Genomic DNA, 551902 nt, shown 5'->3' with positions numbered 1-551902 from the left:
ATTGATTTAGCAGGATGGAGGAAGTGACAATTTAAGGAACAAAAACCAAAAATGCTGATGAAAGCAAGGTAATGAAGCCTGAAGAAACTCTCTGAGGCTCGATGCTTGCAGGACCAAGTCTACAAGATGACATTAGACTTAGGGCCAAATGTCTGTACTCAAAGTGGTGGACTTTTGACTTCCTGCTCCCATTTCACAAAATGAACAAATACCCCAGACATCTGAGGAAAATCTGCAACACAGCCTTCATGAAACAAATAAATGGAGAAGGACCTGGAGAAAATAAGACCAAAAGAAGAAAAAGAAAATAAGATCAATGTACCAAAACTTAATCATACTCACAAAGGTAAGAGCTTACATCTTCAAAAGAATAATAGCTATGTGTATGTATATTATATAATACATATATCTAAAATATAATAAGTAAATTTATTGATATATGTAATTATGTATAATTATATCCCAGTTAAAACAAAGATCTTGACATACATTATATATTATATATATTAGTATGTACACATCAGTTAACAAAAAAGCTCAAGGAAATGGGAAAAAATATCCCAGAAAGTAGAATAAGCCAGGCACAGTGGCAGCTGCCACCCCTGGGGAGGAGGAGGCAGTGGATCACAAGTTCCAGACCAGCCAAGTTCCAGAGCAACAAAGTGAGTCTCTGTCTCAAAAACACAAAACAAACAGACAAAAAGTAGACTAAAAAAGTAAATATGGGCAGGGGAGGTGACCCAAACAATGTATACACATGTGAGTAAATGTAAAAACGATAAAATTTTTAAAAAGCAAACATAAAAAAGGAGGAAAAAGCCAGGTGTCAGAGGATCACTCCTGTAATCCTAGCTACTCAGGAGGCAGAGATCAGGAGGATCGCAGTTCGAAGCCAGCCTGAGCAAACAGTTTTCAAGACCCTATCTCAAAAAAACTCATTACAAAAAAGTACTAGTAGAGTGGCTCAAGGTGTAGGTCCTGAGTTCAAACCCCAGCACTGCAAAATAAAGCAACAATCTCCATGTCACACTCTTTAAATCAGGCCTGACCCCAGTTCTGGTGTCATTTATAAGCCTCTCTCCCCAGCTTCACACAACTTGCATGGTGCTCTCTCATTCCTTTAATGACAGGTGCTGAATCCCTGCTGTGCACTAGCAGGTATAGAAAGATAAAAAAGACATCTTCCCCATCCTCAACGAACTGTCTGCATAAAAATCAATACAGTTCACCAAACGTGATGTTTAAATAAAAGTCTGGACAACGGTCTCGTCTATGGGAATCCAAAAGAATGAGCAGTATGGTGCCCCAGTCGGTCTCTCACTCATCACTCCCTGCACTGATAATGCTGGCTACTTGCGTTTTGTGAGTATGTGTGTCAGAAGGGCAACGCTCAACTTTCTCTTTCCAATCCTGTGTTCTCCCTCTTCCAGGGACAAAGGCTTTGTCCTCCTTACTCTTCAGTCACATTGTCCACTGTGCTCTAAGTCGATTCCAGTCAGGATTCAATAGGAGATAGTCATTAAGAAGTCTAGCTGCAGAGTTCTAAAGACTCTAGAACTTCCTAAATTAACAGAAAAAGCTACACCTCCACTTAGCACTCAGTTACTCCCCTCCTGAGTCCCCCACAGCCCTGTGGCACACACACTAGGCAGGTACTCTGCTACCAAGCTGTACCTTACCTCTTTTTCTTTTTATTTCCATAAATAATGTCAGTTGAACCCTCTTTGTGTGTGTGTGTGTGTGTGTGTGTGTGTGTGTGTGTGTGGTACTAGGGCTTGAACTCAGGATCTATACCTTGAGCCACTGCACCAGCCCCTTTTTGTGATGGGTATTTTCAACATAGGGTCTTGAGAACTATTTGCCCCAGCTGGCTTCAAACAGCAATCTTCCTGCTCTCTGCCTCCTAAGTAGCTAGGATTACAGGAGTGAGCCACTGGTGCCCAGCAGGACTGGGGCTTGAACTCAGGGCCTCACACTTGCTAGGCAGGTACCCTTTTATTTTTTTAAAGATACTTCAAGCACATGATTCAAATAGCATATCTCTGTTGTACCCTCTATCTCTCAGCCAGCTAAATCCCCTTGCAGGAAGGACCCGGAATTGGCAGCCTCTCTCCTGTCAGAAATATTCTCACTGTACCAGCTAGCATATGGCACACAGCAGCCTGCTTTACACTTGGCTTTCTTCAATTTGCAACAGACCTTAGGGATTTGTTTCTATCTATACACAAAGCACAGGTTCTTTCATAACATTGATTATTGTGGGTGGAGCATAGTTGTTTGATCTTCCATTATGACAATCTACAATACCATTCTTCATGTGCCATTATACAAACACACAAGCAGATCACTTCAGAAATCATTAGAAACAATTGTTAAATCAAAAGGGTATGCTTTTCCACCATAAAATGTCTATTCTCCTCAATATCTATTTCAGCACAATGAAATAAATATTTATTTATTTTTTGGTGGTATTTAAGGTTACAACTCAGGGCCTCACACTTGTGAGGCAAGCACTTTAACGCTTGAGCCACTCCACCAGCCCTATTCAACACAATGTATTATGAAATTATTTTCTTTGCCATCTTTGATAAATAAAAAAATATTACATTATAGTTTTGTTTTGAATTTCTATTTTGAATAGAAATTCATTTCAATGAATTATTTCCAACCACGTTCTCTGTTGGATTACTGTTTTTATTGATTTATGAAAACTTTTTCTATAAGAAGACAGTGATGAAAAAGGAGAATTCTGGCAAGCCTGGGGATGTTCGTGAAGTGAGAAGACATGGGGACAGTGTGGAACAGGGTGCCCGCCTAAGGAGAAGAGCATGAAAGGGGAGATGGAAGGGTGCAGAGGATCAGTGGATTTTTTTCTGTTTCACATGTTTTATGGAGTGTGCTTTCTGAGCACTAACGAGTGGGGCAGTGATATTCACAATGGAGTTTGCAAAGTGACTCACTGAGGTTCACCAAGTAAATATTAGCACTTCTATTTGTATTTCTTTGTCTTTTTTTTTTTTTTTTTTGGTGGTACTGGGGTTTCAGTTCAGAGCTCTGCACTTGCTAGGCAGGCACTGCACTTACTATATTTCTTTTTTTAACCTAAAAATAGACAATTAGCCAGGCACCAATGGTTCATGCCTATAATCCTGGCTACTCAGGAGGCAGAGATCAGGAAGATGGAGGTTCGAAGCCAGCCCAGGCAAATAGTTTGTGAGACCATAGGGTCTTGAAAAACCCATCACAAAAAAGGGCTGGTGGAGTGGTTCAAGGTGTAGGCCCTTAGTTAAGCCCCAGTACTACAAAAAAAATTTTTTTAAATAAATAAAACAGACAATTAATTTTTCCGAATACTTAGCATGTGGATTGGCATGTGTGTCTTTAGCAATCTGAAGGTCAGGTGGATACATAAGCGGAGGAGCATCCAGGGACAAGAGCAGGAATTCTGTGTCTTCACTTGTTTGTTCCTTTTCACACATTATGACACATTGTACAATGGTAAGTAAAAGATTTACTCATTGTAAATTGGGTTAATTACCCATTGCAATTAACGAAACTAACCTCCCCAAACTGGTGTTGGTGCCAGTCCAGATCCCACTTGTTGGTCATTGTTCCCTTTCTCCTGGCATCCAACTTAGGATCAACTTGAGCTAAATCCCTGCCCTTTTTTTTTTTTTTGCAGTACTGGGGTTTGAACTCAGGACCTCACACCTGCTAGGCAGGCACTCTACCACTTGAGCCGTTCCACTAGCCCTGAATCCCTGTCTTTGCCTAGCCTCTTCCCCATCTATTCCATTCCCCTCACTCTCTTATAGGTGTCAGCTGAGATCGTGCTCTCAAAAAAATCACTGCATGAGAATCCCTGTCTCAGGTTCTGCTTCCTGAGAACTGGCCTAAGGCCATAGTCATATGATTTTAAAGTAGTCATGCAAAGAAGAGAAGCATTGAGAAGATCAGTAATAAAAACCAAAGCAGCACCAAAAATAGGGTCTCGCTTTTTGCCCAGGTTGGCCAGGACTGTGAGCCTCCTATTTTAAGTTTCCTGCTATTACTGCGATGACAGGCACATGCTATCAGGCTCAGCTTTTTTCTGAACTTTTTTTCTGCAAACATTTTGCCTGGCTGATCTGGAACTATGATCCTCCCACATAGCTAGGATTACAGGAGTGAGCCACCAGTGCCTGGCATAAAACTGATAATTATAGTGGAATAACTGACAGCACTAGAATAAACGAATTTTCTGGAGTGTAGATACAGAGAGATAAGACATGAGAAATCACATCACTGCATTCTTGGTTGTACTAACTCATCTTCATCGATAAGATATTATACTGAGAAGGTTGGAACCAGACTGCACAAACTTCTCCATGATATCATTGATATAGTTATTTTAATAAAAACAATACCTTCACATTTTTGCATAGTGCATTATGATACTTTTTAATGATCTGTACAATGAACTTAAAACGTTTTCATATAAAGGAGAAGTTCACTGTTATTTTGTGGCAAAAATACAAAAATCTGCCAAAGTGAAGATAAATTACGCAATTTCCTTTTATAAAGAGAAAAGCACTTCATATTTCCTGACCTTTCCTGTACTAACAAGTGGCTCTCAGTAGTATGCAATGTTGACAGATAGTATTTTAGGAAATAGAAATTAAAAAGAACATTTTATCTGTTCCTTCAAGGTAACAATGACCTTTAAACAATGAATGGAAAAGTAATTGCTTATCAAAAGCAAGGATAATTTCAAGTGTCTCCATCATTCTGTGATTTTTTTACTGCTGAAATTATATGTTTGTCACCTATAAAAAGTTCAAGGAGTTGGGCGTGGTGAGGCATGTTTGTAATCCTAGCACTCAGAAGCAGGAGGATTGTGAGTTGAAGGCCAGTCTGGCCCACATAGCAAGATCTAATCTCAAAAAAGCAAAAAGCAAAAATCAAGTATACTGGAATTTAGAAGCATAAATGTCAAACCTGTTTGAGATTTTTCCAAATGAAGAGTTACAGTGCATTTTAATCCATTTTTAAATTTAAAAAAATTGTAAAGGAGTATAACTAGATTTGAATTTAGGGCTTTATGCTTGTTGGGCAGGCACTTTACCCCAGACCAGTGGTCAGAAACTGCACATCAACTTAGCCACTTACCAGTCCTGCCAGAACATAGAAAACAATTCAAGGGAAAGACTTTAAGTGACTAAACCCCCAAACAACTAATTGACTACAGATGAACAAATCTCAAAGTAGAGGCACATGAAATATAAAAAGGTAAGGGAATATGACTCCTCAAAAGGTCAACAATCACACAGCAAAGGATAAGACTGATAATGAAGGAGTTGAAACCTCAACTTCTGAGCTAAAAAGAATGATGATAAGAACAATTAATGAGTTGAACACAGGCATAAACAAGTCAATGAAATCAAAGAGAATACAAATAAACAGCTAAATGAATTCAATGAGTGTATAAAGAAACAGCTAAATGAACTCAAAGAGGATACAAACAGCTAACTGAACTCAAGGAAGGTACAAATAAACAGCTAAATGAAATAAGGAAGACAATGCAAGCCATGAAAGGGGAACTCAATAAAGATACAGAAGACCTGAAGAAGAAGAAAAAAACAAAACAAAACAAAAAAAACAGGACTGAAACTCTGGAAGTGAAAAACGTCTTAAGTCAATAAAAAAATTAGGTTGAAAGACTCTCCAACAGACTGAATCAAATGGAAGATAGAATATCATGACTTAAAGACAAAATATGCAATAGAAAAATCAAATGAATATATAGAAAAAAGAATGAGGAAATACAAGTAGAATATGCAAGAACTGTGAGACTCAAATGACCAAACCTATAAATCATAGGCATTGAAGAAGAAGAGGTGCAAACTGTATTCACTCTACCACAATGTACTAAAACTAGAACTTAACAATAAAAGAAACTACAGAAAATACTCAAACACATGGAGACTGAACAGCACATTGTTGAATGGCCAGTGGGTCATTAAAGAAATAAGGGGGAAAATCAAAAAGTTCCTAGAATCTAATAAAAATGAAAACAAAACCTACAAGAACCTATGGGACACAGCAAAGACAGTGCTAAGAGGAAAGTTATAGCTTTGAGTGCCTACATTAAAAAAAGTCATATACATAGCCTAATGCTGCACCTCTAGCTCCTAAAAAACAAGAACAAGCCAAACCCAAAATTAGCAGGAGGAAAGAAATAATAAAATTTAGAACAGAAATTAATGAAATAGAAATCAATCTGACTGGAAGAAGGAAGGAAAAGACCCAAATTAATAAAATTAGAGATGAAGAAGGGAATACCATAACAAATATCAATGAAATCCAGAGGATTTGCAAACCTATATTCAAATAAACTGGAAAATGTAGAAGAAACGGATAAATTTCTGGATGCATTTGACCAACTGAAATTGAACCAAGAAGAAATAAAACACCTAAATAGATTTATAACAATGAGATTGTAGCAGTAATAGTCTCCAAATAAAGAAAAGCCCAGACCCCAGAGGGTTCACTGCTGAACTCTACCAGATATTTAAAGAAGAACCAATACTCCTCAAATTTTTCTATGAAATTGAAAGGGAAGGGAACACTATCAAACTCATTTTATGAAGTTAGCATTGCACTCATTCCATAACTGGACAAGGACACATCAAAAAAAAGAGAATTACAGGTTAATCCCTTTAATGAACATAGATGCAAAAAATCTCAATAAAATACTTGCAAACCAAATTCAACAATACATCAAAAAGATCATTCACCACGATCAAGTTGGTTTCATTCCGGGGATACAAGGATGGTTCAACATATGCAAATTAATAAATGTAATACAACACATAAACAGAACTAAGGACAAAAACCACATGATTCTCTCAATTGATGCAGAAAAGGCCTTTGATAAAATTCAACATCATTTCATGATAAAAGCTCGAAGAAACTAGAAATAGAAAGAATGTACTTCAACATAACAAAAGCTATGTATGACAAACCTATAGCTAACATCACACTAAATGGGGAAAACTGAAACCATTTCCTCTGAAATTAGGAATAAGACAAGGGTGCCCACTTTCTCCTCTCTTGTTCAATACAGTACTGGAATTCCTAGCCAGAACAATAAGACATGAGAAAGGAATAAAAGGGATTCAAATAGGGAAAAAAATCAAATTATCCTTATTTGCAGATGATTTTACACCTAAAAGACCCTAAAAACTCCACCAAAAACTCTTAGGCATCATAAACACTTTGAGCAAAGTATCAGGGTACAAAATCAATATACAAAAATTAGTAGCTTTTTTTGAGCTGGGCGCTGGTGCCTCACACCTGTAATCCTAACTACTCAAGAGACAGAGATCAGGAGGATCGTGGTTCGAAGCCAGCCTGGCAAATAGTTTGAGAGACCCTATCTTGAAAAAACCCTTCACAAAAAAGGGCTGGTGGAGTGGCTCAAGGTGTCGGCCCTGAGTTCAAATCCCAGTACTGCAAAAAAAACCAACCAAACAAAAAAAATCAGTAGCTTTTCTATAAACCATCAATGAACAATCTGAGAAAGAAATTAGGAAAGCAATCCCATTTACAATAGCCTCAAAAATACCTAGGAATTAATTTAATGAAGAAAGTGTAAACTATAAATCGTTGAAGAAGCAAATTAAAGAAGACTTCAGAAGATGGAAAGCTCTTCCATGCTCAGGGATCAGCAGAATCAATATTGTGAAAATGGCCATACTACCAAAAGCAATCTACGTGTTCCATTCAATCCCCATCAAAATTCCAATGACATACAACACAGAAATAGAAAAATCAATCTTAAAGTTCATATGGAAAAACCTCAAATAGCAACAATGGAGTTATCACAACACCTGACTTCAAACTATGCTACAGAGTCATAGCAAAAAACACAGCATAGTACTTATGCCACAAAAACAGACATGAAGACCAATGGAACAGAATAGAGACCCAGACACAAACCCATATAGCTAGAGTCATTCATATTTGACAAGGAAGCCCAAAACATGCATTGGAGAAAGGACAGCCTTCTCAACAAATGGTGTTGAGAAAACTGGATATTTACACATAGAAGACTCCCACCCTGTACTAATATCAATTCAAAGGGAATCAAAAATCTCAATGTAAGCCAGGCACCAGTGGCTCACACCTGTAATCCTAGCTACTTAGGAGGTAGCGATCAGGAGGATCATGTTTCGAAGGCAGCCCAGGCAAATAGTTCAAGAGTCCCTATCCTGGAAAATACCCAACATAAAACAGGGCTGTCAAAGTAGCTTAAAGTGTAGGCCCTTTGTAGTACTGCCAAAAAAACAAAACAAAACAAAACTCAGTATAAGACAAAACATTTTGAAACTACTACAGGAAAGAATACTAAAAACACTGGAACACATAAGCATAGACAATAATTTCCTGAACAGAACTCCAATACCTCAGCAAACAAGAGACAGGATTGATAAATGGGACTGCATCAAACTAAAAAGCTTCAGTACAGCAAAGGAAACAGTCACTAGACTGAAGATACAGCCTGCAGAATGGAAGAAAAATCTTTGCCAGCCATACATATGACAAGGGATTAATAACTAGAATTACAGGGAGCTCAAAAAACTAAACTCCCAAAGAATCAGCAATCCAGTGATGAAAGGAGCAAATGAACTGACCAGACAATTCTCAAAAGAAGAAATGGCCAATACACACATGAAGAAATGCTCAGCATTCTTGGCCGTGAAGCAAATGCAAGTCAAAACTGCATTAAGGGAGGTGTGGCTTAAGAGTGCCTGCTTTGCTCTGAGTTCAAACCCCAGTACCACAAAAACAAACAAACAAACAAAAAAAAACTGCATTAAGATTTGACTTCACTCCAGTCAGAGTGACTATCATTACTAACCAAAGGAACAAATATTGGCAAGGATGTGGAGAAAAAGTAAATTAGTACAACCCCTATGGAAAACAATATGGAGGCTTCTTAAAAAACTAAACACAGATCTACCATCTGATCCAGCAATCCCATTCCTAAGGATATACCTGAAGGAATGCAACATAGGTTACTCCAGAGGCACCTGCACACCCATGTTTATTGCGGCACTATTCACAATAGCCAAGTTATGGAAACAGCCAAGATGCCCCACCACTGACGAATGGATTAAGAAAACATAGTGTATACAATGGAGTTGTATTCAGCCATAAAGAATGAAATTACATCATTTGCAGGTAAATGGATGGAACTGGAGAGCATGATATTAAGCGAAGTTAGCCAAGTTTAGAAAGACAAAGGTCATGTTTTTTCTCATATGTGTTAGGTAGATCCAAAAGATAAACATACACACACATGCAAATGTGATCTGAATCCATATCTCTGTATCATAACCTGTTTGTAATAGTGGGGGTGTGCGGGTCTGGGGAGGGGGGAGAGGAAAGAGAGTGACAGTGAGTAATAGTGACACACATTGCATCTGGGGAGGAAGGAAGGATAGTAGGGAGGGGGAAGGGTGAGGGACAATAATAGAGGGGTTAGACTGATGCAAGTACCATATATTCACGAATGAAATACCATGGCGAAATTCCTTTGAGCAATGAGTATACACTTAAAAAAAATGAAGGGCAGGAATGTAAAACAGGACCTATGGGGGAGGGGGCAAGAGTGGAAAAGGGGAGGGTGAGTGAGGGTCAATATGGCTGCTGTACTTTATATGCCTATATGAAAATAGAACAATGAGCTGGGCGCCCATGGCTCATGCCTGTAATCCTACTCAGGAAGCAACGATCAAGAGGATCGAGGTTTGAAGCAGCCCGGGCAAACAGTTTGAGAGATCCTATCTTGAAAGTACACGACACAAAAAAGGGCTGGTGTAGTGGATCAAGGTGTAGGCCCTGAGTTCAAACTCCAGTACCACAAAAAAAAAAAAAAAGAAGAAGAAGAAGAAGAAAGAAAACAGAACAATGAAAAAAGAGAGATCTCATGTTCTGTGTTCTCACTACAATTTTAAAACATCTTAGTTTTTACCTATCAATTCACATAAGTTCTTTACATTTTAAGGCTATTGGGCTTTTATTATCTTTGTGGGAAACATTTGCCTTTTAATTTTACTAATGAATTCTTTTGTGGTAGTGGACTTTGAACTCAGAGCCTCACGCTTGCTAAGCAGGTGCTCTCCCACTTGAGCCGCTCCACCAGCCGCGCGTCTCTGTGTGTGTGTGTGTGTGTGTGTGTGTGTGTGTGTGTGTGTTCGGTATTTTTGAGATAGGGTCTTGCTTTTTCCCTCAGGCTGGACTCAATTCGTGATCCTGCTGAACTCTGCCTCCTGAGAAGCCAAGATTATAGGCGTGTGTCACCAAAGTCTACCCTAATGCTAATGATTTTTAACATGTAGAATTTTATAATTTCTATGTGGTCGACTCTTCAGTTTTATCCTATAATTTCAGCAAATGCCCTGAGTCTGGGGCTGGGGCGTATCTCTTTGAGGACTCTGTGCACATGGTTCTCCCTGACTGAAGTTCCCTCCCTGACTCCTCATGCTCCTATAGCTCTACTCCTTTTATTTTAGTTTTTTGCAGTACTGAGGCTTGATCTCAGGGAACCCTTTTTTTTTTTTTTTTAATGAAGGGTTTTTTGAGATAGGGTCTCGAGTACTATTTGCTCAGTCTGGCTTCGAACCATGAACCTCCTGATCTCTGCCTCCTGAGTAGCTATGATTACAGGTGTGAGTCACAGATGCCTGCCTTTCTTGATTTCAGTACTGTGGACTGAACCTACGGCTTTGTGCTTGATGAGCAATCCGCCAACCCCTCAGCTCTGCTCCTATCTGCCTCCATCCTGCTCTCCAATGACAGCTACTTTCAAATCTTTTAGCTGTTTCATTGGCTGTCTCCATATTTCTAAATAATATACGCATTTATTTCTTGATTTTAAATATTATCTTTTGACTCCCTAGCATGGAAGACAAAAGAACACTTTTATAACCCATCTTCACAATTTCCGGTTAAATTAATATCCAGTGTTTGCTAGGACTTACTAGTCTATAAACACTTATCATTGCTCTGTAATTTATAATGTAACTTTTAAAAAGACAAAACAAAAATAAATAAATAAACAAACAAATTAGCATGGACCTTGGGCTGGGAATATAACTTTGTGGTACAGTGCTTGCCTAGCACGTGCAGGCCTTGGGTTTAATTCCCAGCACTGCAAAAAAAAAGTCATGTGTCTAGTAACGTGCTGGTGGCTCACGCCTGTAATCCTAGCTACTCAGGAGGCAGAGATCAGAAGGATCACAGTTCAAAGCCAGCTTGGGCAAATAGTGTGGGAGACCCTATCTCGAAAAAACCCATCCCAAAAAAGGACTGGTGGAGTGGCTCAAGGTGTAGGCTCTGAATTCAAACCCCAGTACTGCAAAACAAAAAACAACAATAACAACACAACAAAAAAGTCATGTACCCATAAATCTTTGCTCCAATACCCTTTTAGGAAAAGTAGTCTCTACCCTTGGACAGCAGTACAACGACATGGTTCCTAAGGACCTGCTGTTCCAGACACTGACCTGTGAAGGGAGATTAACCGCTCTCTTATCAAAGGAAGATTAAAGTGTAATTACCAAGTCATGAACTACTTATGCATAAATTTTAAAAGATTTTCATCAAAAAGGGCTTTCTTTTTAATACTCAATTAAAAATAAGTTAATCAAGTACTTTAAAATCTCAAAACATTCTGATTAATTTCGTTTAACCAGTATTTAACTATAAATCAATATGCTTTAATGTGCAAATAATACTAAAATTTACTCCTGGTTAATTTTAGGACTTCTCTCGAAGGACTGTGAAATTGACTTCTGAATGTTACTTCCTGATTTTGCAAAAGTCCAACATAGTGTTTCAAATAAGTGCTTACACTTAATACTAATTTTGCAAAATGCAAATGTGGTTTTTATTCTATGGAGAACACTCTTCATAAGATAATTCCGAGGGGAGGTGGAAGACAGAGGGGAAGGGGAATACAATGGAGAGGTGAACTTGTTCAAAGTACATTGTATGGAATGATCACAGTGAAACACTGTCCTATTATTAATTATACTAATTCAAAATATAACAAAACTATTTTTATAAAAGATAATACTGAGATTGTTCTTCTAGAAATACCACATAAAGAAACAGAACAGAATCTTTTTAAGACATGCCAACATTTACCAAAAGAGTTTCTACTGAAACATTTATATAGTGAGAGCTTGGAAAAGGCAAAATAGGGTAATGCCCCATCTGTGTTCCCAGCGATACACTGGGCGGGACAGAGGATCACAAGTTACCATCAAAGCATTTGGTCGTCCTCCTGCCCTCTTTCAAGTGGGAAGAAGGATGGAAGGCTGGCAGCCTGGTCAGCTAGCCAGTCTGGTGATAATATGTTTTAGACAGAGTTTGAACTGGTGGTTAATCATTAACAGTGGATCCTCTTGTTATTGATTTATTTTAAACCTGCAAAAAAGTCCCTCACCTCTGCTCAGTCCTTGAGCAGGTGACATTTTACTGGAGTCTTAAGCTCCACAATCTTAGAGTTGTGTGTTTCTTTCCAACGTTTATTTCTTTTTTTTTTCTTTTATTATTCATATGTGCATACAAGGCTTGGGTCATTTCTTCCCCCTGCCCCCACCCCCTCCCTTACCACCCACTCCACCCCCTCCCCTCCCCCCCACCCCTTCAATACCCAGCAGAAACTATTTTGCCCTTATTTCTAATTTTGTTGTAGAGAGAGTATAAGCAATAATAGGAAGGAACAAGGGTTTTTGCTGGTTGAGATAAGGATAGCTATACAGGGCATTGACTCACATTGATTTCCTGTGCGTGGGTGTTGCCTTCTAGGTTAATTCTTTTTAATCTAACCTTTTCTCTAGTTCCTGGTCCCCTTTTCCTATTGGCCTCAGTTGCTTTAAGGTATCTGCTTTAGTTTCTCTGCGTTAAGGGCAACAAATGCTAGCTAGTTTTTTAGGTGTCTTACCTATCCTCACCCCTCCCTTGTGTGCTCTTGCTTTTATCATGTGCTCAAAGTCCAATCCCATTGTTGTGTTTGCCCTTGATCTAATGTCCACATATGAGGGAGAACATATGATTTTTGGTCTTTTGGGCCAGGCTAACCTCACTCAGAATGATGTTCTCCAATTCCATCCATTTACCAGTGAATGATAACATTTCGTTCTTCTTCATGGCTGCATAAAATTCCATTGTGTATAGATACCACATTTTCTTAATCCATTCGTCAGTGCTGGGGCATCTTGGCTGTTTCCATAACTTGGCTATTGTGAATAGTGCCGCAATAAACATGGATGTGCAGGTGCCTCTGGAGTAACAGTCTTTTGGGTATATCCCCAAGAGTGGTATTGCTGGATCAAATGGTAGATCGATGTCCAGCTTTTTAAGTAGCCTCCAAATTTTTTTCCAGAGTGGTTGTACTAGTTTACATTCCCACCAACAGTGTAAGAGGGTTCCTTTTTCCCCCGCATCCTCGCCAACACCTGTTGTTGGTGGTGTTGCTGATCATGGCTATTCTAACAGGGGTGAGGCGGAATCTTAGCGTGGTTTTAATTTGCATTTCCTTTATTGCTAGAGATGGTGAACATTTTTTCATGTGTTTTCTGGCCATTTGAATTTCTTCTTTTGAGAAAGTTCTGTTTAGTTCACTTGCCCATTTCTTTATTGGTTCATTAGTTTTGGGAGAATTTAGTTTTTTAAGTTCCCTGTATATTCTGGTTATCAGTCCTTTGTCTGATGTATAGTTGGCAAATATTTTCTCCCACTCTGTGGGTGTTCTCTTCAGTTTAGAGACCATTTCTTTTGATGAACAGAAGCTTTTTAGTTTTATGAGGTCCCATTTATCTATGCTATCCCTTAGTTGCTGTGCTGCTGGGGTTTCATTGAGAAAGTTCTTACCTATACCTACTAACTCCAGAGTATTTCCTACTCTTTCTTGTATCAACTTAAGAGTTTGGGGTCTGATATTAAGATCCTTGATCCATTTTGAGTTAATCTTGGTATAGGGTGATATACATGGATCTAGTTTCAGTTTTTTGCAGACTGCTAACCAGTTTTCCCAGCAGTTTTTGTTGAAGAGGCTGCTATTTCTCCATCGTATATTTTTAGCTCCTTTGTCAAAGATAAGTTGGTTATAGTTGTGTGGCTTCATATCCAGGTCCTCTATTCTGTTCCACTGGTCTTCATGTCTGTTTTTGTGCCAGTACCATGCTGTTTTTATTGTTATTGCTTTATAATATAGTTTGAAGTCAGGTATTGTGATACCTCCTGCATTGTTCTTTTGACTGAGTATTGCCTTGGCTATTCATGGCCTCTTGTGTTTCCATATAAATTTCACGGTAGATTTTTCAATCTCTTTAATGAATGCATTGGAATTTTGATGGGAATTGCATTAAACATGTAGATTACTTTGGGGAGTATCGACATTTTTACTATGTTGATTCTACCAATCCATGAGCATGGGAGATCTCTCCACTTTCTATAGTCTTCCTCAATCTCTTTCTTCAGAAGTGTATAGTTTTCCTTGTAGAGGTCTTTCACATCTTTTGTTAGGTTTACACCTAGGTATTTGATTTTTTTTTTGAGGCTATTGTAAATGGAATTGTTTTCATACATTCTTTTTCCGTTTGCTCATTGTTAGTGTATAGAAATGCTAATGATTTTTCTATGTTGATTTTATATCCTGCTACCTTGCTATAGCTATTGATGATGTCTAGAAGCTTCTGAGTAGAGTTTTTTGGGTCTTTAAGGTATAGGATCATGTCGTCTGCAAATAGGGATATTTTGACAGTTTCTTTACCTATTTGTATTCCTTTTATTCCTTCTTCTTCCTAATTGCTCTGGCTAGGAATTCCAGTACTATGTTGAATAGGAGTGGAGATAGTGGGCATCCTTGTCTGGTTCCTGATTTTAGAGGGAATGGTTTTAGTTTTTCTCCATTAAGTATAATGCTGGCTGTAGGTTTGTCATATATAGCTTTTATAATGTTGAGGAACTTTCCTTCTATTCCTAGTTTTCTTAGAGCTTTTATCATGAAATGATGTTGGATCTTATCAAAGGCTTTTTCTGCATCTATTGAGATGATCAAGTGGTTTTTGTCTTTGCTTCTGTTAATGTGGTTTATTACATTTATTGATTTTCGTATGTTGAACCACCCCTGCATCCCTGGGATGAAGCCTACTTGGTCATGGTGAATAATCTTTTTGATGTGTTGCTGTATTCGATTTGCCATTATTTTGTTGAGGATTTTCGCATCAATGTTCATTAAGGAGATTGGCCTACAGTTCTCCTTTTTGGAGGTGTCTTTGCCTGGTTTTTCCAATGTTTATTTCTTATGCCACTAATTAGAAATAATTAATAATAAAAATAGCACCCTGTCCCCACCCAGCCTAGAAATGTTTTAAAAGTCAAATATTTAAGGAATGCTTACACAGCAGAAAAATAAAAATCTCATTTGGAAATCTGGATAAATTTAGACGGAAGTCTGATATTTCCGTTTGTTCAACTTGAATTTATTAAATGCACCTTATTGAATACACTATATGGAATTCGGTTTTTTTGAGGGGGTGGGGGGGCTGGTGTTAGTTTTGAGACCTGGTCCTACTGTGTAGCTTAGGCTGGCCTTGAACTCTTGATCTTCCAGGTGGGATTGCAGGTGTGTGCCACCACGCCAGCCCTTGGATGTAGTTTTATATGAGCTTTTGTGAATACTCTTTCTCTCTCCTTTCAAATCAAAGAAATTTTAAGGATTATTTTTGAGGAGGCAATTGTTGTTTTATATTGACAGTATTTCAACAAAACTGTCAATTTAGATGTTTAGAACATTACTTGAAATTTGGTGGTGTGTAAACATTAATAATATGTAATTGTTCACTGCAATAATTGAAACTTGGATTTAAAAAAGAAAAAGAGACTGTTACTCCAGAGGCACCTGCACATCCATGTTTATTGCGACACTATTCACAATAGCCAAGTTATGAAAACAGCCAAAATGCCCCAGCACTGACGAATGGATTAAGAAAATGTGGTATCTATACACAGTGGAATTTTATGCAGCCATGAAGAAGAACGAAATGTTATCATTCGCTGGTAAATGGATGGAATTGGAGAACATCATTCTGAGTGAGGTTAGCCTGGCTCAAAAAAACAAAAATCGTATGTTCTCCCTCATATGTGGACATTAGATCAAGGACAAACACAACAAGAGGATTGGACTATGAGCACATGATAAAAGCAAGAGCACACAAGGGAGGGGTGAGGATAGGTAAGACACCTAAAAAACTAGCTAGCATTTGTTGCCCTTAACGCAGAGAAACTAAAGCAGATACCTTAAAGCAACTGAGGCCAATAGGAAAAGGGGAACAGGTACTAGAGAAAAGGTTAGATCAAAAAGAATTAACCTAGAAGGTAACACCCACACACAGGAAATCAATGTGAGTCAATGCCCTGTATAGTTATCCTTATCTCAACCAGCAAAAACCCTTGTTCCTTCCTATTATTGCTTATACTCTCTCTACAACAAAATTAGAAATAAGGGCAAAATAGTTTCTGCTGGGTATTGAGGGGGGGGAGAGGGAGGGGGCGGAGTGGGTGGTAAGGGAGGGGGTGGGGGCAGGGGGGAGAAATGAACCAAGCCTTGTATGCACATATGAATAATAAAAGAAAAATGAAAAAAAATAAAATAAAATAAAAAGGAAAAAGAATAATGCAGCTGCATTTAATGGTGGCAATGAATTTAAAACATCTCGGAAAGTTACAAATGACTTGTAATTACATTGAACACATGAATTTAAAACTGAATTATAAATGCAATCAATAATTTGAAGGTTATATGATAATTCTGAAGCATGGGTTATCTAGAGATTCATGTAACTGGAAGACAAATTAAAGGCAAAGTAAAATTTAGAAGAGAAACAAACTTGTCATTCTTAAGATTTTTGTTAAAAAATGTTTTTAGCTGGGCAACAATGACTTCCGCCTGTAATCCTAGTTACTCAGGAGGCAGAGATCAGGAGGATCGCAGTTCAAAGACAGCCTGGGCAAACAGTTTGCTAGACCCTATGTCAAAAATATCCAACACAACAAAGGGCTGGCATGGCTCAAGCAGAAGAGCACCTGCCTAGCAAGCATGGAGGCCCTGAGTTTGAACCCCAGTGCAAAACAAAAAATTTTTTTTGGAAATAAGATATAAGATATTTTTTAAACCAATGCTATAATTTTATTATGAATAAAATGTTGATTACCAAAGGTCATTTTCAATTTTTTATTTAAAAAACACCAATAAATCAATGTTCCCGGCTATTTACAGTAATCACACAATTTTTTGAAGGGGAAGTGGGGCAATTGGGGTTTGAACTCAGGGCCTTACACTTGGCAGGCAGTGCTCTACTGCTTGAGCCATTCCTCTGGCCCCTAATCACGCAGTTGTTGATCTAAACAGTAGGGTTCTGTCTTAGACCTTTCTCCCTCGCTCATGCAGAGTTGGCAAACTGAAACTGCCACCTCTGGCTGCATGCCCATAGCACAGATTGAGCAGTGGAAATAACCAGGACAAGATCCAGTCAGCAGAGAAAGCAAGAAGGGGCCTTGGGTAGTGGACACGGGTTCAGTAAACTGATCTCCATGTCATGTAAATACTGGCTAGCTAGTCTACTTTCTGAGACCAAGCTAATAGTTTACAGAGAGCCAGATGTTAAGTATTTTAGGTAAAGACCTTAAACATGAGGCTCATTAGAATAACTTGGCAGGAGAAGCTTGGTTTCTAGATGAAAGGATCTTTTTGAGGGGCCTGATTATTTGAAAGTATAGAATATAGTACTTCAAGACCTCCCAGTGGTTGCCTGCAGCCAAGGATAATATCAAGCCCTGTATATACTATGCTTAATTCCTACCTACATCTTAACTACCTCATGTGACTTTTTTCTTCCTTATTAGGCCAAGAAATGTCATCTTTTCCCTTAAAGGAAGCACTTCACAGCTTCTCTTTGTTGTATTCAAATTGTCAGCATCACTGCTCTTGCACTTTGGGTCTATTACTAGGTTAAATGAGGGTCATTTGAACACAAGCACTGCAGAACCACAGTCAATATATGAACAGGAAGTTACTCAGTGACTAACTGGAGGGTAGTGTATATAGAGCAGACATGCTGCTCCAAGTGATGATTTGTGTCGTGGGAAGAATGGAGCAGCATGGCCTGAGATTTGTCACACTGGATGGCACATGATTGAAAATTTACCAATTGATAGAATTTTCTTTTTTTATTATCATATTATTGTTGTACTTGGGGGTACATTGTGGCATTTACCAAAGTTCTTACAATGTATCTTAGTTAAATCCACCCCTTCCATCATTCTCTTTATCCCCCCTTCCCCCTGGAATTTTCCATTTGATATTCACCAACCATGGGTAAGAGAAACTGCAGATAATGGGGCCACAGTAAGAGATGTACAAATAAACTGTTATAAAAAAAAAAGGAAGAATTTTTTGCAGGGCATATGTTGCAAATAGGCAGTGAGCCAAAACTCAATAAAACAGTGTGTTACTTACAGCATGTTCCTGGATGTGTTAGAAATTGACTCTGGTGCCAAGACTTCTGTGCTCAAGCCATGGGGAGTTAGACAAAGTCCTCCCATTTGTGGGGATTTAAGATTTTTTAAAGGAATTTGTAGTCCCTCAGTAAGAAAAATGATCTTTTCTCCAACGGACAGCTTTGAAAATAGACTACAGCTGGCCAGTCTGGTCCGCAGTACCCTTAAAGACTTTCAGTCCGCCCTAACCACTTGAAAGGGCTTGGCATTACAGAATCTAGGTCAGACAGACCAAGGGGATTAGTAATTTAATAATGATGTGGTTTGTTTAATGAGAAAATGCTGTTACAGTACAGAGCATGAATAACTTGAAAATGCAACTAAATGATCTGGCGGGGGCGTGGCCCCCAAGGTTTTGATTCCGTAGGTCTGACATGGGACCCAGGATGCTGCATTTCTAGGCTGACGTTGCTGGTCCGGGGTCACACACTGGGAGCCACTGTGGCTGGTGGTTTAGCTCATTTCCTGGGCAGGACTGCCCATCTTTTCTCTGTTGTTTGAGGAATATGAGATGAAAACTCAACTGTCATTAGGAATTATTACTTAGGACCAGGTGCAACAGTCATTGGGTGGATATTGCTTGCTTTAGGTTTACTTTCCTCCTGATTTAAGTATAGTATAATTTTAGATTAAATGTGGATTTTTTAAAACTGTATATAATAAACTCAGTTCTAGCATGTAATGTCTACCAATTTCATAAACCTATAAGCCTCAGAACATCAGTCCCCACTTTTTATCTCCCAAACTCAAATCGAGGATTAGAATTGCAGGGTCATATGATAACTATGTTTACATTTGAGGAATTGCCAGACTGCTTTCCAACAATACTTTGACATGCTATATTTCCACCAGCAATTTACCAGGGATGGATGCAACATCACCATCAACACTTGTGATCATCCACCATTTTTATTGTAGCCATTTTAATATTCCGGATGTCATTTTTTCTTTTTAGCAGTGCTTGGATTTGAACTCAAGGCTTTACACTTAATAGGCATTGAGTCATTATGCCAGCTCTTTTACAGTCATTTTCATGCATTTGAGCCATTGTCTTATTGTGGTTCCAATGTGCAGGTCCCTAGTGATGAATGACATCGAGCATGTTCTTGTGTGCATATATACACCATTGTATGTGTCCTTTGAAGAAGTGTCATTCAGGTCTTATATATTTATTTAGATTTTTTAAAAATTGTGAGTTGTCAGAGTTTTACATATCCTGGGCACCAATCAGATAAAGGATTTGCAAGTATTTTCCTTCCATCCTACAGACTACCCTTTATCTTTCTTGATGCTTTAATTTTTGATAAAGTCCAGATTCTCTTTTTAAATTTCCCTACATGCTTTTGGTGTCATAATAAAAAATTATTGCTTAATCCAGGTGCAAAAAGATTTATTATTCTTTTATTTCCTTCTAAGAATTTTATAGTTTTAGCCCTTTGACCCGTTTTGAGTTCATTTTAGCCCTTTGACCCGTTTTGAGTTCATTTTAATTAAGACTTTATTTTTCAAAGCAGTTTTAGGTTTACAGAAAAATTGAGGGCAAAATACTCAAGAGTTCCTGTATACCCCCCAATCCTTTCCAGTTTACTCTGCTAGCAATTGCACTAGCGGTACACTTGTAATTAATGAGCCAATGCTGGTACATTAGAATTCACGAAGTCCAGAGTTTGCAAAAGAACTCACTCTTTGTGTTACACCTTGAGACACATTGTATTTTAGTGTACAAATGCATGTCACTAAGTGAAAGAAGCCAATCTACAACGCAGGGACGCTACAACGCAGGGACACTGTATGATTCAACTATTCAACTGGAAAAGGTAAAGCTGTGGAGACAGAAAAAGTACCAGTGGTTGCAGGGCATGGAGGGAAGGGTTGGTTAGAGCGATGAATAGAGTGCAGGGGATTGTGGAAGCGGTGTAACTATTCCTTATGTAAGGTCAGTTGTGGACGCCTGTCATCTTACATTTGTCAAACCCTTAGAATGAGCCATGGTTTAAACTGTGGCCTTTGGTTGACAATGATGTGTCAATGTTTGATGATTGGTTGTAACAAATGTACACCTGTGCAGAACTGCTAGGGTAAAAGGGCTGACCAGGTCTGGAGTGGGGCTGGAGAGAGGGGACTGGGGAACTCACTGTACTTCTCACTCAATTTTACTATGAACCTAAAAGTTCTATAAAAAAATGAAGGCTATTAACTTTTTGAAATTTAAATAATTGGGGCAGGGGGTATGGCTCAAGTGGTAGAGCACCTGCCTAGCAAGGATGAAACCAAGTTCAAACCCCAGGACGGCAAAAAAAAAAAAAATTAAAATTAAAGTAATTCTTAACCTAAATTGTCCATTCTGGAGGAATGGATAAATAAATTAATGAAATGCTATGAGGTGATGAAATGAATTACATCTATAGGTTCTCAACATGCCTGTGGCTCAAAAACCTAATGCTGAGTAAAGAAAAGCAATTTGTTGCACATATCATCAATGTAAATTTATTTATCTATCTGTTTATTTATTTAGCAGTACTGGGGTTTGAACCCAGGGCCTACACTTTGAGCCACTCCACCAGCCCTTTTTTTTGTGATGGGTTTTTTTTTTGAGATAGGGTCTCATGAACTATTTGCCCGGGGTTGGTTTTGAAACTTGATGCTCCTGATCTCTGCCTCCTGAGTAGCTAGGATTACAGGTGTGAGCCACTGGCACCCTGTTTCAATGTAAATTTAAGACAACACACAGAACAATATTACATATTCATTATAGATATGTAATATGCAGACAGAAGTACCGAAAATGGACTGGAAGGACTCAGGATAATTAGCTCTGCACAGCAAGAGAAGAAGATGGAAATGTGGCTGTGAGTAAAAGATGCCTTAGAGCTGGGCACTGGTGGCTCACGCCTGTAATCCTAGCTACTCAGGAGGCAGAGATCAGGAGCATCATATTTCAAAGCCAGCCAGGCAAATAGTTCAGAGACCCTATTTTCATAATTCCCATCACAAAAAGGGCTGGTGGAGTGGCTCAAGGTGAAGGCCCTAGTTCAAACCCCAGTACCACAAAAAAAAAAAAAAAAAAGACACCTTAGCTTCATTTCAATTTTTTTTTTTTGCTGTGTGGGTCTGCATTTGAACTCAGGGCTTTGTACTTACAAAGAAGATACCCTAACTGTTGAGCCACAGCTCCAATCCATTTTGCTCTTGTTATTTTGGAGATGAGGTCTCATGCCCTATTTGTCAGGGCTGGCCTCGAACCATGATCCTCCTGATCTCAGTCTCAAGTAGCTAGGATTATAGGCATGAGCTACTAGCACTCAGCCATCTTTAATGTTTTATTTCTTTATAAATAAGACTTAGGCTGGCAAGAGTAGCTCAAGTGGTAGAGCACCTGCCTAGCAAGTGTGAGGCCCTGAGTTCAAATCCCAGTGTTGCCAAGAAAATTAAAAATAAGACTTAAAAAGGGCTGAGGGAGCAGCTCAGGTGGTAGAGCCCCTACCTAGCAAGCACAGGGTCCTGGGTGCAAGCCCTGGTACTGCAAGTAATAGGACACAAAAAGATATTTATTATATTTTTTAAACTTTTTATAATGCTTAAAGTGTAAAATAAACAGAGGAAACTGGTGTTAACAAGGTAGAGATGGAACACATGGACAACTCTCAAGAAGTTAGAGAGCAGAAAAGGGGCACAGCATGTTTATGTGCTGTTGGAAGTGATTTAGGAGACGGGGAAAAGTTGACATTTTGAAAAAAGAAGTTCACTCTAGGACAGAAATACTGCATGAACTTCAAGACATACAGTTAATTTATAAACAAACGGGTCAGGTGTGTAACCAGCATAATCCTAGTCCTTGGGGGGCTGAGGCAGGAGGATTGCAAAGTTGAGGCCAGCTGGACTACATAGAATGATCCAATCAATAAATCAATAAAATAAAAACCCAACTTGCCGGACGCCAATGCCTCACGCCTGTAACCCTAAATACTCAAGAGGCAGAGATCAGGAGGATCACAGTTCGAAGCCAGCTGGGGCAAATAGTTTGTGAGACCCTATCTCGAAAAAACCCATCCCAACAAAGGGCTGGTGGAGTGGCTCAAGGTGTAGGCCCTGAGTTCAAACTCCTGTACTGCAAAAAAAAAAAAAGGGGGGGGGGCTGATGGAGTAGCTCTGTGAGGCCGTGTTCAAACCTCAGTACTGGCAAAAAAAAAATGAAAATAAAAACCCAACTTTTATAAAACACATTTATGTATTTCAATATATTTAAATATATAAGCAAAGAGAGAGAGAAGGGAGAAAGAGAGAGAGACACACTCCAGCACAGTAAGCGCGGTTACTTCAGGGAGAATGCAATTGTTACAGTGGGCTAAAAGGGTTGGCTTTTCCAAGTATAAACTGTACTATTTACTATAGTCATCATAGTGTGCACTAGATTTCTTAAACTCTCGAACTTTTCTTAAACTTTCAAAATTTCCTCCAACTGAAATTTTGAATCCTTTAACTGACATATTCCCAATTTTCCCATCCCCCAGCCTCTGGCAACCACCACTGTACAATTTCTACTTAAGAGTCTACGTAAAAGTGAGATCATCTGGGATTTGTGCTTTGGTGCCTGACCTATTTCACTTATGGTCTCATGCCTTGGTTCACCCTTATTATTGCAAATGCCAGGACCCCTCACTTTTTCAGACTGACTCGTACTTCATCTTGTCCCTAGCCGGTCATCTGTTGATGGACACAGGTTGATCCCTATCCTGGCCCTTGTGAATAGCGTGCAATGAACTTGGGAGTGCAGAGACTGCAGATGTCTCTTTAACAAACTAATTTCAAATCCTTAGGGTATCTATCCAGTAGTGGGAGGGCTGGATCATATGGAGGTTCTATTTTTTTATTTGTTTGTTTGCAGTACTAGGGTTTGAACTCAGAGCCTTAACCTTGAGCCCCTCTACCAGCCCTTCTTTGTGATGTGTTTTCTCCAGATAGGGTCTCGAGAACTTTTTGCCCCGGCTGGCTTTGAACTGCAATCCTCCTGATCTCTGCCTCCTGAGTAGCTAGGATTACAGGCGTGAGCCACTGGGGCCTGGCTGTCACTGAGCTTTTTAAAAAGAGCACTTTTCCTTTTCTTCTATCATTTAAAAAACAGTAACATAATTATAATAAGTAGATACCTTGTGCAATTTTTTATGGTGAGAAACTTCTTGTTTCTGTGAAATAATTTCACGGTGTAAGAAAAGAGCTGACATTCAAGAACAGCCTGTTTTCTAACAGAACTTCTTATGAAATACAACAAAAAAATCCTTTGTGTGATAAGCACAGTTACTTTCTAGAAATGTTCTAATAAAGGTAGTGATTTTTTTGTTCTTTAAAAAATCTTTAATAATACCTTGTTATGCAATTTTAACATTAGCCTTGAATTTATTACAGAAGTCTTATTTTCCAAAATACCACGTGACTCTTCAAGGTTCAAAGGAGCTTTATACTTACAAAGTGTTTGCATTCTTTACCCAGCATTCCCTTGATCTTTTGGTTCTCAATGAGATTTCTGAAGGACAGTTTTTTCTTTTCCCTGTACTTGTCCAGCTCTGTAGCTAAAGATTTGTTGAATAAGTGGTACAATTACTAATGTCTTTGGTATCTACTCTTCCTCCTCCCTGTTTTAGTTTTGTTTGCTTTTTAACAAAGAACTGTTTAGTTCGGCTGAGAACTACTTGGGATAGTAGGTGGGATGGTAGGTTGGACTGTGTAACATCTAGTAGTCATATTATGTTAGCAGAACTGGGGTTTGAACCCAGGGCCTTGCGCCTGCTAGGCAAGCACTGCCACTTGAGCCAGAACTCTTGTGATTTAAATGTGACCACCCTTTTAAAGTGATTATGACATTGTTTCCCTTTGATGATACTTGTAATTTCCTTAGAGGGGCTATACAAACTTTCACAAACAGAAAAGAAGAAAAGGTTGCTTCAAGGATGAGACAAGCTCCATCGACTCTTACCTCAGTGGAAGTAGATTAAAATTCCTTTAATTTAGGTAGGGTCCAGTGGAAGGTATAGCAAATCATAGTGAAAGATAAAGTCAAAACAAAAAATTCTGGTGTGATTTCTAATTAATTAATCACTTCTTCATCCATAATATACTGGTTTATTTCTTTTATTCAATCTATCTCTTTTGTCACCATATTTATTGAAGAAAAAACAGAACAGGAACATGAAGGCCAGTATCAGCTTTATGCCAGCATTAGCAAGAAGGAACTTACATGCAAAAATTTTCAAAGAAATGAGCAAAAGCAGTCCGGAAGGGGATAAGATAGGATGAGGTTTTGAGAAAAGCCGCTGTTTCCAAGTCCATAGTCTGGAGCCAGCTAACCTTATGCCAGGCTTGAAGGGCAAGGACATCATAACACAGCACGGCTTAAAGCCCCCAATGTCAGAAGTCTATAATTTTCCTCCTGCTTATGAAACCATCTCATGGAAAAGTCAACAAGTGCCAGGTGAATGATCCATAGGAATGGCTAGTGACTTGTCCTGTGGGCTAGGTATTTGGTAAGTGTAAAGCAATGCAGTGTCTTTCTTCTTTAGGTAACAGACAACTGAATAAGGAAACCAAAGCCTTCTTGGGCAATAATACTGAATCAGGAAGAAACTGTAGTCACGGGTATATGGAGGATTACCTTGAACACAGAGAACCCTTCCCGCACCCACACCACCATCTTTAAGTCTCCAACATTTGGGATTAGCCAGATGTGTGTGGTCAGTTCTATCTCAATGCATACAGGAAATTTCATGATTATTAAAGTGCTGCTGGCATTGCGGCTCAAGGGATAAGAGTGCTTGCCTAGCAATCTTGAGGCCCTGAGTTCAAATCCAAGTGCCACACACACAAAAAAAGTGTGGTGGGATGACAAATAAATTCACGAATTCCATCTTTATTCCTAGAGCATGCTGGAAATCCTGGTGGGGAGAGGGGGGTCTCTTGGGAGCTAGTTGCCGATGTAGAACACATAAAGGCCCTTTGTGGCTGGTCTGCAGACATCCCTCACCTCGTGATGTAGTTCCTTCTGGTCTGTGAGTAGGTTTCTGGATGGATATCAGGTTGCTGTATAACCCTCTGGGGGGAGTGTGACTTCACATTCAAAATTCTCCTCAATCCCTGGAGTCTCCCCTTCTACATACTACCCTCTTCCTTTACTATCACAGATTTTAAAATACAAGAAACAAGTACTTAATATTCAAATGTTTATCAGACAATACTTTTGATTACTCTTGAGGTGGTGTAATTTCAGCCACAAACCCAGTTGGTTTGACTGAATACTTATGTATTTAAATTTTTTTCCACGATTATCTACTAATAATATTATACACTCATGAATTGGTAATGAGTTGGGTAAGATTCCACAAATACCTAAAATATTTTATAATTCTATCATTATCCTTAGCATATTTATAGCATACTGGTCATTTTTAGAAAGGGTAGAAAAATATCTCACATGTAAATGCTGTGTTTGGGTTTATAATCAATCATTGTAATTATAAATCAAGGTATGTATTTAAAAAATTATACCCCATGCCCTTAAATAATTTAAATGATATTAAGGAGATATACTGCCAAGAAATATATATTTTAAGAGAAGTAGCATTTTGCTTTCTGGTGAGGCTAAGGATTGAACCCAGAACCTTGAGCTTGCCAGGCGTGCTTACACCTACCTCTGAGTTTCATTCCCAGCCCAAACAAGTATTAGCATTTCCATCACAAATGAACAAAAATAACACTGTCCATTAAAATGAGTTTGGTGGATTTTCCCCTCTAAATCAACACACCAAAAGAGGGGGAATCTGGCACTGGTGACTCACTCATGAAATCCCAGCTACGTGGGAGGCTGAGATCAAGAGGATCAAGGTTTTAGGCCAGCCTATGCAAATAGTTGAGAGACCCCACCTCCAAATAATGAGAGGAAGATGGATGGGAAGTGTGGCTCAAGCAGCGGAGTGTCTGCCTAGCAAGCGCAAACCCAAGTCCGGCCAAATGGGAAAAAAAAAAACGGGGGTACCCTTTAAATAGAATTTAAAAAATCCATTTTATTGCCACCAACACAACTGAGTCTTATTTGGGCCTGGGACATTTTTGAAGATCAGGGAGCCTTTAAACTATGCTTATGTCAGAAAAACTGGTATTTAAGCTCTGAATATATTTTATCGAAATTTTAATTATAAAATATCACTTTGAAAATTTAAATGAAGTAGCTGGTTACATGAAAGATTAAAGGACAACTAAGCAAATATTTTAGAAACGTACAGCTCAGTACCAGAACCTAAAAACGTATCACTGTTAGGCGGGCTGGCAAAGTAGCTCAAGTGGAAGAGTGCCTATTTAGCAAGCACGACATCGATTTCAAACCCCAGTACTGCCACGAAAGAAAAATCATTCAAAATACACCGCTGTATATGCAGAATCTGTTCTTTTAGGACTTGACTTTAATTCTGAGTAAACCCTCAAAACTTCGCCAGACATGGTGGTGCCTACCTGTAATCCCAGCTACTTGGGAGGCAGGGGCAGGGTTGTGATCCAAAGCCTGCCCAAGGAAAAGTGCAAGACTGAAAGATGACTAAGGCAAGCATGAGGCCCTGAGTTCAAAGCCTCAGTACACACACACATCTCAAAACTAGAACTAAACTGGAAGCCGGTGTCTCATGCCTGTAATTCTAGCTATCTGGGCAAAAAAGTCTGTGAGACCCCATCTCAACAGAAAAAAAAGCTGGGTGTGGTGGCTCATAGCTGTTATCCCAGTACCTGGGCAAAAAATAAATAAAAAAGAGCCCCTATATCCAAAATAACTAGAACACAAAGAGCTGGAAGCATGGCTCAAGCAGTAGAGAACCTGTCTAGCAAGCATGAAGCTCTGAGTTCAAACCCCCGTACAGCCAAAAAACTAAAGCTAGGACTTCTGACCCTGTTGTGAGATCATATCGATTCATTTACATGCACTATGGACAAAACACAAAGTTTTCAGAAGCTGCAGGAGTAAGAAGTGTTTGGGTTTCACATCCACAGCCACACGAGCTGATTTTCCTATATTCTGCACACACAATCTATTATTTGTCCGCCTTCGAGTTAATATTTGCATATACAAATAAATTAAGATAAAGCCTCCAGAAGCCCCCTCAAACTCTAAATTCCATTCTACACAATAGGGTGTTGTAGTAACTACATGCAAAACTTTCCAAGAATCTAAACTATGAGCCTTTAAATATTTGCACAAAAAGTGACAACTCTTACCAGATAAATTGCATTTATTTATAACCAAAGTTTTGAAACAGTTAAAATGAGAAGTGAAAGATGGTCTATTAAGCAATTTTAAACTTTTTAGATCATAAATTTAAGAATCTGATGGGCAGGGTGCCAGTGGCTTATACCTGCAATCCTAGCTATTTGGGAGGCTGAGAGCAAGAGGCTCACAGTTTGAGGCCAGGATGGGCAAATAGTTTGGGAGATCCTCATCTCTAAAATAACCACAGCAAATAAACTGGAGGGTGGCTCAAATGTTAGAGCACCTGCTTTACAAGCGTGAAGCCCTGAGTTCAAACCCCAGCCCCCCCAATAAAAAAAGAATCTGATGAATTTTATAGAATTTCCTCCAGAAAAATGCACACATTAATGCCTGTGCAGGGTTTGAATAATGAAGAAACTCATTTAGCACATGTCCACTGAGCACCTGCTGTGTCCCAGAGATTTAGAAGTGAGTAGACACACAGGCTCCTCTTCCCCGTGGAGCTCACATCATAGCAATGAAGATAGCGAATTTAAAAAGGAATTAGTACATATAATTACAGATTACAATATGTATTATGATGGATTTCAGCTAAGAGGACCCCTAATTAAGGACAAGGGTGAACCTCAAATTTGAATAGGTAATCCTACTGTGATAATTAAAAACAAGTGATCCAGTTTGCATCTCTTAAGAAAATGTCAATGTTAAAAAAAAAAAAAGGTGGGGGGGCTGGAGGTGTGGCTCAAACCTAGCAAGTGCAAAACACTGGGTTCAAACCTCAGTAACACTAACAACAACAACAAAAAAGTCAGTATACAACAAAGGAAACTTAAAATTTGGTTTTTAGTTCTAAGCACCCGTGGCATATACCTGTCATCCTAGCTACTCAGGAGGCAGAGATCAGGAGGATTGCATTTCGAAGCCAGCCCGGGCATAATAGTTTGAGAGACCCTATCTCAATTCATCACAAAAAAAAGCTGGTGTAGTGACTCAAGGTGTAGGTCCTGAGTTCAAGCTCCAGTACCAAGAAAAAAATTTGTTTTTTAGAAAATGGAGAACCTCATAAAAAACAAATACTAGGTATTCTGTCATGTTGTGCTGCTTTCTGTACAGGGGATAAGCTTTCTAGACTTCTGAGGAAAATGCAGAGAGACAAAATGATGAAAGGAAAAAAGAACTAGTCTCTTGGAGACTCTCTGGAATGATGAGAGAATTTAGCTTGCACAGTCACAGGCAAGGGAGCTTTCATAATCACTGAGCGTTTTCAGGGTGAACAGGCAGTACAGTCCTTATCAAAGTACATTTTATCCTGCTCTTGGCTTGCTGTTATCAGACACACAAGTCTGTATTTAGAGAAGAAAGGAGGCAGGGGAAGGACAAATTAGGAAAAGCTAGTTAGCCGGAATTAAGAAGTTAATGTTTATTTCCTTGAACATCTTTCTTTGAATGTTTCCTCCTGTGTGTCTCAAAAGGAAGGCTGTGCTTTCTTGTAAACATTTGTAGTGCCCTGGTGGGCTCACCAGGGCAGAGCCCTCTAACACATTCTGCACAAGTGGCTGTTACAACTTATGTTTTTGTGCTACTTATAACTTATGTAACCACAACTAAAATTCCAGTGTAAAAGCTTTTTCTTTTTAACCTCCGTACCTAAAAAGGAACTCAAAGAATACAACCAAATTTGACAAAATAGCTAGCATATTCAATCCTGTTACAAAAAAGCCTTAGCAAACAACAAAATTTCCCTTAAGAAAATCTAACTCAACCACAAAGTTTTAAAAATGGTCCCTTATTAGCTGGGCACCAGTGGCTCACACCTATAATTCCAGCTACTCAGGAGTCTGAGAGATCATATCTTGGAAAAAAACCCTTCACAAAAATAGGGCTGGTGGAGTAGTTCAAGGTGAAGGCCCTGAGTTCAAGCCCAGAACTGCAAAAAAAAAAAAGGAAAAAAAAGTCCCTTATTGACACCCAGATTAAACATTTTGGTGTCAGTGGCACTGGAGTTTGCTTTTGTTCTTTGGTGGTACGGGGGTTTGAACTCAGGATATTTGAACTTGCTAGGCAGATGCTCTACCTCCAGTCCTTTTTCTTTGTTGTTGTTTTTTGCTTATTTTTCAGGTAGGATTTTATCCAGACCAGCCTGGACTGTGATCCTTCTAACACCTCCTGAGTACTTGGGGTGACAGGTGTGCACCACCATATACAGCTTTTTTGTTGAGATGGGGCTCTTTTTGTTCAGACTGGCCTCAAACTTCCACCTCCCAATCTCAAGCAGTTAAAATTACAGTAGTGAGCCATTGCACCCAGCAGTGGCAGTAGAGTTTGAACTCAGAGACTCCGCTGGAGCCACCCCTCCTAGCTCTTTTTTCTTTTAGTTGTTTCGTAGGTTGCGTCTCAAGCTTTTGCCTGTGGCCAGCCTTGGACTTTAGTTCTCCTTCCTCTGCCTCCCAGGTAGCTGGGATTACAGATGTAAATCACAACGCCTGCCTACATGAAAGATGTAGTGAACATACATTATTTACAGAGAAAGCTAGAAAATAAAATAGAAATAATTATGTCCATCTTGTAGTAGCATTGTTTCTAGTTTTATTTACTTATTTTGCGGTACTATGGCTGGAACCCAGGGCCTCATGTATGCTAGGCAAACACTTAGCCGCTGAGCTACATCCCCGGCCCACACTGTTTTTATTATACAATTCTGTAAGAGTTTCTGGCAAACCTAGTTTTTCTAACTCACATATCATGGCGTTTCATAATTACAAAATGAAATGTCACTATGTTTACATTCTGCTTGAAAACGTACTTGTTCCCAGCTTTGAGTTAATTCCTGACACTGATGGAGCAGCCCTAGGCTTAATTGAAACATTTTTATGCATAGTTTTTTCTAAAAGGAAATATGAGACTTTTCACCTTATGTTAAAAGTGATCATAAATTTAGCCAAAAGTCAGTTTGACTCTTAAAGAATTTTGCGATGTCTTCTATTGCTAAGGACAACAGAACACTTTCATTTTCAATAAAATGCTTCAGAGGAAAAGCCTACTTGTGGAATGAAAATCCAAGATGTATTCTAAAAATATCCACCAGGTAATAGAGACAAATGCATAAGAAGCAAACAAAACAAAACAATCAAACAGAAGCCTTTCAATCTTGAATTTGGCTTTTATTTAAAATACCTTTTTTATTGAACTGTCCTAAGACGGAAAATAATAAAACATAAAGAAATGGAATATTTTCAAATACTTTTTAAGCTATACATAAAAATTAATAGGATAGCATAGACCCAGATTATGGGAAACGGTCCTTAAAAATCAATTCATTAACCACACACTTTGAAAACAAAAAGCTCTTTCTAGATTTTTGTAACGTACCTGTAGGCTCCTAAAGTGCCTTGGTTTCTTTTTAACCTAATAAGTAAAGAGCCCAAATTTAGTAGCTTTACTTAAAAGTATCAGTATCAGTTTTGGTACAAATTACCACAGCCCTAGATTCTCAATCAGAATTATAAAAATATGAGCTCAAATAGTTATGCTGTCCAAAATAGAAACATCTTAATTGATACTTCTGGATAATCATATATATTGCACTAAAATCAGTCATCCCATACCTGATGTTCATTTATATGGAAAGTTAATTATCTTCTTTATGAAAATCTTACTACAAATAAACAATGTTAACCTAATTACAATCACACTTCAAAATATAAAGGCACAGACAGAAGAAAGAATACTTTAATACTACATCCAAATTTTCCACTGCAAAAATAATAAAAAGTTGGAAAAGAAAAATAATAGGATCTAAACTACTGATACTTATTATTTTTAGATTTTATAATTTACCATAAGTAGCTAAAGACTGTGTATTAAAAGTTAACATTTGGAAGTCCAATCCTTTCTAGACTACTTAGAAAAATGGTTTGTATACTTAGGAAGTGTGTGCATTGTCCCATCAATAAAATTCAACCACCTTTCCACTCCCTAGAAACACCTACCTGCAGTATAAATAATCAAGACAATGTACAAAAAAATACATCTTGTTTCTATAACTTACAGTACACAGAAAAACACCAACAACTATCTAGCTTCCCAATAAATTAGTGAGAAAATTTTAGCCCATTCCATATTTCTTTCTTTTAAATAAAGACTAAAACAGTTAAGGGTGGTTTACTTCTATCCCTGTTAGTCTGATATATAGTTTTAAAATATCTGCCTGATCATATGCATCTTAAGAGTTAGAGTCTTACTTTTGTATCACAGTATATGTGGCATTTCTTAATTCAGCAACGGAAAGGCACAATTAGCAAGCAATAAAATTCAGTACCTGAATTATTAAACTGATGTCTAAAACAGTTGCAAAAAAAATTACATTCAACACAGAACTTAAAAAAATAAGGAATCTAAGAACAAATTTTTCTGAAAATTTGGTCCATTAAAAATGCCTCCCATGGGTAACATGAAAGGCGGCGGCAGTGTAAAAAGAGGCAGTAATCAACACATCTGGCCTAGGAGTTATGCAATCCAATAAGGAAATGGCTCCCACTGTAAATAAATGTTAAATACGTTCGATAACAACAATATACCTGTATTATTTCCAAATACACAGGCACAACTGCATATTATTATTATTGATTTTATAATACACCCCCCACAGTTAAAAAAAAGTAGGCATATTATTTTATATATAACATATATTAGATATATAATTGCATATTATGCACCTTAATATATATTATATATAACGAGTTCATAACAGCACAAAACTCTCCAACATTACATGGGCATCCTAAATGGATACTTATCATTTTCTCAGCACTGACATTGCTCAGCTCACTGGAAACAGCGTCTGGATGTACAACTGTAAAATGTACTGAGTCTTAAGATTCACTTAAATAATTAAGTTAAATTCTTGCCAAAGCCTAACTCTGATTTTGACTTTTTACCTAACGTATGTTTTTAGATATCAGTAACTGATAGCCTCCTTTCTTGTCATAAATAATATTTCCCCATCAAGAGATACCAAGAAAGAGAAATATGCAGGGGACAAAAAATGTAATGGAGAAGCCAACCATTCCGTAGGTGATATACCGGTAGGGGAGCTCAACCTCCATGTGCTGTCTTGCTTTTCGAATGTCATCACATGGTACATTGGAGATTTTACAGGCTAAAGGAATGGTGATCTTTTTCATTATATCTCTGACTATCAGAACAAATGTCATTCCTATGAGGATCCGCAATATGGCTTTTCCAAACAGAGTCACAGTGACAGGGGGCATCGCTAAAGGTAGTAAGTCGAGAGAAGGATCTAATATTAGACCCATGCTGTAAGCCATATGAGAGCCACATGCGATTCCAGCACCACTTCCGAGAATTTCAGCTGTGTCTCCTCGGGATGTACTCCAGGTGTCAAGAGTAAAAGAAAAGATCCCCAAAACTAAATGAAGCCCGATGATGATCAATGGCGCACATTTGTGAGTTTGGTTGAAGTTGTCAATCAGGTCCACAAATGGATAGAAGATAGCTAAGATTAAAATGGTATATAGGAATCCAGCAATAATGTCCTGGGAAAAGATAAAAGTAGAGTTGTTTAGTGCAATACTATTTCTGGCATTTAAAATTAGTATATATTTCACATTCCAAATGTTGAATAGATACAAATTTTTACAAAGACAAATTCTCAAAGTAAACTTTATGACCTGACCATGTATATAGGCACTAAAACTGTTTAATGATAAAAAAGATTTTATTAATAATAATTATGAGCTTTGTTTTCATAGTTCTATCCTTCCATAAGTTAACTGCATATATAGTATATACAAATTTATATTTAGATTCTGAACAATAAACATTAATTGTGCAATTTTATTTCTGGAGGAAAGTATACTTATTATTCAAAGAACTGACCTTCACTTGCTGTCATACAGCTAACATTTTAGTGGGAAAGACTGACAACAACCATGTTAGTGAGAGAACAGATGACTAATACAGTTTCAGAGTTATAAACGTAATGAAACCAGAATAGGATGAGTTACTATGACAAAGAACCCTAATTAGAGTGATTAGAGAAGCCTTCTGAAGAGGTATCACTTAACAAAGATCTAAATCTAAAAGGGAGCCAGCCCCATCTCGAGAGCTAGAGGAAAAGTGTTCCAGGTAGAAGAAAAACTAAGAGTGAAGAAAAGTCCTTGTAGCAGAAAAGGACGTGGGAGTCCAAGAAACTGAGCGTGTGACTTGAATAGTAAGCAAAAGAAAGCAGGATACGAAACAAGGTCAAAGAGATAGGCGGAAGTCCAATTGTGTAGAGCCCTTACAGGCCAGGGACAGAGCTTAGATTTTATTTCAAAAGTGATAGGGAGCTGGATGTGATGATACACACCTGTAATTCCAGCACTGGCAGACGTATGGAGAGTTCTAGGACAGCCTGGGCTACATAGAGACACCCCGTCTCAAAAAACAAAAACAAAACATGGAGCCACTGGACAATTTCAACATAGAAGTGGGACACTGATATTTAAGAGTGGTATTAAATGTGGCTCAAGCAGATCACCTGCCTAGCAAGCACAAAGCCCTGAGTTCAAACCCCAATACTATTAAAAAAAAAAAGAGTGCTCCATCTGCCAGTGAGAGGATGAGTTGTAGTAGAAAGTGGAGGACTAGAGACTAGTGAGATACTAGCAGGAGGCTGCTGCTGTGGTCCACCCACACCATGGTCCACATTTCCATGAAAAGAAGAATGCAACTGTTCTGTTGTTGTTGTTTTGTGGAACTGGGGATACAACCCAGAGCCTCCAGCATGCTGGACTAGAGTTGACAATTTTAACTTAGTGACAACCCCTAAATTTAGGCAGGAGCAACTGGGTTTTTCACCGTGATAGATTCAGGTGCTCTGGTTCTAATTTCAATAAACCAGTGGTGGCAGTATGGCTTCTAGCAATAGACCGTATTGTTGTAATGCACTGTCTTTGATCATAAAAGCACTATCGATGGTTTTAGGGGTTTCTATATTCTTAAATTAAAATGCAAATTTAATACATGCTCACTGCTGGAAAACTAAGAAATGCAGATCACAATAAGTAGTTATTACCCAGCAATAATAACTGTTAAAACTCATAATGTCCACTGTTCCAGCCTCTTCTAACATGCTTTTGCTCTGCTTTGGCTCTATTTTTATTTCCTGATATAAAAATGGGATTGAGAGTTCATGCTCCCATGATACCTTTCTAAGAATACTTTCTATGTGTACACAAACAGTTAATATAATTTTGGGTAAATGTAATTACAGCATATTCATAATTTTAGTAATGTAGAAACAAAATAGCAATTTGTCAACTGCTCAGCTAAATAACTTAAACACATTTTGTAGGGCTGGCAGAATGGCTCTAGTGGTATAGCACCTGCCTAGCAAGCAACAGGCCCTGAGTTCAAACCCCAGTACCACAAAAAAAAAATTCTAGAAATGTTGAGCCATTAGTAAGGATAAGAAAAAATTATATAACCCATTAGAAATTTAGTGTCTCTTGAATTAGTTCATTTTGCCATCTTTTTCTGATCCTTTATCTATAATATAATAGAAAACACATCACTAGAGGGCCTGAAGAGAGCACATGCCATGCTGAGGGTAGAGAGGAGAGGTTCGGTGATGCCCTCAAGGAGCTTCGAGTCTAGTGCAGGGACTGAAGGGCACAAAGCAATCCTGACTTTGAATAAATGGAGAAGGTTGCCTGACCAGTCTTGAGAACGGGAAGATGGACAAGGTAATGGGCCTTTTTGACGCTAAGAACATCCACAGTGAGTCATGAAGAATGAAAGGGACAGCTGACCAGGCACAGAAAGTGAACAGGGTTCCAGCACTCCTGACATCTTGGAGATAGGAAACACCCTGCGTTTGGGGGTGATGTGTAGTCCATTAGGCCATCATACTTGTGTTTGGGAGCGCGTACGACACAGGACGCTGAATGCAAGATGGAGTGTACTCAAGTATAAAGCAGGGCTACTCGTTAAGAAGCCACTAGGACTGCAGGTATGGCTTTGCAAACACAAAGCCCTGAGTTCAAACCTTGGTCTCACCAAGAAAGAAAAGAAAAGAAAAGAAAAAAGAAGCTACTAGCTGGGCTCATGCCTGGGCTCATCCTAGCTTAGCTCATCAGAGGGCAAGGATCAAGAAAATCAGTTCAGGCCAGCCTGGACATAAAAGTGAGACACCATTCAAAAAATAACTAAAGCAAAAAAGGGCTGGAGGTGTGGCTCAAGTGGTAGAATGCCTGTATAGCATGCACAAGGCCCTGAATTCAAATCCCAAGACTGCAAAAGAAAAAGAAGCTACTGAGGGGTGGGTATAGTGATGTACACCTGTAATCCCAGCACCTGGGAGGCTAAGGGATCAGGATCCTGAGTTCTGGGCTACACTGTGAGTTTCTAGACCAGCTGGAACTATACAGCGAGACCCTGTCTCAAAAAAACAGAAAAAAAAAAAAAAGCAGCCGCAGATCAGTAATTTGGTTGATACATGATGGAGGCCAGAGCTAAGGACATGCTGACAGAGACAGGGAACTGCAGTGAGTGGGTGGCTGCAAGTGGAGCAGCATCCCTGTGTGAACTGCATTCTTAAGATAAAATGCCCTAACAATACTGATGGAGAAGAGTAAGAGTTTCATGCAGAAACACAAAGGCACAGGCACCATGAAGACCGTAGTGTCTAGTCACTGTGCCTTGCCTGACATGCACAGCTCTCCTTGGTCCCAGGCACAGCTGGTGCATGAGATTCGGTGATCGGAGGACAGGAAACAGATTCCAAAGGAAAAGAAGGGGCAAATGTGACCCTGAGTGTGACACTTGGCTACTGCGATTGCTGCAAACCATCTCTATGAACAAAATATACACTTACTACACTAACACTTCACAAGTCACCATGCTGGTAATTTTGCATAACAAAAAAGTTTTGCAATAACTGCATTTTCTCATTTACGTTTCACATCAACTTGCAAATGATTAAAATGGTAAAATTTCCTGTCAATGTCAGTAAAAAAAATAAACAAAGCATGATGGACACCAATGTTTTCCTTACCAGAATGGAGTGCATTCCCATGTAAATTCTACTCAGGCAAACGAGAGAACACCAGCAGGGAATGAGAATCAGTCCGTATATGAGAGGATACTAAAGGGGCAAAAAAAAGCAACATTAGTTAATCAACTTAGAAACAACCAACCGGATAAAAGCCAGATCACTGCAGGGTAAAGCCCCAGGACATCAAGAACACAGCTTTACTCCTCGTTGTATTCCCAGCCCCTCACCCTAAGCATGGCACCGAGCAGACATGAAAGGCACTTCTGCACACAGACTCAATCACTGGCACACGCAGGAGAACAGAGGGCAGGCTTTCTTCTCCTACAGTTCCAAAGTCAAAGAGCCTCTGGGGCACCAACTGAACCTGGCCACATACTGGTCCCCTTCCCTGCGGGGAGGGGTGGGCACTGCCATACTCTTCTACCAGCTGCCGCCTGTCCTCATCCTTCCCCTCCTTGTTGGAGGGGAACACTTTGTACTTAGTTTTCCACTTCTGTGCCCTCCACTAAAATTTCAAATGGTAACTTTATTGAGAAAAATTTGAGGGTGGTGGTGGTGGTGGGGACATACTAGGAACAGAACCCACAAAAAGAAGGAAAGCATAAACACAAAGTACAGCCTGCTCTTGGTATCGGTGACACCAGGGGAAAGGCTGGCTTCAGGCGTCCAGAGCCACAGGGCAGAAGGCGAGAAAGGAGGCCATGAAGAGTGAAGAGACTGAAAGAAAGAAGGGAGGCACACGTAGGCAGCTCAGGCCTGATGGCTTCAGGTATTTCAATGACACTGAAGCTAAGGTGGTTAAAAAGTGGAGATGAAAGAAGAGAGTTGAGGGAGTAAAAGATTTCAAGTAAAAACTTACAAGTCTTTATATCATTTGCAAATACATAAAAATTCACCTAACTCCCACAGGTTACTTGGTGTGCTAGATGACTTTTTAAATTTTTTTATTTTTTAATTTTTCAGTACTGGGGAGCGAAGGCAGAGCCTTGCACATGCCAGGCAATCACCCATCAAGCTGCATCCCCAGCCCCTTCCTCAACGTTTTTAGTTCATGACACTGTCTAATCCTCTCATTGCACATCCTTGATAACAGGAAAAGAAGAGTCTCAATGCTTCCTTCAGTTATGCTACAGGACAGTTTCATTTTCCTGATAAGCCTTCCTAATCTAGCTACCTTACATAATCAGAAATACTTTGTCTATTGGGGTATTTTCCACTCACATGAAATGAAGATAGTGCACAGTCAAGAAAATGACTCGCACTTGAAGCAATTACAGAAACTGTCCCGTGTGTGTGTGTGTGTGTGTGTGTGTGTGTGTGTGTGTGTGTGCGCGCGCATTGGAGATTGAACCGATGGCCTCCTGTGTGCCAGACCCAGTCCTTTTAGTAGTTTTTAAATTTTTCAAAGTAACTAAATAATGGGACAAAGACAGGCCCCAGAGAAAAAATTCTATTTTGAATTCTAGTAATGGATACACTGTATGTAAACAACAGGTGACAACAGTGACACATTAAAGATAGATACTTCAGGTTCTCACACACTACAAGTAGAAGGTAAGTTGATACAATCTGCAGAAAAGCATTTCATCAACCTGTGAGCAGTCTAAATAATCACATACACTGACCCAGCAATGCTTCTCCTACAATTCTACACTAAGGACTCAGAATGTAGGTAAATATTGAAAAATGTCACAAAATTAGTTGTATCACACAGTAATGAGGAAATCAATATGTACTAGCTTTCATCACTTACTACATGCATTTATTGGAATTCTAAAAGTGTAAGTCACAAAATCAAATTATGTTAAGAGAAAAAGGAGGTGGATTGTGAGGACAGAGTATCTCACAGTGCCTGAGGGGGATGGGGCAGAGCTTGGAGAAGAAACTGGAAGTGTACATGACAGTCCAGGACCAGTTCTTCTTTGTACATATCCACTCCATTTTTCTTTTTCTGTAGACAGCTTCTCTGCTCCTCAGTGCACACGGCAGAGGAAGCCTTCTGAATTTGCTTCTTCTCAGGAAACCAGCCTAGACCCATACCTATTTTCTCACTCCTCCAGCCTGAGACCACATAGGGAAGATGAGGCTGCCCCACAGCTGCGGGAGCTTTTACCTGGCTGTGACCTATGCAGACTCCCCAAGAGGTGTCAGCTTCTTCAGCTGTAGCACCACTGGGTAGCTACAAAATCTTCTTGACTATAAGTGGATATAATAACATGTATAATAATCATAATCTTTTTTTCTTAACTTTTTTTTTATTTTATCATTTTTACATTTACTCACATGTGCATACATTGTTTGGGCCACCTTCCCCCCACCCCCCACTTCAACAATCATAATTTTGCAGTATAAACACTGTTTTATAGGAATATGAAAATATTTCATTAAGAATATTTTCTGGGGCTGGAGGCTCAAGGCTGAAGCTCTGAGTTCAAACCCCAGTATATTTTCTAGTGAGCATGGTGGCACATGTCTGTAATCCTAGCACCTGGGAGGCTGAGGCAGGAGGAATGAAAGTTTAAGGCTGGCCTAGGCTACATAACAAGACTCAGTCTTGAAAAAAAAAAGGGGGGTGGGGGTGATGGAATATTTTCTAAGAATTTTTACCAATGGGAAATGTTAATGACATAGTATGTTAGTCAGGGTTCTCCAGAAAAACAGTACCAAATAGAATGTGTGCATATACATGATATATATGTGTGTGTGTGCACGTGTGTGTACATATGCATATGCATGTATGGTGTGTGTTGCATGTGGAGAGAAACTGACTTTAAGGAGCTGGTTCATGCTATCATGAGGCTAGCATGTCCATCATCTGCAGGACAGCAGGCCCAGAGAAGAAGTGAGGTACAGCCAAGCCACCTGCTGGCAGAACCCCTTCTTCCTTGAAGGAGGTCAGTCTTTTTTCTTTGGAGGCCTTCAGGTAATTGGGCCTTTATGGAGGATAGTCTGCCTTAGTCAAAGTCTCCTTTAAGTCAAAATGTTAGTTTTGTCTAAACAATATCTTCCCAGAAGCATCTAGAATAAGGTTTGGCCAAAAATCTAGGTATTGTGGTGTAGCAAGTTGACACATAAATTAAGCATCATATAAAATATTAAATAAAAGATAATCAACTCGGTATACAATATGATCCTAATTATTTCCAAATTGTAAGGAAACTCTGCTAAGTACTTGCCTTGTGTAGCAGTGGCCTATCTCTTACTTTCACTTCTAGTTTCCTCAATCATATGCTCTTTTTGTGTAGTATAATCTACACCCATCTATTCTGAAGACTTCCCCATTTTGGACCCTGTAGCGTGGCCCAGGAGACACAGCTGCATGATGCCCAATACACAATGCAGTTGTCACTGCTCCCCTGACCACGGCTATTTGAACAAGACATGGACACTTGGCCCTGGCAAAGCAGATCTTCTGGCTGGGCAGAACAAGCAGATTTGGTTTTTTTCTAACAGTAATGTAAATGTCTCTGCTGTGTGCTCGAATAGTAAATAGCACAGACTAGGGGTGAGGCAGATGTGGGCATGCCAAGCCTCTGGCTTCTATGAAATGCCCCTCTAGTCTGCAAAGAAATTTCCTCTTTTTGCTTAACCTAGTCCAGCTGTGTTTACTATGACACCACACACACACACACACACACACACACACACACACACCCCTTATAGCTATTCCCTGAGGTATCTTCTTACCTCTCAAATGGCTTCTTGTCCAATTGTGTTGCAGGTTCTCCTTCCTCTATCCATTCCTTACATATTGATAGCTTAAGAGGTCTCCCCAGACCCTCTGATTTTCTTGCTGAGTGTCCTTCCCAGGGCATCATTGTCCACCCTCACCACTTCACCCTTCACCTGATGTGATGACACCAAACCTGTCTGGGTCTTTCATGGGCAGAGCTGCTGCCTTGAACAGACAGACCTTCAACCTCAGCGTATCTAGCATTGGAACCACCTCTGTGCCCTGCACTTTCCTCAGACACAAGCTGCTTCCAAAACCTGCCCCTCCACAAGTCAAACGACTACCTCCCAGCTTCCCAACAGCAAACCGGGCCATGTTCCTTTATTGCTTTTTCCCTTTCATTATGCCACATCCAATTAGTCACCATGGCTCGCCAATTCTACCTTTAACATCTGTCAAACTCAGCCTAGGGATGCGTGACTGAGGCCCTGGGTTTCATCCTCAGCACCACAAACAAACAAAAATCTACCAAATTCATCCATATCTTCCCTCCTGTCATAACCGTTCTATTGTTAGGGGTAAGCAAAGTTTTTGACCACAGTCAGACAGTCACAACTTAGGCTTTGTGGGCCACACACAGTCTATGTGTGTCAAACTACTCAATTCTGCAGTTTGGGGCACAAAAGCAAGCAGAGGATATAAAAACAAGTGGACCTGGGCAGGTTCCAATATGCTTTACCTTCAGACATGAAAACTTTTGAGTTTTACATAATTTTCACATGTCACAAAATATTCTTTTGGCTTTTCCCAACTATTTAAACATGTGAAAACCATTCATACTTCACAGGTCATTAAAAAAGAAGAAAAAGCAGGCAGCAGGGTTGGGATGTGGCTCAGCAGTAGAGCCAGGCTGTAGTACATCTCCAGCTTCCCCCGACAAAGACCTAACCACCTCCTCAGTCTCCTCTCCCTGCCTCCCACACTGCACCTCCCTCCTTTCTCCATACTATAGACCAAGAATCTTTCCAAAATACAACCCACTTTCCTTCATGAAGCAAATTCATTCATTTTATTCACACTGATACACACAGGGCCCACCATGTTTTATACAATGTATTATAAAAAGTTACATTTGTTGATTCAAATGTAGATTAAAACCCAGTATTCAACAAGAGAAAAAAAGTGTACCATTACAGCGTAACTGTTCTCACATTTCTTCTGTATGGAGCACAGGAGACTCTTCACACAGATTACTAAAGGAATGGAAAGTGCAACAAGGCTGTGAGATTTTATCAGAGAAATGTAAGCCAACCCATTTTCTGTATTCCGAATACAAAACTTAAACACTTGGATTTTAACAAGACAGCATTTATGAGTGTGACAGAAAATATAAAGTAACTAGAAATAGCTCTTTATGCTTGAGCTATAAAGAAGACGTCTCCATGAGAGACCTCATCTTCAACAAGAGATACTGAAGAAAACCTAAATCATCAGTAGGTTTTCCACAGTCTCAGATGATGGGATTCGCTACTGTAAGGCTGTCAAGTCTCTCTAACTTAACTTATAAATTCATTGAGACTTCAATAAAGTCTACACAATTCTAAAATGTATACTGAAAGCAGCCAAGTGCTGGTAGCTCACACCCATAGGCAATGCTAATGACAAAGAGGTAGAAGAAACATAACACTGGCAAACAGAAGAGAGAACCCACAGTCAGACCCATACATCTATGGGAACTTGATGTGTAACATGTAGCAATACAAATAAGTAGGAAAAAAAAAAAAAGACAAACCATTCAAAAATGTTACTAGGTCAGTCATTTTTTATGGGTGCCAGGCCCAGTGGCTCATACCTATAATCCTATCTATTCAGGAGACAGAGATGAGAAGAATCACACTTTGAAGCCAGCCCAGGTAAACACTTCATGAGACCCTATCTCAAAAATATATAACCAATACAAAACAGGGCTGGTAGAGTGGTTCAAGTGGTAGAGGAGGCCGTGAGTTCAAACCCCAAGTATGGCCAAAAAAAAAAAAAGTATCTATATAGAAGAATCACATGAGATACCTCACAACATGAACAAAACCAGAGAAGAGAATTCCTATTCCAGACTGCAAATCACCAGAAAACCAGACAGAATCCACAAAACATGTATTTTCAGATGCTGGACACAGTGCTTTTCTAAGGAAAGGGAAACACATGGGATGAGCCCGGGAATCCAGGTGGTAACGCAGGGGGGGAACCTAAGGGGAGAGGAGCACTGGGGACTAAGCCCTCAAAATAAGAGCTGTGGGGGAACTCTTTGCACCCAAGTCATAACACTAGGAAATGAATGCGTTTTTAAAAAGACCCGAATGGGAACGTCCAGATATAAAATACATAGTATCCGAAATTATATCCCATCCTACTTAATGAAATGTACCAGAAAATTAGACACTGCAGAAAATCAGTGAACTGGAGACCACAGAATAGGAACAGTCCACACAGAAGCACAGAGAGCGAAACCACTGCAAAATGACAAAAAACAACAACAAGCCAGAGCCTGAGTGAACATGCAGTCTAACACGTGAAGTGGGAATTTCTCAAAGCAGAGGATGGAGGGAAGGGAAGAGAGAAAACTTTTCTACAAATGCAATGAGAGTACAAACCCACAGGTCCAAGATAAATACACCCTAAGCAAGAGAAATATCAAAAAAAAAAATCATACCAAGCCAAGTACTGGTGGCTCACACCTATAATCCTAGCTACTCTGGAGTCAGAGATCAGGAGGATCGCAGGTCAAAGCCAGCCCCAGGCAAATAGTTCACAAGACCCTATCATGGGAGAAAAAGAAAAAAAAATCACAAAAATGGGCTGGTGGAGTGGCTCAAGGTGTAGGCCCTGAGTTCAAACCACAGTACTAGGAAAAAAAAAAGTCACATGAGACATTTAAAATAATCCTGTGCACATAATTAGTACCCATTAAGTGCTGCACAAACCTTCCGTACTATATTTCCTTTTATTTACTTACCTATTTACCTTTTGAGTTATTTGTTTTGTGGTGCTGGGGATGGAACCTTGGGCCTCCAGTACTAGTTCAAGCACACTGAGCTATATCCCCAATGCCTCACAATTTGGGTTTTTTTTGTTTGTTTTGTTTTTGTTTTTGGCAGTATTGGAGTTTGAACTCAGAGCTTCACACTTGCTAGGAAGGCGCTCAACTGCTTGAGCCACGCCTGAAGCCCGTTTTGCTCTGATTTAGGGTCTCACTTTTTGTCTGTGCTGTCTGGAGTCTCAATCCTCCCAATCCCAGCCTTCCAAGTAGCTTGGAATAATAGAGTGCACCACTGCACCCAGATATTGTTTGGGATGGGATCTCAAGAAATCCCTCCCATGGCTTGAACCTCGATCCTCCCAATCCCAGCCTCTCAGGTAGCTAGGATTACAGGTGTGAGCCACCAGCACCTGAATTACAAAGTATTTCTAAGTAGAAAAAACAAGAGCCTGAACAGTACAGTATGCTACCATTTGTATGAAAAATAACTATATAAATACATGTCTATGAAAGTATAGACTATCCCTGGAAAGTAAGAAAAGCATAACAATGAATCCTCTAGAAAATATCCAGTAGCTATGGAACAAAGAAAAGAAAAATGCCTACTGCCTCTCTTTGAGACAGGGTGTTGCTATGTAGCCTAGGCATGCCTACTGCCTCAGCCTCCTGAGTGCTGGGACTACAGTTATGTACCACCATGCCTGGCTTCCTCTTCATATGTTTTGTAAATTCTGAACTTCTACAATGTATTACTTATTCAAATAAGCAGAGAAATAAAATTAATTTTAAACAAAGAATTAGTAAGAAGCACTTCTAAAATAAGGAAAATGTGAACTTCAAACACGAGTATCGTGCTAAGTAAAAATCTAGCAAAGCAACTCAGTGTGCAATACACTGTTCCTCCCCAGTTCCCAGTGATCAATTTCCCTTCAATCTTTCAGCCTTCTGTGGCCTTTGTTATTTATGACCCACTTTTGTAACTTACTCCTTGCTTTTCTTCCTTTTACCTTTTTATGACTTCACAGACATCTTCCTCTATTATCCAAAAATAAACTATATTTTGATAGATTACACACTTGTCCACAGCGTTTAGCGCAGTTATTGAATTATTGACTTATTTATTTTTTGCGGTACTGGGTTTGAACTCAGGGCCTTGTGAGTTACTACATTATGAATTAAGTACATTTGGTTTCAGTCAACATTGTATCATGTTTGAAACACAAACCTGTATGTACGTACATTCGCAAACACAGTTATCTTCTCAAGGCATAAATACTATTCTTGTATTTTAAGAATCTAATCATATCCATTTCAAAATAGCATTTATTATTATAAACATACTCTAAAAATTACACAGTAAAGGCATGACTTTTTTTTTTTGGTGGGACTGGAGTTTGAACTCAGGGCTTCCTGCTTACAAAGCAGGCTTTCTACCACATGAGCCACACCTTCAGTCCATTTTGCTCTGGTTACTTTGGAGATGGGGTCCTATAAATTACTTGCCTGGGCTGACCTCCAACCATGATCCTCTCCATCTCAGCTTCCCAAGTAGCTAGGATTACAGGTGTGAGCCATCAGCACCTGGCTGTGAAGCTCTTAAATCAATGCGTCTGCCTTTCAATCCAGCCTCTGTCACTTTATTAGCTGTGTTAGTTTGAGTAAGTTAAATTCCCTGACCTCAGCAAACTTGTGTTAATAGGACTAAGGGGCTGGTGGCATGACTGCAATGGTAGAGTGCTTGCCTATCATGCTTCAGGCCATGGGTTCAGTCCTCAGTTCCAATAATAATAATAATGATAGTAAATAATAAGACTAAGCACTGGGATATTACAAAAATAGAATGAATGAGGTAATAGATATTTCAAACAATGTCTGACTCACGGTGAGTGCATACTAAATAGCAATGTTAATAATATTACATGTCAATCATTATTATAAAGAGTAGTGAAAGCAGATGTAGAAGACTAGTTGGGAATGGATTTGTCTACAAAGTATGTGATAAAACTGAAATTTATCTTAAACCTTTTAACAATATTAAATCAAACATATAATTAGAACTCACTATATATCATATTATTCAACAATGATGAATTTTGGCAGCACATATAAATAGCTCAATGATAGAGAGCTTCCCTAGCATGCAGGGTTTTTTTCTGGAAAAAAACATGCAAACACAAATGCAAAAGGGAATGCTTCATTATTTACTGCAGATTTCTCTTCACAAGGTTCTTTTTTATATCTGATGCTCCTTATTAATTTTTCCCAGCTCAAGCTGCAGAAACTTCTGATGAATAAAATAAGAATACTAGTAATTATCTTAGGGCTGGGGGACTGGCTCAAGTGGTAGAGGATGCCTAGCAAGCCTGAGGCCCTGAGTTCAAACCCCAGTAACAACAACAACAAATCATTATCTCGCCTAATGGATCTTAAATTACTTAATCCCAGGAGAAACACCATTTCATTGTCTATCTCATACATATTAAAAACAAAAAAAAAAGAAACTTGCCAAGCAACTGCCTGAAGCTTTTTTATATTATCATGTGCCTTACAAAGATTTGGAAAGTGGAATTGCAAAAGAGCTGAGACAGCAAACTTCTGGAGAAAGACTGTTCTGGAGAAATACGAAGTATATTCTAAGGAGCAAGTGTCAATCTTGGGGTAACTTACTCCAGTGAAATGCAGTGAACGCTCCTGTCTAATGGATTGGAATCTCTGGGGTGATGAGGAAAGAGCTGCCCTTTAAACAACCCTCCCCTTACCCCTGGGTGTTTTTTGTGTGCTTTCATTTTAAGAATAAATAAGGAATAAAGAAACACAAAGGGGTGATTGAAAAGGCCTTGTGTAGGAGGTGAGTTCTGAGCAAATTTCAAGGAGGGTAGGAACATTAACTGGTAGGGAGGAGTGAAGAAGTCATGCCCAGCCAAGAGAATGGTATGTGAGAGAGATAATTCAGTTTCAAGGTGTTTCAGCTTGGAAGGCAGACAGAGGTGACCATGCTTGTTCTCAGGAAGCAGCACAGGAGACAGACAGGACTGGATGCCCAAATCCATGCTGACTGAAAATACCAGGCTTACATCATTTCATTCTTTGCCCAGTTTCTCATAGTGTTTTCCTTACTCACTTTGGAAATAACAGTCTCCAAAGAAGTCCGGTAACAATTGACAGAGAAGAGGACCAAAACAACTTGAGGTAAGGGAGGTTCTTTTGTTTGCAATACATAAGAACTGAAGGAGCCAGGCGCTGTGGCTCACGCCTATAATCCTAGCTACTCAGGAGGCAGAGATCGGGAGATCACGATTAGAAGTCAGCCTGGAAAAATAGTTCTCAAGACCCTATCTCGAAAAAACCCATTACAATGCAAAAAGGGCTGGTGGAGTGGCTCAAGGTGTAAGCCCTGAGTTCAAACCCCAGTACCACAAAAAAAGAAAGAAAAAATAATTGAAGGAAAAAAATAAAACAGTAATTTTGGGGTTTTAACCAATTATAGTCAAGCATTTATAAAGATAGAACTTTGATATAAGGAGGACTTTCTTTCACAATAGTGGAGTGAAAAATAAATAATTTGCCGGGCATCAGTAGCTCATGCCTGTAATCCTAGCTACTCAGGAGGCAGAGATTGGAGGACTGTGGTTTGAAGCCAGCCAGGGCAAATAGTTCACAAGATCCTATCTCGAAAAAAACCATCACAAAAAAGGGCTGGTGGAGTGGGTCAAGGTGTAGGCCCTGAGTTCAAACCCTAGTACTGTAAAATAAATAAATAAGTAAGCAAGCAAATTTGGAATTTTAGTCAAATTTAGAATAGAAGTGTAAACTATGAAATTTCAATAATGTAATCAGTTTCCGCATCTATAAAATGACTGAGACTAAATGCCTTTTATCATACTGTCTAGCTCACATTTCTTAAACTGTATAATATGTAAATTCCCCAAACTTGAACATACTAGGTTGCTTAAAAATTATAATGTAAGCTTGTTCTGATAATCCTAATGACCCTGAAATGTTAGAATATCAATAGCTACATCCCATAAACAATTCAGCAGTACTATTTTCAGACTTCCTGTTATCATGTGTCCTGAATAAATTAAGAGCAAAAGTAATTATTTTCTCTGACTTAGATTGCTAATATGAATAGCACAGAGTATACCCACTCACCAAGGAGGCATTATACAAGGCCACCCAATCTTAAATCCTGAAAGTCTCATAAAAATCACAGAAACATCACCAGCTAAGCAGTACATACAACACTAACCACAGCTTGCTGCCAATCACTTTCACTGTGGTGCTGTGGACAAAACCCAGGATCTGGTATACGCCAGGCAATTACCACTGAGCTCCACCCCAGCACTGACAATCTTAAATCATGAAATATCTGGATTAAATGAAAAATCTGAGATATTGATCTATTATGCAAAACAGGCAGCATTAGCTGGGTGTGGGGGGTGTGTCTGTATTCCCAACATTCTGGATGCTAAGGCAGGAGGATTGAGAGTTGGTGGCCAGGCTGGGCTACAGAGCAAGTTCTAGGCCAGCCTGGGGATATAGTTCCAGACAGACTCTTGTCTCCAATAAAACAAATTAAAACCAAAACCAACCAAACAAACAAAAAACTCAAAAAACCAGGCAGCACTGTTTTACAATCTGAATGTCACCGTGTTATCTACCTCATTTGTTAAGTAGTGAAGCACTTCCTGCCACTCTTAACTGTGTACCTGATATACTTTCTGTTGCTGTAAGAGACACTACAAGCACTATCCATGGGAACAAGATTTTCCCTATATTGAAATTGAATGTGGCCAGTTAGCTTATCACAGTGGAGTGTGACAGAGTGTGTATTTATCAATGTGAGAGGATTTTGTGTAATGAAAGAAAAGAAAGAAAAAAAAAGAGTAAGTCTGCTTCCCTAGATTCTCCATAATTCTGCACTTTCTTCTTAAGACACTGGTTAGCAAGGCCAGCACATCTTACAATTAAGTCAGAAAAAGCAAGCCTATTACTCTAAAAATAAACTTCAATTCTACCTGATAGAGCTCTAGTTTTTAAACCTAAGTAACTCTTATGGACCATGGAGAACCCAAAAGTGGGAGGCCAAAGGAAGTCGACAAAATAAAAACGATCACCATTAAACAAACAAACAAAAAAACTCAATCCCGATTTTCAGGCTGACCCTACTATCCCATTCGTCATTGTTATAAGCCCAAGCCCTAGCTTCAAGAGTAACTTTAAATGGGGCATTTTTTACAGTTAATGCGACAGTTAACACTGCGGCGCTTCAACACTGGCTCTACAGACCAGAGATCCAAAAGACAAACTTTGCGTCTCTCAGCAAATTAGCAACCACGTCCCTTAAAAACAGAACTCAGCCTCTGCTCCACTAACTTCCATAATGGGCAACTTTTCTTTAAAATTCCTGACTTCATTGCTTGGAACTGGCGTGTTTGTTTCAGAAGCACACTCGTGCTTTGCAAACACCATCTCGCAAGAAGGCTAAGGACTTTTACCTACGTCTGCCACAGGATCGGTTTGGGAGACGCACCATGAATGGTGTCGGAACTGGGTGTTAGCTACCAACTGACTAATTTAAGGCAAATCCACTTATGGTGGGCATCGCAGGAGCTAGAGCGCTTTAGAAACTCAACCAGAGTCCCGTGCGAAAATGCTGCTGCTCAAAAGCGCTTCCTTTGGGTTCTAAGAAGGGCACCACTAGGAAAACATATGTAAAGGCCAAGTCCCTGGGATTTCCCCCACCCCCACCCCAAGAAGGCCTGTGTGCGGGTGGGGTGGGAGCCTGCGCTAAGACGTTTTGGCGGGGAACCGGCGACTTACAGACTGCAGAGAACTAACTCCGAGATCAGCGGGGCAGGCAGAGCGAACCTTACCTGCCAGCGGCCATAGGTGAGGAGGACCATGGCGATGGGGATGGCGGTGCCGGACATGGCGTGGGTGGAGGGCATGCTGTACTCGGAGTTATAGAAGACCTCCAACTTGACCACGGGCGGCGAGGCGGGCCGCGGCCAGCGGATGATGTCCTTGGTGCACTGGCCCAGGTACATGACCAGCACCCAGATGATGACGAGCCTCCGGCCCACCAGCAGGTCCAGGTTCCAGATCCAGAAGGGGAAGAAGAGGATGTAGAAGAGCTCGTTGCCCAGCTCCGTGCCGAAGCAGAACAGGTAGTAGAGCAGCCAGTTGCTCACGCGCGCCGGCTGGCCCTCCTCGCCCGTCAGCGAGTTGCGGCGCAGGGAGCCCGCGCGCCGCGCCGAGGCCGGGCCCGGCTCGGCCGCCAACCCGTTCTGCACGCCGTTGGGGGCGCCGCCGCCGACCGCCTTGGCCCCGCACGGATGGCGGTCGTTTCCCGGCGGCTGGGGGCCTCCGGTCGCTCCGGGCTGCCGACCTCGCCGCCGGGGGTCTCCGGAGAGAAGCGGTGACGGCTCCGCCTTCTCATCCGCCCTCGGGTCGGCTGAGCGGCTCGGCGGCGCTTCCACTCCGCACAGACGCTGGAAACGGGCCACTTTCTGCGGCTCCTGCAGACGGCAGGCCAGCTGGACGAGGTGCTGCCTCAGCGACATGTTAACGGGACCCGCGGGACGGCGAACCGGTCCCGCCACCCAGCGCTCCCAGCGCAGCCCCGAACCGTCCCCGCGCGCCTGGCACCTCGCTCCACTCGCTCTGGCTTGGAGAGAGTCCTCGCCGGTGACGGCGCCACAGGCCGCAGCGGCCGCCGCGCGCCCCCGCCCCGCGCGCCCCTCCCTTTCGCCGCGCGCGCTCCGCCCCGCGCGCCCCCGCCCTCCCGCGCGCTCCGTCCCGCGTGCCCCTCCCTCGCCGCGCGCTGCCGCCTGCGGCCTCCACGTGCGCGCGCGCCGTTCCCCGCCCCACCCCCCCCACCCTCACCGCGCCCCGAGCTTGGCGCGCTGTGGATAGGAGGCCCCCACCCGGAGACCCACAGCCAGGCGTTGCAGCGTTGGGCCCCACCTTCTCCATCTTTAGCCCTGTTTCCTCGCAGGCTACTGTTGCCGGCTTTCCTGGTCGGAACATGGATCTGGAGAGGCCACGATCCTGAGGCCATCTTCCGCAGTGCCGGAACCAAGCATCTGGACATCGTGTTGGCTGGCCCACAATCAAATGGTGAATGAAGAATGAAAGCCAAGTACCCCCCACGCGGCTCAAGTCATTAACAAGTAATTACAGAGCTGCCTCGGATGGTTGATGTCCGGAAAGCCACGTGCCAGTTTACGGGTGGTGGCAAGATTAGACATAGATACTAGGACAGAGGCAGGATGTATAATCGGTAAACTTAACAGCTGCAAAAGAAAACTCTAGCCAGGCGACAGTGGCTCACGCCTGTACTCCTAGCTACTCAGGAAGCAGAGATCAGGAGGATTGTGGTTGGAAGCAAGCCCTTTGAGAGACTATGTGGAAAAAACCCAACACAAAAAAAGGGCTGGTGGAGTGGCTCAAAGTGTGGAGCGCCTGCTCGGCAAGCATGAGGCCCTGAGTTCAAACTCCAGTACCACAAAAAAAAAAAAAAAAAAAAAAACCCCAATCGCCTGTAGATTCAAAATGCCCTGACATTCATCAAATACTGTGGTATGTGGTAAGACAGCACAGGTATTCTTGACCTATATGTTAAATTTCCTCTAAAATTCAAATAGCTGGTAGGATTACTATAAATGTAGTTAGTTTCTGAATGGAGTGTGTAGAATTTCGAGTTTGATAAGATTGAGTTAAAGGATTAACTTTGCTGCCTCACAAATTATAAACTTGACTTCTAGACAGAACCTTTTTTTTTTTTTTTGGTGGTACTGGAGTTTGAACTTAGGGCTTCATGCCTGCTAGATAAGCATTCTACCACTTGAGCCACTCCACCAGCCCAGAACCATTTTATTATAAGGTCTCTGGACTCTATCTCCAGGAAGTTATTTCAAGCAAGGTGAATGCCTGTAATTAAAGAATTTGAAGTACTTACAAGAAACAGGCTGGAAAATATTCCATGTCTTTAAGTCATTAGAAATATTTTCATTTTCCAGAGAAAGTTACTTTATCCTCCCATTCTACCTGCTAGGTTGTGGAAAGAGGAGTCACTCATCATCCTGGCCTTCAAGTTGCTCATGATATAAAAACGAGGTAGCAGACCATCTCTGGATTATAACACAGATGGCAAGTTTAAAGAGACCAATAGCATGTCCTGAAAAGAAGGAACAAGTATGACCAGGGACAGCAAGAGAAGTGTGAAGAGGTGGTCCTGTTAGCCAGGTGTGGTGGTGCACGCAAGTAATCGCAGCACTGAAGAGGAGTTGGCAGAAGAATGAAGAGTTGGAGGCCAGCCTAGGCTCCTTGTCTCAAAAAAAAAGCTGGGCTTAGTAACTGCCTGCATTGCAAGCTGAGTTCAAAAATGGTCTTAGTCATAGATGACAGAGAAGCAGGACCTGAAAAAGGGCAGTGGTTTTGGCAGACCAAGGGAAGGGGATAGATTTGAAAAAAATACTGAACCTAGGAAAAATATTAACTTTCATTTGAACTCAGGTCTACACAAATACATGCAAATAGTTGGTACTCTTTGTGCCTTTTTGTTTTTTTCTGGTACTGGGGTTTGAACTCCAGGCCTACACTTAGAGTCACTCCACCAGCCTTTTTTTTTTGTGGGTTTTTTCAAGATAGGGTCTCTCAAACTGTTTGCCCAGACTGGCTTTGAACCAAGATCCTCCTGCTCTCTACCTCCTGAGTAGCTGAGTGGTTAGGAGTGAATCACTGATGCTGGCCACCTTGTGTCTTAAAGCATTTGCAATCTAGTGAGAGAGACAAAACATGAGAAAAGAGTACATGCTAATTCAAAGATACAAAGCCAGGCACACTAAGCAGTTGTAGAAAAATGAAACACAAATAATCATGGTTTTTCCTGAGTGTGGTGCTCCATGGTAGAGCACTTATCTAGCATGCAGAAGGCGCTGGGTTCCAATCCTAGCACTGCAAAAAAATAAAAAAAGGAAAGAAAAGAATCCAATGTTGAATTTTTATCAATTTTAGCTCTTGATAAGGTTAATTTATAAAGTTATTTAGATATATTTTCAAATTATATTTTTGTAAGTACAGTACAATCAACAACCTATCCTCTCCTTGTTTGCAATTTTCTTGTGGTTAAAACATATAACAAAAGATAACAAAAGGAAAAGTAGTAAACAAAACCCACATGAATAAAGTTTACTATCTTAACCTTCTTAGTACCTGTCATTTTTATATGTGGATTTTTTTTGGGGGGGGAGGCAGTACTGGGGTTTGAACTCAGGGCCTCATGCTTGCTAGGTAGGCGATCTACCACTTGAGCTGCTTTGCCAGCCTGTGTGGATGTTTGAGGCCTTGAAAGAGCTTGGAAGATCAGAGTTAGAAATAGACTCACAGAAAGGATTCCCTTAAAAAAAATAAATTTTTAATAAAGAGAGACCGGGTGCCAGCAGCTCAAGCCTGTAATCCTCACTACTCAGGAGGCAGAGATAAGGAGGATCACAGTTCAAAGCTAGCCGGGAGAAGTAGCTCTCAAGACCCTATCTCGAAAAAACCCATCACAAAAAGGGCTGGCGGAGCGGCTTAAGGTAAAGGCCCTAAGTTCAAACCCCAGAACTGCAAAAAAAAAAAAAAAAAAAAAAGAAGAATAGAAATGGACTCAGAATTGTGGTGCTGGGACGGGTGTGGAGGACATCTTAACTTCCTCATTTTAGGATCATCCAGTGTGACCATCTGGTAAAAGCAGCACTAACAGTGCTAGGTTCTCACCATTGCATCATTAATGAAACACAGCTTCTACTTTCAAAATGCATGTACTCACTTAATCACCGAAAGTACTGTCCTGAGAGCAGGGAACTGAGAGTTCTCTGAATCCTCTCACCCATCATTTACTCTCATTGCCACAACCCTAACCCAAATTCACTCAAGACAGGAAGGAGTATTCTAGGAAGTAGATAAGGATTTGTTTATAAGGTGATATTTCAGAAGTCACACTTGAATCTCTATGAAGCCTATAATGGCTGTTTCAACTAGAACAAATTCTATGTTTACCTTTTCAGTCTATCACAATGTTCCTGCCTTAGCAGTTCAGTCTTATCTCCTAGGGGAACAAACACACAGCCCCCACTCCATCAGGCGCCTCTTTTTACCTCCTGCATCACTAACTCAGCCTCCTTCCCCAACCTGCAGTGCTGGCTTTCCTTCTACCTAACTATAGCGTGACCCACTTTAAAGATTGGTATCTTTCATAAAGTACCGTACAACACTGGTACTGGGATTACCACAGTAGAACCCTATGAAATGGATTCCTCAATAACCAGCGCTTGGACCCAACTTCCTCTGGCCCCAGGGAATCAGTTCCCCTGAAATCTTTGTACTTTGGGTCAGTGAGAGGTTGGGGTGGTCTCTCTCCAATGGCTAAAGCTTTAAGGCTTTAAATCTAAACTCAGATACTGGGCTGGTGGAGTGGCTCAAGTGGTAAGAGCAGCTGCTAAGCCTGACACTCTGAGTTCAAAACCTCAGTGCCACCAAAAAAAGGAAAAAGAAACCAACTAAACACTGACAATGTAGACATATTTTCTGCCTTCAGCTAGAGAAGGTGTAACTTCCATACAGAAAGGAACAGAAACAAAAGTTCTGGAAGGCACCTGACAAGGCTGGAGCCTTTCCTTCCAAGTGTTCCTGAAGTCACCTGGCCTTTTCTCCATGCTTCGTTTTTCCATCTTTCCTTGGATCTCATGAGCCAATTAATTGCCCTGTCTATTTAGGTTCATTTGACGAGAGTTTCTGTTATTTTCATATAAAATATAATTGAGGCAGGCTAGAGTTACAGAAAGTTCAAGACTCATAGAAAATATTGCATTTCAGATTGACCACCCTCACCTGGCCCGGTTTTGAAAGCACCTGGAGAACAGAAGCATACCTCTCAGCCTCCAGATTCCACCTGTGCCTATCGTGCTTCCTTTTGTATTTCCCTTCCCTAACATTTAATAAACTTCATTACACCCACATGTCCTGTGATGAATTCTTTCCCCCGGGCACAAAGAATTTGGAAGTGTTCTGATCACAGACTCCACCCCATCACCAACATAATCACACAGATAGAGGCACAGTTAGAGCCAGAAGCCAGAATCTAATTGTCAGCCTCTAGCCTTGCCAAAAACCAATGCTGATGTCTGTAGGAGGCAAGGACCTGACCCAGCCTTCTATTTTTTTTTTATTTCCACTAACATAGTGCTGGGTGCAAAACACCCAGACTGAAGAACTGATGGGTTACTACAAGCACACCCAGTAGAGAGTTACTGAGTGAACACTGACTCAGAAGAAAGAAGTTTAAGACTTGGGGCTTCAACTGGCTTCCTCTACAATCTTAGGCAAATAAGTTACAATGGCAGAGGTGCCATTCCTCATTGCAAAATGGTAGTGTAATAGTTCACACTATAGGACTATAGGGAAGGCTGGCTTCGAACCATGAGCCTCCTGATCTCCGTCTCCTGGGTAGAGAGGATTATAGGTGTGAGCCACTAGCGCCCAGTTTGAGCCACGTTTGAGCCCTGTTTTATGTTGGGTCTTACCATCACCACTGAATGTTCAGCATGCCATCATTCCCTCAACTCTCCTCCATTCCCCTCACCCTTCAAATATCTTCCCCACATCACTTTCAAAACCGCTTTCTGAAAAACCAAATGTGGCCACAGTTGTACCCTGCTGAGTACTTTCCAGTGTTTTCCCCTTTGTCTAAGGATAAATTTAAATTTTTCTTTGGCATTTGGGTCAGGGTTAAATTTAGGTCTCAGGATACATAAGGAAAAAGAGGTGGTTGGGGTTTAGTTTAGGCAGAACTCTGGTTTCACAGAGGTGCTTTGGTTCCCTCTCTGGCTTTTTGTTTGCTCCTTCAGCTCCCCTGAGGCACAAGCTGAGGGACCTTTCTGGTTGCTACTGAGACCTCTCATGAAGGGCCATCATCCTGCCTGCCTCTCACTACTGTCCTGTGTCCAGTCACTCTTGCATGCTCAGTCACTCTAGAATGAACTCCCCTGAATACCTCACGCATTTCTAGTGCCTGTGTGTGTCAGGGGTTTTTTTATTTGTTTTGTTTCTTTTTTGGATTTTTATTCATTTGGAGGATTTTTCATCTTGGGCATTGAAGCCAGGGCCTCATGATCACACATGCACTGACTTACACCCCTAGAAATTCACAGTTTCTATTTGTCTTGACCCCATTGCTTCCAATTCTCACCTGAATGAGTCCTATAAGACTGTCTTTTACATTACCCATAAGCCAGTTGAAGACAGCAACAAGCACCTAACACTGAAATATTTCTTGAACAACTGAATTGATGCATAGGAATGCATGAACTTTAAAAATCTATTCCTAGCCAGGCACTGGTGGCTCACCCCTGTAATCCTAACTACTCAGGAGGCAGAGATCAGGAGGATCGAAGTTCAAAGCCAGCCAGGCAAATAGTTCAAGAGACCCTGTCTCGAGAAAATCCAACACAAAATCAGGCTGGTGGAGTGGCTCAAGGTATAGGCCTTAAGTTCAAACCCCAGTACAGCATAAGTAAGTAAATAAATAAACCCATATACAAAGATAGACTATGTCAAATAAAATAAATAAATAAATCTAGAAAGATTATTACAGTAGGGAGGAGCACTATTGCAGGAGAGAGATCCTCTGACATTAAGACCCTTAAACTCTCAGTAATTAGGCAAAAAGAAGGCCACATATACTCTCTCATATGTGTAACATAGACCCAATGCAATCACAACAATATCATATATACATGTAAATACATACAGAACATGTACCGAGAAGTAGGGCTGAAAGTTACTGAACAATAATGAACTACCTCACACCCTGGGTAGGAACAGGACACAGTGAAACACACTGAAAACCCTTGAGCAACACAGGGTGGGGGAAAAGGAGGAGGAAGAGCAGTGGAGGTGGGTTACAATGACTTAAGCACAATACATTTACTGGTAAAATACTAAGGCAAAAATTCCACTGAACAACAAACAGACATCTAACAATGAAGGACAAGAATGTAAAACAGGTCACAGTAAGGGGAGGGCACTAAGGGAAGGGGGAGGGTAAAAGAAGGAAGTTAAGGAGGTGAATGTAGCCATAGGTGGCTCACGCTTATAACCCTAGGTACTCAGGAGGCAGAAATTAGGAGGATCACGGTTTAAAACCAGCCTGGGCAAATAGTTCTCAAGACCCTATCTTGAAAAAACTCTTCACAAAAACAAAAGGGCTGGTGGAGTGGCTCAAGTTCAAACCCTAGTACTGCAAAAATAAGGTGAAAATGGTAGATGTACTTGTTATACAAGAATGGATATAGAATTTTTAAGCCTGTTGAAATCACCATAAAGGGACTAAGACAGAAGGAAGAAAAATAGAGGGGATAAACCAATTCAGGTTATAATACATATATACATGGAAATGTCACAATGAAACTCTCTGTACAGCCATCATAAGCAAACAAAAATATCTTTTTTTAAAAGAATAGACAGGAAAGTAAAACAAGTCCTATCCTGGGGTTGGTATCAGTGGGAGGGGTGAGAGCATAAGGAAAGGGTGAATATGGTAGAATTATTATGTGCTCATGTATGAAAATAGAAAAATGAGATGTTGAAACTATTCTAAGAATGGAAGGGGGGATAAAGGAGAATGATGGAGGTGGTGAATTCAACTAAGATATATTGTAAGAACTTTTGTAAATGTCACAATGTACTCCCAATACAACAATAGCATGCTAATAAATAAAAGGGGGAAAAAAACAACAAACAAAAGCCCAACCAAATAAACAAAAACAATACTAAGTGGAAATATGGATCTAAACACACACACACACAAGTTAACACACAAGGGAAAAGTTAACTGCATGGGAAAACATATATTTAAAATTTTTTTATTACCATTATCAATAATATAGCCAACTGATCTTCAACAAAGGAACCCAAAACACAGAATGAAGAAAAAATAGCCTCTTCAACAAATGCTGCTGGGAAAACTGGATATCCATATGTATAAGACTCAAACTAGATCCCTATCTTTCACCATGTACCCAAATCAACTCAAAGTAGATCAAAGACCTTAATATAAGTCCTGAAACTTTGAAACAACTCCAAGAAGCAGTAGGAAATACACTGGAACAGATAGGTATATGGAGCGACTTCCTAAACCAAACTCAAAAGGCTCAGCATCTAAGAGAAAGAATGAACAAATGAGACTGCATCAAATTAAAGAGCTTCTGCACAGCAAAGGAAACAATCACTAGACTCAAGAGACAGCACACAGAATGGGAGAAGATCTTTGCCAGCTACTCATCTGATAAGGGTCTAATATCCAGAATCTGTAGGGAACGCAAAAAACTCAGCACCCAAAGAATTAACACCCCAATGAAGAAATGGGCACATGAATTAAACAGGGAATTCTCAAAGGAAGAGATACAAATGGCCAGTGAATACATGAAGAAGTGGTCAATGTCCCTGGCTATAAAAGAGATGCAAATCAAAACTACACTTAGATTTCATCTCACCCCAGTTAGCATGGGCATAATCAAGGGTAATGACAACAAATGCTGGCAAGGATGTGACAAATCAGGAATCCCTATACACTGTTGGTGGGAATGAAAATTAGTACAAACTCTATGGAAAGCAGTGAGGAGATTCCTCAAAAACTAGAGCTAGAACTGCCATATGATCCAGTGATACTACTCAAAGGAACGTAAGACAGGATACAATATAGACACCTGTACACAGATGTTCAATGCAGCACTATTCACAATAGCCAAGCTATGGAAACAACCCAGGTGCCCTACAACTGATGAATGAATCATGAAATTGTGGTATACACACACAATGGAGTATTACTCAGCCAAAAGGAATAATGACATGGGGTTTGAAGATAAATGGATACAATTGGAGGACATCATGTTAAATGAAGTTAGCCAGGATTAAAAACACAAAAGACTCATGTTTTCTCTCATATGTGGAAGATAGATCCAAAGATAAACATATACACAAAAATAAGCATGATCATATACAAACTCATATGTAGAACATGTTTGTAACAGTGGAACTGCTCTATGGAACTCAGGGAAAGAGGAAAAAGGAAAAGAGAATGACAGAGCATCAGTAATATCAGTAATATCACATAACATAAAATGTGAAGGTAGAGGATACAAAGATGTGTATGGAAAGCTGTTGAAAAATAGAGGTGGGGTTAAGGGGTAAGGGGAAGTATTTGAAGTTGATTGAACAGACCAAAGTAAAGCACACCCACAGTGGGGATGCATTGAGACACCCCTTTGAACATTAACTCAAATACTTAAAAATTAATAATGAAAACCAGGACTATAAAATAGGCAACAAGTGTATGTGGGAGGGTTACTAGTGGGAGGGGGAGGGTGAAGGAAGGAGATTAAGGTGATATATGTGGTTGATGGACTGCATGTACCTATATGAAACAGAACTAAAAAACCTCTTGCAATTTCTTTAAGTGGAGTGGGGAGGGGGCTGAGAGGGACAGACGATGGGGACAATGTAAATAATGTACAATATAAGACTAATAGGAATTGTCACTATGAATCCCCCCCGTAAAATGAATATATCCTAATAAAAAAACTTTTTTAAATTCGTAATTTTTGTGGTGGGTTTTTTCCAAGATAGGGTCTCACACATTATTTGCTAGGGGTTGGCTTCAAACCATGATCCTCCTGATCTCTGCCTCCTGAATAGCAAGGATTACAGACATGAGCCACCAGCACCCAGCTTATTTAAATCTCTTTGAACAGTGATAAATGTTTAAACAACAACAAAAAAGGTTAGGCAAAAAGGAACCAGGTGCTGGCAGAGTGGCTCAAGTGGTAGAGCACCAGCCTAGCAAGTGTGAGGCCCTGAGTTCAAACACCAACCAACACCGCCAAAAATAAATAAATAAATGTGAAAAAGGAGCCAGGTGTGGGGAAATGGGTGAAACGGTGGTGGGATGGGAGAGCTCATCAGCCAATGCTTTGCCCTGAGGCAGGTGTACTCTGAGAGCAGCCTAAAGGAAGGCTGTGTGCTATGTGCTGGTTCAGGCTAAGGTGGGCCAAAGTTCATAAAGAAAGAAACTTAACCAAAGCTCAGCAAATAAACACTTTTTATTTATAAGACAGGTCTCACTATAAAATAATCCTCCTGCTGGGGTTATAACAGTGCAGCATCAGGCCTGGAGTATTTTGTTCCTTTTGATCAATGAAGACAAACCATTTCACCAGTTCAGATAGTCATGCAAAGACTGGGAATTTGGAGAGTCTTTTATAGATAAACACAACATTCCTGCGGTTATCTAAGTCATTTTGGGAAGGGTGGTTCCCTGCAGTAGCTATTTTCAATGATGTAAAAGGGTGAAGGGATTTCTTCACTTTCATATAAATTCAACAGTGCCAAATCAAATAGGGAGGCCTTACTTTCTACTCAGATTCCTATTAAGGAATAAAAACCCTAATATTGTTTGGATGTCAAGGGCAAATCTATTTGATTTTCATTTCAAGACCTATAGTTTAGTAATCCACTCTGACACCCTTACATTCAGTGATAGTATTTTTAAATTTATTTGGAGCACAGTCATCCATCCTCCTGAGCTCTGCCTCCTGAATAGCTAGGATTATAGGTGTGAGCCACCAGCACCTGGCAGCCCTTCCATTCTTTGCAAAGCTTTTCTCATTACAGTTGAATTCGCTGGGCAAGTCACTGAGCATGGTCGCTGATGCTAAAATTGTTGAAAGATGTACTGCAACTGGAAGGGCTTAGGCAGAGCAAATAGGAGACTGTCAAACTCTAAAGATGTTCCTTGTCTTTGGACAGGCTATGTCCCAATACATCCATCCAAAGTGGAAAATAATGTAAGTCAGTCAAAAGTGCACAGGAAAAGAAAAATGGAACTGGATGTGATGGCGCACGCCTAAACCCTAGCAATAGAGAAGCTGAGGCAGAAGAAGCACGAGTTCAAGGTCAACCTGTGCTAAATAGCGACACCTTGTCTCAAAAGAAAAAGAAGGGTTAGTGGCATGACTCCAGCCTAGAAAGCGCTAAGCCCTGAGTTTAAGCCCCAGTGCTGCCAAAAATAAAATACAATAAAGATAACGATACTTCATAGTTTACATCGTACATTGAATGCATAATTTCACTTGATCCTTACAGTGACTGATACTATACTAAAGTCTTGCCACCTTATAGTTGAGACAATGTAGCAAGTGGTAGAGCTGGAATGAGGATTAGGTCTGCTGGGTATGGGTAGAGCACTGCTTTCCTTTTACTATATTACTACTCTATATACCATATATTCAGAACAGTAGTCTATGCAGGATTGCATGGAGATGGTACTCTAGCTAAAAGCTTTTATTTGGAATATATTTGCCTTACAAGCTTTCTTACTTTTTTGCATTGCTGGGAATCAAAACCAGGACCTAGTAAACACTCTGCTACAGCAGCATCCTCAGACCCCTTATGCGCATGCTTTTTTGTTTGTTTGTTTTGAGGGGCACTGTGGTTTGAACTCAGGGCCTCATACTTGCTAAGCAGGCACTCTTAACCTCTTGAACCACTCCACCAGCGCTTTTTGTTAGCAGTGGGTTTTTTTCAAGGTAGGGTCTACTGAACTATTTGCCCTGAATGCCTTTGCAATCCTCCTGATCTCTGCCTCCTGAGTAGCTGAAACTAAGTTGTTATGTGGCCTTCTGGGAAGTCAGGAAAGAGATTGGGAGAGAAAAAAAACAAAAACAAAAAAACGGCCAGATTTCATAAACAGGCCAGTTACAGTTGGATGATAATGAATTTTGCTGTGCTTTAATCCTTCCAGAAAAAATGGTAACATGAAATAACCTGAAGGAAAGCAACTTTGAAATGACTAATCTATTTCTTGCTTTTTTTTGCTTTCTGCCTTTGCCATTGAAACAAATCTCCCTCCTTTGCTTAGCTCATCAAAACATTTATCTTTTTGTGTGTATGTGTGTGTGTGTGTGGAATGAAGTGTTGCCCAATTCTAGAATTGAAAGTAAAGGGCTGGAAGAGTGGCTCAAGTGGTAGAGCATGTGGTTTACAAGCACAAAGCCCTGAGTTCAAACTCTAATCCCACCAAAAATTTTAAAAAATTAAAAAGTTAGAATCAAAAGTAATGTCAATTAAGATCTTTAAACTAAATTTAAAATGTATCCTTTGACATACACTTTTTCTCGGTACTGGAGTTTGAACTCAGGGCCTTCACCTTGAGCCACTCCACCTTTTTTTTGTAATGAGTTTTTTCAAGATAGTGACATACACTAACTTAATTTATTATCCTATTGTTTTAGCAACCTCAATGCTGGTCTCACTGAGTTTCTAGATATGTCACTCCACAGAACCACATTTAATTAATTAATAAGTCCACTTGTGTGCAAATTTCAAGTTCAAAACCATCATTTACAACCAGAGAGGGTAAGTTTTATTTCTGAAGCCATCAATGTTTAGGAGATTAAGATTGTGATTGAGTCTGCTTAGCAAATGTGAGGCTCTGAGTTCAAACCCCATTACTGCCAAAAAAAAAAAAAAAGATTGTGATTAAAGCACATTTTGGTCATTATTTTATTTTCAGTGCATTTTTTATTATAAAATTTTTTTGTTAGGATGTATTCATTATACAGGGGGATTCATAATTTCAGTTAGGCTTATTTTGTTCATTTGTTAGATCATCCCCATCTCCTCCTCAAGCCCCACCCCACCCCACTAAAGCAATTGCAAGAGGTTTCTTAGTTCTGTTTCATATAGGTATATGAAATCCATCAACCACATACCATCATCTTAATCTCCTTCCTTCACCCTCCCCGTAGTACCCCCTCCACACTCTATCTATTTTAAAGTCCTATCTTTCATTATTAATATTTAAGTTGATGTTCAAAGGGGATTTTCAAAGTATCCCTGCTGTAAGTATACTTTACTTAGGTCCGTTCAACCCCTTCCCTTACTCTCTCTTACGTCTTGCGTCCTATCTCCACTTTTCAACAGCTTTCAATACACATTCTTATATCCTGTACCTTCATAGATATTATGCTTTACAATATTACTGATGCTGTATCATTCTCTTTCCCTTTCCCCAAGTTCTATAGAGTAGTTCCACTGTTACAAACATGTTCTACAACTGAGTTTGTATATGATCATGTTTGTTTTTGTGTATATGTTTGTCTTTTGGATCTATCTTCCACATATGAGAGAAAAAACACAGCCTTTGTGTTTCTGATTCTGGCTTACTTCATTTAACATAATGTCCTCCAATTGCATCCATTTACCTTCAAACCCCATGCCATTTGTGGCTGTGCAATACACCATTGTGTGTGTGTGTGTGTGTGTGTGTGTGTGTGTGTGTGTGTGTGTGTATGACAATTTCATGATCCATTCATCAGTTGTAGGGCATCAGGGTTGTTTCCATAGCTTGGCTGTTGTGAATAGTGCCGTGATGACCACTGGTGTACAGATGTCTCTACTGTATCCTGTTTTACTGGATCATATGGCAGTTCTATTTTGAGGAATCTCCACACTGCTTTCCATAGTGGTTGTACTAATTTGCATTCCCAACAGTGTATAAGGGTTCTGGTTTCAATGCATCCTTGCCATCATTTCTTGTTATTGCCCTTGAATATGACCATTCTAACTGTAACTATTGTTAGACTTTGTAACTATTATTTACAAGCAGAGAGAGTAAATTTTATTTCTGAAGCCATCAATATTTAGGATATTAACATTGTGATTGAGTCTGCTTAGCAAGCTTGAGGCTCTGAGTTCAAACTCCATTACTGCCAAAAAAAAAAAAAAGAAGAAGACTGTGATTAAAGCATATTTTGGTTGATTATTTTAAATTTATTTTCAGTGTATTAAAAAAAAAGCACTGGGGACTGTAGCTCAGATGTAGAGTGTGTGCCTAGCATGTGGGAGGCCCTGTTCAATCCCTAGCACCACAAACAAAGAAACCAGAAAACTAAAATGGTAAATTACCACTGCACAATATCTGTGATCTTATCTGAATAGATATGTGAATGTAGGATTAATTTTTAGCCATTCATGGACTTAATATAATAAGAATAAAAAATTGAAAGGCATTAATTAAATCCTAGCTACTTGGGAAGGTGAGATCGGGAGGATCATGGCTCAAGGCCAGCCTGGGCAAATAGTTCATGAGACTTCATCTCCAAAATTACCAGAGCAAAATGGAGGTGCGGCATAGCAGTAGAGTGCCTGCCTTGTAAACATAGAGCCCTGAGTTCAAACCTCAGTACAAGGAAGGAAGGAAGGAAGAAAGACAGAAAGAAAGAAAAGAAAATGACCAGGTAGCAGCCAGAAGACTTTGGCTCTCTACTCAATTAATTTATCAGTTTGGGATATTGCTGACCTGAGATCTGAATTAAAATAGCTTATCTTGACCATTTCAGTCAATCCTGGCTGGCATAAGGCCATTGTGATTACCAGAATAAATTACTGAATTCAAAAACGTGTTACATAGATAAGAATTAGTTTTCCAGAGTCTGGGAATATTGATAGGGCATTTGTCTAGCATGTTTGGGGCCCTAGATTTGATCCCCAGCACTACAAAAGAAAAACAAAACAAACCCAGCTTCTTTTTTTCAAAATCCCAAATCCTTAGGAAATATTGTAAAGATAACTTCATTTAAATACTACAATGAAACTCCTTTGTACAATTAATATATGCTAATAAAATTAATAAATGGAAAAAAGATTAATATCAAACAAGAATAAATCAAATATTTATTGCTTGAGCCATGCCTCCAGCCCCAAAACCCAGCGTGATTTTCAGCATAATCTTTCACTCATTGTATTTGATTATCTCAAGTGGAGTGGTTCACTTAGAAAATTCAGAGAAATGAGAGAGACCATTATTATATGGTTCCATTGTATATGAAGTGTTGGGAAGGAAAATAAGTTCTCCCCTCCCCCTTGGGATTTCCAGATAGGTCCAAGAATGAAACTGATACAAGACAGAGGAACATAGCAAAGGAATGGCCAGGACAGAAAACTTTTGGACAAACAATAAATTATGAAAAAATGACAAGACAAAAGGCTTTGGGCTAGAGGCAGTAAACTGTAGGAAGTCACTGCAGGTATCCCGGGTTGGGGAGAAATCCAGTGGAGATAAGGGTTGTTTTATGTTTTTTCTTAGTCTCTGGTGATAAGGGTGTTTCACCCTTCCTATCACAAGGAGGGCATTTTCTCACGGGACATTTCATGGCCGCTTTTAAGGTAGAAAAGGGCAGGCCAGGTTGCCTTTCTTTTACTTCATGGTCATGGGATTTGAACTCAGGGCCTCACTCTTGCTAGGCAGGCCCTCTACCACTTGAGCCACATACGCCTCAGCCCCACAGGCTGCCTTTCTGCACCTGCTATTTATTTCTCAAGTGCCTTCAGAATAAGCCAAGTTGAGGTATTTTGGGGTGACAAGTCCTTAACTACTTCAGTCATTTACGGCTCTTTCTCTTTCTCATAGCATCATTTTGGAGTTAAATGTGCCTCTTATTTATTTATTTATTTATTTATTTATTGCAGTACTGGGGCTTGAACTCAGGACTAGGCCTTGAACCACTCTCCACCAGCCCTTTCTTGTGATGGGTTTTTTCCAGATAGGGTCTCGAAAACTATTTGTCCGGGGCTGGCTTCGAACCTGATCCTCCTGATCTCTGCCTCCTGAGTAGCTAAGATTACAGGTGTGAGCCACTGGCACCCAGCTTAAATTTTTTTAATATACTGTTGACATGCATATGTGTACCTGGGGGTGTGTGTGTGTTACTGGGGATTGGACCCAGACATTGTGTGTGTTAACCACACTCTCTACTACTAAGATACACTTCCAGTACCCCGCCCCCCCTTTCCTTTCTTTCTTTCTTTTTTTTTTTTTTTTTTTTAAAGAGATTGGAGTCTGTCTGTGTTGCCCAGGCTGGCTCTAAACTCCTGGGCTCCCAGGGGGGAGAAATGAACCAAGCCTTGTATGCACATATGAATAATAAAAGAAAAATGAAAAAAAAAACTCCTGGGCTCCAAGGGTCCTCCTGCCTTCCTGACTTAGCCTTCAAAGTAGTTAGGACTACATACAGACATGTGCAACTGAACTTGGCTCTAGAGCAGATTCTTTTTTTATTATTATTTGAGTTGTTTTGTTTTGTTGCAGTGCTGGGGATCAAACTCAAGGCTTGCACATGCTAGGCAAGTGCTCTACCACCAACCTCACCTCCAGCCCCTAACTACAGTTCTTATTGATTTAAATAAACTTCCTTTGTTTCCTCTTTTTAAGTCTGTGGTCCATAAAGAATCACTGAAGTGAATTCTGGATATTAGTAATCTAAAGTGTGTCCAATATACTTTAGAAAGAACAAAAAAAGCCAGGCGCCAGGGGGTCACACCTGTAATCCTAGCTACTCAGGAGGCAGAGTTCAGGAAGATCGTGGTTCTAAGCCAGCCTGGGCAAATAGTTTGGGAGACCCTATCTCGAAAATACCCAACACATACACAAATAAAATGACTGGTAGAGTGGCTCAAGTGGTAGTAAGTGAGAAGCACTGAGTTCAAACCCCCAGTACCACCACCAAAACAAAACAAAAACCTAATGAAAAGTTAGTGTTAGAAATCCCATGCGCTGAAAGGTTCTACTCTGCCTGCTTGGATGTAAGTGGTGAATGCCATGGAATAAACTACTAGAATCTGGTTTAATCTAAAACTTACAGACATGAAACTTGATCTGCTTTGGGCTCCCAAATGTGGTACTTGAACAGATACAACTCTTTGCAATCCTGTGGACAAAATGAAAGCCACCCTGTCATAGAACCAAATTGGACCATAAAAGTTTTAGGCCAGCCGGGTGTTGGTAGCTCATTCCTATAATCCTAGCCCTCAAAAGGCAGAGATCAGAATGACTGTGTTTCAAAGCCAGCCCTGAGCAAATAGTTCAGAGACCCTATCTGAAAATACCCAATACCAAAAAGGGCTGGTGGAGAGGCTGAAGTGGTAGAGCACCTGCCTAGCAAGCATAAGGCCCTGAGTTCAAACCCCAATACTGAGAAAAAAAAAAGAACTTGAACTGTAACCTCCCTGCTTTATACCCAAAGAGCCACAGAACAGAACACAGACCCAATAAAGAGAGCTCCCCTCAGGGATAATGTTCACTGCACACCAACGGAGGAAGGCACGTGCATTCAACAATGATGCCTGGGTCATTATAAATTCACAGAGAGAAAAAAAGACTCACTATCACACTGTACACAGCAGAAAATTCGAAGTCTAGTAAGACCTAAGTGTGCAAGACAAAGCCGCCAAACTGCTTTTATAACTTTACTTTTTAACAAAAGTTTACTTTTTTTTTGCTTTGTATTTTTGATTTTATTTTTGGTAGGGGGTGCTCTGAATTGAATTCAGGGCCTGAACATGCTAGGTACACACTCTACCACTGAGCTGCACCCCTGGAAACTTGTTCTCAAATGTATACCAGACTCCAAAGACAAACTTCATTCATTTACATCTAGGTGTGAATGACATGATCACAGGGAACGGCCGTTTCAACAGTAGTGGGATCAAGGGTGACCATCATCCCAGACATAAGAAAAGGCTTTCTTTTTGCCAAATTTCATTTTTTCTTTTTTTTTTTTTGGCAGTACTGGGTTTGAACTCAGGACCTCATGCTTGCTAAGCAGGCACTCTCACTTGAGCCACTCTGCCAGCACTTTTTTTTTTAATTCGTTTATTCATATGTGCATACATTGTTTGGGCCATTTCTTCCTCCATCCCCAGCTCCCTCCCTCTCCCTCCCAACCCCCTCTTGTTTCCAGGCAGAACCTGTTCTGCCCTTATCTCTAACTTTGTTGAAGAGAAAGTATAAGCAATAATAAGAAAGACAAAGCACTTTTGCTAGCTGAGATAAGGATAGCTATACAAAGAGATTCCTAGCATTGCTTTCATGTACAAATGTGTTACAACCCAAGTTGATTCATCTCTAACTGACCTTTTCTCTAGTTCCTGATCCCCTTCTCATATTGACCTCTGTCACTTTAAGGTTTCTGTATTAGCTCCTCTGCAGTGGGGACATCAAATACTATCATGTTTTGGGTTTCTTACCTATCCCCATACCTCCCAAGTGTGCTCTCCCCGTGTCATGCGACCCAAGTCTTACCACGTTGCTGTATTTGCCCTAGATCTACAGTTCACATATGAGGGAGAACATACGATTTTTGGTCTTCTGAGCCTGGCTAACCTCACTCAGAATGATGTTCTCCAGTTCCATCCATTTACTTGTGAATGATAACATTTCGTTCTTCTTCATGGCTGAGTAAAATTCCATTGTATATAAATATCACATTTTCCTTAATCCATTCGTCAGTGGTGGGGCATCTTGGCTGTTTCCATAACTTGGCTATTGTGAATAGTGCCGCAATAAACATGGGTGTGCAGGTGCCTCTGGAGTAACCTGTGTCACATTTCTTTGGGTATATCTCCAGGAGTGGGATTACTGTATCATATGGCAGATCTATGTTTAGCTTTTTAAGTAGCCTCCAAATTTTTTTCCAGAGTGGTTGTACTAGTTTACATTCCCACCAGCAGTGTAAGAGGGTTCTTTTTTCTCCATATCCTCGCCAACATCTGTTGGTGGTGGTGTTGCTAATGATGGCTATTCTAACAGGGCTGAGGTGGAATCTTAGTGTGGTTTTGATTTGCAGTTCCTTTATTGCTAGAGATGGTGAGCATTTTTTCATGTGTTTTTTGGCCATTTGAATTTCTTCTTTTGAGAAAGTTCTGTTTAGTTCAGTTGCCCATTTCTTTATTGGTTCATTGATTTTGGGAGAGTTTAGTTTTTTGAGTTCCCTGTATACTCTGGTTTGCCAGCACTTTTTTGTGATGGATATTTTTCCAAGATATGGTCTGGCAAACTATTTGCCCAGGCTGGCTTCAAACCATGATCCTCCTGATTTCTTCCTCCTGAGTAGCTAGGATTACAGGCATGAGCCACTATGGTCCAGCTCTTTTTGCCAAATTTCTTAATGTGCCTGTGTCTTGAGGGTCCTTCTTTGCAGCCTTGCTTTTAGCTCCTGTTGGTTTTGTTTCTGTGTGAAAGTCACCCATCTCCCTGACCCACTCCTGGGGCAGCTTCAGGGACTTCTATTTATTTATTTATTTTGGTGGTGCTTGCTAGGCAGATGCTGTACCATGGGAGCGACACCTCCAGCCCTTCAGAGACTTCTTGTCACCACCCTTCCTCAGATCCTGCCCCTGGAAACCTCAAACCTCATAAATGATATGTAGGAAAATACATTTATTCTGTTAGGGTAGGAAAGGACAAAAGCAAAATCCATAAAAGAAAGTACTGGTGAATTCATCTAGACTTAAGGACTACTGCTTATCAAACGATACCACAGGGGGCTGAGGAGCTGCATGTGGCTTAGCATAGGACACTGATGTGCAAGTTGTTGGGTTCAGTCCCCAGCACCACACACACACACACACACACACACAGACACACACACACACACACACACACACACACAAAGAGTAAATATTTCAACATACAAACCACACAAAGAATTAGGTATCCAGTATAAATATTAAACTGCAAGTTATTAAGAACAAGACAAACTAATACAAAGGTGGGGGAGAAATAGATACAAGACACTAACAGGCATTTCACCAAAGAAGAAACCAAGTAGCTCATAATCATATAAAAAGATGCACATGCCAGGCACTGGTGGCTCACATCTGTAATCCTAGCTACTTGGAAGGCTGAAATCAGGAGGATCTAGGTTTGAGGCCAGCTGGAGCAAATAGTTCTTGAGAACCCATCTCCAAAATAACCAGAACAAAATGGACTGGAAGTGTGGCTCAAGCAGTAAAACACCTGCTTTGTAAGTGTAAATCCCTGAGTTCAAACCCTAGTACCACCAAAAAAAGAAAAAAAAGATGCTCTCCTGCATTACTTTTTATTTATTTATTTTGGCAATATGAGGGATTTGAACTCAGGGCCTCATGCTTGCTAGGCAGGCACTCTACCACTTCAGTCACTTCGCCAGTCCTATTTCATGTTGGGTATTTTCAAGATAGGGTCTCTTGAACCATTTGCCCAGGCTGCCTTCTAACTATGATACTGCTGATCCACTGAGTAGCTAGGATTATAGGTGCAAGCTGCAGCGCCCAGCCCAACTGCTTACTAACCAGGAAAATGAAAGTGTAAAGCCGACATGATACCATTTCACAACAATCAAACTGGCAAAAATTTAAAGTTACTTAATCCCAGGTGTTGGCAGGAATGCACAAAGCGATCAGAACTTTGAAACAATGACACATTGGTAGGAGGATAATTACCACTTTGGAGAATAATTTGACATTTAAAAAAAAAGCAAGAACACAGCATTTCCAAAGCCCACTGTTTCCATTCCTAGGCACACCTTCAAGAAATTCTTCCGCATGTGCCCAGAGCTCAAACCAGAATATTCATAGAAGAATTGTTTGTGATGGAAAAGGAGGAGACACAATGCCCTTCAGCACAGAATAAATACTCTGTTGTATACTTCCACAATGGAACACTCTACTTAGCAGTGGAAATTCACTTTTGTTTTGGTGGGGTTTTTTTTCTTTTTCTTTTTTGGTGGTCCTGGGTTTTGAACTCAGGACCCTTGCTAGGCAGGCACTCCACCACTTCAGCCATGCCCAGCCCCATAAATTAACTTTTATTTGATTATCAAAACCAAAATGCTTAGGCTGGCAGTTTGGCTCATGTGGTAGAGTGCCTGTCTAGGAAGTGTGAGACCCTGAATTCAAACCCCAGTACCATCCCCCCCCCAAAAAAAGAAACTGCTACAAAAACAAAATGCTTGAGAGGAAAAATTCAAGCTATGGAAGAAAAACATAGAATGATTTCATTTACATACAGACCAAAGAAATGCAAACCCCAATAATATATAGTGGTTACCTCCTAGGGAAGGTGGAAGAGGATGGAACAGGGGAGGGGGCACAGGTAGACTTCTAAGACACTGGTGATTTTTCTATTTCTTAACCTGGGGGTTGGTACATGGATACTCCTGTTATTGATGTTCTCTAAATTTTGTGACCTTTTACATGCATGATACATTTCAAAAATAAAAAATTAAAACACAAGGGATTTTTTTTGGAGCGGGTACTAGGCCTTGAACTCAGGGCCTACACCTTGAGCCACTCCACCAGTCCTGCTTTTTTGTGATTTTTCTTTTTTTTTTTTTTTTTTGAGATAGAGTCTGGCAAACTATTTGCCTGGGCTGGTTTAGAACAGTGATCCTCCTGATCGCTGCCTTTTGAGTAGCTAGGATTACAGGGGTGAGCCACCGGAGCCCAACTTAAAACGCAAGTTTTTAAGCTGAGGTCACTGTGATGGAGCTGTGCTTTATTACACCAGAGCAAAGACTCGAATACATTTGCCAGAGTTTATGTACTCCTCTTTGCAGGCACCTATGATTATAGCACTATCTGGGCTTTACTTACAGTGTATATGTATAACATACCCACGGTTAAGGTTCTCTTTTTTGTTTACATATGGCAGAAATCCAACTCTAATTTAAACACAAAAGGGTTTCTGTGGGGTATATAACCCAGGACATGTAAGATTATTTTTAGAACCAGGTATGGAGGCACATATCTATAGTCTCAGCTATTCAGGAGGCTGAGGTAGAAGGATCACTTGAGCGCAGGAGTTCTAGGCCAGCCTCAGCAATCTCTTCTCAAATTTAAAAAAAAAAAAAAAAAAGATTGTTTTCTGGCTGGCTCCAACTGCAGCTAGATTCAGAATCCCCAAAATATTGTCACTGGAATGCTGACTCATGCCTACTCTCAGCATTTTCTGCTTTTGGCTCTATTCTCACAGACTTTCTCCCAGTGATGGCAAAGACAGCCACGTGCAGTTCTGGGCTTATATTTTGCTTGCAGCTGGAGATCCCAGCAATGAAAGAGTGCCTTTTCTTCAACATTGTTGGCAAACAAAGAATAACAAAAAAGGAAAGACAGAACACTGTTGGCAAACGCCCCAAAGAGAATGAGATTGTGAGATTGTGTCCGTCCATCTTCCCCCACTCCCACTCCAATGCCTCTGAGCCCAATCCCTGCTGCTTATGCAGAATATGGGGAGTCTGCACCATTTGTTTGCTGCGTGATGAAGGTGGTGACGGGGTACCGGTGAAAGTGCATATGTGGTGGAGAGTGGGGATAGGATCAGCCCCACAAAACCCAGGGAAATAGAGGCTCACAAGAAAACAGGAGGAAGCTCACGCCTGTAATACTAGCTATGGAGAGGGCAGAGATCAGGAGGATCTCGGTTCTAAGCCAGCCTGGGCAAATAGTTCACAAGACCCTCTCTCAAAAAAACCATCACAAAAAAGGGCTGGTGGAGTGGCTCAAGGTGACAGTTTTGAGTTCAAATCCCAGTACCGCAAAAAAAAAAGAAAAGTCATCTATTGCAGGACATATATAATGTGAAGTTTTTTTAAACAAGCTCTCATTGTGTTACCCAGACTGCCCTGTAACTCTTCCTTCCACCACAGCCTCCTGAATACCTGGGACTACAGGTGTGACCCCGTGCCTCAGTGACTTTATCAACACTCATATGGCTATTTCCCCTGGCTTTATTGTTTACTCATAGACTACTTATATTACTTTTGTCTAAAGCAAGGAGTGCTGCTTAAGATATCAGGCACGTGCTAAGAATTTCTTTTCTTTTTATTACTTTTTTATTTTTATTGTTGTGCTGGGTGGTAGAATTTCTGACTAGATGTTAGAATTCATATAGAGAACAGTTTTGTCCGTTACCTCCCCAACTTTCCTCTTGATTTCCATTTTGATATGGAAACCATAAGCTCTTATTCCCTTCCATGTCACTCAGAACCTTTTTATCATGTTTGCAGCATTAAGTGTGCAGTGTAGGTTATTGTGTGCGGGTGGTTAGAACGTAAGCTTCGGAGGCAAACAGAAGTGGGTTCCATTCCTGGCTCTTCTGTGTGATCTGGAAAGAGGCAGTAATATCGTACAGGGAGCTGGTAAAGAATAAATGAGGTGACTTTGGAAAAAGCTTCACACAGTACCTGCACAGAGGAAACATTTTATAAGTGGTGCCTATTATTGTTGACCCTCTTTTTGGTGCTAAAACTGCTGTTCTTTTTCCTTCAAAGCGTTCATGGTGCTTTAAAGTTTTCTGTTTTCTCATATTCCTTGCTCTAGTTTCCTATCTCTTGGCCACCAACAGAAAAGTGTATTTGGACAAGACTAAAATGACTCAGTAACTCACTTATGGAAGTGAGTTTAAACCAGTTGGCTTAGAGTTAAGATGAATTTGTTGGGTCGATTTTGTTTGAAGTTGTAAAATAAAATTAGCAGTAATGAAGTCCATGATGCCTAAAGAGAAAGCCTATGAAATCCACAGATGACCATAAGTGTGAAATTTTAGGAACTGAGAGACCAGAGGAACCCTAGGATGGATTCCCGCATCATGGTGGCACAGTGTCTCTTGTGACTTTTTTTTTTTAATGGCACTAGGGTTTGAACTCAGGGTCTCACACTTGAACCACTCGGCCAGCTCTTTTTCTTGTGATGCGTTGCTTTCAAGATAGGGTCTATCTATTGCCTGGGCTGGCTTTGAACTGCAGTCCTCCTGATCTCTCTCTTGAGTAGCTAGGATGACAGGCGAGAGCCACTGGTGCCAGCTCTCACAACATTTTTATGAAAGAGGAAAAAGATGAAGAAATGGATAGGATGAAATGAAAGGAAACATAAAAATTTAAGAGTAAATACTGTTTTTAATTGTTATCATACATAGGTACGATACATGTGTGACAGATATTCTGCATTGATTTAGATACATGTTTTTAGGTACAGAAATAGTGTTCAAAGTACATATTATGCTACAATTATACTTTTTTTTTTTTTTTTTGCAGTGCTGGGGATTTCTTTTGCCAAACTTAAATAGCTAAAAACGTGCCAACTATTACGGCAATATTCTTTTCCTTTTCTTTTTTTTTTTTTTTTGGCACTACTGGGGTTTGAACTCAGGGCCTCACACTTGCTAAGCAAGCACTCTTCCACTTGAGCCACTCCACCAGCCGCTACATTGGACATTTTGGGGATATTGTTGGCATATCCGTTGGACATGTTGGAAATTGTAAAGGATAAAAACTATGGTGAGGAGCTTGATCAGTGAATTTCACTCTCAGTGAATTAAATGAAACACTTTTGTTAGTCGTGTTTGTTCAGGGAATTGTAATTGGAGTAACACTGCCATCACACATATTAGAATAATCAGGCTCAGGTATTAACTAAACCCCATACTTACTCCAAGATTCATCTTCTCTAATAAAGAGAAGGGCATAAGGAAAGAGGGAATGAGGGTGAATATGATAGATGAGTTTTGTATTTATATGTGAAAATAGGAGAATGAAACCTGTTGAAATTTTCCTAAGAGGGCAGGGAGGGGGAGGAGGCAGAACAATAGAGATGGATGAATCTAACTAAGATAGGTTGTAAGTACACATGTAAATATCACAATGTATCTCCCTGCACAACTATTATATGCTAATGAAAAAATAAAGAGAAGACCAAAATAAAAAAAAGGTTGGGGGAAATGAGAAAAAAATGCATTAAGCACACACCAAGATTAACTGCCAAATGCTGTTAGAGGCACTAGCCCCATCTCGATTAGCTCATGGCAGTTGTCTCTCATCAAGAACAGTATTCGCTTTCAGCAATTTAGGGCGAATGACCAAAGAAAGGAGTGTACCGTCTAAGGGTGGAAATAGGTGCTTTATGTTTCAGTCTCTTTTATTCTTCACAGTTAAGCTGTTTATTTTGTTTGATGTGTTTCCTAAGTGACAGTGTTGATAGCACCTCTTTGTTTTAGATCCTGCTTTTAATTTCTTTTGCTGACTTGTTTCATTTCTTTTCTAATTCTAGCTTTTCCTCCCCCTGCACCCCAACCTGACTTGACGTTCCTTTCTTTCAGCTGCTCACACAGGAAAGTTCTTTTTTTCTTTTGAATAGAAATTCTAGCCAACAGCTTGAGAGAAAATACAATTGCAGTAACTCTGTGGTGACATTCATGGTGCCCTCAGACCTGGAAAGAGGCTCCTTTGGTCAGTGCCTCGGGTCTAATAGTTCCTGTAAAACTCTTTTTGGCATGTGTGTACATAAGCAGACATGTACACATGTTCCATTGTCTACACAGCATAGAAACATCGTTGTGAAGTAGCATCTTCACACGACCCAAGGACAGACATCTAATGCATGGCAGCCGACTACCATGGTGAGCGACCTAGATAGTGTGTTAAAGAAAATCTCGTTTCAGGACAAGCCTGGGATGAATTTCTAGAAATGTCACCAGCCCCACAATTCTTCCTGCATATCAGTTGCTTTTGTCTGATGTTTGTGAGAATTTATGTGTCAAAGGGAGCTCTTAAGCAATCACATGCATCATGTGTGATAGGTTTTTTGTGTCTCACTGTGTAGTCCAGGCTGACCTCAAACTCGTGATCCTTCTGTATCAGCTTCCCCAGTGTTGGAATTACAGGTGCCCGTGAGACCTTGTCTTAAAAAAAGAAAATAAGGGCTGTGGGGGGGAGGTGGCCCAAACAATGTATACACATGTGAGTAAATGTAAAAGTGATAAAAAATATATTAAATATTGTTGAAAGATAAAAAAGTAATAAATTAAATGAAACTGGAAAAAAGAAAAGAAGCCAGGTGTGATAATCCAGGTTACTAGGGAAGCACAGGCAGAAGGATTGTGAGTTGGAAGCCCACTTGAGTCACATAGTAAGACACCCCACCTCAAAAAAAAAAAAAGAAAAAAGAAAACGAAAGAAATATCTGAGCCAGAGGCTGGTGGCTCACACCTGTAATCTACTCAGAAGGCAGCAAACAGGAGGATCATGGTTCAAAGCCAGCCCTGGGCAAATAGTTCTTGAGACCCTATCTTAAAAAAATCCACACACCCCCCACCCAAAAAAAAGGCTGACAGAGTGGCTCAAGCTGTAAAAGTGCCCACCTAGAAAGCATGAAGACCTGAGTTCAAACCCCAGTGCCAAGAAAAAAAAGTCTCTGAAGAGAATTATTTTTCTAGGGCAATCCTAAACTCTGAATACCTAGTTGCTTTAAGGTGGGGCATCATGCCTGTGATATTAAAGCAGCTGTTAGGACAGCTGGTTCAAAGAGGGGAGCAGTTTCCCTGTTGCTGTGAGGTTAGGTGTCACACTCTGTCCAGTTATCCCGGAAGCTCTGCAGTCCACAGAAGCACAGTCTTAGCAGAGTGGAGCAATCCATTCAGTCCCCTCTTCTAAAGAGACTGCTCTCTAGACAACACTGTTGAACTCGGTCTCTGAGCCATCTCAGGGAAGGAAGGGGGATTAAGCCTTGCACTTTACCTCTCTTCTCTGCTCCCCTTCCCTCTGTAAACTTCTCTAGATAGAGAGACACAAGAAAGCCCTCTGGCCTGTTTCTTCTTCAGCCACATCAATTACTTACACTGGGAGCAAACGAAAGGGATGGGACTGAGAACCAGCGGTAGAAGGAGGGAAGGCCAAGGAAAATGGGAGACGAAACAAGTTCCCCTTGGCTGTAACTGGTGACTCCATGCCTGGAAAGTCATCAAAAGATTTAGATTCTAAATTAAAGATCACAAAAAAGTCAGAGGCATTATATTCAGCTCATACAATTTTTAAAAATCAAGGAACCTGGTTAGGTGGCTCACATCTGTAATCCCAGCTACTTTGGGAGGCAGACATAGGAGGATCATAGTCTGAGACCAGTCCTGGGTTTTAAGTGTGAGACCCTATCCGAAAAATAACTAAAGCAAAAAGGGCTAAAGGTGTGGCTCAAGAGGTTGAGTGCCTGCCTAGCAAGAACCAGGAGCTGAGTTAAAATCCCAGTACTACAAAAAAAATTAAGTCAAAATTAAAAATTTAGAATTTTATATAAAAATCTAATTTCTGGCTTCCCATAAAATGGGGTGCTCTAACCACACAGTGACCTTATTCCCTCATGGCAGCTATTTGAATACCCTCTACCACATCCTAATTTTTCTAGCTCAGTCATGAATGTCACCTGCCTGGTCCCTGTAGGTAAGTGTGCTAGTTTCCATCACTATAATGAAACACCTGAGCTAACTAACTTATAAAGAAAGAAGGTATGTTTTGGCTTACAGTGTTGGAGATTCCAGTTCAAGACTAGGTAAACCCATTGCTCTGCACTTCTGGTAATCAGTCATGTCAGAGAGCCCATGGCAGGGCAAGCAATAGGAGAAAGGAAAGACCAGTTCCTATGATCCCCTTCAAGGACACACCCCCAATGACCTAAGGACTGCCATAAGACCCCTCCTCTTTTAGGCTCCACCACCTTCCAATAGCACAAACCTGGGAAAGGAGCCTTTAACACAGGAACCTGTGGGAGGACACCAAGATCCAACCTATAGCAGCAGGTATTGGTCTTTCTGCTCTTCTCCTTACTCCCATCCCATTCTACCTGTTCATGGCAAACCAGCTTCTATAGTGCTGACAGTCCAGTCGTTAAGTCACTAGCTTAATCAGTGAGGACACAGCCAGGACCTTCTAGTAAATAGCCCCTCCTATGATGCACCATTTCAGATGCTTTGTGAAAGAAGGACTATATGGAAGGAAGTCACTGGGCAGCCGGACATCGGTGGCTCACGCCTGTAATCTTAGCTACTGAGGAGTCAGAGATCAGGAGGATTGCAGTTCAAAGCCAGCCAGGGCAAATAGTTCTGCAAGACCTTATCTCGAAAAACCCTTCACAAAAATAGGGTGGTGGAGTGGCTCAAGGTGTAGACCCTGAGTTCAAACCCCAGTACCTCCAAAAACAGAAATAAAAGAAAAGGAAGTCATTGGGCGATCACATGCTCAAGCATCTCTGTGCCCACAACTAAAAGTATTTGAGGGCTGGGGGTATGGCTTATGTGGTAGAGTGCTAAGCAAGTGGAAGGCCCTGCATTCAAACCCCATTATTGCAAGAAAAAAAAAAAATTGGAGTGGAAGCAAAATTCACCTGTAAGACTAAAACAATGAAAACCTCCAGAATACAAGGCAATGCCCATTAATAAATGCCAGCTAACCGAGGTGAGGCCCATGGTGGGAGCTTCCTTTGGGTCTTTCCGTTCTGTGGCAAATACCCAGTTAACACACATTCAATGTCCTGAACCCTGCTGGACAAGCTGGCAGCAGGGCCTCGAATCCCCTCCACGGCAGTAGCCTAAGGTGCTCAGCACCCAAGGCGCGCTGCTTCAATGAGTAGATGAAATGTAGCCATTGAACTTTTCATCCAATTGCTGTGAACCAAAATCTGTACCAGTTGAGCATAATGTTATTTTTCAGATTCCTAGCAGCCAGGACAAAAAAATTGGGGCAGCCAAGGCTCTGATTTTATGGCCTTTTTTCTTTTCTTTTTTGTTGCTACTGGGGCTTGAACTCAGGGCCTCACACTTGCTAGGTAAGTGCTGTACCACTTGAGCCACTCCACCATCCCTTTTTTGTGTTGGGTATTTTCAAAATAGGGTCTCAGGAAATATTTGTTGGGGCTGGCATCGAACTCTGATCCTCCTGATCTCTGCCTTCCAAGTAGCTAGCACTCAAACATGAGCCACTGGGCCCAGCTTATGGCCTTTTCGTAGTTTAGGATTAGCCTGTCTCAAAAAGCAGTGTGGATAAAGCAAATACACAAACAAAAACTCTAGCCAAGAAGGTTTGTCTGGAAAAATAAAATAATAAGCTAGTGGTAGAGCTCATAGTTAGCATGCATGAGGTCCTGGTCTAATCCCTGGCACCAAAATAAATACATAAATAAATTTAAAAAGTTTACAATTGCTCTGAATGGCTAGTTGTTAGTGCCTTAAGGAGCAGGGTCCAGGGTCCAATATCACTGACCTAGGTTCCAGGACAGGACTTCAGTTGCTTGGAGGAACACAATTACAGAACTGGTTTTCAAACAGGAACCTAGAGAAAAAAGAATAAAACCCAAGCCTTGTTATGTGCAGCGAAGGCTTAGGAAGGGGCACAGCCCCTTCCCAATACCATCCCTGCAGCTCACAGAACGCAAGGCCCTCACTAGCCTCACCCAGGCTAACCCTTCTCCTCCTGTGTTCTACCACGTCACCTACGGCAGCCACACTGATCCACGCACAACTCCAAAATACGCAGTGAGTTCTCACAGCTCTTGACTTTTGTCTCCCTTCTTACTACTTGTCAGTTTCAATTAGAAAAATCCAGCTTCTTAGCATCACCAAGCTACCTATCAACCACAGCTATTTTTCATCCAAAAAAATCTGCCAGGCACCAGTGGCTCACACCTGTAATCCTAGCTACTTGGGAGAGTGAGATCAGAAGGATCATGGTTTGAGCCAGCCAAGGCAAATAGTTTGAAAGAAATGGACTGGAGGTATGGCTCAAGCTGTAGAGCACTTGCCTTGAGAGCAGGAAGCCCTGAGCTCAAACTCGAGTCCCACCAAAAAAAAAAAAATCTGATAGGGCCAGGTGTCTGTGTGCAAACCTGTAGTCCCAGCACATGGGAGGCTGACGTGGGAGGATCACTTGAGCCTAGGAGTTCCAGGCAAGCCATCTCTAAAATAAATTTGAAATTATTTATTATTAATGTGGTTATTTTGTAATAAATTTTATTTATTAGTAGTATAATTGAATATTAGTAATTTGTTAGTAATATAATTTATTTAAATTCTATTTATTTTATTACATGTTAAAATAAACTACTTTAATAAGCTACATATATATATATATTATATATATATATTTTTTTTTTCTTTTTTTTTTTTTTGGTGGTGGTGGTGGTACTGGAGTTTGAACTCAGGGCCTCACGCTTGCTAGGCAGATTCTCGACCACTTGAACCACACCCTAAGCCCAATAAGCTATATTTTTTAGGAATTTTTTTTTTGGGGGTGCAGTACTGGGGTTTGATCTCAGGATCTTTTGCTGCTAGGCGGGTGCTCTTCCCACTTGAGCCACTCTGCCTGCAATAAGCTATATTTTTAGAAGGTATTTTAAAGTGATTTTTAAGGACTTGAGGATGTGGCTCAGTGATAAGGCAAAGCACCAGGTCCTGGGTTCAATCCCCAGTACTAGAAGAAAAAAGCAATTTTTGTATGATTATAAATAGCAAGATTGCCACATCTAAAGCAGTAGATTTTAGTTTTAATGAAAAGTACAGACACCATGCATTGGTCTGCCATTATCTGTGGCTATCTTTTTTTTTTTTTTTGGTGGTACTGGAGTTTGAAATCAGGACCTACATCTTGAGCCACTCCACCAGCCCTTTTTTGTGATGGGTTTGAGATAGGGTCTCATGAACTATTTGCCAGGGCTGGCTTTGAACTGTGATCCTCCTGATCTCTGCCTCCTGCAGAGAGATGAGGCACCCAGCTGTGGTTACTTTCTAACAGAATAATCTTTTGTTTAAACTGAGTACATCTCACTTTTGAAATATGGTTATAGATTAGGAATCTTTTTTTTTTTTTTTTAGGGAGCTGACCTACTAGATACTGAAATTTTTTTTTTATTTTATTATTGATATGTGCATACAAGACTTGGTTCATTTCTCCCCCCTGCCCCCACCCCCTCCCTTACCACCCACTCCGCCCCCTGCCTCTCCACCCCACCCCCTCAATACCCAGCAGAAACTATTTTGCCCTTATTTCTAATTTTGTTGAAGAGAGAGTATAAGCAATAATAGGAAGGAACAAGGGTTTTTGCTGGTTGAGATAAGGATAGCTATACAGGGCGTTGACTCACATTGATTTCCTGTGCGTGGGTGTTACTTTCTAGGTTAATTCTTTTTGATCTAACCTTTTCTCTAGTTCCTGTTCCCCTTTTCCTATTGGCCTCAGTTGCTTTTAAGGTACCTGCTTTAGTTTCTCTGCGTTAAGGGCAACAAATGCTAGCTAATTTTTTAGGTGTCTTACCTATCCTCACCCCTTCCTTGTGTGCTCTCGATTTTATCATGTGCTCATAGTCCAATCCCATTGTTGTGTTTAATCTTGACTTCTCATAGGACTTTTACAGCTATGACATATCCATGCTTTGTTTGATGCTCAGCGCCAGTGGCTCACATCTGTAATCCTATCTACTCAGGAAGCAGAGACCAGGAGGATCATGGTTCAAGACCGGCCTGAGGCAAATAGTCCTCAAGACCCTATCTAGAAAAAACCCAACACAAAAAAGGCTAGAGTGGCTCAAAGTATAGGCCCTGAGTTCAAAATCCCAGTATCACCAAAAAAAAAAAAAAAAAGAATGCATTTTGACAACTATTTCCATAGCATTTACACTGCATTACATGTTATGGATAATTCAGATAACTTAAACTATGTGGTGGGAAGATGTACAGAGGTAAAGACAATCTTTTATAAATGGGATTTGAACATCCTTGGACTTGGGTATCCCACGGGGGGCTGGAGCCTGTCCCCCTGGGATAGGAGGGACAGCTATAGCCTGAACACTAAAGACCATCAGGTCCTGAGATATTCCTGTTACCCCAACAACTGAACTTACACACAAGTTTACTAAATACCAAAGAATTTATTTAATGATTGTCTTTGACCATCAAGGAAACACAAGGCAGCATATTAGGCACAGGCAGCATTACAGCAATTAATGATATGGCATGATTGGTGGCTCTAAGAAGCTTGGGCTGCAAAAGGGGGACCTGCCAGGTGTTATAATAGTTTCATTACTGGCTCAAAGACAAGACTTTGTCTTCTCCACTCAAGGAGTGCCTAGTTCTTTTCCTTTATCCTCAGACACCTTCCAGCGCATTCATTATAGGTGTCAGGCGTGTAGCAGGAGGGGACACACTGACCTCTATCAGCGATTGCTCTGCATTTAGATGCTCTCTGGAGACATTCAGTAAAAGTTTATCACAGTCTTCACTCCCATGAACTAAGATGATGGCGGGTGATTAGTGGGCTCTTTCCCACAATTACCATGAAAATTCCCACCTCCCTGCTGAACAGGAATGTCCAGATGTTAACAACCCTGAAACTTAGAGCAAATCAGAGAAATGATTGCATAACACAGAGAAGAAATAACAATCTTCGTGAATGTGTCTGACTGGAGGTCAGCACAGTTTCAGCTCTGCAGTTCTCACTCAGTGTTGCTGCATCATGCCTTTGAACTTACAGAACATTTGCTGGAACAGTGCACATGTGTCAGCACAAATTTCTCTGTCCTTTTTTTTTTTTTTGTCTCAAGCGTTGGGGATGGAAGCCAGGGCCTCACCAAGCTAAGGAAGGGCTATACCCCAGACCTAAATCTTCTCACTGTCTTTTAGTTTTATTACTATTATGAACATGTCAAATTGTATTGGGTAGTAATATTGATGGGGAAATACTTAGTAATAAAGAGTTATGTATTACGGATCCTTGGGTGAATTCAAATAGAAAGGAATCGGAGGAGAAGTTCACTGATAAGTGACCCCTCCTGCTACCGAGTACGAAGTGTATTAAAGGAGATCAACCAGGCCTGGGAATTTCCCCACCAAAGATTATTTTGACAGCCACCTGTCACTCCTCTATAATCAAGCAAATTAAAATAAATTAAGTTGTTTAATTTCAGAAACTCTTAGAGGTTATTCAGGCTAGGATTTACAAACTTTTTTTTAAATGCCACACTTCTTTTAAACAAAATTATATGTGGCAGACCAACTTAATAATAAAACAAATAAAATAGCACTACTCTGCAAAGAGGTAGGAAATTCTCCTTTACCAGAACTGGAGAAAGTCTAAAGACCACATTACCAGGCTGTTGATGAGAAGGTGACTCACAACTGAAAGAATTTGCATTGGATCATTTAGATGGAGGGCTTTGTCAGAATGGATGACAGTCTTGCAATTCAGAACAAGAAGAGTGGGGCATTAACTTTTCCATTCCCAGAAAGCAAATTATTGCTGATGGAAACACAAAGATGGTTAATAGTTTCCACTTATGTCTGTCACACAAATTAGCACATGCAAATAGTCTCAAGACCCCAAATTTGAGACTCAGAGAAGAAACTAATGATCATAATTTTAAATTGTTGCTGGGCACAATGGTGCGTCCAAGTGTTGGCAGGCAGATGTGGGAGGATCGAGAGTTCAAAGCCAGCCTTATAGCCAGACCCTGCCCCAAACCAAACAAACAACGGCGAAATACCCAATTTCAAATTGTCCTTCTTTCAAACGGTAATGGCCCAACCCTCCCACAGATCACTATTTTTTCTTAGACCCAGTATTCCTATGTTCCCCAGGCTGACCTTGAACTCCTTGGCTGGAGTCAATTTCTACTTCAGCCTCCTGAGTAGCTGGGACTACAGGCACATATTACCATTCCCAGCAAATAACAATTTTAGTTTTTGTAGTAGATGTAGAAGTATAAGTGTGACAATACTACACAAAGACAGTGAGGTTATTAACATCACATCTGAAGTAGTGCTGTATTATTTGAAGGTAGACTGTGACATTAAAATGCTAAACTTGAGGTGTACCTGAGGGATAGAGTGTGTGCTTAGCATATACCAGGCGCAGTTCAGTCCCAATCACCCTCCCCCCAGTTTTACCTCTTCTTTTTTTTCCCCCCAAATGCAAACAATCACTAAAGATATAGAAGTTGCCCTTCCTCAGTTTCATTTTCTGAGGTTTTAGTTACATAAAGTCAAGCTCGATCTGAAAATAAGTATGATAGATATTTTGAGAAAGAGAGATGGGGGTTGGGGAATAGAGAGAAAGCTCATTCACATAACTTTTATCACAGTATATTGTGATAATTGCTGTTTTGTTATTCGTTCTTGTTCTTATTCTCTTACTGTGCCTTATTACTACACTAAATTTTCTCATAGGGTTGCATGCTTAGGAAAAAAAAATAAGTATTTTGTATATAGGGTTTAGTATTATCTACTGCAGTCTTAGAACAAATTCCCAGGGGATAAAAGAAGACTGCAATGTGGCTAATAATCTTATAAAAATTATGAAATGGAATATTAAATATACTCAACCCAGAAGACAATAGGAAAAGAGGAAACAAAGGAACAAGTTTCTATTTTAAGAATCCAGGAAAAGAAGAACAGCTGTAAACAACTTAGAACTGATCTCACACTAATAATGAAATGTTGAGTTGTTTTCTAGGATTGGGAACAAGTTAAGATGTCCTCTCTCAACATTTTCTATTTATTTATTTACTTATTGCAGTGTTGGAGCTTGAACTCAGAGCCTTCACCTTGAGCCATTTTTGTGAAGGGTTTTTCCAGGTAGGGTCTTACGAACTATTTGCCGGGGTTCGCTTTGAATCACGATCCTCCTGATCTTTGTCCCTTGAGTAGCTAGGATTACAGGCATGAGCCACCAGTGTCCAGCTCTTTCTCAACATTTTAATTCTAACATTATATTGGAAGTCTTAACCAGTACAACAAAAAGACATGCAGATGGGAAAGGAGGAAGTAAAACCTTTAGTGTTCACACATTCTTACTGTTAACACTGGAAACCCAACAAGTTATCAAACAACTCTAGAGCTACTAATCCATGATCAAGGGTCAAACTTTAAAAGTCAATGACAATTATTGCAGCACTTTTCACAACAGCTAAATTATAGACTCAGCCTAGATCCACCATCAATAGACAAACGAATAGGAAAACGGGACACATAAACACAACGGAAATTTATTCAGCCATAGAGGAACAAAATTATGTTATTTGCAGGAAAATGGGTTTCATTATGATGTTTTCATATGCATATATAAGGTACTTTGATCATAACATTCCTCTATTACCCTCTCATGTCAGTCCCCTCCTCCCCCCGCACTGCTCCCTGTCCTCTTCCCAAGTAGTCCTCCTTCTACTGTCATATCTTTTTAAATGTTTTTTATTAGTATGTAATAGTTGTACAGGGGGGTTTGTTGTGACATTTCCATATATGCATACAATGTAACCCAGTTTGGTTCATTTTCCCCAGTGTTTTGGTGTCTTCGTAGCAGCCCAAGATGAACGGATTCTTCAGGACAGGGAAACTCCAGGCTCTGCGGCCCACCCTGACTCACTGGCTGCACTGACGGGGTGAGTAGCAGGCGGAATCCAGTGACAAAAAGGTTTCCCAATTGGATGTTGAGCTGGTGAACTGTAAGGATCAAATCAAGAAGATGAGAGAGGTCCTGCCTAGAACAAGGTCACGCAGAAAGCCCCGCAGGTTTGAAGGCAAAAGCAGGTGTCTGAGAAGCAGCCAGGCGACCTTGCCCAACAATCCTCTGATATGAAACACCCAGTGACCATCTTGTCCTTAAAGGACACCAAGACCACAGTCAATGCAACGAAGCTGGGAGTAAGGGAAATGAAGAAGTTACACTTGTACGTGAACATCAACCAGACTGAGGATTTACAAGACCAGCCAGAGGATTTGATGGAAGGGACAAACACAATCCAAGAAGCCCAGAGTGTCAGTCTTGCACCCCAGAATCAGGTGAAGGTGACCTAGAAGCAGAGCTCATGTCCTGGGTGATGAGTGTCTGGCAGAAGAGAATTCTTACTTGGACGAAGCGGCATCTGCACCTGCAATTCCAGAAGGTTCCCACTAACACAGAAAACCAGGCTGGAGTCTAGGGGGTGAATCTGGATGCCCCAGCTCCCTGCTTCACAGCCTCGCATCATTCAAGTTCACCACGGGAAAATGCATACATATTCTGGGACTAGGAAATATTTCCAAATTTGTCAGGACAGATTTCGGTTTCTTTCCTTTCTTTGAAGGAAAGGCTAATTACACTGCTTCTTTATTATTTTTTTTTCCTGTTAAGAAATTCATTGCTTAGGAAGCTTTCTTTGTAGTAGAACTGGATTCTAGATGGGCATCCGTGGCTCATGCCTGTGATCTTAGCTCCTTGGGAGGCTGAGATTGGGAGGATCATGGTTCGAGACCAGCCTGTGCAAATAGTTTGGGAGACCCCCATCTCCAAAATAATCACAGCTGAAAGAACTGGAGGTGTGGTCAAGTGGTAGAATGCCTTTTGAATGCAAAGCCCTGGGTTCAAACCTCAGTCTCACCAAAATAATAATAATGATGATGAATAAATAAAATTGGATTCTTTTTCTCTTAGGCAAGACTAACTCAAAGTATCTTTGACTTTATATGACTTGTTTTCATTCATTAATAATAATGAGACAAGAATCTTTTTTTTCTCTCTTTTTTTAGGAGACTGGGGTTTGAACTCACAGATTCATGCTTACAAAGCAGGTAGTCTACCACTTGAGCCACTCTACCAGCCCGTTTTTGTGTTAGTATTTTCGAGATAGGGCCTTGTATACTATTTCCCTGGGCGGGCTTTGAACGGCCATGCTCCTGATCTCTGCCTCCTGAGTAGCTAGGATTACAGGTGTAAGTCACTGGCCCCCAGCAGTGATGGCCTTTTAAAATAGGTTTTGTGTGTCTTGTGAGCAAATTATTACTGTGTCCAATATTGGAATATAATATAATATAATACAATATTGGAATAGTAATTATCACTATTGTGTCATAGTGAATATTTTGGTTCTGTGGTTTTCAGAGTATTACAGCTTGACTTGTAAACAATAATGATTATTTCTGGATATTTAATGTATAGGACATTTATGTATACTCAATAAATATTTTTAAAAAGGAAAAAGGGAAAGACTAATGAACTATATACATCAACTTGCTTAGGTGTTAGAGCTGGGGCCATGCTTGGGACAGAGCACTTACATAGCATGCACAAAGCCTGGGTTCGGTCCCCAGCACCACACACAAAAAAATCTTGCCTGATTCTTACTACACGGAATGCAAGAAGTCAGATAAAAAAGAGTAAACAATGCGTGTTCATTTGCATATGGTTCTAAAGCAGGCAAAACTTATCTATAGTGAACAAATCAGGACAGAGGTTTCCCTGGATGATACTGGGTAGCAGAAAGGACCGGGAGGGGCTTTCTGAGGTGATGCAAGTCTTCAGGGGATGGGTTAAATTAGAGTATGTAGCTGTAGGTGATGCTTGAGATTAGTATGATCTGAAAAAAAGAACAATAGATAAGTATTGATCTTCAGTTAAAGACTTATTTCCCACTTTGTATGGACTATCAATCATAACAGTCTTGTATTCCAGGTTTGTGCAAATAGAAAAATAAGCAGAGGATAATAAAGCCAGCTTTCTCCCTGTTGGAGAAGGAAGCCATACACAAAGAAAGGCAGAGGGCTTGCAGGAAACTGGAAACTGGAGGGGTTGGTTGGGGTCAGGAGTATCAATGCTCCTTGTTGGTTTTAGTATAGAGAGCTAGATCTGCTAGACAGGCATTACATGTTTACATGTGTTTCTTCTAGCTTTTCCTGCATGGTCTGGGGAGTCCACATCCAGCACCAGATTCAGTCCTTTGATTTTCCTCTTGAGGCAGAGACAATGAGTACAGAGTGTCTTGTGCCAGAAATTAGAGAGGTACTTAAAGGGTGATTGGAGCACATCAAAAGTAAGAAAGCATCCAACTTGTACTTTCTCTCACTAACCAAATCTAAGAGAATTTTAGCATCAAAATAAATGATAGAAATGGAGTATAATCCTTTAAATAAAAAGATGCTATGAGTTCATACTGATAAGAATGAAAGAATAAATAAATAAGATGGGAATCCCAGCCTCTCAGGAAACAGAGATTGGGAGGATGTGATTCGAGGCCAGCCAGGGCAAAAAGCTATTAAGACTCCATTTCAACAAAAACCTGTATGTGGCGGTCTGTGCTTGTGATACCTGCTATGTAAGATGCCAGAAGGAGGATTGAAATCTAAGGCCAGCTTTGGGCAAAAGCATGAAACCCTACCTGAAAAATAGCTAAAGCAAAAAGTGCTGGCAGGATGGCTCAAGTGGTAGAGGGCCTGTTTTGTTTACAGTAGAATAGAAAATGTAGCAGAAATGATGAGGTTAGACATCACTAGTGGCAGAAATCTGATGGCAGAGAGAATATTCACAGAGTATCAAAATTCCTCTCCACAACTACTTCGGATTTACACAGGGAAAACGGTAACTTTGCATGAAGCCCCCTGGGGACCTTCAGCTAACATCAGCCATACCAGGACATGTAACATGACGCCTCTCCTGAAAGTGTGCTCTCTGCTTGTCTTCTGGGAGATTCTTCCAAAAATGCACAACCTGACTAATGATGATGAAACTCTAGCCAAATCCAGAGTGAATGACATTCCACAGAATACCTGGCTTCTACTCCATCACTTCAGAACTGCTCAGGTGAAAAGAAAACAGAGAGTGATCACAACTCAATGCACTGTTGTTCTGGGCTGGATGCTAGACCAGGAAAAAGAATCAGCTGTGGAGGACACGGTTTGGCCAATTGGTGATTAGATAATAGTTACACTTTCTGATTTAAGTCACTGTACTGATTATGTACAAGGGTGTTCTTGTTTTTAGAAGATATACACAAGCTTACCTAGGGTCAGGGGCATAGTTGCTCTCTACACCGATAATAATTCAATTTTCAATGATTTAGAAAAAAAATACACATGTATGCACACATGCATACACACATACAAAGAAGCATAGAAATAAGCATAGAAAGAAGCTGTAAGAAGCATGGTAAAGTGGGCTGGAGGTGTGGCTCAAGTGTTAGAGTGGCTTCCTTGCAAGCTCGAAGCCCTGAGTTCAAAACCCTAGCCCTACAAAATAAAGAAAGAAAGAATGATAAAGTAAATGGTGGGAATTTTAAACAGTTTATTAGTCTGGTGGATATGTGGAATTCCTTATGCTATTCCTGCAACTTTTCTGTAAATCTATAATTACATCAAAATAAGTTGTTTTAAAGTAGTTATAAAATATAAAGTTACTCATACCACAAGGATGTGTGAATGTGTTCACGTGCCCACACACACGCCTCGTGTGCGTGCATGTGCGTGCATGTGTGTGCATGGGTGTCCAGTATATTTGATGGTGAGCCATTCTGTTTGCTGGTGCAGGAAAAGCACGAGTTCTTACTGTTATGTTTGAACCATTTGCTGTTGGTTTGCTGTTGGCTTGTGTTTGTTTGCTCTTGCTAGGCAGACATTCATGCCAGGCTCCAACCCAAGAGCCTTAATATATTTTTTGAGGGGGTGCAGCACTGGCATTTGAACTCAGGGCCTCATGATTGCTAGGAAGGTGCTTTACCACTTGAGCCATGCTTCCAGCACTTGAACTCAGACCTACATCTTGAGTTATTCTGCTAGCCCTTTTTGAAATTTTTTTTTTTGAGACAGGGTTTCAAGAACTATTTCCCCATGCTAACTTTGAATTCTGTGATCCTCCTGATTTCTGCCTCCCAAGTAGCTGGGATTACAGGTGTGAGCCAAGGGCAACCAGCCTGGATCCTTGTGTGTTTTGTTTGCTTTGGTGGAACTGGGGTTTGAACTCAGGACTTCATGCTTATAAAGTAGGCTCTCCTATCTCTTGAACCAGTCATGATCTGACTTTCTTATGTGTGTGTGTTTTGTTTGTTTGTTTGCTGGATCCTTATTCTTAAGAAAAATAAATATTCTATACTAAGTCCCATCATTTGCTATTCCTTGAATTTTTTTAAAGTACTTTGGAGGTAGACAAAGTTATCTCACCTTATTTCTATCCTTAATCAAAAGAGGAAAACTCACTGAACACGTGCATGGAATTATCGAAATGAAATTCCCTCATATTATTATTTTTTTTGTGGTACTGGGATTTGAACTCAGGGCCTCAGGCTTGCTAGGCAGGCGCTCTACCACTTGAGCCATGACCCTGCCAGCTCTTCTTGCTTTAGTTATTTTTCAGAGAGGGTCTCTTTGGGCCAGCCTCAGACCATGATCCTTTTTTTTTTACGGCTTCTGCATAGCTGGGACCACAGGCATGAATCCACAATGCCCAGCTATGGGTTGAGATAGGGTCTTACTAACTATTTCTCTAGTCTGGCCTCCAACCTCAATCCTCCTGATCTCTGCCTCCCAAGTAATTGGGATTACTGATTGATTCCATGCAGGTCTTTTTTTTTAGCCCAGTGGAGATTTTCGCCCCTCCCTTCTTCACAGGCCTGGCAGCTTTCCCTGGCTGCCACCTTTCTTCAGAGCTCATTTGCAGTTTTACATGGTGCAGCAGTCTGGAGTTGTGGTCTCAAGTCCTGTTTCCTTGAGGGCTTTTTTTTTTTTTTTTTGTGGCACTGGGGTTTGAACTCAGGGCCTCACAGTTGCTAGGCAGGTGCTCTTACCACTTGAGCCACTCTGCTAGTCCTTGAGGGCTTTTTAAGCCCTGACCCTTTAGGAACTTTACTTCATTTTTTTTTCTTTTTTTTGGCAACAAGGGAATTTGAACGCAGGGCTTCTTGCTTACCAGGCAGGGGCTCTACCGCCTGAGCCATACCCCCAGCTTTTCTTCACTTCTGATCTTTGATAGCCATTTTATCTGAACTCATAATCATTGTGTTGGCATTGTGTTTCTCTTTAGTTATTGGCACCTGGGAATTTTCTGGTAGACTTTGCAACAAGAAGATCCAGGAAAATTACCTTCTGTTGGCAAATAGGAAGGTTTGAAAACTAAAATCCAAAAATAACTTCATCTTGATGCACTTCTGTCATAGGTGCTTGTTATACTCTTTAAGATCTAACTTCACCAGATGCTGGCTCATGCTTGTAATCCTAGCTACTCAGGAGGCAGAGATCAGAAGGATAGTGGTTCGAACCAGCCCTGGGCAAACTGTTTACAAGGCCCTATCTCGAAAAAACAGGACTGGTGGAGTGACTCAAGCAGTACAGCATCTATCTAGCAAGTACGAGGCTCCAAGTTCAAACCCCGGTACTGTCAAAAAAAAAAAAAATTTAACTTCAAGTCAGGCACAGTGATGCTCGTCCGTAATACCAGATATTCAGGAGGCAGAGGTAGGGGGTTGTCAGACTGAGACTGGCTGGGCAAAAGCACAAGACCTTATTTTAAAAATAACTAAAGCAAGAAGGGCTGGGGGCATGGCTCAAGGTTTAAGTCTCTGCCTAGCAAACACAAGGCCCTGAGTTCAACCACCAGGACTCCCCCCCAAAAAAGATTTAAATTCAAATAGCTGATGGTCTACTAATTTGTAAAATTTATCTAAGAATATGTAGGCTTTCTTTTTTAAGTTATTGGTTTCTTCCTGGCTTCACAAAACTTCAGGTTGGTTGGGAAGACAGGTGCACCTGGGGACACAGGGCACAGCAAAAGGGACAGGACTGCACAGCTGGAACACAGATCTGACTTCCCAGCTGGCTGTGGCCCTTATTGCTATCTGGGCTTGTGTGATATACTTCTCTCTTTTTTTTTAAAAAAGGTTTTTTTGTTTGTTTGGGGCAGTACTGGGGCTTGAACTCGGGGACTCACATTTGCTAGGCAGGCTCTCTACCACTTGAGCCACTCCACCAGCGATATACTTCTCAAGACTCCAGCTTCTCGGCTAGCAACATGGATACATGAATACCGTCACAGTAGCTGCTGAGAGGATAAAATGTGATCACAGCAGCTAACGGTGAATTGAGTATTCAGAACCTCTGCTCTGCAGGGTGCTGTGCTGGATGATAAATCATGGTCCAGGGCCAGGCACACAGCGGATGCTCAACAAATACAGCTATCAGTCACAGGCAAATTACTAATCCTAGCCAGCACTTGAGCCTCTCGCACTCTTCACTCCACTCCAGCCCGCCATTGGTCATGACTCTGCTCAGACACAGAGCAGTAAAGAACTCAGGGTTAGGGCTGGGGATCGCTCAGTGGTAGAGTGCTTGCTTAGTATGCACGAGGCCCTGTGTTTGATCCCCAGCACTGTGACAAAAGAAAAACCGGTCTTATGTGTCAGACTTCATGGATTCAGATCTGCCACTTTTTTTGGCACTGGGAGTTGAGCCAAGGACCTTGAACTTGCTGGGCAAGCATTCTACCACTGAGCCATGCTCCCGGCCCTAGATCTGCCACTTCCCAACTTCTGGGCTGGGACAAATGGATTCTGTCCCTACCTGTAGAAGAAGATAACAGTAGCTCCTTGGGTTATTTTAAGAACAGAATGATGAATTCATGTAAAGTATTTGAAATATGCATTGCAAATCCTCAGAGGTAGTATTATCTTTATTAGTACTAAGGCATTTATTATTTCCTCAAACAGCTCATTTTATTCTGGAGTGTTCTAACATTAAAAGCATCTCAGATTATGCTTAACTCTCTCTCTCTCTTTCTCTCTCTCTCTTTCTTTCTCTCTCTCTCTTTCTCTCTCTCTCTCTCTCTCTCTCTCTCTCTCTCTCTCTCTCTCTCTCTCTCTCTCTCTCTCTCTCTCTCTCTCTTTCTCTCTCATCTACCAATTGGCCCTAATTTTGCCCACTGGACCAGCACAGAGAAAACCTGACTCCCCTGCCCCATGGTAGGACTTCCAACATCTTTTCTCTGGAATAAACACTCAGGCATTTTCCTAGGCATGTTTTGAGTCCCCCTGCCCTGTGACGACCTTCTAAGAGGTTGAGTTGGTTTGGGAATCCTCCTCCCACATTGGGTGCACTATCCCCCAGGTGCTGTCTGCAATGTGCCATCATGGAGGGCTGGCACACTTCCTGCCCTTGAATGCCAACTTATTTGGTTAAGCTATTATAAACTCGGCCTTTCTATCATACAGCCATTCTTATCGGGACAATGACTCGCTGTTACTTTGGTTTTTCAGTGCTAGGCATCAAACCCAGGGCCTCACACATGCTACGCAGGCACTGTACCACTGAGCTGCTTCCCAGCCTGTCATATTTTAACCTTCCTATTTCACTTCAGTATTTTAGCCTTCTCTTTTACTCCAAGTGGACTGCAGTAACAAAGTACCTTAGGCTGTGCAATTTATAAACAATAGGAATGGATTGCTCCCAGCTCTGGAGAATGCACAGTCCAAGGTCGAGGCACCAGCAATCCCATGTTCTTAGGAGGGCTTTTTGGTGCCCTCTATGTCCTCACATGCGGGAAACACAAACAAGCTCCCTTGGGCCACTTTTACTCGGGCACTAATCTAATCTATGGGGACTCCACCCTCATGACCTGATCATCTCCCAATGATTGCCTCTTCCAATGCTATTGCATGAAGGACTAGATATTAACATGTGATTTTGGGGAAGGGGACACAAACATTTATATCACAGCACCTTCTTAATCTGTGTGGATCCCTAAGCTGTCATCAGCATATTATTATCCCTTCTAATTTAATGTAACTTCCAACTTTGATGAATAGGCTGTCCAAATCATTTATTCAAAGACAATACTGCAAACTGGGTTTGGTGGCATACACCTATAATCCAAGCACTTGGGAGGCTGAGGCAGGAGAATCTTGAGTTCAAGTCTGGCCTGAGATAGCAAGTTCTAGGACAACTTGAGCTACATAGTGAAACCTGGTCGAGAGATTGAGAGAGAGAGAGAGAGAGAGAGAGAGAGATTGAGAATATCTGTGTATCTATCTCTACCTCCAAATATGTTATTTCAATTACTTTTGAGTAATTTTACCATCAACTATTTGCTATTCCATGCCTCTATGCATGAGTTTTATTTAAAATTACCCTTCAGGTGGTAGTTTTGAGGAGCCTCTAATGTTCTCACCTGAAGTAAACTCATTAAAACAAAACATAATATTCAGGCATGGTAATTCCCACATGTAATCCCAGATACTTGGGAGGTGGAGCAGGAGGATCTCCAGTAAAAGGCCAACCCATGCAAAATTATCAAGACCCTATCTCAAAATAAGATACCAACAACAAGAGAGCTGGGGACATGGCTCGCCTAGCATGCATAAGACCCTGAGTTCAATCTTCAGTACTAAAATTAAAAAAAAAGTCACTGAAGCATCTTATTAATTAAACATTAAGAACCTTATTAATTAAAATTAATAACTTTTGGTAGTGGCTGTTCTGGTGATAAGAAAGCTAGTGAATGTTGCAAGAGGAGGTATTTATAATCTACTTTTAAAAGCTAAAAAGAAGAATAGTAAAGTACAAATTTATTTGATTTCTTATTTTTTTGTTTGTTTGTTCTTGAGACAGGGCTCACTATGTAGCTCAAAATGGCTTTAAACTTGCTGTCCTGTTATCTCTACCTCCTGAGTTCTGGGATTATAGGCATGCACCAGCATGCCAGGTGATTTCTTAACTCCTACTCCTCCATTATTTACCCAAACTATGAAAACAAGGAAAGCCTATGCACCCTGGTTTTTTTCCCTCCATAATATGAAGGAACTAACTAACCAGTCAATGCGATTATGGTAGGAGGAAGGAATGAGACAGGGATGCTTTGCAAACTCAGTAGATGACCTCTGAATGACTGACATTGACCTGAGTAACTGCACACAGTGGGTCCCCAGCAGGTGCAGATCCTGCCTTGGGGTTTTACAAGCCAAAGATAGAATGTGCTTTTTGTTTGTTTGTTTGATTTCCCCCACTAGAATCCACATGAGAGAAATCATTCAAAACATGTCTTTGTCACACTGACTTATTTCACTTAACATGATGATCTCCAGTCATTTTCCTACAAATGACTTAATTTCATTCTTCTGTATGGTTAAATAGAACTCCACTGTGCATGCATACTGTATTTCATTGTCCTTTCATCCATTGGTGGGCACCTAGGCTGACTCATTATAATAAATGAGATAAAGTAAAATAAAAATAAGATGGAATGTCTGTGTTCAAGGGTCAGAGCCCTGAGCCCATTTCAGAACTCACAGAAAGCATGTTGTGAAAACAAGTATAGCTCAGCAGGATGACACTGAAACAGCTCTCAGTGACTCTGAGTGACCCTACCTTGCCTCTCTGAAACAGATGCTCTTCATTGCTGTACAAGTGTCCTAACTAGAAAGCAAGTGTGACCAGATTTCTCTATACTTTAAAATCGTTCAGTGTGCTGTCGGCCTCTCCTCCATTGGCTTAGCATCATATGCAAGGTCTTTCATGATCTGACATTCATTGTCCCTTCTGTCACTTTTCTGTTGAATTTTATGCCAATAAATATAATCTACCTCAGTGTTCCCCTTCACTATGGGAGGGAGGGAAAAAAATGGAAGTATATTGAGCAAGGTTTTTTGTTTAAATCAGAATTAGTCAGTATTAGTCTAAAATAAATTGTGATAAATTAAAGATGCATACTGTAATCCCTACAGCAAGCAGCTAGAAAAAACCTAGTGTGTATTAAAAATGAACAAAGAAGCCAGGCACTGGTGGCTCACGCATGTAATCCTATCTACTCAGGAGGCAGAGATCAGGAGGATCACAGTTCAAAGTCAGCCCAGGCAAATAATTTGAGAGAACTTATCTCAAAAATACCCAACACAAAAAAGGACTGGTGGAATACCTCAAGTTGTTAAGTACCTGCCTAGCAAGCAGGAGGCCTTGAGTTCAAAAAAGAACAAAGGAATTGAAACAGTATACTGAAAAGTATTTGTTTAGTGCAAAAGAAGGTAGCAAAATTGGAACAGAGTAGCAAAAAATAATAGCACACAGAGAAAAAAACGGAAAATTGACAGGCATCATTCCAACCACACAAATAGTTATATTAAATGTATATGGATAAATAACTCCAATTAAAAGGCAGAGACTAGGCGTGGGGGGTGTGGTTCAGTGTATCAGAGCACTTGCCTTGCCTGTGCTGGGGTTCTACTTGCAGTACCACCACAAGAAAGAAAGAAAGAAAAAAAAGGGCTCCAGGCACTGGTGGCTCACACCTATAATCCTAGCTATCTGGGAGGCTAAGAATGGTTTGAGGTCAGCCCTGGGAAATAGTTCAGAGAGTCTATCTCCAAACTAACCAGAGCAACATAGATTGGTGTGGCTCAAGCAATTGAGAACCTGCTTTGCAAGCATGAAGACCTGAGTTCAAACACCATCCCACACACAAAAAAGCAGAAGTAATTAGGTAAATAGGATCCAACTTCATGCTGTGTATAAGAGATATACTTTGGGTTTAAAGTTATAAATAGGCTAAACATAAAATGATAGAAAAAGTCATCAGAAGCTGGGAAAACAGACTTTAAGAACAAAAAAAATTAGTAGAGGAGAAAAGAGACATTTTATGATAAATCATCAATCTACTTGGAGGGTATAACATGTACTTTTCTTTTTGCTGGGCCTGGGGTTTGAACTCAGGTCCTCACACTTGCTAGGCAGGTGCTCTACCACCTGAGCCACTCCTCCAGCCCAGTGATAACAATTTTACTGAGCCCAGGCACCATCCTAAGCATATCAATTAGTCCTCAAGGCAACCTATGAGACACAGATGATTTATCATTATTCCATTTATAGATGAGGAAACTGAGGCTCAGAAAGGTAAGTAACTTGCTGAAGGTTGTGCAGGGAACAAACAGGCAAACCAAGATTCAAGTCTAGGCAACTGAGTCCAAAGGCCATGCTTACATCTTTCTGCTAATGTAAAGCAAAATGCAAAGCTAATTTAAAGGGTTTTTTGTTGTTGTTCTTGTTGTTTTTGGCAGTACTGGGGTTTGAACTCAGGGCCTCACACTTGCTAGGCAGGTGCTCTGTCACTTCAGCCACTCCTCCAGCCATAGGTTGAAGGTGTAATGGAGCAGAAGCATTCCAAACCTCTCCTGGAGTTGAAAATATGTAATAGACTAATTTGGTAGTTCAAAGCAAAGGAGAAATTACTTTTCAATTTTAGGAAATAGTGAAAGTGCATCTTCATTCTAGAAGTCAGTAAAGAAGAATAGCTTTAATTTCTTTTTCTTTCTCTACCAGCCCTCCTTTTATTTCTTATATTTGTAATTATACAGATTTCAGGGATACTATGCAATGATTTGATATGTGCTGCTGTGGTGGGATATGGCTTGAGTGTGTCCACCAAGGTTCATGTGTTGGAAACTTGGTCCCTGGTGTGGTGATGTCCAGAGGTGGTGTGGAACCTGTAAAAGGGGGTGGGGGTGTTACTTGGAGGCATGGCTCAAGTGGTAGAGTGACTGCCTAGTAAACTTGAAGCTCTGTACTGCCAAAAAAAAAAAAAAAGGAGAGAGAAAGAAAAAAAGAAAGGGTGGGGCCTTGTGGGAGATTATTAAGTCATTGGGGACACTGCCTTTGGAAGGGGTTAATATAGTTCCTGTGGGACTCTGTTTAGTCATAAAAGAGCAATATTGGGAGGAGGAGGGGATAAAGGAGAATGGTGGAGGGGAGTGAATTCAAGTATGATATATTTGATACATTGTAGGAACTTTTGTAAATGCCACAATGTACCCCCACCCAGCACAACAATAAAAAAAGAGAGAGAGAAATATTAAACCAGGAGTGTTGATGCATGCCTGTAATCCCAGCACCAGGGAGGTGTTGGGCAGGGGGATTGAGAGTTCAAAGCCAGCTTAGGCTATACAGTAAGACCCTGTCTCAAAAACAAAACAAACAAACAAAAAAACCCAAGAAAACAAAGAGCAAGATTAGTCTCTCCCCAGTCTCTGGCTTTGGGTCTCATCCTGCAATCTCTCTGGCATGCACTCCAGCCATGATGCCATCTAACATGTAACAGCCAAGGGGGCTCTCCCCAGAGCTGAGTAGATGTTGCTGCAATACTCTGGAACCTCCAAAACTGTGAACTAAATAAACCTTTTTTGTATGTCAAGTATTAGGCTCATGTATTTCATTACAGTACCAGAAAACTATTACACATGTATATAGTCAAATCAAAGTAGGCACATATATCTCCTCAAACATTTATTGATTCTTTATGTTGAAAGCATTAAAAATATTTTAGCTTTTTTGAAACATACAGTTCATTATTATCATCTACCATCACCCTATCACACTGGAATGTACTTCTCCTGTCTGATTATAACTTAGTACTCAACCAGTCCTCCTCCCTCTCTTCTCCCTACTCTCCCAATTCCTGTAACGACTATTCTCCTGTCGACTTTCAACTTCGACAGAATCCACCTTTTCAGATTTCCATATGTGAGCTGCTGCACCCTGCTCTCCTAGTAATCTTTTCTAGGTTTTTATTATATTATATATTTTTTTATTGTAGAGGTGTTTTACTCTTTGGTTAAATTTATTCCAAGTTTGGGTTTTTTTTTTCTTTTTAGTTATTTGAAGTGAGATTACTTTCTTGTTCAGATAATTTATGATTAGCTTATAGAGATGTTTCTGATTTTTCTGATGTTTCTGATGTTTCTGTGGTGGATTTTGGTTAATACTGATGAATTGATTGGTTCTTATAGTTTGTTGGTGCAGTCTTGGGGTATTCTGTATGTCAGATCATGCCACCTACAAACAGTGATGGTGGACTTCCTCCTTTCCACTTGGATGGCATTTGTTTCTTCCTCATTCCTGATTGCCTGGCTAGGACTTCCAGAACAGAAGTGATGGGAGTGGGGTCCTTTCCTTGCTCTGGACCTTGCACAGGCTTCCAGCTTTTTCCCGTTCAGTATGTCATATATGGCTGAGGTAAATTTCTTCTATACCTAATTTTTTCAGAGATTTTTATCATAAAGGCCCATTGAAAGACAGAGGATGTAGCTCGGAAGTAGTGTTTACCTAGTGTGCACGAAGCCCTGGGTTAGATCCTCAGCACTGAAAAAAAAAGTTGGTGGTACTTGGGTTTGAACTCAGTGCCTTGCTAGGCAGGTCTCTACCACCTGAGCCACACCTCCAGTCCCAAGGATACTGAATTTTATCAAATTCCTTTTCTGCATCTATTGAGCTGATCATAAGGTTTTTGTCCATTGTTCAGTTGCTGTATTGAACCATGCTTGATCTAGGATGAATCCACTGGTCCTGGTGAATCTCTCGTGTGCTGTCCTTTTTTTTTTTTTCTTCCACTTGTGTGGCAGGAGGCAGTCTGTATCCTGAGATAGCAGACGTTGCACCTCTTACTCTGCTACTTCACTATTTAACTTGTTTGGAGCCTCCTTTTTCTTGTCTATAAAAATGGATTTGTCAGCTGGGTATGTTGATGCTCCCCTATAAAATCCCAGTACTTAGGAATATGAGGAACATGAGTTCAAGGCCAGCCTGAGTTACATAGTGAGATTCTGTCTCAAAAAACAAATTGGGAGCTGGTGGAGTGGCTCAAGTGGTAAAGGTGCCTGCAATAATAAGCATGAGGCCCTGGGCTCGAACCCCAGTGCTATCAAAAAAAATTTTAAAGCAAAATAAAACAAAAAAACAAATTGGGCTGGGTGTGTATAGCTCTGGCAGCAGAGCACCTGTCTAGTAAGCACGAGGCCTTGAGTTCAAGCCTCTGTACCACCAAAAAACAACACACACAAACTCACACACAAATTTAAAAAATAGATTTAAGATGTGCGCCAGTGGCTCATGCCTATAATCCTAGCTACTCAGGAGGCAGAGATCAGGAGAACTGCAGTTCAAAGCCAGCCTGGGAAAATAGCTCAAGAGACCCTGTCTTGAAAAACCCTTCACAAAAATTGGGTGGGTGGAGTGGCTCAAGGTGAAGGCCCTGAGTTCAAGCCCCAGTATTAAAAAAAAAAAAAAGAGAGAGAGATTTATCAATGTCTTCATATACAATTCACATATAAGGCAGGACATGAATTATATGTACTAAAACCTTAACACATGTTTTGTTCATAGTACGCATTGAACAAATCATTCTTTCGTATATTATAACCAGTCATACCGTCTATTGAAGGGCAGGGCAATTCCCTAGGGCTTCTTAGCAAGACTAAGCTTGAAAGAGAACAAGGATTAATTTAGAGCTTACTCAGTGACTCTGCTTATTTACTTATTTACTTTGCTCTAGGTTAATATAATAAACTCCTCTTCCTCATGCATTCATTTTATCTAGAAATCTTTCTGTAATCCTCCCTCCCATTCTGAATTCCATCCTGGGCTGTGATGGGTACTATTTCACAATTATCTCCAGAATCTTTAGGGCATATGATCAGAGCGCCATCCTTAGGCTCTGTGGCTCCTGTGGACAAGCTTCAAGGGTGAGCCTCGGTGGGGGGAAGCAGGGTGGCTGAGGTCAGGCTTTGACCCCTTGCCCAGTTAGCTACGTGGATACCAAATGTTACCTAGATACCTGCTGAAGCACTCCTACAGCTCTTGGTCACATACTGTCTCTGAGTCTTGGAAATGTTTTCTATCAGTAGCACTGATAGAAGCAAATTTTTTATTTTTTATTTGAATTATCATACATTAATAATACAAGGAACCTGGCACCAGTGGCTCACACCCGTAATCCTAGCTACTTGGGAGGTTGAGATTTCAAGGTTTGAGGCCACCTAGAGCAAATAGGTCGAGAGACCTCATCTCCAAAATACCAGAGCAAAGTGGACTGAAGATGTGGTTCAATCAATAGAGCACCTGCTTTGCAAGCATGAAGCCCTGAGTTCAAACTCTAGTCCCACCCCCAAACAAATAATAGTATGAGGTGTTTCGTTGTAATAATTCCGTATGTATAGAGTACCTTGAACAAGTGCACCCCTCCATTACATTCCTGTTCCCCTCTCTCTCCTCCCCCTTTCTTAAGCACTGTCTGGTGGGTTTCATCATGGCGGCTCCGTGTGTATATGCAGCACACTTGCATCCTCTGCACGTCCAGGACAAATCTTTAAAGCATAGTTTTTCTAACTGACAGAAACAGAAAATGATTAATTCATCTCTTTGACGACTTACTAACATATCCTTTCCACTAGATGTCACTGTTGAACTTGAAAGATAAATACTCTCTTGCACTTCAGTAATACAAAAGGGACATTCCTTAGCCTTGGGATAACATATTTCATTTTTCTTGAACAGAAAACACCATCAAGAACTGGGCATGGTGGGACTGGCCTGTAATCCCAGGATTGAAAGTTCATGTTCAGACTGGACTACATAGCCAGTGTCAAAAAACAAACAACAAACAAACAAGAAACTACTAGATGACCCAGATAGATCTTATTCCAGAGTAATTTCTGTCAAAGAAAAACCACAAGGACTTATATGGACTTAGCATTTGGCCAGAAAATTCACTAAAAGTGGCAACTTTTCAAAGACTAATCTAGTAAAGAACTTTTTTTTTTTCTTTCTTTTGGTGGTACTGGTTTGAACTCAGAGCCTCATACTAGTTAGGCTGGCACTATTACCACTTGAGCCACTCCACCAGCCCATTTCTGTGTTGGCTATTTTTGAGATAGGATCTCACAAATTATTTGTCCAAGCTGACTTCCAGCCTCCATCCTCCTGATCTCTGCCTCCCAAATAGCTAGTATCACAGGTGTGAGCCACTGGTGTGAGCTTAAGAACTTATATTTTCTTGCTTTTGGTGAGTCATGGTGACTCTTTGTGACCTGCGTTCTGTTTCCCCTCCAGGGTCAGCTTTCTTCTGAGGATGGAAGCCACTTAGAACACTCTCTATTTTCTTTCTCTCATCTATTGATTCCTTTTGTGATCCAAACATAAAGTAAAGTAATCGTTCAATTTGAAAATTATTACATTAAGCACTTTTCTACTCAAGGAATTAAAAAGACCATAAAGAATATTTTTTCCTTTTTTCTTTCCATGTTGGTGGGGAGTAGTCCCTCCAGACCATTGTTTGGGAGCTGCTGAATGTTTCCCTATGCCTGAAGTCATATTGTACTACAACAGATGGAGCACAGTAGGACTTACAGGGGCCGCCAGATATGAACACATAGGTCACATGTCGAAATCGCAGAAAGCCTCTTACTGCACAGCCAAACGCCCACTCACACTTACCAAAAACAAACAAACCAACAAAAAGACACAGACAATAAGAGAAAGGTAACAGTGAATTAAGGGAGGTGACATTGAGCCATGTGGATCATCAAACTCTTTGAAGAAAAAAATGAGGTGATTTTACAATCTCAGAATGCTTGAAGCTTGAGCAAAATGTTTTCCAAAAACTTAGAGAAAGAAGAAAATACAAGGGAATTTTAAACAATTCTAAATAGAATACATCAAAAACACAAAACTTATGAGATTCAGCTATACTGAAATTTTAGCTTTAAATGCAATAAAATTAAAGATTCTACCTACTTTAAAAGAATAGTGAATTAAACCTGAAAGAGAGGAAGAAAAATAATAAAAAGCAGAAATAAATGCATTAAAAAATGGTCATGCAATTGAAAAACTCAGCAAAACGCAAAAGTTGGTTCTTTTCTGGAATGATTAAGAAAATTGATAAAAGCTTAGCAAGACCAATAAAAAACAGGAAAAGAAAAAAATATCCACAATTGAAATAAACAGTGGACACAGCTGCAGATACAACTCCAAGGTGGGAGTGGGGGTGAGGGCGGGGTGAGGAGTTAGATGCCTGCAGGAAATGCCACCCTGGGAGTGAAAATTGTCAAGGCCAGACCAGGAGGAAGGCTCCCCCATGCTGGCACTTCCTGCCTTTTTTTTTTTTTTTTTTTCTATACACTGTAATACTGCTATAGGCAAGGCGAGGACAGACTGAGAATTTCTCCCCAGCTTTTGGCCAAAACTATAAATAACTTCATTTTCTCATTTCTCTATGTTATGCCATTTTCTCTTACTGTGGTGAGCACTGGGACCCAGAGCCAGACTTTATGACCAGGGACTCTGGTCACACTATTGGCATTAAAAGGACAAGATAGTGTAAATGTCTAAATCCCAACAGAATGCAGCATTTTTGGTCCAAACAGAATTTGGACCAAAGGGACAAATTACTGTTAAAAATTTTATTAAGATTTAGGCTGGGAGTGTGGCTTAAGTGGTAGAGTGCTTGTCTAGCAACTGTGAAGCCCTGAGTTCAAACCCCAGTGCCGCAAAAACAAAGTGTTAAAGCCAAATAATTCTAAATATCTAACAAAAATCAAAGTTCAAATCTAACATTTTTCCACCATACAGCACACACAAAAAGTAACAAGAGAAGGAATTAGAGGGAAAGCACTGTTGAAGTCATTGGATGAAGGGACTCCCACAGCTTCCCAGTTCCCATGCAAAATCTCAGGTCCTTGAGATCCACAAACATTGAAAAGCATTTCAAGGTGCCTCACAACAAGGAGCCTCACAAGATCAAAGTTTTAGAAAGGACTAAAATAAAATATAGACAGGGATGGCGGGGGGTGGGGCAGAGAGAGAGAAAAAGAGAAATATTTCCTGCCCTCATGCAGGAAGTGGGAGCAGACTCAAAATGGTGGTCCCCAACTCCTAGTTTTATACTGGAGAGCTGGGGAAATAACACGTGGTCAAAGACAATGGATCTGGGTGGCTAGGATGGCTGACAGGGAGGGGTTACCCTCCCAAATCACACCCTAAATCAGAGACAAGACTTCCCTTTCCTAGACTTGATTATTTCTCCACCAACCCAAGGATCCTTGCAGCTTCTTAACATCTCAAAGAGGAAAGAGAAGCAGGTTGCTCTTCTTTGTCTCCCAGTTTTTATAACTTAGCATCTAAGAGGAAATGGGAGAGGCCAGCTGCTCTGGCTCTCCTTGTGACAATGTCAGAGTTCAGCCTTTTAAATGTTGATTAAAATATAATTTCCCTGTCTCCTCATCTATCTACCCTCCCTCAATACTACAGGCAGTAGACACTGCAAGACAGATGTGACCACAAGACAGGAAGCTTAGGCTCTTTGAACTCTGGGATTCACATTAATATTGAGCAGAAAGCTGAAATAATGTAAGTCCTGAAGGTCACTGGTGCTCATGAATTAGGTGTCCCTAAGTATCTCATAATGCAGGACAACACTGGCCCCTGGTTCTGACATGGGACCAGAATTTCCAGTGGACGTGAATTAGCTCTCACTGTGATGAGTTAGAATGAAGTAGGAGAACCCCAACTTACCTTTATGCTTTGTTTAGGGGGTTTCTGGCTGATTGAATTCAGGACATGCTACTTCCCCTTGGCATACTGAAAAAATGGCAACTGGGCATGGTGGTGCCACTTGGGAGGTGGAGGCAGGAGGATTGCAAGTTTGAAGCAAACCAGGGGGTACATAGTGAGAAATGCCACACTGTATCAAAAAACAAACAAAAGCTGGGTACCAGTTGATACATAAGAGTACAGTTATAGTATTGCTTGCTGATGTGGATTCTAGTTTTCTATTGCTTTAAAGAATTAAAGATAGGAACAAGGGTGAGAGTAAGCAAGTGTTTTACTGAAAAGCAAAAGTAAAGTTCTCTGGTAGAAAAGCAGAGAGGCAGACCCAGAAACCAGTAGTTCATTAGGCATGGGGGGAGGTTTTCCCTTTTTATAGACCTGATGATACCCTCCTCCTGTTCCACCCTTCTGAACCCATTGGGCCCTGGGATGGTCTCTAAAGGTGTTGCCACTGCCACAACTGCTGGCCACTGACCCATTCAGTCATCTTGTTCACGTGGAGTTTGGGCACAGCTTGAGAAGTTGCACAGCCATTTGTACAAGGCTTTCTGGGCAGAAGATGACTTGTTGCAATTCTTCAATTGCCATCTTTAGGATAGTTTCAGCAGTTCCTTCCCTCACAGTGACTTGTGCCTATAATCCTAGCTACTTGGGAGGCTGAGATCAGGAGGCTCAGAGAGGCTCAAGGGTAGCCCAGGTACATAGTCCTCAAGACCCCATCTCCAAAATAACCAGAGAAAAATGGGCTGGAGGTATGGCTCTGTTACCAGAAAAAATGGTCCTGAAAATTACCTCAGTTCTTGTGTCTAGCAGGAGAAGAATTCAAGCAAGAGAGTAAAGTTTATTAGGAGAAGAACAGAGGAGAGAAAAGAGAGAGAAAAGCATTTCCTGTTCCCCACACAGGAATGGGAGCAAAGACTCAAAATGGTGGTCTCCATCTCCTAGTCTGGAGAGTAATGGGTCTGGGTGGCCAAGATGGCTAGCCAAACAAGGAGGGGTCGCCCTCCCTAATCGCACCCAATCACACCCACATCCCACCCAAGTCACAGAGACAGAAGGTGCACTTTAGAACTTCCCTTTCATTATTCTCTACTCATCCAAGGATCCTGGTAGCTTGTTAACATCTCAAAGAGGAAAGCAGAAGCAGGTAGCTCCTCTTTGTCTCTCTGCTCCTGTAACTTTAGCATCTAAAAGATGAAGGGGCTAGCTGTTTTGGCTCTCACTCAGTGTCCTGCACAAGCTTGTCCTAGAAATCTAACTGGGGGGCGATGGGAGATGCAGAAAGGACAAAAGACAGAAGACCAACCATGCACAAAGCTGGGGCCAGGTAGGCTGGCTGCTCAGATGGAGACACATCAGCCCTCTCCACCTCCAGTGAGTTTATTATATACAGGGGCAAAACAAGGTGGGGCAACAGTTCTCGGGGAGGGACAGGACACTGTAACAGGAGAAACCTGCATTGCTATTCTCTGAGTGTAAACATCTTAGGAAAAGCAGCTGTTCTGCATTTTACTCTCACCCTCTTCTGTGGCTGGGGCTGTGCCAAACTCAGCCTGTATTTGACATTCTCATAGGCTTCTCATTCTCCACTCCCCATACTCTCCTTGCTCCAATGTCAGAGTCTGTTCCTTTAAATATTTATTAAAATAATATAATTTTCCTGTCTTCCCTTATGGCCACCACTTATGCCTAACTGCTACCTATCAGCTCCAGTGGTAAAGTGCCTACTTTGCAAGTGCAAAGTGCTGAGATTAAACCCCAGTTCCACCAAAAATAAAAAAAAAAAGCAAAGAAAAATGGTGTTTTGACCTGCCTCCAATACTTCTTCATTGCTGAAGCAGGCCAGAAAATCAGACTTTGCCACCTTTAAAATGAACGTTCTTGTGTGAGAGTTATTTTGGGCAATTTGTTTTGGGAGACTGCAGTCAAAAAGATGCTCAGAAAATAAGAGTACAAGTTCCGCTTTGTAAAAGAGGTTTACATCTGTACAGGAATCCTGTAGTTTGTTTCCCTCAGTACCTGGAAGGGAAGGACAACTCTAAATCACTACTTATCAATGGGGAAGACCCTGACTCAAATTTGCATAGCGAACTTTGCCCTTGTTTACCATGCTTTTCCAGCTGCTTGCCCATCATCAAGACTTATATTTTCCTTTGTTGAAGATGGTACTTAGTTCTGAAATAAAAAACCACATGTTCTTGAAATACACCCATTTTCCCCTGGGTATCTCCCAGGTATATAGAAATTGTACCACTTAATAAACTTGTTTGTTTTTCTCCTGCTAATTTTGTTGCTGGAGTCCCAGGCCAAAGTGGGGAAGGCCAGACTTCGTTGATGCGTTGGGGAGTCCCAACGAATCAAATATAGCCACTTTGCCCCAAGGATCAAACAGAAAAAGTCATGGTGACTATCAAGAAAAGAACTTGATCAATAGAGAGCTACACCAGTAACACAGGAGGACCCTGTGTCCTCAGCCACATGTTTAGGGTACTAACCTGAGGGCAGAAGTTATACAGGGGAGGGGGCAAGAAGAATGCATAGGCAAGCAGTCTTGGTCAAAATGTGGTCTGGCTGATCATTATCTCAGGGCTGGTTCACAAAGCTCTGGGGAAGTTCTCATCCCTGAAAGGGACAATTTGGTTGCCCTCCTAAGATGACTGCTCCTGCTTAGTAGGGCAGGCTCACAGTGGAGTCACCTGTTTGCAAGGCTGGTTGTTCAGGCAGGCTTAGGACAGACACTGGAGACTGAGGCTCCACTTCAGGATCTAGAACTTGTTGGAAAAGCCACTGTAGATAGTCTGTTAACTGTTGTATCCCTGAAACCTTTTTTTTTTTTTAACCAAGAATATGGCCTTTCTTCTTCTTCTTTTTTTTAAAAATAATTTTATTGACATATAATAGTTGTACAGGGGAATACATTGTGGTATTTATATATGTGCTCAGAATAGATCTTACTTGGATTTACCCCCTCCATTGTTCTCCCTTGTCCCCTTCCCCCCTTCTTAGAACACTCTCAACAGGTTTCATTCTTGTATTTTCATGTATGAATGCAAAATACATCCAGAATATTCACCCTCATTCCCTCTTTCCCTGTGCCACCTACCTCCCACTGCTACCCACTTGTCACTGCAATCTTGAAAGTACCCCAGCTACTCTTACCTTGGGGTCTTCAGCCTTGAAGGAGAAGGACACTCCTGAAAGGATCAACATGCCTACAGGCAGAGTTGAGCAGGAATCTGACCCAAAGTTTTTAGGCGGTGAAAGAGACAGCTAGGAAACAGAGGCAAAGATGCTGAGTTTTTATCCTGCTTTTTTAGCTTTGCCAGTTGAGCATCTGCAGGCTCAATGAAGTCAGTCATTTTTGCAAAAACTGCCTCTCAGTTCCTGTCAAAATCTGTCTTGCCACAGAGTCTATCCTAACTTAAGAGTGAGGAAGCCAAACACCAGTGGCTCATGACTGTAATCCTAGCTACTCAGGAGGCAGAGATCAGGAGGATCGTGGTTCAAAGCCAGCCTGGGGAAATAGTTCAAGAGACCCTATCTCGAAAAAAACCCTTCACAAAAAAGGGCTGGTGGAGTGGCTCAAGGTGTAGGTCCTGAGTTCAAGCTCCAGTTTCTGGTGAGAAAGGATTGGGATCAAAGATGGCTCACTGGTAGAGGCCTTGTGTTCAAACCCCAGTTCTCCCTGCCCCAACCAAACACCAGGACTGCAAAAAATAAAAAGGAAAAGAAATTGAAATTAAAAACCCAATTACAATTACACTGAGTTCAATTAAAGATATAAATGGAGAGATATATTCATGAAACAGAAAAGATATTGTTGGGGAATCAAATGTCTTCAAATTGATCTACAGATCCACTGCAATCTCAATCAAAATCCAAGTCAGTCTTTTGTTGCTTTTAATCATGTTAAGTCTTTAAAACATAGTATAGGGGAGGGGGCATGAAGGAGAGCAGGAGAGGGGGCAATTCAACTATGAAGTGTTTGATACATTGTAAGACTCTTTGTAAATATAAATGCCACAATGTACCCGCTCCCAGCAGAGCAATACAGGAAAAAAACATAATATAGTATGCTTTCATATTTTTCTATTTTATTTAATACAGCTGGGGTACAATAAACTATGCGTGTAAAATATACATCTTAAGAGGTCTTACATTTATGCATCATGAGCCATCAGTGCAATTAAATTGTAAAAAATATCTTTTTCTTTTTTTCTCTTCAGATAGGGTCTTGCTGTGTATCCCAGGCTGACATTAAAATTAAACTCCTGATCCTCCTACTCTGCCTCCCATGTGCTAGAATTACAGGTGTGCGACCCCACATCCAGCTTCTACTTCTTGAGATTGTTTTATAAATCAATCTCTTTCAGGGCTGGGGATTAACCTCGGACCATGTACATGCCTCTGAGCTCTGTCCCTAGCCCTTAAAGAAAGTACCTTTCTACAACCACTCTGGAAAAAAATTTGGAGGCTACTTAAAAAGCTAGACATTGATCTACCATTTGGTCCAGCAATACTACTGTTGGGGATATACCCAAAAGACTGTGACACAGGTTACTCCAGAGGCACCTGCACACCCATGTTTATTGCAATAGCCAAGTTATGGAAACAGCCAAGATGCCCCACCACTGACGAATGGATTAAGAAAATGTGGTATCTATACACAATGGAATTTTATGCAGCCATGAAGAAGAATGAAATGTTATCATTTGCTGGTAAATGGATGGAATTGGAGAACATCATTCTGAGTGAGGTTAGCCTGGCCCAAAAGACCAAAAATCGTATGTTCTCCCTCATATGTGGACATTAGATCAAGGGCAAACACAACAATGGGATTGGACTTTGAGCACATGATAAAAGCGAGAGCACACAAGGGAGGGGTGAGGATAGGTAAGACACCTAAAAAATTAGCTAGCATTTGTTGCCCTTAACACAGAGAAACTAAAGCAGATACCTTAAAAGCAACTGAGGCCAATAGGAAAAGGGGACCAGGAACTAGAGAAAAGGTTAGATCAAAAAGAATTAACCTAGAAGGCAACACACATGCACAGGAAATCAATGTGAGTCAACTCCCTGAATAGCTATCCTTATCTCAACTAGCAAAAACCCTTGTTCCTTCCTATTATTGCTTATATTCTCTCTTCAACAAAATTAGAGATAAGGGCAAAATAGTTTCTGCTGGGTATTGAGGGGGTGGGGGGGAGAGTGAGGGGGCGGAGTGGGTGGTAAGGGAGGGGGTGGGGGCAGAGGGGAGAAATGACCCAAGCCTTGTATGCACATATGAATAATAAAATAAAATAAAAAAAAAGAAAGTACCTTTCACCTCAAAGGCTGTCCTATATCACTTTGATGTTCCCTCCCTCCCACATCATCCCACAGCAAACCCAGATCTGCTTTCTGAAACTATAAATTAATTTCCTTTTTTTTGGCATTACTGGGGTTTGAACTCAGGGCCTTGTACTTCCAAGGCAGGCACTCTACCACTCGAGCCACTCCACCAACCCTTTTCTGTGATGGGTTTTTCTAAGAATGGTGAAATATTTGCCCAGGCTGGCTTTGAAGTGTGATCCTCCTGATCTCTACCTACTGTGTAGCTAGGATTATAGGTGTGAGCCACCAGCACCTGGCTAAATTAATTTTCTTTTTAAAGAAGTTCATGTAAATGAAATCATATAGTATACATTCTTTTTGTTTGACTCCTTTCTCCTTGCATGATTATTTTAGATTCATTCATGTTGTAACCAAAGGTTTGGTCCCTTGGTACTGATTTACAAATGATGAGAGTAGGATTTGGAAGAAAATTAAGGGTTTTTTTGTTTGTTGTTTTTCTTAGTTAATTCACCAGGTGAATGAAAGAACAATGAGATACAATCTCACAGTCTGATGTCCTTCTGAGAGAAAATGTCCAGTTTTTAAGTGAATACTCAAGCACTCAAGTGAAGGTACACAATGGTGTGCGGTCCCAGACCAGACGATGACCTTGGTTCTTCTAATACCCTGGTGAACTGGTGCCACATTTGTGAAGTTGCACCTCTTTCTTTTTCTGACCTGACTTAGCTTATTCTATGTATTCATATTATATTCAATTATACAAAAGGGAAGGTGTGGCTCAAACAGTAGAGCACCTGCTTTGTAAGTATGAAGCCTTGAGTTCAAACCCCAGTCCCACCATAAAAAAAAAAAAAAGTTAGAAGCCAGGCACCAGTGGCTCACGGCTGTAATCTTAGCTACACAGGAGGCAGAGATCGGGAGGATGGAGGTTTGAGGCCAGGCTGGGCAAATAGTTTCCAAGACCCTATCTCAAAAATATCCAACATAAAAACGGACTGGATAGTGGATCAACTGGTAGAGTGTCTGCCTAGCAAGTGTGAGGCCCTGAGTTCAAATCCCAATACTGCCCCCCAAAATGAAATTATACAAAAGAAATTTGTTGAAAACAATCAGTAGATGCATATCAGGGATACCAGTTGGAGCATACAAGGAAGAGGGTCAAAAGAAGAGTTAAAAGGAAAGACTGTGCACCTGTGGAGCACTTCAACACATTCCTGGAAACCTAAAAAGCCATGCGCCCATGCAGTGCTGTGCTCTAGCCCAGGAAAGACTGGAGAAGGTGGTGATCTCTCACGTTTGACTAACTTTCAGGTTCTACATAAGCAGGATGTGATGGCTAAGACAGAGTTGTAAACAGACTGCTAGAACTTTGAAACCATTTCTCAGCACACATACAGAGCAAAATGTATAACTGTAAACATCCCCATTTAAAAAAAAAAGGAAGGGCCTGGGGTGTAGCTCAGTGGTAGAGCACTTGCCTAGCATGCATGCGGCCCTGGGTTTGTGCCCCAGCACTGCAAAAGAAGAAGATGACTGCCTAGGAAGTGTGAGGCCCTGAGTTCAAACCCCAGTATCACCCTCCCCCCCAAAAAAACCAAAATAATAATCAGCTACATGAAGATTAATATGAATAAGAGAACTCTTACCCATCTCTATTTCTTCAAACACTCAGGTACTTTGAGATTTCAGTCTTGGGCAGTGGCCACAGGAAATTTCTGGCAAGCTAGGTCACTGGCTTCAGGAAGAATGGCAGATTCCTCCAGTGGAAAATTACTTCTCCTGGTGTTGGAGCTCCTTGCTGAACAGAGAATCACAGAGCCCTTCCCTAGGCCTGGAGAGACCTGGTAGTTGGAGTGGCATCCAGGCTGAGATGACTCCTCACACCTGCTGCTTTTCTGTCCGGGGTACATGAGCTGGGGAATCGGGGGGACTGCCCTGCAGGAAGTGTTGCTTGGCTACTCACCTCCCACGCACCCACCTCCTTTGGCCCTACACCAAATGTGTTTACCTCTTGGCTTTGCCAACTTAGCCTGCATCTTTAGCCAAAAGGCCAACTCCTGGTTCCAACATCCCCTGGCCTTTCTGTCTCAGTTAGCTTTTCTACATCTTCAAAGAAATTCTGCATTTTATCAGTTCCCTCCTCCTAGTTCTTATTGAGCCTGTCACTTCTGGAAGGAGGGGGACAATTGTTATGGAGTCACTTGCACTTTCCATAAAAATCGAAAATAGAATCTGCTTCTCTTTCCCAAAGTCTGCATGTAGGGTTGAGACCCTTGAAATCAGTAAGAGGGACAAGGCAAGGCAGGGCTGCCCCAGTTTAGGGGTCTATCCCGCCATTCACTGAGAACTCGGACTCTCCTGTGAATTCTACCTGCCTACTTCTCCCCCTTTCATCATCTCTTTCCGCATCATTAGAGAGGAAAGCTCTGTGTTCAAAAAGAAGAGTAAATGTGGGCTGGTGGAGTGGCTCAAGTGGTACATCACCTACCTAGCAAGTGTGGGGCCCTGAGTTCAAATCCCAGTACCACCAAAAAAAAAAACCAGTGAACACAAAGTATGTTATTTTCTTTTAAAAGAATTTTAAATCATGAAAAACATATTTTTAAAGAAATCTACCCAGAACATTAAAGTTCACTGTATTAAGTACTTTAAAGGGGGGTGGAGGAGGGACTGGTGGAGTGGCTCAAGTGGTAGAGTACCTGACTGGCAAGTTCAAGGCCCTGAGCTCAAATCCCAGTAACTGCCAAAAAAAAAAAAAAAAAAAGACCAGAATAAGAATGAGGAGGAGCTAGAAAACCAACCAAACCACAGGCTGCTCTCCTGAAAATATGAACAAAAAGTAAACTTTTAGGTTGTCTTACCAAACCAAAAAGTGGGCACATGCAAGAAAGAGAGACAGGGAGAGAGGGAGAGAGAGAAAGAGAGAGCGAGAGAGAGAGAAGGCTCAAATAACTAAAATAAGGAATAAAAGTGCAGCTATCACAACTTACTGACCTCACAGAAATAAAAGGAATATAGGAGAATATGTGAAAACAGTGTGCCAATAAATGAGATTGCCTACATGATGAAACACTGAAACACAGATTCCTAGAAAGTCAAAAACTGATGAATGAAGCTTGTGGTGAGGGAACTTAAGTTAAAATGTGAACCGTCACTGGTACTACCACACTTCCTAATTCTCACAGACTCTTTTCATTCAATAAAAAGCGAAAAATTATCACCTGTAGATCAGCAATCTGAAATCTGAATCCACCTATACCAGTTAGAGGAATTGAATGGGTAATAAAAAAAAAAATCTTCCCACAGGTCAGGCACTGTGGCACAAACCTGTAATTCCAGCTATGTGGGAGGCATAGGTAGGAGGACTGTGGTCCTAAGACATCAGTCAAAAACACCTATCCAAAAGATAACTAAATGAAAAAGGGCTGGAGGAGTGGCTCAAGCGCTACAGCACCTACCTAGCAAGCATGAGGCCCCGAGTACAAACCCCAGTACCACTAAAACAGAAAAAGAACAACAAAGCTGGAGTACTCACACTTTCCATTTTTTTCACACTACTCATTTTTAAAATTTACTAAAAACCACAGTAATCAAGACAGAGTGGCATTGACATAAGGACAGATGCATGGATCAATAAAATAACACTGAATATCTAGAAATAATTTTCTTTCTTCACCTTGAGCCCCTCCACCAGCCCTTTTCTTGTGACAGGTTTTTTGAGTTAGAGTCTTGTGAACTATTTGCCCGGGCTGGCTTCGAACTGTGATCCTCCTGATCTCTGCCTCCTGAGTAGCTAGGATTACAGATGTGAGCCACTGGTACCCAGCTATTTCTAGTTTTTTTAGGAACCTCCATAGGATTTTCCATAATGGCTGTGATAATTTACATTACCTAACAGAATAAGAGTTCCTCTTTCCTGGTATTCTCACCAGCAGTTGCTATTTTTGTCTCCTTCACAACAGCCATTCTAACTGGGATGAGGTGATATTTCATTGTGGTTTCACTGATTTGCATTTCCCTGATGATTCCTGATGCTGAGGATTTTAAAAATACATTTGTTAGTCACTTGTAGATCCTCATTTGAGAAATGTCTATCCAGGTCATTTGCTCAGTTTTTAATTAAATTACTTGTTTTGTTTTCTGCTGTTGTCTGAATTCATTATATATTCTGGAGTTAAGCTTTTGTTGGACAGACAGTTGGCAAATATCTTCTCCCATTCTGTAAGTTGTCTTTTCTTTCCTTTTTTTTGAATGGAAGTTAATTTTGTTTTTTCCATTTTTGTTAGGATATTCATTGCATAGGGGAGATTCATTGTGATAATTCTGAATTATAGGTTGTCTTTTCATGTTGGTTATTTTGTTTACTATTACAGAAGCTTTATAGTTTAAGAAGATAGATAGATAGATAATAGATATAAACTAGGGTTTGAACTCAGGACCTTGTGCTTGCAGGAGGGGCTCTACTGTTTGAGCTACATCTGCAGCCCTTGCACTGTACATTTAAATCTTTTGTCCATTTTAGTTGGTTTTTATATGGTGAGAGACAGGGGTCTAACTTCTTTCTCCTGCATGTGGATGTCCAGTTTTCCCAGCATCATTTCTTGAGACTTTCCCTTCTGCAATGTCTGTTCCTGCTGCCTTTGCTGAAAATCAGTTCACTGCAGATATATGGATTTCTCGCTTGCTAGTTAGAAGCTCTATCCCTTGAGCTTGGGCTCCAACCCCAATTTTCTGGAAAATGTCAGTACTCAATAAACATTTTTATGGAAACTGAGTTCAGATTTTTCATCATTCTATTCTTGTACCTCACAACAATTATTTTTATTTGTAGTAACCTATCAGTGGCAAAGTGGTTTATAGATAAATAACCAAAATAAACAAAAGATTAAAAAAATAAAGCAACCAAATTATGATTTTCAAATTAATAGGGTTAGCCTAGCTCCAGTGGCTTATGCCTGTATTCCTAGCTACTTGGGTGGCTGAGATTAGGAGGATCACAATTCAAGGCTAGTCTGGGCAAGTAGTTCATGAGACCCATCTCCAAAACAACCTGAGCAAAATGGAAGTATGGCTCAAGTGGCAGAGAGCCTGCTTTGTAAGTGCAAATTCCTGATTCAAACCCCAGTCCCACCAAAAACCAAAACCAGCCAAACAAAAACCCAAAAGAATAACGTTTACCTGAGTCTGACCTCTCAAGATAAAATCAGTTGATTGTCAACCAAGAGAAAGAGGAAGAGAAAGAGAAGTGTGGGGGAGAAAACAGGGCACATACGTGGCAGAGAACGCAGAGCTTAATGGATGAAAGGAAAAGACAAAATAATGACAGTGATTTCAGAACAGAGGACACACCCTACAAACACAAGAAGAGCAAGGAGATTTTAAGTAAGAAGGGGTTCAACATAGGAGGAAAATAAAAGGAAGGCAGATTCACAAAGACAATAAAAAGGAGAAAAAAGCCAAAAGAAGGTTCTTGAGTTAGGCAATGGCCACTGTGTAGTTACAACAGAGATACAATCTGGCAATCAAGCTTTGGCATGTCAGGAATTGGAATTTAAGTTTATGTTCTCAGGACAGTCTTTCCAGGAAGAATTATTTATTTATTTATTTACTTGGTGTTACAGGGTTTGAAATCAGGGCCTCACACTTGCTAGGCAGGCACTGTACCACTTGAGCCACTCTGCCAGTCCTTTTTTGTGTTGGATATTTTCCGGATACGTCTTACAAACTATTTAGGCTAGCTTGGAACTGCGATCCTCCTGATCTTTGCCTCCTGAGTAGCTAGGATTAAAGGCATCCAGGAAGAATTTCTGGATCCTGCAGCAAGCCCAAGGAGAAAAGAAATAAGTGGCTCCAATTCTAGATCACATTGTTCAAGATCAAAGTCTAGATCATAGTCTAGTTCTTGGGGATTTTAAAAAACAGGGGAAGGAGTGGAATGCATTAGAAAGGAGGAGGAGGCTGGTGTCATCGAGGTGGTTAGCGTCCTATCTGGAAGAGAAGGCACCCTAGGAGTCCTACAGGAGGTCAGTCACAGTCCAGGAGTTGGAAAGGAAGGTCCATTTCTTCTCAAAGATCACGAAGCAGGCTTTCGTCTTTCAGTTTGGAAGAGGCCAAGGTGCAAATTTCTTCAGTTGTCCTAAATCCGGATTCATCTAACACCAGCCACCTCCACCATGCACCCAAGTTCAACCCCAACGAGATCAAAGTTGTATACCTGAGGGGCACCAGTGGAGAGGTAGGTGCCACGTCTGCCCTGGCCCCTAAAATCAGCCCCTTGGATCTATCTCCAAAAAAGGACATCGCCAAGGCAACTGGTGACTGAAGGGGTCTGAGTTTTACAGTGAAACTGACTGTTCAGAACAGACAGGCCCAAATCCAGGTGGTGCCTTCTGCCTCTGCCCTGGTCATCAAAGCACCCAAAGAGCCACCAAGAGACAGAAACAGGAACATTAAACACAGTGAAGATATCACCTTTGATGAGACTGTCAACATAGCCCTACAAATGTGTCACACAGCTTTAGCCAGAAAATTTTCTGGAACCATGAAAGAGATCCTGGGCACTGCAATTTCAATGGCCATCACCCTCATGAGGTCACAGATGACATCAGCAATGGTGCAGTGGAGTGCCCAGCTGGTTAAGAAGTACAAGAGAAAATATTTCAATAAAAGATCATCCCCAAATACCAAGTCTCCTGTCTCTAAAGGATGAGGGTCTCAGGAAAAAGAAACCAAAAACGCTAAAGGGACTCTCAAGAGGAGAGTCGGTTGAAAAGCAAACCACAGGAGGAAGCAAAAGATAAATGTGAACATGGCCACTGAATCCACTGATGAGCTCTCAGTCACCTCTGGAGATATTTGGCCTGGCCTTTCAATTTATGGTAATAGTCCCGGGTCACCTCAGAGTCCTCCACCTAGGCCACTACACCTAGTCAGGGCTCATCTTGCCATATGCTCCGGAGCTCAGGCCACTCTTCAAAAATACCCCCTGCTAGCATTTACCCCATTCAGCATCGTCCTGGAAGATCTGGGTTTGGCTCTGTTGGAAATGGATCTAGTTCTTCCCAGAACAGCCGATTTATCATAGCCCTTCCCTGAAGTCCTACAAAGACAATCACACCACAGAATGTGCTGAAAGATGGGCTAAGGGACAGCTCTATTTCATCCTGAGGGAGATCAGGAAACTGTGAAGACAGGAAGTTCTTTAAAAGGTTAGCAGATGTGCTTGCCTAGCAAGCATGAAGCCCTGAGTTCAAACCACAGGACCGCAAAAAAAAAAAAAAAAAAAAAAACAGAATAAAAGTTTAGCAGATGGAGAGTCTAGAGTGTCCCACTAGAGTGGGTAATCTGATAGGGTCTGGAAAAGAACAGCCTAAGAATTCAGAGGGGAGGAGTCAGAGGTTTACAGGCTGTTCAGAAAGTCACTCCTCACAGGCCAGGCTTTGCTACTGCACCTCACTGGTGACACTAAGGAGGAAGCAGCCAAGTACAAGTCCAAAGTTTCACTGAAGGCAATAGAGAAAGTGGTGGATTTAGAGAAGGAAAAAAATTATAAACTTGAAGGAGCGGATTCATGGTGGGAAAGCTTAGTATTGCAAACGCACCAGAAAGAAGATGAAAGTTCTGAAAAAAATAACAACAAAGGAGGAACTCAGTCTCCTGAGCAAGTAGAGTCTGAAAAGCTCAAAGACCACTTTGCTTTGACGTTATAGGGGCTTGATCTCAGGACCTTGCAATTGCTAAGCAGGTGCTCTACCACTTGAGCCATACCTCTAGCCCTTTTTCCATTGCTGATTTTTGAGATAGGGTCTCTCATTTGTGCTTGGGCAGGCCTGGTCCAGAATCTTCCTATATGCTTCCTTAGTACCTGGGATGAGAGGCATGTGCCACCATGCTCAGGTTTTGAGGTGTGGCTGGGATGGTGTTGAGATGGGGGTTGCGTGAACTTTTTGCTTGGGGTGGCTTCAAACCGTGATCCTCTGATCTCTACTTCCCAAGAAGCTAGGATTACAGGCATGAGCCAGTGTATGCAGCCTCCAAGACCTCTTTGATTACAGTCCCCTCCCCCCACACAAGAATCTGGTTGGAGAAAAGTCCATGTTTAGAGAGGAGAGCATGCTTAGGATAAAAATGACAGCAGTGATTCTCACTGTCCTGAAGTCAAACTCTAAATGGCACATTTCTTCTCCGTGATCCCAGCGATCTGCTTTCTTGGCAAAGAAACGATTTGCTACTATGCTTATCCATTAGTGAGGCCACATTAAGTGGCCTCAGACCAGTACAAGCACTGCAGAGTCCTTTACCACAGTGTGTCCTCGGTTCATCATGTTCAAATCAGCTGAGTGGCCCTAGCCGAGCAGTTCACTACATTCAGAAAGGCACTGAAGAACACAGGACCCGGCAAAGAGCCCTGAGACACACAGAGCTGACATCTCTCCCGTGCCCTGAGGAAGCACGCCCACTTAGCTGGAGAAGGGGCATAAAGATGGGGTTCCACGGATCTTCACTATGACGCTGATCGCCAGAGAAAAGGGAAGAGGTCAAGAGGGGCGATGGAGTCAAGGACCCCAGGGAACCCAGCAGATCAAGAAAGTAGGAAAAGTCTCCAAAAGGTTAGAAGGAACACTCATCTGACAGAGATGACAGAAAACAGACATGTGGAGAGCATCATCATCCCTTCAGCACCTCCTCCTTCTCCCAGCTCTCCAGAAGAAAGGAGACAAAGAAGGAGAGAGAAGCTTCTCTATGAGCTGAAAGAATACTCAGGCTTTGCAGGAATAGCAGACCAGGAGGACCTCCCATCATGAGAGATGATGGTGTGGATTATTATTGGCCAGAAGAGGTCGTCAACAAGGCAAGGGCACCTTAATTTTTAAATAAATAAATAAATAAATAAATAAATCAGGTATCAGTCCAGAATGGGCTCAGGACAAACACAAAGGTCATCGATTTTTTTTTTTTCCAGCACTGGGGTTTGAACTCAGGGCCTCATCCTTGCTAGGCAGGCACTCCTCTAGCCCTTTTTTGTGATGGGTATTTTCAAGATATACCCATGTGAACTATTTGCCTGGGCTGGCTTAGAACCATGATCCTCCTGATCTCTGCTCCTGAGTAGCTAGAACTACAGGTGTGAGCCACTGGCGCCTGGCCCAAGGGCATGGATTGTTGAACATGAAGAAAAGACCAAGGAAAAATAATGAAGAAAAGGAAAGATGCAAAGAAGAAAAGGGATAGTGAGTCTGAAGTCAGATTGCAACAGAGCGGAACTTGCACCTGCCATTTTTTTCACCTTAGTTTTGTTTACAAATAAAAAACTAAACATTCTACTTAAATTTTACTGTTTACAAGTAGGTTATAGAATTTGTTTGTTTTGGCAGTGCTGGGGTTTGAACTCAGGGCTTGGCACAGGCTTGGCAGGTGCTTGAGCCACTCAAGCCAAGTATCCAGTACAGAAATTTTGTCTTCAAATACCTGGAAAAAAAATTGATAGAATGCATCTTGAAAATTGTACTGAAATAAAGCAGAAAACTGTAAAACAAACAAACAAATCCCGCCAAAAAATAGAAAAGGAAAAGGTCAAAAAAGATTATCAATAGTATTAAGCAGTGACATTCCCTCTCTCCCTCCCTCTCTTCTTCCTTCCTCCCAACAGTATCTCTCTATATAGCCCAGGTTGGTCTCAAGCAGTCCTCCTGCTTCAGCCTCCCGAGTGCGGGGATTATAACACGTACCACCACAACTGGTGAGCCAACATTCTAATTTTGTAATTCCTCTAATCTGAGAAGTCTAAGAAGTTCTCTTTTGAATGTGAAAGTCACAATTACCCACCAGTGAAAATGATTACTTCAAGTTGCAGCTTTTAGGAAAGAGGAGGATGAAATTTGGTGGATCCTCTTGCTTTATTTTACAATGTTAAAGAAGAGAAATGACCCAGGAAAAAACCCCACAATTTTTATTAAGCCAATTTTAGAAATTTACCTAAAATAAATCAAAGCAGGATAATTTATTGGTAAATAATGCATATGTTGTTTCTGTTTGGACCTTTATTTTACTCATTTATTTATTTTGTGGTGCCAGGGATTGAATCCAGGTACTCATACACATTAGGCAAGCACTCTACAACTGAACTAACCAGCAAGTCCTGGGCTAGATCTCCAGCATTGCAAAACAGAAAAGAAACACTGGGTTGAAAGAATAAGGAAGTGTATGACACTCGTTGTATGTGATCAGTAAGGAGTTATTAAACTAATGAGACTTAGAAAGGGAATTGGGAGTTGAACAGATACGACTCCTAGACAATTCATGGCCAGTGACTCGGGAAGGGATAAAAAGAGGGATAGCACGAGTGGTAGTCCGTGGTCAGCTGATCTGCGCCTGGTGGTCTACTGTGTGTCTGTCTTCACCTGTGTTACCTGTCTGCAGACAGGGCCTCCATCTATGCATTCATCTCCTTCAGCATTTGGTACAGTGGGATACGTGTGTAGACATTTAATATTTTAATACTTAATGAAAGAGTAGTAATAACTCATAATTTGATTCAGAAATAATTTTTTCTTGAAGAATAGTATACAAAAGGAATAAAACACATATCATAACTGCGTTACTCAAATTTTCACAAACACAATGAACCCATAAAACAGTATTTATCCTTCATTTTTTTTTTATTATTCATATGTGCATACAAGGCTTGGGTCATTTCTCCCCGCTGCCCCTACCCCCCTCCCTTACCACCCACTCTGCCCCGTCCCTCTCCTCCTCACCCCCTCAATACCCAGCAGAAACTATTTTGCCCTTATTTCTAATTTTGTTGAAGAGAGAGTATAAGCAATAATAGGAAGGAACAAGGGTTTTTGCTGGTTGAGATAAAGATAGCTATACAGGGAGTTGACTCACATTGATTTCCTGTGCGTGGGTGTTACCTTCTAGGTTAATTCTTTTTGATCTCACCTTTTCTCTAGTTCCTGGTCCCCTTTTCCTATTGGCCTCAGTTGCTTTTAAGGTATCTGCTTTAGTTTCTCTACATTAAGGGCAACAAATGCTAGCTAGTTTTTTAGGTGTCTTACCTATCCTCGTCCCTCCCTTGTGTGCTCTCGCTTTTATCATGTGCTCATAGTCCAATCCCCTTGTTGTGTTTGCCCTTGATCTAATGTCCACATATGAGGGAGAACATACGATTTTTGGTCTTTTGGGCCATATCCTTCATTTTTAAACTATCTGCATTGCCTAAACTTACTTGTTCACTTTTTTTGGTGGTACTGGGGCTTGAACCCAGGGACTTGTGCATGGGTTCTACCACTTGAGCCACTCCTCAAGCCCTCATTTTCGCCACATGAAATAGTGAACAGACCATTTGATTACTCATTAGGATGTCTTAGAAGTTCATAACTGTTATAACTTTTTGGGTCCATATTCTTACTTTTTATTGAATTTGTTAATGTTACAGAGTTCTTGAACTGTCAAAATATGCCGGAGAATTCAAAGGAGGAAATGGTACAACCGTCAACCTCACCACCTGTCATATTAAAACTTGATTTTTGTGCATTTTGATTATTTCAAAGTTATTTAAAAAACTTGTCACAAAAGGTGGAATTGAAGTCTCCTGCAGGTCTTCAGATTTCCAGAACAGTGAAATAAAACTCTTCACCTCTTCATGGTTGTCTCAGCTCATTTCTCTCTCTCTCTCTTGCAGAATTGAAAATGAAACCCTCAAGACGAGCTGCCAAGAAGTCATTCACAAGTACTGATTCACATTCCCTCAGCTTTTTCTGAACCTCATCAAAGTCAAAGTTAATATATAATTGTTTGTTTGTTTGTTTGTGACAAGGTCTGGCTGTATAGTCCAGACTGGCCTGGAACTCATGATCCTCCTGCCTCAGACTCCAGAGTACTGGAATTACAGGTATGTACTGCTATGCCCAGCAAGCTCTTAGTTTTAATGTGGAGTGTTTTTTCTTTTTTCCCTTTAGCGGCTTTTTATGTATTCTTTAAGAAACTATTCCATACCCTGAAGTAATAATTCCTTTTTTCTTCTAAAAGTATTAATGCTTATTTTATTTTCTATTTTTATCAGCATATAATAGTCATATGGGGGGGTTCATTGCTAAAAGTTTTAACATTTTGGTGTTCAAATCTTTTCCTTTTTCCTTTATCAGCATATAATAGTCATATGGGGGGGTTCATTGCTAAAAGTTTTAACATTTTGGTGTTCAAATCTTTCCTTTTTTGCGGTACTAGGTATTGAACTTGCCTCACACTCTACCACTTGAGCCATGCACCCAATCCACATTGAAATCTTTAACTCAGTGTCTTAGTGTGGATAAGGCTAAGCTTGCTATAGAAAAATGGGCCCAAAACACAACAATGGGATTGGACTTTGAGCACATGATAAAAGCGAGAGCACACAAGGGAGGGGTGAGGATAGGTAAGACACCTAAAAAATTAGCTAGCATTTGTTGCCCTTAATGTAGAGAAACTAAAGCAGATACCTTAAAAGCAACTGAGGCCAATAGGAAAAGAGGACCAGGAACTAGAGAAAGGTGAGATCAAAAAGAATTAACCTAGAAGGTAACACCCACGCACAGGAAATCAATGTGAGTCAACTCCCTGTATAGCTATCTTTATCTCAACTAGCAAAAACCCTTGTTCCTTCCTATTATGGTTTATACTCTCTCTACAACAAAATTAGAAATAAGGGCAAAATAGTTTCTGCTGGGTATTGGGGGGGGGGAGAGGGAGGGGATGGAGTGGGTGTTAAGGGAGGGGGTGGGGGTGGGGGGAGAAATGACCCAAGCCTTGTATGCACATATCAATAATAAAAGAAAAGAAAAGAAAAAAAAAGAAAAATGGGCCCAAAATAGAGGGGCTTAAGGAATATAGATGTTTTTCTTTTTCATGTAAGAGCTTCAAAGTAAAAATTTTAGGCTGGGAGCTGGTTTGGCTTTTTGTGTTCATTTGTGAGGCCCAATGTCCAATCTTTGCCCCAGGTTTCAGTTGTTTATTAAACCCTCTTTTAAAGTAAGATGTAAAAACAATAACCTCCCATGTTTCTTGAGAGTTAAAATTTAGCCTGTCCTCACTTGGTGACCACAGACACTTTGAAGACCAAAGGTCTAGCGCTGTCTGGATCTTCCACTAATGGACTGTATGATCTTGAGCAAATTCTTCTTCTTCTCTGTGACTCAGTTTCCTCCTGAATCAGAAAAGAAAATGATTGGTCTTGAGTTTCTCCTAGTACTAGGACATGGAACATGCACCAAGAAAGATGGCAGAACATCAGAGTGGTGTGACCCAGGATTGCTGAGAAAGACACAGGGAAAGGGAACAAGAGTGGAAAGTGAGACAGTGGACTAGTGTAGACTGAGGGTGATAAAAGGCGAGTGGGAGCCCTATTTCCATGATGCTTTGCCAAAGGTGTTTTGCTTCTGGCCATGTCATAAACAGGATCTATCCCTTTACTCATTTGGGTTTGTAATTAATAAGGGAAGGAAGGAGACATCAACCCCAGGGTTGGAGGAAAAACTGGAACAAGTAGTATTAATAGAACCTAGGAGGAGGGTCCCCCCTGGGAGGCTCAGTCTTCTAGAGGATACTTCATAGCTGGGACCTCTCAGGGGCACCATGGGACAGGTTCACTGTTGAGCAATGAAAACAGCAAAGGCTGGAGATACCATTGTCCACGTGCATCTGATAGAACTGGAAGGAGGAAGGGTGCCTTTTCTCCTCCTCCTCATTGTTTTTTGTGATACTGGGGATTGAACTCAGGGCCTTGCACTTGCTAGGCAGGTGCTCTACCATTTGAGCCATGCCCCCAGCACTTTTCTCCCTTTCTTCTGCCTTCCATTGTCTGCCACCCATTGTCAAGTCTTGGATCAATCATCTGCCAGCAGAACTGATAGCACTGCAATGGCCCTCCTTGTGCACCTGTTGCTTTGCTTTTTGTGGAGACGGCTCCCTGGATAAACTCTTCGTGGGGTAATGTGTAGTTTTACTAGATATGTCACCAGGTTTTTCTCCATGCGGGCTGAGCCACTTTGTACTCTCTGCAACAATGTATGAGAACATTCTTCCGTAGAACCACCTGAACAGGGCACACTGTCAAACTATTAAATCAATTTTTGCCAAATGAATAGGCATTAACTATTTCAGTTTAGTTTTAATTCAGATTTCTCTTACAAAGTTGAATGTCTTGTACATCTTTTTTTTTGTGTGTGTGTATGAATTGTCTGTTCATGTCTTTTGCCTGTTTTTCTGTTGGAGTTTACTAGTCCTCACTTTTAAATATAACTTAGTTGTCATATAAGTAGCAATACTTCCTCTCAGTTTGTCATTTATGTTTTGACTCTGGGTATGCTGATTTTGCCAAGCAGCAATAAATATTTTGTGTAGTTGATCGCTGTAATTTTTAAAAACTGTATCTAGATCTTGAGCGTGGTTCAGAAGGCCCTCCCTAAACCCAGGTTTCTGGGGAATATATCATATGTCCTCTGCGTGTGTGATTATGCATTTTACACTTAGATCTGATCCATGTGAGTATGTTCTGGTCTGCATCTAGTTCTATCCAGTTGCATCTTTTTCTATTGTCAGTTCGGTTGGGCCGATACCACTAATTAAAAGGTACATCTTTTCCCAGTGATTTAAGATCCAACTTGATCATATATGCTTGGATCTGTTTCTGAACTTTACATTCTGGTTTACTGAATGGTCTCACATATTTTGTTTTGTTGTCTTTGGTGGCACTGGGATTTGAACTCAGGGTCCCATGCTTGCTAAGCAGGCACTCTACCACTTGAGCCATTCTGCCAGCACTTTGATTTGTGTCTTCATTCACCAACCCCGCACTTGGAGGTAGAGGTTTTTAGTATATACAGTGTAAGAGCAATAACAGGAGGCTAGGCCCACTTACTTCCCTGGTGTCTCCTAGTTACTCTTTCATTTTCTTCCTCCCCATTGAAATTAGAATCAACTTACTTAACTCCAGGAAAAAAAACTCATCTTAGTATCATTATGGAATTGCCTTACATTCATATATTCATTTTTAGGACAACTGACATTTGATTTTATTTGCCTTATCCAAGAACAAGGGATCCTTTTTATTTGTTCATCTAAATTTGCATATTTTTTGTTAAGTTCACTTTAAAGGATTTTTTGTTGTTGTTGTTGCTCTTGTAAGTAGGGTTTACTTTTACATTAAGTCTTCTATTTCATTGCTGGATATATATGAAGGATTTTTTTTAATGCTCATTTAAAATCTGGCTACATTATCAAATTGTTTAATAGTTTTAACATTGGTTCCCTTGTGTTTTCTAGATATATTCTTATAATATCAGAAAATGTAATTTCAGCTTTTTTTTTAAACAGATTTTGTGACTTTCATTTGTTTTGCTTGGCTAATCATCACCAAAACAATAAATTATAGTGGAGTTAGTGAGCAGCCTTGCCTTGTTCCGGGCCTGAAGAAGAGTGTCTCTAATGCTCCCCAGTGACAAAAGTAGTGAAATATATTTTATGTTAAGGATGGATATGTTAATTTCTATTATATTGGATATTTTTAAAAAGGAGAACTATATCTCAAATTGTGTCAAAAGCCTTTTCAGCAGTTGTGAAAATAAACTTATTTTCCCATTTTTGTCTATTAATATGGTAAATTATATTGTTTTCTTTTTTTTTTTTGGGTGGTACTGGGGTTTAGAACTCATTGCATTTACAAAGTAGGCACTCTACTGCTTGAGTCACACCACTAGTCCATTTTGCTCTGGTTATTTTGGAGATGGGGTCTTGAGAACTATTTGCCTGGGCTGGAACTTGGATACTCCCAATCTCAGCTTCCCAGGTACCTAGGATTACAGGTGTGAGCTATCTTTACTCAGCTTCTTAGTAGTTTCTTAATATTGAGCCATCCTTATAGTCTTAGAGTAAATACATCTCTTGGTCATTGAGTATATTTATTTTTTTGAGATAGTGTTTTGCTATATTGCCTAGTCTGGGCTGAAGCAATCCTTCTGTTTCAGCCTCCCAAGTAACTGGGACTGTATGTACCCATGACTGCCCTCAGCTACTTACAAAAATCTTTTTAGTAGACTTTATTTATTTTGAGCAGTTTTAGATTCACAGCAAAATTGTGTTGAAAGTATAGAGAATTCCATATATCTTTTGCCCCCTCTTCCCGCAGTCTCTCCACGGTCAATATCCTAACAGAGGGGCATTTGTGCATGCGGTGAACCTGCAGTGAGATATCATCACACAGTCTATGGTTTTGGCCGCCCACCCCCCCCTTTTTTTTGTGGTGCTAGAGAACAAACTCATGAAAGTTTACTCTTTTCATTATGTATTCTATGGATGCTGACAAAGGTATGTGCAGTCACCATTAAAGGATCATGCAAAAACGGTTTCTCTGCCCTAAAAATCCTTCCGCTCCAACCATTTATCACTCCCTTCCCCCAGCTCTGGCAGCCTTGTTACTGTCTCCATGTAGCTGGAGTCACATGGTATGTGACCTGTTCATATTGGCTTCTCTCAGCAATGTGCATTCAAGTTTCCTCCATGTCTTTTTAAATGCCCATTATTTATCACTGATACATAAAAACACAGAAGTTGTACATATTAATGAGGTCATGGAATGTTCAATTCATGCATACAATATGCACTACCTAAAGATTTTAAAAGGTTAAATCTTTTTTTGGAGGAGGATAACTTAGTGCTCCTTCTTCAACCTTCCCCTCCATGTTTTTACATGGCTGGATAATTCATTCCTTTTCTTTCTTTCTTATTATTTTTTTTTTAATATGGTCTTACTAAGTAGCCCAGAATGGCCTCCAGCTTGAGATCCTCTTACCTCAGCCTCCACAGCTGGCACTCATTTCTTTTGTCAGAGTAATATTGGCATCTCATTTGCTATCAAGTTTGGGTAATGATGAATAAAGCTACTCTAAACAGTCACATATACATTTTTGCACAGATGTAAATTTTCAGGTCATTTGGGTAAATTTCAAGCAGCCAGACTTTTTTTTTTTTTTTGGCAGCACTGTGAATTTCAGAGCTTAGCCTAGCAAGCCAAATCCTCTGCCTTAGACCTGTATTCTCCTACCTATATATGCCTCCTGAGTAACTTGAACTAGCATAAAAGTTTTGTTTTGTTTTTTTGCAGCAATGGAGTTTGAATTCAGGGCTTCCCACTTGCTAGGCAGACACTCTACCACTTGAGCCACTTTGCCAGTCTTTTTTTGTGATGGTTTTTTTTTTTTTTTTTTGATAAAGGGTCTCTAGAACTATTTGCTCAGGTTGGTTTGAATTGAGATCTTCCTAATCTTTGCTTCCTGAGTAGCTAGGATTACAGGTGTGAGCTATGGGCGCCCAGCTAACATAAAGTATTTTTTAAAATGTACTTTTGGATTCTCCTGCTAGCTTGTGGCTTAGAATTTTTATATCCATCTTCAGAAGTGAGGGTACTTCATAGATTTTTTGTGCGTGAATCTGTCATATTTTGAAATCAATGATAGTCTGGATTCATTAAAAAAAAACTTGGCAGGTTTCTTCTTCTGAAATGTCGCCTTAAAGTATCAGATCTTTAGGGATTTAGAAGCATTTCCTTGTGAAACCGTCCAGGGATGGTACTGTTTTGTGCAGTAATTCTTTGATATCTTTATTTCTTCCAGTGAATCAGGTTGTCTAGGGTTCCAGTTTCTACTGGGATTAGTTGTAGCACATTGCAATAGCTATGAAATGTAGGCGTTCAAATGTACTTTCCTAACACTGTGCAATGTCTGCTTTGATGGCTATACCCGTTATCATTTCTGATTTTCATTATTGATGCTTTCCTCCTCTTTTTCTGCATGAGGTTAGTTTGTGGTCATCATTAATTTTCTTCGAAGAATTCCCATGTTGATTTATTTTTCTTTTGTATTTCATGTCAATTTCTGCTTGTCATTATTTTCTCTCTTTGGCTTTTCTTTGATTTACTTTGCTTTAGGTTTTTAAATGAGAAATGTAAGTCATTTTTGGTGATTCTCATTAAAAATTTTTATTGGACAAATAATGGTTATATTTATTCTTGGAGTATAGTGTGATATTTTGACACATGTCTACAATACCCAGTGATCAAATCAAGGCAATTAGTATACCCATCACCTCAAGCATTTATATTTTTCTTGCTTTCTATAGTGCGGGTGACCAAACCCAAGGCCATGAGCACAGCAGGGGAGTGCTACAATCTCAGGCATTTTGGTGTTGTTTTCTTGGCTTTTTTTCTTTTTAGTGGAAGTGGGGTTTGAACTCAGGGCCTCACTCTTGCTAGGCAGGTGCCCCTACCACTTGAGCCACTCCACAAGCCCTTTTGTCTCTCTCTCTCTCTCTCTCTCTCTCCCTTTCCCCTCGCCCCTCTCTGTTGGATAGTTTTAAGATAGGGTCTCACTTTTTGCCCAGGCTGGCCTTAAAGCCTGATCCTGGAGACAGAGGTTTCCTAGAGGAGACAGCCACCAGCGCTAGGCTCATTTTTTCCTAATCACTGATTTGATTTTTACAAACAGATATGTAGTGTTTCCATTGTCATTATTTTAAAGAAATTATCCAAGTTTGATTTTCCATTTTACTCAGCAGTTCTCTGAAAGTGCACTTTAAAGTTTCTAGGTGGAGTTGCTGAGTGTAATGGGGCATGTGTATACACCCAGCTACTCAGGAAGCATAGATAGGAGGATCAAGTTCCCAGGCAAAAAGCATGAGACGCTACCTGAAAAATAAGTAAAGCAGAAAGAAGCAAGGCACATGACTCAAATGGTGAGTGCTTGATGCCCTGAGTTCAAACCCAGTACCATTAAAAAAAATTCTATGTGGAAAGAACTGTTTTTTTTATTGTATTAATACCTAGTTTGCTATATTATTTAATTAAAATGCTATTTACTTTATTCTACTATTGAGTGTTTTTGTTTGTTTGCATGTTTTGTTTTTTTGAGACAGGGTCTCCCTATGTAGCCTATGTTGGTCTAGAACTTCCCAATCTCCTGCCTCAGCCTCCCAAGTGCTAGGATTATAGGTGTGTGCCACCCTCTTGTTTTTTTTTTTTTTTTGAGACAGTGACATAGAAAGCTATGTCACTCAGGCTGGCCTCAAACTCACTAGTCAAGGTTGGTTTTGAACTCATGATTCTTCTGTCTCAGCCTCCAGGGTGGTGGGATTACAGGTGTCTGCCAACACACTCTAGTTTACTTTTATTTTTTTGCCAAGCTGGAGTGAGCCCAAGGCCTCATGTATGGTGGGCAAGCACTCTATTCTAGAGCTATACCCCATCCCTAATTTTTATTCCTTTTTATTGCAAACTGAGCAGTGTGATGACTTCATTGCTTCTTATTTGAGAATAAAACAAACAAGATATACAATGAAATCTCTTTCAATGATGCTTTTATTTCTACTAAAAGTTTGCCTAGCCAGACACTGGTGGCTCACACCTGTAATCCTAGCTAATCAGTAGGATCGTGGCTCAAAGCCAGCCTGGGCAAGTAGTTTGCTAGAGTCTATCTTGAAAGACCCTTAACAAAAAAATGCTGGTGGGGTGGCTCAAGGTGTAGGCCCTGAGTTCAAACTCAAGCATTGCAAAAAAAAAAAAAAAATCTTGCCTAGGTTCTAATTCAGCGACTTTTATTGGTTTTATGTTATTAGGCAAATATTTTACTCTAAGAATTTAGTCTTTGGTATAAGACTGAAGTTAGTTGTAGAATTTGTTTAAAATCCAAAACTTTAATTCACTAATTCAATACAAGTGCTTTTGCAAAAATAGCTTTGTCTCATCACCATCACTGTCTAAACGCATCACAGCAATGACATCTGCTTTTGGTGTATCTCGCTGCTTGCTCTGTGCTTAACACTTTACATATATGACGTCATCGAATCATGGGAAGTTCTTTTTAAAGTCTCTTCGAACTCCAGAATGTTGGTCTCAGATTCCTCTTGGCAGTGCACACAGCGTTCTCCTCTTATCAGGACAATGCTTCCAGCCACTGGGCAAGGGAGCAATTAGCCAAGGTTTATTTCTGTTGGTTTCCAGGGCTAGCAGGAAGCAAGACCGGCCTGAGATAAGGATTCAGGCCTTTGTGGGGTGGGATTGGACTTCAGGACAAAGAAGAATGGGACTGTTTTCCTGGTCAGCTATTTTCATAGCAGGCTGTACAAGTGCTCCCAAAATGGTACACAACACTGTAGCAAAAGATCGTTCTGTGAGGTAGGCAGACATGGCACCCTGACCTTTGGGCGTGTTAAGCTAAGCCAATGGCCTTTTGTCTTTAGTAGGAATATTGTTAATAACATAGGGGCAAGTGATAAAATGCCTTAACCTGCCTCAGATTAATGAATGTCACATCTGTTTGTTCAGATGAAGATACTTCGTGTTGATTTTAGAATCATGGGTCCCCTCCCGCCAGTCAGGTAATACTATTCTCTCCTACTGTGATCAGGGTCCATAAATACATGATACCAGTGTTTATTCCCTTCTGTGTCCACGGCAGAGAATCAGTCTCTAATCCTTGCCAAACCTAGTTGTAGCCACACAATCATCAATATGGCATCCATCAAAAGATAAGACTGGAAATAGCTCCTTGGATAAAATCTATTGCCATTCTTCTTCAGGCACTGTTTTTGTTTGTTTGTTTTGTTTTGAGACAATGTCTCCTTTTTATAGCCCAGGCTGACCTCGAACTCATGGTTCTTCTGCCTCAGCTTCAGAGTGCTGAGACTATAGGCATGAATACTATGCCTATTTGGCTTTTTTTTTTTTTGGCCTTCTGGATGCAAAGATAAAGACATGCAAATCATAGTGTACTGTGAGATGTAGGAATGTACACAACTCTCCTTGAGTGTAACCTGTGCTGGGAGGGAAAGGAATTGCCACTGAATTTAAAGACTGGTGAATTTCATTCCTTTAATGGCAGGAGGGGGCTGGACTCACTGGGTTCCTCAGAGCACTGTCTTTGTCAGTGACTCTTGGTTCATCTGTTGCTCAGTACAGTGTGCAAGGACAAGTGGACAGTCTATTAGGGTAGTTCTCACCTGGAGCCACAAATCACAGGTGCGCTTTCACTTTCATGAACTTGCAAAACTTGCTTACCACCCTGGAGTCTCTCAGGTGGACTGTTGAGCCCAATGGACCATTTCCTGTGAATACAAAGACTTGATGTAAATCAAAGCTAAGATAGGTCATATGACATCATGCTGCATTATCTTACTATGTCTGGGTTTTGGCACATGGGAGAATGTAGGCACACCCAGGTTCATGGTAACACTTTCCCAGACACATCAGAGTGTGAGCCATCTGTTTACACGCTCAGTGCTGTGCATCAAAAGAACTAGGTGTGTCTCTGTTTGGCTTAGCATTACATATTAATTTTTCCTTCAAACTATAGAGGGTCTGTTTCAGGGCTCTTGCTACTAGTCCTATTTGCATATTTTAAACTAGGCATTAATTTAATATCCAGACTGGCATGCCTGGGAGAACCCACAAGTAATTAGGTAATTCAGTGGAGGTGTCTGAAAACATTTTGGGACATACCTCGTGACTCTCAAGTGAGCAAGACACAACATGGAACAAAATCTTTGCACTGAGGGCTTGTAGCAGGGATGCTAGAGGGGAGCAATAATTAGGAGATCATTTGGGACATTCTCTCCAGAGGCTGTTGCTGTGAGGATTTGTGGCATTTACTTGAAAGAAAGCAGCAGACCCAGGTCTGTTCATGGAATGGACATGAATAAAATGCGTAGAAGAGAGGACGATACAAAGCTCTGTAGAGAGCACTGTAAACCCCAGAGCCCAACTTCTCCCTGAAACTGACTCTGATGCCCTGTGCTAGCAGGCAAAGTGGTCCTGTGAAGATGCCCAGGACCTAAAGAATCTTCTAGCTTCATAGACCAGTGTTGTGACCCAAGCCATTACGAATAGATGATGCAAACATAGGTACTCCAGGAAGTGATACCTTCAGAGAGGGATGACCTAGGAACATACGAGTGACTTGTAGGTTGGTAATGCTGCTTTGTGAAGAAATGCACAATAAAATATGTATTTCAATACCTTACCCACCTCACCCTAGTACTCACAGGGTTTTAAAAAATAATTGTCCCAAATTGTGGCTACAATTTACAAGTAATTTTCCCATTAGCATGAATGCCTTGTCAAATTTCTAACTCTTGTTCCTTAACCATTTAGTTTGGGCCATAAGCACCACGTGTACTAAGCAATCCAGGCAAGATTCTGCAGCCCCACACATTTATGAAGTTAGATCTTTTAAAAGTTAAATTTGATGGTGATAGAAAATGCTTTAAAGTCACTCCTTGTTTGGGTAGTAATAGTGAGGTGATGCCTTTTATGTAGGAGTTCAAGTACCTTAATAATACTGGAATAGCAGCAAGAGGTGAGTGGGAGTCCTGACATCATCCTGGGCCTAGGGGGATTGAGTCTTTTGCTGGAAAACCCAGCTGGCAGCCGCAGGACGTATTCCCAAGGATCCAGTTTTCGACTCGCACAACCTGTGGCGGTATCATTCCACAGAGGCAGCGCCCTACTCCCCCGCATCCAGGAGGGGGACGAGCACAATACTGTGCATTGTTAACAATCCGTTCCTCATCTTTCCAAACGACCTTGAGGTCTGGGCCGCTACAAGACGCTGTAGAAAACCCTGCTCCAGATTTTTAAAAGTCATTTAATCAGAAGTCTTCGTTTTGCAAAGGGTCCACCGGGTTAAGTGACTCGATCAAGGTCCGGTAGCTCATTTGCTCAGCTGCGCTTTCTCCCACGAATGCTTCTGAAATAGGCCAGAGAAGTGTCTGGGACAGTTGGTGACCCCTTCCTTCCCAAGTCTCAGGCACGCAAAGGGTGGTTAACCGCATTCCGAGTTAGCAAGCCCCTCCCGCCACCTGCGATGTTCCGGAAGGCGGAAAGAAAGTTGGGGTGTCCGTGCTGCTGCAAGGCGCGGTACTGCCCCGCCTCCCGCGCGGGCGGGCGCGCCCCACACTGGCCGGGAGCGGCGAGCGCGGGACGCAGCGGGCGGGGAGGGCGCGGGGCGGGGTTTGCAGCTTCCGAGCGCCGAGGAGCGGAGCGCTCGGCTGCGCCCTGAGCCCTCGGCTGCGCGGCAAAGCCCAGTGGAGACCCAGCGGGAGGCGCGATCGGGGGAGTGCGGCAGACGGGGCGCCGACCTGGGGCGGCCCCGGCCCGCACCCTCGCCCCTCGGCCGGGCGGACAGCGGGTGAGCGAGGCCGCGGGGCCCCAGCGCCCCGGTGCGCCCCACAGGGAGCGGGCGGGAGGGGATGGGGCCGGGTGAGGAGGGGAAGGTCCTCGAACAGGGGCGGGGGTGGTGTGGGGGGACAGGAGCCGACCCGATGTCGGGGTCCGAGCCCAGCACGGGAAACTTTGTCCGCGGAGGGAGCGCGGGGTGCGTGGAGGGCGCTGCAAACTTGTCAGCGGGCGGGGCGCTCGGAGAATCCGAGCCAGCGCCAGCGGGTGGCGTTTGTCTCCGCGGCTTCTTTGTGTCACCTCCGGGCCCTAGCTCGCGGGTCCGCCCGGCTCGGGAAGGGGCAGCGCGGGGGTTTTTGGGGGGGTTCGGTCCGGGTCCCCCGATCGCCCCCGCCCGGGCCCAGGCCCCAGCGCGCGAGGTCGGCTGATTGTTTTCCTCCCTCGCGTCACGCCTGGGCGGGAAAGATTTTGAACGCCGCGTGAGCTGCGGCGCTAGGTCGCCCCGGGGACCGGGAACCTGCAGGTCGGGCGCACGGGGACCCGCGGGCCCTCCGGGAACCGCGTCCCGGCGGGGGAGGTGGGGGCGCTCGGACTGCGGGATCGTAAGTCCCTTTGGATTGCGTGGGTCTTTGTTGTCGGTCTGACGGCAGCACCCCGTCCTCCGGAGCTTATTTTCCTTCTGGTCCAAAAAGGCGCGCGCGGGGGGCGTGGGTCCGGGTGGAGTCCGCGCTGCTGCGGACCACCTGGGCCGCTGTATTAGATGGGGTCACGAGTCCATGTACACCTGCCTTTGTGGACGCCTGCGATTTCCCAAAGTTATTATTTTCCTCCCCTAGTGGAAGGGAGTGTCTGAGCTGGGTGCCAGCAGGCACGGTTGTACCAACACCTGCAAGTGAGAGCCAAGCCGGAGGTGCTTTCTAGTCGCCCATCATTGTGTGTGTGTTGCTCTTTTTTCATTTTTAAAGTTTGATTTGAAGCAACTTTCAATCGGCTTTTCCAAAAGTTTCCATAGCCCTGAAGGCCTGGTTGCCAAATATTATGTGGCTGTACTGGGGTAAGTTACATCGCTTTTGAACACACCTGGCCCCCTCACCACCCAGGTACCCTAAATGTCATCAGGCCAGTGTTCAGTTTTTATGGGATAGAATTTTTGATGTGTTTACATACTTGAATGGATGACTGCGTTTCTAGTTTTCTTTCTGGAAAACCACTGAGACTCCCAGGAGCTTCTCCTGAGATAATTACTATATGGCCTCAGCCCCGCCAGCTCCTTCTCCCCCACCAGCCCCTGGTCCCCGGTCCCCAGGGGGCGTGGGAACAGGTGTAATCCTCATTAAGTTTTCGTGGTAAAACTCTGGAGATATCAAAATGAGTAAAAAGTGGAAATGTTTAGGTCCACTCGGAGTTCAGGAGTTTGTATGTGAATAAAAAACATTCAAGATCAAACCAACTTGAATCAGCTGGTCTTGTACAGTAAGACATTAAGATTTTTTAAAAATCGTGTGTGAGGGCTTGAGGCGTGGTAGAGTACCTGTCTAGCAAAGCGTGAGGACCTGAGTAAATTGCAGTACTACAAAAAAAAAAAAAATCATGAGAATAGGTTTACCCAATTAGACATTTTATTAGCGTTTCGGTGGGTTAGTGGTTGTGTGCCAGGGACTGCAGTGTGTTTAAAGGACTGAGTCACAGTGGGTTCATTCTGGGTAGTGCTCTCAGTACCATAAGGTGAGAGGTTAGCTATGTGTCAGTGGCTCATGCCTGTAATCTTAGCTACTCAAGAGGCCGAGATCAGGAGGATCATGGTTGGAAGCCAGCCCTGGCAAATAGTTCATGAGACCCTATCTTGAAAAAAAATCCATCATAAAAAAAGGGCTGGTGTAGACGCTTAGTTCAAGCCCCAGTAGTGCAAAAAAAAAAAAAAAAGAGTGCGAGTTAATGGAAAATTCAAAAACCAAATCATCCCCTTTAATAAATGAGGGAGGATGAAAAGCAATCCTACTCATTTGTCATTATTCAGTTGTCACTATTCATCATATTGTTTTAAATAGAGATGAACTCTCCTGTCATATGCAGCCACTGTGCTGGACTTGGGGGGAGGGGAGGATGCAAATAATCCTGGCTGCCAGTCACAGAATGCTGATTTTGTAGCAGTGAGTCTTTTATGCAGATACCTTGTTTATTGAGTGTCTACAGGTAACATGCTAGGTGCCAGGGTTTAACATGCAAAAGGCAGCTGTGGGTTCCTTCCCTTATCTAGTGGGGAAGACAGAAAATAAAATACATTATTAAATTAATCACAGGTTTTATTTTATTTTATTATTATTTTTTGCAATGGTGAGGATTGAATCTAGGGCTGCGTGCATGCTAGGCAAGTGCTCTGCCTTTGAGTTAAACTCCTAGTCCTTTTTGTTTTGGGACAGGTTCTCAAAAGTTGCCTAGGCTGATCTTGAACTTGGGATTCTCCTGCCTTAGCCTCCAGAGTAACTGGGATTACAGGTGCCCACCATCATATCCAGTTTAATCACAGATTTTAAAACATAAATCAGATTACATCCCTCTTTTCCCAATGGCATCACACTCCCTCTGAGTGGCACAGGGCTAACAGTCCCAGGCTGCCTTGTCCTGTTTTCCTGCTCCTCCATCCTGGTATCCTCCTCATCTTACCTCTGCTCCCCTCCTTACCCAGCTGCAGCCAAAGAAGCTTTCTTGTTTGAAGGTCATTGGACTTAGCCATGCTCTGCCTGGAACGTCCCCCACCTTAGCTCCTCCATCTGACCCCCTTTGCTTTGCTCCATGTTATGGTCTCTGTGAGCCTCCACTAACTCCAAGTTCAAAATCGCAATCACCCTAGCCACTCCCAGTCCTCCCTTCATAACTAACTTTTTAATTCCTGTCCCACATATTGTAGTTACTCATTTGTTTGTCATCTGTCCTCCTGTACTTGATGGTACATTCCATCACACTGCCATCAAAGCCATTTTAGTCACTGCTGCATCTTTAGAATGTGGAGCAGTGTCTGGCATACAGCAGTCCTCCATAACTGTTTGTAGAGCAGAAAGAAGGCCACAGTGGGATGCTGAGACAGGGTAACCAGAGGCCCTTGGGTTTCTAGTAACTCAGTGGAAGAGCATTTGCTGAGCACATGTGAGGCCCTGGGTTTGATCCTCAGGACTACAAAAACACAAAAATCTCCAAATAATAAGAAAAAACCCCAGATTTGCTTTCACCTGTACTAATGACCCATGTCAAATGTTCTGTTTTTTACTTAGAAATGATTATGTCTAGAATAGTATAAATAGTGTAAAATCACTGAAATTCTTCATAAAACTGCAGGTCTTGTTCTTTTTTGATTATTTTCTTAAATTGTCTATGCTTTTCTGTTCTGTGAAACCATCTCCGCTCTTGGTGCTTTTCTGTACCTTTTCCTTCTTCCTTACACAGTGATGGCTTTCTGGCTCTGTTGATTTGTCTGCAATTTTAGAATTTTACATGATTGGAATTGTACAGTATGTTGTTTTCTTTGCCTGACTCTTTTCACTTAATTTCTCTGAGATTCAGCCACATTATTGTGTGTGTCAATAGTTCAATCCTTTTCACTGCTGACTAGTTTTCCACTGTATCGCTATAATTGGTTCTTTTATCTACTCACCATAAACATTTGGATTATTTCTGTCTCTGGCTATTTAAAATAAAGCTGCCATGAGCATTGCGTATAGTGCTTGTGTGGATACCTGCTTTCATCTCCCCTGGCACAGATGTCCAGAGAATGGCTGGCTCATATGGTGGGCCTGTGTTTAACTTTTAAAGAAACAGCCATACTTTTCCAACATGGTTATATCATAGTCCACGAGAATCCTGGTTCTTCCATCCTCACTGGCACTTGGTGTGTCAGGCCTTTCACAGGCTTTTCCTCCACTAGTAGGCTCTTACGGTGGTTTGATCTGAATCTCTGATGACCAATGGCATCCTGCATCTTCTCATAGACTTAGCACCCACACTTCATAGTTAACATGCCCAACTTTCTGCAGGTTTTGTCTTGTGTTGAATGGTTTTGAGGGCACTTTGCTTGTTCAGGCTGCAAGGCCTTTATCACATAGCTACATGATTTCCAAATATTTACTTTCAGTTTTATCTGCGTATGTGTTGTCCTGCTATAAAAGAATACCACAGACTGAGAAATTTATAACGAACAGACGTGTAGGGACCTGCAGTGCTGTGTAAAGTTCAAGATTGTGGGACTGGCGTCTGAAGGTTGTGTCATCCTGTGGTAGAAAAGCAAAGAGGGTGAGAGCTGAGCTCACTACGCCAGCTTCAACCCATTCCTCACCAGTAATCACCTCTTAAAGAACCCCCTCTTAGTACCGTTACCATGGCAATTACACATCAACAGCTTTGGAGGGACCCTTCAAACCATAACAGTGTCTTTTCCTCCCTTCACAGATACTGTTCTTAATTTTGATGAAGTCCAACTTATTAATTTATTCTTTATGGACTGTGGTTTTGGAAGGGACATCTAAGAAATCTTTACCTAGCTCAAGGTCACAAAGATTTTCTCCAGTTTTTTTTTTTTTTTCCTGAAAGATCGATAGTTTTCGGCTCTTCCACTTTGAGTTAGTTTTTGCTTCTGGCCAAGTATGAGTGGACGTTCACTTCATCCTGCCAGGAAGATTTGGCAATTTCTGGAAACAAAGTTTGGAGACAATGTCCTGGCGGGGGTGGGGGGGAGGGACATTGGCTACCAGCATCTACTAGAGGTCAAGAATGATGGTAAACACCCATATCTCAAGAGACCCTCGATAGAGTCATTCAGCCGAGACGTGGGGTTTATCAACTTTATTGAGCTCAGTGAACCAGCCTTTGTTTATGTTGACATTCTGTAATGCTTCTCTTTTCTACTTAATGGATTTTCACTCTGCTTTCTGTTTTCCTTCTTCTAGTTTAATTTGCTCCTATTTTAGTGTCTTTAGATCATTGATTTGTTGCTTTTGTTTGTTTTTTGGCAGTACTGGGGTTTGAACTCAGGGCTTCACGCTTGCTAGGCGGGTACTCTGCCGCTTGAGCCATGCCTGTAGCCCTTTTTAGTCTGGTGATTTCTGTGTAGGCTCTTGCTTTTTGTGCAGGCCAGCCTGGACTGCAATCCTGTTTTACACTTGCCTGTTGATGACAGGCACCACCAGCTTTTTTCATTTCACATGGGGGGTCTTGCAAATTTTTGGTCTGGGCTGGCCTCGAACTTAAATCCTGATCTCACCCTCCCAAGTAGCTAGGATGTCAGGCATGAACCACTGGTGCCCAGCTCATTTGTGGTTTTTCTAGTACAGGTATTTAGTCAATTTATAATTTAATTTTATTGTTGGTAAACAGCATAGTTGGTTTGGCTCAAAGTCCTTTTCAGTGGCCCAGAATATCATTTATTTTGGTAACTGTTTCATCTGTGCTTGAAGAGAATTGCATTCCACCTGTATCACATGAAGGGAGCACCATCAACACGGCGTCACGATTCCTGCACATGGGAGTGTCAACTCTTTCCACTGTAAAGTTACTCTTTTCTCTCCCCACATGTAGTACTGTTTTAGAAGGAAGTCACTCTGCACTCACGCTGCAGGAGTGGGCTCCCCTCTGTGAAGGTACTGCTTTTGTATCCTGTGTGAAATCTTGGTCTTTTTGGTGTGTACTGAGATAGTTATGGTGATTAATGATTTGGTTAAGTCTAGATCTATGATTTTGTTGTTTTCTGTTTTTCGGATCTGCTCTTTGTATCTGTTTCCTCTTTTTCTGCCTTTGTTTGGATTAATTGAATTTTTTATGATTATATTTTATATCCTGTTTTTGGCTTATTAGCTCTCACTTTAGTATTATAATTAATTTGGTAATTATTTCAACACATCCGTTTACTTGCAAGTGACATTATACCACTTCTTGTGCAGTATGAAAATCAGGTAATAGGCTGCTGCCTAGCAAATCTGAGGCCCTGAGTTCAAAACCCAGTAACACACACCAAAAAAAAGATTGTTAAAATATTTCTTAGGTCAGCATGGTGGCTCACACGTGGAATCTGAGCTACTTGGGAGGTAGCGGCAGGAAGATCATGGGTTCAAAGCCGGGCTGAGCTACATGGTGAGTTCTGGGCTACATAGTGAGACTCTGTTTTTGAATAGTCAGTTATATCTTTTAAAAAGATCTAAATAAAAACCATATATTTACTCATGCAGTTATACTGCATATAACATGTTAAAATATATATGTTATACACACACACATATATATATTATTTTTATTTTTTTAAGTGTTTGAACTCAGACCCTTGAGCTTGCTAGAAAAGCACTGTACTACTTGAGACACACCCCCAGCTGTTTTTGCCTTAGTTTATTTTTCAGATAGGGTCTCTCACTTTTGCTAGCCTTGGACCTCGATCCTTTTCCTCCTGAGTAGCTGGGATTACAGATGTGCACCACCATACCTGGCCCACATTCTTTATTTTACCATTGTTAAATATTGTTGTCAATAAAACATTTATGTTTAGGTTATTGGATTCTTGCATATATTCTAGCTTGTAAGGTTAAAACAAAGTTTAAAGAAGAAATCAGAATATCAGTTCATTTTCTTAAACTAAACCCTTGGCATTGTCATAGAGCAGGGACAATTGATGGAATAGAAATGTATTTTTCAGATATGGTAATACGAGAAAGCAGAGCCCTGGGCTCGGAGTGGAGGGCTTGCAGACTGACAAGCCAGGCACACTGCTTCTTTTCTCTCTGGGAGTCACTGGGGGTGAGGGAGAGGGAATTTATCCACATTGACATTTTCAAGAGCCTGAGAAACTTCAAAGGCATTTCTCTCTCTTGACGTGTGTGAGTTGAAAAGCACTTGCTTCTTGCTCCTCAGTTCAGAGAGATACACATGACCAAAGTGAGCCTGAAACTTGTGCTGCCAGGTCTGTAGTTGGTGGAAAACTGCATCTGAGCTGTGGTCTGGGGTCCTGCTAGTCTGTGGTCCTGCTAGGCTCTGCCACCTACTTGTTGCTGCAGTCCTAGCTGGCTTTTGCTTTTCCTATAGGGACGGCCTGTGTTTGCTGTTGTCACCAGGGAGTGGCTCCTCTGTGTGGGTATGTAAATGCGCTCCTTTCCATTCATCCAACAAACCAGTTTGTTGTGTAGACGTTGGTTGGATCTAGGCTCTGGTTCTTGGATGAAAATCAATGTCGCTTGCGCTTAGCCAGCTGTGTGGTAGGAGGAAGGCCCACAGCGGAGGATCGTGCAAGCCTGTGAGGGAGCTGGTGGTCACTCACTACAGTGGAGAGGTGAACAGTGAGGGCTGTGCTTTGCAAAGTGTGGCCCAGGGCACTTACAGCACCAGCTGGTGGATAGACCAGCGATCTGTCCTTAACAAGCCTTCAGAGAGATTCTGCTGCAGGCTGGAGGGGTCAGGGTTCCTCTGAAATGTTTTCCCAAAGTCTGTGCGTGTGGTTTGGAAATGCATGCATCTCGTTGTACATGCACCAGTGGGCTAAGAAAGTGTTGTGGATGGGCTGGAGGAGTGGCTCAAGGTGAAGGCCCTGAGTTCAAGTCATAGTACCACAAAAAAAAGAAAAAAGTGTCATTGAAAACATGGATTGCACGCAGGGGAAGCACATTCAACATAATGACAGTTGCAGTTAGCACTGGAGTCGTAGCAGATTGGATTTTAAAAGTTTGTTATAAAGACTCTCAAATATGCTTAAAAGAGAGATAATAGTAAAATGAAGTGCCGTGTAGCCATTCCTCTGTGCCAATAGTGATCAAATCCTGCTGCTGTATTAGTTAGTTGTACAGAGCTGTGGCCAAAGGACCTGCGAGAACAACCTAAGGGAGGAAGCACTGATTTGGCTTCTGGTTTCAGAGGGGTCAGTCCATAGTCGCTTGGGCAGAGCATCATGGTGAAGGGAGAGGAGGGGTAGAATGAGAGAGAGACAGACAGACAGGGGCAGGAAAGGGCCAGGGAAAAGAGATCTCCAAGAATCTGCCCAGAGCCACCTACTTTCTTTGTCTAGGGCCTACCTCCTAAAAGTTTCCAGAATCTCCCAAAGTAATACTAACACATTAGCTTTTTGTGGGACACTTTTTGACAGCATTTGCCAGTTTGGTTTTTTCTATGCTTAGTGATCTCCCCATATCCTGGATTATTTCATATATCACCTCATGTCATCCATACATCATGATACATACATGAGATTTTAAGGTGCTACAGACAAATTTGAAACTGAATCACATGAATTATAGATAAATTTTGTCTAGAGCTCATTTACACAAGAGCTGGTTAAAAACCAAGCAATCAGTGTGGATCTGTATCCGTATATTATCACTTGTGTGACTTCATTAAAACTAAGTACACTTGGTACTGCAGTGACTACGTTATTAAGACACTTGACGTCCTCTCATCATCTCATTAGCAGGCTAAGCAGTGCACTTACAGGTAAAAGTCCAGAATAGTAAGAAAGACTACACCATGCCTTGTGAAAATGGAATTATTGTGCTTGAAGGGGAAATTTCAACCTGAAAAACAGATTTTTGGGTGGGGTAGGTATTAAGAAAGTTTTGTGGGTTTCTGGGTAGATTTTTACATGTAAATTAAGAATTCTCACTACTCATGTCAGCAATTATGTCGCCTCAAGGAAAGGAAAAGTGTATGGCCAGATGCACAATAATAATAAAAAAATAATTAAAAAAATAAAAAAATAATAAAAAAAATCCTTGTGCTGGGGGTGTAGCTCAGTGGTAGAGCCCTGGGCTAAGTCCCAAGCACCGCCCCATGCTCCCTGCGAAAACTCTACTCACATCTTCCTCAGGGTGGTACACACAGCCTTTCTTCAAGATCAGGGAAGCAGTGTTTTGCCAGAGGTCACTGTGAGGTGGCTATGTTGGAAGGAAGGGAGAGGGCAGGGCCACACGGCCAATGCTACCTGTGTCCTCGCACTTTGGCTCAGGAGGCAAGCGTGGGATCCACAGGAAGTGCTGATTTTCTCTCTTATGACCAAGACCTTCACGCTTAGATGTTTCTGGGCACTGGGTCATACCATAGAAGGTAGCTAATTTTCTTTGAAAAATGCTAATTACTCAGAAGAAATTTTTGTCAACTGTTAACTTCAGCAAAATAAATAGAGCTGTTCAAGACCCAAAACAAAATAAAGACTCCCCATAACTGAAATGGCTCTAAGGTATTGACACTGTGGTCCAAGTAGCCCACGTACAATGGCATGGTTTTATAGAATAACGTGAGGGAGAACTTTTAGTAAAAAATTTTGAGCTAGTGATTCAGAAAGGAAAACTATAAAAAAAGAAAGACTCTGATAAGTTGTTTATTAGAGTTAAACATGTTTTATTACTTACCTTTTTATGGTGGCAATGAAAACAGGTTACCAGAATGCTTTTGTTAAAATATCCTTTATAATCACTCACTCGATGACATTGAGTAAGAACTTTCCTCTTTGTTTGAAAGAAACCATGTCACCTTTGTAGTCTCTACTTTTTTTCTTTGTAGGAAGCCCCAACTCTGTGGGGTAATAATTAATTTTACAGTGTTTAGTTCAGGGCTGATTCTTTTCCCTTCTCACCTGGATGAAAAGAACATCCTGAAGGTTTAGAAGCAGAGGTTGGTGGTTATCTACAAAGACTGTGAGTGCCTTCCTCAGCCTTGGGGGTGAGTCCTCGGTGAGTCACGGGCTGTGTCACTGTTGCCTGTGTTTTCTTAGCAACTCCTGTTGGTTGCAGGTCTGAGCAGAGAAAGTATGTTTGGAAATGACCCAGTATTCTTTCAGGTCATGTGCGCCTGTAAACCTTATAAACTCACTGTTCATGTGTGTGCTACAACAATGCAGGGTGGGATGCTTTTCCTGTCCCTGTCTTCTGAATAATTTTTTCTTCTAACTTGTTATGTGGGGGAGTGGTGGGTGGCAGTCAGTGTAGGGAGAAAAACAAATGATTCTGGGACAATGTAGATCTTCCTGTATTGTGCCTAGATAAAATATAATTTGTTGGGGTCTTCAGCTAGAGTCACGGTCCCAGGTGCATAGCTGCTAGAGAGCAAGGGAATTTTAGACATGTCTGTGGTACAGTGAAGTGGTTGGATGCATGCTTCTGAAGTTGCCCTCACCTGGGTTTAAATCCTGACTTTGCTACATGATAGCTGTGTTACTTGGGACAACTTACATAACCTCTCTGAGTCAAAATGAAGTGAAAGTACGACCTACTTCATAGGAGTTTATGAGTAGTACTGAGATAGTACAGGTACTAGACAGGATAGTACCTACAGAAAACATGGCAATAAATGTTAGTTACTGTGTTCAAGGGTGTCATGCACACGGGCTGGGTGACAGCTGTTTAGGGGCAATTAGTCCCAAGATTGGTGGGACATCTAGGTGGCTGCTGGAAATTTGGTTCTGAGAGGAGAAAGCTGGCACTTATTATGCTCGCATGGTGTCTCAGGTTCTAAGCCAAGTACTTTCACAAATTATTAATTGGAAGCAGATAGTTTTATTTAACGAATTGAAGTTATTTATGGTGCTGGGGATCCATCCCAGGGGTTTGTACATGGTAGGCAAATGCTCTACCATTGAACTACGTGCCCAGCACCAAATAGCGCTTTTATAGATTTAAAAAAAAGAAAGAAAGAGGCCCAGATTGGCTTGACGTTAAAACATCGACCTTCTGTTTGTTTTTATTCTTAAGGTAGGGTCTCATTCCCAGGCTGACCTCAAACCTCTGGACTCAAGTGATCCTACAGCCTCTGCCTCCTGAGTAGCTGGGACTATAGGTGTGCACCACCATGGACTTTAATTTCAAAGCCTGTCTCCTTTTTGGTGTTGTTTTGTAGCTGGGACAATGGTGAACAGGGGATACTGAGGCATTGGGCAAGCTGCCCTCCATGCCTCCCTCAGTCTTGGTGTTCAGGCCCCACTCCAGATTCTTTGCTGTGGGGATGGACTCACTCTCTACCTGGGTGGATTCTCTTTGTTATCTGACGAGCGTCAGGGGAGTTTAATTCTTCACTTTATTTCTTAAATTCTAATAATCCTGTACTTTTAAAGCTGCCTGAAGGTCAGAGTGCTTTAAGATTTTTTTTTTTGTCTTCTGATGAAATGCAACATTCGGGTCGTGAGGCAGGGAGAGCGTTGCTGTTTTCTTTAATGATGTCCCTTTTATTAGATGATGAGGTGTGTGATCCTGAGGTCAGGCTCATGGGTGCAGATAAAAATTCAGTCTGGCAAGTTAAAGATTTGTCTTCCACCAAACACACACACACACACACACACACACACACACAAAGATTTGTCTTCCACCAAACACACACACACACACACACACACACACACACACACACACACACAAAGATTTGTCTTCCACCAAACACACACACACCCTGCCCCAAATCTCCTCCCTGGAGACCACCACTGTAGACAAACACTTGGGCAGTTTGAATTGGAGCTTTTTCCTTTTCACCTAGATGTTTGGAATCAGGGTTTATTACTGAGATTTCCTAAGTGTGGTTCTTGTTTTAGATGATGTGCCAGAAACATCGTCTTTCCATTTGGAGACCTGAGCTTGCTAAACCAGTTCTGTTGGTTAATTTATTACACAAGTTTACCACTTAACTGCAACAGTGGGCAAAGACATGTGTGTTTTCTTTCCTTTGTTCTTTTTCTTTGAAACAGGAGAAAGAGCAGAGAGGAGCTGGGAATAATATCTAACAGGCCCTTGGTGTCTGGATTAATCTGTTTACTTCTTTGTTGAAAGCTCAGGTGATAGATGCTGTCTGTGGTGGATTTCTTTACTGAATCATGGATAAGTGAGGAGCTTAGACATATGGTTCCCATTAGATGGGTTCTTAGTGTAGTGTTTAAGGACATGAATTTTGCTCTTGCTTTTTTTTTTTTTTTTGTGGCAGCAGTGGGGTTTGATCTCAGGGCCTGGTGCTTGCTTGGCATGCTCTCTGTCACTTGAGCCACATCCCCAGCCTGAGGACATGGTCTTTGGAGCCTGAAATATTTGGGTTCAAGTTAGTCTTGTTAGTAACTTGCTGTGTGGTTTTGGATGAATTATTTAACCTCTCTGTTTCCCTAAATGATAACATCTGTTTTTATAAACTTGCAAGGGTTATGTTGCTTTTAGAGTGTCTGGATGCAATTAAGTACTAAATAAATATTAACTATTCTTATTACTGTTTATGTTTATATCAAGTAGAGGACCTACAGTTTTGGTCCCCATAGTAAGGAGAGTTTGTGTGTTGCTGATACTCACTGTGATTGCACTGCAGTTGTCAACAGGAATGTACAAACATTGAGCCGCTTTTAAGGACAGACGCAAATCTCAAACTCTCTCCGGGTCAGTGAGCGCCTTGTCTTAGCAGCTGTACCGAAAGAGCCGCAGAGACTTTGAGTGCTAATAAGTGGCCTTGCTAATTCTCAGAGTGCTCCCAGCTTTCCGGTTTGCTTTGCTTCTTTCCGCACAGGAAGCCCTGCAGAGCTCACAGGCGTTTTTTGAGGTGCGATCTAATTTTCACCCTGGGAGGGAACTACTTTGTGGCGTTTCTTGTTGCAGGGTGTGTTCAGTGTGTTTGGGGGGCTGGGGCTGGGGTCAGGGCTATTTCCATGGGAGAAGGCTTTGAGAAGGGAAAAATATTCCTTAGAAACGTCAAATGCAGCTTGCAATTCATGAAAGGAAACCTTAAAACTTTTGTCATCATCGGCCTTGGAGATAAGGAGTCAGAAGGAATTAGTATTACAGGAACTTTTATCTTCTTAGGAAAGTGTGTGAATTCTAAATAGATTAGTGAGTCAGAGCTATACTAAAGAAACAGTCACCTGAGAAATAGAAATAGTTTAGATTTATTTTTATTAAGGCCAGATGAATTTCTGATGGAGTCACTGTGTACCTTCCAAGTAACAACACATAACTTAGCACACACACACACACACAGTGCCTTCTGTTCTTTCCCTGAGATGACCTCATATCAGATCTTAAAATGTGTCCACAGAACTGGCAAATGTGTGTCTCTAGGGAAAAGTGAGAGACAGCAGTTCTGGTTGTTTCTGGTCAGGTGAGAGGGGGTCTGTGGGGTTGCGTTTCAAAATGAAACAAGCCTGCCACTCTGGCTGGTCCCAGGGAATCCCGGGAAGGGAGGGTTACACGTGGGAGCATCGCTAGTTCACAGACCACCCACACCCCGACTGCCATGCCGTGGTGGCTTGACTCAACTACTTTTCAATGAAAGGACACCTGTTATAAAGAGTTCCATCGTGACTGCCACACTGGACAGGACAGCTAAAACATGATGGTTAGTTTTCTAGCTTTTTTCCCTCATGTACTTCCCACGTGGGTCACAGGGCTGAGACCTGCTGCTTAGATAAGCCTGGGTGTCACATGCTGAGTTAGAACCCCACTGATGAGCGCAGTTACACGGGGTCGATGGATCTCTGGAGGAGAGCTAAAGAAACTACCTCAAAAGGAGGGAAAGGAGCAATCATTTTGGGGAGATGTGAATTTAAAAAAAATTCCCACAAGTATTTCCTTACCGTTGTAGTATGGAACCCATTGCCTAATATGGTTAGCAGAATGTCATTTATTTATTTCCTTAGTTATTTCAGTCATAGCACTTTATTAAACTAAAATTTAGGTACCAGAATCTGTGGGATGCATATCGAGAGCTACCATGCTTCATTGAATGATTTAGAATTTGCAAGTTTGTTTTGTATACTGTGCAAATGCGGGTAAATTGTTAAAGTTGAACCAAAGGAAATAGTGAGGTGCTGTTTTCCTCTGAGAAGGGTCTTAAGAGTGTTCTATAAAATAGCTGTTGAGAAATTGATAAGCAGAATCATATCTAAGGTATGAACTATGCATTGTAACCCTGGGCTTGTTCTAGACAGTTTGTGCTCTTGAATATTGCTCATGTTAGTCTCAGTTTCTTCCCTCAGGACTGTCATTATAGAAAATAAACTGTAAGTACAACTAAATAAAAAGTCTCACTCTTGGGACAGTTAAGTTTGCCCCTTCTTTCCTGCCACTCAAAGCCTAGCCAGGCAGCTCTCAATGGCTTAGATGGTGACAAAGGTCAGAGCAGGGCATGGTGGGGTCCATCACCACTCCTGAGGCACCTTGCAAGTGTGCGAGCACTGCCCACGGTGGGTCAGAGGCCTCGCCTGGGTAGGATTTATATGGCGTGCACAATTCATTTTGTCTGTGATTTCTAAGTAGTTGGTTTTCATAGTTTTGGAAACTTTTACTTAATAAACTCTTAACATATGTGTCAGCCACATACCCCTGTCATGGCTGTGCCAACAAGGGCCTGCAGTATACCCTTGTACCCTGATGACACCGAGCTACTGTGCATCTGGAATTGCCTGAGTGTCTACTTGTCTGCGACTGTGGAGCTGAACATAGTGCTTTATTTAAAAATTGGTATGACAGAGCCTTAAATTCCTTCCCTTTCCTTCCCATCCCTTCCACCAGGTCTTACTATGTAGCCTGGGCTGTCCTCAGCATCCTCCTGTCTTAGCCTCCCAAGTAGCTGGGATTGCAGACATGTGCCACCATGCCTGGCTTTTAAAATTCTTGATGGTAAAAGTTGATTTAACATCCTCATATTTACAGTCATATTTACATAGCGGTGTCCTGACACGTTCTAAAATGGAGAGGAAAGCTTTTATAGGAAAGTATTGAACTCCCATGTTTTTCTTCCATCACACAGCATGGGAATTTTGGCCCCGAATTCTCTCACTGAGCTCCGGATGGATCACAGCACAGAAGGGAAGTGGTCAGTGGCTCAGCTCCTACATAATCACGCTCACCTGGGTTGTTTGGCTCGTTCCTGGCTTTGACCTGACTTGCCAGGCACACGGAGCACTGTTTGCTCTTGGGCTGCGACTTGGGTTTGTTTTCTGCAGTTATCGTTTTCAAGAACCTGCACCCCAGGATTAGGACAGTGAAGCTGCCCTTGGCCTGGAAAATGGAATCCTGCCCTTTGTTCTGCTGTCCTGGCTCTCTGCTTCCTTTTGCACTTTTCTGTATCTTTCTGGGTTTTATTTATTTATTTATTTATTTATTTATTTATTTATTTGGGTGGTTCTGGGGTCTCACTTTTTTTAACCTTCCCCAAGCTGGCCTTGGACCCTGAACCTCATTTCCAAATCCCGGGTAGCTAGGATTACAGGTGTGAGCCAGAGGCTGGGTACCTTTCTTAGAGATGTCTGTAATAGGCAGCCATCCTCCAAAGAGCCCAACATTGTATTCATGGCATAGGCAGGGAAATCTCTGTATGAGACCAGCCCCAGACAAAACTCAAGATCCTATCCAGAAAATCATAGAGCAAAAAAGGGGCTGGAGAAGTGGAGATGTGACTCCTGTAGTGGAGAGCTGTGTATCAAGTTCGAGGCCCTGAATCCAAACCACAGTGTTATAAAAAAAAAAAGGTATTTATTTTTAGAGGCAGAAAATATTTTGAGTCTATTTGTAATAACTGCTTTTTTTTTTTTAAAGAAACAAAAACTAGTGGACTTTATAAGTGGGTAATCTCAAAAGGGAAAACAAAAAAGATTTCTTAGTATCTAAACATTTTGAAACAAGCTGCATTTCTTTTTTTGGCTTTTTGTAATTGCTTAGTCAAAGTTCATGTAACTCCAGTCATTCTGAAACTCTGCTTTTCCTTGTGTTTGTTGCCATATAACTTGATTTAATGATGTAGAAGAAAGAGCATCAAAGGACAAAAGATATTTAAGGAAATTTTGTTGGTATCCAGAGCCTGGTGTTGACACGGGGAGCAGAGGTCTCACAGGTGGGGTCATCCAGATTAGTTTTATCTTCTTCTTGATCACATGCATAAAAAGAGCCTTGCTTAGTGTTTGACTTTTAGAAAATACTCATTTCACTTTGCGGGTATTTATCAGCCCCAGGTTTTATAATGGTGTAGCATATTACGGAGATAGAAACCAAAGACCAGGGCTGGGGTGGAGCTCAGTGGTAGAGCACTTGCCAGGGTTTGATCCCCAGCATGGCAAAAACAAAACAACAAAGAAACAGCTCCTCCCCCCCACCACAACCAACAACAAAATCAAAACAATGAAAAAAATCAAACCACCCAAACCGAAAGACCACGGCTAATGGAACCTTCCTTCTTTTCCCGTGGAGTCTTTGTGACAGTCATCATCCACAAAGCCATTTACAGACAGAGGTCTACGTAACAGCTCACAATGATAGAGACAACACTTTAGGGCTCTCTTCCAACCCTGTCACTTTCTTCTTCCATGGGAAAGTTGAGTTTGGGGTGGAGGAGGCCCAATAGGTTTCCTGGACCAAAGCACGCAAGCTGTCGCCTGCTCTGTGGCGCCTTGCGCGTTATGGGACATTGCCCACGGGATGGGTGAAGAGTCGGTGCTGTGATGGAGAAGGGGTGCAATCGGAAGTACTCATCAAGCTAGGTGCCCGTGGCTCATGCCTGTAATCTCAGCTACTCAGAGGGAGAGATTGGGAAGATTGTGGTTCAAAGCCAGCCCAGGCAAACAGTTTGCAAGACCCTATCTTGAAAAAAACCAACACCAAAAAAGGGCTGGTGGAGTGGCTCAAGTGGTGGAGTGCCTGCCTAGTAATCAAGAGGCCCTGAGTTCAAACCCCAGTACTGCCCTCAGTGGGGTTGACAGCACTTGCTTATCCACCGCTTGAGGACCTCAGAGAAACATCCCATTACCAGTTCAGCAACAGCATGTGCTTTTCATGGCTCCTAACTTCCATATGTGATAGGGCTGTGATTATACAGCTGGATGTGGTGGCTATGGACTGAGTTGCTTGTTGGTTGTTTAAAACTTAATTATAGGGCTGAATGTGGTGACTCACTTTATAATCCTAGCTACTTGGGAGGCAGAGATAAGAGGATTGAGGTTTGAGGGCAGTTTGGGCAAAAACTCAAGAGCCTACCTGAAAAACAAACTAAAAGCAAAAAGGACTGGTGGTGTAGCTCAGGGCTTGCCTAGCAAGTATAAGGCCCTGGGTTCAATCCCCAGGACTGCTAAAAACAATTAACAAAGAAACAAAACCGCACAACTTAGTTAATTGTAACAGTGAATAACATTATATTTTATAATAAAAAGTCCCGCAACTAATCAAGGTATGTTCCTTTTGACTGTGTGGATAGTCATCTTTCCTGATTAGAGAAACTAAGATAATTCAGTGTGGCTTGTTTAAAGCCTCCCTGTGAAACATAAAGCAGATCAGGAACCACTGTCCTGGGGTGCACAGCCTGGTACTTTGCACAACAGACCTGTTACAAGGATTAACATCCACTCACTCAGAGCCAGAAATAGACCAATCAAGACCTAAACCGTTTCATTGTTGGTCTCTATGGCTGAAAGGCTGAGGGATACATTGATTTGCTGGGCAATTGATTTTTCCCAAACCCAAATTGTCAGTCATCAAAAATGGCCCAGGCACTGTTGCTAATAAATTATGTTTGGGCTTGGAAAACATCCAGATCTATAACTAGGTCATGGGAATCCTTCACAGAAAGAAAAAAAGGTACCATGACTGCTTTCAGACATAAAAATAGTGGATCCCTAGAATTTGGAGAACAAGTGAGCTCACTAACCTAGAACTGTAACTGAAGAGGAACCATGATTCATAACTGAAACTTCACATTTTAAGTTCATCACTGCTCACTGCCAAGAGCTGGTAAGTTTACAAGGAATAGGTCAAAAGTTTGGCAAGACAATGTTTTGGGAACGATTTGTGCAAATGCTTCTGAGTATTTCCATTTTTCCTGCTCAGACATGGTCGATTTGTTTACCTACAGTTGTACTTTGCCTTAGTGGGGGTTGAGGAAATGGCTGAAAGGGAAACAAGAATCATTTCCACATTTTAATATGATTGAAATAGAATCACAGAATGCCTCTGAAGATAGGGTTGTTTAGATTTTTCTGGGCTGAGTATTGTTAAAAGGTCAGTAAATGAAAAGTGGGGTGTGGTGGTGTACACCTGTAATCCCAGCTACTTGGCAGGAGAATTGTGCATTCAAGGCCAGTCTAGACTACACCCTGTCCCAAACAAAATTATAAATAGAGCTTGACTTTAACCTTGGGGATTGGGATCTAGGAGGCATGCTTTATCTTTCAAAGGAGTAGCTGTGGTTTTCTATGCATGGATTCCTTGCTTTTCTTTTTTTTTTTGCACTACTGAGGTTTGAACTCAGGGCCTCACACTTGCCAGGCTGGCGCTCTACCATCCCCTCCACCACCAGCCCCCTTTCCTTTCTTTCTGTTTGTCTGGCTGTTTTTTGTTGTGTTTCCCCACCATGCCACCACACCAATTTATGGCTGTCTGTCTCCAAGGTGTGGCTTTCTGTATTTTCCTTCCTGGGCCATTTGCATTGGCCACACCTGGTGTCTTTGGAAGGTGAGTGGGTGGGTGAATGGGACATGTCAGATGTAGGAACATGACTGTGACTCGCTGCCCTGTGGCGCCCCTGGGTCTCCTTGGCTGGATTCTGATACACAGAGCTGCCCTCTAACAGGCACTCAACAGAATCAAAATGATTTGCTGACACCATTCTCACTGGATTCCAGCCTTTCAGTTTCTGTTACTGAAGCCTCCCTTTATTAAAGTAGCAATCCCAAAGTGTGTGCACAACCCTAAATTCTAACCAAACCCATTACATGTGCTTCCTTTCCAATAATGTCAAAGACCCCAAGTCCTTGAAGAGTCTCGTTCTTGCATGTTAGGGGCAGGAGTTGACGGGTGTGAAGGTGAAAGTGTTTTGGGATCATGAGTTGAGGAAAGAAAGGTGTGTACCTACAGCTGTGGGGCATCTGACTTAGAGGGTTCTCTCCCGCCATGAGGAATGGAAGTCTCTGACTTCAGATTGGGGAGAGAGAGACACCCAGAGAGTCTTGGGTCCTTGCTTACATAGGAATGGTAGATGTGGAGAAAGAAGCCTATTTTGTCCCTGAAAGGTGCCCAGGAGTCATGGTGCCTCAGAAGCCAAGAGCTTGCTGTAATCCATGCCAGCCTTGATTTAGGGTTATTTTGCCCCAATAACAAAAGCATGGAGATAAGGCCTGCGTTATCAGGGTTATCATGTCGCAGACATGTCTCTGCTCTCAGGCAAGGCCTCAGAAGCAGAGATCTGACAGGTGTGTGCGTCAGAGTTTGCAGTGCGATGTGCAAGGGGCACAGATGGAGGTCACCAACTCCCTGTGCCCAGTGAGTTGGAGTTTTCCAGGGTAGGAGAAACAGTGTGCAAAGACAGGATTGTGAGGGACAGCATGGACGTTAAAGACAGCTGGTTCCTTTGTCGGCCTTTGGGCCGCATGAGGAGTGTCACCTGACAAGTGAAGAAGTAGGAATTTCCAGATCTTGAGGAACCTTGAATGCTGGGCAGTTGATGGAGAACCTTGGAGGTGTTTTAAACACGGCAGTGAAATAGCCAGAGCGATGACTGTAAGAGCTCACTGTAGTGGCACCATGACCCACTGTCGGATGCCCTCACTGAAGGAGCTGCTGCCCGGCCTGTGAGTGTGCTTCCAGCCCCCTTAGGGACGCCTCAGCTGAAGTGAACTCTCACCTGAGGGAGGGAGGCGACCGGTCCCACATCTGGTGGCTGATGAGTTGTGGGGTACAAAGGCCAGGTGTCTAGGGACAACTGTGAAGGGCCATTTCACCCTCAGAGCTCACTGTGGGCAGTTATGGAGCCTGCCCTGCAGCCCCACCCTTTCCTCTACCCAATCCTGCTTCCTCTCTGCTCTGGGCCTTTCTGAATTCCTGCCTCAGTGAAATGTGCAGACCCTCTTTGGTGGCTGTTGATGTGCTGAGATCTGGAGGTTGTCTCCAGGGACAGAGCACAGGCATCATGGGGCACACCTTCCGTTGCCCTGCTCTGAAGGGTGCCATCTTGCATTGCCTCTCCCCAAACCCAATTTTCTAAGGGTTTGCAGAAGGTTAATTCTGGACCCTGGGACTCCATCATGGCCGGAACTGAAGGTACCTGTTGCATTTTGAGTATTGTACTAGGAGGTGTTGGGTGCATCAACAATATTCAGTTTACACTTATTGAACACTGAACTTTGTGCCAGGTTTGTGGTCAGGTATTAGGGTCATAGAGATAGAAGCTATTAGTCCCTACTCCTCAGCAATAATATCTAATGATTCTTAACTGAAGTTGAAAGAGGCGTTTTAAGACTAAGCAAGCTAAACAATGATCTCTTTCTTTTTTCCTCCTTTCCTCCCTCCTTCTCTTCCTCCCTATGTTGCCCAGGCTGGCCTTGAACTCCTGGACTCAAGCAATTCTTCTGAGTAGTTGGGACTATAGGCTCCTGCCACTGTACCTGCTAGATGCTAATTTTCTTAATTGCTTCTGGCCACTGGAATCTGGTTGCTTTATAGAGGAGTGATTGTGCCTTGTACTACCTGTGGGGTACTGACACAAACAGGTGACGCCAGTTCACAGGGAGAAGGAGTTGTCAATACCACCACTGCCTATCTCAACAGGATTCTAGTGCTGGTAGAGTGGCTCAAGTGGTAGAGTGCCTGCCTGGCAAGTATGAGGCCCTGAGTTCAAACCTAGTACTGCCAAAACAAATAAACAAACAAACCAAGATTCCAGATGGACTGTGTGGTCCATCTGGAATATCTGCAAGGACCTCTACAGATGCAGATACCCAGAGCTTGTCACCTGTCTAATGTCCTTGGCCCAGGAACGGGAACCCTGACTAAAACACTCAGGGGTGTGTGTCCTTGGGCAATTGGAGCTAGACTTTTTTTTTTTTTATTTTGACATTTTGATCTCCAGTTAACTAATGAGTTTCTTGTAGGAATAATGAATTACAATTCCTATAAAGTAGGTTGAAAGTCACACTTTGTTGTCTACTTTTTATATGGAATTCCCCTTTTTTAAAAAAAAAATCATAGACTTTGATTTCAAGAGGCCAGTGAACAGAATTGTTTTTAAGAATCCAATCATGAGGTCTGGGGGCATGGCTCAAGCGGTAGATACCTGCCTAGGAGACACAAGGCTCTGAGTTCAAACCCCAGTACCACCAAAAAAAAAAAAAAAAAAAGAAAAAGACTAAGAATATGTTGTGATGATTAAGTGATTAGGTGCAGAGGAGCAAAGCCAATCATTAACTGTACAGTTCACCTACCTTTTGGATGTATACCAATTTTATATTTTGTAACTAAGTGACTCAGTTGACAGAATTTATTTTGTCCTTGTTGGGGGTAATAGTAATTACATATTTTGAATGGTATGGACTATTCTCTAGTTATTAGATCATTTGTGAGGAAAACTCAACCAGCATAGAAATAACTTTTTCCTTTTGAGAAGCAAATGACATTTTTTCCCCCTGATAATAGAAGCAGTGTTTCAGCTGGGCATGGTGTACACATCTGTAATCCCAGCATTTGGGAGGTGGAGGCAGGAAGACAATGGGTTTGAGGCCAGCCAGGGCTACATAGGGAGGCTGTCTTACTATGTTTGCTTTAGTTTGATGTTGTCAGAGAATATAATTTGTGCGGGGCTCTGACCTTTCCTATTAGAAGGCAGGTTTGAAGCGAGTACAACCACGGGGAAGGTTATCAGCCTGATTGTCCTTCAGCAGGGTCCAGAGACCCAAACTGCACCTTGGCCTCGTTTGTACTGCCAGCCAACCTGAAGATTTGTCACCACTCCGAAGTGCTGTAATTAGAGCAACGGGGAATGGCTTCTTGCCTTGTTCCTGGTGTTTGAATATGCTTAAAAACTGGTGAGATGGTTAGGTCATTTGCCTTTTGTAGCCTTATAAAAGATCAGATTCATTTAGTTGGAAGGGTGCCTAGGGAGGGAAACTAGGGATCAGGTAGTTGGATGTGACCTCTAAGTTTGGGACAAAAGGAGGACTGGAACTCAAGACTGCTAAGCCACCAGTTCAGGAATAATTCTGTGTGGCATTGCCTCCTCCCAGGACCCTTTAGCTCCCCAGACTGGCCTCAGGGTGGCTGTGGGCATCGCTGTCCTTCACTTGACAACCAGCTAGAGGCAACCGTGTGCGGTCCTTGCCTCTGTCACCTGGGATTGGCGCCAGAGTTGGCCGTGTTGTAGTCCAAATGAGCCTGGACCTTGTTACTGCTGTCTGTCCACCATTCCTGCCTATTGGACACCACTCTCAAGTTATAACTCAATTATTTCATTCATTCTGCACAGCACAGAGCTGAATCACAATGGTGGCCAGGACTCAGGTGAGGTGAGGTAGTAATAGTGTCCCATCAGGCTTTGTGGCTAAATTACTGACTCATAATAAAGGCTAAGCAACAACTAAACTTGTTCTCTACTCCGCTTGTCTTCTTGAGATGTTTTAGAAGACTGACCCTTGCTGTTATTTTCTCATTCAAATTTTTTGGAGCCATCAAGATAGAATGCATGTATTAAAAATATGTTTGTGGAAATTAATGATGTGGAAATACTGGTCTTTAGTATTTAATAGAAGCTGGAGGTTGGTAACTCATGCCTGTAATCCTAGCTACTTGGGATACTGACGTTGGAGGATTGCAGTTTGAAGCCAGTCTGGGCAAATAGTTTTGAGACCCCCAAAATAACCAGTCTCCAAAATAACCAGAGCAAAATGGACTGGAGGTATGGCTTAAGTGGTAGAGTGCCTGCTTTGCAAGTGTGAAACCCTGAGTTCAAATCCCATCCTACCAAAAAAAAAAATTCAGCAGAACAAAAAATCTTAGATATAATCTTGTAAAAACAAAATAAAAGACCTATGATAGCAAGAAATATTGTCTAAATATTCTCAAAATATTAGGAATAGTAAAGCTAAGGTTAGAGTTTATTTATTTATTGTTTTGTGTCATACTAAAAATTAATAGGCACATTATACTTTCCAATAATTCTCTTCAAAGTAAATGTGTATTTCAGTTTGTAGGAAATAAATGTGAATTATAGTTCAACGTTTTTGGGGGGGTTGTTTTGAACTCAGGGCTTGCTTGCAAAGCAGGTGCTCTTTCACTTGAGCAGCAGCTCCTAGTTCAACTTTTTAATCCTTACAAGATAGTTATTTTATTTTTCATCATCTAAAAATACCTGGACACATCTCTTTATCTTTGGCTGTGTTGCAATGGTAGGTTGAGGGACAAGCTGATGTTTGTACTTACTTATTTCTCATTTGATCAGGCTCCCCATTTCTGGCCTGCCTTCCCATCCCCCACGCTGCATTTGCTAGGTCCTGCCGGCCTTAGAGGGAAGTCTGGAGGGTGGAAGGCTGCATTCGGGCCTTTTGCCTTTATACCTGTTAGGACACGCCTTGCTCATTTTGAATGCCTGGGCAGTTAGTTATTGCTCTTTGTACTCCCGGAGCTCTGTTCCCACCCCACTTCTCCTTTGTGTTAGTACTTGCTACAGGGCCTGGCAGGTAGTAATGAAGGACTACTCACCTGAAACTCTCAACTTTCCGTGACTTTAGCTCATATTTTTATATTTATCTTTTTGTCCTAATGTTTGAATAAAATTGGGTCAGAAAGCTTTTGAATGAAGTGAGAAATGTGGCCATTGTAGGAGAGGAAAAAAGGAGGAACAGTTTTTCTCCCTGTATCTTCTGCGATTCTGTGGCTGGGAACCCTGCCAGTTAAGCTGATGAAAAGTTTTCATGACATGTGTATGCATAGAAGTTCACAAAGAAAAGTGGCTTGGAGAGGCCAAGTGTGTGTGTGTGTGTGGGCGGGGGGCTTCTGACCCATCCAGAAGAATGCCAAATGTGGGGACACTTGGGGGGGAAACACGGGGGAAGGGGAGGCAGATCTGGGAAGGCAGGAAGGGGATGGTGGCACAAAGGGCTGTCTTATGAGGTTGGTTTGGCCATTAGAAAAGCCAACCTCTGCTGTGGTGGGGAGACGCCTTTACAAATGGAAATTTCCTTTATTAATGTAAATTTCCTCTAGGAAAAGGAAACACGCTCTTGCCATTGCTCTGTGCCTTCAGCTCAAAATAAGCTTTATGCACAGAGGACTGCCTTGGTGACATTCTGTCTCCTCACAGTCATATATGCCGCAGTGGGACACGATCTTTATAAGACAGAACAAGCCCTTATCTGGGAGGTGGGTTTTGCTGATTTCTTCTGTCAGGCACAGACTTAAAGAGGACTGGGTTCCTGGCCAGGCCGCAATGGTGTCACACTGATGAAAGCCTGTGTGACCTGGGTCCCGCTCAGCAGTGCAGACCAAAAGGAAAAAGCTCAGAACTTGGTTGTGCCCATTTTTAATAGTAAATTAGTTTCTGAGTGTGAGAGCATCTCTCCAGCTGCCATCGACACGGGCAAATATTTTTGTAGAGGAATAGTGCAAGTCAGAAACAAACTTGTTGGGAGGGGGTGGGGGGAGAAATGATCCAAGCTTTGTATGCACATATGAATAATAAAATTAAAAAAAAAAAAAAAAAAAAAGAAACAAACTTGTCGTATAACAGCCAGCATGCTTTGGACTGTCATTCACGGTCAAACATGCAATGTTAGAAATCTTCTTTTTACTGGCTTAAGACCAGTGTGGAATTTTCAAGACAAGTACATCATCCTCAGGGAAACACAAAACAAACGCATAAAAAGCATGTACAGTTGTGTTATATGAACTTGCGAAAAATGCTGTTCCAATCACAGTGAGAGCTGCACATTGTCCTGAATGTCCCTGTCATTTCTCCAGAAAAGTGCCACTTGGACTAGCTCAACTTCACCCTCCAATATTCCTCCCCTGCAACACCCCAATAATCAAGACGGACCAAAGTTCCTCTTGACACTGAAATCCCCAGGGGTAAAGGATTGGCGGAGCTTTTCAAGTGGTAGAGCGCCTACCTAGCAAACTCAAGGCCCTGAGTTCAAACCCCAGTACTGCCCAAAATAAATAAATAAATAAGTTAACCCAAGGGAGTGAAAATTGATATTTTGCCTTAAAATACATTGAGGAAAACATTTGAGGGCAATTTAGTTTCTTTTCTCTTTTTAGGGTGCTAGGGATCAAGCCCACTGCCTTGGGCAGGCTAGGCAAGCACTTTCCCACTGAGCTACAATCCCAGCTCTCAATTCAGTTTCTGTTTCATTTAATTAATTAATTAATTAATTAATTTTGGCACTGAGGTTTGAACTTAGGGCCTTGGGCTTGCTAGGCGAGTACTCTTATCATTTGAGCCATACCCTTAAATGGTAGCCACACTGTACCATTTAAACCCTTTTGGTTTTAGTTATTTTTCAGATAGGGTCCTGCTTTTGTCCCATGCTAGCCTCATACTTCTATTCTGCTACTTCTCCCTTCCTTGGACTGTGATTCTCCTACCTCTGCCTCTCAAGTAGCTGTGATTATAGATGTGTACGCCATGTCCAGCTCAATTCAGTTTCTTTTCCTTCCTTCCTTTGTTTTGCAGCTGGGTATCGAACTCAGGGCTTTACACATGCCAGGAAAGCACTCTACCACTGAGCTGCCTCCCCAGCTCAATTCCCTTTCTCAATGCCCAAGAACTTTGTCTATTTAGGAAGAAAAACCAAAACAAAACAAAAGCAAAAAACCTTGCCAAAAGTAGGAGGAAGAGGAGCAATTCAAGTGCATGTATCCTAGGAGGAAGTCGTAACTGTCGTTTAGTGTCCTGTGACATCAACGTGTGGACTCACAGAATTGTAACAGACTTCAAAGTTAACTCAGGGTTTCTGGGCAGCTAAAGTGAAAAAGGAGCAATAATTATATGCTTTTTTTTTTTTTTTTTTATGGTACAAGGGCTCCACCAGCCCTATTTTGTGAACGGCTTTTTTGAGATAGGGTCTCACAGAACTATTTGCCGAGGCTGGCTTTGAACTCCAGTCCTCCTGATCTCTGCCTCCTGAGTAGCTAGGATTACAGGCATGAGCCACTGGTGCCCAGCTAATTATATGCTTCTTGTTTTCATAGAGGATAGCAATGACAACACCACCAGCAGCAATAACAAAAATCCGTCCGTTTCCCCAGAGAAATGAGGTATTTGCTAGCACCACATGCTTTTTGAAAAAAGGAAAGTTTTTAACTGGGAAGAGGTATAGGAGGAGCTGAGAACTGTGGGGAGTGTCCTCAGTAACATTGTTCCACTTCATTTATTTGTTCATGCTTTTCTTCTTTTCTCAGACATTTATTATGCACCTACTGTATGCCATACACTATGCTGTGTATGGATACAGCAGTGAACAAACATAGCCTCTTCTCAGAGAATTAACTGCCTGGACTCTGCAGATGACGAAGGATCTGCCCCCAGGGCCAGGGTGGGCGCGAGTGGGAGCACCCAAGGGAGGAGTGGGCTTTTTCGTGTTACTTAGCTTGTCACGCAGCCTCCAAGTTGATGCCAGGATGCCTATGGTGTATCAGCTTAAAATGCCAAGGAAGAACTGATATGAACTAGGCATTTAGGATTAGCTGGGATCCAGGCCTGAGGTGGCTCCTGGCTGTGGAGCCCGGAAATAAGTGATCTGTTCTACGGCCAGTTTATCTAAAGTCAGCTTGCTGAGTGAAAAGCTGGTTTTAGCCTCATTTTGAAGGTGTATGTAACATGTCATGTTAGTGTGCTGACATTTTATGGAATATTCAATTTGTGTTTGCCCTGCTGGAACTGAACATAAAGGAGTTAGGTTAGAGAGACAGATAAAAACACATTGCAGCTGGGCATGGCGGTACTTCAGTGCTATAGTGTTCTTGCCACAAAGAAATGAGAGGTATTCGGGGACACAGATGTTAATCAACCTGATCTAGTCACTCCATGTTATATATGTGTACTGTACCCAATTAATATATCCAACTATTGTTTGTTACTTAAACTGAGTTCAATCCCCAGTACTGCCAACACAACACAACACAACACAACACAACACAACAAAACAAAACAGAAAACCCAAAACTAACAAGACAAAGCAACGCATCTCGAGCCAGAAGCGTTCTTAGGAATACATTTTCTTATGGATAATGAGTCAGTGTTTTAAGCTCTCCCATCCCTTCCAGGCCACACAGGAAGTGCTGTGAGTCCGTTGCTTCAGGTCTTTGTGTGACAGCTGTGGAGGTGACATGCACTTAGTCTAAGAGTGATGGGGTGGAACAAACAGGGCCTGGCAGAATGGTAGAGTAGGTGACAGTTACTCATGGGCGTATGTGGGGACACTTTCCTGTCCACAGTTTAGGTCTCCTCTTTCTCGGGGCCTCAAGTGACTTGTCACTGAGAAATATTAAAATTATCTTATTTCTTGGAAGGCTTATAAGCTCCCATTTTCCGCTACCAAATTGCTCCCCCATGAATAATGATCTCCATTCGTATCTCCGTCTGTCATTGTAACGCCTTGCCTGTGTGATCCAGTCCTCACAGAATCTGTGGGGTAGTTTATTTGTGCCCTTTCTTATTCCAGAGGAACCTGGAAGTCATTTAGAGAGAAAAATTCAGCAGAGTGAAAAATAGATGAGGCCACTGGAGTAGGGGCAAAATTAGGCGAGGTGGATAAAGCCACATATTTTCCATAAAGTTGTGCGTAGCTGCTGGAGAAGGCAATAGCAGCCAACTAAGGCAGGGAGGCTTGTCCCTAAAGCACAGAGTCCTGAGATTAGGAGGGTTCATCTGGGGACCATGGTTGTCCTTGGCCCTGAGACGTGAGGGAGTTTGTCACAGCACATTGTCATATAAGGAATGTGGTGTGGCTGGGGGCCGTGTCCCCAGATCTGTGTACAGAGAACAGCAGAGGCTTCTGGCCTTCCCTGCAGTGCTCCACTCGAGTCCGTTTCCATCAAGGCCACCCTTGGGACAGAGCAGTGCTGAGCAGTTTCCAAAGACCACATCCAGGAAGGCTGGCCCGCGTTTCAGCGTTGGGCGTGAACAGTGTTGCAGTGATCTGGGGTTTCCAAATGCGCAGGAGGGAACCTTGGGTTGACTCTTTGGCAGGAATCTGGAAGTCGGAGTTGGCCTCGACAAAATCAAATCAGGGCCTCGGGAACTCCTGATGGCCCAAGGCCCGTGGTTGGGGGCAGCAAGAAGCACAGCCTGTCTTTGGACTAGTGCTCTTTCAACTGGTTCCTCTCACTTCTCTAACTTCATGAAAAGATGGGAGTAATGATTAATTCTGTTAAATTCTAAAGTTGATCTTTTGTGTGTGTGGTACTGGGAATTGAGCCAAGGGCCAGTGCTCTACTGCTTGAGCTATTCCCCCAGCCCTTTTGTTTTTATTTATTTAGTTTTTTTAATCCATGAGGCTGGGCACCCTGGCTTGTGCTTTTAATCCCAGCTACTCAGGAGGGAGGATCGTGGTTTGAGGCAAGCCCAGGCAAAATGTAAGTGAGACCCCGCCCCCCATCTCAACAAAAAGACTAGACATGGTGTATGTCTATAATCCCAGCTATGCAGGAGGCAGAGGTAGGAGTATCTCAGTCCCATTGTGGCCTGGGAAAAAATTGAGACCCTATCTGGAAAAACAAAACAAAAAACCTAACGCATAAATGACTGGAGGGCATGGTTCAAGCAGTAGGGTGCTTGCCTAGTAAGACCCTGACTTCAAACCCCAGCACCCACCCCCCCAAAAAAAAGACAGGTCTTGCTATGCCTGGGCTAGCTTCTGGCTTGCCATCCTCCTGCCTCTGTCTCCTGAGTAGCTGGGATTACAGAGAAGCACTACCATGCCCGGACTAAAGTTATAAAAATGGAAATAGTAGGACTAATGTCCTACTTGCTCCCTGCTTGGATGTTAGCTAAGTTAGCTGCGTAGCCGGTTTCACCCTCCTGTTCCTTTTCGCTACACTCTCTGAAGCTGGTGAGTGCCATGTCCTTGTGTGTTTCTGTTCTTTTCCTGCAGGGTACGCGCATGTGTAAAATTGCATCAAGTACCCAATGGCATTAAAATCTGTCAATCCTCTTGTCGTCGCCTCTTTTTCACTTTGATAACCATAGCCCCGTTGGCACTGGCCGCTCACTCATTTCGGCTGTGTGCTGGTCTTCCGCTGTGCAGGTCAGCCCCAGCTTATCCATTCTTTACCAATGGCCTTAAATGTTTTTCCTTTTTCTGTTAGAAACAGCTTCACCGCGAACGTCCTTGAACATATTTCCTCTTGTTACGTGTGATTTCAGAGCATGTTTCTAGTGGACAGAATTTTACTGTCACCAACAGTGGCTCCTCCTTGAGCACCAGGCCAATGGGAATTTTGTGCCCAGCGCTCCAGAGAACAGCCTGGGCCCAGAGGCCCTGTGGGTCACTCCACGCGGGGCAGCTGTGTCCCTGTCCTCCCTGCCTCTCTGGCCATTTGGTTCCTGCTCTCTTCTGCGGCCTGTTCTGAGCATCACTCATTTCTCAGGCATCCTGCCTTTCCCTTCCCCAAGATGACCTCACTCCTTCATTTCCTGAGAAAAATGAGCTCATCTGATGACAGCCCTTCATTCTCCTCTCCTTCAGCACTTCTAGCATGTCCTCGAGGAAGGACACTGCCACCCACTTGTGACAAGCCACACCTTCTCCTTAGAGTGATGCAGAGATACAGTTTTGAAAAGTGTCTGAGCCCTGTACCTGGAACTTAACAGTCACTCATCAGGTATCTGTGACCACAGCCTCAGGCCCCCTGGCTTATTTCCTGAGTGCCCTGTACTGCCCAGGGCTTTGTCCTCAGCCATGTTCAGCCTGGTCCCACTTCCCTCCTTCCCACTCCCCCTCCCCCAGCACCCTTACTGTCACCCTCTCCTGGTTGGAGGCCCAGTCCCGGCTTTGACTCAGTGTTCTACTTTGTTGGAATGCTTCCTTTTCTCCTTGTTTTACTTGCTTATTTTGCTGAAGTAATCCCCCACTCCCTCTGCAGCAGCTCTCTAGAAGCGAATGCATACGACAGGCATTTTTTGGAGTCAGACATGTCGGGAAATGACTTTTTTCCACCCAACATTTCATAGTTTAGTTAGATATACATTATAGATTAGAAAAGTTTCTCTTAGAGCGTTAAAGAAGTTCTGGTAAGATACACATAACATAAAGTTTACCAGCTTAACCATTGCTCAGTGTCCAGTTCAGTGGTACCAACTAAGCACCTTCACCTTGTGGCGTAACCATTACCAGCCACCATCCATCTCCACAGCCCTTTTCAGCTTACAAAACTGAAGTTAGTTTTATTTATTTATTTTGGTGTTGCCAGAGTTTGAACTCAGAGCCTCACGCTTGCTACGCAGGGGCTCTACCACTTGAGCCACTCCACTAACCTGAAAAATTGAATGTCCTAACACGAGTTATTAAAACGGTTAACTCCCCACTCCCACTTCTCTCAGCCCGTGGTAGCCACCACTCTACTTTCTGTCTTTCTGAATTTTGGGGATTTCAGGTACCAAGTGGAAGTGGGCTCAGAGAGCATCTGTGGGAGCTTTTGGGTCTGTGTCAATTTCCCACAAGTTTTGTGACTTTGGAAATTTTCATCTCTAAGATTTTTTTCCCCCATACTCTTTGTTTTAGTATGGTAACTAGCTTTTAAGCACATGAAGCAAGCACAATACCACCAAAAAAAAAAAAAAAGTGGGATAATCTCAATAAGTGAATTTCACAGGTTGTAGTAACTACTGTACATATATGTTGTTTATATTTGTGTTCTATAGCAAGCATTCAACAAATGCTAGTTGTTTTTGCAGTGTTTAATTTCATGTGTTTTATCGTTGAATTCCAACAACCACAGGGTAAGAAAAGTGTTATTATTTTTAACCAGGTGTGGTGGCTTATACTTATAATCCCAGCTACTCAGGTGACAGAAACTGGAGGATTGAGGTTGAAGGCCAGCCCAGGCAAAAAATCAGCAAGAGCCTGTCTCAGAACCAAACTCAATAACTTGCAGTTATTCTGAGGTTTGGAAGCAGAGGCTGGTTCTAGGCAAAAATTAGAGACTTTTTCTCAAAGAAACTAAAAGTACTAGGGGTTGGCTCAAATGGCAGGGTGCTTGCTAGGTAGCACAAGGTCCTGAGATCAAGCCCCAGTACTGCAAAGTAGTGTTAGCATTTCCATTCTACAGCAGTGTTTACTGCAGTTTAAACCATTCAGACTTGGTCAAGGCCAAGGGAAGGCCAGAGTACATGACTGCAGGATGCTACAGCCATGGTGGAAGTGGGTGGTTGGTATTGACCCATGAGTGACACTGCTTTGTCACGAGGTTACAAGTTCAGAAGCATCACACTGAGAACTGCGTTTCTTTTCTGATAGAGTAACGAATTCATCGGATTAATAGCTGTGGCCGCTTGTGGTGGTTATTTTAAGAATAAAGTGCCTGAGAGGAGAGAAAACGGTGGGCCTTAAAAATCACCTTAAAAACCACCAGTCTACAGGTGGAACAACTGAAAGGGCCTGGGAACTTGCACCCTTGCAAGGTAGGTAGCAGGGTTAGGAGAAGTTGTTGGGAAGAAGGTGAAGACAGTCAATGTGTCACCGACTTCCAACGTGAGTTTGTAAGCAGGTCAAAGTCAGTAACTGTCAGTTGCCAGGAACAGCTTTGGCACTTGACTGACAGAGGCGAGACCCTTCCCAGTACCCAGGAGGTCCACGAGTCACGAGTCACGTGCTGCAGCTGAGGAAGAGAAGAAAGAAAGGAGGCCCCAGGGAGCCGGCTCTTCCCTCGAAATTGCTGGCGAAGAAGTGGGCGAGCTGCTCTCTACTCCTGCTGTGACTCCCTCTCACCTCCTCTGGCCAGAAGGCAGCCACTCCTGACACTGGGACTTTTCCGCTGCTGGATGCTTAGCAAAGGAAAGACCCACAAGTTACCAGAAAGGCTTTGGGGGGAGTATTTTCTAGAAATTCTTGGTGAACTCAGAGGATTTTTCTAATACTTTTATTCAGTTGTTTTCTCTCCCTCTCTCTCTCTCTGTTTTGTGGGACTGGAGTTTGAACTCAGGGCGTCACACTTGCAAAGCAGCCACTCTAACACTTGAGCCACACTTCCAGTCCATTTTGCTCTGGTTATTTTGGAGATAGGGTCTCACAAACTATTTGCCCAGGCTGACTTCAAACTGTGATCCTTCTAATCTCAACCTCCCAAAGAGCTAGGATTACAGGTGTGAGCCACTGGCGCCGGCTTCATTTTCTCTTTATGAGAACCTAGATGTACAGGTTCTAACATCTACAGGTGGAACAACTGATCTGAATTACCTAATACCTCATTCTCCATTTCCTTAAAAGCAAAAGGAATATTCATTTATCATTTGAAATTAAAAAAATGCAGCCAAGCAAAAAGAAAATAAATCATCCTCAATCTCATTTTTTGGAATAACTTGTATTCAGACTTGATTTTTTTTGTTGAAAACATTCTAATCACAATCGTCCAAGTAAATCATTGAAAAGGGGAAATTCGCTAGCGTTTTGAGGTTTTAGAGACCGCAGGCATGGTAAGTTGCATTGCATAAGCAAGCCACAGTTGTTTCAAAACAGTTTATGGCACTTAAAAAAGCATGAGTGTTAACTTGCATGAATTTAAATGCACCAGTCCACACGATCCCATTTGCTCCTGGAAGCTTTAATGGCGCTACACTAATTCTTTTCTGCATATGTAACTGGCACATCGATTTCTTTTTATTGTTACTGAAGTTTTGCCCAATGTGGTTCTGTAGCAGAAGCTTCTTACCTTTTGCTTCCTGCACACTGCTTTCCTTTCACCTCAAAGGGAGCTCTTTGCCTGTGACCCCATCCTCATCATTGGGGACACACCGGGTGATCCTTGCACGGGGCCATATGTGCTGTTGAAGCCCATGGTACAGGATTCTTCACCCAGCTTTGGGTTAGGTTCCCAAAGAATAGTCTCTCTGGATGCAGTGGCAAATATCTATACTCACGAGGCAGCGATCAGGAGGATCATGGTTTGAGGCTAGCCTTGGCAAAAAGTTAGTGAAAGTCCATCTCAGCAAATAAACTGGGAGTGGTGGTTTGTATCTGCAGTCCCAGCTATGTGGGAAGTGGTAGGTAGAAGAATCATAGCCCGAGGCTGCTTCTGGGGCAAAAATGCGAAACCCTGTGTGGAAGGGCTGGCAGAGTAGCTCAAGCAGTAGGGCGCCTGCCTAGCAAGCAAGAGGCCCTGAGTTCAAGCCCCAGTACTGCAAAAAATTGTCTCATTTATTTTAGTTCTAAGCCCTGGATTTGCTACATAATTGTGGTAACTTTTACTGGAAAAGGAAAAATAAAGCATTGTGCGATTCCACCCGAGGAGGTAGCCCTGTGCTCCTCTCAAGGGCATCAGAACAGCTACAGCATATCCTGGAGAATTTGGTTACCTTTGTGACTCTTGGCCAAACACCCACCTTTCTGCGTTCCATTTTCATGGTCTTTCTAGCTTCCCAGTTCAGATCCTAAGATATCACTCAAGCTTTACTTCTCTGTTGTGTTCCAGTCTTAATGGGGCCTATTTGATGAGTGCATTCCTCTCTGGAAATGTCACCCATCCTCACTGTTTGTCACCAAATACAACTGAGTTGGGAATGTCATCAAGAATTCTCTCCAATCTCTTCCTTGTGACCTTTGTAGCAAGTTTTGATAAATAACTGTACTGAGACAGTGTTAGGGATAATAACACTCTCAGTTAGTCTTCAAAGTTTGGTTTTTACTTTTGTTGAATATTTTTTAGATGCTCTAAGAAGTTCTCCAGGAAATAAAAATCATTACATTTTATCAGTGTGTTTGCTAATATATTTTTCCAGTTAAAATCAAACCCTATGTGTCTAGGATAGGAATATTCCTGGACTCTCTGTTTATTAACTTATTTATTGTTCTGTTTTTACTTTTAATATAAATATGGAAATATAAATTCTTTCCCCTACATTTCATATCTTACATCTGATTAACATCGGATGACAACGTGAGACATTCTTACCAAATTCAAGGTGTTACCCAAATAACGCTAACGAGAATGAGACAGTTTGATGTGGCGTGCTGCTGTATTAAGACACTCCTGTCTTAGTTCCTTTGGGTTGCTATAACAAAATGCCAGAAACTGGGTGCATGTATAAACAACAGACATTTATTTCATAGTTCTGGAGGCTTAGAAGTCCAAGGTGCTGGCAGATTTGGTGGTGTTGAGGGCCCAGTTCCTCTTAGATCACTGTCTCCCTCCTCTAACCGCCATGGTGGAAGGAGTGAGGGTTCTCTCCCTGGCCTCTTTCTGAGGGCACCGAGCCCATTCATGAGCTCCACCTCACCACACATCACGTCCCAAAGGCCCCACCTCCTAATGCCCTCACTTGAGGGGAGGATTCCAGCCTCGGACTGTTGAAGGGCACATGAATCCAGCCCATCGCACTCCAGTGGTCACCTCTGTCTCCACCTTCAGTGATGGGGCCTGCATTTCCTTTGCTGCCAGGGCACTCTCCACTCATCCTCAGAGGATCCTGCTTCACACTGTGTTGAATTGCACTCTCAGATTGAATTCCTGGGGATCAGGGTCTAACCCATATAAGCACTTGCCAAGTAAATGAATGAAAGAAGAAATGACAGGCAGCAAAGTCTTAGTGAGCTGTGGGAGGAACAGAGCACAGACTCTGAACCCCAGACCACCTGCATTCAGATCTTGGCTCCACCATTTGTTAACTGGATGCCCTTAGACAGCTGGACGTCCTGTTTGTGCATCTTGGTTTTGTTTTTGCAAATGCAGAGTGCTTATGACAGTGCACATATCTGTGCGTGTGCATGTCACTGTATGTACACATTGCTATAAAGGTGGCTAGTGTTCTTGTTATTATTCCTCCCCACCTCGTTAAAAACTAGCCCTGACATGGAACAGTGGGTGCCTTAGGAGATTCATCCTAGAATTCAGCTTTTCTCCTCTCAAGATGAAGCAATACTTTGTTTCCAGTTTGGGATTAGGAGCCCTGGGGTGGGAAGGGGTGGTGGAGGGCCTCCATGGATCGAGACTGAGGACTTCTGTGTCTTTCTCAGTCATCAGGCTGCTGTGACCCTGAACTAGTGAACAGCCTTACCTGTTGTTAGATGACTTGACTCAGTAGAGCAGTACTGTTTCCTCAGACTGAGTCTGATTCATCTTAATTCCAGGATAAACAAATTAATTATTAATCCAGTTTATTTGGTAGGTAAAATCTTTAACAACCCTGATCCATGGGACAGATAATAAAAGGAGGGATTTGGATAACACACAGTGAGGAAGAAGGGATGGAAAGATTTTTGAACTGTTTAATGATTTTTATCCTTTGCATATTTTAAAGCAGTCTGTTTAATATTTAATATGATGGATATTATCTAGCTGTTCGCCTCAGACATGTTAAGTTTTCTCTCTAACCTTTTACCATGGAGAATTTTTAGTATAGAGCAAAGTTAGATTTTACAGTGCATACTCGTTTATCCTACACACACTTTTTTTTTTTTTAACAGTACTGGGGATCAAACTCAGGGCCTGACACAAAGATTCTAACAAAACTTTCTCTTCCTTTGTGTGGTGGTACACACCTGTAATGCCAGCACTTGGGAGGCTGAGGCAGGAGGACTATAAGTTTGAGGCCAGCCGGCATACATGGCAAGATCCTGTTTCAAAGCACAAACACAAAACAAAAGAAAAGTATGTAATATAGACACATGTACACATAAATAAAACGCTAACTGTTTTGCAGTGCTTGCTTGGTCACAAAGCGGCAGCACTGTTCCCATGTTGGGTGAGGTGTATTCTGTTACCTGGTTATCTGCGGGAGAGGAGTCCCTGTTTTATACTCAGTCCTATAAATCACGAATGGCACATACACACACGACACAATGCTTTTTTAAACGGGTGGAATAAGAATTGCCTTTTAAAATTCAATTTAATTTTTTTAATTAGTGAAGAATTGCTGTTTTTTGGCTATTCTTTTTTTGGGGGTGTTTGAACTCAGGGCCTCACACTTACTAAGCAGGCATTCTACCACTTGTACCACTTGAGCCACTCCACCAGCCCAAGAATTGCTTTTATTGGAAGAATTCTTTAATTTCAAAGGTGCAGGGGCGACTCAGGTGAAAGGACTGTTGTGTGGCTCAGAGAAAAAGCACATCCACAGCATGCACGAGGCCCTGGGTTCAATCCCCAGGCGCCAAAATAAAGACTCAAGGAGAAAGAAAACGTGTAGGGTGGAAAAATAAGTCCTTGAGAAAATGATAGCTCATCGAACTCCTTGTTTTTTTACTTTCACTTTGCAAGCTCAGCCTGAGCTCTTACTGTTTCTGGAAAGTAGCACCATTTGTGGGTCCGAAAAGGAACGAAATAAACAGTTTTAAAGAAAACCCTCCAAGTTGAAGGTTAGCAGCAAGCACACAGACCCCCAAGGTGCCAGGTCAAGCCCCCTGTGCGACTGAGTTGAAGTGCTAGCACAGAATCCACAGTGCTGGTTCTTTTGGAGTTCTGCCAGCAACTCCAAAGAGCACGAATAGGTCACAGGGTACGATCTTGATCATGATTCAAAAAGAAGGCGTAGTTACTTTGTTCTGCACGAACCGAGGAAATGCTCACCAGAAAAGCCATCCTTGTTTTGGAAGGCAGTCTTTTTCTGGAAAAGCATATTTACCAGAAATGCCAAGAGGGGGTGTTACTAATGATCATTTGTCCCTTTTCACTTTCAGTTCACTTCTTTGACTGCAATGGACAGGATATAATCGCTGTGGAGTTCAAGGATGGCCTCTAGTCCTGAGCCTCCCCCTGAAGAGGCCTCCATGGGCATCGACGACCTTCATATCTCACTGCAAGGTGTGTAAGATGGGGTGGGTGGCACACGCGGAAACTGGCAGACCAGCTTCCTCCCTCCCCAGATCTGGTGGTATCTGTCTGTCCTAGCATTTGTAAACTGGACCTGTGTTTTTTTCCAGCTATAGAAACCTTCAGAGTGCAGTTCTTAAAGTTACCGCTCAGCTCCTGGCCATCTAGGAGACTTAGGAATACCTGGAAGGAGTTTGGTATCTCTGGTTTCTTACTGTCAAAATATGAATTTTGTTTGCATTGAAAATTAAAGCGTTAACTGTAGTTTGCCTAGTATTGTTTCTACTTATTTTGCATCTTTTTGCATAGCTTATTTTAAATATACATCCGTCTTTTGCTCTAATAGAAAGGAATTGTAGTATTAGAAGTGATATTTCAATGATGTGAACTCTGTGTACATGAATATGTGCTGTCTTTTTTTTTTTTTATGGGACTGGGGTTTGAACTCAGGGCTGTGTGATTACAAAGCAGGCACTCTATCACCTGAGCCACGCCTCCAGTCCATTTTTCTCGGGTTATTTTGGAGATGGGGGTCTCGCAAACTATTTGCCCAGGCTGGCCTTGGACCTCGATCCTCCAAATCTCAGCCTCCAGGTAGCTAGGATTACAGATGTGAGCCAACAGCGTCTGGCTATACTGTCTGGTTGTGTGTGTGTGTGTGTGTGTGTGTGTGTGTGTGTGTGAGTTTCTTTCTTGTGGAGTTTGGCAATATTTGTGATGTATTTTGAGAATTCCTTAGCTGATAGTCTTTCTACTTTTGTAGGTAAAACCAATGTTGGAATTAATCGAAGGTAGCTAGTTCAGAAGAAGTAAGGCTATGACAAGTCTTTGAAAGTACTAAGTATTAATGAAACTATATACTACACCTTGAGCCACTCCACCAGCCCTTTTTTTGTGAAGGGTTTTTCAAGATAGGGTCTCATAAACTATTTGTCTGGTCTGGCTTCGAACCATGATCCTCCTGATCTCTGCCTCCTGAGTAGCTAGGATTACAGGTGTGAGCCATGGCGCCCGGCTAAGATAATCTTAGGATTGTAGGCAGTATTGCACAACGCTCAGGATGTCACTTAAAAACCAAGGATTTCTGACTCATTTATGATAAAAATTCTGAAATGACTTTCTGATATTTTCTTTTTGATTAAAAATATGTTTTGAATGATTAGCATTTTGTCTTTGGGGCTGACATGGAAATCCATAACCATTACAGTAGATTATGCTTATCGGGCTTTTAAAAATATTGTAACTTTTGAGAGTAAGGCATTTAAATTGTTGGGAGGTAGTATTTGAGGTTAGAATTTAAATTTTTCAGTAAGTTCTTTGTTATTATTTTTCACTGTTTTGCTTTTTTTATTAGCATATTAGTCGTACAAAGGGGCAGAAAGTACTTTTGAATAATACCTTGTAACAGTGGGAAGTAGTTGCAGTCAGGTTTTCCTTCAGTGGAAGCAGTCATCGTTCCTGCTCTTTTGGGACATGGTGGCTGCGGTTGTCAGGTGAATCTAACTGTGATGCTGGCTCCGCTGCTTCGTGCTTCTTGAGTTAAGGAGAGACTTGAGTCTTAGCTTTGTCATTTGTGGCCCGGGTGATAACGCCGGCTCTGCTGAGGGTTTGGTAGGGGGTTTATCATGGTTCTTTCAGCCCAAGTTGAAGAAGGAAGGAGGGAGAGGAGAAGGAAGGAAGTTTCTGAAGGTAATTTTGGCTTCTGAGGAGGAGTGTTCCTATTTGGGGGGGAAACGCTGATGACAATGTTTCCTTAAGCAGCTTCACTGAGGGCGATGGCAGTCGGGTTAAAATCACTGGTTTTGTTCACTGTGCTGGCAGACTTTTATCTCCCCAAGTTCACATGTGCTTCCCAAGCTGTGAGGTAACACGGGAAAGGAGATTTTAGTGATAGGCCAGGGTCACTGCTCAGGGGAAAGTTTTCTTTTTTTCCCTGTTCATTTCAGGACCTTTTTTAGAAGTAGAGAGAGACAGAAGAATGGCCTCATTCAATTACAAAGCCTAATGTATTTGAGCACACCCTGCATTGAGGTGGGGAAATTGTGGCTACACCCTGACTTGGAAAAATACACCCAAGAAAGAATTAAAATATGCAAATTGACATAGGTGATCTGTCCTTGACGTGCCATGAAAGCAGAGGCCTCACACGTAGGCCCTGCTCTGCTGGATTTCCTATAGTGGGATAATAAGCAGGTGCCTTTTCTCTTGATGTTCATCTTTTGCTGATCTTTGAGAAAAATATCATCAGGACAGGATTTTGAGGACTTTTACTTTTTTTGGTGGGCCTGGGGTTTGAAGTCAGGGCTCCCCACTTGCAAAGCAGGCCCTCCACCACATGCTCCATACCTACAGTCTCTCTTGCTCTAGTTACTTCGGAGATGGGGTCTTGGGAACTATTTGCTCAGGCTGGCCTCAAACTGAGATCCTCCCGATCTCAGCCTCCCAAGTAGCTAGGATTACAGGTGTGAGCTACTGGTGCCAGGCCTTTGAGGTACTTTTTGTAGGTAGGTTTTTATTTTCTTGCTGTCTAGTGTGGGAACAACATTGGAAAGTTAGGAGAAGAAAAGAATGTCAGTTTTGAATTTCAGTGACTGGATATAAAATTAGATTTTAGTTTAGTGCATTTTGTATTACTCTGAATGATGCCTATTTTAGATAAATTTAAGATATGGAAATTCAGGCTATGAAAAGGTGTTCACTGGGCTTGGGGTGTGGCTCAAATGGTAGAGAGCTGCGTGGTAAGCATGAGGCCCTGAGTTCAAACCCCAGTAACACCAAAACTCAAAAGTGTTCATTATAGAATCTTTAAATCTTTCCACTTAAATTTCTTACTTGGCAAAGTAATAAAAGCTTCTTTCCCTGTGTACTAAAAACAATAGTAACTGCACATTTTCTCTGAAACAACCTCCCTGGTAAGCCCTTCAGGTGGGAAAGGATGTCCAGGGAATAACTTTTTGAAGTATTGGGTAAATATGAGTATGAAAGTACTAGGTAGCCAGGTGCTGGTGTGATCCCAGCTACTCGGGAGGCAGAGATCAGGAGAATGGTGATTCAGAGCCAGCTCAGGCTGGTGGAGTGGTTCAAGGTATAGGCCCTGAGTTCAAATCCCAGTACTATTCCAGAAAGCACTAAGAAGTAACGTTGAATAAGTATCACAGAATTTTAAGGTTGAAAGAGATTTTCTTGGCTATCCAAATAATTTGTGACCACAGTAGGAATTCCTTCAGAAGCTAAGATCCTTCAGGGAGATCAGCTCAAACTCAGGAGTGTGGGATGTTTGCTTTTAGGGAGGGCATAGCTGTTGGGTGTTGAAAATTAGAGTCCCAGGTCAGAGCTGTGTCCTAGGAGAATGGTCTGGCTTTGAGGTACAGAAAGGCTGGAAACAGGTGAGCAAGGGTTGTCGATGCCTTTAGAAAGTGTTTTCAGTTGTTTGCTCAGGCCAGGGTTACAGGAGTGACTGTGAAGGTGCAGACAGACATAAAAACCATTAAGAGGGAAGGCTCAGTGGGACTTTGCAACTATTGGATCTAGAGAGCTCTAGGTTTTGGAGTTGAACTCCTTGGGATAAAGCAGTAGCACGTCTAATGTCCAAAACAATTAGTTGATTCAGTGTTTTTACAAGTATTTTTTGTTTTCTTTGGTGACACTGGGGTTTGAACTCAGGGCTTCATGCTTGCTAGGCAAGTGTTGTTACCACTTGAGCCACCTTCAGCCCTACAAAGTATTCTTACAGTATCAAATGAGAATGCCTTTGAATATTAGTTTTGTTAATATGTTCCAAATAAACTTGTATAAAAAAGGTAATTTACACAGAAACTCTTGAGAGCTCCTTATACTGTGGAAAAACAAAAAGCAGAGAAAATTTGTTTTGAAAATCTGAGTAATGAACGAAATTGGTTGTTGAGGCTGACTCATGGTGAGAATTTTCTTTTGGAGTTTGGTGCTAGAGATTTTTTTATTTTGCTTTTTTGAGTCTCACTGTAGTTTACCCTAGCCTGGAACTCTCTGGGTAGCCCGGGCTAGCCTCCTAGCTTCTTCTTCCTGTGTGCTGGGATTACAGGCATGTACCACCACACCTGGCGTGGTCCTCAAGATTGAAACCAGTTCTTGGGCTCACTAAGCATATTGCTCTTCCACTGAGCTACACTCTCAGCCCCTCATCTTGAGAAATTTCTGACAGAATGGTAGGTGAGTTTGAACCATCTTGAACATTTTTATTTTTCAGACTTAAGTTATTTCTTTTTGAACTAGCAAATATAATATGAGTTGATCATGAAAGTACACATTTACAGAAGTAAATTATTTTGTTTTCACAATTGATGTAGGCCAGTGCTTTAAAAAACAGCATGTAGCTGCAGAGGGTTGTCCTTGCTGAGAGAGGGAACTAGGAAGGCGCGTGTACTGTTACCTTGCTGCCACACGAGGAGTCGACTTTCATGTCGTCCTGCCAAGATGCTGGTGAAGATGCTAGCCATCTGCGTGGACCCATGTAAAAGCATGCTCAGCCCAGTTGCTGAATCGTTTCAAACATGCCCATATATTTTGTTTAGTGTTATTGTCATCTACTTGACATATTGGAAAAGATTTGAAACTCCTCAGTGCCTTCAGGGTAGGTATCGTTCATTGTAGGCTCAGTAGTGAAATGTGAGTGAAATAATAACCTCTGTAATTAGCTTATTATTCCATTTAAATATGTTCTTTATTGATTGAGTAGCCGGCTGAAGAAAGGCTTGCAATTTAGCTCTTAATTTTAGTAACATTAAAAGTTACGGTGTTAAGGACACATAGTTACGTCAGATAGGAGTATGTGTCAAGAGACTGTACAGCAAGTGACTACGGTTAATGATGGTATATTGTATTTTTGTTAAAAAAATCTCAGTATGTAGCGCAGGCTGGCCTTGAACTCATGATCTTCCTGCCTCAGCCTCCCAAGTGCTGAGATTACAGACATGTACCACCATGCTTGGCTAATGTATTTGTGAAAAATGTAGAAAGTGGACATTATTTATACCACAAAAATGATAACAGTGAGGAGTTGCATTTGTTAGCTAGATTGTTTTTACCCTGATGCACAGGGTAAAAACATACAGTGTAGGGCCAGCAGGCATGGCTAAAGTGGTACAGCACCTGCCTAGCAAGCGTGAGGTCTGAAGTTCAAATCCCAGTACTGCCAAAAAAAAAGCTTTGCTCTCAGAGGAAAAAAATTGTATTCATGATTAGTGGGGTAGGTTGCAAACATGATAATGAGATGTACTGTTTAATTTCACAGGTTGTTTAGTAAATGCTGGGAAGCAGCCATGTGGAGAGTGCAGAGGGAAGTAGATGGAGCCCTTCAGAAGCATGGGTTCGGTGTGCCTTCCCCTGTGTGTGGCAGGTGGAAGCGCCAGGAGGCAGAGCCAATCACCCTTATGAAACGAGTGGAAGTCCTTACCTTGGCGGGATCATGGTCCTAATTTTGGTATCCATCACAGAAATTCAACCAAAGTCCCACTGGAAATGCCTGGGTTAGCGCTTCAGTTTTAGGAAGGTCAAGAATAAAGATCAAATTTATATATTATTTGTAAAGTCAGTTGTATTTTCTTCTCACTGTAAAAAATCCTCAGTTTGGTCAGAGCTTGCCTGGGTCTGTTGTCTTCTGGTTGAGTCCTTTGGAGATACCCTTCATTCTGGAGCTTCTTGCCATCCTTGGCTACAGCTTGCTCCTGTAATCCCCCAGAGTTCCTGCAAGGGGGTGTAGGTGCCTGCAGACCATTACCCCCATCTGTGCTGCCACTGAAGTTTCTGAAGCTTTTAGGCCTTCAGTGAGCAGTGGTGTAGTAACTACGTGACCGCTCCAATATAAAACAAAGGGCTACAAAGAATCCAGAGTTAGAAACTGTTCAGTGTCTGAAAAATCTGTGCAGATGTCAGGTAAGATGGAACATGAATTAGTTGAGATATGAGGCAGGGAGGTGAGTCAATGATGTTTAGTGTTGTGTTTCTGAGAGAGAATCTGTACTACCTAAGGACTGTGAGTGAATGAAATGCTGTTATGTCTTAGAAACTGAGTGGGGTGGTGCTTGCTTGTAATCCCAGCTATGATGGAGATGGAGGCCAGAGAATAGGGGGTTCAAGGGCAGCCTGGGCTATGTAGCAAGACCCTGTATCAAAAAAGTCAGGAGAGAGGAGTGAGGAGGCAGGAAAGAGAGAGATAGAAAGAGAGAGAGAGAGAGAGAGAGAGAGAGAGAGAATGAATTAAGGATTAATAAGAAGCTCTGGTGTGGAGTTTTGATGGGGATGATGAATGAAGAATAAGGAAAAGCGAGGTAGTAGCAGGCTGCACTGCAGCTTCCCTGACCAGCTCAGACTTTCCGCTATTGTTAACAGAGACAGATCGCCTCTGGGGTCTGTTTTGGCTGTTTGGATGGTTATCATACCCAGAGAAAACAATCAGGTTCCAGTCTTTCCCTGCCAGTGTTGTACTGTAACAACATGAAAGCTTCCAGAAAATTCTTGATAATCATAATAGCTAATATTGTTTTTTTGCTGTTTTCTTGGAAGGTTGTTTGCCTTGGCATTGTAAAGCTTTGTAATCTTGAAAATATTCCAACTTGATGAAAAAAATAGCATAAGAGCTCTTCTGGTGTTTGCACTGTATGGTGTTTTTCAGGAAATATATGTATATTTTTCTAAGGTTGTATGTACAGCTTTGGCTTCTGGGAAATTTTGTTCTGTTTTTGCCAGCAGTTTGGGGATAAGCTTACATTATTCTGGGTCAGTTACACTTGAAAACTAGGGCAAGATAAATCCAGGGTCATTGCGAGTCCCGTTAAAGTGGGTTAACAAAGATCTCATTCATTCCTTATAGAAGTAAAAATCCTTTTTAATTAGCCCCGTGAGAGAAACAGGGTTTTCTGAGCTGTTGTGTATGCATGTGTGTCAGACTGGAGATAATTAGTCAAAGCTTGATGTGGTGGATTAGGAAAAAATAAAACCAAGTATCACCCTGAAAATGGAAAATTAAGAAGCTTCTAGAGTATATTAATTTATAAGTGTTTGATGGGTTTAGTGTGTGATTTAGTGCTCTGAAATCTGGAAGTCTTTCTAGATGAATACCTTCAACATTGGTGATTACAATTTCTCTGCGTGATTTAGTTTTTCTAAATCATCCAGGGGAATTTTGGTAAAAGGTAGCTACATGTGTTGTTCTCTACACATGACTACCACTAGGTATTTTTATAGTCATTTGAAAGTGGTAGATAAAATGTGATTTATCAGAAAAATGTAATGCTTTGAAGCTGTAAATGTGTTTATCTTTGGAGGAGAGACATTGGGTTTGAGTGAAGAAGCTCTTTTGGCCATCGAGGGTCTGGGATTTGTGTCCCATGAGCATCAGGAGACAATTGCAGGCAGAATACCATCCCCCCCCTTACTGTTCCCCCATGCAGTGGAGCAACCCTCACTGGCCAGGCATTGGGTTTTTTTGCCTCTACTATGCAGAGGATTACCAGTGGGTCACGGTGTCATGTAACAAGGCAAAGGGCACCTGGCTCAGATGTGGGGCACAAACAGCCCTTCTCAAGTTTGGGAAGCATTCAAGATCTTTCCAAAACATTGGAATTGTTACCCTCTCCTACAGTGAAGGGGGTTTTCAATAGTGGGAACTAGTTCTGCTGTTTGTGTATTTTATTGGCAGAACCTCTAGAAGGTTTTAATGTCGTTAAAATGAAATGTTTGAAAAATACAGGTAAGTTCACATTTCCCACTGAGATGAACTCCAATGAGCTGCACGAGACTATAGTGCTTATATTCAATAGCTATAATCAAGAAAAATATCAGAGGCTGGTGTGGTGGTCAACATTTGTAATTCAGCTGCTCAGGAGGCAGAGGTAGGAGGATCAAGGGCCAGTCAGGCTAGAGCAGGAGACCCTATCTGAAAAATAAATTACGACAAAAAGGGCTGAGGGTGTGGCTCAAGTGGGTAGAGTGCCTGCCTTGCAAGTGCAAGGTCTTGGATTCAATTCTCAGCACCACCAAAAAAAAAAGGAAGGAAGGAGGGAGTAAGGGTTGGAAAAGGAAAAAAGAAAGGAAGGAAGGAAGGAAGGAAGGAGGACATCAGCACCTGGAAAGAGTAAGCAGAAGATCCTAGTGGGTTTAAGTGATAGTGCCTAGGTGACTCCTTCAGTTCAGAGGAGGCCTCTCTGAGGGGCAAGTCGAGGGCTGGTTGAATTAACATAGGGGACTGTGGTGCACAGGACAGGGTGAGGGCACTCCAGTCTGAGGTGATAGGTCAAGGAAACCCTAAGGTCTCTACCTAGAGAGCTTGGCTAATTCTTGGAGGAAAAAAAACCCTAATGTGGGTGGCTTGTGGTGGGCGAGGGATTGTCTGAGCTGGTATTGGAGACCCAGGGCAGAGCCAGGCCAGGCAGATTCTGCAGCTCTGACTAAGGTGTGTGGATGGAAACCTCTGGTAGGCTTTATTTTTATTTATTTATTTATTTTTCATTTTTCTTTTATTATTCATATGTGCATACAAGGCTTGGTTCATTTCTCCCCCCTGCCCCCACCCCCTCCCTTACCACCCACTCCGCCCCCTCCCACTCCCCCCACCCCCCTCAATACCCAGCAGAAACTATTTTGCCCTTATTTCTAATTTTGTTGTAGAGAGAGTATAAGCAATAATAGGAAGGAACAAGGGTTTTTGCTGGTTGAGATAAGGATAGATATACAGGGCATTGACTCACATTGATTTCCTGTGCGTGGGTGTTACTTCTAGGTTAATTCTTTTTGATCTGAGCTGTTATTGGAGACCCAGGGCAGAGCCAGGCTAGGCAGATTCTGCAGCTCTGACTAAGGTGTGTGGATGGAAACCTCTGGTAGGCTTTATTTTTATTTTTGAGGCAGGTTCTTACTATGTTGCCCAGGTTGGCATGGAAAGTCCTGGACTCAAGCAATCCTCCTGCCTCAGCCTCCTGAGTACCTGGGACTATAGGTGCACACCATCAGGTCTTGACTGGCTGGATTTGAAGGGGTTTTTTTTGTTGTTTTTGTTTTTGTTTTTTAAGACAAGGTCTCACTATTTAGCCCAGACTAGCCTCATTGTGACCCTCCTGCCACCATGCCTGGTTTGGAAGCCTTTAATTAGAGGAGTAACATGAACTAATTTACATTTTCCAAAAGATCCCCCTGGATGCTGCATGAAGAGGGGAACTGGGAGGACAAGGTGCAGCAGGAGAGCGGTTTGGATGCTTTTGGGGTAGTTCAGATGAGGTGTATTGCAGTTTGAAGCAAGGTAGTAGCAATGATAGGAAGAACCATGGATTCTTGTGAACATTGGGCATGTGTGAAAAAAAGAAATCAAGAATAATTTCTGAGGCCAGTCCCCATACATTATGGGTTTCAGATCAGCCTAGGCCGATCAAAGAACCAACCAATTGCTGGGCTCTGGTGCCTCACGCCACGTAGAGACTTGGGAGGCTGAGATTGGGAGGATTGAGGTTCAAGGCCAGCCTTGGCAAATAGTTCCCAAGATCCCATCTTCAAAATAATGAGAGCAAAATGGACTGGGGTGTGGCTCAAGTGGTAGAGAGCCTGCTTTGCAAATGCAAAGCCCTGAGTTCAAACCCCAGTCCCACAAAAAAAAAAAAAAAGAAGAAAAATCAACCAACCAACAAATTAATTTCTAAACCTTTGCCTTGAGCAAAAGTTATTTTATTTTATTTATTGCAATGAACAAGACCAGTAGGTGAATATGTTTGGGGAAATAAGAGTTTATTCTTGTCCAGATAGATGTGAGGTGTAAACTTGACATCCAAATGGAGACATCAAGTGGCAGTCGGATTTAAGGTTCAGAGGAAGGGAGGGGTGTAGGTTTGGGGGCCAACAGCCTGTGACATGACTGGCACATCTGCATTTAAAGCCATGAATGGGACGAGATGACGTGTGGGGTGTGTAGCAGGAGCAGACCTTTGTCAGTGTCAAGCAGATGAGGAAGAGCAAGGAAAAAGGACTGAGATATGCAGGCAGGAACAGAGAAGGACCTTCAGGTGAGGGTGATGGCGTGGAAACCCCTGTGAACAGTTGTTCAGTGGGACAGAGGATGAGAGTGCGAGGCAGACTGTGGAGAGATAAGGTCTAAAAGGACTCAGTCACCTGCAGGGTTTGAAACTTTTTCTAAGACCAAGGAGGAACATTCGAGTGATCTGAATGGTTATAGAACTCCCCTCACCCCCTGCTGACCCGGCAGCAGTGTGGGGTGTTGTCTTTATGGGAATGAGTTTGGAGGCCAGAGAGAAAGAGCAATTTAAGACTGTCACAGTAGTTCAGCTGCAATCTCAGGTGACGGTGGAAGTGGAGAGAAGTAGGCACTCAAGAGCTATCGGCTAGGCATCTTGGCTTTTTGGTTGACTGGGTATGGAGTCAGGGAGAGAGAAGTATCACAAATGGCTTAGGTTTATCCTGGGTGAGTGAATAGACATGGAGCCATTCATGAAAAAACAGTGCAGGAGAACCACCGGAGGGGAGGGAGTTGGTTAGAGATGGTGGCTCAGTTCTGGAAATGTTGAGTTTGAGGTGTCTACGGAATGAACCAGTGGAGATATCCAGGTAACACTTGGATGGACAGACATGAGGCTCCAGAGAGCAGGTACCTGGATGAAGGTAGGGATTTGAGAGTCATTATTATATAGATGGTAACCTATATCATCGTAGTAGATGAAAAGATTGTGGAAAAAAAAGAATTGTCTAGGTAGAATGTTACAGAGAGGAAAGCAAAACTAGTCCATGACAGGGTCTGGGAAGGAGTGTCCAGAAAAGCGGGAAGAAAACCGGGTGAGTGTGGTATCACGGAATCCAAAGAAGAGTAGAAGGGTAGAAGGGGGAAAACGAGGTCAGAGGTTTCTCTACCTTCTGATTAGCTGGGATTGTAGGGACGAGCCACTTTGCCCAGACCCAGAGATTTTAAGATATCCAATAAGTACTGAGAAGCATCCATTGAGGGTCAGCAATGGGGATGTCATAGGTGGCTTACCTGAGAATTAGTGGAGTGGTTGATATCATTGAGAAGTGAGTTACAGGTAAGGAAACGAAGACAACCAGTGTAGACAACTCTTTCAAGAGGTCAAGTTTGAAGGGGAGGAGAAAAGATGGTAGCTGGAATGGCCATGGAGTTGACATTTCAGCTGATTTTGAATTATACTGAAAAGCATGGATTTTAAATTGGATATGTCTGGATTCGAATTTCTTCCCTAGGAGATGTGAGATCCAGAGCACATTATCTGAGGAGCAGGCTTTCAGTCAGTGTTTTCCTGCATGAGTGAACAAGTGCTTCATCCTCAGGGAGTGACAGCATTCTCATCTGTAAAGTGTCTGATGGATCCCTTCAGTGGCAGGTGTTTGTGAAGCATTGCCATGGCTCCTTACCTGAAATTCCCACTGACCCCTGGGCATGACTTGCTTTAGCCTCCCCAGCCCCTCCACGGGGGTCTTAGGCCACATGCGGGATAACAGATGTATGTATGTTAACTAACATCACGTTAAACAACCCAGAGTTTATTATTACCTCACTGTGTTTTGCCAGTTCTTTCCTGTTCCCTCCCTTGTCTCAAAAATGTCACATATCTACATAAGTCAGCTCAAGTCAATTTAGAGACATATTCCTCAAATTGAGGTAGGTGAACCCCAGAATCAGAATCTCTGGCAGTTGGGATCCAGAAATCTGTGCTTAGTCCTGGCATCCCGAAGTGCAAGAATGCTAGATTTGTAATCCCAGCCCAGTAGTGTTCCAGGCAGGCTGGTTCTGTGTACTGCCCCAGTAGAGGGAGAGCAGCTCAGGCTCCTTTATTTTCCCAAGAGTGTTCCCAGTGGTGTGTGGTAGGTAAGGGTAGATGAGGTCGCGATAAAAAGCAACACAGATGTGTCAAAAGAAATGTACTGCTTTCTGGATTTAGTCATTCCACAGATACTTACTGAGCAACTCACGTGAGTCAGAAGAGGGTGGGAAAGAAGAGGGACATGGCATTCAGCGTTTATCTGTATTTGTGGGCTGATTTTCCTGTGCTACGAATACAAGATTTGCTTACTCAGAGGGCCAGGGGCCGTATTCCAGTGAGACTGGAGACAAAAGTGTGAGTGTAAAAATCTCAGGTTGTTGACTCAGGGCGTGGTTCCTGCTGTGGCAACAAGAACTTGCTGGATTCCATTTGCTGAGGCCCGAAGAAATCACTATAGATTTTCCCAACAGACTGCAGTCTCTACATTGATTGGGAAAATAGCCAAAACCTGGCTCCCACTTCCCCGGCCACTTACCCATTCCTTCAATAAAGATTTTGTGAATTCATGCAGCTTGAAAGGCACTGGGGGATGTGACATTAGCCTGCAGCTAACAAGGGGACAGATAGTAATCAGGTAACCTTAGATATTCACTGATTTTGGGGGGACCAGCTTTATTAAGATATAATCCAGGATAAAATTCGTGGAATTCGGGAGTGACTGCCTAGCATGTGTGAGGCCCTGGGTTCGATCCCCAGCTCTGTAAGAAATAAAAAAAATCACATATCATACAATTCACCTGTTTAAGGTGTTCAATTACATAGTTTTAAGTATATTCATAGAGTTATGCAACCATTGCCACTTTTGATTTTAGACAATTGTTGTCACTTCATAAAACAAACCCCACACCTTTTAGCTGTCACCTTCCTCCATGCAGCTGTGTCTCTGCTTCCCTCCCTAGCCCTAGGGAGCACTAATCTTCTCTCCATCTCGGTGATTTCCCTGTTCTGGACATTCACTGTAAGTGTAATCATAACGTGGTGTTTAGTGACGCATTCCTCTCTTACCGTCAGGTTTTCCAGATTCATCCGTGTTGTAACTAATACTCACTTGTGTAGACTAAGTATAGACTAGGCCAGAAATTCGCACACTTTTCTGTAAGGGGCCAGGTAGTAAGTATTTCAGGCTTTATGTGTTGTGTGGGCTCTGTCATAATTACTCTACAGTGCCATCATGGTATGAAAATAGCCACAGACGTCACGTAAACAAACGAGTATATAAAACCTTACAAAAGCAGGCAGCAGGCCAAAATTTGTGTGCTATCGTTTGCTGTCTTCTGGTCTAAGTCAGTAGAGTACATGATCATCCTAACAACTCTGTGAGGTAAGTGTTATTTTCTCCATTATACAGATGAGAAGACTGAGGCACACAGCTAGCAGGTAGCTGATATGGGATCCAACAAAGGTAGCCAGTATGCTGTGATGGTGCATACCTGTAATCACAGCACCTTGAAGGCTGAGGCAGTAGGATCAGGAGTTTGAGGCCAGCCTGGGCTACACAGGGAGACCCTGTCTCAAACCTCACCCCAACAAACAAACAAACAGCCTAGTTCTGGAGCCACTGTTTTTAGCTTTGTCAATGATTATGCACTGAGACAGTGCTAACTAGTGGGTGAAGGACAATCCCCCATGACTATGAAAGCAAATGAAAACTTGGCTTCCTTCAGGGAGGAACCATTGAGCTGAGACCTGGGCATCGCTAAAAGTGAACCAGGTAAGGGTTGGGGATGACACAAGGCTTGGAAGGGCCCTGAGAGGAGGTGGAATGGTCAGTGCTGGTTTGTGGGGTGAGCGGTGTACACCCGGGCTGGAGAGGGAGGTGCCCTGGGATGGCAAGCCTGGTGGGCCCTTGCTGAGGATTTTGCTGTTGACCTTAAGAACAGAGAGAAATCTTCCAAGGGTGAAATGAGAGATGTGGCCAGAGTCCCTGGCTGAAATGGAGACAAGATTGGCAGAATGCAGGGGCAGACCTGGCTGGCCATGACCCAAGGCAGAGCCATGGGGGAGAAGGGCAAGGGGAGGTGAGGGTGGGAGTGAAGAAGTGGATACCAGAGCCTTGAGTTGTGATGGGCTGTTAGGACTTGAGGACGATGAAGGAGGGAGGTGAGATGTTTGGGGAGGAAGGGGGAAGGCGAGTCAGAGTCTAGTCCTGGAACACCAGCTTCATGGACGAGGCTGCTTTTGCATGGTGACACCTAGAGCTTCCCAGAGATTTTGAGGTTGAGAAGCAGGTGCACACTGCGCTTGGCAGTTACGTTGGTCAAGAGTCCACCCCAGTCTCACTTCCCTGCTCGGCGAGGCAGATCTCACTCTTGGAATAAACCTTTCTTCTTCAGTTCTTTGCTTATGGAGGGTTGCAAGAAGGTGTGTGGTCACTGCCCCCTTGTCCCTTCTCCAGGGTTGATATTCTCCCCTCTCATTGTAAAGTGGCAACTTTTTCCTGTCTATCTCCAAATAGTTTGGGCTTTTTTTGTTCTGTTTGTGCCAGTGTTTTTACTCCCTTAATTTGCTTCTTCATTTATTTCTGGTTGTTATCATCTCCATGAGAAACAACAGAAGGAGCCTTGTATTTTTAATTTAATTTTAATTCTCTTTGAACTGAATAACAGCTTAAGATGCTTTGGAGTGGCTGTGGGATCACAGGGCTAAGATGTGTGCTATTGTCCTTTCCATGAGTGTCCTAACTGTGAGCTGGCACTGTTTTAGGAAATGGCAGCTGGACCTCCTTTGCCTGTGGCTGTGACATCATAAGAAATACATGTTTGTTCTCTGCCCCTGGTTGTTGGCACACAGCTCCTAAAACCCTTGCAATTTCCTGAGGGATAGGGATGCTGGGAGCATCTTTTGTTTTAATATTTGGTCTTTGATTCCAGCTCCTGACACAAAGCTCCTAAAATCCTTGAAATTTCCTGGGTAGTAGGCACATCTTTTGTTGTAATGAGGTCATTTTGATGGACTCTGGGGTAGCTTTAGGATGGGGGCTGGTTGTCAGAAAGACCAAGATGTGATTAGAAATTTGGAACAGTCAGCCCTCCCCACCCCGCTATGTGATGAAGCCTCTATAAAAATACCAAAAGTGTGGGGGTGTGGAGACCTTCTCGGCATGTGAGTGCATCCATGTGCTGGTGGGGGCCACACACGGATTTCACAGGGACAGAAGCTTCTGCACTTTGGGCCAGGTGAGGTGGTGCACCGCTGTAATCCCCACTACTCAGACATGGAGAGCAGAAGGATCGATTGGAGGCCAGCATGGGCAAAAACCCCACCTAACAAGTAAATACGCTAATCTCTATTGGAAGGCAGAGGTAGGAGGATTGAGGTCATAGACCTTCACTGGGTAAAAAATGCAAGACCCTGTCTGAAAAAAATAACTAAAAAGAGTTGGAGGTCTGGCTCAAGTTCAAACACCCAGGAAAATAAAAGAAGCTTGTAAGCTTTGGACCCGGCAGGATCCTGTTCTGTGTGCCTGCATCTGGCTGTTCACGTATTTATATACATATGAATCCTTACTTGGGGTGAACGCAAGCATTTACATGGGTTCTGAGTCCTCCCAGCAAATAATTGAACCCAAGGCTGGGTCTTGGGCACCTCTTGTTTGCAACCACATCAAACAAGATGTGTGGGTAGCTTGGGGGCCCTCTCTTGTGATCAGCTGAAGTGAGGAGCAGTCTTGTGGGTCTGCACTAAGGGACACCCAGCTGTTATCCACAGAGTTGGAGACCTGCTTCACAGGGGGGAAGCCCCGTACATTTGCATCCTAAGGGAGGTGTGCAGAGGTTCAGAGCCCTTCAGCAGTGTCCTTTTGTTCAAGGCACTGTGTTCGTTGAAGACGTTGCTCAGGGGTTATTAATAGAAGGATTAGGCTAAGACATAGGCTTTGTCTAAATGTTGCCAGTGAATTCTTGTTCTTGATCCTTTTAGTATTTACTATGTCTTTCATTAGCAGATATTTATTGAGTATGTCTTCTCAAGCAAAACCACAAAAAAGCTTCATAACATTAAGGTTGAATAGTAGAGAAGCCACAAGGTGCATAAATTCAGCCGCAAGTTACAGTGAGCCCCGAAGAAACACAGCACTGGCTGTATCCTTTAATACAAGTAAGATGCATAACAGCTATCCTATTTTACAGCTGGTGCTTTTTCACTTAAAACATATCCACACAGCCATACCTGTGTGCTTTATTCTCTTCATTGGCTAGGTCTATTTTTCTGCCCTCCTATATTTCTGTATTTGGAAGGGTTACGACCTGATCTCTGTCTGGAAAATTTCTTACAACATAGCAGATACAGTAACTGTTCTTCTTTTTGATTTTTTTGAGACAGGGTCTTGCTATGTAGCCCAGGTTGGCCTTGAACTCTGGCCTCAGCCTCCTGAGTGCTGGGATTCTATAGGTGTACACCACTATGTCTAGCTAGACTTAACTTTTTTTCCTTTGGCAGTACTGGGGCTTGAACTCGGGCCTCAGGCTTGCTAGGCAGGCACTCTGCTACTTGAGCTACCCCACCAGCCCTTAGACTCAACTTTTAATATCTAGTATTTTGTATCTCTGTGTACTATTTGAGAAAACTAATGAGTCTTACGGATTATTTGGTTTTTTCTTTATTCCTTTATTCATATGTGCATACATTGTTTGGGTCATTTCTCCCCCCTTATAGATTATTTGTAATAACAAAAATGCAGGTTGAATGTCCCTTTTCAATGTGTTTGAAACCAAAAGTGTTTCAGGTTGAGATTTTTTTTTTTTAATTTTTGGAATATTTGCACATCCATTATGATGGGATCCAAATCTAAACATGAAATTCATTCATGTTTCAAACAAACTTTATACACCTAACCTAAAGATCATTTTATACAATATTTTAAATAACTCTGTGCCTGAAACAAAGTTTCATGGTGTAGATTTTTCCACTTCTGGAGTCATGTTGGTGCTTAAAAAGTTTTGGATTTTGCAGTATTTTGGATTTTGAATTTTGCAGTTAGGGCTTTGTAAACTGTAAAAAGAAAAGACTGTAGGATGTGTGAGGCTGTGGGTTACATACCCCCTCCCCCCCCCAAAAAAAAGAGCCAGGTGTGGTGATGTACTCCTGTAATGCCCATAATCCCAGCACTCAGGAGACTGGGGTGGGGGGCTTGTCACTTGAGCTCAGGAGTTTGAGACTTTGATTCAAAAATGAAAAAAACCAAAACAAAACAAAAAAATCCAAACCCTGGAAAAGACTCAATGAAGCATTGTCAGAGGCTAAAGCCAGAAGAGATTATTTCTGACTTTGATCAGGGTAGTTCTTGTTTTACCAAATGTCTGTCTCATGCCACCTGTCCCCGGCAGTATGCTGAGTCAAGAAACTTTCCAGAAACTTTCCTTCTGGAAAGGCCCACAGCAAGGCAGTGCAGAAAAGAGGACTGTGATCTGGGCACTGTAGTACTCAAGTTTGGCTAGAGAAGCAGGTAGGAGTGGAGAAGTGTGGGAGAAGGTGAGCCAGGAAGAGGTTCACTGGAGCCCCATTCATCATGGCCAAGAATGATAGGCCAGGAATTTGTAATTTATTCAGTAAGGATTTAGGGAATGATTAAAAGATTTTAATGACAAAAGTGAAAGATCAAAGCATGATGCCTCATTCGGTGCACCTGCTGTGACTAAGCCAGCCAGCCACAGGTGGACAAGACCATCTTTCCATCCTCATCACTCTAAGTGACAGGTGGACTGTGGAGCCCACTGTCCGGCAGGACTTCTGGAATCCTTTGATAAGCTTCTGTGGAACTCCAGGACCTCGCAGAAACATAGTAGCTGTGGTACTTTCATAATGAGTTGATTTACAGTGAACTTCAAACTCATGGCCTGCACCTTAACCCAGTGTGCTTTCAGTTCAGTTCCTTCCCAGCTGAGAATATGACTTGCCACCTCACAAAAGGCAGACTGAAGAAGAATGAAGTTAGGGATTAAATATAATTTGGGGGTTAATGACACCTAAAGAAAATGTATGCCTTCCTTCTCAAATCTAGTCAAATATTTTTTCAAGGATGATCATCAAAAGCTGGGTGCTGGTGGCTCACGCCTGTAATCCTAACTATTTGGGAGGCAGAGATCAGGAGGATTGTGGTTAAAAGCCAGCCTGGACCAATTATTCTCAAGACCCTATCTTGAAAAATTCCATCACACAAAAAAGGCTGGTGGAGTGGCTCAAGGTGTAGGCCCTGAGTTCAAACCCCAGCACTGCCAAAAGAAAAAGAAAAAGATACTTACAGGAACTAACAGAAATAGAATGTGTGTGTGTGTGTGTGTGTGTGTGTGTGTATCAAACATATATTTATTTGCCTTAAGACTCAGGATAATTTCTCATTTCCCATTCCTTAGCGTTATTTCAGAACCTCAGTATTGTAATAGATTACTCCTCTCTTTTATGTCTTTGCTTTTCTGCGTCATCCCTAATGTCTGCTGATTAAAAGGTTCTATTCTCGTCATGCCGTTCTAAGAGGAGTCTTATTAAGATGCTTTAAGCACGTGGTTCTCAATTATTTTTTTCCCAATCCGTCAGCCGTCAAAAGAACAAAAGGTTACTTATCCTGCCATTGGGGAGCAATTTGGCTGAGGTTCTTGTTGAGTTCATTCTGCTACCCAAGACTAAAACAGGATGAAATGGTGAGAAAAGCATGTGGAGGGATGGATGGCGTGGCACAGAGGCGACGGTTTAATTGAGCTTCTGCAAAGGTGTTTGATTGCACTGGGATGTCTTTGTCTGCCATTGAGGACAGGGTCCTTGTGGCATTTGGAGGGCTCTGGTTTCCAGGATGAAGAGATGTTCTCTAAACTTGGACAATAAGTTTAAAAAAAGTTACAGAGATTCCTTTGCAAAGCCTTCTCTGAAGGTTGCATTTGTGCACTGTTTGCTTTGCTAGCGGAGGCTCCTCTGGGGATTTGTCCTGATTGCTCCTCTTATTGCCGTTTCCTTTGTTTCTATTGGAGTTTAATCAAATTAGGACAGAGATAACTTTAGGCTCCCTTTAGGTGATTTTTGATGATCTTAAATTCAAGTTTACGCCTCTTGTCAGGGTTTATTCCTCAGTGCAATCTTAGATGAGCCCAGGTGATCCAGTTTCAGCAGTCTAGCTACAGTCCTGATTAGGCTGTTTTTTTGCTCAGCCTGGGAAAATTCATAGTCCCTGGTTTGCTCAGTACCAGGACCCCTTTTGTCTCAGATCAAGTGGACATGCATGAAATAGTCGCTCATCTTACTGGGGTATAGTTCAGATGACTGAGATTTCCAGATAGACACAGAATACTAGCTCTCCATAGAGGGTATAGAATGCTCTCTCTGTACAGTTTGTATCCCGTTTCATCCCTGCCAGGGTTATTTAATGTGTTCACCTTCCTCTCCTCCCCATTAACTTCTAGTTCCTGGGCAACATAATATTCTGGCTTAATTGGGTTTTCACACTTTATCACCTAGAAAGAAAAACCTCCTTTAGCACCATAAGGAGAAGAGGGTCTTCTTTTTTATTCTTTTATTGTTTTCTTTTGAATTTCGGATTTAGAGTTAGTGGGCAGGTCTCTTCACACTAGGTTAATAATGTACATTGTGTACATTCATCTTGGAAGCATATAAACTTGTTCTCTAGTTTTTTTCTATTGAGAAGCAAAATTTGCCTTCAGTGCATTTTTTTGGTAAGTGTCAGTACATGTTTAAAATTGTTGTCTTATCATCTGCTGATACTAAGGGAAAAATAATGAGGACATAATCAGAGATTCCAGGAGTCTTGTAACATTTTGAATTATCAGACAATATTGTGGTTCTTTGTAATTCTTTTGTAAAATGAAATTAATATAAAATAGCAGTAATTCTCAAAAGCCCAAAGTATCCAGATGGCTTGTCAGAATTCAATCCAGTTGAGCTAAAAATCATTGCATGCCGTATAAAGTATGTCAGTGGACTATAACTTACTTAAGCCAGTACTGGATAAAGATTGAAATACATTTTAAAAGGAAAATATTAGCGAGGCTAAGTGCATCTTTAGTCAGTCACAATTCTTACTAGACAATTGTACACTCTACAGTCCCATCTACCCAGCTAGCCTTTCTTCTGCTTTTCAACCAAAATGCTCATCAAATTAAAAAAAAAATTAATGACTTAAGTTGGATGCTATATTCCTACTCAAACTATAGCCAAATGCCAATAATTTAGACCATTGGGACCATTTAAATAGAGATTCACAAGGAAGCATGGGAAGTGTGAAGGAAACAGTGCATTTATCAGAAGATAGAAGAGATAGACCTGGTGTGGTGGTGCATGACAGTAACCTAGTTACTTGGCAGGTGGAGACAAGAGAAATGTGGTTTTGGGGAAAAGTTAGCAAGACCTGTCTCAAAAGCAAACTGGGTATGGTGCATGCCTGTGCTCCCAGATATTTGGGAGGTGTAGGTAGGAGGGTGTTGGCTCAAGGCCAGCATGGACAAAGTTAGCCTGAGACCCTATCTGAAGGACAAACTAAAAAAGCAAAGTGGGGTGGGGCGTGGCTCAAATGGCAGTATGCTTGCCTAGCAAGTGTGAGATGTGAGTTCAGTACCCAGTACCTAAAAAAATAAAAGATAGAACAGATAACTTTAAAAGAAAGGAATGTAAACTCATAAAAGTAGATGTGACCTTGGTATAGTGAATAAAATACAACAATAATAATTTAATAATTAATAACATTATTAGTTATTTCGGGCCTATTCTGGGGACTGGAGACAGATCATAGACAAGACGCCCTTGCCTGTGCTTACATTCTGTTGGCAGGAGAGTAAAATGTTACATAATAAACATCCTAAACAAGTGACTTATGTAGAATGTAAACAGTGTAGGGAGAGGTATCAGGACTTGGGGGTGTTACAGCATTAAGTAGCAAGGTCAAGGCAGACCTTGTGATGAGAGGTTGTGAGCCAAGATTTGAAGATGAGGGAGTTAGCCTGGTGAAAAATGCAGTAAGAACATATTCCTGGACTAGAGAGGACAGCTAGTCTAAGGAGGAGAGAGGCTGGAGTGAGTGAGGAAGACAGGAAGCCACGTGTTAGGGAGGAGCAAGCAGGTGGGAAAGATGGGGGCCCGATGGTGTTGGACAGTGAAGTGGGGAGCCCTCACAGGGTTTTGAGCAAAGGACTTTCCTGGTCTGAGCTAACATTTTAGCCATGTCACTCTGCCTCTTTGTTGAGAATAGTATTTGGGGGACAAGAATGGGAGGAAGAAGGCCTGCTGGGAATCTTATCAAGGTAGAAGTGACGGTGGGATGGGTGACTTGGAACAGGTTTTGGTCAAGGAGATAATAAGTGGTCACATCCCAAATGTATTTTGAAGGTGGACTGAAAAGGATTTCCCAAGGCACCAGATGTGAACTGTGAGGGAAAGAGGGGAGGGAGGGGGAGAAAAATCCAGAGTGTGGTCCTGGAAGCAGGAGAAAGTGACCCTCTGAATTAGAAGATCAGATCTGGGGACTGACATTCTCTGGGATTATTGATCCAGCTGTTGAAGATTAAATTAATATGGCTTAGTATAGTCCTTCTTCTTGGCTCCCCAAACATTTTTTTTTTTCCACAAAGAGGAGAAGACAGATGAAGCAATGGCTGATGGCAACTGGGTTCAAGAGGTTTGCTTTGTTTTAGATGGGAGAATTAACAGTATGCATTTACCCTGATGGGAATGTCTAAGGCAGGGAGAGGGTGATATGGAAGAGAAAGAACAATCTAGTGTATAGCTTTTGATGCCAGCAAGGCTGGTTCCTCTGTGCCAGCAGACTAAAGGCAGAACACTTTGGTTGTTGGATGAGTGAGTGGCCTGATTGCTAAGTGTCCAGGAAACAAGGGTCTCAGCAGAAAGTAAGAGTGGGGAGGAGGTATTGGATGTTTCAGGAAGGAGAAAGTGTGACGTTACCATCTGGCGGTGGGAGAGGGTAGAATAAGATGCTTTTCAGGCAGTACTGAGGGTTCACTGGGGTTCCAGGTGAGCCTGGTCAGCAGTGTTGGGGGTTTGTTCCAGCCATGTCAGCAGCATGCTACAGGATGACATGCCCAGAGAGTAGTCACACAGTGCCACACAGATATAGAGACAGGTGAGGTACAAGGGTGTGCTGGTAGTAACTGACCGTGGAATTTAAAGTGGGTAAAGATGAAAGGAAGAGGACAAAGGGGAGGAGGGACTGCGAAAAGCTGGCAGAAACAGGGGCTTAGAATTTCGAATGGCTCAAAGGATTGTCAGAGTTGGGGCGCTGGAAGGAGCAAACTGGAAGATAGGGAGTGGTGCTCAGAGGAGGACGCATAAAACAGATCACAGAGGAGTTGGAATTTTTGCTAATGAAAAGGTGTATGCATGCCCTTGACAATGAGTGACTGAGGCAGGGTAGAAGACATGCATGATGGTGTGGAGGAATTAGAAACAAAAAGGCCAGGAGGTTGGAGTGTCCTCAGTGTGGGCTGGAATTGCCCAGGATTAGGCAGAAGTCATTGGAGAGTGATGGATCTGGAGAAATGATGGTAAATGACAGAGAAGGATGGATGACTGCCATAGTGAGGGAGGTCAGTTCAGAGCTAGGCATTTCAGCAACAGTGTGGAGAGAGACCTGGAGGTGGTAGGCGGATCCAGGAGGCAGAGGGACAAGGAATGGCATTGGTTAGAGGGCTGTAGGGAAGCAGAGGTCTGGGAGGAGAGGCAGGTTACAATTGGAGCAGGAAGGCACAGCCTCAATACAGAGAGGGCACTGGGCAGTGGGAATTTGGCTGGTGGTTCCCTGTAGATTTCATCTTTCGTGGAAGGGCATCAGGGGTTCAGAAGAGGGGGGAGATGTAGGAGAACTAGAGTGAGAAGAGGGGGGAGATGTAGGAGAACTAGAGTGAGAGCAATGAGAGGGACCTGAGAGAGTGTGTGTGTGTGTGTGTGTGTGTGTGTGTGTGTATTTATGCATGTGTGTGTGTTGACTGACATCAGCAGGGATAAAGACATGTGGTGAACTCATAGATGGTGCCAGCGGGGCTGTGAGCATTGGGCAGAGTAAGGAGTGGGCATCTTGGCTTCATTCCTGCCTGACCATCGGGTGGGGAGATCTGGGGAATGACAGCTCAGTTCCTGTGTGCAGGCCTCATAGGGGTGAGGTGACTGCTGAAGTGGAGCAAGAGGAAGGCTGAAGAAATCTTGGGGTCTAGGTGAAGCCCTCACCTGCTCAGAGGGAAGGGGAGGTAAACTGAGTGTTTAGGGCTTAACCCTTGTCTGATTAACAAGAGAGTGCCTTATGTGTTTACTATGTGGCAGAACTGTCTTGTCACTTCTTTATTACATGAGGACACTGCTCCAGGTCACACAGCTACTCAGTCAAGGAGACAGGATTTGAACCCAGGTCTCTGACTAATGGCAGCTCATTTATACTTAATTCACTGTTTTGTCACAGTTCCTGTACAGTATGGTGGAGACTGTCATAGGGACTTAATTATTTTGTTAGTAAAAAGCATTAAAAACTATTGTTTCTTGTCACCTTGGCTTTTTAAAAAAAACCTCATGTCATCATGCTGTTTCTGAAACACTATTTGGATGATCAGCTGAAATTCAGTCTCAGTCTGAGAAAGTTTGCAAGCTTGTGACACAGCCCCAGCACGACAGGCCTTTGAGGCTTTGCTAGGTTCAGAGGTGTCTGCAGCTTCTCTTTTTTGCAACTGCTCTTGTTTTTTCTTTTGTAGCTGAACAGGAGGACACTCAGAAGAAAACCTTCACCTGCTGGATAAATTCACAGTTAGCAAAGGTGAGGACAGAAAAGCAAATGAAGTCATAAAGATATTTGTCACCTCCCTACTCCCACCCTTTTGGGCCCCAAGGAGACCATTAGAAAGATGGCTTGGATGACCTAGAAAAGGTTGGAATGTCTTTTCGTAAAAGAATGTGCAGAAAGTCACCTTGACCTTGGGATATTTGTTATTTTTCCCCTACACATGGAAAGGGAACTTTCATTAAGTATATCAAGTGGAAACTTTCCTTCATCAAATGAAATAATAATTTGATCTGTCTGAACTGAGTGTGCAATCCTAAACTCTTTAAACGAAATGATTATGAATACTCCTGACATTTGTTGTTTTTAAATCATGGTTTAGTGATACAGTACCCTATAGAGTACAAATTAATTGTATTTTATTTTATTAATATTATTCATTTTAATTTTTGAGATGGTGTCCTACTGTGTTGCCCAGGCTGGTTTTGAACTCCTGGACCCAAAAGATTCACCTGCCTCAGTTACACAAGTAGCTAGATTGCAGGCTTGCCAAAACCTGGCTTGCTTTTTTTTTTTTTTTTTTGAGATGCTTGAGATTGAACCCAGAGTGTCATGCATGCTAGACAAGCACTCTACCACTGAGCCACATCCTCTAGCTCCTCATGACTTTCAAATTTCACAACATCCCTATGTGGAAGACAGTATTATTCCTATTTAAAGATCAAGCAAACAAAGGCACAGAGATGTTCTGTGACTTGCCTGCAGTCACACAGCTTGTACATGCTGGTGCTGGGATGCAAAGCCAGGCAGTGTGGACCCAGAGGCCTTAATGGTCATCATGGTGCACCTCTCAGGCAGGTGCACTGTTCCCCATCTGCCTGTCCCAACCCAGCACTTGTAATTCTAACAAAGGATAAATACATAAGCAGATTAAACGGGAACTATAATCTGCTCCAAATGGATCACTATTGGCCTATTCTGCATGTCCTTAAAGTCACTTTCTACATGCAGGTTTTTAGCTCAGTAGAAGAAGCCTCAAACAGAAAGTATTGTGTGATTGGAATTGGCCTTGAGATGAATTAAGTTCACTACCTTCCTATCATGCTTGGAGATGGAGCTTTGTATCTTCTCTGTCATTGCATTAATCAGAACAGAAGTCACTGCTGACCCTTAGTTCTTTCAAAGACACCAAGCCCACTTGTGGGGGTCTCACAGGCATAGTGTTTTGGACTACGGTTGGGATGATTATTTTTCTCGTGCCTTTTTGCAGCACACTCCCCCCTCGGTGATATCAGACTTATTCACAGACATCAGAAAGGGGCATGTCCTCCTGGACCTGTTAGAAGTGCTCTCAGGACAGCAGTTGGTAAGTTTTAAATGACACCAAGAAACTGTTCACTGATTTTTTAAAAAATGTATTTCCTATTTCTGAGTAACACGGTTGCTTGAATTTCGTAGCCGAGGGATAGAGGATCGAATACTTTCCAGTGTAGAATCAACATAGAACGCGCCCTGACATTCCTAAAGAAACGATCCGTGAGTATGGGTTCCACCCACGAGGTTGCAGAAATGACTAGTTCTGTGCTGTGCTTCCTCCTTGTAACCTGCCTTCCCTTTTTTCCCCAGATCAAGCTAATAAATATTCATGTTACTGATATCATAGAAGGAAACCCATCCATTATTCTTGGCTTAATTTGGACAATTATACTGCACTTTCACGTAAGTCACTTTCATGTGCTAATGAAAATTACTTCTACTCTGGTTCTCACAATGTGAAATCAGAGCAATGCAGCAAGTGTGACCTGAAGCTAGAGTCAACCCTGAGCTGCTTCCGTTACTGGGACACTAGAAATCTGGCACAGGGGGAAAATGTGCACCTGTACTTTTTTCATTTTTGTTGTTTTTCAACTGGAAATTAATGCTAGCTGACCCTAATACTGAATTATCCATATTAATCTGCCCAGAATCTGGCTGGGAAATGTTTGCTTCTTATTGTTAAGTGTGGCAGAAGGATAGAAAGACTAAGTTTTGCAAAATTTCTCCCATTTTTGAGGAACCCCCTCATCCAATCTGACTTGAAATAATCTTGCAACGTCTAGCTCTGCCCCAAGACTAAATTGCAGATTTATTTCATTTCACAGAGATTTTTTTTTTGTCAGTACTGGGGTTTGAACTCAGGCCTTGCATTTGCTAGGCAGGTGCTTTACCATTTGAGCCACTCTTCCAGTCCTTTTTGCTCTAGTTATTTTGGAGATGGGGTCATGTCTTTATGCCTGTGATTCTCCTAAATAGGAGAAATATAAATATACTTCCCACATAGCTTGGATGAATGGCACTCACCACCAGGTCCCGCTGAGATGGGGTCTTGCTAACTTTTTGTCCAGGCTGGCCTTAAACTGTGACTCTGTACCTCCCAGGTAGCTGGGATTACAGGTGTGAGCATATAGCTCGTTCCACACAGATTTTTGAGCACTTACTTATATAATAGCTATTATGCTAGGACACATCAAGATAATAGTGACAGTTATAGTCCTGACTTTATGAAACTTGTAATTGGCAAATATGTTTTATTTGTTTATTTATTTACTTGTTTATTTATTTTTGGCAGTACTGGGGTTTGAACTCAGGGCCTCTTGTTTGCTAGGCAGGCGCTCTACCACTTGAACCACTCTGCTAGTCCTTTTTTGTGATGATTTTTTTTTTTTTTTTTTTTTTTTTGAGATAGAGTCTTTTGAACTATTTGCCTGGGTTGGCTTTGAACTGTTCCTCTTGATCTCTGCCTCCTGAGTAGCTAGGATTACAGGTGTGAGCCACTGGCACCTGGCCAAATATGTTCTTTTAGGCCTGGGATGCTGACTTAGTGCAAGTTTTTCTGCACTACCTAAAAAAATTGCATTTTCTATGTATGCATAATTACTGTAAAATAACTTTAAAAATTATGTGGGGAAACACATGCTTATTGTAGAGAAACTAGAGTGTAGCACAACTGTCTAAAAGTTAGGACCTGGAAGCCTACACTATGTATTGTTTCTGGATGCAGACATTTGTAGTTAAAATGAAATAATATGCTTGGGGTGATAAATTTAGGATTGTGGTTTTTTCCTCAGGAAAGAAGGGAAGTGGAATGGGAGAAGGAAAGACAACCAAATATAGCAAAAAATGTTAAAATTTGATAATTTGTGGCATTTATTGGTTTTTTTCCCCATACTTTCCTGGGTATTTTACATATAATTAAAAATTTCAATATAGGTAATGAAAATAAAATTTGTTCATACCCCATCACTCACAGATAACTACTGTAAGTAATTTGGTGTAAAATCTTAACGATTTTACACAGCAGGAATTAATATATATTCACATATGTACAGTTGGTCCTCTGTATCCACAGGTGGATTCAACCGAGTGAGAATTGAAAGTAATTTGGAAAATATCTGCATTTGTACCAAGCATGCACAGATTCTTTATCCTCCTCCTCATCCTTTAAATAAAATAGTCTAGCAACTCTTTATCTGACATTTAGATTGTATTAGGTATTATCGGTAACCTCAGGGTGACTTCAAGCTCACAGGCAGGCCTAGGTTACACGCAGACACTGCCATTTTATGTAAGGGACTTGAGCATCTGCATATTTTGAATCTGAAGGGGATTTGGAGTCTCCTCCACGGATACCAAGGGTTGACTACGTATCCTAAACAAACAGGAGTCATGCTGTTCATACTGTCTTCAGCCTGTTCTAATGAGTACCTTTTAAATTTATATACGTTTTAATGGAGACATGGTGTTTTCTGCAAAGTACTGTAGTTCATTAATGGATGTCAGATATTTACAGTTATTTCTGATTATAAGTAATTCCAAGAAGAATACCATCAAAACAGAACCTTTGAATGCACTTAGTTTCCATGGACCAAATCCTTAGAACTGGAATTGTACCATAGGGTTTGTAGCTTAAAAGCGCTTTTGTTTGTTTGCTTTAATATTTCAAGTAAACTTTTGATGAACTGTGACACACATAGAGAAAATTGTGCAAGTCTTAAGTACAGAGCTTGATGAATTTTCATGAATTAAACACACCCAGGATAAAATAACAGAGCTCTGACGGCATCCTCACTCACCTCTCCTAAAGAAAGCCACCCTTGGGTCCCTGTCATTGATTACTTTATCATCTTTAATTCCATAGAAGTGGGACTGGAAGTGTTTTCTGTCAAACACACTATGTGCTCTGTGTCTGAATTATTTCACTTAACATAGCGTCTGTGATAGTCAAGTTGTAACACATGTCTGGAGTGAACGTGCTGTCGTAGGAATGCAGCCTGGCTTATTTACCATTCTGGTGCTGATGCACCTTTCTTTTGTTGCCACTTTTTAGCTACTAGAATCCAGTTGCTAGGAACTTTCTTGTTTACACCTTTTAGTGGTCCAGGCCTTCATTTCCATCGTGTATTTATCGAGGAATGGAATTGCTCGTCTTACATTGGTGCTGCTCTAACAATACTACAGATTGGGTAACTGAGACATTGTGGTTCTGAAGGTTGGGAAATCCATGATCAAGAGGCCAGGGCTGAGAATGTAGATAGGTGACAGACTTTTTGTCCACGATGCATGAGACCCTGATAAGGACTCTGTACCATGTTTCTGTTTGTGCATTTGTCTTTTTTTTTTTTTTTTGGTGTGTTTTGATGGTACTAAGAGTTGAACTCAGAGCCTTGCACTTGCTAGGCAGACACCCTACAACTTGAGGCACTCCACCAGCCTGCATTTATCTGTTCAGTTTTGGATAGATATTATCACATGGTTCTCCAAAATATTTGTGTTACTGTCAACTTATGGTTCTCCAGTTTCACCATCATTGGATGAAATGTGTTTTCTTGTGTTATAGGAAACAAAACAAAACAAAACTGTCCTTTTGCTGTATTCACTTAGATTTTCTAAGTTTCTTATGGAGTGTACTAAGCAAGGATTTTGTTTTTGTTCTTGGGTCTTGTCTCTCTATGAGCTTGAGTATTCTTTTTTCTGTATATACATTTGCTCCTCACAGTTTATAATCAGGGATGCTTTTCAATTGATCCAGTCTCTCTTTAGAGGTTAGTGTAACTTGGTTTAGTGGGGCAGCCGTTGAGCTTCAGGACTGTGCTCTGTAGGTACCCTCTGTGGGTAAGATGAGGAAGCACCCCAGTGCAGACAAGGGAGCCGCAGTGCATCCCAGATGACAAATAATGTTACATGAGGATTTGGCCAGAGCTCATTACACCAAGAATAAACTGTCACTATTATGGGATACTTTCCAGGTCTTTTGGCTGGAGATTGTGACTCAAGGCTATTGACAATTTGTTAACAATTATGTTTCCTAGATCGAGAAGCTTGCCAGAACTCTTTCTTGCAACTACAGTCAACCTTCCCTGGATGGTGTGAACGTGGCTGATTCATCTCCTACCTCAAGTCCTCCAGCTAAGAAATGCTCCAAAGCCCAAGCAAGATGGCAGTTGTCTGCAAAGAAGGCTCTTCTTTTGTGGGCTCAGGAGCAATGTGCCACGTAAGTAGTGTGCTGTGAGCCACATAAGGAAGTTGTGGCTACCAACATACTGACTTTGAGGTCTGAAAATGAGGCTAACTGATATAACACCACCCAAACACCTTGTGCCACTAAGAGAAAAATTCTCACTAGCTCCCTTCATTTCACAGAGTGTCTTCCAAATGTGAAAGTTTATGAGCTTAACTATTTTTGGTTTCAAAGGCCAGAAGGTGGTCTTTCTAGGGACATCTGCTGCACTTGCTGTGTGCAGCTGGGTCGATCACTGTGGGAAAAGGAAGTGCCACTTAAATATCCTTTTCATTACGTTCCATTTCCTATGCAACTGAAAGGTGGATCTAGTTTTAAAAGCTTTGCTTTTATTTATTTATTTATTTGGCAGTACTGGGGTTTGAACTAAGGGCCTTGCACTTGCTAGGCAGATGCTCTGCCACTTGAACCACTCCACCAGCCATTTTTTGTGATGGGTTTTTTCAAGATAGGGTCTCAAGAACTGTTTGCCCTGGCTGGCTTCGAACCATGATCCTCCTGATCTCTGCCTCCTGAGTAGCTAGGATTACAGGCGTGAGCCACTGGCGCCTGGCCGTTTCGACATTTTTAAGTGTACAGTTGCACTGTCACTCAGTGTGTTGTTGTGCCATCATCACTGCTATCCATTGTGAGAACTTTTATCATCTTGCACAACTGAAACTGTCACTATTAAACAATCACCCTGTTCCTTCACACCAGCCTGTGGCAACCACCATTCTACTTTCTGTCCATGAACTTGACTTGTCTAGCTACCTTCATGAATGGAATCACACAGTATTTGTCCCTTCATGACTTATATCAGTCAGCACAGTGTCTTTTAATAGTCATCCATGGATCTCAGCATTGCCTTTCTTCTTAAGTCTGAGTAATATTCCATCGTATGTGTAGGCTGCTTTTTGTTTGGCCATTTATTCATGATGACAGATTTTAGACAGAGGAATAACAAAGTCTATCTGTCTAGTGAGTTACTAGCCGTGGATTTGGCCCAATGTATCATTTAGTTTGGTCCAGTAAGGAAAACGAACAAGACCCTGAACTGTTTGTAGAAGTCTAAAGTCAGTCTTGAGCCAACATATTGTTACATGAAGAGTTTCAAACTTGAGTATCATTGTCACTTGGCCTGTTTTCTAAGACACAAATTTCAGGCCCACCTGTAGAGTTGGATCCACTAGGTAGAGAGAAGGGCCTGGGAATTTGCGCTTCTAACGCCTGCAGCCCTGGTGATGTTGAGCCTGGAGCAGAGACTACACGTTGAATGTCAATGTTCTGTGGTTTTCTGAGTACCATCCAACTTGACCATGTACTTTTATTTGACAATAATATTAAAATATTTTTCCTAGAATGATTTCTATCATCAATTGATTCACTGGATTATGTTCTAATTGCTGCTGAGTACAGTGGAGGTGTTTTGTTGTTGTTCTTATTTATTTATTTTGTGGTGCTGGTGTTTGACTTGCTAAGCAGGTGCTCTGCCACTTGAGCCATTCTGACAGCCCTGTTTTGTGTTGGGTATTTTCGAGATATGTCCTTCAGAACTATGGGGCTGGCTTTGAACTGCGATCTTCCTGATCTCTGCCTCCTGAGTAACTAGGATTACTGTTGTGAGGCACTAGTGCCAGGCCAGTAGAGGTGTTTTGATGCACTGTTTTTACCAGTATGTGTCATGTCCTTTTGTGGCAGGTATGAGTCTGTCAGTGTGACAGATTTTAAGTCAAGCTGGAGAAATGGCATGGCTTTTTTGGCCGTCATTCATGCCTTGCGACCAGACCTAATTGACATGACGAATGTGACACATAGATCCAACAAGGACAATCTGAAAGAGGCCTTCAGAATTGCAGAACGAGAACTAAAAATTCCCAAATTACTGGAACCAGAAGGTAAAGAGTCTACTTTTTTTTTTAAAGGATTTTTATTTTAAGGTCCAGCATGAAGTAGATTTGAAAATAGTATCTATAAAAGCAAACATAACAATACTGTATTTTAGTCCTGGAGGGTTTCACTTAAACTCTTTATTGAATTTCATGGAGTTAGGAATTCTTATCAATTAGTTAACTTCAGTAATTGCAGGGGTGAACTACAGCTGAGTGCAAACAGTGCTTTCATGGGGATAATTTGAACCTTTGTCTTAATTTCCTTCCATTGTGTTCTGTGTTGTGTTCTTGATTCTGTTGTTTCTGTGCTAAGTCTCCCATATAAGATGTTTCTTGAGTCTTGAGTTAAAATTGTTATCTCTCTACTCTTACTCTGTCCTCCTGGTGACAGTGGAGAGACCACTGATCTCTCTGCTCTCCTTCTATGGCTGGCCAAGCTCTGCCACTCATTCTGCTTGGTCTGTTGTGTTGGATTCCTAAGAACAACAAGAAAACCCTACATGCTGCACTGGTTATATTCACAGAGATCCTCATCAAGTTATCAGTTATTTTAACGATTAAAAATAATTTCTTTCTGAAAGGCTCTTTAGTGTGCGTTGTATTTCCCACAAACAATACATATTATTTCTGTGTGTTGCTACTGAAAATATTAAAGTTATAAAACAGGAAAAAAATTTTTAAAAAATCAGTAGACATGTATAACCCCAAAGCATAGACAATAGTAAAATGTAGCATAATAATTGGGACGTGATAAGTTTTGAGTATTTATCATTGTGTATTTATATGATTTATTATATTTTTTGTGGCATGAGGTTTGAACTCAGGGCCTTGCACTTGCAAGACAAGCTCTCCATCACTTTCCTAATGATAAACTCCTGTGGGGAAGATAATGTTTTAGGACATCTGGCATCTATTTATTGAATGAATAAAGGGATGAATCAGAAGGTCTCTGTAGATGAGGACAGTACCTTATGTGTCCTTATAGCCCCTGCCGGTTCCATTTGTTAACTCTCTATAAATAGTTATTGCACTGAGTTTAACTGAATTCATAGAGAAGATTTCTGTTTCAATAATCTATATTGTTTTGACAAAATACAGCCATCCCTAAATTATCTTATCTATGACGTTTATATGCCCTTCTTTGTGATTTTATGATCCACTTAGTTTTATTATATGCCTGCAGAAGTCCTGTACATAAAGAATTTAAATTTTAAATCATTTTAACCCTGAGTAACTCTGCATTTCTCAAACTTATTTCATTGTGAGACTCAAGACTTTGTGCTTGAACCACCTCTCCATTTTTGCTCAGGTTATTTTGGAGATGGGGGTCTCTCGAACTATTTGCCTGGGCTAGCTTTGAACTATGATCTTCCAGATCTCAGCCTTCCAAGTAGCTGGGATTATGGTTGTGAGCCACTGGCACCCAGCTCATTGCTGTGGACTCTTTTAATGCAAAACAAAGCCTGTCCCATAGAAGGCTCTTGGTATGCTAATTTATTTATTCCATGAATGAGTGAATAAACTCATGACTGTCTTAAACGAGTGTTCCCTATAACTTCCTTGTATACTTTTGGAGATGCTTTATTGCACAAATGCCTAGAGCAAGCAGTGTGGGGTACCAATTCCAGTTGCTGTATGTTCCTGTTCTCCTGGACGAATTTCTGCACCATGTCTTCATGCTCTAAACTGCTTCTGTCCTCACAAATACAACAGCTGTAAAAACACTTCATTACTAGGAAACTGAGGCTATGCATGGACCATGCTGGGATTCCACCCACATCTCTCTGACTCCAGGTGTAAGCTCAACATCTGTCAGGCTTGCAGCCAGGAAGAGCAAGCAGAGACTTGCATGGCTAGTCAACTACTTTGGTTCATTAAAAGCCCAGGAGCTCAAGACAGAGGCTATGGCATAGCTTGTTCCTGGGTGTTAGTGAAAGGAAAGTGTGCAAGCTGACTGATAGTGTGGTGTGTCTTGCAGACGTGGATGTTGTTGATCCTGATGAAAAGTCTATCATGACCTATGTGGCACAGTTCCTGCAGTATTCAAAGGATGGCCCTGGGACTGTCGAGGGGGCTCAGGTATGTCTCATAGCTACAACCCTAGCTTATTTTTTTTGTACACTACTAGTGGTTTAATTTGAGGTATAAATTGCATACAGAACATAAAGGTATAGTTTATTGAGTTTTGACTAATGCATACACCAATGTAAAACACGCTCTAATTTTGAAATCATGATGTAAGCATTGTTATTACCCATAATGTCCCAGCATGCCTTTTTCTTGCTTTTACTACTCATCCCAGGCAACCAGTATTCTAATTTCTTTCACTGTAATTAGTCTACTTTTTGAAAATTAAAAGTGATAATTTATCACAATTTTTAGATAGGCCCTATGTTAGTTTTGCATTACTGGAATGAATTTGTGAGATAATCAGCTTATAAAGAGAAAAGGTTGCCAGGTGTGGTGCATACCTGCAATCCCAGCACTGGGGAAGTTAAGGCAGGAGGACTGAAAGTTTGAGACTAGCCTGGGCTGTGTATTGAGTTTGAGGTAAGCTAGGGTTACATAGCCAAACCCTGCCTCAAAAAAGAGAGAGTAGGGAGAGAGGAAGGTTGGAGATACAGAGAGAGAGAGAGAGAGAGAGAGAGAGAGAGAGAGAGAGAATGTTTAATTTTAGCTCACAGTTTTAGATATTTCAGTCCAGTTATTTGGCCCTTTGTCTTTTGGGCCCGTGGTTAGGTGGCACTTCAGGATAGGGTTCCTGTGGCAGAGTAAAGCCATTCACCTGATGGCTGGGAAGAGAAATGAGAATGAGGAAGCTCCTGGGGTTCTGCAGTCCTCTTTGAGAGTGCACTCCCACTGACCTAAAACCTCCCACCAAGCCTACCTCTTACAGTTTCCTTTCACCAGTGCCCCAATCCGGGGCTCAAGTCTTTAACACAGGCCTTTCAGTGATCAAGATAGAAATCAGAGCAGGCACTATATAGGAGCAATTGAGTTAAGCTAGTTGTTAAACAATTTTAGAGATATCAAATTTTTTCTATTATAACTTCTATTTGCTTTATTGAAATATAATTCACATATCATAAAGTCCAACTACTTAATGTAGACAGTTTGCAGTGTTTTTAGTGTCCTTATGTGATTGTGCCACCATTACCACTGAATTTTAGCCCACTTCCATTTTGCCTTTAGTTTCATATAAATGGAATTGGACAACTCATAAATGGAAACATTGTGTTGCACTGTTGATCCTTCTTTGTTGAGATGTTCTTGAATGACTGTTAGATTGCTATTCGATTGTTCGATTTTTCCCTTTCACTTTCAGCCAGTTATACAAAATGTGGCTAGAAATTTCATAAAAGTCACTGAACTGTAAGCAACTGTTTCTCTGCTTCTATGAAGACAAATGCATGATGTGAATGTTGTAAAATGTTCAGCAATATTCTTTTCAAGTTTATTCTCCACTGCTTTCTCAGACATGTTTACATGTACTTTGTTTGACAAGCGGGGCTGTGTTTTTCCAGCTGTTATGTTCCAGGCCAAAGCCCAGTTCTTGCAGACTCTGGAAGTGACACTCAAGCTGAGATCCAGTTTATAATTCAGTTCACTGATTTCTGACCTGCTGAGGGGCTACTTTTTTCTTATTAATTTTCACATCCAAAATAAAGCCAACTGTCCATGAAATTAGATGCAAAAATTTAGAAACATTCTTGCTTACTAGAGAAAGAAAGCAAATGAAGGTTAAAGAATAAGCTGGGCACCAGTGGCTCATGTCTGTAATCCTAGCTACTCAAGAGGCAGAGATCAGGATTGAGGTTCGACACCAGCCTGGGCACATAATTCTCAAGACCCTATCTTGAAAATATTCAACACAAAAGAGGACTGACAGAGTGGCTCATGTGGTAGAGTGCCCGCCTAGCCAGTGTGAGGCTCTGGGTTCAAACCTCAGTACCACTACCAAAAGGAGGAGACTAGAAATAAGGTGTAACTTCTGCTTTATCAGTTAACAACAGAATCTGCTTCCAAATGCAAGCAAGCTTAGCTCCTCAGCAAGAATCTAAGAAAAAAATATGCATTTGCTCACTTCTATATGATAGCATATCCAAAAAAATAGTGTTATTTTAGGCTCTTAAAATGTTCAAGATGTTTTTGATGTTAGTGTTTTTGGGAGGAGGGAATGAACCTCTCTTGGATTACCCCTATGTTGATATATTGAAAAACAGTTTTATAAAATGTCAACTATAAAGTGATTTAGAAAAGTGTTCCCTAAAATTGAAGAATAATGGAAATAAGCCCCCTCAAAGGAAGTTGCTTGCTTTTTTTTCTTTAAGTACATTATGATGTTCAGAGGTTAGTTTCAATCTATTTTAAGTTTAAGGTGTTATTACAAACACACAAAATCACCCTTTGGCAGAGTGAGTCACTGCTGTGTAATGATGACACTATTTCACTGGTTTTTAAGTTGTTAATTTTATTGTTAAATCACCAAGTTTCTTTAGGATATAGTTTAAGTGTCTTTGTATGTGTGTGTGTGTGTGTGTATTACAGGACAAGGTGAAAGAAGCTATGGTCTGGCTTACTCTGCAAGAGAAAAAACTACAGAAGGCACTAACAGATTCAGAAAATGAGACCTACTTTACAAAATACCATGTAAGTATGACTTTATTTATTTATTTATTTTGGTGGCACTGGGCTTTGAACTCAGGGCCTCCTGCTTGCTAGGCAGGCACTCTTACCTCTTGAGCCACTTCAGCAGCCCAAGTATGGCTTTAAACACCTATCTGTACTCTTTTAGAGAAGTACATTTTTAGGAAACTCTTGGAGTCAAATATTTAAAATGTCAAACCAACTCCAGGTCTTAAGGCTCAATTCTAGGACTTAAACGTGCACCTGAATCCCTGAGTAATCTGGTTAAAATACATGTTCAGATTCAGTGGTTCTGGGGTGGGGCCTGAGATGCCACATTTCTGACAGGGGGGCCCCTGGTGACTTTGCTACTACTGGTCCTTGGAGTACTTTGAACAGCAAGGTTGTACATCAAGGGTCAGCAAAACTTCGCCCATGAATCCTGACACCTCTTTTGTAACTAAAATGATGCTGGAACAGAGCCATGCCCACTTAAGAACTGTCTGTAGATATTTTCATTCTGCAATCCTAGAGTGAGTTTTGTGAGAGAGACCAGATGGCTCAGAAAGCCTCAGACATTTGTTATCTTGCCCCTTACGGTAAAAGGTTGAAAAGAAAAATCAGGAAGTCAGCAATGGGACACTCCAGAATTACAGTACAAGTCCTCAACCAAGAAGTCCTTTGGGGAATAATAACGACCATTATTATGGCCCTATAGGAAGCGTTTGCTATGGAGCAAGCTCCTTGTGATAAGCATTGTACAGGCTCAGCCCTCTTTCAGAGTTTGGTGTTATTATTTCAGTTTTTCAGAGAAGACAGTAAGAGGACTAAATGATTTATCTAATGTTACATAGCTACTGAGAGGTAGGGGTTGAATAGGGACCTAGATTGAAAGTCCTAGCTGTTTATAACCCTGTGGCTGTCCCAAGGTAAGTAGTTATTTGCTGTACAGTCTTGAAGGAACCAAAGGAAGATTTCTCAGTCCTGTTTCTTAGAACCAATTCTGAGTTTCCATAGCTAACCTTCAAAGGATTGTGTGACTTTCGGCCACACCTTCCTATTTGGCTTGAAGCTATCAAGATAGGAAGGGACCAGACACTCTCATCTTTCTTTGGTTTGAACAGCAGATTCATGTCTTCACCCTTAGTTTTATCTGAGATTCTTTTTATTGGTAAGATGCTCAATGTTAGTGGAAATGCCTTGTTCGTGCATAATTTAGTAATGTATCATAGATACATGTTTCTGAAATGAAAGGATTTATGAAGTTATTAATTATCAGATTTGGAAAAAAGTATCCCAGTTTACTGTGTTGAGTTGGCATTGTACAGAAATTAATAGCCATATTGGTCTAGAAACGTTAAACTTAATTTTTTTTCCATTTGAACAGGGGTAATGCACTGTATTAAATATGTAAGGTCTTATCTACGTGGGTTTGATTACAGAAACTAATAAAGTATTCTCTAAATAATGAAAAAAGATTAATTATCAGAAAGAAGAGAATAAATTATTGTTTCTTGGTTTATACTTTTTCTTTTTTTTGAGACTGGGTCTCACTATTTTGCCCAGCTTATCCTTGAAGTTCTGATTCTTCCTCCTCAACCTCAAATAGCTGGGACTATAGGCCTGCACCAATATATCCAGCTCACATAAAATGTAATTAGAAACATTTTCAGTAATTATATACTGCTTTCAATAATACTTATGAAATGAGTAACTCATAAATAATAACATAGCTCACAAATGTAAAAGCTTTAAAGCTTTTTTTAATAAAAATTTGAGGGGAGGGAGAGTGTTTTTTAGTCTATATACAGTGAGTTGGGAAGAACTGGCTCAAGCTCAGTTAATCTTAAACTCATTGAAAGTCATTTCTGCAAGACAACTGCTGTGGTGTACTTCTCATGCCTACTCATTCTTACTTTGTTCTGAATGCATATTTGGGGAGGACAAACCAATGGACACTTTGTCCTCTAGAGTCAGCTGGCCTTGACACTCCATTCCAGTAGAAATCCAACATTACTGATGGGTCGTAAGCCGAGACTTACGTTTCATTTATGCTGGGACCCAGATGTAAGGGTACACTCAAGAAAGAAATCAGATCAGAGAGAGGATACTGAATTCAAGGATTTTATCTTTGTCTAAGTCAAAATTTAAAAATGACCTGTAGCTGTAGACCTCAAAATAGCAAGTTCTATTTTATAAATGGAATTAAACATTTCAGTCTTAAAATACTCTTCTAATTGTAGAGCCTGCTGACCTTTATGGAGTCGTTCAATGAAGAAAAAAAATCCTTCCTGGATGTCCTGTCACTCGAAGGGGATCTGAATGAGAGTGAAGACCAGCTCCAGCTGAGGGAAGGCTGGAAAGGCCTCCACCACCAGGTTGCTTGTGTTATGTTGTTAGAAGAATGTTTTTATAGGGATCTTTGTTGTGTTGAAGATTTTACTCTAGACTTCCATAAGGAATTCTGTGAACGACAGCGAGGTGCTTCATTGGAAAATGGAATAATGTTCTTATATTTTTGGAGAGTAGTTAGATTTTTAAAAGGAATTTTTAGCAGCAAGCATATCTGAAGTTGTAATGCTGTCCCTTCTTGGTGTGCCTTGGTGAACTGTATATATTTTGTCACCGTAGATGATTCTTTTTTTTTTTTTGGTTGACCTTCAGCCTCTCCTGCCATCACATGTCAATATCAATTGACACTTGAAAGAGGTGATAAACCCAGAAATCGTGTGTAAAGAAGGGTGGGTGTGTCTGTGTCTGACTACATCTGTATGGTTTTCACCTTTTTTAATTTATTAAGACTTGGTTTATGGCTCAGCATCTGGTATAGAGCCACGTGCATTTGAAAAGAATGTGTATTCTGCAATTGTTGGGCATAATATTCTATCAATAGCAATTAAGATAAGGTGGTTGATAGTGTTGTTCAGATTATCTCTGTCTTGACTGGCGTTTTGTCCAGTTGTTCTGTCATCTTCTGAGAGAGATATGTTAAAATCTGTGGAAATTTCTCTTTAATTCTGTCAATTTTTTTCTTCATGTATTTTAAAACTTTATGTTTAAGATTCATGATTGTTTTATTTCTTCCATTTTTGTGTATCCATTCCTTCCTTTCTTGCCTTGTTTGAATTGTTAGTGTTTTTCTTCCTTATAGAATTTCATTTTAATTTGTCTATTGACTTTTTGATCTTATCTCTTCCTGTCTTTTTTTTTTTTTTGACTGCACTGGGCTTTGAACTCAGGGCCTTGTACTTACTAGGGAGGCGCTCTACCACTTGAGCCACTCTTCTAGCCCTTTTTTGTGATAGGTTTTTTCAAGATAAGGTCTCCAGAACTATTTGCCCAGGGCTGGTTTTGAACTACAATTCTCCTAATCTCTGCTTCCTGAATAGCTAAGATTATAGGATGAACTACCTGCACTCAGATCTGGTCATGTTTTTAGTGGTTGTTCTAGGGATTACAAAATACATTCTAAATATTTTACGGTCTATTTAGAATTCTGCAGTTTCTTTTAACATGTAAAATGCTTGCAATGAAACTGATTCATTTACCTCCCATTCTTTATGAGGTTTTATATATAAATAAATGCAAGTGTATGAAGTATGTGACACAAACATATGCTTGAAAGTCCCCAAGACTGTGTTATAATTTTTTTGCCTTCAGCAACCAGTTTTTATTTTATTTTTATGAGCATAAATTAATTGTACCAAGGGGTTTCGTTGTGCTATTTTCATGCAAGCATATAATGTACTTTGATGAAATTAACCCTTTCTATTTCTGTTCCTTAACTTCTGTCTCCTCTCCCCTTTTGTTCAACAGTTTTAAGTGGGTTTCATGGTGCTGTTTTCAAACATATATGTATGTAACCATATATTTTAAGAGGAAAATTGTCCTTCATATTCAGCTAGAGATTGACATTTCTAATTTTTCCTTTAGATTTTGTTCCCTTTGAGCTCATTTCCCATATGCCTAAAAACTCCCTCCAACTCTATCTTATAATTTGCTAAGCTTTCTTTGGTCTCTAAATGTCTTTTATTTTGCCTTCTTTTTTGGCGGTACTGGGGTTTGAACTCAGGGATTCAGGGCCATGCTTGCTAGGCAGGAGACACTCTACAACTCAATGCATACCCTCCAGCCTTTCCTTTGTAAAGAAAACAACTTTACTGAGGTATAATTTACAAATCACAAAAGTCACTCATTTTAAATAGATAATGAGATGATTTTTAATAATTTATAGGGAGATTGTATGGCTTACAAAATCCTAATTTCTTGCCCTAGTCTTACCCAGGAAGCAAACGTTAGCTAACCCCACTTGGCTGTCAGGAGTGCGAACCTGTTTTCAGAATACGTTTTCTGCACGGTTTATGTCCTATGGCACATACTTGTCCAGTGGCTTATGGTGGACCTAGTTTTGAGGAACTGGTGCAGCTCCAGGAGTCTTTCCACTGGTGGCGGTCAGCACCTGCCCATCACAGCTTCCAACATGATTCTTGTAAAGGGACAAGAGCTATCTGTGACAGGTCCTTAACAACGCAAGTGTCAATGAAGAAGATATTGTCTGCACAGTTCAGACTGTTCCAGGCCACAGAGACCTGGCCTAATTTTGCAGAATATGGTTTGGAAGAATTACTAGAAATAATGAGAAAAGCACAAAAAGAATTATCGTGCCAGTGTAAGTGCTGCAAATTGGTGATATCATGGAAATCTGTTCTTCAGTCAGGTAGGCCGAAGCTCATTTTCTCTGTGTGGCAAAGGGAGCTGTACTAATTTTAAAGTCATCAGGTGTATAAAGGTTAATACCATCTAGACAGTTTCTGCTTCAGTAGGATACAGATGTCCTTAAGTACCTAGTAAATGGTTTCATTTTAAGCCTGCCTCAGACAATAGTAACATTATCTGATTTTGACTTGGTAAGATCTTGTATCAATTTTCAGCCAAATTCAAAATGGTCTGAGAAAGGAAGTGTGAAACAGTTTTCTATGTTAGGTGAGAAAGGAGAGGAGTGAGGGTAAATGTTACTTCTGTTTTTTTCTCTTCTGGATGCTACATAAATATTTTGAGTGTGGAGTTAGAAAGTACAAATTTGGTTTTGTTCAAAATGTAGACAACTTTCTTCTAGTTGTCAAGGAATTATAACTGAATTAGAGCTGTTATTCTTAGCCTCTCTTTCATTCAGGTTATGATTTTTTTATTTCTTGGCAAATACACAAACCATTAGATATAATAAAAGCACATGATATTTATATTAAGTTTATTATGCAAATATTTTGATTCTTCTTCAACTTGTTTCTTAATGTCATGTACTTGGTGATCTGAAATTGTGAATTTGTCTTTGCCAAATGTACTTTGAAAAAATAAACTTGCAAGGCAAAAAAAAAGGGTAAAACAAAATGGAAAAACTATAAAAGTTAACACTCTATTGTATGCATACACTGGAGTGCCTTTAAGGATCCTAGCTATTTCTTCTTTTTTTGGTGGTACTGGGGTTTGAACTCAGGGCCACACACTTGCTAGGCAGTTGCTCTACCACTTGAGCCACTCCACCAGCCGTGTGTGTGTGTGTGTGTGTGTGTGTGTGTGTGTGTGTGTGTATGTATGTATGTATGTATGTATGTATGTATGTATGTATGTGTGTGTTGGGTATTTTTGAGATAAGGTCTGGCTAGGGCTGGCTTCAAACCTCTTTCCTCCTGACCTCTGCCTCCTGAGTAGCTAGGATAACAGTAGTGAGTCACCAGCACCTTACTCCTCCTCCTTCTCCTCCCCCCTCCTTTTTACTTTTTTTTTCTTTGCAGAGTTGTGCTGTCAGTGAGCTATGCCCCCAACCCCTGTTCTCATTTTGTGTATTTGAATAGTTGGTTAAATGTCCTTTAGCTTTTTGCTTTACATATATTGGGCACCCAATAAATGCTTTTGAATTAATAATAAATCAAATAGGGCTGGTGGAGTGGCTCAAGTGGTAAAGCCTTGCAAGCATGAGGCCCTGAGTTCAAACCTCAGTACTGCCAAAAAAAAAAAAAAATCAATCTATGCAATACACATATTGTTTACTCTTTCCCCTAATTAAAAACAATTGAGCCATAGGAATAGTTATGATTCATTTTGAGTAGAACTAGGTCACAGAAAATGAAAATATAGATTATACACTCATCAAAGGAAGTTCCATGAGTGAAACAGATTTTGGTTGGTTCTTGGTTCTCACAATGGTGTCTTTTGGATGAGAATTGCCATAAAAGTAGCGAATGGGTTTGTGGCTAGAAAGTCACATTGTCATTGAGCCAGTGTGGTTGTTAGGAAAGGAGATGACCTTGGAGGTGACCACAGTCTAGTATTCCTCTGCACCCTCTCCCGGGCTCTGTTACACCACTTGCCACACTTGACCACAGCTGTATCCTTGTCTTCCTCTCCTGATTGCTTGCTGAGGCTTTTATTTTTCTGGTTGAGCCTCTGGTTAGGGAGTTGCTGCTAAACTTTACTCTTAGCCATGCACTGGTTGCTCACACCTGATCCTAGCTACATGGGAGGCTGAGATCCAGAGAATTGAGGTTTGAAGCCAGCCTGGGTGAACAGTTCAAGAGACCCCATCTCCAAAATAAATAGAACAAAATGGACTGAGGTGTGGCTCAAACAGGAGAGCACCTGCTTTGCAAATGCAAACCCCTGAATTCAAACTCCAGTCCTACCAAAAAAAACAAAACAAAAGAAAAAAATACTCTTCCATTCATACCTGGCACATAGGCTGGGCCAGGCCCGCTCTAGTTTTTATTTGTTTGTTATTGTATGTTTGTTTCTTTTTAATACTCATTTCCGTTTGTTTCTATGTCCATCATTTTGAACTGTTTAGTGTGTGTCTTTTTGCTTCATATGTCTTTGTAAAATACACATTAAATGTATGTGCCAATGTATTTTTAAATTCTGTAAATTGAAGTTCTATGTTGTTTATTTAATTTTTGAGAACACTGTATGTAAGGCACCTCCACATTCTGCAGGGGGGGTGACCACATGCCCCCTAGAAGCCTGGGCTCTTTCACACTGGGTTGCTTGTACAGTGTTTGCTCATGAAGGAATGAATGATTGTATGAATGAAGAGTTTCCATGATGTTTAGACTGGAGGAAAATCCTGGTAGAAGAAGTCATTGGGGAATGTGTGACTCAGGTGCCTGTGGGGAGTGGCAGGCAGGCTGAGGAAGGAAGAGGTGTGCCTGGTTTGCAGCAGGGTTTGGTGAAGGACAGATATTAAGAGATAAGTTGAGATATCTATGTGAACATATGTTCACATATGTAAAGAGCAGTAAAGAGAATAATCTGTAAATCTCTGTGGCAAGTAGAGTTCCAGTATCAAAGAGCACAGGGACATAAGGCCTTGTGAACAGTAGTATAAGGTCATACCACTCCATTTTAGAGGAATGCTTTAAATATTTCAAATAATGCTTTCAATAAACATTTTAGAGGACTGGACTGCATAGAATTTACAGGTTTACCCAAAATTTGTGCTTTTGAACAAATTATATTCTGGATTAGCAATTAGCAAAATTATATTTAGAACTAAGAAGATTGCCCATTTATTAGTCTTGGCTTTCAGAGAAATCTTAATGAATTAAACATACTGTACATGAAGAAATAAGCGAGGTGAACCCTGCTGAAGCCATCTTCCCTTATTTTCAGATTAACGTCTGGGAAAGACAGCTGAATGACGCCTTGCCCTTACCCCTCCGTGAAATCGAGGTGTGGCTCCGGGAGGTGGAGGAGCTCATGGAGGAAGAAATGCCAGTCTCCCAGAGTTACTCGGAAGCCATGACTCTAACCCAAGAGAAAATGACTTTATTCAAGGTTGGAAAAGAAAAAGAGACATGGAGCAATCAAACCTGTGTTAGGGACTGTTCTTGAGGAAGATTTGGTCGTAGGGAAGCAAGGGAGGGTGGTGTAGGGTGATCCCCTGGGATTTGAAAGTTTATGAACATTTTGCTTCTCCCAGGTTGAAACAATAGGATATGATCCAGTAACTTCCAAAACCACAACAAACTCTGACCAAAACAAAAGGCTGTTGTTGGGAGGTGGGGGAGGCTAGTTTAAAACGAGGGAGATTGAGTTCTCACTAAAATGGTATGGAAGAATTTGATGCATAAGATTAAAAGCCCCCAAAGGAATGAGGCGTAATAGAAAAAACCTCCCAAAATTTTGATAATGGTTTACCAAAGAAACTATAGTCTGCTTCATTTGTAAAAAGTTCCAGTTTAAAATATTTATGTTGCTGGTGGAATGGCTCAAGTGGTAAGAGCACCTGCCCAGCAAGCACTGAGGTCCTGAGTTCACACCCCTGTACTTCCAAAACAAGAAAACCCCCCATAAAACATTTATGCTGCTGGGCGCTGGTGGCTCATGCCTGTCATCCTAGTTACCCAAGAGGCAGAGATCAGGAGGATCATGGTTTGAAGCCAGCCCAGGCAAGTAGTTCATGAGACTCTATCTTAAAAAACCCCTCACAAAAAAAGGGCTGGTGGAGTGGCTCAAGGTGTAGACCCTGAGTGCAAGGCTCAGTACTGCAAAAAAAAAAAAAAAAAAAAAAAAGAAAATATATATGTATATATATATACACACACACACATACATGTTAAAATATATATTCACAAATCTAATAAAGAAACAGGCTTTTTGACTTCTTTTGAGAAAAGGACCTAATATGAATGGGGTGAAGGCTCCCTCAGTTATAGCATTGGACGATAAATCTGCTTTATGTTGGCTATATTTCTTTCAGAGTCTGATGGACAGATTGGACTACCATTCAAATATTCTGTTGTCCTTTGAAAATAAAGATGAAAAACACTTGCCACTGGTGCCACCCAAGAAACTGGAGGAAATGAAAAGACGGTTGGTCACACTTCCACCTCACAGCCGCTGGCTCTGATCATGTTTCAGCAATCACAGGATGTCTCAGGGATCACAAAAGTGCAGATTCATAGATAATTTCTGACAAGTATCCGATTTGAAATCTTGATATCAATACCTTCATGTGTTGGTGTCCTAGTAACACTGTACATGGCAGCATCCAGTTTTTATTGAGTGATGGAGTACTGTGATGTAAGCTCTGTGTTTTTAAGCATGTTTGCTCATTTGTAAATGGAGGATAATGACAGTCACATTGTCCATGTCTCATGAGGATACTGGATTGAACACGAGCAGGCATATGCAAGCACTTTATAAACTCAAATATAGAGCTATTCACTTGATGGCCTTTCGCGTCATTTCTTTTCTTCTAATCACTAACTTATCGAATAATAAGAGGAGGTTAGCTTTCATAATAAAATGGTTTTACTATGTAAAGTTTTAATTGGGCTGCCACGGGTGGCTCACACCTATAATCCTAGCTACTTGGGAGGCTGAGATCAGGAGGATCTACGAAAGAACTAGAGCAAAATGGACTGGAGGTGTGGCTCAGAGGTAGAGTGCCTGCTTTGCAAAAAGTGTGAAGCTGTGAGTCCCACCAAAAAAAATAATAAATTTTTTAAAAAAGATAGTTGTATAGAAGTTTTCAAATTTCCTAATTTTTTTTAACCTTAGAAATAGTTGTTTTATATCTTGCTACAGTGCTTGTTTTACATTATATTAAAAGAGAAAGAAGCCCCAGCTCTTGAGGATGCAGCTGAGTTCCATGAGTTTGAAATAGTCAGCATCTCAATATTTTTTAAGATGCCAAACACATTTCTCACATTTGGTCAATTGGATTCAGTTAAATTTCTAAAACATGCACTTTTTATTTTTTTCCCCAGGATCAACAACATTTTGGAAAAGAAATTCATTCCACGTCTAGAATTCCATTACTATGAGTGCTCAGTTCTGGGTTTGCTAGATGAAGTGCAATCAAAGTTGGATGTCTGGAACGTCAAATATGGAAACAAAGAATCGGTGGAGTTACTGCTGGAGGACTGGCGTGTAAGCTGCAGTTATCCTGTGTCCTGGCAACATTTTCCATGTCTGAGTGCTGGACTTGCATTTTTCTTTGGCACAGTTTCTCAGTAACTGTTCAGATTTGGGGATGCTTTTTGTTGTTAACTCTCATTAGCTTCAATATTGCCTGGAGAAAAGAATTACAGGTAGTCACATAGGGAGGGACGAGAAAGACAAGACAGCGTTATTTAGAAGACTGAGTAAAATATAGTAGAGAAGGTGGTGATGTTTTTTCACTTACTCAAAATTTGTTTTCTATTTAAAACTTTTCCAACTCAAGATTTCATTTAAGAATTTTTTTTTAGAACATTTTGATCTTAGCTCCCAAGTTTTAGTAGGAAACAGTGCATTTTTAGGAAAACTGTTTTAAGAGATTTAAATTTATAGGAATGTCCAGGCCTAACCTAAACCTGAAGCATCACAGAACTGTCCCCTCTTCAGCTGGGGCTTAGCCTTCTTTCTCCTTCCCTGTTGTTGGAAATGAGAGGTGAAAATGAAAAATCCAAATTGTAAATTTCATTGTAAAAATTGTAAAACATGATGACGAAAAATTTTTATAATTTAAACACTGTATGTTCCCAGGTAGGAAACATCATTTTAAATTGGTCTAGATTTTTGAGGGTTTTTTTCAAATTTATTTAGCTTGTTTTGAATTTTCATTTTTTGATTTAAGTAATCATAGTAGTTCGCTGGCACAAAATGAATGTATAATAGATGAGTTTTGAATTAGCTTTGTATTTTGACATCACAGAATTTAGTTAATGGTAGTTTCCAAAAGGTTATAGGATTTGAACTCAGGGCCTCACACTAGCTAGGCAGGCACTCAACACCTTGCACCACTTCACCAGCTCTTTTTTATGAAGGGTTTTTCAAGATAGAGTCTTTCAAACTATTTGCCCAGGCTGGCTTCAAATCTCAATCTTCCACATCTCTGCCTCCTGAGTAGCTAGGATTATAGGCGTGAGCCACAGGCACCTGGCCCAAAATGGTTTTTGTGTGGTAGATGATAGGTGTTTATAACATACCCTAATATATCTAATAAAAACTTACTAATATTTATAAAACATGAAGAGTAACTTAGACGAGTATGCAATATTAGTAAAATATATGCTCTATGAGATTTTGAAATTGCTGTAGTTAACTTACTTTTTCCCACGAGAGGGAAACCACTGTAGAGCCATATCACCTCACATAATATCCATCTCATCAGATAGATGTCACATGTGTATTTTGTCACACTCACATCTCCCAAGCCTTAACTATCCTTCATCAACTACCCAAATGTGTCGTATCCTAGTATTAAAGAGGTTTTGGCAACTACGTGCCTCAATCAGCATCTTCATGGATTTCTTGGCATATTTTTAAGATAAAAACTGTCACTATTTCTTCCTTTGCGTTGCAGAATTTTATTGAAGAAAAAGAGTTCCTAGCTCAACTTGATACCTCTTTTCAAAGATGTGGAGAAGTTTTTAAGAACTTGGGTAAAGTAGTCCAGTTCATTTTTGACAGAGTGACCTTCACTTAAAGATGACATTTTCTTCCTTTATATTTTATTACTTGAATATTTTCCTTGGACAATTCTTGCTTGTACTTTTGATCGAGCATGTTTATTTTGCTGCTGGAATAGCTTTCTTCACTGTGCTTGTTCATTAACACAAACTGTTTTCTAAGACTTCTTTCTCGTTTTGCTAACGTTGTAGCTGGAGAGTGTGAGAATCTTAACGAACAATACGTGATGATGGAACACAGTATCTGTGTGTACAGGAAAAACATATGTGATGTGAAGTCTACCCTGCAGAAGGTGCTGGCGTGGTGGGCCATGTATGTGGAAAACCTTCGCTTACTGAAGACTTGTTTTGAGGAAACAAAGAAAGAACAAATTAAAGAGGTATTTGTAGCCCAGTGACACCTTCTCAATGGTACTTTTCAATTTCCTTTTGGTTAGAGGCTCATTTTTGCTTCTAAGATGAGAGTGTAAAGGACAGTGAACATGTCTTTGGGAAAACTCTCTGAAGTCTTCCTAATTGCCAAAAAAGGACACTTCCTCCACACTATAGGTTTTATACACACTCACCCCAACATGCATGCATGCATGCACACACACACACAAACACACAGACTTCATTGGCATTTAATTTGCATACATAGTACAGTTTTTAGAAGACATTTCGGTAAGTTCATTGGAGAGTAAATAAAAGTCTTGAAATACCAGATACTTTATAGACACATTTAAAATAAATTATTGTTTTTTAAAAAGTTACATATTCCCCATTTGGTTGAAACCTTTCACCTCTAAAACCTTTCTAACTTTCTAGAGAAGAAAAATCAAGTACCTTAGGCTGCTGTGGAGAGGGACAGAAGAAATGCCATGCAATTCACCATTTTCATTTTTAACCATGAATCTGGTTCATCTTAGGTCTTTTTCTTTCTTCCATCGGCTCTTTTCACTTGCAAGTAGATATACATAGCTTTTCTGATTAAACATTTTTCAAACAGAACCTAGAATTACTTAATGGAAAATAGGTGATTGGTATGAAGTGGAACTTGTGTTTTGGTGTATGAATGCAAAATTAGAGCATTTTAGGGGTGAGTGAGTCATCACTTCTCCCTGTACCTAGATCAACACTAAAAGTCCACATCTTTGGCTTTCAGCAGTTCTTCTGTCTTTAAAAGACTTATGTTAAAATAGACATACCTGAGAAATAGCTGTGTTAACTTAGCAGAGATTTTGCGGGGTACTTGAAATTTTGAGGGGACATGGCAACATATATTCTATAGAAGAAAAAAATCAAAACACCTAAGGTTCTAGCTCTTGTTACTATTTTTTTTCTTAAGTCTTTCTCTCTCTCTCTCTCTCTTTTTTTTTTTTTTTTGGCAGTGCTGGCTGGGGTTTGAACCCAGGGCTTCACACTTCCTAGGCAGGTGCTCTACCACTTGAGCCACTCCCCCAGCCCTCGCTTGTTATTATTATGTTGTTGGGTGAATGGCTTAAAAATGGGTCCTCTTAGCTAATCCTTTAGCCTAGAGACCTACCTCCTAGGAGTCCAGGATGGGGAGAGAGAGAGGTGCTGGCACCTGCCACGTGGTGGTGAGGGAAAGCTCACCCACACAGCACAGCTGGGATTCTCTGTGGCCGAAGCCTTCACACTCCCTTCTGGTCACAGTTGGCCTCAGTGGGGAGTTGTAGGGAAGAGCAGGACAGACGCTGGGCACGAAGCGCGTATACATCGCTTGTCCCTGGCACAGGTTCCCGTTGAGACGCTGTCGCGGTGGAGCGCAGAACACACAACTGTAAACGAAGTGGGAAATTTCCTCCTGGAAGTGAGCACTGAGGAAGTTGGATCGTCCATTTCTAAAGAACTGAGAAGACTGAATAAAAGATGGAGGAAGTTTATCACCAAAACTCCGCTTGTAAGTTTTCTTTTGGTTTTGGTAACAGCTTTCCGCTTGCAAGTGCTTTTGGGGTAATAGCTTTACTGAGCTGTAACTCACATACCAAACAAGTCCCCTCGTAAAGTGTACGCGCGGGTGCGCGGAACCGCGCAGCCACCACCGCAGTTCCTTTTAGAGCATTTTCGTCACCTCGAGAAGATGCCCTTGTCCACATTAGCAGTCCCTCTCGGTTTCCTCCTGGACCTCCCAGCCCTAGGCAGCCATGGACCCAGTGTCCTTCCTTCCTGCAGACGTGCCTGGCGTGCACGATGGGCAAATTGCACATCAGTGGAGTCATGGGCTGCGCTCCTTCGCGACCGGCTTATTTCACTTTGGGTAATGCTCTCACATCATAGCATGGAGCTCCTCACTGGAGACCAAGAGTGTGTTGTGTGGATGTGCCACATTTTATTATTCATTCATCAGTCCCCGCACATCGGGTTCTTTCTGCTTCGTGGACCAACAGCGTAGCTGTGAACATTTGCATGTGTTTGTGTGGATGTGGTTTCACTTCTCTTGGGTGTGTGTCTAAGAGATCTTTGAATCCTCAGACCTTCCCACTACATAGCCTTCTAGTTGAAATTCTAGTTGGAATTCTTTTGTCTTTAAAGAATAATGTAAACACTGTTTTACTTTTTAGATTTCAACTCCTTTACAACGCACACTGGGCTGTATTTATCTTCGTGTTTAGCACAGTGACTTCTAATTTTAACTTAAATTATTCTTTTTCCTATTCTTAACATTTTGAGACTTAGGTGTTTTCTGAGAAATTCCCATGTTTTATAACATTATAGATGATTGATAAATCCTAAAAGTATGTCTATATTATGTCCATTTATCATTTATAAACTATATTAGCAAGCTGTGCATCAGTGGCCCACACCTGTAATCCTAGCTGTTCAGGAGGCAGTGATCAGGAGGATCATGGTTCAAAGCCAGCCCAGGAAAATAGTTTGTGAGACCCTATCTTGAGAAAACTCTTTACAAAAAAGGGCTAGTGGAGTGGCTCAAGGTGAAGGCCCTGATTTCAAAAGGCCAGTACTGCATAAAAAAGTAAACTAAAAAAAAAAAAAATACACATATATATATGTATATATTAGCATACAAGTAGAAATGTGAGCATTAAATTTCATGACATTAATTTTTATAGGAAATGAAACTGCCACTTATACAAAAGCAGGATAAGCCAATTCTTGGTGATTCTGGAAATATTCTATCTAAAGAAGAAAAACCAACTGTCAATTTTTCAACCGATATGTCAGTAGAACTTCTGGAAAATCACGATCAGGATGTAAAGGTAAAATGGTATTTCATTTGTATATAGGAATAATTTACCTTTGGTCTTTTTCTTTTAGAAAAACATATAGTTGGAACAGTGGTAAATGTATGGATCACTAGATAACAGTTATAATGTAATTTCCTAGGGAAATTATTGTTATTATTATTTTGTGGAACTGGGGTTTGAACTCAGGGCTTTGTCCTTGCAAAGCAGGCGCTCTGCCACATGAGCCATACCTCAGTCCATTTTGCTCTGGTTAGTTTGAAGATGGGAATCTCTTGAACTATTTTCCCAGGCTGGCCTCGAACCACCATCCTCCTGATCTCAACCTCCCAAGTAGCTAACATTACAAGGTGTGGCCCCTATGGAAATTCTTAAGAGGCTCACTTCATGAAGTAGCTGCTAGCATGAAAGGGCTGTGTCTCCTACTCCACTGTGGGGTTCTCCAGCATATGCAAACAGACATGACTTCTAAGTTGTGTAAATGGAGTTGATAATTCTTTAGAAGACTTCTCACTGCTGCTCAGAAATGGTCTAGCTTTAGGTGAGCTCTAACCTCTTTGTATCTTGCTTGCTTTCTCTTAAATGGAGAAATGAGGGTAAATATAACTGATTTTTCTTATTTTGTTGGATAATTTGGAGGACTTTAGATTATAAGTAAGACTATGGAAAAGGAATAAAAAATAAGTTATAAATCAAACACATGTAAGATATAACACCCAAGGTTTCAGAAATGTGCCTTTTACAGAATAACAATTTAGAGCCTTAGTTAAGCAAGTAATTTCAACTGGTTTTGGAAGCTGCCATGTTGGGGTGCTGGTTTCTAATCCTAGGAATGCCTGATCAGGGGCTGGAACACAGCACAGTGTGGCACAGTGCTTGCTTAACATGTGGGAAACTGGGTTCCATCCTCAGCACTGCAAAAAACAAACAACAAACAGAACAGAAGAGAACAACCGTGGCAATCACACAAACAAAAGTCCCCAAAGAAAGCCTAATTGAGAAACTGTGAAAAGATCTAAATTTGTGCAATATTTTAAAAAATATAAGTCTTTAAAATGTGATCTGATTAAAATCAACTTTGGAATTGTGGCTGTCACATAAAACTGAGTTTATCAATCTTGAGAGATTAATAATGAGAGAGGATTGAAAATTTTTGAAATTTGATTCTTCTAAGTCTCTTCTCTCTCTCTCTCTCTCTCTCTCTCTCTCTCTCTGACAGGATCTTGCTGCATAGTCCAGGATGGCCTGGAACTCACAGTCTTCTTGCCTCTGTCTCCCAAATACTAGCATTATAAGCGTGCACCACCATGCCCAGCTCTGAGTCTCTTTTGAGCTGTATTTACTTAAAAGCTGTATTTAATTAAATTGTTTATGAGGTTTATACATGTTTATAAAGCCTGATTTTCTAAGCTTTAATCTTGTCTATAAAATGGAAATATAAGTGATAAGAATGATATAGTAATTCAAATAATATATATGAACAAACCTTTAATTTGTGAAGTGATGCATGCCATCATAAAGTATTATCATTGTCCAAACTAGGTCTTATAACATTAAAATACAAGTTGTGTTTTAGCCAGTGACAGAGCAAATATGCCACTATGGCTATACCATATAGCCTAGGTGTGCAGTAGGCCATGGTATTAGTGTATCTACCTACATTCACTTTGTGATGGCTCCATGGTGACAAATAATAATGCATTTCTCAGGATGTATTTCTGTCATTACACAAATGACATATGACAATGTGTTGAATTGGCACTGTTACTTTTTAAAATGGAAGTGCTGACATTTTCTTAGTGATAATTTTGAATGTTATAGGCTGTGGAGGAACACGAAAAAGAAAATGAAGAATCCCCAGGACAATTCAAAGTGGGTGAAGAGGTTGAAAGACTCGTCAGACAGGTGGAAATCTGGGAATCAGAAGCCAGATTCATTTTGGATCTTCTGAGACATCAAGATGATGTGGACAGTTCTATGAAGGAATCCTTACAGGTATGAGTGGAATAGTATTTCATGGTGGTGGACTTAGGTGGACTTGTGTTTTAAGATAAATAAAAGGTTTTAAAGTAGTTATAAGCCTACAGTTTTAATTTTCGTTATTTAGAGTTTTAAAAACTGGCATGGATTTGGATCCATTAGACATTGGCCTTGATGGTGGCTGAAATACTTTATGAGTGTGAGTTCCCAGTTAGAGAATGGGATTAGAATAACCCCCTTTGTCACAGGGCACTGAGAGAGGAGTGAGTTCAGTCTGTCACATAGCTCCGTGTGGTGGGAACATAAGAACGAACAACATGTGCTTTGGAAGTCCTCCTGCTGAAGGAGCCACTTCCCCTCCTGGTGACAGGAGGGTAACTGACATTAGCACTCCATTCTCTCTTGATTCTCAGGCAGTTGCATCATTGAAAAGCAAAGAGGTGAGAGTCTCTTCCAATATTACTTAGTGTAATTGAGGTTTTTACTGAGCTCCAGCTCAGCTATAAAACCAGTGCAGCATGTCATAAGTTACAAGATGGGAGGTTGATGGAATGAAGGAGCCTTTACATAAATTTTCCTTAATCTGCATTTCTGTGAAGGGGTCTATTTCAGCATTTGGTGTTTTCATTGTTTAGAAGAGTGAAAATATTATATCCTTATAAAAATATAATTGGAAAGAACTTATTTCATTGGCCAGTGTTTTTTTTAATTTCCTTTTTTATTTTATTAGTCTATATGGAATTTACTTTAGTGAAAGAAATGAGGTAAAAATACTGTTTTAAAGATTCTTTTTAAGATGCAATTTTAAAATTAATTCATAATATTTTCAAAACATTTACCGTGAAAATACAGTCATGCTGAAATATATTTCTATTAGTAATGAATTGAGTAGCTCACTATTGGATGAAATATTTGATGAAGATATATTTTAAAATAAAAATATAAGTTATTGAATAGCATGGATAAATAATCCTACTTGTGTTTTTAAAAGAGTTGTGTTTTTATACTGTATGCTTTTATATCTGTAAAGTAATACCTATAAGATATAAAAATAATTAGTTTCTCTGTTGATCTTGCATTATGCCTAGCTTCTAGTATAGTTTCTGGTATGTAGTAAACATATATAAAATAATATTTTTAAATGAATATGTGAATGATTTATTAAATAACTAAGCAGGCCAATTTGGAGAAAGGAATTTTCTCTATTGTGCCTTTCTATTATTTTACATGAGCTCTTTTGTTAAATTAAAAAAGAGAAAATAATTGTAATCATAAATGAATGCTCTAATTTCAGAAAATTAAAATCACTATCATTCTACAGCCCAAAGACCAATAACATCAATTTTTACACAGTTGATGGCATACGATTTCTATTTTATCAGATTCATGTTACCCTTGAGTTGTAATTAAAATTCTTTTCACATTTTGCTAACTTGAGAGCTGAAAAATGATGTCATTATTATTTTATCTTATAGTACCTTAATGACTAGATCCTGTGAGCTGTTCTTCTTTTTTCAAAGTTTTGTTTGGATTCGTGGGATTTTTCTTACAGAATTACACAAGTTCTTTGAAGTGGGATCAATTTTCATTTCTCTGGCAAATATTTATACCAAGTTGTTGACTGTTAAGAAGTTTATTTTATTTTGCAGAGAGATTTATGTAGTTAGGTAGTCTTGTCTTTCTCTACTCTGATCTAAAAAGACTCTCCAACACCCAGACAGCAGATTGATTTTCATGGATAATTTATTCTTTACATAGTTTCATGTTTTACATATAGCTTTCTGTCTATCTGGAATTTATTGCGGTATGTTGCATGAAGTACAATTGCAAAGGGTTATTTTCCAGTAGTCATTTTCTCTGATAACATTTATTGAATTCCCTTCCACATTAGTTTGACTTAGAACATTCCATTTTAAGATTTATTACTGTTCTCTCAACTTATTTTCTTTGTATTGGCATTGTATTACTTCTAGTCTTTATTTTATTGAAGAGTTTACTATAGGAAAAGTAATCTATAAAAGCCCATGTGAATCAGAACCTGATGGTGTTATAATAGGAAATTTCAAAATGTGTCTTTAAAGTAACATTCTTCAGAATACAAATTTGCCTCATTCTGGATTAATAGCTAACATTTTGTAAGTTTCCTGGTGCATTGTTAAAGTTAATGTGTAACGTGTAATTTGGAGGTTTACTGTGATCACTCTTCAATTTGTTTTAACAGCATCTTATTGCAAAAGGCTCCATGTATGAAGAGCTTCTGGCCAGAACTCAAGATACTTTACAAATGGATGTTCAAAATATTTCAAGCCAGGAATCCCTCCAGTGCCTTCTCACAGCTGGGCTTCAAGCAAAGATTCAAGAGGCAAAAGAGAAAGTCCAGGTCTGTTTTTAATGTTCCTTATTTTGTAAATTTAATGTTCAGAACTCAATAGTGGGTGAGGAAGGGAGATGACTGTCCCTGAGCTTAGAAATGTTTTATAAAATAGTACTTTTGAATTATATTTTATTTCTTTATAATTTAGGGCATATTAGAAAATAGACATATTTTAAATTAGACATTCCTATGTGTAGTCAGAAAATATAAATTGGTTCTCAGAAAATATTGGTTGCTAAGTGCACATCAGTAATCCCACCAGTTGGGAGGCAGAAGGGGCTTGGTTTAAGGCCAGCCAGTCCAAGCAAAAAGTTAGCAAGACCCTATCTGAAATATAACTAAGGCACAAAGGGCTGGAGGTGTGTCTCCAGTGGTAAAGCACCTGCCTACCAAGTGTGAGGCCCTGATTTTAGACCCCAGGACCACACACACACACACACACACACACACACACACACACACACACACACACACACACACACACAATGTGAGATTATGAATTTATTAAGAAGTTGGACCAGGTGTTAATTTGTTATTTTTGGCCTTCACAGATTGCTCTGGTAGAACTTGATGTAATGTTGAAGAACTCAACTGAAGTGTCACCAGAACTGGATGTCAAGCTGAGGGTGGAAGAGTCCCAGAAGGAAGTTGAGTCATACATTACAGGAGCTGAGCAGTTACTGGGCCAGAGAGAGACCCCTGGTGGACTCATTTCAAAATACAAGGTAGGAAGCTGTCAACCCTAACATGTAGGACATTGGTGCAAGACGTTGGTGTTGGGACATTGGTGTAGGACATTAGTGTTGGGATATTGGTGTAGGACATTGGTGTTGGGACATTGGTGTTGGGACATGGGTGTAGGACATTAGTATTGGGATATTGGTGTAGAGACATTGGTGTTGGGACATTGGTGCAGGGCATTGGTGTTGGGACATTAGTGTTAGGACATTGGTGTAGGACATTGGTGTTGGGACATTGGTGTAGGATATTGGTGTTGGGATATTGGTGTAGGACATTGGTGTTGGGACATTGGTGTAGGACATTGGTGTTGGGACATGGGTGTAGGACATTAGTATTGGGATATTGGTGTAGAGACATTGGTGTTGGGACATTGGTGCAGGGCATTGGTGTTGGGACATTGGTGTTAGGACATTGGTGTAGGACATTGGTGCAGGGCATTGGTATAGGATATTGGTGTTGGGACATTGGTGTAGGACATTGGTGTTGGGACATTGGTGTAGGACATTGGTGTTGGGACACTGGTATAGGACATCGGTGTTGGGATATTGGTGTAGGACATTGGTGTAGGACATTGGTGTTGGGATATTGGTGTTGGGACATTGGTGTTGGGATATTGGTGTTGGGACATTGGTGTTGGGACATTGGTGTAGGACATTGGTGTTGGGACATTGGTGCAGGGCTTTGATGTCAGACATTGGTGTTAGCTTCCTGTCTAGTTTGCAGTCCAGGTATTTCCTCCTCCACTGTAGTTACTTGCAAAGCTCCTGTAACTTTAGAAACTTCCTAGTTCTACATCGTTACCCTAACATTATTAAAAATAAAATTCAAATTAGGAATATTTTAATTCAAATTTCATTGTTTAGCCACTGAATTTGTTTGGTGTTAGTGTGATGAGCACAGCTCATTCTATAGTTGAGCAAAAATTTAGTTTCTCCAGGGCTGGGACATGGTTCAAGAGGGAGAGCATATGAAGCGCTAAGTTTTATTCCCAGTACCACCAAAAAAAATAAATAAGGAAAAAAATACTCTGGCTTTTTTATTTGTAAAATGAGCATAATAATTTCAGTCCTGTCAGATAGCTGATGTGTTATGAGGCTTTCAATGAAAACAAGGCAAGGGAAGACCCTTTGTACACTTGGAATTCTGTGAATGTGAAAGACTATTATCATCAAATAGCTTTGATAAGATTTGTGAACATATACTTAACTGTAAGGGAAAGACCCAATAAGGTTGTTTTGTATGGAGACAGTTTCCAGGTTAATTTTTTTCTAGGTTTCATAAGGCCATGGTTGCAGCTTAAGATATAAACAAGCCAGTGCTGGTGGCTCATGCCTGTAATTCTAACTACTCGGGAGGCTTAAGAGCCGAAGGATTGAAGTTCAAGGCCAGTCCAGGCAGCTAGTTTGTGAGACCCCCCATCTCTAAAATAGCAGAGCAAAATAGACTGGAGGTGTGGCTCAAGCAGTAGAGCACCTGCTTTGCAAGCTTTGATCCCTGAGTAATCCCAGCACTAGCTAAGTTTGTTTATATCTTAAGCTGTAACCCCAGCCCCACCAAAAAAATGTTTATTATATAAGCATAGCAGAAATTCACTGTCTTGAACACTATGGGAAGTGCTGGGGGGATTTGAACCAAAGGGAAAACAAGGTCTGTACCCTTGGACACTCTGGGGAGCTGGAGTGTACCTGATCTTTTGTTCATTCATTTCTTCATCATTGAGCACATTTGTAGAGTACTTGAAAAGAGCTGGGCATTTTGAGGGAGATGAAGATGCAGTCAGCAGTACCCCTGTCCTACTGCTCCCACTCTTCATAGGCCATGGCACCCTTTTTGCATTCCCATCTTGGCCCCCATCTCTCTTCTGAGCCTCAACTTTTGGCTTCCTGCTTTGCCAACCATACCAGATCCAAATAGCCCTTGGCCTGTTCAGTCTTGTGCTATGTGGACTTTGCCAGCCAACTGTCTGGTTTTCCCACTTTTGCTCCCAGGTGGTATACAATGCTGAGTCAACCTTAAATTTAGAGTCACTGTTTTTTGAAGTGACCATTAGGTTGGATTTCAGGAGGGCTGGCATGGCTGCTAACCAAAGGGAAAAGAAAAGGAGGGAGCTTCCTAGGTTTCAGCTCCACTAAAAAGAAGAGTTGGAAATAGCAGTTTTTGTACCATTTCTCTCCCTGACCATCTCTCTTTTGGAATCTGAAGCCAGGATTCTCCCTATTTGGCTCTGGCATTTCGTGGATTCATTTTCACAGCAGAAGTAGGATCTGCGTTCTGTCCTGACACCCTGGGACTCCATGGGCGCACAGGCAGTGGAGACTCCGTGCCAGTATCTAGGGGTGAGGAGGTCTCCCAGGTCATAAGTCTAGCAATTCTTGAAGAAGGGCCCTTGGCACCCAGCGTATGCCATGTGTTCAGAGGTCGCTTCCTAAGTGTGCCATGAGTGAATGAACAAATTTCTACCCTGCTTAATTGCCTTCTACCCAGCTCCTCTATTTCCTTTCTCCTGTAGGTGTCCAGTTCTTTTCACAGGTTTCAGCTTTTTTGTTTTTATTCTAGACCTAGGTCTCTGCTGTCACAGAGTGTGCCAGGTAAAGCGCAGATACATTTCTGGCAAGACTGTGCCTACCCTGTCTACTCTGCTCGTTCCGTGGGGCAGAACTGACCGTGTGGTGTGCACTGGGGAAAACGTCGAATTAATGGTGTGGTAATGTTACCTTCTTACAGGATAGCAAGGCTTGTGCACAGTATTAAATATTGGCCATCTAAGTCCCACTAGAAATTTTGTCTTACTGCCATGCTAATCCTGTTTTTTTTCTTTTGGTGGTACTGGGATTTAAACTCAGGGCCTCATGCTTGCTAGGCAGGCACTTGAGTCACTCTTGCCATGGTAATCTTGCATCCATGCTAGTGTCCAATTCATATTGTGTTGATTATACAGTATGGTTCTCTGCTCAATGTGTAAAAACGTTAGCAGAAACTATGTTATCGGCTCATTACTTTGTACAAGAAGCCTTTTAGTTTGTTTACCTATGAAGCAACAAAAACCTTTTTTGGGTATCCTGAAGATATTAAGTGTGTAGCTACAGTTGAATAATAAATATTTTGTAATTCTTTAAAAGAATTCAAGAGATGCAAAACTGTGGGTCTCAACTATATAACTGTATTGGAATAATAAGTATTTGTATTATTGTTTTTGAGATAGAGTCATACTGTGTTACCCAGGCTGGTCTCAAACTCACATTTCTCTTGCCTCTCTTGATGATTGCTGGTTACAGATGTACACCCCATTGCCTGGCTCAAATTAGTAAATACTTTTAGTTCTTTTCAAAAGAATTCAAGAGGTTGGGCATGATGACTCATGCCTTTAAATCTTAGCTACTCCAAAGGCAGAGACAGAGAGGGTCTCTGTTCCAGCCATCTCAGGCAAAAAGTTAGTGAGGCCCCATCTCAACTAATAAAAGCTGGGTGTGGTCAAGACATCTCTCATCCCAACTATATGGAAAGTGTAAATAGGAGGATTGAGGTCCAGGACCACCCTAGGCATGAATGTGAGACTATTTGAAAAACAGCAGAATTAAAAAAGGCTTGGGGGATGGTTCAAGTGGTAGGACACCTGACTAGCAAGTGCAAGGCCCTTAGTTCAAACCTCAGTACTCCCCCCACCCCCCAAAAGAGAATTCAAGAGATGCAAAGGGAACATGATCCTCAGTCTATAGAGAGCTCTCTCCCGTAAACCTTCAGATTGTCACTGGAGTCCCCTCTGGTTCTCTCTGTGAGGGACCTAGCACAATAGCTTTGAGGATTTAGCAGTACGATTGGGTCTCCATCCTGTTGCTTGTTTTCCAGGAAGCACTGAAAATTTTGAATACTAATAGTCTGGTTAAGTACGTGAAAGCTGTTGAAGAACTGAAGCACAGTGAGCCTGAGGACGTGAGATTGGCCCTGGAAGAGGAGAGTCGAGGTGCCTGTGCCAAGTGGGAGGTGAGAGCATCCCTGTGCCTCCAGGAGCCATGACCGTGGGGCAACTCCTGGGCCCATATGTCACTCCTGTGTGTCTTCTCCTATTCCAGATGGGCTAAGTTCTGCGAGGGCTGGTGCCAGGCTCCTTGTCAATTGGCTCTGTCTGCCTTCAGCCAATAGAGACGGGTGATCAAAGGGAAAGAGAGGGAAGCCCTAATGGGGTCTTCCCCTCCCCCTGCCATCCCATGCGTCTCCCACTGATGAGCGTCTGTCCTCCCTGGGCTCTGGAGGCCTCCAGCCCAGGATGACAATGGCTTTTGCTGTTGGTGATCTCTGCATGGCCTTCCTGTTTCCTGTCTGACTTCTCTGAACTTTCATCTCTGTTGTAATCAACTCCTTGCACTTAACATTCGTAGGTTTAAAAATATAAAGTGTTTTCTGGTTTCCTGGTTAGCTCCTGACTGAGATAATATATTGACACATGTTTGCATACAGAGTTTCATAGTGAAATAAGTACAGCTTTGGTGACAGACGAACCTGGATTCAGAAGCTATAACCCTGGTCAGGCTACTTAACTTTTAGGACCCTTACTGATTAAAATGGAATTTACAAAGCCAGGTGTGGTGGCTCACATGTGTAATCTCAGCTACTCCAGAGGCAGTGATCAGGAGGATAATGGTTGGTGGCCAATCCAGGCAAAAACTTAGCCAGACCTCATTTCAACCTACAAGCTGGGCAGGATGGTGCATGACTGTCATCCCAGCTATGGGGAGGCAAAGGAGGATCGAAGTCTGAGGCTGGCCTGGGCAAAAGCATGAGTCCCTTGTGGGAAAAATAACTAAAGCAAAGCAAACAAACAAATCCTAGGGGCATGGCTCAACAAGTAGATCCCTTGCATAGCAATTAAGAGCAAGGTCCTGAGTTCAAACCCACCCCCACCCCATAAATTGAATTCACAATTTACTGGGCAGAAATATTACAAAGATTTCTATAAAGCATCTATGTTGCCTGTGCCTGGGTCCCGTCTAGTATACATTTTGTATTTATTTGTTATGTCTCTTTAGGCTCAGAGAGGTGTTTTGAATACATTTTCTTCCAATCTGTAACTTGTCTTTCATTTCTTAACACTCACTTTCACAGCTAAAACACACTTTTAGTTAGTAGAAAGGAAAAATATGTTTATGGGTCCGGTATGTTTTAAAACATTCTCTCCAAAGATACATGGATAAATTATAATGTTGTTTAAAATCTCTTTCTTTCCTTTTGTTACTGTAAATATTTTTCTGTGGCTACAAATAGTTTCCAGTGTGTTCTATCCTCATGATTAATATGTTCTTTGTTTTTTTGCAGTCTCTTCATCATGAAATTTCCTTGTATATTCAACAACTAAAATTAGATATGGCAAAAGAAAAGCTGAGTGACAATATTGCAAAATTGGAAAGGCAAATAAATAAAGAAAAGAAACTTATTCGAAGAGGAAGGACCAAGGGTCTCATGAAGCAACATGAGGTAAAACAACCTATCCCTACGTCATTTTGTCATTATTTTTGCAGTTTGTCTGAAATTATTGTGTGTGTCCTTAGCCTAGAATTAAATCTGCTCTGCGAATTGCTTAAGCCCTCTCATTTCCCGGTTCTGTCACTTACCTGGCATAGACTGTAACTAGATCCTGTGCCTCTTAATTTATAGAAGTAAGAAAATCCACAAGTTAGTTCATATTTCATGATTTCCTTCTCCCCTGGGAATGGAGCCCAGGACCTGTGCACGCTAGGCAAGTGCCCTACCAATGAGCTACTCCCCAGCCTATAATTTCCCTTGCTCCATCTCAGTGTCCAGGACCTGAGACTCTGGCCACATCTGTGTCAACTACTGCTGAAGTACAGACACTTCTGTCAGGGCATGGTGTCCTGAGAAGCACACCTTCTGTGACAATGAGCAAATCACAATATAGAGCAATTTGGGGCAGACCTAATGATCTTTTTGGTTCCCATCCTATTTGATTGCTTTTATGTATTTGATGCTACTGGTCTTATCATTTCTTTGTAACTGTCTACTGCTGTGGCTTTCCTAATATCTGTCTGTCTTGCACATATATATATATATATGTATATATACACTTATACATGTACACAAGTATGTATAACACCCCCCTACACACACCACACACACACACACACACACACACACACGCTGGCTGGAGGGGATCCTTCCTTTTAGTATTCTTCAAAAATATTTCCCTTTTTCTTGTGTTATTTTAATTTTTGTGGGGGGGATGGGGCAGGAGGTCTCTGTCTTTGGCTAACTTCATGCTTCCTCTAGGGGATTTTCCACCCTTGGGGGTTAAAACTGCCTCCTCTGTCTAGTCATTCTCTCCAGTGGGGACTTGTCCCCTAAGCTCCATGCTCTGTTTCTAACTAGTAGATATCACCAGTGTTCATCAGGGACCTTGAAATCAGAATGTGGAAAACTGAGCCAGTTGTCTCCCTTTCAAACCTTGCTTCCCCTCCGTGAGCTGTTTCAAGTCACCTTACCTTCCTTCCCCCTTTCTTCCTGCTTGGCCCTAGTGGCGTTGGCAGCTAGATTCTACGTGGTCCTCTTCACAGCAGCTTCCTTCCTGCCTTTCCACGGCTTTGCCCCCTACCCTCAGTCTGGGTTATCTTCTCAGTAAGATGCTGCTGCACTGACTTCCGCCATCAGTTAGCCTTTTCTTTTCTTTTTTCTTTTTTTGGCAGTCCTGGGGTTTGAACTCAGGGACTTCACCTTGAGCCACTCCACCAGCCCTTTTTTTTTTTTTGAAGGGTTTTTTGAAGATAGGGTCTTTTCTTTCTTTTTTTTTTTTTTTTTTTTTTTTAGCAGTACTGGGGCTTGAACTCAGGGCCTTCACCTTGAGCCACTCCACCAGCCCTTTTGGTGAAGGGTTTTTCCAGATAGGGTCTTCGGAACTATTTGCCAGCCTGGCTTCCAACCATAATCCTCCTGATCTCTGCCTCCTGCGTCACTACGATTACAGGTGCCTGGCTCAAGATAGGGTCTGTGCATTCTTTGCCCAGGGGGCTTTGAACCACGATTCTCCTGATCTCTGCCTCCTGAGTAGTGATGATTACAGGCGTGAGCCCTGGTGCCCAGTGAGGTAGCCTTTTGAACCACAAAATTTATGTCACTGCCTTGCAGTGGTGCCCAGACAATGCCAAACTCCTTAGAAGGCCACTCCGTTCCTGCACATTCAGGTTCTGGGACACCCTTTATTTTTATTTAAAAAATTTTTAGCAGTAGCAGTACTGGAGTTTGAACTCAGAGCTTACTAAGTAGGTGTTCTATTACCTGACCTGCACCCCAGCCCTTTTTGCTTTAGTTTTTTGGTTTGGTTTTTTGCATTTTTGCCTGGGGCCAGCCTCGGACCAGGGTCCTCCCATATTCTACCTCCCAAGTAGCTGAGATTACAGACATGAGCCACTGTACCCCTTTAAGTGCACCCTTGTGCTGGGCACAGAACCCCTGTGCTCTAAGAACGCCTGCTGGTCCTCACCCTGTTGGTGCCCCTTCTGCTTGGAGAAGACCCCTCCCCTCATTCTTAGAGAGCTTCCCTCTGCATGCAGCTCAGTTGGTCCTTCAGGCAGATAATGTCTCCCTCATAGTATTTATGCCATGTGCTAATTGTGTGCACGTCTAGTTCCTGAACTGGGAATCCTTTAGGGCTGACTTCCTCATCCCTTTACCCGTCTCCCCCCATGCCTATCACTGTGCCAAGCCCACAGTGGAAGGGCTGAGAGAGAACGTGTTGTTAGAGTCACCCAAACCTGCAAGTTTCTGACCTTCTGTGTAATCATCTGTGCTCACCCGAGGCCCTTCTGTGTCCTTCCTTCCCTAGGCTTGCTTTTCTAAGGAAGGCCTTGAGGGCCAGCTCCATCGCCACATGGGCGTCCTCAGGGCACTGTGCCAAGAGCTCACCTGGCAGAAGGCTCAGCAGGAGGTGGGGCGAGCGTTGGCTGATTGCGAGCAGAGGATCGCTGTGCTCCTGAGAAGCGCTTCCGACGTGCACAGGATGCTGCAGTCCATGGCGGGAAAAGCACCGAAAGCCGGGTTAGTGCTTCCTGAGATTAGCCGTGCTCCCGGCTGAAACTAGCCAAGCCTTTTGCATCATTCAGACAGCCTTATTTTAATATGCAATCTTGGTTCCTTCCTAGGGGGAGTGTGCCCACAGCTGACAATGGCGGCAGGGACTCTCACAGTGACGTGCCCCCTGGGACAGCAGATAATCAGCCATCCACTGAAAAGGTGATAATGTGGATAATGTATTTCACAAGTAAACTCAGTGTAAAGGCCAAGCATGCAGTAATCCAGTGCTCGCTCATTCATTGTTGGTTTTAATCATCTGATTGTTTTCATCAACCAAGAAGTCTCACTTAGAAAGGGCAGGGAAAAGCGCCTGTCAGATGTAGGGAGCCAACGCTGTAGTGAGGATGAGGATGCAGTATCGCTGGCGATTCCACTTGCAGCCATGGTGAGGACAGGCCACCTTTGGAGGGTGGAGGAGGCTGAGCATGGTCCACGCCAATGTCCCCTTCCACTGAGATGAGCTAGCTCACTTGTCACTGGTCTCATCATTATAAGGTATTTTGTTTCTATGGGAATTGAATACTCTAAATTGGTATTTACTATCTACCAGCGCCCAAACTTCTGAACAGAACATGTGGAAAAGAAATAAAATACTTTTTTTTTTTTTTTAAGAAGTCTACTCTTGCGCAGTAGGCCTCTGTCCACTTTTGACTCTGGCCATGAAGTCTTACATAGAAACAGCATTTAGAGGCCGGCAACTTTCCTTTTCCAATGGAAAGGTGACACTCAGCCTAATAAATCTGTTCTGTCCTATGGGAGGCTTCTCTCTAAACTGAGAAAGCTCAAAGAAGTTATAACATCTCCTGGTTTGTGATATAAAGAATCAAAGATGTATCTTTGAGCATCAAGCATGTAGCTTTTTTAGACATTTAAGTATGTTTGGGATATGTTTACTATTTTGCATATTTGTTTAGGCTGTGGAACCCATTAAGAATTCTAGCGTGACATCAGAGTTAAAGACTCAAGAAGAAGAAAGTGTTACCGAGAATCATGAGAGAGGTCACAGTACATCTACAAGTAGCTTACAAGAGAGGTAAACATTTTTAAGCCACTGGGAAAGCCACCGAATAATCTTTCATCAATGACAGCATGCTGCACTTTAAAAACGGTTTTATTATCCATTAGTCATAATTTTTGCATGCAGCCCTATAACTTAAGCAGAAATTCCTCTTCCGGAGTTGACAGTAATTTAAAAATATTTTTGTCCTTTTTTTATTGTTTATTCATTTATTCATATGTGTATACATTGTTTGGGCCATCTCTCCCCCTGCCCCCGCCCCCCACCCCTTCTCCCTCCCTCCCTTGTCTTATTTTTGAAAGTAAGGAATGTTGCATTTAATTCTTTCTCAGCTATGATACACAAAAAGAGATTCTTGAGGTACATCTACAAAACACCAAGTTCAGGATTACTTCTGATTTCTCCACTGACAAAGAAAGGAGCAGTGCTTGTCTGCAGGAGAAACTGACAGAGCTCCAGGTAATTACCAGAGATGTTATTTCTCTCGTTGCCTCTTTAGTTAGCGAATAATACTGTGTGTACGATGTCATTGTTTTTGGGGAGGCCACATGTGTAAGGTGTTTCCAAGGCCTCTCTTTGTCAGATTGCATTTCTAATGTCCCCTGTTCTAGAAAGTGATTTGTTTTCAAGTGCCAAACCTAGGAAAGACTTTGGTTGTGGGTCCTAGTTTATTGCTTATGCTCTGATCTATTACTTCAGAGTTTTTGATTGTGTGTGGGGCTTCCAATGAGCTGGTCAAGAACAATGTATTTGAAGGCATTTCAGCCTGTTCTTTTATTGCTCCAAAAGTAACGAACTAGTGTTCCACACGCCTGTAATCCTGCTACTGGGGAGGCTGAGGCAGGAGGAGCTGGAGTTCAAGGTCAGCCTGGGCTACATAGCCATACAATAGCTCAAAGACAAAAAAAGTTAATAAACTGGTGACTATAAGTATTTGTCTCAGTTGCTGGTCATCTTGATGAAATGGTCACATTGTCTAAAATTGCTGTAACGTGTACCAATTGTTGACTGTCTGCTGTTGAGCAACGCCACTGGGCAGTGAAGGGAGTTTTCACTTGCAGTGATGAAACATCTTCCTTGAAAGGCTTAGGAGAAAGCATTGCGCTTGACTTGGGTGCTGTAGAGCAAACAGTCTTCCTGGTGGTGGGCACGCACATACCGCTCTACCAGTAAACCTCTCCATTAGCTGTCCAGTGCTGTCCAGCATCCGTGTTGCACGCTTTGCCTGCGTTAGGGAGTCCTCCCAGGTGGGGGCCATTGATCAGGTGACAAAAGGCCCTTGGTAGGTCTTACAGTATCCTCCCACCTTCTGTAGTTTCTCTCATTAGCCAGCTCTCAGTCACACTCTGCCATCTGGCGCCTGTCTGTTTTTCATCTGAGTGAACCACATGTACCTGTTTAAACCCCTGATGTTCAAGTGGTGGATTTAGCCTGTTTCCATCACAATTAAGAAGCTGTCTTGAGACCTTTCTCCAGTGACTGAATAATGAGTTGATTAGAAGAGCTGTATTAATCTTTGGGGGAAATGAAGAACACATTATTCTGTTGATCCCTCAGTAGGATTCTTAAACAGTATCTTAAAAAAAAAAAGATAAGGAACTAGCATAGTATAGAATTGTCAGTGTTGATTAATAAACCATGAATTAATTTCATTCACTTCTTATGTACATAGAAACAGTTTTGGTTCACTCCAATTTTCTTTTAGTTTAGGAGGTCACAAAGATTTACCAGCCAGAGAAATAGAACATCCATTCTTACATCTAATTGTATTTTGCATATGTATCCTGGAGGAAGCAAATAGATAGCTTTGAAAGCCATATTGTCACCTCCCTTAATTTCATTGAATAAGTCTTCTGAGAGCCCAGCTAACGTTACTGTTCCCTAGAGAATAGTTCCCGAGTAGATGGTTAGAAAATATTTTCAAACTCATTTTCATATGGAACATTGAGTTTGTTCCCTGTAGTTGTCGGTCGTCTCATTTTATAACCCATTAGTTGATAAATTAACTTATATGCTTCCTCTAGGTCTTAAAAGATGAAACCGATGCTTACTGGAAAGAGTTTGAAATCACCTCACTGAGGTTAGAGAATCTAGCAAGTGACACAGAGAAGCCTGCAATAGTGAAGGCGAGGGACAGACTAAAGGGAGAAGAAAGTGAGCTCCAGAAGCCTCTTACTACCAGGTATGGTTCTGAGATCTACGAATTGTGAATTTAGTGAATCTGGAGACATTTTACAAGTCATTTTAATGCTATTACTGTACTAAGTGTGTCGTTTTATTTAGTTGTCACAGTCAGAAGAGAGGTTAACATTATTGTCAGTCAGCTTTCTGTCTTTGTGACAATACCTGAGATTAATCAACTTACTGAGGGTATGGTTTATTTTGGCTCATAGTTTCAGAGCTTGGCTTGGCCTTGTCATTTTGGGGCTGTGGTGGCACAGTATGTCTTGGTGGGAGTGTAAAGCAGAAGAGGCCTGTTTACTTACTGGTGGCTGGGAAGCAAATAGGAAGACAGAAAGGGGTTGTGGCTGCCATGTCCCTTCTAGAGCACACACCAGTGACCTAACTTCCTTCCAGCAGGCCCTACCTGCTAAAGGTTCCACCACCTTCTAATGACACCACACTGAGGACCAGGCAGTTAACACCTGGGTCTTTCCAGAACCAAAGTGTAGTCGTTGTACTCAGATTGAATAACGTAACCAAGCCACAGAGCTAATCAGAGAGTGAAGTGGGACTTAGGGTGTCTCCAGTTCCAAAGATCGTGTTTTCCCACTGTCTCTCTTTGGTTATTAATTTGCCTAGGTTGCATGATCTCTCAAGGAATTGACTTCTTCACTTCTTCTTGTCTTTTATCTTCTTTTTCTCTTTTCCTTTTTGTTTGTTTGCATAGTGGAGATTGAACTCAGGACCCTATGTTTGCCAGGCAAGCACTCTACCACTTGAGCGATACCCCCCAGTCTGAATTCTTCATTTTACAAACTACACTTGCCATCCCATAAAGAACCTGAGGACAGGGCATGTGTCCCCAGTATACATACCTGCTTCACAAAGGAGGCAGCTGAGGCTGAGCGTCCATGTGTTACTTCTCCACTGTCACAGGTGTCAGCTGTTATCAGTAGAGCCCACTCGAGTCACATTTATTTCCATATTTGTAATATGTGGTGACATTTATAGTGTGGAAATGTAACAGTTATTCTACATTATAATAAAATAGTTATGAGAGACTTTAGTCAGCAAGTCAAAGTTAAAATTATATTCAGTATAATTTTATTTCTAAAGAGAAGGAACTGTTCAGTACGCTTTACAGTTTTCCATTCTGTGTGGCATCTGTTAAACTATTTAGAATACTTAGATTTTGGGACACTTTCGAGAGTGAAAGAAAAATTACCAATCATTATTGATCATCAAAACAGCAGAAATGAGCTGGAATTGTCCTGGCTCAATGGGACGCATAGTCCATCTATGTCTAGTGTCTCTTAATAAATGTTTGTTGAATGAATCAATCAAAGGATGAATGGGTGGGGAAAAATCCTTGGATATTGCAAACTGCTCATTTTTTTGCCATTTTATTTTTAAAGTTTTAATTATTTGCTCAGTTTTACTTTTGGGAATCGAGCTCAAGGCCTCATGCTTGCTGGGCAAGCTCTATACCACTGAGCTATATCCTTACCCAATCCTGTGGCATTTTATTTTATTTTATATATATTTTTTTCCTGTGGCATTTTAGACCAGTGGGTTTGGATTTTGAATGTGATGATTTGTACCTATCATTGTATACATTTTTATTGGGTAACAATTTCCTGTTCTTGGTGAAATGATGGTGTTAATGTTCGTACAGGGTACCCTTCTGCTGTTTTCCCTTCATGTCTGGTTTATTTCTCACTCAGAATTGAGTCTTTAGAGCTGGCACTGCAGGTCGTGCTACCCATAGAGAAGGAGACTGTCCTTGTGTGTGGCTCGGACCTGCCCCTCTGTGCAGTGGCTGTCCAGGAATTTCGACTTACTAATGCTGGTGGGATTTATCAAAACCTGGGGGTGAGTAATTTCTTGGTGTGTTTATAGAATTATCCATTTTTCAGATACTTACATTGCTTATGGATTCTGAATTGTTTAGCATAGTATGTGCAGGTCATGACAGAAAAATCAACTATTTAGGCTTGTTATTCATTTCTCAACTCTCCAGTCCCTTGCAAGTTTGGAAGGAAGTCCCCAGCAGTAAATAATAGAATATTTTCTTTGCATTTGAAGCGAAGTCTTTAATGAATGCCTTTTTCAGTGACTAAAATCCCAAACATCAACCTAGACTCATAGGCTTGGATTGGCTATCCTGCAGTTTACTTATCCCGATCCTGTCCTCAATCAAAACAATTTCAGATTGTGAATAAACCTCTCCACTCCTCAGCTCTAATTATTTGCTTTGAGGCGGTAGCTTTCTACTTGTTTCCTTTGGGGGATTGAAACATAGGCAGGATATCAGATAATGAAACAGCTGGGCCCTCTGATCATTCATAATTGAGATGTTTCCTTATGTCAGCTTTGGTTAAACTCTGGTGCATTTTTCTCCATCAGATTCAGCAATGTGGGGATCAGTTTCTGTCATGTGATTTATTTTTGCTGTCTCAGTCCTTTTGGCTTTTACATTTTTTATTTTAGGCTCTCCAAGATTCCATAGCAAAACAGATCACCCTATGTACCAACTTCGAGGAGCCAGGCAGCTTGGGATTAAAGGGATTGCACCCATTTGATCTACACGCAACACAGGATATTCTACTGAAATGCAAAACACAGCTTGAAATGGTGAGCTGCAGGGCCCGGATGCAAGACGAGGCCCTGCGGGCTCTTGAAGGCTTTCTGGCCTCTCTAAGGACAGCTGAACAATCCGAGGGGCTCGGTACCGACCTCCCCACCTCAGGGGCCCAGGTGGCACCAGAAAATACTAACTCAGCAAAAGATGTTCAAGGAGAAATTCACCTGATGAAGGACAGGGCCAGACATTTGGACAAACACTTGCAGAAGCTGGACATCAGCCTTGAAGATGCTGAACAAGGGGAGGTCACCTCCTGTGAGAAACTTCTTGAAACCTTGTCAGCAAGGTTATTAGAGACACATGGCCACAGAGGACAGGAGGAAGACACTGGAGAAAGCAAATTATTAGAGGCCTGTACTTCCAAAAATAATGAGCTATTTAAAAATATTCAAGATGTGCAGAATCAGATCAGTAAAATTGGCCTAAAGGATGCTACTGCTCCAGCTGTGAAACAGCGGTGAGGACAGCGTTTCCAGGGTCTCATCCCATGTGACACTTTGCTGCAGCTTCAGATATCTATTATGCAAAACAAATACTTCTGTTTCTTTCTTTCTTTTCTTTTTTTTTGTTTTTTTTTTTGGCAGTACTAGGGGTTGAATTTAGGGCCTTGCTAGGCAATCACTCTACCACTTGAGCCATGCCCCCATTCTTTTTGCTTTTTTAGTTTGTTCTCCAGAAAGCATCTTAACCCTTTTGCCTGGGCTGACCCTAGATTGTGATCCGCCTACTACTGCCTCCTGAGGAACTGGGATTATAGGAATGTGCCACCACACCTGGCTTTGTGCTGCTGTTTTAATTCAGGCATTCGGAGTTTATCCTCCAGGTCCTAAAAGCTAAAGTGTTATCAAGAGTTGCTGTTGTGGAACTTTCCTCTTCTTTCTAAATCTCTCCCACTCTCTGTCCCTCTTGCAGTTCTCCAGGCTCAGTGGCCTTTGGGCAACTGTAGTTGACCAGGTCCCTCAGTGTAGCTGAGTGTGCCTTTCCTCTGAAACCTTCCTGCCCTCAGGCCCAGTGAGATTCATTCTTGGAATGCCCCGGGTGGTAATGACTTTTTGAACTAATTCTTGCTATAGTTATTACTTTAATAATTTTTAGTTACAGATTTATAAACAATAAGTAATATATGTTAATGCATAAATGAATATACCATGTTTATAAATAATAAATTATTATATAATAATAATAAATACAATATTTCTTGTTTTAACAGTGCCAGGCACTGTTTTAGGTATTGGGGATCTAAAAGTTAACAAAACAGACAAAAATTCTTGCCTTTTGTACAGTATATTATTTATAGGGAGAAGTAAGATATTTAGTGTCTGGTGGTGATAAACCTGTGGAGAAAATCTAAGTAGAGAAGACCACAATCCGATTGGGTTATTGGGGGAACTTTCTTGAGGAAGTGACCTTTGAGTCAAATGAGAGGTGTAAGAGCAAGCTTCGTGGCTACTGGAGCAAGAGCCCCATAGGCCGAGGGAGCATTGCTAGTGGAGAGATGGGGAGGTGAGAAGGTGCAGCAGTAAGAGGAAAGGGATCAGATGTCCTGGTGGGATGGGACCTGTAAGCCAGGGGATACCTTTCACTTTTTCTTTGAGTGACATGGAATGTCATTGGAGGGCTCTGAGCAAAAGGGAACGACTTGGTTTAATTGGGAACTGGTTTGGTTCATGCTGGCTGACACGTTGAGAATAGACTGCAGGCGTCAAGGAGACACAAGCCAGGTAAGGGGTGATGGTAGTGGCTGGACCGATGGTGAGGTAGAAAAGAGTTAAGATTCTGTATGTATTTTGAAGACAGAGTCTACACACTGGACTTGGTGTATGAAAGAAAGATTGAGTCAAGATGATTCCCAGGTTTGACCTGAGTTCTCATGAATAGATGGGGACGTCTGATGTTTATCAGGTAGAGAATGAAGGATCAGTGTGCTCAGTTTTAGAAACAGGTTTGAGGTACTTATTTGACATTCCAGTAGTGAGCTCAATATGACTTAAAAATAGATGACATCAGGAGTGAGGTCTGGGTGAGAGATGGACATCTGAGAAAATGCTGGTTAAAGCTTTAAGACTGGACAAGACTGCTGAGGGGATGAGTTTAGACAGATAAAAGAAGAGGTCCAAGTTGTGGCACTCCATGTTGGGAGATCAGGGGAATGAGGAGGAACCAGCTGAAGACAGAAGGGGCAGCCAGGTAGTGGGAGGAAATCAAGAGTCCTGGGAGCCAAGAAAGAAGACATTTCCTTGAGGAGGAGGTGACCAGCGGAAGCTGAAGTGTGAGAATGGAGGGGAGGTTGCTGGAGATCTTGACTGCTGTGGGAATGAAAGCTTGTGGAGTGAATTCCAGGGTGGATTGGAGGACAGGAAGCAGAGGCAGTGGAACAAAACAATTTAGCTTCAGGTGAATGGAGGTAATCCTGCTAGGATTGGTTTACAAGGTAAAACCATTAGACAAATTGCTCCTTTTTTGATGTGGGCAAGGTTTTTGTACATAGGGAAGAGCTCAAGTTTTCTTTTTCTCTTTCCATACTCTGTGGCGAGCCCCACCCTTACATAGGAGCCCCCAAGGTTTGGTCGTCCACCTGTTTTCTCCACATAACATGCTCTCTTCCCACACACATGCTCTCTCTTTCTCATATGCCTTGACACACCTTTAATAAATGTGCTCATCACAGAAAATGTTACCACTTATGGTTTTCCATATTTCTTTACCGTATTTCTTTAAACTAGGATTCTGGGAGTGCAGTCTCCCAAAATCCACAATCAGAAGGTATCATTTTGGCATTACCCTCATGAGGGCAAATCAAAGTTGGGGTGCACCCCTTTCAGCTATATTTGTGAAGAGTCAGATTGCTTGACAATTTGCCAATAATCCTTTTTCATCCACCCTCAAGGAAAAAGTCATTACTCAGACTAGAGAAAGATCTAGAAGAATATGAGGAAGAGAAGAACCACTTACAAGAAATGGCCAGTTCTTTACCACAATTCAAAGATGGCCGAGAAAAAACCCTGAACCAACAGTGCCAAGATACAGTGGTCTTGTGGGAGACAGTGAAAGCTTCTGTCACCGAATGGTGAGGGAAAAGAAACACTTCAGAACTGGGAAAATTGTCTATATCATCAGTATTTTGCAATGTTTATGATAAAAACACTGTGTGACCTGAGGGTCACACTGAGGTCACAGGGTCAATTTTGGCAACTCAAGACAGCACCCTCCTCCATGGACAGGGAGACGTGGATCTTTGTCCTTGAGTAAACTGTGTGACTGGTGTGCTGTGGGAAGTCCCTGCATGCCTGAATCTCCCTAGTGGCTTCCCTTAACTCTGGGCTCTCAGGGTCCTTTCTCCAACTCTCTTCAGGATCCTCTCTGGTACACTTCCCGTGTCCCTTTGGTATCTGTGAGTACAGAGGTCAACACGCAAGACGCCTGACTGTGGCGTTTGATCTAGTTTAATTTTACAGAGGAAAGACTTGAGGTCTGGCTTGTTTTTTTTTTTTAAATACACTCTTGCTAACTTTTTTTACCCAGGCTGGCCCCAAACTTCTTCAAAATCATCAAACTAACTAGTGCCCAGCTGTAAAGAAACTAGGGCGCTAGCTACCACATTTTCATTGACTATTTTCTTTTCCAAAAAGGGCCAAATTGAGAATAAGTACAGTAGACATTCTCATAGAGGCTGCCAGAGGAGCACTGGCTTATTCCTTTGAGACGGTGTCACTATGTAGCTTGGGTTGGCCTCAAACTCTCGATCTTCCTGCCTCCACCTCCCAAGTGCTAGGATTTTGGTATGCACTACCCTGCCCAGCCACACTGTTTTCCAAGATGCCTTTTGATTAATGATGAAATTGGGAGGCTGATTTTGTAGAGTTATGAATTCTGTATTTCTCTCTAGAACTTACATTTCTTAACTTTTTATAAACTTTTTTTTTGGCACTACTGGAATTCAAACTCAGGGTCTCACACTTGCTAGGCAGGCACCCTACCACTTGGGCCATGTTCCCAGCCCCTACGTCTGTTAACTTTTTAATACTGATCTGTTAACAATACTAATCCAGCAGTTAGTTATACCATCTGTTTGCCAGATAAATATACATGTCATCATTCTTAGGTTATTTTGGTAAAATAATATCATAAACCTTGAAAGGAAAAGTCTTTTGATGACTTATTTGTCATTATTGTGGCACATGTACAAAAAGAAAGAATGGTTTTTGCTATTTTCAGGCAGTTACCTATTTCATATTTTTTTCCCTTCATAGTCTTGAACAGTGTGGAAGAGTTTTGGAGCTCCTAAGACAATACCAGAATTTTAAAGGTGTCTTGACCACTTTGATTCAAAAAGAAGAGAATGTCTTCTCCACGCAGGCTTCATACATGGGGAAGGAGAACCTGAAGAAAAGGATAGCAGAGGTGAGTCCTTGTCTGAAGGGACACTTCCGCAGGTGACCTCATCACCAACCTGACAGTCGGGAGGGTATTATAACCAAAATCATCCTTAAACTTGGCGTGAAAGAACTTACTAGTGACTCTCTTTGACCAGATCTCTAGAATTTACTGACTTTATCACCAAAACTTGAGAAAAGTCAGGCCCCAAGTTGGTACTGGGTAATTTCTGGTTTTTGTTTTTTTGGTAGGACTGGATTTTTTAAATTATTATTATCATACTATTGTTATACTAAAGGTACATTGAGACATTTATAAAAGTTCTTACAATTTATCATAGTTGAATTCACCCTATTGGGTTTTTTTACCTCATGACTTTGCACTTGCAAAGCAGACACTCTACCACTTGAGCCACACCGCCAGTCCATTTTACTCTGGTTATTTTGGAGGTAAGGTCTCACGAACTGTTTGTCTAGACTGACCTCAAACCTTGATCCTCCTGGCCTTAGCCTCCCAAGTAGCCGGGATTACAGGTGTGAGGCACTAAGTACCTGGCTTCTGTTTGGTTTTGATAGTGGGTCATTGGCTCTGCTAGGACCTGCCATTGCCCTCTGCTGTCACTCCTGTTAGGCTGTCTGTCTCACAGGAACCTAAGACTTCCCTGCAGGCTTTAGGGATGAAGATGCTAGGAAAACCCATTGCAGACAAGCACAAGGACTTGTTTGTACTTGTTTTCTGTACAGATGTGAGAGCTTCATCCTCAGGTTGGTTCATCTGTGAACACAGCTTCTCCAATCACTTCCTAAGCTAAGAAAAATAATAATTTTGGACACTAGATGTCCTTGTTTTCTATGATTTTTTTGTACTGTAGTCAGCTACTAGAGTGCATGAAAGAGTGAGAAACTAGTGCTCCACGCTGCACTGTCTGCTCCTTCATCAGAAAGGTGCTTTTCCTGTAGGTTCGGAGCGTTAAGCTAAAGTGTCGTCAGGGTATCACAAGTGTGTGACATACCCAGATGGTAGAAAACTATTTTATTGAGCTTCCTAGATACTGAGAGCAACTCAGTGGATGTGTAAATAGAACTCAAGGCCTTGCACTTGCAAGGCAGGCGCTCTACCACTTGAGCCATGTTTCCAGCCTTTTTTTCTTTAGGATATTTTTCAAGTAGATTCTTACACTTTTGCCTGGGGCTGGCCTGGGTTTGTGATTCTCTTGCCTCCCCCTCCTACATAGCTGGGATTACTAATATGTGTCACCAGATCTGGCTTGTTTTTTTTTTAAATACACTCTTGCTAACTTTTTTTACCCAGGCTGGCCCCAAACTATGATCCTCCCATCTTTGACTCCCACATTTCTGGGATTATAGGTGTGCACTACCATGTCTGGTCAGGACTTAACATCTTAATGAATGTCAGTCACTTCGTCCCACCCTGTGAGTGGCCGATTTGCAACCCTTCTCAGTACTTAAACACTATTCAGGACCTCATAACTGCATAGCCCTATAACTGTAAGCTGTGCTTTCTGGATGTCATTGTTCTGACTAATAAAACTTCTTATCACCTGCAGGCAGGCAGCCCTGTTGTGGTTGAATCTCCCTAGTGCCAGTCTCCGTCCTGCTCTTGGCTCTTCTGCCTTCATTAGTTCCTCTGTGTCTGTCATAACAGAAGCCCACCTCTGTCCTCAGCTGTGTCCCCAGCTTCTCTAGAACGTCGATCCCCATCTTCTACCGGGGGTAGGCGGAAGGGGACCTGTGAATGTGAAGTGCTTCCCTTCAAAGTGCCATTCTGTCTTCCCATTGGTGCCACTCTGTGCCTGCCTTCAAGAGCACCTTGCGGTAATTTCTAACCTTTGCTGAGGTTCTGTGGCACAAATGCACTGACTTCTTCCCGGCTTCGCCCCTTTGCCTTCTTGCCAACCTCTTGCCCACCCCTGCTTTCTTGGCCAATCTCATCAGTCCTCACTCTTTCTCTGCTGGCTAGCTTTCCAACTTCCCTCCCTCCCCTGACAGCATTTCATCACCCATGTTCTCTGGACTCACGGTTTTCTATCATCTTAATGCTTTTCTGTCGTTATTATAAAGGCGGGAAGAAAGCAGACAAATGAGTTCTGTATATTGTCCCCAGGTTGTAAGTCTGTAACTCTTGCAGCTGAGCTCCTTAATGTTACAAAAGGCCTTGTTTTTTTTAAGTAAATAGTTTAGACAGAAACCCAACTTCATGGTTTTAGAATATAGAATAAATATGGATTTAACCAAAAGCTATGGACAGTGGCTAATCATGTCTGTCATCCTAACTACTTAGAAGGCTGAGATCAGGAGGATTGCAGTTCGAGACCAGCCCTGGTAAATAGTTCACTAGACCCCCATCTCCAAAATAATCAGAGCAAAATGGACTGGAGGTGTGGCTCAAATAGAGCATCTGCTTTGCAAGTGAGAATCCCTTAGTTCAAACCCCAGTCCACCAAGACAAAACAAAAAGCTATGGACACTGACATTAAATATTTGCTGACCTTTTTATGATCTTTATTTTGAGCAAAAGTAATGGCTTACTGTATTCTTTGCTACTTGTGACAAGAGTTTCCTATATTTCCTCCCCACCCTCCCTCTTTCTTTGCCGGGGGTGGCTAGTGATTAAGTCCAGGCCCAGGGCGTTCTGCATGGTAAGCATGTGCTTAACCACTGGGATACCTGCCTCCAGCCCCTGTAGTTCCTTATTAAATAACATGGAGACTGTAGCTTCTCATGTCAACTTTAATTTAACCATGGATAGATCAAAGAATGCAGGCTTCTCGTAAATTATCCTCACGTCTAGCATTCATATTTCTGTATTTATGATATTCAAAGGTAATAGTTCACTTAAGTGTGCCTCATATACAAAAATCACTATGATAATAAAATTTTAACCATTTTACCTAGTGCTATACAGTAGCAAATATTTTCAGCCAATATGATAACACAAGGTTTGCAATTCTATGCAGAGAACTCATGGAAACTAGTGCTCTTTCTTTTTTGGTAATGCCGATTGAACTCAGGGCCACACACTTACTAGTCAAGCCCTATACCACTTGAGCCACCCACTCAGTATCTATAAATTGAGAATTATCAATTAAAAACCACCATAAAGAGAGATATACTTCAACCTCACCAGTAATCAAAGGCCACCAAAACTCCTTGGTAGTGTCTGTTTTTGCCTTTCCTATTACTCCAGCTTTTGATGGTCAACAAACTGATCCCTCTTGACACAACCAGTGAGAACATGTCATACTGCCCTTTCCGAAAATGCTTTGATAGTATTATTCAAGACTTTGAAAATCTTTCTGTCATTCAATCAAATACTTCATTTCTAGGAATTGATCTTAAAGATCTAACCTTAAATATGGAAAACCCTTGATACCAAAGATGTTCACTGCAGTACTTTACAAATTTGCTGGTTTTCTTTTCCTCACTGTTCTAACTAGCCCACCGCCTCCTCTCCACTAAATGACTGGCTTCAGAAGCCAAAAAATTCTGAAGCCATAAAACTTGAATCCAACTAGGCTTATCATGTGGGTTTGAGGTTTCAAGTAATTACTACCGCTCCAAAAATGATGATGATAACCTTTGTGTTGCTGGCTCGGTTATTGTGTGCTGGATTCTTCAGCCTATGTGAATAGGAGAGAAAAGAGAGTTATACAGTTTTGGTCCTCAGGAGCTGTTACTCTTCTTACCTGTGGAACAGTAAGGAAGCAAGGGAAGCAGAAGAGAGAACTTTAACTATCCATTGAATTTTTTATGAACGCTGATGCTGCTTACTCTTAAATATGGTCCAATTTCTATTTTGGGATTTGGACAAATATATTTCAGCTTCTTTTAGAAGAAGAAAAATAGTGAGGATAAGAGTTTAGGAATGAATGTCCTCAAGGTTATATGAGTAATAACAGACAGAATCTTGGTATAACTCAGGAAGATTTGATTATAATGTCACATTTCAAGCACTGTGTGGAGCCACCTGCTTTGAAAGTATGTTTGAAATACATGTGTAGCAAAAGGAAAAGTTGATTAACTTTACTTTGCCCGAACTTTTATTATTCTTGTTGTTGTTGTACTGGGGGTACATTGTGACATTTACCAAAGTTCTTACAATATATCATAGTTGAATTCATCCCCTCCATCATTCTCCTCCCTTCTCCTTCCCATTCCTGGAATAGCTTCAACAGGTTTCAGTTTTCCATTTTCATACATGAGTACACAGTATTTCCACCATATTCACCCCCCTACACCCTGTCTTTATGTCATCTCCCCTCCCACTAGTACCAACCCCCAGACAAGATCTGTTTTGCCTTCCTGTTCTCTGTTTTTGTTTTTTTAATATGGAACTCTTCACGAATTTGCGTATCATCCTTGCTAATCTTCTCTGTATCGTTCCAATTTTAGTATATGTGCTGCCAAAGCGAGCACCTGATCTCCATTTTTGAAAAAAGGCATTTTTGTTTGTTTAAGATAGCTATACAGGGAGTTTCCTTGTAACATTTCCATAAATATATGTATCATAGCCCGAATTGGTTCTTCCCCTTTATTTTTCTCTTTTCTACCTTAGTCCTTTTATTATAACTTCAACAGGTTTAAAAATTTGTATTCATTCTTGTAGAACAAGTACATCAACCATATTCACCTTCTTAGCTTCCTGCTTTTACCCTACCTCTTCTGTCAGTGGCCTCCCCTTAGCATGACCTGATTCTCATAAGATTGCTGTATTAGTATTGTAGCCTGGACTCTTTACTCAGCTGTAAAGGCTTTGGCGCAAGAGGTGTTTTAAAATTAATAAGAATTGGGGTAGAGTTTAGCAGTCGAGCATTTGCTCAGCATGTGTGAGGTCTGGACTCAATTCCCAGCACTGCGAAAATAAAATTAGTAAAGTAATTAATTAATTAAGTAACCTGTAAGAAATACGTAAAGTTCAGGATTGTCTTATTTTACTGAGAATCTACTATAGTGCCCTACATATGGACACCTTGTGTATTTGCTGAAATAATGCATTTACATGAAAGATACAGAAGTTAATTCACTTGTACTTAATTCTTCTCTCAGATTTTGTTTCAACTGTCTTTAAAAGGAAATTTTAGTACTGATTAGTACAGTAACTTTCAGGTCATTTGGTGATGACTGCAGAAACAGTCAAATCCTTCTCTTCATGATGCCGTGGCCAGTGCTAGCTACATGGTACAACTGAGAACTTTTGTCCTTCACAACCATAGAAACCTGGCTGTTTATCTACGATGTGGTGCTAGGTTTCCACTCCCTTTAATAAAAACCAAGTGTAAAAGAGAGACCAGAGGGCTGGACTGTCAGAACACGATTAACATTTGGGGACTGTCTGAGAGGGCCTGATTCCCTTTACTTTACGCATTCCGTTCACCGTCGTACAAACCGTTAATGCTGAAAGTACCTCTGCCCTTTCCTCTTCCCCCAGGGGCAGCATGCACCGCGTAACCAGAAAGTTCTTTGTATATAGAAATGCTATATTTATTACATCTGCGTGTGTTTCATGTATATAAAAAGTTTCATAATAAGTATATTATGTACAATATATGATATGCCGTGTATATTATGTATGCAAACTTTTTTTGCAGTACTCCAGGCTTTGCATGTACAAAGCAGGTGCTCTACCACTTGAGTCACCATATCTAGTCCAAGTTTTGTTTTGTTTTGTTTTGTTTTGTTGGTGGTACTGGAGTTTGAACTGAGGGCTTCATGCTTGCAAGGCATGCGCTCTGTCACTTGTGCCATATGCCCAGCCCAGAGTGCCAGACCAAGAGAAGGAAGACCTGGGTTTGGTCTCAGCCCTGTCAGTGAGCATCCAGTCAGAAGACAGAAACCTCTTTAGTTATTGTTTTTCCATTTTAAAGATTTTACGTAATTTCTTTCTTCCTCCCTCCCTCCCTTTCTTTTTCTTTTTCTTTTCTTCTTTTTTTTTTGTGGCAGGTTCTTTCTAGGCAGCCCAGCCTGGCCTGGAATTCTCTATATAGCTCAGGCCAGCTGTGAGCTTGTGATCCTCCTGCTTCAGCCACCTTGAGCCACTCCACCAGCCCCTTTTTTTGTGTGTTGGGAATTTTTGAGATAGGGTCTCGCTTCTCCCCCTGCCCCACCCCATCCCCAGGCTGGCCTCGAACCTCAGTATCGAACTTCCTGATCTCAGTGTGAGCCATCAGTGCCTGGCTGTGTTTTTCTTTTACAGTTAGCTGCACATCACACATACTCTTTGCAAATTGCATTTTCACTTATAAAAGGGATTCAGGTTTTTTTGTTTTTTGTTTTTTGTTTGAACTCAGTGCCTACTCCTTGAGCCACTCCACCAGCCCTTTTTGTAAAGGGTTTTTTCAAGATAGGGTCTCACAAACTATTTGCCTGGGCTGGCTTTGAACCATGATCATCTTGATCTCTGCCCCCTGAGTAGCTAGGATTACAGGTGTGTGTCACCAACGCCCAGCTCTTCTTTGTGTTTTTGAGACAGGTTCTCAATATGTAGCTTAGGCTGGTCTTATACTTGTGATCCTCCTGCCTCTGCCTCTGGAGTGCTGGGATTACAGGCCTATGCTACTATCCAGCTTGTAGCTTCTTTTGTACTATTTTTCTCTGATTTGATATCAGAATTAAACTAGCTTTTATAAGATGAATCTCTTCTGTTTTTTAGAAGAGATTTGTATAATTGGTATTTTTCATGTTTGATAAAATTCTCCAGTGAAATCATCTGGATTTAGATTTCTTTTCATGACTTTTTACATTCAATATACTTAATATTAACAGCATTGTTTATGTAATGTATTTAATATGGATGGTTTGTAATAGTTTGTGTTTTTGGGAGTTTTGGCCCATTTCATGGAAATACTCAAGTGTACGTTTGAAGAGTTACTTGTAGCATTCCTTTATCACCTTTTGATGTCTCTGCTATCTGCAGAGACAGACTTTGTTTCAGTCCTGCACTGGTATTCTTTCTCTCTCTTTTGCTTTGTCAGTTTTGCTAGAGATTTGTCAATTTTAATGACTTTTTTCAAAGAATTAGCTCTTTGTTTCATTGATTTTTTAATGCTTTTTTATTTTCAATTTAATTCATATCTGTTTTTACTTTTATTATTGCTTTCTTTTGCTTGCCTTGGGATTATTTTGTTATTTTCTTGAGTTCTTGAAGTAGCAACCTATTATTGATTTAAAACTTTTCCTGATTTCCTGTGCGTGCATTTACTGCTATAAATTTCCATCTGAGCAGTATCTTGTGTCCCTCACGATGATGTCTCCTTTTTCTCTTCATTCTTTTGATGCTTTTTGAGAATGGCGTGAATTACGTTGTGCAGTAAGAGGCTTCATCACGTACCATGCACGCCTCGATTACCCTTTCTTATTCCCTCCTCCCACTTTCCCCTTTCCCTCCTCCTCCCACCCCCCGTGAGTCCCCCTCTTACTTTCATGACCTCGGTTGCTTTTTGATTTCCCCAAGTTTCTACAAATGAGAGAAAACATGGGAGGCTTGTCATTGTGGGACTGGCTTACTTCACTTCCCATGCGCATCAGTTTAACAGGTCCCTGTAGGTGTACTCTGCGACCCACAAATTTAGATGTCCACTTGACCTTCCTTCCATATCCTTGAGTCCTACATGCGTAGTTCAACCAACTGTTAATGGAAGATAGTTTTGAAGATTGTGTCTGTACCAATTATGGACCTGTTTTTGTCATCACTGCCTAAACCACACGGTATAATGTCTATTTTCATAGCATTTACAATGTTTTAGGGATAAATAATCTAGAGATGTTTTAAAATAAACAGGAGTGTACATATAGATGATCTGCAAATTCTATGCCATGTTACATAGACTCCTGGAGCATCTTTGGGTTTTGTTTGCTGGTCGTTTTGGAACCAATCCCCCATTCATACTGATTGAGGGAACACTGTTTCATTTCCAAACAACTGGAGAATTTCTTTCAGATACAGTAACTTTTTAACTTCCATGTTAGAAACAATGACACTAAGCCGTGAGAGATTAATCTAGAAGTCATACTAATTTTGTCTGTTTTATGTGTATATACATTTAGGTTCTTTGACATAATAATATGATACTTACTAGAGAAATGTAGGGATTTATACATGTATGTATAGACACGTGCACAATTGAATGGTGTACCTGTGGACTCTCTTTTGTAGAATCTTATTTTACATGGTCCAGAAATACAGTTTTAGACCACTGTTACTGTCTCAGAATGCAGAGTTGGAAGAAATTTGAATGTACAGTTATCATTGAAACAATGGTTAAGATTCTAAAATGTTTTTACTAAGAAAGGTAGACAATAAAATTTGCTTTAAAGAACAATGTTAAGATGGATTTTTTTACTGGAGGAGTGGCTTAAATGGTAAGACCACCTGCCTTGCAAGCGTAAGGCCCTGAGTTCAAACCCCAGTGCTGCCCAAAAAAAAAAGATGGGTTTCCTCTTTGTAATGTTGTTTTTAAGCTGAATAACCAACAGAATTGTGGTTCTTACCAGTTTGCCCAGGCTAATATCTCAAAAACATATTTCATATTTTTTTACAGATTGAAACTGTCAAAGAAGAATTTGCTGAACATTTAGAAGTGGTAGACAAGATAAACCAGATCTGTAAAAATCTACAATTTCACCTGAATAAAATGAAAACCTTTGAAGAGCCCCCTTTTGAAAAAGAGGCCAATGTTATTGTGGACAGATGGCTTGATGTATGTGGTGATTTAATTGACTGCAAATTCTGTTTTAAAGCAGTTAAATTGGTGCTTCTGCAGTGTGTTTTTAGTGTTCTTATATAAGTGAAAAACTAAACTATATTCATTATAAAAATGGACAAATAAAGTTTATAATTTAAGTAATTACCTTCACTGCAGAGTTAGACAGTATTAACAAATGAATCTGTAATCTACCAAGTACAAAAATATACACTTATTTAAAATAAATTAGTATATTATTCACTCATGTAGGAGATTCATGTTCAACTTTATAGGTGATACATTTTTGGTTGAGCACTAATGATAGTTTATAAATTACAAACTAAGAATTTATCTGTATTATATTTTAATCTGAGGTTTTTTTGTGAAAGTGATAGTGAAGTTTATTAGACAAGGAATATACTTTGAGTAGACTGAAAGTGCGTCCTCTCTAGGGTGACAATGACAATATTATAGTAAAGTTTATTGGAATAGAGACACTTTCAGGGGTGAAAGTGGGTTATCTCAGAAAGAGATAGTGAGGATGGCCTCATCTGAGTTTTTAAAACCATAAATTGTAGTTTAGAATTAGGAAGACTGCATGCATCATTCACACAGTAGGTAGCCGGTCATTCTCACAGAATTTAGGAAGGCTACTGCTTTTAAGTGCATATATACTATAACAAGTCTGCCCAGATTTTGTTGCTTGGAAAAAGAGCTACATGATACTTTAAGTACTTTTTTGTTGAGAAATAAAGCAAATTATTTAGCTAGTAATGGCAAATTCAAATTGAATTTTAAAGCAAGCATTTGAGCAAAGCAATGTTTTTCATACTTGTTACCACAGCATGCATGTATTACTTCCGTTTTTAAATTATGGTAGATAAATGAGAAGACAGAAGACTACTATGAAAATCTTGGTCGAGCTCTGGCTTTGTGGGACAAACTTTTTAACTTGAAAAACATCATTGATGAATGGACTGAAAAGACCCTGCAAAAAATGGAATCCCATGAACTGACTGAAGATGACAGAGAAAGACTGAAGGTGAGTCCACAGAGATAAAGTAGACGCTCTGCTTGTCCACACCTGACACTGCAATATTGCGTTTGCTTTCTTGGAGCAGGATAGAAGAATCACAAAAGAAATATTTTCTTCCTTTCATTATCACTTGAATGGGATCCAAACTCTGCACATCCCTTTGAGAGGTCTAGGAAGGTGTTTGTGGGTTCTATTAATCTGGGGTTCATAGCACCCATGAGGCTTCCTGGGTAATATGACCTTGGATGGGGGAAGATTACATCATTCAGTTCATAGATGTCAAAATAAAATTTAGTATTTAATTATGAATACAGGTGCTACACACCAATATAATGTGGGACTTTGTTATCACGGAAATCACAGCTCTTTTTGGATTGTTATTCAGTTGTTACAGCTGTTGTTCACTGCTTTGAAAGTAGTTGGCTCACTGCTATCTCTTGTAATTTAAGGTATTAATAGAAAAACATGAAATAATACATACTACAAATTGTTTTTAATATTTTTGGTAACTACAATCCAATGTAATTCTTTCCCTTCCTAATCCTCTTTAATTTTGTTTATGTTTTATTTTTCAAATATTATGTGAAGGGGCCATAGATTTCACCAGATTGCCAAAGGGTAGGTGTTGTTGAAAATGGGTCAGAACTCCCAGCAGAAGCCCAAACAAAATGCGTAATTCTTCACAGGGAGTTGGTCTAGCCCCAGGGGTGGGCAGGGCAGAGTCTTTTCTTAAAGAGCATGTCATCAACATATTTTAGGCCTGGATCGTTCTGTGTCATGTCTGCTTAGTCCTGCTGTTGTAGCATGAAAACACTGCACAGAAATCCTTGGGAGCAGCTGGGTTCCAATAAAACTTTGCTTATGGGAACAGGCTGTCTGGGGGTGTAGTTCAGTGGTAGAGTGCATGCTTAGAGTTCACGAGGTCCTGGGTTCAATTCCCGTCACAAAAAACCCAAAAACCAAACAAAAGACAGCAATAGAAAATGAAGACAAGCTACTAGCCCTCAGAAGATAGCCTGTTATTCCCTGACCTGGGTCATGAGTATGGACAACCTTGTTCTCTACTTGAATTAAACAACCCTTTGAAAAGGTTATTAAAAAAATCACAAGGTTTAATGTCAATGGTTTTATAGAGCTCCAAAAAAAAAAACTAGTTTTTTTAAACAGTAATCTTAAGTTTTAGTGTTTGGAAAGAACCAAATTTCTTTTGATGCCAGAAAGAATTCTTTCTGAGACTGGAGGTGTAGCTCAGTGATTGAGCCCTTGCCTGGTAGGCTCAAGGCCCTGAGTTTAATCGTGGCACCCTACAAAAATAAAGATTTGTATCTTCTTTGTTTATATATTATTAGTTTGCACAGTATGAAATCTCACTTGCCAAGTCAGAAAACATTTAAATATTGGGATGTATATACATATGTTGGAGTACACACACACACACACACACACACACACATGCAAACACATATGCACGTGCACACACATGTACAAACACATACACAAACATGCATGCACACGCACACATGTACACATACATGCATACATACATGCACACGGATACTTGCACACATATGCACGGACACACACATGCACAACCCACAAATACACACGCACACACATATATACGCACACACATACGTACACACGTGCACATACACGCACACACCCACAAATCCACACACGCACACACATACACATATGCACAGACACACACAAATACATGCACATGCACAATGAACACACGCACACACACTTACATACACAGATGCACATACACGCGCACACACACACAATGATAGGCACGCACACACACGTGAACACACGGATATATACGCACATATGCTTGGACACACACACGTGCACACCCACACACATGCACATGTATACACACACATACACGCACATGCACATGAACACATGTACACAGATACGCACACACGCACAAACATACACATATACACACGCACACACTGACACACACACGTACACACATGCACACACCCACAGACATGCAAACACTCATACACACACATAGACAAATGAACGCATGCACACATACACGCAGACATGCACACACACGTGCAAATACATGTGTCCACGCACACACATACATACCCACCCACACCCACACGTAGACACATGTGCCCACACAGACATACACATGCACACGTACAAACACACATGCATACATGCACACATACACATGCACGCACTCACAGAGACACACACTGACATACATACACACATATACACACATGCACACATACACGCACATGCACATGCCTACACACAGACACATACAGACACCCACACACATCTGTGCACACACACACACAGACACATACACACACACATGTACACAGACACACATACCACACACCTGCACACATACACACTCACACGTGTACACACATGCATGCACACACACACAAAGCATGTACACGCGTGCACATACATGTGCACACCCATACACACATGCACACATGCATACACAGACGTGCACACGTACACTCACACACGCACACACATGTGCATGCACACACACGTGCACACACAAGCATTCACACACATACACATGCACGCACACTCGTGCACACATACACACACACACACTGACACGTACGCACACACACTGACATACATACATATATACACACACTCGCACACATGCGCACATCCACATCCACACATGCAGAGCGATAACAACATGATATAAAAGTGTATGTGGATGTGTGCATGAAGCTAATGTTTCAAATCTCATTTTATTCCTAATTCTTGCTATCTTACTTAGCTTTTAATTTACACATCTATTTTTATATGTTTGGGAAATATCTTCAAAATACTTGATTTCCAGTTTCCTGGATGATTATAATAGTCATGAAGTGAAACCGTGGCTCTCTGAGTATAAATGAGTCACCTCTAAGAGCCCTTTGAGTTTGTCTTGAACTACAGGTTGCTTGAAAATCTGAATGAAGTTCAGTTTTGTAGGCTGCTAGCCTGTGAGCCAGGTTCTTCTGAAATTGTGTTTGCAAGTGCCTGTGTATGTGTTCATTCACAATTTAATATTCTGTACATATCTAAGAAGTTTTTCATGCCTCAGGGAGGGCATGCAGGCTTGTAGCACAGGCCTTGCCCTTCTGTTGTCCAAAAAGTGGGAATATTCAATTGGTTATCATCTACCAGACCCCTAAAAGCACTAGGGTTTGGGTTCACAATGTCCCATTTCCCCCCTCCCCTCACCTTTGCAGACTGTCAAAAAAAAAAAAAAACCTAAGTGATTAAGAGAAATTAAAGGACATCCTCAGTTTCTTATATCAACAATAAAATCATGGGCACCTAAAGATAAGATATGAAATAAAAAGATATTTTCCTTTAAAATTATGTGTTTTAGGAAGAGTTACAAGCCTTTGAAGAACAAACTTCAGAATTTTCTAGAAGAGTGGCTGAAATACAATTCCTGCTTCAAAGTAGTGAAAAACCACTTGAATTACAGGTATGAGAACTTTGATTTAAGAGTCTCAAAGATTCTCTGTAATCGTTAAAATCTTGTTCATAAATCAAACATTCTAAGTTTTAAACATAAAATAAGAGTAGGATTATTTATTTGACAACTATGTTAAGATCAACAAAAACAGTTTTTTTGAGACAGGGTCTCACTATATAAGCCCAGGTTGACCTCTGACTCATGATCCTCCTGTCTCATCCTTTCTTAGTGCTGGGATTACAGGTATGTGCCGCCACTCCTGGCCCAACCAAATTTTAATAGTGGGTATAGGTAATTATATGTTTTCCATGTTTAGCATGAATACTATTATATTTTTGCCTTCTTCTAATCTGCTTTCACTTATTTACGGTGAGAGTGGCTTCCTGTGGGTGTGTTGGGTGTAGAGCGACTATGACTCAAGTGACCTTAGGTTTACTGACTGGCCGATGGAAGAGGGGAAGATTCAGACCCGTCTCAATTTCATCTGCATCAAGGTTCATAATGGTTGAACATGAGCTCAGTAGCAGTCTTTCTGGGTGGCATCCTGACTGTACTGCCCACTAGCTTTGGGTTTTGGGAAAGTCACTTAACCTTTTGAAGTCTGTATTTTGTACATGAAGTACTTACCACATATTGTGTACATAAAAAATAATGATAGCCAGCCGGGGGTAGTGACACACACCTATAACCCCCACGCTGCAGTCTGGTGCACAATCATGAGCTCTAGGCCATCCAGGGCTACGTGTCACAACCCTGTCTCAAAAACAAAACGGAGGCTGACTGTTTTTATGTTTTTATCTTATCTGCGTGTTTTTCTGTGTGTTTGATCTCGTGAGTGCCATGAGGTAACACTTGAGTTTTAAGTTAAATGGAACTTCTTTGGGGAGGAGGATTCCCATTAATCTCCTGAGAAAAGTCACAATGTCAATTTCAGTTTTTCCGTGTTGTTCTTTATTCCTTTCAAGGCATCCTTCTAATTGGATCCGTGCCGTTGAGCAATGTAGGACAGCAGGAAGAACTTATTTCACGGTGAAGGAAGCATCTCAACTTAGTCTGCTGCGATGCAGTGGTCATGAGCTCTAGTTAAATAAGGTCATTGTAGTATGTCACGTGTTTCATGATTTCAGGTCATGGAGTCCTCTGTTTTGAGCAAGATAGAGCATGTGAAAAAGCTTGCAATGGAAGAATCCAACTGCCGTGAGCTGGGTGACAGCACGGCTGAGCTGAGGGAGGATTTGGACCAAGCCAAGACCCAGATTGGGATGACTGAGTCACTCCTGAACGCCCTGTCTCCTTCCGACAGCCTGGAGATATTCACCAAACTCGAGGTGCCACCCTACCCCTCGCCTTCCACCAGCCAGCCTTATGCCCACTCTTACTTCTGATGTCTTGGCCTTTTGCAGGAAAAACTCAGAAAACCAGTTTGTACATTGAGCACTTTCACCCTGGAATTGCTTCGTGGAAAGTCACTTTTAGATGTTAAATTGCCTTGTGTTATACATTAACTAGCAAAGAGAAAGCACATGCACTCAACTGAGCCTTCTAGACTTTTACACAGCACTGAAGGCCTTGCCTGGTTTGTATGAACTGAGCCCGTTTCCGGGCGTAATGGCAGCTGTCCATTTGTCTCTCTCTGCAGGAGATCCAACAGCAAATCCTCCAGCAGAGGCACAGCATGACAATACTGGAGAATCAAATAGGTTGCCTCACTCCTGAACTCTCTGAATTGAAAAAGCAATATGAAAGTGTCAGTGGTTTATTTAACACCAAAAAGAGTGTTCTGCAAGATCACTTTTGTGTGTTCCTGAATGGTGAGTGCCAAGTTCTTTCACTTTGTTCCTGGGAGTCTTGAAGTGTGGATATTGTACAGTGGGCACAAGGACTCATCTAAGCCTGGCTTGCAGATGGCTTGCACCTAACTGAATGTGTAGAGCTTTTTCTCTTTTTCCCTCCCGCAGATCAATGCAAGGCCTTCACTGACTGGTTCAGCACCATGAAAATGAACCTTAAGGAGTGTTTTGAACCATCAGCAACCAAACTGAGCATGGAACAAAAGCTGCAAAAACTTTCTGTAAGAACTAAAATACTGGCAGCATGGAACTGTCCTTAAGTAGATAGGGAAATGATTATTCAGACTTACTACCTTTTTTATATAATGGATAATATTCTCAAATGATCTGATTTTTTCCCTAAATACTTTAGAACTCTATTTCCAGAAAAAGTAAGTGGCTTTAACAAATTCTACTTTCTTACTTATTCTAAGATACTGTTTTAGTAAATTCCATTGTGTTAAAATCATATTTGATAAGAAATAAAAATTTCGTAAACTTTGGATTGGAAGGGTTCCTGGGGATCAAACCCAGGACCTCATGCCTGCTAGGCAAGTGCTCAATCACTAATCTACTCCCCTCCCCAGCCTTTGGCCTTTTATAAGTGTTTTTTCAGTCATGTTTCTTTTAAAAATTATATTAAATTTTAATATACTACTGGTCAAGTGCAACATAAAATAAAAGGCAGGCTCATGGGAACATGTAAAATGCCTTTGGCATGCTTGCATCTTGATCACTTTAGGGTGGATTGTCTTCTACTTTAATTCATTTGTTTGTCTCTTTGTTTTTTGAGACCCAGGCTGTCCTTGAACTCCTAGGCTTACTCGATCCTCCTGCCTTGCTTCCCCAGCCCAGTAGCTGGGACTACAGGTGCACCCTCTGCTTTGTTTTGAGGCTAAGTCACATTTTACACTATCAGTGGCACTAAATATTCTCTCATGCATTGTTTGATGGTATACTCTTTATTGGTAAGCCTATATTTCCCCCTCTTTTTCTTTTAACTTTGCCCATTTCACAGGCCTTAGCAAATTGATGCCCAAACACTGAAACACAAACATTGGAAACAAAATTCTGTTTTGGGCAAAATTAAAGGGAGAATATTCTGGTTAGGTTTACATAGTGATTGCCAGGAAGGAGCAGGTATTTAGAAGTGGAGCAGAACCAGAAATGGGTGACTTCCTTGGTCTTGTTCCCAGTGGTACTGCATTATTTTGCTTGATGTAACTCCCAGCAATCCAGGTGCAAGTGAGCAATGTACATAGACATTCTAGAATTACTAAGGTCACCTGCCATCGGCGCTAGCCACATCTTCATAACCCTCCTGCATAGGATGGTAAGAAGGTTGAAAGTCTGAGTGCTGCTTGGAAAAGTGGCATGGATGTGGCAGAGACACATTGAGACTTGCCAGCAGACCGTGATTGATGACCTTTTGTCTTTCTTAAGGATTTCTTGGCTCTGGAAGGAAGAAGCAGTAAAATCCAGCAGGTGGAAAGTGTACTGCAGCATGTGAGGAAGCATCTTCCCAAAGCAGAGGTTAAGGAGCTGAACAGTTGGCTTGGGAGCCAAGAATTTGAATTAGAAAAAATGGAGTCCATATGCCAGGCTCGCACAAAGGAGCTCGATAACACTCTGCAGCAGCTACTGAGGTGGGAAATAAAGATGACAGCTAGATAACATTTGTTTCTTTTTTTTGGTGGAGGTATTGGGGTTTGAACTCAGGACCTTGCGCTTGCTAGGCAGGTGCTCTACCACTTGAGCTATGGCTCCACACCAAAATAATGTTTCTAGAGATATTTTTCTGGTCATTTCTAGTGTGTGCTTTCTCAGTACGGTGTATGCTGGGTCATACAACACACACACATTTCACAAGTAAGATAGATTCAGTTGTTCTTGGTATCCACATGGGATTGGTTCCAGGAACCCTCCTAGCTACCAAAATCTGCAATGCCTAAGTCCTTTATATAAAATGGCATAGTATTTGTATATCATCTAGGCACAGCCTCCCCTACACTTTAAATCAGCTCCAGATGACATATAACACCTACTGCCGTGTAAATGCTATGTGAGTATTTGTTCTACTGTATTGCTTAAGAAATACTCCACAAAGGGAAAAATGCCTGTACATGTTCAATACAGACATGGTTTCTCTTTAAAGTAATTTTGTTCTGTGACTGATTGAATCCTGAGTGTGGAAATAAAGACACAGAGGGTCAACCGTAAGGTTTTTTTGCAATGCTGAGGACCAAACCCAGGTCCTCATGCATGCTAGGCAAACACTCTACCACTGAGCTACATCCCCAACCCCTGCCTGTGCTTTTAAATCTGCATTTGGTGTTAAGAATATAAAAGTTCAGAAAATTCTTCAAATTATCTAAAATGACAAAGATTCAGGGGTTAGTCAAAAAGCATTTTCTATTTATTACCTGATCTTTATGGTACATCCATAGGGCTCATTGCTTTAATGAATTCCACTATCATACAGGAAGCTTTTATTACAAGTTGTTTTCTCTAAAAAATAAGCCCAGAGTTGACTCACAAGGTCTATGGCCCTCCTTCTCTTCAGTGTGAACGCCTTCTGCTTTTTGTAATAGTCTAATCTGGGAATTCTTCTTTTAGTCTACAGGATGATTGCAGAAACCTGAGTAAATGGCTGGCTAATCAAGAGGAGAAGTGGAAAGAAATGGAAGAATCAGGAGAGAAAGCCGAGCTATTGTACCAAGCGTTAGCTAGAAAGAGGTATTGTGATCTCGTACAAAATGTATTAGTTGGAATTATGATTTCTCTGTCACATAGAAGTGACACCTACAAACTTTCCATGGTATTTGGAAATTGCAGGGAGCAGTTTGAATCTGTGGCCCAGCTGAGTAACTCTTTGAAGGAACATGGACTTGAAGAGGAAGAAGAAATAATAATGGAATCCACACATTTGATTGATAGATACCAAGTGTTGTTGAGCCAATTACATGAAATTGAGGACGAGGATAAGTTACCATCTGCTGAAGCCCAGAACTTTCATGATCTTACCCACGATGTAATTCATTGGATAAAAGAGATTAAAGAGTCCCTCATGGCTTTGAATTCATTGGAAGGCAAAATGCCACTTGAAGAAAGAATCCAAAAAATAAAGGTATGACTGTGGAAATTTGAGAGGTCAGCGTGAACTCTCCCTTTGAAAAGGTTCAGAGGAAAACTGCAAAGATTTGTTTCTTAATGGAAACTAGGAGACTGTAGAATGGTTGAAGAAATTCAAATCACTGATCTAAAAAAGAGAAGGATTGTGATGGGTCTTAAAATTATTTTAATGTCTCCGAAAGAGAGAAAGCATACCCTCTTTTTGGAGAGACTAGTGCCCAGTTACTGTTCATCTTTGCTATGTGCAGAAAAATTGAAATAAAGGCAGTAGCTGAGAGCCCAGTTTTCTAAGACTCAAAAGGAATCTATGTGAGTCGAGCAGAGACAGCCAGAATGCTGAGGGCAAAGATGGAGGGGAATCCTTCTGAGTGGCTGTGAATTCAGAAAGGGTTACTAGCTACTGAGGGGTAAGGAGGACAAAGAGTATCTCAGTATCCCGTGAGCTCTCTTACCATCCAAGAGGAGAGTCACTAAACATTGCGAGGTAAAAAACAGGGTTCAGCAGTACATGTGCTTATTGAAATCACGTTAATTGAAGTACAATTATGGAAAGAAATGATCAAGAATAGTCAACTGCAAGAGTTAGTGAGACTTTGTCAGTCATTTGGGATTATGTCTGTACGTTTTCCCAGAGAACGTGAATTTTGAGTAGTTTTTCCAAGAAGAGAACAATTTAATTGTCAGAGCAAAGGAGGGAAAGGGAGCAGGGAACAAGGATTAGTTGTCATGGTGGAGGTTCAAGAGTTGACATGAGGAACAGTTTCCGTGTGGGAAGCCAGAAGCCTATTCTTGGATGTATAGAAATGTCTCGCCTAGTGACTTTCCACCTATAAATATGAGGAGTAGCTAGGAGGGAGGATTTGCCTGGATTTTTTGGCCCATGGAAACAAGAAGGCAGGTGAAAATCAAGGGGTGAGCAGGAATGCAGTCAGCTCAAGTGGACGAGGGTATATTGAGAACAGCTCTATACAACATGAAGAGAGATGCATTTGTCTTTGGGACATTTATGAAAATGTCATTGTGAAATGCACTCTACCGTTAGAATCTCAGTGTAAAGCTTACAGACAAAAAGATATTATCTGTAATATTCCTAATTAATGCAAACGAAGTTGTAAGACCTTTTCCATTCGTTTTAGGAGATCATTTTACTAAAGCCTGAAGGTGATGTCAAAATCCAGACCATTATGAGACAAGCCGAGAGCAGCGAGGCCCCATTGGTTCAGGAGACCCTTTCTGATGTCACCCACCAGTGGGACACCACGCTCCATTTAGCCAACACATACCTAAGGTAAAGGGCACACGCGCCTTCACCCTGGAGCGTCTTGCTGTGCCCAGTGAAGCCATAACAAGCTCGTTTTGTCTGCCACCTGGGTTTTGATACAATATGTACTGGAGAGAAAGTTGGGAAAATCAGGGCATCTGTAAGAGGAACCATCCTCCAGATCAGATATGGAACTGCTGTGGTGGTGTTTAGTAGAAGTAACACATCAACCTGGGGTTCTTAGCGACAGATTCTCACAATTGTCATTCTGCCCTCACCCCCTTCCCCCAGCCTCAACATCTGCCTGGGAGCACTGTAGAATAATTACTCATTTTAAATACTTATTTGTTCTAAGAAATTCTTAAAATGAGTAAACATGGATAAACGTTGAGCTGAATCCTCTGCATGTATTTCTGGTGACATTTCTTGTTTCATACTATGTCTTAAATGGTACATTTCATGTTTGGAAATGTTGAGTCAGGTTTTTCTAAGGAGACAGATCAAAACTGAATTTAAGTTATTGAAAGCATAAGCCAGTTACTTGCTTAATATACTGAATGCTTATTTTGCTTTTATGTAAATGTGAGATCTGGGATATTATATTTAAATGTAATAAAAGCTTAGGATATTATATTTATTGTATTATAATTATATTTAAATGTAAGAAAAACTTGGTTCTAGTTTGAAATCCAAAGTATTGAATATTTCCTGGTCAAAGTATAACCAATTATATTTTAGTAACACTTAAATAATTTCTATCTTAATTTCTGAGCTAAACTGTGTTATTTAGAATGTTATAGTATCAAAAAGTCTCTAGGAATGATGTATATTTGTGTTATTTAATGTGGTTTATTGTAATGTAGGTTGGGCTATAATATGCAAAATGCTCCTCCATTTTGCTGTCATTTCATTTATAAAATATTTGGTGAAATTTAGCCATCAAGAAAAACTTCAACAAGAAGGAGAAAAGTATTTGCAAAGCAAGGAGGACCTAAGGTTAATGCTTACAGACCTAAGGAAGAAACAAGAAGCAGGCTTCGCTCTGCAGCATGGTCTGCAGGAAAAGAAAGCCCAGTTAAAAATTTATAAGAAATTCCTCCAGAAGGCACAAGATCTGACATCTCTGCTAAAGGAGTTAAAATCTCAAGGAAATTACCTCTTGGAATGCACGAAAAATCCCAGCTTCAGCGAAGAGCCTTGGCTGGAAATAAAACACCTGCACGAAAGTCTTCTTCAGCAACTACAGGTGAAGTCAACGAGGAAAATCTTAAATGATTTGCTGCCGTTTTTATGTAAGATTTGCATATGGAACCATACAAATTGTTTGTTACCTTCTTTTGTTACCCAAAGCATTCCAAACTTACCATTTTTCATGAAAATGCTGACTCTTCCCATCAGTGTTGCTGAAGAATCCATTGTGTGTTATTTGACTATGGTATTAGTTCCTCACATTGAAGTTCCCTTCTTTACAAGTTAAATAGGTTAATATTCTTTGGGCATCTCTATGGAGTGACATGTCAGTCCATCCATCCATCCATCCATCAGAATAGGATGTATCAATTATCTTGTGTCCACCTTCTTATCAGTGCCTTCCCTTGAATCTTTACATGTGATCTGCAGCAAAAAAGTGGACCACATGTCAGCTTGCCATGAGGGAATGTATTCTTTTAACAGAACTGTTTGTAATTCTTTGCACAGTGAAAGCCAGATTCAATGTAAGGATCACCTAGATAAGTAATCCTACTTATTGGGCTGGGGATGAGGCTCAAGTAGTACAGTGCTTTCCTAGCAAGTGCAAGGCCCTGAGTGCAAACCCTAGTACTCTTCTTCTTGCACCCCTCCCCCAAAAAGAGCCGGGTCCCTGCTATGATTTACCTGATGGACTGTTTGGTACTTGTTGCTTTTCTGATCAAGTGTGGTCATCTTATTTTCTTATCCCAGGGAGGGAACTGGAAGATGGGGCTGCTCTTGAGTTACGATTACTTTTTCCTAACACACAGGATTTGAGTTTGACTCTGAGGAAAGGAATCGAGGATTAGGTTGATCTTATACAGTCTCACTTTCATGTGTAAATTGTTGGTTTCAGAGAGACAGATAATTAAGGGACCTGATTTATTCTGGGTATATGTGACTTAATGATATAATTTGTCAGAATTTTCTTTTGTAACCTTCTTGACAAATAAATTGTCTTCAGGAAGAAAATGAAGGCAGAGCCGTGTGGGAAGAAGAAATGTCTTAAGTAAGAGTCACTTTTGGGGAAAATGGAGATTTTTGCAGTGGAAAATCTCAAACCCTAAACACTCTGGATAAGTTTTGGACATATTGCTATTTCAAGATGAAACTCTTTAAAACTGAGTTTATGCATTAAATAATTACTTTTAGAGTGAAAAAATTCAGAAGAAAGTTATAAATTATTGATGGTTTTACTTTTAGGATTCCGTGCAAAAATTGGAGGGTCACGTTCAAGAACACCACTCATACCAGGTCTGCATCACAGATCTGAATGCCATGTTGGATGGCTTCTCTGGAGAATTTGACAATTTTTCAGATGACCCTGGGGATCAAGGAGCAGTTGAGGACAGACTACAGAAACTGCAGGTATTAAGCATGTTCAGACATAAGAGATGCTTTTGAAAAACATCAACATTCATCACAAATGAACTGATCGGGGTCTTTAGTGCGAAATCTAAGTGCTATTCAGATGACTCTTAGATACTTAGAGGTCTGAACAGTCATTAAAAAAAGGACAACAGATGTCTTTCACGGCCATATCTGTTCGTAATTTGAATTGACTAGTACCCTGACTTAGTGGGCCCTTGGCAATCACTCTACCCATCATCACCCAGCTGCAGGCTGCCCGAGGTCTTTGTTTCAGAGGTAACATAATGACTCCAGGGAGTTCTGAAGGGAGAAAAGATGCAAGTTGTCTAATAAGACCTCGGGGAAATACTCAGTTTAGCGTTCCTCATCATGGTGGATGGAAGTTGTATACAGGAAGCCCACCTTATTCACACCTTTATTACACAGTTTTGACCAGGTGTAGTCAAAATAAATCAATCTATCAAAATCAAAAGAAATTTTAAAACCAAAACTTTTAAATTCTCTCACATGCATTCAGTGGCTTGGTTGATGTGGAGAAGTTCTCAGCTGTGTATAGATCATAGCATAGTCTGCTGTTTCCCTACCCTTAATCTTGTAAAAATCTACCTCCCAAAAAAACAAGGTGAAAGTGAATATGCTTAATTTAAGTGAGCAAGTGAAAGCTTTAGGTTTCTTCCTTCCCCACATCAGCCCATTATTGCTGCTTTAGAACCAGCCCTCATCTCAGAGGTCCCTGAATTAGAATTCTGAATGGTTTCCCTGCCAGCCACTGTTGCCACCTCTGTTGCCTATTTCCCAAGGAACTGGAGCACCTTTCTTCCAGTTTCAAATGTTTCATTGTCCTATATAAATTTGCTAGCATAGTTCTTCTGACAGTCATTTTCTGTCATTGCTTGTTTATGTCTGTATCTGTGCCACCAGACTGTAGGAACTTGAAGGGACTATAGTTTACTCATTTACATAACTTCAAAACCTATCCTGGGTTAGTTGAATGAATAAATAAACAAATAAATGACTGAACACTTCTAGTCTTTTAGGTAAGTGATCAATAAATACTGCATAGTCCCCCTTGTGACCATTTCAGCAGTAATATGAAAGTACTTCACCTTTTTATGGGTCTAGAATTTTCGGGATAGCATGCCAGGTAGATTGATTTCTTGTCACACACAAATCATTGATCTGAATTTTAAATATTAGCATTAGATTTATGTGGACACATTCTAAATTGTTGTTTGATTCTTTTTAATACTTTGCATATAGCAGGCAAATAGCTATTGACTGACTCCCTTATTTTGTGAACCAATGGGAGAACATTTTCTGTATGACCTGTTGCAGTCATCCTAGTACCTTATAAAATCTGTTTGAGAATTTGATGTGGGAGCTACACTGGTTTACCCCACGTTTCTTCTTTGTGGTAGGCCTTGATCATTTTTTTAAATAATGCTTTCCACTAGTGAAGCAGAATACTTTGTGATTTACAAAAGCCAATGAACACTTCTCACAAGAAGAGTTAGAAACTTTTTCTAGCAATCTTTTCTCCACTCATAGGAACTAGAGAGTCGACTCAGTTTACAAGATGACCTATTAAAGAAGATTTTAGCATTAGCAAAATCCATCGAGCAAAACACATCTCCCGTGGGACAGAAGATTATTAAAGATGATATAAAATCACTTAAGCATAAACAAAAGGATTTGGAAAGCAGAATTGAATCTGCTAAGCAGGAGACTGAAAACTGTCTCAACAGCCTCCTCAAATCAGAATGTTTATCAGAAAAGGATGAGAAGTTTGCTCTGCCAAGTGAAGAGACGCAGGGTACTCGTGACGTGCCAGAGCCCACTCAGCTCTCAGTGAAGAAGTTGGAGGGAGACTGGGAAGTAACCAAGGTAAGAGCTGGAGATTGTGCTAAGATGTCGAGCCTGAGTGTGAAGAGGTCTGACGCTCTGAAGAGTCATGAATCAAGCATTCTGATTTCATAATTAAATCCTCAAAGTGCTGGCTATTCATGAAGCTCACTTGTAAAAAGAGCCCTTAGAAAACGGTCCAGATTTCAGCGGTGAAATATTACTGTTCAGTCTGTTAAAATGTCAGTCATCAAATTAGGCTCATCATTCTCACTGATGTGCAATCAGATAGAGTTTCTTGGGTCAAGAGCACAAAGGCAAATTAGAAAAGGCAAAAGCAAAGAAAATGTGCTTCACCCATTCTCTCAGGAAAAAAATCCAAGAGTCAACTTTTTTTTCAGTTGATTTTATACATAAAATCAGAGTGTGTTGGAAGGAAGAGGTTCTTTTCTTTCTCTTCTTCTGTTAACCCTCTGCTGCAAATATGTTTCTAGATGTTGTCAGAGCATTTAGTGTGAAAATATCAGTGTCCTGATTCCTCAGTCTCCCTGAGGACAAGGAAGAATAATGTTTTCTTGATTTCCTTCTAAACATCCAAATGGGTACATGTGGATTGCAGATTGAAATGGCAAAGGCACAAAGAGGGGGCTGCCCACTAAACTGTATTTCAAAGTGTCTCCCTGGCAGGCTGCCTCCGTCTTACAGACCACGGTGCAGAGGGACAGTAATAAAGTCAGACTTCAGGTGTGAGTTTGTACTGAAAATGGTGATGCTCCAGGGAGAAGGTCTCCACCTGGCCCTTGGGTACTCAGTTAGTGATGTTTTCACAAAAAACAATTTTAGGACACATCAAGGTAAAAACCAAGAAAGTTTATTAGTAAAGCAAAGGAAAGGAAAGAATTGTACATAATCTTGACACAGGTGTGGGCACATGTGATGAGGGGTGCTTCAAGTCTTCAACACCATGGTATTTATGGTGGGAAAATGGGATGGGAGTTGACTTAAATTTGCCTTAGGGTGAGTGCTCCCCTTTGTCTTGGACATGTGGCACGTTCAGTCATTTCTTGCTGTTACTCTGTTTTGACATTATCAATTGGTCCCAGAGATACCAAGTCTGGTCAGCTTACTAAATCTAGGTCATGATGACAAAGATGTCTGTTTTCCATGAGCATCCCGCTCAACAAAGGATGCCTTTTGTCAGATGCTCCTTCAAGACCCATGTCCATCCTGGAAATAAATATTTTCCTTTGCAAACACTCTCGTGATCAAAGAAGTCATTTTACCAATTTTCCATCCCTAGGATAAGTGTCCTTCTTTAAGATATTCTCCCTTACTTCCCAAAGCACACTAATTATTTGGTCAGGCAAGGTCAGGGAGAGAGAGCTACCTCTTCTTTTAAACTTATTGTTATATGTTTCAGCTTAGTAAGGGAGTGTGAAACCTAAAGCAAAAAAAGTACTGCCTGTGTGCTTTTAATCAAGCAATTCATTAATAACAATGTTTATTTCTGAATTCCTGGCTGCTGTTTTCCATGCCTCTTTTTCCCTGCTCTATCCTACCTCAAGTTTTTATCAGCTTTTTGTGGAATATATAGTTGATAGGAATGAAGAGACATGTGTTTTGTGTTCCTGAAACAGAACTGTGGAAGATTAAAAGAACCAGATAGAATTTTCTAGAAATGTATAAAACAAGGTTAAATACCAATAGAACATTTCTCTGGCCATGAGAAAAGTCCCACTATAAATCCCATATTAGGCATTACTGCGGAAATATGTTGAAAAGATTAAAGCCTCCATAGGTGAGACTCTTGAGGTTATATATGCAAAAGAAACTTTCCGAACAGTATTATTAGAGGAATTAATAAGTAAAAAAAGAAAAATACCTTCCTGCTTTCTATCAGTTGCAAGGGAGGGCACAGACTTTTTTTTTTAATTTTTATTTTATTCATATGTGCATACAATGTTTGGGTCATTTCTCCCCCCTTCCCCCCACCCCCTCCCTTACCCCCCATTTACCCCTCGCTACCCAGCAGAAACTATTTTGCCCTTATCTCTAATTTTGTTGAAGAGAGAGTATAAGCAATAATAGGAAGGAACAAGGGTTTTTGCTAGTTGAGGGGCACAGACTTAACACATGGCATTGCTGAAGGGGGTTAGTTCCCTAAAAACTTCTAACCTAACTGCTCAGATCCATTATGACCATGAACCCCACAAATTCAGTAGAGTACATTAAAAACTGCATTAAAAATCATCATTCAACGATGTTTTTAAAATTTATTAAGCTTTACTTAAATGATGAGTTATTGATAATTTGTGATAGTTTAAAATGATTTTTTTCTTCAGAGAAATTTGAGATTTAAGTCTTCACATTTCATAAGTCTGGATTATAGAAGGCTAGTTTTAATTCTCTAGTAACACTTTATCATTTGTTCTTTTAACATGAATTTTTTTAATTTTTAATTTTTTAATTGTGCTGGGTGTGCATTGTGGAATTTACAAAATGGATTTTTTAAAATCAATTTCTTGTTTTTTCTACTGTAAGTACTGGCTATGCTTACTTTTATGTAGTATCAGACTGCAGCATTACATAACATTGGATTATGTAAGGGCAAGAGTGGTATCGGCTACGAAAGAGATCAAAGGTCAAGCCTCTGGATAGACAAATAAAATGCAGGTGTAATGTAACAATTGCTGGGACTCAGTGTCAGGGACTTAGACAGCTCACTATAATACAAAAAACACATGAAAGAGCAATTTATTGAATTGTATATTGGATTAATCTAAAACTAGTAAAATAAAACCAGGGTCTGTGGCTGCACATACAGTCTGAGGGCAATGTAGCAACACCCAACCTCAGAAAAGAAAACAAAACAAAATTTTAAAAATGTAAATAAAGTTATTGTAATAAGGAAAATAACCACTTAATCATTAAAAGCGTTTATTGAGAGCAATTCTGTGTTCTCAATTTTTTGCTAGCTGTTCTAATACTAATCAAATACCTAATTAATGCTCACTTCTCAGGCCTTTTTGAAATCTAGAGGAGCTTTTACCAGATTATATTAAATAGTCGCCAGAAGAACTTTAGAAAGTTTTAATTTTTTTTCTGCTTTAATATAATAAATACATTAATCTGAGAGTTTTGTTGAAAGTAGGATCAGACTTTCCAAAAATTGCATGGAAATAGCATGTGTACATTTGAATCCATTACTAACAATTTCACATAGGTGAACTTAGAAGAGAGTTTAGGTTGTACCTTTGGTTAATTTTTTCTTTACCACTGGAGATGTTAAGGCAGGCAGAAGGCAAATGAAGTCACACATTTTAGTCTAATGACCTGTTAGCATACTGCATCTTTGTATAGATGTGAATTTCTTAAGAGTTTTTAAACATGAACAGGCAGAACTACCTTCTTTCTCCACCTTGTTATGTGGATATGGTAAAGAGTAAGGATTGCCTAGCCACTTAGGATTTTAGGGAAATTACAAAGAATGAAAACAGGGAAAAATCATCCATTCTTAAGTTACGATTTTTCTAAAAAATTCATAAAGCAACATTTTGGCTTAACTGGTATTTATTGGTCTTCCCAAGTTACAATCTTGGTGACATAATTGCTTTAAAAAAACTCCCAAACCTTCTCTCTAACTTATTCTTTAACTTCCTTGTCATTGCATGTAATTGTTAGTATTTCCGAATCATTTTTTTAGTCCTTTTTTAAAAATTTCTGAGTGTTTATAGTTTGATGTTTGAGAAGGCATCTGTAGATAATTCCAGAAGATGGATGATTGCACACGTAGAGGAAATGCATGGGCTTCCAGCTGTGGGTAAGCCAGCAGGAAGGAGGCCTGAGACAGGACCAGAAGGGAAGGACACCCACTTACTGGAGAGGTTTTTCCATTCTGGGGTAGTTGAGGTTTATCGTTGATGTTGTTTTTCTTGGTGATTCAGTGAAAAAGACAATTCTATTCTACATCTATTCCTGTCAATCTCTTTCTGTATCTCTCCATAATAGGGTGCATAGTGGGCCCCGTGTGCACTGTGTCTTTAAAGCATACTCCCTTGCTCTCTCTGGCTAGTGTTCAAGTCTTGCTTCTCTCTCTAGAGGTATTTTTCATAATTCAAGATTTATTCCTTTACAATTTAAGTGACTTACATGGTGTCCATGTCATCACTATCTGTATGCAATGTGTGTTTGGGAACAGGCTCCGAGGTCCTAAAATCTAGGCGTGAAAGATTTTAAATTTCTGTCTTAATCCTTATTTTCAGGCCAGGGGAATTGGAGTCCAACAAGGATGGGATGAGAACTCAGTCCTCCGAATAGGTCCAATCTGGTGCTCAAAACTCAACCTCACTGTTTTACAAAATGTGTCATGTAGATGGGAAATTGGGGTCCAAATAAGTTCTAGAAATGTGAAGTTCAACAAATTCGAATAGATTTTCTTTATTAAGTCATCTTTTAGAGCCTTGAATATACTACTGTGCTACCTGAACTTTGGAGCCCTCATGGGTAGCTGGTTTCCTTCAGCCCCACCCAAACCCTATTTCTGCCATTCCTAACCAATGTCTGATCAATAACTGCTAGACTGACAGGTCCTCAATTTCTTTCCATGCTTCTTCATAACTCACAAGTTATTGACAATAGGAGACTCAGTAAAATATTCTTACTTGTTCCTCTGGCTTGAATTAATTTCTATATCCATTCAATCAAAGCTTGATCAATGAGGATTCAGATAGGCATGGTCTGTGTTCTCACAGCACTTCTAGTCTGGAGGCAAGCAGACAAACACGGATCAACTTATTACTAATGAGAGTGTAGTTGTGGAAATTAAGAAAGGAACCCAGCTCCGTGTTAGCCTTTCACAAAGCAATCTGACCTAGACGGTAGGGACAGAGAGAGCCTTTTTCAGCTAATCACATTCGAAACGAACAGAGATAGGCAAGTCATCTGGATTAGCAGAGCTCAGGGTTGGGTGTGGGGATGGTTCTAGACAGGGGAAATGGTGGGACAAAGCAGGAGGAGTTTCAGCCGCTGCGTAAGAGCGTGATGGCTGGAGCACAGGGGTAGAGGGCAGCAAAGAATGACAGAGATGAGCCGGAGAGGTGGGCGTGGCTGACTGAGTCACGGATGCCTCACGGGTCACAGTAACGTGGTAGCCGTCTACTAAGAAACTTACACTAAGGGAAATTGGGAGCCTCGGGCTGTTGCTCTCTCTTTTGAATTTGTCTAACGATGCTTGGGATTAGAACTGTTTTTTCACCTCTTTGTATTGGAAGGTGTTACAGAAGAAATGTGTGCACTAGAGCAGGTATGACTTCTGTCCCCTGTTGTTGGCAGATTACAAGGGCTGGATTTAGGGGTCTGGCTGTCACAATGTTACCGTGTTAATGGGACCATCACCTGAATGAGGAAAGGATACTGACACTGTTATTGATTTGCCTTTTTTGCACACTGGTGGGAGGGGAAAGTGTAACTCAGTTTGGCGAACAAATCAGTATGTATTGATAATCTGAAGGATCACGTTTTGTGACTAGTAATTTCAGTTCTAGGTAAATATCCTAAAGAAATTCATACATGTGCAAGACGTGTATAAGAGGATGTGTCACTGCTTTATCTGTGAAGGAAGACATGGAAACTTTTCTTGTCCATAATGGTCTAACAGGTGACTGAAGTCATATCTGTTCATTCACCACGTAGCGCAGGGTCTCCAGAGAGATAGGTAAAATGACTATATTAGATTTATACCTATTAATGTGGATAAATCTCAAAACATACCACTGAGTGGAACAAATAAGTTATAAAATGATACATACATGACTACAATTTCTATAAGAATTTAAAACAGGACCGGGCTTTGTGACACATGCCAGTAACACAGGAGGCAGAGATAGGAGGATCCCAGTCTGAGGCCCCAAGCAAAAGTGAGACCCTACCTGAATAATAAAGAAAAAAAGGGCGGGGGATTTGGTTTAAGTGGTTACAGCACTTACTAAAGGCCCTGAGTTCAAAACCTAATAATGCCAAAAAAATTAAAAACAAATAAAATAATACTACATGAATTCTAATATGTAGTAAAAGTTAAATAATGTGAACAAATGAACTTTAGAATAGAGGTTGAGTCTGGTGAAGAAGAGCTGAAAAGTGATAAGGGCTGGACTTTAAATTATAAATATAGAAAATGGTAACACTGTGTTTTCAGTAATGTGTTATGTTTTATTCTTTTATATATGCCCAAAGTATTTCGTAATTTAAAAGTGTTTCAAATGAGCTTGTAAAATCCAACTAAAATATCACCAACAGTGGTGAGCAGGAATGACAGGTGATGAAAGAACTTTCCAGGAGCCAGTCAGGGCCTGAGTCTGGTTCCTTCCTTCCTGACATGAGCAAAGGAAAGTTGGCTTTTAAATTTGAAATGTTCATTTGAGGGATTCTGGTGGATTTTCTGCCAAGGTAGAAAATGGCTTTGGGGTTGACACTGAAAATGTTCAAGCCCAAGTGTCTAGTGATACTTTTTCTGACACCAAAGGTAGTCATTTCAATGTACCTAGTGTTTTCCTGCTTACTGATGGTCCCCAGGCCCTGGTTCTTCAGGTAAGAGATCAAGCATTCTGAATCCTTAGTGATAGCTAATACAAGATGAAGTTCTCCAGGACCTCCAGTCAAGGCTTTTAGCCTGGGCTCTTGTCCCCAGGTACGTTTGTGGCAATTTGCTAGGGAACAGTAACCAGCAAGTGACTGTGACTGTGGCCCATAGGCAAAGCCCTAGGAACCTGCTAGTGACGTCTGTGATGTGGTCTTTTCTCCTTCCTCTTAGCGCCCTTCGTTCTTCCTTCAATGCTGCCCTCCATGTAGACTTTCACTTGAGTTTGTGGGCATTAAATTCTCAGAACTGGAGGACATATGCAAAGTCGTCTCAATTCCATGAAGTATTCTCAAAGAAGAGACTTGCACTAAGAGTCTCTTCAACACCAGGAACCCTGGACAGCTGAATTCTCTTTCCAGTTAGAACTGGGGAGGCTCTGGATGGTGTTTGTTTTATTTATGTAAACTTTTAGTTTTAGAACAGCTTCAGGTTTACAGGGAAGTTTCAAAGAAAATACAGAAAGTTACCTTGTATTCCTGCATCATTTCCCTGTTATTAACATTACAATATGTGGAGGGTTTTTTGTTTGTTTTGTTGTTTTGGTTTTTGTAAGTTCTGGAGATTGAACCCAGGGCCTCGAAAATGTTAGGTAAGTGTTTGATCCCCAGCATCAGTCCCCATTCCACCCCCTCCCAAAAAAATTGCTGCGTGGTGCCTGGCACATGAGAGTGCTCAAAAATCCTTGTCAAGAGTGAACAAGTGAGAGCAAGTGCCCTGTGTGTCCTAGTGAGAACTGTGGGCTGTTAAAGCTTTCAGAAAGGATGAAATCACTCAACTTAGAACTCCTTCTGCTTTCCCAGGTTGTAATTCTTATTGTACTTGGTTTAGGATATAATTTATTCTCAAAATAGTGAAATCTTGGCATTTCCTCCACTTACCCACTTATTTTATGCTAACAATGAGTGTTTTATTGTTTGCCCTGTCCTCTGTATTGTAGTAAATGCTAAGTAGAAATTTGGGAACTTTGGGACTTTTCCATATCTGCTTTGTTTCTTTAAGACTATATGTGTATATTATTTGTTTGTTTCTATTGTTATTTTTTGTTATGAGATAGGATCTCACTGCATAGCCCAGGCTGGCCTTAAACTCATGATCCTTCTGCCTCACCCTTTTGAGCTGTATATAAAATGGAGCAACACAAGAGCCTGTATTATCTTGCCAAAGATGTTTCATTTTGGGGGGAGTACCAAATACAGGTATTAATTATCATATGGAAAAAGTCATCTTTGGTAATGCCAAATATATTTCCTTAAGGTTTTTAATCTGAGTAGAATTTAGTCAAATAGAAGTAACTGGAGTGTTTTTATCAAGAAAAACAAAAATGATTCATTTGGAAGGTAGACTATTCAGCAATTAATCTTTTTATGTTTGCAGAATTGGGCTTTGGAAATGGTTTTGTCAAAACAGCTTTCTGTCAATGCTCAAGAAAGCCTGAGAAGCACTGAAGACGAGCAGAAAGTCAATGAGCTGCAAAACCAACCTTTACAATTAGCTGTTATGTTGAGAAGTGAACAATTAAAAGAGATAGAGGTATGGAAACATGAAAACCACTGGCAGCATGATTGCATCGTTTATCCCGTGCAATACAATATATTTTAATGACCAAAAACTTGCTTGCACAGAGTGAAAAGTCTTACTTAACCTTTGCCTACCGATCAGTGTGGTAACTATATAATTATGTACTAATCAGCAAGTTGTATAAATCTTTCCATTTGCAAAGTAGAAGAGTTTAATGAACATTAGTCTTCTTTCTCTTTTGCAAAGTTCCTGAAAACTTAGTAACAAAATCTGGAGATTCTCTCATGTCATCCTTCCTTTTCATAGCTTTAACTATTCTTCTGACTTCTAAAATTCTTTTTATCTTTCCTAAACAATCAGTGTGATGGGGTCTTCCTTTGTTTTTATATCTGTGTTTATATGCTATTTCAATGTATTTATGTACTTCTAGCTATATAAAGTTACTTGAAAATCCAGTACAGAGCCATGTTTTTAAAAATGAAATTACAAATTATCCCTACTATTTTAGACACATTTACATAGGGAAGAAAGGCGATATATGTAAGTAATAAAAGTAAGATAAGTTTTCCTTATAAAAATGCAGAAACTTTTAGGACTATAGGGTCTTTAAATGCCCAGGCATTGGTAGATTTTGGTCTAGATTTTAACATTATTCTAGTGAAAACAACCTTGAAGATGTCATGACCTTAGTTTTCCTGCATATAAATGAGGAATTTGAAATATCTTAGGATAGGATGTGTTAGCTGAAGGAAAGAGGAAAGGAACAAAAGAGAATGAACAAGTGATTATATATTTGCTGATTTGTGTGACTTGTTTTTAGGAATTATACACCCAGTTGGAGGCAAAGAAAGCAGCCATTGAACTCCAGGACCAATCTGAATGTCTCAGCCAATCAGAAACAAGTGCCTTGGTTCTCCACAACACGGGGTCCCCAGTACACCACTTGGACAATCTGCTTCAGGCACTGACTACTTTGAAGAAAAATAAAGAATGCCAGTATTGTCTCCTTGATGGCTTTCAAGAACACCTTGCTGCCCTTGAGTCCTCATTGAAAGCCTTGTTGGCAGAAAAGGAAAGTCTAAAATTGTAAGTATAAGAATTTAGGACTTGCATTCTTTTTATTCAAGTACAGTTTTCACTGCCTTGGACAAGGCCACGGTGTTGAGTTTACACTGTTGATGGATATTGATTTTAAAACCATATTTTAGAGATTAATTTCATTGGAAACTGTTTAAGTCTTTGTGGACTACTAGTGCAAAGTACCACAGACTGGATGACTTATCAACAGCAAAAATTTATTTCTTACAGTTCTCAAATTGGGAAATCTAAGACCAAGATGCTAGGGAATTTAGTGTCTGGTAGGGCCTACTTTCTCTTTCTCTGAGCCATGTCTTCACAGGGCTGAAGGAGCAGGGGAGGCAGTTTTCTGGGGGGGTCTCTTTTTTTTAGGACAATTAAACCTATTCATTTGCATAAAATTCCACCCTCATGACCTGCTCATCTCCTGAGAAGTCCTACTTCCTAATACCATTAAGCTTTGATTAGGATTCAACATGTGAATTTTGGGTAAACACAAGCATTCAGACCACAGAAGAAGCCATTTAAGAAAACTGGTATGTTCATGCTAAAAGCACATATATTACTGAGTATATTTAAGATGTTAACTTATTAAACAATGCACAGTATAAATATCTGTAAAATATATTTAAGTTCTATGGAGCTCAACATTCTTTTTTGGCAAGAATTTATTCTAAGCCATGAGAAACACGTATGCAGTTGTTTAGTAACAGCATAATTGGTTAAAATAGTTTGGTATGTAATGAATATGTATTTTAATGGTTTCTTTTAAAATATTTGCACTGCTTTAGGCTTTGAAAATAATGACAAATGGTAGTAAATATAGTCTAAATATGTAAACATTTTCTCATTGGAAAGGTCTATTTTATACTTACATCTAAATGGGGTTTATTGTCAGTAATATCTCTTGAAAACAATTTTATACTCAAATCATAAGTTATCATTACTGCTGGGAAGATAGTAGCAGGGGCTGGGTATGGTAATTTCTCTTAGTCTTGGACTAACCTTTGTACAAGTGCTTTACACGGTTTACAGAGTATTTTTATGTCATTACTCTCTTCACATTTCACTCTTTCCCTTCGGTTCTTTGTCTTTATGATACTTGTAGTAAGTTTTCTTTATTGTCACATTAACAGAAAGCCATAGTAAACAAGAATCTGATTTTCATTTTATGGTTGAAGTACTTTTTGTAGACAACCTAATATTTTCTGTGGATTCACCAATTAACTTTTTTAATGATATCTAACCATGTGCAAATGTATAGTCCACCTGAAATGTTAAAAAGCACTCCTTTTATTCTTTTTCTAGGGGACCATTGGACAGTACAGCCTATGTGCACAAAATTAAGAAGTTCCTTGGATCAGTAGAAGAAGAGAAAGGTTCTTTGAGCAAACTTAAAAGTGAGTGGAAGAATTTATCAAGCCATCTGAGTGACATGGACAACAAGCTGTTGGAAAGCCAGGTGGAACACCTTGACCATGTGTGGAAGCAGGTGGAACGACTGGCTCAAAGGAAGTATTCTCAGCAAGCCATGGAACATGAGGAGTTTACCTCCCTCGTAAGCAGAGCCCACGACACTGAGGCTTCTCTGCAGCAGCAGCAGCAGTGTCTACTGTTAAGACTGAACTCCCCAGAAAAACAGGGACAGAGTTCAAGCATCATTGCCATGGCCGCTGAGCTCCAGGCACTCAGGCATGGATTTTCTGTTTTAAAGGGGCAAGCTGAGCTTCAGATGAAGAGAATTTGGGGAGAAAAAGAAAAGAAGATTTTGGAAGATGCAATGAATAATTTGAAGAAGCAATTGGAGGCCCTGGAGCCATTAAACCTAGAGGTGGAAAATCAGATTAAAAAGTGCGGCGTAAAGAACAAGGTGAAGGAGACCCTCTTCTGGGTAAAGAAACTGTTGGGTGAACCCAGCCCCCCCATTTCCCTTCTCCCAGATGACATCCTTTCACAGATCAGAAAATGCAAGGTGATGCATGATGACATTGTGGATAAGCAGCCAGCCATGGACTCTCTGGTGGAAGAGATCAAAGATGTCACCCCTAGCCTGACAGCACCCGAGAATGAGAACTTAAGTAACCTCCTGGAGGTCTTACAGAATCAATACCAAATGCTAGTTTTAAAATCAACTCAGAGGTCACAACAACTAGAATTTAAGTTGGAAGAAAGAAGCAAACTTTTTGAAATAATAAGGAAGGCTCAGGTTACCCTTCAAGGGAGTGAAGCACTGGTAATTCCCAAAATGGAAACAGCCTGCACTGAAGCTGACCTGGAATGTCACCATGTCACCTTGAAGGCATCCCAGAAGGAGCTGCAAGAAATTGAGGGTGTCATCTCCACACAGCTCCAGGAACTACCAGACATCTGTAAGGATCTAAATGTGTTTGAAAGACTCTTCCTGGATGACCAGTTGAAAAATATTCAGATGAGAATTAACAGAGCACAAAGATTCATTCAGAGTCAATGCAGTGAAGTAGAACAAAAGATCAGTTCTTACAGAGAATACCATGAAAAAACATCTGTGCTTCAGAATGCCATCAACAGTATGCAGCACAATGAACCACTGCTCAGTCTAGAAACAAATCAAGATGAAATAGAGGATTTGTATAATCTTAAGGACAAACTCACTGGTATTCGATGCAGCCTCTTGCGAATGTTGGAACTTCAAGGAGTCTATAACTACATAGGACTGAAGTGGAATGGTTCAGAACTTGAACAATTACAAACTCAAGTCGTTGAGAAAGAAAAGGATCTTGAAGAAAAAATTAAGCGTTTGAACACATTGATGGTAGAACATGGCAGATATCAAGCTTCATTAAGTAAAGTGAAGGCCATGGATTTGCAAATTAAGAAAAAGGCTGAATTAGTACTGAAAGCTCCCAGTACTTCACCAGAAAGCCGTCTGCTCAACGCACACATTTTGACTCAGAGAATTGAGAAAGCCAAGTGCGTCTACGATGAGATAATAAAGAAAGTAAGTGAAAATGAGGCTTTTGATGACTCATTCAAAGAGAAAGAAATACAGCAACTGAAACTGAACACAGAAGAAAATGATCAGTTACACAAGGTCCTCCAAAACGTGGTGCTAGAATTCCAATCAAAAGAAATGGATGAAAAGAATTTTCGGGACAAATTACAAAATTCCTTGCATGTTTTAAGTCAGATACAATCTCAGTTACAGCAGCCTTTACTTATAAATTTGGAAATTAAACATGTCCAAAATGAGCAGGCTAACTGTGAAGCAATTCAACAACAGGTTCAGGCAGAAATGTATCTTATTAAAGCAGCAAGTGTGATTGGAAAACCGAGAGAAGGAGACTCTTCTGACACTAGTGATGTGGAGACAAAATTACATGACATTGAAGATCTTTGGACTCAGCTTAGCAAAAGCATTGAGTTACGCACAGTAAGTTCTTTTCTTAAAGTAACCATTTAATGCTGCTACTTTTATTCATGACTTTTTTTGTACTCCAGGTAATATTTGTAGGTCTAGAGAAGTTACAGTTTCTGTAGGAGAATTCTCAACAGAAGAGAGCTGTTTTCCAAAATGCTCGTTTATAATCGTGACTCACTCTACATTGAAATTCAGTGCCTATAGTTTGTAAAAGGACACATGTGACATCTGTATTTCTGTGTCCATCATAGCCCCTGTTGAAGTCAGAATAAAACTGTCTGCCTTGTCTTTAGAGACAGTAAGATGTGATGGGAGAAGCATGGAGGGAAGAAGACAGCCCTCTTCAATAGAAAACTGAGGGCTTAGGGTGTAGCTCATGGCACACTTGCCAAGCATGTGTGTAGCCCAAGGTTTGATTCCCAGCACTGGGAAAATAAAATAAACCTAAGTAAAGTTCAAATAAAGAAACTGAAGTTGAAGCACATGAAGATTTTTCTCAGGGTCTTGTAGCAAGAACAGAATGAGGATTCATTTGAGATTTGTCTGATTCTAGAACACAGTCATCAAATTAAGCCCCATGGGCCTAGTCCTGCCCATAGTGTCTCACTTACTTATGAATAAAGTTTTATTGGAAGACAGCTGTGCCCATGTGTTAACAGACTGGCTATGGCTGCTTTCATGACCCAACAGCAGAGTAGAGTAGTAATTGTTGCTGACTTTTGGGGAATAACTCCAACACACTCCCCCCTTATTTGTCTTGGACATCATTCACTCTGTACTGTATCTAATGCTTATGCACTGTTGTCAAGTTTGAGACTTCATTCAGTTTATAGAACGGGGAGATTAACTTCCTTTTCTAATTCAAAGAGTTGTTATTAGATAATATTTTGATAGATGTATTACAGAAATGTAAAGTTATATAATGGATCCCAATATGTTAGTTAAACAGGTTCATAACAAATACTGAATCATTCGAGCACCACTGCTGCTTTTCATAGTTTCAAGAAGCAATTTACTTAAATTCCCTAAGTAGTCTGGTTAGAAACTGGACAGGAAGGGTCCTTTAAAGTCATTTATTTTAACTATTGGTTATTTTAACAACCAGACTGAAGGCTGGGGTCATTTGGAGTTGTACCTAAACTGAAGTTAGTGATAGAACCATTAATCTCAACACAAAAGAGCTGAATTTTTTTGGTATGTTGTCTTCATTTGTTCATAGATAATTAAGATTATATACATTAACCAGGTATGCTGGTACACATCTATAATCCCAGCACTTGGGAAGCTGAGACAGGAGGATCAAGAGTTCAAGGCCAGCCTGAGCTACATAGGGAGACCCTGTGTCCAAAAAAAAAAAGATCCCATACATCATTTTATTTAATTCATAGTCGGATGCAAGAATTCCACAGCATTTATCAATAGACATGATTCATGAGATGTTATTTTCAGTTTAGTGTAAATTTCTTAGAAAATATGGAAAGAATTTTTCTTTATGCAAGCAAGAGGTTTTAAACACTGGTGTAATATTGCCAGACTGTAAATACAAGGAGGCAGCTCTGATAAGATTCAGAGGCATATTATAAACGTGCATCAAAAATTCATGAATGACCAAAATCCCCCAGGCTTGACAGTTTCATCACAGCATTTAATCTCCTGCCCACCAGAGCGTCCTGAATGGTGCCTATGAAAACCTAACACACTACCATGAAGCCGTCACCAGGGCGGTGGGGACCATCGGCTCCCTCGAAGCCATCCTTGCATCCCGCAGCATGGATCTTCACAATCTCCAAGAATCACTGGCGATGACTCGTGGGAAACTAGAAGGCTTGGAATCCACGATGGCTGACATCCAGGACCTCACCGAGAAGCTGGGAGCCATAGTCAGCCCGGAGGCCAGTGTGCAGCTCAAGTGCGTGTTACAGGAGCTGGTCTCTAAGAACTCAGCCTTGAAGGCTGCAGCTCACGTGCAGGAGGCCCAAGTGGAAAGGTGAGTCTTCTTCCTGGCTGTGCTTTGAGAGTATAGAGGGCTCTCCTCTGTCATTAACAGGCTTGCATTACAGATGATTTGGACAGTACGGAAAAGGAAATAAAAAATCACTAAACCATGGTACAGATTTTATTGTGTTTTAAATCTTTCTTGCTTAATACTGGGTACATACAACAGAATGCTTATCAAAGTATGTGTAGAGTATAAAGAATGATGATAAAATTAACAGCTTTCTACCTAAAATTTCAAAGATGACCATCATGGGTTTGAATTCTCTTGTATGTTCCTTTCCTCTCCTCTCAGAAATAACCATCATCCTGAATTTTTATTTACCACTTTCTTGCTTTTCAATTTATTTTTGCTGTGTGTTTGTGTGTCCTGATTTCATGATTTTTTTTTTTTGAAACAGGATCTCACTATATAGACTGGCATTGAACTTCTGATCCTCCAGCCTTAGTCTCCTGAGTGCTGAGATTATTACAGGACTGTACCACCAAGCCCAGGTGTTTAATAAATATAGATACATTGGTGGTACTGGGGTTTGAACTCAGGGTCTTGTGCTTGTGAGGCAAGTGCTCTACTACTTGAGCCATGCCTACAGCTTCCTTTTCTGTTTTATTTCAGATAAGGTCTTAGGCTTTCCCAGGGCCAGTCTGAATCTCTGTCCTCCTACCTATGACAACCTATAACCTCTGCACATATGGGCCACCCTGGCTTGTTATGCTGAGATGGGGGTCTCTTGAGCTGGCCTCAAACCTCTGTCCTCCTGATCTCTGCCTCCTGAATAGCTGGGAGTACAGGCATGAACTGTAATTTTTAACTAAGCCTTAGCCTGTATATTCTATCACTTCATTTTTTCAAGCTGATCATTATGACCTAAGGTTTATTCGAATTCTTGTCTATGTACAACCCGTGTACGCTACTAATGGACATTAGTATTATTTCCAGTTTTTTGCCTTTGCAAGCAGTGCTACTAGGAACGTTTTTAAATGCAAGAGTTTTCCTTGAGTGTGACCACCCAGGTCCACAGGTATGAAAATCTTCAATTTTTAGCTTTAAATGCTTTCTCACCACTTCCACTTAAACCAACCACACGCCAATATTCCAGTCGTCCCATGTCCCTGCCGACACTTGGCACTGGGTAGTCTCATGGCGATTTAATCTGTACTTCTATTTCTGCCATTGCATTTGCTCTCTCTTTTGGATGTTCATCAGTCATTCATATTTCCTCTTCTATGGAATACTTACTCAAGCCTTCTCCAAGTTTGTTGGGTTGTCCATCTTCCCTTATTAAATTGTAGGATTATTCTGTATCTTAGAAACCGTCCTTTACATGCATTACAGATACTTTTATTAAGGGGTTTTCATTAGACACCCATCCAGGGCTTGACTCCAGACATTGTCATCTGTCTCCCACACTCTAGGAAGAAGCAAAGAAAAGTGGGATTCAGCAGACGCCCTCCAGACGTAGAACTGGCCTTGCAGCTTGGCTGCTTTCTGTGTTTCCGTCCTGCAGTCTCTGTCCTTGGTTCTTTGAAGTTCATTCAGTTTTTGTTTTTGTCTTACTGTATTTGATACTGTGTGTGTGTGTGTGTGTGTGTGTGTGTGTGCGTGTGTGTGTGTTGGGAACTGAACTCAAGGCTTTGCCTGTGTTAGCTGTAGCTATACTCTCAGCCCCTGGTAAGAGAATTTTTAATCATTCTCACTGAGAGATTTAGGCCATGTCTATTTGGTATATGTAATTATACTGTGTTTTTAAAAACATATCACAATGTTACACTATATATAAAATATAAAATATCCTAGTTTAATTATTTACTATATAACATTAACTCTTTTCCTTATTGTAACAAACACTTTGAAAAGTAATTGCAGTTGCTGTACAGTTTTATATGATGGTTTGTTATAATTTACTTAAGTACGCCTTTTTTTTTAGACATAGCGTTTGCTGTTTTAATTCATACTCTGATAAGTGAAAAGATTTTATCACGTTTGGGGTAACCTTATATCTAGGATTAATTCTTTAGGTAAATTGTAAAAGTTGAATTAAGGAATCAAAAGCTAGGAGCATTTTTAAAGCTAAGTGGTTTTCTATCAGAATTGTACCCATTGACGGCTCATTAGCAGTGCTCAAAAATGCAGTTTCACGTTACTAAAGGGAAGTCTCCTATTTTGGTGTTTTGGTGTTTGGAGGGCTGCCTATCTGCCTGTTCAAGTTTGCACTTAAAGCCATTTGCAGTTCCCCTTGGAAATAAGCAGTTAATAAAAATGCTGAAAGGCATTGAATAGCAAAAGAAGAAAATCATCATATTCCTTTTTAAAAGCTGAGGGTAGAGAGTGCAATCTGAGAAGTTCAGAATTTATTGTGTTCAATAAAATTTAATATCATGTTTTTTCTAACTGTGCCTCATCAGGTGTCTGGAGAATTACAAATGCTATACAAAAATGAAAGAGGAAATTTGCAGTAACCTCAGGAAAATGGAAACGGTTCTTGGGCAGTCCGTGTCCCTGCGGCCAGGGTCTTATAAGGAGGCATTAGCGCGCTTGGAGCAGAGCAAGGTAATGTCACATGTGAGCCCCGTAAGCCTGGGCAAAAACCCAGCAGCAGAAGGTGATCCTGGTTACACCCACAGGAGTGTTCAGACACTGCGAAAACTGTTCAAGCCCCAAGCCAGGGGGAAAAACAAAGAAGTGGCTCTGAGAAGTTTAATAGTTGGCTCACAGCATGATCCTCAATACCATCTTCTCCTTATTGGTTGCTTCTCCACTGTTTGGAGGGATGCTGCTGGATCACTGGCAGCCTTCTTGTCCACTGAGTATGTCATGAGCTCTGAATTTTGGTCACTTCTTATACCCTGTCACTAAGCATTCATTCATTCATTTACTTCTTATACCCTGTCACTAAGGTATTATTTATTCAAAAATAAGCAAATATTTATTCAAAAAATTTTATATTTTTGAGGTGCAGGGGATTAAACCCACGCTCACACATGGTGAGCAAGCTACATCCCTAGTTCACTAAGGAATTTAAGTTTTTTCTTATTTTCATCTGTTAGACTCTCTGGCATTTTGGTTTCTTACTTATGTGTTTCTTTATCTTTGAGATAGGGTGTCTCTGTGTAGCCCAGGCTAGCCTCGAACTTACTAGCCTTCTGCCTCAGCTTCTCAAGTGCTGAGATTACAGGCATATATCATAACACCCAGAATGTTATTGGGATTTAGATGAGGACATTTTAAATCATCTGTACTTAACATTCACCAGAAACAAACAAACAAAAAAAACCAAGCAAAAAAAACCAAAAAACAAAACAAAACCCACCAAACTCCTAAATACAGTAATTATTGTGCAGACACACTTACCGAGTAAAATGTGAGACAAATTAAAAATCACAAAATGTACCTCTAGGGTGTTTAACTTGGAGAACACATTCTTACTTGGACTGTTTGGTTAATTGTCCCCATATCCCCAAATTCACGCAGAGTATAACACATAGATACTTCTCATCTGGCTCAGATCACTTCCAAAAGGGTAAGTAGATCATGTAATATGTTGTTTCACAGTAAGATAGTTTGTAAGTTTCAGAAAAAATAATAGATATGACATCTGCTATTCCTCTCTTTCTTAGGCCTTGGTGTCAAATCTCATCTCAACCAAAGAAGAGCTGGTGAAACTGCAACAGGTCCTCAGACACCTGAGATGCAGGTGCACAGAGAGTGATGGCCTGTGCACGCTCAGCGCCTCGTCGGCTCTCTGGGAGAAGTGGCTGCGTCTGCTGGAAGCTGCCAAAGAGTGGGAGATGTGGAGTGAAGAACTGAAGCAGGAGTGGAAACTCATCAGTGAGGGGGTGAGCATGCATTTCCAACACTCGCGCCCTGCAGCTCCCAGACAAGTGCCATTGTACTTGTTTTATTGCTTCACTTGTTTTTTTTTTTTGGGTGGGGCTGAAGTTTGAACTCAGGTCTTCATGCTTGCAAAGCAAGTGCTCTACTGCTTGATCCACACCTCCAGTCCACTTTGCTCTGGTTATTTTGGAGATGGGGTTTCAAGAACTATTTGTCCAGGCTGGCTTCAAACCATGATCCTCCTGATCTTAGCCTCCCAAGTAGCTAGGATTATAGACATTACCTGGCTTCACTTTGTTTTTGTGTAAACCAAGTCTACCACGGGTACCATTTGTGTACATCGCATATGCATTACACATAGATGTTTATAGAGTCCAGGCTCTACTGAAATAGTCTCCAGGAAATTACTCAGTTTCTTTCATGAGAGTGGTATCTGGTAATTCTTCTAAGTAGGTGACTGTTTGCTGGGTTGAGCTTTAAAATTCTTTACTGTGCGTAGCCGTCTCTATTCATTACACTACAGGTTAAAATTAGGCAGTAATGCATAATAACCAACTAATTTCAAAATTAGCTACAATTGTTAACTATGGAAATTAACTATAATTGTTAAGTGTGGACCTGAAAATAGGAACTATGATGTTCTTTCTAAAAGCTGTCTCAAAGAAGACCTCCTTAATATATAACAATCACAGATACTAATTAAATCACAGCGTAGGCCTCACGTACGTTAAGAAAGAAAATTAAAAATCACATGAAATTATCTTATTCTCTAACTTCACAAAGGGCCAGGTATAAATGAGACCATGAAATGAAAACCCTTCTTTCTTATTCATTTCAAATTTTCTGGTGAATGTACTTCATATAGAAATATAATGAATCAATACATACTTTGGGATTGAAATGTTTATCATTGTCATAGTAACCTGCTAAGAACTTGATATTCTTGAAAATGATATCATTTCAGTGATGCTAGTGAGGTTTGACTAGTGAAGAATTTCTTGGATCTTAAAACCCTAAGAAACTTTGTAAATCATACTTTTGTTGGGGCTGCTAGCACCAGTTCTCACCTATCCATAATGGTGCCATTTCCTGAGTTCTTGCCCTGGGCTGAAAAGCCAGTTCTAACATGAGCTCACTGACTGCTTGCTGTGGGCTCAGGAGGTCAATATGACCACTCTTTGACAGATGGGGAACTGAAACACTGGTAGGTTAAGTGATGGCACAAGAGGCCCCTGGCTTGAGATGGAGTGAGCTGTGAGCCTCTGTGAGCTGGGGCTGGGGCCGTCTTAACTCACCACTGTAATCCTACTACCCATCTACAGCCTTGTGTTTAGTGGGCATTTAGCAAATGCTTGTTGAGGGACAGTTCTAATTCAAAGCTTTCACTCTTTTTATTTTATCCCACGATTGCTTTATAGTCATTTGCAATTATATCTTATTGAGACCCCAGTCATTAAGACCTTATTCAAATAAACATTTGACAAAAATATGCTAATAAAATTTATTTTAGGGGCTGGTGGAATGGCTTAAGTTGTAGAGTGCCTGCCCAGCAAGCGTGAGGCCCTGAGTTCAAACCCCAGTACCACCAAAAAAAAAAAAAGTATTTTTCAAAGAGTAGCACAAAATAGCAATCACTAGAGTGAGCATTTAGTGTGCCAGGCCTAGTTCTAAGCACTGTGTTTTATAAGATGAGGAAAATGAGACACGGTGAGATTGAATAACTTGCCCAAGTTTACAAGTGTATAAGAGGATTGAAATTTACGCTTTGCACTCAACCACTGGACATCCAACTTAAATTGCATCTCTGTACGTGACATTTGTGTGTGTGTGTGTGTGTGTGTGTAGTTGGTGCTGGGGATCATACCCAAGGCCTTGCACATGGTAGGCAAGCACTCTATTACTGAACTATAGTCCCAGCCTGATGTATGATTTTAATGTAGCCTGATCCATTCTATAAAAATTACATCGTCTGAAGACCTATCCATGTAAGATTCTATTAGTCTGGTTGGTGCCTTTTTGTGTGACAGAATGAAATTCTATTTTTGAAACATATGGACTAATATAATCATCCAGTATCTTTATGGAATAAATGGTTTTAGTAAGTAGATTTTTGAAAACTTCAGTGTCCAACTTACAAATTTACAAATTAAAAAATAAATTTACTTTTTGACTTAACTTTTTTCTCCCCTAAATCTCACCTTCCAATTTCCTTAAACAGGATGTAGTTGATAAAATGACTCACTTCTAGTTATCCAGAATATTGACTTTACACTTCAGTGATGATAATGTCCTAGAGTAAAGTCATGTCTTCAAAGTAATTGGTGATAGAAAGCTTCCCTCATACCAAAAGTCCAAAAGCCGGTTCTGTTTCTTCCTATTTCTGTGGGTTCTGAGATTTTCTTTCTCTTTTACTGAATTTGCTTATGGGGCAACTATGGGTTTTTTTTTTTTTCCACTCTACTTTCTCATTGACCTGAAAGTTTTGTAACCAATTTTATTAGGATTGTATGTCCAAGAAAAATCATCAAAGTGGAAAAGCAAATGAATAATCCTTATAACAAGTACTCTGCTGACTTGGGGCTTTCATCCCCAAAATTAATAAAATTTAGTGTTAAGTTTATTCAGTTTTGAAGGTTGCATACAGTTACATGACTGCCAACAAAATCAGGATTTAGGATATTTCTATCACCCTGAAAAATTCCCTTGTGCCCCTTTGTGGTCTATCCCTTCCATCATCGCCAGTTCCTGGCAACTATTAATCTGTTTCTTTTTCTGTAATGTTTTTCATTTTGTCATGTCAATTTCTTTTCAGTAAGCATACTGCATTTGAGATTTGTTCTGGCCACTGCTCATAGCATAGCTTGGTTCTTTCTTTTCCTTCCCAAGTAGCGTTCTGTTCGGTGGATGGACTAAAGTTTGTTTATGCATTCACAAATCCAACAATTGCCTGGCTTTTGAGGAAAATTATTGTCTTAGTAATAGTTGTTCTCCCCTTTTTTGAGTTCCTCTCTTCAGTCAATTACCAACTTCACAGCAGAGTCTGACAGTAGAGTTCAGGCAATGGTTGTGAGGTGATTTATTTTAGAAAGTGAGGCCAGGATACAGGAACAGGAGAATAAGAAAGGTCTGAGCCCTTGGCTTGGCTGTTCTGCACATTTTGGTTCATGGTCATTGTGTTTATCCATTGCAGTTATCTGTCTCTTGGCCTGGAAGCTGAGCAGTGCTCCATTGAGCCCTGGATTATAAACATCATTCTTTTTATCCCAACCCATTTGGAACCCCTGGATTATACAGTTCTCCCTGCCAAAATTCCCTTATTTGTATGCTGATCTCAAGAGGGGGTACAGTGATCCAGTGAAAGCTTATCTCATGGTCCAAGTGTAGCCACTGGCCTGGGAACTAAGACTTCCAACCCACCTGCCCTGAGGTTTGAGGTGATGGGGAGCACAGATTTCATAGCTGGGTCTATGGAGAGGAGCCGATCTACACCTGTCCTCAGGTGTAGTAAAGCAGTTGGGAACCCTGCTGGGTCACAGGGCCAATTGGAAGGACAGCATGTGTCCCAGCCCACTCTCGTGGCTTGCCTCATTTTCTTCAGGTACCCCTCAACATTAGCAGCATTGTTGATAGTGGACCTCACAAATGAGTCTGAGCAACAATGACGTGTTACCTCCAAAATCACAATGGTCCAACCATTTCTGTGCCTGTGCCTCCTGGTAGTAAGTCATATGTTCCTGGGTTCAGCACGTCCCAGTGGTTGATAATATGTGACTTGCTCAGTCACTCAGCTACTTTCCCTTTGATAGGCTCAGGCTCATGAGGACCTACCAGGCTTAGCTCTACAGCTGTAGGGATTGGAAATGAAAGAAAGAAAGGAGACCTGCAGGAAACCTTCCATATCCAACCACAGGCAACCTCATACCAGAAGCTGTCTGGAGGTGCTCATTCTTACTATCTCATGTGTATCTTGCTTGCATACTGCTTTACCCAACAGAAACCTGGAGGGGAAATAAGTCACTTGCAATATTCAACAGCATTTACCTCAGCTCCAACAGCAACACTTTTTTTTTTTTTTGGTGACACTGGAGTTTGAACTTTCAGCCTCATGCTTGCTAGACAGGCACTCTTATTGCTTGAGCCACTCCACCAGCCTTTTTTTTTTTTTTCTTTCAGTACTGGGGTTTGAACTCAGGGCCTCACATTTGTTAGGTAGATGCCCTACTGCTTGAACCACCCTGCCAGTCCTTCTTTGTGGATATTTTCAAGATAGGGTCTCACGAACTATTTGCCTGGGCTGGCTTCAAACCGCGATCCTCCTGATCGCTGCCTCCTGAGTAGCTAGGATTACAGGCGTGAGTCACCAGCGCCCGGCAGCAACATTCATTTTTAATCACACATCTACGTGAGCAGTAGATGGGAGCTATGGGATTCTGTGTGTGGAGGGCTAATATTCCCAGCTATAGAGCAAATACTACTTTGAACTAGGATATGACATTAGAACCGTTCAAACAGACAGTATACAAATTGTGGTTGCCAACATGTATTTCAGGTCCTGAAATAGTAATATTAAGTGTATATTTTACTCATTCATCCATCTCTCTCTCTCTCTCTCTCTCTCTCTCTCTCTCTCTCTCTCTCTCTCTCATTGTTTATTGAATTAGGTTGAACGAGAAGCAATTATTTTAGATAATCTTCAAGAGGAACTCCCAGAAATTTCCAAAATAAAAGAGGCAGGTACCACAGAAGAGCTCTCTGAGCTCCTAGACTCTTTACGCCAATATGAAGACAGTGTGGAGAGGCAGCAGTCGTTGCTGACCCTGCTTCTTCAGCGCATAAAGAGTACCCAGAATGTTCCTGAAAGCCCAGGGGCTGTGCAAACCATCCCAGCCCTTCAAGAGATTACGTCTATGCAAGAAAGAGGTGACAGGTGAGATATGAACTATTAAGGAAGTGTGCTTGGTAATTTCAGCTCAAAATTTAGAAAGTATCAGATTTAGAAAGCATAATGATAAATGACACTACAGAATTGAGTCAACACGTATCAGTATAAAAAGGGATAGAAAAGATTAAAAATTATAAATAAAATAAGCACGTATTTTTCTTTTTGATACTCCTAAGTGTGACACTGTTCAGATTGCCTTTGTTTCAAATGCTTATTGTTTTTCTATTTTAGTCATGCATATTAATTATGAGAAATTTAGAGAATGTGGAAAATTATAAAGATTAATAGAAAAACTCACCTTTAATCCATCACTCAGCAACAATTACTGCCAGTCACTTTTTTCTTATCTCTTTACTGTGGTTTTTCAGTGGCACTGGGGTTTGAACTGGGGGTTTTGAACTTGCAAAGCAGGCATTCTACCACTTGAGCCACGTCTGCATTCCATTTTGCTCTGTTCATTTGGAGATGAGATCTCTCAAATTATTTGCTTAGACTGGCCTTGAACCAAGATCCTCCTAATCTCAGCTTCCCAAGTAGCTAGGATTACAGGCATGAGCCACTGGCGCCTGGCCTATGGTTTTACTTTCAAGTAAATTGAGATTATAGTACACTGTTTTTTATCCTGCTGAATAATTTATCAGCATATCATATTTTTCCTTATGTCATTAAGTGTTAATTTAAAAACATAAACTCTATAATATTCTACCATGTAGACCTGCCATAATTTATTTAAGCAAGTCCCTCATAAAGAGCCTATAAATTATATGTAATTTTATTATGTTTACCAAAATGGTACATTGAATTTTCTTATGCCAGACTCTCTGGCATCTGTGATTCAGTCATTGAGAAAGATGTCAAGACATAAAAACAAAGGATGCATTAATTGTATGTCTAGGAATGCTCTGAAGAAAACCCTTTTTCTCCATACTCTTACACAGAGCATCAAATTACACTCTTACATTTAGCCTCAGATTTGTGGAGGGTTTCTTCCCTGTCTGCCAAGCCATTCTCCAGCAGACACTAGCTGATTTTCCATAGTTCAGTTCTGACACTATCTACCTGCGATTGCTCAGATCCCACACTTGGAATGTTCTTGTCCCCAAAACTACCCCCTCTTCAGACATCAATCACAAGTCACAGGTTGTCACCTGTACTTCTGACCAACTGGCTCCTTGGGTTCAGTTAATTTGCCAGAGTGGCTCACAGAATTCAGGGAAACACATTTACTGGTATATTACTAGAAGATTTAGTAAAGGGTACAGATGAACTGCCCCACAGAAGACATGTGGGTCCCAGGTTGTGAGGATGTGCAGGACACACTAGTCCTCAGGTACCCCTCACATTCAGCAACCCAGAGGATGCTCCCTAGACTTGTCCTTCTGGGTTTTTATGGAGGCTTTGTTGTATAATCATGATTGAGTCATCATTTGCCATTGGTGATCAACTTAGCCTTTAAGTCCCTCTCCTCTCTGGAGGTTGAGGATGGTGGTGTGGGATAAAGGTGGTACCAACAGTTTTAGTCCTCTAATCACATGGCTGTTTCCCTTGGCAACCATGAGCTGCCTCATTAGAACAAAAGATCCCATCACTCAGAAGTTACCAAGGTCTTAAGAGCTGTGTCAGAAACCTGGCTCAAAGAGCAAACACCAGCAGAATCGATGCACCCACCTTTACCTTTCACTCCTCTCTGGAGGGATATTAGGTGCTTAGTCTCAGGTAGAGACCAAATATATATTTCTTACAGACACTTATCCAGATAACTCTCAGGAATGATTTTCTCCCGCTCAGTTGCTTCTTCTGGTACACACTACATCCCCAGCAGATGGGGTCAACTGAAGAGAAAAGGGCCAGAAGGGTTGTCCACAGGAGTCCTCCTGTGACTCCGATCACACCTCTAAACCCTTTTCATTTGAGATCAAGGACCGCCTGGAGAAAACTAGGGGACACAGGTGGTGATTAGAATGTAAAGTGTGAGAAGAGAACATTTGGGGATTTGAGTTTTGGACAGGGCCTTGTTGAGGTGTAAGTATTTGACACGTGGTTGTTTATGTGGTATATAAACTACTGAAAACTGGTACTTTTCTCTTAGGAATAAAAGCATCTTTTGTGAACTCTTCAGACATTTTGTTAATTGTTGAAATAAAACCATTTCACAAAGAGTAGGACAGAGAATGATATTTTGATGTTTTGTTTCAGGCTTTTTCAGAAAGCTCAAAAAAATAAGGAATCCATACAGATTGAAATCCAAGAAAGACATTCCTTCACAAAGGAAGTAATTGCTTTGAAGAATTTACTTCAACAGACTACAACTTCTTTCCAAAATACGGCATTAGTGGACCACCCAGAAAGGGCAGAACAGTTTGAGGTAATCAAGGGATGAACTAGTGAATGTGGCTGGTTCTGGTGCACAATCTTGTATTCGAAGTCCTTGGGGCAGAGGTAGCTTGGTGACTAGGGTGGAGGAGTAGGCAAGGGAAAAATCATGGAGAAAGGAAAGCACATACAAAGGCCCTGTGGTGCTGTGAACAGAGCCAGGGGAAAAGATGCATATTGTTGGACAGCAGAGTTGAGACCTTGTATCAAGTGTGTTTGGTGAACAGGGGCCTAGGAACACTCTTGGATAGCATGTTAGCCTCTTCCTCTAGTAGGATGTGATGCCTACCTCTGATCAGGACTATCTGTGTCCACCCAGAGGGAGGGAAAGAGAAAGAAGAGAACTTATTGTCACTCCCACAAGCACTCTTCATGGGGCAGCCATCTCTATGTAGCTCTGTATGAAGACCTGTCTTGGACCAAGTCTCCATAAAACAAGATGACACCTAGACCTGCAGCCCCACCTGCGCCCAAATGGCATCCTTCTTTACTTTTCCCACTCTAGATTTGTTCTCTGCTGACAATTAAGAAAAGGAAAGCAGTGGCACATCACGGAGTCATTTAAAGTCATAATCATTCTTCAAAGCTGTGATTCACCACATTAACACAAATAATGCTACCCAACAGTGACCATAAAAACCAAACAAACAACACAAAAGTCAGAGTGAAGTCAAGAAGTATTTTTCCACTTGATCTTTGGGAAACTTTCCCGAACAAATGAGTTTCTCCTGTTACAATTACTTCAGGAGAAGGGGGATCAGATTTTGTTTCTAGGCCAATGGACTATTTGTTCAGGGCTCCTTTATCTCCTCAAGCCAGCATTCTTCCCCTGGAACAGGAACCCTCCCTTTTGAAAGAAGTGGAGTTCTGTGGGCTGCCTAATTACACGAAACAGACACTTTCGATTCAAGCCTAGGGCTTTTAGTGGCCTTGACTCATTGTGATGATAATGTAGGAAGAAGGAGAAATAGCTACAAGTTAATAACAACACCCAATGAACGTCTTTGAAACTTCTTGCTACTTGTAGCTTTTTAGATCAGGACTGCAACTTAGATACAGTTAAATCTGAGGGTTCTTTAGAAGCAGGTGATGTTGTAATGTCTTCTTGCCACAATGGTCTGACACTATGAAGACAGATCAAGTTTAATTCTTTACAAATTAGAAAGCAGCATCTGACCCAAGTGAGCACTCTCAGGTTTGCTTGGCCTGTATAATGGTGTGATTTCTCCATGCAGTCCTGAGGACATGCTGGAGAGCCTGTTTTCCTCCCCCTGTCCTGGGAGCACTGAAACTCGCTTGATATTTTTAGGAGCTTCAGAACTCTCTTAAGAAAGGGAAACTAACTTTCGAGAATATCATGGAAAGACTGCGAATCAAGTATTCTGAAATGTACACCCTTGTGCCTGCGGAAATTGCATCCCAGGTAGAAGAATGCAGAAAAGTTCTAGAAGACATCGATGAGAAGGTAACAGCACTGTTTGTACTGTGTACTTCTTGATGGAGCTCAGTGACTACACAAAAGTCCTTTAATGTCACATTTTCATTTTCCCAGGTTTCAGCTCTGGGTTTATAGAGTTTGGTTAAGTGACAGTGATGGTGCTGTCTACTGAATACTGAGAATTCAATAATTGGGAATAAGTAGCCCGAACAACAGAATATTAGGTCATCTGTAATTGTTTTTAGTTGTTCAAATGTTCAGTTTTGCTTCTCTTGCATATAAAAAGAATTATATATTATACTTGGCTGTTATTATTGTTTTTACTTACTATACAAATACTTAAAAACTTTGGAAATGGATAATACTTTGCTTTAATATATATTCCCTGAAACTTTTTTTTTTTTTTTTGTCTTTTCTTTTTTGGTGCTGGGATCGAACCCATGGCCCTGTGCATGCTAGGCAAGTGCTATACCACCGAGCTACATCCCAGCCCCTCCCTGAAACATTTTGAAATGACAACCAAGGGCAATAAAAATAAAAATTTTACAACTCACTAAGAATAGGACTTAGCAAGTAGCATCTGTGTAGCGCTGATGTTAACAGAATTCTCATAAGCGTGCCTGGCCATTCATTATACCCCAGAGTCCAGATATGACAAAAGGGTGGGAATATTGTGTAGTGCTGGAGACATAGTACCTTAGCAAGACAGTTGGATTGCATTCTGAAAAGGCAACCCAAACCCAAAACAGAACAAAATTCTGGTTGGTCCTGCATCCACAGAAGGATTTTTATGTTGTTTTTTGAAACTTAGGTTACCTATAACTTGGTAAGTTATGCACATGCAAAAGTCGTGTTTTAAACTTAGTTACTATAATCTGTCATTAGCTTCTATGACAGAGTTATTTTTTTCTTTTGCCTTTTTTGTGCACGTGATAAAGTTTGCTAGGAGAGGAGTACACTTCCAATAGACTCTAGAGTGAGAACAAGGATGACCTACGGTGGATTTCTTAGGAAAATGTAATCTGTGTAAAAACCATGTAATCTCCAAATACATGTTTAACACAGAAGACTTTCTTAAGGTTAAGTACTATTGGTTTTATTTGAAGAGACAAATAAATGTTTTGAGAGAAACTAAATGTTACTCTCCTGAGTATTTGATGTGGAAAACCCCTATAAAGTAACTTAATAATAAAAGTCAGTCTTTCAGATTTACTGGGAGGGCTTTGCAGGACAAGTTCAGCCACTACCTTGATTTGTGACCTCAGCCCATCATTTAGCCTATGCTTCAGTTTTCGTGTCTGTGTGCTTACCTGCATGGGGTGGTTTAGTTTACAGAAATATGGTGAGGATTAAAAGCATTAGACAAAAGTATATATAACAAAAAGAAAAAAAAGTATATGGTATTATTTGATCATTTAGTGGCAGCTTTGAGAAAGCATTATCAACACAGCTTAAAACAAGAATTCAAACTAATCAGACATTTGGAAAAATGATACATCCACATTCATTTATTATCTTTCCTAGCACAAGTTATTTTCTTAAGAAAATCATTTTGATTAAAAAAATTGCACTGCTCAAGAGCTAGATTTCTGATTGCTGGAAAAACATAACTACGAACAGTCAGAGAAAAGTGAGGCCTCCCGTCCTTAAAAAATAGCTACTTCAAGGTCGTTTCACCCGAATGAATATTAAGGTGGAAATTACATGTTGTTTTTAAGTTGGCTTGAGAATAAGTTTGGTTTTATTAAAAACATATGTGAAGCTGAATGCTTGTGGCTCGTGCCTATAATCCTAGCTACTTGGGAGGCTGAGATTGGGAGGATCGCAGTTTGAAGCCTGCCTGGACAAATAGTTTGAGAGATCCCCATCTCCAAAATAACAAGAGCAAAATGGACTGGAGGTGTAGCTCAAGTGGTAGAGTGCCTGCTTTGTAAGTGTGAAGCCCTGAGTTCAAACCCCAGTCCTACCAAAACCAACAACAATGTATATATATATGTATCCTCCTTTCATACACACATGTATATATGTGTGTGTGTATGAAAGGAGGATTTTTCTCATAAAATGGATGGAGAGATCATATAATAATTTATCCTATAGGAATTCTCTCACATAATTTAATCAGTGTTTCAAAGAACCTTTAAATTTATCACTTTATATATTATATTTAGATTGAATATGGGGGGGTGGGCAGTACCAGGGTTTGAGCTCAAGAACTTACGCTTGCTAGGCAGGCACTCTACCACTTGAGGCACACCTCCAGCCCTTTTAAATTGTATTTGAAAGGTCAGGTAAACACACTGCCATTTAGTAGCCTGCTACTCTGCACTGTCACTAGTGCGTTAACCTGTATAGTTTGGAATTTTTTCTCCCAGAAAATTTCTTGTAAGTAAACATAGTGAGTTGTGCTGTTGTTGCTTGAACTTGGGAATAGAGCAGAAACCCTTTCCAAGCCACATGTGACTTTTCCCTTGGAACAGATTAGCAGTGAAGTCCTGAAGAGCTCGCCATCCTATGTAATGAGCAGGAAAATAGAGGAAATTAACAGTGGGCTTCAGCATGTGGAAAAGATGTTGCAGCAGAAAAGTAAAAACATTGAGGAAGCTCAAGAAATTCAAAAGGTAACGCCCTCCTTTGACTCCCTGCATGTGGCATTTCTCATCCACTGTCCCCCTCAGTCATTCCGAGGTGAGTATCTTTAGATTAATCTGAAGCTCTGAGACCTGAACCAGATCGACAGAGGCATTGGGGATGTGAGGTCACCTACAGGGACTTAAAGCAGAAAGGCTGCACTGAAGCACGGTTCTCAGTTCTTGCAGGACAGGCATGTGCCCTGACTCCTGAGCACCCTGACTGGGAACTCGTGTTTCCACACAAAAGGGGCAGTAAGGATCTTATCATGGGAAGACTGATATAAAAAGTGATCAATGGCATAGAAAAAGTATTACCAGCTTTCCTTTAGATTGCCAACTGAAGAAAGGGGAAATAGAAATTTCAAATTTATTTCCTGTGTAAAATGTCTTAGGAATTAAAAGCTTAGATAAAACTGTGCATAACGATAACTTTCTACCCTCTGACCTCCCGAGTAAGTGTGAGTATGAATTCTTACTGTGGTGTCCCTTTTTAGAAGTACTCTGATATGATTGGGGGCATTTAAAAATAGATCAGGGTATGGCACATATATGAGACACAATCTTGGCTCTTAAACAGAGAACCCTAACTTTTTATAAGTCAGATTCTCCCAGTTCTCAATATTTTGTTATTAAAGAACTATTAAGTAAGATTTGAATACTTTACCTTTGAGACCTTCTTCAGACAGGTTTAGATTAGGATCCAGCCTCCTTGTTTCTTGTGTCAAAAAGCAGTCGTTGCCGGGTGCTGGTGGCTCACGCCTGTCATCCTAGCTAGTCAGGAGGCAGAGATCAGGAGGATCGAGGTTTGAAGCCACCCCAGGCAAAAAGTTCACGAGACCCTATCTCAAGAAACCCTTCACAAAAATAGGGCTGGAGGAGTGGCTCAAGGTGAAGGAAGCAGTTGTTACTATGTGTGCTGCTGTTACTTCCTGCCAGCACATTAATTCCTAGGCATCAGACTTTTTTTATCACTTTTGTTTTTGCACTTAAAATTCTCTTCTAAGCACCCACACAGAGGTCTAAATAGTCATTTTATTTTTATTTATTTTTAGTTTTTTTTAGGGAGTGTCTCACTGTCACATAGACCATAGGCTGGTCTAGAACTCCTAGGCTCTAGCAACCCTCCTGTCTCAGTCTGCCAGCACTGAGACCAGAGGCATTACTAGCTCAAATTGCCTTTCTTAAACCTAATTACTTTTGAAAGGTTAGGGCTAGATTAACCTTGTTTGCTCTGGAAAATGCTTAGGTCTTCCTGTTCTCTCACAGCTAATTTGTCTTGAAATGAATAGAGTTACAGGTAAGAGAACTCAGAAAAAGTGGTTTTCAGTTTAGATTACAAATGGTTGCCGAATATAAATTCAACAAGCAGGCTTGTGATGATTTTTGATAGCATTGCCAAATGTAATTTCCATGTGAAACCCACCATGACATCTTCATCTCAATGGACTTCATGATTCCTTCTCCAGAAAATGTGGGATGAGCTGGATGGCTGGCATTCCGAGCTGAACGAGCTGGATTCCGAGCTTCAGGACATGGTTGAGCAGGACCCAGGACAGGTGCAGGAATGGATGGATGACTTGATGGTTCCTTTCCAGCAGTACCAGCAAGTGTCACAGAAAGTGGAATTCAGAACCTCTCAGCTAAATAAGGTGGGACAATAACACAGGATGGCTACATAGAGCGTAGTCCCGAGACAGCTTCAAAACAAAACAGAAAAATAGATTTTTCTGTTCAGAGGTAGTCTCTTTCCTAGCCATACGAGCTGAACCCATGCCACATGTAAGCTCATGTGGGCACAGAGGGGACAGAATTGCAGTGTCAATGCAAGTCTGATTGGGCCGGCAAAACCAAGAATCCAAAAGTCAGACCACGGCAGGAGTCCTCTGGGACTTACAATAGGCACATGAGGAACAGTAAGGGGACTCTGTGGGCTGTCCAGGGAAGGAGCCAGCCATAAGAAAGACTGCCACTGGGGGAACAAGGTCCCTCTCTGCCCCATTCTAAACAGAGGCTGAGGTTTGGTAAGTTCTGAGTGGAATCAAGTAAGGATAGCATCCTCGTCTTACAAGAAATGGGATATCACAGAACAAGGTTCTGGGCGGGAGGAAGAAGTGCAAGCTGTTTTCAGAATGGAACATAAACGTTAGGCTACTTCAGAGCCCTGTGGAGGTGCAGTGTTGGGGTAGAACTTCTTAGATCCTTTCTACCTGTGGTCAGGGTTGGTCTTAAAAGTTGGAAGGATGTGAGCCCTGCAGCGGGGGGCGGGAGAGGAGCATTGTCCTCGGTCATGGGAGAGGAGGCCTGACTCACCATTGACAAATAGCAGGTAACTCTTCATTCAGGAATCACTCAGCTCCAGCAAACAGCATTGCCCGAGTGTGTACCACATTTCTCTCGCAGGCCACAATTAAGATGGAGGAGTATAATGATCTTTTGAAGAGTACTGAAGCTTGGATAGAAAGTACCCGTCGTTTGCTGTCCAATCCTGCCCCCTATGACTCTTCAAGGACTCTGAGTCACCATGCTAGCACCCTCCAAGTAAGTCCTCTGAGGTTTTCTGCTTGGGAAGGGTTTATTTGGGAAGAAGCCCTGCAGAGGGGAGTTTCCAGCCAAAGCCAGACCCCACTGCCACTTAGACTTGGAGTAGATATAGGGGAGGGGTCTGGAGGGGCAGTTTAGCTTGGTGGGGAGATTTTTCTGGGATCAACAATTGCTTGGGAAAGCTAGAGAAGATGAATGCTCAGACAGCTCCCACCAGGCAAGGTGAGAGTTTGTCATTCCCTTGAGGCTAGGTGTGGTCCTTTCAGTAAGTGGTAGGGTGTTTCCAGTAAGCAGCCAAAAGGAAAGGATCAGGGAGTCCAATCCTAACATGGCTTCCCTTTTGTACACTAACACTCTTCCTTTTCTTCCTTATCCTTCTTCCTTTCTTCCTCTTCTTCTCCCCTCTTTGCTTCCCCTTTTCCTTCTTCTTCCTCCCTTCCTTCTCCTCCTCCTCCGTCTCGTTCTTAGTGCCTTTTCCTCTTCTGAATAACAGTCTTACCTCTAAGCATGCCAGGAGACAGAAGGAAGCATGGAATAGGGCCAGACCTACATGGAGATTTTGGAGATCAGGATCTGGTCCTTTTTGACTTTTGAGATAACTTAGTGTGAAGTGAGAATTGCACTGGATGGTATTGATGGCTTTAGCCCATAAAATTCTGAGCTAGCCTGGTATTCTCATTCCTTAGTACACAGGACCTGTGTGACCCCTTCCCTTCAGTGCCAGTAGGGATAGGAGTATGTTGGGATAATCACAGTATTGATCAGTTTTTGTCCCATGGTAACAGTTGTTGAGATTCTTCATTTATTTCTTTTCTTGCCCTTCCTCGTGATTCCTCCCCAACTCCCTCATCCCCTCACCCCCTACCCCCTGCCATACACACACACACACACACACACACACACACACCTTAGATATATTTTCAACATTCCCAGAGCATGTGTCATCTTTTTGTTTTTAATTGCTTTAATGCCTTAACGATTCACCATTTTTTAGGAGCTTTCCAGATCAGAAGACAGTAATGTGCTCCCCCACTCTTCAAATGCTTTTGTCAAATTAAAAAACTTACTAACATGAGCTCAGGCAAGAGCAGGTGAACTTTTTCTACTTTCTACTGATACAAATGTACAAGTGTGGCTGGGGGAGTGGCTCAAATGGTAGAGTTCCTGCCTTGCAAGCTCAAGGCTAGGAGTTCAAACCCCCGTACAGCCAAAAAAGAAAAAATGTTTTAATGTGCAAGTGTGAAAGTATTTCTCAAACTGTCGGGGACATTTTATGTTGTTGGACTTTGTTACACACTAGGATTGAGTAGAGGAAGTAGGGACATGGAAAGATAGGGGTTTAATTCCCACAGAATGGATCCTAAAAAATCCCCACTTGGGAAGTAAGTCCCAAAGACCTACTCCCATGAACCCCCACTTTTGTCCTTAGAATGAAAATAACTGTCCTACTCTTAGAATGATCCTTTCCATTTTCTGGCATTACCTGGCCTTTTTAAAAATAAATCTTAAAAAGCTAACAGAACCCTCAAGTAAGATTTAAATAGTTGTCAGGCACTAATGGTTCACACCTGGAATCCTAGGTATTCAGGAGGCAGAGATCAGGAGGATCGTGGTTCAGTGCCAGCCTGGACAAATAGTTCATGAGACCCTATCTCAAAAACACCCAACACAAAAATGGGCTGGTGAAATGGTTCATGTGGTAGAGTACCTGCCTAGCAAGCACAGGGCCCTGAATTCAAACTCCAGTACCACCAAAAAAAAAAAAGACTTAAATAGTTTTGCCAAGTGTGGTGGTGTCTGCCTTGTATTTGCAGTACTTCGGAGGCTAAGGGAAGAGGATCATGAGTTTGAGGCAACCTGTCTCAAAATTATAAAGTTAATTAATTAATTAATTAATTAATTATCTAAAAGTTTGTTTTAACTGCATAACTTTCTGCCTGGATTGCATTTGTTAAAACAGGTTTGTGTAACCTGAAGATGATTTCACTAATACAGCTGCTACGGTTGAAAGTCACTGAGATGTGAATTGTTACTGTAACAATAGTGAACTAACTTGTTTTTAAATCAACCGCATTGGCTACCATTTGCTTAGAGTAAAATAGGCCCATTTTAACTGCAGTTCTCAGCTGTTAGGTGGTAAAGGTGATGAAGGTGTGACTGGGTGAATACCCCCGCCATCAGTTTGAAGAACATTTCCATCACCCCAAAAGGTTTCCTCAGGTGCTGTGGCAGGCAGCCCCCTTCATACTGCCTCCAGAGTAGATGGGATTGAGGCATGGCCCCAGTACTTCATGCTTTTGGTGGCTGAGTAGTGTTCCTTTTAAGGAAATAAGCAATTTGCTTTTCCATTCACCAGTTAATAGGCATTTGGGTTTGTTTCTGATTTTGAGCTATGTGTTAGCTATTGCTGTGTAACACATTACACTGAAATGTGTAGGCTTAAGACAACAAACGTTTATTATCTCAGTCTCTGCAGGTCGGGACCCTCGGCATGACTAGCTGAGTTTGTCTCCTGGTCTCTCGTGAGAATACTTAGGGTGCTGAAGTCAACACCTTAGAAGGTGGGGTTTGGGTGAGGGAGTACAGGATCCACACAGCCCTGGAGGCCTCGCACATCCACGTCCACACACAGGCCACTCCATGGCATCGCAGCTGGCTTCCCTCAGCATAAACAACCTCACGGAGAGTGACAGTGCTCCCAAGGCAGAGCCACGTTGTAATCTTTCAAGTGACATCACTCCCGCCATATTTCACTACAAATAAATGAGTGAACGCAGGCTGCATTCTTGGGAACTGTGTTAAATGAGCTCAATTCCCAAGAAGCGGGGACATGGGAGCCATTTTAGAGGCTGCTCACCACAACCATCATGAGCAAAGCTGCTAGAACGTTTGTGTTCAGATCTCTGTGTGGACATAGGTTTTCATTTCATTTCATTGCAATAGATAAATACCAATGAGTAGGATTGCTGACTGTATTAATGGTGTCTAAATAAAAACTACCAGATTATTTTCCAAGCTGGCTGCCCCATTTTTCATTCCCACCAACAGTGTGAGTTCTAATTGCTCCATATTTTCACCTGCACTTGATATTGCCTAGCTTGTAAGTGACCAGTCCTGGTGTCTCATTGCGGTTTAAGTGGCGTTTCTCTAGTGACTCATGATCTTGAGTCTCATTTGTTCATGTCCTTACTTGTCGTTTATGTACTTCCTTTGTGAAGTATCCAAATTTCCCCATATTTAAATTGGACATATAAGTTATTTGTAGAACATTCTAAAAACTATTTCTGTGTATGTGCTTTATAAATATTTTCCCCAGTCTGTGGCTTATCTTTTTTTTTTTTTTTTTACTTTTTGCTGGGACTTGAGCTCAGGGCCTTCACCTTGAGCCACTGCACCAGCCCTATTTTTGTGAACGGTTTTTTGAGATTGGGTCTCCCAAACTTTTTTTTTCCTGTGCTGGCTTTGAACCACAATCCTCTTGATCTCTACCTTGGAGCAACGAGGATTACAGGCCTGAGCAACCAGCACCCGGCTTTGTGGCTTATCTTTAGAATTCTCTTATCAGTGTTTTTTCTGAGAGCAAATGGTAATTGGTTTGAAGCCCAATTTATCAGTATGTCTTTCTATGCATTATTCTTTTATGCTGTCTTCAAGAATCTTCACCTGACCCAAGGTCACAAAGATTTCCTTCTATGTTATCGTCTAGAAATTTGATAGTATTAACTCTTACTTTAGATTTTGTGATCCATTTAATGTTAATTGTGTATGGTGTGAGTCAAGGATCGAGGTCCATTTTTTTTTCCATTTGTTCCAGAACTCAGGGCCTTACACTTGCTAGACAGGCACCCTACCACTTGAGCCACTCCACCAGCCCTCCTACATCATTGATTGAAATGATTCTCCCCACTGAATTCCTTTTTACTTTGTTAAAAATCAATTGATCTCACACATGTGAATCTATTTCTGATTCCCTCTTCTGTTGTATTGATCTGGTGTCTTTCTTCCACCATTATGGCAGTATTGATTGCTATAACTTTATTGAAATCAATCAACATGAACTCTATCACTTTGCTCTTCTTATTCAGATTTGCCTTGGCTCCTCTTATTCTTTTGCATTTCCTTTGAAATCTTAGAATCAACCTCTCCATTTCTATTTAGAGGTCTGTTAGAATTTTGAGAGGAACTGCATTAAATCTGTAGATGAGTTTGGGGGAGAATTTATCTTAACCATGTTGACTTTTCAATCAAGGAACGTGATATATATCTCTTTCTTTATTTTGATCTTTAATTTTTTTAGCACTATTTTATAGTTTTGCTGTACAGGTCTTGCAAGTATATTGCTAAATTTAACCCTATGTATTTTTTTGATGCAATTGTAAATGATACTCTGGCAAAATGTTTTATTTTACTATGAGTTTTTCCCTAATAGGGTTTTGAATAGGATTAATATAAAATTCTGAGTTATGGTTAGAATTCTGCTTGAGTAAGTGTACTGTCTTGTATCACTGATTTCTTATGGAATTAAGTGAAGACTGCATTAAAAGACTGACCATTTCCGATCGGCAGCTAAGATGTTTTCAGATGAAGTTTGCAGTGGTAGAGCACTTGCCAAGCATACGCAGTGCCCTGGGTTTGATGCCCAGCACTACAAAACAAACAAACAACAATGATAACAAACCCAAATCTTTTTTTTTAAGAAAAGCAGATGATTTAATAGTTGGTGTTATGTTTAGACAAATGGTAGCCATCTAAAACAAAGTGTAGGTCTCTTCTTAGTTTCTTATATCAAAATCAGTTCCAGATTAAACCACAAAGGTTTAAGTTAAAAAAAAAATCCATGAAAGTATTAAAAGAAAACAGGAGAGATTTTATTTAAATAATATCCAAATGGAGAGGAACTTTGCCTTTTTAAACATGACACAGGCTCCAGAATCCATAAATGATTAATAAATGGTATCATAAAATTAATCTGCATCACAAAAATAACAGAAAGTCAGAAGATAATCAACAAGCTGGACAAACCCAAATCTTAATATGAAAGTCAACATGTGTTTTAAAGCGGCTTATTTTGAGTAACTAAAGACATTCCTCTCACCTCTCTGACCCAGGATGTTCTAAGGATTTAGAAGCTCTCTGCTAGGATCTCAGGATGAAGTCTAAATAAATATATTACCTATTATGGGTTGATCATCACTAACTCTTAACACCTAACGTCTGAAATGTTCCCAACATCTGAAGCTTTTTTGAGTACTGACATGGCACGACAAGTAGAAAATCCACACTTGATCCACACTTGACCTCTTGTGACAGTCAGAATGAACACTCTAAAAATATTGTAAAAATTACCTTCAGGCTATATACAGAAGATGTATATGTTATATAAATCAATTTTTTATTTAGACTTGGGTTCCATCCTCCAATTATATATATATATATACACATATTATAAAATCTGAAAATAATTCTGAACTCCAAAACACTTTCTGTCCCAAGCGTTTTGGATAAGGAACATTGAACCCATATATACAATATCATAGCAGAACTCTAAAGTCATCTCCAGTGCCACTCACGATAGTGTGTCCAGTGATTTCATTATGAAAAGGTGTGGCGACGCATGTCTGTAATCCCAGCTACTTGGTAGGGTAGAGGTAGGAAATTTGTTTTACAAGGTCAGCCTGGGCAAGAACACAAGATCCTATCTGAAAAACACTGAAAGCAAGAAGGACTGGGAGCATGGCTCAAGTGGTAGAGCATTGCCCAGTAAACAGGAGGTCCTGTATTCAAATACCATTACTTCTAAAAAGAACAAAAAAAATTAAGGAAAATGGAAATGACCAGGAGTTTGGAATACTGACAAATTAAAATTTCTGTGATTTAAATTTTAAATTTGTCTCACTATCTTCTTTTGTCCTGCAGCACTGGGATTGATGTTTCATTTTTTTCACATTTCTCTATCTCTTGCTTCTCCATCAGATGTCTTTGGAAGATTCAGAACAGAAGCACCATCTTTTACACACAATTTTCACGGATCTAGAAGACTTGTCAATCATTTTTGAAACAGATGACTTAATACAATCCATACAAGAGTTAAGTGGTCAGGTGGCAACTTTACAACAACAAATAATGGAAAGCCTTCCACACATTCAGAGGATGGCAGATGTAAGTTTGCATCATAAACATGTGTTTCTTTTTTTTTTTTTTTTTTTTTTCTTTTTGGTGGTCCTGGAATTCGAATTCCAGCCTTCATGTTTGCTAGGCAGGCATTTTATTGCTTGAGCCATCCCTCCAGCCTCTCTGCTCTCGTTATTTTGGAGATAGGGTCTCACTTTTTGCCCAGACAAGCTTGGACCGAGACCCTCGTATTTTACACTTCCCACCATTGCTAAGATGACAGGTGCACACCACCAGGTCCAGCTTTCTTCCATTGAGATGGGATCTTATAAATTTTTGCCCAGTCTGGCCAGGAACCACAGTCCTCCCCATCCTAACCTCCCAGGTAGCTAGCATTACAGGCATGAGTCACTGACACCCAACTGATTTTCTATTTTTAATTTATATTTCCTTTAGTAAGTAAGAGTTATACTACTAATTATATCCCAATCATATGAATATACATTGAGCAGGTACATTTTTCATTTATGTTATTTCTTGAATTATATTTTACTTTATTTTCAACCTGTAGTGCAACTGCAACAAGAAAGCACACCCCCACTCTTTTGGGGCTTTTTGTTTGTTTTGCAGTGCTGGGAAGGAGACTCAGTGCCTCCTGTGTACTCCACAAACACTCTACCAGTGAGCACTCCGCAGCCCACATTGCCCATTCTTATCAGAAACAGCCTGTCTAAAGTGAAGAATCCTGATCAAATAAGTGCATTGCTTTCTCTTTGTCAAGATGGAGATCCTGTTGATTCAAAAGCACTGATTAGGAATTCACCCACATGGTGGAGTGGCTCAAGTGGTAGAGCGCTTATCTAACAAGCTCAAACCCTAGTACTACCCAAAAAAAGAAACAGAAAATATGAGAAAAGGAATTCACCCATAACAAGTAGTTATTGAGGACTGCTATGTGAGCCCTTGGATTATGAAGTAATTTTGTTTTGGCTTGAAGCGTGAGTCATTTACTTAAAGACAGAGTTCTCTAGTAAAGGGAGTCTCAGTTAGTTCTTAATTACTTACCTTTTCTTTCCCAGTGACATTCCCTGTGCTGCACTCAGGTACTTCAAGGAATAATTTCAGAATAAATTCTTGGCTACTGAGGGAGATTGTTCCACAATTTTACAATGCTTCTGTATTCCCCTAAAGAGCAGATCCAGAAAATAAATTTCATTGTAATTTAACTTTTTTCTCATTATTTGGAGGTATTACTATAGTTAATATACTTACTGCTGTATATAATTTAAAACGTTTAGTCTATTTTTATGCCATTTAAAAAAATCTCCCTTATTAACTGTGTCACCTTGTTGCTATGGTGCTTTTGAATCAAACCCTAAAGTCAAGGTCTGCAGGCTCTCTGACACCTGTGAGCTCCTCAGTATGCCTGGTTTGCACACATATTTTAACTTATTTTTGTGGCATTTTCACCTTAAGGTTCAGGAATAACCGTTGAACAGCAATCCATGGTTTAAATTAATTTCAGTGGATTATGAATCAATTCAGTGACATTCTGTATGACAGCAGCTTATTAGGAGGTTGATAAGCAAGCCCTGTCTGTTTTCTGCCTCCTTGTGTGCTAGTTTCTCAATGGTGACTTTCTCATTTTACTTACAGCAGTGAGAATCTCTAAAGTGTCAGAACACTTGTACTCAAGTGTTTAAACACATTCCAAAGAGAAATTTAAAGAATTTGTAGATAATTGAGTTTATTTTAAAGAAATTGGTTTGGTTGTATACCACTTTTGTTCTCATGAATACATTTTTAATTCAACCAAGCGTAAGTAGTGCTTTGCAGGATGGAATTCTGTTGTAATACAGTAACATTTTTATTCTATTATACTTGGTTTCTAAGAGTTATAAATGGCAAATATTCTTTGGATAAATATGAGAGCAGACTTAATGGCAATAAATTGTGTTTCACATATTATTGTTTTCTTTTGGTGGTACTGGGATTTGAACTCAGGGCTTCATGCTCGCTTGGCAGGCAGTCTACTGCTTGAGCCACTCCACAGGCCATATAGATTATTAATGTACATATATTGCATGAGTGTGTTCTTGTTTCTGAAATTGTAGGATGTGGTTGCTATTGAAGCTGAAGTAAAATCAATGGAGAAAAAGGTTTCAAAAATCAAAGCTATCCTGTTATCAAAAGAAATCTTTGATTTTTCACCCGAAGAACATCTTAAACATGGGGAGGTAAGTGTGGGTCATTATCAAAAGTATTTCCTCATAATACTGATCACATCTGTTTAGAAATATGTAAACACAGGTGTGATACAAAGTATTAGTCCTGCTAGAGTAAAAGCAAAATAAGGTTGAGTGGTAGATAGATAGGATGAATATATTTGAAATTGTATTTGCAGCACTACCTATGTAACAGCCATTTTCCTGGAGATCACTTTTTCACACAACTTTTGCTTTCCCAAGCACTTGGGCGCCTAAGTCAGACCCCAGTGACACTGATCTCAGGCTGTGGGACTTGGAGACTGTTTATTACTCAGACCGTCTTTCCTGTGTGTACATTGGTATTTGAAGTCCTTACATTAGATAGTATAATGTAAATGGAGCCTGGCACAAGGCCAAAGCACACTTAACTGCTAAGAAACTTCTGCCCCCTCAACCTAGTGAGAACGTGTGCTGTGGAATCTGCTGGGCTGGGTTCTAATCCTGCCAGGATTCTAATCCTCTTCCAGTCTAAGCTTACATGTCCTTTAACTTCTGAGAACCCAGTGTCCTTCCCTGCGAAGTGGAGGTTAGGATGCTTCTCTTGCAGAATGGTGGTGAGGATTAAATGGAGTGGTACATATGAGTATTTAGTGACATGAGTAATCTCTTGTAATTTTTTATGGAGCAGATATATTAAAGCAAAATATAATTATGCTCCTGGACTCAGAAAGGTTGGCCAGGCAATTAGGCTCAAGTCAGCAAGCAGTTTTTGAGGGCTTGCTGTGTAGGAAGGCCTATGCTACATGCAGTGACTTTGAGAGTAAGTTACATTGCCCGTCCTTGCAAGGCCCACGCCTGGGACAACACAGAGCCAAACTTTAGTTCTATATGGAAGGAGGGGAGGAAGCAAGGCAGTAGACTGTTGTGGGCTGGGAAGCTACTCTTGCCCCAGGCATCTTTCTTGAAACCCTTATTTTCCTCTGCCCAAGTGATTCAGCAGATCTTTTCAGTTTGAGTTAAGTAAATGTTTTAAAAATTAAAACTGTAGATTCAAGACTAAATTATACAATATTTTAATTTTGAATAACCAAACTTAGCGGTGGCCTATTTTGTTTGCTTTTTTCCCCTCCATTTATGAACCATACTTCCCTTCTGTCATTCAGGTCATACTTGAGAATATACGTCCCATGAAGAAGACCATTGGCGAGATAGTGTCTTACCAAGTAGAACTAAGTTTACCCCAGACAGGAGTGAAAACTCTGCCTGTGTTCCAGAGGACAAATCAGCTTTTACAAGATGTAAAACTATTGGAAAATGTGACTCAGGAACAAAACGAATTATTGAAGGTAAGCAGCTTGTGATAACAGCATGAAAATGTTCAGAAACCATGAGTTTGCTCTTAATTGTAATCAAAAGTGATTCTTACCCAGGAGGTAGCAGCTATACAAAAGCCTGTATTCTTGCCCAAAAGGGGCTTAAGTTATTTTTCTTGATTCTTACCCTTGCTCAAGCTACAGTATAGTTGTGGCCTACTTAATTCCATTCTAGGAATATTAAAAACCTACATGGGTGCCAAGTGTGGTAGGACATGACTGCAATCCCAGGTTCTAGGCCAGCCTGGGCTACATAACAAGGCCCTGTCTCAAAAAAACAAAAAATAAAAAATAAAGTAAACATGAGTAAAAAAATGGTGGGACACTTGCAGTCTCTGGAGACCAACAAATCTATGAAGTAATCATCATGTGAAAATCTCTGTGTCCATCTCAGTCCTCTCATTTCCTATTGATTAGCTATTTTTTTTCCAGTACTAGGATTTGAACTCAGGGCCTTGCACCTGCAAAGCAGGTGCTCCAACACTTGAGCCACACTCCCTGCCCTGATCAGCTCATTTTGCCCTCCAACTTGTGATGTAGGTAGATATGCACTGTAGTGTCTTTGCAGAGGAGTGACAGTGTCAATGACTTGCTTAGAGACTGTACAATTAATTGTGTAGCAGTTAATTTGTTTACAAATAGGACAAGAATTTGCATTTGTGAACACCTGGTGTCATTTCTCTGTGTTGGGGCTCTCTTCCTTCTAACTGATGACCTCTTTCTTCCTCTCCCCAGAGGGGTTTTTCAAATTCCTTAGCTTGTTAGATCACTAGTCTCAAGTCTGGAGTCATCATTTGTTAGACATTACCTTTTTCTTCATTTTTCATTCCTACATCAGCAGCCACTGCCCCCCTAAGAACAGAAAATGGCAGAAAAAAGCCATGAATTCTCTAGTTAGTCAACCCTCTTTGTAGACGTACTGCATCCTGCCTTTGAGAGCTGCAGTGTTTAGGTTCAAGGACACTGTTCTTCCTGCTTTGAGTCTTTTTTTTCAATTTTTGAGACAGGGTCTTGCTATGTTTGAGGCTGGCCTCAAACTCTCAATCCTCCTGCCTCTGCCTCCCACATGCTAGGATTTCAGGCGTGGGCCACCAAGTCCAGCCCCCTCGTTTGAGTCTTCTCTCCTACAGTCTCCCGGGCCTGCGTTTTGGTCAAGTGGTGTCATTTCCTAACACCCACAGAGAGAGAAGAGACCTGGAACTCTATGTATTATTTTTGTAATACTCTGTAAAGTGAAAAAAATACCGAATTTGATGCATTCTTTTTGTGCTTTTTTGGTTTCCTGGTCAAGAAAAGACAGTAACAGATCTAACTTTGCTGTGAAGTGGCTTCTTCACAGATGGGAAGGGAAATGGAAGATACTGCTATGTTTTTCCCAAGTTAGATATCAAACTGTGCTGGTAAAAATGTCCTTCTTACTGTGTCAGAGGAAATCAGATGTCCCCTCTGCTGTTTCCAAGCTAAGTAAGCCAGTGATGATGAAAATCGGTAGAGCCTGGTATATTTCCTTTAATTTCTGCATTAGATATTACAAGTGCCACCACTGTGGAAAATCAAATTCCTTTTGTGGGGAGAAACTGGGTATCAGTCATTGTTGAGCTGGAGAACAAGAATATACAGTGAATGTAGTTACTCATTTCCAGCCCGCAGCTAAAATTATGGTTAAATATTAAAGAAAATCCAGAACTATGCATTGGCCAGAAACTTTGTAGTTTCAAAAGACATTTGGCTTCATTATAAAGCATACCAAAAGGTTTCTCTGTCTAGGCTTGCTTTTGAAGTGTGTTTCTTTATCTTTGTGTGTGTGTGTGTGTGTGTGTGTGTTTCTTTATGTTTCACAGACTTCAATCCTATCATTTAGTCCTTGAATAGGTCCAAGCTCTCTGCTCCCTTAACTGTAGATTCCAGGTGCTGTTCTGGTTAGTTTCGCCTTATCTGCAAACTCAAACTGCTCTCAAATCTTTGGCTTGTTAGTTATAAAATGCACATCACTGATCCTAAAGGGTACCAGGTAAGGATATGTCTGCACCAGGAAAGTCATCTTCACTCAATTCTGGATCAGTCACATCACCACTTTGTGCAGAAAACCCCATGTGGCTTATGTATGAAAATGGTATATGTGACATACCAGTAATTTCTTAAGACTTAGGAACTTGATGTTAACATCTCTAAAATGCTTCACCAAATAAGCCCTCTAGACTGGAAATACAGGAGAGCAAAGATGTATCTCATTCTACTCCAAGCCCCACCCACCGTGCCCTGGCATGAGAAGGTCAGGCACCAGCTTTGCAAAGGTGCTCTCCATATTTAAAACCTAGTATAGATACTGTTTAGAGGACACCTGTCTTAGAATAGAATTATACTATACTCAGAACTTAGAACCTGTATATACAGATTCATATTTTCTGCACTCGCCTGGAGCTCATGATTGAATGGACAGTAGAAAGTCCATTATCCTCGTCCCTAGTTTATGACAATGATTCTTCTTTTTTGGGGGGGGTGTTATTTTATAGGTAGTCATAAAACAAACCAATGAATGTGATGAAGAAATAGAAAATTTGAAGCGGATCTTGAATAATTATTCAGCTGAGTTCTCCCTTGAACATATGTCACCAGACCAAGCTGCCGACCTGCCAGCAGTACAGGTACATTTCGTGCATTCACCTCTTCACCAGCTCACTCAGTAATCACATATTTACTCTTGGCGCCTAGAGGCCGTCGTAGTGCTGCAGTGTTATGTCTGACTTCTGTTTTCTAATCGAGGCTATTTTCTGTGTGTATTTACTTTCCATTCTTAGTTCATAAAATCAGTGATCACACACAGTCATTATTAAGACAGGAGAATATGTTTAGCTGGGCACTTTCATTTCAGTAACTGGGACCGGGCTGCCACCTCTGCTGTGTTAATGGAGATGGGATTTCAGTGCCCAGAGCGTCAGCACAGTGCATCTTGGTCTGGATTTTCTCTGGTCCCAAAGAGGCTGATGAAACCTGGGATATTTGGACAAAACTGACTGTGGCTAATTTTGGGGAGTGGGGGTTATACAGTGTGAAAGGTAAGGTCTGGGCTCTTGAGGTAATAAAACTCTGAACACCATTATAATGAAGGATCTTGCACGCCCAGCTTTATTTCCAGCTGCCATAATTACGTGTTCAGCACACCCAGTTATAATGGTTTGCCAGCTAACCTTCTACTCACAGGGTTTTGCAGTTTTGAATCAGTACTTCTTTATTGAAAAAGTGCAGTTGTCTGCCAAGGATTATAAAGACCTGTGTTTTATTCCTGTCATCTATGATGCAGGCGGGCAGCTAATGTGGTACTCAAAGCAAAGTTTCCCACTTGCTAGCTGTGAGTGCAAGAGCAAGTTACTTAACATGTAAGTTGAAGTACAGAGAGGTTCAAGGTGACACAGCTTTAAGTGATGGAATCAATAATGCAGACTCGATATTGTGAAAAATGTCATGTTTTTGTAAAAACTAAAAAAATTGAGGACTACATAGAGCTTTTTCTGATAGATACATGAATTAAAACTCAAAACTGTAAATGTATTGATTTATTTAAAAATAACAGTAATGAACCCATTACATTTTAGTGTAAATAACATTTGTATTAAGGTAATTATGTCTCTTAAAACAAAAAAATAGTAAGAGCAAGCATGGTGGTATACATCTATAATCCCAGCTACTTGGGAGGCAGAGGCAGGAAGATCAAGTTTGAGGCCAGACTTGGCAAAAGTTAGGGGTACCTGGTCTCAAAAACAAAATAGAAACAAAAGGGCTGTGTGCATAGCTCAAGTGAGACAGCTGTTACCTAGCATGGGGCCCTGGTTACTGCAAAACAAAGCAAAGCAGAAAACCAGTGAGGAGAGTGGCATTGTTTTATGTTATTGCAAATCTCTTTAATGTCTGGCTCAATGGAAGACGTCCACTACTCCCATCTACTTTCCGGTCTATTTTGTGTGAAGTATATACAGGCAGGCCAACCCCTCAAAGAATGTACTTGAAAAAGACAGGGATAGTTTAATAACCCTTTTGAATAATGGTGGACAGTCTCTGAAAGTGCACTAAAATTTAACAAATGGAAGGCACCGCAGGTTAGTTCTAAATGATCTGAAGCCATATCAGTGAACTCATATTCTTATATAAAAATCTGTTGGAAAGTCTTGCACTGTTTTTTGGGTTTTTTTGTTTTTGTAGTGCTGGGGATCACACCCAGGGCCTTGCATGTGATATGCAAGTGCTCTACCACTGAGCTATATCCCCAGCTCTTGGGTTTTTGAGACAGGGTATCATTATGTAGCCCAAATTGGCCTCCAGCTCTACCTCCTCCTGCCTCCACCTACCCCGAGTGCTGGGATTGCAGGTGTGCACCACCATGCCTTGCACTTTGAATGGATCATGTTTGATCATTTGGAAAGTATTGTTTCACTGAGTTATGCAAATCTTCCAAATGTTCACACATCTCGGTTATTTGTATGTAACAACTCTCTCTATAAAAGTCTTTAAATATATAAGTATAGCTTACCAGCTGTTTTTACTGCATGCAAAAATAGTGCTCTGTGGTAAAAAAAAAAAATGGAGGAGGTCAGTAGTTCAGCTCACACCCAGATACTCATGCAAGTACTGTTCCTCTACCATCAGACTTTGGTATGCAGCAAAATTACTTTATGCATACCTCCCATTCTGTCACCAGAGTATTAAAGGTACATGTCTTTATCAAGGATTTTTTTTTTTTGTTTTTTAATGGTACTGGAGTTTGAACTCAGGGCTTCAGGCTTGCTAGTCAGGTGCTCTGTCACTTGAGCCACACCTCCAGTCCAGTCAAGGACATTCTTAGGTATGATTGGCATTGTTTTCCCACTATAAGTTCTCCATAGTGCAGAATCCAGTAACTCCTAATATGGTTGGTGTCCCTTTCTTGATAAGATGCCAGAAGTTTTACACACCTTGCCTTTGTGTCCTTAATACACATGTCAACACAATGAAAACGGCCACTAACATTTTAATAGCCTTATGGAAATGACCTCCGCCTTGGGGACTGTGACCCTCAGAGGCTTCAGACACCCCTCTAGATGGTGGCTTGGTGCCCTCCTGTGCCACCACAGAAGGGCCAGCTCAGCAGGCTGCTCTGTCACTCCAAGCATTGGTCTAGTGGCTATAGTGCCTCTTTTGTTGAAGGACTCCTTTCCTCTGAAGTTTAGTGTTTATTGAAAATAGGATATAACCCACAGCCAACTCAGAGGTAATTCCAGCATCTGTATTTTTCACCAATAATCATAGGTATTTTCACTTCAGACTGCATTGGGGCACTGGTGTAGGAACGTGTGTACAGCACATGAGTCATGGGGCCCAGGTCTGTTGTCCATCTGTACTGGCTGCAGTTTGGGAAAATCACCTTCTTTCTCTGGACTTTGGAACTCTCACCTGTAGATAGAGACATGTTACTTCATGTTACTTTAAAAATAGTAATGACTCTATTAATATTTACCGATAGATAGGGAGGGAGGGAGAGAGGAAGGAAGGAGGAAGCTAAATAATGAAAGATTTGAGAATATTATAAACAATTTTTTTCAGTGCTGGGGATTAAACCCAGGCCTCACACATGCTGTACAAATGCTCTATCCCTCAGCCACACCCCCAGCCCAAAACAAAGTTCAAACATGTAGATTTCTTACCAAGGAGCAGGCTGCCTTCCCACCAGCCCTCACTGCAGGAGCTCAGGCAGAGGTGGACCTGAGCTCTCAGGGGTGCTGGAGAGGAGGATGTTAGATTTGATAGACCCTGCTCTTCTTCTTGAATCTAGAATCCTGTATATATGTGTGTGTGTGTGTGTGTGTGTGTGTGTGTGTGTGTGTATGACATGTTTAACCATATGTTAAATAATATAATGTGTAAAACATACACCTATATACCATGTGTAAAAACTTCTACTTGTTGATGTCGATATTGCAGATGTTACAAGTAACATTGGGCTGTAGGCATAAGCTCCAGTGGTAGGGTGCTTGCCTGGTCTGTGTGAGGCCTGGGTCAATCCCCAGTGCCACAAAAAGGACATAAAAAGTGACGTTATGAAACTTGCATTCATCTGTTCATCATTCCCGTAGTAAATCGCACTACAAGTTACCTCTGTTCATTCCCATTTGACAGGAAGCTTAGGCTCTAGAAAGAATTAGTGAATTTTTTATCCTTGTTTGCTATTTTTTTTTCCCCTGGTACTGGGGTTTGAACTCAGGGTCTAACACCTTGAGCTACTCCACCAGCCCTTTTTTTCTGATGAGTTTTTCTGAGATAGGGTCTGGCTTCGAACCATGATCCTCCTGATCTCTGCCTCCTGATCTCTGTCTCTTGAGTAGCTAAGACTATAGGCATGAGCCACCAGCACCCAGCTTATCCTTGTTTTCTGTCAGTGGTTCCTAAATGTCAGTCTCCCGGTCAGTCAGGGAACATGCATTTGTAATGTTTTGTGGATTAAGATGAGAAGGGCACAAAACGTACTGTGTTTGTTAATGCACAGACTCATGGGTCCTGGTTCCCTGAGTCCTGTGGCTAGCCACTAGTGCAGGAGCTCCCCTCCCTGGCTGCGTAACCAGTCACTTGTAGAGCTTGTTAGAACTTTCCACACTCTGACTCAACTCCTGGAGATTCTGATTTGCAAAGTCTACAGAAAAAGACTACGGCATCTTACGGTTTACAAACCCCACACATGTGCTTTGGGGATGTAGACAGGATGGAAACAAACTCTCCTATCTCAGGCCTGGCTCCTGGCTTTGCCAACCAAACAGTATTGCTCTTCAGCCATACTTTAAATACCAATATTCTAAAAACTCAACATTAATTGAAAAATCCTTAGGCTTCCATTTCCTTAGAGATCTTTTCTTTGACCCACTTTTTGAGATCTCTCCAGACAACAGAAATACTCTTTCTGTACAGGGAGAAGTTGATGGTATGGAAAAGCAGATTCTGAGGTTAAACCAAAGAAAAGAGGACCTGTTAGTGGATCTGAAGGCCACCGTGCTAAACCTTCACCAGCATCTGAAGCAGGAGCAGCAAGGGGCAGAAGGAGACAGGATGTCATCCAGCACACCGGAGGAGGGTGGCCTGGCTGAGAGGGACACCTCTGAGTGGAAGGTAGGTATGACTTCAGGTCAGTGCTGGTCCCACATTCCACGACAGCATTAGTTGGGTAATATTTTTCACCTGAACAACCTGTGGCATCTGTCTGTGGCCCATAGTAAAGGAATTGTTTAAAGTGGAAATGACTCCACTTGAGGCTGTTTTCTAGTGAGTGTAAACCCTCGGGATATGTCTGTCTGAACTCAACCCAGAATTCCCATGCCTGCATGCTTTATTGATGTGCTTATGAAATTCCACGGGCAGTGGGTGGGATCCACTTCCTGTGGAGCAATCAGCCTATTGCAGACTCGAAACTGGTTCAGCACCTCTCTAAGCCCACTCTGAATCCACGTCAATGAAAGGCCTTCAGGGTTGGGTGAGGGGCCACAGGGACCTAGATTTGACTGTCAGGATGTTTGGCTGAAAGAACTGAAAAGTACAGGGCCCAGATGCTATCTGTGTGGAAGGTAAAACAAGTAAAATTAGCAACATCAAAATGCAGCCAGGCCAGGACCCTGGCGTTGCTGCTGTACAGCCTGACCCACGAGTTCTTGTACCATGTCTTTCAGCTGGACAGGAGGGCCTCCCTGTCTTTCTTGCCAGCTGTCAAGGAGGAGGCAGAAGAGAGCTCCGTGAAGAGTGAAGTAAGCAAAATGATTTTCTCATTAAAGTCTCCTCCAACCAGATCTCAAAAAGCGGGTCAAAGAAAAGATCTCTAAGGAAATGAAAGCCTAAGGATTTTTCAATTAATGTTGATTTTTTAGAATATTGGTATTTAAAGTATGGCTGAAGTAGTTTTGGGATGTTATTAGTGTGGTTTAAGTGTATCTAAAGCTACTTCACCACAGAGGAGTGGGAGATGAAGTCCTCTGTCATCTCCTGACATATGCTGAATATTTTCTCTGAAGTTTTGAGAGTGTGCTGCTTAGTTGGCCCTTCTGATGGGGTTTTTAGAACTTCATTTTTTCCATATGTGAATAATTCTTTTAGTCTAAGATGTATTGTCAAGGACATGAGTTATGTTAGAAACTAATACTTACTAACTGTCACTACCTCATTGTGATTGGTGGCGGAAGACGTTCACAGTTCACCTTCCTGACACCAATTTCCACTTCGTACTTTAAAGTGTCTATGCTAAAAGGGAGAAAACTGCAGCAACTTATAGGTTTTGTGACTCATGGTAACCACTAGACACTTACACTCGCTTTATAGATTGTTTCATAGCCTTGCTGTCACACAGAACAGGTGACCCTATAGTGTGTCACCAGGACATGGTGGAACTGAGTTGGAAGATGAAGCAGAGCAGAGATTTACTGTATTTTCTGGCCACCAGACAACTTGACAATCTGATTATGGCCCATCATGGCAGAGAGAATTATAAGAATGAAGGAGGTTCCAGGGGCAGAAACAGGACACTTCAGTTATGATTTTAATTTTTTGTGAGCTGATATGCTTTTAGTATGTGTTTATCTTGCCCACCCAAAAAATCAAAACACGTTCATCAGGTTGGTTTTGTAATTGATGAGTAAAATGTGTATATATGAACAATAGGAGATGTTGATGTATGTATACATGTGGACTGACCTCATGGAGCTAATTATTTTATGTATCACCTCACTTACCTTTTTATGGTGAGAACACTTACTGTCTACTCTTTAGCAATTTTCAAGTATAAATATTGTTAATATAACTATAGACACCATGGTGTAGAATAGATCTCTTGAACTCATTCCTGTCTAACTGAAATGCTCCATCCTTTGGCCATCACCTCCCCATCCTCCCTGCCCTGCCCTCCTATCCCCGAGCAACCGCCTTTCTACTGTCTGCTTCTACTAGTTTAACTTTTTTTATACTCCACATCCAAGTGAGATCATGCAGTGTTTGTCTTTCTATTCCTGGCTTATTTATTTCACTTAATATAATGTCCCCCTGGTTCATCCATGTTGTCACAAATGGCATTATTTCTTTTTTATGTCTCAATAGTGTTCCACTGTGTATATATACCACATTTTTTCTATCCATTCATCCATTTTTGGACAGCTAGGTTCATTCCCTATCTTAGCCATTAGGAATGTTGCTGTAATGAACATGGGAGTGCAGACATCTCTTTGACACAATTCATTTCCTTTCATTTGGCTCCATACTCTGTAGTGAGATGGCTGGGTCTTATGGAGGTTCTATTTTAAGTTTTTGAGGCATCTCTATACTGTTTTCCATAATAACTATACTAATTTATAATTTCCCAACAATATTCAAGGCTTCCCTGTTCTCCATACCCTCACCAGCACTTGTTATTTTTCATCTTTTTTGATAAAAAGCCATTCCAGTGGTTGTGAAGGGAGCTCTCATTGAGTTTTATTTATTTATTTTGCAGTGCTAGGGGTCAATCCCAGGGCCTCATGCATGCTAAGCGAGCACTGTACCTCTGAGCCATACCCAGCCCTTCATTATGGTTTGAATTTGCATGATTTGGTTAATGATTTTGAGCAGTTTTTCTCACACCCACCAGACTGCCTTTTTTTTTAATTTAATGTTCCATTTACCAGGGCGGGATAAATTCCTAAAGCACTGTTTTAAAAGATCCCCTTTGTGTGACATGAGCTTAATCTCTGCTTCTTAAAAATATTTTTTTTTAGGTTTCAGAAAAAGCAATGATGTTTGGAAAGGTGATTTAGTTAGCATGAAAGCCATGTATAGCTAAGCTGCCCAGCAAGTTGAATCTTGTGAAAGAGCTGAGTGACAAGCTCATTAGGATGGTAGGAAGTCACTTCTCTTTGCTGACCACTTGTTCACTGTCCTAGAGCGGACAAAAGAAGCTAGAGCCAACTTCTGCACCTTGGTCCCTACTCTGGAAGCATGACAAGGACCTGGAGGAAGACAGAGCATCCTCGTCCTCTGCAACGATAGTTCAGGTAACTGTGTACATCACATTTGGGGAGATCTTTATTGCCTGCGTTCGCTTTCCCTTCCCCCTCTTTCTTTTGCTTGGCTTTCAGTCAGCAGCTCCATATCTTTAAAATACCAATCTGTGACCCAGATGAGGAATAAAATAAGGCTAGTAAGTCAAAGAGAAGAATTTCTTGTTTGAAAGTATGCTTAGGATGGAAACTGTTGGGGCTGAATTTTTTGTTGTTGATAAATAAATAAAAACTGTATATACGGTGTATGGTATGATATGCTTTGAAATATGTGTACATTGTGGAATGGCTAAATCAAGCTAACTAGCATATGCATCACCTCACATTTATCGTGTGTGTGTGTGTGTGTGTGTGAGAAGAACACTTAAAATGTACTCTGTTGGTAATTCTAAAGCATATGACACATTGTTATTAAGTGTAGTCGCCATTTGAACAATAGATCTATTGAACAACTTCTTCCTGTCCCGCTGAAATTTTGCATTCTTTAACAAGCATCTCCCAAACTCTGCCCCACAACCCCTGGTAACCACAATTGTATTCTCTGCTTCAACCCTTAGGTTCTATGAATAAGTGAAATCATTTTTATCTCTCTGTGCCTGGCTTACAGCATTTAACATAATGTCATCCGGACTTTGTATGTTGATGAAAATACCAGAAATTTCTTCCTCCTAAGGCTGAATAGAATTCAGTTGTGTCTAGACACTGTATTTTCTTTATCCATTCATCCGTCCATGGACACTTGAGTTGGCTCCATAGCGTGGCTATTGTGAATATCTGTTTCTCAGCATTACCACTGCACAAATGCAAATACAGCTTTAATGAGTGCCTCCTTATTTGCATTTCTATTGTGTGCTCAATGATCATAGAACTTTTTCTGAGGAAACCTCTAAAGGTGAAGCTCCAAACTGACAAAACAGATTACTCCAAAAAACCACCTAAAAGTGTCACCATGTAATTGAACCTGCCTCTCTTTTGGGAGTGATGTGTGAGATACAGGAATGCAGTAAGTCTTCCATGTCTTACTAAATCTTCAGTCTTTCAAAATCAAAGGTAGTGTCCTTGCTTTAGAAAACCATCGTAAACTGCCATGAAAATGACATCTTTGCTTCTGGAGGATGTCTGTGACATCACCACCACCACTCTCATGATGCATATCCCCCCACATCTCCAGCCTCGGCCCAGGGCTCACCGTCCTCCGCTCCCACGCCAAGCCTTTGTCAGTCATGGCACCATGCTTTTCTTATACCTGCAGTTTCTGCTTCTGCCTCTTGAACATGCCTTTCCTCTCTCCCTCACAAGTATTCTGTTTTCCCCTCCCTACACATTCCCTGGTTTGGGGCCCACACCTCTGACAAACTGATCATCCCAGAATCCAACCTGTCTCTGGCTCTTCAGAGAACGCTTGGCTGCCTTGCCTGCCCCTCCTCTGCCTCTGCCTCTGCCTCTGCCCATCCACAAAGACCATCTCAACGTCTCCTCCACAAAACCTCCTGAGATTCTCCAAGGGACACTGCTGCCTCTTCCCCATGGTTTGCTTATAGCATTCTGGACCTTCATCTTGGTGCATACACCTGACACAGTTTCACAAGTGGCAAGAACCGATCTCTTCTACCTGTTTGTGTGTTGTACTTGGTCCATGATAGCATTTTTGGTTACTTGTTGACATTTTCTTACTGTCTCAGTGAAATCCATGTCATCCTGTCAGTTTTGGCCAGGAATTTCTCAACAAAATGGAATTTTTATTTTTTTTCTTTTTAGTATTTCAATAAATATTGTTATGTCCAACTAAAAAAAAAAAGTTGGTTAATTACAACATCCATCACTCCTTGCCACACCATGTTCATTGTTCCTGTATGCATTATTTTCCCATTGGTTAACACTGGTTAACCTTAGCAGTGAGATAATTCACTCATAATGTATGTCCACTTAAAATGTGGCACACAGTGTCAACACCGCCCTGCAGAAAGACCACGCCAAGTTTATTCCTACCAGAATGCCTAGAAGTGTCTGTTTCCTAGTCCCAAGCTGATGTTTGATGTCATTAGTCTTAGCCAAACTTAGCCCATGATTTAAATTGAATTTGGGTTCTAAGAAGGTTGAGCATCCCTGTTTAGATTCTGTTGCCTTTTGTGACTCTTCTTTTATGCATTGCTTGTTTATACCATTTGCTTTTTCTACTTTTTCATTCATAAGATTCATTACTATATTAAGGACATAGTCCTTTATAAACAGTTATCCAGTTTATTATTTTGCCTTTTCTGGGGGGAGTATAGTACTGAGGACTGAACTCAGGGCTTCACACTTGCTGGGCACACGCTCTACCACTTGAACCATGCCCTCGGTCCTTTTGCTTTCAGTTTATTTTGCATATAGGGTCTCATGCTTTTACCTGGGCCAGCCTTGGACCCCCATCCTCCTATATCTGCCTCCCAAGTAGCTGGGATTAGAGGTGTGTGCCACCACACCCACCCCTAATTTTTTGCTTTTACCTTAGATTATGATGTCTTTTGTGGTACACATTTTTATGTTGTCTATATTAACATTCTCCTCCTTTACTGACATATTTTTTTATACTTTATTTTATATTATTGTTGTACTGGGGATACATTGTGACATTTACAAAAGTTCTTACAATGTATCATAGTTGAATTCACCCCCTCTATCATTCTCCTTTATCCTTTCTCTCCCCATTCCTGGAATAGTTTCAGCAGGTCTCATTTTCTTATATCCCTCCCTTCCCACTGTTACTCACCGCCTCCCCCACAGGATTTGTTTTGCCCTCCTGTTCTCTGTTTTTTGTTTTAAAAAAATGGCACTTTTGTTGTTTAAGATAACTATAATAGGAAGTTTCTTTGTGACATTTCATGTATAAATGTATTATAACCCAAACTGGTTCATCCCCTCTATTTTTCTCCTTTCTGCCTTAGTCCCCTTCTTATGGTAATTTCAACAGGTTAAAAATTCTATATTCATTCTTGAATAGAAAGTACATTAAACATATTCACCTTTTTAATTTCCTTCTTTTACCCTCCCTATCTCATATGTGACCATCCATTAGCATAACCTATTTTTTATAATATTGCTTATATTTGTATTAGGTCTATATTTCACATATGAGAGAAAACATGTAACCTTTGGTTTTCTCAGCCTGCCTAACTTCACTTAAGATGATGCTCTCCAGTGCTGTCCATTTACCTTCAGATGACAAAATTTCATTCTTCTTTATGCCTGAGTAAAATTCCATTGTATATAAAAACTGTATTTTCTTAATCTATTCATTAGTTCTGGGGCATCTTGGCTGTTTCCATAACTTGGCTATTGTGAATAGTGATGCAATAAACATGGGTGTGCAGGTGCCTTTATTGTAATCTGACTCACATTACTTCAGCTATATCCCTAGGAGGGGAATCACTGGATCATATGACAATTCTATTTTTAGCTTTTTAAGAAGGCCTCCATACTGTTTTCCACAGTGGTTGTAGTAATTTAGATTCCCATCAGCAGTGTGTGAGGGTTCCTTTTTCCCCACATCCTCACCAACATTTGTTGTTTGTGTTCTTGATGGTAGCTGACAGGAGTGAGGTAGATTCTTAACATGGTTTTGATTTGCATTTCTTTTATGGCCAGGGATATTGAGCATCTCTTCATGTGTTTTTTGGCCATTTGTACTTCTTCCTTTGAAAAGGCTCTGTTCAGTGCATTTTCCCATTTCTTCATTGAGTCATTGAATTTTGGGGAGTTTAGTTTTTTGAGCTCCCTATATATTTTGGTATTGACATGTTTTAAAAGTACTTCCCCACCTCTAGAATTTTCATGGTATAGCTTTTGCACTTTAATATTAGAAACTACTAGAATTTATTGTTAGGAGTGTGACAAGGATTTTAGTTATATTTTTCATAAAATGTCTGGGTACTTACTCCTAAATTTAATAAGTTCATTTTTCTCCCATTATTTGAATAGAAACTCACTTAAATCTATTTAATTCTGTGGATTCCTTATGTACTCACTAACAAGACAGTTTGTGGGTAGGGCCTCGTGTCACACAACTGTAATCTCAGCCAGGAGGAAACGCAGGTAAGAGGACTGCTGTCCAAGACTGGCCCAGGCAAAAATACAAGACCCTATCCAAAAAAATAGCTATAGCAAAAAAAAAAAAAAAAAAAAAAAGGGGGGGGGCTAGGGTCATGACTCAAGTGGTAGAGCACCTACCTAGCAAGCTTGGGCCTTGAGTTCAAACTCTAGTACTGCCTCCCCCCCAAAAAAATTAAATTAAAAAGAAGAATTTGGGATAAGGCTTTCAGATAAAGACAAACTTGAGGAAGTTGAGCTTTGTTTTCCCTCTAGGCACACCTGACTTCTCTGTACTTGCAAGCAGGCAGGTGGTAAAGGAGCAGCAGGCAAGGAGGAAGGGCTTCCCCCACAGCAGGACAGAACCTTTCCTGGATCTCTGATTCTTTTCTTCCCAGGGGCCAGAGGGGAGAATAAGCACCTGTGACTGTTCTGTGGCACCAGATTCACAAAACACTGAGAAAGGCCCAGAATTTTCCCCCAGGCCCAGCCAAGCAGAAGAGGTGAGTCCATCATTATCAAGAAGCCCACCAGTGAGTTCCCTAGACTGGCACCCAGACATGGCCAGTGTTCTGTTTCTGCAGCACTATGTATGTCAAGCCAAGCATTCCTTGTGAACTTGAGCATCTTTGTATGTGCTGTGGACTGTAGAACTGGAAGAGTCGCCCTCCATAATTTACATAGAAAATAAGCTTGGTGTGTAGCCCTGAAATTGTCTTTCCTCTAATGAAAACTGCACAGATGACCTGAGGGGGCATTGAAAGTGAAGAAGAACTAATACTCATTAATGGTCTATTATTATATAAAGAACATTTGTTTCTTGTTTGTTTAATCATCAGATTGTCTGAGGCAGGTTAATGGCTATCATAGATTTACAAAAGAGGAAATCAGAATTCAGAGTAAAACTACAAACAGTAAACAGGAGATTAAGTATTGGTCACAGAACATTCTAATCTGCCTTCCTAACTTGAAACCTGCCTGCCTCAGTGGTCTCACGTAGCCCCTCTGAAAGGCATTCAACCCAAGTGGGTTTTGGTATTTAACCAGCCCTAAATCCTTACTCAACAGTTTTTGTAGTTGTTGTTGTCTTCAACACCCAGTTGAAAGTGAGGTGCGGCTCAGCTGTGTTTGGCTATGGTGGGCATTGTGCACGTGCTTCTCCTGGTGTGGATGATTGGTAGGGTCTTTTTCCTGACCAGGTCCACAGCTGACAACGATGACAATGAAGAGACAAAGGAGGAAAAGTGAGCATGACAAAGTTTACGGACACTTATTATGGGCCAGGCACTGGAGTCTTATATCTATTACCTCTCTAATCCTCACATCAGCTCTTCAAAGTAGTTACCACTGTCATCCATTTTGCAGATGGAGCTGTAGAGACATTAGGTAACTGCTCCAAAGTCCTATACTTACTAAGTGGCAGTTAAATTTGAAAGCCACATCTATCAGCCTCCAGATTTAGAATCTGAGCTTCAAACTATAAGGCTGTAATGAGTCTATCTTAAGCTGATTTGTGTATGTATAGGTTTCTGTTTCCTTCCTAACAAAACTTTTTTCCTGAGGGTGCCTAGTAGATTCTTGGAGCTGAAACAGTAGTTAGACCATGGCCGGGATCTACCCACTTTTGGTTACCTAGGACTCTTGTTGTTACTGCTGTGTTTTTGAACTCAGGGCCTTGTCTTGCTAGGCAGGTGCAGTACCTCTTAAGCCATGTCCCAGCCCGTTCTGGAGCTCTTTTACCTCCTGCTTGGTGTCTTTTTCATCTCACTGGCACACACAGAGAAGTGGGAGGGAGTGCCACAGACACAGCAACCTCTGTCATCAGAAGCAACAGACTTTTTGTTTTGGAAGTCAAGAGCATTGACCAAATGAGAATTACATAACTTTTAGTAAAATCCCGAGTTATCCATGACCCATAAAAATAAATATTTAATACAGCAGGATGTGAAAGTAAGGGATGACGCTTTAGCTCAGCATAAGTCACTCTATGCCATTCCCACAGTGTAGCTTGTGTCTGAACGTGAGACTTGGGTATTGTACCGTAGGCAGCTGGTTCTCATGTTATGTGACTGGGAAAGATGTGCAGGTTTTGGTAGAATTACTAGAATATTAAGGAATACATTTAAACGCTGTTTTGTTTTGTTTTTTTTTTTGCCATGGCACATAGTAATAGCCAAAAAATTAACTTGCATTTTAACATCAGTCCTGTTGTTTAGACCAGTGATGTGTTGTTGCAGAAACTGAAGTAACTTACTAACCAAGGGGCTCACTGGATGCTGCAGGGTTGGTGAACTTGGGTTGAGAACGGGCACTTGTAACTTGCAAAGCATAGTGAAACCAGGGCTTGAATTCTAGCTCTACTCACTAATTGTGTGTCCGGAGGCAGCTAAAATGGACTCCTGAAGGCTCTGTTTCCTCATCTGTAGTCTGGGAATAAATGCAGGATTGGGTAGGAAATAACAAGGCCATCTTTGTATCATGCCCAGTGCAATGCCTGGCTCATAATATAAGTCCGATAAAGGTTAGGTTATTAATTTAGTTATGTTACAGAGATGACATTATTTTTATTTAATAAGAAATACTTGTAACATTTTTAGCCCCTCCCCAAAGCTGTAAAACACTCATTTAAATGTTTTCTTAGAATTTATTCTTTAGAATTTGGGGCTATCATATAGACGAGATATTCTGTGAGGTGCTACTGAGGAAAATTACTGGGGGCTCCTAATTTAACAGTCACACAGCTTTGTGACTTTTTACAAGTGACATATCTGAGCCTGCACTTCTCAGAAGCATTGAGGTGAGATGATGAGAGGGGTGTGAACTGATTAAATTGTGTCCAGGCTCAGGTTTCCTTCAGTGTGAAAAACGGGGCTAAACTGGTCACTGGCTGGTTCTAAGGTTGCAAATATCTTTTTTTTTTTCCTTCCATCCTACTTTGGATTCTTTTCAGGTTTAAGTAGCTAGCAAACAGAGCCCAGGTTAATCATCCTGTTGGCTTCTTTCCTCATTAGTTTAGCGAGTTACTGGGAATGCAGTCTTAATACTGTCACTTTAAAATGTGTGTGGCACAGAAGAGGTGCTCAAATAAAATTTTTGAGTAAATCAAGAAGGTAGGTGGGGGCTGGTGGAATGGCTCAAGTGATAGAGTGCCTGTCTGGCAAGCATGAGTCCTGAGTTTACACCCAGTAACACCAAAAAAAAAAAAAAAAGGTAGACATAGATGGCAAATCAGTCATTACAGATTAGTTAATATTAACAGATTGTAATCTCTAGAGGCAAAAAAAGGGATCCCCAAGCCTTTGCCACTAAGATACAGTAATATCTGAAAACTAGAAATAATCAGATGTCTAGAAATTGATGTCTGGCAGTAATACCACACAACTATTACTTTTTTAAAAAATCAAGATTAAAAAAATTGAGGGCTAGAGGTGTGGCTTGAGTAGTAAAAGGCCTGCCTAGCGAGCATGAAACCCTAAATTCAAACCCCAGTACTGCCAAAAAAAAAAAGAGGAAGAAAATTGAAACAAGTGAATCCAAGTACAGGCCTGACTGTATATGAACTCCAGATAAAACACAAGGCAAGGAACAACTTCCTTAAGAAAGTGATTCTTGAAGAAAATTATTTAAAAGATTAAATAAAGGTAAAAAAAGATTAATAAGGACAGGGAAGAAATAAGTAGCATTTTGACAGAAAATAAAAGCAAAAATATTGTGACATTAATAGATGGTCAGAGGGAAAAAAATACAACCCAGAGACATTTCTGCCAAACTAGCTTTCATAACACTCATGGGTGAATGAAAATAGCTGTCATTTTCATATCCTGCACGTTTTTGTTCCCACCGACCAGTTTTGCTCACTATTGTACCGAAAGTTCATTTGAATAAAATTCCACCAGCATCCAAAAGTGTGGAGCTGGGGTATGCATCGTGAGTCCCCCCACTCATGGTTGTCACGTGGCCCAAATTGTGCTTTTTTAGATATTAGCATGTTGTTAACAAAGTCTTATAAAGAAAACATCATGATTATTATAATCACACATCAGTGCAATATTTATTGACACCAATACTTTTGTAAATAAAAAATCCTTATTCCCAAAGGAATTTCCCTGGAAAGGTCAATATACTCTTTGAATATTCTGGAGAAGGATAGGTAATACAGGGGAAGACAAATATATCTTTGTATTAAACCCATCTTTTATCTCCAAATTGAAACTATTTAATATATAATTATTGAAATACTTTCAACTGATATCCGAAACCCCATTATTTCAATATATAAAAAATGCATCGTACTTTATTTACACTAGACTTTAAGCACTCAGTCCTTAATAATATTTGAGTATTTAGAAGGTAAAAGTCATTTTAGAGATTTTCTCTAAGGGATAAAAAACAAGTTTCCAGATTACCTCCACTGAAATTCATTACTTGACTTAAGTGACTTTTTTTTTTTGACTCAAGTTTAGATGAGTAATCATATGTAAGTTCAAAGACAAGCTAATCTATTTTATAATCACAATTTGAGAAGATGTGAAGTGAAAAGTGTGCAGCAGATTTCACTGTATCCTCACCAATATGTTGAGATCATTTTTAATTCTGTTTTGTTGGGGTTTTTTGTTTTCCTGTTTGAATAGAGCACACGGCAGCGTAAACATTGCTTAATCGTGTGTCATGCCACTTTAAACACCGGCCAGTTCTCTGAAATGTCTGGGACACACACCCACATGCACACACTCTCACCTGTCTCCTGGGGCCCGCCGCTCACTTCCTCTGTGCCTGGGAATACTGTACCTGTGTACATGCAGATCGGCTGCCTGGAAACCTGTGCCACTGGGTCACGTGATTGTTGCTATGCGTGTGGAAGTGCATTTTTCTTTTCTTTCTTCCTTCTTCTGGCCTTATTTTGTTTCTTTTAACTGAGGGAAATGTAAGTTCACAGGTCCTTGCAGGCCTGTGTGAACTCTAGACTCCTGGCCTTTCACGGTGGATCACCTCTGGTTTTATCTTAGGGTGCCACGCCTCCTATCAAGGCAGCAGCTTTGGACTTTTCTGATGATCAGAGTGCTTTTGAGGCCACAGTGGAGAGAGCTAAGCCTCAGCCTGCAGAAGTCCTCCATGTCTGCAAGACCCAGGTGGCCGAGCTTGAGTTGTGGCTGCAACAAGCCAACGTGGCATTTGAGCCGGAAACATTAAACTCGGCCATGCAGCAGGTGGTGGAACGGGAGCTGGTTGGATGCCAGGTAAGATGACGGGCAAGAGCTCATGGCTTGCCTCTTCACCAATCACCTGCCAAGACTGAGTGAATTTCTCTTAAAGCTACAGTGTGGTTCTGTTTGTTGCTCTGAGCCTCACAATTTATCTTGGTCTCAACTTAGAGTACTCAGGGTAATCCTTTGAAATGCTTTATGTTAGCAGTGTATTTAGGGGGACAGTAGTAGATAGAGCTCAGAATCTAGAGTCCAAATCTAGCTCTGCCACATTCACTTGTGAACTCGAAGTTAACTCGTCAGCCTTATTTTCCTCCTTTAGTACAGTAAGTTAGCTCATAGACATTTTGTCAGGATCAAATAAGATCAGATATAGAAATCAGTCTCTGGTATAAAGAGTATATAAATAGTGCTCAATAAATGCTGTTATTTTATTACTAACTATAGGTACTTTAATTGTTCATTCATCAAAAATGAAAGTAAGTATCCTGATTTGCAAGATTGCAGCATAAAAGGACTTTGTGGCCATTTTACCAGAAATGCTCCTAGCCTTATTTGGGAGGAGCAAGGACACCAACTTCCTTGACTTTAGTCACTTTGAGTGAAGCTTGCTGGCTCTGCCCAAAGGTTGGGATCACTGTGTCCCTCCAGGGAGGGGCTGGAATGACGACATCACAGCAGTATAATTACATGCCACCATAGCAGGCGCACAGAAGCAGCTTGCAAAGGCCTTTCTCAGTTGTGCTCAGGGAACCAGACTTGGCCTGACAACTCTGCCTTATTGCCTTGTTTGTCTGCCAGAATAAGGACCCCACATCACGGGTCCAGACACTGGAAACTCTTCCTGCAGTTTCTTGTCATGGGGATGAGGTAGTTGGCCTTTGATCCAAGGCTGTATACCTTCTCCTTAAGTCCAGTCTTAGGACATCCTAAACTACATGTGGCTTTGGGGAACAGGTGGATTGGCTGGTCTTCTCAGGGCAGCGAAGCACCTCTGACCCCAGTAGTCAGATCTAATAGTCCACTCAGATACTGGTACTACTGGTTGGCCTGGCTGATAAGGCCCAGGGAGGCCTTTGAAAAAAAGTAGAGTCCGGCACAGCACAAAGCAAGGTTCCACCGAACTAAACTCACACTTTCCTGATTTTGAGCAGCAGTGACTTAAGGCCACCCAGTATCAACTGATTGCCTACTGATTGGGCAGACCTCATGCCAATTCATTGGTCATCACCAAAATCCATTTTGGTTTAGGAACTGTGCAAAGAAAAGACCTGACCACCAGGTGGCAATAGCACCCAGCAAGCATTATGTGGGCAGCACCTTGTACTGATGAGGGGACCAGGAAGTTCTTCAGATGTTCCAAAGGTGGAGGTGTGGTGTGGAGGCCAGTGGTGGGCAACTGCCACAAAGGGAGCTCTAGCAGAGAGAGGAATTGGGGTTTGTGCATCTAGTTGCTAATTGCAACTAGCATCTTTGGGTCAGAGAGCAACATAGTATAGCACCACTGCAGTTTTTATAACCCCAGAGTTTGCCTTCTCAGTAGGCAGATGCAGGGTGCAGTTTTGAGGAGTATACAAAGCAGGCAGTCTGTAAATAGCTGAAAATAGGCTTATTTAGACTTCATTTAAAATCACTGAATATATCAAAATTTGGGGTTGATACTGGCAGATTTTTAAACTAGTGGTTCTGACCTACTGTGAAGAAATAAACAACACAAGGGTCATCTTCATCACATTCCTGTGACAGCATGGCACTGACAGTATCATATTGAGATATGTAAAAAGCCTTAAAAAAGAGTCTGTAAAAATGCTAAGTTACCAGAGGAAAAATGGCCAAAGGACAGGAGCAGATAGATCCATCAAGAAAAATTATTATTAGTCATTTAATATTTGAAAAGAAATGTTCAGACATGTGAATTAAAACAGCTTGGTTTTATTCCTGTATTACATTAACAAAAATTATATCATCCTGGCAAAACTCTGCAAGAATAGACCCCTCGTGCCTGGCAGTTCTGTATATAACTGGCTTAATATTTTGAAAGGTCAGCTGTGAGCATAAAAAATATCCATCTGCTCTGACCTAGTAATACCATTGCCTTAAATTTACTCTTGAAGGGCTAGAGGTGTGGCTCAAGTGACAGAAGCCTGCCTGGCAAGCACAAGGCCAAGTTTAAGCCCTAGTACCACCAAAAATTAATTAATTAATTTAATTAACCCCTGAAACTAATCCAAACAGTAATGAGGGAGGTTGTTAAGTAACTGATGGAATATCAGCTTGGAGCTATTAATATGATAATTAAGAAGCCTATGTATATAGACACGTGAAAAATACATGAACTAGCTGCATAGGAAAAAACAGCAGGAGACTGTAGTCCACTTTGCTTACAGCCACTGTAAAAGCTAGGAGTACCTATTGTTTAGACTCAGAAAAATCTGCAGAGGATGTAAGCCATTTGCTTGTTTGAAGGAGTTACAAGAGATATTATTTGGAAAATGCATTTTAAGGGTGGAGTTTGTCTTCAAGTTCTTCTCAGTAACTTGAACTTGGCCTTCATCATATATCAAAAGCTCATGGTGCTGGAATGTGTGTGTGCCAGCCGTGGCTGACAGTGCCCACCCAGCCAGGAGGCACCACTCTGTGGGTCCTGTGCCCGGGAGAGGGCAAACTTGATCTGTTGAGGAGGAATACAAAGCGAGTTACTTACTAGGAAACATGCTTTGTCCAGCTGCTCTATGCTTAGACCTGGATAGAAACTAGCCAGTTGTATCAATGGCTAAGTGTTTTAGGTTCCAAATTTTTCCTTCAGTGGTGTTCTTCTGGTCGTTTGGAGGCTTACTTGGCTTGAGGAAGACAAAGAAAAGAGCAAGGGAAAAAATGTTCAAATAGCAGTGTGAAGTTCTTTTGAAATACTCTATGTGACACTTGGATTCCAACAGAAAAGATTAGGAAGGTGGGGAAGATAAGAACAGTCAACACTTTCATTTAGCTTTGTGGTTAGCACAGGATACGAAGATGATTAACTCATTAAATCCAAAGTACATGGATTCAGGGCAGAATTCATGGATCTAACTCACTAACTGCTCACAACGACCCCAGGATGTCAGTTCTGTTACTGTCCCTATTTTCAGATTACTAGTGGCACACATATTTAAGGTAAGGTACCTAAGTATACACAGCTACTAAGTGGTAGGGTTGGGATTGAACCCAAGTAGGCTACTTCCAGCGTCTGTGTTTTGTGTTTTCTTGAGGTGCTGAGGATTCAACTCAGAGTCTTGCCCGTGCTGGTCAAGCACTGTACCACTGAGCTCCACTCCAAGTCCTGCATCTGTGTTATTAACCACTGTGCTTGCCCAGATCCATTCTGCGATGTTTTCTAAAGTGATTACAGACTCACACTGCAGATTATTTTAAAGAGTAACAGCTGTAATCAGATTTGGTTTGGTTGCTTTCCTGATGCAAAACACAGAATTTACATGGGAGTTTTTGTTTTTCCAAGGTCCTTTTCTTCCTGTGTTTCTGGGGCTTCTTATATACCTTTAGGTAAAGAGAGTAAATCTCACTTATTCTGGTGAACAACACTTGTTCAAAGCAGACACTGTGGGCTGTGAGTGTGGCTCAGTGATAGAACATGTGCTTTGCATACACAAAGCTCTGGACTCCATCCCCAACACATCCACCCTCCCCTCCCCCCAAAAAACCCTACTATTCATAATTAAATTATTCTCATTCTTAGGCTATGCTGACAGAGATTGAGCACAAAGTCATCTCTCTGCTAGAGGCTTGCAAGGATCAGGGGCTGGGAGATAGTGGAGCCATTCAGCATGAGGCTGAAGCTCTTTCCCTGAAACTCAAGACTGTCAAGTGCAATTTGGAAAAAGTGCAGCTGATGCTCCAGGAGAAGTACAGTGAGGATCAGGTAAGATGTGGCTATGGGTAGGTGTAGGTGTCCATACCCTAGAGTCAGTCAGAGGAGAACTCTGGCTGGAGGGGATGAAGCCACTACAGAGAAACTCTAGTAATTAAGACAGAATTGCCAGTCTTTAAACTGTAAGGGATGGGATAGCCACTCTGGCATGTGTCATTTTTATTTCATTTCTCCATATAGATTTCCCATGTAAGCTGCTGTTGGTGGTGGTTTGGGTTGGTTTGGTTTGGCGGGGTTGAGCATTCTCATTGACAGTGACCTCTAGTGTAAGTCTTCATGAGAGAAGGTTGTATTTTAAAGGCATTTTGTGACTCTGACAGACTAGAAAATGAAGCCTTTACAGTTAAGATTTAAGATTAGCATCATAAAAACAAACCCATTTCCAAGGTACTTTTGTTATTCATTCACCAGTATTTATATATACTGATCTGAGTATCATATAGTTAAGTGCTCTCATGATTTTTTAAAGCATCCTATGTTTATAAATGCAAATGTGTGCTTTGTAGGTAGAATTTTACTGTATAGTATTTGCATCCAAAGTTATGAGTGGCTCCTGCCATATGTGAGTCTCAAAAGTGAGAGTGGCTTCAAAGACATAGACCATGTGGCTCTACTTTCTTTCTAATGGGCTCACATTTTTAAAAGTATATATTTTAGACATAGGATAAACCTGAATTTATAAGTACCACACTGTTTCCTGTTTTCACATATGTATTATTTTACTTTGTTCTTAAGAAAAAAGGTAACACTTTATCTGGCTTTTAGTAACTCACTGGATGAACTGGGTTGAGGACATGAGATACCATTTCTTCAAATGTAGTGATTTTTAAAAGTTGTGAAATGAGAATAATAAATTATAGTGTGTGATTATAGTAAATAACAAAGTGCTGTTATTTCTTAGAAAGCTTTTATGTAGTTTCATTATTAGAGTTGAAATAAGGTGAGTCTTTCTTTTTAAATAAATGGTCTGCCATCATGGATTTTTTGCAGCATCTTAGCCTTCTAAAGAAACCTTCAGAACATCCCAAAGTCCTCCAGCCAGTTCACCTTTATGAATTGGAATCTGTTGTCACCAGAAGGCCACAGTTGAGCAGACATAAAGATGTACCACAGCAGCAGGTAATTTTGGCCCCCATCAGTTGTAATAAGGACATGAATAAAACTTTCAGCTGAGCATGGTGGTACACTCCTACAATCCCAACACTTGGAGGCTGAGTTCAAGGAGGATCGTGAGTTCAAGGCCAGCCTGGGCTACATAGTGAGACCCCGTGTCCCAAAGAAATAAAGAATAAAATTTTCTAGATGGAATTTCTCTTTGGACTGAATACTGAACTGCCTTTGGAGGTGTGTGTGTGACTGGGTGCAAAGGGTGACGCACAGTGTTAGTATGTGTTTAGCAACTGAGTTGTGAGCGTTTACTGCTTTGCTTCCATCTGCCACCACTAGGGACACTAACTCTGCTCCTTTATTAAGTTGTAGCTTATGTCAAACTCAACAAATGCTTCCAGGGCAGACTTACCTCTATAACATAACAGTGCTTTATTTACTGTTCAGAACATGTTAGTATACTTTTGGTGATTTTTCCATATGTTTAATATAGTTTAAATAACAATCGGCTGTTGTGTAAATATTTCAAATATTTTTGTTTTTATTTATTAGAGCTCACCCCTAGAATCTCCTAGTGCATACTAGGCAAGTGCTGTACCACTGGGCCATATCCCCAGCCCTTAAGTGGGTTTTTGAGATATAAAAGTTCTGAAGAATAAGCAAGCAAGAAAGAAAAACACTAAACAATGATTTAAGAAGTGGTCCAAATTAGATTGTCTCAACAGAAGAAATCCTAGGGTACTGATTTAAAACACTGGATTAATTAAGCCATTTGAACGTTATTCAATTATAGGTTCTGGAGTTAAAACCAATGGAACAGAAAGATTTAATCAAATTCATAGAATTTAATGCTAAGAAAATGTGGCCCCAATATTGCCAAGAGGATATCGATACAACTCAGGAATCACCTACAAGGTACAAACATTTTCGAATAGTTGGGCATTGAGTAGACTTACGGTCAGGAGAATAAAGTGTGTTTTTAAAAGAGGCCCCTGAAACAATGTCTAACTATTATAGGGAGTTTTTTGTTATTATTTACAGTTTTGAGTTTTCTTTCTTTTTTTTTTTTTTGAGCCATACCTCCAGCCTTCAATTACTCTTTTCCCTTTGTTCTTCTTCAAAAGCAGCAAGGTATCTGGTTCTGAAGATGCAGCTCCAGACTCAGTCTTGTCACCTCTGGACCAAAGTGGTGCAAAATGGCAATACCTTCATCATGAACTGTCATCCAAAGGAAAGCTACCTGTGCCTCAGCTCGTGGAGCCTCAGGTCAGTCCTCATCTGCACACGGTCTTTAGAGCCCAGCAAGCATTCCATAAGCCAAACTGTATACTCTGCATCAGGTAGCAGTTTATTACCAGAAAGCAAAGGCACCTGGTGTGTCCTTTTCTTGGCTGACACTTTTTCTCCATAGTAGAAATTGCATTAGGTGCCCTTCTTTGTGCTCCTGTTGCACTTGGGGTTTCCCTGATTGTAGTGCCTGCTACACTGCCTACTTGTTTATCTTCCCACCAGAAGATCTTAGAAGAAGGACCATATCTACTTGGGGCATTTGAGCACCTAGTCTGGGGCATGGTGGAGTTTCAGTTACTCCATAAATAAAGATGTGAATAATACATACTAATTTTTCAAAAGCACTTTTAAAACTATTCAGTGCTGTATGAGTGTCACTCATTCTACTGTATTCCAGCCCCTGTACCAGCCACACCTGTCAGTGGTGTCCCCTTCAACATGCATTTTTACTGCCTTGCAGTATAAAACTACCTTGCAGGTTTTATTTGGGCTACTGATGAGTTTCTTTCTGGAATAGCACTGCTGCTCACAGCACACAGGCTTCTTCCTTCAGCCATGCATTTGGACTGCCTAGGCAGAGGTCACACACGATTTCCCAATTTCCAATCTGGCCAGAACTTCTTTCCTGCTGAGAACCTTATTTGACCAGAGTTGAGTCAGCCTCATTGGGAGGGCTGTAGTCTTGGTTTCTCCTTGTTAATATGCACTATAAAACACGTGTATAGTTCTCTTTCAAAGAGAACCTGGCTTTTGTTGTTTGGTTCTAATGTTATTTTTTCCAATTTGAGAAAGAAATTAGTTCTAAAATCATTCTCCCTTCTGAAATTATGGCTTGTTTTCAATGATTTTTGGCTTTTAGATAGCAAATCAAGATGCAAATCTATCTCTAGCTGTACTAGTATAAGAGTTGTCTATACCAGAAGCCAGCTAGTGAATGATCCCTGTATATAACTAGTAAGTGGCCCAGTAAGTAAACAGCTAGCCTTGTAACATGAACAGCTATGCTATTGAATGGGAAAAATCTGTGGCTTTACTTTATTTCTCAAATTGTGGTTTGTTTCTTCTAATTTTGATATCCAAATGGACCGACTGTTGTCTAAGTTTAACTTGCTACAACTTTTCAGAGCAGTCCAAAATATTTTTATTTTTTCTTATAAAGATTGAAAAACCAAGAAGATGACTCAGAAACTGCAGGCTAAGGCATAAAGCTTTTTTTTTTTTTTACATTAGCATCAGCAAGGCCTCAAACTGTCACTAATGAGGTTTTTTTCTTCTAAAATAGGTTGCCACAAATATGAGTATTCTCCCGAGTGTGAGTGTCTATAACTTCAGATATCCGACAACTGAAGAACTGAAAACTTACACTACGCAACTCGAAGACCTACGTCAAGAAGCAGATAACCTCACACAGGTACAAACTGCGTGGTGTGCATTGTCCTCATGGCGGTCACAGAGAGAGAAGAGAGACAGGATGTCATCCTTGTAAATCGGTAGTAATTTTCTGTACTGAACAAATCATAGAATGCATAACTGGAACGTGTCATAGACCTGCAAACAGAGCTTACGCTGATTGTCAACCCTGGGAGATTTCATAGTGGTTGCCGAGAGCACTGTGGCAAAGGGTTCGTATTTGAGTCAGGCTCAGTAGGAAAGAGGATGGTGATTGGCAGCACTGCCTGCAGCAGTGACCTGGGATTGGAAGGGTGAGGAAGGAGGGAAGGGAAGGAGCACAGGTGATGTTTCTGAGACTGAATGGTGTGCCAGGGAATGTTAGGTGGAGAAGACAGAAGGAAGCAGCCCAAGTGGGAGAGATTGTAAGTGGACAAGTAATTTTGGCAGCTGGGAATTCACAGCGACCATGGATAAGTAAAAAGAGTTGGTTCCAACAGCTTGTTCTAAAACAGATCTGTGCTTCTCAACTCACTGATGTACAACCCAGAGATCCCCTTGGAGCTGTACCTCTAAGGGTGGCCTCAATTTTCACAAACAGCCCACAGATGACCCTACTAACAACCTCCTGCTCCACTGCCCATCCCTGCCTTTAAGAAACTGGTTGTTCTCTTCCCAAGCTTCTCTTTTGTGACTTATTTTCCTTCTCCTACTGTATTTGATTACATTAGCCTATTTTCTCCTACATTAAAATGTGGACGAGTCAAGTGTGGTGGCACATACCTTAGTCCCAGCCCTCGAGAGGCTGAGATGGAAGGAGCACAAGTTCAAGGCCAGTCTGAGCTACATAGTGAGACCTTGTGTGAAAATAAACAAAATAATTTAAAAAAAGAAAAAGTGGAGTGGGAAGAGGGACAGTGTGATTTTTCTGGGACCCCTGGCTTCCCATGAGGAAGGTTTTCATCTTGTCATTTGCCCATGAATTCCGTTCAGTAGTCAGGCAGCTACCTAAGATTGAGTTTCTCAAGCTTGTTTCTCTCAGAGTTAAAAATCTTTATTTTTTAAAATTTTGTGACCTAGTTCACAGAAGACATAAACTAGTTTCACTAATTAGTAGGCGCACTAATTAATCCATCTTCTGGGGATCATTTGTTTGACAATGACGTACTATTTTTTAAAAGCATAACATAAATTGTAAACGAGGAAAAATGAAGGTCTAGGAAGGGAAGGAATCCTAATGATTGTTCTCCTTGAAACAATCATGTTTTCAGGAAAGTGTGACAGAAGAAACATACATCAACTTGGATAAAAAACTATTTGAACTCTTTCTGACACTCAGTCAGTGCCTTGGCAGTGTGGAGGAGCTGCTTCAGACACCTGGGCTCCTCAGAGAGGATGCTTCGGCTCAGCAGGTGCATTTTGAGGTAAGGTGCTTCTGATGAGTCTGTATGTCCATCCTCTGTCAGCCCTGCTAGTTAGGCCAGAGCTCATGCTCCATCTTCCTTCCTTTCCACTTTGTAGGAACTGGCCCTTGAGCTGAAGAAACTTTATTTAGCTCTGAGTGACAAGAAGGATAATCTTTTGAAAGCCATTAGTTGGCCTGGCAAGAACACTAAATTGTTATCTGAATGTTTTGATGACCTTCAACTCTACCTGGAGCACACCCAGGCGAAAGCTGCCTCTAGAAGCAAGTCCCTGAAAGCTAGCCTTGACTACAACTACAGTTACCAGGTATGACCCTGGCCACATTTCCTTGAGGCCTTCATTAGTGGGAATTGCTAAAGGAGACAGTGAGCCCCTCCTGTGCTCATGGCTGGAGACCATTTGAAAAAACACTCTTGGTATGAGTTTGTATATTGAGTTAACATGATCTTTCTCTTCTTGTAGCACATACAGGAGGATCTGCATTTTAAATTTCTAGGCAAGGGGGAGCTGTTTAAGTTTCATGTGAAGGAATGATGATCTGTGTGGTTCAGGCAGATTCATCTGGTGGGTGTCTCAGTGGATTGGGGAGGGAGGGTCTGGAGGCAGGCAGACTAGATAGAAAGCTACTAAAATTGCCTAATGAAAAAGCAATGGTCAGGCACCAATGGCTCATGTCTATAATCCAAGCTACTTGGGAGGTGGAGATTGGGAGGATCAAGGTTCAAGGCCAACCCTGGGAAATAGTTTGTGAGGCCTCATCTCCAAAATAACCAGAGCAAAATGGGCTGGAGATGTGGCTCAAGCGGTAAAGCGCCTACTTTGCAAGTGCAAAGCCCTGAGTTCAAACCCCTGTCCCACCAGGTTGGGGCAGGTGGGTGAGCAATAAGACATAATACCACTTGTGAAGGGGACTGGCCGATAAAAATCTAACCTGAATCCAAGTAAAACAGGTGTAAGGGAAGATGAACACATCAAACAACACCTCAGGGATGTAATCTATCAAATCCAGAATGAATGATACAGACAAGCAAGGGAGTCTGGGAGTCTGCAGATTAAAAGGATTTTAAGACATACTGATCCATTGTGACATAAGGACTTATGTGGATTCCAGTTGAAACAAACCCAAAGAAAAATTATAGCAAATAGAGAAAATATGACTCTTGCTTGAATAATCATACTAAGGACTGTTGTTGATTTTGCAGGAAGAGGATAGAAGGGAGGGGCTTTATCTTTTAGAGATACCTACTGAAACATGATGAAATAACTTGATATTTGGTATTTGTTTCAAACTAATCTGAAGGAAGTCATACAGTCATGAGGGCTGGGGGAAGGGAAGAAGGCCAGCTATGTGTCACTAATTATTGAAGCTCAATGATGATCCTATGGAAACTCCTCTATTTTTGTATATCTTTGAAATTTCCAGTATCAGAAACTTATAAAAACAGCTGACTATTTAAAAGGTAATAAAGATATAAATGAGATTGCTCAGTTTCCTGAATTTATTTTCTTATACAGAATGAAATAAAGCGATTATATGATCAACTCGTTAAGAATAAGATGACTTTACAACAGTCTTTGAATGAAATTAGTGGACAGAGTATTGACGACCAGCTTCAGGTAATCAATCAAAATAAGTCAAATTGACATGAGCCCAGACCAGAGGGTCCTGTGCACCAGCTTGGCTTCTGAACCCCTTCCCTTTGTAAGCTAGGCAAGGCTAAATAAATCAACAAAATGAAAACTATTGATGTTGACCTTCAGAACCATCTCTCCAGTGGTATTCTCAAAAGCACAGTGTATTAAGACAGCAAGGGAACATTTTCACCTATCCACCTGGCAGAAAGTTAAGTGTCCTCAGCATTACGAAGAGTGCTGACCTTCTTGTTCAGAGCACTAATTAGTCCAGTGTCTGGAAATCATTTGTCTGTAGGTCAGAATCTTAAGCATAAATGCTCTTCCTCCAGCAGCAATTGACCTCATTCATTTATTGAATAATATTAGTTGAGAACCTACCATGTTCAGTCATTGTTCTGGGAGCTGGATTGTCACTCTTCCTAAGGACCTAAGTGCATAAAGCAAACGTGTCATAAAATTTTGAGGTTGGACCTGGCAGCCCTGTAAATAACCCAAAAGCACATTAAGAGCTGTGTGTTAGTAAAGCAGCAGTGTGTTTAAAGGTGCCAGATACACATAGACTGATTGAAGAGATGATGGAAAGCTTAGAATGGAGGAGGGCTCCTGGGCACAGTCACTCACATTTATAGTTCCAGGACCTTGATGGGAAGATCACAGTTCGAGTCCAGCCTCAGCAAAAAGTTAGTGAGACCTTATCTCAACAAATAAGCTGGGCCTGGTGATTACACACCTGTAATCTCAGCTACATGGGAGATATAGGTAGGAGGATCACAGTATGAGGCTGGTCTGGGCCAAAGTGCAAGACCCTATGTGAAAATTAACTAAAGCAAAATGGGACGGAGGTGTGGGTCAAGGGTCAGAGCCCTTGCCTAGCAAGCTGAAGGCCCTGAGTTCAAACCACAGTACCGTCAAATGGAGTGGGGGCAGAGAGAGGTGCTAGCTTCAGGACAGAGGAGTGAACTTAAGTCAATGAACTTAAGAGAGTGCCATATACCTCCACAGGCATATAATGCATTAGGCACAAACTGGCAACCGTAGACTTTTGGGAAGATTGACAAGGCAAGCTAAGGTGTGGGAGGGGCAAGCAGGACTTTCAGTTTTTTCTGTGCTGTTTGATGCTTTCTTAAACAAATACGTGCATTTCTCCATTTGTTAACGTGTTTTCTTTCCTCTCTCACCCTTCACTTAGAAAGCAGATGTGCATGCGGTGGAGCTGCAGAACTCTGAGAGCCGAGTGGCCAAGCTGAGAGACGAGGGGGAGAGGCTGCCCTTGCCTTACGTTCTGCTCCAGGAGGTCTACAAATTAGAGGTAAGTCTGAATGGTGGGCATTCCCACAGCCATGGTGTAAAGGGGTTGGCTTTAGTCTTCCATAGGAGAGTTTAGATTGGTTCTTCATTCAATTTATTCTCCTGTATGCATGAAAATGCTTGTGTCCCACACCTGCATTTTCCTTTTCTAGGATGTACTTGACAGTGTGTGGGGAATCCTCCGAGCCAGGTACTCAGAACTCAGTAGTCCGTTCATCACCGAGAGCCAGCAAGAGGCCTTATTGCAAGGCATGGTGGAACTAGTTAGTATTGGAAAGGAAAGGCTTGCTCACGGCTACTTACAACAAGCAAAGAGTAAAGATGCTTTACAAGCCCAAATACAGAGTCACAAGGTAAGACACACGGGGCAGAGCCTTTGTGTTCAAGGAGAAACCATCCGCTGTCTTCTTGGTCTCTTCGTGTCTGTTAGAGTCTTAGTGTACGGCAGGGACCCTGGGAACGTCTAGGCATAGGACTGTGAATGAAAACAGACCCAGCTCCTCGCATTCGTGGAGCTTTCCACTTATTAATGAGTCTTCACACAAATCTATGATTAGAATTGGAATTCGTACTGTGAGAGGATTTCACGGGAGAGATTGACTTAAGGAGGTTAGAAAGGTCTTTCCTGAGTACTGGAATCATATTGTATAATGCAATTTTGTAATAAATCCTTTCATTTTCCATTCATTTCTTTAACCAAAAACCTCTTGATGACCAGCTAAAGAGGTACAGTAACCTCAGTGCCGATAATAAAAAATGTTTGAGACCTAGTTTCTGCCTTGAGCAGGTTCATGGTCTAGGACCGTTGGTAAGCAGACCTTCATGTAAGGAAAATTTAAAGGGAAATATTGAATACCGAATGAAGGGGAGAGGAGAAAATAATACTATCTGCCATGTGCCATGCCTTTGTAGATGCTTTTACAAACCTTCTATGTATCTGTTCTTTTCAGGAGTAGGAGAAGAGATTTACATATAAGGGGGGGTCCCTTCAATTAGCGACAGGGGCAGTGGACTATAAATGGGGAGACTGCAGGTGAAGTAGAGCCTTCCTCTTTAAAGATGCTTGAAGTACAAATGTCCCCCTGGGGACCAGGGTCCCCACCAGCCCCCACTAGCAAATTCCCTTTACCAGGTCATAGACCCACAGGAGCAGGGATTAGGAGCCATGTCTGTTCCGTATGGGGGCTGCTCAGGTGTGCACCTCTGTTCAGTATTTGAGATTTGCTGTCTTCATGTTCAGATGTTACTTTCTTACAATGTTTTAAAACTCAGCTGATTTAGAAAGGACTGTCTAGATATTGAACTTGACCAAAAATAATGTTTCCTGCTTAAATCTAGACCTAAAATCAAACGAAAGGACATGCACATATAAGGGGGGTTGTGGGGGTCGACGGTGAGAGGAGGAGGGTGACAAGGGTAAATACGATTGAACTACATTGTATCCATGTACAAAATGTCATAACGAAATCCATTATTTTATTAAAATTTTAAAAAATAGATTATCTTGTGGAAATATTACTTATGGATAATTCTTTATAACTTATTAAAAATTCCTTTAGGTTTTCAAAGACTAAGGGATGTATTTCAATTTTCATTTGCTTATATATTTCACTGTACAGTGACACCCTGGGATTTGGGATCAAAAAAAACAAAAATAACTAGATAAAAAACTAAACTAACATGATTTCTATAACTTTCACAATTGAAATAAATAAGGTCTTAAAAACCTTTTCCATGTTCTAGGGATTTTTCCAGAAGCTTGTTGCTGACATGTTGTTGATCCAGACATACTCTACCAAAATGTTTCCTTCTTCATTGCAAAAGAGAGAGACATTGTGGGCAGAACAAGTGGCGGAAATTAAATTGCTAGAAGAAAAGGCACGCCAGCATGGCACGAGGCTGCAGAGTGTGTTGCAGGTACGTGGTATACTTGAACTTGTGCCTCGCTGGGAATTCCTGATTTCCAACCAGCACCTCCAGGTGTGGGAAACAGGTGTTTGTAGTTAGCTGGGACCATTATAGTGAAAAATAGGACCCAGGTCTAGTTCTGACTACCACTCCCTAATGAAAGGTTAGCTGGGACTTTCGAATGTAAATCTGGGATGGCATGGCATCTTTCTGCCTCATAGATTTGCATATGCGTGGACAGAATGGAAAGTGTGTTGAGACCATGAATGCCTCATTTGGATGATGCAGTTAGTAGTTCAGAACTGGACTCCTCCAAGACATCACACTCAGCTGTTCTGTTGCAAAAATGCACTTGTGACAGTCTTGTCTCAATTTAATGGAAATTTAAGCATGTATAAAGTTACTCTTCAGTTAGGTTTTTCCCCCTAACTCACTAAAAGCTTCACAGCCAGTGTTAGCACATAAAAGGAATTTTTTTAAAACAAGGAGATATTTGACTTGATGATGTAATAAGGTATTTTATGCTAGGAATATTTATTATCTAGTCGGTATGTCAAATTCACATTTATAGTACTATTTCATGGTATTTTAAAAAGACTTCTTGGGCCCAGCTCTAGAAAAGACAGGTGGCCTACTCTTTGAATAGATATGAGAAGTAGTGAGCTTGCTATTTTTCTGAGAGATCAGTTTTGGTGTCCAAAACTGTAGAGTGCTGGGACCCTAGCTAGGGTTCTTCTATGGAAATAGAGGGAGCAATAAGGGAAAACTTAAGTCTGGAGCAGTAGGGTTCCCAGATAAAGCATAAGCCCACACTCCTCAAAAATGGCCTGCAGGGGACTCACGCTTCAGGTAGCACGGAGAAATACCATTTAGTGGGTTTGGGGTTGGAGCAAAAAGGGCAAGAACAGCCTGATAGCAGCCTCTGTGGCAAAAGGTTTTAAAAGTTAGTGCTTTGCATTTCCAAATAATAGAAAAGGACTCCGATGTTGTGAGATCTCTACAGTGGTAGTAAGTATGACTTGAGATTAACTGATAGCCATATCACCCAGTTTGACAATGCAAGCATTAAACCACTGATGCCAGCCTGGGGTTGTGATTCAGTGGTAGAGCACTTCTTGCCTTGTATGTGTAAGACCCCAGGTTTGATTTCCAACACTGCAAGCAAACAAACAAAAAAGCTACTCATCCCAACTGGATTTTTTCAAAACCTTCTCAAAAGCAATGGAATTGTTTTGCATTGTCTTACTTTTAGTAAGACACTGAGCTCTTACTAGAACAGTGTGCCTCTCTCAGGTTCACCTGTGCTTTAATTTTGTGTGGTCTCGGTGTTGTTTTGTCTTTATGATAAATTGTCAGTTTGCAAGCCATCTAGAAAAGGGCCTGCACTAATCTCATGTGGTTGATTCTCTAGAAATGGGAAGAATTTGATGAACACTATGCCTCTCTCGAGAAGGATATGGAAGTTCTTGTCTCTACATTACCCTCTGTGAGTTTGGTGGAAGAGACAGAAGAAAGATTAGTGGAGAGGATTTCACTTTACCAGGTACTTTGCCTGCTCATTGAAGTTGTCAGGGGCATGGTCCACAGCCCTTTGTGCTTTGTTTTAGCTAAGTTGCTTGACTTGAAGCTGAGTGATTTAAATTGACATGGAGCGTTTTTATCACGTAACTCACAGGTAGACTATTCAGGCACACTGCATGTTTGATCATGAGCTCCTCAGTGTAACCATATGTGTGGCTCAGGGTTGAAGACCTTAGTTTGAGTCCTGGCTTCATTGAGTACCTTTTTGCCCTTCCTGCCTCTAAGCTTTCATTTCTTTCTATCTGTTGAGCACAGATTATCAGCTAGTTCCAACTGTCTCAGGGATTGGGTGTATGTGACCTACCACTATGGATATGAGCTGAGAGTGGAAGGAATTTTGTAAGCCATGAGCCTCTAAACATTTACTTTTATTACTGCAGTAAGGCCTTGATTGAACATGCTATGGCACAGATAAAATCTATTACCAGCATTATAAAAAGACTTCAAGCCAGGCATGGTGGTACATGCCTATAACCCAGAAGACTGAAGCAGGAGGATTGTGAGTTCAAGGCCAGCCTAGGCTACATGGCAAGACCCTATGTCAAAAAAAAAAAAGGGGAGTGGGGCTTCAAACTTTAACACTGTTCTTGTGTCACTTTTAGTCTTGCTATTATCAAAGCCTTTGTGTCTCCAATGTTGATGCCCTAGAAAAGATAAAACCTTGATAGGGTTTGTGAGGGGCAAAAAAATCCTCTCCAGTGATATTATGAAAAACAGGCCACACGCACAAGAGGGGAAGCTAAAAGAAGGAAGTTAACAAGGTGAATTTGGTTGATGTATTCTTTCTTCCTATACAAGAATGAACATAGAATTTTTAAGTCTGTTGAAATCAACATAAGAAGGGAACTAAGGTAGAAAGAATAAAAAGAGAGGAGATAAACTAATTTGGGTTATAATACATATATACATGGAAATGTCACAATCATTACCCTGTATAGCTGTCTTAAACAAAAAAAGTCATTTTTTTCTTTTACAAAATTGGGGAACAGGGTCCTGCCTGGGGGTTTGGTACCAGTGGTTGGGGGAGTATGTGGGGGAAGAGCATAGGAGGGTAAGTATGGTGTAAATACTGTGTACATATGTATGTAAATGGAAAAACGACATCTGTTCAAACTATTCCAGGAATGGGGGGAGAGGGGATAAAGGGGAATGGTGGAGGGGTGAATTCAACTATAATATATTTGATATATTATAAGAACTTTTGTAAGTGTCACAATGTACCCTCAGCACAACAATAAAAGAAACCCTCTCAAGGGTTTAAACAGACCAAAGTAAAATATACCTACAGTGGGGATACACTGAGAAACCCCTTTGAATATCAATTTAAATATTAATAATGAAAAACAGTACAATAGATACAGTGTGGGAGGTACTAGTATAGTAGGGGGAGGAGGGTAAATGAAGGAGATTAAGGTAACAGTGTATGGTTGATGGACTGCATATACCTATATGAAACAGAACTAAGAAACCTCTTGCAATTGCTTTAAGTGGGGTGGGGAGGGGGCCGAGGGGGAGAGACGATGGGGACAATGTAACTAATGTACAATATAAGACAAATTGGAATTGTCACTATGAATCCCCCCCATATAATGAATATATCCTAATAAAAAAATTTGTGCCAAGGCAATACTCAGTCAAAAGAACAATGCTGGAGGTGTCACAATACCTGACTTCAAACTATATTACAAAGCAAAAACGATAAAAACAGCATGGTACTGGCACAAAAACAGACATGAAGACCAGTGGAACAGAATAGAGGACCCAGATATGAAGCCACACAACTATAACCAACTTGTCTTTGACAAAGGAGCTAAAAATATACGATGGAGAAATAGCAGCCTCTTCGACAAAAACTGCTGGGAAAACTGGTTAGCAGTCTGCAAAAAACTGAAACTAGATCCATGTATATCACCCTATACCAATATTAACTCAAAATGGATCAAGGACCTTAATGTCAGACCACAAACTCTAAAGTTGGTACAGGAAAGAGTAGGAAATACTTTGAAACTAATAGGAATAGGCAAAGACTTTCTCAATGGAGCCCCAGCAGCTCAGCAACTAAGAGATAGCATAGATAAATGGGACTTCATAAAACTAAAAAGCTTCTGTTCATCAAAAGAAATGGTCTCTAAACTGAAGAGAACACCCACAGAGTGGGAGAAAATATTTGCCAGCTACACATCAGACAAAGGACTGATAACCAGAATATATAGGGAACTTAAAAAACTAAATTCTCCTAAAACTAATGAACCAATAAAGAAATGGGCAAGTGAACTAAACAGAACTTTCTCAAAAGAAGAAATTCAAATGGCCAAAAAACACATGAAAAAATGCTCACCATCTCTAGCAATAAAGGAAATACAAATTAAAACCACACTAAGATTCCACCTCACCCCTGTTAGAATAGCCATCATTAGCAACACCACCAACAACAGGTGTTGGCGAGGATTTGGGGAAAAAGGAACCCTCTTACACTGCTGGTGGGAATGCAAACTAGTACAACCACTCTGGAAAAATATTTGAAGGCTACTTAAAAAGCTAGACATTGATCTACCATTTGATCCAGCAATACCACTCTTGGGGATATACCCAAAAGATTGTGACACAGGTTACTCCAGAGGCACCTGCACACCCATGTTTATTGCGGCACTATTCACAATAGCCAAGTTATGGAAACAGCCAAGATGCCCCACCACTGATGAATGGATTAAGAAAATATGGTATCTATACACAATGGAATTTTATGCAGCCATGAAGAAGAACGAAATGTTATCATTCGCTCGTAAATGGATGGAATTGGAGAACATCATTCCGAGTGAGGTTAGCCTGGCCCAAAAGACCAAAAATCGTATGTTCTCCCTCATATGTGGGCATTAGATCAAGGGCAAACACAACAAGGGGATTGGACTTTGAGCACATGATAAAAGCGAGAGCACACAAGGGAGGGGTGAGGATAGGTAAGACACCTAAAAATGTAGCTAGCATTTGTTGCCCTTAACACAGAGAAACTAAAACAGATACCTTAAAAGCAACTGAGGCCAATAGGAAAAGGGGACCAGGAACTAGAGAAAAGATTAGATCAAAAAGAATTAACCTAGAAGGTAACACACACGCACAGGAAATTAATGTGAGTCAACTCCCTGTATAACTATCCTTATCTCAACCAGGAACACTTGTTCCTTCCTATTATTGCCTATACTCTCTCTTCAACAAAATTAGAGATAAGGGCAAAATAGTTTCTGCTGGGTATTGAGGGGGTAGGGGGGAGAGGGAGGGGGTGGAGTGGGTGGTAAGGGAGGGGGTGGGGGCAGGGGGGAGAAATGACCCAAGCCTTGTATGCACAAATGAATAATAAAACAATTAAAAAAATAAAAATAAAAAAATTTGTTAGATAATATCCTCTCAACAGCTAGAACTAGTTACAGATGTCAACTTCAAAGCCTCAAGAGCAGGTTCGTTGCCTGAATAGGCTGGATAGAAAAATGAAAGACAGAAACACATGCCCCAGCTACTACTTGGAGGTATTTCAGCCCCTGAAAGGAGGCTGTAGGTTAGTGGTAGAGCACTTGCCTCGAATATATCACGCCTTGGGTTCGATCTGCAGCATGAAAAGAACAGAAAAAAACATTTTCTGGAGGTTGGAATACTGTGTTTATACACACTACTTACCCAGAAACCTAGGCTAGGTAAATCTGGATCCTCTAGGGTGGATCTTCAGGAAGTTGATTTAATGATGTGCTGTCTGTTTTAACTTTTTCTTGTATCTTGTAGACTTCTTTTCTCCCTTCTGAGTTCTTACATTCAGGAGAGTCTAGAAGTGATTTCTCCCCCTCTCCTTGGTATTTGGGTCTTATGGATGATAAAGAAATATTTTCTTATTTATCTCCTGCATTCCTATGTTTGAGTCCGTAGTACTTTTGTGGGGGGTAAGAGAGGGCTGTAGGAGGGAGAACTAAAGACAGTGGGCCCTTCTAAAGGAGCTGTGCTGTGTGAGAACACACACCCATAATTGCTAGACCTTCCACTTTTCCCAGAGGCACTGGAAATCTTGATTCTTGTGTTTTATGTAAATTGTATGGAAAATTTTTCTGATTTTCAAAATAACATTTAGGTCTAACAAAACCTGTCTAAAACCTGGGACAGTATTGCAAGCCTGTAGTCTCAGCATCTTGGGAGACTGAGGCAGGAGGATCCCTGAGTCCAAATGCTCAAGGCTAGCTTGGGCAATATTGCAAGATCCTATGGGGAAAAAAAGAGGGAAAAAGAAAGGAAAAAACCTATCTTCAGAATTAGCAGAGTGACTCATGAGGTAGAACGCCTGCATACCAAGCACAAAGATCTGAGTTCAAACCCTGTACTGTCAAAAACAAAGCCAAACAAAAGGTATGAAGTTGGAAAAATGACATTTGGGGCTGTTTTAAGGTGGTGCTTTAAAAAAAAAAAAAAGAACTATAACTTTTTGGTTTTTAGATGTAGGAATTAACTGAATTAACCATCAGATCTAAATCTGCAAGTTTTGGGTTTCTTGTTGACATGAATCAGACAGTCTCCTAAAAGGTGGTCTGTTGCACCATTAATCACATCTGTCCGGAACACAGACTTGGATGCTGAGAACGTGTTAATGTTTCTTTGGTAGCCTGAAATGTAGGGTTTTTAAAGAAAGCATTTTTTAATAGATTGACAGATTTTTTTTTAAATAATTCATTCTATGACTTTATTAGCAAATAAAAAGAAACATGGATGGAAAGCAAGCCCGGCTTTACCAAACTCTGAATGAAGGCAAGCAGCTGGTGACATTCGTGAGCTGCCCTGAGCTAGAGGACCAGACCGTGAAACTGGAAGAGCAGTGGTTGTCCCTAAACAAGAAAATTGACCATGAACTCCACAGGCTACAAACACTTCTCAAGCATCTTCGCAGGTATGTTTTCTTAGTAAGATTGGCTGTCCTCAAATTCTGCAGTCAACTACATTTTCCGTTGTGTTCCCATTGACAAGCTAAAGCAATTGGGTCCCCTTCTGGAGTAAAGGTGATCAGACACTGGCCTCTGAGATTGGTTTGCTGGTCTCGGGATAATATGTAACCAGTTTCCTGGGAGCATTTATACCTTATGAGCACTAGGAATTGTGTTATAAAATAATTCATATGTTACCTTTGTGCCATAATGTTGCAGTTTTTCTACCCACTTCTAGAGTTAAAAAAAAAATTAATTGAATGATTTTAGCTAAGAGGATAGTTTTGGAAAGTCTTTGGAGTTCTGCAGAGGACTGGTTTTGCTCAATTGGTATAAGCTTGAACCACTTCAAAAGGTGGAGTATACAGAGGGTGTAAGCCTCCTTCTCACCTTGCCTCCCAGACGGCTGTGTAACCTAAACAAGTTTAAAAGTTGCAAGAGGGGCAGCCTTTCCTCTGAATCTCTTCAGTCAGTAAACCGGTTTGCATCCAGCCAGCAAACCAGCCAGCAGCGGGCTGCTTCACAACTGCTACAAATGCTGGCTACATTTTTACTCTAGTCAAATGTATTTATAATGAACATTAGATGGACAAAAACAGTCCTTGTCCTTAGCTGGAGGTATTCTTTTCTGTCACAGTAAAAAGAAATTTAAAAAATATTTTGGACTTTATAAATCAATCTTCATTCTTGATTAGCCAGAATGGAGATAGTCCTAGAAACTGACAGAGCATTGAACTTGGGGCCTGATATAATACATGAGAATCTTTATAAGTGTCATGCATTTCTGAATAACAGGGCTGATGGGCACAGGATAATACACAATAAAACAGGAAGAAAATAGTCTGTGTAGAAGTCAGCATCAGTGTGCATTTCTAACTTCCTCTCCCACTTTGCTCCTCTTCTGTTAGCTACAACAGAGATTCAGATGAGTTAACCAAGTGGCTGGAATCTTCTCAGCAAATTTTGAATTACTGGAAAGAACAGTCCCTCAACGTATCTCAGGACCTGGGAACCATCAGAAACAACATAGATAAATTTTTTGTAAGTTATGATAGAATACGCTAACGTAATTACTGGCCAGAAACAAATATCAAGAGAAAGGTATGAGGGCTGCTGTGATAGGCTCCTTCATTTGTGGGTAAGGGAAAAGACTTGGGCAAATAGCAGCTATATTCTTCAGTCTGATTTTTTGTACTGTTTTTTATATACTTATAATGATAGGGTATATTTTTAATTGATGCTCTAGACTGTATATAATTTAAAATTTGCCCTCACAGAGGGCATATTTTACAAATGCTGAAAATAGCCATCCCAAGAAAACAAAAACAGAATCCAGTGCAGTGGCTAACACCTGTAATCCTAGAAGCAGATATTGAGAAGATCATGGTTGGAGACCATCCTGGGCAAAAACTTAGTGAGACTCCATCTCAACCAGTAAGCTGGGTGAGATGGCACATGCCTGTCATCCCAACTACATAGGAAATATAAATACACATGAGGCTGTGGCATATACACGAGACCCTGTCTCAAAAATAATCTAAGCAAAAAGAGCTGGGGACATGGCTCAAGAGGTAGAGCACCTACCTAGCAAGCACAGGCCCTGAGTTCAATCCCCTAGTACCACAAAAACCAAACAAGAGCAACAACAAAAGGCACAGCCTCATAGGAATGTAAATTCATAAAGCTGATAGGTGCATGGTTTTAAATTATCATATATAGAATTGATATTTCTACTAAAATTTTTTGTTCTATTGTTTTGAAAAAATATTACTTTTGTAATAAAAAATTAACTTACGGGTGGGGATGTACCCCAATAGTTGAGGACCTGCATAGCATGCATGAGGTCCTAGGTTCATCCCCAGCACTGCAGAAATAACAAAAAAAATGCACTTATAAAGTCTTTTTAGTCTTCTCTCTTTTTTTCCATTTTTCACATTTTAGAGCTATGGTTACTTACTTTGATATTGAAATGTAAATATTTTAAGTGTACTTGAATGAACCTATTCATAGGGAAGCTTTCATATATGTTAACTAAAAGTTGTTGTCATCTGTTTAATATGAATTTTGTGTTGGGTTCCATAGTTCCTTGTAAATTTTACCATTGAAACAATTTATCTATTTTGAAAACTATGAATCCAGTAGTTTATAAGTTTCTTGAAATGCAAGAATTCATCTCTTTTGTTATTCAGTGTTTATCTAATGCTTGGAGTAGTGGCTTACACTCAGTAGACAGTGTGTGTGTGTGTGTGTGTGTGAGTGTACGTGTACAGACATATTCAAATGACTATACTTAAATTTTTTAAAGTTTCTGATCTTGAAAATTGTTCCTTCAGGAATTTTCTAAGGAAGCAGATGAGAAGTCCTCCCTGAAGACTGCTGTTATAAGCACTGGGAACCAGCTTCTCCACCTGAAAGAAGCAGACACAGCTACACTGAGAGCTTCTTTGGCACAGTTTGAACAAAAATGGACAGTGCTCATAACCCAGCTGCCAGACATTCAGGAAAAACTTCACCAGGTAAGCATTAAATTAGTGTTCCCTTGTTAGGGACTCAGTAATTTTCATTGACACTAGTTATTTTTCTCTGGCACCACTGAATATAGGTCTTAATTACTGGACCAAAGAGATCTTTCTTAAGAGAGAAATCAGGCTTAATTGCTTTCTCTCTCAGGGTATCTGTGTCACTGTGTTAGTTTATAGGAAGATTTTTAATCATTGTTTGGGGGTCACTTGTTCTGAGGTTGAATGCTGGGTTTGTTTTTGTGGGTAACCTGCATAATTATGGAGCAAGACCTTTTATCAAACCAGATATCTTCAGTGATGCCCTGATTGAGTGTGTTATCGGCAGGTAATTAAACAGAATCATTTTGTTCTTGCAGCTTCAGATGGAGAAACTGCCATCTCGTAAAGCAATCACAGAAATGATGAGCTGGGTGAGTGACGTGGGACATCGTGCCGCACACGAGAGCCCCCAGCGCTCCCTGCGCTCTGCAACCCAAGTGAAAACCCTCCTGCAGAAGCTCAAGGTAAGGAGCTGAAAGCTTTTCTCTGAGGAGGAGGAGCACCTGGAGGGAGGCGCTGAGCCGGATGTAGAGAAACTAAATCTGGGGTAGGGGATGGGTTGGTGGATGGTTCCAGAGGTAACTTAATACACTTGCTTGCATACATTTTCATCCCGTTAGTAGCGCCATCACTGTAGGACAAGCCAAGCTTTTCAGTCTCAGATCTTCTTTGCCCCACCCCACCCCCCATTCCCAGAACCCTGGACTTTGTCTGGACCAAATGATTTCCAATGCCTCACCTGCTCTGAGGCTTGTCCTTATGCTGAGGGCATGCACCTCCGGCCTGGAGTGCCACTGCCACTTTGGTCACCCTTTGAGAGTCAGTTCAAGTTTCTCCTCATTGGCTGGTCCATGCCGGCTTTTCAGGATGGAGTAGGTGACTTTGCCAATTTGGTATGTCCGTTATGGGATCTCTAGTTCCCATGTCACGGTATTAAAATCATTTATTTACTTGCCTGTCTCCCCACCTTGACGATCCAGCCCAATGACTGGTCTCTAGTAGACATTAATAGATGTTTTTTGAGTAAGAGCATGAAGAAAAAGTTGATATCCTTTTGCAAATAGATAAGAATGAGCTCTTCTTCCTGATAGTTCATTTTGAGTGGATTTAATAACAGGTAACAAGACACAGACATCCATTGTGTGCCTGGCAGTGTGCTAGCCACTAGAAATGCGAGGTGAATGACCAGCCTAATCGTTACTTTCAGAGACCCTGGAGGCTGATGGGTCAGTCTGTAATCAGCAGAAGTTGAATGGCTTAATCACCAAATGTCATTTTAGCAGGACATTTTGATTTTATGTGCTATTACATCCTAAGCTGAGTGCATGGTGCAATCTATAAGAGGCCTACACAGTCTCCAGAAACCTAGCATATACACCATGTGCGTGGGTCCCCCATAGATGTCTCCACAGAAAGTGCTAGAACTTTTCCTGGATAAAACCCAACAGGTAACATGCTTGACAGCAACATGGCTAGCCCTGGATGGTTTTAGGATGTTCTCCCAAAAAACAGAGAAGCTTCTTAAGTTCACAGAGTTCCTTGGAGGTGTCCTGAATTACCTGAGAGCCTTAACTTCTGTTTCCCATCCTATCATTTCTGTGAGCCCTCGGGGTGGCCCAGAATCCAGCATGGTTCTCACCAGCCTCTCATGGGATCCGTTGTGGGACTGGGGTCAACATTTGTTCCACTGACAGTAGCTACCACATACGGTGCACCCTTGGATTTTCCAGTCCGAAAACAGCAAGTCACTCTGTTCCCAGGAATGTGTAACTCCCATAAAGATCCACTGCAAGCAGCCCTCTGATGAGGCCTGAGGAGGGTGGAAGGCCTCTGGGTTAGTGGCAGGAACTTGGCGCCCCCTAGAGTCCAGCCAAGGGAAAATCCAGCTCCTTTAATGAGCATCCATTCAGGTTTTGAGAGTTTAATGGTTTGTTTTTGTGTCCTAGGAGTTTAGAATGGAAATGGACTATAAGCAGTGGATAGTTGACTTCGTTAACCAGTCATTGCTTCAACTGAGCACCTGTGATGTAGAAAGCAAGCGCTATGAAAGGACAGAGTTTGCAGAGCACCTGGGGGAGATGAACTGCCAATGGCACCAAGTGCATGGAACCCTAAATAGAAAGGTAAGGGGTCACACTTTTGCCTTGTAAAACAGCAAAATTAGAAAACTAATCAGATAGTTCATTTGTAGTTAAGACTAATATTCATCTAAATTATAGCCCCTTTATAAATCCCATGTTGGGCTGACAGAGTGGCTCAAACAATAAGAACACCTGCCTAGCAAGTCAAGGCCCTGAGTTCAAACCCCAGTACTGCAAAAACAAAACACCCCAAATCTCATGTTTTAGCAATCTCCATGTTGCAAATAACAGTATGACAGTGACTCTTATATTTATGTTGAAATCTCTTTGGGAAACTGAGTTAGGCAAATGAAGAGGAGAAATTTTATTTAAGAAGATGTTGAGTATGCCAGGCAAGGTGTCATGCTTGTAATCATAGCTACCCTGGAGGCAGAGATCAGGAAGATCATGCTTTGAGGCCAGCTTGGGCACAAAAGTATTGAGACTCCATCTCAACAAAGAAGCTAAGCATGGTGGTCCATGTCTATCATCCCAACTACTCAGGAGGCATGAGTAGGAGGATCATGGTCCAAGCCAGACCTGGGCAAAAAGTGCAAGACCCTATCTGAAAAATAATTAAAACAAAAAGTACTGAGGGCATGGCTCAAGTGCACACAAAAGAAGAAGATATCACTGCCATGCCAGACCACTAAAAAGGTCAGAGATTTTCTGTGAAAACAGATATTTAAAAGGGACAGAGCTATTTCAGTTTTGAAAAGATTGTGAAAAGGAAGAAAAATGAATGTGTTTTTTTGCTTGGGTTTTTACTCCATGATTTTTGAAAAGATGAGGAAAGCATATTCCTGGAAAATATTTAGCATTTGCATGTGTATATTTGTGGAGAAAAGAGGTTGGTGTCTCTTCTGGGTAGAGAATGCATATGGATGGACTTATGCAATTAGGATTCAAGTACAGGAAGTGGATAGAGAATGGGCACCGTCAATGGTTAGCAGATAAATGTGGAAATATTCAAATAAACATTAGGAATCACACACTTAGAAAAGCTTAACAAAATAAGAATAAAACCAGAAGCTATCACATTCATACATGGCTGATACTGTAATGGCTTAAAAATTCTTTTGCAAAGCATCGGAAAAATTTAAAGCAGCATAAAAATCCTCCCTTAACCCAGCAATCTAGCTTTATTTAAAGTAGATAGTCCTTCAGAAAAGAACAGGTGGGCTGGGGAGCAGCTCAAGTGGTAGAGCACCTGCCTAGCTAACATGAGGCCCTGAGTTCAAACCCCAGTGTCACAAAAAAAAAAAAAAAAAAAGAAAAGGTGTGCACACACGTCCACGTTATTTATACTTGCAAAAATGTAGAACGAGTAATTTCCAACATTAGGAGAATTAATCAAATGATACTCTGCCTATTTTCTGAATTGCTGGGCAGCCTCTTAAAACCATTATCAGTGCATGGCATGACACAGTGAGTGCTTATAGCACACTGTAAAAAGAATACAAGGCACAGAGGTGTGGCTCAAGTGGTAGAGCGCCTGCCCAGCCAAGTGCAAGACCCCAAGTTCAAACCTCAGCACTACCAAACAAACAAAAGAATACAAAGCTTTATGTATACTGTTATTATTACGTAATAAAATTGTGGGTATTGGAAGAATCACAGAATTAAAAACTGATTATTTTATTAAGATGATTTTTTTGGGGCTTTGATAGTAGAAGTTATTGTTTGAGTGTTTTGTTTTGGCAGTACTGGGGTTTGACCTCAGGACCTCTTGCTTACTAGATAGGTAAGCCATGTCCCCAGCCCTAGATAGAAGTTTTTAAGCAACTCTAATGAGAGGGTGTGGGGACAGAAGCTTTCTTTAAGCTGTGCCTGTGTTAATAAAGAATGTAATGAAAAAAAAAACCACAGAATGTTAGCACCATGATTTTATTTTGTGTGACTAGTGTGGAACTCCAAAACAGCCAGCTATCTCAGCACACTAGCTTTTACTTTAAATGTGACATTTTTTTAAAAGAGGAATTTAAATCCTGTTTCTTGACTTACGAATCTTTCTTCCAGAATTACTAGTACATCTTATTAGGTGAAATATTAGAAATTTGAGAAAATTATCTTTTGTTTTGAAAGGATACACATATTATGGGAAAAATACCATATTGTGCCATGTACATTTTGGAGCACAGGGTTGAAAATAAGAACATTTTGACATAATATTTTTATTCGTCACTTATAGATACAACATTTAGAACAACTTTTGGAAAGTATCACTGAGAATGAAAACAAAATGCAGATTTTGAACAACTGGTTGGAGTCACAAGAGGAGAAGCTGAAAACGCTACAAAAGCCCGAAAGTGTCATCTCCGTGGAGAAGTTGCTCCTGGACTGCCAGGTGAGGAGCTGGAGCCTCCGTCCAACATGGTGGACGTGGAGGCCATGGAGGACAGTTGCCGTACACCCCTGTAGGACAGGGGTGTCTTCTGAGTGTCTCCTTGTTAGGGGATTGTGCCATAAAGAGTATACTTTCTACAAAAGGGACTTACACAAACCTACATGGAAGAGCCTACCACACACCTAGGCCTGGGGTCGCCATCATGAATATGATGTGTGACTGTGCTTAACTTTCTTATATAAATTAGGTCATTATCCATGGGTTTTACACAACTACAAATTACCATTTTAATCATAACCAGAAGACATTTTAATGACTATTGTAGCTTTTCAGAGGTGTGAATATGACTTCCAAAGAAAAAAAAAATGCTCCTAGGAAAGTTCCCCTGAGGTACTTTCCATTTTTGTGCTTTTGTTATTTTGCCTGATATTGGCAAAATTGCTCTGTGAATTTTCCGTTATTCTCAGAATTTCACTCTGTGCTTCGTCAGAGGAAGATCATTTCCTTCTACCTATTATCCCTTGTATTTCAAAAGGACCACTTGTTCCTTAGATCCAGTATCTGAGTCACATTTGGATATGAAGGTGTTGTCTGTTGGCCAGGTCACAGGGTCCTTGAGAAATCTTCTCCCATGGCAGGACTGATCCTCAGGGGACCACTCCCCAGACAGCACCTGCTGTCACTGTGGCTGCAGACAGCAGTACTGTGCTGCTTCTGCCAGGGCTGGAGAGTGGGCTCAGACCCCAGCCCTGCTGACAAGGTTGCACAGTAGCCCTGGGCATAAAGTGAGAGCAACTATAACATCCCAAGAGGTCTTTCTGGATGGTCACATCCTGTCCCCACTCTCCAGCTCCACTTCAGTGTTCTGACAGCTAATGTCCTCCTATATGGGAAGCCTTCATTCCCCAGCTCAGTGATGACCTCCTTTCCAGAAGCCCACAAGCAGCCTTCGTCTTCCCTTTCCTCCCAGTAAGTCATCAGGTCCTCCCAATTTATCCCTCCAACCTGCTCAGTGCAAACTGGTGATAGCCAGTCCTCACATCTTGTCCTACTAGCCTGCTCCTGCTTCCCTCCAGACCATTCTGTAATGCCCAAGGTCACAGCCATGCCTCACTGAAAAATCCTTCATTGGTTCCACACTGCCTGGGTGTTTGTTTTGAGATTCTCCCTTTGCTTTTGTGTCATTATGCTATGGCTTACAAGTCCTAGAAGTCTGAGGGAGGAGGATCCCAGCCAATTGGAGGGAATAATGGAGGAAATGACATTAATTGAGCACTGTCTGTATACTGTTATTTCCACTGGCCTGAAATCATAAATGTTGAGCTGAACCCCTCAGGGTCACATGGTGCTGAAGTGGCTTCTTGTGAATTCACTGTCTGTCACAGCCTCTGGCCAGCCCTTAGTGCTGCCTTCCTGGTGTTATGGGAGTCCTGGGGAATGGTTCAGATGCCAGGCTTCTGCTTGGAGACATGCCCCAGTGAAAATAAGCAGCCAGCATCCTGCACCCACAATACGCCCTTCTGTACGTGTTCAGGCAAGGCAGGGCCTCGGCCTTCTGAACTTCAAGTGTTTTAAAATGGCTTCTGGGTCCTCTTTGACCTACAGAGAGTTGCAAATAGATCTTAAGCAGATCTTACACAGGTGCTAGTTTGTTGTTGTTTGCTTTGCTTTGTTTTGGTATCGCTAGCCATTTAAACAAGTTTGATTTGGGTTAAGGTTAGCTATTCCTCCTACTGCCCTGTAATTAAGCAAATTCCAGAACTAGGGGTATGACTTAGTGGTAAAGCAAGACCCTGGGTTTCATCCTCACCACGGGAAAAAAATAATTCCACCACTTACAGAAACATTTATTAGCAAGCAACAGAAATAGCTCGTGTAACTGTAAACTGAATGCTGTGCTCTTTGTGCACAGCCACCACTCTGCATGCAAGGTTCCCTCAAAGCAGGCATGTTGGCACTCCAGAAGCAAGAGTCTCTTGCCAACATTAGGCACCAGCATTCTTGGAAGTTAGGCTGGCTACAAAACCACATAAAGACTCACCTGAGGCTGTGCTCAATTCTCACATCTGTTCAAGTATGGTTAGGAGTTGTGCAGGAGTAATTTAGCCAACCACCCTCTCCAGTATGCATCACTTTGCCAGTGAGAATTCATCTCTCATATTCATTGTGTTATTTAATAAGCCATCAATTTTAACAACACAAAACAATTTCTACCATTCACTGTGCTCCCTAGCAAAATAACTCACATTGGTTGAGATATGGGACTCAGCTGCTGGCGTGTATGAGCTTCCTGAGTTGAGTGCACGTAGACCACTTGGAGTGTGCATGCCTGTTGGACCTGGTGGCACCCGAATGTAGTTTAACCTATGCATGGGGTTTGAAGACCTGCCTGGCCAATGTTTTTCTTGGCAGTCCTCACCTGAAAACTGCATTGAACTGTCAGCAGCTTTGGCCTCTGGGCTCTTGCACATGCTACTGACTGCAGAGCCCCAACCTCTCCCACCATCACTCCCACACAAGCTCTTCTCCATCTTTGTCAGAACTCAAAGCAGCCTGACCACCTCCTTCACCTTGCACCCACCGATTTTATCTCCCTGTGAGCCCCATACTTTCCATCAGTTTGGTTTTCCTCTTAATTTTTCATCTTGGTTAGATGCATCATTATAAAAGGCTGCAAACAAGGCAGAGATGGAAACAAATTAATAAAATAGGCTTATCTAGCCCTCTATAACATCATGTGTCAGCGGCTGTACTGCACTCTGTCCTCTACAAAATGCCAGCTTTCCCAGGCAATGACTCACCACAGGCTTGTTAAGCCTGCTGCCACCTGGGAAACTCGTAGGGGCTTAGAATTGCTTGAGTTCATCTATTAGTAGGCCCAAAAGGATGCTTTTCTGCAAAAGTAATTTTTGCAATTTGGAGGCTACTTAAAAAGCTGGACATCGATCTACCATTTAATCCAGCAATACCACTCTTGGGGATATACCCAAAAGACTGTTACTCCAGAGGCACCTGCACAACCATGTTTATTGCGGCACTATTCACAATAGCCAAGTTATGGAAACAGCCAAGATGCCCCAGCACTGACAAATGGATTAAGAAAATGTGGTATCTATACACAATGGAATTTTATGCAGCCATGAAGAAGAACGAAATGTTATCATTCGCTGGTAAATGGATGGAATTGGAGAACATCATTCTGAGTGAGGTTAGCCTGGCCCAAAAATAGACCAAAATAGCCTGGCCCAAAAAAAAAGACCAAAAATCGTATGTTCTCCCTCATATGTGGACATTAGATCAAGGGCAAACACAACAAGGGGATTGGACTATGAGCACATGATAAAAGCGAGAGCACACAAGGCAGAGGTGAGGATAGGTAAGACACTTAAAAAACTAGCTAGCATTTGTTGCCCTTAATGCAGAGAAACTAAAGCAGATACCTTAAAGCAACTGAGGCCAATAGGAAAAGGGGACCAGGTACTAGAGAAAAGGTTAGATCAAAAAGAATTAACCTAGAAGGTAACACCCACGCACAGGAAATCAATGTGAGTCAATGCCCTGTATAGCTATCCTTATCTCAACCAGCAAAACCCCTTGTTCCTTCCTATTATTGCTTATACTCTCTCTACAACAAAATTAGAGATAAGGGCAAAATAGTTTCTGCTGGGTATTGAAGGGGTGGGGGGAGAGGGAGGGGGCTGGAGTGGGTGGTAAGGGAGGGGGTGGGGGCAGGGGGGAGAAATGAACCAAGCCTTGTATGCACATATGAATAATAAAAGAAAAAAAAAAGTAATTTTTGCTTTTCTTCTTTACTCACCAACTGTAGGATATAAAGTGATAAATGAACAATTTAATGACATAATGCAGGTAGAAGCTTTCAGTTCAGGAAGCTTGCAAAAGTGACTTTTTTTTTCCTGGCAAACTTAATGATTGGACTTTGATGCCTTAAAGCACTTAGGACTGAAATATCCCTAAGGAATCCCGAAAGTTCTAGATGACGGGAAGAGGCCACGTTTGGTGGATTATAATCATCAAGGAAAGCTGTGTAGAATGAGGAGGTTTGAGATGAGATTATTAATTTCTCAAATTTGTTGCCTTAATCCCACAGCAAACAGAAATACATCCATGATCATTTCAAAGACACTTGGATTTTTAAAACTATTTGACACTAATTCACACAGGATAGATGCAAGCAAATCAAGACTTGCAAATTCTAGTGAATCTCCACAATTAGCAAAATATTTATTCCACCCTGTTATGTATTGCCAATTGGGATTTAAAGCAAGATGAACTAACTTGCCAGTGAGGTAAACTTGAAAGGTCCTGGTGGTCTCAGGGTTGCAATGGGCTACAGGACCACTGAGCTAAATCCCTCATGTCCTGAAGAGGACCAGAATCAAGAATGGCTCCCTATGTGTTGGGGTGGGGGAGCTGTGAGGGCCACGGTTATCCCTTATACTACTTTCTTGGTATTCTGTATGTATGTGTGTTGTTAGTTCCCGCTAATTCTTTGCTAAATAATCCTTTTTAAAGAACCAGTTTTACTTACAATATGAAGGAAACTTGATACTTACTGGCAAGTGAGTGTTTTTAGAAATATCTAGTTAGTTGAGCCTCAATGGAAAACTGTTTTTATAAAGTTGAAGAGAACCAAAGAGTCGATATTTTTAAGAGTTTTAAGCAACAGCTTTGCAAAGAGAAAAGTCGGTTTTAGACTGATGTTGAAGGATACGTGCTCACAGTGAGGCTGTGGGGCCCATGGGGAAGAGACAAGCAGAGCCTCACTGGCAAAGGCTGTTTTGTTTGTGGGTGTTTTTGTAACTAAGCCTTAAAAAGAAAAGCTTGGAAAGATACCCCCTATTAGCAGAAACTTACTCTCTTTCATTTATTTATTTTGCTCTACTGGGGTTTTGAACTTGGGACTTTGCGCTTACTAGACACTACCATTTGAGCCACTCCTCCAGCCCTGTCAGCAGAAGTGAGAAGTTTCCTAATAGCTGTGTATTCTCATGGCTCTAAATTACAAAGGGAGAGAGGGCCTGGGGAGGAAAGTTCCTTTCTCTCCATCTTCCAGCCTCCAGGCCTCCTCTCTACCATAGTAGTCCGCTTCTTAGGGACAGAGTTTTCTTTTCCCTTTCTTTCCCACTTTTCAGTCCAGGAGGCTCCTGATATTCGTTGATTTAAAGTTTGTGATTTCAGTCTTTCAAGAGTGACTAAGGGCTGGAGGCATGGCTCAAGTGGTAGAGCGCCCACCTAAGCAAACGAGAGGCCCTGAGTTCAAACCCCAGTACCATCAAAGAAGAGCGTGACCTGAAGGCTCCTGGCTCATGCTCATTTGGCAGGGCTGTGGGACTTGGATTTCAGTGCACACTGTGAGGCTGCAGGAACAAGTCCCACATCAGGCCACACCTGCACCTGCCCTGCACCCGTGATTCTTCTCAAGGATTAAGTTATTTTCAAAAAGCTGAATTTCTTCTGGAAAACATCTTCCAGAGGGAAAAGTGGCACAAAGTGGCACATTAACAAGGCCGTGTCTGGGTGGAGCTGCAGGGCCATGCTAGGGACAGCGAGCACGTACTTCAGACTACAAAATCTGAAAAGAATCGAATGAGCCTCCAATGCCAGAGACCCCCTGTGTTCTCCAAATGTGAGAGTCTTTTTAAAGAATTCTTAGTGGGGGACAGGAGTGCACTGAAGCCACATGCAAGACCCTGGATTTCATCTCCAGCACCTCAAAAGATTTTTAAAATTATTTAAATTTAAAAAGAGTTTAAACTCAGAGTTCAGCCTCAGTGCTGAAATGCACTACTACTGTCCTTCCTCTGCTGGCCTCCTCAGCCACACTCTCCCTGCTGGGTCCTAGAGGCTTCCAGGAAGATGTCTGTAATGAGTAGACCAGATTGGAGGTGCCTTTTATGAGTGAATTAATAGATAAAGGTACAAAAAGATATTAAAGCCATCATTGACTGAACTACCAATAATTACAGTATCTGTCATGTGACGGTTTATGGATTCAAAGCACCTTCCTGCCAGGTGTGGTGGTGCACGCCTGTAATCCCAGCAGTCAGAAGGCTGAAGCAGGACAACCTGGGCTGCATGGCAAATTCCAGGTCAGCCTGTGAGACCCTGTCTTAAATAAGAAAATATCTTCCTCCCTGTGGTTTCATTTACTCTCCAAGTTGTGTATGGCATGAGGTGTCATGACTTATCCAGATGAGCAAATGGGGACTTGGGGTTCAGCGACTCAGGCTTGGACATACAGCTAGCACAGAGCAGATGTGCAGTGAAGACCAGCTGTCCTGAATTCCTTCCACTATACTATGATGATAATGGCTTGTTGAATTAAGGGTGTGATATTGAGCCAGGCATGGCAGGACACACTCCAATCCCAGCACTGGGGAAGCTAAGGCAGGAGAATCATGAGTTCGAGGCCAGCCTGGGCTACATAGTGAGACTGTTTCTCAAAAAAAAGGAGCGTATTATGATAAAATGTCTTTGAAGTCATGCTATATAATTACATGGTTCAACAACTTTTTTTACTTGAAAAAATGTAAACGCCTGTCTCTTACCCCTGGTTGTTTTGTAATCTGTGCATTGAAACCTTTTCCTCTCATCCTTTCAGGATATAGAAAATCAACTTGAAATGAAATCCAAAGTGCTAGATGAGTTGAGACAAAGCCACCTGGCATTGGCCCATGGGGACATGCCTCTGTTAGAAGACATAGCATCTGAAATTGATGAGTTGTTTCAAAAGAAAAGCAGTGTGAGCAATCAGGTAAGAATTCACTTGAAGTGTACTGTTTCTCCTCACATAGCCTTCTTTTATTTGTTATTTTTCTTTAATCATGGAGGTTTGCTCTATGCCAAGAACTGAAGAATTGCTGAGAACAAACCTGAAGTGGGGAGATGTATTTGCAGTCTCATTTTATGTGTCGAACATTTCAAGGCAAAGCTCCAGCTCCTGCTCCCGAGCACACCCACAGGCAGGAGGTGCACTCAGCCATCTCTGTTTTGTCTAGTGTACTCATGCAAACATAAATGTCTCCATCCTCCAAGCCAGCAGAGCGTCTGGCATTGTTTCCGGGCCAGATACACAGGAGCCGCTATGAAGCAACAGCTCAGAGTCCCCAGGGACCGGCAGATGCCTGGGGGAGGGAGTGATCCTATGTCATGTGGCCTCTGTCAGCTAGGAACAGAGTCAGCTGGAAGAGAATTCCAGCGGTGGGAAGAGGTGGGGCACAATGGTGAAGAGGAAGTAGAGAGGAAGACAGTGCAGATGCCTGGGGATATAAGCCCACATGTCCAGAAAGAGACCACCACCAAGAAAAATGAGCCACCTGTACCCACCCCCCACTCCCCCACCCCCGAGACAGGAGTAAGATGGGGGGGTGGCATTTTCCTCCACAGTCCTCATTGGGTGCTATTTGTTAACCCACTTTCAGCCTTGTGATCCAAGAGGGGATTGGAAATGAGCTGGATGAATGAAATTCACAGGCAACCTTTACCCTTATTCCTTCCCTGGACCCTGGCAGGAAAACAGGGGTAGCTCCTTCAAGTCATGCGTGTCATCATAGTTTGTGTGGGTCGCTATGCTTGCTGTCGGGAGTATAGTAAGAAAATAAATGGGTCATGCCCTCACAAAGCTCACAGACAGTAGAAAATGCATGTGAATAGATAATTGCAGTACTGTCACAATATAACAAAAATATGGAGGGGGAATTAAATGAGACAACGCATAGAAAAATATGCAAAAAAACCAAGCCAGATATGGTGGCATAAGCTGATAATTCCAACACTTAGAGGCAAGAGGATTGTGAATTTGAAGCCATTTTTGGCTACATAGGAAGACCCTGTCTCACAAACAAAAACAAAGCAGCAACAAACCCCCACATATATAAATAATAATGCCATAAGGACAGACACATAGATAAATGGATAGAACTGATAATCCAGAAATAAATCCTCATGTTTACAGTGGATTGAGTTTTCAGCAAGGATGTCAAAATAAGTCAGTGGGAGGGAAGTCTTTATCTGGAGAAACTGGAAAGTAGGCATGCCCCTACTCATAACACATAAAAATTAACTTAAAATGAATCAAAGGCATGAATCTGCATGACTAGTTTCCTAAGACACTAAAAGCACAAGAAACCAAAGGAAAAAAATAGATAAGTTGAACTTCATCAAAATTAGATACTTTGTTGTTTCAAAAGACACCATCAGAAAAGTGAAAAGACAAGCCACAGAATGGGAGAAAATATTTGCAAATCACATATTCAATGAGAGATTTGTATGTACACTGTAACAAAAAATTATTACAATTAAATAATAAAAGGACAAATAACCAAACGAGAAAATGGGGAATTTATCTGAACAGACATCTAACAAATATAAAGCAGGCCGTAGAGGTACATGCTCGTAATCCCAGCACTCGCGAGTCTGAGGCAGAAGATTTGGAAGTTTGAGGCCAGCCTGCACTACATAGTGAGACCCTGCCTCATAAAACAGAACAAAAGAATACAGTACAAATGGCCGGTAAACACATGCAAAGAAGCTCATTAACCATCAAGGAAATGAAAATCAAAACCACACTGAAATTCTAATTCATACCCACTAGGATGGCTATAATAAAAACTGACAAAGGCAAGCGTTTATAGAGATGTAGAGGAACTGTAATCTTCGTACACTGCTGATGGGGACATAAAATGGTCCAACTACACTGAGAAATAGTGTAGCAGTCCCTAAAAACATCAAACAGAATTACACCACTCAGCAGTTCCGTTCCTAGGTAGATAACCCAAAAGAAATTAAAACGTGTTCACACCAAAAACTTACATGTGAATGTTCATAGCGATAGAAGTAACAATGTATCCAATATATTCTAGATTCATAGAAGTAACAATGTCTGCTACAACATAGATGTCCTTGACAATGACATGCTAAGTCAAAGCAGCTGGGCACTAAAGACCACATATTTTATGACTGCATTTACATCAAACAGCCAGCACAGGCAAATCCGGAGAGGCAGGAAGTAGGCTAGTGGGGTCAGAATACTAGCATGGTATGGATTTTCCTTTTGGAGTGAAGAATTTGTTCTCCTGTTGATTATGGAGATCACCCTGTAGAGGCGAATTGTCAAATGCAGGACTGTGACATATGTCCAAGAATGGACAACACAGTACCAGTGAAGATGTCCTCTGAAGCCACCATAGTGATCACGGCCCCTTTCCACCCACATTCTCTTTTCAAAGTGAGATATAATTCATATGTTGTAAAGTTCCCCTAGTAAATGTACAAGTCAGTGGTGTTTAGGGTCCTCACGCAGATAGGCAGCCCCTACTTCTGTCTAATCACAGAACACTTTCATTACCTCAAGAACCCACCTATCCACACCGTTAGCAGTGCCTCCATGTTCCTACCTATCCCCGCTCCCTGGCAACCGCTTACCTATTTTCTTAATGGATTTACTTATGTAGAACATTTCATGTGAATAGAAACATAGGACATAATGCCTCTGTGTCGGCCTTCTTTCACTTACCTTTGTTTTTGGTTCTGAGATCCATGACTCTAGGGCCTCATACCTGCCAAGCATGCATTCTACCACTGAGCTACATCCCCAACATCTAGCATGTTTTCAAGATCATTAATGTTGTAGTATGAATCCGCCACTCATTTCTTTTTATGACTGAGTAAAACACCACTGTATGAATACACCACACTTAGTTTATTTGTCAGTGGAGTAATACTTGGGTTGTTTCCATTTTGAGGCCATTACAAACTGTGCTGCTATGAACGATCATGCACAGGTTTTTATGTGAACATGTTTTCGGTGCTCTTGGATGTGTAGCTAAGGTGACAGTTGTTAGGTCATAATTCTGGCTTTTTGAAGAACTGTCAAACTGTTTCCAACCCTGGCTGCATCGTTTTCCATTCCCACCAGCAGTATACAAGGGTCTGTTCTTCCACATCCAACTTCTTGAGTATAGCCATCTAAGTGGATGTTGTAGGTTGTCTCACTGTAATTGCGGTTTACATTTCCCTAATGACTGTGAATGTTGAGCAACTTTCCATGTGCTTATTTACTGCTTGTACATCTTTGGAGAAATATCTTCCAGTCCTTTGTCTATTCTTGTGTAGTAACTTTGTCCTTTACTGTTAAGTCATGTCCTTACGTACTCTTCTTATATCAGAGATCACTTTAAATAGGTAACAAAATGTTTCATCATTATCAACACACCAGTGGGTAATATATCCCCACCATTGCCTAGTGTCCTCCTTTGTTCTTGGCCACCATTCTGGCTGATCCCTCTCCAATTTGTCCTTGTTTTGCAGTAATCAGATCTAAGAGCCAGGTGACACAGGTACCATCTTCTGTTTATAATTCTTTCTAGAGCATCTTCACAGACACTTTAGTTTGGTTTTTTCATTTATTACTCTGTTTTGTGGGTCAGGAAACCAACAACAGATTGAAGAATTTGCTCAAGAACAGAAAACTAGTGGAGTGTAGCTGGCCTGAGCTCACAGTTCCATCTCTTGCTCGTGGTCTCCCCCTAGGCTGTCCCTTCTTGGCTGGACCCTTCAGTGAAATCTGTCTAATCTTCAGGCCCCTTTCCATTCACCCATTCTAAATCATGGCCTTCTCTGAGATTTTGGTGTTCCTTGACCACCCCTTCCCCCTTCAGTCAATGCTGAAGACCCTCTAGTACTCTTAAATTAAAATGCCTAAATTGGGCATGATAGTAGATTCCCTGGAAGGAAAAAAAGAACCAGAGCTATCTCTTCTTCAGGATTTTCTAAGTTGGTGTTTGCTCTTTGCACATAGGTCACTCAGCTCAGAAGCTCTTTGCAGTCAGTGCTACAGGAGTGGAAGGCGTATGACAAGCTCTATGATGATGTTAATACCATGGCCATCCGGTTTGGGTACTGCCTGGAACACAGCAGGCCTGCGGCTTTGTCATTGGAGGCCTTGAGATGCCAGGTGCAGAACCTCCAGGTAAATTAACCAGAGCAAGGCAAAATGGAAGCAAGCACAGTGATGGGCACACATGCTTTGTGCTTTCCACAGTGGTTTCAAAGGGAGAGCCTGAAATTCCAAAGTAAGTCCCATGAGCAAAACAGTGAGCTTATCAGACTGGATGTTGACTTTTCCTTCATTTTCTGTGTCCATTTTATTTCATAGTTGAAATGTTTTGCCGTGTGTGTGTGTGTGTGTGTGTGTGTGTGTGTGTGTTTACACTTCAGTTCTTAAAAGTCCAGCTTCAGGGAGGAATGCCCTCATTGTTTCCTCCATCTGATACTCGTTTCTTGCAGTAACCCATCATTTCTGGGTTACTGCTGTCCAGCAGCAAGTGCTGAGAGGCCGCTGTCTTCCTGGGAGGTGGCCAGGTCATCTGAAATTGACCTTCTGGCTGTGTTCTCTTAGGCCCTTCAAGACGAGGCTGAGAGCAGTGAAGGGAGCTGGAAGAAACTCCGGCAGGTGGTTGCCAAACTCAAAGACTCCTGCCCTTCAATTGCCGAGATAATCGAGGAGAAATGCCAGGATACTCACTCAAGGTACACTTTAAGATACAATTTAAAGGACAGACCGCACATCTTGCTCTTACTGACATGTGACAGATGAGGTGACATTGGCCTATAGAGTCTTCTTAGTCCTCTGTTCATATTCTGGCCTCCACTCTGGAGGATCTAATTCATGTAAGGTTCAATGTCATGAGAGCTACCACATGCCTCAGACAGTGTTTGGGACAATCAGTCTAGAAAAGTCCTATTTGCAGCCCCACCATAGCCACTTGCAGAGAGCAAACTAAATCCCAGGTGCCATTTCAGGAACACTGAAATCAGAGGCAAAAACACCCTAGGCAGTGGGCCAGGTGGGCAATCTACAGGGAGCATTGAGCACCACTGTATTTCCATATTGTAAGGTGGAAAAAAGCATGCTAGAATATCCATTGTGGGGTGGGAAGGAGCCCCTTATGAACTGCTTGTGGCAGCTATGAAAGCTGGTCTAAGGAATGTGGCTCTAGTTAATTGTGAGGCTTTAATTTGGACAATTGGGAAACAAAAGCCGGCCTCAGGCAAACGTGCTCCAGACAGAGATGAAGAGGTTAAGCTGCCCTGAGTATCCCCAGCTCTTACTCCGTGCAACTCAGCCTCTCCAGTAAGTCATCTTTGAACAAGTACTGAACACAGGACACCCAACTATATTCAGTGCAGTGGTGTCCTCAGGTTCTAATCCAGTCCTTATTGGAAGAGGGGGAGGAGAAAGGAGGAGAAGAGCATATAGAAATGTACCTGACTCCACATACAGTATCAGGGTACCCTCCAAACATAAGGAGATACATTTGCCGTTAGGGGGATTCAGGTCACCACTACACAGGACAAGTTCCATAGACTCTGCAGACCATTTTGTACAACCATTTAAAATTAAGGATTTTTTTTAATTAATAGCATGGGAAAATACGTATTTTTCAAAAAGTCAAATGGAGACTGGCGGAGTGGCTCAACTGATAGAGTTCCTGTCTAGCAAGCATGAGCTCTGAGTTCAAACCCCAGTACCACCAAGAAAAAAAAAATTCACTTGTTGGCCTTGGTAGCATAGTGGTGAACACGGCTGCCTTCCAAAGAGTCAAGTGGAGAAAAAAAGGCAAGATACAGTCTGTATATGGAATAAAAGAACTCCTTTCATTTTTACTTTCATGTAGAGAATATTTTGGTTTTGTAATTGCACAACAAACTTATTTCACATGAAAACAATTTAAGATCTATTTAAAGCCTCTATGAACAGGTTGCTTCTCCATGGGTGGAGTTTCACCAGCTACATGGTGCTTTCTCTGCCTTTGCCTAAGAGACATTCATATAACAAAATAGATAATTCTTGCCAATCAGAAATTTTGTTATTTTTGTTGAGTATTATACAGTCAAGTGAGAAGCCTAATTTGAATTTCTGTTTATATAATGTTGACACCATTGATTGAGAAAAGCAATCCCCCTGCTGTTAACATTCTGGCAGAGTGTGCACATTGTACTTAGGCCACAAGGGAAAGGGTGGATTGAGGACCCTGCTGTTCACATCTCACCGACAGGTGGACTCAGGTGAACCGAGACCTTGCAGACCAGTTGCAGAAGGCCGGGAGTCAGCTACAGCTCTGGGAGGCTTATCACAGCGCCCACGCAGAAGCTACAGCCAGACTGGCACTGCAGGAGGCAAAGTTTGAACAGCTCGCAAACATCAACATGTCTGGGAATAACGTGGCAGAGGTCCTGCCACTGGCCCTACGGGATGTAAAGGTGGGTGTAAAGCCCTTTGGGCAAACCGAACCCAAGTCAGCCCAACAGACGGGCCAGTGGGGGACAGCCATGACCTTGGGACAAGACAGACCACAGGGACAGAGAAGTCAGGATAGTGACCTGTGCAGGCTGTATAGGACATGGGTGGGATGCTATGTGTGGGGTTGGGAGGACCAGGTAGCAGCTGGGTCAAGGGGTCCTGACATCATCTCTTTCTGAGTGTACTCTTTCACACTGTTTTACTGTGCTTCCTTAAAACTCAAAAGTGAAAGCCTCATCTAATGTCTGAAATGAAGCAAAAGTGTCTCCTCTGAGTGTGATAATCTAAGAACAATAGCTGCTGAATCTCTTGCTGTTGAATCTCCTGCTTTATAAATAACCACGGACTTGGTGCCATGTTAATATGACTTTTCTATGGGCATAATGATTTTTAGACTACACTTAAGAATACTACGGTTTCCTCTGTGGGGTCTTTCCTGTTACTGGTAAGGACTACCCAAAAAATGAATGCTTTTCACTTTAAGCTCAGTGGCAAGATGCATTTTGTATCTTTGGATGCTACAGGTTGTTTAAAAGAATAACCAATTCACCTAAGAGGTAGGTATCCAACTGCTGTGATCTACATTTCTGATCAACGTCTCCCTGCTCTATTGTTTCAGACAAAACAAAATAAGAACCTGGAAATTTCACAGATGGTATTTCCAAGAGTATTCCTAAAACCAGCTTAACAAATGGGATCCTACAGTTTCTGGAAATGAATCTATTTACGTCAGGAAGTCTGAGGCAGGGGATGGGGGTAGAATGGTCTTTGAAGTGCTAGATCAACCAGGTGGGTCAACCCACCCAGTTGGTCTCTAGCATCTATAAACTAGACACCTTATCTCTCTTGGCCACTGGTCAGTTTTAACTCTGAACTGACAAGTTTCAAAGCAGCACTAGTAATACAAATCATTTGAGGAAAACTTAGCCCAAGTTTAAAATAAATAATAACAAAAATTTAGGTGTCCTAGTTCCAGGCAGAAATTCTTCTAGATATTGATGGAGAGTCTCAGGGAATTGTGGTGTGAAAGGAGGAATTAAGGTCTTGTGGTTCCTGTTTGTTTTCTAGGAGCTGCAGGATGATGTGCAGAAGACAAAGGAAGCCTTTCTTTCTGATTCCACCCTCCTGGATCGGCTCCCTCAACCCACAGAGTCCTGCACTCCTGGGCTCCTCTCAGGGCAACGGCATGCCCTCCAGAGAGTTGCCTATTTGGAAAAGATGCTGCTGGTGAAAGCAAACGAGTTTGAGGTTCATCTTACTTCTCCATTTAAGTTGTGTTCTTGGATATTTGCATACTATGCTCACACAGCCCCCTGTATCTTATGAAGTAATAGTTCTTTATGGACCTACCTTAGGGGAACTGCAGAATGAAGCCTCCTGAACATATGGGAAGTGGGCAGGCAGAGCTTAAGACACCATTTGTTTCTTGTTGACCATATTAAGTTTAACAAGTGGAATATTCACACGCTGTTCAGATCCCACAGGTTGGATTTTCCAGCAGGATAATTAAGTCCTAAGTAGTTGTTTGAAGCATGGCCATTTGTATTCTTTACTCACTGTTTGAAAAGCTTGTAGTATGCGAGCTAATAGAAGGCCATGAAGCTCTAATATGGTGTCTGAGTATCAGCTGGAAGAAGAAAATTTAGCTAGCAAGACTGAGGGATACTGTCTAGCTCTTCCCTGGATGGTTCCCCCAGCAGGTCAGCCATTCATCTGGGAAGGCTCAAAGGCAGAGCAAAAATCCAGTCTTCACTTCAACAGTCATCTGTGACTTTTTGAGATAATAACCACCTGCTGAGGGTTGAAAATAACTTGAACTTTTATCAGCCCCTAAGGTTGTGCTTAATTTTGTTACATATGCTCATGAAATTTGTTTCTAATGACCATGCTTCTCTTTCTAGATTGTTCTTTCACAGTTTAAGGATTTTGGGGACCGGCTGGAATCTTTAAAAGGTCTTATTACACACGAGGAAGAGACTTTGGATAAACTTTATCATCAAGAAAAAGAAGAAAATCCTGACTCATTCATGGTATTGGCAATTTTTGCCTTTCCTAAGGGCTTAGATCATGTAAGATTAAGAAATAAGCTAGTTACTCTTGCATTATAGAATCTGTTTGCAGCCTAATTAACTTGAGCGTAGTCATTTGCTTCCTTTCTTCCCAGCCCTAAGGTCTAGAAAAGTAGAACAGCAGAGGGATCTATTTTAGCAATATGTCATAGTTACTTCGTAGATTTTTCAGAGGTCTTTATGAATTAACCTCAGTGAACCAGAATAATCTAGGAATTGGCTACTGTGATTAATTGAATTTTTTCTGGTTAGGGGAAGACCAAATATAAAATATTCCATTAAAATTGGCAATCTTTCCTTTTTCATTACCTTAGTAAGTTTTGTGTAGTTAACATAAATGAAACAATTAAGGAATCCTGGATCTTGGTCAATATTCATAACCTAGATCAGGAGTCCCCAAGTTATGGCAGACAATCCCAATCTGAGTCCACCTTCTAATTTTGTAAATAAGGTTTTATTCGAACCATGCCCTTTCATTTACACATGGTCTCTGTTCGTTTTCCTGCTGCAAGGCAGAGTTGAATAGTTGCTGCAGAGACCATCTGACCTCCAAAAGCCTGAAACGTTTATCACCTGGCCCTTTACAGAAAATGTTTGCTAACCCTGACCTAGAACATTACAGCACAGTTCTAGAGATAATTTGGATATCATGAAAGATGTTTGTTTAACATAGAGCTGACCTAGAGACTGTCCCTGGAATATCTTTTTTAAAATAAAGTTTTGATAAGTCTGTTTGTTCTGATTTCATATTCTGTCATATTCATATGGGTAGAATTCTGTGTGTGTGTGTGTGTGTGTGTGTGTGACTGAGGATTGAACTCAGGGCCTCAGGCTTGCAAACACTGTATTAGTTGAGTCATGCCCCCAGCCTGGAATCCTTTCTTAAAATAGGATTTAAGAACCATGCTTTGCTGGAGTTCTATTAAGGATCAAATTTACATTTGATCTGCTGGCCATGCCATGTGACCAGTTGCAGGTGAGCCACCAAGTCCAGGCTAAAATGACCATTTTTTTATCTTACTCAAAGAAAATATTTACTGTCCCTTCCTACTTTCTGGGCTGTTTTGGACTGACCACGTGTGTAGCCTAGTACCCCAGAACAGGCACCGAGAGCGCTGAGAGGGCTGAACCCAGACCCTATTCTAACCCTAACTATCTATTTGACTGTGTGCAAGTCATTTGCCTATGCAGGCTCTCCCCATTTTCCCTCATCTTTGATAGAAGGAGGCATTTCCTCCTGTAAGTATCTATTAACTCCAAAAATCTGGACTTCATTGTTTTTTTTCATAGACTCATGTGCTGGCCCTGACAGCCCAGGCACCTGACATTGACCGTTTGAATGAAGAGAGCCTCAAGCTGCCCCTCAGTGACATGGCGGTAAAGACCTTACAGAATGTGAACCGGCAGTGGATCCGGGCGACGGCCACAGCGCTGGACCGCTGCAGGTGGGAGCATCCCTCCTCTGGCGTGGTCTCTGTTAAGGTAACATGAATGGCTTGGGCTCAGGAATGTCAGAATGGTGTGGTTCTGCTTTGTTTTTGAACCTTTTAGTGAGCTTCAGGGAAGTGGATTGAATGAGAAGTTTCTTCATTGCTGTGAAAAGTGGGTCCAACTTTTGGAGAAGGTAGAAGCGCTGCTCAAAGGGGATATTGACAACAACCTCCCAGCTCTCCTGGAGCAGCAGAAAACATTTGAGGTAAACCTGTGCCCTCTGCTGTCGTTGATCTTCGCGGGGACGGGGAAACACCAGGACTGAGTCCCCATCCATGTCCCCCCCACACACACCCATCTCCTTTTTTTTTCTCTTTGGTAGTATTGCAGTTTGAACCCAGGGCTTTGCACTTGTTAGGCAGATGCTCTACCACTTGACCCAGGCCTCCAGATCTTTTTGCTCTCTTATTTTGGAGGTAGGGTCTCGCTTTTTGCCCAGGCCAGCCCAGACCATGAGCTACCTATTTTAAACTTTCCACAGTTGCTGGGATGACAGGCATGCACCACTATACCCAGCTTTTTTTCCTTTAAGGTGGTGTCTTTTTTTTTTTTTTTTTTTTTTTTGCCTAGGCTGACCTGGAACCATGATCTCCTGATTTTAGCCTCCCAAGTAGTTAGGATTACAGGTATGAGTCACTGGCATCTGGCTAGTTTTGGTTTTTTGAACAGGTTCTCACCATGTAGACTAAGCTGGCCTGGAGCTCACTAAGTAACCCAGACTGACCTCAAATTCACTATCTCCTGTCTCAGACTCCCAAGTGCTGGGATTATAGTTGTGCACCACCATACCCAGATTCCAACAGTCACTCATTTTTGGTTGGTCCTGTGGTTTGACCTCAAGGCCTCATGCTTGCTAGGCAGGTGCTATACCGCTTGAGTCTCTTAACTACAGAATGTATGTCCTTAAGCAAATTCAGATGTCAATTGACCATTTATAAAATTCTCCCACATTTCATAAATTTCAACTGTTTTATCATTCCATTTTATTAATGGCAACACTCCTAGATTTTCTGCGGTTCTTGGAAGCTTCTAGTGCAATGTTGCTTTCACAGAATGCAAACATTATACCATGCTACCAAGAACATGTTAAAGTACTTCATTTTACCTTTGCAGTTTCACTGCCTCCCCGTTGAAGCACCTGGTGTACTTCCAACTGCAGTGTCAACAATTTCAATAGGAGTTTCCTATGCTGTGCTAATGTATATTTAAAGTACTACTACTCCTGATTGTCCTGTGTTTCAGCAATGTGCGCGACTACCATGTTCACTGTAACGTTTTAATGTAATGGATTTAAGTCTACATAGTTACATTTAGATCATCCAGTGAAGCTGGGCACAGTGGCTCCCACCTGTAATGCCAGCTACTTGGGAGGCCGAAGTAGGAAAATCTCAAGTTCAAGCCAGCCTAAGCTACACAGTGAAACTGTCAAAGAGAAAAAGGATCATCCAATGAAAATGGGTCTTTAGCTTAGTTACTATTAGATCTGTTTGCTTTTAATATTGTGTTCCTAGGTGATACTGATAGGACATTGAGCATTTTAGTTGAGTTCAAATAAATTAAAAATTAATCATTTCACATATCTTCTGAGAGCTGAGATTTAAAAGGAAGTATGAGTTCCATAGTCATAAAAATGCATTTGATTAGCTGATAGTTTGTATTTTAACTCATGTACAGATGTTAGAAGCTGAAGTTTCTATACACCAGGAAATTGCTGATTCTTATGTCACCCAGTCCTTACAACTCCTGGACACAACAGAAACAGAGAAGAGGTAAGCTGCCTCAGACTTACAGAACCAATGCAGTTGGTTGGGACAGACCAATATCCTGTCAATCATCTTTTTTTTTTCTTTTGGTGGGACTTGGATTTGAATTCAGGGGTTTGCTTGCAAAGCAGGTTCTCCTGCTTGAGCCACACCTCCAGTCCATTTTGCTCTGGTTATTTTGGAGATAGGGTCTCATGAACTGTTTGCCTGGGCTGGCCTCGAACTGTGATCCTCCTGTTTCCAGCCTCCCAAGCAGCTAGGATTATAGGTGTGAGCCCATGGCACCTGGCTTCAATCATCTTTTCTTGTGTGTGCGTATTTCTGGAGTATAGTGTGGTATTTCAATCCCTGGATATAACGTGCAGTAATCATATCAAATAACTAGTCTCCCCATTTCCTTATCCTTTCTTATTTTTGTAGCCCACAGGCTCTTCTACTTCCTCATAAAACATATAGTAGGTTACTGGGAACTGTGTTACTCAGCTTTGCATTGCTGTGACAAATACCTAAAAGGAACAATTGAAATGAGTTGTAAGCAGTTCCTACTGTTGTTCCCAGAAGGAAGCTATGCCATCGTTGTAAAGGGAAGGATCTCTCTCCAGGCTTCGGGTATGGGTTGGGTCAGTGGGCAGTGCCAGCCAGGCTGAGCTGAGCCTCCACGGCCAGCCTGCTGACCATAACTGAGCTGCAATGCGTGGCAAGAATGCAGAGGTAGCCCGGTTTTAATACTTCTCTTAGTGTCCTGATTGGTATAGATTTTCTCATGCTCACCATCCATATACCGCTCTTTTAGCCTGATTAAGAAATACAAAACCCTTTTCTTCATAACTGAAGTAATAAATTCAGGCCAGTTTCAGGATAATAAGCTAGTATTTATTTGATGAACATGACAAAGCATGACTTTCCCATGATAGATAAAAGGCCTTCTTTCTCATTTGGAAGGTATTATTTATCTGGAAAGAATTAGTTTGAATAGTTGCAATAAAGCACTCTCTTTATTGTTAAAGTTACATAAAGTGCGTCCTCCAGTAATCAATAGCATTACAGTGTCTTTCCCATTGGTTCGCTTTCTACATTCGTATTTGTTAAAATAGCTCCAGTGTTAGGGGTTGGTTGTTGTGCACACTGCCAAGGTAACAGGTGCTGCACAAAGATCTTCTGCTAAACCCCTTTGGCCAGCTGCACACTGCCTCTCGTTATACGAAGTTAAAAGTGGCTCAATTTAAGGAGCTGTTTGTTTGTTTTTAAATTATGCACACAAATAGTGAATCTGAACTTCTCTGGCCTCTATTTTTTTCTAATGTTCACATCAGAAATCTCTAATTTTTCACAGACCAGAATTTGTCTGGGAATTCTCAAAGCTGACAGACCAGTGGCAGAGCGCCGCCCAGGGTGTTCGGCAGAGAAAGCAGGACATTAGTGGGCTGGTGAGGCAGTGGCAGTTCTTCACCAGTTCCGTGGAGGACTTGCTACGCTTCCTCACTGACACCAGCCACCTGCTATCTGCAGTGAAGGGCCAGGATTGCTACAGCCTCCACCAAACCAGGCGTCTGATCCACGAGCTGAAGGTAACACATGCCCGGACACGGTGTGAGAACCGAGGTGGTCCTGATTTGCAAGATGTTTGTTCACCTCAGGTTCGATGTTCTCTATGATGTCATGGACCAAGTGTTCTCTGAGCAGTGGAAGGCCCAACCTATTGCCATCACCATGCTCCACAGTCTGGTCCCTAGCCCTGGAGGGATTAGGAATTCCACCTTACCCATTCATCTAGAAAGAACAGAGCCCTCTTGGGCCATGGGAAGGGGCTTGCAGTGAAGATGGGTAGGTTGAATGGGAGAAATTTGAGACGATAGCTTCATACCACCGAACCCTTCAGGCTGAAATACAAATGGACCACAGCATGGTAATGACAGAGAGACTCCTGCTTACCCTGCAAGAGCTAAGTCAGGCAACTGAGTTTTCCATCAAAAAGTTGCTTAGTGAGTAGAGTGAGGAGTTGGAGCACGTTCCAGTGAGCTGTAGACCCACTCTTCCCTTTAGAGGTACACCTAAACAAAACGCCACCCCTGAAATCCTGGGCTGTCATTCATTTATCCAATGGTCAAGTGTTAACTGAGTATCTGCTATGTTAGTCACTGTCTTAAATGCTGGTTAAGGGCTGGGGGCATGGCTTAACTGGTAGAGTGCCTGCTTAGAGTTCAAACTCTAGTACCACCAAAAAAATAAAATAAAAAGAACTGAATGCTGATCAGTGTACATTCGAATGTCTGTCAGTTAAGCTGGAAAGACTCAGATAGCTAGAGGCCAGAACAGGTGGGGCTCCTTGGGCGTCATTCTCTGTGGTCTTTCTCCAGGGAGCCTTCCAGCAGCCAGACTTCTTAGAAGATAACGCATGGCTTCCAAGGTTCATGTTGCAAGAACAGAAGCCATATTGCCTTTTAGACCCAATCTTAGAAGTCACAGTCATGACTTCCACCGTACTCTATTAATTGAGGCCGCATGGGTTCAAGAGGAGGGGACAGAGTGGCGAGGTTCTAGAGGAGCCTGTGAGACTAGGGGTATTGCAGTGCTGTGGCATTGGAGAGTGTTATAATGGCTAAGACAAGAATCATCCAAGTGGAGACTTACTAAAAAGAAAGGGGGGGGATGTAGAGTTTACAAGATTCACCTACAATTTGAATGTTGTAAATAAAGAAAAAACTCAGGCTGGGTACCAGTGACTCATGCCTATAATTCTAGCTACTTGGAAGGCTGAGATTGGGAGGAGCTGGGTTCGAGGCCAGCCAGGGCAAAAATGTTCAAGAGATCCCATCTTAACAGAAAAAAAAGCTGGGAATGGTAGTGTACACCTGTCTATCCCAGAGATGGTAGGAAACATAAAATAGGAAGATCGCAGTCCTTTTTGTCCTGGACAAAAAGCAAGAACCTATCTCCAAAATAACCAGATCAAAAAAAGAGCTGGAGGCATAGCTCAAGTGGTAGAGTGCCTGCTTACCTAGCAAGTATGAAGCCGTGAGTTCAAACCCCAGTACGGCAAAAAAAAAAAAAGGGAAAATAGAGAAGAAAAAATTCAATGAATGATGACTCTAAGGTTTTGGCCTGAGTATCTTGGATTAACCAAGACGGTGGGGGGGCTGTCGACCAGTTAGGGAGACTAGTGGAAGCATTCCCTTACCCAAGTGACTGTCAGCAGCATGGTGTGCTGGGAGGCAAGGGCGGAGAGAGCAGTCCTGGAGTCATTTCTCATTTCCTGCTGCTCTCCAGGTGTTTCTGCTTCCCTCCTTTGGGTCTCGTTGATCTCCAGTTTTGTCAGAAACAGCCTTGTATGCAAATCAGTGCGCATTGTTACTTATTAGCTTCCTGCTAGAAGATGCCTACTTATGTCTCAACTGAGAAATTTAAGCACAAAGGAAATCATATTTAGGATAGACAAAAGCTATTAAGTTTTCCCCCCAAAAAACTGTTTAGCTATCCTTTAGTGCTTATACCAATATCCATGTTTATGTGCCCATAAGCTTATTTATATATTTTTGTATTTTACCTTTTTTACTCTCTCCTCTTTCATATTAGTTTAGTGTAATAAACAATTCTACTCTCTGAGTTTCCATGGTGATACCAACCTAAGTGATGATTTTAGATCTACTACTCCAATCATTTTCTTAATACTATTAGATCTATTTATCTTGTAGACTTTTATGCTGTGAAGTATAGTTTTCATCTTCTCTGAACTTTTGATCTTTATGCCAAGATGCATACTGATCCTTTGAGGTTAGTTATGAACACTTTACTTGGGAGTATACTGTCTGCTCAAAGTAAAACACTAGCTTTTGATGCGAGTGAGCGACTGTGTATCTAATTTATGTCTAATTTAACATTAAGAAAAGCTCTGAAAGAAGTACACACTAATACACATAATCACATTTTTATCCAATCAGAGGCTTAAACAAATCACTTGTCTTTCTTCGCAGAGTAAAGATGTCCATTTTCGGAGAAGGCGAACCACCTATGCACTAGCCTTGGAGGCTGGGGAGAAGTTGCTGACCACACCAAATCTGGACACCAAACAGTCAATTGACCAGACAACACGCCAGTTGCAAGACACCTGGAAGGACACAGAACTCCAGCTAGGAGAGGCGACTAAGCAGTTCAACAGCAGCATCGAGGTGAACTGTCATTTACTTCTCTATTGGGATATTCAAATGTACATGTGATTTTTGTTTGCTGGGTGAAAATGGGGGTGATTTTAGAAAATCCAGCATTGTGAGTTTTCCAGTGGAAGTCAAGTCCTATGGATCTATAAGTTGTGCAAGTTACTCAATAACAATGTAGCAGGGAAAAAGCTCAGTATTAAGTATAGAAATACTTGAGGTGCAATTAATTTTAGTATATGTGCTGCCGAAGTGAGCATGTATTTTCATGAAACATGTATACATGTATTTTCATGAAACTTATTCATACTCAGTGGGATTTCAGTACACAAAGCTTCCATTCTACATTGGTCCATCCTGGGGTAGAACGTGAAAATTAACATTTTTCTGCTATAATCAGAGAACACACATTTTTACATAAGAATTTCCAAGATATTTCATGACTATTTTTTTAAGAAGTGAACTGTTTTCTGTCTTTGTAGAAAAATGGTTATTGCTTTGTTTTTGCCAAAATACTAAGTGTTCTCAAGGACTCTGAACTGTTTTGAACCTATGACCTGACACTATGATGCTCTTTGCGTTCTGCAGTTTTCATGACTTTTCTTTCTCTCTTCTGACTAGTAAGCTACCTATTTTTTGTTGTTGTTTTTCTGTTCCTCGTAGCCTACCTTCCACTGAAATCTGTGGTGTGTACCAGGAACTGATAAGCAAGCTGGTTGGGGTTGTTTTTCCAAATACATGCTGACAGAGGGCCTGAGCCTCAGCCCTGCGAATAGGTGTCTGAATTAATTTGGCACATGGCCGTGCCACTCATGAGCCCGGAAACACTAGTGGAGCATGTGCCCTATTTGTAAAGCACAGTGTCAGAACAAGGTTTGTCAGGAGATCAGGACTGGCCACTTTGCTTCTCTCTTTGCTGAGTTCCCGATAGTTGACTTGGGGCTTCCCTTAAGTGGGTTGTTACATTGACTTGAGCTGCCCCAGGTATGTTTAGGTATCCGCTGTACTGAGAAAAAGAAAAAAGAATAGTGTTTCGTTGTATTTCTGTGTTCTTTTAGTAACCTCAGAAATAGAGACTTATCCTAATGAATCAAATATAAACACCCTAAACCTGAAAATACAGGTACCTGTTTACTCAGTAATGGAAGATTTGAAGAAAAGAAATAGTCTACTCTTTCCTAGGCCTTTAGTCTCCTTGTCTAGGGCCAGTTAGTATCCTCTGAACCGATTTTCATTTTAAAAACTTGCTCTGTCTGTAAGTACAATGAGTTCATAAAGTTTGAAAAAACTTTGCAAACAACGAAGTACTTCAAGAAGAAGATGTGGTGGACAGAGAGCAGTGGTGAGAACTAGATGGTGAAGGTTGAACCTGAAATGGTGGCCAAAGCCAGGTGCTCCAACATCAGGAGAAGCAGAGAGCCAGCAAGGGGTGACAGCAGAAAAGAATACAAGCATCTGAGTGCTCATTGTAGCATATCTAAGCTACAGATGCTAAGCCTTAATCCCTACAGTAGCCTTTCAGATGTGAAGTTCTCCAAAGCTAAAGTAGAAATAAGACTAGATAGATGAAGGAGACAGGAAAGAAGAACTAGCAAGGACTTGTTTGTCCACCCAGTGCTTGAAATGAGCCACAGGGAAAGCTGCACAGGGAAAGACACCAGAGCCATACTGATACCCTGTCTCTCCTGCTCAGCCTGCACCAGGAAGTGGGTTTCTGTGTGATTACAAAATCACACTTAAAAGAAAGACCACATAGATTAAATGAGCTATTCTACTTCTCCATTTCATTCTTAAGAGCCAAGTACTTACCAGTTTTCATACTGTCTTCAAATAGACCTGGGACCAGTGTGAAAAGAAAATCAAGGAGCTAAAAAGCAGGCTGCAAGTCCTAAAAGCACAGAGTGGAGACCCTCTTCCAGAACTCCACGAGGACCTCCACAAAGAAAAGGAGCTGATTAAGGTATGGAAGTCTGAACCTGTGTCAAGATAATCACTCGGCGCTTCTCTGAGCCTTTGAAGCATTTGCTTCCTTTCTGTGTCGTTGCTCAAACTCAGCTTTCTGTACAGTTGGAAGAGATTTACTCAGTTTTCTGTCAAACATCACACTTTGGGTTCTTGTGGTATTAGACTTGATGTCTTTTGTGATTCTTATGTGAAAATGAGACAGACTTTTGCAAAACCTCCCATCTTAGGATTTTGGGGGTTTTCTCCTTCAGGTCCTCTTTCTATTCTCTTTAATGTAAAATGTAGCCTCTGGGATTACTTAAAAGCTATTTATTCCCTTACTGCATGACCTTATCTTTGAGATGAGAGTGAAGTATGACTTACAGGAATCATTTTTAAAATCAGTAGGTTGAGTTTTTTGCTCTAGAATAACTTTTATATAAAAAAATTGAGACTGATAGTTTTTAATCTTTTTTCTTTCTTCAGTGACTTTAGGGCTCAAATTTAAAATATGAGGTAGTATACATGCCTAGATTTCATGAGACCCCATCTCAAGAAAAAAGAAATGAAAAAATAAGAAGAAATGAGTAGTCTTACCCTTGAGACTATGCTAGAAATTAGTGTCCTTAAGGCTCCCTACATTTTTTTTCACTGTTGTAAAAATTTCTATTGTGCTAAAAAGCATAACAAATAACATGACAAACTGCCATGCAGCTATCACCCAGCTAAGGAAATGAAGCACTGCAAATACAGTTCAAGTGTCCCGTTCAACTGCCAGTTACTTACCCTCCCCCAGCTCAGGTGTCCACCACCCGGCCTAGCATCCCTATGCATTTCTTAGTTTTAATACATAGTTATGTAGCCCTCAATGAAGTATAAAAGTATTGCTTTCTGGTCTGAAACTGCATGGAAGCAGTACCATGCTGTCCAGCACAAATAATGCAACTTTTTCCCTCGTGATTTTGAGTCACCGTGTTGATACCCCTCACTCTGTCACACTCGTGCTGTAGAGAGGCAAATGACTACCAAACAGTCTGCACACCCCTTCTCCAGTCACTTGGTAGTGTCACATTTTTTTTTTAACTTTTCTAATCTGACAGGTGTGAGATCGTATCTCTTTATTGATGTTAACTGTGTATTTTTCATGTCTATTGAGCTATCACACCTGCCCATTTGTGAATTACCTACTTATTTTTTACTCAGTTTTGTGTTGGGCTATTTACAGTTGCTTATTTATTCCAGATTCTGCTCCTCTGTGCATGCATGCATTGTAAATGGCTCCTCCCACTGGAGAGCCTGCTTTGCTACTTTGCCTTGATGTAACTGGCTGCACAAAAGTTATGTTATGGCCTTGTCGATGAATTGATTGATGTTTTCCTATATGATTTGTATTCATATAATGCTTCTACTTCCTTCTGAAAGTTTTTTTTTTTTCATTTTTCTTTTATTATTCATATGTGCATACAAGGCTTGGTTCATTTCTCCCCCCTGCCCCCACCTTACCACCCACTCCGCCCCCTCCCTCTCCCCCCCACCAATACCCAGCAGAAACTATTTTGCCCTTATTTCTAATTTTGTTGTAGAGAGAGTATAAGCAATAATAGGAAGGAACAAGGGGTTTTGCTGGTTGAGATAAGGATAGCTATACAGGGCATTGACTCACATTGATGTCCTGTGCGTGGGTGTTACCTCCTAGGTTAATTCTTTTTGATCTAACCTTTTCTCTAGTACCTGTTCCCCTTTTCCTATTGGCCTCAGTTGCTTTAAGGTATCTGCTTTAGTTTCTCTGCGTTAAGGGCAACAAATGCTAGCTAGTTTTTTAGGTGTCTTACCTATCCTCACCCCTCCCTTGTGTGCTCTCGCTTTTATCATGTGCTCAAAGTCCAATCCCCTTGTTGTGTTTGCCCTTGATCTAATGTCTACATATGAGGGAGAACATACAATTTTTGGTTTTTTGAGCCAGGCTAACCTCACTCAGAATGATGTTCTCCAATTCCATCCATTTACCAGCAAATGATAACATTTCGTTCTTCTTCATGGCTGCATAAAATTCCATTGTGTATAGATACCACATTTTCTTAATCCATTCGTCAGTGCTGGGGCATCTTGGCTGTTTCCATAACTTGGCTATTGTGAATAGTGCCGCAATAAACATGGATGTGCAGGTGCCTCTGGAGTAACAGTCTTTTGGGTATATCCCCAAGAGTGGTATTGCTGGATCAAATGGTAGATCGATGTCCAGCTTTTTAAGTAGCCTCCAAATTTTTTTCCAGAGTGGTTGTACTAGTCTACATTCCCACCAACAGTGTAAGAGGGTTCCTTTTTCCCCACATCCTCGCCAACACCTGTTGTTGGTGGTGTTGCTGATGATGGCTATTCTAACAGGGGTGAGTTGGAATCTTAGCGTGGTTTTAATTTGCATTTCCTTTATTGCTAGAGATGGTGAACATTTTTTCATGTGTTTTCTGGCCATTTGAATTTCTTCTTTTGAGAAAGTTCTGTTTAGTTCACGTGCCCATTTCTTTATTGGTTCATTAGTTTTGGGAGAATTTAGTTTTTTAAGTTCCCTGTATATTCTGGTTATCAGTCCTTTGTCTGATGTGTAGTTGGCAAATATTTTCTCCCACTCTGTGGGTGTTCTCTTCAGTTTAGAGACCATTTCTTTTGATGAACAGAAGCTTTTTAGTTTTATGAGGTTCCATTTATCTATGCTATCTCTTAGTTGCTGTGCTGCTGGGGTTTCAGTGAGAAAGTTCTTACCTATGCCTACTAACTCCAGAGTATTTCCTACTCTTTCTTGTATCAACTTAAGAGTTTGGGGTCTGATATTAAGATCCTTGATCCATTTTGAGTTAATCTTGGTATAGGGTGATATACATGGATCTAGTTTCAGTTTTTTGCAGACTGCTAACCAGTTTTCCCAGCAGTTTTTGTTGAAGAGGCTGCTATTTCTCCATCATATATTTTTAGCTCCTTTGTCAAAGATAAGTTGCTCATAGTTGTGTGGCTTCATATCTGGATCCTCTATTCTGTTCCACTGGTCTTCATGTCTGTTTTTGTGCCAGTACCATGCTGTTTTTATTGTTATTGCTTTGTAATATAGTTTGAAGTCAGGTATTGTGATACCTCCTGCATTGTTCTTTTGACTGAGTATTGCCTTGGCTATTCGTGGCCTCTTGTGTTTCCATATAAATTTCACAGTAGATTTTTCAATCTCTTTAATGAATGTCATTGGAATTTTGATGGGAATTGCATTAAACATGTAGATTACTTTTGGGAGTATCGACATTTTTACTATGTTGATTCTACCAATCCATGAGCATGGGAGATCTCTCCACTTTCTATAGTCTTCCTCAATCTCTTTCTTCAGAAGTGTATAGTTTTCCTTGTAGAGGTCTTTCACATCTTTTGTTAGGTTTACACCTAGGTATTTGATTTTTTTTGAGGCTATTGTAAATGGAATTGTTTTCATACATTCTTTTTCCGTTTGCTCATTGTTAAGTGTATAGAAATGCTAATGAATTTTCTATGTTGATTTTATATCCTGCTACCTTGCTATAGCTATTGATGATGTCTAGAAGCTTCTGAGTAGACTTTTTTGGGTCTTTAAGGTATAGGATCATGTCGTCTGCAAATAGGGATATTTTGACAGTTTCTTTACCTATTTGTATTCCTTTTATTCCTTCTTCTTGCCTAATTGCTCTGGCTAGGAATTCCAGTACTATGTTGAATAGGAGTGGAGATAGTGGGCATCCTTGTCTGGTTCCTGATTTTAGAGGGAATGGTTTTAATTTTTCTCCGTTAAGTATAATACTGGCTGTAGGTTTGTCATATATAGCTTTTATAATGTTGAGGAACTCTCCTTCTGTTCCTAGTTTTCTTAGAGCTTTTATCATGAAGTGATGTTGGATCTTATCAAAGGCTTTTTCTGCATCTATTGAGATGATCAAGTGGTTTTTGTCTTTGCTTCTGTTAATGTGGTTTATTACGTTTATTGATTTTCGTATGTTGAACCACCCCTGCATCCCTGGGATGAAGCCTACTTGGTCGTGGTGAATAATCTTTTTGATGTGTTGCTGAATTCGGTTTGCCATTATTTTGTTGAGGATTTTTGCATCAATGTTCATTAAGGAGATTGGCCTATAGTTCTCCTTTTTTGGAGGTGTCTTTGCCTGGTTTTGGGATAAGTGTAATACTGGCTTCATAAAATGTGTTTGGCAGTTTTCCTTCCCTTTCTATTTCGTGGAACAGTTTAAGGAGGGTTGGTATCAGTTCTTCTTTAAAGGTCTGATAGAATTCAGCAGAGAATCCATCAGGTCCTGGACTTTTCTTTTTGGGGAGACTCTTGATTGCTGCTTCAATTTCATTTTGTGTTATAGATCTATTCAGGTGATTATTTTCCTCTTGGTTCAGTTTTGGATGATCATATGTATCTAGAAATCTGTCCATTTCTTTAAGATTTTCAAATTTATTTGAATATAGGTTCTCAAAGTAGTCTCTGATGATTTCCTGGACTTCCATAGTGTTTGTTGTTATCTCCCCTTTTGCATTCCTAATTCTACTAATTTGGGTTTTTTCTCTCCTCATTTTAGTCAGGTTTGCCAGGGGTCTATTGATCTTGTTTATTTTTTCAAAGAACCAACTTTTTGTTTCATTAATTCTTTGTATGGTTTTTTTGGTTTCTATTTCGTTGATTTCAGCTCTTATTTTTATTATTTCTCTCCTTCTATTTGTTTTGGGATTTGCTTGTTCTTGTTTTTCTAGGAGTTTGAGATGTATCATTAGGTCATTGATTTGGGATCTTTCAATCTTTTTAATATATGCACTCATGGCTATAAACTTTCCTCTCAAGACTGCCTTAGCTGTGTCCCATAGGTTCCGGTAGGTTGTGTTTTCATTTTCATTGACTTCCAGGAACTTTTTAATTTCCTCTTTTATTGCATTGATGATCCATTCTTCGTTAAGTAATGAGTTATTTAGTTTCCAGCTGTTTGCATGTTTTTTGTCTTTACTTTTGTTGTTGAGTTCTACTTTTACTGCATTGTGGTCAGATAGTATGCACGGTATTATTTCTATTTTCTTATATTTGCTGAGGCTTGCTTTGTGCCCTAGGATATGATCTATTTTGGAGAAGGTTCCATGGGCTGCTGAGAAGAATGTATATTGTGTAGAGGTTGGATGAAATGTTCTGTAGACATCTACTAGGTCCACTTGATCTATTGCATATTTTAGATCTTGGATTTCTTTATTGAGTTTTTGTTTGGATGACCTATCTATTGAGGATAATGGAGTGTTAAAGTCTCCCACAACCACTGTGTTGGCGTTTATATATGCTTTTAGGTCTTTCAGGGTATGTTTGATGAAATTGGGTGTGTTGACATTGGGTGCGTACAGATTGATGATTATTATTTCCTTTTGGTCTATTTCCCCTTTTATTAGTATGGAATGTCCTTCTTTATCTCGTTTGATCAATGTAGGTTTGAAGTCTACTTTGTCAGAGATAAGTATTGCTACTCCTGCTTGTTTTCGGGGGCCATTGGCTTGGTAAATCTTCTTCCAGCCTTTCATCCTAAGCATATGCTTATTTCTGTCGGTGAGATGAGTCTCCTGTAAGCAACAAATTGTTGGATCTTCTTTTTTAATCCATTTTGTCAAACGGTGTCTTTTGATGGGTGAATTAAGTCCATTAACATTAAGTGTTAGTACTGATAGGTACGTGGTGATTCCTGCCATTTAGTTGTCTTAGTTGTTTGAAGGTTTGATTGTGTGTACCTAACTTGATGTTTACTCTCTTCTGTCTTGCTTTTTCTTATCCTGTGGTTTGGTGCTGCCTGCCTTTTCATGGTTAAGTTGGGTGTCACTTTCTGTGTGCAGGATCCCTTGCAGAATCTTTTGTAATGGTGGCTTTGTGGTCACATATTTAGTTTCTGCTTATCATGGAAGACTTTTATTGCTCCATCTATTTTGAATGATAGCTTTGCTGGGTAGAGTATCCTGGGGTTGAAGTTATTTTCATTCAGTGCCCGGAAGATCTCACCCCACGCTCTTCTTGCTTTTAATGTTTCTGTTGAGAGTCTGCTGTGATTTTGATGGGTTTACCTTTGTATGTTACTTGTTTTTTCTGTCTTACAGCCTTCAATATTCTTTCCTTAGTTTCTGAACTTGTTGTTTTAATGATGATATGTCGTGGAGTAGTTCTATTTTGATCTGATCTGTTTGGTGTCCTGGAGGCCTCTTGCAATTGTATGGGAATATCTTTCTCTAGATTTGGGAAATTTTCCGTTATTATTTTGTTGAATAGATTACGCATTCCCTTCGCTTGCACCTCTTCTCCTTCTTCGATGCCCATGATTCTCAAGTTTGGTCTTTTGATGGAGTCAGTGAGTTCTTGCATTTTCTTTTCACAGGTCTTGAGTTGTTTAATTAATAGTTCTTTGGTTTTTCCTTTAATTACCATTTCATCTTCAAGTTCAGAGATTCTGTGTTCTGTTTCTTCTATTCTGCTGGATTGGCCCTCCGTTTTGTTTTGCAGTTCTGTTTCGTTCTTTTTTCTGAGGTTTTCCATATCCTGGCAGTTTTCTTCTTTATTGTTGTCTATTTTTGTCCTGAGTTCATTTATCCATTTATTCATTGTGTTCTCTCTTTCACTTTGGTGTTTATACAGTGCTTCTATGGTTTCCTTTATTTCTTCTTTTGCTTTTTCAAATTCTCTATTTTTATTGTCTTGGAATTTCTTGAGTGTCTCCTGTACATTTTGGTTGACCCTATCCAGTATCATCTCTATAAAATTCTCATTGAGTACTTGTAGTATGTCTTCTTTTAAATTATTCTTGTGGGCTTCATTGGGTCCTTTGGCATAGTTTATCTTCATTTTGTTGGAGTCTGGATCTGAGTTTCTGTTCTCTTCATTCCCCTCTGGTTCCTGTACTAATTTTTTGCTGTGGGGAAACTGGTTTCCCTGTTTTTTCTGTCTTCCCGTCATTGTCCTTGGTGTTGTTACTGTCCCTGTACTGTGCGTATTTAAGTATTTTCTAGCTTGTAATAATAACAATGGTAATATTTAGAACGGAAGAGTGAGCTGAGATGGAAAGCAAGAAGTTAAAGAAAAGGGGAAAACAAATATACAGACAAGAGGGAGAAAGCAGAACAAGGTATCAGACAAGAGAGTTTCAAAGGTATAAACAGGGAGTGTTAGTGTACTAATCGACAGTAAGCTGAACAGACATTAGAGAGACAGAGAGAGGATTGAAAATCAAAGATAAAAAAATAAAAAATAAGTAAATGAAAGTAATATCTATATATAAAAATGAATTAAAATAAAATGGAAAATAGAAAATTAAAAAAAGAAAAAAACCAAAAAACTTCCAAGTTTATATGCAATGCAGTTTCAGTCTTAATAATTTGTGTGTCCGTCTCAATCTCCAGTCCTGGAGTTGGTGCCTCAGATGTTGTTCTGTAGTTGTCTCATCAAAGGGGATGCATAAAGTAGAACAAAACTACACTCACACACACACACACACACACACAAAAGCCCCACCAAGTGTCCCCAGTTCAAATGCAATACAGTTTCAGTAAGTTTTTCGGCTTGCAGGTGTAATTCAGTTGTTGTCTCATCAAAGGTAGGGAGAAAAAGAAAAAAAGCGTCTGGAGACAGTTCTGAGAGTGGTATCTGCAACTGTGGCTTGCCTGCCTGCTGCTCTCAGCCTGTAGCTGGCGGCGTTATTCATGCAGATCTCTGGGGTGAACTTAGCACTCACCTGGTCCCACAGGCTTTGTTTGTTCAGAGTTGTCCTGTGCGGGAGCCTCTGCTACAGGCTTTCCCCTTTCCAAGCACTGGGAAAGGTGACACTGCCCCCGCGTTGTCAGGCCTGCGTGTTTATTTACAGTTCACGTGGGAAGTGGGTCTTCCCTCCTCTCACAAGCTTTCCTGCTCCTGATTACTGGGCGGTGTTGCTGCTCCTGCCAGCCGCCATGTTTGTTTACAGGTCACATAGGAAGTGGGTCGTCCCTCCTCTCCTGTGGAGTTTTCCTCCCTCCTCTCACAAGCGTCCCTGCTCCTGGTTGCTGGGCGCACCCCGCTCCTGCCAGAGCCTCTCCGGCCTGCCCGGCTTGTTTATTTACAGTCCCGGGAAGGGTTCCCTTCCCCCAATCTTCAGCGCTCAGGGCGCCCCACACTCTTTCCAGTGTGTCTTAACTGTTCTTATTGCTTATTACTCAGTTTCTCTTTTTTCCCCGGGTGGAGGTCAGTCTGTCCAGGGGGCTATGCTGCTCTGGCCCAGGTTTGTCTGTGGGGGTACCGTGGTACCGCGAAGCTCACCTGGTCCACGTCTTCCCAAGCCGTATGGGCGCCGGCCACTGGCGGCCCCGGGGGCCGTCCTCGGTTCTCCGTTTAAGGTGAAGTGGAGATTCTCTGCACTGGCTGGTTGAGAACTGGTGCAGAGATTTCCATGGGGTGAAGGCCACTGCCCAGCCAGAAGGGCCAGGGGGGTGAGGAGGAAAAGACCTGCCAAATGCACGAATCTTCCACAGCCAACAAATGCCTGGGAGCCTTCCTCCTCTTGTCTGCTCAACTCCAGCCTCCTGAAGCCTCCATACCGATTCCTAGAACTCAACTCCCTTTCTCCTTCACCCAGGAACCTTCTGAAAGTTTTCAAGTGTTACTTTTTTACTTTTAGCTCTTTGATTTAGGAAATGATTTTTATGTATGTTTTGAGTGAAGATCCACTTTTTATTTCATTTCTATAGATAGCAGTGATCTGCTTCCTGTTAATTGAATAATCCAGTGTCAAATCTCAGAAACATATGCAGGATTTGTCTCTCAGTGCTCAACTGTTTTGTTGGTCTGTTTCTTCAGCTTTCAAATCAAACTGTCCTCATTACTGAGCCTTATTATAAGCTTATTATTTTAGCTGCGACATACACCCACACCTGCTCTCCCATGTTCCGTGGAACATTTTTATTCCTGTGTTGAGGCTCAAACCCAGGGCCTCACCACTTGAGCCACACTCCAAGTCCTGGTCTGTTATTTTGAAACGTCAAAAATACTGCTTTTCTCTACTTCCTGATTTTTTTTTTAAATTGTATATTTATGTTGGTTCTGGGGACCTATCCCAGGGCCTTGAACCTACTAGGCAAGTGCTCTGCCCCTCAACCCTCGCTGATTATTGACAGTGTGTAGAAATGCAATTTTTCAACCATTTGCTAAACTCTCTTCTTAATTCCAGTAATTTGTATGTTGTCTTGGTTGTCTATAAGTACAACTATCACCTGTGAATAATGACAAATTATCTTTTGTTGTTTCTTTTTTCTAATTCCTACACTGTGTATCTCTTGTACCTCCACTCACCATTACCTCTAGAATAGTGTTAAACAGAAGCAGTGACAGCTGGCTCCTTCGTTTCATTCCTGATTTTAAGCAAAATGATTCTAGGACTAGAGGCATGCTTCAAGTGATAGAGTGCCTTGTCTAGCAAGCATGAGGTCCTAACTTCAAACCCCAGTCAAAAAGAAAACGATTCTAACATTTCGCCATTAAGTATGATATTTGCTGGTGATGCGTTAGACACAGCCTTTATCAAGAAGATTCCTGCCTATCCCTCATTTCCAAAGTTTCTACTGTCTCTCTGTCATCAGGTTTCGATCATGACAGGAGTAACAAATGAGAGAATTGAGTACCACCCTCAGTTGACAAGCAGGAGGTTCCTTCTAAAAGTCTGGAAGGCTGTGCAGAATGTGAAATACAAACCCTGAGGAATCATCATTTTCCCCAAGTGTCACACTCCTCAGTTTCCAGCGGAGTCTTTTCAGCCTCCCTAGCCCCAGCGTCCTAGTTATCAGTGGAAAGAATCAGGGAGAGGCAGAGAGCATTGAATTCATTCAACCCATGTCCATATTCCAAAAGATCCCAATCTGGGTAACCTGAAGCCTGACTAGGACATATGCGTCATCCCCCACTCACCTGGGGGAGTCGTGCTAGCTACCTGACCAGTCTGAGCTTTACTTTCCTCCTCCTAAAACCACATCCCCATTAAAGCCAAATTGGTATAAGAGGATAATTAATATACCCTCTCACCTCCCCCCAACAAACACAGGTGGAGCATCCCTAATTCAAAAATCCAAAATCCAAAATGCTCCAGAATTGGAGACTTTCTGATTGCCGGGTTGGTAGACTTTGGAGCATTTTGAATATTTGATTTTCAGAATAGGGATGAATGTTCAACTGGTAAAGTCTATGCAAATATTCTAAAATCCAGAAACCTCTGAAATCTGAAGTACTTCTAGTCCCTAGCATTTTGGATGAGGGATATTTAACCTGTGTATGATTTCTTTCTTTCTTTCTTTTTTTGGGGGGGAAGGTGGCACTGGGGTTTGAAGTCAAGGTCTCACACTTGCTAGGCAGGTGCTCTAACACTTGAGCCACGCTACCAGCCCAATTCCTTAATTTTTTTCACTTAACATTTATGAACATTTTGAAGTTCCTGATGCCCACAAACTGTTTTCTTTCCTTACAACCATATACTTTGATATCAAGGACTTACTGTATACCAGGAACTGTGGAAGGTGCTGGACAATGCCGTGAGGACAGTCCATTCTCCTGGAAAGACACACGTTAGCCATGCAACTGCACTGTGTGTGTGTGTGTGTGTAGATAGTGATAGTGAGCATTAGAGAGGGGAACAATGGGGACATCAATGAGATCATAAAACAGAGGTCCAAACTTTGTCCCGCGCTCATAGAAGACTCCCCTGAGGAGTTACCATGGTGTCCAAGACACCATAACCTCAGTTGGAATTTACTGAATGTTTTGTGGGAACACTAGGCTGAAGGATGGGAAGCATTCCAGGCTAATAATTTACAATGCAAATTTTAAAAGTCACTAGTTCTCTCTCCACATATTCATCATGCCCCCCAAATATATAAAACTCACCTTGAAAAGTCTGTGGAGCAAGACACAGGCATTCCTCTAAGGATGCGATTTGGCAGTGTGTCCTAAACATCACAGAAATGTCCATATTCAAAAGTCCTTCTCCTTTCAGTTGTAGGTATTTTAAGTATCAGTTTCAACTTGACTTTGGATAACACACCCTGGCACCTCCTCTGTAGGCATCAGAGCCAGCGCCTCTGAGCAGGCCCTGGGACAGACTGAGCTTCTTGACACCCAACTGGGAAACAGGGTGAAGCCCAGTGGTTTGGGGCTCCCCTCACTTTTATGTTACAGAGTGGTGCACCTGGACTTGTGAGTCACCCTTTAGGCTGGGTACCATTCAAGGTGTTCTCATCCATTGTTCTCATGAGTCTAAAACTATTTATCAGAAATGTAAAGATTTTTCTCTGATAAAGGTGTCCTTTCTTAATCATCGTGCAACTTTTAAAAATAATTCTCCAGGCCATTTTAGGAAATGTTAAGTTCTTGTGGGCAAATTAAGAAATCCTGCCACTGGAGCTTGTAGAACTCTGAAAATCAGTTAGTATGTTTTGATTGTGGCCACCCTTCGCGTTGATTGCCAGTGTGAGTGACATAGGATCTTCAGATTTCAACTGACAGTAAAAGTGGAGACCCTGAAAACATGCCATGCACGAAGAATTATAAGTACAATAAAAACCCAAAGGACTCTTGAGTGTTTAGGCTGTTTTCATATCTGTGGTGAAAGTCATTTGCCTGATTAAATCCTAGAATGCAAAGTTTTAACTTAAAAAAAAAAATGAAATCCCTTTATACAATTAATATATACCTATTAAAAAAAAAAGATAGGTAGATGAACCAAGGGTGTCATTCAGTGGTGGGGTGTTTGCCTAGCTTGTGTGAGGCCTTAAGTTTGAACACTGGCACTGCAAATAAATAAATAAAGGTGATGGTTCCACAGCCAGAGGAAATGATTTGCTGACTAATCTGCCAATTATTAGCAAACTATTTTTTTCCATTATTCTCATTCGCTTAGAAAATTAGTCAAAAATAATTCCCTTAGAAGTTGTTATACAGCAGTCAACAGGATCAACAATGCATTTCTGGGTTTTGTTTGTTTTTTAAATGGGAAAGCACACTTTTTTATGACCTACCTGAAACATAGTTCCTGGATTAAAAACGTGTGTGTGTGATCGTGAGGCTCCAAATAGACTGTACTTAAATCAGGGTGAAGACCTACACCTACCTGACTGTAAATCAGGATGATTCTATAAACCTGAGCTACCTGCGAAAAGCAAAAGGAAGGTAGAGAAGAACGTCCCTTGGAGAGACGGGTGCTGGGGAGCCGGCCAACCAGGGCTGCCGGCGCTGGCCGGGGCTGGTTCTCATTGCCAAGGTCCCTCCCCTTCCCAGCCTCCCCTCCCCCAGACTCTAATCAAAGGCTTAGCTACAGGTTTGGAAACAACAGCCCGAGTTAAAGACTTTCCCCCACCTTTTGTGTTTAAATGCAGGAACTGGAGAAGTCTTTGGCTGCCTGGACTCTGAACTTGAAAGAAGCAGAAACGATGAAGGCCGAGCTCAGCCGGCACGTTGTGGCGGAGGACGTGATGGTTTTGAAGGAGCAGATAGACCATTTGCACAGACAATGGGAAGACCTCTGCCTCAGAGTAAGTCAGTCAGCTGCAGCACGCTGCTCGGGAGTTGACTGAAATGGCCCCAAAGGCCAGTCGGAGTTAGAAAGGAGCTCGATTTCATTGAACCCGAGGGTCCCCAGGCCACCGCCACTCCTTCAGAAGGCTTTCACACATTTGACCCTTTGTTTCTGCAGTGCGAACTGCTGCCCCTTTGCACACTTGTAACTGAGCATTTTTTAAAAAGTCACCTTAAGTGGGAGGAAAATTGCAGTGACGAGGCCATGTGGACTGACTGCTCTCTGGCTGGTGTGGCAACGACGCTAATCAGCTTATTTCAGGAGGTCTCTGTGGCCTCTGCTCACTTCTGGGCTAATGGCAGGAGTCCCACTTGGTGCATTTCTGGGAGGACTGCATTCACATGCAATCCCATGTTTGTTTGAAGGAGCTGAGTTTTTAAATTCTCTAAAAGTAGGAATCAGCGGTGGCGTTATCTCAGCTGGTCACTGCTTGTGAGAATAGCATGGAGGTTAGTGTTACAGTTTGTCACAGGATCAAGATGGAATTACAGGGTTTAAGTAGTCTTAAAGATCTTTAAGACATAATTCTAGGAAAAATAAATTCCTTAATCTCATTTTTTATGAATTAAGACATGTATTTAAAAATGTTGACATTCAGACACTTCATAAAGCAAGAAACACCTTATCAAAAACTTGATTTTAGTATTTAATAATCACAATGTACCCAAATTTTAGATGTCCTAAGTTTTTATTCAAGTTCACATAAGAGTGAACTTATGAAGTGTGGAAAGTATTCTTGAAGGTAGAGGTACAGACTGGGGAGCAGATGTTTCTAATTGTGGCCTTTGTGAAATTAGTCAGAAGGACTCTGCACCAAATACCAACGCCAGGAGTTTTAAAAGCTAAGATAAATAGATGCCCAGGGAGTGGAAACAAAAAGCTTGTTTTTTTAGAGATAGGTTTTCAAGCCTTTTTAACACATTTGGCTGGGTAGGGTGCACAAACATTTGGAATTTTTGCCTTTCGCTGAAAGGGCAGCGGGGGAGTCTACCCAGCAAGAAAATCTCTGGCAGTTGACTTTTGTTTCCCCTTCTATAAACTGGGGTATTAAAACTTTACCGAAAGAACTCTTAACTCCCCTCTTTTAACTCTAAGTATTTAAAGGTTTTTAAGATCTGGGGATACGTTTGTCCGTTTAGTGAGGCTGATTTAAATCCAAATTTACTTACAAATTTGAATGCTGTAAGGAGGAGGAACTTGGCTGACATCGTAGTGTGTAGGGTAGGGGAGTCAGCCTGCTTGTTGCAAACCAGGTTTGGATGCCCCTTCTGTGGTTTCCGCCCAAAAGCCACAGTATACAATGAGAAGTGGATTCAATGAGTGGTGTGCATTGGTTTAGGTTTTGCTTCATTTTGCTTTGTTTAAACACTGAAACATTTATATGACTTAAATTTTTCTGGCCCGTTTGCACTACACATGTTTGGTTTGTATTGTGATCCGATTATAGTTTTTCAGTGGGTAGGACGTTGAACAGATAAGGACTTAGACACAAAAACAGTTTGGGTCATAAAGTTAGAAGTTAGCATGTTGTAAGCAGTCAGTAAACACATACTGAAAGAACAAAGACCGGAAGACATTGGGTGATGTTAGCCTTTTCTTGTTTCTAATTTTTTATGGTAATAGATACTATGTAATAGATACTTTCTGATCGTAACAGATGGGCACTGGGTAAACGCAATCCTTCCAGTCAGTTCCAGCATTTTATTACTCTGATGGCAGTTATCAAAGGTATAAGAAACTCTGATACTAAACCCTAGGTTTTAAGAGGAAGAAACATTTAAGTCACTAGAAGTACTGCCCAAAATGAGTGAAATTCCTAGTCCTTTTGACAGGGGAGAGAAGGAAGACCTTCCCTTCTGGCTGTCCTCAGCTGGCAAATGTCTTTCCACACCCAGGTGGCTATCCGCAAACAGGAGATTGAAGACAGACTCAACTCATGGGTCCTGTTCAATGAAAAAAACAAAGAGTTGTGTGCGTGGCTGGTGCAGATGGAAAACAAAGTTCTGCAGACCGCAGACATCAGCATCGAGGAGATGATTGAGAAGCTTCAGAAGGTGAGCAGGGTCACCCAGGTGGATGAAGTCTGGACCTCCCTGGGCTCCTCTGCTCTCCTCACCAACGGGGCTCAAAGAGGTCAGATATTGCTGGTGTGTTTCCAGTAAGCGTTTACACATTGGAAGGGCCTCACACTGACCCTTTTAAGGGGACAGTTGGAAAGGAGAAGATTCCGGAGAGATGAGAAGTATGAGCCCATCAGACATGTGTGTGGTGCTAAGATTTGCTTTTCCTTGGCTGGGAAGTCTGGCAGGAGAGGGGCTCGGGTCTCCAGAAGCAGGTTCTCTAGTTTGTGAGCAACCACCCTTTGCCAAGGAAGAGAGGCCAGCAGCAAGGAGGTTCATGACAGTGACTTTGAGGATCACTAAGCCCTAGAGCAGGGAGTGCAGTAAAAAGCACATTCTTCTTGCAGTCACCCAAAACACCACTCACTCAACCCGCAACCCTAGGAGAACTTGTACTGCTATTAAGCTGACTTAGTTATGTCCAGTTGGCCTCAGTTCCCAGGTAGGTTCTATTAGAAGATGTTTATGAGGGAAAACACAGGGACTGTTGCGTTCAGAAAGTAAGGACTGCCTTACACATTCCACATCTGCCCAGCAGGTGTGCTTCACTTTTTAGCCACTCAAGTGAAAAGGTGTGAGGAATTTTTAATTGTTTTTTATACCTGTTTTGGCAGTACTGGGGTTTGAACTCAGGCCCTCAGACTTGCTAGGCAGGTGCTCTGCAGCCCTTTTTCTCTGGTTATTTTGGAGCTATGGTCTCGCTTTTTTTATGCTCAGGCTGGCCTGGACCTTGAGCTCAGGTTTTAGATCTCCTATTTAGGCTTCCCACTGTTGCTGGGATAAGCGCATGCCCACCGTTTTTCCCCCATTGAGATTGGGGGGGGGGGGGGTCACACGAACATTTTTATCCAGGTCAGCCTTGATCCTCCCAATCTCAGCTTGGGATGACAGGTGAGAACTTTGTTGCATGGGCTATCCTTATACCATGATCCTCCCAATCTCAGCCTCCCAAGTAGCTAGTATTACAGGTGTGAACCTCTAGGCCTGGCTGAGAATTATTTTTAATTTCTTTTTTTAAAAATTAAAAGGCAAATGTGTGTTTGTGACCAGAGAAGGGTGGTAGTAATAGAGCCTCTGTGTTTCGTTGTCTCTGCCAGGACTGCATGGAGGAAATCAGCTCATTCAGTGAAAACAAGTTACAGTTGAAGCGAATGGGTGATCAGCTGATAAAAGCCAGCAACAAGACCAGAGCAGCTGAGATCGACGACAAGCTCAACAAAATCAATGACCGCTGGCAACATCTTTTTGATGTCATTGGATCCAGGTAAGAAATGGCCTAAAATGGCTTCTTAGTCCTGAGGTTCAGTGGTTGCTTCACAGAGCTAGTGAGCTGAGCCCAGCCTTCCTCTACAGTACATCTAGCAGTTCTATAAATTTACAGATTGAAGTTTGGTCTTAAAAAAAAAAAAAAAAAGTGGAAATTCTAATTTCCCACATTAAAGAGAAATGACTTTTTTAGTAAAATTTGTCATGAATTACATGAGTTTTATTGATTGGTATTGTGGTGCTGGGTTGGAACCCAGAGCCTCTGGTAGCAAGTGCTCTACCACTGAGCTACACTCTAGGCCCCATTTTTTTGTTGTTTTTGAGACTGGGCCTTGGCTGTGTTTCCCAGGCTGGCCTCCAACTCCTGCACTCAAGTGAGCCTTCCTCCTCAGCCTGCCAAGTAGCTGTGACTATAGACACGCGTCATATCCCCTGCCGGATTAGGTTTAAATGAGAACTGGAAACTTGATTTGGAAAGCATTCCTTGAGGAGGTTTTATTTAGAAATTCCAACTATGCGTTAGCATTGCTGTGTCCCAGATGGAAAGGTGTCTGCGTATTCCTGCCTCAGTGTGGTAAATGCCAGAGGGCTAGGCACAGGCCTGGGCTGGGGCCCTTTACTGCCCCCACAGCAGGGGCCCTCTGCAAGTGTGTGTTTGGTGTGCCAGGTGTCTGGTGGGCATCTGTGCTGGAGAATGTAGCTTTGAGTTGTCAGCATTTTGTGTGGACACAGGCACAGCTCTGACCACAAATCAAAGATTCATTTTCCAATGCAATTTTATCAGAAATAGAGCAGAATAAGGGTGATGTCCAAAGTTTTAAAAACCTTCACCAAATGTTTTTCTGCTGCAACCTGCCATACAGAGAAGCCACGTGACCTTGGCCCCACATCTGCATCTTGGTTTTATGTAACACTTCTCAGCTGTTTTGAATATACATGTAACTTGAAATATATATACCTGGGAGATACATGAAGAAGGGGGGATGAGAACAGAATTTAATGCAGCATATCCTTTACCTCTCTGTCGATTAGAACCCATAAATGAACCTGACCCCACAGCAAAGGGCTCTGAGAATTCTACGTAGGAAGTAAGACGAATCAATAGCATTAATGGGAGCAGATATCCGAGTAGCCGGAAAACCAAATGGTTCCAGAGCTCAGATCTCGTCTTCCTGGGAGTGGGGGTGAGGATTGGGACTAGGAAGAGCCTCACAGAAGGGCTACCATCTCAGATGATCCTGATGGTTGGGACTCTTTTTATGTTGGTTTGTTTGGGGACAGGGGAGGGTTGGTGTTTTCAGACAGGGTTTCACTATGTAAGTCAGGCTAGCCTCCTGCCTCTACCACCCTAGTGCTGGGATTACAGATGGGCACCACCACACCCAGTGGGTTGGGTCTCTTGATGGTTTCTGGAGGCAACAGGAGAGACACAAATAGGTATAGAAGCCTCTCAGAAAATGACAAGAAGCCCGACTGGCTCAGGTGTAAGAGATGAAGCTAGAAAGAGATTGGGGCTGACTCCTTAAAACTTCAAATCTCAGCTACAGACTTGGTCTCCTAAAGAAAGTCTGAGTCACCCGTGTTTTTTGAGAAGGGGAAAATTTCCTCAAGACCCACACGCAGGGGATATGGTGGGCAGGACACACTGAGTTGGATTCAACTTCTCGCCACCCCTTGCGGCAGCCTAAGTGAAGCAAAAGTTTTGAACCACTCCAGTCTTTGCCACTTACTCACCATGGAAACTTGAGTGCATGAATTACCCCTCAGTTTTCAAATCTGCAAAATGTGCCTGCCAGCATTGTTGACATCAGAGGCGGCTGTCCCTTGCGCGCAGGGGTGACATGCGGTGACATTTGGGTAGGTAGGACCAGAACAGCACGTAGAAGCCAGCGCTCATCAAGTGCTTATTTTCACTGTTTTTCCCGAAGAGAACGCTGAGACTTGGGAGCACACGGTTGTTGAGTTTCGGGAAGAGGCTGGGTTTTGTCTAGTAGCGAGAGGTCCCTTGTCCAGGAGGTGACCATCTTGCTCCCGGGGCTGGGAACGGAGCTCAGATGTTCATAGAAATGGATGAAGCCACGTGGGGTGAGAATATCATTTGCACTGGACAAATGGTGTCTGCCATCGTCGTCTTTACGTCCTGAGTTGTCCTGGGCCCTGGCCGTGGTCACGGCGTCATGACATTGCCCTGTGCGTGGTCATTCAGGAGCGAGTCCTAGCGCCTTGCCTCCTGAGACCGGAGTCACAGTCTGCTCCTAACCATGCATGGTCTCTCCCTGTGGGGCCTCACGGCTGTCTGCTGCCCACCCTGCCTCTCTGGCTGCCAGTTCCTTGGTGGGAAAGGGACAAAACAGAGGGTGAAATGCCATCGGTCTTTTGGAAATAGCTATTGGCAAAATAAGGAGCTGAAATAATGCAAATTTTTTGACCACCAGCTGTATTCTGAACAATATGCTTTTATGCCTTCACTGTAATTCTGAAAGAGCAATACCACTGTCCTTTGTTTATCTTTTGGCAATACTGGGGATTGAACTCGGGGCCTCACGCTTGCCAGGCAAGTGCTCTATCACTTGAGACACTCCACCAGTCCTTTTGCTGTTAGTTTTTCAAATAGGGTCTTGTGCTTTTTGCCTGGACTAGCCTTATCCTGCAATCCTCATACCTTCACTTTCTTAGTAGCTGTAATCACAGGCGTGTCACCATGGCTGGCTTATTTTTTGAGATAAGGTCTTACTCACTTTTGCCCATGCTGGCCTCAAACCACTATCCTCCAATCTCTGCCTCCCAAATAGATGGGATTATAGGCATGCATCAGCAGGCCCAGCCATATGATCCCATTTTACAGATAAGGAAACTGAAGGCTGAAGTTAAATAACTTTCCCGTGGTAATGTAGCCAGTTTCTGATGCAATCAGGATGTGGACTCAGACAGTTGTGTCACCTCCCTGCTACCTCAGACCCTTCTGGTGTGCAACACTGAAATGAGTAGAGCATAGTGAGAGCCTAGTCCTTCAACACGGAGGAATCTGGGAGGGAATAACTTCTCTTCCCCTAAAGCAAGGGCTGGGCAGAGGCAGAACACTAAGGAGCCTTGGATTGAGTGGGCCCCTTAGGTGAGAATGTGGATTGCGTGGACCTGCCAGAGTCATCCTCACCTAGAACCAGCTCCTCCTCTGATCTCTGGCACTGACTTCCCCTGCCATCCAGGAAGGCTAGGATTGGGAGTACAGGCTACCATGTTTACATTTAAACAGGGCCAATGAGGACCTGCACTACATGGTCCACTGATGACCTCCTTCACCCACAGGATTCTGGACATAGATCCTGCTGCTCACAGTATTCTGTTGTTTACTTTGTGGTAGGGACAGTGCCTGGCATGGTGGTGCATGCCTGTAATCCCAGCATTTAGGAGGCTAAGGCAGGAGGATGATGAGTTCAAGGCCAGCTTAGGCTACATAGGTACCCAGATTTATGACTTTAAGATTTTCATTACAAGCCTTACCTTCAAGGTTTGAAGTAGTATTCACAAATCTAAAATCTCACCAAGCCAAGTTTCATTCGCAGGGGATAAAGTAAAAAAACACAGCCGGACATGGTGACTGATGCCTGTAATCCCAGCTACCCAGAGATCGGGAGGATTTCGGTTCCAGGCCAGCCCAGGCAAAAAGTTAGCAATACCCCCAAGTCAGTCAAGCTGCTGTGGTACACGCCAGTGATCCCAGATACACGGGAGGACATAGTAGGAAGATCGAGGTCTTAGGCTGGCTCTGAGCAAAACCATGAGACCCTACCTGACAAGTAACTAAAGCAAAAAAGGACTGGGGTGTGACTGAAGTGGTTGAGAGCTTGCCTAGCAAGCATGAGGCTCTGAATTCAAAACCCAGTACCACAAGCAAAAAACAAAAGGCATGTTATTTTGGGTTCATTTCAGCAAATTCCAAAATAATTGATGACACACTGAAGACATGGTTTCTTAAAAACATACAGCATTTCTGATCATTTCAGGCACTAGGCTCATTTATGGGGTGGACAGAGGAGGAACCACTGCTGTTTGTTTGGCAGTACTGGAATTTGAACTCGGCACCTCTCTTACTGCACAGGCACTCCACCACTTGAGCCACACCCTGGCTCTGCTGTTAGGTTTTAACTGTGGGTCCCGCAGCTGTTGAGCGTAGGGGGCGCAGCTTGGCAATTGGAATTCTTGGAGAGCTTGGCTTTGGAAAATAGTTGATTCCTTTTTTTTTTCTGAAGCCTCGCACTTGATGTGGTACTGTGGCGTGGAAAGCAGTGGAGCTCAAACCTCAGCATGCCTCAGAAGCCCTGCAAGGAGTGAGAACAGGGTGTCTAACACGTGCCCAGCGGTGTTGCGCTGGGTGCTTATCTGGGGAATATGGTTTGAGCACCACTGTGGGAGCATAAGCAGGACCCGGGAACAAGGCATATGGCCTCTGTGAGCCTGTTTCCATGCTGATAGACCGTGTGTCATTCCCTCTCCGGCAAGGAGATGAAAGCTCAGAGATCCTGGATGAGGCAGCCTAGGCCAACCTAGTGCTTGTTATGTGTGGGTCCTGTGACTGTATGAAAACCATAGGTGGGAGAAGAGGCTTAGTCCCAAACCAGTCTTTTCTCATGTTCAGCCTCTATAAAATCCTTAAAGCAAAGAACCGAGCCAGGAATGATGATGCACCCCTGTAATCCCAGCAATGTGGGAGGCAGAGATCTGGAGGATCATGGTTTGAGGCCAGCCTGGGCAGAAAATTAGCAAGACCCCAATCTCAATCAATAAGTTGGGTGTGGTGGTGTGCACCTGTGATCCCAGTTAGGCAAGAGGCATAAATAGGATAGTGATGCAAGCTGGCTTGAACAAAAACACAAGGCTCTACTTGAAAAATAACAAAACCCCAGCCTGCCCCTCTCCCCCCCCTGCCCCCTCCCGAAAAAGGACTGGGGTGTGGCTCATGAATTGAGTATCTGCATAGCAAGCATGAGTTCAAACCCTGAGTCCAAAACCCAGTATCACCAAAAATAAAAGAACCTGGGGAATATATCCCCTGAGATCACGGTGGGGAGCCCATCATCTTTATAGATGACTGGGCTAGGCTAAAGTTTAATTCTCTACAGTCCAATCTGACCTGATGACCAGAAATTGACTTACGTCTTACTGCGCCATTTGACAGATTAAATGAAGAGTGAGTGTTTTAACTGTAGTCAGGAGCTGCTCCTATTCCTTGTGTTTTCTTAGTAGCTTTGAAAAGTTCCTCACCAAAACCTGGATGCAGGAGAGAAAAGTGAGTTACAGCGAGTGTTTTCAGAGCTGCCGTCTGTGCCGTGCTCTGTGGTGGGGGAAGCTGGGTAACCTCAGAACAGGTTAGGTAGGAAGTGTGGAGCAGGGGGTGCCAGATGCAGGTAAGTGTGCTTCAGCCAGCAGAGCCTGCACTCCAAGGAGAGCTTTCTTAGGTTAGATTTCATCTTCTCACGGGAACTGAGACCACAGAAGGATTTGGCCTGCCACATTATCTTACCCATGTCTGTTTTGTTTTTTTGTTTTTTTTTTAAATGCCGGGCACTGTGGCTCATGCCTTGAGTCCAGCTACTTGGGAGGTAGAGAGTTAGGAGGCTTTCACTTCAAGGCCAGCTTGGGCAAAAAGTTAGCAAGACCCCATCTCAACTAATAAAAGCTGGGTGTGGTGTTGTGTGCCTGTCATTCCAGCTACAAGGGGAGCAGAAATAGAATTGTAGTTCAGTCCAGCCCAGCCGTAAATTCAAGATCTTATTCAAAAAATGACTAAAGCAAAAAGATCTGAAGGTGTGGCTCAATAGATAGAGCACCTGTCTAGCAAGTGCAAGGTCATGAGCTTAAACCCCAGTACTGGGGGGAGAAAAAGACAGTACTGGGTGAACACTTCAAAAGCCCTACTTTTGTTTCCCAGCACCCCCTTGAAAATGAAAGTCTTGAGCACTGTGGACACGGTCACACGGTATCTGTAGGGAGTCCCTCTGTCTGGTTGTGGATCTTGGCCGAGCCTCTTGTGGAGACATTTGTAGGGGTAGGGACTTCTTAAAGACTCTAGCAGTATGGGTGAGTGACCTGTTGAAAACTTGCAACGCCTAAAAGGGCCACCACAGAATGTTTGCATTAGCGATGTCTCTGGGTCGGGGCCATTAGTGAGTTTAGTTTTCTTTGTGCTTACCTGTGCTTTCTAAGGAAAATGCCTTCCTGTTCTTAATTTCTCTTCAAGAGTACTGTCAATCTCAGTGAGGCCCTTTACTTGAATCAAAAGTACCATATGACCAAAAGTTGGGTCCCTACCTTTTTGACACGGGATTGCTTTTTTGATTTCAGATGTATCAAGTCCGTGGCTTTCTTGATTTCAGAACTATCAAGTCTATGGAAAGAAACCACAACTAAGCATACTCTTTACATTTCCCCCTACCAATGTGAAACGCCTTACCTAGTTTATAACAGTAGCAACAAAAATGTCATTTAAACTCAGCAGCTCGGACTGTGGCACCTGGTGTTACCACTGTTTCCATCCCTTGTCAGGGAGACAGAAACTGATAAAGCTCCTCATTGCTCTTTTGTGTGTATTTTCTCAAGGTCACTTTCAGAGACCAAACAATGCTTCTAGTCACAAAATTGACTTGCTCCGTGTAGCAGGTCGCCTGCCCCTGCGATACTGGAAGGATTTGGAGATTATTTTAGCACAGAGAGAGCCGGTATGCTGTGAGCCTCCCCACTTCCATTTTCCTTCCCATCAGCCCAGTCACCCCACCTCTGGAACACAGCATGCAGAAGTGCCTTCCTGGAGGTCGGGGAGCATTCCAGGGGGAGAGCAGCTGTCAGTGGAATGATGTGCAGCGTCAGGCAGGTCCTCAGTTTCTCTGATAGTCATGCCTAGCAAGTCACAGGAGCAGTCAAGCCTGTGGGCCTGAGTAAATCAGACACTGCATTTTGGGAGAAACATCTGCTGTCCTTATTCCATGGTGTAAAAGGTGTCTTCAAGGTGAGGGTATAACAGTGACCAAGTAGTGGGCTTTAGCAACCCAGGAGAAAGGGTTGGTGTCATAAGTCTCAAAGTTAAGCTAAGAGTGAGCCTAACACAAACCTAACAGGTGCTCAGGACCACTAGGGATAAGGAGGAATGTCCAGACGCCCTGTTATGGTGGACTGGGAGGGATGAGCTAGCAGGGAGATTTTAAATTTTCTTCTTCTGCAAAGTTCCAAGCTCCATTTGTCCTCAAGATGGAGTTTTTCTGTGATAGGTAATGGAATAGATTAAAGATTAAAGGAGCCGGCACCAGTGACTCACGCCTATAATCTTAGCTACTTAGGAGGCAGAGATCAGGAGAATCACAGTTCAAAGCCAGCCCAGGCAAATAGTTTGTGAGACCCTATCTTGGAAAAAAAAAAAAAAAAAATCACAAAAAAGGGCTGGTGGAGTGGCTCAAGGTGTAGGCCCTGAGTTCAAGCTCCAGTACTGCCCAAAAAAAAAAAAAAGATTAAAGGAATTCTTCTGGTCTTCCTATGCAGGCAGAAAAGCCCCATGGTGGAAATGTCTTCTTTAGGACAGGAAGAAGACATCCCTGTTAGACTTAGGGGCTTCAGATTTCACTGTTTCCTTTAAACTGAAAACAGAAATTAAAAGGAGAACAGAAATTCTTTTTTCCATGTCCCCAATCTAAATGTTTGTTCCCTGCGTTTCCAGCACTTCATAAATAGCCCCAGGCCAAGATAACACTGTGACTGTCTCCCCCATCCTCAGCGGCAGAACAAAGACTGTGTGTGCAGGAAAAGCTGGGGATGTTTTATTGAAAGGGAGAAAACTGAGATTAGAGATTGCAGGGCGCCAGAGGTGGCTTCCTTTCTCCCAGCATTGCCCGGTGCTGGGGAGCCCGAGCCAGCCGATGCCCACGAGGAGCCTTGGGGATGCTGCGTCAGGCAGGGGGCCGACGCTGAACCAGTGAATGAGGCGGGCTGGGCAGGGGAGGGGCCGGTGGAGGTGGTGGTGGAGGTGCAGCCAGGAGCTGAAGCTTTTGCTTAAACGCAAGGAATGATTTTTCACCACACACAGTAAGTGCCATCTCAGCTGGCAGCTCTGCCTGTGGCCAAGGCAGTGCCACTCTCTGCTGTCTTGCTCTCTCATCTGGGTTACAATAGAAATCACCGATGACATGGTGGCTGCAGAGTGTGTGGGCTCAGCCATCGGGGGATGGGTTCTCTCCCGCGTCAGCAGCATGCGTGTGGTGTCTGCAGTGTGCCTCTGACAAGCAGGGCAGAGACGTGAGGATGCTGGGGGGGGTTGGGGTGGAGGACGATGGAAGTCCTCCGGCTGGAAGGATGCTTTTCAGTTAGCTCTGAAATGGGATGGCCGTGCCTCAAATCAGGGTTTCCAGATCTGGGAGTAATTGATTATTTTATTGTAAAGATGTCTGCTCCTTTAAAAAAGATACAGTTATACAGAATTCCTGACAGGCTTTTAGCCACTGACAGCTGCCTACGGGTTTGACTGTTTGTTTATTTCAGTACAGATTCAGATACCTTGGACCACCTTGGTTTCCCTTAGTAATTTTTGTTATGCTGTCCACATTGGCATAGGAATTTTTTTGTTAACTTACACTGATCTAGGACTTTTATGATTTGACTTTAGACTGCTTAGATGAGAACAGGAATGAAAGGTAAATTATTCCATGTGCATGAATATGAATTGCTCCAAATGCATGCGCATCTGACATTAGAGGCTCTGTCATCCACTGTAAGACTTGAGCTTGGAACATGGTCTGATACCAGCCCACCTTCATTTTGACTGTTGGTTCTGGAGGGGGAGCTGAGTTCGTCAGTTACATTTTGATCCATTACTAGCTAAGATCAAAGAGACATTGCCTGCACTTTGGTCCTTTTCTTCTATAAGAAGGCTTAATTCTTACTTTGTTCGGTTTCATAGAAAAATGTCAGTACAGGTGGACAGCTTCCCATTTGCACCTAAAAATCGTACTGATCTGATTATCAGAACTGGGAGCCAGAGTCAGGGAAATGTGCTTCTTTTCTGGATAAGCGTGATTTGTTGAAATACGTATGTGAGCCAAGAGCACCTGGGGCACGTGTGGAGGGCAAGCCACACAAACACAGCATCTGGGAGGTTGATGTGATGCGGTGCTGTGCCAACAGGCTGCTTTTTGAATAGGCTTCCTTGTTTCCTGATACTAACTGAGGATTTAGATGTTTCCAAGAGCAATATTAATGAGGCCTAACGTGGAGGTCTTCACCAGGATTGGCAAACGGCACATAATTCCTGCCCTGGGAAAGGTGACAGTTGGATTACGGTGTCTGCAGAAAACAGAATGATACTCCATGAGCCATCAGACTGAGTCTGAAAGTTGTGATTGTCTGAAAAACAGCATTGGTTCCCTTGTATCTGGGGGGCTACACCTCAGACAGAGGTAGGGATGTAGAACAGGGTAAGTCCTGACTCAGTGAAGCTCTGTAGCTTCTTGGTGACTTTTTTCTTTCCCTCTTCCCCTCTTCCTCTCTTCCTCTCTTCCTCTTTCATTTGCCCTAAGTGTGCATGTGGTCTCTGTGCTTGTTCGGCTGTAATTCACATAGGAACTGAGGTTAGGCACTCACAGTAGGGTGCCTGTTGGTTGTGGCCAAAGGGCTCCAGTGTGCTCTGGTCCTTCTCTCTCTTTAGACTATACCTTGGCCATCTCTTTTAACAAGTAGAAGACATGAGTGGGCATCTCTCACTCATCTGCGCCATACTTACGGAGCACCTCCTGCATTGAATTCTAACGTCTGAGTTATAAGGATGAACTCCATGGGAGTAAGACCTACCTTCTGGTTACTTTTGCATGGGCACAGGAGAGAAATGTGCATTGAAAGAAAATCATGGGAGGGGCAGGGGGCGGCATATTTGAACTTTCTGACCCTCTGCCCCTGCATCATCTAAAAGCCACAAATGTAGCCCACCATGGACTGGCTCCTTCCCCAGAGTATTCTGGAGCCATCAGTCCAAACTTATGGTCATGTTCCCCGACAGCAACAAAACCCGTCCTCTACCACTAATGTGTGATATTAGCATATGCAGGGTGCATGAGAGGCCATGAAATAGCAGCTCTGGGCCAGACTGCCCAGGTTAGAATTCTGCCCTGCTGTTTAATGTCTGTACAACTTAGATGAGTTATTTTAACCTCTGTCCGTCACTGTCCTGATTGGAATGGGGTCAGTAATAATTGTAGCCATCTCAGCATTGTTGGGGGATTAAGTTGCTAGCACGTGAAGCACGACAGCTTAGCACATGTCAGCAGGTAGGTGTTAGCATGTTACATAGCGGTTCTATTTCTGTAATACGACTTACAGATTGTAAGAGGATTTGATTAGTGTTGGAAAGTCTTAATATAGGTCGAGCATCCCGTAGCCAAAATGCTTGAGAACAGGAGTTTGGATTTTGGATTTTTTCAGATTTTGGAATATTAACATATAATAATGAAACATTTTAGGGATGAGACCCAAGTCTAAACAAAAAATCCATTTAAATTTCATATTTCATTTCTTTTTTTTTTTTTTTTGGTACTGGGTTTTGAACACAGGGCCTCACCCTTGCCTTTGCTAGGCAGACTTTCTACACTTGAATCATTTGCCCAGGTTTTTTTTTTTCTTTTGCTTTAGTTACTTTTCACAGTCTCATGTTTTTGTCCAGGCCAGCCTCAGACTATGATCCTCCTATTAATGCCTCCTGAATAGCTGGGATGACAGGCATGTGTCACCATGCCAAGCTCATTGATTGAGATGGGGGTCTTGCTAACTTTTTGCCCAGGCTGGCCTCTGTGATCCTCCTGATCTTTGCCTTCAGGTGGCTGCTGTAGCTGACATGAGCCATCTCACCTGGCCCTCACTTTAGTTTCTTACACACGTAGCCTGAAGGTAAATTAATATATATTTTGTCTTTTTGCTGGTACTGGGTTTGAACTCAGGGCTTTGTGCTTTTGCTAGGCAGGTGTTCTACCACTTGAGCCATGCACCAGCCTCATATATTTTTAGTGTGCCTGTGTTTTGACTGATGGTCATGTGATGTCTGGTGTGGAATTTTCCAGTTGTGGCATTGTGATGGTGCTGGAAAAAGATTTCATTTTCAGATTAGGGATGCTCCCCTTGTGTTTTGTTTGTCTTGAGCACTCCATCCTAGTTCCACATACCTGAGTGAAAAAGCAAAGCCCTCCTCCCTTTTATCCAGAATGTATTCATTAGTACAGCCCTAACCTGGGGCTGACATAAGTCAGGATCAGACATCCCTGTATTTTTTCACTCATGTTACTTTGTTGCTTGTTAACTCCCTGCTTATAAAAACTTGCATTCCAGCCCCCTTCTTTCTGAAATAAGAAAGAGGCTGGGATTTTTATGGTAGGCCAAGCTCAGGTGGTAGGTAAAGGCGTGGAAGGTTACTGAGGGAGGGTGGGAAAGCTTTGGGGAGGTCACTGAGCCTGAGTGCTGGTCCCCACCCATGTGGAGCTCTCACAGTCAGAGCCTTCCAGGATGGCAGCCATTCACACCTGTGTGGTCCCTGGACAGTCAGGGTGGCAAGATGGGGGTGAAGAGGATGGAGCCCTAAAGCCAGGTTATAACCATTTCACAGTCTGGCCTAGGATTCTCTTCTTTTTTCAGTCATCTTCTGGTTTTGAAGGTAACTTGTTTGCGGCAAGAGAGCAATTTGGAGGATGTACCTCCTTGAAACTGGTCATGCCCACAGTCATGTCAGGCATTGTCCCAATGTCCTTCACACCTTATATCTCCCACGTAGTCTCAGCTATTCAGCCAAGAAAGGCATGACTGTTAACAGTGTTTTACAAGTGAGATCAAACAAGCCAGGACTCAACCCCAGGCCCTTACCACCACATAGTCTGCTTAATAGCGCGTCATGGTGCTATTAAGAATAAAACACTTATTAAAGAGCTTCATGGCTGGTATAGTTGTGCACACTTGTAATCCCAGCTACTTGGAAAGAAGAGGTAAGAGGATCATGGTCCAAGGCTGGCCCAGGCCAAGTTAGCTCAAGATCCTATCTAAAAAATAAACCGAAAAGCAAAAGAGCTGGGACACATCTCATGTGGTTGAGCACCTGTGTAACAAGGGGGAGGCCCTGAGTTCAACCCCCAATACTAGGGGGAAAAAGCAAAAGAACAACTTTCTAAGGTTCAGTGCATATGGATAGGGCATGACTGCAGTGTCGTGTGTTCTAGTCGGCAGAGGAAGAGCTGGTATTGTGGAGCAATTGTCATGTGACAGTGATTCTGCTTGCATCCTGCTGTCCCCACACCGCCTGCAACGGTGTTTAATTTTATAAGGTGTGTGAATCGGCCTTCTGTCACTGTGACAAAGAATCTGAGGGAAGTTACATGCGTTATTTGGCTCATGGGTTCAGAAGTTAAATCCACGCTTGCTTGGCCAAGTTGCTTTCGGGTCTGGAGCAAGGCAGTGCATCATATCAGGAGCACATCCTGGGGACAAGCCGTTCACCTGGTGACAGGCAAGAGGCAAAGAGAAAAGGGAGGGAGGGCTGGAGACAAAATATCCCCTTCAAGAGCACATCCTTGATGACCTACTTCCTCCATCTAGGCTCCACCTCCTAAGGTTCCCACCCCTCCCCCAGGCCCCTTATAAACTCACCAATGGAGTTAGCCATTCCTGAGGTCAGCGCCCTCATGAGCCAATCACCTAGCAAAGGACCCACCTCTGCCCACTGCTGCATTGGGGACCAAGCCTTTTGGGTGTTGTTTAAGATCCATGCTGTAGCATAAGGAAACAGTCAGAGGGGAGAGCGCTCATGGATGGTAGAATAGGACCTGGACCATCTGCTCCCTTCAGAGCTCAGGCCTCAACTTCACCTGGGTGCTGCTACTGCCTGTGGAAGCTTGAGAGACCTCAAAGGCCTACTAGGGATAAGTGGGCTGAGTCAAAAGGCTTTTCCCTAAATCATAAAACTGGTAAAAGAGTGACTTGGTGGATTATAAAATAACACACACACAATCTACTCCTGTGATCTGCTTAAACCACATCCATCTGCAGTTATTCATTCAATAGGTGTTTGTCAACTCCTCCTGTCCATCAAGAGGAGTGGAAGGTGCTATGCTGGTCTCTGTCCTGATGGGTAGAATGTGTCACCGGTGAGGGCCAAGTGCAACAGCATGCGGGGGAGGGGACATGAGTAAGTTCCTGAAGGAAAGGGGAGTGGCTTCCAGAGTGAAGGGCTGGAGGCAGAGGCCACCAAACAAACGCTTGAGGTGTTGGAAAGATGACGGGGTTAAACTGGTTTGTTGGGGTAGGGCATGGACTGTTGAGAGGCTCCAAGCATGGATAAGCCTTGCCTTCCAGAGCGCACACTTCAGCCCTGGAACCAAAGGTGGGTAGGAGGGCAAGAGGGCTGCTAGCAAGTTCAGTGAAGTAAGAGATGGTGGTGGTGTGGCAGGCCGGGTGTTTCTAGCAAGCTAGGGTCAGCACCCCAATTTGTCTTTCTACTACTGTCAGCTGTGGGATGTGGTTTTGACAGCAGCTTCCAACGTGAGTATTGATAAACAGAAAATTTCAACTATAACCATTGCTTTAATATCTGGGGTTAACTGAAATCTGCCAGATCACTAGGGTGAACCCTCACTCTATTTTAGAGTTTTCATGAAAGTGGTTTGTTGAAGCATTTTACTTCAGTATCTATAAAATGAATGATGGTTGGGGGTGGGGGGAGTCATGCACGCCTGTAATCTGAGCATTCAAGATTCTGAGGCAGGAAGATCATGAGTTCCAGGCCAGCTTGGGCTACGTAGCAAGACCCTGTCTAAAAAAAAAGATGGAAGGGTGGGGGTGGGGGGCGGGGTGGAGAAATGACCCAAATAATGTTTGCACATGTGAATAAATGAACCAAAAAAAACCAAATAACAACAAAAAAAAAAACTTTCAGAAATCAGTAAGAAATAGAAAGTCCAAATGAAGTTTCCTAAGTATCTGTTAAATTTATGGAAAAAATGCAAAATTACACGATTCACCAGGGAAGTGGAAACTAAAAGCATAAAGTAATATCAGTAAAATGAAAAGACAAGGAAAAATCCTTAAGTATTGTTAAAGATTGTGTTAACTTTCTGTTGCTGCAAAAAAATACCTGAGAAAATAAACAAAAAAAAAAAAAAAGGTTTTCCCTCAGCAGCCCCTCCCTCCCTGATGATATGTGTGATCTCTTGGACCTGCTCCATGCCAAGTTGGGCTGAATGAGAGCTAAGGTGGACACTTAGAGCTTGAGTGCAAATCACCTCTGTCCCTCCGTTTGCATGCCAGAGATACCCCATAGTGTACCCACATGGGCTGGTTGCATGGCACCATCAACCCTCAGACTCAAGTGGCAGGAGTTTGCCATGTGTTCTATCCTTTCTCAGAAAGAGGTCCCCTGAGTGGCACCATGGGCCAAATGCCAAGCAAACCATCCATGTGACATCCTTTATCAATGGGAGGACCATTGGTGGCTGCAGTCCCAGACATACCCAGGACAGAGACTGGACCAAAGCAGCCAGGAGTGGTTGTTTGGAAAAGGAAGTGACATCTCTCTCCTCTTACCTTTGGAGACCCAGAAAGATGGACAGGGTCTCAGGATCCCACTGGGAATGACAGGACGTCTGAGCTGGTGTGGGTAGACTGAAACTCTTTGAAAAATCACGAGGCAACAGTTTGCAGTGTCACCTCATCTGTGAGAACTGTGTGTGGTGAAGTGACAGTTGTTCCTGCTGTGGATCAAAGCACTGTAGACTCCGTTTCCCCAGCAACACTCTTTGACTCATGCTTCTCTACTGCTAAATGTTGGGTTTTTGTTCTTCACCCCCCCCCCAAATGTGTTTAGGGTGAAGAAGCTGAAGGAGACATTCACCTTTATTCAGCAGCTAGACAAAAACATGAGCAACCTCCGGACCTGGTTGGCTCGGATCGAGTCCGAGCTCTCGAAGCCAGTCGTGTACGACGTTTGTGATGATCAGGAAATCCAGAAGAGGCTGGCCGAGCAGCAGGTGGGGCTGGGACAGGAGCTCGGTGAGAGGGAAGGTGGCTTCAGCCATGTCTGCTGATGCAGCCCTGCCCCACATCTGTCAGCTATTTCAGTGTTCCCATTTCCCCCGGGAAAAACTGCTCACCTGTCCCATTCCTGTGTATGTGGTATACCTCTCCTGAATGTCCCCACCCTGTCAGCATTCGCATGGCATTTCGTGAAATACTCCTCACCACCAAGGTAGTGACAGGTAGGGGCCCAACATTTTCATCAGGTTCAAGGCCAGTGGGCGAGCCCTTGATGGTACATTCTCTTGAGTTCAGGTCAGTCCTTTTCATGGTTTCATCTGCCATACATAGAGCTAATTGTTTCCTAACACTCTTTTCAACGTGCTGTTCCGATTACAGTTTAAATGCTACCTATTCCATGGCTTTCGGCTAGTGTGATTTAATACTTCTGCAGATTTAAAATGTTGGTTTTCCACTGAGCTGCAGCAGACTGTATGTCTTTTTCATTGAGGTCATCTGGATTCTGTCTTTGCTTTTGAGAAGACAATACTGATCCAAGTATCACAGAATTTTAGTGGGTATTACAGAAAGTTTAATACCCTTCTTGGGGAGTCATGGCCACAGAACATCATTCAGCTTTATTTACAAGTTTAAGCTACTGGGATGAATTTTTTGAATAGTCTCTTAATAGACAAGGCCTTGGAAATAACTATTAGCCCTGAGAGGTTTTGTTTGGGTTTTTTGTTTTGTTTTGTTTTGTTTTAGGGAAATAGTATAAGCTGGCAGTATCTTTGCTCTTAAAGAATAGTTGGCTCAATTTGGCAGGGACTGAAAGCTGCTAATTTTTTATAAACCCAAAGTACAACAAACATTAAATTCCAGGGAATTTACTCCCAGAAGCATACAATTTTGAATTGGCCTTTTCTTGGCCTGTGTGTCCCAGATTGAAATGAATGATGTTTCATTTCAGTCTGGTTGATTTGAAGTTTCTGTACAGAACTTAAAATCACCAAAATAGAATTCTTAAGTTTTTAAGTTGCCAAAAAAAAGTTACAGCATTGCTCTCCAGGACTACCACACTGTAAAGAAGTTAGATGTATTACTTGTCTAGAGCTGATAAAACAAATAGCAGTTTGGAAATACAAATTGATTTTTCTCTGTTCTGAGAAGTTGTCAACAGGCCCTTTCTGGTTTCTAGAGGCTACCCACATTTCTTGGCTCATGGCCACTTCCCATCTTCAGTGATCACCTTATCATATCTCTATAAGCCAGTCTTCTCTAACTCTTCTTCCACTTTTCAGGGCCCTTGGGGTTGCACTGGACCCACCCAGGTAATCTAGGCTCCTCTGCCTATTTTAAATGATTAGCAGATTTAATTCTCCTAGTATGTTCACAGGTTCTGTGTTAGGATCTGGACATTCTTGGAGGGAAGGAGTCTCTATCCTTACTACAGGTGTCATAAGGAAACAATATTTTATTGAATAAGTCACCATGTATTTATTGTACTAAACCTAGACCATCTAAAACACTGAAAACAGAAATGTCTCACACAAAAATTACATCAGAGCCATTTTTAAAGACCTTACTCATGTTTCCGTCCCTAATAAATTTAATGAATTGTTTGATTGCTTCCAAAAAGACTTAAACACTTGGAATCACTTAGTATTGCCTTCTGCAAAAGGCTTCACTCCCCTAAAGTAGTGTAAAGCCATGCTGTCCCTAGATCGTCTTTGTAATGTCCTTGTGGACTTTGTAGGGGACTTCTGGGCCCTGAAGAGTCTCTTTTATTTCTCCCTTCATATCTTGAACTCCTTTAGCTATATAGCAATAGGTTTTACTGTTACTCCTGCAGACTTCTGGTGTGGTTTTCAGTGACTGAAATCCTCAGCCACTTTCACTGAGTCTTCTGCATTTCTCTCCTGGCTTGTTCCTTGGTTCCCTTTGGGGTGCCAAACGATGGCCTGGGGAGATGGTTAGTGGTTACCAGTAGTCACTTCTTCCTGCAGGCTGATTCAGCTACATTCCAGATCCCCAAGTCCCCTATCCCTGCACCACCCTGCCTGACCTGCCTGCAAGCCAAGCCCCTGCCCAGGGCTGCTCCCTAGGCTTCCCCTTCATCTTGTTTTTCTGGTTTCTTTTCATCCTCATTCTTCCTGGGTGAGTTCTCTTCTACACTTTCACTGCTTAGCTCCCCCATCTCCTCTTGCTGCCCCCCTCTTCTCCTTTGGTCTTTCCCACTTCGGGACCCTGTGTCACCCTGGGTTAGAAAGTGGAATGGACAGGGGCCCCTTTCCAGAACCCGGACAAAATCATCTTCCACAGTTTTATGTCCTTCCTTAAATCTGGCTCTTCTCTGGGATCAGACAGATCAGACTCACACCTAGTAAATGCTAGTGGTAGGGTTATTTTGGTTTGTAAGATGTCTCCCTCAGCACTTGAGTGGTTTATTTTAGAAGCTGTCCACTACTTTTTTATATTGCCTAAGGGAACTAGTTCATACTATAACATCAGTAGGCATTCTGTGGGAGGGGGGTTGGGGAGGTTGCTTCTTTTGTTTGGGTTTGGGGTATTTTGGTTTGCTTTTTTAGGTATTTTGTTAAAAATGTTTGGATTTTTGCTTTTTTAAATACCAAAATCGTTTTAGAACTCCTTTATTACTGTCATATACCTTCTATGTTATTCAGTGTCTTTGTTTCTGTTTTATTTTTTACTTTTGGTGGAACTGGGGTTTGAACTCAGGGCATAGCAGGCATGCTAAAGCTTGAGCCACCACACCTTCAGTCCATTTTAGTCTGGTTAATTTGGAGATGGGGTTTCTTGAACTGTTTTCCCAGACTGGCTTGAGTCACATCGCCATCTCAGTAAGAGCTCTTTAAAAGAAAAAAGAAAGAAAGAAACATTTTTATTATCATATATAACTTGTATAGGGAGGATTCATCGTGACATTTCTAATATGCTTACAATGTACCTTGGTTAGGTTTGTCCCCACCATCTCTCTCATTCATCTCCCTTCCCTCATAACTTAAAACAATTTCAACCAGTTTCATTTTTCTATTTCATACAAGTATATAAAGTACATCAACCATATTCACCCCTCCCCCTCATAAGGACCTACCCCTCACAGGACCTGTTTTACAATCCTGTGCTTCTAAGTCCATATTCATTGTTCAAAGGGGTTTTGTGATGATATCTCAGTTGTGAACACACTGTACTTAGATTACCACCCTTTATTACTCTCCCTTTTTCCTCCACTCCAGTAAGTATTCTTAAAATGAGAATTCTACTTAAATGTAATCATTTTAAAGCTAGTCCTGACTCCTGGGGAAATTCCTACCCTTGCAGCATTTCAGGTACTCTCTGACCCAATGGAAGCCAATTTCTTCTGGCTGTAACTCAGTGGCACATTTTGACTTGCAATGTGAGCTGGACCCGCCTGACTTATTAGACTTCAGATGCAGTGGTAGCATCTGTCTTCTCACATCTACCTGAACACAGAGAGGTCAAGGTTGTGTGTTTAGCAGAAGAGATTTAGGAGAATTCTAGGCCTACCTAATCAAATAATAAGCATCTCCAAAATTATTGAAATAATAATTGAGGTGACCTGGAATGATCCTTAGCTTGTCGGATGGTGGCAGCCACTGTTTATAAAATAGTCCTCTTGTAGACTGAGTTGTACTGCTAGTGTAGTTAATAGCGGCTTATTTAAAGCATTGTAAATGATCTGAAATGGGTATATTATCAAACAAAGTAGAATTTGCTTGTCTTTGCTACTTTATAATGTGATTTGGATACTAGGACGAATGATGTCTCATGTCACTTACCTCACCGAATTTAGATTTCAGGGAAGACTACCCCAAGTATACTCATGGTGTATGGAAGAAATAATCTCTCAGGAGGATTGAAAAAAGCCATATTCTTAAAGAAGTTTTCCATCTTTTCTCCCACAAATATGCACTGTCTCTTCATAAATACTCTTTTCCCCAAATTGTGGAACTGTATCACTGTGGCTGTCATGGGATAAGATTCCACAGATCCTACCCTCCCCCCATGGCCTTGGCTAGAGTCCATGGATTGGGGAGCCCCAGAGTTCTTCCCTGAGAATCATGGAGCCTTCAAATGGGCTCTCGAGGAGGGCCGTGCACCGGAGCTGCTACCTGTACCCTGAGGCTGTGTGTAGAGATAGCACAAGGGTCTTTGTTGATTCAAGAGTTCTCTTACCATTAAAAGGTTTAAAGTTTCTGTTCCCACTAAAGGGACTTTTTTTCTCACAAACCCTCTGAAGTCTAGTCTAAATTGAGGCCTTTGGAGTTAGGTGGTTTAGATCGGGCCCCATGTATACCCAAAGTTTGTGGGGCAGTGGCCTCTCAGGGTCAGCAGTGCCTGTCAGTGTGGTGGGCACCCCCACCCCAATATACTTGAGCATGTAAATCCCAACTGTTGCCAGTGTGTAAGCTTTGGGTCAGATAGGATGACTCAGGACTACACAAAGATGACAGGGTCGGTCTGTGTTCAGATTGCAAGGCAGATGTGCCCCTGGGCTAGGAGGAGGGAGGGAGGGAGAGAGGGGTAAGCAGGAGTCCTGAGGTCCAGCCTTCCTCCTTCCACCATCTCAAGGGCTCTCCTACTCCTGCCATCATAGGATCTGCAGCGAGATATTGAACAACACAGTGCAGGGGTGGAGTCCGTGTTCAACATCTGCGACGTCCTTTTGCATGACTCCGACGCCTGTGCCAATGAGACTGAGTGTGACTCGATCCAGCAGACCACCAGGAGCCTGGACAGACGCTGGAGAAACATTTGTGCTATGTCGATGGAGCGGCGCATGAAGTAAGGACCAAGCTGGCACCAAATGTTGTGAACGTGGTCAGCCAGACCAGCCACAGTAGCTGTGTTCTCTGTTCATGTCACTTAGAAGCATGCCAGGTAGCAGCAGCAAGGGCCCAGTGGGGTGGCCAGTGCTTACTAAGAAAGCAATGAAGAAAGCACCATGCAGTGCTGTCTTTCTCCAGCTGTCCCCTGGCCGGCCACATCCCTAGGGTTGACCCAGCCCTATGTGGGATGGCAGGCTGGCCCCTGCAAGCAGGAGTGCTGAGCTGCTGGGCTCTCCCGGCAGGAACTGAGCAGCTCAAGAAGTGGCACCTTAGTTGTCTCCTGGAAGGGATGGCAGGTTCCCTTCCTGCACAGTGCAAGCAGAAGGTGGTTGGGAATGGGCCCAGTCGAGGACCAAAAGTAGTCTGAGTCCCAGGGTAGAAGTGGATGGCTATGCTAAGTCACCTTCCTCCTGTCAGAATTGAGGAGACATGGCGCCTGTGGCAGAAGTTTCTAGATGACTATTCCCGCTTCGAGGACTGGCTCAAGTCCGCCGAGAGGACAGCGGCCTGCCCCAATTCCTCTGAGGTGTTGTACACAAATGCCAAAGAAGAGCTGAAGAGGTTCGAGGTAAACCCCTTCCCTGACCCATCCCCTGCTAGGGACCAATCTGCTAAGTGACTTCCTCTCAGCTACCCACGTCTGGGCTGGGCAGCCCTCAACTGCCACCAGCTGCTGGGACAGCTTTGCTGGAGGTTACCAGTGTGTGCCCACGGTTGCACAGTGACCTTGGAAGTCCCCCGCTTTAGTTATCATCACGGGCTGCCACTGCATTCTTGGGGATCAGGCTGTTGTGGCACTCTACCTGTATGGCAGTGACACCATCACCACCCCCCATGTGACACAGGCCTTTCAGCGGCAGATCCACGAGCGGCTCACGCAGCTGGAGCTCATCAACAAGCAGTACCGACGGCTGGCGCGGGAGAACCGCACGGACACCGCCAGCAAGCTGAAACAGATGGTGCACGAGGGCAACCAGCGCTGGGACAACCTGCAGAAGCGGGTCACGGCCGTGCTGCGCAGACTCAGAGTAACTTCCCTGCTGCCCCCGGGTCGTGTGGACATTGTCAGGGAGAGTGATAAGCAATAAGCAGTGACAGGCTTGTGACACAGAATAGCAGGCAGATTTCACTGGAGGCCTGAGCTACCTTAGCGTTTTTCCCACACAAAGGAGCCCACAACTGAATGCTCAGTCCTTAAAGGGGATTTGCACGGGTGCTGCTTAGGCCAGGCCTGTTTATATGATCTGTGTTACCCACACACGTCTCTGTTTACAACTTCTGTGACTCCTGTGGGTCACCCGTCAGCACGTGGACTGCCCACAGGCTGCAGTTCCGCCCCGCTGGGTCAGTGAAGATGACATGGGTCTCTGGAAAGAGACTTGCTTTGCCCGTCTGTCTGTTTTGTGCCCCTGCACCAAGAGTATGGATAAGACACACCAGTGCACACTCCCGCTCTACTTTGTGGAGGGTAGGGACACTGATTGACTTCTGGGCTTTAAAGCACACTGATTAACCTCAGAGGTTCAGGTTAGTTTTTTGAAGATAAATACAGTCCTGATTTCAGGACCTCCTGCAGAGTCCAAACTCCTTGGGTGCTATGCAGTATTTGCATATAATCTGCGTATAATCCATGTGCATAGCTTCTCCTATACTGTAAATCATACCTAGCACAATGTAAATAATTGTGTTGTTTGAATAAGAAATGACAAAGTGTATACATGTTCAGTACAGACCATTTTTTCCCCCCAAATATTTTCAGCCTGAAATTGGTTGAGCCGTTGGGTGTCAACCCACATGAGGCCGTGTTCATCTTAGATTTCTGTCATTTAGATGTGCCGTGTAAACCTTTGTCAGTCCAGGTATAAACCGAGAGGACCACGTAGGCAGGAACTGCAGGGTGTAATTTTAGTCTCGGCTCCAGTTCTTAGGGCAGAATGCTTTTGCAACCATTTCAGGAAGATGAGAATCGGAGCTTTTTCTTTCTTGTTTTTTTTAAGACCCACTCAGGAGGAATTGGCTAGCATTTCCAGTAATGTTAGACGGTTCCCTTGTGTTAATTGCTTGATCTGCTGATTTGGCTATTACTGGTCTAACCCTTCATTCGGCCCTGAATGCCACATTTATCTGGGAGTCAGCTGCCTATCTATGAGGTGTAACCTGAGAGGTTTCCTTCTTTGGAGGTGAAAAATCTGTGGGTCTCCAACAGATTCAAAATTACACGAAGGCAGATTGCCCAGTGAGTTGGCCAGGCTCAGCCCTGAGATCAGTGCTTGCCCAGCTGGATTCTGCTAAACCTTGCATGTGAAAGCTGTTGCAGAGGAGTAGCAGGGAAAGCAGGCAGAGGGGATCCAGCCTGGCCCCAAGGGGCTCTCAGCCAACATCGAGCGCTCGGTGACAGAATTTCAAGTGCCTGAAAGACCTAAGAGAGAGCACATTCAACATTCCACACCCTCCCCTCATTTGTTAGGGTAGAAGCTGAGGCTCAGAGAGGCTGGGGGGCTTGTTTGGTTTCACAGCCACGGCCAGAGCACCGGGCTCTGAGACTTTCCTGGTACCCTTTCCTTTGGTCTGAAAGTAACCATGTGGGCTGTCTGAGTACTTGTTCCCTGATCAATACAAACATGATTTTCTTCCTACTTTTCACAGCATTTCACTAACCAGAGGGAAGAGTTTGAGGGCACTAGGGAGAGCATTCTAGTGTGGCTCACAGAGATGGACCTGCAGCTGACCAACGTGGAGCACTTCTCAGAGAGCGATGCTGCCGACAAGATGCGCCAACTGAATGTAAGGGCTGTTTCCTCCACTCTTCTTTAAAAAAAAAAAAAAGGTGCCTATGAGCACCAGGCATGGTGGTGTACACCTGTAATCTCAGTTGCTCAGGAGGCAGAGATAACAGGATGAAGGCTCAAGGCCAGCCCAGATAAAAGACCCTATATCAAAAACAAGCTGAGTATGGTAAGTGCACACCTTTGATCCCAGCTTCCACAAGGTGTAGGTGGAAGGACTGTGGTCTGAGAATGGCCCAGGCAAAAGCAGGAAACCCCATCTGAAAAACTAAAAGCAAAAGAACTAGAGTGTGCAGCTCAAGTGATAGAGTGCTTGGGCCAATCCCCAGTATTGCCAAAGTAAATAAATAAATTTAAAAAATAGAGATACCTCTGCAGTATACATCCATACCACCCTGAACACGCCTGATCTTGTGCAATGATCTGAGAAGCTAAGCAGGATCGGGCCAGGTAAGTACATGGATGGGAAACACCTCTGTAGAGGAAGGCTGTCCAAATGTAAATTTCATCTGATTCTCTGAGTGCAGATTCCAGAATTCTTCAAGCAGCCTAACTATCTCCCACCTGTGTACTTCTGGATTGTCACAATCAAGGATGCTGTACTTGTAATTACAGGACACTGGAATGAGGACCTTTTTTCTCACCATCATTTATAGTGAAGCAAGGGGAGGACTCACTTTAGGTTCCAAACAGAATTTTCTAAGGTCTATTTCTGCAGCACTTTAGTATAATTGCAGCCTGGTGGACACAGAGGACATTGGTCACCAGTGGGATGAAGAATGGATCTCTTCTGCTCTCCCACTGCACAGATATCTGCACTTGGTCTTAGCCAAAAGGCCAAGACGCAATATGATATCTGTGTGTTGTTTTCATGTTGTTTTAGTGGTTGCTGGGGTTTGAACTCAGGACCTTGTGCTTATTAGGCAGGCACTTCACCACTTGAGCCACGCCCCCAGCTGCAACAGATGTCTGTGTTGCAGATTTATCTCACTGTTACCGTTATTCTCTCCTTGGCTAGATTTGAAAAGAGGTTGAGAAAAGAAATGTTGCCTCTTCTAAAATAATGGCACTAATTAACATTTTTTATTGTGTCAGCCAAATCAGATACCCATTGATGGCTTATTATGGAAAATGTTCTATTCCCCACCAAGTCGCTGTAAGACGAGTTTCCTCCCTCGCACCCAATAATGGCCCATGTCCATCTGTGTCAAACTTAAACATTTTTAATTGGAAAAAATCAGTACCTAGAAGAAAAGGAAAAAATATATATACAATTGTTTAAAGCTGCTGGACCATCATCATCAGTTAGTTAAAAATTAATGAAGCTGGAGAAGTACAAAACAAATGAGAAAAGAACAAAACCATCTAACATTTGATGTTTTTGTCAATAGCACTGTAATAAGCAAATGCTGGCTGGATGCTTTGGGGAAATTTTCTGTCTGTGAAGGCCTCCCTTTCTCATCTTCCCAATAGGGCTTCCAACAGGAAATAACATTAAATACAAACAAGATTGACCAGCTCATCGTGTTTGGGGAGCAGCTGATTCAGAAGAGCGAGCCCCTGGATGCAGAGTTGATCGAAGATGAGCTGGAGGAACTCCACCGGTACTGCCAGGAGGTGTTTGGCAGGGTCTCCCGATTCCACCAGCGGCTCACCTCCCACACTCCAGTAAGGGCAACCTACCCACCCAGAACTCTGGGCTGTTCAAAGGCTACATTGGACCGGATGTTTAAAGAACTGGGAAATACACCTTGTAATGGTTAACATGATTTATGGTTTTTTAAAAAAGTCCACATTTCACCCTTATTAATATAGAGCTACAATTACTTACAAATTCCCACTAGCCAGTGACAAGGAACTTCTGAAAGTTCTTGCTCCTCCTACCTGTTTTCAATGGATTGCTCAGTACAAGAATTTTCTGGCATGTGTAGTGCCCCTAGAATTCACTGAAATCCTTTCTGGTTTTGATTATTTAGCAAATTGGGAATGTATTTGCTTTTTCCTCTCTTGTAATGTCTGGAAGCTTTTAATATTTGGCCCTTTCTAGTGCTTTGTTGTCACCTTTGAAATGAAGACTATACCAGCTTTCTCAAGCTATTTTGATGTTTCCCTTGACAAAGGAGCCATTTGGGAAGTTCAGGTGGAGTTAAGGCTGTTATTCAAAGTTTACCACCTTAGTGGGCCAGAAGCTTTCATGATGTCCAGTGACCAACACAGCTGGGTCACTGTTTTTTTTTTGTGTGTGTGTCTGCAACTGGCCACCTCAAATGCAGTTATTTTTTTCATCAGACAGTCTCAGTTTCCTCATTTTTAAATGTAATAGTTTGAAGTCATTTTTTTCTTGGACTGATAGAGGCATTGCAGTGTTAGCCAAAGAAAGAACAGACGTACTGCATGAGGGCCTTGACACTGTGAATCTTATCCAGAACTCGCTAATATTCTTCTTAAAACTTTTTCTGATTCTTGGAGGAACTTGCTATTAACCATAATGAAACTTTGACCATTTCCATATCTTTAACTTAGAGAGTTCTGTAAAATACAGATTACAGACCCCACTCTGGATTGTTAAAACTCAAATAATGAAAAACAAGACCTGGGAAGCTAGCTCTTTTATAAAGCTGCCTTAGAAATATTAATGGTAACTCTTTTCAGAAACTTCTAGATCGGCAAACTTCTAAGGTTCCTTCTAATTGTAGTAGCCTTTGAATTCCACAATTCTAATTGCTGGGTATTCCAACTTAGGGCTTAGAAGATGAAAAGGAGGCCTCTGAGAATGAGACAGACATGGAAGACCCCAGAGAGATCCAGACTGACTCTTGGCATAAAAGGGGAGAGAGCGAGGAGCCCTCGTCTCCCCAGTCCCTGTGTCACCTCGTGTCACCACCTCCAGGGCAGGAGCGGTCTGGCTGTGAGACCCCTGTCAGTGTAGACTCCATTCCCCTGGAGTGGGATCACACAGGTGACGTGGGGGGCTCCTCCTCTCACGAAGACGACGAGGAGGACCCGTTCTACAGTGCGCTGTCAGGTAACGGCACGGTTCCCAGAGCCCTCAAAGTGGACCTGTTTGGCCTGATGTGTTTCTCGCATCTTAGCAACAGGTCAGCTCTCAGTGACCAGGAGTCCGGCTTGTGGCTGACCCAGACTTGTGGCTTTCTAGGTTTTGTCCTGCCCACCTCTTGGCTCACCTGAGAACTGGCTCATTCCCATTACAAGCAGACTGAAAGGAGAAAAAAAAAGAAAAAGAAATTCACGTTCAGTCATTAGGCTGTCCACTGATGACCCTGGCTGTGGGGAGACTCATCAATCAATTTCCCAGTGACGTTTGTTAGAGTATCGATAGATTGAGTCTGTTTATTCCAGCCACGTATGTCCCCCTTGGCTGCCACTGCTGCCACTGTCGAGAGTTAACTAAAAAGAAAAATCCTTCTGGTTTCCAAAATTCTTTTACTAAAAAAGATAGTTTATTTTCTCCACTCAGCTGGCACTGTTTCTATTGTGTTAACTTATTTCTTGGGCATTAATCTGCAGGCACCTTCAGTGAGGACAATGACATTATTCTTTTTCAGATGTAGAAATCCCTGACAATCCTGAGGCATATCTTAAAATGACCACAAAATCTTTGAAAGCGTCTTCTGGTAGGCCCCTGCCCGTGCATGTGTCTCAACATGGCAGCACCCTGTGGCGTATACTGCATCCTAAACCTTGCTCCTGTGTCATGTCTGACCTGTGCCTTCTGTGGACACCATGCGCCTTGGTCCTTGTGTCATGGTGTATTTACACTGCCGTACTCATCCATACCTGCGTGCTCCTTACAAAACCCACCTCTACCAGAGTGGCTCCACGCCCTCTCTCTCTTCCTCCTTGCAGACCTGTGCAGAGGAAGTTTTTCCTGGTGGTGCTTTTATTAGTAGTATTTTTCCCTTCATCTAACTGAAGTCTTTTGGCATGAGCCAAGCTTTCTTCATGGTGGCTTGGTTTGGAACTATTTCCTTGCTTCTGGTGATTTCCTGGGGCAGGGGAAAGAAATGACCATTGCTTTTGCCTCAGGAGAAGAAATCTTTCCTTGACTTGCAGCCCTAATCTGTATCCTTGACCCCATCCCCATCTGCCAGTGGTGGGGGACAGCCACACATGGTCCATTGGTTCCAAGTCCATCTTCACAGTCGTTTCTCCCCTCACTCCTGAGAAATCTCCTGTCTTCTTGGCCCCAGAAGACCTTGCTGCCCAATATCCATCCTACCCACTCCCCCCACACATACACAAGACACCAGCTCCTTCCAAAATGCCCTTCATCTCACAGAAAATCATGTTTGTTGTGCTCCACTGTGACCCCATCTAGTGAAGGCACAATGTCACTTGGTTGCATGACTCATTTCATTCTCTTCTGAGACATTACTGACGTTTTGCAAACATGCATGCTTTGCAAGGGAAGCTGCGGAACTCATTTGATACTATAACCTGATGCCATGTCACCCACGGCCATCTCTGTGTCACTAAATATGCATCCTTTGGTTGGAGAATAGACCCTCACTTGGGATTTCTGTTTCAGGCAAATCGGTTTCTGATGGCCACTCGTGGCATGTTCCTGACAGCCCTTCCTGTCCCAAGCATCGCTACAAACAAATAGAAGGTGACAGGACTGTACCACCCATCCGCTCCGAGACCAGCACCCCTTATAAGCCAGCCTATGTAAGCCTTGACCCCTGGGGTATAAGTCTATACCCAGGCGTATGAGTAAGAGTTAAAATTTTGAAAAGAGAAATCTTGGTACAAAACATACGTACTGTTGAGACACATTTTGTTTTTCTCTCCATGACAATGTCTCTGCTGAGGGATTGGGGGTGTGGCATGGAAAAGGCACTAGGTTCAATTCCCATTACTACCTTCCAAAAAAAAAAAAAAAGAAAAGAAAAGAAAAGAAATCTGAGCTGTCCCTGTTTCATTAGAGCAAATTGACCAGATTTAGAGAGAGGTTTCTAGCTCAAAACTGTTCTGTGTTGGTGTGATCTGGCAGGAATTGCTGCTGTTGAGTCAGTTGTCCAGGAAGAAGCAGGGAGGAGCACCTTTGTGAACTGCTCCTGAGCCCCCAAACCTTTGTCATATTACCTTTGACCACACATCCTGTTCAGAAAACCAGAACTTCACATCTCAGGTTTGAAGGTGTGCTGTGGTGGACCAGGTCTGAGCCCCAGGCCTACCAGGTCATTACCTTGAGGCCTAGAGCATCTCATAAGCCTCCCTCACCTGAGGATAGACCTGCCTGCCTTACACAGTTGTTGGGGCTGAGGTGTAGAAAGGTGAAAGGCAGCCCTAGAAGTGGTGGTCACAATTGAGACTGTGCGGGGTTGCTGTCCCAGCAGCTGCTCCTTAGTTGTATGAGGCTGTGGCTTGTTCTGGTGAGGCAGCTCCTGAACGGCAGCCTAAGGTCTAATGTTGTCCGCTGAGCCTTCTCAGTGCAAAGAATCAGCGACAAGAGGGTTGAAATTAAAATGTCGCTTACATTTTAGTGCTACCAACAGCAATGTAAGAACCAGTGGATTTAGTCAAAGTGTCCCCTGTGTATAGGGGTGACACTATTGCTCCATCATTGGAGATGGTTCTGCCTTTACATGGTCAAAATCAAGCTGTGGCAGTGAGTTGGCTGTGCCCAGTTCAAAAACTCTTCTTCTCGCTGTTGTGTGGTAAACAGCTGTCACTTTTAATCTGCCCACCTGTGGTGAAGAGAAAGCCTGGGGGAAAGAGACCCCAGCACCTAGCCAGTCTTACACCCTGGGCCTTTGTGCCATGACTTCTTCCAGACATTACACCTGGCCCGTTTCAAGAGCTCAACCCTTTTACTATACCTGAAACCAGCAACATTGGCACAAATCTGAGATTTTTTTCAGTTGTTCCCATTCCACACAAAATAGACCATATGGACGCAATCCAAAGAAAGCGTGGCTTTTCTAAAAGGGGTACATTTATTTTTGGACAGGCCTGAGATAATAGCCTAATCAGCTCTGTGATAACAGAATAGTCCCTCTATGCAGTGAAGGATAAACACTTGACAATGAATGACCCTGGGAGGAGGTTTGTCCTCTGTGTTTCTAAGTGATAAAAATGCCAACCACCTCAATAGGATGGAGGGGAGGGATGACAAAAGTTCTGAAAAGCACAAGAAATGTAAAAGTGTGGATAGCGTAGAAACAGTCTAGGAAGCTCACCAACTGTATTTGCGTGGTGTTTTGGGGAGCGTTAAGAAGCAAGCAGGCTGTTTTGTTTCCATCAGTGACATCTCGCTGCTTGCCTGGCTATGGCTCAGGCTTTGTGTCTGCCCTCAGCTCTGCTTGCTTATTTATAAATGCTATCCACACATGAAGGCACCTCTCTATTGTTAGCAAGTTATCCTTTGAAGGGAAGGCCCATATACTTATTTCCTACTTGTTAATAAGAACTTATTTGTTCTTCAGAGAACCTTTAAGTTTTACAGATGTAACTTAAAAACTGGCTCATTCCAGGTAAAGCTGTTGTTACGTCCAGGCACTGATGGTGACAAAGAAGGTCCACAAGTCTTGAATGGCAGCCCTCAGCAGGAAGATGAGCGACTGACCACCTTAGCAGGACAGCAGTCAGGTACTGATGAATGGGCAGCTGTCAGGAGAGGTGAAGTATGCCATTTAGGCCCAACTGGGTGACTGTAAATCATTGCTTGAGAGGACATTAATTAGGAATCAACCAAGTATATAACTCACCAAAACTACTGAATTTACACAACTGCCTTTTTTTTTTTTTTGGTGGGGGGGTGTTTGTTTTTGCAGTACTGGGGTTTGAATTCAGGGCCTCACACTTGAGCCATGTCCCCAGCCCAGTGTTATTTTCAAATAGCTGATTGGTATTTGTAAGTGAATCCGTAGGCTACTCATTTTAATCTGGAAATTTCTTAAAACATTGACAGTAAGAGTGTTATATGATAAGCATATTTTATTTATTTTTTTAATGGGGTCAGGGTCTCACTATGTAGTCCAGGTTGGCCTAGAACTCATGATCCTCCTGCCTCAGCCTCCTGAGTCCTGGGATTAGAGGCATGTACTACAGTGCCCAGCAAAGACGTATATGTTTCAGTGACTTAATCAGACATGAAGGTGATGATCAGAGCATTCTCTAAGGTGTCTCATTAGACCAGTACAGTAATTTGCAAAATAATTGCTCAGCTAAATCTGAACTAAAGCTGATTAACTGTCCTGATCATTTATGGGCCAAGGGGAAAAACACCCTAACGGCAGCAGGAACTAAAGAGCCATGTTTGACACCAAAGCACATACTGGCCACCGGTGGGTTCCCTGCCCCCATTCCCACCCTCCTTCTAGCCTACAGGGCCAGGCCTCAGATGAGAGCTGGGTGATATACTCCAGAAGAGAGAACTCCCCAGCCCAGACCTTCCTCTGCACCCCTTTACCACCATGACCCCTGTAGGTGCAGGCAGGGAAATCTGTTTGCATTTTTGCTTTTTTTGATTGGGGGTTTTGGATTCCAGGTGCCTTCGACAGATGGGAACTGATTCCACCACAAGAGCTTCATAGTAAACTCAGAATAAAACAAAACGTGCAGAAACTGAACTCTGATATCAGCGACATCACTGCTTGGCTGGAAAGAACTGAAGAGGAGCTGGAAATTTTAAAAATAGCAAAGCCTCCTTCAAATATCCACGACATGGAACTGAGAGTGAAGAGACTGCAGGTGAGCTGGCCATGTGGGAGGGGGAGAATTGAGAATGTGCGTGCATGTGAATCATGGTTGTGCTGGGCAGATGTATCAGACCTGCTTAGAGTATAGGTGACAGCTTGCAGATGGAGTGTGGTACAGGTCGGTCTCTTCCACCTCACTTCTATGACTGGCAGGGACTCAATGCAGATTTCTGTTTCCACATGAAAGGGTAGCTTTACAAAACATCCTGAGCCCAGAGCAGTGCTGGGGAGATGGGGCTCGAATCCCCAGGGCAGGAAAGATCTGGCTTCCAAGGCACTTCTAGATTCTCATGGAGAGGTTGAAGGTCACTGGCAGGCAGCTTAAAGCCACCCTTCTAAACTATATGCAAGAGTTCCAGGCAAAGCTAATGGTGGAGCCTCCCTTGGAAGGGTCAGACTTGGAGGACCAGATCACAAGTGCTGAATCCTGTGGCCTGATCCTGTTACCCTGTTTGCACTTAGGATTTGTCACCCACATAATCAGTCCAGCCCCCCTTGCAAACTAGCCCAGGGAGGGCACTTTGAGTGCTGCATTTTGGAGTACCCCGAGGATCAGCCTGAACTCCTAAGTCCCGGGTCAAGGATCCTGGGTTATCCAGGCACTCTTTACTGTGTTTGTACTTCATTCCTCCCAAGGAGTAACATTTCTGAGATATCAAAGGGGCAGATGCAGAAGGGTTATCTATACTTTATCTAGTAGACTTTTAATCTGGGCCGGAAATATTAATAAGCCAGTGGCAAGGCATAAGTCCTCCAGCCAGGAGGCAGGCCTCTGCTCTCAGGCCCTGCTGGCCAGCCAGCCAAGTTCACTAACCTTGTAAGGCAGCTCCCTCACCTGATGCTTCCCAGCCAGTCACAGGCAAGCGAGCTCTGGTCTCTGTGGCTGCAGCCTGGAGAAGCGTGTAGAAGATCCCTTTTCTACGGAGGTTCAGAATGAGCCCCTCCTCTTTTCAGGGCACCTAATACTATCTTTTTCCTCTGTGGCAGGAGATATTAAAAGCCTTTGAGTCCCAGAAGGCATTAATGGTCTCTGTCAACGTGAGCAGCAAGGAATCTCTGCCAGCTGAGAGCACCGAGTCCACAGAGCTCCAAAGTCAGCTCCGCCAGCTGAGCCTGCGCTGGGAAGCAGTCCAGGGCGCAGTGGACAGCTGGAGAGGGGACTTACGGCAGTCGCTCATGCAGTGCCAGGTATGCTGACTCAGCCTAAGGCCCTGTCCCCAGCAGCACCAGGCCCACGTGGTAGGGCCAGCAGATATTTTTAGCCATCGTCAGGCTGATGTGGTACAGTGAGTGTGGCTCACATTAGGAAACAGACTGAGACAATCCCCATTGTGTCTCAGAGACCCAAATGCTGGCTCTGTTGCTCAGGTCAACCCACATCCCTGGAGTAAGGTCGTAGTAGCTGGGATTGCTGCCCTAGCACCACTCCATCTCTGTCCTTTTGCCAGAGTGATGTGAAGACCTGGCCCGGGATCAGAGGAGCTATTTGACACTTTGAGCAGATCACTGGGCGGGCTTCCTAGTCCTTAGTCTTCCTATCTGGAAAATGGGAATCATTCTAGGGTCCTTCTGAGGACTAAACTAGGTTGTGCGTATCATCTTAACCTGGAGTCTGACGTGTAAGTGCTCAGCACTGATGTGTAGCTCTGACCCTGTCTTAGGGGACATAAGCCCACCCCAGCCTGTCCTGTTGGGTGGGCTCCCTTAGCCATGTGTCCAGCAAATTTATGGAGTAACACATGTGTGTGGTCTTCATACATGGGGTGTCCTGAAACCCCTCCTTTCTGCTGCTTCCCAGTGGGAGGCTGAGCCAAGTGAGTGAGTTCTCCTACCCTGCTTTTGCCTGTTCCTTGGTTTAAGGCCCTGGATCTTCACTGAAATATGGCCTTTTCCCTCACTGGCTGAGACTAGAAGGCCAGTGTGAGGGTGACGGGTGAGAAAGCACTCTCTCTCCTTGGTGCTCATGAGGGGCAGGGCTTTGACACATGCTGTTTTTTAAGGATTTCCACCAGCTGAGTCAAAACCTGCTACTGTGGCTAGCAAGTGCTGAGAAGCGAAGGCAGAAGGCTCATGTCACCGACCCAAAGGCAGACCGCCAGGTTCTCCTGGAGCGTCAGAAAGAACTCTTGGTAAGTTCTCCACGAGGGCCTCCATGTGACCACTGGCTGCTGGCAGCTCCAGGGACCAGAGCAGTCTACAGCCTCACCCAGTGTTCTGGGTACCACAAGTGGTGGCTGTGACTTGGGAGTTCAGCCCTCATGCTCCCGTGGATGTCTACCAGTAGTTCTGGAACAGAATGTCTTTGAGACACTCAGGAACTGGGGACATCAGTGTTTACAATGTCCTGAAAAACTTAGAGCCATTAAAATGGAAGTATTTTTCCCAGGGTGAATATAGTCATCCCTTAGGGTCCATGGGAGATTGGCTCTAGGACTTGGACAGATAAAAAAATTTTTTAGATGCTCAGTTCCCTCAGATAAAAAGCATATATTATACATATCTTCCTGTATAATTTAAATCAACTCTAGGTTACTTATAACACCTATTATGATGTTATATATATATAGTTGTCATACTGTATTATTTAGGGGTAACAGAAAAAATCTGTACATGTTCAGTACAGCTGTAATTTTTTGTTCTGATTTTTTCAGTACTTGCATATGAACTCAAGGCCTCAAATTTACTAGGCAGGCACTCTCCCACTTGAGCCATGCCCCTAGTCCTTTTGCCTTAGTTATTTCTGGAACAGAGTCGCACATTTTTGCCTGGGCAGGCATGGACTGAGATCCTCTTATCCTGCTTCCCATGTCACTGAGATGTCAGGCATACATCATCATGCCTAGCTATTGAGTGAGATGGGGTCTTGCTAATTCTTTGCCTGGGCTGGCCTCAAACTACAGTCCTCCTGATTCTCTACCTTCTGAGCAGCTGGGATTACAGACGTGAACCACCATGGCCAGATGAAAGGTGGCTATTATGGCTGAAACCAAATTTTTCATTTTAATTAAATTGAAACAGCCACATGTATCTAATGGCTTCCATATTAGACAACAAGCAAGATAACTACACTTAACAATTCCAAGTGATTTGCCTTATATGCACCCGTATCTAAACAGCATGCTTAAGATGCTTTCCTGATTTATTAACTTTAGAGTTTCTCTTGACTTCTTGTCCTTGTGGATAAGGGACTCATCTTCCCCCACAACCCCAGTCACTTCTTTCCTCTAATTTCTCCAACATCATAATTATCTTGTGAGTGAAAAGGAATTAAAAACAGGAGTGAGATGGCAACATAACTTGCTCTTTGAACAGTACTAGGCTGAGGACACAGATGAACAGAACCAAGAAAGCCTCATCTGGCCACACTAGCTTCCGTTTGGACAACTGTTTCACACTCTGTTATTTCCAGCAACTGGAAGAGGAGCTGGTGGAACATGAACCTCAGGTGGACTCCTTGCAGGAGATCTCCTCCAGCCTGCTCATTAAGGGACACAGAGAAGACTATATTGAGGCTGAAGAGAAGGTGCATGTTATTGAAAAGAAACTCAAGCAGTTACGTGAGCAAGTGGCCCAAGATTTAATGTCCTTGCAGGGAAGCCAGGTAAGTCCGCTTGTGGCTTTTATGTGTCGAGACGTTGTGGTAGAGGCAAACAGGAAGGCGGGGTGCATCTTGCTGTGGCAGGAAGACGGTGCAAGGGGTAAAGGGACTGAGTGGAGGGACAGGCCTTTAAAAAGGTACATGTGTTCTGTCATGTGAAAAAGGAAGCTGACAATAGCTGAGGTTATGAAAAATAAATCGAATTTCTTCATTTCTGCCATTCCTTTATGTCAAATAAACACAGGCCTTCACTTTCTCATGTGACATGGTCTCAGATCCTCTTTGCTGTCTTGGTCACTCTTTCCTGACCACACTTTGAGTTGTCTAATTTCTTCTCATTAAAATATGATGCACCTCAGAAGAAATGGAATACCCAAATTGTGGCCTTCCCAGCCATGGGGCAGGGCCCTGTGTTCTGGAGTCTGTGTCCTCCTGTGCACTCAAGGCTAGCTGGTCTTGGTGGCCATGAGATTGTATCAGTTACTTGTGGCAATCTTGCTGTCAACTGGAACTATGGGTTTTTAATGCAAATGGTTGGCTTTGCCTTGGCTATATTCCCTTTTGTCTGGAAAAAGTCTGTTCAAGTGGAGAGGGAACAGGTAGAAGAACCCCATCTTTGAGAAAGATTTAAGCTGGGGGAAGGGGTGAGCTACTGCTTGAGACTTCGTCATGCAGTTTTGTGCTCCTGAGACTGGACAGAACCTTCTATTTCCTTGAACTAAACTGTTGGGGTATGGCTTTCAGAATCCAGACACGTCTCTGCCCAGCTTTGACGAGGTAGACTCAGGGGACCAACCTCCAGCAGCCTCTGTGCCAGCCCCACAAGCGAAGGTGAGAGCCTGTTCTGTGAGACCCACACTGTTATTTCTTCAAGTCAATGAGATGACAGAAACTTGGGACTCCAAAGCTGCTTTAAACCTTTCATGACAGCACAGTGGTCAAGGGAAAACCTTACTCCAAAGATCATTTTTTAAAGACCTGATTCAAAGGTTCTCTGTGTTACTCTTGCTTGGGGATAATAGGAAATTGTAAAAGTCCCCTTATTAAACAAGTCTGATTTCTACATTAAATTGGACCAACAAACTAGAACGTGAAACTCAGAATTTAACAAACCCAATTATTTCCTGTCTGTTGAAGTTGAATCTCAAATGTATTACCTAGTCCTAAAAGATGACATAAGAACAGTACACGATATAGAGCAGGACCCACTTTATTGCTGACAGGCCTAAAGTATCTTCCATACACTCACTGGCTTCTTTGTTCAGCAGTTCAGAGCAGAGAGGACTACGGAAGAGGAGACCGAGACAGACAGCAGGTAATAGCATTTCACTCACAGCAATGAGTACCTGGGGCCATACCACCTCGCCAATGCCACCGTCCTGGTCCTTGTAAACATCTGGTTTTCTCCCTGTGGGCATGGCTCCAGCAGAACACCTTCATCAACTGTGAGGCCCTGAGTTCAAACCCCCATACCACCACCAAAAAAAAAATTGTTTCTTTTGCCTGGTGAGGGGGAGGGATTGGACCCCCTGGACTCTCATGTCCTGGAGTCCTGGATTTCTTCCTGTCCCTAGGCAGAGAGTAGGCATGGCTCTGGCCGCTCCTGACCAGCTCCTGACCCCCTCTGTTGACAGGGTGTCAGGCCCCGGTGGTGCCGGCAGCTCTCGGCCACAGCGTTCCTTCCTGTGGCGGGTGATCAGGGCAGCACTGCCCTTGCAGTTGCTGCTGCTGTTGCTCCTGCTCCTGGCCTGCCTGCTGCCCTCCTCCGAAGAGGACTACAGCTGCACCCAGGCCAACAACTTCGCCCGCTCCTTCTACCCCATGCTGCGGTACACCAACGGGCCGCCCCCCACCTAGAGCCCTCGCCAGCAGCAGCGCCACATCACTAGCCCATTTGTCATGGGTGTCCAGCTCGTGATTCCAAACCAATCTGCAAGGGACTTAGCATTGGCCAGGCCGAGGGATCTGCTGCAGACACCTCCCTCCAGCTTGGCCAGAGTAGGCTCTTGAGGCCCAGGGCAACTTTCAAATGAGGTTCATCCTGGGGACAACAACCGATGGCAGTGCTGCTCCCACGTTTCGGCGAGCCCAGTTGATTAGTTGAGGGAACGCTAGTTTCCTAAAGAGCTACACATTGTGTGAATTCTGACTTCTTTGAAAACAGCATTATTACAACGTAGTTATATGGCCCACGAGCATGTAAAGAATTTTAGAGAAGCAAGTGAGCAGATTCCACCTTAAAAATGGTCCCGAAACTCATCTGCACCCAAGCTGATTGATCAAGATGAGAATATGGTAAACATGTAGGGTGGGTTCTCCTCCAATCAGCTAGCAATCTGAGCTACCATTATAAACCAAAATACTCTGTTTAGTACCTAGGTCGGCTCTTTTTATATTGCTTTAAATTTTTAAAGAAATTTTATTGCATGGATGTGGTTATTTGTGCATATTTTTTAATGATGCTGAATCTGTATGAATAATGTAAACTTTGACTTTTTTAAAAAATTGGATTTTAGCTTAAGCTTTTGACTAATGTACAGTAAATGCCAAACTACAGACTTGATAGGGATGTTTTTGTAAGTTAATTTTATAAGACTTTTCACGTTTAAAACAGATGCTTCAGGTTTGGTTGAACTGTTTGGCCACTGTGGGGGAGGGGTTGGTACAGAAACTTGAAGCTGTTTGTGGTATGTACAACTCAAATGTTTCTCATTAAAAAACAAAATCACCCAGACTGATGGACTGGATTATGTTACAAAACAGGTCCTGGCACTGTTCGTCTTCATAGAACAAAAATTCTTTTAAAAACATTTTGGGGAGGGGTGCTTTTTAGTCTCAAGTTTTACATTCCACTTAGTTCACTTTGTGCCAGGATTATTTATAAACCTAGAAGCCCACAACCTGTCTGGAGAGAGGACCCTTCCACATGTGCAAATGACTCATTGTGTGACCGTCAGGTGCTACAGGGAAACAGCTAAGGGCAGTGCTGCAAGGAAAGTGGACAAAAAGGAAGGCTGTTTCACCCAGTTTTTCTAATCCCAGCTCTTTGTGGAATGAAGTACAACTTGAGTACCCCCTGTCCAAAATGCTTGGGACTAGAAGTGTTTGGATCAGAGGGTTTTTGGATTTTGGAATATTTGCATGTACATTATGAGATCTCTAGGAAATGAGATCCCAGCCTAAACAAGAAATTCATGTGTTTCACATATACCTTATCCACACAGGCCTAAGGTCACGTAATACAGTATTTTTAGTAATTCTGTGCATGCAACAAGGTTTCACGGTGTAGAACTCTCCAGTTAGTGTCATGTCGGCACTCAGTTTTTGAGCTCTTTGGAGTTGAATGTGAGATATACTCCATCTGTGACAGGCAGCCAGGTGTCTAACAAATGTTATAGGCAAAGAAACCTACCTTTCATGGGATTCCAGTACTTACTGTCTACTTTCCACCTAAACAAAGCATTTCTCCCTCTACTGGAAGTTACTGATCCAGTTCCTCACCTGCATTTTTAGCACCTAGAGGTACCATGAAGAAAAACACCACTGATCAGCTCTCTTCCCTTCTTTGCAAAGCACATCGGTATATTTCAGTGTCGGCACCCGCCATGGGTCAGGCATGCACAAGGCCTGTGCAGTTAACCAGCTTGTTAGAGGACCATTTGAAAAGAGTCTATCTTCACTTTACCTTCACTGTTTGGTTATCAAATTGGTGAGTTGATATGGGGAGAAAGGTGGAGTTTACCACATAACTTCAAATGTATTTTAACTTGTTAAATGATCTATCTTTTTTTGTGGATTACAGTTAATCCCAGAGAGGGAATTTTTCCTTAAACCACTGAGGTGTTTAGAGGGTGCCTGCTGCACTGTAGCCTGAGGCAAAAAAACAAAATCTCTATCTCCCTTCCCATCATCCATTCCTATGGAGGTGAGTGGGTCAGTGGTCTTTTCTGCCCTTAAGGAGGGACACAAGGATAAGTCAAGGAGCTGCTTACGTCTTGAGGCCCAATTATATATATACCAAGTGGCTACAAGAGAACGTTAAGCTTACCCACCCCTTCCCCCAACACCCATCCCCAGGGAAGCCACTGTCACCTTCCTTCACCACAGCTCAGCCTTATTTGTGGATTTATTACACATGGTTTTGACTTTGCATGATCAGAAAAACATTTTAAAAAAACAAAAATTTAAAATTCCTGCACACACATTACACATCCCAGTTGACTTCTCAGTCCCACTGTCATCATGTGATCTGCTGAGTATTTCCCTACCCCGAATTTTGTGAAAATCTGCCTCCCAAAACAAGTAAAATCAAATGTGCTTAATTGACGTGATCAAGTGAGAATGCTAGATTTGTTAACAAGCATGTCTTCATATGTCTTCAGCAGAAGTTAGGCAGCAGTATGGGAAAATGAACCAAGCATCTACAGCACAGCCCTGAATTCTGTATCCTGAGCGTGCATGGTGTTCCCTCCATGGTGATCGTGGAACCAGGTACCCGTGGATACCCAGGGTCTGCTGTACTCACAAAACATTCATGTGAGATAATCTGTGTCTTACACTGTCACAGATACTTGCATCTTTCCTGCCCCACTTGCAGAGGAAAATATATATGACTTATCCATACAAAAATAACTTCAATATGAACAAGTTACTTCTCTCCCCATCTCTGAAGGGCATAATACTAATTGATTCAGGTAGACTAATTACAGAAACTCTATCGAAATAATTGCCGTATTGTATACCAGGACTTTTACATTTTGTGAGCCACACTTCACTCCTACACACAGAGCCTGTAGTCATAAAGCCACACTGGTGATTAGATGATCAGTGATTAAATTGTTCCTGGTTAGGAAGCCTTAGCTTAAGGCAGAGGTCAGCTCTTTCAGTATACAAGCATCTGTACTTCTGTGTGTTAAGCCTAGGAGGACTATCCGTGCTTTTCATCAAATTCCCAAAGGGCTTTAGAAACCCAAAATAGAATAGAACTCAAAACCGAATACAGATATTATTTAACCCAATTACTGTAAGATTTTATCCTCAGCTCCCAACGAATACATTTTTTAAACTGAATTTATAAAAAGCACTTTATTTGTCACATTAAACTTTTCTCAATAGTTCCATAGACATTAAAGGGACACAGGACAAAGTACTACCCAGAGGAATAGAAAGCAAGTCTCAAAAATCTGCTTTCACACAACAAACATTCATTTCTTAAAGGCCCACATTTTAAAGCCTACAAATGCTAATCCACAAATTAGTGTAATGGTGCAAGGCATCTGTCTGAAAAAATGACAAATTATAGGCAACCAACGGGCTTGGAAATACACAAGACCATTGAATAATAAAGTTACAGAACCCATACTCATGTCATTTAGATACCCAACACAGCAAAACAAATGCAACAACACTGATGGTACAGTTAACCAGGAACTGTTCTGGGCAAGCAAATGTTTGCCCTTTCCATAAGTAAAACCCAACATCAAATAACTGGCTGACTCTACAAGTGAACAGGATCCTTGGAATTTAAATTTAAAAAAAAAAACTGACTCGAAAGCAACAAAAAAGGAGGTAAGATTGTGCATCACAGAGAAATGCACAACTTAGAGCTGCCACCAGAGCCAAACTTCCTTCAGTTTGAGAACTAAAAGGAATAAATGCCACGTGTTTTCACACTATGGTATACCAAACTCCACAGGGAAGCATCAACACCTAAGAGACACCTGGAGTTGTGCGTGGGTAAATTTCCGAGGAATGTACTGTTGGGGGAAGCGGGAGCAGACGGGAGGTGGTGGCAGTACCCACTAGCATGGGAGGACAGGAATGAGTCACCTTATTTTTACTGCCTATCACTGCTACTGTTCATGCACATCCCATCTAAGCTGAGAAGGCAGGAGCTAAAGGTCCTGCAGAAGGCAACCATGCCATGTCATACTGAGATTCTGCTCGAGAAGCAGGAAGAATCAGGCAGCAGAAGCAATGCCAACAGAGGCAGGCAGAAGACCTGAATTCCAGTCCTCCCTTGGCCATAAGGTTTATGACCTTGAACAGGTCACTTTGCCCCTCTGGGCTTTAATTTGCACATGTATAAAAGACAGAACTGAACTGGGTCAGAAGGTTTACGAGCTGTTGCTGTGTCTACAAGGATGCTTTGGGTGTTAGGAATGTGGGGGCCTCACAGGCAGGTCCCGCTGAAGCTGCAGTAGCCATGCATGTCAGGTTGCACTTGATAAATGGATTCTGCAGCTTAAAAATATCTTTTCTGGGGGTGAGGATGTAGCTCCAGACTAGGGCTAGGGAGCGAGCCGAGGGCCTCACACATGCCAGGCAAGAGCTCCACCGCTGAAGCTGCACCCACAGCTCCTTAATATTTTTTTTCAGCTAGTTGAACCACGTGATCACTTTGAGCACTGGACTTGGACTGCCCCTGTTCAGCTCTGTCACTTGTTCTGTGTGACTTTGAGCAAGTTCGCTGAGGTTCTTGCTAGCTTCCACAAGCAGAAAGGATAACAGCAATTAGTATGAGGATTAAATGTGAATGTGTGGCAGACAGAACTGTGTCTGGCACGCAGTAAATGGTCCACAAACATTTCAGTATTTCTAAATACTGAATGGTATGTTTTTTATCATTTTCTTTATACAGTCTTATTTTTGAAAAGATTTTTAGCTTAAAAAATGTATCAGATCTTCTTAAATAAAAAGACTTTTAAAATAGAGCTAGAAACTGAAGATTTATCTTGAATTTGAGGTATCAACCTATGCAAGCCTCTTAGTTGTAAACAGAAACCAAACCCTGTTTTCACATGCTAGAAAATTCTAGAATTGCTTCAACTTAACTTAGTTCTGCCAAGAATTGGTAGCTGTTTTTTCTTAATGAATTCCAAACTCCCTGGCCTTCCAGCTGAGTTAGCAGGTGAAGTAACCCAAGTAAAGACTCTGACTGCATAGCTCTGGTTGCTTGTTGTACTGTTTGGTTTTAATGTGGTTAAGACTCCCCAGATTAGTTATTTAGCTAACAGCTCTGTCCTGCATTCCTGCCTCAATTTTTCAAGAAAAATCTCCTCAGGGTTATTGTCGAGTTTGATCCTTTGCAGTCATTCCTGTTGTATGACAGGCCTGAGAACAGACGGGGAGGTTCAGTTAGAATGAAACTCACTGTGAAGAATCATGGTCTGGCTCTTCTGGAATTGCCCACGCCATCCTCTTTAGAGAGAGCCAATTCACCCCCAGGAATCTGGGTGAACTCTCTGTATTAAGGATATTTCATGGCAATCATTTTATTAAAATTTGTCTGCATGGCCTTGTATTAATCACTCATGTTTTTTTAAGTCCAGATCTCATTCATCTATAATAAGGTTCTCTTAATTTAATAATCACTTCCCAATTAAAACAGAGGAAAGGAATTTTGCCATGCTAGTGGCAGGTAGAAGATCACTGTTTTGTTTTGTTTTTCTTCAGTGGTCTAATTCCTGTTTACAATTGTTGGGTCCAATTCATCCTAGTTAATTCCTTCTAAAAACTGAACTTGAAAACACTTGAGATCCATCCTTCACTATGGAAAAACTCCAAAATTGTCCTAAAGGAAGATTTGGCAGGAGTGGATATCCCCAAAAAGAAGACATTTACAGGAAACCACTATGAACTAAAGAGAAATGACTAACCTTTAAAATGGATATCGAGGATTTTTCCAACACATAAAAATGGTAGCCTGACATGTTGGTTTTTTTTTTTTTAAGTTATCATCCGTAGAGGACATTTTTGGAGCAGATGGGCAGATAGTCAACACTTCATTGAAAGTGGGAAATAGCCCTCAGATACTCAAAACAACAAATACCTTCAGAGTACAGATCTTATCATCTCACTCGCCTGCCTGCCCTAGATCCAAGCCAAAATAAGCCCTACACCTCAGAGCCCTCAAGGTTGGACTAACCTGTGCTCTAGCACACCTAGGTGAGACCTGGGGCAAGAAGAAATGACCGAAAGTCAGGCTAAATTGAAATACAGTGAAACAAGCAGCCTCAAGATGCAGCCAGAGAATTTGTGAAAAATAACAGACATAATGGTAGGGTGGCACACACCTGTAATCACAGCAGCCAAGGCAGGCATATCCAAAGTTCAAGGCCAGCCTGGAGATACATAGTGAGACCTTGTTGCAAAAAAAAGAAAAAAGAAAGGCCATTTGCACATATCTAAGTACACACAGGACTTAGCCACCTGAGTCCTATCTGGTACCTTCCTTAAGTATCAAAATTCAACATAAAAAATGTCACTATGTAGTAATTAGGCAATGGCTTGAACTTCATTCTGTTTTTTCTTTGTCTTTCTTACCTCATAGTCTCTTAAACGACAATTAGTAGGATTTCACTGGCAAACAATTGCTCAAGGCTGACTTCTTGGCCTCCCACCTCCTTCTCTCCAGCCTCCCAACCCCTCTGTTTATAGTGGGGGAGTCTATGCTGGCCAGAAAGCAAGAAAACTGACCTTCAGGGTAACACTGGTTCCCTGCTTCCTATGAAATCAAGCTTATGTTTCTGCACTGAATCTAAGGCTGTAGCATTGAGTCCCTAAGAATAATTTCAAACTGCCTTGGAACACCACTATCAGTGTGTTCTCTCAAGCCAATGTCCAAGTGTTTCTGAGACAGCTAAGCCCAACTTCTAGTAAAATTGCGCCAGTATCAAAATTCGGAGTTATTCAACACCCCCCCCAACTCTACTTGGGAGGTACAGATTGGAAGGATTGGGGTTCAAGGCCAGCCTGAGCAATAAGTTAGCAAGACTCCATCTCAACAAACAAGCCAAGCATGGTGGCCCACACCTGTCATCCCAGCTACACAGTAGGCTGTAAATAGGAAGATCACCTGTGAGGCCACTTCCCAGGCAAAAAATGCAAGGTCCTGCCTGAAAAATAACTGAACCAAGAAAGGGCTGGGGGCATGACTCAAGTGGTAGAGCACCTGCCTAGCCAAAAAAAAAAAATCAAGTTCTCACTGACAGAAACTAATTTTTATTTCATTAAATTTAATCTTCCTAATGACTCAGTAAATACAGGATGGGCTAGCCAAAGTAAACCTATTTTTAAAAGAAAATATTTAATGCCATATTACTGGGTAACTTTTGAAGACATTACCACAAAAATCAGCATGGTTAGTTAACTGCTCATTTCCAAAGTACAACCATTATGCATTTTGTGCATTTGCTATATTTCCAAAAAGTTGTCTGAAATCTTCAATTCTTAAAAAGTGAGTTAAAATTGTCATTTTAGAAGTGCTTTATCTTCAGTTCCTATTTATGTTCCACCTGGAATAAGAGCTAATGTTTTTATTAAGTTTCTATTTCACCCAGCCCATCATATAGATGTTCTCGTAAGAAAATATTTCAAGACATCCATAGGGGGTAAAAGAACTCTCTTTTGCTAAAAATAATTACACCTAAATATTTCTCTCTAAAGGAGAGTTCACAAACTATGGCCTCTTGTTCAAGTGCTATGCCCATCAGCCTACAGCACGGGTGCGAGGTTGCTGTGCAGGTGTGGGGACATGGGCGTGGGGGTAGATCTTTGCATAGACTAGTACACCACATACAGTTAACAACTGTCCCTAGCTCTCTGGGTGACTCGTGGAGGTTGTGGCTGCTACCTCTGCTGTGCCCACAGAACAGTGGCCCATTCCTACAAATGCAGCCTTTGTGCAGCACACACACGAGCTGTTGGCCCAGAATTTCAAAGGGATCCATTCTAGAAGAGATTTAAATCTTCCATACAGACACACCTGGCACCAGCAGGCCCCACAAATGCAAATCAAGAGGGACCAATCTGCCATGGGTAACAAGGTGTGGGAGGAAGGCCACAGCTCACACCCAGCTTGACACTGTCCCTCTAGTCTTTTGACAGACTAACAAAACAACTGACATCAGTCCTCACAGGCCTGTGAGGTAGGTATGTCAAACTAGTTAACTGATTGTCACTGGGGTTTTAAATCCTACAATCAAATGGTCCAGAAGAGGCATGCAGAAGTCGATTCCAAGGTCACACAGTAAGGTTAATCCACTTCCTATAAATATGTCACATTCTCTCACCTAATTTGCAACCCTCCTGAGTCAGAGTTCCACCATTCATTCCAGAACCTTTGAGATGTTTTCCAAGGGGGTGGCAGGGACATGGAAAGTACGAAAGGGAGCACATTGAGATCCTTAAAGGTTATACAAGTTGGAACACTGCATTCGAATGTGCCTGCAGGGTAAGGAAAACTGTGACTGGGAAGTGGAAAGGTGGGGGAAGGACGGTACATGACTAAGGCTGCCACTGGCACGAAGATGAAGCCCAGCTTCACGACCTGCCGGAGTCCACACTTCCGCCTTTGACCTCCTTGTGGGCTGTTCCTTCACCTCAGGGCGGGGCATCACTGGGACGCTGGGTTCTGGCAGCCCTCTCTGCTCCTACTGTCCTCTGCCAAGCTGCACTCGCTCCCCGGGACTGAGGACTTGTACCCGCGAAGTGTGTGGGCATTCAGCATCTCCAGCAGCAGGTCATACACTGGGACCACATTTTTGCACTTCATGCTGAGCAGATGTTCCATGCCCTTGTTACTATGGGGACAAAAAGGTGCTGAGATTCCTTCCCTGGAGGTAGTCACAGGAATGTTGAGATCTTCCCCAACTGTGTACAGAGCCAGACCACCCCCCCACACACACTCTACAGTTCCCCCAGCCTGTAGTTCTTCAGCTCATGCATCCAAGTCCCTCAATAAGCATGCTATCCTGTGTGTCCCACTACCCACCCACAATGGCCTGACACATGGTACAATCAATTTCATTCCTCACGGAAGTTACATTCTACAAAGACACTACAAGCATTGAATCAGCAAATACTGAATCATTCTTTCTAGAGGAAATACACAGTTGGTTCCTCAAGCCTCTGCTTACAAAATTTTCATCAGCCAATCAATACACAACCTTGCTTTATGTATGTTTCTGTACAAAGACACCCTACTTATATGTTGTAGTTTCATTAACATTGAACTCGTGGTCAACAGTGCTAGAACTCACGCCTGAATGAGACTTATCTAAGACGTGTATTTCCTCCAAAAGGCACATCACATCTTTCTTGCACTTCGAAACACCAGGGAGCCCTTCAGCACTACACCAGGAAGTTGTTTTAAACAATGCAGCCACCCACAAAAAGCACAACAATATGACTCTAAATAGACAGTGTAACTGATGACACTATTTGCAGTGTGAGAGCTGACACAGGACAGCAGAACATCTCCTGGTTCCACCTCAGCTGGGAACATGCATATCGAGCGACTCAAAATTTTTGCCACTCTGGGCATGGCCTCAAGAGTGCCATAAGTAATGATTTAGGGGTAACAAATCCATGTGAGCAAGTAGATGAATTCACAAATATGGAACGGCTAAGGATCAACCTCCTCTGTCCTGTAAAGTGATCATTAAAGAGAACACAGGAGCAGAAGTCTTTTTACTTCCCCACAGTCCCTAGACCTTCCTCCCTCGTCTCCCCATTCCAGCGTCAGGGCAGGGCCCTCCTGAGCATCATGGTACCAGCAGTAGCCATCACCGTGTGCCGCTCCATCAATGCACACAGTGTACCCATCCTGACTGGAATGCCCTGCTTTTGAACCTGTTGGCAAGTTTTCTTGAGTCTCATCCTTAGTATCCTGATGTCATTGGGAAGAAAAAAAAGAAAAAGGACAACTCATAGGGAAGGCTTTGCATACATCCCCAGTCACCAGCACAAGGGCAGCTGTGAGAATCAGACTCAGCCTAGTCACAAAAATGACTCAGGGCCTTAGCCCTGGGTGGCAGAAGGATGGCATTTTAGTGGAGAAACTGCCCCTTTTAGGACTCCATAAACAAGCTCTAGGCCTTAGCAACCAAAAAACAGATGCTATGAAAATCCTGTAAGATGCCACATGACATTCATTCAATGCCCCCTCTGTGCTGATCTTTGGTTACAGATGTGTGAACTGATGAAGCACCCATTCCCTTTCAGGGGCTCCTTCCCCTTTAAAAGGTGGCAATTCTACTTGATCCAGTTCAGACTTGCAAACACTTTTCCCAAAGCTCAAAGCACACATGCTACCCACGCCCTGCTGGAGCAGCTCCTGCAGGTCTGTACCTGACATGCCTCACGTGAGAGAGCAGCATCAAGAGATTGGCCAGGCGAATGGACTGCTGCTGGGGAGAGATGCCGCTCTTGGCGATCACCCAAACCAGAGCATCGGTCACGGCATTCAGGAGGTGAGTCAGCTTCCGGCTGCTCTCTGCCTCCTGGGTTGTTGCAGCCAAAGGGTACATACCTGGACAAAGAATGAGAGCCCCAAGTCATTGCTCTGAGAAAAGGGAGCTGAGGTCACACATGCCCACATCCTCCGGGAAGGAGCCAAGTTGACTTGGGCTCTACTGACTTGTGCTCATGGGGTGGGACCTTAAATGCATGACATTGCCTTGCACGGGGCTCTTCTCTGGTGCCAGCCCCACCTCTGAGGTGTAAGAGAAGCCTGTTAAGTGCAGGGCTCTCAAACCACCTCTCACAGTGCCCACAGGCCAGAACCGTGGCCTTGTCATAGCAGATGTATCCAGTCACCTCAAACCGTTACATGGTAGTCCTCATTTTCCAGCATCACGCACACAGAGAGATGGTCAGGAAGCAAGATTATTTCTACCCTTCTTCATCTAAGGGAATTTAAGAAACATAAACTAGTGCACAATGCTCTGAAGCTTCACCTGCGCTCCAATTGGTACCAGGTGCCTCAGCCAGCCACAACGGGGGTGTCACTGCTACCTCTGCATCTCACTTCTGTGGTATCTTGATGGGGCAGAAAGACTAGGGATCTGGAATCAGGTCTTATCTACTTTATACCCACCATCTCTAGCTCTCTGACGCTGCACCCATTCCCCACTTCCTCCTGCCTCAGTTCCTCATTGAGCAAAACTTATGGGAACATAGCTCCTGAGGTCCCCACAACCTCCCCACTGTGGGCTGCTTCCTCTACCTGGTCCTGACCTGTGTTTAATTCCTCTGACTCTAGGATCTGAGTCCCAATGGTTGCAAAAAAAACCCAGCTGAGGTAAATCTCCTGTTCCCCTTTCCCTAAAACAATTAGCTTTTGCTCCTAGCTTTTAATTCCAAAGTAACAAACATGTGAAATCAACAAGGGAAATGCAGATTTCATTGTCATAAGAATAAGGATGGCGGTTTCCATCCTCCACAGGATTTGTTTTGGCAGTTTTTGCTTTCTGCTTTTATTGACATTTTCAGTTCAATTAAGGCAACTCAGTTCATCTAAGTTCAACTCAATCACAGCAAGGGACACACAGAAGCACAACGATTCAAGTGTGCTGCTTTACCACATCCGTAGGGGTGTCCGTGTCTGATGATGCAGATTTGGAACCCAGAGGTTACTCTAACCTCCTGCCCAATTCTTGGCTCTTCTGAGAACCTTCCCGGCCCCATCCTTAGACCTCCCATCGCCACCCGCCCACCCGGCCCCAGCAACAACGCAGAGGAAACGACCCACTGGTGACCCAGTGTCCCAAGTGGCCAAAACGGAGATCTGCTCATAGCCCCTTTAATGACCTTCCAGCTCTTGAGGTCAAGTTGCAACAACATGGTGCAGTCACTTAGGGACTCAGGTCTCTCCCTGCTCTTTTAATCCTCAGTTTCCACCACACTTCACGGTAAGTCCTACTTTCAACTCACTGAATAGGTGGCATACTGAACGTGCTCCACCTTCTACTTAGGAACTCTCTCCTTCCTTCCCATCCTTCCTTCATTTGTGTAGATCTCGGCCTGGTCGTGAATTTCCTCTGGAAGCTTACCCTACTTTCCATCCTAAGTCTGGTAGGAGCTCTTCCCTGAAGCTCTGCATGCAGGATGCCAGCCTTGTCCTCATAATCCCACAGCCAGCCTCCCACCCTCAGCAAGATTGCACATTGGCACCTCAAGGGCCCAGGCCTGGCCGATTTGTCATCATATCTCAATATAGGGAGAATGATCTGACTTCCCCCAGGTTCAAATGTTTGCTTTTTAGCCAGACACACTATTACAAATGAAATGTTTGTGCATATTTTAGGTACACACACACACACAAAAACATTAATTAAAGTCTGCTTGGCCTAAAATTGATGCCAGCACATAAGCAGGCTGTCTTCTTATTGCCAGCTAGTCTGTGCTGCTGCAGGGCACGGACACCATGAACTTCTACTGCCATCAAGAAATATAATGCCCTTGGACATTACACACAGTGGTGCACACCTGTAATCCCAGCCATATCCCAGCGGCTCAGAAGGTGGAGGAAGGAGGTCCTAGAACCTATCTGAAAAACAAATCAAAACCAAAGGACTAGGGGTATGCCTCAAGTGACAGACACTTGCCTAGCAAGCAGAAGGCCCAAGGTTTCATCCCCAGAACTGAAAAAGAGTGTGTGTGTCTATCTTTGAATTCTAAAAGAAGTCAAAATTGTGCACCTACACATATCTCATTCCAAGTGACAAAAGTTGAAATTTGCTGGGTGCCAGTGACTCACGCCTGTAATCTAGCTACTCAGGAGGCAGAGATCAGGAGCACAGTTCAAAGCCAGTCGGGGCAAATAGTTCTTGAGACCCTATCTCAAAAAACCCTATCACACACACACAAAAATTGGGCTGGTGGACTGGCTCAAGGTGAAGGCCCTGAGTTCAAGCCCCAGTACCAAAAAAAAAAAGCTAAAATTATAAAAATAATTCCTTGGCTTGTACTCTAGTGTTCATAGCAGCATTACTCATAATAGCCCAAAAGTAGAAGCAATTGACTATTCATCAACTGATGAATGAACAAAATGTGGTCTGTCCATATAAAGGAATATTATTCGGTCATAAAAAAGATTAAGTACTGATTGATACATGTTGTAACATGGATGAACCTTGAAAACATTATGCTAATTGAGAAAAGCCAGTCAAGAAAAACTATGTTGTATTGATTCCATGTATATGAAATCATATTCAAAATAGGCGAATCCACAGAGACAAAATAGATTAGTAACAGCCCTGGGGTATCAGCAGGGTGGGGAATGGAGGGTGATGGTCAAGGAATATGGGATTCCTTTGGGGATGACGCAAATGTCCTACAATTGATTGTCGTGATGATTGTACCACATGCAGCGAGTATATTAAAAACACTGAACTGTGTACTTTAAAGGAGTGAATTGTGTGGTACGTGAATGATGTCACAATAAGGTTGTTAAATAAAAATAAACAACACTTCAGAACCAAAACTACAATAACCCAAATTTCCCTCATCAGTGTGTGAGCCTGGCTCCCCTCGAAAGCCAAGGGCAGACCCTGGGCCTCTGCAGACTGGGGGCAGCCCAGGTTCATGCAGAGCAAGGGCTAAATGGCAGGCCCTGGGCAGGGGCAAAAGACAAGACACAAAGCCAGTTAATCAGACATACAGGAAACAATAAAAATTATCCACCATCACCCCAAAAAGTAGAAACGTTAGTTAGGATCCATTTTGGAACAAAATTAAGTTATTTTTCACAAAACTAAAGAGATGTAGTAAAAAAAAGACAAACTCTTGGCACAATGCTTCATACATACCAAAGAGTGAAAACAAAGCCAAGGACACCGGCTCCTCCCCTCATCTCTTGTTCCTCTTGCTAGCCCACCTGACATTGAGAAGCACAAACCCCAGGTTTATCACATCCTATGTGTTCAAAGAATAATGATTGGCTGACCACAGGAAAACTTTTCTGGCTTTTGGGAGATGCCTGGGGTATGTGTGTACCCCTCTAATGTGAAAGAGAACTGCCTGGTTTTAATCCTCCACTTCTTTCATTTAGTGAAGTTTCATTCTTTTGAAGTCTTAAAATTGTTTAGATAAATAAACCTGGTCCTAATTGAAACTATTTTAAAAGATTAACAATAATTATTTGCAGGCTAATTTCACTCTATTTCCTAGACTCAGAGCCACTCTACTTTTAAAGGAGGATTACTTGCCTTCAGATTCCTAGGTGACAAGGATAGTTATGCCAAGTTAACTACAATGCTGAGGTTAACACCTTCGAATTTATACAACACTAATGTGTTCATGGGTTGTTAAATGCAACATTTTCTGTTGTCTCCATTTCAACAGGCACATCAAGGCTAAGTATATACAGCAATTCCAGGTCCCACCACCCCTAAATATGCATGGTGGAAAACACTGAGAGACACACTAGGATGTCATCCCCTCCATCACCTCCCATAGAGGAAGAGGAGGTGCCTTTTCCACTTAAACCCAGGAAGGGTCAGATCCCTGACTGCTTGAGTGCATATCCCCAATTCTGTCCAAATGCACTGTATCTAGTTCATTTGACTTCCTCAGTGTTTAGAGGCCACTGACATGTGCCGGTACTGAGTTGAAATGTAGCTGGATGGCGAAGTTTATTTCCATTCCATATTATACCCATTATTAGTAGAGGCACACACCTGGAAATATTAGGTTATTTAAAACATAACTTCTGAGAAACTACGACCATGCTGACACCAGTGCAGCCCTGCTGAGTGACATTCCTAATGTGAGCATGGCAGGAAAACAGAGGCCAAACTATGCAGTGGAACAGCTCAGACAGTCCAAAGCTACCTCGCCTGAGAACCTAGCAGCTGCCAAAGAGCGGTGTGCACAGACTCCATCCTAATGCAGGACAGAGCGTGTTTATAGCCTTGAACCTGAGACCTCCCCCACTTCCCTTCTTCTGACCTGTATCTCCCATGGCCTAGTCTATCCTCTGCTAGATTTGGTTCCCTGCTTGGTAGAATACCTTTTCCACTCAGTCTATAGCCTTTCTCTTTTGATCTATCTTTTTCTGCCTTGTTCTTATATTGTTTACAAATTCACTGACATATAATAACCTGTACATATTGTATGTGTACAATGTTCTATATTTTAACACACATGTACACCAATAAAACCATCACCACAACTGAGATAATAGACACACTCATCACCACCAAAAGTTTCCTTATGTCCCTTTAAAATCTATCCCTCCCTCCTTCCTAGCTCCTCATCTCATCCTTAGATAACCACCAATTTGGTTGGTACTCTAGATTAGCTTGATTTTTGTGAATTTTAAAAATAAATTATATAGTATATCTACTTTTGTGGCTGGTTTCTTTCATTTGATACCATTATTTTAAGATTCATCCATATTGTTACATGTATCAATTGTTCAATCCTTCTTATTACTGAGTAATTCTCCACTGTATGGATAGACTACATCTTATCCTTTTACCTACTGAGGGACATTTGGCTTGTTGCCAGCTTTCTGTTATTACAAATAAAGCTGCTATACATTATGTACACATTTTTATACGAACATACACTTTTATCTCTCTGGTAAATCCCAACAAGTAAGCCTATGCCATCTGGTAGGTGTATGTTTAACTTTTTTAAGAAAATGCCACATAGGTTTTCAAAGTGGTTACACCAGCTAGCACTCCCATGACAGTTCCTGTTGCTCCATGGTCAGTCTTTTTAATCTTAGCCATTCTACTAAGCCTGTGGTGGTTTCTTGTTGATTTTAATTTGCAGTTCCCTAGTGGATAACAATCTGAGCATCATTTCATGTACACACCTTCTTTGTACAGACACTGAAGTGTCTATTTAAACGTGCTTATTTTTTAAATGAGTTATTTTTCTTATTGAGCTTTTATACATGTAGATACGCATCCTTTGTTAGAATATATATTTTGCAAATATTTTATCCTGGTATGTATCTTGCCTTTTCATTTTTTCATGAGCTACCTTTTTCTAATGGTGACAGGAATTTAACCAAGAGCCTCGGTACTGCTAATCAAGTAGTTACCACTGAACCACCTCCCCAGCTACATAAGAGTATGTTTGGAGAAAAAAAAAAAAGGGTTCTATTTATGTTGAAGTTCAATTTAAGAATTTTTAATCAGGTGTGCTGGTGCATGCATGTAATCCCAGCACTTGGGAGGCTGAGGCAGGAGGATCCTGAATTCAAGGCCAGAATTGATCACATAGGAAGACCTTGTCTCAAAAAGAGAAAATGGAAAGAAATTGTAAGCCCAGTCATGGTGGTGCACACATGTAACCCCAGCACTAGGGAGGCTGAGGCAGGAAGATCAAAGGTTCCATGCCAGCCTGAGCTACATAGTAAGATTCTGTCTAAAAAAAAATATTTTTAAAGAAATTTGTATTATTTATGTCTGATTAAGGAAATCTTTGTCAAAGCCAAGGAACAAAGTTTTCTTCTACTATTGTAAAATGTCTCTACAGGATCCATTTTGACTTAATTTTTGTAATGTGGTATGAGGTTAGGTCAAGGTGCAGTTCTTGTTCAAGTATCATTTATTGAAAAGATCACCCTTTATCAATTTCCTTGACATCTTGATTGAAAACCATTAGCTGCCTAGGTTTCTGAACTCTGTTCCATTGCTCCACTTGTCTATCTGATGTTAGACCATATTGTTTCCATTATTGTGACTTTGTAGTAACTCTTGAAGTCAGTAAGTATTAAGGTCTCCAAGTGTGTTCTTTTTCAAAGTCGTTTTGACTCTTCTAGATGTAGGCATTTTCATATGAATTTAAGAATCAGCCATTTAATTTCTATCCAAAAAGCCTACTGAGATTTTTATTGGGATTGAGTTGAGTCTGTGGATCATTTTGGGGGAAGACTAACAATAATACTGAATCTTCTAACCCATTTGTTTAATTTCCTTCAGCAATGTCTTTTTACAATTTTTAGTGTGCGTATCTCACATCTTCTGTCAAATTTATTCTGAAGGTTTTGTAATATTTGGTGCTGTTGTAAATGGTTCTGAATTTAATGTTTCCCACTTATTCACTGCTACCATACAGGAATATAATTGATTTTTATATACTGCTCTTACATTTTCAACCTTACCAAACACACCTTTTATTTTTTATTTTTTTTGCTCCTTGGGATTTTCTATGTGGATTATCAAGTTTTCAAATAAAGAGTTTTACTTCTACCTTCCCAGGCCCAGTGCCTTTTTCTTTTTTCTTACCTTACTGGAACTTCAGCAAATTGAGACTAGATTTGTGGGAGAGGACACTTGCCTTGTTCTTGATTGTGATTAAGCATATATGAGCCACAGGGTTTCACAGATGTCCTTGATTAGGGAAGGATACTTCCTTCGGTCATTTGCTCAGGGTTTTGGCGGGAGGAGCTGGACTTTGACAGAGGCTTTCTTTGCATCTACTGAGATAATCACATGTTTCATTATTATACTGTGAATGTGGTGAGCTTTAGTAACTGATTTTCAAATGTTAAGGAAACCCTATATACCTGGGGAAATCTCGTTTATAATGAATTATCCTTTCAATATACTATGGGATTCTATTTGCTGAGAATGTGCAGAGAATTTTTGCATGTAGACATACGAATGACGGAAAATGACCTTTTGTCACAATGTATTCGTCTGGATGTCCTATCAAGAGTAATGCTGGGCTCATAAAACTAATTCTAAAGTATTGCCTGCTCTTTGATTTTCTGCAAAAGTATTTATAAACTTGGTAGTATTCATTCCTTAAATGAATTCTTCCAGAAAAGCCACCTGAGACTCAAGTTTTGTTTGTGGAAAGATTTTTAACTATAAATTCAATTTCTTTAATATACGGCTTTTCAGGGTTTTAATTCTTGATTGTGCTTCAGTAATTTATGCCTTTCAAGGAATTTCCTCATTTCACCTAAGTGTATCAATATTTACCTAAGTGTATCAATATAATACACCTTTTTATTCTTTCTAATATCTACAGAACGTAGATACTTCTTTTACTACTAATATTGGTAGTTTGTGTCTTCTTTCCTTTATCCTTGTCATTCTCACCAGATGCTTATCAACTGAATTGATCTACAGGAGTCAGCTTCTGATTTTCATGAGTTGCTTGATTGTTTGCATTCCATTGATTTCCACACTAATCTGTATAATTTCTTTTCTTCTGCTTAGTAGGAGTTTCATTTTCTCCTCCTTTCCTTGTTTATGTTTGGAACCTGAGGTCACTAATCTGAGCCCCTGCTCCTGTTCTAACGCAGGCTTTGAGCATGACACCGTTTCCTCCGAGTGTTGCTTTAGTTTCCTTCCACCAAACTTGCTATGTCATACTTTCATTTTTCTGTAATTTCAAAAATACTTTTTAATTTGCTTTCAATTTTTTTCAATCATCTATGGGTTCTCTGGAGGTATGTTACTTAGTTTCCGAATATCTGGAAATTTTCCAGAATTCACTGGTTTCTAATTTGGCTCCCTGCTCTCACTGAGTACCCTCATGAGGATGAGCAAATCAGTACTCAGCTGGAACCTGAGGGCCTCCTGCAGGTCTCCAGACTTCTCTGCATCCTTGTGATGCTTAACTTGAGGTGTTAGCTTAACTGCATGACAGGGTACCCGGATAGCTAGTTGGTGAAGCATTATTTCTGGATATGTTTGTGAAGGTATTCCTGGAAGAGACTGGCATTTGAATCAGAGGACTGATGAAGGAGGATCTGCTCTTAACCAAGGTGGGCAGCTACCATCCAATCGGCAGAAGGCCTGAATAGACCAAAAAGGGAGAGGAAAGGAGAATTCTCAATCTTATCCCTTCTGGAGCTGAGACGCTCGTCACCATCCTATGTGATCTGTTGGTCCAATGTCTGTTTCACATGTCTTGTCAGGGTTTTATTTATTTATTTAAGTTGGGAGATAGATTCCATCCCTGCTTTAAAAAAGAATTAAGTGCTAAAAATGATCTAGAAGAAAAAGGCTTATACTTGCAAAGTCTTAAAATCTAGTGTAAAAAAAGACCCACCTCTCCCAACAATGGAAATTTCCCCAAAGAAACAAAATTGCCACTTCCTCACAGTAATGTTGAACTGAATAACTTCATTTTGACAAACATTGTGATTACCAAGCAAGAGAGAAACTTTCTTAAGAGATTTTTAAATTTTGGATTTGCCATAAACAACTCTAGTGGTTTACTGCCATAAGTGGTAATGACACGCTGTGCCCCTTTGCCTTCTGTGCTTCTCCTACCACAGCAGTACTGTCAGATGTCCAGGAGGCGTGCTGGAGCCCTTGCCCTTCCCATCGGCACAGACACTGCCTTTAGCTTTCACAACACAATATGAGGTCTCGGAGGCTCAAATGTCTGTAGGGAAGCTTGCCAAACAGAAGGCTTTTTACTGCAAAGTGTTGTAACAAGCAATCCACCAGCCAAGGAGCACTTTGTGGCACAGAAAGCGTTCTAAGTTATTTCTGAAAGGAAGAGGAGCCCATCCTCTGGCATTCTATGGGCTCTGTTGGCAAGATGAGAGTGTGCTTTCCAAGCAAGCTCCCCTTTAAGGAAGACAGAGAAGGTCATGCACGTGGGAGGTCACTGTCTGCAGGCAGGTTGGAAATGTCTGGGCTAACATGTCCTATGTGCACACCAACTTAATCACTGATGTAAGCCAAGCCTTCTTACTTCTTTGTAAGAGGTGAGTGGTGACAATAAATGGGGTAGGGCCATGCAGGGCACAGGGGAAATGTCCTATTGGGCAGATAAGGCCAAGTAGAGACCCTCTTAATGAGTACCCTATGGTTGTCTCTGCACCTTCACACAACCTTCAGATTCCTTCTTCATTCCTCCTCACCCCTCTCTTTCAGGCCCTAATCCCCTTCCACCCAACCATCTCCTGGACAGCAGAATATGCTCTGTCCAGAGCTACTCAAAGTACATTCTTTGCCTGTCCAGAAGAGAGGATGGAAGCTATAATAATAAACTAGAGTTTGTATTTTGCGCCTTTATTTTTGTAGTAACATTATTATATTTTATAAAAAATATCTAGGGTTGGGATGTAGCTCAGTGATTGAATATTTGCTAGTATGCATAAGGCTCTAGGTTTGATCCCCAATACCACAAAAAAAAAATCTATCTTGGGCTGGGGGTATAGCTCAGCAGTAGAGCACTTGCCCAACATATGTAAGGCCCAGGGTTCAATTCTTAGTTCTCAAAAAATAAATAAAAGAAAACCTGCAACTGTACTCAATATGTATACTCTTGTTATTATTTCCTAAACATCCAGTATAACAACTATGTACATAGCATTCACATTGTGATAGGTATGGTGACTAATCTAGAGATGACTTAAAATAAGGGCCAGGAGTGGTAGTTCATACCTATAATCCCAGCTAATTGGGAGCTGACCAGGGCAAAAAGCATTAGACCCTATCTGAGAAATAACTAAAGCAAAAAGGGCTAGGGACATGGCTCAAGTGGTAGAGTACCTACTTAGCAAGTGTGAGGCCCTGAGTTTGAACCTATGCCACTAAAAAATAAACCAATTAATTTAAATTCATGAGAGGATATACACAGGGTATGTACAAATACTGCACCATTTTATGTAAGGGACTTGAACATCCATGGATTTTGGTATCCACTGGGGGTCCTGTAACCATTATCCCATACATACAAAGGGACAACTGTATGTGTGTGTGAATGTGTGTATGTATATGTATGTGTGTATGTAGGTAGGTAGGAAGAAAGGTAGAAAGGTGAAAGGAAGGGAAAGGGAGGGAGGGAGGGAAGGAAGGAAGGAAGGTTAGTCACCTTCCCTATGGTGACCTTATGGTTAAGGTCCCTATGGTGACTTTAACTATGGTCACCAAAGTTATGGTAGATACCTTCAAAAGGGATATTACTGGTGATTTTTATTATCTTCCTACTATAGCTTTCTTTTGTTGGAATGTTCACATTTACCAAGTATTATTTATATAAGAAAAAAAAACTAGCAAAGCTAAAACATCCACATTTCCCAGACACCCTCCTCATGTCCCACCTCCAATTCCACCACACCACGTTCATTCAGGTTCCTGTTTTCCTAACGGGACATCGGTGCATGACACTTCCTGTCTCAACCTCTGTGTGGCTGCTCGGTGCCCAAAGCAGTCATCTCACACTGTGCTCACGGCAGACTGGAATCACGATTTCTCATGCATTGTTCTCTCCCTCCCTCTCTGAGCTATTTGAGGGCAGCTATTTGAGGGAGTGTCTTTACTGAACCAACAAATAAATCTGTAAAAGCAGAACAGAAAACATAAAGTACAGCCACACAATAACCATGTAAAAATGTCCGTATAAACCTTGAAAAAGGCCGAATGGAGAACACTTTAGTTTTTTTTTTCCCTTTTCCAGCAAGCATCCCAAGCAACTTTTTAAACTGACTGCCAGTAGCTTATTCAATGAATAATTTATCCTTGTTACCAAAAGTTAACTACAGTTTAAATCCCTATGAAAATAAAACAGAGAAGTCAGAAAGGAAGCCATCATTCTCTTTTTGAATACGATAGAAAGTCAATACTCTTCCAAACACCAGTTTTAGAAAGAGTTTCTTTCCCACATGAAACACGGCCCAGCTGTGTGGTTACTTACTGGAGTTGAGGAGGATCATGGCCTTGACACAGAGATACTCTTTGTGCTGGAGTTTTAACTCACGAAACCTTGAAGTTGTTGCCAGGAGCATGTCAAAGATTTCCAGAATTCCTTCTACGCATTTCCCCTCATCCCTACAAAAGTTCATTTGGGAATTTAAGAAACATACAGCATCAGGTACCCATCATAAGCAAGAAGGAATAGTTTCCTTTTAATCTCAAATTTCATCTTATACCTCCTTTGGATATAATAAGACTGCACCTAGCAATATGAAATTACTAGAATTTCGTTTGTATAAATAAGTCAAGGTGAGCTGGGGCTGTACCTCAGTGTAGAGCACTTGCCTAGCATGTGAGAGATCCTCAGTTCCATCCTCAGCAGTAGGGGGGTGAGGGGAGAGAGAGAGAGAGAAAGAGAGAGACACAGAGAGAGAGAGAGAACGAGTGAGAGAGAGAGAGAACAAGTGAGAGAGAGAGTGAGAATGAATAAGAATTTCCTATAAATCCTTAGAGTAAACATTTGAATCAATATTGTTTATGAATGAACATTGGAACTACATTTTTCCTTCTATCTCTTTACCAAGTGATTTCTTAAAAGAATCTACTACCCCATTGATTTCATTGATTTCAGTCTAAACTATTTCAGTTGACCAGCCCTAGTTAGGTATGTCACATATTACTAAAAGGAGATGTTCCATGTTCCCACCAGGAAAGTTTAATAAGGAACACTGAGTGTTGTAGAAGCAAATATCCAGGAAGAATACCTTGGGCTTACGGGACCATTTCTTAGTAGTCCTTTAGAAGCTGGTGTAGTAACTAAGAGACATTTAAATGTAATTTGAAAAGAGCAAATATGACATACAAAGAAAACACAATTGAAGACAGGTTAGTTAGGAAAAGAAAGTAGACACAGAGATGTGGAAGTTATTGATTTGTTGAAGATTATTTTTAAGCAAAAGTTTTAGACAAATTTCTTTTGAGCACTTCTTATAAAAATTAATTTTAAGTTACTTTTGAACTAAATGATTATTCTTTAGGAAATACTGGCTTTTATTCACTATAACCTAACATACATTACTCCACATCACTGTCCTCAAAATACCTGTCATCATCAGTTACAGTTATTGGATGTTCTTGACTAGCAGTTAGCTGTTTTTCCACAAAAGCCTCAGAGCCACTGAAAGCCTGTAACGCACAGTGACAGGCACACATGGGGGCAGTTGGTTCTGTAGGTTTCATTTTTAGCCACCTTAGCAGATCCTAAAGAGAGCACAAGGTTTTCAAAGACTGGCTGCTCACCACCTCCTTCCCCAACCCCAAGCCAGGACTTTTCTAGTGATTATGGTATTTAGGGGAAGAGCCTTTGTTGAATTCAAATGAATTGACTCTCCTGGGTGCCCCCAATCCTGGGGAGGCCCATTAAGTGCTCGGCAAGGAGAGCATCTCACCAGGATCCTGCCTTCCACGGCATTCGCAACCCCACAGGCTCACCACGATGAGCTGCAAGCATGTGAATTGCTTACTTTGGCAACCTCTGTAGATAGTTGCAGCTGCAACTGACAATTGCACAGGTTAAGTGATAAAACAGCAGTGTCAGAGGTTGCTCACAGGGAAAGATCATTTTCAAAAATCACAAAGTTCTGGGCAAAAAGTGCCAAAGTTTGTACAAAACCCCCTCGTGCCACATTATCAAGTCACCCTGCCTTGGGACACTTAAATATTAGAAAGTGCAACTTGACTTTGAATTTAGTACTGAGTAAAGCTGATTTTAAAATATCACTTAGGGGAACCAGGTGTGGTGGCACACCCCTAGAATCCCAGTAGTCAGTAGACTGAGGTAGGAGGATGGGAATTGGAGGCCAGCCTTAGCTACACAGCAAGTTTCAGGCCAGCCGAGATTACATAGTCGGAACCTGCTTTAGGGCAGAAAAAGTCACTTAGGGACGAAAACAAAAAAGTCCACCAACTATTACATTGATGGTTTAATAGTTTGACTCTTTACTCTTCTGTGAAACTCAAAGTCAGGGGTGGGATAAAAACATCTGCACACACACACAACGTACACATGTATACCTCTCCAAGTAGTAGAGTAAGGACATTCATCTGAAGTCAATCCTGTTTTCTAGAAGTTATCACCTGTGCCTAAGAACGGCCCCTAACTATTGAGATTGGTACCATCTCCTCATTAAATACAAGCCATTTGAATGAAAATTCAAAAGTGAGGAGAGAGTATGCATAGTGGAACATTTGAGCCCTGAAAAATGCTGCAACTCAGAATAATCAAAGCATGTTTGCCTCATAAAAAAGTGAATTTCCACACCAATCCTAAAGACCCAGGTCTGACTGCTTTATTTTAGCAGGTATAACCACTTCATTTAAGGGGTGGCAAGGTTAGGATATTTCTATTCATGTTATAGGCTATAGAAAGCAAATACATTTTTAGAAAATAAGTGAGAAATACAGAGGCAATAGAGTGTAATACTTCATAAATGACAGCTTACAAAGTTATACAGAACAAAGTAAGGAGGGGCTTTAACAAAGTGATGAGATCTATTTCATTTATTTTATAATTACAGATTAAAACTGAATTATAAGTAAGAAATTAGGATAGGATTAAAAGATTTGATTTAAAGTCAGGGAACATGCAATTTGATGTTAGAATATTGAAACAACCTATCAATCAAGCCAGCCTACTCCTGGAACTACACTTTTGTACACCACTGGTCCATAAACTAGTGTCAAGTAATAATTAAATGAACATTTTCATGTGGAGTATCTTGTTACTTGATAATCACTCTTTTACAAAAAAAAAAAAACAGCCTGTTTAATACAATGACAAAATGTTAAATGGGTCTTGTTTTTGGGTAGATAATTTTGTACCTACATATTCTATCTGGTTTATAGATCTCTATATGTATGGCAACTGGACACAAGGTAGGAGGATCAACCTAAGGTTTTAGCTCATGGAAAGACCTTAATAAATCTTGAACCAAAACGAAATTACTTGGGCACAAAGGGAAAATTAAAATTTAGAGGTGAAAATGCTATAGTGATCTTAAAGAAAATTCCACGTAGAATTAGGTAATGTGAATGCAAACTCGGTACGTTCCCATCATCCAAACCCAGGTACATTCTTCCTCTGACATTTCAATAACTGTTAACAGAAGACAGTTTCCTGTTGAGGCTAAGGGCACAGAAATGCTTTAGAATGTGTGATTTTTTTGAACAAGTAGAAACTCAGGTTCTGTAGTAGATCTTCAAATGAATTTATGATTCTAGTGGTTACTTCTTATTACAAATAAGATAACTGAATTGGTGTTTCTTTGTGTGTGTGTGTGTGTGTGTGTTTTTTGGGGGGGTTGAGTGTTTTGTTTTCATTTTTGTTTTCTGCAGAAGCCTCAACAAGAATAAAGGGAAACAGAAGTCAAGAATCCACAGATAGGCTTAATTGTATTCGTTGCTACTGTAGTCATACCACCACTTGAAGGAGCTCTGATAGGACAATCCAGCAAAGAGTTATTTTTCAAGTACTGTGAAGATTATTCCTTTTGCAAGAAAAGATTTATCATCAAACTCTTTTATGGAGTGTGATCCCTGACTCTTTCAATAAGCAACTCCTCCAAAAATGTCCATATTACATAAAAGTGTATTTATCTATATGAGAGATGCACTACACGACTGAACTATTTTAGACTTGAAATTCCAGACTTTCACAAAGTTAATCTGTTAAAAATAGTATTAGGCATTTTGTTTTGTTTGTAGTGCTGGCTATCGAACCCAGAGTCTTCTGCATGCTAGGCAAGTACTCTACCATTGAGTTGCACCCCAAACCCTAAACACATTAGGGATAGAAACAAAAAATAAACACCAAAAAATATCTGCTCAATTTAAGTGCATTTAAAATTCCCAAGAACTCCTTTTCTATACTCAATGACATATAGTTTATATATTGTAAACCATATGTATATTTATGAAGAATAATCTGAATCTATTAAAATAATTTGGAAGAAAAATAACTTTTTGTTTCTTTTACATAACTAAATGTAGGCATAACATTTATGCATGATTGGTGTTCATTTATGGTAACTTATATACACACTTACAGGAATTAAAGAACCCATACAGAGAAATAGGAGGGTTATTTGTACTAAAACCCAGGAATCAACTAGTCACTGCAAATGAACACTAAATTTGGCATCAATTTAGATATCAAAATGAAAAGTAAAATAATTTAATCCCAATGTTCACCAAGGGATGGAACATCTTCCTAGCACTAACTTCTAGAAGAATTATATGTGTATATTTATGTGTGTGTGTGTGTGTGTGTGTGTATCTTCGAGGTCATATGTGGCTTTATTAAGTGGAACAGAATAAATGGATGAGAGTGATGACTGCCTTAGCTAGACAGGTGGTTGGCTTTTCAGCCTGCCTTGCAACATGGTATCCTGAGGTGATAGCAGAAGTGAGTTTTTGAAGTGGGCAGAAATAGGATAGGGCTGTTCTAAGACAAAAGAATAAAATAGAAAATTAGTTTGCCTTTTGGCCTCTTTGTTCTTCCATTCTCTCTCCTTCTGGGATACATTGAACTGTTGTCATTAAGTGTAAGGACTCCACAGATGGATCCCCAAGTTCTGCTCTACCACTTACTACTCTGTAACTGTAGGCAACTTAACTTAACCTCGCATTTCCATATCTGAAGAACTGGGAAAATAATATTGCTTACCCACAAAGGGCTGCTGTGAAGATTAAACGAGTCAATGTGCATCAATTGCCTAAGATGGTGCCTGGCACCTAGAAGTCAGTGAATTAACTATTGTGCTTGTCACTGATGCCCCACACTGCTCTGGGCTTCCAGAGCTTCCCTCTATGGTTCACCACCTGGGCTGCTCCTGCTCAAGCCACATCCCATGCTCCAGCTCTTCCCACAGGCTTTGTTCTCCACCAAAACACCTCCATTACTCAGAACAGGACTCTTTGTCAGGGTCATCCATGACAACAGGCAGAATGGATGCTGATACCTTGTGGCATCACTCTTCATCTGCGAAACGTGCGAATGAGGGTCTTCTGATAACCTGAAGTGGTAACAGGATTATGATGCAAAAGTTGGGGCAGGTACTTTTGGTTCATAGCACCAGGCATCGTCCTACTCTCTGCACAAATGGGGACAAACATTCAACACTGGCACTTTTTCAACACCACCTGCCATGGAGATTTTCAAACTGCTCATGGAGATTTTTCTTGCAAAAAAGCTGAATGTTAGGCTGGTGGAGTGGCTCATTCATGCATGCTGCCTAGCAAGGATGAAGCCCTGAGTTCAAACTCCAGTGCCACCAAAAAATAAATAAATAAATAATTTGGGGATGGGGATAAAAGACAGTGATGGAGGGGGTGAACTCAACTGTGATATAGTGTAAGAACGTTTGCAAATGTCACAAGGTACCCCCAGTACAACAATAATTTAAAAAAAGAAAAAAAATGAACGTTGTTGTATATTTCAGTTTTCCCTTCATCAACAGTTTGACTAAGTCAATTAAATATTGGTTCCTCTTCTTTGCCACCTTTAAAAGAAAACTACTGCAACCAGGTTCTGACATTGGCACTGTCATGTCCCAGCTTCTGTTAATTTTCATCTGATGCTAACAACTAGTCTTCCATAACTATTTCCAAAAATGCTCTTAGTGCATGTGTTAGAGTAAGTTAACGCACATGGAGATAAATTTGGAAGACTCCGAAGAAGTTCATCACCTGTCCAGCTAAATTTAGCTGGAGATATAATTGATCACTTTAGGTGGAGAAAACCACAAGACAATTTAAGATTATAACCTGAATGTGGAATTTTTAATGCAGAAAAATCTATGTTCACTTGTGCACTGACTCAGTGACCACATCCTTTGCAGAATCCTGTCCCCCGTTGTGGCTCTGGCCTGTGAATGCTGCTGCACCACTGATTAGACATGACTCACAGGACACTCAACCCTTGTACGCATGCTCTCCTCTTGGGTTCTTGACCCAGTGAAGGAGTGGATGACATTTTCATTTCATCCTCTAATTGCCCTTTCGGGTGTGACATTTTAATTGCTGTACCTAGGACTTTGTTCCCACTCACTAACTACCTAACTCAAGTAAGTCAGAGAAGAAACACAATGTGGGTTTTTTTTCTCACCTGTCCAGAACAAGGTCTGGAGCAAAGATGAGCTTGCCGGGGTGGTCGATTGAGCGCCACATCAGCCCCACCATTAACACCTCCATCCAGCAGCTCTCCAAGAGCCTCACTTGGTCCAATAGGCTGAGCTCCACAAAGCCTGGAGAAAGCAAGAGGCTGTGAGACACACCCACCCTCCTTAGCAACTTGTTTCTGCAAAGACAGAATGGCAAGTCTTTAAAAGTTAAGAAAACAATGCAGGGAAGTAATTGGTATTTCAAGGATGTCATTAAATGCTGGTTAAAGGAAGAAAAATTGAACTTCAGGTGTGTGTCTGGCAGTTTCCAGTCTTGAACTCCTTCTACACAGACAAATTTCATTTAGTGTTTATTTATAAAGAACTTTCATCTGGGCCACTGAGTCATGTTACTTCACGTGCTGATTTGCTCTATTTGTATATAGTACTGATCCTCTAATGGAACAGTGTTTTATGAATTTCTATTCAAACTTTTCACTTTCTTAATAGTCATACTGCACCTCACCCCACCCAAATCTGACTTCACCCCTCCTTCTCAAGCCAAAACATAGGCCAAGGTGGAGCCATGCTCCAGGCTCTAGAATCCCCGAATTTCTTGCCCAAATGGTCCCAAGTCCAGTTCCAGAGACTGGTTGAGTCTCTTCCCTGGGTCCATTCTTCCAGGCCACACCTAGGCATAAGAGGTAGCCATGTCTGTCTAGACACAGACACACAGATAGGGGCTGTGCAAGATGGTAAGGCATAGACCTGAGGGTGGGAAAAGAAGAGAGTGAAGTACAGAAATAGGCCTCTTACAACTCTCCCTGTACTATCTTGTATGGTATGGAACGCAGATGAATCCAAGAATTCTAAGACAAGAGCCTACCTTCCAGACACATCAAGACAGGAGGGAAGGACAGATTTGATTTGAAAGTTACAAATCAAGACATCAAACTGTTAAATATCTAGACAAAGTTCAGGGACCTATGTTATTTTATACTCTTGCCCCCAAAACGTTAGGGACAGGCCTTTCTACAAAGAAATGGAGCAACGCCAAGAGCCAGAGAGCCCTACCCGGAATTCTCTTGGCCCAGCCGATCATGTGAACCAATTCCTTGTCGGCCAGCTTGGTGAGGGACATCATCATGGAGGCCTCGGTGAAGGGCGTGCTGGGGCGACTCACTAGCACGTTGGGTGGCTCTGCCTCCAGGAGGGTGAGCACCAGCTGCTCTGGGCTCAGCTCACTGAGCTGCAGTTCCTTCACTCGGGGCACCTGGCCACCATTTTTCTTGGCTTTGCTCAGGCAGTGCAGCTGCTCACCAGAAGTTCTCTGTCTTCGCACTACGCGGTACCCACACCTTTCTCTCCGGGAGCCTAAAGAGGACAGCAGATGACAACATGGTGCTTTCCCTGACCCCGCTCCCTGAACCAATGGTATTGTGGTAAGACTCAAGTCTGTTCTCAGAATACAGCTGAGAACAGAGGCTTAACTTTTCCCTTGGAGCATGTAGGACATGGATCAGAAGATGACTTTGGCTCGACTGTCTTAGCAAAACCAACAACGTAACAGTTTAGGAACTTTTAGATTTCTAGCTCAAGGTCATCTTTGCATACTAAATCCAGAGCTGACACACTTCAGTTTCCAAACTGTGAACTTAGGAATTTTTCTTAGGTAGAAAACAGGGAAAAAGTTAAGACTTCAACATTGACATTTTCAAGCAATTATCAAATAATACACTCCTATAATATATTTTAAATGTTGATATGCATGTTTTTTTCTTTTTACATACTTAAACAAGTTGTATTTCAAATGAATTAATTTTTTAAATCCAGAAGCTATAGGAGAAAATCTGGAAAGTATAGAATTTTGGCATAAATATAAACAAAATTACAATTACAGTGCATATACTATTTCACAACCTATTTTTTCTCTTTATAAAAATATGTCGTTTATGGCAATTTAGAAATCTATAGCTCTTCTGCTTTTGTCTGCCATCACGGTGCGTGCATTTGGCCATGTCTTCCCATAAGATTTTCAGAATCAAGAGATTCGTGGGCAAGAAAAAATCGTTCCATTCCCCAGTGAATTCAGATGAAAACTGGTAACAAAATCAGGTACAACTCTTAAGAGGAGACACTGGAGACAAACCAAGCTGGGTCTGGAAGGAAATGGGAGAGATGACACACATATTTATGCTCTTTCATGGTCCATGATCACCTTGACATCAAGCTCAAAGTGTCAACACTGCATGGATAGTTGGGTGTTTTAAACTGGAAATTTGATTCTTCTTTAAATACCTTAAGCATGGTTCAGTAATAAATATGTGACCCCTTTTGAAAAAAATCTATATAACATTCTGTTCTATTAGTATGGTGTCGTTTGTTTAAAGAGTTCCAGGCTATGTTCTCCCTCATATGTGGACATTAGAGCAAGGGCAAACACAACAATGGGATTGGACTATTAGCACATGATAAAAGCGAGAGCACACAAGGAAGTGGTGAGGATAGGTAAGACACCTAAAAAACTAGCTAGCATTTGTTGCCCTTAACTCAGAGAAACTAAAGCAGATACCTTAAAGCAACTGAGGCCAATAGGAAAAGGGGAACAGGAACTAGAGAAAAGGTTAGATCAAAAAGAATTAACCTAGAAGGTAACACCCACGCACAGGAAATCAATGTGAGTCAATGCCCTGTATAGCTATCCTTATCTCAACCAGCAAAAACCCTTGTTCCTTCCTATTATTGCTTATACTCTCTCTACAACAAAATTAGAGATAAGGGCAAAATAGTTTCTGCTGGGTATTGAGGGGGGGGAGAGGGAGGGGGCGGAGTGGGTGGTAAGGGAGGGGGTGGGGGCAGGGGGGAGAAATGAACCAAGCCTTATATGCACATATGAATAATAAAAGAAAAATGAAAAAAATAAAAATAAAAAATAAAATAAAGAGTTCAGGCTAATATAAATCTAGGTTGTTATAATTTCTTTGCTAGTTCAACATACAATGAAAATGTATCTTTGTGGATGTATCGAATTACTCCCACATACTAAATTCAAACAATTGTTGAACCAAGACATACACAGTTTTAAATTTTTAATAAACATTGACAGATCACCCTCCAAAAGTATTTAAAATTTTATAATCTAAACAATAGTTCAAGTACTATCATTGGGCATTAAAAATCATTTGTAATCTTTACTAATATTAGGAGTGACTAAATACTCTTGTCTTATTTTTTGTTTTTTAAAATCACTAGTAAAGTTGATTAATATTTGCCCTTTGTATTTCTTTCCTTATGAATTGCCTATTTGTTTATTTTGCCCCCTTTTCCTCAAACTTATAAAAGCTCTTTATATACTAATGATAATTTTTGTTATCTGCTATATTTGTTATATGCTTTTAAATTCTGCCCATAGTATCTTTTGTCATAAAAAGCTTCAGTACATAGCCAAATCTGTTTTGTTTCACATCGATATTATACAAATATTCACATACAATATTATACAAATATTTTGTGTGTGTGTGTGGTCCTGGGGTTTGAACTTGGAGCCTTGAGCTTGTTAGACGAGTACTCTTATCACCTGAGTCATCCTTTATCTCCTTGGTTGTGTGGCTCAAGTCTATTTGGAATTTTATGCATATTTGATAGTCACATTTCATGTTATATTCTCCAAGTGGATTATTATAATTTTCCCAATACTAGTTATTGAATAAGTTTCTCCCACTAATTTTAAATGCCTTGTCATTGATAAACAATTACATAAAAAGGTGTCTTATTCCAGATTCTCTGCTCAGTTTTACAAATCTGTATTTTTATACCTGTGCTAACACCAAAATATTTTTGTTACTAAAGGTTTATGGATCAGAACACAATGTCTTAAAATGTTGAAAAGGAAAATGTCATTTAATTTTGACTTATATTCCCAGATGAACAATCATTTAAAAGTGGATAGCCTTGAAAGAAAATAAATTAAGGATATCTTCCACTAAACAAAGATTGAGAAGACTTATCACTCACAACCCCACACATGTTTGGGATGAAGAAAAATTAAGAGGAAACACTGAGATTTAAGAAGCAATGGTAAGAAAATAAACTAGTAAATATGAAATTACATCTTTAAAAAGCACTGACAGAATAAAATAATAAGAATTAATTTTTGGAGATAAACAAACAAGGATGAGCCAAAATACCAGACAATAACATGTAACATGAGAGAGGAATGATTTTGGTTAGAATTTTCTAAGAATCTTTATTTGGCAAGAGAGAAACTTAAATTCTCAAATTAATCAAGAATGCATGTTAAAAACAGAAATGTCAAGATATGAATTGAATCAACTTTATGACTTCTAAGATAGCAGAAGAAAAAGAAAAACATGAAATGTGATCAACTCCAAGGGACTGCAGACATGACTCAAGTGGTAGAGTGTAAGTGTAAGACCCTAAGTTCAAACCTCAGTACTGAAAAAAAAAAAAAATGATAAACTCCTAGATGGAAAGAAATAGAAAATACAAGATGAAGTTTTTTTAAGACACAGAATAAGATGATTTTTGAAACCAAGTAATGACTACAATAAACAAAAACAGACTAAATTGACCATTTTAGAGCAAATCTGAAGTTACAAATATTTTTGGTTTTTTGAGACAAAGTCTTCCTGTGTTGCCAAGCCTGGTCTCAAACTCATGGGCTCAAGTAATGCTACCACCCCAACCTTTGAGTAGCAGGGACTATATGCACATCTGGCATGAAATCATACATGTACATTTTAATCTAGACATAAACTTGTAATAGATACACCTAACACAGAGGAAAATTGTTTTTAAAAGATAGAAAAACATTTAACAGGCAAAAATTAACCAGACAACCTGAAGTTGCTCTCTAAATATGAGACAAACTTAAAGGCAAAAATCATTATTAGAACAAGGGTCAGCATTAGACTATAAAAGAGAAACTAAATCCATACACATCAAAACAACACACACCTCCAAACACAACACAAAAAAAGTGATTGAAAGAAAAAAAAGAAATTGACACATACTATTACAATGGGATACATTTTAACTTCTCTCTCAGCAACTGAGAGAGCTAATAGATGGGAGAAAGAGTCATAAAGAACATTTGCACTGCACAATTAGCAAATTGACCTACAAAGACCATACAAAAATTATCACATACTAGACAATGAAGAAAATCTTAAATAAAATTGACATCATATACATCATTTTGTTATGACAATATAATAAAGACAGGAATCAACAACAAAAAATATGACTTCCATATCCCCCCTATACATTTGAGCACAAAATATTTCTAAGTATTTCCTGGTTAAAGTCCAAAATGTAAAATGGAAGTTAAGAAAGACATGTTGTAAGTCAGGATGTCATCAGCATGGGTACAACTTTTACATGAATTTTCTCTAAAAAAAAAAATCTGAAAGTTAAAATCTGCAAAATGCCTAGTGTTTATACACCACCATTATACTGTATTCACTAAATTCAATTATCTACATTTTTAAAAGAAATATTAGCTAGAAGGTATGAGAAAAACTTAAATTACTGGCTCCCAAAAAAATTAGACAGTTTTTTTTTCCTTTTAACTCTGGCTAATTATAGGAGAAAGAAAGACTATAAATTCAAGTACATTTGAACTAATTTATTACTAAAATAGTTAAAAGCTTAAATACGTTTTATTAGTAATTAACAGTGATATTGACATTTGAGATCAATTACACCCCCAGGGTAAAATGGAACAAAAATGGATGGCTTAAGAAAGCACTTCTCTGATCACCCATTTCTCTTTTGTAGGAGTTAACCAAATAAATACTTACAGCCAATGCAAAAGATTTTGAATCTACACATTTGAATTTATTTGACCAATTTTCATTGACAAAATCCTGTGTTCCGAGGCTCTGTGCTCTGCAGTGAGTTCTAGGGATTCTAGGCCCAGTGAAATAAAGCCCTGGGAAAGGAACTGGTTTTTCTAACAAGGACATTTCCAGTGTTGTAGCTCTGACATTACGACCTAGGCAGCTAGCTGCCTCTCAGGCAAATAGGTGTGAGCCAGATGAGACAGTGGTAAGTGACTCCAGCCAAAAGATACTGATGTGGTGGCAAATGGTAAAACTGGTAGGCAACGTGCACTGGAAGCAGGCTTGTGCCAGCCATTGAGCAGGTAATCTCATGCTGACGGCAGCCCTTGAGGACAGGTGCTATCTTTATCTCCAGCACACAGAAGGAGCCAGACAGACACAAGAGAGCTTGAATGACTTGCCCAAGGTAGGAAAGCTAAAAAACAGCAGAAGCAGGACCTAAACCTACCAGTAGTCTATATCCAAAGCCAGTGCTTTTAACTATTTCATACCGCTTACCTATCAAATCTCTTTCATGGAAATACAGCAAGTGAACAGAGACAGCACCAAGAAATGCTGAGAGCTGGGTACTGGAGGCTCACACCTGTAATCCTAGCTACTCAGGAGGCAGAGAGCCGGAGGATCGCAGTTTGAAGGCAGCCCAGGCAAATAGTTCATGGGACACTATCTCAAAAATACCCAGCACAAAAAAAAGAGCTGGTGGAGTGGATTGGGTGGTAAAATGACTGCCTAGCAAGCATGAGGCCCTGAGTTCAAACTCCAGTGCCACCAAAAAAAAAAAGAAAGACAGAGAGATGCTGAGCTATTGTCCAAATACAGGGATATGGACCAAATATATGGCTAGGTTGTTTTCCTGGTTATTTACATTGCTATTTACAAGCCTTATGTCTGAAGTCAGTCTAGGTAGGTGTCTTCCTACCATTTAAATAACCATATTAATACATTAATAGAAAAGACAGGCTCACAAGTAGGGAAGAACAAGCTAAAAACTGAAGAGACATGATCCATGAATAAGGGAAGTAGGTGGTATAGGAGGATCTAGAATGCAGGTAGAGTCCCTAACCTCCAAAACTGGACAGAAGGAAGAGCGTGGATAGAGGGTTGCCAGGGGAGGGCAGAAGAGTGCCTGAAAAGGAGAGAGGCATAGTTGAGAAAAATCACCCTTAATGGTCTGTTAGGGTTTGGACATGAGGAGATATGAGGTGTCTCCCAAAAGGCTCATGTGCTGAAGGATTGACCTCTGGCTAGTGATGTTACTGAAAGGTGACTGGGCTATGAGGGTTCTGCCTTCTCCAATGAATTAATCTCTTGATGGATTCATAATACTACAGCATGACTGGGAAGTGGAAGGAAGGAGGAGATAGGCTTAGTTGGAAGAAGAGGTCATTGGGGATTTGGTGGGTTTCCCGAAAACATATACCTTCTCCACACCCGTTTGCACTGCTCTATGCTTCCTGGCTACCTTAACCTTCTTCCCTGTCATTTCTGCCTTGCACAGGCCTAGAAACAATGGACCCAGCTAACTATAGATTGCAACCTCTGAAACCACGAGGCAACGTAAATATTTCCTCCTTTAAATTGTTTCTCTCAATAACTGTTACAGTGATGAAAAGTCTAATACAGGTCTTCCTCCGTGATCAGTCAAGGACTAAACATCCAACTGTATGCATATCAACTCATATCACATCTTCTGTAATTAAATATACATATATATATATATATATATATATATGTATATGTATAAAATATTAGAGAGACTTACCCAATTACTTCTTGGCTAAATTCAACAACCTTTTCTCTAGCTCTCTTTTCCATCAAAGATTCTTGAATTATTTCTGTCTAGTGAAATTGCATGTGTCAAAGTTGTAACTTACACAATCTATTCCATGAGGACAGTGAAAGGAAGGAAAATAAGATGGAGCACCAGACACTGTGACAGGTCTTCACACACCTTCACACCTGCTCTTCACAAAACCCAAACAAGCAGACATTTCTGTTTCAGAGATAAGAACTCCAATGGCCAAAGAGTTTAAGTAGCTTGAGCAGTCATAGTAGCAAAAAGTAAAGAAACAAAAATGAGATGCAGTCTCTGAGACTCATGCTCTTTGTACCAGTGCTGCCTTGAACCATAAAGGCTACAGCTGACAATAACAGTGTTCTTATCCTAAGACTAAAGTAGAAAATCATTTTTTTAAAAACATACTCAGGGCTGACGGCATGACTCAAGTGGTAGAGCACCTGCCTGGCAAGTGCTAGGTCCTGAGGCCCTGAGTCTAGAGTCCAGAACCACCAAAAACATAATTAAATAAAAACACACATATTGTTCAACTGCTGAGCGCAATGGCACACACCTATAACCCTAGCATTCAAGAAGCAGAAGCAGAATAATCACAAGTTTGAGGCCACCTTGAGTTACATAGTGGGACCTGTGTCAAAAAAAGCAAAGTCTGAGGACGCAGATCAGTGGTAAAGTTCTTGCCTAGCATGTGCAAGGCCCTGGGTTTGAGAGAGACAGAAAGACAGAAACATATTTTATTGTGCATTTCTTCACAAAGCAGCATTACCAACCTACAAGACCTACAAGTCACTCCTGTGTTCCTAGGTCATCCCTCTCTGAAGGTATCACTTCCTGGAGTACCTATGTTTGCATCATCTATTCGTAATGGCTTGGGTCACAACACTGGTCTATGAAGCTAGAAGATTCTTTAGGTCCTGGGCATCTTCACAGGACCACTTTGCCTGCTAGCACATGGCATCAGAGTCAGTTTCAGGGAGAAGTTGGGCTCTGGGGTTTACAGTGCTCTCTACAGAGCTTTGTATCGTCCTCTCTTCTACGCATTTTATTCATGTCCATTCCATGAACAGACCTGGGTCTGCTGCTTTCTTTCAAGTAAATGCCACAAATCCTCACGGCAACAGCCTCTGGAGAGAATGTCCCAAATGATCTCCTAATTATTGCTCCCCTCTAGCATCCCTGCTACAAGCCCTCAGTGCAAAGATTTTGTTCCATGTTGTGTCTTGCTCACTTAAGAGAGTCACGAGGTATGTCCCCAAAATGTTTTCAGACACCTCCACTTACAACCTTCTAATTACCTGTGGGTTCTCCCAGGCATGCCAAGGTCTCAGGCAGGTAGTCATGCAGCCCATTGGAGCATTTCAGTGGCCAGAAGTCCTCCGAGTCATGCAGAGGCCTAGTCTGTTGCTAGATGACTGGCCTATTTAAAGTTCTTGTCTATATTGAGTTAAGCTGCCTTCTGTGGCCTGCTCACACTTACCCAGCTCTGTCTGCAGCTACAGAGAGTACAGAGCAACGCGACAGCATACAAATACTTGGAAATAATTACCACGTCCCTCATTGCCTCTCGTCCAGGCTACATGTCTTCCATTTCTCAGTAGACAGCTTTCAGCTGTGGCCCCACACAGTAAAAGGGGAGCAAGCACTCACCACACTTCACCATTCCTACTTCATAGCACTTCCGAAGTCGGCAGGCCTGGCAGCTTTTACGCCGGTTCTTATCTATGGTACACTGATTTGTAGCTGGACAAATATAATCATTATGTCCTACAGTAGAGAAAAAAAAAAAGGAGGAAGTTGTTCTGACGATACTTTGGTTAAATCTCTTCCTGGTTAACAGCACTGATGGCACCACCCAGCTGAGGATAGGGGACATGTAAGAGTTTACAAATGCCAAAATTAACCCACATCGTCTTCTTAGCAATGTATAAGGAGACCTAGGAATAGGTCAAAATCCTACCTTTTGGCTAATAGGTAGTCCCTCCACCCCATGTGCCTAGAATTCTAAAGAGATACATGTAGAAATACTCCTTTGGACACCGTCACATAAGATTGATTTGCTCTAAACCACAGAATTCCTCAAGAGTTGTGCAACAAATTACCAAATTCAACTGCTTATATTCTTTTACATGTGTTCCTCTTAGGGAGTTAATATATTTATAGGAATTCATAGTTAAATAAGAGAATTAAGAAGCCAAAAGGAACAAGTAAATTAGCATCTACATAAGAATAATGACAACTGATAACAGTTGTGGTCGATACTGCTCTCACCTCTTCACTCCCCTACCTCAGTCTTATGACCCTGCAGTACGCTACAGTGGGCAGAGTATATTTCCTTGCTAATTGATGTTAGCCATGGGACTTTCTTTAGCCAATGGTATATTAATACATATACTACTCTAACCATTGGCTTAGACTGCTGAGCTCCTTAAGGTAGCTGCTGATCCAAGGAGCACATAGGGACATGGGGAGGAGAGCTGAATGCAACCCAAAGCATAGAGCCAAACCTTATGAAGCAGTGTTACCCTAACCAGCTCACAGACCCATCAGTGATAAAATGAATGCTCACTGTAATAGAATGTTAAAGATTTTGACACTGTTACATAGCAATCTCTAAGGCATTGATACTTTGAATTATTTTATGAAAAGATAAAGTGTGTATTTTAAAAATTATTATTTCAGGGACAGTATGGAGAACAGATTAGAGGCAGCAAAACCAAGCCAGAAGACCAGGTAAGATTCTGCTTTAGCTATGCAACTGAGAAAGGCTGTTTGGACTGGATGCTGGAGGAAGGATGAAGAGGGCTACATGGTTCTGAGGAAAGTTTAAGAAACAGAAATTAAATAGTTGAAAAGTAACAGTGAACAGGGCATTTGGGTACTCTTATTTCTTAACTGTGTCTTTCAGATAAACAACATAGCCTGACCTTCTTCCATTAAACCTATAACGGACCAGATTTGCAGTGCAGACAATGGATGAATCTCAATGACAAATGAGCTAGCCATAAAAGAAACAAGTCACAAAAGTATACATAGGAGAAGATTTCCATTCATATAAAGTTCAAAAATAGAGAAAAAGAAACTACAATGTCAAGGATGCCTGCCTAGATGATCAAACCATAAGGGAAGGCAGCAGTTAGGCTCAGCTCACTTCGGGAGAGCGGGAAGGAGCTGTGACTGTCAGGCCCACTCAGAGGGGCTCTGGGGTACTGCCATTGCCTGAGCACTGGTTACACAGGGATCTGCTTTTGATTCTTTAAACTGGTTATGCTCACTGCAGAATTACACATTAGCACACAGGAAGAAGGTAATTAAAAACTGACTCTAACCTTATAGCATTCTTCACAATCTTTTTATGCCTCTCATTTAGTCAAGGAAAATGTATGTGAAGTACAAATGTTTTTCAAGTTTTTCTCAGACACTCTTCTTCTATTACACTTAAGCTACAGTTGGCATCTTTCACTTCAAAATGTAACATCTCTAATATGCCCTCATTTTCACTGAAGTACTTTAATCTTTATATTTTATCAAATTCCCCTCTACATATTTTACTTTATTAAAATATATCTTTCTCTAGATAAGGAGGACAGATTGATGGAAGGCTAATCACTTATGTGAATAAGTATTTCTGAGTGGTGGAATTCAGGGTGGGGGTGTTGATTTAACTTTCTCCCATATTACATATTCCCACATAGTTTGAATGTTTAAAATGAACAGATAACATATTTTGAAAAGTGAAGTGGTTTGTTCTTATTGTTGTTAATAATATTAGCTCCAGTGAGTGGGGTGAGGTGAGAGGTGACAGTGGGGGAGGGGGGTGGGCTCTGAGGAGGGTGAAGAGGTTTCTATGTGGGATAGTTCCCATTGTGGGGTGTTGAAGCCCCAGTGGAGTGAAGAAGGTAACCACCTGAAGGAGGGAAAGTGGCAGCAACAGAAAAAAATTTTTGTCACATAGAGGTATTAATTAAATAAAATATGGGAAAAACAATAAGAACCATGTTCCTCATATTAGAAAAGAGAACATGAAAAGAAGTAGAACAAATCTTTTGGTATTGAACTAGAATCAAAGATCAGTTCTCAATATATATAGAAAGAGACAGAAACACAGCAGCATGTATGTATATGTATGCACATACATGGATACACACATATACATACATAAATACACTCCTTCACTCTATCCCCATGAGGATGTAGGAGCAATGAGAGAAGTAGTACTCAGATCCTGGTTCATAAATGCCACTGTCTGCTAAGAGGACATGGGGCCCCATGGAGAAACAGCTTATTCCAGCACGAGGGCAGGCAACATACAAGATAGGCCAGAAATATTCTGTACCAGGAAAGAAAGATGTGCCCAAAGAATTACAGGCAGCTGTCACAAAGACAGAGTCACCTAAAGATCCCTACTAGCCAAATCTGAGATAATGTGAACATCAAATTAATAATAATAACTCTAAAGACAGAAACCCATTTGTAGAAAATACGAAACCATAAGTTAAATGGATATAAATCAATTAATTGAAGTAACAGGATAGTTACATGGACTCAAAGGATTTCCCAACAAAAATACTCATTAATAACAAAGGGAAAAGAGTAATTTCATAGAGCAGAACCTAGCATTCATCACCTTAATCAAATAATCAAAATGAGCATCATGAGGAAAGGGACACATGAAAACCAAGCACCACAGGAAAGACCCCAATAAGAAGATGACACAGTATCATTTCTGTGACATTCCTGCCAATAATGTGAACTCTGAGCCTAATGAGGAGGAGACAGCAGACAAACCCAAAGTGAGTGATATTCTGCAAAATGACTGGCCTTCTTCAGAAGGGTTATGATCATGAAAATCAAGGGAGGACTGAAAAATGACTCTGGACAGACAGAAACTAAAGACCTGATACCTAAATGCAAAGTTTGTTCCTGCACTGGAGCCTCATGCTAGGGCAGGCTCTGTTAGGAAGATGAGGATTAGATAGTACATTGTAGGGATGTACCAATGTTAATTTCCCAATTTTGACAACTGTGTTGTGGCTTTGTAGGAGAAAAACATTAACATTTGAGGGTAAACAAGTAGAACGCAGGCAATCCTTTCCAAAACAATTCTATGAATAAGAGACTGTTTAATAAAATTATTCTAATATTCCTATGGACAAAGGCACAGTAGAGCACATTTGTAATCCCACCTACTTAGAAAGTTGAGGCAGGAAGAGAGCATCAGGAGTCTGAAGCCCAGCCAAAGTTAGACAGACCCTATTATAAAAAAAATTGTAAATGCTATAATGTACCCCCACCCAGCACAACAATAAAAAAAAAGAAAGAAAGAAAAACTAGTGGGTGAGAAGGGCATAGATCAGAAGGCTCACAGCTCAAAGCCAGCCTGGGCAAATACTTCAAAAGACCCTATCTTTTTTTTTTTCTTTTTTCTTTTATTATTCATATGTGCATACAAGGCTTGGTTCATTTCTCCCCCCTGCCCCCACCCCCTCCCTTACCACCCACTCCGCCCCCTCCCTCCCCCCCCAATACCCAGCAGAAACTATTTTGCCCTTATCTCTAATTTTGTTGTAGAGAGAGTATAAGCAATAATAGGAAGGAACAAGGGGTTTTGCTGGTTGAGATAAGGATAGCTATACAGGGCATTGACTCACATTGATTTCCTGTGCGTGGGTGTTACCTTCTAGGTTAATTCTTTTTGATCTAACCTTTTCTCTAGTACCTGTTTCCCTTTTCCTATTGGCCTCAGTTGCTTTAAGGTATCTGCTTTAGTTTCTCTGCGTTAAGGGCAACAAATGCTAGCTAGTTTTTTAGGTGTCTTACCTATCCTCACCCCTCCCTTGTGTGCTCTCGCTTTTATCATGTGCTCATAATCCAGTCCCCTTGTTGTGTTTGCCCTTGATCTAATGTCCACATATGAGGGAGAACATACGATTTTTGGTCTTTTGGGCCAGGCTAACCTCACTCAGAATGATGTTCTCCAATTCCATCCATTCACCAGCGAATGATAACATTTCGTTCTTCTTCATGGCTGCATAAAATTCCATTGTGTATAGATACCACATTTTCTTAATCCATTCGTCAGTGCTGGGGCATCTTGGCTGTTTCCATAACTTGGCTATTGTGAATAGTGCCGCAATAAACATGGATGTGCAGGTGCCTCTGGAGTAACAGTCTTTTGGGTATATCCCCAAGAGTGGTATTGCTGGATCAAATGGTAGATCGATGTCCAGCTTTTTAAGTAGCCTCCAAATTTTTTTCCAGAGTGGTTGTACTAGTTTACATTCCCACCAACAGTGTAAGAGGGTTCCTTTTTCCCCACATCCTCGCCAACACCTGTTGTTGGTGGTGTTGCTGATGATGGCTATTCTAACAGGGGTGAGGTGGAATCTTAGTGTGGTTTTAATTTGCATTTCCTTTATTGCTAGAGATGGTGAGCATTTTTTCATGTGTTTTCTGGCCATTTGAATTTCTTCTTTTGAGAAAGTTCTGTTTAGTTCACGTGCCCATTTCTTTATTGGTTCATTAGTTTTGGGAGAATTTAGTTTTTTAAGTTCCTTGTATATTCTGGTTATCAGTCCTTTGTCTGATGTATAGTTGGCAAATATTTTCTCCCACACTGTGGGTGTTCTCTTCAGTTTAGAGACCATTTCTTTTGATGAACAGAAGCTTTTTAGTTTTATGAGGTCCCATTTATCTATGCTATCTCTTAGTTGCTGTGCTGCTGGGGTTTCAGTGAGAAAGTTCTTACCTATACCTACTAACTCCAGAGTATTTCCTACTCTTTCTTGTATCAACTTAAGAGTTTGGGGTCTGATATTAAGATCCTTGATCCATTTTGAGTTAATCTTGGTATAGGGTGATATACATGGATCTAGTTTCAGCTTTTTGCAGACTGCTAACCAGTTTTCCCAGCAGGTTTTGTTGAAGAGGCTGCTATTTCTCCATCGTATATTTTTAGCTCCTTTGTCAAAGATAAGTTGCTCATAGTTGTGTGGCTTCATATCTGGATCCTCTATTCTGTTCCACTGGTCTTCATGTCTGTTTTTGTGCCAGTACCATGCTGTTTTTATTGTTATTGCTTTGTAATATAGTTTGAAGTCAGGTATTGTGATACCTCCTGCATTGTTCTTTTGACTGAGTATTGCCTTGGCTATTCGTGGCCTCTTGTGTTTCCATATAAATTTCACAGTAGATTTTTCAATCTCTTTAATGAATGTCATTGGAATTTTGATGGGAATTGCATTAAACATGTAGATTACTTTTGGGAGTATCGACATTTTTACTATGTTGATTCTACCAATCCATGAGCATGGGAGATCTCTCCACTTTCTATAGTCTTCCTCAATCTCTTTCAAAAGACCCTATCTTGAAAAAACCCATCACAAAAAAGGGCTGGTGGAGTGGCTCAAGGTGTGGACTGAATTCAAACCCCAGTCCACACCAAAAAAAAAAAAAAGAGAGAGAAAAAGAAATAAAAACTGTATTGCAATTTAAACATGCTTACATATTCTAAATGATCATTTAGTTAAATGTAAAAGGAAGGCTCTCCACCCTGCATTATTTTTTATACAGTTTGCTTGATTTCGGGAACACATTTCTGGGGCATGTGGAGGAGTCATAAATCATGCCTAGTGAAAAATGCTGCCTGGATGAAATAATTTTTAAAAATAAATTTCAGTAATAAAAGTTAAGAAACAAAGAAACAAAGGCTGGGGCTATAGCTCAAGTGGTAGAACCTTGCCTAGCATGATCAAGGCCCTGGATCCAATAACCAGGACTGAAAAAAAAATTAAAAAATAAGGTTTTTTTATTTTAGGATTACCGGTAGCTCACACCCATAATCCTAGCTACTCAGTAGGCAGAGATTAGGAGGATCTTGGTTCAAAGCCTAGGCAAATAGTTTGAGAGACCCTATCTCGAAAATACGTAACACATGATGTCTACAGAACATTTCATCCAACTTCTACACAATACACATTTTTCTCAGCAGCCCATGGAACCTGCTCCAAAATAGATCATATCCTAGGGCACAAAGCAAGCCTCAGCAAATATAAGAAAATAAAAATTATACCATGCATTCTATCTGATCAAAATGCAGTAAAACTAGAACTCAACAACAAAAGTAAAGACAAAAAACATGCAAACAGCTGGAAACTGAACAACTCCTTGCTTAATGAACAGTGGGTCACTGATGAAATAAAAGAGGAAATCAAAAGGTTCCTGGAAGTCAATGAAAATGAAAACACAACCTACCAGACCTTTGGGACACAGCAAAGGCAGTCCTGAGAGGAAAGTTTATAGCCATGAGTGCATATATTAAAAAGACTGAAAGATCCCAAATCAATGACCTAATGATACATCTCAAACTCCTAGAAAAACAAGAACAAGCAAATCCCAAAACAAAGAGAAGGAGAGAAATAATAAAAATAAGAGCTGAAATCAATGAAATAGAAACCAAAAAAACCATACAAAGAAATAATAAAACAAAGAGTTGGTTCTTTGAAAAAATAAACAAGATCTATAGACCCTGGCAAACCTGACTAAAATGAGGACAGAAAAAAAACCTAAATCAGTAAAATCAGGCATGCAAAAGGGAAGATAACAACAAACACTAGGGAAGTCCAGGAAATCATCAGAGACTACTTTAAGAACCTATATTCAAATAAATTCAAAAATCTTAAAGAAATGGACAGATTTCTAGATACATATGATCATCCAAAACGGAACCAAGAGGACATTAATCACCTGAATAGATCTCTAACACAAAATGAAATTGAAGCAGTAATCAAGAGTCTCCCCAAAAAGAAAAGTCCAGGACCTGATGGATTTGCTGCTGAATTCAATCAGACCTTTAAAGAAGAACTGATACCAACCCTCCTTAAACTGCTCCATGAAATAGAAAGGGAAGGAAAACTGCCTAACACATTTTATGAAGCCAGTATTACAATTATCCCAAAACCAGGCAAAGACACCTCCAAAAAGGAGAACTATAAGCCAATCTCCTTAATGAACATTGATGCAAAAATCCTCAACAAAATAATAGCAAACCGAATTCAACAACACATCAAAAAGATCATTCACCACGACCAAGTAGGCTTCATCCCAGGAATGAAGGGGTGGTTCAACATATGAAAATCAATAAACGTAATAAACCACATTAACAGAAGCAAAGACAAAAACCACTTGATCATCTCAATAGATGCAGAAAAAGCCTTTGATAAGATCCAACACCATTTCATGATAAAAGCTCTAAGAAAACTAGGAATAGAAGGAAATAACCTCAACATTATAAAAGCTATATATGACAAACCTACAGCCAGCATTATACTTAATGGAGAAAAACTGAAACCATGCCCTCTAAAATCAGGAACGAGACAAGGATGCCCACTATCTCCACTCCTATTCAACATAGTACTGGAATTCCTAGCCAGAGCAATTAGGCAAGAAGAAGGAATAAAAGGAATACAAATAGGTAAAGAAGCTGTCAAAATATCACTATTTGCAGACGATATGATCCTATACCTTAAAGACCCAAAAAACTCTACTCAAAAGCTGCTAGACACCATCAACAGCTATAGCAAGGTAGCAGGATATAAAATCAACATAGAAAAATCATTAGCATTTCTATACACTGATAATGAACAAACTGAGAAAGAATATACGAAAACAATTCCATTTACAATAGCCTCAAAAAAATCAAATACCTAGGTGTAAACCTAACAAAGATGCGAAAGACCTATACAAGGAGAACTATAAACTTCTGAAGAAAGAGATTGAGGAAGACTATAGAAAGTGGAGAGATCTCCCATGCTCATGGATTGGTAGAATCAACATAGTAAAAATGTCTATACTCCCAAAAGCAATCTACATGTTTAATGCAATTCCCATCAAAATCCCAATGACATTCATCAAAGAGATGAAAAATCTACCCTTAAATGTATTTGGAAACACAAGAGACCACGAATAGCCAAGGCGATACTCAGCAAAAAGAACAACGCTGGAGATATCACAATACCTAACTTCAAACACACATTACAAAGCAATAACAATAAAAACAGCATGGTACTGGCACAAAAACAGACATGAAGACCAGTGGAACAGAATAGAGGACCCAGATATGAAGCCACACAACTATAACCAACTTGTCTTTGACAAAGGAGCTAAAAATATACGATGGAGAAATAGCAGCCTCTTCAACAAAAACTGCTGGGAAAACTGGCTAGCAGTCTGCAAAAAACTGAAACTAGATCCATGCTTATCACCCTATACCAAAATTAACTCTAAATGGATCAAGGATCTTAATATCAGACCACAAACTCTAAAGTTTGTATAGGAAAGAGTAGGAAATACTCTGGAACTAATAGGTATAGGCAAGGACTTCCTCAATGGAACCCCAGCAGCTCAGCAGAGGTAGCATAGATAAGTGGGACATCATAGAACTAAAAAGCTTCTGTTCAACAAAAGAAATGGTCTCTAAACTGAAGAGAACACCGACAGAGTGGGAGAAAATATTTGCCAGCTACACGTCAGACAAAGGACTGATAACCAGAATATACAGGGAATTCAAAAAACTAAACTCTCCCAAAACTAATGAACCAATAAAGAAATGGGCAAGTGAACCAAACAGAACTTTCTCAAAAGAAGAAATTCAAATGGCCAAAAAACACATGAAAAAAAAGCTCACCATTTCTAGCAATAAAGGAAATGCAAATTAAAACCACACTAAGATTCTACCTCACCCCTGTTAGAATAGGCGTCATTAGCAACACCACTAACAACAGGTGTTGGCGAGGATGCAGGGAAAAAGGAACCCTCTTACGCTGCTGGTGGGAATGTAAACTAGTACAACCACTCTGGAAAAAAATTTGGAGGCTACTTAAAAAGCTAAACATTGGTCTGCCATATGATCCAGCAATACCACTCTTGGGGATATACCCAAAAGAATGTGACACAGGTTACTCCAGAGGCACCTGCACACCCATATTTATTGCAGCATTATTCACAGTAGCCACATTATGGAAACAGCCAAGATACCCCACCACCGACGAATGGATCAAGAAAATGTGGTATCTATACACAATGGAATTTTATGCAGCCATGAAGAAGAACGAAATGTTATCATTCGCTGGTGAATGGATGGAATTGGAGAACATCATTCTGAGTGAGGTTAGCCTGGCCCAAAAGACCAAAAGTCGTATGTTCTCCCTCATATGTGGACATTAGATCAAGGGCAAACACAACAATGGGATTGGACTTTGATAACATGAGGCGAGAGCACACAAGGGAGGTATAAGGATAGGCAAGAAACCCAAAAAGAAAACAAGATAGCATTTGATGTCCTCAATGCAAAGGAACTAATGCAGAAACTTTAAAGTGACAGAGGCCAATAGGAGAAAGGGACCAGGAACTAGAGAAAAGGTTAGATCAAAAAGAATTAACCTAGAAGGTAACACACATATACAGGAAAGCAATGCCAGTCAACTCCCTGTATAGCTATCCTTATCTCAACTAGCAAAAACCCTTGGTCCTTCCTATTATTGCTTATATTCTCTCTTCAACAAAATTAGAAATAAGGGCAAAATAGTTTGTGCCTGGTAGCAAAGGGGTTTGGGGGGATAGGGAGAGTGTGGGGGTAAAGGGAGGGGGCGTGGTGAAGGGGGAAGAAATGACCCAAATATTGTATGCACATATGAATAAAAGAAATTAAAAAAAAAAGAAAATACGCAACACAAAAAAAGGGCTGGTGGATTAGTAGAGCACTTGCCTAGCAAGCATGAGGCCCTGAGTTCAAGCCCCAGTACGAGAGCGAGAGAGAGAGAGACAGAGAGAAAAGAGAGAGAGAAAGAAAAAAGAGAAAATGGCCAAAACTTGTCATTGTCCTCCCCTCTCCCCCACTTTGTGGTGCTGGGGATCAAACCCAGGGCCTTGTACATGTTAGGCAAATGTTTTACAACTGAAGCAGGATAAATAGGAAGTGCTTGTACTGATAGATACTGAAATGCATTATAAAGCTATAATAGTTAAAATAATTTAGTACTTGTATGAGAATGAAGAGATAGATCAACAGAAGCATCAGAATAAAATACTAGTACATATAAGAACTTAATATGCCACACATATACAGAAACAAAAATCAATGGAAACATGAAAAGATTCTCTAAACCATCCATAATCAAAGCACTGAGCATTAAAACCTTAATGATAAGAAAGGATAATACAGGGGGTGAATTTGAGCACAGTACATTATATCCACGTATGGAAATATCACAATGAAACCCCTTTGTACAATGAATATATGCTAATAAAAAGAGTAAGCCATAATGAGATACTTGTATATACACATTAGAGTGGCTGAAATTTTAAAACTGACACTACAAAGTTTCAGTGAGGATGCAGAGTGACCAGAACTCTCACACCTTGCCATGGAGAATGGAAAGTAGTTCAGCCACTTTGGAGAACAGTTTGTTAACACAACTACCAAAAGGCATTCACCCAAAAGAAGCAAAAATATATGTCTACACAGAGAGATATGCATACATACACATGATATATAGCAGTTTTACTCAAAATAGCACAAAACTGGAAACAACCCAGATGAATAAACAAGCTGTAGTATATCTGAGCTTTGGGATATTACTCAGCAACAAAAAGGAATACTGCTGACACAGGCAACAGCACAGATAAATCTTAAAAGCATCCTAATAAGAGAAAGAAGTCAAACACAAATGATCGAATGCATTATGCCACCACGCAACACTCTAGAGAAGGCAGCCGTGTAGAGACAGAAGCAGATCAATGGTTCCCAGAACCCAGGAAATGGGAGAAACTGGCTATGATGAATGATGGTGGTGGTACATGGCTAAATATATTTTCAAGCTTTATAAACATATATAATTGCCAGGCACTGATGGCTCACTCCTGTAATCCTAGCTACCTAGGAGGCTGAGATTGGGAGGATTGAAGTTCGAGGCCAGCCCAGGCACATAGTGAGACCTCATGTCCAAAATAACTAGAGCAAAATGGACTGGAGGCACAGCTCAGGTGGTAGAGTGACTACTTTGCAAGCATAAAGCCCTAAGTCCAAATCCCAGTCCCATCCAAAAAATAAAAACATAAATAAACGTACATATTTTATTATATGAAAATTATATTTCAAACTAAGAAAATCAGCTTCCATATTTTTAAATCAATGAAAAAATGGATGGTTTTAGTCAATAAAATGATGTGGAGAAAATTGACTATTTAGAGAAATACATTTGATTTTTCTTTTTTTTTTTTGCTTTACTAGGATTTGAACTCAGGGCCTTGTGCTTGCTGGACAGGCACTCTATCACTTGAGCCACACTTTCAGCCCTTTTTTGCTTTAGTTTTTATTCAGGTAGGACCTCACTTTTTTTTCTAGCCTCAGACCACAATTCTCTCACCTACAGCCCAAAAGGGAAACCACTGTGATGGCTGCTCACTGTGCGGAGAAGCCAACAAGGCCAATCCTACTGGGATGCCCAACACCACCCACCTTCCAGTGACTTGTACAGTGAAGGGGACTGAGGAACGGTAAGATATGATCAAGTAGCTTTTAATCATGTTGGCAAGACCAGCTGAAAATTATGAAAACAAAAGAATGTTAAATGCAATCAATTTCTCAAGGTTATAGTGTGAGACTATTTTAAAGAACTGGCCACTTTCAATTCCTGCAAAGTATTTATACCAAAAATATAGAGTCCAAAACATTAAGTAATTGTTGCACATCTAGAATCTGACATCCTGACTGAGGCAGTAGGAGTATTGGAACAACACGGGAAAAGCTTGTTTTCAACTCTTAGCAGCTACAATTTCAAGGTTCAAAGATATTTCAGGCAGACAGATATTTTCCCAACAGCAAAAGAGAAGAATCTCTTTTTAAAAGATATAGGTGAGCTGGAGACGTGATTCAAGTGGTAGAGTAGCTGCCTAGCAAACGTAAGGCCCCGGTTCAAACCACAGTACTGCAAAAAAGCAAAAAATAAAAAACCCAGCATAAAAGACCTAGGTAGTTGTAATAGACTAAAATATCCTAAAGGGTAAAATTCTAGAACCTCAGCAAGATATAGATTTCAAGAATGACATGAAGAAAAGTGAAAGAATTCAGTTCTGAATTTCAGAAAATCTGAATTGTTATCATATATAGCAGGGACCATGACCTACCTTCTATATCTCCATGTCACAGAGGAGGAAAGAGGCTGGGAGGAGAAGTCACAGAGCTAATAAGTGAAGGATCTAGGACCATCAGGTAGTCATCCATACAGGGTAAATGTCAGGGGCTACACAGAAAGGGGGTCTTTAGCTACCAACATTCTACTCTTCGCCTTCTTCGGGATGCTATCAATATTGTTCTACTTGAGGTAAAGCATTTGCTTAATCTAGAATTCTCAAATGGGTGAGGCCATTTGCACAGAGCTTCCTGAAGGTTGCTATTCTTAACTGGTGAAGAACAAGGCGCTGAGGCATGATAGAAAAGAGAAGGGTGCTTTAACATGGGAACACAGGACACTGCCCAGAAGGGGGATATGCGGAAGAAGTTATGAAGGAGACATAAAAGGACATGAGTCAACAAGAAAGTGACTTCAGCACCTCAGGGCTGGTGCAGGAAGCAAAGGTGGCTAGGACACATGGACAGAGTTGCATTGACTTGAAACCAGGAGTGCACAGTTTGAAGGTGATTAACAAAGCTGATTTTTTAAAAAAGCAAACCAATAAAATAAATAAAAGTGCCGGGTGCCAGTGACTCACACCTGGAATCCTAGCTACTCAGGAGGCAGAGATCAGGAAGATTACGGTTTGAAGCCAACCTGGGCAAATAGTTGATGAGACCCTATCTTGAAAAAAAAATTCACAAAAAAGGGCTGGTGGAGTGGCTCAAGGTATAGGCCCTGAGTTCAAACCCCAGTAGTGCTGAATGAATTAATGAATGAAAGTAAACCTAGCCCAGAGAATCTGAAGAAGGAACATTAGGGAAATAGTCTAATACCAGACCAGAAAGCAAGGGTTAGGAAGGAGACTCTGTGAGCCCAGGGGAAGACTCACTTCTCAAAGTTCAGTAAGGTTTAATTTCTGACTTCTGACCACTTCCATAAAATGTATTAATTCTCTACCTTAGGAGCCAGCCCACCATTGTGACCTAAGCATGCCTACATTAAACCTAAGTCAAATGACAAAACCATCTTTACCACTCCTAGTGAGCCCACATTTCTCCCAAGCAGTATCTTCCCAAGGCTGTAACTAGAAGTCTTGTCTCTAACACCCCAGTGGATAAAGATAGGGACAAACTGACTGTATACTCTTTGGGTTCCTGGGGTAGAAATATGCAATCAGAGATAAACTATTCTGCACCTGAAACAATCCACACACATCCCCATCCAAACACACATCCCCATCCAATCACACATGATGCTAAACTGCTCATCACTGTATACAATGAGACAAGCAGTCTCACAGTGAAATTTCTATCAGGTCATCTCTGCAAAATTGTTTGAAAGCAAAAGTGGAAAAGGAAAGAAGCAATTAACAATACTCTTGTACCTTGAATGCTTCTTTTAAAAAAGGCCTTACATCCTTCACAGGACCAGACTCCATAGTGGTATCCAGATGCGTAATCACTGCAGACCGCACAGAAGTGAGCATCCCTCTTTGAACTTGGACTCATACCAGGGCTGGCGCAACTGCTCCCACTAACCTTCCTTTTCAGTGTCTCTCTGGGGGTCAAAGAAAACATCCATTGTAAAAGAGCATAAAAAGGAAAGAAAGGGGTTTCTAGGCATAAAAGAATAGTATGACTGTTGCCTAATTCAATCTCTCTGCTTTCCAGGGCTCAGGGAAATCTGATACAGCAAAAATGTTATGACAGATATCAGCTCAGTAAAGAGCCACACAGGGGGTGGCAGGTGTTTGAGAGTAGTTAGGTGGTGAACAGTAGTCCTGAGAAGGCTTTGAAGGAAGCAGAGGCTCAGTGCTCAGCTCCTGGAGGGCGTGGTTTTTTTGGAAAGGGAATGGTAGAGGTACTACTGATTTATAAATGAAGGTAATTTTTCTATGGCTTAATTTGCCCAGAGATTAGGAAAACTTCTATTAGAATTCAAGTTCAGAAACAAAAACATTTCTTCCTTTAAAGGAGATGAAAATCAAAACATGGGCTCGGAGCGTGGTTCAAATAGTAGAGCGCCTGCCTAGCAAGCTTGAAGCCCTGAGTTCAACAGCAGCACCAAATCAAAACACAAACAAACAAAAACTTAAACAACCAAAACAGAAAACATTATTTTGAAAAAGTTACCTATGGCCAGGCACCTGTGACTCACCCTTGTAATCCTAGCTACATGGGAGGCTAAGATCAGGAGGATCATGGTTCAAGGCCAGCCTAGGCAATAATTTGTGAGACCCCCCATCTCCAAAATAACTGGAGCAAAACTGGAATGGAGGTGTGGCTTAAGTGGTAGAGTCCTGCTTTGCAAGTTTGAAGCCCTGAGTTCAAACCCCAGTCCCACAAAAAAAAAAGTTATCTATAATTTTTATATCCTCTTCATCTTATCTATATTCTCTTCTTTACCTAACAAATAAAAAGTTTTATTAAAAATTATGTTATCGTATGATAGTTTCTCAAAGGTTTGGTTTTTTGGTTTTGGGAATTAAATTCAGAGTATAGTGGTTGAGTGCTAAGCATGTACTATTTTATAGCCATGTTTGAAAGTAATAAATTTCAATATTTAATATGCTCTAAGTACTCTGTTTTGGAAGTTTATCTCTTCCCCCGCCCCTTCTCCTACTCCATCTTTCCCTCCACACCAACTGTTATTTTTAAAAATATTATAAATTATACTGAAATAATCTATCATGTTATTTTGCATTTAAAGAGTTTGAATATTCTTTTTAACTTCAGGAACTTTCAGCGAAAGCCAATATATTAAGTAGTTTTTCACTGATCATTACAAAATGCTATTTTAGTTTATTATTTAAAAAGTTGATAACAGGACTGGAGATGTAGCTCAAGCAATAGAGCGCCTGCTTTGCAAGCTCACAGCAAATGTAAAACCCCAAGTTCAAACCTCAGTCCCACCCAAAAAAAAAAAAAGTCTATAAAAAGTGCATACCAATTATCTTTTCAGGTTTCACAGCTAGTATTTCATGTAAATTGTAATGCTGCCTCAGTTACTTTTATCCTGGAAACAATCTGTCATGAACACTAAATTGTCATTTCACAATAACACTAACCTGAAATGTCTTCATCAAGAGCAAACTGATTTAAGTTCAATCTTTATCATGTAAAGATGGTAGTTCTGATAATGACTTCTCCCACCACCCACCTACAAGAGCAATTTCTTAATGAGAACAGGCATCACATGTCTTAGGCACTCTAAGCAACCTAGGTGACTAATAAAGATGCTGTATAACACATATCCTTCTTCTCACTAAGTCATAAAGTGAACTGAATAATACCTATAAACCAGAATTCAGAATGAAGACTGGATTTTACCTGTTTACAGGTAAAGTGTGTTCTAGTGATCTTGATTCACACCAAGGACTCTTCTGAGGCTCTGCGTACAGAAGTGATGACTGACAATGGATCGCTAAAGGTGAGAGGTGCCCAGGAGTTGGCCATAATACAGTAGGGCTTGCGGTCTGTTGACCGGGCCCACCTTCCAAGTTATTAGCACTGCTGCAAACGCTGTAGTTCATCACAGCAGGACTATAGAATGCCATGGCTGAATACTCATGGTGGCTCTCTACATAGGAGGAAGGGATATATATGGGGCCATGTTCCAGGGGTAGGACAGACTGACTGCAGTTGTAAGAGGCAGGAGAGTTAAGGCTTGATGGTGAGTTTTTGATATCCATGTCTTGAACAGGCAACAGCTGAGAAAGCTCCTCGTGAGAAGAGGCACAAATGGACATTATAATGTTCTCAAAGACTCATGGGCAGGTGTAATACCTATAAAGAAAAAACAAAAGAGAACACTAAGTTAGATAGAGCTACAGGAGTATTTAAAAGTTCATTTTTAGCCAGACATGATGGTGCATGCCTGAAATCCCAGCACTCTGGAAGCTGAAGGAGGAGGATCTTGACTTTGAGAACAGCCTGAGTTACATAGTAAGATCCTGACTCAAAAAAAAAGTATAAAATTTTATTCTAAATACATGCACACATTTGTATGAGATTGCAAATACATCTTGAAACTACATATGAAAATATTAACCACAGAGAAGTAGGGATGAGAGGCATGAATTCTCACTTTCTACTGCATTCACTTTTTTTTTTTTGGTGTGGCACTGTGGCTTGAACTTAGGGCCTATACTTTGAGCCACTCCACCAGCCCTTTTTTTGAGGGTTTGTTTTGGTTTTTGGTTTTTTTGAGATGGGGTCTTGAGAACTATTTGCTCAGGCTGGCTTTGAACCATGATCATCCTGATCTCTGCCTCTTGAGTAGCTAGGATTACAGGCATGAGCAGCCAGCACCTGGCTGCTGCATTCACTTGTTTATTGCCTCATGTGTTGTTAACTATAAGAATTGTTATCCACAATAATTTATTTAAATCTGCACTTGGGAAGCTGAGGCAGGAGGATCACAAGTTCCAGGCCATCCTGGGCTACAAGGCCAGCCTGGACCAAATAGACCCTGTCTAAAAAACAAAACACTCTTTTAATTTAAAAACACAGGAATATATAAGATGCATGCAAACTTTTATGGAAAAGTAAGCAAGAATAGACAGATAAACCTTAAAAGTCAATGAACTAACTAGTGTTAACAACATTCAATTATATTATGAATCTCCAATAACATAAAAATGAGAGTTTGGGCACATAAATAGACTGATCAAGGTAACTATAACTTACCAATCTATTGCCTCTCAGCTTTGAATGTGCCCTCCACTATTGGCTCTGATAAACAGAACTTCTTCACCACTAAAATGAGCTCAACATAAAGCTCGATAGAGGGCGCTAGAGCGACACTGCAAGTGGAACAGGCTTGCTGTAAAATCCTGCCCCGTCTACAGGTTCAGAATGAAGTCCTTCTGCCACCTGGCAGTCTCAGCATGGCAATAACCTTTCCACAATCACCTGTGTGGACTGTGGCCCGAATGGTCAACACCGCAGTTATTCATTGTGCAAGACATTACCCTGCATGACTTGTGTGCTCTAAAGACCTTGTGCCCTCCAGGGGCACTGGAACTCCCACTGCCCACACATGCCCCAGTGCTGAATGCCAGCTGTTGGCCGGCATTTTGGAGGGGCCCTTTTGCTTACCCATCAACCTCAGATCAGCTTAAACCAGACAACATCTCTGCTAGTTAATGGGCAAACCTCACCCTCTCCAATGAGATCTAAGCCCCTTCAAGTGTGTCCTTTCCTGACTACTCTGCTCAGGAGATACATTTTCTTATATCATGTACTTAATTCTTATCATAGTTAATAATTCTTTATATTAAACTTCCCCTATTGGTGATATTAAATAGTTCTCTCGATTTAATCCAGACTGCTTTAAGAACCCAAACGTTCTTATACAGAAAACCCAAAAGTAGAAAATTGAAAAACTCAAAAGAGTTAAGAAATTTGGTGTATGATAAAGGTGGTATAGCTCAAATCACTGGGAAAACTCTGATCAGTATAGTCACTGGAAAAGTAGATCTGTATCTCACACTGTAAACCAGAATAAACTCCAGAGATCAAAAGTTAAGAGCAATGTAAGGATGGAGCAGGAGAAAGAAACAGGGTGGGAGAGGGAGACAAGAGAGAGGAGGACTGCACAGGTACTGGAAGCAAACAGGTAAATCCCTTCATACTAGTGTGAAGGAGAAATCGTAACTATGGCTGGAAATCAGGAACAATTTTTAAAAAGAAGCAATAAATTCAGTACAAAAAAGTAACTTTTTGCATATCATAAAACACCATAAGCAAAATTTAAAAAAATTAATGACAAATTGGAAAAAAAAATCTTAACTTTTTTGAGAAAGAAAAAATTTTGGCTGAGGACATGGTTCATGTGTTAGAGCACTTGCCTAGTAGGCAGAAGGCCCTGGATTCGATCACCAGTATCGAAAAAAAAGAAAAGAAATGAGAGTTTAATCTTCCTAGTATATAGAGAACTTTTAGATTCTAATAATCAAAAAAGACCAAAACAATCCATTAGAAAAAAAATAGGCAAAAGATATAAACAGACAAATAGGAGAAGGGGACCAGGAACTAGAGAAAAGGTTAGTTTGAGAAGAATTAACCTAGAAGGTAACACACATGCACAGGAAATTAATGTGAGTCAACTCCCTGTATAGCTATCCTTATCTCAACTAGCAAAAACCTTTGGTCCTTCCTATTTAAAAAAAAAAGTTATAGACAGAAAGAAAGGCAAATGTCTCTTAAAGACAAAAGACAAAAAGATGTTCAACCTCATTCACAAAAAGAAACAAACATACATCAAGATTCCACTTCTTGCTGGGCACTAATGGCTCACACCTGCAATCCTAGCTACTCAGGAGGCAGAAATCAGGGGGATCGAAGTTCAAGCCAGTCCAGAGAAGTAGTTCCAGGCAAACAGTTCACGAGACCCTATTTAGAAAATACCCTTCACAAAAAAGGGCTGGTAGAGTGGCTAGATGTAGGCCCCGAATTCAAACCCCAGTATCACAAAAAAAAAAAAAAAAATGAAAAATTTAATTTATCTTGCTTGGGTTAGGGGAGGACTCACATCTGTAATCCTAGCCAGTTGGGAGGCTGAGATCAGGAGGATCAAGGTTCAAGGCCAACCTCGACAAATAGTTCATGAGACCTATCTCCAAAATAGCCTGAGCAAAATGAACGAGAGATGTGGCTCAAGCCATAGAAAACCTGCTTTGTAAGCACCAAAACCCCAGTTCAAACCCAGACCCACCAAAAAAAAAAAAAATTTCACTTCTTGAGTATCACATTTGGTAAAAATTCAAACATTTGACAACAGATTCTTGGCAAGCATGGAAAAAAAAATTTAAAAAGCCAGGGACATGCTGGTGAAAATACAAAATGATCCTATCTCCATGGGCCTTTGGAAATACGTCACAAAATTACATATGTTTTTACCCTTTGGACAAAAAAATCTTTCAAAAAAAAGAAAATAATAATCCTTTGTTAGCCTTACAAATTGTCATTACATCCATTCCTCACTCTAAAAATGGACAATTAAGAGGAAAGAATTAAGTTTGTACCCTGCCTCTTTTGAGAGAACTTGTATTTTATCCCAAGGTCAAGGAAAAACCCTTTTCCACAAAAGAATGCCACCTAATAACTGGTTCAGGGAAAAAAAAAAACTGATAAGAGCCAATGAGTCAAAATATTATAGTTACTGAGTCTAAATAGTAGCATATGGGTTTTCATTATGCCAGTGTTTCAACTTCTCAACAAATTTGAAATTTTTCTTAAAATATTTCCTTTAAAACTGGAAACAAGATAACAGTGTTAATAGTCTTTCTATTAGAATAAAAGACGGGAATGGCTCAAGTGGTAGAGCACCTGTCTGTAGGCATGAGGCTCTGAGTTCAAGCCTTAGTACTGCCAAAGGAAAAAAAAAAAGCATTAACATCTGATAAGATAAATCTTGATTATGAATACATATGTGAAAATGTGAAATATTTTCTATTAAAATATCAAATTTTTTTTTTTTGGTGGAACTGGGGTTTGAACTCAGGGCTTCATATTTGCAAAGCAGGCACTCTACTTCAGTACACAACTTCAGTACATTTTTATCCTCTGGTTACTTTTGGAGATGGGGGTCTCATGAACTATTTGCTTGGGCTGGTCTCAAACCATGATCCTCTCAATCTCAGCCTTCCAACTAGCTAGGATTATAGGCATGAGTCATGGGTACCTGGCTAAAATACAGGTTTTTTTTTTTTTTTAAACTTGCCTTTACTGCCAAACCAACACTTACTGAGAAACTATACAGTTCAGGGTTTCTATATTATTTATCCAAAAGCTAAATGCAAATGCTTTATATCTGTGCAACACATACTTTGGTGTAACCACTATAGACATTATTCATTCCTCAACAACAGGGGAGAGAACAAATTTTTTTAAGATGGAAAAAAGTTAGGCTTACTGGGGTAAAGAAAGTTATCCAAAGTTTCAGTGATAATAAATGGTATTATTAAAGAAGAAAAAAAAAATTTGAAATTTTTCATAAGATGTTTTAAAGAAAAAAAAGTACAAGACTCAAATGTGGTGGTACACACCTATAATCCCAGCACTTGGGAGGCTGAAGAAAGATCATGCGTTTAAGGCAGGCCTGGGCTACACAGCAAGACCCTGTCTCAAAATAACAACAATAATAATAATGCAAGAGATTAAGTGGAAAACTTGTTTTAAAAGGTTTGAATAACTGGACTGATACATTTGGAAAAAAGGAGCAGTGGCAAAAATGGCACGGGTTGAGAGAGATCATTAAATAAAGACACTAGTCTTGAGAATTCTCCATCTTCATTATTTTCAGCTCTCGCTGTCACCACTTCCCTGTGTAGGCACCCTGGCTGTCTAGTGCTCCTGATTCCTTCCTCCTGACATTTTCATTTGAATACTCACTCCATTTGTCCTCAAAACACATCTATGGGCTGGGTGGGTCTGGCTCAAGTGGTAGAGCACTTGTATAGCAAGGCCCTGGGTTTAAAAACAAAACTTCATTGTCTATAGTGATTTTAAATATAAATATATCCACAGATTCTTTTACATTTTTCCTTCAAAAAGTGGAGCCTAACCTGCCTCTGGAGTACAAGGTAGATTTAGTGACTCACTCCTAATGAGCGAGTTATGGCAAAAAGGATGGTGTACAAAGTTCTTGTGGAGGTCATAAAAGGAAGGCACTGCAGCCTTTTGGGGGCTCTCTCTTGGATTACTTGCTCTGGGGGAAGTTGGCTGCCACAACATAAGGACACTCAAGCAGTCCTGCAGAGGTCTCTTGCCAAGGGCCAACAAGGAACCACCATGTCCAGCCATGAGAGGGAGGGATTTTGGAAGCAGTTCCTGCAGCCTCCAGCCCCCACCCCTCCATCAAATCTTCAAATGACTGCAAATCTGACATTTTGACTTCAACCACTTGGGAGGACAGCTCAGTTGCTCCTAGAGTCCTGACCCTCAGAAACTGAGAGGCAATGCATGTTTGTTGTCTTAGCTGCTAAATTCCATAATTTGTTAAATAATGATAATCAATACAATATCAAAGATGTAATTTATCATCTCCCTCCCCCAAACCACTTCTTATTTCCCATCTGTGTGGTCAACTGTCTTGACGTCTCCCCTTTACCCAGTTACCACTGATCATCAAGGCACATGGTTTTTGTCCTCACAACACCTGTCTTGATGTCTTTTTTTTTTTTTTTTTTTTTTTTTGCTGCCATCCTTAACCAAGCCCTCATTATTTTTTTGAGGGGTGGTAGGGTTGGGGAGGGAGTTGTTACTGGGGAATGAGCTCAGGGCTCTGTGCTTGCTAGACAAACACTACTCCTTGAGCCACATCCTGCCCAGTTTTCATTAGCTTCTCCAGGTCCAGATTACGTGTGTGTGTGTGTGTGTGTGTGTGTGTGTGTGTGTGTGATGCTAGGGATCAAACCCAGGACCTCACACATGCTAGGCAAGCATTCTACCATTAAGTTATGTCACCAGTCCTTTTTTGTGTTGGGTATTTTCAAGGTAGGGTCTCTTGAACCACTTGCCTGGGCTAGCTTTGAACCGTGATCTTCCTGACCTCTGCATCCTGAGTAACTAGGACGACGGGCATGAGCCATGGCTGCCTGGCTCTGATTATCATTCTTGAACCCAGCTTTGACCTGCACTCTGCTTCCTTCCAACTTTGTAAAGTTACACTCTCATAGCTCAAGGCATTCCACTGCATTGCCTCGATTCTCATTTCATTCTGATCTGCTAGTCCCCTACAGCAAGCCTGCTGTGTCCACAAGGAATATACAGAATGCATGAGGAAAGGGGAGGTATTTTGTGCCTTAGCACTTTTCTCACGTGTAGCACCCCTTTAATCACTTACATACAGACCCAAAGCACCTTACTGAATCAGAACTACATTGACTCGTTCTTGGAAATAGTACAGGAGGATATGTGAGTAGGAGAGTTAAGAAGTAAAATTAGATTTTAAGTTTCTTGAAGCATATTCCATTTTTATTACCTTCCACCACAACTCAATAAATGTTTGGTATAGGGAAAGAATGAGGAAATGTGCTAAGTCGGGTGTTAGTTACCACTGGGAGCCATTCAGTGGTCGTGGCTTTGTGCTGAAGACAGGCCTGGAAAAGAGGCCTACCCGCAGGAAACTAAGGTGAAGTAGCCCAGGCTCAAAGGTACTGTGTATCACCAGCATGAGGAAAGGCCAAAATCCAAAATCTGAAGGTCAGTTGCTCCCGATCGTGAACTGCTTTCAAACCACAATCAAGTTGGAAAATGTGAAGTCAGGGACAGTCTGTACTTAACTTCCTGATCAACCTATAAAAGCCCTGATTCCTAACAGAAAGTTTGCAAGACACAGAATAGAATGCTAACTATTGCTAAAACTAGCAGCTTCCAATGTTTTTAAAAATTGTGTTAAAATACACCTAAGACTTGTCAGCTTAGCCATTTCTAAGTGCACAGTTCAGTGGTGTTAAGCACTGTCACACTGCTGCACAATCTCCAGAACCCTTTTCATCTTGCAGAACTAAAGCTCTATCCCTCTAAACAAGTCCTCCACCACTACCCCCTTGTTTGTTGTTGTAGTGGTGGTGGTGCTGGGACTTGAACTCAGGGCCTACACCTTGAGCCACTCCACCAGCCCTTTTCTGTGAAGGGTTTTTGGGTTAGGGTCTCGAAAACTATTTGCCCAGGCTGGCTTTGAACGATGATCTCTGCCTCCTGAGTGGCCAGGATTACAGGTGTGAGCCACAGGCGCCCAGCAGCATTTGTCCTTTTTTGATCAGATTATACTTAGCATAATGTCCTTAAATTCCACCCATGTTGTGGTATGTGTCAGAATTTCCTTTTAAGAGGCTGAATAATATTCCACTGTATATATAGACCACTTTTTGCTTGTCAAGGAAATGTTTCAAACAGAGGGGCTTGAACACATTTACAGTTCCATGGAAATGACCTGTCTTAGAGTGAGTGGTCGAATATCAAACCAATCATGGGAGTTGGCAATTAATTCACTGGCAATCACTAGATAGCAGCTCCAGAACTGACAGCATTGTTAACAGGCATTTATCCCTCAATCTGTCCTGAAAATCTCTATTTCAATCCATGTACACATACACCTGCTCACTGTGTTGTTTTCAGTATTGTACCTTAGTGATATTTTAGTACAATGTTTTTGCTATATGAGCTGAACATATGTGATGTATTCAAACATTTAATCAAAACATATTTAAAGTACTTTAAGAACAGAATTTAAATGATACACATTATAACAACTGAGAGCAAAATACTTAAAATAGTATATATAACAAATCGGAGTTATGCATAATAACATGTAATCTGGAGGTAATAATTAAATTTTATATTTCCTGAATTTACAAAAAGTATAAAAACAAGATGGCTGACACAATTTAACAAAAAGTATGGCCAAAGGCTAGCATGGTCACTATCGTCGGTATACTGCCTTTCTCATACAGAGCATTACTGAACATAGTTTATAGAAGAACAAACATAGACAGGCACCGTGGCTCACGCCTGTAATCCTAGCTACTCAGGAGGCAGAGATCAGGATTGCAGTTCTAAGCCAGCCCAGGCAAATTGTTCACGAGACCCTATCTCAAAAATATACAACACACAACAGGGCTGGCAGAGTGGCTCAAGTGGAAGAGTGCCTGCCTAGCAAGTGTGAGGCCCTGAATCCAAAGCCCACTACCACAAAAAAAAAAAGAAGAAAAAAGAGCAAATACAACATTCCCATTCATCAAATGAAATTAAATTATGTTCAGGAAATTACAAAGCAGGGAAATGGTGAATTTTATAAGATTTTGAACAAAAGACTTCAAATTAATACTAAATTACTGAAAAAATTCAATTAAATGGCTTAACTAAAAAACCATTCTGTACACACTACGGCAACTAGATTTTACTGAATCTCATGTTCACAACTTTACGTCTCCCAGAAGAATTAAAGTTATACCTGAGTAGCTCAGCAACTACTTAGTTCAGTAACACATCCAACTACCAGAAGAACCACTGCGATCTTTCCTTTCATTGGGCCTCTTAAAAACATAAAGCTTCTACTGACATGAAATAATAAATTCAAGAACTTGAATAACACTTCCCGTTATCCAGCTGGCATCTCCCTCTGGGGTAAAGAACCAATTCCATCATTCATTTTCCCCTACAGCTTAAATGGTCATCTCAGCCCAGCAATGTTAAAATGACCCTTCAGACACATGCCACCAAATGACAAATGCCAAGATGTATTTAGACAATCAGTCCAGAACCATGGAAATTTTACCTGGAAAACACAGGTTTCACATATTGGCATATTGCAAATCAACTTCTCTAGAATTTCTACAAATCCCATAATTAATATTAGACAACTGTATCATCATTAAAAAGAAAGGTTACTTTTGGATGAATATCTTTTGAATGTATCCAGATTCGTGTGACAACTATTTGTTAGTGGCATTTGGGGTAATTAGTTAGTAACTTGGAAGCTGATGCCAAGAGTTTTCTTCCTAAGCCAAGCCACGGCCAGATATAATGAATTTAAACCACTAACATACAGAACAGATGGTAAAAGGGGGTCTTCTCCACCAGATGTCTATAAAAATGAACAAATCTACTCTAGTTATTTGAGTAGTCCCATTCTAAAACAGATAATGTGACTGAAGGAACGAATCACCAAAGATCAAGTTTCTTCAACACAGTACAGCAGGATTTTCCCAACACTCCTTTATCTTTTTCCTTTTTTTTTTTTTTTCGGTGCTGGGGACCGAACTCAGGGCCTTACACTTGCCAGGCAAGCGCTCTTCCACTGAGCTAAATCCCCAACCCCCCAACACTCCTTTAAAGACCCAACTGCAGCATAACTGACCACAATGTTTGCTCCAATAGGGAAAGGCACTCTCTAAAGTTTAATTGTTGGGGGCTGGCAGCAGGGCTCAAGTGGTAGAGTGTCTGCCTAGCAAGGCCCTGATTCAAACCCCAATATTGTAAAAAAAAAAAAAAGTTTAATTTTTGGGCCTGGCAGCATGGCATTTATCTCGTTGGCCACTGCAAAAGCATGAACCCAGATATCTGAGTCTAAGAATTTAATTAGTCACCATAAACTAAAATAATTGGTTCATATCCTTTGTGGTGAACAGCACTTTTTTCATGTCCAGGGATTCCTCTCTCACTCCCACACAACACACCTGTGTTTGGACCTCTCAGGTCGCGTCTGTGTTCAGCAGAAAAGTTTTTGTACATATTGGGATTATGCATCATGTTCTAAGGTACTGCCTGGGAAACACATAATAAAAACATTTTTTAAATCCTAAATATTGACTGATTTTGTGGAGAAGAAAAAGATTGGCCCTAGAAACATCATGAAGACATTCCACAAAGAATAGTCTGACCTATAAATCTAGCTACAGCACAAGAAGTCAGTCATCATCAGCCTGTCTTTATGTGATTCCGGCCTAGTGAACCGAGCACAGCACTGAGTCCTCGCCTTGGCTCTGCCTGAAAGTCAGATGATTTTAGAAAAATCATGTAGCCTCCCTAAGCATCCACGTTTTCTTGAGTAGAAACAGAGAACTACTGTGGGCTGTCTTTACCTTTTCACGGTGCTCTGAGGAGGAGGTGTGTGAAAGCATTCTGTAAGGGTCTACTCCATATTCAGGAGAGTGAAGCCAGTCTCTTGGGCACTGGGTATACCTACAGTGTTGAGCAGAATTTCCAGACAATTTAAAATGACTTGCGGCCACCCTAAAGATTTTTTGCCTCCTCATTTTACTTTCTTAACTTCTGTTCAACAGCAGCCCATCACAACCAACCCAAATAGCTGGGCTGCTGACAGCCCGTCAGCTCCATGCGTGTGAACAAAACGCTGTCACTCCTGATGCGCTGTTCTCAACCTGCAGACTTGGAGGACGTTGATAGCTCATCCCCACTATTCCTTCACCTGGTCATCACAGTCCTCAGCATTCTGTTCAGTCACTACACATTTGTGCACCCCTCAGAAGTCATAAATCTATACTCACAAAGCACAACTAAAAGGAATTTCATTAAAAAATTAAATATATACATATATTTCTTAATCATTAAGGATCCCTGATGTGTGTATCCAGTTAGCAATAACTACCTTTAAATGTATCTTTTTCAAAACAAAATATTAAGGCCTTCAATCAATTTAACATGAGTTAAGAATAAAGAAAAATTATCCCAAAATAACCATAATAATGGATTTACATATACATGTATCTTCAAAATGAGAAAAACCTAATTCCCTCTCTGACATCCATAGAGCAGTACATCTTTTAAAAAGGCTAAATTTAACTTTATGGAACAAATACTGCAAAAACCTGATTTTTTTTTCAATGCCTAAAACAATGTGCTAGACAATGAATTACAAAGTCCAGCATTAAAGTATACAGTTATTAAGAGTTCCAGATATAATCATCAAAAACTTACCAGTAAAAAAGAATATTACCAGTAAGTGATTTCAACTTAGCCCTCTGTATTTTATATAATTGTTTTATTATCTATTTATGCATATTTCATAAAATGACTAAACATTAAAATCATCATATGCTGTATTTTAAATCATTGCCTGTTGGATACATGTTAATTGAAAACTGCAGTGTCTTATTCTTTAAAATGAACATAATACCCATTAAATGAGAATTATACTTTTTCTCCTTTTTTATATTATAAATTTTGAGAAATGCAAAAGGTGATTAGGTTCATTTAGTTCCCTCAGAACTACTGTGAAATGTATTCTAAATGTGTTTTTAATTGATTTGAAAGATTTATAGGCCTTGAGCAAAACTTAAGTGTTACAAAAGACTGCTTTTGAAAAAAGAACATTTCAGATTCATCTATAACATGCTTACACATAAAATGGAATCCTAAAGTTCAGGCTTTAACACATATTAATGAACAAATCCTTACTTTTCTCCTCCTCTAGAATGTACTCAGAAACACAGATTTTCTCTGGAAAAAAAAATGAGTCAGGGAATTATATGGTGTTCTTTTCATAGTCATAGCACTTTCACTTTTTACAAAACTCCCAGTGCAAGTCTTCATGTTCACTTTTTAAATAACACCGCCCCATCCCCCCATCCCATATGCACACAGGAAAATAGCCACTGTGAGTTCAGAAACTTACTGCAAAAACAAAATTTTCAGATGAATTGGCTAATGTGTAAATGCTCAAAATATAACAAAATAAAGCAAAATCTTTCCTCCAAAATGCGGTTTACTACACCAAAGCCCAAACCTGCTTTTTAAAAAGTAAAATTGTCAGCCTTACTTTCCTGAATAGAACTTCAATCAAATGTAAAGTTTTGTTTTTCACAAAAATATTCACTTTGACCTAATTTTATGCTTCCACTATAAAATAAACACCATGGGTAATACAAAGTATGAAGAAGCAACAGTTGGATTCCTCTTCAGGAAACTACCCTGGCCCACCCAGAAAAAAAAGTAAATCCATTTCTCAGAAGGCTAAGGAAAGCCAGTGACTACATTTTAAAGCCCTGGTCCTCTGCCTACGACATGCACACCTTCCCCGGTGTGCATCGTTGAAGCGTCGTCTTCAACTCCACTGTCGGGAAACCCAAAAAGGAAAACCACAGGACTTCTTTTTTCCTTTTAAAAAGGCATTTGTGTTAGCACAACCAATCCGAAAATCACAAGCACAAACGGAGTAAGTTAACTCGCCACTGTCTCAAGTGAAGTCATTTAATGGAAGCATTAAATGCTCGTGCTCCCAGTAGTGTCAAGAGGGTTGGATTTTTTTTTTCTTTCATTGTTCTCAATATTACTGGTTTCTCTCTGCAAGATTTCAAACAGAAGGTCAGAGACTTAAGCCACGCTTGGAGCGAAGGGGCACCTACCTTACAGGTAAACACACCGAGCTTGCATCCTCTGAAATGTAACACGTGCTTCCCGCCTCCCCAGCTGGAGGAGCTGGGCTCCCTGAGCCGGGCTGGCGGCCACCGGCCGCAGCCAGTGACCGCACCTCGCTCAGCCCAGCGGCGGACGCCAGCCGTTCCCCGCAGCCGGGGAGACCAGGGATGCCAGAGGGGACACAGGCTGGTCCCCACCCCCGCCTCCTCGGCGCCCGGGAAGTTTGAAGAGATGGTTGTCCAGGCAGAAGAGCGCGTGTGCGAGGGCCAGCAGCTGGAGACGCTGCACCGATCACCAGCGACTTCACGATGCGCTTCTTCCTTTTAAAGCCCGGGAACAGGGTGCGGGGGTGGGGGTGAGTTTGTGCGTCCACGTGACCACAAACCCTTAGATCTCGGGAGGACCAAACGCGCGCCGTGCCTCCAGGTAGGCTAAAGGGAGTGGCCCCGGGGCAGTGGCTCTCATCCCCTGAGCCCACCTCACAGACGCCCCCCGCCCCAGTCTTCCATGAAAGCGGCCTCAGAAAAGGTCTGAGCATCTCTAACCCGTCCCCAGCTGCTGCTGGACTTGGATGCTCCCAGTTGGGGGGGGGCGCAAACTTTAAGGATCCGGCCTCTAGACCCCAACCCACGTGGGTGCCATGAAATACACAAGTCTGACTCGAAGGATGCAGTAGTGTGTGCGGGGGGCGCGGGAAGGGGGTAGCTCTGTGGTACAGCGCTTGCCTAGCACGCGCGAGGTTCTCGGCTCGTCCCAGCACTGAAATAAATAATAAAATGACCTAGAGGTGAAAGTAGAGGGGTTTTGGATTTGCCAGATCCCCACGAAGCAAACGGAACCTTGCGCACCGGGAGAAGCAAACCCCTGGGCTGGAGGTGGGGGCGTGGGTCCGCAGCTCTCGGAGGTTAGTTTTGGATGTAAGACTTCGGGTGTCTCCTCAAACCCACCGGGGGTTAATCAGCCTCCGCGCCCCGGGTGCTCGTCTTCCTTGGCGGTGCCTCGGCTGGCCTTGCTCCGCCATTGAGCCTCTTGCGCCCCCTGGTGGCGGCGACTCCCCAGCTCTCCCGCGGTAGCCCCCACCATGGGGTGCAGAGTGGGACCATACCATAGTTATTAAGGAGCAGCTGACTTTTTTTTTCTCTCACCCTATGTCTCCCCATTCTCAACGTAGACCAGGCGCAGGCTGAGGTGTGTATGGGGTATGTTTACTTTGCCTTATCTTTTCTACAGTCAGTGTAAGAACACAGCCTGTGGTGAGCACCGGGATTCCTAACTGCAACCCACATGGTTCTACCCACAGGTATTGGCAGCCCTGAGAGAAGCAGCTGGCTTTAAAGCAGCTGTTGATGGCAAAAGTTAAAGGGAGGTAGTAGACGCCCCACAGGTCACTGTCATATTTGTGCCTAATTAATCTTCAAACCGTCCACACATATGTCAGAGGGGCATGACTCTTGCCCGGCTGTGATCTAGATATCTAATAGAAGAAGACCAAGGGGACATTTGGAGGGAAACTTTTACAATGCCAGCCTTAATTGGGACGTAGCAAAAATTAGCCTTCGGGGATTCTCCTGTTCCCTGAGTTTGTAAGAGTGAGGTCCACAAGTAACAAAGACAAATTTCAACTAGGGAGAAGCACCTACTTTATAAACTATGAACAATGGTCACCAAAAGTCCCTACTACCTCTACCCCAAGTCCAATTATCATTAAGGCTAAGACTCCTGGTTTCTCTTAGGCTGTAAAACAGAAATTCCAGATCCTTGAGGAGCAGAAGTTGGTTTGGACAGGAAAGTGGAGAGGTGGTGAGATCCACCCTGTGAAAATTAGTAAAGATCAAGATGTCACTGCCAATCTCAGCTTCCCTGTGCCCCCTCCTGGGTGTCTCCCCAGGTACCCATTACATGGGCTTCTCCCTCCTTTCTGCCTTAAAGAGAAAACTTTAAATGATGGTTCTAAGACAAATCAGTTCCATTTGGTCTACTTGCTCGTTAACAAGATACCTCTGGAATTTTAACCATGCACAACCAACAGGCAGATATAGATGGTTGGTGGGTGAAGGAAACTGACATCTACCAAGTATGACAACCTGTCAGACAGTGTGCTAAGCACTTACATGGCATCTCACTTCATCCTCATGCCAGTTCTGAGACACAGGTAATACTGACTCCACTTTTTGGCTGAGGAAACTGAGGGTCCCAGCACTTAAATCTGCTGTTTGAAGCTACACAGTAAGAAAGAAACCCAGTAGAAACAGTGGCTTCGTAGACAGCTACCACTTACTGAAAATTCAATCATGTCCTCACTTCCTCTATGTATTATTATCTCACCTCATGTTCAACAAGCCTATGAGGTAGATCTATCATTCACTATCCCCACTTTGTGGTTCAGAAAATGGATGTTCAGGAAAATTTAATGACCTTCCTAAGACCACCTGGCCTATCAATGGCTAAGAAGACTTGAATACAGGACAGCGCCCAAGGCTCAGTTTACCTCCATATCATGCCTGCAGTTGATCGGAAACAAAGATGGTTTGCGTGTCTGCTTTATGCAGAACACTGTACCTCCTGTAGACAAAGCCTGCCTCAATGCCACCTGCTATCAGTGAGACAAGCTTCTGATCAACCCAGGAAGTAGAGCTCAGAGTTTGCTGTGGTGCTTCCTCCGGAAGGCATTAGATTCAGGGGAACAGCATGTTCTCTTTTTACAGACCCTCAAACACCCACAGTTTGCTGTTTTTTACAAGGAAACCTCCTGCAGGACAATTTAAGCAAAGAGAATGAATGGAATGAGTAAATTTCCTTCTGACTCACCCTGTCCACCAAGAAAGATAATGGCACCCAGGGATGGAAGCTTTCCCTGGTTTACTGCAGAGTGGGGAGGGTGGTTATTCCAAGTCTTTCTGAACCATGACCAAAACTAGAAAGGGATTCTTGAAACGGTTAATACCAGTAAGTAGACCAAAAAACATCCTGGAACCTAGTGTTAAGGCCCATGCCTCTGCTCAGTAGGGTCCCAGTCTCATTTCCACCTCAACCACAAGCCGCCTAATAGAGCACTCACATGGCATGACGTCAAAAGGTCTATGCTTCCCAAATAATCCTACAATAGGAACCTAAGTCCTCAACATTAAGTCATTTGGGGGTAAAGCACTAAATTACTAAAACTCAATTGTGTTATATAGGATGAGAAATATTAATTCACTAGCCTATGTTTTGGGTTTTTTTGGGGGGGAGGGTGTTTGTTTTGTTTTGTGTGTGGTACTGGGGATTGAGCCCAGGACCTTGCATATGCTAGGCAAGTGCTAAGCTACACTCCCAGCATCTCATCCTTTTAAACTAATTAAGTTTTAACTCACTAGCATTTATAACTACACTAACTAATGAGCTTGAAAGATGAGCTAGATGGGAAAGCAAAAGAAGTTGGTGTAGGACTGGATACATTTTGGTCTAAGGAGGAATGAAAGCCCCTTCATCGAGGTGCCCCTTCTTCACCTTCTCACCACATCCCTTCTCTGTGGAGGCTTACTGGTCCCAAAGCCGAGAACTCCAATGAAATGAAGACCACAAAGCCCAGTGGAATGTGCACACTGCCTCCCCACTGCCGTCTTCTCACCTGTAAACTTGGGCTACACTGAGTTATTGTTCAGTGTACATTTGTGTCTCTAGCATCCCCACAATTCCACAGCACCTGCCTAGTTCAACCCAGGTAGTCAGTAAATGCTTCCTGAAGGCTTTAACTTAGAAGACCAGAGGAAAGGAGCAGGGGCAGATTTTCCGTAAGAAAAAAACCACCAAGAAACCAAACAAAAACAAAACTCTTGTCAAAGGAAAGAAAGCAAAAGCTGATGAGAAAAATCAAAGGAGAGGGAGGATCCCTAAAAATGACTACTGGAAGGGGGTCATGTTAAAGCTTATTTCTGGATTGTTGCTCTTTCTCTTCTGAGCCTGAGGACGAGTGGGTGGATTTGGTTCAGGGATGCTCTTATGTGCTGCAGAGTATGAGAGGAGCAGAAGTGGGTAGATTGGGGTCTGTTTAAGAGAGCTGAGAGATGAAAGCCTGCACTTACAGAATTGGCTTACTGCACCTGCAGTGACACCTTGATTTGGTGGTGAGTGGGAAAGGTGGGATTGCTAATGGAGTATGTCAGCAGTCATCTCCACTGCTCAGAAATCAGAGTTTATACAGTATGATTTGACTTTTGAAGGTTGAATTTGGGTAGAGGTCTTTAGGATCATGTCTTTTGTGAAAATAATATTTATTCAGCACTTTTCCAGCCCAGGCACCACAATAGGCAGGCTTTCATAGGTCGGTTCATTTTTGTTCACTGAATCCTCATAGATTCCCTAGCACCATCCTTATTTTACAGATGGGGAAACTGAGGCTCAGAGAGAACAGGAGAAATGCACTCAACCCAAGTTTGTCTGCCCACCTGCTAATCCCATGCTTTCTCTGCTGTTATTATGTGATGCTTTTCTTATTTGTTACATAAACTGAGGCCTGGGTATTGCTGAATGAAATTTGCAAGTTCTGGTCTAGGCCTGACCACTTGTGAACATATTTACATAACTTTTTTTTTGGTGGTACTGTGGTTTGAACTCAGGGCTTGTGCTTGCTAGGCAGGTGCCCTACCAATGAGTTATGCCCCCAGCTCTTTTTTTCTTTTGTACTTGGTTATAAGATAGGGCTTCATATTTTTGCCTGGGTCAGCCTCAAACCACAATCCTCCTACTTACAGCCTCCCAAGTAGTTGGGGTCACAGATGCATACCACCCACATCTGGCTTAGAGATTGAGTTGGGAATCTCACTAACCTTTTTGTCCTGGCTAGCCTCAAACACCATCTTCCCAATCTTTGCCTCTTGAGAAGCTGGCATTACAGATGTGAGCCATCACACCCAGTCTACATAACTTATTCTTTACTGACCTGTGTTTGACTGGAGTCCCCAGTAAAATGACCAAGGACATAAGCAGCAAGATAGGGCTAGCCTGTTATCTGGGCATCCAGACCATAGGGCAAGGGTCCTGAGACCTACAGTTTGAATGAACCACTTGGACAACCAGCATCTGCAGCTGACTCTCTATACAGCATCCTCATTTGTCTCTGACTTGGTCTATGATATTTGTAAACATGTAAAATCACTTTTGTCCTGTGTCCTGCTCCTTGAAGATCCTTAAACTCCACACAAATCTCTTGCATACCTTGAGTTTCTAATGTTCTATGCATCTGAAACCAAACAACATGAAGAATATACATTCCTATCCTCACCCCCAATTCTGACGGAAGCAATTCTCTCTCATGGCCTAGAAGAGAAACTAGCCCCTGGAGGTTATTGGCATGAATGTGTAACATCCAGTTGAAGAAAAAAAAAAAAAAACTTAGAAATGGTGGCAAATTGTAAGATGCAATTTCACAAATGACTCAAATGCAATTCTGGAAATGCAGCTTCCTTACCTCTTCTGGCTGAGAATAAAATAATATGTGTAATATTCCCAAAAATTAGATCAAAAGGAGAAGGTGAATAGACAGACATGGCTTAAGAGGCCACAGATTCTAGGCAGGTGCTCTTACTGCTTGAGCCACCCTGCCAGTCCAACAGTTTCTAGTAAGACTGCATGGTTTAGTGTTTTAAAAAAAAAAATTGACAAGTTTTTTCTACTTCTAAATGTATTTAACATTTTCAAGTTCCTCATTCATATTACTAAAAAATACTAGAAATGCCTCATACTGTCCTTTAGGCCCATATCAACTCTCTCTCTCTCTGCTGGTACTGGAGTTTGAACTCAGGGCTTTGTGCTTATGAGAAAGGCACTCCACTGCTTGAGACTTACTTCCACCTTTTTTGCTCTGGTTATATTTGAAGATAGGATTTTGCTTTTTGCCCAGGCCAATCTGAATCCAATCTTCCTATTCATGCTTCCAGTGTCACTGGGATGACACTTGCATGCCACCATAACCAGCATTTTTTCTGCTGATATGGGTCTCACAAACTCTTTTGCCTGGGCTGACCTAGAACTGTGATCCTCCCAATCGCAGTCTCTGGTGTAGCTTGGGATGCACCCAACCTATTGAGATGTGGTCTTGCTTACTTTTTGCCAGGCTGATTGCAAACCACTATCCACCAGATCCCACTCTCCCAACTAGTTAGGATTATAGGTGTAAGTCACAGGCACCTTGCCTTCAACTAATTCTCCAATAACACACATTGCATGAATGGCTTTTATAAAATCCACACTTGGATTTTATAGTTATTTTATAGTTTTTGTTATAATATAACAAAATTATAGTTGAGAGGATGAGTAAGTTCTAGTGTTCTATAGCACAGTGAAGGGACTATAGCTAACAATGATTTACTATATATTTCAAAATAGTTAGAAGAGAAAATTTTAAATGTTCTCAACACAAAGAAATGATAAATGTTTACCCCCATTTGGTCATTATACACTGTATACTTGTATTCAAATATCACACACTGTACCCCATATATATGTATAATTATTATGTATCATTTTTAAAGAGAAAAAAGAAAGGTAACATTTACTACCTCAAGAAAAAACAGAGACCTGATCTTTTTTGCCCAGAGAGAAGGTGCTTCTTTCATATGTTATTGCTTAATCTGATAAGTCTAACCACAGAAAGGAGTTATTTTCTTCTCTATTATTCAATCCCCTCCTTTGCTGGGAAGATGAACTCCAAGTAGCTCATGCAGCTTCTTAGGAATCATCAGTGCTGTTTAACATGTCAGGATCTCTGCGTTCTCCCCTCACATTTTTCCTCTGCTTTTTTCCCATCTGTCCAGGCTGTTGCTCACCACTCCCTTGACGGGTCTCCCCATGTTCAAGCCATATGCTTCCTCAGCCTTCTCATACAGATTTTAGCACCCACCAGCCTCAATGTACTCCAAGAACAGCCACCCTAAGATGACATTGGCTTTTACGGTGAACAAAACCACTAGCATGCTGCATTTTCACACCAACCCAGTGACACTGATTTTATTACCAGTTTGTAGCTAAAGAAACTTGGGTGAGTTCTCCAGATTTACACGTACAGGAGCTCAGGTCCTAGGACTAAGGTATGGACCATACTTGCCCCTGTGCAGAAGATTCCATTCCTGCATTGCTACCACTGCAGAGTGGTCTCATCGGATGGTCAGCCTGACCCCATTTCTTCCTTCCCTGCCCACCTCTGCCCTACCACCCCATCTCAGTCTCAAATACCATTCAAGAGAGAAAATTCTTGACAGCTTCTTCAGTTATTTTCACCTTAAAATTTTTCTGACACTCTACATTTATTTTTAAAACTTTTCTTTGAAAATGCTTCTTGCCTTCATGCATTTATCTGTTTGTGAGAATGTTCCCTTAATGCTGAAAAAACACAATGTTTTAAGAATCTACCTGAGGCACAGGGAATATGAGAGTGTTTGCTCTCAGACAAGGAGGAGGAGGAGCATACAACTACCATTCAGTCAGTGGTTCCTTGTAAAACCTTTACCTGCTCTGCTTCATTTAATCCTTGTCTTACTATAACTGAATACCTGGGCTAATCAAATTAAAAGAGGAAATGTTTAGCTGGGTGTAGTGGTATTTGCCAGTAATCCCAGCATTAGGGAGGCTGAGGCAGGAGAATTGTGAGTTCCAGGTCAGCCTAGGGTAAATAGTGAGACCCCATCTCAAAACAAACAAACAAACAAACAAACAAAAAAACGCTATTTTGGCTCACAATTTAGAGGTTTCAGTCTGTGGTCAGTTGGCCCAATTGCTTTTGGACCTGCAGCAAGGCAGCACGTCATGGTCAGAGCACATGCCAGAGAAAATGCCTCACCTCATGCAGGCAGGAAGCAAAAGAGAAAAGGAGGATGAGCTGTGGTCCTGCCTTCCAGTACCGCAGGCTGTGGACCAAGCCTTCAACACATGGGCATTTGGGAGACATTCAAGAACCAAGCTATAGCAATCTTCAAAACAATTGGGTGAGGTAGGCACTATTCGTGTTCCCATTTTACAAATGAGAAGACTAAGACTGAGAATTCAAGTACCTTCCCAACATCACACAGCTAGTAAGTAGCAGAGGGTTTAAACCAGACCTGTTTCACTCTGAAGCCCATTCCCTCTGTACTGCTGCTCTCCCTAAGGCTTTATATTCTAGTTGTGGGGAGAAGACAAAATGCATAAGACCAGCCTGCCTGGTAGAAATGGTAAGTGAGAATTGAATGGTGGTGATGGGGAATTTTGTGGGTTTTTAGAGGGTGAGAGGTCACCTTTGCAGTTTTAGGTTCCTCTTAGAGACAGATTCACAGTAACAATCAGAGCTCTTTACCTGAGCTGACTTGATTTCAGTACTGGAGGGTGTTGGTCTTCCCTGGGTGCTCATCTGAAGTCTGTGCAGGCTCAACCTCACATCCTGTCCTTGGAGTCCCTTCCTCTTCCCCTCTGTGGTGTCGAAGCTTCATTCAAGGCACCTGTAGACCAGAAACCACAACCATTTGCTCTGAGCTCCAGCCTAACCTTGTGGTTGGGAGGAGAGAGCATAGGACTGCTATGGATAGGACAGAAGATGAAAGGGCACCAGGGCAGTCAGGTCAGGATTGCCCACCATGGAGATGGAATGCTTGGTATGGGTGTGCTGTGTGTGCTTCAACACTTTCCTAATCTCTTTGATATTTCTCTATAAAATGGGAAACCCACAAGAATCCATTTCAGCTGGGCACCAGTGGCTCAGGCCTATAATCCTAACTAGAGATTATAGGGAGCTGAGATCTAGAGGGTCAAGGTTCAAGGCCACCCCCAGGCAAATAGTTCTCAAGACTCCCATCTCTAAAAATGGATTGGAGGCATGGCTTAAGTGCTAGAGCACCCACTTTGCAAGTGCAAAACCCTGAGTTCAAATCCCAGTCCCACAAAAAAAAAAAAAGAAGAAGAAGAATCCATTTCAGAGAAAGAAATGATGAATTGTAAAGTGTCCAACACTTTACAAAGTCTCCATATTGGTATCCTAAAAACGACTCAGAGATCCTTGGCCAAAGGGCTTCCCAGATATAAAGGAGCATTGGCCTAAGAGGGGCAAGGCACAGGCTTTCTGGTTAGGAAAGTTGGGCTCTGAGGATAGAGGAGGCAACAGAGGAGTTAAATGCGCTCCTGGAGTAAGTCTAGTACCCTGGAGACATCTCCTCAGGCAGACACAGCTATGAAACGAGTTAGAGAGAGGCCCACTGAAATCACACCCAGTTACAACAGAAATTCAGAGCAGTGTTCTCTGTATCCCAAGAGTCACCTGCTTCACTTGTTTTAAAATCCAGATTCCTAACCGGGCGCCAGGGCTCACGCCTATAATCCTAGCTACTCAGGAGGCAGAGAACAGGAGGATCATGGTTTGCCAGGGCAAATAGTTCATGAGACCCTATCTCGAAAACACCCAACACAAAAAGGGCTGGCAGGGTGGCTCAAGTGCTAGAGTGACTGCCTAGCAAGTATGAGGCCCTGATTCAAGCCCTAGTACTGCCAAACAAAAAAAAGCAACAAATTCCCAAGCCCCTCTCTGGAAGGTTCTAAACCAGGAAGTGTGATGTGATACAGGTCTTAGAAATGCCCATTTTTCACAACTCATGGGTGGAAGCATCCAAGTGCCCATGTTTTTTTCCTATGTTGCATAATTTACATAATGGGCAGAGTTATCACCCCATTTTACAGAAGTAATTAAGGCGTGACAAGACTCAGAGGTGTGCAGGAGCATCTCATACTGGCTCAAGATTGTTAAATAGGCAAGAAATTTGTAACTTAGTTCTTAAACTGATGATGGCTTGATATTGGCCATGGTGGGAGTTAATTACACTAGGATTTCTCCTGGCCACAGAGGAGCTCAAAGGTGCTCAGATCTGTTTCCTTCAGAACAACACAGTTCTTGGCAATTCTCTATTTTTCAGTACATGACCCAGTATGAACACAGTCTTTCCCTGTATGGAAATTCATAAACAAAGACAGGTGTGGTGGTACATACCTACAATGTCAGCTACTCCAGGAGGCAGAGGCAGGAGGATTGAGAGTTTGAGGCCAGCTTGGGCAAAGGTAGTGAGAACCTGTCTCAAAAACAAAAGGTCTGGGAGCAGAGCTCAATGAGTAGAGCCTAGCAGGCACAAGGCCCTGGGTTCAATCCCCTGTATTGAAGGGGAAAAAAAGAGAACAAGAAAAGAAATAGAAGAAATCCAGGGCTTTAAAAAAAATAAAATAAAATAAAGGAGGTTTCCAGTCACACCACTAAATCAGGCTCATTTGCCTTGCTGTTAGCAATGGAGCTGGAGTGTACCTGTCCCTGGTGCAGATGCACTCTCCTGCATTTGACCTTCACCATCCTGAGCCTCTCCAGTCCTACACAGACTTTCTAAGGGCTCAAATTCTCCAAAGGATCACCTAAGATGGAGTTGGCCCAGAGTTTCTAAAGAATCAGGGTTAGCTTTCCACAACAGGTCCATGCCTCCCTCTAGTGGACGAGAAAGGATATGGCTAACTTGGTTTCTATTTGTTTTTAAAATATTGTGATTGTTATGTGTGACTTGTTGAAACAATATTTCGTAGCATAGTTGGCTAATTTCATAAAGCAGTACAAAAAGAAGACAAGGAAATAGTCAGGAATGGCACCCTCGGGTAAGTTTCTACACAGGCTCTTTCAGTCTGGCCCTCGTTTAGGCTAGCTCCTAACACTTGTGACGCCTGGGCAAGGGTACAAATAAAGATGCAAAAGCCACATGTCTTCATTTTTAAACATGAAAAATTGAGCTAACAAGATGTATTTTATATTTCCAATATACTTTTTTATTGTGAGCAAGATATTTCAGAAACATAAGACAGACATGTTTGTGCCTTTCTACAATATCAGAACTTATTGAACAGTAATAAATTAACAAGATATACCAATTTTGTCACCTTTAATTCTCCAAGAACTACTGATTACTGATTTCACTTGATAATCGTGAATCACTGACAAACACAAGTTTTTTTATTCCAATGTTAATTACTAATATTAACTCTCAGATCACACATTACATTTCACACAGTGACACATACATAGATTAAGAATAGCTACAAGGGGTGGGGAGTGGCTCAAGTGGAAGAGTGCTTGCCTACCTAAGCCTAGCAAGTGTGAGGCCCTGAGTTCAGGCTCCAATACCACAAAAAAAAAAATTAGCTGGGCACCAGTGGCTCATGCCTGTAATCTCAGCTACTCTGAAGTCAGAGATCAAAAGGATCACGGTTTGAAGCCAGACTGGGTAAATAGTTCTTGAGACTCTATCTTGAAAGTGCCCTTTACAAAAAAAGGGCTGGTGGAGTGATTTAAGGTATAGGCCCTGAGTTCAAATCCCAGTACTGAAAAAAAAAAAAAGAAATAGCTATTAAAGTGTTCAAACAGCATAGGGTTCAAAGGGGCCTTACTGAAGGCAAGAGGGATAGCTGATACAGCTACCCAGAGAGTCACTGAAGGTGTTTATATAGGATGTTAGCATAATGAGCTGTTCTGCTCAGGACTGAAGTGCACAGCTGGTTCAAGGCTTGCTGGATCCAGACAGGCAGCTTGAGTGAGCTGTGTCAAGCAGTGGGATCATACTGTGCCGGAGCTCCAGGGACACAGTTAGAAAGGCATGCACCCAAGTTCTGATGACATGCTGGTGGGTACTGCTGTGTCCCAATGTTCGTGCCCCTCATCTTTATCATCCAAGCTGCATCATTCCTTAGTCTGGTATGTCAATAAGCTCTCAGGCCTGGTTTTTTCAACATTTTTTTTTTGTGGTAGTGGTGGGTTTGTTTCGTTTTGTTTTGTTTGTTTGTTTGTTTGGGGGGAGTGCTAGAGATTGAACCCAGGACTTCATGCTTGCTAGGCAAGCACTTTATCACTTGGGCAGTGGCTCCAGCCCTCTGACTTGGTTTTGATTTGCGCATGTGTCCATGTTACCCTGATTTAAATTGGTAAGTTTGCATGTAGTAATATTTTATTTGCAAAACTAGTTTATCAGTCTATGTCTCATGGTTTGTGTTGGACAGATGGTGGTTGTTTACTTCCAGAAATAAGATATAGAGTCATTGTGCCTCAGCATTGACTCTCAAAATGGAGAAAATTGCTATTTTGTAAAATGGAGTCACTCAAGGCAAGGCACAGGCTACAAGCTACTGTTCTATGCAATACAGAGTAAGTTAGAGCAGGGCATAGCCTGATCTCCACACTTTGGAAATTACAAGATGTAAAAATGTAAGTAAGGCCAGGCAAAGTGCTGATGCCTACAGTCCTAGCTACTTGAGATACAGACTGGAAGAATGGAGTTTAAAGCCAGCCTGAGCAAAAAATTAGTGAGACACCATCTCAATGAACAAGCTGGGGCACGGTGGTGCATGCCTGTGATCCCACATACAAGGGAGAGGCATGGGTAGAAGGATAGAGGACTGGGGCTGATCCCAGGCAAAAATACAGACCCTACCTGAAATATAAAGCAAAAACAAAAGTTGGCAGTTTGATTCAAGAGGAAGAGTGCCTGCCTAGTAATTGCTGAGTTCAAACCCCAGTGCTATAAAAACAAAAACAAAGTATATAGGGTTGGGGACATAGCTCAGGGGTAGAGCCTTTGGTTAGCTTGTATGGCATCCCTGGGTCCAATCCTTAGCACACACACCACACACCACACACACCACACACACACACCACACACCACGCACACCACACACACACCACACACCACACACCACACACACCACACACACCACACACCACACACACCACACACACCACACACACCACACACACCACACACACCACACACCACACACACCACACACACACACCACATACCACACACACCACACACCACACACACCACACACACCACACACACACACCACACACCACACACACCACACACCACACACACCACACACCACACACACCACACACACACCACACACCACACACACACCACACACCACACACCACACACTACACACCACATACACCACACACCACACACCACACACCACACACACACCACACACCACACACACACCACACACAAAAAGTAAGTAGCACTTTGATTTGCCAGGACTGAAAGTTGGCAAAATATCAAAAGACTAAGTTTAATTATTATTGTGCATGTCTGGATTTTGTTGATGGAGCAGCAAAGTTTGGGTGAATACGTATATAACTTATAATTACTCCATAAAAAAATTCTATCTCTTGCCTTTATTTGAAAAATCTACTAATTATTTTGTTATAATTGAGTTATTATAACTTATGTTCCATTATCTAAAGGATAAATGCAATTATTTTTCAAATTATAATTTCAAACAAAATTTGAATATACACTCCAAAACCTAAGGTATTTTTTAAAAAGTTAAAATTGTTTTTAAAAGTTTTCAAAAGAGTGATTATTCTTCTAAAATATTAAAAATTGCTTAGGAAATTAACAAGGAAAATACAAGTTATAGTTAAAAATCAAGATTTTGAATAAAACTTTTTAAACCGTTTATATTAAATGAAATGTTTAAAAACAAAAGTAGTCACAAGTCTAGCATTTTACATCTGGATGATGTAAAGAAATATGTATGTTCTGTCTAAATCTACCTATGTACAAACTTGCGTTAGGATGAGTGTTTAAGGTTGCAGAATGTTCCTCAGGTGCTACATACAGCTGTTGTATATACTCTGCTAATTCCTGAATAGCTCTGGAACCATGAATTAGAACATGAAAAGAGGTGAGAAAACAGGACTACAGGAAAATGGTACTTCATTAAGCAAGAAGCAACTGCATTTTGGCTCTCAAGAAGAATTACACAAGTTAATTCATTTTTGAAAAACAAAATAAAAGCTAGGTCCTTCTGATAGTCAAGTCTGTCCTGCCCTTCTCTGACGTCATCAGCAGCAGAGCCCTTCATAGCATTTGATACATGGGGCCTAGAAAAACACCATGGGCCCTTATATCTGATAGGTTGACAGTTTTTATTATGAACAGACATTGGATTTTGTTAAATGCTTTTTGTCCATCCTTTGAAGCACTATCTTATTGCCTCAACATATTATTGAGGCATAATCTTATTTCTTATTTGTTAATATGGTGACTTAATATTGATTGATTTTTTTAAATGAAGGCTTGTATTCCTGGAATAAACCCTAGTCAGTCCTATTACATTATTCTTTTTAAGTACTGTTAGGTTTGCTTTGTTAAAATTTTCTTGAGAACTTTCACATCTGTGTTCCTGAAAACTAGTGATCTCTAGTTTTCTTTTCTTCGAATGTGTTTGTTGGGTGATGCTGTTAAACAGCATTAGAATGAACTGGGACTCATTCCTCACTCAATTTTCTGAAAGAGTTTGTACAGACCGCATTACTTCTCCTTAAATATTTGGTAGAATTGGGCTGGAAAAGTGGCTCAAGTGGTAGAGTGCCTGCCTAACAAGCAGGAGGCTCTGAGTACCCCAGTACTACCAAAAATTATATATACATACATATATATATCCCATCATACATATGGGGTAGAATTAACCACAGAAGCCATCTGGGCTTGGAGGTTTCCTCGTGAGACAGTTTTTAACTACATATTTAGTTTCTTGAATAGATATAGGACTATTCAAGTCATCTCTTTCTTCTTGTATAACTTTTGCATCTTTCAAAGAATTTGTCCATTCCTTCTACATTGTTAAACTTGCTCTTCATTTTCTAGTATCTAAGGTAGAAGCTTTGGTCATTGACTTGAGATTTTCCTTATTTTCTAATATAGGCATTTAGTGCTATAATTCTTCCTCTAAGTGCTGCTTAAGTGGCATAATAACAAATTTTACTATTTTGTGTTTTCATTTTCAGACATTCAAAATAATTTACAATTTTTTTGAGTGTTGGGTCTTGTGTGTGTGTGTGTGTGTGTGTGTGTGTGTGTGTGTGTGTGTGTGGTACTAGGGTTTGAACTCAGGGCCTATACCTTGAGCCACTCCAACAGCCCATTTTTGTGAAGGCTTTTTTGAGATAGGACCTCATGGAACTATTTGCCTGGGCTGGCTTCGAACTGAGATCCTCGTGATCTCTGCCTACTGAGTAGCTAGGATTACAGGTGTGAGGCACTGGTGCACAGTTTGCTTTCCTAACCAATGTGTAATTTACACATTTTAGTTTTCAAACATTTGGAGGTTTTCCAACTTTTTCATTTATTTATTTATTTGTTTGTTTGTTTGTTTAATTTTTGCAGTGCTAGGGACCAAACCCACAGCTTTGTGCATGTAAGGCAAGCACTTCACCACTGAGTCCTCCCTGCCCCTCAGTCCTCCAACTGTCCTTTTAAAATCAACTTCTTTTCTTTTTTTTTTTGCAGTGTTGAGGATCAAACTCAGGGTTTCAAACTCCTCTGAACTGTGCCCCCATCCCTAATTTAATATCTTATGGTCAGAAAGCATATTTTATATGATTTGAATAATTATAAATTTATTGAAGAAAATAATATAGCCTATTTTGATAAATGTCTGTGTACTTTAAAACAATGTGATTTCTGCCAGGTGCTGGTGGCTCACACCTGTAATCCTAGCTACTCAGGAGGCAGAGTTCAGGAGGATCTCAGTTCAAAGCCAACCCAGGCAAATAGTTCCAGAGACCTTATCTAAAAAATCCCAACACATAAAAGGGCTGGTGGAGTGGCTCAAGTGGTTAGAGCACCTGCCTGGCAAGTGTGAGGTCCTATGTTCAAACCCCAGTATTACCAAAAAAAAAAGAAAACCCAAAAAACTATGTTCGCTGTTGTTGGGTATTCTATAACTATCAATTACAGCATGTTGGTTGAAAATGTTATTGAAGGCCCCTAAATCCCTACTATTATTTTCCATGTGTTCTATTTCTTATTGAGAGAGAAGCATTGAAATCTCTAAGTATAATAATGAATTTTCCTATTTATTCTCATAGGTCTGTCAGTTCTTGCTTTACATAATTGAAGCTGCTTTTTTAGAACATCATCAAGGATTATTATATCATCTTGATGGATTCAGTATGAAATGGTCTCATTTATCCCTGGCAATATTCTTCACACTGAAATTTACTTTGTCTAACATTACTGTATACACACCAACTTTCTTTTGGTTATTATGAATATGACATATATCATTTTCCATTCTTTAATCTAACTGTGCCTTTATATTTTAAATGGGGTTCCTATAAGCAACTTTTTTACACAGTCAACCTCTGCTTTAAACTAAGGTGCTTAACCATTTACAGTTAGTGTTATCATTGACCTGATAAAAATTGACACAATATCTCGCCATTTTGGATTTTTTTTTGGCAGTACTAGCATTTGAACTCAGGACTTTGTGCTTGCTAGGCAGGTGCTTTACCACCTGAACCACTCCTCCAGCCTACATTTGCTTTTTATTTACCCTATAAATTTTTTATCTCATTTTTCCTTTTTTTCTGTATTCTTTTTATTTTTATGATTTTATGTGATAACTCTGTACTATATTTTGTCTGTTTTAAAAGATCAATTACCTTTTAAGGATGATTTGAATATAAACATATATATGCCTATGTAGTTACCATTTTTGGTATAGATGCAGATCCTTGTTTTTTAGATGCAGATTTTTCTGAATAGAATACAGATTTCCATTTGGTATTATTTTTCTTTGGTAGCTTAAAGAATGAACTACCAAACCACAAAAAGACATGGAGTAACTTTAAGTTCATATTACTAAGTGAAAGCAGCCAATCTAAAAAGTCAACATATTACATGATTTCACATATACGCTGCTCATGTAAAGACAAAACAATAGCAAATAAACAGATCAGTGGCAGCCAGGGTTTAAGAAGGGGAGTGGAGAACAGGAAAAATGCAGGGCACTGTTAGGGCAGTGAAACTGTTCTGTATGATACATTGTGATAGTGATACATGTCTATGAATTCCTTAAAACTCACAGAACTGTGTAACACAATGTACATTAATGTAAGACCCGAACTTCTTTTAATTAATAAGATATTAACATTTCTTTATCAATTTCAAAGACGTACCACACTAACACAACATGTTAAAATAATGGGAAACTGTGGACTAAAGAGGTGTATAAGGGAACTCTGTACTTTTTGTGCCATTTTTCTAAAAAACATAACAGTGCTTTAAAAATTAGTCTCAGGCTGGGAGCATGGCTCGAGCAGCAGGGCAGCTGCCGAGCAATAGCTAGAACCTGAGTTCAAATACCAGTACGGCCAAAAAATGTATATATACAGTTTATTTTTTAAAAACACATTTCTTTTTTTTTATTCATATGTGCATACAATGCTTGGGTCATTTCTCCCCCCTGCCCCCACCCCCTCCCTCACCACCCACCCCAACCCCTCCCTCTCCCTCCCACCCCCTGAACACCCAGCAGAAACTATTTTGCCCTTACTTCTAATTTTGTTGAAGAGAGAGTATAAACAACAATAGGAAGGAACAAGGGTTTTTGCTGGTTGAGCTAAGGATAGCTATATAGGGAGTTGACTCATATTAATTTCCTGTGCATGTGTGTTACCTTCTAGGTTAATTCTTTTTGATCTAACCTTTTCTCTAGTTCCTGTTCTCCTTTTCCTATTGGCCTCAGTTGCTTTTAAGGTATCTACTTTGGTTTCTCTGCGTTAAGGGCAACAAATGCTATCTAATTTTTTAGGTGTCTTACCTATCCTCATATCTCTCTTGAGTGCTCTCGCTTGGATCTTGTGATCAAAGTTCAATCCCTTGTTGTGTTTGCCTTTGATCTAATGTCCGAATATGAGGGAGAACATACGATTTTTGGTCTTTTGGGCCAGGTTAACCTCACTCAGAATGATGTTCTCCAATTCCATCCATTTACCTGCGAATGATAACATTTCATTCTTCTTCATGGCTGCATAAAATTCCATTGTGTATAAATACCACATTTTCTTGATCCATTTGTCAGTGGTGGGGCATCTTGGCTGTTTCCATAACTTGGCTATTGTGAATAGTGCTGCAATAAACATGGGTGTACAGGTGCCTCGGGAGTAACCTGTGTCACATTCTTTTGAGTATATTCCCAAGAGTGGTATTGCTGGATCAAATGGTAGATCAATGTTTAGCTTTTTAAGTAGTCTCCAAATTTTTTCCCAGAGTAGTTGTACTAGTTTACATTCTCACCAGCAGTGTAAGAGGGTTCCTTTTTCCCCAAATCCTCGCCAACACCTGTTGGTGGTGTTGCTAATGATGGCTATTCTAGCAGGGGTGAGGTGGAATCTTAGTGTGGTTTTAATTTGCATTTCCTTTATTGCTAGAGATGGTGAGCATTTTTTCATGTGTTTTTTAGCCATTTGGATTTCTTCTTTTGAGAAAGTTCTGATTAGTTCACTTGCCCATTTCTTTATTGGCTCATTAGTTTTGGGAGAATTTAGTTTTTTAAATTCCCTATATATTCTGGTTATCAGTCCTTTGTCTGATGTGTAGCTGGCAAATATTTTCTCCCACTCTATGGGTGTTCTCCACAGTTTAGAGACCATTTCTTTTGATGAACAGAAGCTTTTTAGTTTTATGAAGTCCCATTTATCAATGCTATCTCTTAGTTGCTGTGCTGCTGGGGTTCCATTGAGAAAGTTCTTACCTATACCTACTAACTCCAGAGTATTTCCTACTCTTTCCTGTATCAACTGCAGAGTTTGGGGTCTGATATTAAGATCCTTGATCTATTTTCAGTTAATATTGGTATAGGGTGATATACATGGATCTAGTTTCAGTTTTTTGCAGACTGTTAACCAGTTTTCCCAGCAGTTGAAGAGGCTGCTTTTTCTCCATTGTATATTTTTAGCGCCTTTGTCAAAGACAAGTTGGTTATAGTTGTGTGGCTTCATATCTGGGTCCTCTATTCTGTTCCACTGGTCTTCATGTTTGTTTTTGTGCCAGTACCATGCTGTTTTTATTGTTATTGCTTTGTAATCTAGTTTGAAGTCAGGTATTGCGATACCTCCTGCATTGTTCTTTTGACTGAGTATTTCCTTGGCTATTCGTGCCCTCTTGTGTTTCCATACAAATTTAAGGGTAGATTTTTCAATCTCTTTAATGAATGTCATTGGAATTTTGATGGGAATTGCATTAAACATGTAGATTACTTTTGGGAGTATAGTCATTTTTGCTATGTTGATTCTACCAATCCATGAGCATGGGAGATCTCTCCACTTTCTATAGTCTTCCTCAATCTCTTTCTTCAGAAGTTTATAGTTCTTGTAGAGGTCGTTCGCATCTTTGTTAGGTTTACACCTAGGTATTTGATTTTTTTTGAGGCTATTGTAAATGGAATTGTTTTCATATATTCTTTCTCAGTTTGTTCATTATTAGTGTTAGAAATGCTAACGATTTTTCTATGTTGATTTTATATCCTGCTACATTGCTGTAGCTATTGATGATGTCTAGAAGTTTCTGAGTAGTTTTTTAGGTTTTTAAGGTATAGGATCATGTCATCTGCAAATAGGGATTTTTTTTTCTTTTTTTTTTTTTTCATTTTTCTTTTATTATTCATATGTGCATACAAGGCTTGGTTCATTTCTCCCCCCTGCCCCCACCCGTCCCTTACCACCCACTCCACCCCCTCCCACTCCCCCCCCCTCAATACCCAGCAGAAACTATTTTGCCCTTTTCTCTAATTTTGTTGTAGAGAGAGTATAAGCAATAAGAGGAAGGAACAAGGGGTTTTGCTGGTTGAGATAAGGATAGCTATACAGGGCATTGACTCACATTGATTTCCTGTGCGTGGGTGTTACCTTCTAGGTTAATTCTTTTTGATCTAACCTTTTCTGTAGTTCCTGGTCCACTTTTCCTATTGGCCTCAGTTGCTTTAAGGTATCTGCTTTAGTTTCTCTGCATTAAGGGCAACAAATGCTAGCTAGTTTTTTAGGTGTCTTACCTATCCTCACCCCTCCCTTATGTGCTCTAGCTTTTATCATGTGCTCATAGTCCAATCCCCTTGTTGTGTTTGCCCTTGATCTAATGTCCACATATGAGGGAGCACATACGATTTTTGGTTTTTTGAGCCAGGCTAACCTCACTCAGAATGATGTTCTCCAGTTCCATCCATTTACCAGCGAATGATAACATTTCGTTCTTCTTCATGGCTGCATAAAATTCCATTGTGTATAGATACCACATTTTCTTAATCCATTCGTCAGTGCTGGGGCATCTTGGCTGTTTCCATAACTTGGCTATTGTGAATAGTGCCGCAATAAACATGGATGTGCAGGTGCCTCTGGAGTAACAGTCTTTTGGGTATATCCCCAAGAGTGGTATTGCTGGATCAAATGGTAGATCGATGTCCAGCTTTTTAAGTAGCCTCCAAATTTTTTTCCAGAGTGGTTGTACTAGTCTACATTCCCACCAACAGTGTAAGAGGGTTCCAAATAGGGATATTTTGACAGTTTCTTTACCTATTTGTATTCCTTTTATTCCTTCTTCTTGCCTAATTGCTCTGGCTAGGAATTCCAGTGCTATGTTGAATAGGAGTGGGGATAGTGGGCATCCTTGTCTGCTTCCTGATTTTAGAGGGAATGGTTTCAGTTTTTCTCCGTTAAGTATAATGCTGGCTGTAGGTTTGTCATATATAGCTTTTATAATGTTGAGGTATTTCCTTCTATTCCTAGTTTTTTTAGAGCTTTTATCAGGAAATGGTGTTGGATCTTATCAAAGGCTTTTTCTGCATCTATTGAGATGATCAAGTGGTTTTTGTCTTTGCTTCTGTTAATGTGGCTTATTATGTTTATTGATTTTCTTATGTTGAACCGCCCCTGCATCCCTGGGATGAAGCCTACTTGGTTGTGGTGAATAATCTTTTTGATGTGTTGTTGAATTCAGTTTGCCATTATTTTGTTGAGGATTTTTGCGTCAATGTTCATTAAGAGATTGGCCTATAGTTCTCCTTTTTGGAAGTGTCTTTGCCTTGCTTGGGGATAAGTGTAATACTGGCTTCATAAAATGTGTTAGGCAGTTTTCCTTCCCTTTCTATTTTGTGGAGCAGTTTAAGGAGGGTTGGTATCAGTTCTTCTTTAAAGGTCTGATAGAATTCAGCAGAGAATCCATCAGGACCTGGACTTTTCTTTTTGGGGAGACTCTTGATTGCTGCTTCAATTTCATTTTGTGTTATAGATCTATTCAGGTGATTAATTTCCTCTTGGTTCAGTTTTGGATGATCATATGTATCTAGAAATCTGTCTATTTCTTTAAGATTTTCAAATTTATTTGAATATAGGTACTCGAAGTAATCTCTGATGATTTCCTGGACTTCCATGGTTTTTGTTGCTATCTCCCCTTTTGCATTCCTGATTGTACTAATTTGGGTTTTTTCTCTCCTCATTTTAGTCAGGTTTGCCAGGGGTTTGTCCATCTTGTTTATTTTATTTTATTTTATTATTCATATGTGCATACAAGGCTTGAGTCATTTCTCCTCCCTGCCCCCACCCCCTCCCTCACCACCCACTCTGCCCCCTCCCTCTCCCTCCCACCCCCTCAATACCCAGCAGAAACTATTTTGCCCTTTTTTTTTTTTTTTTTTCATTTTTCTTTTATTATTCATATGTGCATACAAGGCTTGGTTCATTTCTCCCCCCTGCCCCCACCCCCTCCCTTACCACCCACTCCACCCCCTCCCGCTCCCCCCCTCAATACCCAGCAGAAACTATTTTGCCCTTATCTCTAATTTTGTTGTAGAGAGAGTATAAGCAATAATAGGAAGGAACAAGGGGTTTTGCTGGTTGAGATAAGGATAGCTATACAGGGCATTGACTCACATTGATTTCCTGTGTGTGGGTGTTACCTTCTAGGTTAATTCTTTTTGATCTAACCTTTTCTCTAGTTCCTGGTCCCCTTTTCCTATTGGCCTCAGTTGCTTTAAGGTATCTGCTTTAGTTTCTCTGCGTTAAGGGCAACAAATGCTAGCTAGTTTTTTAGGTGTCTTACCTATCCTCACCCCTCCCTTGTGTGCTCTCGCTTTTATCATGTGCTCATAGTCCAATCCCCTTGTTGTGTTTGCCCTTGATCTAATGTCCACATATGAGGGAGAACATACGATTTTTGGTCTTTTGAGCCAGGCTAACCTCACTCAGAATGATGTTCTCCAATTCCATCCATTTACCAGCGAATGATAACATTTCGTTCTTCTTCATGGCTGCATAAAATTCCATTGTGTATAGATACCACATTTTCTTAATCCATTCGTCAGTGCTGGGACATCTTGGCTGTTTCCATAACTTGGCTATTGTGAATAGTGCCGCAATAAACATGGATGTGCAGGTGCCTCTGGAGTAACAGTCTTTTGGGTATATCCCCAAGAGTGGTATTGCTGGATCAAATGGTAGATCGATGTCCATCTTTTTAAGTAGCCTCCAAATTTTTTTCCAGAGTGGTTGTACTAGTCTACATTCCCACCAACAGTGTAAAAGGGTTCCTTTTTCCCCACATCCTCGCCAACACCTGTTGTTGGTGGTGTTGCTGATGATGGCTATTCTAACAGGGGTGAGGTGGAATCTTAGTGTGGTTTTAATTTGCATTTCCTTTATTGCTAGAGATGGTGAGCATTTTTTCATGTGTTTTCTGGCCATTTGAATTTCTTCTTTTGAGAAAGTTCTGTTTAGTTCACATGCCCATTTCTTTATTGGTTCATTAGTTTTGGGAGAATTTAGTTTTTTAAGTTCCCTGTATATTCTGGTTATCAGTCCTTTGTCTGATGTATAATTGGCAAATATTTTCTCCCACTCTGTGGGTGTTCTCTTCAGTTTAGAGACCATTTCTTTTGATGAACAGAAGCTTTTTAGTTTTATGAGGTCCCATTTATCTATGCTATCTCTTAGTTGCTGTGCTGCTGGGGTTTCAGTGAGAAAGTTCTTACCTATACCTACTAACTCCAGAGTATTTCCTACTCTTTCTTGTATCAACTTAAGAGTTTGGGGTCTGATATTAAGATCCTTGATCCATTTTGAGTTAATCTTGGTATAGGGTGATATACATGGATCTAGTTTCAGTTTTTGGCAGACTGCTAACCAGTTTTCCCAGCAGTTTTTGTTGAAGAGGCTGCTATTTCTCCATCGTATATTTTTAGCTCCTTTGTCAAAGATAAGTTGCTCATAGTTGTGTGGCTTCATATCTGGATCCTCTATTCTGTTCCACTGGTCTTCATGTCTGTTTTTGTGCCAGTACCATGCTGTTTTTATTGTTATTGCTTTGTAATATAGTTTGAAGTCAGGTATTGTGATACCTCCTGCATTGTTCTTTTGACTGAGTATTGCCTTGGCTATTCGTGGCCTCTTGTGTTTCCATATAAATTTCACAGTAGATTTTTCAATCTCTTTAATGAATGTCATTGGAATTTTGATGGGAATTGCATTAAACATGTAGATTACTTTGGGGAGTATCGACATTTTTACTATGTTGATTCTACCAATCCATGAGCATGGGAGATCTCTCCACTTTCTATAGTCTTCCTCAATCTCTTTCTTCAGAAGTGTATAGTTTTCCTTGTAGAGGTCTTTCACATCTTTTGTTAGGTTTACACCTAGGTATTTGATTTTTTTTGAGGCTATTGTAAATGGAATTGTTTTCATACATTCTTTTTCCGTTTGCTCATTGTTAGTGTATAGAAATGCTAATGATTTTTCTATGTTGATTTTATATCCTGCTACTTTGCTATAGCTATTGATGATGTCTAGAAGCTTCTGAGTAGAGTTTTTTGGGTCTTTAAGGTATAGGATCATGTCGTCTGCAAATAGGGATATTTTGACAGTTTCTTTACCTATTTGTATTCCTTTTATTCCTTCTTCTTGCCTAATTGCTCTGGCTAGGAATTCCAGTACTATGTTGAATAGGAGTGGAGATAGTGGGCATCCTTGTCTGGTTCCTGATTTTAGAGGGAACGGTTTTAATTTTTCTCCGTTAAGTATAATGCTGGCTGTATGTTTGTCATATATAGCTTTTATAATGTTGAGGAACTTTCCTTCTATTCCTAGTTTTCTTAGAGCTTTTATCATGAAATGATGTTGGATCTTATCAAAGGCTTTTTCTGCGTCTATTGAGATGATCAAGTGGTTTTTGTCTTTGCTTCTGTTAATGTGGCTTATTACGTTTATTGATTTTCATATGTTGAACCACCCCTTCATTCCTGGGATGAAGCCTACTTGGTCGTGGTGAATGATCTTTTTGATGTGTTGTTGAATTCGGTTTGCTATTATTTTGTTGAGGATTTTTGCATCAATGTTCATTAAGGAGATTGGCCTATAGTTCTCCTTTTTGGAGGTGTCTTTGCCTGGTTTTGGGATAAGTGTAATAGTGGCTTCATAAAATGTGTTTGGCAGTTTTCCTTCCCTTTCTATTTCATGGAACAGTTTAAGGAGGGTTGGTATCAGTTCTTCTTTAAAGGTCTGATAGAATTCAGCAGAGAATCCATCAGGTCCTGGACTTTTCTTTTTGGGGAGACTCTTGATTGCTGCTTCAATTTCATTTTGTGTTATAGGTCTATTCAGGTGATTAATTTCCTCTTGGTTCAGTTTTGGATGATCATATGTATCTAGAAATCTGTCCATTTCTTTTAGATTTTCAAATTTATTTGAATATAGGTTCTCAAAGTAGTCTCTGATGATTTCCTGGACTTCCATGGTGTTTGTTGTTATCTCCCCTTTTGCATTCCTGATTCTACTAATTTGGGTTTTTTCTCTCCTCATTTTAGTCAGGTTTGCCAGGGGTCTATCGATCTTGTTTATTTTTTCAAAGAACCAACTTTTTGTTTCATTAATTCTTTGTATGGTTTTTTTGGTTTCTATTTCGTTGATTTCAGCTCTTATTTTTATTATTTCTCTCCTTCTATTTGTTTTGGGATTTGCTTGTTCTTGTTTTTCTAGGAGTTTGAGATGTATCATTAGGTCATTGATTTGGGATCTTTCAATCTTTTTAATATATGCACTCATGGCTATAAACTTTCCTCTCAAGACTGCCTTAGCTGTGTCCCATAGGTTCCGGTAGGTTGTGTTTTCATTTTCATTGACTTCTAGGAACTTTTTAATTTCCTCTTTTATTGCATCGATGATCCATTCTTCATTAAGTAATGAGTTATTTAGTTTCCAGCTGTTTGCATGTTTTTTGTCTTTACTTTTGTTGTTGAGTTCTACTTTTACTGCATTGTGGTCAGATAGTATGCACGGTATTATTTCTATTTTCTTATATTTGCTGAGGCTTGCTTTGTGCCCTAGGATATGATCTATTTTGGAGAAGGTTCCATGGGCTGCTGAGAAGAATGTATATTGTGTAGAGGTTGGATGAAATGTTCTATAGACATCTACTAGGTCCACTTGATCTATTGCATATTTTAGATCTTGGATTTCTTTATTGAGTTTTTGTTTGGATGACCTATCTATTGATGATAATGGAGTGTTAAAGTCTCCCACAACCACTGTGTTGGCGTTTATATATGCTTTTAGGTCTTTTAGGGTATGTTTGATGAAATTGGGTGCGTTGACATTGGGTGCGTACAGATTGATGATTATTATTTCCTTTTGGTCTATTTCCCCTTTTATTAGTATGGAATGTCCTTCTTTATCTCGTTTGATCAATGTAGGTTTGAAGTCTACTTTGTCAGAGATAAGTATTGCTACTCCTGCTTGTTTTCGGGGGCCATTGGCTTGGTAAATCTTCTTCCAGCCTTTCATCCTAAGCATATGCTTATTTCTGTCGGTGAGATGAGTCTCCTGTAAGCAACAAATTGTTGGATCTTCTTTTTTAATCCATTTTGTCAAACGGTGTCTTTTGATGGGTGAATTAAGTCCATTGACATTAAGTGTTAGTACTGATAGGTATGTGGTGATTCCTGCCATTTAGTTATCTTAGTTGTTTGAAGGTTTGATTGTGTGTACCTAACTTGATGTTACTCTCTACTGTCTTGCTTTTTCTTATCCTGTGGTTTGGTGCTGCCTGCCTTTTCATGGTTAAGTTGGGTGTCACTTTCTGTGTGCAGGATCCCTTGCAGAATCTTTTGTAATGGTGGCTTTGTGGTCACATATTGTTTTAGTTTCTGCTTATCATGGAAGACTTTTATTGCTCCATCTATTTTGAATGATAGCTTTGCTGGGTAGAGTATCCTGGGGTTGAAGTTATTTTCATTCAGTGCCCGGAAGATCTCACCCCACGCTCTTCTTGCTTTTAATGTTTCTGTTGAGAAGTCTGCTGTGATTTTGATGGGTTTACCTTTGTATGTTACTTGTTTTTTCTCTCTTGCAGCCTTCAATATTCTTTCCTTAGTTTCTGAACTTGTTGTTTTAATGATGATATGTCGTGGAGTAGTTCTATTTTGATCTGGTCTGTTTGGTGTCCTGGAGGCCTCTTGCATTTGTATGGGAATATCTTTCTCTAGATTTGGGAAATTTTCCATTATTATTTTGTTGAATATATTACGCATTCCCTTCGCTTGCACCTCTTCTCCTTCTTCGATGCCCATGATTCTCAAGTTTGGTCTTTTGATGGAGTCGGTGAGTTCTTGCATTTTCTTTTCACAGGTCTTGAGTTGTTTAATTAATAGTTCTTCGGTTTTTCCTTTAATTACCATTTCATCTTCAAGTTCTGAGATTCTGTCTTCTGTTTGTTCTATTCTGCTGGATTGGCTTTCCGTTTTGTTTTGCAGTTCTGTTTCGTTCTTTTTTCTGAGGTTTTCCATATCCTGGCTGTTTTCTTCTTTATTGTTGTCTATTTTTGTCCTGAGTTCATTTATCCATTTATTCATTGTGTTCTCTCTTTCACTTTGGTGTTTATACAGTGCTTCTATGGTTTCCTTTATTTCTTCTTTTGCTTTTTCAAATTCTCTATTTTTATTGTCTTGGAATTTCTTGAGTGTCTCCTGTACATTTTGGTTGACCCTATCCAGTATCATCTCTATAAAATTCTCATTGAGTACTTGTAGTATGTCTTCTTTTAAATTATTCTTGTAGGCTTCATTGGGTCCTTTGGCATAGTTTATCTTCATTTTGTTGGAGTCTGGCTCTGAGTTTCTGTTCTCTTCATTCCCCTCTGGTTCCTGTACTAATTTTTTGCTGTGGGGAAACTGGTTTCCTTGTTTTTTCTGTCTTCCTGTCATTGTCCTTGGTGTTGTTACTGTCCCTGTACTGTGTGTAATTAAGTATTTTCTAGCTTGTAATAATAACAATGGTAATATTGAGAACGGAAGAGTGAGCTGAGATGGAAAGCAAGAAGTTAAAGAAAAGGGGAAAACAAATATACAGACAAGAGGGAGAAAGCAGAACAAGGTATCAGACAAGAGAGTTTCAAAGGTATAAACAGGGAGTGTTAGTGTACTAATCGACAGTAAGCTGAACAGACAATAGAGAGACAGAGAGAGGATTGAAAATCAAAGATAAAAAAAATAAAAAATAAGTATATGAAAGTAATATCTATTTATAAAAATGAATTAAAATAAAATGGAAAATAGGAAATTAAAAAAAAAAAACCAAAAAACTTCCAAGTTTATATGCAATGCAATTTCAGTCTTAATAATTTGGATGTCCGTCTTAATCTCCAGTCCTGGAGTTGGTGCCTCAGATGTTGTTCTGTAGTTGTCTCATCAAAGGGGATGCATAAAGTAGAACAAAACTACACTCACACACACACAGAAGAAAAAATAAAAAAAAAGCCCCACCAAGTGTCCCCAGTTCAAATGCAATAGTTTCAGTAAGTTTTTCGGCTTGCAGGTGTAATTCGGTTGTTCTCTCATCAAAGGTAGGGAGAAAAAGAAAAAAAAGCGTCTGGAGGCAGTTCTGAGGGTGGTATCTGCAACTGTGGCTTGCCTGCCTGCTGCTCTCAGCCTGTAGCTGGCTGCGTTATTTATGCAGATCTCTGGGGTGAGCTTAGCACTCACCTGGTCCCACAGGCTTTGTTTGCTCAGAGTTCTCCTGTGCGGGGGAGGGGGGCCTCTGCTACAGGCTTTTCCCTTTCCAAGCACTGGGAAAGGCGACACTGCCCCGTTGTCAGGCCTGCGTGTTTATTTACAGTTCACGTGGGAAGTGGGTCTTCCCTCCTCTCACAAGCGTCCCTGCTCCTGGTTGCTGGTGCGCCCCGCTCCCGCCAGAGCCTCTCCGGCCCGCCCGGCTCGTTTATTTACAGTCCCGGGAAGGATTCCCTTCCCCCAATCTTCAGCGCTCAGGGCGCCCCACCCTCTTTCCAGCGTGTCTTAACTGTTCTTATTGCTTAGTACTCAGTTTCTCTTTTTTTCCCGGGTGGAGGTCAGTCTGTCCAGGGGGCTATGCTGCTCTGGCCCAGGCTTGTCTGTGGGGGAACCGCGGTACCGCGAAGCTCACCTGGTCCGCGTCTTCCCAAGCCGTATGGGCGCCGGCCCCTGGCGGCCCCGGGGGCCTCCTTGGTTCTCCGTTTAACGTGAAGTGGAGATTCTCTGCACCGGCTGGAGATGTGGAGGAGTCAAAGTTATGCCTTTTCTCGGTGATTATGCCTGCAAAGTGTGTCTCCAGCGTCTCTCCAAGATTTCACTATAGGAGGGTCGCTTTCTGCTTCCTACCTCTAGCCGCCATCTTGGAATCTCCTATTTTGCCCTTATTTCTAATTTTGTTGTAGAGAGAGTATAAGCAATAATAGGAAGGAACAAGGGTTTTTGCTAGTTGAGATAAGGATAGCTATACAGGGAGTTGACTCACATTAATTTCCTGTGCATGTGTGTTACCTTCTAGGTAATTCTTTTTGATCTAACCTTTTCTCTAGTTCCTGGTTCCCTTTTCCTATTGGCCTCAGTTGCTTTTAAGGTATATGCATTAAGGGCAACAAATACTATCTAATTTTTTAGGTGTCTTACCTATCCTCACCCCTCCCTTGTGTGCTCTCGCTTTTACCATGTGCTCAAAGTCCAATCCCCTTGTTGTGTTTGCCCTTGATCTAATGTCCACATATGAGGGAGAACATATGATTTTTGGTCTTTTGGGCCAGGCTAACCTCACTCAGAATGATGTTCTCCAATTCCATCCATTTACCAGCGAATGATAACATTTTGTTCTTCTTCATGGCTGCATAAAATTCCATTGTATATAAATACCACATTTTCTTGATCCATTCGTCAGTGCTGGGGCATCTTGGCTGTTTCCATAACTTGGCTATTGTGAATAGTGCTGCAATAAACATGGGTATGCAGGTGCCTCTGGAGTAACCTGTGTCACAGTCTTTTGGGTATATCCCCAAGAGTTGTATTGCTGGATCAAATGGTAGATCAATGTTTAGCTTTTTAAGTAGCCTCCAAATTTTTTTCCAGAGTGGTTGTACCAACAGTGTAAGAGGGTTCCTTTTCCCCCATATCCTTGCCAACACCTGTTGTTATTAGTGTTGCTAATGATGGCTATTCAAACAGGGGTGAGGTAAAATCTTAGTGTGGTTTTAGTTTGTATTTCCTTTATTGCTAGAGATGGTGAGCATTTTTTCAATGTTTTTTGGCCATTTGAATTTCTTCTTTTGAGAAATTTCTGTTTAGTTCACTTGCCCATTTCTTTATTCATTAATTTTGGGAGAATTTAGTTTTTTAAGCTCCCTATATATTCTGGTTATCAGTCCTTTGTCTGATGTGTAGCTGGCAAATATTTTCTCCCACCTTGTGGGTGTTCTCTTCAGTTTAGAGACCATTTCTTTTGTTAAGCAGAAGCTTTTTAGTTTTATGAAGTCCCATTTATCTATGCTCTCTCTTAGTTGCTGTGTTGCTGAGGTTCTATTGTGAAAGTTCTTACCTATACCTACTAATTCCAGAGTATTTCCTACTCTTTCCTGTATCAACTGCAGAGTTTGTGGTCTGATATTAAGATCCTTGATCCATTTTGAGTTAATCTTGGTATAGGGTGATATACATGGATTTAGTTTCAGCTTTTTGCAGACTGCTAACCAGTTTTCCCAGCAGTTTTTGTTGAAGAGGCTGCTATTTCTCCATCGTATATTTTTAGCTCCTTTGTCAAAGACAAGTTGGTTATAGTTGTGTGGCTTCATATCTGGGTCCTCTATTCTGTTCCACTGGTCTTCATGTCTGTTTTTGCCAGTACCATGCTGTTTTTATTGTTATTGCTTTGTAATCTAGTTTGAAGTCAGGTATCGTGATACCTCCAGCATTGTTCTTTTTGCGCAGTATTGCCTTGGCTATTTGTGGTCTCTTGAGTTTCTAAATAAATTTAATGGTAGATTTTTCAATCTCTTTAATGAATGTCATTGGAATTTTGATGGGAATTGCATTAAACATGTAGATTACTTTTGGGAGTATAGTCATTTTTACTATGTTGATTCTACCAATCCATGAGCATGGGAGATCTCTCCACTTTCTATAGTCTTCCTCAATCTCTTTCTTCAGAAGTATATAGTTTTCCTTGTAGAGGTCTTTCACATCTTTTGTTAGGTTTACACCTAGGTATTTGATTTTTTTTGAGGCTATTGTAAATGGAATTGTTTTCATATATTCTTTCTCAGTTTGTTCATTATTAGTGGTTAGAAATGCTAATGATTTTTCTATGTTGATTTTATATCCTGCTACATTGCTGTAGCTATTGATGATGTCTAGAAGTTTCTGAGTAGAGTTTTTTGGGTCTTTAAGGTATAGGATCATGTCATCTGCAAATAGGGATATTTTGACAGCTTCTTTACCTATTTGTATTCCTTTTATTCTTTCTTCTTGCCTAATTGCTCTGGCTAGGAATTCCAGTGCTATGTTGAATAGGAGTGGGGATAGTGGGCATCCTTGTCTGGTTCCTGATTTTAGAGGGAATGGTTTTAATTTTTCTCCGTTAAGTATAATGCTGGCTGTAGGTTTGTCATATATAGCTTTTATAATGTTGAGGTATTTCCTTCTATTCCTAGTTTTTTTAGAGCTTTTATCATGAAATGGTGTTGGATCTTATCACAGGCTTTTTCTGCATCTATTGAGATGATCAAGTGGTTTTTGTCTTTGCTTCTGTTAATGTGGCTTATTACGTTTATTGATTTTCGTATGTTGAACCACCCCTGCATCCCTGGGATGAAGCCTACTTGGTTGTGGTGAATAATCTTTTTGATGTGTTGTTGAATTCGGTTTGCCATTATTTTGTTGAGGATTTTTGCGTCAATGTTCATTAAGAGATTGGCCTATAGTTCTCCTTTTTGGAAGTGTCTTTGCCTTGCTTGGGGATAAGTGTAATACTGGCTTCATAAAGTGTGTTAGGCAGTTTTCCTTCCCTTTCTATTTTGTGGAGCAGTTTAAGGAGGGTTGGTATCAGTTCTTCTTTAAAGGTCTGATAGAATTCAGCAGAGAATCCATCAGGTCCTGGACTTTTCTTTTTGGGGAGACTCTTGATTGCTGCTTCAATTTCATTTTGTGTTATAGATCTATTCAGGTGATTAATATCCTCTTGGTTCAGTTTTGGATGATCATATGTATCTAGAAATCTGTCTATTTCTTTAAGATTTTAGAATTTATTTGAATATAGGTTCTCGAAGTAGTCTCTGATGATTTCCTGGACTTCCATGATTTTTGTTGTTATCTCCCCTTTTGCATTCCTGATTGTACTAATTTGGGTTTTTTCTCTCCTCATTTTAGTCAGGTTTGCCAGGGTCTATAGCTCTTGTTTATTTTTTCAAGGAACCAACTTTTTGTTTCATTATTTCTTAGTATGGTTTTTTTGGTTTCTATTTCATTGATTTCAGCTCTTATTTTTATTATTTCTCTGCTTCTATTTGTTTTGGGATTTGCTTGTTGTTGTTTTTCCAGGAGTTTGAGATGGATCATTAGGTCATTGATTTGATATCTTTCAGTCTTTTTAATATATGTACTCATGGCTATAAACTTTCCTCTCAGGACTGCCTTTGCTGTGTCCCAAAGGTCTGGTAGGTTGTGTTTTCATTTTCATTGGCTTCCAGGAATTTTTTAATTTCCTCTTTTATTTCATCAATGACCCATTGTTCATTAGGTAATGAGTTATTCATGCTGTTTGAACAGCATGAATGAGTTATTCATGCTGTTTGCATGTTTTTTGTTTTTACTTTTATTGTTGAGTTCTTGTTTTACTGCATTGTGATCAGATAGAATGCATGGTATAATTTCTGTTTTCTTATATTTGCTGAGACTTGCTTTGTGCCCTAGGATATGATCTATTTTGGAGAAGGTTCCATGGGCTGCTGAGAAGAATTTATATTGTGTAGAAGTTGGATGAAATGTTCTGTAGACATCAAGTAGGTCCATTTGATCTATTGTATATTTTAGATCTTTCTTTATTGATTTTTTGTTTGGATGACCTATCTATTGATGATAATGGGGTGTTAAAGTCTCCCACAACCACTGTGTTGGAGTTAATATATGCTTTTAGGTCCTTCAGGGTATGTTTGATGAAATTGGGTACATTGACATTTGGTGCATATAGGTTGATAATTGTTTCTTCCTTTTGGTGTGTTTCCACTTTTATGAGTATGGAATGTCCTTCTTTATCACGTTTGATCAATGTAGGTTTGAAGTCTACTTTGTCAGAGATAAGTATTGCTACTCCTGCCTGTTTTCGGAGGCCATTGGCTTGGTAAATCTTATTCCAACCTTTCATCCTAAGCCTATGCTTATTTCTGTTGGTGAGATGTATCTCCTGTAAGCAACAAATTGTTGGATCTTTCGTTTTAATCCATTTCATCAAACAGTGCCTTTTGATGGGTGAATTAAGTTCATGAACATTAAGTGTTAGTACTGATAGGTATGTGGTGATTCCTGTCATTTAGTTGTCTTAGTTGTTTGAAGTTGTGATTGTGTGTCCCTAAGTTGAGGTTACTCTCTACTTTCTTGCTTTTTCTTTTCCTGTGGTTTGGTGCTGCCTGTCCTTTCATGGTTATGTTTGGTCTCACTTTCTGTGTGCCAAATCCCTTGGAGAATCTTTTGTAGTGGTGGCTTTGTGGTCACATATTGTTTTAGTTTCTGCTTATCATGGAAGACTTTTATTGCTCCATCTATTTTGAATGATAGTTTTGCTGGGTAGAGTATCCTGGGGTTGAAGTTATTTTTATTCAGTGCCTGGAAGATCTTACCCCATGCTCTTCTTGCTTTTAATGTTTCTGTTGAGAAGTCTGCTGTGATTTTTATAACCTTTGTATGTTACTTGTTTTTTCTCTCTTACAGCCTTCAATGTTCTTTCTCTAGTTCCTGTACTTGTTTTAATGATGATTTGCTGTGGAGTAGTTCTATTTTGATCTGGTCTGTTTGGTGTCCTGGAGGCTTCTTGCATCTGTATGGGAAGACATTTCTCTAGACCTGGGAATTTTTCTGTTATTATTTTTTTAAATATATTGTGCATTCCCATTGCTTGCACCTCTTCTCCTTCTTCAATGCCCATGATTCTCAGATTTGTTCTTTTGATGGAGTTAGTAAGTTTTCTTCTCACAGGTCTTGAGTTGTTTAACTAATAGTTCTTCTTTATTTCCTTTAATTACCATTTCATCTTCAGTTCTGAGACTCTGTCTTCTGTTTGTTCTATTCTGCTGGATTGGCCTTCCATTTTATTTTGCAATTTTGTTTCGTTCTTTTTCTGAGGTTTTCCATATCTTGGGTCATTTATTCTTTAATGTTGTTTATTTTTGTCCTGAGTTCATTTATCTCTTTATTAATCATGTTCTCTGTTTCACTTTGGTGTTTATACAGTGCTTCTACGGTTTCCTTTATTTCTTCTTTTGCTTTTTCAAATTCTCTATTTTTGTTGTCTTGGAATTTTTTGAGTGTCTCCTGTACATTTTGGTTGATCATATCCAGTATTATCTCTATAAAATTCTTATTAAGTACCTGCAATATTTCTTCTTTTAGATTGTTCTTGTGAGCTTCATTGTGTTCTTTGGCATAGTTTATCTTCATTTTGTTGGAGTCTGGATCTGAGTATCTGTTTTCTTCATTTCCCTCTGGTTCCTGTACTAATATTTTGCTGTGGGGAAACTGGTTTCCCTGTTTTTTCTGTCTTCCTGTCAGTGCCTTTGGTGGTGTTATTGTCCCTGTACTGTGTGCAATTAAGTATTTTCTAGCTTGTAATAATAACAATGGTGATATTTAGAATAGAAGGGTGAGAGGAGATGGAAAGCAAAGACATTAAAGAAAAAGGGAAAAACAAACAAACAAGTAGAAAAAACAAAACAAACAACAAAAAAATTTCAAAGATATAAACAGGGAGAGATAGTGTACTAATCAACAGTAAGCTGAACAGGCAGTAAAAAGACAGAGAGAGGATTGAAAATTTAAAAAAATAAAAATAAATAAATAAATAAAATAAAATAAAATAAAAATCTCCAAGTTCAAATGCAATAAAGTTTCAGTCTTAATAATTTTGGTGTTCGTTCCTCAGCCTCCAATCCTGGAGATGGTGTCTCAGACGTAGTTCTGTCATTGTCTCATCAAAAGGGAAAAAAACTAAAAAAATAAAACAAAATAACACAAAAAAAAAAACCCACAAAGTGTCCCAAGTTCAAATGCAACACAGTTTCAGTAACTTTTTCAGCATACAGGTGTACTTCGGTTGTTTTCTCATCAAAGATAGGGAGAGAGAAAAAAAAGAGTCTGGAGACAGGTCTGTGAATGGCTATCTGAGGCTGTGGCTCACCTGCCCACTGCTGTCAGCCTGCTGTTGCTGGAGGCGTTATTTATGCAGATCTCTGGGGTGAGCTTAGCGCTCACCTGGCCCCGCAGGCTATGTTTACTCAGATCTCTCCTGTGTGTGAGCCTCTGCTACAGGCTTTCCCTTTCCAATCACACTGGGGGAGGTGACACTGCACCTGCTTTCTCAGGCCTGCGTGTTTATTTACAGCTCACATGGGAAGTGGGTCTTCCCCCCTCTCCTGTGGAGTTTTCCTCCCACTGCCACTTTTACAAGCTTTCCCGCTCCTGGCTGCTGGGCAGTGCCACCGCTTCTGCCTTCTCCAGCCAGCTTGTTGTGAGGTAGTTCCCCTCCCACTCTCTTCCATGCTCAGGGTGCCCTGCCCTCTTTGCTACATGTCTTTTTTGTTGTTATTCTTATTATTCAGTTTTTTTTTCTCTTTTTTCCCTGAGTGGGGGTCAGTCTGTCCAGGGGGCTATGCTGATGTGTCCCAGGATTGTCTGTGGAAGTGCCATGTACCTCATGTTCCTCTTAGCTCACCTTGTGGTCTGAGTCTTCCCACGCTTTCTGGGTGCTGCCATCTGCTGGCAGTGTGGGAGCCCTCCTGGTTTCTCCTTTTTTAACATGAAGTGGGAATGCTCTGCACAGGCTGGAGGTGTGGAGGAGTCAAAGTTTTGCCTCTTCTCAGTGGCTTTTCCTGTAAGGTGTATCTCCAGTGTCTCTCCAAGATTTTACTTTACGAGGCACGCTTTCTGCTTCCTCCCTCTAGTCACCATCTTGGAATCTGCCTCTTTTGACACTTTAAAGATATTACTCCACTGTCCCTTACTTGCATGCTTTCATGAGAAATCTGCTTTCATCCTTATCTTTGTGTCTCTGTCCATAGTGTCCCTTTCTTTTCTGGCTACTTTAAAGACTTTCTCTTTATCACTATGTGTTAGCTTTCCATCACTATAACAAATATCTGAGATAATCAACCTTTAAAAGGAAAGGTTTATTTTGACTCACCATTTCAGAGATCCCTACCCGTGATGGGTTGGCTGGGTTGCTTCTGGGCCTGTGTTGAGGTAGTATATCAAGGCAGCAGTGTGTGGTAGAGCAAAACTACTCACTCACCTCATGGCCTGGAACCAAAAAGAGAGAGTAGAAAGGAGTCGGGTCCCACAGCTTACAGACCTCCCACTAAGCCATCTCCTAAAGGCTCCACCACTTCCCAAGAGCATCAAGCAGGGGTCAAGTTTTTAAGACATGAGTGTCTGGGGAACATCGTAGATCGAACTACAGCACTGGGTATCTGTATGTGCACACACACACATACACACACACACACACTGGGTATCAGTGGCTTGCATAGTTGCTACCTAGACATGTCAGAAATCCATAGGGCAGGCCATCAGGCTGTACTTCTCAAGCACTGGGTGAAGCTATGTCCGCACACAGAATTTCATCCTCAGTGGAGCCTCAGCTCCATTCAAGGCCTTTCAAATGATCATCTAGGACAATCTCCTTTACTTAAGGTCCACATACACATACTTTCTGTACATCTTTGTCTGTCTGTCTCTGTCTCTGTCTCTCCCTCCCTCTCTCTGATCATATTGCATCCTCACTAGATAATAAAAGATGTCAAATTAATAGTGGAACAAACCACATGACATGCAGACCTCTACTTAGAGGAGATGGTGAGGGCTATGGGCACTTCCCTTTTTGACAAGTTTACCTCCCTTCCAGCTCCTGTTTCAGATCCTTCTGGGCTTTGGCATATTGCCAGAATCTGCACATCTGCCTTTATTCCCAGTATATTTTATGGAAAGAGAGACTGAAATGCACAATGTTAAGAAACAAATATTAAACCGAGCATGATGATACCCACATGTAATTCCAGTACTTGGGAAGCTGAGGCAGGAGGATTAGGAGTTCCAGGCCATCCTGGGCTACATAGTGAATATGAGGCTAGTGTGGGCTAGATAGACCGAAACCCAATGTCTCAAAAAAAGGTGGGGGGAGCTGGCAGAGTGCTCAAGTAGTAAAGCGCCTGCTTAGCAAGCTTGAAGCCCTGAGTCCAAACCCTGATACCACAAAACAACACATATTGTTCATCTACCTTTTACATTTCATGGTCCAGTATTTGTTTCAGAACCTTAAACAGAAGTAGGGTGCTTGGCATGACCATCTTGAAAATTGGAGAGAAAATTAATCGGCTGATTTTATGGAATCTGTGAACTGAGTTTTCTCTTAGAAAAATATCCAAATGGAAGTTTTGCTGTTTCAGATTGCTTCTTGTGCCTAAACATGCACTGCCATGAAGACTTTCATGGTAACTTATGCAGCAATGCTTTACCCCACTACTCTGTAACTCCTTTTGTTCTGTTTTGAGGAGAAAATTCAGTTTAGAAGTATTTCCTAAGTCAGGCACTGGTGGCTCACACCTGTAATTCTAGCTTCTCAGGAGGCAAAGATTAGGAGGATCATGGTTTGAAGCCAGCCCAGGAAAACAGTTTGTGAGACCCTATCTTGAAAAAAACCCAACACAAAAAAAGGCTGGTGGAGTGGCTCAAGGTGTAAGTCCTGAGTTCAAACCCTACTACCACGAAAAAAAGAAGTGGTCCCTAATTCTCACTGTTTATCCTTGAAAAGTTTACCTGTAACTATAGCCTAACTCTCTGAAGTCCTGGTTCTCCAACCCCATGACCCATGCCTTGTGAACACACTTAGTAATGCAAGCCCACGCAGGGGGTTGGAGCCCAGACTGAGTAACTGCCACCCTCTGTGACTTGTCCATCACAATCCCATCCCCTCCCCCAATCAGACCTCATTTGGAAACAACAGCAACAGCATACTTAGAAGCTTTCTTTCCACAGTCCTTGGACATGGACTTGATTCTCCTGGGTAGGAAGTACTAAGGGTTTCCCAGAGCTAGAGAACAATTTTGACTTTACCTTTTTTTATTCTTAGTGAAAGGAAATCTGCAAAGTTAGAAGCATAAGTTTTATATATGTATATGTATATATATATATATATATATATATATATATATATATATATATAGAGAGAGAGAGAGAGAGAGAGAGAGAGAGAGAGAGAGAGAGAGAGAGAGACTTCTGCTCAGGCCTTTTCTACCCCTTACAAGTTTTTGACACTGAGCAAATGGCTTAAACTTCCTGAGGTTCCATTTCAATATTTGAACAAAAGAAGGAAGGAAAGGGATGGGGAATATCTAGGCATTTGGTGAATATTAAATGAGATTGCTAAAGAATTTGGCAGAATGCTGAGGGGCCACAGGTATTCAGTGAATGGTAACCATTATTGCCACATTCTTCTGTCAATACAATGGTGTAAATGTGGAATTATCAGGCATTTCTAGAGTCCCTAAAGAATACAAAGAATACTCCCTGTAATTAATATCCATTTTCTCATGCCTGTAATCATAGTCACTTGGAAGACAAGAGATCAGGAGGATCGTGGTTTGAAACTGGCCTGAGCAAATAGTTCGAGAGATCCTATCTCAAAAACACCCAACACAAAAAGGGGCTTGTGGAGTGACTCAAGTAGTGGAGTGCCTGCCTAGCAAGTGTGAGGTCCTAAATTCAAACCCCAGTACTGCCAAAAAATTTGAATAGAGTATATGTCATCTAAGTGGAAGATATTACATAAGCCAAATGTGCTTTGCCATAATGTTATTTGAACAGGATCTTTTCAGTTGCATCTACTAGAGAATCTATTTTTTTTGTTGTTTTTTTATTCATATATGCATACAAGGCTTGGGTCATTTCTCCCCCCTGCCCCCACCCCCTCCCTTACCACCCACTCCACCCCCTCCCTCTCCCCCCCACCCCCTCAATATCCAGCAGAAACTATTTTGCCCTTATCTCTAATTTTGTTGAAGAGAGAGTATAAGCAATAATAGGAAGGAACAAGTGTTTTTGCTAGTTGAGATAAGGATAGCTATACAGGGAGTTGACTCACATTAATTTCCTGTGTGTGTGTGTTACCTTCTAGGTTAATTCTTTTTGATCTAACCTTTTCTCTATCTACTAGAGAATCTTGACTTCAGTAAACTAAACACAGGAAAATGAAACATCTCAATAAGTCTTGGTGTGGGACAGCTCCAAATTTGATTAATGCAGAGGCTCAATATTTTATTCAAATCTATTCTTTCCATCTTCTGCTCTGCTGTCTTTGGTGTGTCCTACTTTGTCCTCAGTACAGCTCATCCATGATCCTAGATGGCTGTAGAAGTTCAAGGGTTATATTCAAGCACAATATTTAGTAGGGAAAGACTCCTCCCAAGCATTTTCTTTATGAACAAGGAAAACTCTCCTAGACACTCCCCTAGCATATTTCTATGTCTCCTTGGCCAGAAATGAGTCATACTCATACCTCTAAACCGATCACTGGCTGAGAGAATGGGACAGGTCAACTAGCTGGGTCTTTAGAGCTTGTTTGGAGGTTCTAGCAGGGGAGTACAGCTACTCATATTCCTTGACCAAAGAACAGTCCTCATCTATTTGGGAAGCTTGTACTCTTCTATTGAGCACACAGCCTCAGGAGAGATGCACATGGAGCAGTGAGGGAGGAAGGGGACACCTGTCTAGCCAGCCAGATCAGCCGAATCAGCCTTAATGATCAATGGGGTGATAGATGTCACAGCTAGATCATCCTCATATTCTCATCTAGCTGAGCCCTAACAGCATTTATCTCTTCTCTGCGACCACAAAGCAAATGGTGGAACCCTAACAGATATGGGTTGTAGCCTCAAAGAAAAGGAAATGGCTGTTGAGTGAATGCCCAAACTACAATTAGAATACTTTCTTGAGATTAAATCAGAACTGCCCCTTTAAATTCATGCATTTGAATGAAGCATAATAAGGGATGGAATAACTTCATGTTTCTTTCCAGCCAAGGACTATTGTGAAAGACCCACTGAAACCTCAAAACAACAATAAAAAGACAGGAAGTTGCTCCAAGTTGAACATTAAGATCACATGTATTGCAGTGGTGTTTAATGTACACTTAAAAACTTGTTTCCAAGGTAAAATTATAAGAGTGCAGTTTGTCTTCTTCAAAAGATTCTGGGGAGGCCAGGTCTTAAACCTATAATCTTACCTACTTGGGAAATGAAGATTAAGAGGATCACAGTGTAAGGCCAGATGGAGCAAAAAGTTTAGGAGACCCCATCTCAACCAATAGCTGGGCATGTTGGTGCACAGTGCCTGTCATGCCATCTACATGGGGAAGCACAAATAGGAGGATCACAATTCAGGCTGTCCCATGCATAAAGTGAGACCCTATCTCAAAAACACCCAACACAAAAAGGGCTGGAGAGTGGCCCAAGTGGTAGAGCACCTGCCTAGCAAGCTCAAGGCTCTGAGTTCAATCTCCAGTACTACTAAAAAAAAAAAAAAAGTCTGGGGGACTTTTATATGCATCAATTTCATTTGCTTCAGCAGAACCACATACAGCAGCATTACATCTTTCCATCTTTCCTGTGCCCTTAAAAGTCCTTAGATACAACAAAAATAGCTTATTGATTTCAAAATCTCATTTACAGTGCCTTCAAAATACTTAACAATTCAATCTGTCTGACCTACTCCTACTCCCATATTCCTGGTCATTCTCCTTCAATTACCGTGTGCCCTTCCCTGCAAAATGAAGCCTTACCCTCTTTTTTTTTTCTGTATGAGATTTTTGCTCACAGTTCTTAAAATCGTTTCAACTCACAGTTATGCTTAGAAGACTTAGGATGCTAAAATTACAGAGAAAGGATATCAAGTTGGCGGTTGCTTTCAGAATAATTATGGAGCCCTATCAGTTTAGACAAGTTAAATAATATAAAAGAATTATATTAAAATGCTGTAGGAGGAGAACTTATATTACTTTATAAAACTCACACTTAGATTTGTTTAGGACCCTTGACATTTCAAAACCTACTCTTTGGTTAATGGCTAGTAGAACAAATTTGCTTTATATTTCAAAAGCCTGCAGCATTTTTTTCTAGCTTCTACATTCTCTCCTAAACCATTAAACAATGATGTGTGTGTGATACTGAGGTTTGAACTCAGGGCTTTGTGCTTACTAAGCAGGTCCTCTACCACTTGAACCACACCTCCAGACCTCTACTAAACAATGATAATCGGTGATGATCAACATTAGTGACTTAAAGAAGTCTCACGCCCGTGCTGTGAAATAAATATGAATGCTAGGTGCATTGTTTATGAAAGGACCACTATAAAGCTATGTCAACACAGAGGGAAAACATTGTTAGTGAAAAAACCAGAACATAACTGGGTTCTGGGGGCTTTGGGGACTCACACCTATAATCCTAGCTACTTGGGAGGCTGAGATTGGAAGAATCACAGTTTGAGACCAGCCAGGGCAAATAGTTCTCAAGAGCCCCATCTCCAAAATAACCAGAGCAAAATGGACTGGAGGTGTGGCTCAAGCAGTAGAGTGCTGGCTTTGCAAGCATGGAAGCCCTAAGTTCAAACCTTAGGGCTTAGTACCACCAAAACAAACAAACAAAAAAACAGACCATGACAGGCTGGGGGAGTGTCTCAAGTGGTAGAACACATGCCTAGAAAGCTCAAGGCAGAATTCAGACCCTCAGTACCACCAAAAAACCACAACAAAACAATTCTGTGAGGCAATAGTAAAATTGTGTTAAGATTTACTGAAAAAAAAAAAAAAGCCTTTTCTGGGAGTAGGTATCAGTGAGAGAAGGGAGGGCATAAGGAAAAGGTGAATGAGAGTGAATATGGTGCATGTATTTTGTATTCATACATGAAAATACAAGAATGAAACCTGTTGAAATTGTTCTAAGAACAGGGGAGGGGGACAAGGGAGAATGATGGAGGGGGTATATCTAACTAAGATATATTGTAAGCACATATGTAAATGTCATAATATATCCCCTATATAACTAATATATGCTTTTTAAAAATCTCCAGAAAAAAAATACCACATCTTACTACTTCCCATTGCATTTTGACTTTGTCCTTACATGTAAGAAAAGAAAGGCAATGATCAGCTGGTGTTGTGGCTCACACCCATAATCCTACCTACTTGAGAGGCTGGAGATTGGGAGGATCAAAGTTCAAAGCCTGTCCAGGCAGATAGTTCTCCAGACCCCAGCTCCAAAATAAGCAGAGTGAAATGGACTAGATATGTGACTCTGGCTTAAGCAGTAAAGTGCCTGCCTGCTTCACAAGCACAAAACCTTCAGTTTAAAGCCCAATCCCACTAAAAAAAAAAAAAAAAAAGGGCAATGAGCTACACAGTAATTGTTAAGGGGCCTGATCAAAGCCTTTCCCAATACCCAATACATCTAGGTAATGCAGAGCCTGAAATTCTACTAGAGTGTAATTCCTTTGAGTTTCTTTTCCTGTAATCCTTTTTTTAAATAAATACATCAAAAATTATGTATAAACTGGGCTGTAATCCTAGTTACTCAGGAGGCAGAGATCAGGAGGATCACAGTTCCAAGCCAGCCAGGGGAAACAATTTGTAAGACCCTATCTCAAAAAAATCCATCACAAAAAAGGACTGGTGGAGTGGCTCAAGGTGTAAGTCCTGAGTTTAAATCCCAGTACCACCAAAAAAAAAAAATTATATATAAATGTACTCACAACAAATACCAAATGTGTGCAGTAGAAAAACGGAAGATATAGAAAAGGTAGCGTTTTTGGTAAAATCAGAAGCAGAACGTTAAGGATTTATAGATTTTTACTCATTTTTCTAATCTTAAGTGAAATACAAATAGTTTTATCAGTTTTATCCATTAAATAATGTTATTAATATTAAAGTAACACATGATCAATTTTACTGCCCAAAGTGGTTCAGGAAAATCTTTTTTCTATTTAAATCTAATTTTTCTTGAAAAATGAGAGTAATTTTCCCTCCCAGGTATTTATTTCAAGGGTATTTTTGTTGTACTTTTCAGCTGGGAATGATTTACAAAAGCACTTGATGCTGACGCAGCTGCTCCACTTGCTGAGTGAGTCTCTGATCCTGCCAAAGACCTTCCATTCTCTTAGAAAAAGACACAAAACATTTCTTGTTAGTATATGTTAGGAAAATGCCACACACCGCACACAAAGGAGGCTCATGAGAGTTATCTCATGTCCAAAAGTTTAATAAGCAGGCTGGCTGGCTGAGAGAAAATGGTGCAGCAGCTTCTCTTGGCTGGTCTGGTCTTAAGTAGCATTTGGGAGAAAGCAAGGGCAAATGATGGTCTTTGATCTGCAAAGGAAGAGACCAGCTGCAGAAGCAAGGTCAAGGGGCAGGCAAAGGGAGGTGGCATGAGATAGGGACAATGAGCTTTGATCAGCAAGGGATGAGACCAGCTGCTGAAGCAAGGTCTAGGGGTGGGCAAGGAAAGAGGGGTGAGAGATAAGGAATGGTGGGCTTTGTTTTGCAAGGAGTGAAACCAGCTGTGGCTTAGGCTGCAGAAGAGGCAGTTCTCATCATTCCCCCATTTTTTGTTTAATAAAGAGAGAGAGAGAGAGAGAGAGAGAGAGGAGAAGGGTTGGATATTGGGACACAGTTTGATCCTCTGGCTGCTTCCTGCTGGCAGAGGATGGTGCATGTTCTCAGGTGGGGTCATCAGGGTTTGGTGTCTCTGTAGGCGTTAGCATGGGGGTCCCCTCAGTGGCCCCAGAGAGGTTGATATGCTTGGAGGAGGAGTTGATTGAATCTTTGGTTGGTGGCTGCAGATATGCAATCTAGTAAAAAATTTTGTAAAGTTTTTATAATGCAAGGGAGAAAGCTCAGGAGGATAAAGACAACAATAAGGGATGCTAGGAAAGGCAAGAGCCAAGAGAGCAGAGGAGATTGAGTCCAGTCTAGGACGGGAGTTTTTAGTCCTGAGAAGTTGGATTTCTTCACTTAAGCGAGACAGGGTATCAATATTTCGTTCTACTAGGCCTGACTCATTAATATAGTAACAGCATTCTTCTTGGAGGAAAAGGCAAGTGCCTCCTTTCTCAGCAGTTAAGAGATCTAGGGCCCTGCAGTTTTGTAAGGCAACCTGAGCTAATGAGGTGAGTTGTTGCTGAAGGGAGGCCAGAGAAACTGAGGTTCATTCAAGAGTGACCTGTAGGTGCTCCTCAAAATCTTTTGCAGAGATGACACTATGGCCCAGGGCCCCACCTGCAAACCCAGTGGCAGTGATGGAGGAGTCCAGGCTAATCCCGACCATAATGGGTAGGAAGGCAGCTCATGGTTGTCGGGGCGAGTATAGCCAGAAGAATTCAGCCTTCCCATAGAGAGTAAGTTGGGGAACTGTTATTACTGAAAGGCAGGGGCCTGGAGTAGAGGCATTTACACAGGTGTGTAAGGAGCCACTGCACCAGAGGTACAGTCCATAGGGTGGGAAGGTTTGAGTAGTTACAGAGATTACAGTGACAGAATTTGAGGAAACTAGCTCCAGAAGAGGAGTGGACAGAGAGAGGTGTAATAGCAGGTGTAGGAGGGAAGTGAGTATTGGTCTGGGTCAGGTTCCCACAGAGGTATAGAGGTCAAATTGGGGGAAGGGAGGCATGAGGCTTCTAGGACCTGGGTTATTAAGGCAGCATTAATGATAGGGGTTCCTTTTGTAGTTAGGAGTCCCCTTTTCTTCCAGGTTGCAGAGTGGGACAACAAAGTGTGAAAGGCATATTTAGAGTCAGTGTAAATATTAATAGTTTTGCTTTTTGCCAGCGTTAGAGCTCTGGCCAGGGCAGTTAGTTCAGCCTTATGGAAGTTGTACCCAAAGGGAGAGGACGTGTCTCAATGACAGTGGAATTAGAGACAATAGCATATCCTGCTCTTCGCTGCCCATTGTGAATGAAGGAGCTGCCATCAATAAACCAACTATAGTGAGCCTGAGAAAGGGTGCCCTCCTGAATGTGGTCTGGGCAGGGGAGGAGCTCCTCAAGGATCTCGGGGCAGGAGTGAATGAGGGGTGTTGAAGAGAGAGGAAGAGGAGTGGCTGGATTAAGTGGGGAACATGTGATGAAAGTTAGTGTGGGGTCCTCAACCAAGGCCACCTGGAGGGACAGGATACGAGAGGAGGGCATGGAGTGAAGTCCCTTATATGTAAGGAGCTCCAAGAGGCTACGAGAGGAGTAAACAGTAAGGGGGGACCCAAAGGTGAGCTTTTTACTTTCTTGAATTAGGAGAGAAGCAGCTGCTAGGGCCCTGAGGCATGGGGCCCACCCCCTGGTTGTGGGGTCTAACTATTTTGAGAGGTGTGCTACTGGAGCAAAGGAGGGCCCTATGTTGTGTCCTAAAACTCCTGGGGCAAACCCGTCTCTCAGAGACATAAAGGAAAAAAGGACGAGTGAGGTCCAGCAGGCGAAGCACCGGGGCTTGTGCCAGGGCTTGTAGGAGGGAAGTGAAATGGTCTGACACAGGCTGAGAGGGGTCCAGGGGCTCTTGGATGGAGCCCCTGGATGCCTCATATAGAGGCTTGGCCATTAGACTGAAGTTAGGTACCCAGGCCCTGAGGTAACCTGTCAGGCTGAGAAAGGAGAGAATTTCAGCCTTGGTGGTGGGGGCAGGAAGAGAGGCTAACAAGGTCTTACGATCTATGGTGATAGCCTTATGAGTAGGGGAGATAGATAGGCCAAGGTAAGTCACCTGGGTGAGAGACAGTTGAGCCTTGTTAGGGGACACCAGGTATTCATTTTTTCCCAGAAAAGTGAGCTATCCTCGAGTGAGGGGCTGCAGACCAGGAGGTCATCTACACACTGGAGGAGTTTACTTGGGGAGAAATGGAGGGTGAAGAGGTCCCTAGCCAGAGCTTGGCCAAAGAGGTGGGGACTATCCTGGAACCCCTGAGGCAAAACAGTCCAGATCAATTGTTGGGAAGTATGAGAATCTGGATCAGTCCAAGTAAAGGCAAAGAGGTTTTGGGACGGTAGGTGGACAGGGATAGTGAAGAAAGCATCTTTTAGTTCCAGAACTGTGAAATGGGTGGTGGTACCAGGGATGAGAGACAGGAGAGTGTGGGGGTTGGGCACCACCAGGTGTATAGGAGTCACTGCTGCATTGATTAAGCAGAGGTCCTGTACCAGCCTGTAAGACCCATTGGACTTTTTTACAGGCAAAATAGGAGTGTTATAGGGGGAGTGGATTGGGTGAAGCAGACACTTAGCGAGAAGCTCTGAGATGATAGGCTTTAGCCCCTGTAGGTGGATTAGAGAGATGTGATATTCAGACTGATTTGGGAAAGTAGAAGGATCTTTGAGAGTGATGACAACTGGCTCATGATGTGAGGCAATGGAGGGGTTTTTGAGATCCCATACAATGGGGTCCACTAATGTTGCTGGTAAGGGCAAGGAGTTGGGAGAAGCTTGTGGAAGGAAGGCACCTATGATGGCGAGGAGGGACCATGAGGATGGAGACGAGGGGATGATGGGTCGTGGCTTTTATGGGGATGGATGTAAGGTGAGGGTGGCCTAAAACTTTATTAAAATGTCTCTACCTAAGAGTGGAGTGGGACAATTAGGTAGCACTAGGAAGGAATGGGTAAAGAGGGTATCTCCCAATATGCAAGTTAAGGGAAAGGTCATTAAGGGCTGGGTAGGAGTTCCCTCCACCCCAACTATGGAGGTTGAAGAAGGCTTTGTAGGTCCCCACAACTCCGGCAAGGCAGAAAAAGTGGCGCCAGTGTCTAGGAGGGGAGAGATAGGCCTACCATCAATGATGGCCGTTACCCTGGGCTCCCGTGAAGTTATGGTCATCAGGTCTGGGAGTCAGACTCTGTCAGTCTTCTGTCACAGTTGCTAGCCCTGGAAAATCAGTTAGGGAGGAGGAACATTGAAGGGGGCTTAGACCCCCTGCCTTGAGAGGTAGAGGGGCAGTCCCTTGCCCAGTGGCCCTCCTGTTTGCACTTAGGACATGGCCCCAGTGGGCGGCATATCTTAGGACAGGCACAGGCCCAGTGTCCCTCAAGGCCACACTGAAAACATGGGCTGGGAGGTATTTGGGGTTTTCCCTGGCCTTGTGAGTTGGAAGCTGAGGGGTTTTGCTGGAGAGCTTGGGCCAACATCTGGAATTTGGCCTTATCTCTCCTCTCCTTATCAGCCCATTGCTGTTCCTCACGGTAATTATAAACCTTAAAAGCCACATTTAAATTTTCAGCCTGTGGAGTCTGAGGGCCATTTTCCAGCCTTTTAAGTTTTTTTTTCTTATATCTGGGGCTGACTGGGAGATAAACTGTGTTATAAGGATAATTGTCCCATCCTTAGTTTCAGGGTCAACTTTTGTGTGGCGTCATAATGCCTCTATAAGTCAGGACAAGAAACTGGCTGGACTTTCTTTTTCCTCTTGTTGAACTTCTCTGAGTTTGTCAAAATTAACAACCTTTTGGGCAGCCCTCTTTAACCCTGCCACTAGGCAGGTGACCATCTGGTCTCTGGAAGTTGTGTCATTAGTTTGATGGTCCCAATGGGGTTCTGTCTCTGGAACTGCCAGCATTCCCACGGGGTGGGCAGGGGTGGTGCAGTGAATCTCAATCTGCATGTGTCTTAGCTGCATCCCAGACCCTTTGTCTCTCCTCTGGGAGGAGGGTTGAGGAGAGGATGGTATAAATGTCATGCCAGGTGAGGCTATAACATTGAGCTAAATATTGAAATTCTTTAATATAAGAGTCAGGGTTAGTGGTGAAGGAACCGAGGTGTTTTTCAATTTGAGACAGGTCTGTGAGAGAAAAGGGAACATGAACTTGCACGATACCCTCGGCGCCAGCCACCTCCCAGAGAGGGAGGGGGAAACCAGCTGGCTGGGGGTGGGCTGTGAGAGCAAGTGTGTGGGGGGCTCAGGGGATCCTGTAGTTTTGGATTTGGATTGGTGGAAGGGCAGGTGGAAGGGGGAACAGAAGGAGGAGGAGAGAAAGGGGTGGAAGGAGAGGTGGGGGAAGTAGTGAGAGGAGCAGCAGGAGGAGGGGCAGGAGAAGCGACAGGGGCTGGCTGCTGAACAATGGAGGCTCATGTCTGATAAGGTGGAGGCTCGTTAGCAGGATCAAAGGAAGGGAAAGTGTCAGGGTCAGGGAGGGTAGTTGGGGTTTTTGTAGCCAGAAGGACTTGGGCAATGGAGCAAGAGGTGTAGAGAGAAGGCTTAGAGTGGAGACAGGAGAAGGCCTGGACATAGGGAATCTCCTTCCACTTTCCAGTGCATTCCCAGAAGTTATAGAGATCCCTGAGAATGTTAGGGTCGAGTGTGCCATCTAGTGGCCATTTAGAGTCATTGTCCAATTGGTATTGTGGCCAAGCCTGATTGGAAAGAAAAATGAGGGTTTTTTGCCTTTAGATCAGGTGAGAGCTGTGGGGCTCAAGGTTGACCAACAGACAGCCCAGAGGGGTGTCTGAGGGAATTTTGGAAGGTCCAGTGCCCATGGTGAGACCCAGTCCAAGGAAGAATATGATGGGTGTCCCTGAGATACTGCTTTCCTGAACGGAACAGAGGAGTGGAGGACCTCAAGGGAACGTTCCTGAGGTGAGTGAGCCAGGACCTAGTACTAGGGTTTTCGATCAACAGAGAGAGAGAGAGAGAGAGAGAGAGAGAGAGAACCATGACTCATGGGGTGGTAGCGCGAGGGAACTCACCAAGGGAGGACCGAGCAAATCAGCTGGTGGTGGGCGAGTTATAGGAAGCGCACTGGCCTTGAAGAGGTTCCCTGTGAGCGAGAGTGGCAATGATGGCACTAGTCCAGGAACAGGGGTCCAGGCAAAGCAGCTCAGATCCCAGTAAGTTTATCCAGGCTTAAGGAAGGCAGCTCCAACCTACATAGCATTGGCAGGCTGATACAAACCCTCAGCCCGGCACCCCTATACAGGGGATGTCTGCCTTGTGGCCAAAGTAGGCTCGGGAGCGTAGTATCAGGAGGGCCTGGAGTCACTGACTGGGAGAGCAAGACCAATGCCAGAAGCTCACCTGTTCCCGGCCAATGCACCAAATGTTAGGAAAACAAAGAAGGCTCATGAGAGTTATCTCATGTCCAAAAGAAAATGGCGCAGCAGCTTCTCTCGGCCAGTCTGATCTTAAGTAGCATTTGGGAGAAAGCAAGGACAAAGGATGCTCTTTGATCTGCAAAGGAAGAGACCAGCTGCAGGAGCAAGGTCTAGGGGCAGGCAAAGGGAGGTGGCGGGAGATAGGGACAGTGAGCTTTGATCAGCAAGGGATGGGACCAGCTGCTGAAGCAAGGTCTAGGGGCAGGAAAAGGAAGAGGGGGTGGGAGATAAGGAACGGTGGGCTTTGTTTTGCAAGGAGTGAAACCAGCTGCAGCTTAGGCTGCAGAAGAGGCAGTTCTCATCAGTATCAGTTGTGTTTACAGTGAAACTACATTAGTGAGTAGCTGCTAAGGGAAGACTATGAAGCTTTGAAATTTAAAAATGATATAAAAAGGAAATCTATCTGGTATACCAAAGTAAGATATTTTAGTTTACACACAGTAATAAAGTTGCAAAATAAGTTTTAAGAGAGATGAGTTTAAAAATTATGGCTCTGTATAAATAGTGATTAAAATGTAGCAGATTTCAGTAACACACTGAAACCTAATTGAGAGTTCTCTTCATCATAGTCAATGGTTGATGGAGTTGAATAGCTGAATCATAGAGTAAATGTATATTTGGTTTTAGGAAATATTGCCAGACACATTTTCAAACTAACTGTACCAATTTATCCTTCCACCAGCAATGAACAAGAATTCTGGTTTCTTGCCAACTCATGCCAATCATTTAACCATACTTGGAATCTTCAGTTACTGAAAAGAAAATAGGAACTTCTGTCCTCACCCTGCATCAGCTAAGATCTCCTGTTCCTTCATGCCATTTTGAACTCTGAGGAAGTGGGCTCAGTTTCTGGACTTGAATCAAGTAAATCTAGGAAATAAATGGAGAGAGAATTGTTATAGAAATGATGGATTTGCATCAGAAAGAATCTAGAAAAAAGAAAGAAAAGAGAACTGGTAAGGAAAGTTCTAAACTGCATAGATTCTGGATCTGAGAAAAGTTTTGAAGAGAATTGAGAGTAAAGGGAAGGGAAAGAAAAGGCTGGAGATATAGTGAGGAAAATAAAAGATATAAATAACATGCATAATCTACTGTTTGAAAGAGGCAAATTAAGATTGGAATTATTTTCAATTACTTTGGACAACTGAACTATTCTTTTGTAATGGAACCCCACTGTATAGATTATGTAGAGCCTTGTTCTGCATTCAGATTACACAAGCAAGCTGTTATAGTTGAAGGTATTCAAAGAACAGTTCTACTACTTCCTTAATAGTAATCCTCCCTCCAAGGAAAACAAGCTCCTACAAAACATTCTCTTAAGAATTCATATCTACTGACCACTCCCCAACTCTCCTTCACTCAGTGCAGATTTGAGAACTTAGATCACATTCCTCTCCCAAACCAACTTATGACATAATTCTGTATTCCCCTGGCCACAGTAGATGACACATCCATCAATACAGCTTTGTGATTCATGTGTTTGTTTAATTCCAAGAACTTCACCTACATTCACATATTGTTGAAGCTAGCTTATTTCATCTTGAGAGCTGATTTTTCCTATCTCTTTTTAATTTCATGCATCATGACATCATATTGGTAACTTGAAATTAGAAGGCATTTATACCACAAAAATCAACAAATGATACCCAGCTAAAACCTTAACATTTGAATATCTAATCCCCACCTCAACTCTCAGCTCTCTCCTAGCCATGTTCCTTCTATACCTTCTTTTTGGTATTACACAGACCTTAGATCATACTTGCATCTTCTCTCCATACTTCAGAAAGACTTCCAGCCAATGATGCTGACTACTTCCTTATATCTTCCCTTCAGAAAAGAATCAATAAACTACTCAACATCTATCAGTTATCTCTTATAGTAATACAGGTAACAAAAATATTTTTTCTTAAAAAATAAGTCAAAATTTGCTTTCATCTTCTTCATGAAAAAATATATACAGAAATTTATGAGTAAGGAATAATATAATGATAGTAGTGATTAGTATATTAAACATGGACTAAAATACCTCTATTATAACAATCCCCAAATAGGATTCTTTCATTGGGATTTGAGGAAGGAGAAAGAAATAGAGTAATATATATGAAAACTTTTGCCATCTTATATACAAATAGCTTAGATATGAAAACAAATAATTATATTTGGATCCTGCAATGAATAACAATTCTAAAGCAACTTTACAATTTCAGTTCTATTTCCATGCTTTCTGTGTCCTCTTCTGTCTTAGAATTACAGCCACAAGTATTTCCAATACTATAACAAGTACATGAGAGGAATCAACTTATGAGGGAAAGGTTTATTTTGGTCACAGTTTCAGAGGTCTCCATCCATGGATGCTTGGCCTCTTGCCTTCAGGCCTGTGCCAGATGGGCAGCGTGGCAGGGAGCATGTGGTGGAGCAAAGCTGCTCACCTCCTGGTGGCCGAGAAACAGAGAAAGAGACAGGAAGGGGCCGGGGTCCCCACATCTACTTCGAAGGCATGCCCCTAACAACCCAATTCCCTCAACTAGGCCCCAGCTCTTTTTTTAATCTTTTTAAAAAATTATTATTGTTGTACTGGGGGTACATTGTGACATTTACCAAAGTTCTTACACTGTACCATAGTTGAATTCACCCCCTCCATCATTCTCTACTCCCCTCCCCTCATTACTGGAACAGTTTCGACAGTCTCATTTTTCTATTTTCATCCATGAGTATATATTTCCACCATATTCACCCCCAAACATCCTTTCCCTGCATCGTCCCCCTCCCACTGGTGCCAACCCATAGACAGGACCTGTTTTATCATACTATTCTCCGTTTTTTAAAAAAGACATTTTTGTTTGTATAAAAGAGCTATACGGGGAGTTTCATTGTGACATTTCCATGTATATATGTATTATAACCCAATTTGTTTCTTCCCCTCTATTTTTCTTCTTTCTACCTTAGTCCCCTTCTTATGGTGATTTCAACAGGTTTAATAATTCTCTATTCATTCTTGTATACAGAGTACATCAACCATTTTCACTTTGACTTCCTTCTTTTACTTCCCTCTCCTGTTAGTGACCTCCCCTTACTGTGGCCTGTTTTTCATAATACTGTTTGTATTTGTATTGTTGGCCCCACTTCTCAAAGGTCCCACCAACTCCTCAGAGCACCATAGGTTGGGGGCCAAGCCTTTAACATGTAGGTCTTTGGGGGACATTAAAAATCCAAATCATAACAATGAGCTTGAAGTCAGATGAAAACAAATTAGCCAAACTGAAACAGACAGAAAAAAACAATGGGAGGGGAATGAAATAGGTGGGAGACTCATACTCTTCAAAGGTACAGTGATGGCACTGGTGGCTCACACCAGCAATCCTAGCTACTCAGGAGGCAAAGACCAGGAGGATTACAGTTCAAAGCCAGCCTGGGCAAATAGTTCTCGAGGCCCTATCTTAAAAAAAAACATCACAAAAAGGGCTTGTGGAGTGGCTCAAGATATAGGCCCTGAGTTCAAACTCTAGTACAACAAAAAACACATTAGAGACATGTAATACGTACTAAAAAGATCTAGCATCTATATAAGTTGAACTCCATAATAAGAGAAAAGAAAAAATGGAATTGAAGAAATCGTAACTAAAAATTTGCCAAACCTGATGGCAGATATCAATGCACAGATTCAACAAATTCTGAAACTCTCAAACATGATAAGTATAAATAAAGGTATACCAAAGTACATCATAGTTAAGTTGCTTGCAATTAAAGAGAGAGAGGGCTTGGGAGAGTGTCTTTAGTGATAGAGTACTTGCCTAGCATGTACAAGGCCTGGGTTTGATCTACAGTATCACAAAATAAACAAGTTAAAAAGAAAAAATCTTTTTTATTAGTTTTTACAATTTTTTAAAAATATATCTTTTATTCATATGTGTATTCAATGTTTGGGTCATTTCCCCCCCCTTCTCCCCCACCCCCTCCTATCCCCCCCTTCCAGGCAAAAACTCTTCTGCCCTTATCTCTAATTTTGTTGAAGAGAGAGTATAAACAATAATAAGGACAAAGGGTTTTTGCTAGTTGAGATAAGGATAGCTATACAGGGAGATGCCTAGCATTGCTTTCATATACATATATGTTACATTCTAAGTTGATTCTTCTCAAACTGACCTTTTCTCTAGTTCCTGGTCCCCTTCTCCTATTGGCCTCCGTCACTTTAAAGTTTCTGCATTAGTTCCTTTGCATTGAGGACATCAAATGCTATCATGTTTTTTGGGGTTTCTTACCTATCCCCATACCTCCCTTGTGTGCTCTCACCTTATCATGTGACCAAAGTCCAGTCCCCTTGCTGTATTTACCCTTGATCTAAAATCCACATATGAAGGAGAACATACGATTTTTGGTCTTCTGAACCTGGCTAACCTCACTCAGAATGATGTTCTCCAATTCCATCCATTTACTTGTGAATGATAAGATTTCATTCTTCTTCATGGCTGCATAAAATTCCATTGTGTATAAATACCACATTTTCTTAATCTATTCATCAGTGGTGGGGCATCTTGGCTGTTTCCATAACTTGGCTATTGTGAATAGCGCTGCAATAAACATGGGTGTGCAAGTGCCTCTGGAGTAACTTGTGTTACATTCCTTTGGGTATATCCTCAGGATGGGATTGCTGGATCATATGACAGATCTATGTTTAGATTTTTAAGAAACCTCCAAATTTTTTTCCAGAGTGGTTGTACTAGCTTGCATTCCCACCAGCAGTGTACAACGGTTCCAAAAAGACAAAATCTTAAAAGCAATGGGAGGGGAATGAAATAGGTGGGAGACTCATACCCTTCAAAGATACAATGATGGCTAACTTTTTAACAGAAACTAAGGCAGTCATAAAACAACAGAATGGCTGGTGGAGTGGCTCAAGCAGTAAGAGCACCTGACTAGCAACTGTGAGATACTGAGTTCAAACTCCAGTGTAAAAAAAAAAAAAAGAGAGAGGGATTTTTAATAAACATGAGCTGCTGGGAAAAACAAAACAAAACAAAAAAAAAGAATGATATCTTCAATGTGCTGAAATTAAAAATTGTTAAACCCAGAATTCTATGACCAATAAGATGCTATTCAAAAGTGAACATAAAATACAGAAGTTTTTAAGAAAACAAAAACAAAGGACTCACTGCTATAAAAACTGGTTAAAAGTAATGCCAAATTTGAGTATAATGTACATATTTAAAGAGTACATTGTCCAGGCACTGGTGGCTCACACCAGCAATCCTAGCTACTCAGGAAGCAGAGATCAGGAGGATCGCAATTCTAAGCCAGCCTGGGCAAATAGTTCATGAGACCCTATCTTGAAAAAAACCATCACAAAAGGGCTTGTGGAGTGGCTCAAGATATAGGTCCTGAGTTCAAACCCCAGTACCACAAAATAAATAAAACAAAACAACAACAAAACCCACTAAATTGAATTCTTCAGATTGATGGAAAATCGTCTCATTTATAGCCACGTACCAATAGCTCATGCTTGAAATCCTAGATTCTTGGGAGGCAGAGATATGGAAGATTGTGGTCCAAGGCCAGTTCAGGCAAATAGTTCATGAGACCTCATCTCCAAAACAACCAGAGCAAAATGAGCTGAAGGTGTGGCTCAAGTAGTAGAGCACCTTCTTTGCAAGTACAGAGTGCTGAGTTCAAACCCCAGTACCACCAAAAAAAGAAAAGTGATCTCATGTAGAAGCAGAAAATTACAGGAAGGAATAAAGAATACCAGTGGGGTGGGGATACAATGCAGTGGTAGAACACTTGCCTAGTTTGCACAAGGCTCTGGGTTCTAATTGCACCACCACTAAATAAATAAAATGAGGAGCACCAGAACAGATAATTGTGTGGGAAGACAGAAATAAGTACTGGCAGTTAATAAGGACTATATTAATAGTCATACAATAATAATAAAGTCTCATGGGATATACAACATATGCAAAAGTAAATACATGATACAAATAATGGAGTAGTTGTGGGATAGTCAAATTCAGGCAAACTCTCATATGGTTCTTAACTTCTTGGAGAAGTGATGAAAGTATTCCCTTAAAGTAAGATACAATAAACTAAGTAAGCATCTTAAAACTTCTATAGGACTAGAGGTATAGATCAGTAGTAGAGTGCTTATTTAGCATGTGTGAGGTCCTGCCTTTGATTCTCAGCACTGCAAAAAATAAAATCTCTAGGTATAGAGTAATCACTACAGATAATAAAAGTATATTATCAAAAGATAATACAAAAGGAAAATATAGTAATCAA

The 551902-nt window shown here is 41.3% G+C and overlaps 3 protein-coding genes, 3 long non-coding RNA genes and 5 pseudogenes across 20 annotated transcripts; 5 read left to right on the top strand and 6 right to left on the bottom strand.

Moving 5' to 3' along the window:
- Nucleotides 1-30996: 30996 nt before the first annotated feature.
- Sgpp1 (sphingosine-1-phosphate phosphatase 1) lies at nt 30997-50353 on the bottom strand. Its single transcript, XM_020180928.2, has 3 exons — nt 49498-50353; nt 36915-37004; nt 30997-33411 (listed from the first exon to the last, which is right to left on the bottom strand). The coding sequence occupies exons 1-3, from the start codon at nt 50185-50187 to the stop codon at nt 32860-32862; spliced, it is 1332 nt and encodes a 443-aa protein (XP_020036517.2). The 5' UTR covers nt 50188-50353; the 3' UTR covers nt 30997-32859.
- Nucleotides 49679-52950, top strand: LOC141421559 (uncharacterized). Its single transcript, XR_012446143.1, has 3 exons — nt 49679-49791; nt 50622-50796; nt 51681-52950. It is a non-coding gene; the product is annotated as an uncharacterized lncRNA (long non-coding RNA).
- A 24780-nt stretch (nt 52951-77730) lies between these two features.
- Nucleotides 77731-86452, top strand: LOC109702839 (charged multivesicular body protein 5-like; annotated as a pseudogene).
- Nucleotides 86453-114070: 27618 nt separating this feature from the next.
- LOC109680025 (large ribosomal subunit protein uL11-like) lies at nt 114071-115415 on the top strand (annotated as a pseudogene).
- Nucleotides 115416-115584: 169 nt separating this feature from the next.
- LOC109680024 (bcl-2-associated transcription factor 1-like) lies at nt 115585-117653 on the top strand (annotated as a pseudogene).
- Nucleotides 117654-129656: 12003 nt separating this feature from the next.
- LOC141421558 (uncharacterized) lies at nt 129657-131758 on the bottom strand. The gene is made up of 2 exons (XR_012446142.1): nt 131131-131758; nt 129657-129908 (listed from the first exon to the last, which is right to left on the bottom strand). It is a non-coding gene; the product is annotated as an uncharacterized lncRNA (long non-coding RNA).
- Nucleotides 131759-131807: 49 nt separating this feature from the next.
- On the top strand, nt 131808-432549 carry Syne2 (spectrin repeat containing nuclear envelope protein 2). 12 transcript variants are annotated; one of them, XM_074067809.1, is made up of 117 exons: nt 131808-131989; nt 163157-163320; nt 168530-168653; nt 192163-192224; nt 193459-193554; nt 193647-193724; nt 193815-193907; nt 197537-197718; nt 199426-199622; nt 201595-201695; nt 204165-204266; nt 206486-206620; nt 211905-212069; nt 212995-213107; nt 214007-214169; nt 215587-215665; nt 215885-216072; nt 217431-217595; nt 218767-218913; nt 220720-220893; nt 223100-223258; nt 223804-223977; nt 227840-227974; nt 229304-229462; nt 231822-232033; nt 232138-232228; nt 232984-233102; nt 233420-233546; nt 235112-235269; nt 236975-237122; nt 237741-238351; nt 240782-240961; nt 242145-242295; nt 250826-250984; nt 251850-252011; nt 255394-255495; nt 256614-256814; nt 257126-257297; nt 257445-257557; nt 258759-258961; nt 259932-260051; nt 260151-260442; nt 261584-261735; nt 262645-262954; nt 264142-264306; nt 265858-266193; nt 274163-274318; nt 275127-275392; nt 276692-278792; nt 280445-280767; nt 283182-283326; nt 284394-284612; nt 289272-289537; nt 291749-291917; nt 293235-293390; nt 295841-295981; nt 297460-297642; nt 298394-298531; nt 304508-304693; nt 306760-306882; nt 308016-308198; nt 310739-310870; nt 315156-315353; nt 315908-315982; nt 318140-318250; nt 322723-322827; nt 327331-327561; nt 331262-331444; nt 332444-332572; nt 333354-333475; nt 333685-333826; nt 335133-335261; nt 336511-336663; nt 336761-336970; nt 338180-338281; nt 339489-339608; nt 339760-339960; nt 341351-341524; nt 342927-343058; nt 347818-348014; nt 348957-349089; nt 350382-350564; nt 350927-351073; nt 352556-352732; nt 354921-355076; nt 361699-361851; nt 365896-366066; nt 366496-366626; nt 368156-368360; nt 369469-369648; nt 370302-370430; nt 371760-371914; nt 372021-372165; nt 373635-373729; nt 375057-375291; nt 377695-377889; nt 379709-379834; nt 392233-392388; nt 394328-394486; nt 395650-395816; nt 410688-410850; nt 415476-415663; nt 416125-416275; nt 416553-416735; nt 418354-418491; nt 419967-420161; nt 421236-421518; nt 422060-422128; nt 423043-423182; nt 424991-425105; nt 426007-426209; nt 427205-427405; nt 428218-428346; nt 429627-429818; nt 430560-430646; nt 431081-431130; nt 431450-432549. In XM_074067809.1, the coding sequence occupies exons 3-117, from the start codon at nt 168581-168583 to the stop codon at nt 431670-431672; spliced, it is 20733 nt and encodes a 6910-aa protein (XP_073923910.1). In that variant the 5' UTR covers nt 131808-131989; nt 163157-163320; nt 168530-168580; the 3' UTR covers nt 431673-432549. The 12 variants fall into 12 exon arrangements, with proteins under 12 accessions (XP_073923910.1, XP_073923913.1, XP_073923914.1 ...); XM_074067812.1 differs by lacking the exon at nt 163157-163320 and having other exon boundaries at nt 333688-333826; XM_074067813.1 differs by lacking the exon at nt 163157-163320 and having other exon boundaries at nt 431084-431130.
- LOC141422044 (U6 spliceosomal RNA) lies at nt 246611-246704 on the bottom strand (annotated as a pseudogene).
- On the bottom strand, nt 413315-532769 carry Esr2 (estrogen receptor 2). Of its 4 annotated transcripts, XM_074067821.1 has the most exons (11): nt 532653-532769; nt 505410-505551; nt 484544-484999; nt 482599-482771; nt 468691-468807; nt 460456-460755; nt 459387-459525; nt 458242-458295; nt 453225-453358; nt 441948-442128; nt 434886-440398 (listed from the first exon to the last, which is right to left on the bottom strand). In XM_074067821.1, the coding sequence occupies exons 3-11, from the start codon at nt 484960-484962 to the stop codon at nt 440212-440214; spliced, it is 1704 nt and encodes a 567-aa protein (XP_073923922.1). In that variant the 5' UTR covers nt 484963-484999; nt 505410-505551; nt 532653-532769; the 3' UTR covers nt 434886-440211. The 4 variants fall into 4 exon arrangements, with proteins under 4 accessions (XP_073923924.1, XP_073923922.1, XP_073923921.1 ...); XM_074067823.1 differs by lacking the exons at nt 434886-440398; nt 505410-505551; nt 532653-532769 and adding exons at nt 413315-413706; nt 497089-497416; XM_074067820.1 differs by lacking the exons at nt 505410-505551; nt 532653-532769 and adding an exon at nt 497089-497416.
- Nucleotides 498248-498371, bottom strand: LOC141421784 (small nucleolar RNA SNORA51; annotated as a pseudogene).
- A 6576-nt stretch (nt 532770-539345) lies between the features above and the next one.
- LOC141421556 (uncharacterized) lies at nt 539346-545825 on the bottom strand. Its single transcript, XR_012446138.1, has 4 exons — nt 545556-545825; nt 545228-545298; nt 543319-543412; nt 539346-539669 (listed from the first exon to the last, which is right to left on the bottom strand). It is a non-coding gene; the product is annotated as an uncharacterized lncRNA (long non-coding RNA).
- Between the last annotated feature and the right edge of the window lie 6077 nt (nt 545826-551902).

This window comes from Castor canadensis, chromosome 3 (genome assembly GCF_047511655.1).
Source record: "Castor canadensis chromosome 3, mCasCan1.hap1v2, whole genome shotgun sequence".
NCBI lineage: Eukaryota > Metazoa > Chordata > Mammalia > Rodentia > Castoridae > Castor > Castor canadensis.
Note: the sequence above shows the minus strand (reverse complement) of the source record. Positions and strands in the feature narration are given on the sequence as shown.

Coding starts and splice junctions, on each gene's coding strand:
- Esr2 (XM_074067821.1), bottom strand. CDS start 484,962: ATGTCCATTTGTGCCTCTTCTCACGAGGAGCTTTCTCAGCTGTTGCCT. Junction 482,772..484,543: donor CACACTTTACCTGTAAACAG/GTAAAATCCAGT, acceptor TTTGACCCCCAG/AGAGACACTGAAAAGGAAGG. Junction 460,756..468,690: donor AGTAGGAATGGTGAAGTGTG/GTGAGTGCTTGC, acceptor TGTCCTCTTTAG/GCTCCCGGAGAGAAAGGTGT.
- Syne2 (XM_074067808.1), top strand. CDS start 168,581: ATGGCCTCTAGTCCTGAGCCTCCCCCTGAAGAGGCCTCCATGGGCATC. Junction 306,883..308,015: donor AACATCTTAAACATGGGGAG/GTAAGTGTGGGT, acceptor TCTGTCATTCAG/GTCATACTTGAGAATATACG. Junction 315,354..315,907: donor GGGACACCTCTGAGTGGAAG/GTAGGTATGACT, acceptor CATGTCTTTCAG/CTGGACAGGAGGGCCTCCCT.
- Sgpp1 (XM_020180928.2), bottom strand. CDS start 50,187: ATGTCGCTGAGGCAGCACCTCGTCCAGCTGGCCTGCCGTCTGCAGGAG. Junction 37,005..49,497: donor TCACCTATGGCCGCTGGCAG/GTAAGGTTCGCT, acceptor TTGCCCCTTTAG/TATCCTCTCATATACGGACT. Junction 33,412..36,914: donor TGGGAATGCACTCCATTCTG/GTAAGGAAAACA, acceptor ATCTTTTCCCAG/GACATTATTGCTGGATTCCT.